The 576716-nt window shown below is 36.8% G+C and overlaps 1 protein-coding gene, 3 long non-coding RNA genes and 1 pseudogene across 8 annotated transcripts, besides 13 other annotated features; 3 read left to right on the top strand and 2 right to left on the bottom strand.

Annotated features, from left to right (window-relative positions):
• Positions 4137 to 4309: a silencer, noted in NCBI's record as "fragment chr16:61626422-61626594 (GRCh37/hg19 assembly coordinates)". NCBI's record gives its function as "represses an EF-1alpha promoter that drives an FKBP-Casp9 reporter gene in an ReSE screen in K562 erythroleukemia cells {active_cell/tissue: K562}" and the evidence as "EXISTENCE:reporter gene assay evidence [ECO:0000049][PMID:32094911]".
• Positions 7284 to 7578: an enhancer, noted in NCBI's record as "tiled region #11181; HepG2 Activating DNase matched - State 9:DNaseU". NCBI's record gives its function as "activates a minimal TATA promoter and a strong SV40 promoter by Sharpr-MPRA in HepG2 cells {active_cell/tissue: HepG2}" and the evidence as "EXISTENCE:reporter gene assay evidence [ECO:0000049][PMID:27701403]".
• Positions 29988 to 30489: an enhancer, noted in NCBI's record as "NANOG hESC enhancer chr16:61652273-61652774 (GRCh37/hg19 assembly coordinates)". NCBI's record gives its function as "activates a minimal SCP1, AML or CMV promoter by ChIP-STARR-seq in naive H9 embryonic stem cells {active_cell/tissue: H9 hESC(naive)}" and the evidence as "EXISTENCE:reporter gene assay evidence [ECO:0000049][PMID:30033119]".
• On the bottom strand, positions 58869 to 448057 carry CDH8 (cadherin 8). Of its 5 annotated transcripts, XM_005255760.5 has the most exons (13): positions 447699 to 448057; positions 432771 to 433221; positions 312798 to 313092; positions 268738 to 268857; positions 236631 to 236798; positions 232545 to 232732; positions 229098 to 229351; positions 200965 to 201101; positions 138713 to 138834; positions 125460 to 125577; positions 67089 to 67340; positions 65538 to 65720; positions 58879 to 59507 (listed from the first exon to the last, which is right to left on the bottom strand). In XM_005255760.5, exons 2-13 carry the CDS (start codon positions 433020 to 433022, stop codon positions 59461 to 59463), a joined length of 2136 nt encoding a protein of 711 aa, XP_005255817.1. In that variant the 5' UTR covers positions 433023 to 433221; positions 447699 to 448057; the 3' UTR covers positions 58879 to 59460. The 5 variants fall into 5 exon arrangements, with proteins under 5 accessions (NP_001787.2, XP_005255817.1, XP_047289438.1 ...); NM_001796.5 differs by having other exon boundaries at positions 58869 to 65720; XM_047433482.1 differs by lacking the exons at positions 58879 to 59507; positions 65538 to 65720 and adding an exon at positions 125797 to 125903 and having other exon boundaries at positions 67175 to 67340.
• Positions 154773 to 155095, bottom strand: RN7SKP76 (RN7SK pseudogene 76; annotated as a pseudogene).
• Positions 283469 to 284147: an enhancer, noted in NCBI's record as "OCT4-NANOG hESC enhancer chr16:61905754-61906432 (GRCh37/hg19 assembly coordinates)". NCBI's record gives its function as "activates a minimal SCP1, AML or CMV promoter by ChIP-STARR-seq in naive and primed H9 embryonic stem cells {active_cell/tissue: H9 hESC(naive and primed)}" and the evidence as "EXISTENCE:reporter gene assay evidence [ECO:0000049][PMID:30033119]".
• Positions 283469 to 284825: a biological region, named in NCBI's record as "OCT4-NANOG hESC enhancers GRCh37_chr16:61905754-61906432 and GRCh37_chr16:61906433-61907110".
• Positions 284064 to 284358: a silencer, noted in NCBI's record as "tiled region #8156; HepG2 Repressive non-DNase unmatched - State 24:Quies, and K562 Repressive non-DNase unmatched - State 24:Quies". NCBI's record gives its function as "represses a minimal TATA promoter and a strong SV40 promoter by Sharpr-MPRA in HepG2 and K562 cells {active_cell/tissue: HepG2 | K562}" and the evidence as "EXISTENCE:reporter gene assay evidence [ECO:0000049][PMID:27701403]".
• Positions 284148 to 284825: an enhancer, noted in NCBI's record as "OCT4-NANOG hESC enhancer chr16:61906433-61907110 (GRCh37/hg19 assembly coordinates)". NCBI's record gives its function as "activates a minimal SCP1, AML or CMV promoter by ChIP-STARR-seq in naive and primed H9 embryonic stem cells {active_cell/tissue: H9 hESC(naive and primed)}" and the evidence as "EXISTENCE:reporter gene assay evidence [ECO:0000049][PMID:30033119]".
• Positions 299151 to 300350: an enhancer, noted in NCBI's record as "MED14-independent group 3 enhancer chr16:61921436-61922635 (GRCh37/hg19 assembly coordinates)". NCBI's record gives its function as "activates an origin of replication core promoter dependent on BRD2, BRD4, P300/CBP and CDK7 cofactors, and independent of MED14, by STARR-seq in HCT116 cells {active_cell/tissue: HCT116}" and the evidence as "EXISTENCE:reporter gene assay evidence [ECO:0000049][PMID:35650434]".
• On the top strand, positions 329940 to 352455 carry CDH8-AS1 (CDH8 antisense RNA 1). Its single transcript, NR_186387.1, has 4 exons — positions 329940 to 330018; positions 345731 to 345842; positions 349533 to 349599; positions 351861 to 352455. It is a non-coding gene; the product is annotated as a CDH8 antisense RNA 1 (long non-coding RNA).
• Positions 344538 to 345737: an enhancer, noted in NCBI's record as "MED14-independent group 3 enhancer chr16:61966823-61968022 (GRCh37/hg19 assembly coordinates)". NCBI's record gives its function as "activates an origin of replication core promoter dependent on BRD2, BRD4, P300/CBP and CDK7 cofactors, and independent of MED14, by STARR-seq in HCT116 cells {active_cell/tissue: HCT116}" and the evidence as "EXISTENCE:reporter gene assay evidence [ECO:0000049][PMID:35650434]".
• Positions 368417 to 369295: an enhancer, noted in NCBI's record as "OCT4-NANOG hESC enhancer chr16:61990702-61991580 (GRCh37/hg19 assembly coordinates)". NCBI's record gives its function as "activates a minimal SCP1, AML or CMV promoter by ChIP-STARR-seq in naive H9 embryonic stem cells {active_cell/tissue: H9 hESC(naive)}" and the evidence as "EXISTENCE:reporter gene assay evidence [ECO:0000049][PMID:30033119]".
• Positions 380125 to 380642: an enhancer, noted in NCBI's record as "OCT4-NANOG hESC enhancer chr16:62002410-62002927 (GRCh37/hg19 assembly coordinates)". NCBI's record gives its function as "activates a minimal SCP1, AML or CMV promoter by ChIP-STARR-seq in naive H9 embryonic stem cells {active_cell/tissue: H9 hESC(naive)}" and the evidence as "EXISTENCE:reporter gene assay evidence [ECO:0000049][PMID:30033119]".
• Positions 445858 to 446359: an enhancer, noted in NCBI's record as "NANOG hESC enhancer chr16:62068143-62068644 (GRCh37/hg19 assembly coordinates)". NCBI's record gives its function as "activates a minimal SCP1, AML or CMV promoter by ChIP-STARR-seq in naive H9 embryonic stem cells {active_cell/tissue: H9 hESC(naive)}" and the evidence as "EXISTENCE:reporter gene assay evidence [ECO:0000049][PMID:30033119]".
• A 151-nt stretch (positions 448058 to 448208) lies between the features above and the next one.
• On the top strand, positions 448209 to 449052 carry LOC124903777 (uncharacterized). The gene is made up of 2 exons (XR_007065217.1): positions 448209 to 448396; positions 448832 to 449052. It is a non-coding gene; the product is annotated as an uncharacterized LOC124903777 (long non-coding RNA).
• Positions 456188 to 456689: an enhancer, noted in NCBI's record as "NANOG hESC enhancer chr16:62078473-62078974 (GRCh37/hg19 assembly coordinates)". NCBI's record gives its function as "activates a minimal SCP1, AML or CMV promoter by ChIP-STARR-seq in primed H9 embryonic stem cells {active_cell/tissue: H9 hESC(primed)}" and the evidence as "EXISTENCE:reporter gene assay evidence [ECO:0000049][PMID:30033119]".
• LOC124903778 (uncharacterized) lies at positions 523604 to 542273 on the top strand. The gene is made up of 2 exons (XR_007065218.1): positions 523604 to 523767; positions 541260 to 542273. It is a non-coding gene; the product is annotated as an uncharacterized LOC124903778 (long non-coding RNA).
• The last annotated feature ends 34443 nt before the right edge of the window (positions 542274 to 576716 follow it).

Here is a 576716-nt window from a genome sequence, read left to right on the forward strand (position 1 = left end):
TGTATCAAAAACATCTAAAATTTCCTCAGATTTTCAGGTCTTGATATTGATCTGGACATTTAGAAAATTGTAGACTCTAGGCAGAATGGTGAGACCTTACCAACAGTTCTGCTTGTCTTTATTATTTTTAATCAGTGATATAGGATAACAAAGATGTTTCATGGATTTTTATTCTACTAACATGATTCTGATTCTTGTTGATGATAAAAGGAATATTTACTTATGTTTCATCTTACTGCATTAGTCTTATCTTTCTCGGTGAACAACAATGTCTTAAAAGTAATTCCTCCAAAAATTTTAACTCTAGTTTTTTTCTAAATGCCTACAGTTTCACTAGAAATATTATTCACCAACCCTACCATCATCCCATTATATAAAAATATACACCTGCTAAATGATAGTGTTAAGACCTTTCTTAATACATTTGTGTCAGGGTCATTGGAGCTATGGTCTTTTGCTAATATTTAGAGGGGATTAATCATAATAATTATAGAGTACAAAGTGAATAGTGTTTTTATCTGATTTAATAATGGCAAAGTGAAAAGTTTTTCTGTCATTCTAAGTATTGTTTATTTTACATTAGGCAAAAATACCAACAAAAAAAGAGAAACAGCACTTATTAAGCATATACAGCATATCAGATGCTGTGAGATATGTTAAATACAGTATTTCTAATTTGCACTGTTGAATCAAAGGAGTTGACACTCAAGAAATTGAATCAATATCTTGAAATCAAAGCAAAATTTTAATTCGCATCTCTTGAATTACAAGTCATGCACCTTCTCTTGAACTCTTACAGATTACTTCCATATTGAAAATCATTTAAAAATCATAAGGTATGATTATTAAAGGTATAAATGAAAAAATAAATTGTGATGTAGAATGGAGGTGGGCCCCTGAAATTCTATATAACTTCTAAGTTTCGTCAGACCAGTTATTTGATGCAAACTTTCTTTATAACTGAAACTATAAAAGATCTATGTCAGAGAAAATAGAACATGTAGCTTAAGTGGGAGTATGAAGAAGCAGAGAGAAAGATAATCCCTGAAAGTAGTGTAATGGTAATATGAAAAACCAGGTTGCACGCATAAGCTCATTTCTGCCTGTAGGAACGGAAGAATACGTTATTAAAGCAAGTTAAAATTGTTTAGATTGGCTCCCAGTAAATAGTTTTTACTACAGTTGCATGATAACAATTTCAAGACATCCTTGACATTATATGCAGAGGAGGTGGCTAAACTTAGAAAAAATGAGTGGGAATCAGGAGTTAGGAAAGTAGGGTCACAATATATAAAAAGTAAATAATTAACAAAGGGATAGTGGATTCAATTCTTATCCAGACATAAAATTATGAACTGATGGTCTGCTGACCCAGAGAAGTGATATGAGTGGCTAAGAAGTAATGGCATGGTGGGGAGACATTCCAGTTGTAGGAGGGAGAGAAACTAGCCCATGACTTCAGTGTAGGAGAACAGTATCAAATGTAGAACCAGATAGAACTAGGATTCCTGTCACTGTTTACTCACATAAATTCAAGGCTCCCCAAAATAAACAACCAAAGTTGTTTCAGTAATAGCAAATGTAAATGCCATTAAATGAGTCTACTATTGCCAAATTTGGCTGTATTTTGCTAAGTCTGGGATTGCATTCAGTCCTTTTCATGTTCCCTTTATGCTCATAAATACCCTTTGAAGTATAAATTATTATTCTCGTCTTATAAATGAACACACTTTCCCCAGAGCTATACAGACAATAATTGTCAGAAGCAAGATTCAAACCCACATCTTTGTGACTTTCCATCTCTTCCCTTGACTATTAATGCCAACTCCCTTTCTTACCAAATCTCTAATAAAGACAACAGAACATTTTGTAGATATAAATTGAATTCAAATCCCAATATCTGCACAGGAATCAAGATCCTTAAAGCATAGGAGACATGGGCACAAGTTGTCAAGATGGAAAATGTGGGAATGTTTAGGAAAATCAGCCATAATACTGTTTGAGGATATTTTTGTTATTATTATTACTAATATTTATCTTCTATCTACACATTGGGCCCAGGAAAAAGAGATTGGGAATATATGGGATTATTTTATATATGGATTGCAGGAAATCAATAAATCCTGAATACCTATGATAGTTCAAGTGCTGGAGTGTTTGCTTTGTAATTACATGTATTTAATCCACTGAGAATTATGAACTCTCATGCCATTTCATAGATGAGGAAACTAGGATTCAAAGACACTTAGTTCAAGGTCCCACTTCTTCTTCAAGGAAAACTAGGACATTCTGTTTTCTAAGCCTAAGCTCTTTCTACAACTGGGGCTCATTAGCTAGGATAAGGACAAGGACAGCAGGGAGTTGTGCCGATGGCTGAATCATTGTACTGCCCCCCTGTTGCTAGTGTGACAGTCACTGGAAATTGTTTGTAGGCTTTGGAGGAGTGGAAAAAGGCCATGACAAGATAATTAGAACCTGTCTGATAAATGTTGATCCCAGAATTCTAAGAACCTAGCAATTCCAACCATCCACCTTGGCTCTTTGAATATATTTATGGCATTTTTGTTTTGGGAAGCACAATATAAACAGGTGAGGGCAATAATAATATAATTAAAAATAAATTGTCATTAAATCATCATCAGATGGGTCAGATACCCAATGAGAAGTTGGAAATAGATTGAGCTATACATAATTATCACCACAAATACATACAAAAACAGAATGCAAGATTTGAGTCTAAAAGGAGGGGATGAATTTTAAAATATTTCAACAATGGAAAAGTTGGTCTGACTCTAAGATTTATAAAAATGTGAAGGAGGGTGATATCAGAGGTGTCTGAACCAGAGCAACTCCATCTTGAATAGGGGAAGGGTAAAATAAGGCTAAGACCAACTGGGCTGTACTCCCAGACAGGCATTCTAAGTCACAGGATGAAACGGGAGGTCAGCACAAGATACTGGTCATAAAGGCCTTGTTGGTAAAACAGGTTTCAGTAAAGAAGCCAGCTAAAACCCAGCAAAACCAAGATGGTGACAAGAGTGACCTCTTGCCATCCTCAATGCTACACTCCCACCAGCGCCATGACAGTTTACAAATGCCATGGCAACATTGGAAGTTACCCTATATGGTCTAAAAAGGGGAGGCATAAATAATCTACCTCTTGTTTAGTATATAATCAAGAAAGAACCATAAAAACGGGCAACCCTATGGAGTAGCCATTCTTTATTCCTTTACTTTCTTAATAAACTTGCTTTCACTTTATGGACTCGCCTCAAATTCTTTCTTGTGTGCGATCCAAGTACCCTCTCTTGGGGTCTGGACCTGGACCCCTTTCCAGTAACAGTTATAGTCACATATGAGGAAGTGGACACCACCTGTTTGGGTCTTTCTGCCCTTTCTACATGGGAATATTGTAAATATCTTGTTTTCATGTCAGGTACACTACAAATGTAGAAGAAATTATAAACTGTTTTTTTCTGTTATCTTTGAATAATAAAATTCTATAATTAACTCCTCTAGTTTTTAGTCCATGCCTACAATGAAACATTGTATTATGTTTTGGGCTACATATTAGTAAACTAACAGTAAAACATAAAGAAAGTACAGGTTATTTTAAGTGAACTTTTCAGAAAGCCAAAGTCACTGTTTGGTATTACATATATAATAATCTCCAAGCTTTACAGTTACCATGAATCATGCAGTCACTGAGACTGCATTTCTGAAGTTCATCACCATGATGATGGTGAACTATAAGTATATGCTATCCAGATGAAATGGCCTTTGCAAAATTGTAAAAGTGAGAGAAAGCTAATACAGTTAAGCGCATCTTGTTTCTAACCTCATAAGCTTACTGCCTGTGTTCAGACCTGCATGTAGGTCAAGCTAACTATGGAAAGAATATATAGCTAAAGCAAGGATGATCGTCTTCTTGAAACTAACTCCCTCCTTGTTTTGGTAGGGACCAAAACTACTTTTTGTAAGGCTAATAAAAGGCCACAAGGTTAGAATTATGATAGTGGCCTGAACTTTGTTAAATAGGCACATTGCTTGTTTAGCTTTCTTTCTATAGTCCTTACCACCGTGGAGTCATGTAACCAGATGTCCTAAGATTTGTAACTATACCAACTGCTCCTATAGATAATACCACTATTGTGAAACCTGAAGAACTGGTATTAAGATATTTTTTCAGATTTAGAATATTGGCAGACTAAGGGATGCCACCTGGATCTGTGACCCACACTAGGCTACTGACTCAACTGATCCTGTGACCCCAGGAACTGATTCAGCTGCAGGAAGACCATTTCAAGAACCCTGTGATTTCATCCCCAGCCAATCAATTGTCTCAGTACCCCCAGGCTCCTATTAAAGCACCCTTAAAAACTCTAGCCTCTGAATTCTCAGGGAGGTAGGTTTGAGAAATACCTCCCATCTCTTCACATGCCTGGCCCTGTGATTATTAAACTCTTTCTCTGCTGCAACTCCTGCTGCTCTTGGCGTATTGGCATTTCCAGGCAGTGGGCAAAAAGAATCTGTTAGAAAATTATACAGAGGACTCTTGCCTGGAAGCTATTAGAAGACTCCTGAGTGGGGCCTGGTCCACCATGTTGCAGCATTTCTTTTTTTTTTTTTTATTCTCACAAAAACATGTAATACTGATAAATGTGCCTAATGTTCTTAACCCCAAGTTTTTGATATGCTTCATGTAACCTAGCCTTCACCTCTGCAATGAGGAAGAATAGTGTTTAGCATCGGTAACAATATCTTTAAAGTCTCTTTTACAAACCCAGGATATAAATGTGTCTAAATAAACTAGTGACAAACTTTTTTTTCTATTCTTTCATTTTTTCTCCATTTCTAGAGCAGTTGGACATTTTTTCCCCACAGGGATGTGACCCTGGTGGTAGGTAGGTAGGTAGGTAGGTAGGTAAAGCTAAAGAACCAGCCCTACAAGTTCTAAAGTTTCAAACTGTTGGCTGGGCACAGTGGCTCATGCCTGTAATCCCAGCACTTTGGGAGTCTGAGCAGGCCGATTACTTGAGGTCAGGAGTTCGAGACCAGCCTGGCCAACATGGTGAAACCTCACCTCTACTAAAAATACAAAAATTAGCCAGGTATGGTGGCATATGCCTTTAATTCCAGCTACTCACGAGGCTGAGGGATGAGAATTGCTTGAACCCTGGAGGCGGTGGTTGCAGTGAGCTGAGATAGTGCTACTGCACTCCAGCCTGGGAAACAGAGGAAGACTGTATAAAAAAAAAATTCAAACTCTTAAGAACACTAACGAATTTCACATTTCCACATTTAGCAGAGAAAGCTTAGGATCCATGCTAGTATCTGGGTAGTTAGTATTCAGAATTATCTTGGATAGAGAACAGAGAGAAAATTAAATTATTAAACTTATCTCACTAATTAGTGTCTCGTAACCTGTGTCTTATTTGATCAAGATTATCAAAGCCCAAAGAGGACTTTGCAAGTAAAAAGGAGGTAACCTCAATTATGCAAGTTTTCCCTCGGTGTAACAGCCAATGTCCAAACAAGAAAAATTATACTACTCTGAATTTCTAAAACAGAGATAAATAATGGAGGAAAATATTTACTCCGTTGAAAGTACCTTCACAAAAATTATGACACTGTAAACAATTTGATATAGGAAAATTACGAACATGAAACAAATCTGACCTAATGGAGTCTATCTTGCTTCTAAACTCCAAGCTGCCCTTATTGATTCCTGAGCATAAGTCAAGCTAACTTTGGGAGGAATTTAGTTTATAGATTAACTTTAAAACAAAAATGATAACAGCCTTTTCCAGAAACAAGCCTCCTCCTTCTTTGAAGACCAACTAAACTGTCTTTGGAAAACAGCTAAGCCACTATATTAGAAACTATGGCACAGGAGTCATATAGCCAGAAACCACAATATTCCTAACCTTCCCAATTGCTCTTATAGATAACATCAGTATTGTCAAAGCTAAGTTTTATGTTTGAGATATTTTTCAGACTCTCCAATCTGATGGACCAGCTGACAGCACCCAGACCAATAAACTGGCTCAACTAGTTTTGTGATTCCGCCCAGAAACTGAAAATACCAGGAAGACAGCTTCAGCTCCCTTCAACTAATCCCCAACCCAATCAATTAGTATTCCCCATTCCCTAGCCATTCACTCACTAAATTATTCTTAAAAATCTCTAGTCTCTAAATTTTACGGAGGCTAATTTGAGTAGTAAACTCCAGTATTCTGCTTAGCTGACTCTGTGTTTATTAATCTCTTTCTCTATTGCAATACTGCTTTCTCAGTAAATTGGCTGTATCTGGGTAGTGGGCAAGAAGAACTCATTGGGTAATTATACAGTTGATGAAACTTACAAAGCCAAATTGGAGACGATCGGTGTGTAAGATTCTAGCAACAGAAGGCAGCTTCTATTATTCCAAGATTAAAAGAAAATAAAAAGAAGTGTATTAGCACACCAGTGGAAAATGACCAGGTGGGTCATTCAGTGGGAATGAGAGCCATGGAGAAAATGTGCTACTGCTACAGAAGCTTGTTGATGAAGACAAGAGAGATAAAGACCCTGGCTTTTTATTTTCTAAATTTCTAAATTTTAAATAGATGTTTTATTTATGAATAAATTTATATTTACAGAAAAGTTTAAAGATAGTATGAATGGATCCCACCTAATCTTCACCCAGTTTCCCCTGATGCTAACAAATATGGTACATTAGTATTAACTCATCTTCAGACTTTATTTTGATTTCACCAGTTTCCCACTAATGTTCTCTTACTGTTTCAGGATCCAGAGGAGGCTATCACAGTGCATATAGTCTTTATTTACTTTTGTTTTCACTTCTCCTGATTGAGATTTCCAGTGATTGAAACCAGGCAGAGACCAGCTGATGGAAGAGTTTGGAAATTGGAAAATGAAGCCTGTAGAGATAAATTCACCTATAATGAAGAGGAGAGGACGGGACATAACTCTAAGGATAAACAGGCATAAGATTACTACATCAAGTTACACTCTTTCATTTTTTGAAGTTTTAGATAGACCATACTTACACCACTAAAGCCACACCTGCATTATTAATCATCAGTACAACAGCCTTGAAAGTTAGGTGTCACTGTACTCAGGTCACAGAACCACTAATAAATACAAAATAAAACAGTCAGAATTTAACCACAAGTTTATTTGGCACTTCCCAGTTGTTATGTTGAAGTTCTGAAATTAGTATAATTGTTCCTTCACACTATAACCAGACATCAAATTTCATAGGCCGTACTAAATATATTATTGTTCTATTACTATAATTACATTTAGATAAATTCCTGCAATTCTCAGATACCTAGTTCATTCACCTACAAAATGAGAGGAACTTCCTGTGACCTTAAAGTTCTTACTTCAAACAGAGATAAAGCCTGTCCAAATTATGTTTATCTTTCAACAGCGTCCAAAGTTCAACTAGGAGTTGACGTTTTCACCATCTGTCCTGCTGGGTGAAGTGATTATATACCATGCTCATACAGATAGTCTTGAATGGCTCACCTTGGTCATTCAAGATGTATATATCAAAAGTGAATTTGACCCTTTTGCAAAAGAAGAAGCAAAAATGTAAACATGTTATGGGATCATGAAGCTTAATTTATTTGTTAACTTACCCAAAATGTGCTAGCATCACATTGATTCTCTGCATTCAAATAATCATCTACTGGATCAAAGCCATCAGGACAGCAGTAATGGAAAAAGGCAGAGATAAGTAGAAGGGACTGCTTTGTCTGTGGTTAACCACATACTGTATTTTTGCTGTTCTGTATCCATTTTTGTTGAATCCAATAAAGTTTTCATTTTTAGTGCCCAAGCCTTGAAATTGTTATGTTTGTTGCAAGCAAACCACAAAGCACTGAAATCAATTCCCATAGCTTGAGAGACATGACATTTTTATGTATAGACTTTTCAAATGTTTAATGGGCCAAGGTGGTGACTTAAAATCTCATCTTCATTACATCTCCCCCAACCCTTTCTTGTAATCATCATGTAAAATAGACAAAAACCAATGAGGAAAATATAGTAATGAATAACAACGCTACATTGAATGGGTTCCAGGTCAACCTCCAGGACTGCTGGTAAAGTTTTCAAATCCCATACAAGTCATTAGAGGTGTCACTGAGTGTCAAGGGTCACAGGTCCTAGAATACATTAGTTGCCTACTTCCTTCCACTTTCTCATAACATTCCAATTTAGTCCAGATATTTTTCCCTCCCAAGCAGTTCAGCCTTTCTTTAAAGCGGTTCAACCTTATTATTTGAAGTCAATTATGATATTCTTACATGCTCTGACAGTGACTGGTTTAGTCACATACATGGACACAATTTTCCCCAATGAGAAAACATGACAGAGACTCTGGAAAAAGGGATTTTACTCAGTACAAAGCTGCTTTTCTTCCACTTGGATTTGTCAGATCTGGATATGACAACTATGATTGCTGCATCCCTCTTGAAATCATGAAGGCAGCCCGCCAAAGATCAACACAGAATGGCAGATGAGAAAAATGTGAAGACTGTATCTGCAATGATGCTTTCAGTATCTTAATTCACAAGATGTAAGAGAGCCCTAGAGTTGGATGAATGTGAACATAAATATTTTTGATCTTTATGTTTCATAGACTTTGAATTTCTGGTTGGTTGTGGTTGGTACTTTATTGCATAATGCAAAGAAAGGCATCTAATACAGTGTCTGACACATAGTAAGCTTTTAATAAGTCTTGGTGCTCTTCCCTGTTTTCCTTACTGGACACCAGGCTACTCCAGGCCAGGTCATATCATTACTGGACCTTACAAGAGTAATCAAAATTGTGTGTTTGAATAAATGTCCGGGAATTTGGATTGCAGAGATATAAGAAATGAAATATATATTCGAAGGGAGCTTTACTTCTTTCTGCCAGGGAAAGAGGAACTCATTTCTAGAAGTTTCTCTTCATTAACTGTGAGGCTTCAACATCAACACAGAATGTAAGAAAAGGAGAGGAAACAAAGCAAATCACACAAAACTTCCAAAGAAGGCAATGAAAAAGAGAAAGGACACACTGCCTCAATAAGAATGACAATTACAGGAAATTTATTATGTGCAATTACCTGTTCCCTGCTTACAGACACTAGTCTGAGAGCATCTCCATTTATTCCCACTTACTAATGTCAGAACTGTAATTTTCACTTGTCCTCTTCCCTTCCTTCATGAATGACCTCTTTTGCCTGACTGTTGACTTCCCTCTCCCTGTTGTTCCACTAATGGCATTCTATAGAATATCTTGACAGAGATGTTTGGCATGACTGGAAGGCTAGTAGAGTAGACTCACTGTGATTTCCAATCTCTCTTAGGAGCAATTTGCTCCTCAACCTTCCATGGACATGACCAGCCCAGGTCAGTACTTATTGCCTTGCTCTAAGTGGAGACACAGTTCTGTTTTCTGGTCTAGTGTCATTATTGGAATTGGATGTCTAATCCAGAGGATGGACCGCTGTTATTTGTCATAAACAAAGACCCTCTTGTTTGAGAGACTCAATTTTGTTGATGATTTACTGCACTGACTTTGAATACCAAATTTCTAGCTATGTTCCAAAGTACTAGTATAGTTTGTGAAAAGACATGTCACAATGGTGGCCAAACAGGGGCACAATGAACAGAATTTGCCTGTTTCCAAAGCAACAAGGAGTGTTGTTACTTCTTTTAGCCCTTTGTGTGTAATTACATGCACAAATAGTTTAACTGACCCATTCTCCATTTTTGAAGGTTGATGAATTTAACTGATTAGATTCTAGAATAGTAAAAATGGCTTTGGAAGAAATGTTAAGTAATGACATGGGACTGGCAAAACATTTTGTTAGGCCACTTTTCCTAATATTTTCTGTTGGAGGTGTTTGGTGATTTTAATATAAGTTCTCAGAAGAAATATCTTGCTGTGTATGCCCTCCCTCCTGTGTTTGACTATCTCTGTCTTCATTTTAAAATTGGATGCAATGTTTATGTCTTACCTGGAGAAAATTTTCTGGGAGATTGTTTCAACCTCTGCACACAACTGAGGAATTTAGAAATATAGGTATCTGTGGCTGTAGCTCAGAACGTTTTCTGGGGAAACCTGAAAGTAAGAGATTTTAATATCTGTAGTCAGACAAATTTAGGTAAAAAATCTGGATCAGATTTTTTAATAATCTACAAAATTCAGATTATTCGCTGAATAAACTTAAGCAAGAGTCACAATTTCAAATACCCCTGTCCCTGTATTCTAGGTTACAAATCTAACTATCCTAAAGTTTATTATTAGAAGTAAATTGCTTAATCAGACTCTGGCACTCATGATAGTGGACATTCAAAATATGTTACATATAAAAGACCCTTAAGTTAAAGTCGAAAAAGTTCTGGGAAAGCTTTCCAAGTAATTTATATTTTTCTTGGAAGGAATCAGTGGGGAAAAGGTATATACAGAGGATACCTTTCTAAACTATAAGCTATAAGAAAAATAATTATTAAAAATTATAAAAGTACACTTATAATTATCTCCTAATCTACTGAGTATTAATATATGGAAGAGCCACCTCTTTGGATAAAATGAGTTTGAAAGCAGGAGGACTAACAATTTTTACGCTGAGGTTCTGGGTATCATCTAGGTGTATTGCATGCACAATTGTGTGAGCCTTTTTAGATAATATAGCATGTACATGTTGTTAAATGTTATATGTACAATGAGTACTATTTTTGCATAATTACCTTTGGAACTTTTAATTAAATATATATACATGTATTTTGAGACAGAGTCTTGCTCTGTTGCCCAGGCTGGAGTGCAGTGGCACTATCCAGGCTCACTTCAACCTCTGCCTCCCAGGTTCAAGCAATTCTCCTGCCTCAGCCCCCAGATTAGCTGGGATTACAGGCACGTACCACCATGCCTGACTAATTTTTGTATTTTTAGTAGAGAGGGGGTTTCACCACTTTGGACAGGCTGGTCTTGAACTCCTGACCTCAGGTTATCCATCCGCCTCAGCCTGCCAAAGTGCTGTGATTACAGATGTGAACAACTGCACTTGCCAACTTTTATTTAAGTATAATTTTAATACAGTAAAATTTATTGTTTTAAGTTTTGACAAATACAATTGTAAAACGTCACGATATAAAACAGTTTCAGTAGCCCCCCAATTTCCTCTTGCTTTCCTTTGAGGTCAACACCCTCCTTCCCCCACCATTAATCACTGTTTTGTGCCGTTATCTTTTGCTGCTTCTCAGAATTTCATAAAAATGGAGTTTACACTGTGTAGCCTTTGTATCTGGCTTTTTTCTTGTAGGACAATGAACATGAGATTCATCCATGCTATTTCCTGTGACTGTTGGTTTTTTATTTTTATTTAATTTTAATAGTAGAGTAGCATTCCATTGTATGGATATTCTGTCTGTTGAAGGATATTAGGGTTGTTTTCAATTTTGGACAATTGTGAATAAAGCCATTATAAATAATTGGATAGAGATTTCTGTGTAAACATTTGCTTTTATTTTACTTTGGTAAGTGCCTAAGAGTGGAAATGCCAGGTGATTAGTAATTGTATGAAAGATGCTGTCATTATTAATTTTATATCAACTTGGCTGGGTCATGGTGCCCAGATATGTGGTCAAAACCTGTCCTGGATGTTTCTGTGAGCCTGAAATCAACATTTAAATCAGTGGACTTTCAGTGGATTGTCTTCCATAATGTAATTTGTCTTCTTCCAATCAGTTGAAGGCCTGAGTAAAACAAAAGACTACTCTCCCCAGAGCAAAGGATAATTAATTATTCAGCAGATGACCTTCAGACTCGAACTTCAATATTGGCTCTTTCCTGAGATTTTAGCCTGATGGCCTTTGGATTTGAGCTGTAGCACATTCTCTTTTCTGGTTCTGCAGCCTACCAGCCCACCCTGCAGATTTTGGACTTGCCAGCCTCCATAATTGCCTGAGCCAATGCTTTAAATCATTTTCTCCATACATACACATTCTTTTGGTTATATTTCTCTGAAGAACTCTGACTTATACAGTTGCTGTACCACTGTGTATTACTATGCACATATAGTGTAGAGAATTCCAGTTGTACCATATCCTTGTCGGCACTTGGTATTATCAGTGTGTTTTGTTTCTAAAGCAAACTATTACAAAATATATGTAATGGTATCTTATTGTGGTTATGGCTAGTTTACAACCCTGCATATTATAGAATTATAATTCATTATAAAGCAATAATACTGAATATAAATACGTTAAACTTTTATAGCATTGAGTAGTTTACCAAGTATGTTCACTGTATTATAGTATTCATTCTTACAGGTCAATGGCACTAGGTAATTGATTTTTATTTTATTTTATTTTATTTATTTTATTTTTTGCAATAGGATCTTGCTGTGTCTCCCAGGTTAGAGTACAGTGGCATCATCATGGCTCACTGCAACCTCAAACTACTTGGGCTCAAGCATTCTCCCACCTCAGTCTCCCAAGTAGCTTGGATTACAGGCACATACCACCACGCCCAGATAGTTTTTTTTTTTAATTTTTTAGATATGAGCTCTTGCTATGTTGCTCAGGCTGGTGACAATTCATCTTTTTATCCCTAGGACAAAAGTGTGCTTTGTTGTTAGAAGTTGCTTAAGACTTTCGTGTGGAGTGAACAACACAGTTAGTAGGTACAATTATTAGTCCTATTCTATAGATGACTACACATGAGTTTATAGATTTCATGTCCCTTACCAAAGTTGAGATAACAAGTTATAGAACTAGGAATCAAACTTTATTTTCTTCTCTCCAAAGACTATAGTTTGCACTCTTGGTACTAAACCACACTCTGTGCTGTAATATTTATAGCGAAGCTCACATCAGTTATCATGTATTATCTATCAGATCATTAAAGTCTAGAATGTCTTGATTTTTCTTTTTAAAATAAAAGGCATATAACAAGTTTCTCTCTTTAACATTTAAGACAGGTGCAGAATGTAAGAATGATTTCCGGGAGAGTAACCATGATAGCTACATCACCAGATGAAATAAATTTTCAGCTCCATTATAATCTTATGAGGCCACCATCCTACATGTGGCCTGTCATTGACCACAACATTGTTATATGGTGCATGACTATACGTATAAAGTTTCATTGTGATACCCTATCTCTATATAAATGTCATTGTAATACTCCAAAAATTGAATGGTGCTAATTTTCCAGTAGTCCCATTCCTATAAACAGTGAGTGACCATAGTGAACTGAATAAGCTCCTCCACATACTACTTAGAAGGAATAACGTATCAAGTTGTTTCTCCTGCCACGCAAGAGCTGCATACGACTGACTGCCACCTGGACCCTGTTGTTATGAGCATTTTGTAAAGTTCTCAAGGTCTGAGCAATGTTTTTTGTTATCTGAAGGATGTATCAAAACTGAAGCAGACATGTTCCCCATGGGGTGCTTATCTAAGGAGGCTTTGGATAAAATTGAGGCTGTGCAGGTGTGTGTGTGTGTGTGTGTGTGTGTGTGTGTGTGAGTGAACTGGGCAGTTGGGGAAACATGGTGCAGTCTTTGTGTATTTGTATGACTGTGTCAAAGTTGTTCTGATAAAGTACATACACTAGAATTATTTGAGCCTAGAAGGCTGGGGTATCAAGAGCAAAACAGATATTGTAGAAATATATATGAAGGAAAAAATACGTGAACCTGATAAATCACTACGAAAGCCAGTTCAGCTGGGATCTAATTATTCACCAAGGCAATTTCCAGAGCAGAGAGGATTATCCCAAGCACGCTTCCCATAGAAATTTCAACTAAAAAGCTTAGAATGGATACAGAAGTAGACAGTAGACTCAGTATGAAACATGATGAAGGTTAATAAAACCACTTTCAGAGCAATATGGAGTTATTATGTATCAAGGATTCTAAAAATGTCATAGTCCTAACCTAGTAAATTCTTTTTAAGACAGCTATATAAATAAATTACCATATACAGTATGAAAAATACATATATAAACACAGAACCAGAAAGGACTAATTTATGATAATATACTCATAACACAGACAATGGAGCAAGCATCTATTATTGGATGTTTTAGTTAACTAAATTTTGGTAAATTTAGTATATAAAATATTATAGTAGTGTATATGTTTTGTTTATGTTAAAATATCATAAAGCCATTCCAAATATTATTTATATATTAGATTAAGAGTTTAGAATAAAGCATTATATAATGCATGTGTTAATAATCAGCTATGTTAGAACTATGCATAATGTTATATGTATTAAAAGAAAACACTGATCTCAACTTTGGTTTACTAAGAGTGATTTATCTTTTTTTATCTTTTTTGGCTTGTAAATAGTAATATGGAATTTACATCTATGTTTGTTATAGTGAAGAAAACTTAAAATGCAATGTATAAAACAAAAATAAAAGAACGGTGATTCTGGTGAAAAAAATGTAAAAATGTTCATTAAATTCTTTTGAACCACATGTAAACAAATCTAATTATTAACTGCCAAGAAAACATCAGAATAGCCCTAGGTGATTGATAGCCCTTACTATCTTCTAGAATGAAGAGAGAGGGAAGAGGAAGCATTTAAGAAAATACACAAGAAAGAAATGTGAGGAGAGGAGAAAGGCTTGAACATTGCTAAATAATCCTACCAGAGAGAATTTAATGACCTAACAGCAGCATTCCTTCCACCATCCATGATCAAGAAATGAGGGATTATAAGAAAAAGTAATCCTCCTAATTTATCTTTGACAAATTTCATGCTTAAGTAAGATTTGGGTTATTATTATTTTTATTTTGTTTGGGGAGTGGGGGTTCCACAGGAAGCAAGGGCAGGATTGAGGTTCGAAACCTGGGCTAAAAGAGGCTTCCTGAGTTCTAGCCTATTCCTCATCTTTTACTCATGTTAAAAATCACAAGGATCAGTCTATCATTGATGGGCATTTGGGTTGGTTTCAAGTCTTTGCTATTGTGAACAGTGCCGCAATAAACGTACCTGTGCAAGTGTCTTTATAGTAGAATGATTTATAGTCCTTTGGGTATATACCCAATAATGGGATTGCTGGGTCAAATGGTATTTCCAGTTCTAGATCCTTGAGGAATTGCCACACTCTCTTCCACAATGGTTGAACTCATTCACACTCCCACTAACAGTGTAAAACCTTCCCTATTTCTCCACAGCCTCACTAGCATGTGTTGTTTCCTGACTTTTTAATAATTGCCATTCTAAATGGCATGAGATGGTATCTCATTGTGGTTTTGATTTGCATTTCTCTAATGACCAGTGATGATGAGCTTTTTTTCATATGTTTCTTGGCCACATAAATGTTTTCTTTTGAGATATGTCCATATCCATTGCCCACTTTTTGATGTTTTTTGTTGTTGTTGTTTGTTTTTTTCTTGTAAATTTGTTTAAGTTCCTTGTAGATTCCAGATATTAGCCCTTTGTCAGATGGACAGATTGCAAAAATTTCCTCCCATTCTGTAGGTTGCCTTTTCACTCTGGCGATAGTTTCTTTTGCTATGCAGAAGCTCTTTGCTTTAATTCAATCCCATTTGTCAATTTGGCTTTTGTTGCAATTGCTTTTGGTGTTTTAGTCATGAAATCTTTGCCCATGCCAATGTCCTGAATGGTACTGCCTAGGTTTTCTTCCAGGGTTTTTATGGTTTTAGGTTTTACATTTAAGTCTTTAATCCATCTTGAGTTAATTTTGTATAAAGCATAAATAAGGGGTCAAGTTTCTTTTTTGTGCATATGGCTAGCCAGTTTTCCCAGCACCATTTAATAAATAAGAAATCCTTCCCCTATTGCTTGTTTTTGTCAGGTTTGTTGAAGTTCAGATGGTTGTAGATGTGTGGTGATATTTCTGAGGTCTCAGTTCTGTTCCATTGGTCTATATATCTGTTTTGGTACTAATACCATGCTGTTTTGGTTACTGTAGGCTTGTAGTATAGTTTGAAGTCAGGTAGCATGGTGGCACATGTATACCATGGAATACTATGCAGCCACGAAAAAGAATGAGTTCATGCCCTTTGCAAGGATATGGATGAAACTGGAAGCCATCATTCTCAGCAAACTAACACAGTAACAGAAAATCAAACACCACATGTTCTCACTCATAAGTGGGAGTTGAACAAGAAGAACACATGGACACAGGGAGGGGAACATCACACACCAGGGCCTGTTGCAGGGTTGGGGGCAAAGGGAGGGAGAACATTAGGACAAATACCTAATGCATGCAGGGCTTAAAACCTAGATGACGGGTTGATAGGTGCAACAAACCACCATGGCACATGTATACCTATGCAATAAACTTGCACGTTCTGCACATATATTCCAGAAATTAAAGTAAAATTTAAAAAATTTGAAAATTTTTAAAAAAGAAATAAGTCAATCTGAAAAGACTACATACTATACTATTTCAACTACATGACATTCTGGAAAAGGAAAAATTATGGAAACATTAAAAAGACCAGTGTTATCAGGGATCTGCTGCAGAGAGAAAGGGAGAGATGAACCGGCATTTTTGGGGCAGTGAGACTATGCTGTAATGGTGGATAAATGTCATTACACATTTGTCAAAAGCTCTAGTATATACAACACAAAGATTCACTTTACCATAAAGGACAGATTTTAGTTAATAATAATGTATCAACATTGGCTCATCAATTGTAACAAACATGCCACACTAAGGTAGAATGCCAACAGGATAAACTGTAGGTGAGGCAGAGGGGAGTGAGGGGTATACGGAACTGTACTTCTGTAAATCTAAAACTGCTTTAAAAAATAAAGTCTAGTAGTTAAAAAAGAATGCACTAATAAAGAACAATATGAATAAAAAACAAAATCACAGGGATCAGATAAATGTCTGCTCTGACTCATTCTTAGTGTTATTTTGCAAATTACATTATGAATGTGAGTTTCAGAAATGTAGTGGGTTCCTACTGCAGGGTTTTTCTAGACATCCAAATGTATACAGCCCATCACTGGGTTGTGATGACTGGACTTACTCTTAGGAAAGAGTTAACAGAAACCTTTGTCGGAAGTGGGCCTTCAAGTACCACAGAAAGATTTTAAATGGGGTTTGAAGTTGCCCAATTACGGCTTTTAAATGAATCAAAGACAAAGTCTCATAATCTTCTTAGGACATGGTCTGAGGCTCTTTGGCGGGAAGAAGATGAGAACAAAGAGCAACGGCTTCTCTATATGGATTATTAAGTAAGAAATAGCACCGGACATCACAGGCATCGGAGTAAACAAGCTCTGTTCATCCCTTGTCTTGATTTCCTTTTTGGTTTTGTTTTTGTTTTTTTCAAATGAATCCAGAAAATGCACAAAAGGCTTTCACTTCAAGGGAGTTGAAAGAATGTCCTTTGCCTCTTTGTTGCATTTGGCCTTTGTTCAGTGGACAATCAAAGAAGCAGAGATTTTTTTTCTTCCTGAGCATTAAATTTCATTTCTCTAAAATAACTATTAAAAATTTAAATCTCTGAAAAATAAGTCTAAAGAAACTTAAGTTTTGTTTTTGTGAATGTAATTATAAATCCTAAGTATCTGTATAGATTCCAAGTATAATGGCTTCAAAACATGAGCAAACTCTCCCCAACCAGAATGGCCAGCTTGTTTTGCATACTTTCTGGGTGAAAACTGCCTTATGTATTAGAAGAAGCCGACAATTACCATACAGAGAGGGAGTGTCTATCTATTCTTTGAAGCCATATCTTACATAAAACTTGCCTTTTAAAAGGAGTAATAATTTCAGTAGTAGTGACCTTTCCCTGTCCCAAACCTCCCCATGGCTTTGTTTACTTCCTAAGACATTTTATTTGACCCTATGATTTAATACCCATTTCTGAGGAAAACAAATGAGTAATGAGCATACATCACCATATATATTATCAAGTATTGTCCTACAAATATATTCTGCCTCTCTCTCTGCCTTTTTTTTGGAGTTGGTGGGGAGATCAAGCTAGGATTTCAACTCAGACAGTCTAACTCTGCAACTTGCTTTGTTTCGTTTTGTTGTAGTTTGAAGTTTTCCCCCCAATTTTTTATTGTGGCCAAATACACAAAACATGAAATTTACAACCATAGCCATGTTAAAGTGTCCCATTCACAGTATTAAATACATTCATGATGTTGTGCGGCCACCACCATCCATCTCCAGAACTCTTTTCATCTTGTAAAAGTGAAACTCTGCACCCATCAAACAAAAAGCCCCCATTCACTTTTTCTTTAGTCCCTGGCAACCACCATTCTACTTTCTAGCTCTATGATTTTGACTGCTCTAAGTACCTCAGACAAGTGGAATTACATAGTTTCTGTCTTTTTGTGACTGGCTTATTTCACGTGGCATAATGTCCTCAAGATTCATCCATGTTGTAGCATGTGGCAGATTTTCTTTCCTTTTTAAGACTGTAAAATGTTATAGCTGCTATAAAAAAGTATGTCTGTTCTTTAAAAAAGTAAAAATAAAATTGCCATATGATCCAGCAATTCCACTCTGAGTGTATACCCAAAATAATTGAAAGGAGGGTCTTAAATAGATATTTGTATACCCATGCCTATTATTCACATTAAAAAAAAAATGGAAGCAACCCAAGTGTCTATGGACAGATGAATGGATAAGTAAAATGTGGTATTTATATACAATGAAACATACATAGTCTCACAATTTTGATAACAACTCCTGAGAAGTCTTAGCATCCCCATTTTACCAATAATGAAATCTCAGGGTTACAAAGTTTAACTCTTATAAAATCACATAACTAGTAGGTGTCAGAGTCGGGACTTGGACTAGTTCTATCTTTATCTGTAACAATAGCAATCATTTTACTCTTTTAATCTAAGGGTGGCAACTATGTCTTATATTCACAGATCCTATCATCTATATGTCAGTTCTGCCAGGATCTTTGCTATGGAAATACAAGTGGTGCAAAACGATGAGATTTCCATACACTAAATGCTACTAAATACTAACAGAACATGGGAAGGCTTATACATATCTATGTTTAAGTAAAGAACATGTAAATGTTGGAAGCCTGCACCACCCAATTTAATTGAGCTAAAATATAAATATTTTCTTACCCAATAGCTTACTAAATCACTTGGAAAAAAAGGCTGTTGTCATTTGCTTGTTTGTTTTTGAGTGATTCTCTTCTTGTGCTCTACTTAAAAAAGAACATGGCATAGCACAATGAGCATGGGATTTGGACAATACTTGATTTAGGCTGCAATAAATTAGTCACTTACTCTATGTGTATTTTTGTGTAAGTTATTGTTTTGCCTTAATATTATTCACCTTACCTTCACATGAGAATGACAATAATTGCTTTACAGGGTTATAATGAGTATTAAATGAGATAATGAATAAAAAGCAATCGATGCTGAATACATGAAAGTTTCACAGTTTATAAATTATAGGAACCCTTTGTACTAATTTTTAAGTACAATATAAAATTCCAGTTTTATGCTATTTTCAAATAATATGTCTCCTCTTGTAGTTTGAATAATCATGTTTTATATGTTCCTGGTGCCTGCTACAGTAAATATCACATGGGGTTATTAAATTACTACTAAATAAATTTAGTGTCACTAGACTTCAATATTGCCTTGAAAGGGGAAACTTTTGAGATAATGCCTCTATTGCCACCAAAATAACTATCTCCGTCCTAGTTATTTTTCCCCCATTGGCTTTGACAAATCCATGCTGGGGCATTAACTCACTACTTAGAGTATATATATCTTACTTTCTCAAAATTAAGGGGCTTTACCTTGGATCAGATTCTCCAGAAGCAGACCCTGAGATGAGTCATTTATTAAGACAGTGCTCCAAAGAGAAATCGATAAAATAGCAGGGAAGACAGGAGAAAAAAAAAGAAGCAGCCAAGTAAGGATGCAATTTTAGGCAGAGTCTCAGCCTCAGCCTAATACCTCAGTTAGCTCTGAAGTATAGATTACATATTAAAATTCACCTAAACTCTCTGAGAGAAAGCCGGGCTTTTATAGTCTTGAACCAACCTCCTACTGGATTTGAGCTGTCTCTGATTCGAGGAAGGGGGATTGTAAACAGCGAAACAATTCTAATTTCTGTGCATGCATTCAGAAACCGCTTCAGTAGCCAATGACAGTCAGATAAGAAGTTTGTAGGTACAAAATAGAAGACACACAGATTGCCAACAGGCACACAGATCAGGTAAGAAGGAACAGAGGAACCATGAACAGAGCACTAATAATGTCTACTACTGACCTCAAAACAGACCTCAGTTTGTTCCAGTGTCTGTTTCATGATTGCTTATGGAAATTTCATGATGAGAGTCCCAGACAAAGTTTAACACTAATGTGTTTTTCTTTTTTCCCCCTGTTAAAACTCATCCTTTCAGGGAAGAGATCAAACCCTAACAAGAGGGAAAAACTTTGGTGTAGAAATACGTGGAGCTTTTGAAAATTTACAGACCAGAACCATTCATCTGTCTAGACATACAGGTTTATACTAAGACCAAACCTGCTCTGTTCCAGACTTCCTGGGCTGGTTCACATGGCAATGATACTCCTAACAAAGTTCACATGGGTTTTCTTGGTTTTCAAAGTCTTTTTCCCTTTATTATCCTAATTGAGCCTCTCATAGTCCTGAGAGTCTGCCAGGTCCGGTATTAGTGGTTACATTTGGCAGCCAGGGAAACTCAAGTTCAGGGAGGTGATGTGATTTATTCAAGGTTGCAAAATAGTGAAGTGGAAGAACTAAGTCACGTATTTATCATATTGTCTTCAAATCTAGTTTTCTTTCCTTTTATATGTTAGCAAGCACGAATGTCAGCTCAAAACATTATGTGTCCACAAATACAACTTCATAGTTTCTATTGCATTTTCATTTTTAGCTCTGATGCCAGTCCCCATAGGCCAGTGAAATGGATCCAATAAGACATAACTAACTTCAGTTTCTGTACAGTCTGCCATGTCCCCATCATTTCCTCTCTCAAAATATTTAGCAGAGATTGGTGCACTGATGAATAATTATTTATATTCTCATTGGTCATTAAGCTCTGTGATGGCAAAATCTTGACTGGATGCATTTTGTTGACTTTTGAAACCCTACTTCCTATCTCCATGCCAGGCACAAGATAGATGCTCACTAGGAAACTGCTGTTGAATGAAGCAGTAGATCAAGGCCATAGCAGAACATCAATAAACATTAGCTCTCATTCATCCCCTTATTTCCAAGCCCCAAGCCTGTTCCAATTTCTGCCTCATATTTATCTATGGATATTTTATCACTTCAGGTAATGAATCCTTCACCTAAATGTTACTTCCCGAGGTCATTTACAACAGTTTCATGAGGGACTAATATTCCTTGTCCTGGCCACTCTCTTCATGACTCAATTTGAGGGTATTTTTTTCTTTTTTAATTTCAACTTTTATATTAGATACAGGGAGTACATGATTTTGTTACATGGAAATATTGTGTGATGCTAATGATTGGATTATGAGTCCCATCACCCTGGTAGTGAGCATAGTACCTGATAGGTTGTTTTTTAACCCACCACTCTCCCAAGCAGTTTTCTTAATAAAGCTCTCTTTCATTCATTTGTCATCCCATTAACAGAGGGTAGGGTCAGGGGTTAGAAAGTAAAACAGCAACCAATGATCGGGTTATATATACATATATGAATGTCTAACTATCAGTGACACACAGAATAGGATTTTTCTTATATCCATTTCATATATAATAATAGTTTACCTATTATATAGCAGAGAGAATGGCACCATGCTGACTTAGACATAAGCTCTCTCCTTGAGGAAAATACATTCTAGAAAAAAATAAACGAAAGTATACAAAAATAATTTTAAGAAAATCTGTCAAGTGATATTGTATGATATGTCCTGTGACTATGAACACTAATAGGATGGGCAAGTAGTTTACTGTCACCATAGCCAAAGATGATTTCATACCCACTTCTAATCTAAGCCCCAGCTCCAAAATTTAGTAACTGTTAAGCAGTAAGTAAGGTATGGATGATATCTCTGCAAGAGGAAACTGCATGAACAATGATACTCGGGAGGCTTTAAAAACTGGTGATGAGTAAGCTGAGTTTAAAAAGATGAGTGGGCCAGGCGTGGCAGCTCACACCTATAATCCCAGCACTTTGGGAGGCCGAGGTGGGTGGATCACCTGAAGTCAGGAGTTCGAGACCAGCCTGGCCAATATGGTGAGACCCATCTCTACTAAAAATACAAAAATTAGTCAGGCTTGGTGGCATGATCCTGTAGTCTCAGCTACTTGGGAGGCTGAGACAGGAGAATTGCTTGAACCCAGGAGGCAGATGCTGCAGTAAGCTGAGATGGCGCCACCCAGCCTGGGTGACAGAGCAAAGTTAGACTCCATCTCAAAGAAAAAAAAAAGAAAAGATGAGTGGACATTAGCTAGTTAGGTAAATGAAGAAAGGGCCGAGGAAATGGGGAAAGGGGAAGCATAGGATGTAACGGTGTGAACGGGAACCATGTGGGGTTCGTTGTTACTGAAGTTTGAATTAGAAGGACAAGCTGTGACTGGAGTTAAGGCTAGAGGGGAACTTAGGTGCTGGGCCTGACAGTTTGCATTCCACGCTAAAGAGTTTGAACTTTATCTTGGGTGGCGGGGAGTGGAGTTGTTGTTCATAGCCTGATTTTCCAAAATCTTGGTGAAGAATCCATAGAGTTATTTTGGCCATGAAAAGACTAATGTTCCAAACCTCTCTCTCTCTCTTTTTCTCTCTCTCACACACACACACCCCCAAAACACACATGCATACACACACACACACACACACAAATACATAATCTCTTCCCAGTACATAAAGGACTTTCTAGTCTTATTGAAGTTCAAATAATTTCAACATACACTTAGTTCTTAAGAGAAAATAAGAAAGAGTAGATATGCAAAAAAGACTTGAGATGATGCAAAATCAAAGGTACAAATATAATTGTTGCGGGTATTCACAGTAATATAAAGAAGGAAAGGGTGTGTTTAAGTGGAGAGGTATGCTAGGAAGGTATGTTTGAGGTTCAGGTAAAGTTTGTCTGTGGCTGGAGCACAGGTAAACTGGCCCAGTAGGTGGGACCATGTTTACTGTCACAGGTAATTTTGTAATTTTCTTGAAGAAGTAGGAGAGGAGAGGTTTTCAGAAATTTAAATAGAATAATGATAAAAGCACGGGTTTGCATTATAGAACGACTACTTATTTCAAGCAATTTGGAGAATGGGTGCCCTGTTAATTGACTGGAGGCAGAGTGCACTAAGTGTGCCCTCAAAACAGTCCATACTAGAGATAATTAGTTTTGAATTAAAATAAGCATGAAAAAAAATAAGCATGAGGGGGGACAATATTTCTCACATACGTTGAAGAAAAATTAGGCCGAGTATGGTGGCTCACACCTGTAATCCCAGTGCTTTAGGCGGCTGAGGTGAAAAATATCTCTTGAGTTCAGGAGTTTGAGATCAGCCTGGGCAACATAGCAAAACTCCATCTCTACTAAAAATAAAAATTAAAAAAATTTAGTCCCAGCTACTCAGGAAGCTGAAGCGAGAGGATCACTTGAGCCAAGAGGTTCAAGGCTGCAGTGAGCTATGATCACAGCACCGCACTCAGGCTGGGCAATAGAGAGAAACCCTGTGGTTCAGGGAGTAAAGAAAAAAAAAAGGAGGGGAGAGGAAAGGAAAGGGAAGGAAAGGGAAGGGAAAGGAAGGGAAAGGAAGGGAGGGGGAGGGGAAGGGGAGGTGAGGGGAGTGGAGGGGAAGGAAGGGAAAAGGGGGAAGGGGGGATGGGGGAAGGGGAAGGCAGGATGGGGGAAGAGGAAAGGGGGGAAGGGGGGAAGGGGGGAAGGGAAGGGGAAAAGAAAAGAAATTAGCAAAATTCAGAAATTAATTTAATATGAGGCTATTTAAAGAATATCACAATAATGTTCAATTTGGTAGCTGGATTGCCTGTGTGGGACTCCTTATCAAGATACATAGCACATGGAAGACCCCTTTAAGTTACGTTTTTAGGCTATTTTAGGGTGTATAGTATAGTTTAGTGCTATTGCGTTTCTGTCAGACTAAGGGCCCAGTGGATAGAATTTGCCTTAATCCAGTCACCCTTTCCCTCTCTTGATCTCCCAGGGAGAGATATCATGAAGACATGCTCAGTGGGAAACCCTGTGTCACTTTCTTCTTATTATATGAGAAAATACTGATTGCAGAACTCTGGAAAATGAGGAAGGGGGATGTGCTTTGTACATGAGGTAGAAGGTGAATTACCATTGCCTTAGTTTGGGTGACTATAACAGAATACTATAGAATGAGTGGCTTAAACAACAAACATTTATTTCTTACAGTCTAGAGGCTGGAGGTCTGAGATCAGGATGCCAACATGGTCAGGTTCTTGAAGAGGGTCCTCTTCCTAGTTTATAGCTAGCTGTCTTTTCTCTGTATTCTCACATAACAGAGAGAGAGAGAGAGTAGGCTTTCTCATGTCTTCTTTCATAAGGCCACTAATCCCATTATCAGGGTTTTACCTCATGTCCTAATTGTCTCTGAAAGGACTCTTCTCCAAATACCATCACATTGGGGATTAGAATTTCAATATATAAATTTGCAGGGAGCACAGACATTCAGTCCATAGCAACCATTTCCCTAAATCTAAAGTTTAACCTAATCATGTCTCTAGAACTTGAGACCACTGCACAGCCAGTGCACAGGCTAGAGGGAGAGAAAAGGGAGTTATACATTAAAGAAGATAAGAAATAAGAAAATAAGAAATAATAAGAAATAAGTTAAATATTTGATGGCTGTGCCTGATCTGAGAGAGAGTCCATGGTAAGAGATAGCACTAGGCAAAGCCACACTGGATGAACTTCAAACAAAACAAATAAGCAAAAGAAAAAAAAAAAAATTAAAACAAAAACGAAAACAAAAGTATTATGACAAATAGTGAACTTACGAAAAGCAGAAAGAATATTATAGTGAATCTTAGGGTACTTATGACCCAGTTTTAATAGTTATCCAAATAAGGCCACTAGTATTTCATGTGCCAAGTCCTATACAATTATGTTGTTGAATATCCAGGACAGCAAATAAGTGTACCTTTAAGCTCTCCAGTATGCATATCTAAGAAATACCTCTTACCTACAGTGACATTTCAGTCTCTTGGAATTCTGATCCAAAAAGATAAGTTAGATCCTTCTCTTTGGACAAGGGTAGGATGTGGCGATAACCTTTTCATTCTTTCCCCTACATCCATACAGGACATCCAATAGTACATTACACCTGGAACTTGTGACTTCAGCTTCACCTCAAATAATTTGAAATCAGCATCCAAGTCTCACAATCACATTGTAATGTTGCAAAGAAAAGGAGCACAGGATTTATATGACCTTTTTTTTTTCAGAATAATTTATAGGCCTTTGCAAAGCAAAGTTTTTCAGAAGTGAAAGATTAACCACAGTACATTATCTTAAAATTCGGAACAAAACAAAACAAATTTTCAGTTCTCAAGCCTGTTAGATTTTCCTCTGCCCGATGTCACAAGTAAGGTCTTGCCTTTCTCACACCTAGAGAATTAAAGTGGAGGAGGAGGAGAGGCCAGTGAGGAAAATGACAGTGAAGAAATGAAATCCAGAGTGGTTGAATATTAGGTTTTTAGCTCCTGGTTCAATGATCCTGGAGCAGATTTGGGCAGAGGCCACCCCCAAGTCATGCTGAACAATGTAATTCTTCTATATACCTATGACAGATCTATCTATGAACAACTGAAGCAGTTCTGAGAAGTAATAGGCATTATATTGGCAATTATTATAATCATTATTATAAGGATAATCTTAATTCTCCATGGATCTGTAGCACATTATGGTGTTTTTTTCACATTTTAAATAAATCATTCATGACAAATTTAATAACGACAAAGTGAATAGCTGCTCCCTTGTCACGAAGTTGGAATTTTCAACATTTTAAACTGGGGCTGTTTGTACTCTAGTGATAGGTACAGTGTGTCTTTTCAGGACTTTTATAGCAATGTGAGACAAACCCATTCTCTTTGATATTAGCGGGAGTAGATTAATCTCCCTGAGAAGAACAACCACTAGTGAGAACTTCTTACATGAGCCATTTCATTCAACCCTCACTCATTCCCATGAAGGGGATATTAATATCAAATTTTACAGGTAAAACCCTGGCCAGGTTAGACAATATCACCTAGAGAGCCTGGCTTAACATCTCAATTGAAGTTACTCTCTTGCTACACATTTGATGTTCTCTTTGAATATCAATGTCTTCCTCATAGTATTCTTTCTGGGGGAATAATCTTCTTCCTTCTTCTCCTAGCTAAATCCTAATCATACTTCAGGTACTGACTTCTATATTACTTTGGGGAATACTTTCTAACCTCCCCTCTCTGAAGCTTTTAGATGCATGCTTTTAATGCTTTCATATCTTTAGTAATTTTGTTTTCATATTAAAAAATAAAACTCCAATAATCCTCTTCTACTTAACCGAAATATTAGTTTAATCAACAATGTACATTTTCTGGGGAAAAAGGCATAGACGAACAGACAATAGACTATGATATCTTGACATTTTCCTGCTGCTACTTACAGTGCTTTTTTATTCAAATAAGTTGCATTTGTTTCCAAAATTCCTTATTACATTTGTATTTTTTACTACAAATATTTATTGTATTTTATTGTGTTTCTGTAATATTTTATCAGAGCACAGAAAGAAAGAATTGATGCATTTTTGAAAACAAAATGGAATATTTTATAAAGAAGCAATGAAGAACATTGCAAAAAACTGTTCCTACTTTGGGTGAGCATGAAGCAATATAAAAAAGTGAGATAAATTCCAGATGGATGATATACTTATTTTACAAGTGTAAGTTTTCATCCCGCTTTGATGAAGCTGAAATCAAAAATTGAATTATGTGTAATGCATTATGTGTGAGAATCGTGTAATAAAGGCAAGTTTGAATTCTAATCAATAGGCACATATTCCAAAAAAATGCATTTTCCTTATATCAAAAGACTGATGAGTGGATATTTATATATTTAAATTAAGATTGTTCTTTAATTTTTGAATACTCATTTTGATCCTCAGCCTACCATGTTTTTAGTTTTGCTAATCATATCAGTCAGGGTTCCTGCAGGAAATGAATAGAACAACAAGGATGTTTTAATTAATGAGAATTTAATGAAAGGCTGTTTGCAAAGGTATGAGCCAATTTAAGGAAACCAACAATGGATACATCTAACTTGTGGCAGCAGCAGGATGCTTTTCTCATCCTTAGACCTAAAGGGAAAAGGAAATAAAATAAAGTTATAGAGCTAGGCAAGATATGGAACCTTGCAAAGAGAAGCTACTTAAAATAGGAACTGTAGCACCAGGTAAAGGGATGCAATCCTTGCCAAAACCGGAGCTATGCAGAGAGAGAGATGAGAAAGGAATACCCTGACTTCTCTTTCCTCTGGCTCTCCAGGCTCTGGCTGTTGGCTCCCATTGATCCAAACTCAACTGGTGTCCAAAGGAGTCTGGATAATGCAACCCACAGATACCAGCCCTCCAGGGTCCTCAGTAAGGCAGAAAGGATGGAAATGTATGTGGGTGATAAAATAACCAACCCACTGAACAAGTACCAGTCTCTAACGCGACAGACAAGTCGTTTTCCACTCAATTCATTTACCATCTACCTTCTTTTTTAGATTGTAAAATGAGCTCTGGAAAATGAACAATATCCTCAGCTTCTTATGAGCTAGAGTGAACATAACTAAACACTTCCCACAGTGTGGACATCACTCAAAGTTTGTTCCCTTACGAATGATTTGGAAGGAATGAAATCTCAAGTTTAAGATGGAATTTACTTTTTCTTTATTTTTATTTTTGTGCAAGATCAGCATATAAATTGGTGACAAGCAGTGGTTTAAGAGATTAAATTTTGTCCATCATTTAGTTTCTGCAAACCCTGAAAGACTGACTTGCTAGAACTGATTTTGTTTATCAGCAGCATGTATCTTATTAGAACTGTTACCCTGATGGGAGAAGCATTATTGCTAAGGCCCTCAGCTGTACGGTCCCTTCAGTAGAAAAGTTAACTTAATTAGTTCTCAAGACAATACTACATCTTCTGTTGTTCATCACTTTTTCCCTTTCATCTTCTACAATCCTATGCTAATTTATTTTACCATGCTCACAAAATAGCTCCAAAAAGTAAATTACATACTCTCACCACGCGGTTGATTTATAGTGTTTTCCTAGAAGAAAACAACTCATGTAAAACTCTGAGAATTAGCCATCCCTATGTTATTTTTCTCAATATATTTTATCTTCTCTCCTTTGTAATAGCACTGTGTCCATTCACTTATATATGTCTCTAAGCATTAAGGCCTCAAAAAGTATTTTTATGCCTTAGATTAGGTAGAAAGTTAACAAATTTGAAAAATTTGTTGAAAATAAAATTGAATGGGTTGGGAGACAGATTTTAGTAGACAGAAACTGTTAGACCTAAAAGATTATCTTACATATATTTTGTCCAAACCCACTATTTTTAAGTCAAGTGTCTGAGGCTCAAAAAGGGGAATTACATTGCCTATAATAATACAGAACCCCATATGGAAAATTCACTTCCTCTGACAAGTTACAGTGGCAGGATTTCAAAATTGTCCCTTTCTAGCTGGGTTCTTTCATTTCCAGATCCAACTCTCCGAACAGCAACCAAGGTACAAGCATGGGCTTCCTTTGACAACATGCTATTTTACTGCAATGTGGAAATTTGAAGCCAGTTTCTCCCAGTCTCAGGTTACTGTAAGCACCTCTATTTCATCTTTTTCTTAGTGATCTAACAGACCAAAATAGATTCCCTTTTATCAATTAAGAGCAACCCTAAGGTTAAGGAAATAAAAGTTACCTACAGGTTGAGGATTCAGGAACCGGCTGGCATGACAAATTTTCAAATTCCTGCCACTGTAAGAAAAACCACACCCTTGCTAAACTCCCTAACAATAGGAGTTAGCAGGCTGATTTGCAACCCAGACCACTACAACTCTTGATTTTATAGGGGCCCAGCCCTTACAAACTTCTCCTCTCCTCTGTCCTCCCTTTTCCTTATCTCCCCTCTCTTCCTCTCCTCTCCTCTGCTCTCCCTTTTCTGGGACAGAGACTCACTTTATTGCTCCGGCTGCAGTGCAGTGTGGCATGATCGTAGCTTACCGCAGCCTTGTCCTCCTGAGCTCAAGTGATCCGTCTGTGAGCCATCCCACCTGTCCCCCTTATAAACAATCTTTTCTGATAAGCTATTACAGACTAGATTTTAAGCCAATTGCAGTCAGCAGCTGCACTGAAAATGTCTTTATGTCCTATATTTCATTATTGACTTAATGAGCCAAATGGCACCCCATTTTAATGTTAAATCTCCATCACAAAGTGAACATGGGATATATGTTATATATGTTTACCCAATGCGCATGCACTTGGCTCCCCTCCTAAATATGCATAGCTTTTTCTGAAAACCTGCTGAATATGTGTAACACCAGCCAGCGCTTTGAGGCATAAAACCCAACCTCTCTCTTCCCCTCTTAGAAGAGAGAGAACCTTCAGTTCACACTGGAGATTTTCTCTTCATGGCTTCCAAACTGATATTCCCAATAATGCTCCCCTCCTACTATTTAACCACCAAGATAGTCTTTTTGATGACACTTTTCTATCTCAGTGTTTTCTTACATTTTAAAAAATCTCCCAAACAGTAAGCAGAGTAGTAATACAAGGTGCTAAACATATAGCATTCTGTGTAAAAAAAATGATAAAAATAAAACATTTATTCCATGTCATATATCCATGCCTGAGGCTTTTTTCACGATACTTCTTCGCTGATTTTTTTTTAGCATCTTCCTACAAGTCAAATGAAGTTTCATGTTATATATTTAAGGAAAATATTGAAAACAAATATAAAATAATTTTATTTCTATCACTTACTTTGTGTGTTATTAAATGAGGAAAATGCTAAAACAAATAACATAGGAAAACCCAAACCTCAGTCATGTGGAGCACAGATGCCATTTCCACAAAATCAAATGCCTCAAAATAGTCCTGACTTCTTTACAATTCTAAGGATTAGATCAGGGACTTCTGACTCCCCTTTGTTCCTCCACATTGTGTTGAGAACTATAGAAACAAGTGTTTACAAATTGTTCTTTTATATTTTCTACTTATCTAAACCCCCCAGTTGGGAGTTTGAACAACAGAATTACAGGAAACCAACTCTGGCAGCTAAGCATGCCGACATAATGTCTACAATATGGGGAATGACAGTAGGGGCGGAAATCAAGAACACTGGAACTGGGTCCAGAGAGGCAGTGCTTGCAATGGGTGAGGCAGGGAAGTGAGGGAGGCCTGGAGGGGAGAGGTGGGGGGCTCAGAAAGTGGTTAGAGACTAAACTGCCCTCTCTGAAGCTTTAAAAGTATTAAGGCTCTTCCTACCTATGGCCTTAGTTTCTGGGTCACGTTTTCTCTGAAATATCCATGATTTTCTTAATTGACAACTATTTAAGAAATCAAATAAACTATCTTTAAAATTAGTATCAAAACAACACACACACATGCACACACGTGTGAACAGGTAGCTCTTCAGAGGAGTAATGGCAAAGAAGTTTCATCTCAGGTGGTGATGCAGAATCGTCGTTAAGTGGTAGTAGGCACAGCTCTTTTGAGAAAGACTCTAAAACTACTCACAGAAATTATGGGTGTGACACACACACACATACATCCACTCGCATACAGGTGTTTTACAACAGTGTTAGTGTTAGCTGTCTAACACTTGCCTGGCATGGACTATGTTATGTTACATATGTTGTCTTATATGCATGTATGTTTAAGTATTTTCCTTCATGATATATGTCTGGCATGATCTTAAACACTTTGCAAATATAAACCTGTTTAATTCTCCAAACAACTTATAAGGTAGGTATTATTATTTCAATTTTAGAGGTGAAGAGACTGAGACATCCATCCAAGGCTACATATTTAGGAAGTAGCAGAACAAGATTTTGAGTGTGGAGACAAAGCTCCAGACCTTACAGTGCTGATCACTCTATGAGACTGCCTCTCATAAACCAGGATTTCAAGAAATATTTATTGAGTACATGCCTTGAGCCATGCTCTACTTTTGGCACCAGGATAACAATGATGAATCAATCATAGATCCAATTCTCCTGATGCTTAATTCTAGCTGCAAAGACAGGGATAGATAAATGAGCCGATACATGACAGGATTTCAGATAAAATATCAGACAGATCAAGAGAAGAAATACAATAGAATAATGACAAAGAGACCTTTGATGAGCTGGTGTATGAACTGAAATGTGAATGGAGATGAGGAGCCTTCCTTGTGAGGTAGAGCGCTCCAGAAAGAGGACGCAGTCAGTTCAAAGCCTTGAGGCATCAATAAGCGTTGCCTGTTCCAGGAACAAAGAGAAGGACTGTGTGGCTGGAGAGCCTCAGTGAAGAGGAGCAGGAGTTAGAGTGAAAAAGCTGTTCTGAGAATAATTTTTGCATGATCTAGTGGGTCACATTAAGGAGTTGAATAATGTTTTCCATGAACAGAGTAAGGGAGACACCATATGAAATTTGATTTATTATCCTCATCTTTTGTCTGAATACTCACTCTTGGTTTCAGTAGGTTCTTTCCAGCAATTGAGCTTCTCTTTAAGACTTCTGGAGTACTTATTAATGTAGTTATTTATTTTCGTGTGGCTTAACCTGTTGTCTGAATTAAGATTCTGATGTCTTATGTGGGAAAACACTCTTCCTGTCTAAACAGTAATGTCCAGAACAACTTCCAAATCCAAAACGGGACTCTGAAATCCTTGTTCCTATCTCCAGGTGATTAATTAAAATGAAAGCATCATCAATAATGGAAGAATTACCTATTTAGAAAGTACATAATGGAGTTTCCCACTCTTGGAGCTTTATTACATGGTCTTATTCTTAAAAAAAAAAAAAAGAAAAGAAAAAAGAAAAGAAATCTCTACCTGTACAGTTTGTAGATACTTCCAATTTATTTAGATTGAATCATTGGATCAGAACAAATTACAGAGTTCAGAACTTTAAAAAATAACTTATAGTTGAATAAATTCACAATTTTAAGTTTGAGTTACATGATTATTCAAAATCTAAGAAGCTCATATTAAACTACCTGCATTCTATGGCTTGGCTAATTGTTGTCAGAATGTAAAGAATTTCCTCTAGTCATTCTTTTTCTCTTAAAATTATATTCCAGGTCTTAAGATAAATAAATATGGTTTATGTTTGATAAAAGTGAAGACTGAGATATTTTATAAAACAGGGAGGAAAAGGAGCAAATATAAAACCTCATTTACACATAAGGATGATCAATTCTTAATAACAAAACTCTCCAGAGTAAGTAACTTCGTTTGTAAACAGTGAGGAAAAGCAGCAAATATGAAACATCATTTACACATAAGGATGATCAATTCTTAATAACAAAACTCTCCGGAGTCAGTAACTTAGTTTGTAAAAAGCAATGGCCTTGACATCAGGAAGTTTGAGTTCTAGACTCTGGTTGATAAACCATACATCCTGTAATCATTTCATAATAAGAAAAATTAAAAATTTGAGCAAAAGTGTATTTACTTACAGTTTAATAACATCGATGTAACATACTTCAAAAAATATCCCAATAAACTATGTTTCATTTTTTTCAGACTTAATTGTTTTCTATTATATTGTAAATAGCAGAGATCATGTCCATTAAAATTGAGCCCTCTGGGTCAGCATATAGTAGCTATTCAATAAATGTGCTGGTGAATTTTTCTTAAATTAATGAAGGAGTAAATAAATGCTGGATATAGAAATGAAGAAAGTTAGCTAGAAGGAATAAGATCTAGTGTTCTGTTGCACAATTTGGCAACTATAGTTAATAATAATGTATCGTTTATTTCAAAATAACCACAAGAGTGGAATTGGAATCCCTAATCAAAAATGTAAATGCTTGAGATGATTCATATCCTAATTACCCTGATTTGATCATTTCACATTGTATGCTTATATCAAAATACCACACACAGCCCATAAATATATACAGCTATAATAGATACATAATAATTTTAAATGAAAAATGTTAAAAACAAATAAATAAATGAAGAAAGGAAGAAATAAAAATACAAACTTAATTTTATATTTGGGAGATATTTAATTGGTCAGTAACTTCATGGGATTGGGATTTGTTTTTCAAAACATAAACTATTGGTTTATGCATCTTCTATAGAATTTCTAAATGCTATATTTAAGATACCTTATCTAAAGTTTAATGACCTAATGTAGTATTTCAGGTGAAAACATTGTATAAGCTAAGCAATATATATAAATGAGTAGCCAGTAGCAAATGACTACTGCGCCAACCAGCTTTGCCTTTTCCCGCCAGGTATGTCTCCTACCCTTCTTATTATTATCTTAATTCCAGGAGTAGCATGTGTGAGTACACCAGTGGCTTTCTCTGTCCTTGTGCTTCTGGGTGTGACAGGACATGGGACCCCCAGTTGGAGAGCAGAATAGGGAGTTGATTAAGGTCAGAATGCATATTTCATATTTTTGCATAGTCCATTAAAAATAAACTTTTTTGAAACTACTATATTTTGAAATTATCTTTTTCTTTGGACAGTGACTTATAAAGTGCCTATACCCTCAAAACCTCTAACCCCACTTCCTGGTCCCAAAATAGACTCTCCAGAAAATTACTATAAGAGAAGCCTAATAAACTAAAAATACTGTGTAGATTGGTATGTTTTAATGTTTAGGATTCAAGTTCTGAGGGTGAAAAACCTTGTCTGAATTTTTTCATCATGAATTGTCAGGAGAAAACTGAGGCTTAGACAAGCTAAAATCCATTATCTAACTTGTGTTAACATTCATTGAATATGATCTAGATGCAAAAGGTTTGGCTAAGGACTTCTGCTTCTTGATGGTGTTGTTGGGCTTGCATATGATAAAATATGTGTTTATTTTAAAATTTAATTATTAAAAAAGCTGCTATAAAGGTAAAGTAATAATAATACTAATAAGCACTTTATTCTATGAAGCTTTGTTTTCATTAGCTTCCTTGTCATCAAGGAAATGTTAGTACATTCCAAAGAGGTGTTCAAAGAAACTTTAATGAAAAGTCAATTTACAAGATGTGATAGTAAAGCATCTTGGGATGCCACCACCAGCAAAAATGTAGATAAGAAGCAAGGGAGACAGAGGGCAAGGAAACCCAGTATGTGTAGTTTGCAGACATCATCCTCCCAAAGCAGGAAGTAGAATAATGACAGTAGATTTAGAGACTCCACAGAGAATTTGTAAAGTAGAATACATCTGTGAATTTGGACTCAAAAATTTCAAAATAATGATTGTTTGAAAACTATGTTGTAGATACAGACTCCTAAGAGATTTCCTAGAAGCTTATTAATTTCTAATTCTACCGCTAAGGACTTAAGACAGTTGGTGAACAACTCTTAGTGATATGTTCTCTAGTCTAGGCCCAATGGACCATCACCATCTGAAGTCTGCTGATGAACAAATTGGTCTTTGAATTCATTTTTGGCAAAACAGTTGGATTGAAATAGAAGGTCATTTACCACTACTATACCCCCATCCCCATAATTCAAGGAAGTTTTTATAGAAATGTCCCAACTGATGAGTAGTGTCTTAGCCTCAACTTGTATAGAGGCAATGAGGTTTACCATCATGGTGCTCTAATTTGGCTTCACTGGGATTCAATAAGAGTCTTTAAAAAATTCCAATATCCTGCTTGCATATTAGATAAATTAAATCAAAACCTCTTCAGAAAATATGTCAGTATTTATGAACTTCCTCAGGTGATTCTCAGATACATTAAAAGTCGGGAGCCATTGATGTAATGCAGGATATCTCAACCTCAGCATTATTGATATTCATGCCATATAATTCTTTGTTGTTGGGGGCTGTCCTGTGCCCTGGATGATGTTTAGCAGCATTCCTAGCCTTACCTACTAAATGACAGTAGTACTCTCCACCCCATAATATCAACCAAAAATGTCTCCAGACATTGTCAAATGTTTCCTGGGGCAAAGTTATTAATTCCCAGTTGAGAACCAATGGTGTAATGAACATAAGTAAGCAAACTCAGCTATGTCTGAATCCAATTCCTTCCACTGTGGGATTAAGCCCTCTCCCACTGATTAATTATCTGAACAATTTGAGGTCTTAGTTTATTCATCTGTATTTTGAGAATGTGGTTTATAAAGTATGCAAAGCACCTGCTATGCCATAGTTAGTGTAAGATGTCAGTTATTATTCTGCTTAAAATTTTCAATGATTAAGGAAAAACAGTTGATATTTTGAGTACTGGATGATATTTTGAAATGTACACATTTTTAACCTTGGCAAAAAAAGAAACAAAACACTGTTCTGAAAGTAGGCTAGGATTTTAAGATACAGAGATTCTGAAGTCACAGTCAGAGTGAATGCAGGATAAACTGCAAGGCTACGCAGCTTAAGACATCACTGCTATTACTGGAGAGTGATTCCCAGGCTAGCTTTATTTATCAATTATCAGGAAGATTGTGAGAGCACAGCATGTCTTTGTCAACCAGTGGTTTTACACTTGTTGGTCAAAAGATACATAAACCATAATATTACAAAATATACTTGCCTCTCTTCCAGAGTAAAACCTTTTACAGGACATACTAGAAGCACTAATTTTCCCAAGGTCCTTAGATAAATGGCTTGTGAGTGATTGTAACTTTGACTTAATTTTTGTCACCTGCATAACTGCAGTGGTTATCTTATTAAGTAAAATGGAATAAGCAAAAACAGAGGACTGATTTGTTTAGAAAAGAAATCTATTTTAGCATTTTGTTCTTATTTAAACCATGCATACTATGGTGTGGCTCATGACTGTTAACTAAGGGAATTCTTTTCACTTCAGATCAGGAAATGGGAGTGAATTTAATAAAAATAAATTATTAAACAGCTATTTTTGTCCCCTGAAGGTGGCCAAGGACATTCCGGTCTTATGAGGATATGATTGGTCTAGCATGCAATCGTGTTGCCATATACAAATTTCATTCCACACTTTTAAAAAACTACTCTTTTAACATTTCTTCAATGCCTACCGAGTGATAGGAATCACTTTAGATACAGTGGATTCAATAATGATGTTGTTGGTTGAAGGGGGACACACAAATGTTTCTGTCCTTGTGAGATTCAATATTTTGAAGAAGTCATAAATTAATTAAATAACTAAACAAATAAATGTGAAATTCAAGCTGTGTTATTTTTTAAATAACATTTTTATTGAGATATGGTTCACATACTATAGAATTATAGTATAAATTATATACTTTTAAAGTATGTAATTTAGTGGTTTTTACTGAACTCAAAGAGGTGTATATAACTACTGTCTAATTTTACAACACTTTCATGACTCCATTAAAAAAAAACCCATACACCTTAGCAGTCATTATTCATCATCCTCCCCTTTCCCGCTACAGCTTCTGGCAAAAATTAATATTCTTTCCATGTTTTACAGATTTTCTTTTTCTGGGCATTTCAGTTAAATGAATTTATACAATATATAGTCTTTTTGTCTTTCTTCTTCCACTTAATATGATATTTTCAAAGTGTATCTGTGTTGTACCATGTATCAATACTTCATTCCATTTCTTGGTTGAAAAATATTCGGTTGCATGAATATGCTATATTGTGTTGATTCATTCATCAGTTTATAGATATTTGGGTTGTTTCCACTTTTGGGCTACAATGAATAGTTCCGCTATTAATATTGATGTAGATGTATGTTTTAAATTATTTTGAGTGTATTCCTATGAGTTCAATTGCTTAGTGATAAGAAACTCATGTTTAACATTTTTAGTTTTCTGAAATGAATGTGTCATTGCTAAGTCCCACCAGTGGCATACACAGACTCCACTTCTCCACATCTTCACCAACCTTTGTCATCTCAGTGTGTGTCTTGTGGTTTTGAGTTGTTTTCTCTAAAGACTAATAATGAGCATTTCTTCATGTGTTTATTGGCTATTTAAATCTTTCTAGGGGAATATCTATTAAAATTGTTTGCCTGTTTTTTATTGGGTTATTTATCATTTTGTAATTGAGTTGAAGGAGTTTTGTTAAATATTGATACAAGTCCTTTGTCAGATATATGACTTGCAAAGTTTTTTTTTTTTCTTATTTGTTTGGTTGTCTTTTCTTTTTTTTGAGGTTTATCCTTTGGGGCATAATATTTTTAATATAGATGGAATCCAATATATCTATGATTTCTTTTATTGCTTGTGTTTTAGTGTCATATGTAAGAAAACATTGTCTAATCCAAATTTAAAATCAGGAATATTGTTTTTCCTCTAAATGCTGCCTTACCTGTATTTCATAAATTTGTGTATGTAGTGTTCTGTGTTCATTTATCTCAAAATGTTTTCTAATTTATCTTACTTCTCCTTTACTCATTGATTACTTAGGAGAGTGTTGTTTAATTTCTATGTATTTGTGAATTTCCCCAATTTTTTTCTCATATTGCTATTTCATTTTTTTCTAGTAAAAGAACATTTTTATATTAATTCAACCACTTGTAATTTCTTTATTTTGCTTCTTATAGTGTATCTTAGATAATATTCTTTCTTCACTTGGGAAGAATGTATATTCTCCTGTTGAGTGTGGTGTTGTGTGAGTTATCTGTTAAGACTAAAGGTTTTATAGTGTTGTTTAAGTCTTTTTTATCTTTGTTAACTTCTTAGTATCTGTGGTATATGTTATTGAAAGTAGAGTAATGGTATCTGTGTGTGAATCTCTGAGTTATCTCACTTGAAGTCTGTGGAGCTCTTGGATATGTACATTAATGTTTTTCATAAAATGCATCAAGTTTTCAGAAATTATTTCTTTAAATATCTTTTCTGTTGTGTTCTCCTTTTCTTCACTTTTTGGGATTTCCACCATTTATATATTGTTGTCTTTGAAGCTATTCTAATGGTTTGATGCTCTACTCATTTATTTTTCATTTTTTTCTATTCTTTGTATTACATAATATCTACCAACCTATCTTCAAGTTCACAATCCTTTTCTCTGCTAGTTCATAACTACTATTGAGCCACTGTAGTGAATTTTTCATTTCAGTCATTGTACCTAATGAATCTAGAATTTCCATTTTTTCTTTTTGGTTTGTAATTTCTCTCTGTTTCTTATCTGTTTGGCAATACATTGTTCTTATATTTTAATTCTTAGACAGTTTTCTTTAGTTATTTTTAAAACATATTTATAATAACTTATTTAAAGTCTGTCTAGTAAGTACAGTGTGGGCTTCCTCAGGAACAGTGTGTATTGGCTGACTTTGTGTGTGTCGGGGGACACTATACTATTTTATTTCATGTTTTATATTTTTTGTTAAATATTGGACATTGTCATTAATATGATGCGGTAAATCTAAGAATTAGATTCCCTTCCCCAGTCTCCAGGGTTTGTTACTGTTGCTGTCAATGAAATTTTCATCTGAGGTGTGATTGGAGAAACGGGGCAACATTCCAAAACATGGGGCCGAAATTCACTGTAGGTGCACCATTTGTGTAGTTCTCTGCTAGGCCTTGGGAACATAAATAGAACTAATTTATCTAGGAATATAATGATCTAATGAGTTGAGAGGTTTAGAATGATTGTTATTCAGTCCATTGTGGTATGTGTCACCTTGAGAGAAAATGTGCCACCATGGCGTTTCAGATGCAGCCATCTCTATTTCTGTCTGTAGAAGTGTAGGTCCTGGGAGTTAAGAAAGCCTCTACAATGGCACTGTTCCCTAAGGAAAAACTGGATTTTCTGCTTGCACAAGAAACAAGGTATTATCAGGATATTCAAGATAGAAGAGAACCATATATGTGGAGCCATAGAGGTAGAAGTGGCCAAGGGGTCACATGGAAAGAACTGAGTTTGGAAAAGGTGGAAATGGCAATTTGGGTTATTGCCTTGATATACTTTATGTAAAACTAAAATTCACTGGAATCCTTGTCTTATCGATGGTGAAGTTGGAGTAGTAAATTGGACCAGTGTCTGTCTATACTTTATGTAAAAAAGACACTTTTTGAAGATTAACTATATTAAAGAAACTTTACATTGCCAATACAAAATAGCCATATAAATTGGAAAAGATGGCAGCTCACTCAACCTGCAGATTTTCATTTCTCTTTTTCATTGTTTTCTAATGATATAAAAGAAATGCAGAGTGGCATAGTAATTGAGAATGTAGCTGGCAAGTATAAGCAAGACAAAAAAGAGGCAAGAGAAATAGGAAGCTTTCAGTCTCAGGATATAACAATTTTAATGAAATGATATTATGGAGATACAGAGATATTTTTAGAAAACTGAGTGGGAGTTTCTGACCTCTAATTTGCAGGTTAAAGCTATATACATAAGTTTAGTAAATATCTAGGGAACAGAAACAACCAAAAACTGAAAAATTATTAAAGGTTGTTGTATTACATATGAAAATTGTTGTATTTATAATTGGCTTATTTTGTGCTGACAGGATTATTTATTATAAGATAGGTTTTCAGTAAAGAAAGTTCAATGGGCTCAGTAATAAAGTTAAACATAAGAAAAGCAATTATTTTTTCTTTGCATTAACTGTTTATACCTCCCAGCTGTGCATGGAGTTGGGGAAGAAGCAGTCCCACAGAAACACTGTTTTAGGTCTGAAGAATGTGTGTGCGTGTGTGTGTGACCTCAGGAAATAGTTGCCTTTCTTACAGATTTATTTTTTTGTAATCCCCTTCTCTTAAGTACTGGAATCTGTTATCTCAGACAAGTATATACAGCATAGCAAAAGACTCTAAGTTCTCTGCAGACTTAGACTGGATAGCAAGTCACTCTGACAACACAGGAAGAGAGAGCGGTACTGCAATCCTGAAAATAAGGTGAGAAGGAAGAATTGCCATTTTATAAAAAGTAAATAAGGTGGAGAAAGGACAATGATAGATGAACTTTCACACCACGTTCAATCTCTAAGATCAATGGAATTACAGTTCTTATTGCAAGGTAGAAAATGTGTTTTTGTTAATGTTAAAATAAGTATAAGTTAGAGCCCAGTTGTTCAAGAATCTTAAGTCCAATAATTCTAGGTAAGAGCTTTATTCTGGAAGTAAATGGAGTCCCTGATAATTTTTTTTTTAAGAGGAAGGATAATAATAGGAAAAAAGCAAAAAACATGGCCAGGCACAGTAGCTCATTCCTGTAATCCCAGCAATTTGGGTGGCTGAAGTGGGAGGATTGCTTGAGCCCAGGAGTTTGAGACCAGCCTGAGCAACACAGTGAGTTCCCATCTCTATAAATGAATGAATGAATAAATAAATAAATAAATAAATAAATAAATTAGCTGCCTGTGATGGTATGCACCTGTGGTCCCAGCTGCTCAGGAGGCTGAGGTGGGAAGATTGCTTGAGTCCAGAGATTGCAGTTAGCTGTCATTGCACCACAGCACTCCAGCCTGAGTGACAGAGTAAGATACTGTCTCAAAAAATAAAATAAAACAAACAAACAAAAAGCAACCTGTTCAGCTTCTTTTCCTATAAAAGAAAAGTGGCTGAAGGGTCAAGAAAACAAAAATCAACAATCAACAGAAAAATCTGTGTCTAATATTTTAAACTAAGCATTCTCAGTGACCTTAAATCTTCCTTTTGTTTATATTTTATTAGTTAAAAAGTGGGAGAAAGAAATGAAAGAAAGGAAGGGAAACGGGAGAAAGACAAGGAGGAAGGAAGAAAAGGAGGAAGGAAGAAAGGAAGAAAAGAAGGAAACAAGGAAGGAAGGAAGGAAGGAAGAACAAGGAAAGGAAAGGAAAAGTCATTGAATTCTATCAGAATACAGAGAATTCACAAAAGAAAAAAATAAGTTATTAGGAAAAAAGTAATTTCATTTTTATTCATTTATTTCAGCAGCATTATGTCTTAGAGGTATTGCAGGATAACAGTAATAGGATGACTTTAGAGTCAGAAATACCTGTTGGAATTTTATTCCTAAGTTTTCTTATTTATATATTATAAATTAGTTAAAATCTGAATGTAGGAAAATTGCTGTGCTTTTGTTATCCACCCCACCACCCATACATGCGTACACATCACACACCAATTTGACTTTTAAAAGCCTTATGTAAATGATTTAGTGAATAAATAGATTCAGAGAGGTTAAAAAAAAAACCTGGCATAGCGTCAAAATAAGATTAACATTTAGTGAATACAGCAGAATTTTGTTGTTCATTGTCTGTCTCTCTCACAATACTGTAAGTCCGTAGATGGCAGACAATACAGCACTTTTGTTTAGGGATCTTACCCAGGTATCTAGAACAATGCGTACCATAGAGTAAGATGGCAATAAATATTTGTTCAACTAGTGAATGACTGGATATGTCAAGAGAATATATATTTACATCTCATATCTTTTTGCTCTATTACTATCTTTAAAAATAAACGTTAACAATTTTATAATGTTAAAATATGTAATATTTTGATTCAATGTTTAGAAAGCCTGTATTTTATGCTTTACTACAAGAAGAGAAGGAGGCATGGTTAAGGAAAATGCTCTCCAACTACACCTTAAGGTTATTTGACTTAAAGTCCATGTGAGTCTTGATTTTCAATTGCCCTCTGACCTTTTAATTGGACTCTCTTTTATTAAAGAGATAGATAGTCATGCATTCTTGTTACTGAGCTAAGCTTGTTGTTTTTCTGCAGCTGGGGAGGAGAGTCAGCAAGACAGTGGATTTTCTAATAAATTCAAAATCATTTTTTCTGGAATGAGCCAATATTTTTATTGGGTCATGTATCTAACAGACATGGTAGCATATGATACCCAAATGAAATCTTCTCACAAATCACCACTTACTGATTCATGCAGGGAAAGCCAATTAGGATACCCTAAGTGAAAGATATAAGGTGGAGGGAGAGGTCGAGGGCCTGTCTATGCTGCAGCACATTTCCAAGAGCCCACCTGGAAGGGAGATTAAATTAGGCTCCCTTTGGAGGAAATTAGGATTCTTTAAGACTCTAAATGTAGCTGGATATTAGAATGGAGGTCTAATCTTAAACCCAATTTAGAGAACATTAGCCTGCCTTTCTTGAGCCCACGTCTCCAAACGTGAAGCAAAAAATTTTCTGCTAATGAAGGCAAAGACTTCAAGCAGAGGTCATTTCAAATCTGCAGGCAGAGGACAGAGGGTTCCTTTTCTGTCTCCATCGGGCAGCTTTTGCTGGTGATGTTGTTCCCAGGCTTGCTTGACAGCCATCTGCATGGGACACTTCCCTGCATAGGAAGTACAAGAAGGAATGGAAGTCTCATTACTGAATGATCCTGTGCTTTCTCAAGATTTGGAAAATGTCAAGGTATTTTCTCTTCTGCATAATGCTGATGGGCTCTTAATTTGAGGCGTGGATAAGAGAAAGAGAAATTCATATAGAGAATTGTTCTTGACCACACTGATTACTTAGATATTTTGCCTTCTGCTTTCTTTGTGATTAATTGGATGAGGGAAGGATCATGTAGCTTAATAGCATCCAGGGCAAATATTTGCCAGACACAAAAATGGGAATGATAACCCCTGCCCTGACTACGACAATGGTTGTCATAGGATTCGGTAATTTAATAAGCAAAGTTCAATAATTAGGATGCAAAGCACAAACATCAAAATATACAAAACATTCCCATCTATTTGCATCATGAATCAAAGCATCCTGAAAACCTTTGGAGCAAAAGTCATCACTTTCAAGAACCAGAGAGGTGTGTATGAGAGAGAGAGAAGGGATGGAGGGAGCGAGAGAGGGAGGTATAAAAAGAGAGGAAATATTTAGGGAGCAAGGCTGAATGTAAACCCATGAAAGCGTTTTGCAAGTCCTAAATTGGTAATAATTTCTATAACACATTAATTTTTCTTTAAACAGCCTTGGGCACCTAGAAGAATTTTAGTATCTTACTCCCCTGCATTTCAGTGAGATGCTTGTAAATTCATTTTGCCTTATTATGGATAATATGCATGCCAGGAGGGAATTTATTTTTTAACTGCGGTTGGTCTTCCATTCAAAGTTGTAATGCCGCTCTGATTTTATGGGCCATGAAATATAGTTTCCACAGCCACCTCCTTCCTGTCTCAGCCTCACTTACACTACTGGTCCATTTCTTTCTTGTTGGACATCAAAGAACACAGTTTTAAACCAAAATTTTGCCTCTCTTACATGTTTAAGGAAAAATAATATTTCCTAAGCCTTTATTCATTGACATTGTTTCCATATTCTCCATATATACAACTACCATTTGTAGAGTATTTGCAATGTGCCAGGCAGCACACTGAAAATTTACAAAATTATTTCTTTAAATTGGTGCCATTTGGGGCAGTAGTCATCATAAGCCTTAACTTACAAAGGAGAAAGAAACAAAGGGTGGAAGAGTTTAAACAAGAGTTTGAAAATGGCGAATAATGGCTTCTAATTCAGGTCTAGCTCCACCTCCTTAACACCTTACCATGCTGCCTCCTCTTACAACAAACCTCTTTCATGTACAGTTACAAACTCTAATTTCTCATCTTATATATTTTTTTAATTTCATAATTCATGGTTACTGAAACTTGAAATCTCATATTCTCCTTAAAGAATTACTGAGGTAAATTTGTCCATAAATTCGTCTTTAGCTATATAAGAATAATTGATACCAAAATTTTTCCTTGTAGCTGAAAATCCACATAACTATCCATTAATTCTCATTATAATTAATGTAAAAATGCAGTGTTACTATTAATGGATGTAATTACATACTGTAGATAACTGTAAACTCTATCATTATACTAATGAAATGTAAAACAGTCTCAAAGCAACTAGGAACTTGATAGCAGCTGAAACATCAGGTAACAGCATTTCACCATTTATTGGAGACTGGCATAATGCTTGTAATATATTTGAGAACCAGTTCTGTGCCAAATGCAGGTGATGTTTTTAAGAGATTAAATACAGTATTGAAACAGAGACATAAAGGAGTACGCCATAAAGAGTTTTACTTCAAAATACTCAGGGAAAAAAAAAAGAAGAAGAAGAATCATTATGGGGCAAGACAAGGTTGAGTGCTCCAGGGTAGATTGCCAATAGATCCTTCCTTTTTTTTTCTTTTTATTTATTTATTTATTTTATATATATATATATATATATATATATATATTATACTTTAAGTTCTAGGGTACATGTGCACAATGTGCAGGTTTGTTACATACGTATACATGTGCCATGTTGGTGTGGGGCACCCATTAACTGGTCATTTACATTAGGTATATCTCCTAATGCTTTCCCTCCCCCCTCCCCCATCCCACAACAGGCCCCTGTGTGTGACGTTCCCCTTCCTGTATCCAAGTGTTCTCATTGTTCAATTCCCACCTATGAGTGAGAACTTGTTGTGTTTGGTTTTTTGTCCTTGCCTCATTCTCAGATCCTTCCTTAAATAAGCTAACATCAGAGTCTTTTTTTAAAATCATTTCAAACCGTAAGTAACTGCAACAGTGTCTGCCTCCTGCTGTGGTATATAAATGCATTTGTTTAGGGACAGCTCTGGTGGCCATACCTCTCCAAACTCCTCTCCTCTTTGATTCTTTGCTTCTTTGGCAGAATCCTCCTTCAGATCTGGAACATCTCATACATTCACTCGGGTCTCTGCACAAACACCCTCTCTTCCAAGAGGATACTGGCCTCCCTTGACTACTCTATCTAAACTCCCCTCCCTCCCCTCATCACTCTCACTACATTTAACCTCATTTTTCGTTTTCTTTGTTGTTGCTGTTGTTGTTGTTGCTTTTAGAGACAGGGTCTTGCTCTTTCTGTCACCCAGGCTGGAGGACAGTGGCACAATCATAGCTCACTGTGACCTTGACCTCCTGGGCTCAAGTGATCCTCCTGCCCTGGGAGATTACAGGTGCCCGCTACCAAGCCCGGCCCTTTTTGTTTTCTTTAAGTCATTTTATTTTACTTTGTTTTTCAATTTGTTTGTTTGTTTGTTCATTTATTGTCTGTAACCTGTGCTTGACTGAAAGCCCCATGAAGAGAGAGACCACGTTGGTCTTGCTCACCTAAGCATTCCCAGCCTTTGGCACAGTGGCTAGACCATAACGAAATTAACAAATATTTTCATTTTTTTCTATTAGAATGAATGAATGATCCATTAGTTATTCCCTCTTATTACTAATGAGAATATGATGCCGAGTCAAAGACCAGTTCCTCTCCATCTTCTCTGGACTACAGCCTCTCTCCACCCCTTCCACCTGTTCAGGGATTTTGATCCTACAGTTTGGTCATTTCTCTCAATCCCCAGTTATCAAACTCTCTTTATTTATTGGTCTATCCTAAATAACATAGGGTATGATCCCATTTCTCTAATATATACAAATATAAACATTAAAATATGATCCTATGGTCCCATATATTTTTATAATCCATTATCTGAAGAAATTTGCTCTGAAGGTAAGCAAAAATATGTGTATAACTACTGTCTATATTTCCTAAGATCCCATTTTTTTCTTTCATCCACTTATTTGGTTTAATCTACGTGGTTCAATCCAGTCTACTGCTCTGACTGTGTGATTGCAAGGGTCACTGGAGGCAAATTCAATAGATGTTTTGCATCTGCACCTCACTAGATTATTAAGGATTTTTAGCTAAGTAGACCACTGTTTTTTTTTGTTTTTTTTTTTTGTTTTGTTTTGAGACAGAGTCTCACTCTGTCACCCAGGCTGGAGTGCAGTGGTGCAATCTCGTTTCACTGCAACCTCCACCTCCAGGTTCACGCCATTCTCCTGCCTCAGCCTCCGGAGTAGCTGGGACTACAGGCGCCCGCCACCACACCCGGCTAATTTTTTGTATTTTTAGTAGAGATGGGGTTTCATCGTGTTAGCCAGGATGGTCTCGATCTCCTCACCTCGTGATTCGCCCGCCTCGGCTTCCCAACGTGCTGGGATTACAGGCGTGAGCCACCGAGCCCGGCCAAGTAGATCACTCTTGAAACATTTCCTCTCTGGGCCTCCAGAACAGCGCCTTCCCTGGGGCTTCCTTCCACATCTCTGAACTCATTTCTAGTGTTTTTGCAATCGTCTCTTCTATTCCAATTCTTCCACAATACAGTACCTGGACCTTCTTTCCTTCTCTCTCTCTCTCTCTTTTTTTTTTTTCATAGTAACCAATTTACTTTTATTAAAGGTCTTCACATAACATACTAAACGTTTTTCAACTGTTACTACAATGACCACTTTTAATGGCTAAATATAAGAAAATTGTTTGGATGAGCTAAGCTAAAGCAAATTTGGGAGATGGTACTTATTCTTGCTTTCATTTGTGATTACTTTATTCCAAGGACAAATTTTTAAGAGGTAATAGTACTTAATGCTGTTATTATTGAATTCCTTCTGTGTTGTAGACCCTACACTAAATGCATTACAAACGGAGACTTAAAACAGTTAGAATCAAAGTGTGTATAATTATCCTGTATTTTGCTCATTTAAATAAGTAACATCTGGAATTTGAACTCAAGACTGCCTGATTCCAAAGGATGATTTTTATACTATGACCTACTGCTAACATTTTGAATGGCAGCAATGAGAAAATTCGAGGAACAATATGGGACATGCATTCCAGATGTAGCATATTATCAGACAGATTCTAGAAAATTATCTCACAAATAATTGTTTCCTGATTTAGGCATAAAAATATTTTTTGAAAATAATAATTTTCAACTAGTAAAATAAGAGAAGAAAAAAGTAAAAGAAATGAAAATGAACTTTTCAATAGTTGTCATTGTCAAACTAAAAATGGCTCTCATTACTTTTATATGACTCTAAAAATAACAAATATATTATCTATGTGACTGGAAATCCAATAGGGCACAGAGAAGTTAATATTGTTTATAACAATAGTAGGTTTAATCTACATATGATATTTTATAATATGCTTTTTAAAATTAATGCATGATATAAAGCTTTTCATATCAATAACTATATGACTACATAATCTACTCATTATACAAACATACCATACTCTATTGCTATTTGCACAATTTTTTTCTTTTTGCTATTGTAAACAATGCTGTGATTAACATCCTTCAAACATGTCCTTGTGAGCCTATCCATTAATTTACTTAGGATAAATTTTTAGCAGTAAAATTACAAGTTCAAACAATATGCTCTTAATTAAAACTGTACATTTCTTATTTAAAGTAAAGACTAAAACACCAAAAGCAATAGCAACAAAAGCCAACATTGACAAATGGGATCTAATTAAACTAAAGAGCTTCTGCACAGCAAAATAAACTACCATCAGAGTGAACAGGAAACCTACAGAATGGGAGGAAAATTTTTGCAAACTATCCATGGGCTAATATCCAGAATCTACAAAGAACTTAAACAATTTTTCAATAAAAATTGAACAACCCCATCAAAAAGTGGAAGAAGGATATAAACAGACACTTCTCAAAAGAAGACATTTATGCGGCCAACAAACATAGGAAAAAAGCTCATCATCAATGGTCATCAGAGAAATGCAAATCAAAGCTACAAAGAGATATCATCTCACACCAGTTAGAATGCTGACCATTAAAAAGTCAAGAAACAACAGATGCTGGAGCGGATGTGGAGAAATAGGAACACTTTTACACTATTGATGGAAGTGTAAATTAGTTCAGCCATTGTGGAAGACTGTGGTGATTCCTTAAGGATCTAGAACCAGAAATACCATTTGACCCAGCAATCCCATTACTGGGTATATACCCCAAGGATTATAAATCCTTCTACTACAAAGACACATCCACACGTATGTTTATTGCAGCACTGTTCACAATAGCAAAGACTTGGAACCAACCCAAATGCCCATCAGTGATAGACTGGATAAAGAAAACGTGGCACATATATACCATGGAATACTATGAAGCCATAAAAAAAGGTTGAGTCCATGTTCTTTGCAGGGACATGGATGAAGCTGGAAACCATCATTCTCAGCAAACTATCACAAGAACAGAAAACCAAACACCAGATATTCTCACTCATAAGTGGGAGTTGAATAATGAAAACACATGGACACAGGGAGGGGAACATCACATACCAGGTCTTTTGGGGGTGGGGGACTAAGGGAGGGATAGCATTAGGAGAAATACCTAATGTAGATGATGGGTTGATGGGTGCAACAAACCACCATGGCACATGTATACCTATGTAACAAACCTGCACATTCTGCACATGTATCCCAGAACTTAAAATATTTTAAAAAATGCAAATGCCCAGGAAATATGAACATATATTGGACTTCTCTCTCTTCTTTTTATCTTTTATTTTAAGTTCAGTGGTACACGTGTGGGTTTGTTACACAGGTAAACACGTGTCATGGGGGTTTGTTGTACAGGTTATTTCATCACACAGGTATGAAGCTTAGTACCCATTAGTTACCTTAATCGCTATGTGAATTCACTCATTAAAAGACAACAGCTAGAATTCTATCTCCAAGAGAAAATGTTCTTGTTTCTGGACTTGTCTCTTCATTTGCTTTTTCCATGTCAGCACTTACAGTCATCCTGCCATCAAGGTATGACCACCCAATTGAATAACAATGAAAATCGATATTCGCCACAATGTTCTACAAGATCCTGTATGATTTTTCCACTACCTGTCTCTCCAACTATATCTCATGTTAAATTTCCTTTCTCCCATTGCAAGCTGGCAACAATTTAATTTTTTCCAAATTAATCAAGCTCTTTTCCAGCATGCGATCATCTGCCCTGTGATCTTGTTAACTCTCTTTATTTCTCTCCTGACCTGGCCAATTTTTTCTTGTCCTTTAAAAGTTAGCTTAAATTCCTTTTGTTTTTAATTTGAGGACCTTCTGACTAACTCAGTGAAATCAGGCTTCTTTAATATTTCCTTTCATAGAATGTCAAAGTGTTTCCTCACAGTAGTTCAGACATCTTTATTTCTTATAGTGTCTCTGTATGATTTAGAAAAATATTTCTCCTCCAAAAGATGCATTGAAAAATGTCACCCTCTCTATTGTGAACAAATAATACTTTTTCCTCCAAACTGCCACAACTCCACATCATGACACATGGCTTGGCCATGTGGTCAGCTTAGATTTCTGCCTCCACTTGTGCCCTCTTGCCCAAGCACCTTGTGCAGGACACACCTGTGATGCTTTATACTGATAATGCTTTTCTCTCTCTCTCTCTCTCTCTTTCCATATATATATGTGTGTGTGTGTATATATATATATACACACAAATATACATATGCACATATATGTGTATATATATACACACATATATATACACATATATGTGTATATGTATACACACATATATATACACATATATGTGTATATGTATACACACATATATATACACATATATGTGTATATGTATACACACATATATATACACATATATGTGTATATGTATACACACATATATATACACATATATGTGTATATGTATACACACATATATACACACACATATGTGTGTGTGTATATATATATGCATTTCAGCTCTCTCTCTCTCTCTCTCTCTCTCTATATATATATATATATATATGCATTTAGGCTGTTTCTCCCTACCCCCAACTCTGTTAGATCCAGGAAGTCAGAGACCATGTCATTTTCATTTGCTATTGTATACTCAGAACTCAGTATATTCTGTAGCAGAAAAGGGCACCCAATAAACATTTGCTGAATAAGTAACTATGACCCGAGTTTGTGAAAAGATTGAGATTATTTATTTTTTCTTCTTTTTTTTTCACAGTAGACAGGTATACAGTCTTTCAGCCCCAAGTGTGTAAGGAGAGGATGAGTTCACATGTTTGCTAAATCCCCTTCTATGAATGATAATTTAATAGTCTATTATCTCCTGGTATCATTGCCTGAGAAACATTTCTTCTTTTCTTTCCAGGTGTATTCAGGAAACATAATTTTGCCCCGATAGTTGAGGACAAGCACAGATTCATAATCTCTGGAAAACATGAGGTTGCCATTGGTTATTATCTATGTCATAAGTATAAGAGGTATTGAGACATTCCAAAATTATATATTGAATTTAATTCTAATGGTTACAAAAAAAAATTTCCAAATGTATGTTTAGGAGAAAGGGCAGTGGGGAACATATTGGAAATCTTATTTCTAAATATATCTGTCTTGTGAACATATTAAAAGCCTCAGCCTAAAGTGATGTTTCCCAAATTGTTCACAGGGAATGGAAAAAGCCTTATTTGCTGGACATGAGCAAAAATAGCAGGCTAAAGATTCCATGAAAATTAAGAGATGTTTTGATTCTCTTTGAAAGTAGAACTTTATAAGACTTACCGCCACAAGTGACATGATTTGAGAATTTTGCAGAAACACTGTTGGTACAAATAAATGGATCATGTTTCTGGTCCTGCCTAGAAATGTCATTAGATAGCAATTCACCACTCAAGGGCTATAAATATCAGCCTTTATAATCAGGAGAAAATATGCGATTTTGATCTAGTTACTTCAGATTTCAGATTCTTGGTTTCTTAATATGTAGAATGATGATAAAAATAACATTTATTTGATTGGCATTTCATAGAAATTTATGAAAACAATATCCCATAATACCTAATCAATTAACAAAGTTCAACAGTATTTTACTTCCTTTATTCCTGCCTAATTCTTTCTGTGTCCTTATTCTGGCCCCTCATAATCAGTGGACAAAATAAAAGGGCACAGTCACCTTTCTTTGCCATAGGTCCTGCCTCCTATTCCACAGATAAAAACTTTAGCTTCCTTTTCAACTTCCAGAAACCACTTATTCTTGTTTTCCAGTCAGGACTAACAATATTAGCTGGTTCCTTACTTTTGTTAGCTTTAATATTCTGCATACCCTTCTTGGTTTTCCGCAACTATACCCATACATATGAAATTATATACTCATTAAATCATCCTTAATTTCTTAATTTCAGTGTGCCATATCTTCCTGTCAGGACACTACCCACATCCCCTTTTCCTGCCTTTCAGATCCAATAAGAATAAACTGAACTTTCCTTACTCAATAGTGCAATACAGAGGAGCTACTTTGCAGAAACTGATAATTGAATATTTCAATTCCCCAGATACAAACCTTTTAAACTCAAAGACCAATTTCTATATCCAATGGGTCACCCAAGAAGAAGCCAATAATTCTTTTAAAGAACTGGACCATCCAACCTTCAAGTGGGAAGCAAAATAGAATGCGTGAGTCAAAGCATGGCATCAGAGAAGGTCAGCCCATGAGGGAGTAGTCAACAGGCTAGGCCATAAAGGAAATACTCGGAAACAGTGAACAAGGAAGAATTTCAGAGTGGGATCCAGGAAAGTTATTACTTATCCTTATTAGGTTCTTTCACGAAGGCCCGGAGAAGACCCTTCATCTTTCAATATGGCCATTTCATGAACGTTTGTGTTATAAGTGAGCTGGGTAGTTAGAAGAGACCTTCCCAAATCACTTAACTTCATGTTGGTTACCACATTCTCCCTTAATTGATCAGAGGGATTTTAGCAGGCTTGATTTTAGTGATGAGTTGGTGGGGTACAGTGTGGCAAATTGATTTAATGATCTTATGTATACGTCTCTTTCTAAATAGGGAGTACGAATCTTAGAAAACAATCTTGAGGACCTCTTCATCATTATCCCACAAGAACATTTGTGAGAGTGTTTATAATGCCTTATTAAGGAATTTGGTGCAGAGTGTATGCCATCCTTTGACATTATCCGCATTGGATAAAAGAGAAGAGAGTGATCTTGTTGCAGTGTGATTACAAAAGCATCATTGGTTGCAATCATCATGGTGATTATAAAACCACCCTATTGCTAGAAAAATTGGTTTCTACATTCTTTAATGTAGAATATGCCCAAATATTATAATGTACAAATTTACAAATAATATGAGCCTAACTTACATATTTGATAGGCTATAATAGTCTAGTACTTCATCAATTCAACATGGGACTTTCAGGAACAACTCAAGTAGTAAGAAACATAAAAACATGAAAATGCCTTTTCCCACTGCAAACATTGACAAGATTGTTAAATATTTCTTGCAGGTTTACAGGTCAGTCATACAGTAGCTGTGACAACTCAGTGCAAAACACCTGCATTCCTGTAAATGTTCTTCCTGATGAGATAGACAAATTGTTATAGAACAAAGATTCTACATTCTTTTTATTGAGAAAAAAATTCCAGTATTGTCTTTACTCCATTTAACAAACTTCAAAATTATTTTCCAATTTTCTTATTTATTTTGGTCACAGAAAATGTGGTCATATTAAAATGTGCATCTTTTTGAGTGAATAGAAGATATTCATACTTACAAGCTAGAAGAGATTTCTGAAAAATGTTGGGCTAATTGTTGTTAAGCCAAACAAAAACGTTTCCTTCAACTGTGGTTTACTTGATACCTTGATACATCAAACAAAAAAATATTGGGAAGTAAGATAAAGTGATGTCAGTGATAGTGATGATGAAAGATCTGTGGCAACGTGTGCTGATTTTTCTCTTCATTCATGATTGTTAGCCTCACCAACTGTTAGCATCTGTGGAGTCCAGTTTGAGAGCAAGTTTCTTTTACAGAGGATGACACTAAACAGGTCACTGTAACTTAAAGGATTACAATCTAAGGACTGTGTCAGATAAATCTTTATTTTCCTCAAAGTACTCAATCATTTCCGTGTTCAATAAACATGACAAATAAATGCTTACTTGGAATTGAGTTACTATTTTATTCGTTTCCCACCCCCTCAATAGCCATTGTTATCTAAAGACAATATAGATGTTGAACTAGCTTGATTCTTTTTCATCTCCAACATATTAACCTTTTAGGACTATTTTCTTTATTTGTAACATAACTCACTCAACACACTTTGCCACTTTTATGAGAAGGCTGCTTAACTCCTGGGGGTTTAACATCTGATCTCTGTGCCCAATACTGTGATGAGAACCTAAGGATAAATATAGTGTCTGTAGTTAGGTACTAATAGGAAGAAGGACATTTCTGAGTGTCTTCAGCAAAGGCCATTGAAGGAGAGAATCTTATTTTGACAAAAGGAAAGGGAGAGGATTTGGATGAGTAAGCTAGGGTGAATTACATTGGCATGGAGGTCATTGATTAATATAACAAGGCCATTCTTCTCCATCATCGACCTTAAAACCAGCCTAGAAGTTTCTTTTGAGTAGGATATATGCTCCAGGAAAACCTGAAACACCCACAAACTCTACAATTATATACTGAACCAAATTAAAAACGACTACAAAGAGCAAAATTCAAATAAGCAAAAATAAATATTCTTGGATATGTATCCTCGTAAAATGTATATTTCTGTGGATTTGTTTTAAATCCACAGAAATTTACATGATTAGGAGGCCATTTTAGGATCTTGGCCATTCTAGGATGTGATGTTTTAGGATGTTTACTTGATAATAGAGATTTCCAAAAATTGACGGAGAAGAAGATTGGAGACAGAGTAGACATAGACTACTGCAATAACCTATGTGAACAATCATTGTTTCACAAATGCCCTCTTCTCAATGGGGAACTAATCCTAAAAAAACAAGCTCAACTTCTTGCACATTGATTTCTCCAGCCATCTGAACTTCCTTGACCTTTTCTCTTTTCTGAATGTCAATTGACAGCTTCCCCACACTTTGCCTCTTCCTTTACATACTGTCATATGTGGTAGGTCACATCACCTAATTATCTCAGTGTGTTAAATTTATCTCTCCAATTAGCTCTGTGTGAACAAGGTCTGTGACTTATCCTACTGCTTTATTCCCAATTATGCTCATCACGGAGCTATGTGCAGTGTAGATGCTCAATAAATAGATGGTGATATCCTGAATATGATCCTATTACAAGGAAGAAAATTATATTAGATTTGATCATATCCCTTCATGTCTTTAAAATCCTCAGTTTCTCTATTGATTCTAATAGTAATGTCTATCGATTCCAATAGTGATGCATAAATTTTATTTACAAAATACATCTATTTAGGAAGATAACATTGGTTATTCAGTGAACAAAATCATAATTAACTAACTATATTTAAGAAATCCAGGAATAAACCAAATAAACCATTTTATTGCAATAGGATTTCTAAGAGCTTTTAGTTTGTAAATATAGATTGTGACCTCTAAGAGAGAGATAAATAGTCTGGGCATTTCAACAAATGTGAAATATACTAGAAATCCAAACTTGTACTGAAAATACGTATCTAAATCATATGGGTTCCTGTTCTGCACAGCACAATTTCATAGGCTGGAGTTCCTATTTTAGTCTAGATTCTTTAGTACATACACACTTTCACAGTCAGAATACCACCCATCCTCACTGTAATACTTCCTTTCCTATACCAAACACCAAGTCCAAGGAACATATTATTTACTGATTTTTCTAAGCATACCTAATATTATCTTATTTTTATTTTAGTATCAATTTGTTTATTAGACCTCAAGTGCAAGTAGATGAGCCACTTTTTCTCAGGTAAGCAAAAGTAAATATTATTGGATATGTATCTTTGTAAAATGTATATTTCTGTGGATTTGTTTTAAATTAATATAGATGTTATTTCATCACAAGTTTTATTCTGCAATTTACATTTTTAATTTGACATAATTTTTCAGAATGAATACATGCTAGCTTGAGTGCATTTATTTTATTATGTCTAAATGCCCGATAGTAACTCTTAGTATTTATTAAGAGGACATAATATCCATCCTCCTAGTGCAGACGCATTCAGTGCCTCTAGCACCTCACTTTTAAAAAAAGGCATAATAAATAACACTGAACATACTCACTTAGGAATCTGTAAGAGTTTCTCTGGAATTTACCCCATAATGTGGCATTGCTGGATTACAGAAGAGATGCAATGTATGAATCTTCTCAGTCTTAATGTTTTCACTAACACTTGATAGTATCCACATTTTTATACCCATCCCATAAATTTAGAGTGATAGCTTACTGTTTTACATTTGCATTTTTGAAAGCAAACTAGTTTGAGTTTTGGTTCATTTACTTGGGCTTGCCTCTGTACCTGCAGCAAGATTTCCATATATGTTTTTATTGCTCATTTTTTTGTGCATTGTCATTTGCTTGTTTTATTTTTCATAGCTTGGTGGTAAGTTTCTTTTACCTGGTAGTGTAATACTATTCCTTCCTTATCTCTTCACTAGTCTTACTTAAATTAAATTATAGAGCTCAACAAATAATAAAATCAAATTTAAAAACAAAATATTGAATTGGTTACAAATTTCTGTTAACATTTTGATTATAATAGAATAAAAATTACTAATATAATTGACATCATTAGCATTTTCCTTTCATCAGATAAATCATTCAGATTTAGCGGCATTGCTGAAATACTTGCTTAGTAGTCATAGTTTGTCTATTTACTCTGTTAACTTTCTATGTGTATGACAATATTATCTGTAAATAATGGCACAGTTCCCCTCTTTTCTATAAAGCTTTAAAGCTTTGTTCCTGCTTCAGCATTTCTTTGGATATTGGTGGTAGTCAGGACTTGGAATATTATATTGAACCAAAGCAATGTGGACAGCCTTTCTTTTCTTATTTTCATCTTAAATAAATTTCCCTTACAATTCTCTATTAACTACTTTATTTAGTATAAAATTTGGGTTGATTACCCTTTATCAATTTAAGGACATTCTCATTTATGCAAAATGCTTAGTTTTCTGAGGGTTTTTATCTTAAGTAGATCATGAACTTTACCACACTTTTTAAAAATACACCTACAGAAATGTTCATATGTATGTATTTTTGTCTTTGATAGTCAATTAACTATTTTATAAAATTATCTTTCTATTCCTAGGACGAACCATATTAAAACAAGAGGTATTACTTATTAATACACTGTTAGTTTCTATTGATGTTTTCATAGCAAAAATTAGTGTATCTGTAATTTTCTGTTTTTACTTTATTCCTGCCAGGTTTTAAGACACACACAACGCATTTTCTAGACTCTGGGTCTTCAGGCCTTCCTGCCTCGCACTTGTGATATCACCTTTGTATGTTCCATCTCTCTCCATAATGACTGATGGAATTCTTAATTTTTTTTTATGGCGTAGCTCAGTAAGTATGTTTCTATCCATAAACTCATTAAACATTCATTATTTTGAATCAGTATTTTTATGGCAATTTGAAAGTACTAAAACATGCATATTTTATATGTATATATATATATATATATAATGCTATTATTTTAAAAACAAGAGCTGTGTCAAACTACTACAGAAGACAGTAATCTCTGAAGAAAAAGGATGTCTTTCTATCTTTGTCCAAGCCCCACACATGTAGCACAGGGCTTATAGCATAAGTGCATGACAGATTAGATGCATTCTCATAAATAAGCTTTTAATATAAGAATTTCTTATACTTACTCTGCATAAGACTTTTCTCTCCCAACGGATATTGCTTCAATTCTACGCACCCGACATTAATTAAGTGCCAAACCCCTAAACTTCCAAACAACCAGATAACTTTATCAGTAAGTAGCAATAAACCAACAAAAATGATTTGTTTGAGTGTGTTTCTTTTGTAATTTTTATCATACCTAAACCACAAAGACCAAATGTTTCTTCTCTTGAGATTTAGTATTCAGTCCAAAGAGAAAGGATATATCTCTGGAAAGCTTTCTGGACAATGTATTATGTTTATAGAGAAAGCTATATGTGTCTTTTTTTTCTACTTTTAGGTAAGCATACATTAAAGTTTTCGAGATATTATCTCCTCATTTCCACTAACTAATATTTCCAGTAAGTGAATCCATCATACTTCAGCCGAGAATGAACAAACTAACTGAAGTGGAGCCTTTATTTTTTTAATTTCTGGAAATCTAAAATATATAAAATTATCAGTCTGACTGACCTTTTCTTTCTGAAATGTATCATGTCTCTTGTGACCTTCATTGACTCAGGTATTGATATATAGAAAAAATCAAAGTGTAGCAATGTTTTCTAGATGATCCCTATGATGGTAAATTTTATATGGCAACTTGACTAGGCCACAGGATGCACAGATTAGACATTATTTCTGGGTGTGTCTGTGTTGGTGTTTCCACATAATGTTAGCATTTGAATCAATGGGCTCAGTAAAGTAGATTGCCTTCCCCAATATATATGGGTCTCATCTAATACACTGAAGGCATAAAGAACAGGAAGGGGAGAATTGTTCCCTTTTTTTCTGCCTGTTTCATCTGGAATATCTTATTTCATCTTCTCCTGACTTCAGACTGGGATTTACATCTTATCTCCCTTGATTCTCAGGCCTTAAGACTCAGACAGAACTGCAATACTGGTTTTCCTCCAGCTTGCAGACAACAGATCATAGGAGTTATCCACTACCATAATCTCATGAGCCAATTCCTCCTAAAAACTCTCTCTCACCAAATGGCTCTGTGTCTCTGAAGAACCCTGACTAATACAGTCCCTAACATATCCCATGTAAGAATTTCTACAAAGACTCTTATTTCTATTATCCTTTTCTGTTGTCCATTATTAGAGAAGTTAGGAAGTCAGCCTTTGATAAACAAATTCACTTCTCATCTTCCTAAACTTTGTAATTGTCCCCACGAATTACATAGTTTTCAAGCCAAAAACTCTAGGAGTTATTTTTAGATTCCATCTTCATTTTGAGCATGTAATTCAACTACTGTTACTACCAATTTTATATCCAAAATATATGTGAATTCTGGGTATTTCTTCTATCTGTATTACCACTCCATAAATTCAAGATAATATGTTCCTTGGCTTATGATAAAAATCTTCTATCTAGGTTTCCCACTTTCATTCATGTCTCCTACAATCTGATTTTCATATAGAGCCAGAGTGATTATTTTTAAAATAGAAATCAGATCATATCATACCCCAGCTTTTAGATCCCTTCAATTGCCTTCTCTTTTACATTAAGTAAACATGAGCTTCTTATCTTGGTTGACAAGAACCTGGATAATATGGTCTCTTCCCAGGTTTCCACATCTGTTGCATCTCTTTCACCTTTAACCACTATAATCTGGACCTCATATTCATTCTTGTATATGCCACTGATTCAGTCCAGCAGAACAACTAACATAAACATTCCCAAACCCTTTACTATGGTTTTCCTTGATTACAAAAACTTCACATGGCAACTCAAATATCATTCTGTCCACTGTAAGTAAAACATTTAGTTTCCCATCCATCTGTTTTGTTCTATCGTATCAAGTTTTTTTTATTTCCATTTATTTACATTTCTTCCATTTTACCAGCTCTTTGAAAAAAAAAAAAAAACCTTCTCTGTCTTTTCAATGCTGTATTCCCAGCACCCAAATGAATGGGAAATCTTTGGTACGTATTTCTTAAATAAATAAGGATACTGATTGTTTTTGTAACTTGGAGAATTTCATACATTGAGAAACACAATAATGAAGCCAATTGAGAGATCCCCTCACATCACCATTTATTTTCAGGTGTCAGGACCTCAAACTAGCATTACTTTTTGATACTCCCTGTCTAAGATTTGCTTCCCTCCAGGACTCATTCTAACACAGCCTCAAGAAAGATATCTTGTCTTGGTAGACTTAGATAAATATTCTTTCTCTGTGCTTTAAAAACACTGTCTGCTCAGTTCTTCCACAGGATAGCCAAATCAAATGTTTTATCATTCATTTGCTTCTATAATTTATCTAATTTAATTCCATGTCTTGAAAGGCAAGAGAAGTGTGTTGGGTATATCCTTTTACTGTTACTAGCATAGTACCTAGTATGTATTTTATAGAAAAGAATTTTTATGTTTAAAGCTCTTTCTTAAAGTTTATTTGCAATATCATTATGTATAAATAATTATTATTTATAAATTTTGGCTCTAACATTGAGCCAAAAACATCCATTCACATACTCAACAATCAGACTTGACAAAGATGACAGCTCTCGAACTTTAGAGGTTAAGTTAAAGAAAAATTAGAAAACCATTCGACATATTTGTAGTTAAAGCAGAGTAACGTTGGAAAGGTGGGGGGGGTGATCCCAGTGACTCCTAAATTGTCATGTTCCATCTTAGAGCATAATTGTTAAAATCTTCCTCTTATTTGTGAGGGATCATAGGATGGCCTGAAGTTCTTTGCATGTACAGAAGAAATCCCAAGAAATTAACATTTGGCTTTGGGGGGTGATCCCAATGACTCCTAAATTGTCATGGTCCATCTTAGAGCATAATTGTTAAAATTTTCCTCTTATTTTTGAGGAATCATAGGATGGCCTGAAGTTCTTTGCATGTACAGAAGAAATCCCAAGAAATTAACATTTGGCTTTGGTGACCTCTCATTTCCTTTTCTGGTCCTGACCTCTGAGTTCATTGAAGCCATGGTTTTCCACAGTCTTTCTCTTCAGACAGCATCTTGTGATATTCCTCCTAGCAACCCTCTTCTGTAATCTGTGGATAATAATAGAAATATCTATTATCTATTAGTAGGGATACTTGCAAGAAATAATACTTGCATTCAAGATGTGAATTAGATGGTGGCAGGTAACTCAAGTTGGGGAAATAGTACCCAAAGGCACTATTTTCACCAGCAAATGCCTACTAACCTTGAGACCTAGATGAAACTTCCACACATAAAGGAAGGAGGAGAATACATACAAAAACACTTACAACATTACAACTCAGGAGATGACCCCAAATACCAGCATGTAATTTCTGTTTCTCTCACATATTTGATGTGTAATTTAACCCTGAAAATTCCTTATAACGTTTCTGAACTTCATTTTTCCTATCCATAAAACACTACAATTTGGCAAACCTAGAGTTTCCTATAAGCACCTAATTTCTGGATCTTTCTGAATGTCCAAAAGTGTGCCATTGGTGCTTTTTATAATTTTCCCTTTTAGTATTTGGAAAAGCTGTGATTTCTGTTGCACCCATTCTTGAGTTCCCATCTTTTTGGAAAATTTCACCGTGACGTCTTCTTGAGTCTTCCCATATGGGGTCCCTTACTTCCTCCTCAGTACTTCCATAGCACTATATATAACTTAGTTTCTATTTCTTATCATCAAAAGTCTCATAATTACAGAGATAACTGTTTAGTTGAAAGTTAAGGGGATTTAGTGTCAGATCAACCAAACTTAAACCCAGACTCAAATAGTATTTATCCATAGATAAAAAAAAAATTCAACAATTAGTTCTTATGAGATTGATTAGGTACATTTTATAAATAAAGAAAATAAGTTTGAGAATGCTACTGTATTTAATCTTTCTGTATCAACCATGTAGCTTAATTTCTGTACTGATAGATACTCAATAAATGTGACAGACAAAATTCTTTTTCCTCAGATAGTCCATCAAGTCAGGAAATTTTTAAATTTTATGTCCTCCATAACGCTAGGTCTGTGCTCAAAATACTAGGACTAGAATATCTTCAATAGCAACAGTATACCATGTAATCCATAAATTTGTGTTGACTAAAACTACAATGACAATAAATGTATTTTTAAATGATAGATCATAAAGACATGCTCTTCTACAATTATCATAAGAAGCAATAATTACAAGGGCAAATAATACATTCAACACTGTTTGGCTGAGTAACAGTGCAAAGACACTTTTTATAGCAAATAAAACAGTATTGAAATTGAAAAAATATAGAAAAGTATTTCCTGCAAAGTATATTCTACAATTATTTTGTCCACAAAAAAATACAATGACATTTAAAAAGTCTAAGTACAGCCTCACAACGTGACATATTTAATTCTAATCCCAGGTATTATGAGCCATTATTCTGTTCACAAATAAAAAGCTGCTTTTAAAACCCTTTACCCTCAATTCAACTTCTTTCAAATTCAAGGTTAGATTCATGAAAACAGAGAGCCACAATTTCAATTTGTTGGCAGTGCGTGAGATTATGAGATGAAAAATTAAAACTATAAATTATCCCCAGTAACTGAATTGTGTATATATGTGCATATTTATATATATGAATATATTTATAAATATATGTATAAGGATATATATATTCTTTTTAATGTTGATATTCATGTTTAAGTTGTGCATTTATAGAGCTTTTATAGTGATGCCCGCTGTTACCTTATCTTTTTGACTGACAATGATAGGATTTCAGTCATGCTCAGCCTTTCCGACAGTGCCAGTGATGGGATTTTTTTGAAATCTTATTACTGGTTACACTGCCCTGATCTCAGATGGAACTTTCAATCAAAAAGGCAATCAGAAGGTTATACATTCGTGAGATTCCCTGCAAAGCCAGTGATCGCATAATACAACTTGTTGGAAGGGCCTACTTGCCTTCAGTCCTTATGTGGCTATAAAGAGTAATTGGCTACTTAGCTCTCAGCACCCGCTTTTCCTTTTCCAAAATACAGCATAGCCCAGAACTCTGTTGAGTCTCAGTGTGGAATCCAGCTGCTCCTAGGAGATTTCTAAGTCTCATGCAGAGACTTGTCTTACTTTAAGCATCTGATTAAGCAGACTCTCCCAAAGACACATTTGTATCTTTCTAAGCATTCTTGCTTCACTGGTGATACCAGTAAATCTAAGTTTCCTTTTCTTCTATATATACACATACACTTAACTGCAGATTTTTTTCAAAACAGTTTCACTTTAAAGTTTACACCCTAGAAGTCATAATTCTGTGTGGCAAGGTTAACACTTGAATTTAAAAATAGCATATTTTAGTCATCGTATTATAAATGTTTAGAAACTTATAACTATACTCATAAAAATATTGTTAAGAAATGCCCCCCTTAATACTCTTTAATATTCATATATGGATGTTTAAGAGACACTTTGCTAATATGATTTGATCAAATCATAGGCAGAGTAGAGGCTGAATTGATCCCATGTTGTGTCCAATCACCCAGGGATGCATCAGTTCCCTAGGTGGGAACCTTGAATTGTGAGGTAGGCAGAGGGAGATAACTTTGTCTCACTTGGCTCCAACTTAATCATTCTTCTCTATTTAGCAGAGAGTACTCTTGTTTCTGCTATGTCAATGTTGATGAAACAGACAACAATGCACATAGCTTTAAAAATATAGTCATTTCAATAAAGTTTTTAAAATGTGTTATTTAACAAATTGAGCATGGGATACTTAAATCTTAGAAAATGTTAGGAACCTTATTGATATCTTTTGGTTGGGAAAGTCCTGGCAAGTCTATTGCTAAAGTAAAACTTCAAGTCAAAATGTGTGTTTTTTATTTGTTTGTTGTGTGTGTGTGTGTGTGTGTGTGTGTGTGTGTGTGAGAGAGAGAGAGAGAGAGAGAGAGAAAGAGAGAAAGAGAGAGATAGTTCCTGAGATTTTTAGTTTAATTCATGACACTCTAAAAGTATAGGTCAATCTTATTAGGATCAAGGTATTAGTCACTTTATTCTATGTTACAAGACCTGAAATAGGCTTTTAAACACAAAATGCTGACACTGTGGTGGCAAAGAAAGTCAGCAAGAGATGCAAGCTTTCATTCTGTGTTCCTAGGCAAAGAGAATACTTAGGCGATATTTGGGCAACTAGTAGAGCAGACATTATCTCCTGCTCACAGAAACCACTGTACGAAGATTATCCTGTTGATTACCAATATTTGAGGATACAGATTTTATACTCCTTAAAAAATACTGTAATTATTCTGTTAGACATATTTGTGTGTCTATAATCTTTGGGCACTTCAAAGTACACTAGAAATGAGTCTGGTGTTCAAGAGATACATAAAACATAATAATCTCTCCTTGGTTTGGAAGGTGTAAGATAGTTGGAATATTACTATTGGTTATTACTGCAACTACTACTAATAATTTACATTCACCAAGCACTTGTTTTAGACACTGTGCCAAGTCCTAGTATATTTTAAAGTCATGTTGGACCATCCCTTTGACCTCAAGAAAAAGTGTTCACTAGCCGTAATAATACGCATAAAAGATGACTTATTCTCAGCAACAGAAACTCAATAAAAAGTTGATTAAGCCACCGGATAGTTATAAATTGTTAGTATAGTATTTAAACATGCAGTTTCTGTCACAGTGAAGGTGGCCTCTAGAAGTTGGTGCGTTCAGCTTTTGAGTCAAAAACCGTTCTCTTCTTAGCAGCCCCGCACCAATGACTGAGATGACAGAGGACCACAGCCTGACTGCTTTAATGGATGTGTTTTCACTCTAGAACCCCCTGTCAGACTGGCAGAGATTTTGCCAGGTCCGCACTGCAGTCTAAGACTCTCTTGCCAAATCCTGCTCCCAATCCCTCTATTGTTACAAGTTTTAGGTCTGCAAACTTGTCTGAAGGTTTTCCCTGCCCAATGCGTCTGCTTCCAGAAGGACCCAAATGACACAGCTGGACTAGCCTTTAGGTGTTCCATGTTCCTCTTATGTCCCTGCTGGTATCTTGCTGTGTGATCACTGGCAAGCCATTTCTCTTCTCTGTTTCTCTATAATAAAGAGTCTTACAAACAAAAGTGACCCTTGGGATGATTTGGTTGAGTATTCTAGAATTTTAGTTTGAGTTGATGATTCTGTTAATAGATCTTCCACTGATTGAAAAAAAAATTAATGACAACAAAGGTATTTATAAAAATATATTTCACAAAGTAGGAAACAATACAGGAGTTTCTCTGAATACAATACATGGAGTGAATAAACAATATTGCATTAAAGCAAAGTAGAAAATTAAAATGATCTGCATGTAATACTTGAGTTTTATCATACATTTTCTACTCCTAAATGGCAGGTTTGCATTACAAATTAAATATGCTCACATCTTCTAGTGCTGTTCCTTTTTGGAGTCTAAGACATTCTGTGCATCACCATGAAGATCAGGGATAGGAGTGCTAAAAACGTAAACAGTGAAATTATGTACAAATCAGTTCCTGCTCTAAAACTGTGGGGGTAAATTGAAGCATGTTTATTGGGCAGGGCATGATGTAGGTATCTAAAAGTCTAGAGTTTAAATATTCACAGGAATCAATATACTTTAGGATGTTTGTGCTTGTAGTAAAAACACCAAATACTAGGATTATGAACAAAATAGAAAACAGTCCAAAAGTTTGTCTGGGAAGATGCTGTTCCTGCCATCTCCAGTTACAATAACACTTTCTACTCTAAAGAGACTATTAGCTCTCCTTTCGATAATATTGCCTGCCATACTCATCTCATCAAAATGTACATGTATTAAACATTCATTGTATATATATTTATATAAAACAATCTAAAGGATTATTAATGGATATAATTTAGTTTTTTCCCATATATCCCCTTAATCTATAGATTACCGACCTTAATAAATAAAAGCATTAATGGACATCAATAAAATATTTATTTCGAGGATTAAACAAATAAATTCACGCGCTAGCAATAAAACCATCTGTCTCTTATGTAGTCCACTGTGTGATACAGTTTATCTTTGTGTCCTTGTGGAAGAAGATGAAGAGGAGGGAACGAGGAATCCTGCTTCTAGAAAACAAGCATGTTTGAATGGGATTTCTCTCCTCCCACCACTGAATTGGCAAGCCCCACCCTGGAATGGATTACGAACATGTGAATATTTTAAGGCTCGACACAATATTTAAAGATGCTATTCAGTCTCTAGTGAGTGGGGCCAACAATTATGTACAATGTGTGGTCACCGTACTGTATAATCTAGGAGGCCTCTCAAAACTCCAAAAAGTTATAATGTACAGCAGACCAAGTATTGCTTTATCATTTGTGGCGGGATCCTTATTGGTGAAGGGGAAAAAACCATTTGCATTCATAAAAATCCTTGCAGAAGACACATATCAGCAGCAGATTCCTTGCAGGTCCGTATTTTTTTTTCTAAGAAAGCACCTTTTAATTATGATTTTTTCCTCTATTTAAACCATTTATCTAAGGATTAGCCAGGATCCCAATCTTTGTCTGTGGTGGTCAGGTAAATATCAAATATCCAAGGACTTCTAGACACTCCACATACTTAATTCACACTCCACAAGATTTATAACCTCCTAACATATACTTTTTTATTTTATTATCTTTTTTTGGTTCAACATTAAAATGTGGTTGAGTTTATAGATGACTGGTGCTAAACTTGCCTCTAAAACAAATAGCCACATTGGTTGTATCTAAGGGGAGTGACCCTAGAATATTACAGAATGCTCAGTTCCAGTGATTTATTTATAATCCACTGTCAAGTTTCTTTGTCACTTTCACCAACAGAGTAGAGTTCGCCCAGTCTCTTAAAGCGGGGACCCCAGTCACTGAGGTAGTCAAAATTCTGGTCTGAGTCTGATGTGGTGGACTCCAAGGAGCTGAGGGAGCCAGCCACTGACCCTCGGCCTTCATAGCCATATATCTGAATGGAGTCATATGGCGGGGCCGTGGGATCATTATCTGCCTCATGCAGCCTTACATTTATAAATTCATCGACATCAACACCATTTGGAACTGGAGCAAGCCCTTGCCTTGGCATAAACTGCAAATCTGGTTTAATATCCTTACGGGGTAAAAATCCATTAATTCCATCTGGATTTTGTAAAGTTGCAATGTCAAAAGCCTCTGTGTCCTCCTCCCCTCCTCCTTCATCATCGTAGCGAATGATGTTTTCTCGAACGTCTTCATCATCTTTGATAATTAATGGTTCATTTTTATGCCGCCGTAGAGTTACAAACAGCACCACGATGACTAGAGGAAAAATATTAAATAACAGTCAGCCAAACAAGCATATAATTTCACAAGCAACACACTATATATGTTAGGAGAGAGGGGTATTTTTACAAAATTGTATGAGCATACACCTTTAATAATATTTACTAGAAAATTAAGCTAAACATCTTTCTGAAGGATGAACATTAAATTTTGAGTAAATACTGTTCCAGATTATTGGCTTATTAAATGGTGATAGAGCTGGGTTAAAAGAATTGGCATGCATGTATTCATGGTGAAAGTTACATTTTATGCTTTTATGATCATTAGAGTGAGTGGCACAAAATAGAAAATAGCACTGAAAGTATGACTAGCTTGATATGTGTTTCAAGCAAGTCCTTTAACATCCTTTGGTTCCAAAGCTCCCTTCTATTAAAAAAAAAGGAGTAAACTAGGTCCTTGGGCTTTCACAGTTTTTCAAGGCACTCTCCAATTAAATTATGTTCTTTTATAAAAAAGTGAATGTCAAATTTGCATGGGCAACTTGTCTTGTGGGAGGGCTGGAATGCCTCTAGCTGGGAAGAGAAACCTGAATGTGAGAAAAGGGCAAGGAAAACATACCCAACTAGTCAGATGGGCCAAATCAAATGTGGGCTAATGGAGCAAAATATGTCATCAAAGTGATGCTTAAATCCAAGACACTGGGTGAGAAAGACAGATGGAACAAGAAAGACAGTAACTGATACCGTCTTTATGGTGTTTTGTTCCTCAAGGGTAGTATAAGATACGACTCTCATGTTTTTCTATTTTCCTACTGTATAATCGCATTGTTATAATTGGACTTTTTTAATTAAAAGGTTATAGAATCTTAATTTGCAATCATCATTTTAAATTGATGTTTATATGAAGGAAAATATCAGAGAAATGCAATGGTATTTTGAAGAAAACTTATTTTTAGTTTGCTCATTTGCTTTCTTTTTATATCACCAAATTTGGGATCCGATGGACTCAGCAACCCAAACTACAATGAAACACTATTGTGGACATAGTAGAGCCTGCTGTTGCAGTGAACTGGTGTGCCTCACACCCAGAGTTCTTCTTATGCACTAGATGGTGTTGTAACGACGTAAAAGCCCTTCTCCACTGCCACCACCATTATGCCTTGTTCATCGCTTTATTGGTGATGGAATTGAAAAAGGCACTGAAAGTCCTCTTCATTTGGACATTTACTATCACAACCCTTTTTCTCTTCACTTATTAGAGATCTCAAAATGTGGAGAAGGAAAGGAAGTTCCTCTTCCCCAACGGAATGCTCTTGCCTGTGTAGATCAGAGTTTTCTGTCCTTATTTACAGTCATTTATGAATCAGAAAAAGGGTGACCGGTAGGCTATGAAGGAAATACGTACCTAACAGCAAAATGATGCATGCTAATATGGCAATTAAGGCGCCCATACTGAGTCCAATTGGAAGGACATAAGCTTCGACATTGCAAGACTGGACGACACCGTCATTGCTGCAGCCACAGACCCTGATTGTCAAGGTGCTAGTGCTGCTCAGTGGAGGATTTCCACTATCACTGATTATGATTGGTAAAAGATAGACTTCTTGCTTCTGGCGGTTGAATCCATTATGCTTTGCCAAAATACTGAGGGAATTATCTGAAAAAAGTAAAAATTACAATAATTTGCATCATTTCAAAATGACTCTCCAAATAACACTTGTTTTTCTAGTTCATGAACCCTTTGCAAACCTCAAGACAATCCCGACTTCAAAGGACTGCTCAGGCTTTTTCCCTGACTCGTCTCCGCACTTTTTTTTTTTTTTTTTGAGACGGAGTCTCGCTGTGTCACCCAGGCTGGAGTGCAGTGGCGCTATCTCGGCTCACTGCAAGCTTCGCCTCCCGGGTTCACGCCATTCTCCTGCCTCAGCCTCCCGAGCAGCTGGGACTACAGGTGCCAGCCACCACACCGGGCTAATTTTTTGTATTTTTAGTAGAGACGGAGTTTCACCGTGTTAGCCAGGATGGTCTCCATCTGCTGACCTCGTGATCCACCCGCCTAGGCCTCCCAAAGTGCTGGGGGTACAGGCGTGAGCCACTGCGCCCGGCCTGCGCTTTTTCAATCAGCATGGACCAGGACAACCATAACAGGTTGAATGAATGGGACCCCCTGACGGACCAACGGAGTTTTACCGTCATCACCTTAAAAATGCAAAATATTTCTTTTACAAAAATAATCTTTAAGTGTCCCTTCCGAAGACATATATTATCTCATCTCCATATACCATATATAAGCTTTATTTTCTTTATTTAGCCTGATAATAGGTTAAGCAAATTTGATTGAATAAAATGTCATCATATTTGAAACACATGTTTGAGAAGCTCTGTATTAAAAGATAGACTGTATGACAACACAGTTGCAAAACAATGCACTTTGTTGATTCCCACAAGTACCTAAAAAGAAGGTCATTCATGGCCTAGAGCATTCACATTAAGATACAGCAAAAGCCCTATTTACTACCCGGAGGAGATATGCCACATACATTAAAATTCTGTAGAGAAGATCTATAGTGGTTACATAATAAGAACAAAATGAGAAGTCATAAAAGCATGTGATCCATTTTGCAGGTGTCGGTTAATTATATGGAGATATATACTGGTTGTCTGGAGCAACAGTTAAGCAATACTTAAGAATATACTTCAGTTCAAAGTAAAACTGGTCAGTGAGAAGTGATTGGTCCCACATTAGATACACAGTTCTCAAACTTTCACCCCCAAGTTGAAATATTTTGTTGTCATTCATCCTCATCTCATGAATTGCAGTCACATTGTATATAATAATTGCTAACCTGCTTTCTCATGTTGATTACTGAAAGATATACATTTACTCAAAATGGAAATGCTGATTAACTCTCACTGATATTACAGCCAAAAGCAAATAAACACAATTTTGGTTACTAAGTGCCTAGTGTTATTTGGGCAAAATAATTATTTGTTTTTTTTTTTTCAAATATTGGCCAATTATAGACCCCCGAACACAGGGCTACCTAATCATTGCATGTAATAGTAATGATTCCAAACCATTGCCATCCAATTTCTGATCATCAGTATCCTATTGGTTTCCAAAATACTTAACTAAGTGAGATATCCCATTCAGATGACTTCAAATAAGTTTTGGAAAACTACTGTACCATATAGCACTATACTAGGATTTCCAAAAATTGATAGCCATTCTCCAAAATGGATATATAGTTATATTTAATTTTGCTTTGTTTAAGATATAAACAGGCCTATAATGCTTTTCTAATAAGCAGTCAAATAGAAAAAGCACTCTGATTTAACAATTGTTTTCTGAACTTCTTCTGGTTGTACATCATTATATAGTAATTTGAATATACTGAGAAAAAGAGATTTCTAATGGAGTTAAGCAGTTATATACCAAATGATCCAGTAATCTTTATTGTCATGACCTAGATGGAAATACCAGTAAGCTAAAAGCAAGGAACATTATCTCAAAACAGATATAGAATATATAGTTGTGTTATATTTTCAGAAAGTATGTGACAAGTTTGAGTACAGCTAATTAGTACAAAGAACATTTCTGGATGGTTTTATACATGATAGTTCAAAACAAAAGATAGAATTTGTTCTTCAAGGAACAATTAATAAAACTGAAATGAGGCTATTGTCTTTTTGTGGTTGACATTTCTATGAGAAACAATCTTTCCATATTCTCCTTTTGTAACAGACTATTATAATAATTTAGAAACTGCAGCAGGAATATTGCTTGCTGCAGAACAAAGCTATCTTCTTTACTACTGAGAAAAGCATTGGTGGGTCTAACACTAAATTCATACTTCTATAAATATTTTTTTACTAATCCTGGAATTTGCCTATCTTGCTCTCCTTTCTACACGCAGAAGACTGTTGACTGAGTAAAGAAAATCTATGAGTTATTCTTGCTAAATTTTACCTGCCAGTTCCAGGCAACATCAATTCCTTTTTTACCTACTCATCTATTTTTGTTTTTGTTTTTGTTTCTATTTTTGGATTGGTAATTGTATTTGTTTTCAATTTACTTGAGTTCTTTCATTAGGCTGAATGAAATTGCCATTATTTTACACATCAAAAACCATAGAATATTAGCAGTTTCACAAAGCTCTAATTACTGTTCTTGGAATAATTTTTTATATCTTAAATGTTGTAAATATCTTCTACAAAGTTGTGGTTTCTGCTGTAACACTCATGATGCCTTTTCATTTCATTTAAATTTTTGAATTTAATATAGTTTATTTTGCCAATCTCTTATAATTAGTGTTTTCAAGACTTATTTTAAAAATTCTTAATTATATAAAATTATTTTTTGGTTGTTGTATTAATTCGATTGTTTTCTATACTAAAAATTGAGTTTCTCAATGTTAATTATGGAGTAACTTATAACTTACCTACTGATCATCAAAGATCATTTCTCACAAATGAAATTTTTATGCATCCTCATTCTTTTAAGAGGTCTTTATTCTGTTTCAATAATCTGATTCTCTAACCCTCCATGAATACCCTGTTTCTTATGTATGAAAACTTTATCATAAATCTTGGTGTTGGTTACAGCATTTTCTCATACCGTGTTCTTTAAGAATATTTTGGCTATTATTGTTCATTTGCTATTCTTGGAAAAATATAGAATCAGATTATAAAGTTTTATAAAAATTCCTATAAGAAACTTGGTAGAAGTTATATTGAAATATTAACCAATTTTGAAATAATTACATCTTTATCATCAGTTTTCTATATTAAGAGAGTTATTTCTTAATGTTCTTCAATATATGTCAGTGAAATGTTTTTAGCTTATAAAAATGTCCACATCTTTTGTTAGATTTATTTTTGCTGCTGTATATAGTTTATTGTGATAGTAAACCTGTTTAAAATTTAGTTACCTTTTTAAAAATATATTTTCAACTCACTGCTGCTGGTATATAAAATTTAATTGTCTTATACATTGATTTTAGCTTCAGCAATCTTCTAAGACTTTCTTTTTATTTATAAAAGCGAATCTTATTAGAGAATTCCATTTCAGCATGATAGAAAAGGAGCTCTACAGATGTGCTTTCCAGTGAAACTGGTGAAAATTATAAATGGAAAAACATTTAAAGATTCTGGAAATGGATCTGGAGGCAAGCAGCAAATAAAGAACCATTTATTCAAGAAAATCGACTAGAGCTTGGTAAGAATGGTAAGACTCTGGTGCATGAACAAGAACCCACTCCCATCCTTCCTTGTCTCAGCTCAGTGAGGTAGAAACTTTACTCCAAACTGGTTTAGCCAAGAACACAGGGGTCCCTCTCCCTGCAGCGAGCAGTTGGAGGACGATTTTCTGGGGGAAAGGTGGGACGTCAGACATTCTCATTCTGTTCCTAGTTACTTACTGTTCAAGCTAAGTTCTAAGTCAGTATGGTCAAGAGGCAGGGACTCTTTTCTTCCTCCTGGTCCCTACTCATGGGAGAGAGGCTCTAGCTGGGCACTGTGCCACTGAGAATATGGAGCCTCAATCGCCCTTTCTCTAGCCCACCGTACACTGGGAGAGGCAAGCCAAAAAGACTTGAGGCTATTTTTTCCCCCAGCATCATATGCTCTGCCCTAAGGTTTAGCTGTCCCTCAGAGAAACATGCCATAATCTTCACACCAGCTCCAGAGCCAATAGCTCAGGATTTTGCCCAGGGGGGTGGAAAGCAGGGAATCTTGGAAAGAGAGAGCCTCTGGAGCCCACTTGGGTCAGAACTAATCTGAAACTCTGACCTAGGAAACTATTCTTTCAAAGGAGATCAAATTTGAATGGACTGGTCTGTAGAGTAATTTAGGTTCCAAGGCAGCCTTACAAACAATACAGAAATCCTGTTGGAAATTAGTGGAATTCAACAGCTAGACATGGTCAGGGGAAAAGGCAATCAAGGAGAGCCCTGCCCAAACAATTGTAATTCTAAAGTGACTGTGGACATACCCATGCTTGAGATTCCCTGAAGTGAAACATCATGGGTTTAATACCACAGAGGGGGAAATAGACTTCACTAAAACAACCCAGCCAGTCATTAAACAAATAAGCAAATAAAATAAGCCTTCAGAGGACAGTTCCCAGTTTTGCTATATTATCTAAAATGCCTAGTTTCCAACAGAAGATTATGAGACATGCAAAGAATGAAGAAAATATGACCCACAGCAGAAAAACAGCTGGCAAAAAGAAAAAGCCCATGAGAGGGACAATAAAAAATTAACTAGAGTGACTAAACAGTAGACTTGAATTGGCAAAAGAAATGATTAGTGAACTCAAAGATAGAACAATAAAGAGTACACAAACTAAAGAATAGAGAGAAAAAAAGAATAAAGAGAAATAAGCAGAGCCTCAAAAAAATGTATAACACCATTAAGTGCACCAACAAATGTGCAGTGAGTGTACTAGGGGAAGAGAAGGAGAAAGAAACAGAAAAAATATCATTGAAAACCTGAATTAAAAAAAATAGTCTATACATCCAGAAAGCTCAGGGAACTCCAAGAACACAAACACAAAGATATTCATAAATAGACACATCATAGTGAAAACACGGAAAGCCAAAACCAAGTAGAACATGTTAAAAACAAGAGAAAATTGACTCATCACTTAACAGCAAAAATTTCATAGAAACAATGAAGGCCAGACGGACGTGGGATAACATATTCAAAATGCTCAAGGAAAAAAATTGTCAACCAACAATCATATTCAGCAGAGCTATCTTTCAAAATAAATATGTATATGAAATAAAGATATTCTCGGATGGACAAAAAAATGAGAGAATTTGTCACCAGCAGGCATGTTTACTAAGAAATACTAAAGGAAGTTGTCTTCAGACTGAAAGCAAATGACCCCAGATGGTGACTCAAATCCACATTAAAAATAAAAAGAGTATCAGAGACAATAAGTATCTACTTAAAAAAGACAATATAAATGCATAGTTTTTCTCCTTTTTTGTCTTAACTGTTTTACAAAGCAATTGTATAAAACAATTATGTTTTTCAGCATAAAATATCTATTTTTTGAGCATAAAATATCTAGAAATTAAAAAGTAATAGTGGCATACTCTAATATCTCACTTTCAATAATAAATAAAACAACGAGGCAGAAATCAAGGTAGAAGGTAGAAGACTTGAAAAACAATACAAACTATACCTAACACTGTGGAACACTCAACAACTGTATAATAAATATTCTTGTTAAGTGAACTTAGAACAGTCTGCACTGTGAACTATATGCTAGGCCATAAAACAAACCTCAATACATGATAGAATGATAGAACTAATCCAAAGTAGGTTGTCTGACCACAGTGGAATGAAACTAATAATAGGAAGAAATTTGGGACACTCATAGACATGTAGAAATTAAATAATGCACTCTTAAATAGCCAATAGATCAAAGAAGAAAGCAAAAGGGAAATTTAAAAAAATTATGAAACAAATATAAATAAAGATACAATGAATCAAAATGTGTGAGTTGCAACTAAGTGAGTCCTTAGAGGGAAATTTATAGCTTTAAATATCTGTATTAAAAAAGCAGAAAGCTCTCAAATCAATAACCTAATTTTTCACCATCAGCCATATAAAAAGAAGAGCAAAATAAGCCTAAGGCAATCAGAAGAAAGGAAATAAGGATTTAAAGAGCAAATTAGTAAAATAGGGAATAGAAAAATATATCTGATCATATTGGGGGTATTTCTATATAGTCACACATTCTCTGCAAATAAAGGATTTTATTCATTCCTTTTCAAGTATTATTGTTTTCATTTTTTAAAAAAAATCTTAGTACACTAATGAGAACTTCTAATACAATTTTGAGTACAAGAAGTTATAGTAGGCACCTTTACTTTGTTTCTGATTTTTTTAAAAAAGAAAAAGCCTTTTGACTTTCAACAATTGGGAAGAGGATCAATGGTGTTTCTTGGAAGATTTTTTAATTGTCTGTTTACATGCACTCTTTTTTTTTTTTACTTTAGTTTTACTTTAGTTTTTTTTTTTTTTTTTGGTTAATTTGTTTGTTTGTTTTATTTGCTGTCAATAGTGTAAAAGGAAAGAACAGTCATATAAGTGATAGTATCTTGGCTGTTCACTACCTCTAAACTTGGCTTCAATTTTACTCATACGTTATTCAACAATCTTCTTTTCAGTCTTTCATGTTTTCATTGTGTATCATCTTCTTGTCTCTGAATCTTAGCCTGCCCTCTCCCCTTATAGCTTCCGCTTATTGTTTTTATTGCATTTGTTTTATCTTTTTGAGCAGAGTAAACAGAGAGTGTGTCCTAATAATGAGATGTTAGATACAAGAGAGAAATTTTTCTAGAAGTAAAAAATATATGAAAAAAGAGAGGAAATGATCACTGAATCCATAGTTACATACTACATTATTTTAAAAAAAGAAATCTCTTGAAGTTGAGGGTAAAACAACAGTTTCCAAAAGATAGAAGGATATGCTGACAAGATCAATTTAAGAAATGGGCCGATCAGTATCAATTGCAATTCTCTAGTGGATAGAAAATACTTAAAAAAATAAAGAATAACAATATAATAATTAAAACAATGCAAATTAAAAATACAATCAACTATATCTATATATAGTAACTATATTGCATTAGGTATTATAAGTAATCTAGAGGTGGTTAGACGTATATGGTAGGATGTACATAGAGTATGTGTAAATACTATGCCATTTTATGTAAGAGACTTTGTGCACCCATGGATTTTGATATCCACAGGAACCAATCCCCAGTCTATACCAATAAGCAAATGTATTCATATTCCCCATCATTTCTCCCAGTTAGGGATTTTCCTGTTTCCTCATTCTTTTGTAATGCTTTACAGATAAATAATATACCAAGAAAAAAGAAAAACTCAATTTTCAGGAGCTTGCTTTATTCTTCATACCCAGTTGTTTATGACTGACTTTTGTACAAAAGATCTTCATGGGGACTTAAAGTGGGCTAAGAGCACCAGTCATGCATCCAATGACAATATTCCTAAAGTGGTAGTAGAATTGAGTTTCCTTCTCCTTGGCTGAGAAATACAAGGTATGTGCCAAGTAAATAGTAAAGAAGAGACCAAATGAACAAGAGCTCTTTTCAAGTACGTAGACTTGCTTAGTTTCAGGCAGCAGAGTACAGTTATGTAAATATGTATGAACTTTTATTCAGATTATGATAACAGATTGATTATGAACAAAAATATTTAGTTTTATTCTTAGTTTTGTGTAATTGTGTTTTTCAAGTAATTTGTTAGGTTTTTACTGAATGTTATGAGACAATGCTAAAGGCAGTCATCTTACAATTAATCCTTTATAATGTTTATGCATTACTCTTGTGAAGTTTTAGAAAAAAATAGATACTGTTAAATAAAATGTATATGTTTTATTTCATTAAAATATAAGCCCCTTGAGGCCGACTTGCCTTAGTCACAGTTCTACTCCCAGTCTGTAGCACAGGACTTGGCATAGAGCAGGAATCCTCATAACATTGGTACCATTGTTTAACCCACTTCTATTTGGAATGGTTTCAGTTTTAAGGAACTGAACACCTAACTGATTCATTAGAACTAAGAAATATTTTTAAAAGTTAGAAAATGAGACAGCAATGAATATCTATCTGTCTGTCTACATACCTAACTACCTATCTATCCATCTCTCTAATCTTATAAGAATTCCTGTTACCGAACAAAACCAAAATTGAGTAAACACATTATTCTGGAAAAATTATATCAAATAGAAATGGATAATAGATAAACATGTATAACTATATATATGTGTGTGTATGTGTGTCTTGAGGGGGAGGGAAACAAGGAAGAGAGAGAGTACATTTAGAATTTCTGCACTTGATTACACATTAGAGATTTGAGTTTCTTCCCCCAAGGTCTGCATGGTTTAGCCTCTGTCTTGTTCTCCAGCTTCATGTGCTGCCACTCTTCTTTCTCTGTATGTTCCAGATATCCTGGCCTTTTCTGAGTCAAACATCTTCCCTCCTCAGGGCTTTCATATTTGCTCTTTATTCTGCTTGATAATCTCTCTACCTCCCCTTAGCCATAATTTGAATTGTGAAGATGTATGTATTCTTTATATCGATGCTCAAATATCACTTCTTTCTGTATAATTTCTTTCATAAATTGTCCCCAATATCTCCAGATAAATGAGTTACATGATGTTACAAAAATCTTTATATTTTTATCAAAACACTATTACAAAGAAATGATAGAGTAACGGAGATAAGACAGACATTAGAGGTACAGAAATAAACTCAGAAACTTCCGAGTAACAAATAACCAATTGCAGATGCATAATGAGTTTTCAGCAAATATTTGCTGAATAAATAAATGAATAAGTAACCATAAGCTATATTTTGTGGGCTTAAATTTATTTCCCTTCATGTTATTTGTTGTAAATAGTTATATGTGGTTTAAAATAAATCAGAGAGAGGGAGAGTTCAATTTCAGGCTATTGGAAAGCATATATATCCTGGGTTTGTGTATGAAAATTTAAGAGAAATATTGATGGTTTCCAAGCCTTTCTCTGGGCATGACTCATATCATGAAACATGAGCAATAAACTGAGGGCGCTTAGGTTCAGATAGAAAGAGGCTTTAGAGAGGAAAAAAAATCCAACTTTTATTAAAATATTGAGAATACCATCATGTTAAAGAGGTGCATACCAGAATTCTATTTTACTGAAGTGAAATTGGATATATTAGTCCTATATTCAGAGAGGGGCACACAGATTGAACAATTATCTCCTATAGTTAGTCAAGGAGAAATTTCTTCTTTGATTATTGATATTTCGTCCTTGAAGCATTTGGAGTTGGAAATCAAGGGATATTCTTTCACACAACATTAATATAACATATCATTTTTCTTGTAGCAAACAAGGAAGTATTCGTTATCAACTAAATACGTAAATAATTCTTCTGTTGAAGCTATAACCCTCAGTTTGCCTGCATTTGGAGATGGGGCCTCTACAGAAGTAATTAAGGTTACATAAGGTCATAATGGTGAGGCTCTAATCCAAGAGAAATAGTGTCCTTATAAGAAGAGACACTAAAGACCTTCTGCTAGCTGTTTCTCTCTGTGGGCACACAAAGAAGAGCTCATGTGGGCTCAGCCACATACAAGCAAAGAGAAGATCCCTCAGAATGAAAACTACCTTGCATACCCCACACTTACAGTCCATGAAAAATTAAAAAGTCTATTTAAAGAAAGTGTGGCACATATACTCCATGGAATACTATGCAGCCATAAAAAAGAATGAGTTCACAAAAAATGAGTTTCTGAGCAAACTAACACAGGAACAGAAAACCAAACACCGCATGTTCTCACTCATAAGTGGGATTTGAACAATGAGAACACATGGACACAGGCAGGGAAACATCACACACCAGGGCCTGTCAGGGGGTGGGGGGCAAGGGGAGAGAGAGTGTTAGGACAAATACCTAATGCACACAGGGCTTAAAACCTAGAAGACAGGTTGATGGGTGCAGCAAACCACCATGGCACATGTATATCTATGCAACAAACCTGAACGTTCTTCACATGTATCCCAGAACTTTAAGTTTAAAGAAAAAAAAACAGATAGACTGTGCCTATCTGGATAACTCTTCACTTTTATCTGTGTAATTTATCCCACAGTCTGAATTTATTTTCCTTCCTTCCTTCCTTCCTTCCTTCCTTCCTTCCTTCCTTCCTTCCTTCCTTTCCCTCCTTCCTTCCTTCTCTCCTTCCCTCCCTCCCTCCCTCCTTCCTTCCTTCCTTGCCTCTTTCCTTTCTTTTATTTCTTTCAGTTATAGTAGTCCTCCCTTATCACAGTTTCATTTTCCATGGTTTCCGTTACTCACAGTCAGCCATAGTCTGAAACTATGAAATGGAAGATGCCAGAAATAAACAATTCATAAATTTTAAATTGTGCACTGTTCTCAGTAGCATGATGAAATCTTTCTCTGTCCCTCTCAGTCCCACCTGGGATGTAAATCGTCCCTTTTTCCGGCATATCCATGCTGTATGTACTCCCTGCCCTTTAGTCACTTAGCAATAATTTTGGTTCAGGTTGAAAAAACACAGCACATACTCTGTGTGTGTGTGTGTGTGTGTGTGTGTGTATATATATATATATGTATATGGTTTGGTATTATCTGTGGTTTCAAGCATCCAGTCTGGGTTTGGAACATATCCCCTGCAGATGAAAAAGGGAAATACTCTATTCTCTTTGTATGTTTAATAAAACAGGATTGGCCATTATTATTACTGTTAGTGTTTAAATATCTCAAGTTCTTTCCACATATTTTTTAGATAGAATAAAACAGGCAAACCCAAATTCTCTATTTGTTTTAGTGTACTTCATCTGTTGCCCTGATACAGAAATGTTACTTTGGACTAGATCCTATTTATTTAAAATTATTGAGCTATGACTTTTGGTTGTCCTTTTAGATGCAAACAAGAAGAAAAAGGAGGCAGAGTTAATGAAGGCACTTGCCAGGCAAATATTTATGGCAAAATAAATAGATGAAGAGAAGATCAGTAGGTATTGTGCCTTGCGAGAAATGTTGCCTGACATTTGACTTGCAAATTTATTTCAAATTTTCTTGGTTAAGTCAAATGAAATAAAAATGATAAGAAGGTCAAAACAAAGAAAAAAATGCCACTGTGTTTAGTAGGTATGGACAAGAGATTTAATTAAGTTCTTATCACCGTGTTGTGTCTGTTGTTTATTTATAAAAACCCAGCAAAGCAATAAAAATACCAAATCCAGAAATTTTCAGCATATTAGAAGGATATATGTACAGTAGTATCCAATATTTAGGAATATGAACAAATATTATAGCATCCACACTTCATTTATACCTTTCTACTCTAAATAATGAGTCTTGTTGGAAACAGTTGCAGTGTAATGAATTAATAAAAACTAAGTCTTTGTGAAGCCAGTCTCCTTCAGTACCATTATAACTTCCTACATAATTAATTGAAAGTGTACCAACATACTAAATCTGCCACGAGCAACTGGATATTCTAAGCCACCTAATTAGATCGTTGGCTTATTTGTGACTGCTTTCCATTTTCTCATTAGATTTTCTGTCATGCCACCTGATGTCAATAATCTCCATTTTTTTGGAGTGTTGACTCATTACCAAATATTATAATATTTAGTAATGTGGTATATCTAGCCATAAAATATTGGAGCAAGGTCCACTTTGGCTTTGGAAAAAAAAAATCAACATCATGGTGGATTCCTGTGGAAGTTCCTAGACTAACACCAAACTGAATGTTTACCCAACAATTTACAATTATACACAAAATGAATTAGAACATTTTAATACAGAAGATCACTTGGCAGGCTCTTTCTGCACTGTAACCATCTAGCAGTAGAGTTCTGTAAATATCTGCATGATTGTCATTTTGGAGTGAAAATGGACAGAGAGTGGGCTGTGCTATTCACTTTAAAAAACCCAGGAGTCATCAAGTGATCTATGAAACTTAAGCAGAGAATGGATTCTCCTCTAGAGTTTTTGAGGAGAGCATGGCCCTGCCCACACCTTGATTTCAGATTTCCAGCCTCCAGAAACTCTAAGAGAATAAGCATCTGTTGTTTTACACTTTCCAGTTTGGGATTATTTGTTACGGCATCCCTAGAAAATAAATGCAATAAGAAAATCTGATTACATATATTTATGATTTACTGAGTCACAGCAAGGCATTCTTATTCCCATTTTACTTATGAGGAACAAAGTTTTTGAAAGATAAAATGAGATGTTCAAGGTTTCTCAGCTGGAGGCTAAAAATTACAACCTAGTTCAGTGTATTTTCTACACTCTGCCTTTGTCACCTTAACAAAAATTACCTCAAAAAACAAGGGAACATAGACTCTAAGACATTTTTATTAAAGCTCAAGGATAAGAGAAAAACATATATGGAGGGAAGTTTTTCCATGTTATGACACCTTTATTAGAGACAACAAAAAGCGAAGTGGACAAGGCAACTGGTGGACAAGAGTATAGTATTTGATTAAAAATATATCCAACACTATACTCTATAGATCTAAATTCCATACTTTGAGCCTCAACGTAACGGAGCATAGCATACCATAACACAGCAGAGCAGAGCATAACCATGAATTAATTATGAAAAAGTTATCATTTTTGGTATGAGAGAGGAATGCAAGTATCACAGAATCCAAGTTGCATGCTAGATTCAATCACAGTGCCCAAGGTCTGGTGTGTTTGATGATTTTTTTCTCTGCTCTTAATTAGTATGCTTGCTCTTACTCAAAATGCTCCACGCACCTTTTGCAGATCCCTTAATGCTCAGAGGAAAGGCAGGTTTATTCCACCTCAGGCATTGGGGAATGAGGGATGAAGACTAATATTACTTTCATTTTATCTGAGGAATGCTTGCATTAACTAACCCACTAAAGTGAAAACTATTCCAATAAACAATTTCTATTGTGTTTGAATGAAAATTTTAAAGCTTTTATAAATATCAACAGATCTAGAAAGAATATTTTATCTATTTGGATTTATGAAGAAGGGTAAAAAATGCATTTTGTCAGCACATAAACCACTTAGGAAAAAAAAAAAACAAACACACACCAAGGCCTTTAGTGGAATTTCTTGTGACAATTTGAGAAAACAACCTAATAGCAGGTAAATATCCAGACATTAGAAAGCTTGCATTATCAGAAGAGCAAATTCCCTACCATGTCTCTATGAATTGAATAGGTGCCTCTAAATATTTAAGAAACTGGAAAAAGACAGATTAATTCATTTTGTACTTGAGCTTATAAATGTGTGCTCATTAACACATTTGATATAAAGAGTAGTTGAGCCAAAGAGTAAAATTGTTTTAAAGCACTAGTTTAAGTGAAGTACACAGTGTTTTCAAAATATTGAAATCTTTAATACTGTGAATAGAGAGCTGAAGATATGAAAGAAACTATAGTACCAAAGGTAGTGTGTTTTCTAAATAACTTGCTTTGATTTGTAGGTCAAATATCCCTGAACATAATCATTTTGTTGAATCTCGTGATCTCCCTGAAGATTTTGCATTCACACATATGAAAATAAGACATAACGTGCTTCATCAGGCAAGCCACCAAATGTAGTACAAATCCAACTTTCCTTGCCATCAGCTATACCTCCATCTTAAATTCTTTCAAGTCTACTTTGACACATTTAATTAATTCCACCTTCAGTTATTTAGCATCTGCTATCTATAAGACGTCACTGGCACAGGAAAGTCTTCCTCAACACACATCCCACCCAGCATGCCGCAATACAGTGGTGTGTGTTGCTTTTCTGTTTCACCAACTGTAAGATCTTTGGATGCAGAAAGTTTGCCTTTTTAGTACGTGCATCCTAGAATCTGTTATATGTGTCACTATAAAGAAATCTCTATGGTAAGATTTCAATTAATCCTTGATGAAGGAACAGATAGATAGTTCGGTAAGTGAGGAAAATGATTACGCATTTCAAGAAACTTCTTACCCAGAAGGAGAAAACAGACTCTAACTAGTCAAAATATCAGTCAGTTGATGGTTTATCCTCTTGTGGTGATCCTTGCCTTTCTAGTCTCTGCTCCCATACACTGTGGTCCGCTATGCCATTTGTATCTCGATTTAAATTTCTACCATCAGATACGAATGAGAGAATGCCTTAAGAAAGGAGTGGCTCAGTCAAGAAGAAAAAGCTAGTTTGTTACCGGGACAAAACACAGAGAACAGCAGTCCTTCATCTCTCTGCACCTCCCATCTTTCTGTTCTATAACATTTTCTCGTTAGCGTTTTTCTCTAACCTCTTTACAAACTGTTAACCTGATTTGCATTCTGATTTCAAATAACAAGCTATGTTTCTTTCTAAAACTTCAGCCTTATGACTCTCCCACTTACCTATTAAGCAAGTGTGCCTGGATGTTCAATATCTCAGATTCAATCGTTCAATAATGGAACTAATGATATTGATTGCCTATTTTTTCCCATCTCCTACAATCTCTTTCTTGGTTATATTTCGTGTACTATCTTTGTGATTCTATGATTTTGTACATATCTCCCCTTCCATCCAATAAACTCACTTCTTCCTTACAAATGTAGAAAAGTCCTATCATTCTTCAATAGTTAGCTGAAAATTTACTGCTTCCTTTTGGGAAGAGGCAGCAGGAACAAACAGCCTGAGGATTTTGTAATATCAAATTCAGAGATGTAATGGAGATTTGATTATAAAGTAAATGTAAAGTAGATATAATGGTGCTGTATTTATTGTTGAATAAATACATAATAGGCATAAATGAATATGAGAGGGTGAATGTGTAACAAGAGATTCAAAATAACAAGCAGTGTCTTGAGAAGTCCTGAGTGTATCTAACCCTACACAAATGGAATGCAATGAGAGAAACATATATCACTGATCTTGAACTTATTATTACACTAATTTTTAAAAATTTTAAAAATTTTAAAAATTAAGTCCCTACAAATATATACACAGTTCAAAACACCACGTTGTACCCCATAAATACATAGAATTATTACTTGTTGATTAAAATGTTAAAAATAAATACCTATACATACTAAGCTCTGATATACAGTAGTCTTCTCTAATCTGTGGGATATCCATCCCAAGACCCCAGGAGATACATGAAACCATGGATAGCATTGAACCCTATATTTACTGTTTTTTTTTCTTTTATCTGATTACCTACATAGGTAGTTGGTGACTAAAGGTGTGGACAAGCTTGACAAAGAGATAATTCACATCCCCAGCGAGATGGAGCAAGGCTGCATGAGATTTTATCACAGTTCTCAGAACAGTGCACAATTTATAACTTATGAATTGTTTATTTCTGATATTTTCCACTTAATATTATCAGACCAAGGTTGAAAGCAGGCAACTGAAACCTCAGAAAGCAAAACTATGGATAAGGGGGAACTATTGCATCTGATCCACCTTGCCAATCCAAATTTCAACCCCATTACCACTTGGGTCTGAGCATATATTCATATAAACTGATGCCAAGTGAAAAAAAAATCCTGCAGTAATTCAGTTAAAAATATCTGAGCATATTAATAATGCATATTCTTGGATTTTACTCTAAATCAACTAAATAAGAATTTCTGGGGATGGGCCCTGGGTATCTGCATTTCAAACAAATGTTGTTGGCGTAAAGATCTTCTGGGATGCCTGATAGCCCTTTCACCGTATTCCATTTCTTCCCTTAGGTGTTAGCAGTGGTTAATGGCTTGGATCAAGCCGTCAGAGGCTCCACTGGGGAAGCTATTATGCTCTGGATTGTGTGGTCCAGCCAGGGTACCAGCTGATAGCAATTTTCCTGCATAATTCCTACTTTCCTGGTTTAGTGGTAAAATAGCTGCTAAAAAAAAAAAAAAGGAAATGATGCAAGGAAATGTGGTATCCTACAGTGAGCTAAAGTCCAGTGTTTGTCCTTGAATCATTTTAAAGTTTAATATGTGATATTAAAACAGCCTGTCTAAACATATATCTTTGGGCAGAAGTCTTAATACACAGTGAAGGCAAGAGAATGGAAGGCAGTTATGTAGATAAAATTATCATTCAAGCAGTGGACACATTATCATTCCTCCCAGGTTGCTGAGAACGGCATGTGCTTTTGAATCTTAAAATCCACATTCTTCCTAATATTGGAAATAGTACTGTTTTGATCACACAAGAATGACTTTACATTAAGGTCAAACTGATTTACTTTCCCTCAAATTCACCCACATATGAACAGGTTAAAATACAGATGGAGAGAGCAGAAACAAATGATTGAAAAAAAAAGATACCTGTGTAGGTCACCCTTATGATTGAAACAGAAATCACATCAAACTCATTCAAACTCTTTTTACTGAAAATGTAATCTGATACAATTCCCTTTTGTTGTACACTATAGAGAAATCTAAATACATTTTGAAGTCATGCATTATTTCATTTTAATACTTTCTTTTAAAATAAAAGGGATTTTTTTTGAATGAGTCTTATAAAATATTCTCAAGATGGTATTTGATTTTCTAAGCTTGCCATCCCTAGTTGATAATGGATGTGTGGTACTTCCTGGTAGTGGGTAGTGATATAAAGATGTCCACCATCAAATTCTTCACACTTTAGAATCAGAAGAGTTATGCTTAACAAATCCAGAGAATTTTAGGGAATTTGTTCCCTTTCAAAATTCTGATTATTGAAAGGCTTATATTAGGTGCAATTTCTTTATGATGCATATTTCAGAATATTTTTGAATATCATAGTAGACAGTGCCCAGGCTCTGGAATCATTTTTATTTGCATACCAATCTTATTACCTATTTGGTTGCATTTTAAAATAATTTTTCCAAGGTAATACCAGATATTTTGACTGTGTTCACATTACTAATTAAGGAACTGAAGATGAAAAAATCTTTGAGGAATACATTTGTTATTCCACCTAAAGTGTTCTTTCAGAGTTTTTCATGTGTAAAATATTCAATAAAACTTAAACTAATAGTAGTTATTATTACCATATGCAAGATTATCAGTTATCTCAGCTTTGAAACAAAGCAGAAAGCTACAATCTTTTAAGAATGTTTGGATTCCACACTTTCATACTTTATAATAAATTTTTATTTGGAAGCCTCATAGTTGATATATAAAGTAAATTGTAAAAAACTAAAAATATATATGTTAAGATAAAAGTAAGGTTCTTCAAGATTCATATTGAGGAAGAGTTCTCAGAATGAAATATGAGGTTATTATAGTATTCAGATGCAATATAAAGTGGTTTTCAAGCAAATGTTCTACCTAACACAGTGTAAATCCATCATTCAATGCTTTAGGTAATACAGATGTTGATTTAAAACTATCTTAATAATAGACAAGCTCATGTGAACTTACATCTTTCTACATCACCAAAGAAAATGCCAAAAGCAACTAGGAAAATGCTATAGTTATGAACCAAATTCTGAAACTCTCCAGAGATAATGATTCCTAGAAGACAAGACTGTTAGTTGAATGTTTACATCTTCCTATCTCAGGTATTCAGCATTAGACTGTGTATACAGTAGGTGCTGTTAAATAGCACAGAATTGCCTCTCTTATCTTAATGTGTAGCCCTTTTAGCCCAAGGTCATTGACATCATTTTATAAATTTCTATCTTTTTATTTTTGTATTGAGGCCTCTCCTTTTCTTCCTCACAGAATTCTTACATTCATGTATCTCTATTGACTGGAATATTTCAACTATTAAGAGAAATATTTAGTGTCCTCTAGGAAATTGTATCCATGTCACTTCAGAATACATTTCATTCATCATTAAAGAGCTTACTTCTTTCTTTAAAATAATCTGATATAAGTCAACTTTCTTTAACTGTGAATTCAGATTTTTCTAAAATGAAAATACAGCATTTCCCCTTCCAAATTCCATGATATTCCATGATGCATGGTTCTAGACTTGCATTATTCTTGTTTAGTTATTGTACTTAATGTTTTATTCAATATGTACAATAAGTATAACTCATGCATAAAACATGCATTTCTTACCAAGAAAGAAACCACATACTATATTTGTTCTTTCTTGTCCATGGAAGAAATTTGAGGCACATTCTCACTTTTTCAGTGAGATTTAGTGACAAGAGACATTTCAATATTTAAAAAGTGTAATTCAATGTATTTTAAAAACTCTCAAGTAAAGCCCAAACAGAGGATGACAGTCTTGCTGAGCTGAAGATACAGAGATAGGGGGTTGATAATGGTGAAATTGCTGGAATTTGCAAAAGTGAATACTAGAGTGGAGGAAACTCTGCAGAAAACAGATCTTGTGAAATATGATAAGGTTCATGAATCTTTGGTTGACTACCAAGCTACACACATATAGAATGAGAATCCAAGAGGCCTGGCCAGAACAACTACTGGGATAAAATATCAACTGTGGAAATATATGTTGAATGACTACTGTGACTATCATAGGGTTGGAAACACTTGAGGTTTGACTATGTAAAGCAGAAAGACCTCACCTAATACATAAGTCATTCAGCAGAGAAACAAGAAAGATACACCATAAAAGTAGAGAGAAACTAATTCTAGGGAATAGCTACTCTAGATCTACCCTAAACCTGTTGTTAAAAATAAGCCTCTTTGGGAGGCCAAGGCGGGCATATTATGAGTTCAGGAGTTCGAGACCAGCCTGGCCAACATGGTGAAACTCCATCTCTACTAAAAATACAAAAAATTATTTGGGCGTGGTGGTGAGTGCCTGTAATCCCAGCTACTCAGGAGGCTGAGGCAGGAGAATTGCTTGAACCTGGGAGGCAGAGGTTACAGTGAGCCGAGATCGTGCCACTGCACTCCAGCCGAGGTGACAGTGCAAGACTCCAACTCACAAAAAAAAAAAAAAAACCCTCACACTGATTAGAACTGATCTAAAATTCTATTCATTTCTACCAAACTCAAGGGGCAATAAGAACTATAGTGAAATCCAGGTATCTTACCGTTAACAGCTGTGGTGTCTAAAACTCAGACAAAATTCAAGATATGTGAAGAAACAAAAATAAGTTATCTAAAATCAAGAGAAAAGTCAGTCAATAGAAACCAATATAGAAATGACAGTGATGATAAGATACTCCAAAGCTTTAAAGGAACTGTTGTATGTACATCCAAGTATTTAAAGAAAAAGAAAACAATAAGAGAAATGGAAGATTATGTACTTTTAAAACACATGGATGTTATATAAATAATAAAATAATATCTGAAATGAAATTTTAGTTGGTTGCTTTATCAACATATAAAGAACTGCAGAAGAAAAGATCTGTGAATTTGAAGACATTGCAATAGCAACTATCTGAACATGAACACAGAGATGAACAGAAAGCAAAAAAAAAAAAACAAAAAAACTATGAGACAATACCAAGTGGTCTGATATACGTGTAATCAGAGTCCCAGAAGGGGAAAGAGGAGGCAGAAGATAAATAAAGAATGAATAAAATGAAAAGTTTTGTCACCAAGAGATCTGCACTGAATAATAGGTTAAAGGAAGTTATTAATCTTGAAGGCAAATTATTCCAGCTAGAAACATGAATTTAAACAACAAAACAAAAAGTGCCAGAATTGGTAAATATGTGGTTCCCAAATGTCCAACAATGATAGACTGGATTAAGAAAATGTGGCACATATACACCATGGAATACTATGCAGCCATAAAAAATGATGAGTTCATATCCTTTGTAGGGACATGGATGAAATTGGAAATCATCATTCTCAGTAAAATATCGCAAGAACAAAAAACCAAACACCGTATATTCTCACTCATAGGTGGGAATTGAACAATGAGATCACATGGACACATGAAGGGGAATACCACACTCTGGGGACTGTGGTGGGGTGGGGGGAGGGGGGAGGGATAGCATTGGGAGATATACCTAAGGCTAGATGACGAGTTAGTGGGTGCAGCACACCAGCATGGCACATGTATACATATGTAACTAACCTGCACAATGTGCACATGTACCCTAAAACTTAAAGTATAATAAAAAAAAATAAAAAAAATAAAAAAAATAAAAAAAAATAAAAATAGTGTTATCATTTATGAAATTTAAGAAATGCATATTGACTGATTAAATTAAAATAACTCAATTATGACTTTATAATGTATAGAAATAAAATATGAGATGAGAGCATAAAGATGTCTATGAAGAAAAATTATTACATTGTAAGAAATATATTATTACATTGCTGTGTGAAGTAGTATAATATTACTTGAAGTTAAAGTTTGATAAGCTAAAGACAAATATTATAAACTTTAGACTAATGACAATATTAATAATAATAAAAGAGCTATTACTAATAAGTTGACAGAAGACATAAAATTGAGCACAAAAATAGCCACTTAATACTGAAGAAGACAGTTTAAGATAAAAAATAAAACAGAGTGAACCAGCAAACACGAATTGTAGACTTAAAGTTAACAGTGTCAAATATTACATAAAAATAAATAGAATAAGTCCTCAAATAAAAAGGCAGTCATTGCATGACTAGATTTAAAAACTTAGTAAGATACAAACTACACACACACTCAAAAAAAAAAAAACCACAACGTTTTGCTTGGAAAGTTATAAAGACAAAGAAAATTTAACAAGTAAAATTGCAAAAAAGAAAAAAATATATATAAATATACAACTAGAAAATTCTAGTAATAAAAATGCTAGGGTGGTTATACTAATATCATAAGGAAGCTGAAGTGGCTATATTAATATCAAATGAAATAAATCTTAGAACAATGAATATTAGTGATAAAGAGGGCCATCATAATAATGAAAAGGTCAATTAAATAAGAGACACTAAAAATGATATTAACATTACTTAGTGGTGCTTCTGATAGGAACACAAGTTTGTTTTTTCTTCAAATTCTGAAAATTAATCAATGGATTAACAGAATAAAGTAGAAAAGCACATGATCATTTCAAGAGATGAATTTGATAAAATTCAAGATTCATTCATGATCAAATTTTTCAGCAAACTATGAATAGAAGGGGATTTCCTCAACCAATTAAAGGTCAACCACAACAATTTCAGTTAATATTACACTTAATTTTGAAAGACTGAATATTTTTCCAAAACATCAGCAACAAGCAAGGTTGTACTCTCAACCTTCATTTAACATACAGCTTAGAAAGAAACACATAAATTGCCTGTATTCATTGACATTGTCATCCTAAAAATAAAAAATACTCATCAAGATGTAGAACATTTCCATCATCCCCCAAATTCCCTCACTGCTTGCTACCATATGTGTGCAAAGGATTGACTGCAAAGAGAGATAAGAAAACTTTGTAGGGTGACGAAAATATTCTACACCTTGATTATTGTTAATAGTGACGTAAGTGTACACATTTGTCAAACTTTTGGAACTGTGCACTTGAAAAGAGGTTTATTGTAAGTCAACTATACCACAAAAAAAGATGGCTTTTTATAAACCTTCCAATGTGTTAAATTTAAAACATCTGCCTTCCACAAGCTTGGTTTTCCTTCAGGTCTGGAAGATAGCCTGGAAAATTGGGGTATGTTTTTGTCTTCTCGCTCCATTCCTCGATTTTTCTCTTTCATTCCAGTATCTGCTGTATCTGATTCTGATCTCTTCATCGTCTTTCCCAGAAAACACAGGGATCAAGGTAAATGACATAATCTCGTATGGCTGATATAGCTGTAACCTGTCACTGAAGGCCTATGTGAGGAAGATAAAATACTGCTGGTACTTTTCCTTACTGGCATCTTTCACATGTTCCTCAAAGACTCTTCCAGTGGCAGCCTCCAACTTTAATTATTTTGATACAAATGGGCTCCATTTACTTTACACCATGCTTTTCCTAAAAAGTCCCCAACTCAGATTTCTGCCATTCCAGGTCCTCTGGCCCTACTAGGACTGGGGTTTCCTTTAAGATGATCCTATGTTTTGCTGCTACTTTATACAGTCAGAAAATTACATAGAGAGGACAAATTGCAACAACCCCCAATCTTGGAAAACCAAAAACGTGATTTGCTTTGGAAATGTAGTTGGGCTGGAATTTCAGCCTCTATGTAAGTACATCTATCTATTTTCCTTCTAATACCAGCCAGTCCCAGCTGCAGTCTACATTTGCATATAATAATAACATATAAAATGTTCTGCTACTGTAAACAAAAAATAAAACTACAAGCCCCCTAACCACCTGAATAGACCCCTCCTGTTGGCCAGGGCACTCCAAAATTAACCTGAACGTCTGGTTCAGGCCATGATGGGAAGGAAGGGTCAGACATGCCTCATCATACCCTCCTCCCTTTTGGAATTAAGGAAAAGTCGACCAGCATTTAACGTCAACACAGACCTTAAGTCTGATAAGAAACCTTTACAATCTATTCTCTCTGAAGCCTGCTACCTTGGGGCTTCATCTGCATGATAAACTTTGGTTTCCACAACCTCTTATGGTAATCCCGACGTTCCTTTCTATTGTTAATAACCCTTTCATCCAATTGCTAATCAGAAAAATTTAAAATCTACCTATAACCTGGAATCTCCCACCTGCCCCTTGCTCCCCAACCAACACCCTTCAAGTTGTCCCACCTTTCTGGCCTGAAACAATGTATATCTTACATGTGTTTGATTGAAGTCTCATGTCTCTCTAAAATGTATAAAACTAGGCTGTGCCCTGATCAACTTGAGCACATGTTCTCAGAATCTCCTGAGGGCTGTGTCACGGGTCATTGGTCATGACCAATGTTTGGCTCAGAATAAGTCTCTTCAAATATTTTACAGAGTTTGACTCTTCATCAACACTACTGATGAAACTGCAACTTCCTCTCAACACTATTAACTGTTTGCTCTACCACAGAATAGAGACCAGGTTAGCCACTTGCTTTTCGTTTTCCTTTTGTGTCAGATATCAATTCCTTTGTCCCTGACGCCCTAAAGCACATGTTAATACCTTCTCTTTTTTTTATACTTTAAGTTCTGGGGTACATGTGCAGAACATGCAGGTTTGTTACATAGGTATACACATGCCATGGTGGTTTGCTGCACCCATCAACCAAAAGAACAAAGCTGGAGGTATCATGCTACCCGACTTCAAACTATACTACAAGGCTACAGTAACAAAAATAGCATGATACTGGCACATGTTAATGCCTTCTAATGACCCTCTTTGAGTTCTCTTACTGGTAAAATAATTGTAGGAAGCCATATTCTCATACCCTCCCCTGCTAATCTTAAGCACCTTTAAAGCAGTCCTTATTACTGGCTTCTTTATCTTCGACCACTTTTCATAAGGAGCTGTGACTTACAAACTGATGTTCATTGACTTAGTTCTGAACTTTTGAAATACTTACATAGACAATGTCATGACCTGGAACTTGGAGTCTGATGGTCATCAACAGTGCTGTTCAGCAAGTGTATCTGACTCACCTTCTAAGGAAACAGTTGGACTGTACCCTTAGCCCCTTCTAAGTTAGAATTGTGTGGTTATCTTATTTGCTTTGGCCAATGAAATGTGAACAGAAGTGACGTACGTCATTTCCAGGCTAAAGATTTAATAAAAGCAATTTCTCGTGTTGCATTTTTCTTGCTAGAGTTATCCTAAGTCCCCATAAATCAGTCTATGATGAATTCTTTAAAAATGGAACAATGAGCAAGGATGTTGGATTTGTTATATTTACACAACCTAAACTAGTTCACAGCCAAAATCAGCTTTTGCATCCACTGTCAAATCTCTGAGATGGGACATTATCAGGAAAATCTTCATTTAAAATTCTGTAATTATAATTAATTATGATTACCATATGTTATTAAGTTGTTATCATTATACCAATGGAACAATTTTTTTGAATGCATTTCTGGGCAGACCATGCAATTAGCATCTGTCAGACATGTACCAGTTACTGTGCTCTGTAAAAAGCAATCTTTTCATGCCCGTAATAATGAACTGAAAATCAAGACTTAGGCAGAGGCTGTTATTTGTTCAAAGTCACAAAATAACTAAGAGAGAGGACAGATTTTATCTCAAATGATCAATGTTTATTTAAAAAATAAGATGTAATTCAATAGTTTATCTTCAAATCATATGTTTGTCATTGGCATCCAAATTCCTTTGAAACTGTACTAATGCGGGGATCAAAATATTAAATCAATCACAAATCATTGGGCATCTGAAGGAATGTTTGGCTAGATGATGGCTCTAGTTTGTTCCATTCCTGAAGTACTCTAATTCTACCCAAATGACTCTTCAGTGTTTTCTTGAATATGTCTCAAGATAAAAGGATCACTGCTTCATTGTAGTCTATGCCATGGTTAAACAACCGAAAAGAATTAGAAAGTTCCTCATTGTATTGTATGGATATCCTTCTCCAAATATCATTCATTCAATTTTTGAATTTTGTGTTCTGTGAATATAAGTCTTCAGATAAGGTAAAAGCTGTCAAGTGAATGAAAACAATTCTGGTGATCTTTTCACAATTTTTTAAACTTAAGCATGTGAGGTTTCTAATAATAGTCCATCAACCATATCCCTGCGTCATTCTTGCCAACCCAAATCTGTTCTCCTCACTACATCCTGAGATCTGTTTTAAACTTGGGCAAACATACATCTTCAAAACACTTCGGTGATTGTCCATTACTCTAATAAACAAAGTGCTTACCATATTTGGCAGGTCACATTTCCTCTCTGGCTTCATGCAAACCGTATCAATCTAGTCCATTAAATAAAGCCACATTTGAAGATGATTACACATATTTGTGATTGATGGTAGTAGGTGGTAACTTAGGAAAATCACCTATGATAACATGGAACATCCTACCAATGCCGATTCTAATACACGCCGTTCTCTTTCCCTCTCTATTTCCTTTGAAAATACAACCATTTCTGTGTAATACAGTTTTCCCTACTTACCTTCTGTAGGTAAATTCCTTCTCATACTTTACATCTTAGCTCAATCATTATTTACTCAGGGGGACTTGAACTTGTGGATGAGAACAAGGATTTTTTTAATACTTATAAATCTGCATAACATCACTTGCTCCCTCCCCTTCGTTTTACACACACATACATACACACACACACAATTGGCACCTATGACATATGTAATTTTAAAACATTAACTTTATTACTTGAGTCATCTGTTTTCTGCCACTATAGATCCCATGGTTATAACCTGTAAGGTTTTAAATTTCATGGATTTAATACCATTTGCTTATTATCCTTTGTAGATTCTGCACCTAATATAGCACCTAAGACAAAGCTGTATATTAATAAATATTTGTGGCTGAAAGAACAAATAAATGTGCCAAGCTGGGCATAATATTTAGTACAGGGCAAAGGGCATTAGAAATTCATTACACCAATGCAAATTAGAAACTACAAGATATCCCTTTACACCTACTGGAATGACTATAATAGTTTTTTATATATATTTAAAAAAAGGACCGTAAAAGTTGTTTGTGGAGACAGGGAGAAATTGGATCACTCTTACATTGCTTTCAAGGATGTACAATGGGGTAGTCACTTTGGAAAACACTTTGGTAGTTTCTTAAAATATTAAACTTATCTTTACTATATGACCCAGCCATTTCACTCTGAGCTATCTATGCAAGATAAATGAAAATATGTCCACATAAACACCTGCCCACAAGTGTTTATAGAAGCATTATTCACAGTCACCAAAATGTAAGAACAATCCAAATGTCCATCAGCTGCTGCATGAATAAACAAAACATAGCCTATCCACACAATGCAATACTATTTGGCAATAATAAGAAACAAGGTCCTGATACAAACCACAGCTTGAATGAGCCTCAAACTCACTACTCTACATGAAATTAGACAAATACAAAATCATATACTGTGTAATTTCATTTATTTAAAATGCCCAGAAAAGGCAAATTTATAGAGACAGAAAGTAGATTCATTATTGTCTGCAGCTCGTGGTGTAAACAGAAAGTGACTGAAAATGAGCAAGAAGGTTTTTTTTTTTTGAGGTGATAGAAATGTTCTAAGATTACATGGTGCTGATGGTTGCACAGCTTTCTAAATTTGTGAAATATTAAATTGTACCACAAAATGGGCAAATTTTATGGAATGTAAATGATTTCTCAAAAATCTTACTTAAAATTTTGAGAGTAAAGAGGATATTGTCACAGTTGAATTAGCATTCACATAGGAAAGCAGCATATTCTAACCCTTTGAAGATTGGAAGAGTAGTTGCAAAGCTAAAATCGTGATCCTAAAGCTTATCCACAGAACGTTCCTTTGAGCAATACTGTGCACGAGTTGAATGCTGACAATAGCTGGCATCTGAGGAGAGTCCTGTATGGTAATCTGGATGATGCTAACGGTATTCATAATGCTTTGCAAAGGCTCTAAAAACCTTCATTGAATCTCTGGGAAAATAATCTCTCTAAGTACAGAAGGATAAGCCCCTGAGATATTTCACATTTTAAGAAATAGACATTCCCACAACTCAATAAGTAGATCCTGCTGTTCAACTTACTCTTCTATAACAAAAAAAGATAATATTCAATCTTTTTTTCTCTCCTTGTGAAAAGTGAAATCTAAGCCAATGTTTCAAGTAGAGTTATAGCATTTTCCTTTTATAATAAGTCATTGAAGATTGAAAACAATTTATCTAGGCATTTAATAGCTCATTAATTTTTAGTAATCAGATGCAATGGGAGTTCATGTATTAGGAAAAAATAGTAATTTTATTGTATTTTAGAATTTGAAATGAAAAATATAGAAATCTAAGAAGATGTGAAACTGGTTTCAAAAGAATCCCAAGAGATGTCACATGTGGATTTTCTGCTAATTACTCTGCATTCTTACTTTTAAATACCCATTTGCCAAAACCTCAATATCCACAGCAGTCTAGGGAATGGGAATGATGCCTAAATACTTGTGTTGCTTTTGTTACCATGGTCTCACAGTTGAATATTGTTCAGGATTTAAAAATTATTAGTATTCCCTCTTATAGTATCTCCAATTAAATTCTCCTGTTCACTACAGCCATGGTGTTTTTCCTCAATTATTACTCTTGTCCTTCATCAGCCCTCATTTTAAAGATAAAGAAGTTTAAGAAAAAAAAAAAACATGTGTTTTGGCTTACAAGTGTTTTGTTGGAAATGCTTGTTCTGTCCAAGAAGCCATGGAGCACTTGCAATTATCTTGCTTGATTTACAGAATAGCAATTGCCCCTCCGTGTGCAGGCTGGAATCAGCAGTTTGCCAGTGACATTTTAAAGTGAAGGTTTAAGTGATTCGTTTTAACATTCCCAACCAATAACTAGTTCTACACAAAACGATTCCATCTATAAGGACAAAAAGTAGTTACAGCAACAGAGAACCTAAATAAAATACACTAAAATATATGGGTAAATGGTATGATAACTGGGACTTGCTTCAAAGAAATACAAGTGGAGGAAATCAGTGAGAAAATAAATGAATTAAGCTTGGACATGAGTTTAGAATTTTTAATATTTGAAATAAGGGTATGTGAAGTTCAATAAAGCACTTTTTCTACTTTTATATTTTCAATATTTTTCACAGTAAAAGTTAAAAGAAAACCTAGATAGATAACCTCCAATAACATATTTGTTTTTTACTGCTTTGCAGAGTTGGGCAAAATTTTCAACCTCCTTGAGTATTACCTTAACTGAAAAATAAAATGATAGGATACCCCCCATAGGACTATTAGAAATATTAAAAATAGTTCTGCATATATAAACAATAAGCAATATAACATGGTACAAAACCTAAAGTCAGTAAATGTTACCCATGATTTAATTAACAGACCTTTAGAAGGAGGCATTTATACTTGTAAATAAGAATACGATGACATAATGTGTGTAGATTCCCTAATACAGTGCCATACTTGTAGAAGTCATTGAAGCATACATTTTAATTTCTGTATCTTTGGCTTGCTCTAACCAGTCACAATTAAGGATTGTCTGACAAGCCTGTTGAAAGAGGTAGGTCCTTTACAACAAATACTATTTGAGTTCTTTAAAAGTATTAAAGGACATTTGGGTATCATTAAGTCTTTTTCTGGAGGGGCTGACCCTAGATGCTATTTATTTCATCATGCATTGTATTCACTAATATCTTTGGATGGTTCATGGTCACAAATTTCTCACTGCCCTCCCATTAAGAGTCTTATAGATGGAAATATTCTGAAATCCATTTGAGCTTCTTGTTGCTCAATGGCAATTTCTCTATGAAAGGCATTATTTCAATCACCTTCATCTCCCTAAGAGGAAGGGCAGGGCCCATGTTTGGTATTTCTAGAAAGGCCAGTTGAAGACAGAACAAAGATTCTATGAAAGGCATTATTTCAGTCACCTTCATCACCCTAGAAGGAAGAGCAGGGCCCATGTTTGGTAATTCTAGAAAAGCCAGTTGAAGACAGAACACAGACATTTTTGAGGATACCTTCCCTCCAATATTTGCTCGCCATTGCACCCTTCGTGCTCCTCAGAGATTGGTTCTGTCATTGTGGTATTGTGTCTTGATAATTCCCTTTTCCCCTTACTCTCTTACAAATATATGGGATTTTGTAGCTATCATATGTGTGATGGTTCTGTGAGACTAGCAATAATACCTTCTTCAAAACTTTGTGATTAATTGTATGTTCTTATCTTTCTGAGGCTAGAAGACTAGGTTAAGAAAGAGAATCAAAACCTCTAGAAAAATAAGTATTGTAATACGATGCTAAAGTGAGTGTAAATTACTATGTTGCTAAATCCTGTGTTATTCACTCTCATTCATTCATTCACCAGGTATTACTTGAGAAGAAGAACCCTGAGAGTTTTTTATTGGCTAGGCAATAAAAAAGATATAGCAAGAAAAAATCCAGATAGAGCTTAATATCTGATGGAAGACACAGTTAAACAACAACATTATAACAACAGCATTAATCAAACACATATTTCATTAATTATAATTGTTGCATATGCTATGTAAAAATTTCACGCTACATTTTGGGTCTATATCAAGGGGCCCTAACACCAACTAGACACATAACACATTACTAGGACTGTGCCCATTGTTGACTGCTTGCATTCAGAATCATTTTTTGGCCGTCCAGTGCTCTGCGCTGTACTGCAGGAGGTGCTGACCTGACAGTTCCTTTGTAGTCCAGAGCTTGGCTGGGTTAAGCTAATGGGAAGCAGTGGAATTCTTAGAGGGCAAGACTCCAAGTTATTCATCTCCCTTATTTTCCACTTTATGTGGCATTTCTGGCAGCAGCTGAACATCATTAATGGATTCAACTCCCCTTCCTTTAATTTGGCCTCTTTTGATTTTAACTTTTCTGGTTAACTCCAGACTCTTGGCTCCAGTAATTCTACTCCTTCTCTCTCTCTGCATAGGAGTGGAGTAGCTTCCTATTACTGTCAATATTTAAGTTACCCGCCTATTTCCTGTTTGGTTTTTAGCATCTTCCATCATCTTTGTCACCATTGTTTTGTATTAAATTTCTTGTTTTGAACATTCAACATGGTTTCTGTTTCCTTGGTACATCTTTGGTCAATACAATTAGAATTGAGAATAGAGAGAAGTTGGGAGAAAAGGCATTGTTTTCTCTAAAGGGTCCTGTCTGAAAAAAAAAAAAAAAACCTACAGATTTCATCTTTGTTGGTTTGGATAACAAAATGACAAGGTGTAAGAGATTGTCCAGTGTGATATCATTGAAGGTAAAAATGGCAAATTAAAGCAAGTTTGGGGATTAAGGGGAAGGGTAGAGAAACACAAGCTCATTGAAGATCTGATTTTAAAGGAGACATTTGAGCAGATTTGAGGCATATGAATGAATCAACCATTCAGATATCTGGAAGAGGGAAGGGAAAAAGAGAGTGCTGAGAGAGGAAACAGCACTTTCAATGGCCCTGAGATGGTGATGACTATGATTAGTTCAACATGGAGAAGAGATAAAGAAGAAGCTTTTTGTTAAGTTTTGTATAGTTTCTATAAGAACTTTTAGAACACTGAAAGTTCAGTTTCCCTGTATATAAAATAGAGATAATAATCAGTTATTTTACATAAGAGTGAGGATGAGAAGACATAGGGTATGCAAAGTGCTTAACATAGACCAGGCACAGCATAGCAAGGTCAATTTATTATTATTATCATTATTTTTATTACTATTGCCTTCTTTGTGTTTTCCATCACTACTACCCTTTCCTGCAGAGACAATGAGCTTGACTTGCTTCACCCATACTTTTCTTAGAAGATGATTGTCAGGTTTTAGGGCAGAATCAGTGGCTCTAAATCAAAGCACAACTTGCCCTCCCACTTGAAAATGAATCTAAATTAATTGCTACTGTGTTCATTGGAATTGGATGGTAAATTTATTTATGGGCGGGAGTCTTTGTCTTAAATAACTTAATTAGAATCTAGCACTGAGGCTGTATTCAGGCTTTGGTGTTTACAGAATGAAAGATGAATATTCTGGTCCACATTGGTTATCTAATTTAAGAAATTTAGATAAATGTGGAGTTGCCAGTTTTTGCTTATACGTAACTGAAGCAGAAAGTCTTATTCATGTTGAGATATTTCTATGTCAGTGAATCTGATTTCTCAAAACCAAAGTAAAGCCACACAAACATAATCTGAATGTTTAGAAAAATTATTCAAATAATGATCAATATTCGTCCAGGAATACCTCCAATCTTCTTACTCTATTTTCATAGCAGCATGATTTTTTTGCCTGAATTATTGATTTTTCAAATTTCGTAGTCACCTACGCTATACAGGGCACTGTTCCCAGAATTGATTGCCACAACTATCCATTTAGTTTTGCCTGTGAAAATAAAACCAAAGAGAAATTGAAAATCCACTTTCTCATTCCAAAGTTCTTATTTTAAAAATCAGCAGTTGGTTTGTGTTCAAGTGGTACTTTTTAAGTGCCCCTCATCTGGTTCTTTTAATTCCTGTGCACTCTCTTTAATATGTTCAGATCACTAGATATTCCTGCTGTGTAACCTTCCACCTACCTACCCCGGGTCTGTCGCTGTCTTCTACAGGCTTTTAAGTTCTCTGCAGAAAGATCAAATCATTAATGGTATTAAAGATGTTGCAGTGAAATTGTTATCTATGTTGGAAATGCTACTTGGGTAAAGAAAAAGAGATATTTTTAATTGGAAGTCTTGCAGCTAGAAACCCTGACAGAGCTGGGTTTTGTGTTTCTTTATATTTATTTGAGTGAATGCATTTTAGGTTAGCAGTATGTGTTTGGAAATTAGAAGGACATTTCTGCATCTTGTATGTGTCCTTTTGAGGTTTGAAAGCAGAAGCTGTGCTTAAAAAGTAGCTTTTGAAACAACAGAAAAATAAATAGTTCATTACAGCAACTAGATATTTTTTAAGAAAGCAGCAACCATAGGGTTTAAAAAGGGTTCTATAGACCAATTCTCCAAATTCTTAATCATACAACTGTATGCAAATTATATAATATCCTTTACTACGGTACTGTAAACTTTAAAATTATGTTGATACTTTCCTTAAAGGTTGTGATGGATTAAATGAACCATTGAACAGTATGCCTGGATTATAATACATTAATTATAGTCTCATTTGTCTTCCTTTTTTCCTGTAATACCACAATAAAAAGGGAAGAAACACAACTGTAAAAGAAAGTGGCAATGTTCAGTCCTGATCCCACTTCTAAGCCAAAAAAAAATCGGTCACAAAGTTCATAAAGTACATAAGAGTCAATTCTTTACTTAATATGTACTGTACACATACAGATTTTATCCAGTAATCTTAACTTTAGATGAGGACATAATAATCACATACCCGTTTTGTAGACCAGGACACTGAGGCTCAGATAGTCTAACTACTTTTCTAAAAGCCATTCTGTTCTTTAGCAGCACTCTGGGCACCTAGGTTTCCTGATGCCACAGCCTAGTGTCTTCAATTTAATGGATATTATAAAGGTCTTGATGCCTGTCATGAAGAGGATGCTATCAATTTAAATATACTACAAGATGATACTAACAACGCCTTCAGCCCTCACACAAACCTTCCTGCCAGAAGTAATTATCCTAATCTGCTATAAGAAACACCTATTAACACAATATTTTTAATTGTGCTTTCTGGAGTCAGACTTTTCGGGTTTAAATCTGGTTTTCCATCTATCCACTAAGTGCCCTGGGCAAGTTGCTTAATCCTTATGTGCTTCAGTTTTATCTTGAAAATGAAGAAAATAACAGATTTAACCTACGTAATTTCTAGCTATTTTGATTGCATAGCATCTGTAAGCTAAGAATTGTAGTGAGTCTTTTCTAAGCTTTATCTCATTTATATATTATTGCATTCATTTTTATCATCACGATTTCAATCAGTTCCCACCTCTTAAAGGTGAGGAAAGTCATCAGCATCCGTTGGCAAATCAGAATACTAAAAGTGAAAGCAGTGAAATAACTCATCTCGTAACCTGACCTAAAAGGACTCTGATTTATTTCTCTCTGCATCCAGAATTTATGTTCTAAACAACTTTGAAGTCTTTCTTCCCAGTAGTAACTTTTCCAATATGCTGTACTTTTAGAGGGAGAAGGAAGGGGAAACCCACACGTTTGTGTTCTCTCTAATTCCTTTCATTGTGTCACCTGCCAGTGTTAGCTCTACCCTTCCATACCCACCTCCCTGCCTGAGCAGCTAATTTACATTCTGTTATTTCAACTCTGACACAAACCAAATATGTAACCATATGGGCACATAGCCCTTGGAAACTTTAATGAAGGACACCGGCTTTCTTTACCTATAGATATAAGGACTTAAGATATGTACGGTGGCAATTGTTTCCATATGCTAACCTCCCCCAGGGCCCAGACTTGCCTGCAAAGCAATTTGTTTTCAATTAAGTTAGAGGAGGAGTTTTGCCCTTTTTATGAGTGCTTCCTTTTTCGTGTAGTGTGGGGTGTTGAGTATTTGGAAGAAATGAAATGTACTTACTGTCTACAATAATCCCAAATGCAGCAGTCTGAGCTCTGAAGGTGTTAGTATCCTCATGTGGTTTGAGTTTCTGCAGAATTACCCCACTGAGATGGATCATATCCCAGTGGGGATATGAAGATTCAAAGAGCTTAAATTCCCTGCCATTCTATCCTCAGGCAAGGGATGTCGTCTACTGAGAGACCTCAGGTAGATGGACAAGGGAAACACACCCTATTTATAAAGTGATTTCCCTCTTTCTGCCTTTAGCATATAGGTCAACTACAACATCAGTTCTAGTGGTCTTTATGATCTTCAAAGCGATGTTTTCAATGGAATAAAAAATCTCGAAGTCATTGTATGCCTAAACATTTTTCAACCAAAGCACTGTGAGAAGGTTTGGGAGGTTTGCTCAGTGAAAGGATTACCTTTACAGAGCTTATGTTTACTTTTAAATCCAGGCATTAACCACCTATTTCACCACCAAGCAACACATTTCAAATATCTGTAATCCTTAACAGCCTAAAGTATAGAACCCAAAAGATTAGAAACATAAGGAAGAGCAGGAAATGAGAACTTCATTAAAACATAGACTTCCAGCTTGTTCCAAAATGAGCAAGTATGGTCCTTTATTTCATTTCACAGTTTAAGAAACTGTCCTTCTCTCTGTTACACAAAACAAGATTCTACAATGACATACTAAGAGCTTTAGAATCAAAATGATTCCAGTTTGAATTTAGCTCTTCTGTCATCTTGGAAAAGATCTCTCGCAATCACTCAGGTATTTACACATGTAAGATGGAACAATAATACCTCTTTTGTAGGGTTGTCATAGGCTAAAATGAGATAAGATGCTTAAAGTACCTGGCCCATAAGAGGCACTCAATTAGTGTCAGCCAAACTCTACCCCAAACCCAACTTTCTCTTCTAAGTTGCTCCAGCCACACCCAGGCACATACAGACTGTGAATACTACTTCTGCCACTTGATTACCCCTCCTTAGCTTTGTGACTTCAGGGCAATCATTTAGCCTCAACCTCACCATGTCTTAAATTCTACAGCTTTAAAATGAGGATAACAATAATATGAGCTCAAAGATATTTGTTGGGAAACAAAAGGGTCAGGAAAAGTGAAACCATCGTTTTGTAAGCCAAGATGCAATACTTACTATGTGTTCATTATGATTGCAGAATCTTTATTTTTCTTCAGTGATGATAAGAATAGCCAGATATTTGGTACAAGAAAACATTTATTCAATCTTTCTGAAGATTTAAACATAAATCATAATAATACTATGAGGATGGTTTTACTAATACATTTTTTTTTCAGATAAAGACTTGAGTTTTAGAGAGTTCAACTACTTTGCTCAAGGTTACATCACTAATATATGTTATAGGTAGGATACAACAGTCTGACCATGTTCTAAAAGCCACTGATTTAGACTGTCTTTCCTTTTCCAATTTCACCTCAGTTAACCAGTTACACTGTGATTGTCTACGTCTACATTCATACCACAATTCCATAAAAGTTGACATACTTCAAAATGTGTAGGAGCAAGGAAGTGTGTTGAACATATGTTGAATAGTGAGTCCTAGGGGATTTATACTGGTATTTTGGCAATGCAATATTTATGTTTTAAAAATGATGAAGCTGCCTGGGTCAAGAGCATCTCTGAAGTAGCCTGCTGACTCTTGAGGGCATTGTTGAGAAGGAGGTCTAAAGATAGATTCTAAAGGTTAATAATTCCTCTATTTCTTGGCTTGAATAGATGCATTATTGATCCTTGTTGCAATTCTGTCACTACTGGCTTTCTGAAACCGTAGAATAACTGGGCAGAGTGGTGGCAAGTTATAAACCCTCTTGCTAAATGTGTTTTCTCACACATTGTTGATTCTATAATGGTCTTTTCCATCTATATAAGCTCTACTATTTCACATGAGAAAAATGAGGTTTTAAGGAATATCATTTGTATCAATATGCATGATAAGATCTTCAGGGTTTGGTCAGAATTTGCAGAAGTGAGAGTTGTGAAATATTTGTACACTTTTGATAAGCACACATACCTTTATATTATAGTAGCTATTGATTAAACTTTTGAAATAAATCTCTCAGCTTTCTGGTCTTTGTTGTTGTTGTTGTTGTTGTTTATTTTCTTTTTCCTGTGCCAGGTAACACGTTTATTAGCAGAACCATATGTTGGCTCCAAGAGCATTATCCAATATAAGAAAATGCAGGGATATGATGAATATATTTATATAACTCATAATTGAAATCTTTGAAACATTTTTCCTAACAAGTATAGTTAATCATACGTGGGTGACTCCTCCCTCAAGGCTGATTGCAGTCTACAAAATCATTTTAAGAATTACCTCCATGTTGTTCTACTCATTTTTCAACCTCAGCTCTGCAATTACTCAAAATCTCCCTGAGTTTCTCTCCAGCCTCACTTTTAGATATTGATGCCAGGCTGCTCCTCACTTTATAGTCTACTAGTACCAACCAATTCTCCTTGTATATCTGGCTGTCTAGCCAAGCTGCTCCCATTATCTTCGAAAAGGCCTGTTTTCCCTTACCTAGATAAATCATGCACCTTTGTTTGCCGCACACACCTTGAGAAGTCAGTCCAGGTTAACTTCCTTCAGAAACTGATTATCAGAGTTCCTTCTCTGTGTTCTATTTACACGCTATTATTGTCCCTCTCATTGTCTTAATTATTGCTTTTCTACTCTCAAGGCTTCTACTAAGGTAAAGGATCATACTCATTTTGGGTATGCCTAGGCCATTGCTGCACTGATTTTACCTATTTGCACTATCAAGCTCTGTGGTTTGCATACATGTGCATTATCTTTTTTTTTTTCCTCAGTTTGTTTTCTTGCATTAGAGTGCCACTAAATTTTTATTGCCTCCATCTCATTATCCCTATAACACCAGCTGAGAGGTCTCAATCTCCTAAAATTCTTCATTGTGCCTCTGTCACCCAATCTGCTTGAGATCCATTTGTCTGGGAACTTATTGTGCCCTTTGAGAACCTCGGACTTTAGACAAGCAAATCAATGATTTGGGGGTGGAGTACGATCTTTAGTAGGATTGTTGATGAAGAGGTGGATCATAACGTTAATCCACATCCCCCCTATTTGTCACAGTACCTCTTTCTCGTAAGCCACAGGAACACAGTTCACTCTTGTTAAATGTACCTGAACAGATGAATAAAAGGTTAAAAAAAAAAAGTATACAAGGCAGCTTTTGTAGTACTTGGCTCAAACACTGAAAATACACTGAACAGCAGTAATAATAATGCACGACTTTTATGTATTTAACCATTCCATCAACATTTCCTGGCCACTGTGATCAACTTATTAGACATTGACAGCTGCTGAATTTTTTCCTATTTAGACATTAATAATGTGATATGCAGGGGAAATACATCATTATCCACCTGAAAATTATTAATATGTGAGAAAGTCAGTGATTTTCTATGTTAAGGAAGCAGATGTAGCCTAAGGGTTGGGTACCCATATAATTTATCATCCAAATACTTTGGGAATAAAAGTGCCATTATTACCAACCATAATGCTAGAACAACTGGCATGAACGGGGACACAACCAGGGAATTTGTGATGAAAGTTTATCTATCTAGAGAAAAAATACAATGTTTTTATGAGAGTCACTCTGCTGACATGAATTTCAATGCCCTAATGCAAACGTGATGACCAATTTTGTAAAGATTCTCCCATCAGAGATTTTTACCTCTGTCTGTGGTTGCCTGTGAACCTGACCACTGGATACTTCTTTTAGTCACTCTTGCTACGCGTCATTATTGCAGTTTGACGCATTTCTTCCTGCAGATCTAGCTGTATAAAAATGTCTATTATATTGCTATTTTTTAAAATTTCCCTCTTCAGGGAGTATGAAAAGAGTATGCATATACTTTGCTGAGACTGCTGGAGCTTTTCTACACACATACACACCAAAAGCATGTGTGTTTATCTGTGTATGTGTGTATGTATGTGTTGAGATTTGTCCTGATGTCACCAGCTAAAAGAGAGTTGTGGGTTTTTTTTTTTTCATTTGTTTGTTTTCATTGAAGGAGAATAGGTCTTATTTTCCTTGAGATTTCCCCTGTCATAACAGGCTAAATAATATTAATGAAAGTCTGTAGAAGGCCCTCTCCCAAAACAAGAACAGTGGATTTCTATTACTTTGCAGAATGCTTTTATCTGTTTTTCTCTGGAGAAAACTAATCTTCGGTGAGTAGATGGGTTAAAGTCTAAAATATGTAAGATTGACTTTGGGAGGTCAGGAAGCTTTGAGCAAATGCTGGAAAAGCAGCAGGGAAACTATTAGCTTCTTAGTTAGTATAATGTAGTATAATGGTGACAAAACTGCCATAGCAAACTGGCAAAGTGGTCAACTGAGTCATAGAGTAGCAAAACAATTGGTAAAGTGCCTACGATAACATGACAAATTAATTTAAAAAACACACAAAATAAATTTGTGGATATTGGCAGGATATTTTCCAGACAAGATGTTGAAAGTGTTAACTGACTTATTTTAATAACTCATAATAATGTGCAGAGACAGAGAGCTAAAACAAAACAATGGCAACAAAAATTACTAATTTTATCATCATAATTTAATGGAATTTAAAAAATAGGGCTTACCGGGTTAAAAAATAAAAGTATTTCCTTCAGTTCTTGTCTTTCAATATGATAAGGGATTCTCAAAGTATAAACTAGTTTGGGGAGAAGAGCAAACTATGACCCATGGAGCAAATCTAGTCTGCCTTTTGCTTTTGTACAGAGAAGGTTTTGTTGAAGCAGAACTATGCTCCTTGGTTTACATATTGTTTATTGGATGCCTTCTCCCTAGAAAGACACATTTGAGTAAATGTGACAGAGAAGATATAGGACCCCAAAGCCTTTCCTGACTCTGTATAAGAAAAGTTTGTGCACTCTTAGCACAGGAAAAGATAAAATCAAAGGTGTAGGTGCCCTTTGCTAAGGGTAAACCATTTAAGATGGTACATCTAAACAATTTAAGATGGCACCTCATAGAGGTATTGCATAGTGTACTCCCATAAAGGGATAGGAGACAGTAAAATCTTGTTGTTGTTATTATTATCATATGAGTTATGCATAAAAAACACCTTTATTTCATGCCAGTGTGGGGCCCTGAGATCCCAGAGACAGACATAAAGAAGAGAAAGAGGTAAATGAGGTATGATGCAAGAAAGTAAAATTAAACCACCTTCATTTTATAAATGTTTCTAGGAGTTTTTCTGCTTGGGAGTTCTGATCTAGCTACATAATAACAGCAGCTACTATATATGGACCAACTTGTACATGTCAGGCCCTTTGCAGGCATTATCTCTAATTCTTCCAGTTGTAATACTAAGCAGTCAATACATGATAGCTATATTATGCAACAGGCTCTGTGGTAAATGCTTTACCTCATTATCATATATAATCCTTAAAATCATTTTTATGATAGGCATTACTAACCCCACCTCACAAATGAAGCAACAGAGGCACTAGGACTTTAAATCATGGGCACGTACACACAGAATTAGAAAGTGGCAGAGTGAGGAATCCTATTTTGATCGATCATAATCTAAAATTGACTTTTGTTTGTTTGTTTTACTGGTGCCACACTGCATCTTGGCAAAGGGAAATCCTAGATATTGAGAGTTCTTTGGCAGATATTTATAAACACTAACAATGGATTTGTTTGTCTTGTCCTCAGAAGTGCTTTTCTAGAAGGAAAGTGGAAGGTTGGGGAAGGTGTCATACTCTGTAGTGAGTTCTATTATGAGCAATATTACCACTCCAGTATCTTTCCCTAGCATGATTTATAATTTTAGATGAATTTATACTTGGAGCATTTTACATCATCAGTTTTCAAACTGTCTTGGATAGTCATAATGGGGATGATGGAGTTTAGTCATATTGGGGTGATGGAGTTTAGTCATATTGGGGGTGATGGGGTTTGGTCATATTAGGAGTAATAGGGTTTGGTTATATGAGGCTGATGGGCTTCGGTCATATTGGGAATGATGAGGTTTGGTCATATGGGGTGATGAGGTTTTGTCGTATGGGGGTAAGATAGGGTGATGGGATATAGACAGAGCTTCTGATCCTGCCTCTGGTTCTGTTTCAATCACAGAAGTTTTGTGTCTCTGTGTTCTATAATAATTAGGAAACATTTAAAAGTATAGCTTAATAAACAAACATCTCTATTACCTTTGTTGTTGCTGTTGGTGGTGGTGGTGGTGGTGGTGGTGGTTTTGAGACAGAGTCTCGCTCTGTCACCCAGGCTGGAGTGCAGAGGTGTGATCTCGGCTCACTGCAACCTCCACCTCCTGGGTTCACGTGATTCTCCTGCCTCAGCCTCCCGAGTAGCTGGGACTACAGGCATGCGCCACCACGCCTGGCTAATTTTTGTATTTTTAGTAGAGACAGGGTTTCACCATATTGGCCAGGCTGGTCTCGAACTCCTGACCGCGTGATCCCCCGCCTCAGCCCCTCAAAGTGCTGGGATTATAGGCATGAGCCACCATGCCCGGCCTTCTTCTTCTTCTTTTTTTTTTAGTGGAATACTTCTGCTGTACACAAATTCCCATAATGTGAATGGAACCATTGGAGTCCGAGAGGGGAAACCATTTCTCAAAGATTGACTTTGACTGAGATAGAATTAGACCCTAGTTTCTCCTACTTTCTTCTCCTTATAGGCTCTGCTATAAGGCTGTCAGTAGGTAAAGTCCCCAGTCAATTTTGATGTGCAAAGAGATTCAGTTAACTGTCCCATAAGCCCCCCAAATGTAGCTGAATATTTACTTAACACATTGCCATAGCCTGTCTTGAAGATTGGGTAAATGGAAGAGAATCAATTCTAGATTTATCAGTTTTACTTGGGCCACCTTTCAACTAGTTCATGACCTTATTTGGGTCAATTCGTTTAGTAATAATCCCTTGATCTGAGGCCTTGTGAAGACATTGGGCAGAACAACCCTGCAGATTCTGTCCTGAGCACCATAGGATGTTTACCTGGTCTCTAATCCCTAGATGCCAGTAACTGCCCACCCCTTTCCTAGATGTGACAATTCCAGACACTGTCAAATATCTCCTGAACTGCAAAATCACTCCCAGTTGAGAACCCACTGATGTGATTTGGGCACTGAAATAACTTATTTGATCATCAATTCTTAGTAATATCTAGAAGAAAACTAAACTCACAGTCTAAAACAATATTACTCTTGTCTTAGAATGCAAAACCAGAATTTGAGTAAAGATGGATACAGTTTTTAGAGTTTTTTTAACTGATTTATGATAACCGAGTTGTGCAGGCATTGAAGTGTTTGCGGATGTTTCAAATGACCTACTTTTCATGAACATCAAATTTTGATCTATCTGTAGGGAAAAATGGATTGATAGCTGCTATCAAATTTGATAGCAGATCTTGATATAAAAAAAAGTTTTCCTGCTGTAAAATTTTAGCTGTCTGTCACTTACATTATACTATGTCACATCTCACAATGACATATTGCAATGTAATGCAATGTAAGTCACATAATAGACAACTACAATTCGTAACTTTCTGAGAGCCATTCTCTACTGAAAAGCTTCCCAAGGGAAGTGAAGGAATCCCTCTGCTGAGGTCATTCACAGCCATAATGCTGCTGGTATGTCTGTGACTTACTCTTTATTTTCACAGCCTAACTTGCTTTAAAACGGACCTTCCTCCATTTCTTCTGATTGCAATGGGGCTATCAATCAAGTGGCTCCAGTGGAAAGTGGGGAATTAAACTGACCCATCAGAGGTCTCAAAGGTGCAGTTAACCTAAAGCAATAGTTTGTGTGAATTAAATCATTAGATAAATGCAAATCAAAACCACAATGAGACACCATCTCATAGCAGTCAGAATGGCTATTACTAAAAAGTCAAAAAACAGATGCTGGCGAGGATGCAGAGAAAAGGAACACTTATATTCTGTTTGTGGGAATGTAACTTAATTCAAGCACTGTGTAAATAAGTCTGGAGATTTCTCAAATAATTTAAAACAGAACTACCATTTGACCCAGCATTTCCATTATTGGGTATATACTCAAAGGAATAGAGATAATTCTACCATAAGGACACATGCATGCACTATCACAGTAGCAAATACATGGAATCAACTTAGATGGCCAGCAATGATAGACTAGGTAAAGAAATATGGTAATATATACCATGAAACACTACACATCCATTAAAAAGAATGAAATCATGTCCTTTGCAGAAACGTGGATGCAGCTGGAGGCCATTATCCTAAACAAATCAACACAGGGACAGGAAACCAAATACTGCATGTTCTCACTTATGAGCAGTAGCTAAACAGTGAAGTACACATGGACACAAAGAAGGAAACAATAGACACTGGGGACCACTCGGGGGAGGAAGAGGAGGCAGCAAGGGTTGAAAAACTACCTCTCAGGTACCATGCTCATTACCTGGGTAACAGGATTATTCATATATAAAAGCTCAGCAACACACAATTTACCCATGTAAAAACACCTGCCCACGAATCCTCTGAACCTAAAATAAAGGTTGTAGAAAAATAAAATAAAAGATTGATTTACCTCTGGGAAGCTACGGCCTCATAGGCTTAGGGGCTTGTCATTGAGATGATGCTTTTCTGAAAATAAGACAAGGGAGCCCTCACTGGGATTATTATCTTGTCAATGGGCATGTGGGTTGGTTTTCAGGGTTCATTCTTTCCAGGGCCAGCATCTTGTACAGGAAACACTCACACAACTGTACACAGCAGCTTTGAGAACATGTCACCCTTATGCAGACAGAGAATGGCTCAGTTGGGTCACATGTTCACCACCGAGGCCAAACATAGACCCTTACCCAGGAATTGATTTGGAACCTGGGATAGAGAACATCTCTTATCCACAAACACCAAGCTATGAGATGCAGTCAGAACTACACTTTTGGAGAGTTATTTTTTTTTTTTTTGAGACAGAGTCCTGCCCTATCACCCAGACTGGAGTACAGTGGTGCCATCTCGGCTCACTGCAAGCTCCACCTCCCCAGCTCAAGCAATTCTCATGTCTCAAGTCTCAGCCTCCTGAGTAGCTGGGATTGCAGGCCTGTGCCACCATATCTGGCTAATTTTTGTATCTTTAATAGAGACGGGTTGGACCAGGCAGGTCTTGAACTCATGGCCTCAAGTGATCTGCCCGCCTTAGCTTCTCAAAGTGCTGAGATAACAGGCGTAAGCCATTGTGGCCAGCCCCTTCTGGGGAGTTTTTTTGTTTCCACTCTGTAGAGAGAATGTGCAGAGCAGATAAGCCAGCATAGAGAAAATTAGAGAAATAGGAAAAACGAAAAACAACCAAACAAAAAACAGGCTCATGCAACGTGCTTGAGGCAGCTGGATCTGGTTATTAGACAAGCCATTTAAACACTAGACTTTTTTATTATTTGGATCAATTTCCCTTTACAGTGCAGATAGCTTGAGTGGGATTTTCTGACACTTCTAACATATAAGTTTTATAAATGTATTTACTCTCTCCATTTAGTTTTCTCCATCTGAGAAAAAAGCTCTTTTGTGTGAAGCTACATGAAATGCATTCACTCATTTAACAGTCTCTCACATTCTTTAATCACAGACTCCATATATTGATTTTCCCTTTGAGCCCACGTATAATTATTTGTGTTTTTTTATCCTCATAATGCTGTAAATTATCCCTGGATGTATCCATTTTAAGAGAAGCGTAAGGTTGAGAGTGGCAATAGCTTATAAAAGATGAGCTAGCTAGTGATGGAGCACACAGACAGAACCCAATCTGTGGGAAATGGTTTCTTCGTCTTGTATGCTTGTCTCTGTCCCTACTCACTTTCATCATGTTGCCTCCGAGAGTCTTTTATGTATTAGAAGCATAATAAAGACAAGAATTGTGTGGGATCACGGATAATATAATCACAGCTGTGACAGACCATGCCTTCCCCAGTTCCTCCAATTTTTCTCTGCATCCTCCTTTTTTCCCCTCAGGCTGCTAAGAAAACAAACAAATGTATTCCATATATCAAGAGGCTCAGACTCATTGCAATATGAGTGTCCTCGCTTCTGTAAGTCCAACATCTAATGGACCTAAAATACTGGAGCTGGCAGGGACCCAGGAATTAACCAGTAAATTGTAAACTCTATCCGCTTAATCTCCACGACCAGGTTTGGCCTTCACTTCTTGAGTTACACTGAATCTCCTCCAAGGACTTATGACTTCTCCGATATCTTTCTTTGGTTTTTTTCATCTTTGCTCTTCTAAGGAGGCATACGTCACCCATATAACAAAAGCACCTTAGCTGGGTGATGCTCTTAAGAAGGAGAGTTGAAGTGGGAATATTTATGTCCCAAAGGGTAAAAAGTTTTCCTGCTGTTTGGAAATTCCTGCTGCCATGTAATCCTCATTTATTTGAACCCTTTTATACCTCTCAAGGTCTCCATTTAGAATATACTTCAAGTTGGTTTTAGATAGCTAGTTTAACCCCTTAAACTCCATTCCCATTTGGTGCCAGCTTCCTTTCATGAAGCCCCACCAACTTTGCTATTCAGTTCACCTGAATTATGGTACTAAAAATCTCTGCTACTTTCCTCCTGTTCTGTACCATTTGCTCATTCTCATCGCCCTTCTGAGAAGAAAGGGTCCTGGTAAGAGAAGTTCTTTGATGCAAAACTCCACGTTTTAGTCTCAAAAACAGGATCTAGAACATAATCTGATAAGGCATTTCCAGGAGAATCTTTCACCACCATGCGTTGGATTTTAAATTCTTACTTTGCAATTTCAACATTTGAAATTGTGCTTTTAAGAAGAAAATGAACAAGCAATTCCTTGTTAATGGTACTTCATTTACTTTTAAAGACACTGCATTAAGAAATTAAATGAGTAATATAATCCAAATGATGGCTGCCTTTGCTTCCTTACAATTTTTTCAGTTTGTCTACACTTTAACTTCAGTGGAGCGTTGATCTCCATAACATAGTCTTTTCACTCATCATTATTCTTTTTCATTTTTATTTTATTTTATTCTATTTTGAGACAGGGTCTTGCCTTGTCACCCAGGCTGGAGTACAATGGCATGATCTTGGCTCACTGCAACCACTGCCTCCTGGGTTCAAGCAATTCTTGTGCCTTGGCCTCTCAAGTAGTTGGGATTACAGGCACCCACCACCACGCCTGGTTAATTTTTATATTTTTAGCAGAGATGGGGGTTTCACCATGTTGGCCAGGCTGGCCTTGAACTCCTGACCATAGGTGATCTGCCTGCCTCGGCCTCCCAAAATGTTGGGATTACAGGCATGAGCCACCGTGCCCGGCCCACCCAGCATTATTCTTGTACTGAAGTTCTTGTTCTTGTTCTCTGCTTCTTTTCATAAGCCAATGTGCTTTATTAATGGAAATATTATATTTCTTTGACTCTAAGATATATATATTTTATGTTGTAATGTTCCCAAAATCAGAGTTTCTTAAAGTTTTATTGTATTTAATTGTCAGTTTTTCTTTCTTAGTTGGACATAAACTGATGTCTCATTAACAGTATCTTACATTTGATGGCATTAAAATATTAAAGTGTGAGATTAATTCTGTATTTCTGCTATTGTGAACAGTGCTGCAATAAACATGAGAGTGCTGATGTCTCTTTGATGTACAGATTATCTTTCCTTTGGATATACACCCAGTAGCAGGATTATTGGATCATATATTAGATCTATTTTTAGTTGTTTTTTTTTTTTTTTCTTTTGAGACGGCGTCTCACTCTGTCGCCCAGGCTGGAGTGCAGTGGCGTGCTCTTGGCTCACTGCAACTTCTGCCTCCTGGGTTCAAGCGATTCTCCTGCCTCAGCCTCCCAAGTAGCTGGGACTACAGACACGTGCCACAACGCCCAGGTAATTTTTGTATTTTTAGTAGAGACAGGGTTTCACCATGTTGGCCAGGATGGTCTCGATCTCTTAACCTTGTGATCCCCCCACCTCGGCCTACCAAAGTGCTGGGATTACGAGCGTGAGCCACCGCACCTGTCTTATTTTTAGTTTTTTAAGGAACCTCAATACTTTCTACCCTAGGGGCTGTATTAATTTCCATTCCCAATAACAATGTATAAGATTTCTCACTTATATGTAGAAGCTAAAAATGTTGATCTCTTGGAAGTAGAACCAGAACAGAAGTTACTGGTAGGAGTGATAGATGGTGGCATGGGTAGCCAAAGGCTCTTTAATCGATAGAAAAGTACACCTAGATAGCAGAAATAAGCTGTAGAGTTCTATTGCACCATAGGGTGGCCATAATAAACAACAATTTGTTGTATATTTTCAAATAGCTAGAAGAGCAGTTTTTGAATGTCCTCAACACAAATAAATAATAAACCTTTGAAGTGATATATGTGCTAATTACCCTGATTTGATCATTACATGGTGTACACACATATCAAAAATATTAGATTGTACCCCACAAATATGTACAGTTAATATGACAGTTTAAAATACTAATAAAAGAATAAATAAAATAAGAAAGAATGAGATTAGAGTTTGGGCTTTGGGTCAGAAAAGGCAAAGACAATGCGTTGACCTGTTGTGATTTCAGGCCACTGGGAGTGATCTATCCCAGTCGCAAATGGGTCACTAGACTACCGTGATGTATAGTTCTAATGTCCCAATTGAAGTCCCTACTTTGTTCTCTATGAACATAAAATCCCCAGAGATATTCAGGGACATATACACTGGTCTAGGTGAGGGCTCTTGTATTTCTGTGTACCTAACTTTAAATCATTTAAGTTTCATATCATATTATTAAAAAGTTTATAAACATTGCTTATGTGGAATCACAGTGCTACACAATTCTCATTTCCAGAAAACAGTAAATATTTCTAAATGTTTCCTTTTCATTTAATGCATTTGAGATACTTTTTATTTTAAAAGTTTAATAATGAATCATCTGTGTTCTTTTTGTCTTAATATATTGTGTACATTTGAGTGATTATGAATGATCATTAAAATAGGATAATGTAGAATAAATGTGAATAATGAGAATTAAATGGTAGTTTTGCAAATTTCCAGTATTATTCACTAGATACCTTTGTCCAATTTATTTCAGTGAGTTTCAATCATTAGCAAGATACGGGAAGAGCAAAAGGACATCCATATAGAATTAGTTACTTAACTTTTATGGTTGATGTGCAATTTTTTTCACCAAAGGGCCACTCCAGGCCTTCTGACTAACTTTCCAGCAAGCAGATTTCCTCCATGTCCACGAAAGGTTACTTTGGGCGCACCATTGTTGTTGTCATTGCTAGTATTTTTTATTCTAGATATTTCAATGTTTTAACTAATTGACAGTCCTTCAAGACTTTGGCCATATGTTGACTGTCAGTCTTAATTTTTATGCTTTTCCTTTTTTATGTCTTCTATAACAATTTCTATGTTTTTCTATACCTTCGTTAAATTTAGAACGGAAAGTTGTGCGAGGTTGAGTCAGGACTATTAGCCCAATACAAGAGACACTGTTGTCTTCCTAAGAATGAAAAATAAGTCATACTTGGCCAGGCGCGGTGGCTCACTCCTGTAATCTCAGCAGTTTGAGAGGCCGAGGCAGGCGGATCACGAGGTCAGGAGATCTAGACCATCCTGGCTAACACGGTGAAACCCCGTCTCTACTAAAAATACAAAAAATTAGCCGGGAGTGGCGGCGGGTGCCTGTAGTCCCAGCTACTTAGGAGGCTGAGGCAGGAGAATGGCGTGAGCCCGGGAGGCGGAGCTTGCAGTGAGCGGAGATTGCGCCACTGCACTCCAGCCTGGGCGACAGAGCGAGACTCCGTCTCAAAAAAAGAAAAAAAAAAAAGAAAAAAGAAAAATAAGTCAGTCATACTTTATTTCTTAATGAGTCAGTGTCATTGTAACGACTTGCAAAGACTTGTGAAGGTCAGATACATAGAGTCAAAAATAATGATTGATATATAGTTGCTGCTCATGAAGTAGTCGGTACAATTATCATGTTGTGATCTAGACCTGTAATACCTGAAATAGATCATTTTGATTGTTTCTATCTTTCTGTTGTAATGTTACTCAGTTTTACAACAACTAATATTATGAGAATCTTCTCTAATGCTTAGCTGATGGTTGCTGACCTATAGTTTGCAGAAAGGAAGCACAGCTTGTGAAAATTATAAAATAAAATAAGAACAGTCTTACTGAGCAAATGTTCTGGGAATAAACTGCAAGGATTTAAGAGACAGTGTGTGCTACTGTGGAAAATGCAGCTTTAGCAGCTTGGTAGCCGTGTTCTTTGCCTGGCAAGTCACTTACTATAGCTGAACTTCAGTTTTCTCATCAGGAAAAATGGCAATAATAATAGTCACCCTGAATATTTATATAGAAAGATAAATGGAGAGATAGAAGTAATATAAGTTGTGTGAAATAAATAGGTGCCTAATAAATTTTAGACATTGATTTTTCTTGCAATTTGATATATAATCAATACTGAGTAATAGAGAATAAATTTGTCTTAAAATAATTACAAAACTCCCAAATAAAATCATAGATATGTAAACATGCTTCCTAATTTATAACATAATTCATATTTCTGAAAAAACTATTTCACAAGAAATTATGTTTCTATGGAATGTAACGTTAGCTAGATTATTCTTTGGGGAAATTATATACTACATTGTAGAATACGTATTTATTTTAGGAAGACAGAAAACTTATAATACTGTTAATATAGGGAGATAGTTTTTTCTTCTCCTTTCTTCCCTACCTACTCAACATGTGAACTTCTTCTCATTACCTGAACATATTTCCATTTTCTTCCTTTGAGAAAAAAGATAGAGAATTTTAGATAATTGTCTCTTACCCATTCTAAAACTTTCTTTGTACAACTTTAGCTTACCAACATTTAAAACAAAGGCAAGTTTCACATTGACTCACAATATATGTTTCAAAACATGGCCAAAGTTACTTTTTATTTCTTTATCTTTTAAACTATGCACTGATAAAATGTTTTCATGCAGGCCAGGTGCGGTGGCTCACGCCTGTAATCTCAGCACTTTGGGAGGCCGAGGCGCATGGATCACGAGGTCAGGAGATCGAGACCATCCTGGCGAACACAGTGAAACGCCGTCTCTACCAAAAATACAAAAAAATTAGCCGGGCGTGGTGGCAGCGCCTGTAGTCCCAGCTACTCGGGAGGCTGAGGCAGGAGAATGGCGTGAACCCGGGAGGCGGAGCTTGCAGTGAGCCGAGATCGTGCCACTGCACTCCAGGCCTGGGCCACAGACTCCATATAAAAAAAAAAAGTTTTCATGCGTATTACTGATATATATTATATGTATTGATATCAATATACTTTCCAGTCCCATTATTAAACAGTGTTTGTGTGTGTCTGTGTGTGTAAAAGCCTCAAATAAACACCAACAAAGGATGTAAGCACATCAAGATACCAAAAACCATCTCATTAATTTCCTTTTGGAGAATCAAGCAAGGTCTTATGATCATACGGCCTATGTATTTACAGAAAATACTTCATGAAACTTTTGTCTTTAAAAAACTTTTTTGGACAATCCCTATTTCTCCTTTAAGTAAACTACATTCTAGGTATATCCCTTAACTTTGACACGCACATAGCGATGTTTCATGTCTGTAAAAGTTTACTAAAGCTTTCTCATTTTGAAAGATCTCTCTGATAAACCAAAATGGCATCAAATAAATAGCTTTACAAAATGCTTCTATTTCCTTGTCTCCAGACTTAAATGAAATATATTCCCAAATTACGAACTATTGGGACCATTTGTCATATGTTTATTGAGTTATTTTATTTTATGAAAATGATTTAATTATTTAGTTTCTCAAGAATTCTGCCCAAAGATACTGAGAAAGAAAAGCTACAATGTTTTAGAAGCGTATCTTTTAATAATACTATCCAATATTTTAATATGGAAGATATTTTATACAGTAATTTCTATGGTAAAGATCACTTCCATGATTTTTGAAAGTTAAAAAAATGAGAAAGTACATAAAGTACCACAGAAATTACAGTAACTTCCATTGGCTTTTATCCTACATTCTTTCATTTATTCATCACAGTGCTTTTGTTCCAACATTTTCAAACACTTAGAGTCTGTTACAGAAAGTTAAAAGCCTTGTCCAAAGTCACTTCTCTGTTAATTGGTGGACTTGGGACTTGTCTGATTTTAACGTTTGTGATATGTCTTCTAACACCACATGTTTGAACACTCAGTATGTTGGGATAGATGAGCCTTTAGCTCCCTAGCATGAACCCACTCATTTTGTAAGAGAAAAAACTGAGTTCCAGGGAGAAGTAAATCACAGTGTGACCTTGATGGAACTAGCAATGACTGTCTGGCCAAGCAAAAGAATGAAATTCAGGGAAGGATGATTGTGCTCAGCATACCAGTACAGTATCACCTTCTTTTCAGACCACCCTAAGATAAACAGCCTCAAAAGGCTGAGGATAATATACTTGAGCAATAGAGGAAGGAAATTCTAGTAGGCAATCTACTAGAATGAAAGCAAAGGCAATGAGTAACCCAAAAAGATCCAAGCACGGCAATTACTATCTTCCTCAACAAAGTGCATCAGCACATTGATTTTGGTGGTACATTAGCGAACAGATAGAATAGGCAACAGATGGAATATGAACCCAGTGTCACGGCCAGAGATCAGAACAATAGTATTCTCTAGTTTCCAGGAGGCTTCAGTAAACACTGTACACTGAAAGTGAGCTAAAACCTCCATTAACTGACAGGTACCTGAAACAACCATGCATAGGAGCTGGTAAAGGCATGAACCTCACATAATGCAACTTGTATGAAAAGTATAATGGTTTCCAATAAGCCTGCAAAATGGAATCATCAGCCCCAGTTCACTGCCAGTACTTTATCACCAAAGACAGTGATGTCTACGGATCACTGTGCATTTGGAAAGGGCTCACTGACATTCTTTCACCCTGCTAGTATAAAGACATTGAATAGTATGGTTCGACATACCTCATCTGAGCTCAGGCATAATAAGGACACCAATATGAAACTCAGAGGGAGAATTAGCTGTCCATGATTAAAGACGCACATCACCATTCTGACCAGACAAATGCTTCCTAAAGATGGAATGGGAATGATGGAATCCATGAAGATCTTACACTTCTTTATGTAAGGCCAGGTTCACAAAATTGGGTTAAGGAGGAAACTTTGTTTGTGAAAGTATAGAAGTTAGACTATGTGATAATTCCCACAAAATCATAATATTGTTCAGACTTGCCTGCAAATTTCCCCACTCTATCACAACATTTCATTGTAAATTATAGTTTCCTCTCTAAGATTTCAAATTGTTATAAGACAGAGTCCTGAGGAAAACAAAAATATACTGTATAGAAGGGCAAAACCTGTGTCTATTTAATTCACTGCTTTATTTCCAATTCCAATTCTTAAGGGTGTGCCTGGCACATGATGGACACCAAATAAATATGTATTGAATGAATGAATAAGGGAAAAAAAGATACCATCCATTATTAATAACCTCAGAAGACAGTGGGGAAAACATTCCTTGAGTCATGTGTTTGCCTTAGCAGTTACCACCCTGTCCTACAGAGAAAAGAAAAGAGGAAAAACTTTACAGCAACTGTTAACCACCCACTTGCTCTGCCCATAGATAAGGGAAGCCAATACCTGAGTTATTGTGAATGATTTAAAATGGGCTAAATAGAAGAGGGATAAAGCAGAGGATGGGAATTTCAAAGGGGAAGCGAGAGGGGATTTAAAAAGTGTAACTGGCGGCCGGACGCGGTGGCTCACGCCTGTAATCCCAGCACTTTGGGAGGCCGAGGCGGGCGGATCACGAGGTCAGGAGATCGAGACCATCCTGGCTAACACGGTGAAACCTCGTCTCTACTAAAAATGCAAAAAAAAAATTAGCCGGGCGTGGTGGCGGGCGCCTGTAGTCCCGGCTACTCAGGAGGCTGAGGCAGGAGAATGGCGTGAACGCCGGAAGCGGAGCCTGCAGTGAGCCGAGATCGCGCCACCGCACTCCAGCCTGGGCACCAGAGCAAGACTCTGTCTCAAAAAAAAAAAAAAAAAAAAAAAAGTGTAACTGGCTTGGCATGTTCAAACCAAAGCATGTATAAGGGCACAGAAGACGGAAGAGAATAACGGAAAATAAAGTTAGGAAGATAGACATTCAATCTCATTGCCTGGTGTTTTTCTGCTTTTTAAGTACATATGAAGTTCTATATTTAGCATACAAGACTTTCATAAGCTATGTATTTGCTAAGATACTCCTGGCTTAAAAATTGGGTCATTCTGTCACTCTTAAATATTCCACTTGCCACTATGTAAATAACTTTATGCTCTCTCCAGCCAAATGAAAAAGAACAATTTTTAGGTACTCTCCATTTTTATTCTTTGATTAGGTTACTGTAATGATGCTTATGTTCAAATAACTACTTAAGTTACCCAAATACTTCTCTTTCTCTTTCCTCCTTTCCCTGTGCTTTACTCATGGACAATGTTTGCAGACATGTTCAATCATTGGCCCATCGAGTAAGGGAAAATGGAAAAGCATATTATTAATCATCTCCCAAATACCTTATTTAGGTTCCTTATTAATATTTTTATTTGTTGCATTGGGTGAACAAGTGAGATTCAAGAGGTTCATTAAATTTTAATAGAGAGGAAGAGGACAAGGAAACTATTTATTATCACCAATTTGTCAGTCAATGAATTTTGTACATCATTTAAATTTTTTACTTAATATTTTATTATTTAAAACAACATTGGATAAATATTATTATACAGACAAATGTTCAAGATTATTCAATTACCTTGCAGGTTCCCATAGATCGTAATCGGAAGAGCTAACCCTAAATATTCCTAACTATAAAGCCTGTGCTATTATATATTCCATAGTGTCTCTCCCTTATGTTTCATTCTAATTCATCCCAAGACAATTTTTTTCATGTTTATCTATGCAGAGTGCCTGCTTTTTTGTTGCCAAATTATTTTCCTGCCTTCTCTATCTACTTCTTCAATAAACTGAGGGATCTGAAGCACTTGGTAGGTGTTACTCAGGTCACATTAGCAGATGGAATGTCACGTATGCCCAATGTTGTATCTATAAAGTGCTGAAATTAATGCAAAATGCAAACTTCTGTGCTGTAATGAGTTGAAATAATTGTCAACTACATTTAATATCTTTTTTCAAAAAAAAAGAATTTGCACAGACTGACAGATCATTTTGTTTCCACATTCAATTTTAATATTTGGTTGTGCTTTCCAAAGGACAGTTATGTTTGTTTAATATCCACAAAATCCCAAGACTGATTTTTATGCTTGTAAGTAAAAGATAAATCAGTAAATAACATTATTATTTAATGAAACAAACAACAAAGTGGTATGGACAAGACTGTCTAAATGAAAAACATTTTTTCTAAATAATTCTTTATATTCTTCCTTTATTATTTTATATAATGATTTGGGGCAACAGTCTCAGAAAGCAAAGTACTCAAAGGAAAGATTCTACGCACGAAGGCATCTTTAAGATAACTAAGCATGTACCAATTTATTTTGTTTTTTGATTATTATTATTATACTTTAAGTTTTAGAGCATGTACCAATTTATTTTCTTCAGAATTAGAAAGCTCTGTAAAGGCTGGAAATGTTTGCTAGCAGATTGACAGAAAAGATCTGATGCAATTCAAAACTTTGAACAGCATTTTGACAACCACACCTATAAACTATAAAATCTATGCTATGTATCTGAATTATATCCTAGTGGTCAGTAATCTCAGAACTAAATTGTTTTCCATAACATACACTAAAAAATAGATACCCACAGCAGTGCTATGTCTGACCAGAGTAATAATTTCAGGATTTTTCAACATGTATAAAGAAAATTGTTCACTTCTGCAGGTACTCTTAAATTACAATTTTAGAAAGAAAATGAAAATATGAAAACTACAAAATAACAAGAGTTTTACAAAAACTACCCAAGCAAAGAAAACCTCCTTGTCTTGTGACACTAAGTGTACAGTCATATGCAACTTAGAAACTGGAAACACAAATCTGTTTTATCTATTTTTCTTAGCTTGCACATCGCCCTTAATTACAGTTTAGGTGACAAAATGAAACATAAATGTCTTTTTATCAACAGCACATTGCTGGAAGCATAAACAATAAACTATAAATTACTGAATCGGAAGCCTTTTTGGATCATATATGCATAGTGCTGTTCTCCGTATCTATGATCTGTCACACCTCCTGTTTCATGCAAATTGAGCACTACCTTTTATGATTCAACATTGAAGAAATGTCCCATGCTTCATATAGGTAATAGTAGACAACTTACATGGAAAACACTTCCAGTCAACGTTTGGTGCTGTGTGTTGCGCTTTGAAAAAGTCCACTATGTGAGCAGAACAGACAATACAATCATATTGGAAATATATTAAGATATTAACTATCATACTCATGCAAGTACACAGTTTCTGCTTGTTGTTTGGGGATGCTTGCCTGGGAAACCCAATAATAATGGATCTGCTGAAGCTAAGGGTATGGATGTTTTTATAAAGGACACTTGAACAAGAGATGTTTCTTTTAGGAAAGCCTTCTGTTGGTTCCAAAGCAGCCTATTGTAATAGCAGAACTTAAGGAAGACTCAGGTGGCCAGAAAAAGGACAATTGGCTTAGCAAGGTGGCCCTCCTTGCTATGTATATCAGCATATAGGTCCTTCAAGTACAATCCAGCCTGGCTAGGTATACCTGGCTTAAGGCAGAGGACAGAATGACTCTGTCTGCCTTGAAACCTACATCCTGAATACAGAAAATGTATTCCTGAAGATTCAGCTGGAGAAAAGAGGAAGGACAGAGCATTAGCTCTGGCTGGCATGGGAATCAGGAAAATCCACTTCCACTTTCAGGCAGCAAATTTTGGTTTTGCAACACGGGAAGTTTGAGATAGGCTGATGGTAGTCAAAAATGCAAAGGAAGGCTGTCTGTAATTTTCCAGCTATGTAAATGGTTCCCACAGAGTATGTGTGTTTGCAGGGAGAGATGGAAGTTTGGAGGCAATTTAGAACAATTTTATATGCTAGAATTGAAAGTGATCCCAACAATTGGAAACTACCATTGTGTGGAGAAACCTGAGTTTCGTTTTGGCAATGGAGCTATAGAAAGGTTAAAAAAAAAAAGTCATCATATTCAAAACCATATGCAGGAATCCTGCAGCTATTTCTGTGGCTGATAAATACTTTCATAGTTGGTCCTCATCTTCTTCCTCCTTCTTTTTATTTTGTCTATTTTAATACCCTTTAGAATGCAATACATTGCAGTTACTGTATAAGCAGATGTTTTTGCAATGCATTCTAGTGAGGATCAGTGTTTTCCCAACTACTGATGAAGCCACGTTCAAAATCACTGCACAAGATTTATAATTCTGAAGATTTAAAGCTTCAAAGAGACCTGGCTGAGAATGATAAGCCAGAGGAGATACAGTATGAGAAGGAATTAATGAATTCACATATAAAGGGACCTCGTCCCACTTATTGTTGCGTGTTTTTCTATATGCCAGGCATTGTGCCAATTGATGTCTAAGTCCTAGTTCACACATATCCATCACAGCACAACTATGAGACAGGTATTTTATCCTGGTGTCACAGATTAGAAAACTGAGGCTTAAAATGATTTGCTTAAAGTAAGAGTATTCGATACTTCCAGAAGATAAAAATAAATAAACTGTATACCATTTGAACTAGGCCACTCGGTTGAGACAGAAATCTATCAGACAATGCATAAATTATACTCTATACAGTTAACTATATTATGGACAATGAGGTAACACGAGGCATGTTTATTCCAAAGTAATGGTTAGCATCTACATTATTCAAATTAATTATCAAAAGTATGCATTTAAAGTAAGCTTCTTATCAACAATATTTCAGTCAATGAGGAGACATTAAGAAGGAAAAACAAATTGGTATCATCAGGTACTATGGTTCTCCTGCTGGGTTAAACATAACCAAACTATAACTAAATCCAGGTCCCCTGTCTATTTCTCGTCTTACCATAGGCTCTCCTTAGAGAGCAGAGATTTGTATTTTCTCTCATTTCTTTACACACATGATTTAAAAATTGCGGTATAAACCATGAGGGCTCCCATTTCACCAGACGGTGCTCTGGCAATTTGAATCACATTTTTTACCTACAGTGTTCAGGCTGAGGAAGAGTAGTTTTCTGGAGACCTCAAATTTCCTGCAAACAAGATATTTTAGAATCTCTAAAAGGTCACTTTTTTTCTTCCCTGTCTTGTTATATTTAATTGTTAGCTATTTTCCATTTCCATGGTTAAAATTGAGGCCAATACTGAAATGTGGTCAACAAAACTCTCTGCTTATAAATTCAGCCAACTGGAAGATGAAGAAATCAATATCTTGACCATATTCAAGGTGCTTTGATTTTTTGGTGTGAACATGTGGTATAAAAGGTTCACTGTATTTTTGACCTTTACTTCTATCTTTATTTATATTGAAGGTTGCTTTCCTATTCTGGCAGAAATATGATTCTCATATATTTAGTAGAATTATTTGTGAAATAATTCAACTGTGTAGGAGACAAGAGAGAGCTCATTTCTATCTCATTTTGTCTTTTATTGTGAATTAATTGATAGAAATTGCATTAGGACCAATCCATATAAGAGACAAGAAAAATTACAATAATTTTGAATTGAAATATATGGTGGCAAGTTCCTTAGAAAATGCCAAATACTGAAATCATCTCCCTTAAAGATCAAATTAAATAGGAGACAAACTTATTCATCAACAATAGATTTGATTATATTAGCTCTCTCAACATTTTAACATTTTTCTTGCAGGCTGGAACTTGTAACTCATACTGCTCTCAGTAGAGAAGCATCAGATACTGACCATTTTAAAATTCATCTTAAGAAGGAAAATATATATATATCCAACATTTTTTACAGCTTCTTTTCATTATTTTGTTTCTACATATTAAGACAAGCCCATTTTTTTTCTGTTTTACAGTACCTATTCAGGTGCCAAGTAAGTAGTGGTCTATGAAGCAAAACTCATGGATTTCTGATCTAGGAAGAGGAACATAGAGTATAAACTTTATATATCTATTTCAAACCTGTGGTTTCATGATTTATTTTGTGAAGGAGATGTTGAAGATTTGGATCCTAAATCCAAAATCACAGTGAACATAAGTCCTACTTTCCATAAGGCAGTCCTGGTTTATGGTGTTTTTCAGACATAAATATAAGCAGCCACCCCTCTCACTTTAAAACATGTCCCAGTAGAAACAATAAATTACATGGTCGCTCTTTGTAAAACAAATAAACACAGTCTAAAACAAGCAATCATGATGTATGGAGTACTCTTTCTGTTTCAAGTTATTTTTCAATAATAACTGACATCTTTAAAAAATTTACAAAGCAAAATAATATGAAAAACCTATAAGATAGATCATAATTTTAACTTCTATTTTCCAGTTTCAAAATAAAACAGATAATCCACATGACATTAAGTATTCTATTACAGGGTTTATCATAATGTGTGATGAAGCAGAATGAGGTATTCTAAATATTTAAACTTTTACCTTCTACTAATTCCAAAATTCAAGAAAACACATAAAATTCATTTATTGTAGAATTAAATCTCCTGTTTAAAAATATTAAGGCATAATAAATACGTGTCAAAATTAGACTTTCCTTGGTACCCAATAATATCTTCCCATTCACCCAATACCTTATGTGATGCCTTCTAGAGCCACACAAGAAGTGTATCTTGAAATTACAAAATTTACAGGAAACACTAAGGATCTCAGAATATTTGGAATGGGAAATAACTTATTCATGGAGAATTTTAAATGCTGTGCGTTTTATATGCAAAAATAGTGCCTGATACTTACTAGTTCAAAATCAGAATAAACACGGACCACACTTATGCACAGACTTCCAGTTCAGTTTGGGGTTTCTAAGGAGGCTTTGTGTTAGAAATATTCATATGATTTCCATTAAAAAATATTGGTGATGCTAATAAATAAACAATGACAATGTACTTGGATTACAGTTTCCAATCAAGGGTGGCTAACAAATGAATACTCCATTATTGAGGAGACAGAAAGGGTTTTGTCTCCTCAGTGTTTATAATAGTGGAAGTCAGCTAAATTAGTAATATCTATATAACAACTGTCATTTCCTTTTTGTGATTCATCCACATTTATCAAAGCGTCCCCACAGAACTATGTAGCATTTTGTTCAAAGGCAAGGCCATAATATATTTAGCCATAAAATGTTATTTTACTTCATAAAGGAAATTTTATCAAGATTCACTATCCCTTTAAATAGAATATTGCAAACAATAGGAACAGATATCATGAATCAAATTTTACTCTTCTGAGTATAGCTTGTATACAGACCATTGAGAGACCTAAACAGATACCTGCAGTAAAGCCAGAAAAAAGCCTGAGACATTGCTTATATTTTGCTAATCATTCTAAAACAGCTACAACTAAGACTTAAATACATTTGAACAAAAATCAAGTTTTAAATTTTTTTTAATATATGGCTGCTTAGAAAATAAAAATTTTCAAATGAGATAGACTTTAAACAATAATCTATGGCTTTCACATATAATAAATAGTATAGTTAAAGAAAACAGTAATCCAAGGTTGGTCCTCAGAAAATCTAATGAAATGGATTAAATGTGCTCAGTGAGTGAAAGACTTAACAATAAATCAGTTCATATTAGCTCCAAAATAATGCTGATAAGCAATGTCCTTCAAAGAGGATTTTCTGAACTAACTGTTATTGTTAAAGTTGGTACAGGCTTAAAACAAATACCTTTAATGTGTACTCACAAACCAGGCAAAATTAGAATAGCTTTCCCTAAAGACGTGGTAAACATTCAATTAAAACTTAACAACTACAAAGTGTAGGCCAATTCTCCCTCTTAGGGATATCTCAGAATCTCAAAATACCTGGAAGCTTTCACAGGGGTTAAATTTTACTCTTCATTTTTTAAAGTAAGGTGATTGAAGTATTTCCTGGGGAAAAAATTAACTTTTTACATTAACAAAGTTCTTATCTATTGCTTAAATATTGAAAATAGGAAGTAAGGTAATTACCATGCCATTATACTGATAAGCTGAATTTCAAGTGCTCATAGTTGAACAAAAATTATCTTAATGATAATTTTCAGTTATGTTATGAAATTGCATCCTATTTTCCAATTTATATTGTACTCTGTTTCACAAAGCTAATATATTTACCTTCATTTTTCTTGATGGTGAAATTCGGATTGTTGACCATTTCTGGAAGGAGACTGTATAAGAAATAATGTCCGTTTTTGGGATCATCTTTGTCCATGGCGCTAACAGTTTGAATGACCTGAAACATAAAACTTGACGTCAGCATTTCTGATGATTTCAGAGGCTCCTGCCATCGGTAAAAGCTTAGTGACATTCTTTTTGTGGTCTGATACTTTGGCTCAGAGACTCTTTTTCAGCTTTCTAAATTGTCATGGATGGTTTGTGCCAAGAATAAGGAGAAAAATCCATTACTTTAAAACCTCAGCTTTGATAAGTTGATGAAAATTAAGAGCATTACCTTTGTGTCCATTTGGTGTCTGTGGCTTGAAATAGCAAAGTTAAGTGTATTTGAAATATCCACTGGGCAATTACAGGTTTCTTTCCAATTTGAGTATTTACGGGCATCTAGAATGAGATTTGGAATTGTTACAGTGATTGTAGTGTGGTTCTTGGGAGGATCTTTGAGGTAAATGGCTTAAATCTTGAATCCTCACAACTCTTTTACTCATCAGGTTATAAATGTTTGCCAAATAGTGTTCCTCAGCACAAACATCACTGCAACAAACCTCTCTGATGAGTTGCTTCTGTTCCCTCCCAATAATTAATACTGTTTTTTAAAGCTAGTGGGTAACACATGCAAACAATGCTTTGGAGTGTATCCTGAGATGAATAAATTATAGGGATTAGAATTACCACGGTGCAGAGAAATGTTTGGATAGATAGAGGTACTTGGAATCGGTGCTTATTAAATGTGCTTGTTTCATTTGTAAAGCTGCATTAACTTAATGCTAAAGTTGTTTCTTGGGATGTCAGATAATTATCTTAATAATTTGTATTTATGATTCTGTGATATTGCTAGTTCAATGTGACAAGCGGGACAAGAGCTAATGTAGGAAAAGTTTGAATGTATACTCCTATAGTGATAATAGATTTACCATAAAAAGTAGTTAACAGTGAAATGTTCTCAGGTTTATGATATTTCGAGGATATAATAATGATGTCAATGCTATTGTGTCTGTGTGAACAATTATGTCCCATTGAACTTTGAAATGTTATTAAAGAGAAAAAAAAATTCCTTTTGAGAAGGGGTCATCTTTGCTTTCTAACTTACCACTCAAGTGTAAGAAGCACAATTTCAGAACTTTTAGCAGCTATGGGGCTTTGCATTGTATCAAGCACATGTTATATGATAGGCAATTCATTCAATTTACTTGAGGCAAAAATAAAATACTTTTTTTTAATTTCTAGGTCTCCCTTTTTAAAATGGAACATAATCTTACTTTGTAAGTGTTTGATTTTTGTTAAGGACCTTTTTGTCTAGTTATAATGTCTTATAAATAATTATAATTATTCTTAGCTTGAGTGACAAAATAACATAAAATAATTTAAAGTATAACTCATGGTTAAGACAGTGAGATAGTCATCAAGAGAAAGGACTCTGGAGTTAAGCTTCCCAGATAAGATAAAAGTCACAGCTCTGTTTGTGGCTCATTGTGTGACATTGAAGGAGTTACTTAAGTCTCTGAAACTTCAATTTCTTGTATGCCAGAAATACAAATGCAAAAACCATCTTTTCTCATAGGTGTGTTTTGATTATGGATTTAAATTCATATAAATCTTTTGACAGTTTCTGGTTTCTAGTCAATGTTCAATAAAATTTTAGTCATCATATCATTATTATTATCATATTTATTAGGGCCATTGCTATTTATTGATGACCTGGCATTTTGATAAATCTTTTATAAATGTAACAACTCTGTTACTCAATGACCCAACATGATCAGACTAAAGGAGAATGCAATTATATTTACTGTACCTAAACACATAGCATATTTGCCTTGACATTTAAGTGTAGAGAGAGGCCCTAGGGTACTTGTTTCATAAAAATCAACATGAGTTAAAGTACAAGGGGTCTAGATTTGAAACATGGATAACTCCTTTGGACAGCCTGCAAGTAAAAATATTTAACAGAAAAGTATGAGTTGACCACTTCACCTCAGAACAGCTGTGCTGGATTTTCATGTTAAAAAGTCAAGGGAATGACTATCTTTGACAAGAGCTTTCTTTCAGGCAATTATAAAGAAGACAGGGAAAAACATTGCTTGTGAGCAAATGTAGCAGCTCCTTCTCCATTTACCCAGACTTCTCTCTATAGGACTTCTAGCCCCAGGTGCAACCATTGAAGATGTAATTCCTGAAGTGTGTGAGTGCATATGGAGAATAAGGGCAAATGAAGAGAAGATGTCTTGGTTTTCTCAAGTAGAGATCAGTCATAATTAAATGCTTTCCTACAGTACACTTAGTGGATAAAGCTCCCATAATTAATACCATTCATACTATTTTCAAGTAATCTGCGTGAAAATGGCTCATACCTGCTGTTGCATCTACAGGAGAGTCATTTGATTAGCTAAGCCACCATGACCAAAACAAAAGATACAATGATATAGCTTACCTGTAGCAAAGAAGCATAACTACCTGCCACATCACATCTCAGAAGTCTGGTCTAAACATCACACCAAAATTTAATACATTTTTCCACCATTTATTTTAGCCAGGAACTCATTAGATAAGCAATTTATTGAGCCACTGGAACTACTGACTAAAAAGTCTCAGATTATAACTCAGCAATCTGTATTTCAAACAGCCTTCTGGGTAATTCTGGTGTACACACAAGTATGAGAACCACTGTTTTGAGCCAATGGAAAAGATTCATATTCATAGTTCTCTCCTCATAATTCATTAAGAGGCTTTATATTGTCAAGCTCATGTCAAGCTCAGTGCATTATATGCTGGGGAGAAGGTGGCTGAACTGGTGAATTATTACATTTTCTTCCAAATATCCCATAAACTGGTTATGATTAAGATTTTTGGTTAAACCACATTTGACACTTCAAAACAGATATCCCCTGCTTTGGCATTTTATCTAAAAGTAGATGCCAAGTAGGTCACTTGAAGGACTTCATACCATTAAAATGCATTAAGATATCCATACTAATGAGGCTAAAGTTTTCATTGATGAAATAACTTTTGAATGCACTTAGCTTTAAACAGTAAAAGAAAAAGAACAGATTTGTTCAAAGAAATGTACCTTCACAGAGGCAGGTTGTATTGACATACCGAGTAGAGGGCAACTGGAGACCACGTAGGGTCCACTGTGAGCTACGATGACCTCAGCTGGTTTTTTCAAGTAATTTCATTTCATGGCAATAATATAAAAATTTCTGGAGCAGTCATAAATTCTGAGAAATATGCATCTAAAGTTAAGCTTAAATATTTTCCCTTCTGCTAATAAAGTTAGTATGCAACTGAAAAATCTAATGTTTCATAATTTATTGTTGAAATATTTTCAATTTTAAGGAAAGCTGAAAGCAAAATATATGTCTTTATTAGAGAAAACAAAGCATATCTGGGATGTTGGGATAAGGAAAAGAAGTCCAGAACCATGCTTGGATTTTCAGAGGAGCAGACTCTGTTCTATTTCTTGAGACTACAGATTTGAAATTAAATAAACGTTCTAAGACATGAAACTAGAAAACAATTGTGTGCTACAGTATAATTCTGACCCTTAAAAATCTTTCATTGTTTATCAAAAATTCTAAATCTAAATTAGATTGTTTTAACAGAGTATATTAAACTTTATTTTGGACTATTTTACATTAACTCAAAAATATATTATAGTAGCAGAATATCACTGCCATTATTAACTTTTGAAAGGTCAAGCAGTCAGCAAAGAAATACATTTTTGATGATCTGATCTGTTAACAAGCATAGCTGTATCACAGGATCTATTAGAACCTCTTCCGTGAGTTCCTGTAGATATTATTTATCAATATGACCTTATGTGTCAGGGGGATATATGAGATATCCCCCCTCACTACTATTAGAATAACATGTGGCACATGGCAACTATTTAATAACTATTGGCTAAATGAAGTAATGGATGAATAATAAATAAGCGATGGCAGGTACATTTTTGCATCATCATTTATCCTCACAATACCTTGAGAGGTAAATATTAAGAAACTTATCAGCACTGTGATATATCTAATGTATTATATACATTCAAATTATATGAAGTATATATTACATATGTATATATACACACATACATGTGTGTATGTACATGTGGGTGTATACGTATGTGTGAGTGTGTATAAAATGTCTGATCCCAGATAAGCCTAGTTACAAGTTCTCTGCACCCATTGCCCTCAATATGCCAGGCGTCCTCAAAACCTTGTAGATATTTATAATTTCTATATATGTATTTCTGTTAAATTGGGGCTTAGACCTTCAATATTTTGGAGTGTGTAAGCATGACCCATCCATCCTTGCTTGCTTTGCTTTAGCAGTCTGAAGGTTCTTGATTGATTCTAACCAGTAAAATGCACACCAAGTGAACATTTAAAAGAAATAGTTCTTTCTATGTATGGACAAGGTGAGAAAACCCTATTCTGTTGTAACTTTTGGAATATTTTCCAAGGCTTCTAGAATATATGTCTATCTCTAGGAAGATCCAGCAATAATGAACAGCATGGTATCTTCAATTGAACCACACTGTCACTTTCTCAGGTAAAACTTAGTTTCTCTTTTCTCTAAATCCTTCTATAATGATATGAATTGTAAGGTGATAGAAAGGGGGTGAAGGAAAGGAAGGGAAGTTACGGTCGATGAAGAAGGAACAGCATAATGTTTGGCTTTCTATTAATTCTATTATTATCTCCACTTTATTTCTGATGATCATATTAACTTTCCTGAAATATTAACATCTATCTCTTGGAGTAGTTTTCAACTTGGGAAAGAAAGGAATGATCCATGAATGAGCTTTATATGGCTGTCATTCCTCACCTTGAAAATGAAATAGTATGAAATTATTTACATATGCGCATTTATGAGGGGAAAGGTCGTAGCTTTTATCAAATTATCAATGATGTCCATAACTGAATAAAACAAAACAAAATACATTAAAAGCCTTAAAGAAGGGTGCTTAAAAATAGATAGGCATACAAGACAAATCAAGTTATAACAATTATGATTAATTGAAAGGGGGGAATATAGGTAAATAAGAAATTTTATCAAAATCTACACAATAACCCAATTATTTCAAAACTGTAAAATGTAGTACAAACATATTCACAGTTCATATCTAATCAAAATATATTGTCTGGATATTTTTGATAATTTGCATGGCATTCCAGTTGCTACCAAGATTTTTATTCCATACCCATTCAACATGTTTAATGAGCTCACCATTTTTTTTTTTTTTGGCCTGAAACATCCTTGCCTTAAAGTTTATTAGGTGGCTATTCAGAGCATGTAGCTTGCAGTTCTGACATACAGGAAATACAGCAGGAGGAAGTAGATGAGGTTCTAATCTTATTGACACACTAAATGAAGTCTTCAGTCCTCTGGGTAGAATTTGGGACTCTGCCTTCATAAATGCATTGTAGAACTTCCAACATTTTTTTCAGCGTTGGGTTTTTCATTCACTTTACCTTTCTTGAAACTAAATTGAAGTAAACCAATACAACGCTAGGATTCCAGAAGAATGCGTCTATACAAAGTTTGGATTTTCCAGTTTCTTCTGCCTCTTGCATTCTTTTGGTGGACTCTGTATATCTGATGTGTACTTTGTATACTACTGAAATTATCAATATTAAATAAAAACCACTCCATCTCTTACCCTGATTTAAAAATCTATAGTTCATTTTCATTAGTAGGATAAAATTCACAGTTTTCCACATAGCTTAGAAGAATCAACACCCTTTTCAATCTTATCTCTTCTTTACCATGACTCTATTGCTTTGTGGGAATATCTCCTGATACCTCCTTAAGATTATAAACAGTAATTCCTATATTGAAAATATGTTCCATTGTTTATCCTCCCAGGGCAAGATTTTTCCAACTGGGTCCCATCTCCCACAAATTTTATAATTTTCTCTGAAGGAAATTTGAAAGATTTTATAGTCAACTATCCTTGGCAAACTCGAGATACCATATAATTTCCTTGGGGATTCATATGTATTTCTAAATGCAAGAGAAACTTGTAGTAAAACAAAACAAACAGAAGATCATGTTTAATTTTGTCTAATTTAATGTCTCCCAATCTTATTAGGTAACACACACACACACACACACACACACACACCAAACCACATCATATATTGGCATGCTACCGCACAAGTTTCTATGAAAAACTCACTTTGAATAATGCTATCCTCTAAAACTCCATTTGAGTCTTTAAAAGATTGGAAGACTTTCTCAGCCTCTGTGTGAAGGTGTGTATCTACATAGCTTAATGGTTACAGCCATGTTACCATTAGCTTCTCTGTCTTCCCAGTATTATCTCAGATCCTCCAGTACCAGATTGTATCCAATTTACATCACAAACACAAAGCCTAGGCTTAAAATCTCTTACTACCTACAGTCAATTTGACTTTCTTTAAAAAACCTGCTCATCATCATGGCTTTTATGAACAAATGGAAACAAGCGTATTCAGGTTTCCTACCTGGCTCCCATCCTAAATTCTTATCCAGTATTCTGTAGGTTGAAAATACAATAAAAATATATCAGTCCGTAATAGCCCAAGACTTTAAACAATCTTTTACACCATTTTCTCTGTAGATAATCAATCTCAATTAAATTAGGGGCCAGAATAAAACGTGAAATTTGTAACCATGCAAGATTCCCAGTCAATACATACAGAACTGCAAGTAAAACTTCGAAAGGTTTAGGTAGAATGTGTTTCTATATGATGATTCCAGCTAATTTTTTTTAAAAAAATTTAACCCACAGATTCCCATGGGGAAGAGTGAAGTATGGATCTTTCTTTCACCCTTGACAAATAAAGTACTTGTAAATTATCACAGGAATAGTTATTCCAATATTAGAGCAATAGATTTGTCTATTATATTGACCCATTTAGGAATCATGTATAGTGTGTTGCTTTAAGCCACCTCATAAACATATAACCATAACAATAAAACCCAACAAATATAATAGAAATAAAGTATTTTTTGCTTTGTAGACCACAAGACTGGTTCAAATAAATACCACTGAAAATTGCAAGTATTTATTTAGTATGTATTTGTATATCTATATATCTATATCTATCTAGTTATTCTGAAGATTTTAGGGTTTAAACTAACAGAGATTATGGCTCAGCATCACAAAACTAGTAAATAGGAAAGATCTGATCTCACATTTAGATTGTTCAAGCTCCAAACCCTCCAATATATATATATTCACTTTGCTTTGCTTTTCTGTCAAACTTGTGCTCCAAAAGTCATACTTTTGTTAATGACTCTCTTGAAATGTGTTTTGCTACATGTGGTTTCTTCAAATGTTGTTTTATGCATTCCATTAATTTACCATCTCCTTACTCCACCCAAAATAAAGTGAAAGTAGTATTTTATGCATTTTGTGGAGGCTATCAATTTCATCTGTTTTAAAATCAATCCTGTCTCCCTCTTGTGTATGCAGATATATTATGAAAGATGCCTGCTGGCAGGAAAGCTAAAATTAAATCTCTTATATTTATTATTTCATGAGTGTTATAAAGTGCCATAACTTCATTTTATTGTTTCACAGTTATTAGAAAAAGACTCACAGAAACTAGACAAAAAAAATAAAGTATCAAACCCATTCATTGCTAGTGTTTATCTAGGGATAATTACCTTTACTTCTCTTATTAAGCTTTATTTCTTTTCATTTAAGGTTTCATGAAATGCTTTTGAGTAAGAATGTCATTGGTCACAGGAATGTATTGTTTTCTTTTGAAAAAAAATGTTCACTCTTGATCAGACTCATATTCTCATGATTATTTTATAAGAGATGTGTCACACAGACATAGGATTTCAAAGTTCTGCTTCCTTGGAGAGCATTGCGACATCCTAGAAATTTCAGGGACTTTAGCACTTTTAAGAGCAGACTTTAAAATTCATTTTTGCCACTTTTCATGGTAAATCTTAAGTAAGACTCATAGTCTTTTTCGGTCTCAGCTTTTATATCTATAACATGTGGTTGCTAATACCAAGCTCCTAGAGCAGGAACGTTAGATGTGTGTGTACATTTTTCACTTATGTAAGCAATCAGATTTCTCAATTACTTCCATCTCCATAGCCACCACCTTAGACCTGGCTACCATTATCTTTTGCAGTTACAGCTTCCTAAATGTGCTTCCTGCTTAATCATGTGTGTGCATGTGTGTATTTTATTCAAGCATAAAACTCTTTATGTTCAATCTCATTTTTGCTTATTACATGCTAGTCACAGGTATCTTCCATTCTTCTAACAAACTGAGGTCATTGTCCATTCAGGATATTTGCACATGCCTATTCTGTTGGCTAGAAGACTGCCTTCATGCCCAGCTCTTTCTCATTTTTTCCAGTTTCACCATAAACAACACTCATTTAAAATCAAAAATTTATTTGACAATACTATATAAAGTAGATCCCTGAGTTTTCTTTGTTCTTTGTTCCTCTGTCTAGTTGCTTGAATATTTATTTCAAACCAGTTTTCAAAATTTTAAATTATTTTATTCATTCTATTCTTCTCATAAAATCTCTTCTTCACTAAATTCATAAGAAAAAATAATTTTTGACCCTTTCACATTGTTTCTTCAGATTGTATTACAACAATTAGCATCTTGTAGATGGGTAATAAATATTGTCCAATAAATAAATGAGGAATTTTTCATCTGAAGAGGTTAGCATGCATACTGTGTGTTTGTGAGTGGAACAAGTGTTTCCATGATAATATCTAGGAAATTACTTTTTGAAGTATCTGTCATTGCTGAATGAAATTATTTAGAGCCATGATTCTAAGATTTTGTGAATATATATTATGTGTCAAGCATTGGCTAGATACATATCATCCAGAAGTATAAGTGACTACCTTTTTATTTGAACTTTGATACCCCCATAATAAACAAACTTTATATTTCTACAATGTTGGTCAGAGGCAGAAAGATGAGATGAAAGAAGAGAAACCAAAATATTTTTGTTTCTCTTTTTTAACTCAGATATAATTACTTGACACCAAACAGCAACTTGTATGATAGTGATGAAGCTCAAATTATACCCCACTAGATTTATTTATAGTTACAGAAATTCTTTCCTGAAGAATAACTGAAACTGCCTGACACCTCTCAAACAATGAATATTTTCTGAGACTGAACAAAACACCTTGCTTCATGCCTCAGAAGAAAATATTCAATTCAGTCCCTGCACTGATAGATCATCCAGAGAAAGTCACCCTAATTCTGTATATGGTAACCAAGAGGTTAATATCTGAAATAAAGTCCAAGAAAGATCCTACTAAGGAGGTAAGAGTTAGAACACAGTTATGGAAGGTCCTCTGGCCAACATTGGTCACTGAAGTTCTATATTTTTCCTTCGTGTTTGGTTCTGAGTGTGGGGTTGTCAAGTATATTGAAGGAAGATACTGGTTTCTCCACATTTGTTACCTGTTCCTCCACTCGTCCAGCCAGATTACCATTCTCTTCAGAAAGAATCTGGTTTATCCCCAGCTGTCTCCTTTTCAGTACTTGATAGATGTTTTCTGTCTCTGGTGAAACTTGTCCTATATTAAGAGGTCTTTTCATTGAGATAGCTCCATTTCCCCTTCTCCCTTCAGCATCCCACCTGTCCAGAAGATTTGAAACATTTTCTGCAATTCTATCATTTACAATTTTAATTAAATGTTTGCCAGAGAGAAAATTCCATGAAGGTAAAAAAGGCTGATTATTGGGGTGTTGTATACTACTACATTTTCAGTATCTAGCCCAGTCCTGGAACATAGTTGGTGCTCAGTAAGTATTTACTGACTGACAGAAACCCACCACCCTATCAGACACACAAACTGTCAGACATATATTTGGCTTTCTGATTTTGGAATCCTCAACACACATTCCCATTTTTGCCATGGACGTTAGAGAGGAGTAAGTGGAGAATATCCTGTTTAACCCTCCTGTTAAACTGGGAGCCAAATAATCTGCAAATGACTATATCATGTCTGAATTAGACTATATCACCACTGAATTAGAGTCTAAAGATGTATACCATCTTAAGTCTTTTGACTTAAAACAAATTACCTGAAACTATCAGATTTTTTTTTAAAATATAGATAATTAGCAATGATAACATATATAATATTTAATTATGTAACAGAGAGATTATTTAAAAGGATTCTAATCAAATGTGATTCAGGTTGATTTTGTGTAATGGACTGTGAACCATTTCTCCCTATTTAGGTTATGGTTACACTTTTGAGAATACAAATTCAAGGGAATGTCACCTTTAACTTCAGAATCATGAGAAGGTGGAAAGAGCAGATATGATTTCCAATTCTACTTTCAAATTGAATCTAGACCTATTTTAGCTCAGGTATATCATGAACTGGAGATAACTGCCTAGACAAGAGAAAGCGACCTCCCTCTTTTTCTTCTTGTTTTTCATTCTGACTGTGTTTAGATGAGTTCAATTCAGTGGAAAAAATATAAAGCACAATAGAATTGTCTATGCTCATGTTGATACTCGTTTTCATTTTGTGAGCCGTTTTGAAAACCTCTTTACATAGGCCCTTTTGGTCCAGAGAGTTTATACAGCCTGGATTTTTTTTAATGGCTTATCCTTCCTTGATTATTGCTAATAATTTCCAGCTACACCATCTCCCAGGAAGCTGATCCCCTGAGTTTAGCCTTAAATCCACACCTTCCAGCCAAACAAGACATTTGAATGTCACCTGCAGTTTTTCTGAGGCTGTTGTAAAGCAGACATAAATTGTTCAAAAATATTGAGAAAGCTATGAATTTAATGGCTCATTCGGTTTTTTGACATTTATTTTTCACGAGCATGTGATCATCTGCTAAGGAATATTCTAGTTCCATAGTGAGTCAGTCATTTGTGTGGTATTATGAGAGACGATTGAAAGTATATCTTTGTTGAACTTCTATAAGTAAACACTTGTGTGAATAACAAATCCAAATTTTGGTAAATGTTAAATATAAAAATTAGATCATTGAGCATTAAAAGTGACCTAGAAGTGATGTAAGGAATAAAACCTGAATTCTGACTAACATAAAGGATTCAAAGAGTTCAAGAAAGTTGTTTCAACAACAGCATGTACATCAGTCAGCCATATGTCCAAAAATGTTGTTAAGTCATCAAAGATATGATCCTTTCATGTAACTAATGAACTCTAATAAATATGTCTAAACAGATCATTAGAGGATAAAATGGTGTAGCACACATACACACAACATAACCATTTCTTCAGAGAAAGAGTCATTCATTGTGATTTGCAAAAATCATAAAACAAAGAATCAATTTTTTATTTTGGTTTTGCATAGGAAAGATGAGAAAACAATGCATTTTTTTTTCTGAAGTTAAGAAGAACGACTGAGAAATCATTAGAACTTTGAAAACAGTCAAAATCCACAGGGCAAACCTACAAATTCCCAGAGATCCAAGAAACATGCTTGTCAATAACGCAAGTGAAGCCAATGTTGAGTTTTTGAAATATCAATGTCATTGACTCCTTGAACTTATCTGATGAGTTTTGCATGAGCAATGGAGTTTTATTTAAATTCTGAAGTATTTTACAGACTCTATGTGATTGAAAAAGTCTAGCTTACCAGTCTGTGATTTGGCTACATTATCTCAGCAATGATCTGGTCCACACAACAACCATATCTTTGAAACAACCTGCCATATTTTGATCAAACTCTCTCTGACAACTCAATCTACCAATTTAGGTAAATGATATGTATTGATATGTGTATATATAAACATATACACACTCCCTTCTCAAAGGATCACAAATGAAGATGCTCAAAACGTGTGATTGATAGGGGGTAATTCCACATGATAAAATTAGGAAACATTTAAGCTAATGTTAGAATATTATAAAAATAAACCTATATCTCTACTAAAGCTGAATGCTTTGATGAGAACATGGCTAGATGTTTAAAAGTTAATCAGTTTTATTATTAGAATTTTAGCTTTAACGTGTGTGTGTGTGTGCGTGTGTGTGTGTGTGGTGTGGTGTGTCTTATTCTGGTAGATGGAAACAATGCTAATTCTCCAGATACATGAGAGTAGTCTACGGAGAAATGCCCACTGTTTTATAGGAGGGTAACAAATTGATCATTTATAATAAAGCATACAGCTACAGTGCCAGTCCTTTCTTTAGGGGGAAAAAATCTGACTCTTGTCAGGTAAGCTGCTTAGCAAATAGTAAGTTTAATTCCTAACACCCACATGAGGCACAAGAATAGTTGGATTAACAACTCCAGTGTCATACTGTCAGCTGCTGTTTATTTAAATTAAAATGTCACCATCCAGAAATAAATTAGGAAGTTGAAAAATGATAAATTTCTTAAACATACAGTACTTTGGTACCTTGTTAAAATAAATCTATTACATTTATGGTTTTGCAGAACTTTACACAGGCTATTTCCATTTTGACATTCAGAGTATAGCAGATATTTGTTTCTGTTCATCTTGCTTGTTTAACTATTTTCCTCCCTTTCTTCCTCCCTCTTTTTCTCTCTCCCTCCCTCCCTTCCTCCCACTCCCATTCCCATTCCCTCTCCCTCTCCCTTTCCTTCTCCCTCTCTCTCACTTTCTTTATGTTTCTTTTTTTTCTGTTTTCATTGACCCATCTATGCAATATGAGGCACAAAAAATGTTCTACTAATACACACATGTAAAACGTGTTGTTCATCTTATGTTTATCTAAATATATTTACATATTTACAGATTTCAATATTCACTTCCTACAACTTTCTATAAACCACTGGCCTTCTTGGGTTTCACTATTATTTGGTATTCATATGTTTGCTGTGAAACAAATGTCTCCTCTCCACGAGGTTTTACCTTGCTTCTTGTCATTTGAAAGTAAAAATTCAGCCCCCGTCACTCTAAGACATCTCCTGCTATCATCCATATCCCAAGATATTTTAAGACAGTGATTTGGCTCTGGGTTTGTGGCACAGCAGGTTGTTCCACTTTAGGAGCCAATTTGGTCATAAGTAGGAAGAGAAATAACATCTGATGGAGAAAAAAAATTCCCTCTCTGTTCCCATTTGGATGTGTTTCTTGCCTGAGACTTTGCAGATCATAAATGATGCAAATGCACAATATAATGCAGGTTAGTCAAATATGAGACAGTTGTATACAAACATATTCAGCATTAACAACATGGAGATATTTACTTGGCCGGGTTTTCCATTTTCACATAAAAATGCCTCATATTCGGATGCGAATTCAGGGGCGTTGTCATTGACATCCAGCACTTTAATAGCAACAGGTACTCGTGATATCTGACTGTGGTTCCCTATGGGAAGGAAAAAATAACATCAGCATTGAGGGTATTTCATTTTAACGTGCAACTCAACTTTCTCTTGAAAGCATGTGTGTCTGTTTCCAACTTCCCTTAATTAGGATGTTTTCAACATGGTGATTATAGAGTCTGACCAAATAAGAAAAATAGCAAGTGCTTGACTGCTTTAAAAAAAAGCATAAATTGTTATTTCAAACACCATTTGCTGAGTTTAGCTTGATAAAGACCATTTCTGAATAAATTAAAAGAGGTTTCTTTGATAAAGCAAGCTTTATTTTATAGATAAGGGATCAATTCTTTAAAAGAAAAATGTTGTATACAACAAAAATGTATCTCTTTTTTTCTTGAGTAGAACACAACCCATTTTAAGCTCTTACTTGCTTGACTGGCTGTATAATAGAGATGAACACTTAAAACCTAGCAAAAGGCCAGAACTAAATCACTTGTTGAGAAGTGGTCCTTAACAATGATAAAAGAGGTAAGATTAAAGATGAAATATCATATATTTTATGAATCACATTTTTCATTAAAATTGACCCTGGAATATTTTTGAATAAGATGATCCCAAGTGATTTTAATATTGTCATTTTCATGAGGACTTTTATCAATGCAAACGAATAATAATCTTCTAATCTTTCCAGGTCAATTCCAATAGCAGAGAACTCAATACATAATCCTCAATCCCTGAATCCTTATTTTTTTAAGTTATGTATGCACACATACACACAGAAGGAGATCTAGTCCATTAATACATTCCTGACTTGGGACATGTTATGGTTTTCACTTGCAATAAATGGAATATAGTTTGACTTTGACTGTACCATGTAATAATCTTTTGATCTGTTATAAATTATACAGAATGCATTGGAGATAGCCAATTATTTATTTGCATTTCTGTGGCACTGAATATTTATAAGCAAGCCAAGAGGGGAAAAAATGTTTGGCTTTGAATATGAACAAACAGATTTTCATTTGATATATCAAACTCCTCTTTTTGACAATTGATTACATTTGGAGCTCTAAAATACTCATTTTTTTTTTTTGGTTAAAGATAAAAGTACTCCTAAAGTATACACCAAATAGCTATATTTATGCTACAGATTTACAGTTGGTTTGCCCTGCTGGCTCTGCTACAAGATTTGAATTTAGTTGAGTGCCATGACTACTCTCCAATATTCTAATTTGGTTAACTACAAGTGGCTGAATACTATCCTGAGGGATTAATGGAACTTGACTTCACTTCCCAAAAATCAAGGTGATGGCCTGAAATGTCTCACCTCATATACCCTTTTTAAATATATATCTAATGAACTTGTTTATTCTTCATTCAGGGAGGAAACATGCTCTTTCCTAGTTTTGATAGAAGGAAGAATCTAAATAGACATTTAACTTATGACTCTAACACAAGGCACTCATATTTTATCCTTTATCTATTCAACAAAACTCTAGGAAGTTTATAATTTGAGTAAGGTGTGGTTATATTTTTAAATATTTACTTCCGTTTTCCAGCCTGACCATTAGCTAAATAGCAGTTCTTGGAAAGTAAAAAGGAGCATAGCATTTTGTGCTAAACATGCACCTTTGGAGACCCAGCTTTTCCTTCTACTACTTGTGTGACTCTGAGCAATTAATTTAAACTCAATTTTTTTCCTAAAAAAACTGAAACTCAGAAATTTAACACTTTTGTTATAGAATTGTTATAAATGTCATGTGAGAAAAATTAAAAGTGTCTTATACAGTATTGGACACACATTCAAAGGTATTATAGCCTTTGCCTTTTGCAATTTTCCACATGAACAGCATCAGGTATATTGAATGTTTACTATTCATGATGCAAAATATTTCACGTAATCATATTTCATTCAATCTGCACAAAAAATCTATGAAGTAGCTAATGGGATCCCCATATGTAAGATGTAAACCTGACACTTAAAATATTATATAATTGTACCAAGATTACTAAGTTAAGCATCAACTTCAAAATGTGATTTTGCTCTTCCAGACATAAGCCATTTTCATAGTATAATACTGATGAAGTCCAAAAAAATACATATACATGTGTATTTGTGCCTCTGTGTGTGTGTATGTGTGTATGAAGGTTACTAATTACTACTATCTCCTCAAGAATGTTTATAAATTTGTTACAAATACTTACCTGAAATTTGATAAATATTTGAAGTTTTGGCCCAAATATCAAATACCGAATGTCTAAGGGGTTGTACCATCATGAAGAGTTTCAGAATTGCACTCGTAATCTGCAACTCTCCCTATGAAACTGTGCAGTTTAACTTCCAGAATTTTGCTTATGGTCCTATTTCACCCAACTGGAGTCCCGTTAATTGATTAACTTCTTTTTGTAATTCTCTGTTTTAATTCCAAGAATTGCCGGTTATTCCTTTTAACTCTGTAACACTCATTCTTTTCATTCGACATCCTAGACCAATTCCTGTGTGTGTAAATAATTAAAGAAACTTCTACTAGATATTTTTACTTTAATCTCGCTAAATATTCAATTAATAAATAGTGATTAGCACAGGCTTAATAAACTGCATGTACAGATTAGACAGTGAATAATAGGGGCACAGTCTTAGAAAACTGAAAGTATAAGAAAAAGCTACCATATTCCTTAAACATTATTTTGCTCCTTCTGAAGTGAAAAAATTGCTAATTTTACAGATTCAGATACACTGACAATGGTTGATTAGGCCAAGTCAACTATGTATGATATTATTCTTTGTTTTCCTTATCTTTAATATTACATGCACGTGTGCATGCACACACACACACACACTCATATCTACACACTGCAGGCAAACATGCATATACACATTTTCTTCCCACTCTTTTGGTTAAAAAATTGTCAAAGTCCATTCTTATTTTTCTCTTTTCTTTTTAATTTGGCCTCATGGTTGCAATAAATTGCAATTATCTCTTCAACCTAGATGACCAACAGGTGGCAAAACTCAGGCATAAAGAATGAACAAACTCCATCAGCTTCTTATTGGAGGCAATTTTCAACATTAAAGTAGGTTTTCTCATATGTCATATATGGGACAAAGTGTTATTTATCTATCCCTGGGGCCCAGTGCAAAATACCAACTAATATCTTTTTAGGAACAATGTGGGATTAGGGAGCTATTACTTAACACTGTTGGAAAATCATGAATGATATATAATGTTTTTTCAATTATCATCTTTCTTGTGTCCCGGCACCTCTGCAAGCGACTAATGTTTTAGTATAATGGTCAAAGAACTCTTTGTAAATAATTATTATTTTCTTCTTTAGTTTGTGGTTTGTTAGTTTATAGTTCGGTGAGAAACTAGGAACTAAATTTGGAACCCACTTTTTATAGCTGTAAAGAATATCATGGTACACAAATTCAACTATTTTTTACATTTATTTAACAATTACGCAAGTGTACTAAATTAATTTGTTCTTATTTAGTTGTAGATATTTCTAGATGTTTCCTCTTAATATTTTATCTATTTCTTTAGAAAAGTTAAGCAAAATAAAACCTAAACTGTTTACTCTGCACTGAAAAGCTATTTCCAGGTGGTTAGAATTTCTCTAGTTATCCCTCAAAATTTAGCATAAGTCACATCTCTTTCAGAAAGCCATCTTAACACACCGTTCAATTTTGTTTGTTTGTTTTCCTTGTTGCTTTTTAAGACTCATTACATGATAGCCTGAGGAACTCTACAAACCCAGTCTCCAGAAAAACTGGTGAAAGTTTTTTTAAAAATAATTAGTCTATGGAAAAAGTCCTAAGGGATACAGCAGGTGAGACAAAAAGATTGAGGTCACTGCCTCCTTCTCTCCACAAAGCACTTCACTCCTAAAGAAAGGAGTTTCAAAGCCATGGCTCAAAGATTTTGCTTGAGAGTGAAAGAGAAAAGCAGGCCTTGAAGCAGAAAGTTCCTTCATATACAAAGGAATGTGACCTTCAAGCCTAAGTGTAAACTCAAAACACTAAAGGTTGCTATGAAAGACAAATGAGAGAGTGTTGGTAGATCTGGTAGATTCACTGGAGAGAGAGGCTAGTTGCCAGAGAGAATGCAGATAGAGTCAGCTGAAATGAGCCTTCTAGGAAAAATAACAAATCTCAAACATTTATCTAGGGAATCATTTCTTTAACAGAGCCCAAATTTGAACAGATCATACCGTGGAACAAATTATGACCTAGGACGCTTTTGAATACAGTTGAGCAGTTGGCTGGCAATTAAACAACCTTAATAGCTGGATGTGGTCAGGGACAGAGACAATCAAAGAGAGCCCTGCCAAAACCACTGTATTTCCAGGTGTTTATGTAAATATCCAACACTGTACCTCTGGAGAAGTAAGATCACAGATTTTACACCAATGGGGAAAAAAGGTTTTACTAAAACAATTCAGCAAGTCACAAACAAGTGAGTAATAATTCCAAACTCCAGAGGAGGATTGGTAACTAGAATTGCTGCATTGTATTATTGAAAATATCTAGTTTCCAAAAAAAGTTACATGACATGAAAATAAGCAAACAATAAACAAACATAGGTCAGAGAAAAATCAGGCAAAAGAAATCATATGTGAGAGTGACCATATGTCAGATTTAACAGAGTTCAAAGTAGCCATTAACATATATTTAAAAAGGCATAATTAAATATGTAAATGAAGATGCCATAACAACATAACATCAAGTAGAGAATATCAATAAAAAGACAGAAATTATTAAAAAGGAAGCAAATGGAAATTGTGCAGTAGGAAATTACCATAACCAAAATTTTAAATTCACTAGAGAGACTCAAAAGTAGATTTAAATTGGCAGAAGAAAGAATTACTGAAAGTGAAGATCAGTAGAGAATCAAAGAACAGCAGTTAAAAAAAAATAAAGAAAAATGAGCAGAGCCTCAGTGAAATATGGGACACCATTAAGTGTCATATATGCATAATAGTAATGAGAGAAGAAAAGGAGACAGAGAATGGAGAAAAAAATGAACAAATAATTCCTGTAAACTTCCCAAATTTATTGAGAAACACTAGCCTGTATATCCTAAAACTTCCCCAACAAACTCTAAGTAGGATAAACACAAAGAGACTCACAGACATATCATATCTAAAATGCTAAAAGCCAAAAACAAGAACATTTTGAGACCAGCGGGAGGTGAACAAACAAACAAACAAAAACTAATCACCAGGGAACCCCAATAAAAATAGCAGCTAACTTCTCATCTGAAATAAAGGAAGTGAGAAAACAGTAGGATAACTTATTCAAAGTGTTCAATGAAACATAACTGTCAGCCAGGAATCCTATATCCATCACAAGTATCTTTCATAAATGAAGGTAAAATAGAGTCATCACCAGATAAGCAAAATCTTAGAAAATTTGTTCCTAGTAGAATCCCTGCTACACTCACAATAAATGATAAATTCTTCCGTTGAAAACAAAGGATCCTAGACAATAATTCTAATCCAAACGAAAAAAATAAAGAGAAAGGAAAACGGTAAAGGTAATTATGCCCTTATAAAAGACTGTATAAATCCACATTACTCCTCGTTTCTTATTTTAACCATAATTGCATAAAACTCTATGTATCTATTTATATTATCGTATATAATAGTATTGCTGAGCTTGTAACATATCAAAATGTAATATGTTTGCCAATCATAGCAAAAAGGAGGTGAGTGGGTATGAAAGTGTACTGGGCTAAGAAAATGAATTTAGGTTGTAATTCAAATCGACAGGAACAAATGAAAAGAACAGAAATGATGAATAAAAAGATTACTATAACAAAAGCTATGAATATATACTTTCACTCCTCTAAGATTCTTTTAAAAACACAATATTATATAAAGTAATAATTATAGCAATACAATTTTAGGGTTTATAATGTATATGTATAAGATGTACATCAGTGATATCACAAAATAGGAGGGGAAGGCAATAGAACTATATAGGAGTAGCATTTTTATATCTCACTTGAATTAAGATGATATACATCTGAAGCTTATTCTGCCAAGTAAAATGTATATGCTAAGCCCTGGAAGAACCACTAAAAACTTACAAATATTTGTTACAAATAATTACATACTTTTGGGTGTATGTTTGTATACAAATACATTTCCCTAGTCTCCAAATTTTCTGTAAGGAATATAACTGATTTGATAAACAGGAAGTAAACAGTGACTTTTTGCAAAAAAAAATCTTTATGCTGTAGGATTTGACATCTTACATGTTATTTGAGATTTGACACTAAAATAAAATAATAAGAAAATAAAAAAATATATTGTGCTTCATCAAAATTAAAAATATTTGTGTTTTAAAGGAAACTATCAAATAAAGTAAAAAGACACTGACAGAATAGAGAAAACATATCACATTCATATATCTAAAGTCATATAATCATAAAATCGTTCCTTGATATATTATTACAGCCTATTAATATGTTCCTTGGTCTTGCTTTTGCCAGTGCCCTTCCCACCCTTCCTGTCACTTTCAGATAAATTTCTCCAGCTGTTAATTTTTTTGTCCAGTATAAAATTTATCATAAAACAACTTTTGAGTTTGTACTGCCCTAAAACATTCTTTTCAAAATTATGTGGTTTAAATTGTAACTCGTTGATTCTTGAGCCCTCTATATCTCCTCCATAGTTATCTACGACCACAGTGATCCAGTAAATGATCAATGAATACCTCAAAACATTCAAACTAATTAATGTAATCTAACCCATAATCTTAAATAATATATTATTTTTATTAATTCATTCATTTTCTTGATAGCTTTATCTACTCTCTGCCCTCATTTTGATTATTGAATATGTGTAGTGATGTATAAGTACTCTTCTATGTGCCTTCAATATAAGAAAAAGCAAACAGAGATAAAGACTCTGTTCTCTCAGAACTTATAGTACAGTAGCAGAGAATAATCAAACAGTGTTGAATTATACACTAGACTGAGAGATATGAAGAAAAGCAGACAGTTTTAGTGCAGCACATCACAGAGAGAGCTTAACTAGGTTGGAGGGTTTAAAGAGGATGGACTTTGAACATTCGCAGTTGGAGTTGAGGTAGGTGAACTAGGAAGCATTCCATTTAGAGAACATATTGGGACCTTGTTGACGTTGACTTATCAACCTTGCTGGGGGGAAAATGATTTCCTTCAGTATTTGCAAGGATGCTACAATGAGCATGGGTCTCTAGCTCCAGTGATAGATCTGCTTTTGCCTTTTATGTTCACCTCCTACTCCCTTTCTAGGGCCATTTTCCAGAGTTTGTATTTTCGTGGCACTTCTGTCCATACTGGCCATGCCTGTGCCTACTTTGTGAGAGGCAAGTCCTTCCAGTTTTCTTAGACCATCCTTCTTTCAAAGTCCCTTACAAGCCCCACCTTTTCCAGAAGGCTTTTGTTAGAATCAGCAGCAATTATCATCTGCCTTCCTTCCTTCTCTCTCTCTCTCTGTCTCTCATTTTTTTTAACTTCACAAGAGTTGTTTAGAGTTATTAAGCTGTGTAGTAAATATTCTATCTATCCAGTAAATGTGAGATTTTCTTGTCTCTTCAATTAAGTTAAAAACATATTTCAAAAAAATTATGACTTTTTCTTTTCTTTTTCGTAAACTTGTTTATACTAGTTTCCTAGGGCTGCCATGACAAATTACCACAAGCTTCATGCCTTAAAGACATAGAAATGTATTCCTTTACACTCTCACACTTGGAAGTCAGAAGTCCAAAATCAAGGTCTCAGTGGTGCCACATGCCCTGAGAAGCCTCCAGTGAAGTATCTTTCTTTGTCCATTTCAGCTTCTAGTATCTCCAATATTTCGTGGTTTGTGATGACATAAATCCAGTTTCTGCCTCCATCTTCACATGGCTTTCTCGTCTTCTTCTTGTATCTTCTCTTCTATTTCTAATAAGGACACTTGTCATTGGATTTAAGGCCTACCTAGGTGATCTAGAATAATCCCATCCCAAGATCCTTACTTAATTACATCTACATAGACCGTTTTCCAAATGTGATCTTGGCAGGTTTCTGGGGTTTCGAACTGGACATATCTTTTTTGAAGGCCACTATTCAGTCCACTAAATTATCTCTTCCCAAAAGCTAGGACATTCATGACTAACTAAAATAATACTATCACAAATACCCTTTTGTCCTAGAAAACAGAGATATGCGACATTAATGTGGTTGTGCATAATTATTTGAATTCATTCTTCAAAATATCATAAATATCAGCTCAAGAAGGTTAAGTACCCCATAACTCTCTCCTGAGAATTTCGATAAATGCCTTTTGTCATTCATTCATTACCTTATTATTCTTCTATTCAGTTATTCAATACATAGTTATATATATATATGTCCAGTTAAGATGAATCTCCTACAACCAAGTAATCCATAGTATTTTAAGAAATATCACATTATAGTGGTTTATCTATATATTCATTTATCCTACAAGTTACTCATTTTCACTGTATTGTGGAAGAATACAGAAAGAAGAAACACTTTTCTACAGTCACAGGAAGATTTAAAATAGGGAATTATCTTTCGCCTTTAAAAATTAGGAAAAGTACTTTACTTTAGGTATAGAAAGGTGGAGGCCAGGAGCAGTGGCTCACACCTGTAATCCCAGCACTTTGAGAGGCCAAGGCGGGGAGATCGCTAGGTCAAGAGATCGAGACCATCCTGGCCAACATAGTAAAACCCCGTCTCTACTAAAAATACAAAAATTAGCTGGGCATGTTGGCACGCACCTGTAGTCCCAGCTATTCTGGAGGCTGAGGCAAGAGAATAGCTTGAACCCGGGAGGTAGAGGTTGTAGTGAGCCGAGATCATGCCACTGCACTCCAGCCTGATGACAGAGCAAGACTCCATCTCAAAGACAAATGAAAAACAAGAAAGAAGGAAAGAAAGAAAGAAAGGAAGGAAGGAAGGAAGGAAGGAAGGAAGGAAGGAAGGAAGGAAAGAAGGAAGGAAAGAAAGAAAGGTGGACAATTGTTTCAGATAGAGTAAATGGCATGTAAAAAGGCCCAGAGACCATGCCATCACCAAATAATCAGGAGTTCTAATGGTGGGACTATCCTGAGATAAGGCCAATGGTGATATTAGGAGAGAAATTGGGGGCCATGTGAGGACAAGTATTGTTTTATATGGCAATGAGCCAGATATATATCATGTGATCACTGGCAAGCCGTTGAACTATTTCTGGATCAGATTTCTTTTTTAAAAATTAGCAAAAAGCAGACTGAAAGAGAAATTATGTTTCATTTTGTTTAGCCCTAAGTAGATGAATGTTTATCCCAGGTATATGAATGCCTCAGAAATCTACTGGGTATTTCTTGAAACTGCTAAAACACAGAAAAAACAATAAAACAAATAAAACCTATAGTTCCATGTCCCCAAACACCACCAAAATATCTTATCTTTATCGATATTATATGAACAGACATGACTGAAATTACAACTTATAATTTCCAACATAAGTGTCATATTTAAATACTGAAGATTCACTTGTATCTAAATTAATGAAATGATAGCAGTTCAAATTTTAAAGATATTATAGAGCAATAAAACTAATCAGATAAGCTTCTAAGGAAATTATTTATGTCCTTTGTGACTGGCCCCAAAATGTTTGCCTTTCATCTGATATACAAACACTAAATATAAAGATATTATAATTAGAAACTTGATTAACATTCATTAAAGATTAATTTGCTAAACACAAGAGATGTGACAAAGTGGTCTGGAAGGAAAAGCCCATATCAATTGGTCACAAAAGTCAGGCGGTTTTCACATATGATAGAAGAAAAGGCTGAAATAGCATCTGGTATAAACAAGTTCTTGACTTCTACCATTTGAGTAGTAGTGACTTCCTATCACCTCTCTGTCACATACCCTCATGAATTGCCCATTAATTTTGCCCTTTTATAATGAAAGGTAATGGAATACTGCCAAGTCTAAGTTACTTGGGAATTTGCTTTTAACTGGTTTCCATGAGCTGCTGTTTTTGCAGGCATCGATTGAAATAAACAGACTTGCCTTTTCAAGCTATAAGAGAGAAAAATGATTTGACAAATTTAGGTTTACTAGTGGGGCACAATAAATAATTCTTGAGCTTTCTACAAGTAGAAGGGTAGAAGCTATGAGCACTAAATTATAGTCAATTGGGGAATGCAGAATAAGAGAATTTATAATTGAATAGGTAATAAGAGGAGCAGTGGAATTTTATAAAAATAAGAAGATGTGAATTGAATATATCATGGAAATACAGCAACTTAGTAAGCTTAAAATAAAATTGATGGGAATTTGAAAGAAGATATTGGAAATAATGTCAATAGTGGGGTTAAGCTCTCAATGACTAAAGACGAAACTTTTTGAGACACATTTTGCCCATAAATGGCATATTAATTTCTAAATCATTAGTGATGATTTATCAAATCCATAGATTATTAGATAGCTGAGGAACAAGTTAGAATGTAATTAACCAACGGACACCAAGAGGGTAGCCATGCTTCTGGGGATATTTTTGATAGTTTTTATCTTTACAGTATTGTTTTTATGCATTCCCCTTTCTCTGTTATGGCAACTGTATTCTTGCTGTGGTTCAAATGCAGACTTTTGACACCATCAAATACTTATCAAAAAATGTCTGCGTTGTGTTGTACACAGAAGGAGGAGTTGACCACCAGAATTTCAATAATTTTTGAGGATAAGATTGTGAAATTTCCAGCAAGCCAGAGTATAAAGAGTAGTCACTTTATTTCACTCCTTGAAATCCCAGTCATATCTAGAGTAGTTTATAATTAAATTAGAACTTTAATCAAATTGGGGCTTTAGTGTCTAATGAACAAAGCTTATAAGTTATAGCCTTTCTATTAACCAAGAAGTGGCTCTCTCAAGAGAGGGGAAGAAATTCTTTCTCTCACTGAGAAAGCTGTGGACTTAGACATTTTTGAAAATGCCTTAAACTCCCTGGAGAAAGTGACTCTTAAACAGTGACTTTGATTCAAGCCCTCACTGACCCCTGTGTGTTTTCCCTGACTGCCAAAAAGCATGCTATCTTGCTACTCCATTTTCAAATGCTCTCTAAATGGGGAGAAAATGTGCAGGTCTCTTGTTTATTACATTCGTCTTCAGTGAACCTGGAAATAGTGGAGTTCTGTATAACCACTTGGCAAGTTCTTCACTCCACCTTTTCCTACGTATCTACAATGAACCCTCAGAATCCTTTCTCCTCCTCACAAGAATTGACATCTTGAAAACCAGGGTAGGCACATTTACGGTTGTAAAATTTTAATCCGATGGGGAAAAGATTTAGAGCTACTGGAGAGAGACCTGACTTTATCCTTCATAGCCTTTTAATCTTAGATCCTTTCTTTATATTTCATAAATGTAAAATTTTAGTAATCACACTCCAAATAAAGATAACATGAGAGACAGTTTATAAAAATCAATAGTGTGAATGAGCATGGAACTATTATGTTTTCTATTTTTCTCTTAATTTGTGTTTTATAATGCGTCCTACTTTTAATTATTTAAGTATGCTTACAAATTTGTTGTCCTCTGTTGTCTATACCGTGCATACAAATGTCATCTTTTTTGTTTCACTTTTGATGCGTGTGTATGTGTGTGTGCACATATATGGCTTTTGTTTCTTTTGTTTTAGTTTTGATCTGTGTCTTCATCCTATTATGTATTACTTTGGTTCAATTTGTAACTCTAAAATATTGACTCCTTCCTTTTATACCCTTAAGTACATATTTCTATCCTGTTTACATATCTCTTATTTTTTCCATGGTGCAACAGGTAAAGAAATAAAATTGGATAGTGAGTTTATTGCTTCTCATGTCCCTTTTAGTAAACTAAGTCTTCTTTGCAAAAATCTCTAATTCTACTCTGCCAACTGAGTTGCATTATATGTCAATTACTAAATCCTTAGTGGTATTTCCCCCTAATTGTTTCAAATAGGATTGACTCGAGATTATTGGAAGTGAATTTCTTGAGTTTACTTTGCTAAGTGTTTCTATTTAATCTCTTATATTTTAGAACCTTAGGGATACTCAGTTTCAGAGGAATTAATGTGTCGACATATCTAATGTTCAGATTAAACATTCATTTAATACTACTTTACAACATAGTGACCCCAGTACATGCCCATGCAAACACAAGCAACACACACAATTTACTAGATACGAAAGCTAATATTGTAAACTACCCAGCATCTATTGAGTGATCTGTTATACCTCACTCTCTCTTTGAAGTTTGTCAGATCAAAATGAAGATTTTTTTTTCAAATGGGGAAGAGATTTCAGGGTATATATGGGTTGAAATCAATCTATATGTAATATATAACATAGCATTAGGTTGGTGCAAAAGGAATTGCAGCTTTTGCCATTACTTTCAATGGAAAAACTGAAATTATTATTGCACCAACCTAATATGTTGAAGAAGTATGTATTGTTGAATATCTACTGAGTCCAAACGAAATCATGCCACTACACTCTAGCCTGGGCAACAGAGCGAGACTCTGCCTCAAAAAAAAAAAGAAAAGAAAAGAAAAGAAAAGAAAAACAAACAAACAAAAAAACAAACCAAGAAACCTAGGGTGGCCTGACCAACAAGTAGCAAAACAAACAAAATTAATTACTTCACACAGGTTCTCTTTAATATAGCATTTGTACAACATATTCCATATATATATATATATATATATATATATGTATTTTTTTTTTTGAGACAAAGTCTTGCTCTGTCACCAGGCTGGAATGCAGTGGCACAATCTCGGCTCACTGCAACCTCCACCTCCCGGGTTCAAGTGATTCTCCCGCCTCAGCCTCCTGAGTAGCTGGGACTACAGGCGCATGCCACCACGCCCGGCTAATTTTTTGAATTTTAGTAGAGATGGGGTTTCATCATGTTGGCCAGGATGGTCTCGATCTCCTGACCTCGTGGTCTGCCCGCCTTGGCCTCCCAAAGTGCTGGGATTAAGGGGTGAGCCACTGCGCCCGGCCAATATAGTATTTTTAATGCTGATCACTCTGCAGCCAATGCACAAGTATAATAAACTAATAATGTCAAAAGAAAGGTTTGGTGATTTCATTAACATGGAATTTTTTTTCAGTGAATTCATGTTCAGAAATTTTAATAGTCATATATTTTTGAATATATGATGGTGACTTCCTTATTTTTTTTATGTGGAGTCAATTTTTGCATTTAAAGTAAGCCATGAGAATGAAAAGCATATAAATGTTAAGAATTTATTATAGTGGATTTTCCCAGAATGAACGCACCCATGTAACTATCACTTACATCAAGATATCCAAAGTAGCCAATACCCCAGAAGCCTTTCATTTACCCCCTTCCAAGTCATTATCTCCCTCAAGATAACCTCTACTTGGTTTAACAGTATGTTAGTTTATCTTCTTCAGGAATTCATAAAGATTGAATTCATACAGTGTATACATATTTGCATGTAGATGCTTTAGTTCAATGTAATATTTTTTCATTCATATAGTTGCAGCAGTACATCAGGCTTTTCCATTGTTTGGAAAGAATTCCATTGTATGAATATACCACAATTATTTATCTGTTCTCTTATTGGTGGGCATTTGGGTTCTTTCAGTATTATGCTATTTTGAATTTCACTATTATAAATATTTTCTATATGTCTTCTGATGCAAAAATATATTAATTTCTGTATATTACATATTTCAATATCCTGTGAAATATTACAGGTCATGCATACATTCAGCTTTCGCATTTTTTTCCAAATATTTTTCTAATGTGGATATACCAACTTACCCTCTGACCAGCACTGTACTAAAGATCAAGCTGCTGCATATTTGCATCAATACTTGGTAAAATCAGTTATCTATTATTCTGTTTTAATTTTAGAAATTGTAGGAGTGTTGAAGTTGTATTTTAGGTATATCTCAATTTGCAATGTCCTGAATATTTGATACTTAGGGCCTTTTCTTATGTTTACTGGCCACTTGGACATCTTCTTTGTGAAATACCTGTTCAAATTTTCCTTTGTTAATTAAGTTGCCTATATTTTCCTAATTGATATGCCTACACTATATTAATAATGTGAGTCCTTTAGTAGATATATGTACCACAATTCCTTCTTCTGCCCAATGGCTTAATTTTTCTTTCTCTTAGTAGTATCATTTGATGAGCATAAATTCTTAATTCAATCAATTGAATTCATCAATATGTGCTTTTGTTAATTTTAGTGCTTTTTTCATTCATTATTTTCCTATTCCAGAATTTGAAAATCCCATGTTAACTTTTGGAAGGTCTATTATTTTAGTTTTTACCTTTATATCTTTGACCTATGTGAACATTATTTATATTGACGGTTGGAAGCACAAGTCACAGTTCAGTTTTTTTCCACTTGCAGGTATCCAGTTTATGGTCCACATTATTGCTATTTCCCCCTGTGGCATCTTTGTTATAATTCAGTTGAGCATTTTCTCTGCAGGCCTATTTCTGAAGTCTTCTATTCCATTGGTCTATTTTTCTATCTTTTTAGTCCTACAATCCTTTAAGAACTCTATCTTATAATAAACCTTCATATAATGATATTATAAGACAAACAATTTTGGTTCTTGGTAAATATTTTATTATTTTTGCCCTTTAAATTTCTATGCACATTATAGCATCATTTGCCAAATTATACACACACGTGCACATGCACACTCACACACACACAGAAATTTTGGAATGTATTGATACTGCTTAGATTCTACAGATAAATTTAGAGAATTGACATTTTACATTTGAATCTTTCAAATTGCAAACTTTGTATCTTTAATTTTTATCTTTTGTGTGTTTAATCTGTATCTTCATTTGTATCTTTAATTTTTCTCAGTAATGTTTTGTAGTATTCTGTTTAGAGGCCTTGCATCAGATTGTTTTGCTATGTAATTGAAGTCTGCTCAATATTATAGGTAGTATTTTGTTTAATTTTCTGAGTATTGGTAGAAAACAAAATGCAGTAATTTTTGTAACTCTGACAACCATGCAAACTTGACTTACTATTTATAATAGTTTATAGATTATTTTTGTATTTTTGTACTCAATCATGTTGATTGTGAGTAATGACAATCATATTTCTCTCTTTCCGATATTTATGCTTTTATTTCTTCCTCGAACCTTATTGTATTGACTAAAACCTTCAGTATAATTGAATAAAACTAGCAATGGTAGACAACTTCATCTCATTTGGAATCTAAGTGAGAAAGGTTTCAGCATTTCACCACTAGATCTGATATTTACTATATGTTTCTTTGTAGCTATGTTTTATCAAATTAAGTCCCCTTCTATTTCTAGTGTGCAAAGAAATTTTATTATGAAAAAGAAATGCATACTTAACTTTTTCTGCATCTATAAAGATAGATCATCTTTTTCTCTATCTTCTCTCAATATTTTAATTTGAATAAAAACATTTTTAAATGTTATAATCTGTCCTTGTATTCCCTGAGTGTAATGTTTTGGTATATTAGTGAGTTTGTTTTGCTAATATGTTACCTAAGATTTGTATATCAGAAGCAGGCTGTTAATTCTCCTATCTTGTAAAATTCTCATCAGGTTTTAGCATTAAGATTACACTGACTTTGGGACATTAAGTGGGAAATGCTCCCTCTTTTACTTTTCTCTGTTGAAATTTATATCGGTGAGTTCATTTGAGCATGAGAACTTATGTGTCAGAGTTGGTAATTATGTATTCAATTATTCAATAGAGAAGTAATAGACATATTTTTCTATTTTTTCTTATTTATGCCATTTTGCAAAGCCTGCGTTTTTAAACTCGCCTCTATCACAATACATTTTAAAAGTTTTTGACATAAATATGTTCAGTTCATGCTGTGTTTATGCTAAATGTATTTATATTTTTGCCAATAACTTTTAAAATTGGAATAAATATTTCCTTTATCTTTTTTCTTTTTTTCCTTTTTAAAAGCAGACTGCCACACGTCACACCTCATTTGGATGTGTCTGAGGTCTTGGAAGCTCGACTACCCTACGTTCTCCTACAAATGAAGCTTGAGACCGTGTCTGAAGAATCTATCACGGGAGCACAGCTACTCCTATATCCTTGACCAAAGACCGGTCCTCCTCGGGGATGGTCATTTTCTTCCACGAGGCGTGCAGCTTCGGGAGGGATGCCCGTGGAGTGGTGAGGGAGGAAGGGGACACCCGCTTAGCCAGCCAGATCAGCCAAATCAACCCTGGCAATCAGTGGGGTGACAGGCGTCACAGCCTGATCGCCCTCATATCCTTCCATTATCTTTTTGAATCTCTATAGAAGTTGTAGCAATGCTTCCTTCTTCATTTCTGATATTGATGACTTGCCTTCTTATTTTCCCTTGCAAGGTTTTATCAATTTTATTCATTTTTTGAACAGCCGTTAGTTTTGTTGAATTTCACTATCATACATTTATTCTCAATTTCATTATTTTCTATCCTATACTTATTTTCACCTTTCTGCTACTTTTTAATTTTAATTTTCTTCTCATTTTCAGCCCCTTTGAAGTGGATGCTTAGATAATTGATTTTCAGCACTTCTTCTTTTCTAATGTAGACACTTAAGGTCAATTTCCCTGTAGGCACTCTGTTAACTCTATTCCACATGATTTGCCATGTCATTGTTTTGCTATCATTCATTTTTTAAATGTGTTAATTTCTTTGTTTTTCATGGGTTTTTTCCTCTGTTTTTCATGGGTTATTTAGAAGTGTGTGGTTTAATTTTCAATACTTAAGAATAATTTAAGTTTTTGTTGTTGTTACTCATTTTTATAACTTAATGCTACTGCTCAGAAGGTATATACTGCATGTGTTGAGAGTTGTTTTATGACACAGTTTTTGGCCATTTGGGGTCAATATTTCAAGTTTGTTTGACAAGAATGATTTTTCTGTAACTCTTTCGTGCAGTATTTTATACCTTTCAATGAAATAAGCTTATTAATCACGATATTCAAATGTTCTCTATCTTCGGTTTTTCGGTCTACTTGTTCTAATTGTTGGTTTATCTGTTGCTCACTTAGATTCTGCCAAAGTTTTACTTTATATACTTGGCAAATACATTATAAGGTATATATGAATTTAGGATTTTTACATCTTGCTGAATTTAGTTATTTATCATTATAACATTTTTCTCCATATTTGGGGAAACATTTCTTTCTCCTTAGTTTACACCTGAACAACTTTCCTTCAGTTTCAATTTGTAGTCAGATCTTGTTTCAATCATCTCAGTCTCTATTTATCCTTATATTACAGCTTTATCTGTGATAAGAGACATGATCTGTGTCTTGCTTCCTTTTTAAATCTAATCTGAAAATGTTTATCTAATATTAAAGTATGTAACTATATGGGTTTGGATTTCTTTTTGTACTTTTTAAATGTTTTTTAAAATCAGTTATTTCTTAGTTTTCCCCTTTTCTATGTTTTTTAACTAATTAGTTTTAATTATTCCATTTCCCCATTATTATATTACTTATATAGTCTTTAATATTATTTTAGTGACAACACTAAATATATAATTCATATACATATCCTTGATTCATTAAAGTATATCTTAAATAATGTATCAAACATTATATCTATAATGAAAGAATATTTGCAATGCATTGTTTATGATAATTTATATTACACCCTTCCCATTTCCATCATTTTTGTTATGTATTTTAATTCTACCTCAACTTTATACATGTAACACATTCTAATTATATTAAGTAGTATATATTATTTTGTATTTTTCCACATATTAATATTTTTGTTTATCTTCTTTCTTTTCTATATTATCATATTGCCATTTAGGCTGGTTTTCATTTTTTTTTTTTAGAAAAATATATTTCTAAAAATGTTTTCAGTGAAAAACTGCTGCTAATGCATTTTATCAAGTTTTTTTTTTTCTGAAAGAAAACAACTTAATTTGAAGGCTCTTTTCTCTTGATATAATATTTTGGCTTGGCAATTATTTTCCTTCTGTCCTTTAAAATGACATTCTTTGTCTCTGCCTTCCATAATTTATATTATCAAATAAGCTGTCTGCTTTTGAGACCTTAATTTTTTGGGTTAATTTTAAATTCTCATTGTCTTTATTTTTAGCAATGTTACTATGATGTGTCCTGGTATGCTTTTATTTGTATTTACCCTGTTTAAGAGTTTACTGATCCACTTGAATCTATATCTTGATGTCTTCTATCAGATTTGAAAATTTGTGACCATTATTTCTTCAAATATTGCATCTTCTCTGGCCTTCCTCCTCTCTGGAGTGTCAGTTTCAAATATAATATACTTTCGCTTTACATATAATCTACATCTTATGCTCATATTTGTATTTTTACTATTGTTTTCTTTCTGTGATTCTTCCTGTTTCTTTTTGTCTCTTTTCTTTCTTTTTTTTTTTTTCTATTCTAAATCTGGTTTGCAAATCTTCTGTTTCAGTTGATTATATTGTTACTTTAACACACCGGATTTTTCAGCTTCAGACCTTTTCTTTGATTATTTTTATAGGCTCCATGTCTTTGGGCAAAGTATCCATCTCACTTGTTATCTATTTTCTTGGACATGTTAACTATATATATTCTTAGTTGGAAAATTTGAATATATGCATCATTTGGATGTTTTTCTATTGTCTTTTTTCTGACTGTTGCAGGCCCACTCCTCTTTGGCAGCATTTCAGAATTTTTTAATTGGATTTTGAAAATTTCATATAAAAGGTGTTATCTCCCTTTAGACAAATTTGGTTTTCTTCTCCCAGGAAGATATGTTTAGATAGATCAATTTGATACCACTAAGACCGGATTTCAGAATTATGGGGATTAATTTAATTTCTGAGTTTCTGTTACTTCTAGGGTCCATTATTTCTTTTACACTGCTAAAATATTTGTTTAGCTTTTCAGCTTCTTAGTACTAGCTCTTTGAAACGTTTAAATCCTCTTATTCTTGCACATGTTAAGATGTGGCCAATTCATCAAGGGTGAAAAAACACCCATTCTTCTCTAATTATCTTTGCTCTGTGACCTTGGCCTCTCAATTTCTAGATACCTCGGTAACCCTGAAATCTAACTTTTGTCTCCAGAGTCCCATAAGTCCATCAAAAATTCCAGGTCACTGATTTCCATGTGGTCTCTATGCCCTGTGAGTTGAATCAGTTAAACTCTGAAAGGAATACGCAGTGCTGAATTGAGGAGTCACCTCAATTTGTTTTCTTTCTCTCTGGTATCTGAGTTCCTTAGTTGCTGGCTGCCTTTAAATCATGTTGTTCTCCCTAACTTTATGGTTGTTCTCCATGGGAGAGTTTGTCTGATGTAAGTTACCATCATAGACGTAAAGAAAACACTTGATTCCCCCCCAACACACACACACACACACACACACACACACACACACACATTATGATGTAATATGTTCATTATTTCCCCCAAGAAAAATAAACTGCAAATCACCCTGCACTTGTTTAGCAACAGACAAAATTTACTCTAGAAGGACTCTAATCCTCCGTGAGTTCAAAGGACACTGTGGTCAGTGCCAGACAGAGTTCATGGATGGTGATTAAGATTGTGCTATCTTTAGTTGATGCTCTGGCTACAAAGCCAGACCAATTTCTTGAGACCGCTTTTCCTCAGTCTATGCTTTTGCCACAGTAAATTCTGCATTTATTGTGACAGTGGACCAAGATGCATGCACCATATTGAGTTAAATAAACAAATACATAATTCAAGATGAACGATTAGCAGAATTCAAGATGAATGATTAGCAGAACTGGCTGAAATGATTATAGTACAACCCACTATCTCAGTGTCAAGTACATAAAAATAAACTAGATGTTGTTGATTTACTCCCAGATGTTAACATTAAATGCCTTGGATATATGCGAATGTAAACATAGATCACAGTTACATTTATACATTACTACTTCCTCTAACTGAATTAGTATCCATAAAATCATCCGTCCATCTATGCATGTTAGAAAGGTAACTAGAGATAGAATATTATGTATTCTTGTAATAAGATTGTAAAAGATATATTGAGTAAAATATGCAAATCTGCAAGGAACAGGAAACATTCTTTTTGGGTGTTGGTTTTCGATGTACTTGCAGAGGTAATGCAGAGGGCCTGTGTATAATGACATTATCCTGCTCAAGATGCTTGTAAGCCTTTTTAAAAGGCATAGCTAAAATGATGTGCTAGCTTCAAAAATTCACTTTTAAAATACTCATCATGTTCACTTTTAAAATACTCATCATGTTAATGGAAAGTTAATAAACTAATCTTGGACCCAGTATATCCATCATGCAAATTTTCAATATAGAGCAACAGAGATGCTGACAGGGACAAAGCAACAAGCTTATTCCAAAACATTATGAGAAAGTGAGAAAATATAGACCAATATTGGAGTCTTCAATGTTATTAACAAAATAATTCCAAATAATGTCAAAAAAGAAAAACCTGCTAGAGGTTTATTTTTACCCTGAATTAATGTAGGATGGGAAAACCTTTCTTTGTTACCAGAAATATTTTAATTTCTAAAATTAAAAAATGGTAAAATTAAAAAAAAATTGTTGGCACACTAAAATAAAAAAAAAAGATGCAGGAAGAAATCCACTGTAACTAAAAATGCTAAGTTCAATTGTCAACCTCTGAATTTCTGCTGTTGCAGACAATCCAGTTGTTTCTGGTGGTCTCCTTGACATCGCCGGGGCAGGGCTTTGAACACAGTTATTTGGCTAAAAAATAATTTATTTTCATATATTGTCACACGCCTCTTAGAACATCAACCAGTTTGATGTAGATTTTTTCCATCAAGGCATTGGAACCAGTCAGTGGAGAATAAACCACTTTGGTTGACTTCTTCCTCAGCACTGTTCTAGGTGTTAGAGAGATTAATATGGTTGGTGTCCAAGCTCTGTGTATTCTTTATATAAGTCTCAGTCAGTACAACCAAACTAACATTGAAATCCTACTTGCAAACCACTACCCTACTCCATTAATAATCTATGTCTGCCATTTGAGAATGTCATCATCATCATCATCATCACTTTTTAAGATTACATGCTGTTTATTGAACACTTATTTTCAGGCACCATGATTTTAATTTTCCTAACAATCCTATGGAGAAAGTGGCATGATTATTCTCTCATAAACACTTAACATATGATAATTCTATTTTCCAAGGTAACTTTCCAACATCCATTCATTAAACAAATACTGACTTTACACCTACTGAGTGCCAGCTACACTTATAGGCGCTACAGATACCAAACAGAAAAACAAATAAACAGAGTAAACACACATTCACTTATATTCATAGATACTTAGAAATAAGGGGGATGTCTGAGATATTATTGAAACTTACGAATAAAAATAAAACTAGGTAAAGAAAAAAAAAGGGAAATGTTGGAAGGGGTTAGTCCTTCTAAATGTCGTTTCTCCACCCAAATTCCTGTCTCTCATGCTTACAAACAATACATACAGAGATGCAATACCAGGTTATAAGAATGTAAACTTCCTTTCTCTATTTTCTTCTCCCAATGACCAATCCTGTCCTATCTCTACTTAGTTCTGACAACTTGACCCGAGCATTCATCCTCAATATGAAAATGAAACAAGACCTCCTTCTTTGTGAATGCAGGGAAACTTTATCTACTCTCAGCAGCAGGCCTGTTGGCAACCAATAATGATCACAGAGTAATGGCTTCCAAAGGTCAAATATGCCCTAAAATATTTCTCCAACTGATGTTTGAGGAGGGTATAGGTTGTTCAGAAGGAAAATCATTATTGTCTTTCTAATACTCTTCTCTGAAGGTAACAAATGAGCTTACTGAATACTGGCTCTTCAAGCCCAGGCTTACAATATTGAGGTAAGGCAGAGTAGCAAATTCATTTCATTTGGAATATCTACAATAAAACGTACACAGATTTTTTTATAGGTTCTTGTGGGTATCAGAACATTTGACATCATTTGATTCAATAGTTCTAGTTTGGAACCCAGGAACTTTTATTAGAGGGGGAAAAAAAGGCCGCCAGAGCTTTGAGCAAGACCAATATGAATGATAAGAACCATAGTGGTAAAACTCTGTATTTAAGAATCTTCCTCTGTCTATACCATGAATCTTGCAAGGGTTTGAAAGATAGGCTTAATACTTCCTATATTTATATACAGCCTTTCAGAAGCTTTGATTCTAGAAAGAAAGAATCTGTCCCAGGATTTCCTCTAGCAGTAGAAAATTGGACTTTTATCTGACTGGTAAGCAAATATTACAGTTTAGAAAACCCCAGTTAACATTAATAGAAGGTAAATTCCATCTGGAGAAAAATTTTGAGTCTTTTTTTGTTCAAGGTTGTATTCCACATATTGTTCACTGATGTATTCAAAACAGCACCTGTTATCCTAAAGTCAAGATAATACCTATCTCAGGGGTGACTGAAAGGCTTGAATGAAATTATATATAAAAGCACCAAGCAAACTGCAGTGCTGAAAGAGTTAGCCCTTGTTTATTTGTCCCCGTTTTATTTTGCTCTGAACTTCCAAGTTACCTCTTTACTGGTTCACCTTCCTCTGAGATCCTGATACCTCTGTGTCTAATTCCATAAACACACCTTTCTCCTTAGCCATGATTCCAGAAAACTTAAATAGTGACATGTAAACTATTTTTAAAGGAACTTTGTACTTTACTGGCACCTTTTAAAATATATATATTTTTAATTTCAAATTTTATTTTAGATTCAAGAGGGACATGTGCAGGCTTGTTACCTGGGTATATTTTGTGATGCTGAGGTTTGGGGTATAAATGATCCTGTCACCCAGGTAGTCAGCATAGTATTCAATAGCTGGTTTTTCAACCCTTTGTCCCCCTGTCTCCCTCCCAGCTCTAGTAGTCGTCAGTGTCTACTTCTGCCATCTTTATGTCCATGTGTAATCAATGTTTACCTGCCACTTATAAGTGAGAAAATGTGGTATTTGGCTTTCTGTTCCTGTGTTCATTTGCTTAGGATAATGGTACTGGCACATTTTGGCTCACTCTAAGGAGTTGCTTTCTAACATACCTGCTCAAGAGAAAAACTACGCAGTCTCTCAAGGTAGTAAGTTTCTGACCACTGCAAGTAAAGAAGCACAGGGTAAGACAGTGGGAGAGTGAAGTGGAATGTGAAATGGTGGATGTGGGGTAGGTTTAAATATCTCCTGTAATCACTAAATTAAAACAAACATTGCATTTCATTCTGACTAATGTTTTAGTGACCAAACTTATATTGGGAAAGTTGTATCTCAGGGTTGACTCAGTGAAACTAAATTAGGAAGTGTTATAATAATTTTCCATCTCACGTGGTTCTTACATTGAAATTACAGACATGCATTCACAGCACCACAAATTTCTGTTTTTCCTATAAGCAGGTTGACTCTAGTTTATTATACATTTTTTCAAGTTTTCCTCCAACTAAATTATTAATCTTTGACTGATGGTGATGTCACTCCCAGGATTCTCTACAAAAAATAAAACCCTCAAATAAAAATGCCACCAATGAGTTCCACCATGTAGTTTCTCATGCTAATATCCATATTTGATTCTAATTAACTGCATGAAAGCTATTCAGAATTTCATAATTTCAAATGTTGCCTATCCAGGTGATTTTTTTCATAGCTATATGAGAATAAAAAGATTCCATAGCTTTTGATTTCTTGCACATAAACCCTCATTATAATTTCTTCTTAGGAAATTGTTGGAATTTGCTCAACACTAAAAAGAATTAATTGCCTAATGTATTAAAGCAATTAAACAAATCATTTCATCACATGAATAACAATGAGTACAGTTTCTGGTTAACATAGAAAATAAAAGCAAAGGAAGGGAAGAGAAAAAAGAAGCTAATAATGATAGATGCTCAGTTGTATATTAGTGTCCAACATACATATGGCAAACAAAGATAAACAGAAACTATCTCACTTCACTGAAGTCAAACAATTAATAAATACCGATGCAATACAGCACAAAATTCATGTGTGCCTAACTCTAAAACACATTCAAATCTCTTGCAGTTATGCAACATATGCCTTCAATTTTAGCTTGATATAGACATAGACACCGTGAAAGTGGAATTACATACTACCAGAGAAGATTTTCCTCTACAAGGAAAACTCTGAGGTTAAGTAGTTGGCACAAATGTCCTTCCATATTCTCCTTAAAAAAAAAAAAAAAAAAAAAAAAAAAAACAAGCAGTTTAACGTATTTAAAAATTTACTTAAACATGACACTCTTAAAAAAATGGCTTAAAGGAAAGAAGACACATCCTAGCTCAAGATAGAAGACCGTCCCGTTACATTTTTTAGCTGTCTTGATGTGCTTAAAGTCTCAAATGTGCAGAATGCATTAACATGGTGAATTAAAACATGAAAAAGTTGGTTCATGGGGTCGCTGCATAAAAACACTGTAGTGACAACTCTGAATTCAAATGCAAGGTTAGCTTAAAATTAACATGTTTTTCAACTGCTTTTGGTGTCGCAGGAAACATATTTCCTTTCCCTGTCCTTCACTCTCCACTTTTTGAAAACTGAATGGTAATTATATTACATTGAGTTGTGGTGGACTTTCTAGTTCAAATATTTGAAGATGTCTAAGAAAACTAAGCACGTTATTATACTACCATTTAATTATCCAATGATATTAGGTATTAGCCAATATTCTTCAAGCCAAATAATATTGTTAATAATTTATTCCTGGATTACCTATTCTCCCTTCATTCATTTATTCAATCAACAGTTCCCTCATTCAATAAATATTTATTGAAGGCTTACTACTCCAGACACTTTCCTAGATGTTAAGGAGATATCAGTTTATGGGATAAGACATTCTACTCAGGGGGAAGAGTTCATGAACATTGAACATGATAGCTAAATAATATGGTATGCTAGAAAGGAGTAAGTGCTAATAAAAACAAATAAATCAGAATAAGGAGGATCTGGTACTTGTGGGGATCAGGGTAGTCTTATTTCAGCAAAGACTTGAAAACAATGAAGTTAGCTATGACAATAGCAAGGGATGCATATTCCAGGCAGACATGTTATGGCAGAGACTCTAAAAGAAGGGCATGGTTAATGTCTTGAAGTAGTCAATCACAGATTTCTGGATGATTAGCAAAAAACTTAATTTCTTACATTCAGTAATAGACTTGCACATGATATGGACAGATTGCAAAGAGAATTAAACAACCTCCTTTTCTTGATTACTGAATTGAGATAATATAAGACAAAACTACTCTAAGTTTTAACAAAGAATTAGGCTTGGGTTATTAACTTTAAAGGAGACAACCAACTGCTGTGTTCTTGTAGGATATTTTATTTTCTTTAGAAACCACTCCTGATACATCTCCACCTCAGAATATCTGCAAGCATTCTGTGTGACACTTTCCCCATATCTTGACAGTCTGATGTATTTTTCTTTCCTGAATAGTATTTTGTCTATTATAAGTAAGTGATTAAAAACCCTGCAATTACATGCAAAAGTAGCCATGAAGATTATTTATTCATCCAATGAATATTTGCCATTCATTTATAAAGTGATACAGTGCATGCTACAAGTTTACGAGTATTACAGAAAAGTGTAACATGTTTTATCTGCCCTTGAAGGCATTAAGCTGGAGGGGGAACAAAAGGCACATACACAAATAACAATAACTATAAATTAGATCAAACTGCCTTCTCTGAAAGCCCACTTACTTACAGCAACATAGACAGCTTTCTAAGGGAGGTAATGATCTGGACCTTGAAGGAAAAGTAGTATGTGGAAGTGCAGAGATACGACAAGATATTTAAGGCAACAACCACAAAAACATATGATGGACAAAATTCCAGAGTAAGGGCACTGCACAAAATGTTTGAGACACGTGTGATGAGCAAGAAGATTTTTTTATAAACTACTGTAGATACTAACATCTTGTGTAGTTTTGGATGAGAAAAACATTCATAGTATTTTATTCCAAAACATTTTCCTCAAGTTTAAAATGAAAGCCATGCATTATTATTGACGCTTGATATTTCTTTCTTTTTTTTTTTTTTAATTGAGATATGGTCTCGCTCTGTCACCCAGACTGGAGTGCAGTGGTGCAATCTCGGCTCACTGCAACCTCCACCTCCTTGGCTCAAGCAATCCTCTCACCTCAGCCTCTGGTGTAGGTGGGACTACAGGCATGTGCCACCACGCCCATCTAATTTTTGTATTTGTAGTAGAGACAGCTTTTCACCATGCTGCCCAGGCGGGTCTCAGACTCTTGGCCTTAAGTGATTTGCCCACCTCAGCTTCCCAAAGTGCTCGGATTATAGGCATGAGCCACCACACACAGCTGATACTTGACATTTCTAATAGATGTTAAGTATTCCAAAGAAATAATGATTCCCACTTAAACAATTTTTATTCATAAAGAGGCCCTTAGAGGATATGTTCATATAGGCTATAAAGATGGTAACAGAGACACTGCAAGTTTAGATTTCATAAGATAGTTTGGATTTTTTAATTATAGTCGGTAAAAAAGTACTACACTTTATAATCCAAATCCAGTTATTGGGGCCAAAATTGAGCCAAAGAATTAATATGTACCATGTCAGAAACAAAAAGTATCTAAGCTCTTACTTATTTGAGTGGAGGTAGAAAAAGTAATAATAATAAGTAATAAGGAAAAAACAATAATAAAAACAGTAGGAGCTTTCATCTGCCAGGTCACATTGGATATTATTATATATTACTTTTTTATTTGTGAAAATTAAATCAGTACAACCACTCAAAATGAAGAAACTACATATGCTACCCGTAAGAAATGAATGCAGGACTCCCAACATTTCTGGATTTAATTGTAAGGTCTCAAACTTAATACTGTCTGAATGTGAAATCCCTTCCCTTTCTTAGGAAAACTTCCAGGTTCTCAAAGATAAAATCCTTTCTAACGTCCTTCAGCTTCCACACAAAAACTTATCGACAAGGATTTTGATAAAATAATGTAGATACAAGACATGTTACACAGTTTTCCATGAGAAAAAAACTCTTAGCATTTTGTTCCAAAATATTTTCCTGAAGGTTAAAATCAAAGCCATACATTATTACTGATCCTTGATATTTCTAATAGGTGTTAAGCATTCCAGAGAAATAATGATTCATGTGTTTCATTTATAATGATTATTAAATCACTAGATGAATGAATGAAAATATAATTAATAGCTAGGTTGATTGTTGGATGGATAAACAAGTGATTGCATGAACTGATGAGTCAAAGGAAGAATACTACCAGAAGCCATTTTTTGTTTTTTTTATTTTGTTTATATTTATATTATATATAATAGTTGTACATATTTTGGGGGGTACATGTGATATTTTGACGCATGTATAGAATGTATGGTGATTAGATTATGCTAATCAGGATATCCATTATCTCAAATATTTATCTTTTCTTTGTGTTGAAAACATTACAATTCTTCCAGCCATTTTGAAATATACAATAAATTATTGTTAACTATATTTTCCCTACTTTAATAATGAATACTAAAACCTATTTCTATCTAACTGCATATTTTTTTAATTTCAACTTATATTTTATTTTATGTTCAGAGGGGGACATATGCAGGTTACCTGGGTATATTGTATGATGTGATGCTGAGATTTGGGGTATGAATGGCCCCATCAACCAGGTAATGAGCATAGTACCCAACAGTTAGTTTTTCAGCACTGGCCCCCTACTTTCCTCCCTCCTCTAGCAGGCATCAGTCTACTGTTGCCAGTTTTATGTCCATGTGTACCCAATGTTTAGCTCCCACTTACAAGTCAGAACATGCAGTATTTAGTTTTCCAAGAGCAGTATATTTTGCTTAATGTAAAATATAATTCAGAACTTCAAGTCAATATAGGAGATACAAGGCAAACAACGACTCTTGTGAAAAGAAGTTTCATGGTTAAGTCAGTTTGCAAGAGTTAGAATATGGGCCTCAGGTAAATTCAGGCCCAGTGAAGAGTGCAAAGTATTGGGTGAAAGCCAACTATTTGTCAGTAAGGGAGTATTAATCTTAAGGAATGTATAATTATCACAAGGAGTTATAATTAACATACGGAATAATCAGAAAATGAGAATTTAGTTGAACTGTGTGACTATGATTATTAATATTTTGTGTATATATAGTATACATTTAATGTATCCACATCTTTATATATTTATTAAATGTGTATTTATGTATAGCCACGTATTGGCGTGTGTAGTGTGTATAAACATGTATTCATATTAGAGAAATAATTTTATACTGTTACTTTCAGTTAAATATTTCAAAATAGTAGAAATAATAGGGTGAATTAAACAATTTAAATTGTCAGTTTCAAGAAAAGTTTACATAAATTTCAAATATATTAAATTTTATACAGTGGCTGTGTGCCAATTGTGAGCCTATGGATGATTTTGTTCTTTAATGATTTTCTCTTTTATTTTATTTTATTTATTTTATCTGTGTTATCCACGCATCACACATTTAATCAAGATAAAATAACTGAATTTTATTTTATTTTCATTAGTAGAGTTTTCTTCTTTTTCTTCTTCTTCTCCTTCTCCTTCTCCTTCTCCGCCTTCTTCTTCTTCTTCTCCTTCTTCTTTTTTTGGTGGTGGGGACAGGGTCTCGCGTCTCGCTCTGTCGCCCAGGCTGGAGTGCAATGGTTCAATCTAAGCTCACTACAACCTCTGCCTCGCTGGTTCAAGCGATTCTTGTGCCTCAGCCTCCAGAGTAGCTGGGATTACAAGCACATACAACCACGCCTGGCTAATGTTTGTAATTTTAATAGAGACAGGGTTTCGCCATGTTGACCAGGCTCGTCTCAAACTCCCGGGCTCAAGTGATCCACCCACCCCAGCCAACCAAAGTGCTCAGATTACAGGCATGAGCCACTGCAACCAACCTTAATAGAGATTTTGTAACCAAGTTGTTACTTCCAGTCTCCCAAAACACTGATATTTTGTACATTTTTGTGTCTTTAAAATATATAATACAAGCAAGATTTTCTTGTACATTTTCTGTCACAGTTGCCTCTTCTCTGTTTTTCCAATAACCAGCAATATTTTCTATTACTAAATATTTAAGGTAAATTTGAATTCATGTGTCATTCTCTCCACTTACAAATTTACTTTATGAAACCATTGAAAACCATTTCAAGAAATTCCCCAGATGAAAATATTATATAGCGGATTACTAGTAAAGTAAGGGAAGTCATGAAGTATTACTAAAAGATTCCTTTTTAGATTTTGGGAGGCAACAGAAATACACACACACACATACACACACACATTTGTAATTTACAATTATTCTGAATAACTGGAAATTGTAATTACATACATAATACCAAGATCAAAATCCTTGTCTAAAGAGAGCAATTATGTGGTACTATCATATTTAACATAGTGTGCTATCCCAGCAAATTAAATAGAGAACATATTTTTTTGTCTAAATCTCTAGTTACTCTTCATTCTTTTCACTTCAGCAGGTTTCTCAAAGTACATTCTAAATCTCAACCATATTGAAATTATTTGAGATGTTTGCAAAAAGTACATGTTATTGACCCTGGCATATGTCCCATTGAATAAGAATCTCTAGGCTTTGGAAATGGGATTCTCACTGTCCTAGAAGTTCGACAAACATAGCTCCATCTTCCTGTGTGCACATAGATACTGCTGAACGAATCCTAATCCAATCATTTCTCCAGTAAGCTGGCCCCTATAGACCCCTGCAGTTTAGTAATTTAGACTCCATTTTTAGATCCATTGAGTTCTCGATTAAAATATCTTTGCAACAAAGAAGGGTAGACATGACATTTGTGTCTACATTATCTTTTTTAAATTTCCAATACATTGTCCCTATTTGACCATCACAATTCCCTCCAAGTGAAGTAGGAGAAATATTATTAATGTTTCTTGGTTTGCAGAGAAAAAGTAAAAAAGTTTTAGTGGATTTAAGAAACATTCCCGGGTCACACAGTGGGTTAGACTGCAAAGCCAAGCCTTAAACCAAGGACTAGTTTTATCCAAAAACAAAGCAATAAGTAAATATTTAAAGGGGTTTATGAAGAAATAGGCAAAATAAACAAATGCTCTCTGCTTTCAGAATGCTCTATGGTTTTAGGACTTACAACTATTAAGGTATTTAAGATGTATTTTATAATATTTAATATCTATTAATACTTAATGATAAAATATTATCATTTGATTTTTAAAGTCTTTGAGAACTCTAATTATATTTTGTAACTTAATGCTTTTGTGTGATTCACAATCACATACTTTTAAAACATGGCTCCAAATTCTATGAAATACCTTTCACTGAAAGATAGGGTAGCTGTTCTCTTGAATATAGGCTCTGTGATAGATCAATAGTATATGAACGAAGTGGCACTGTGCTAATTTCTAAGCTCAAGTCTTAAGAAGTTAGCAGCTTCTATCTCTCTTGGGGTACTTCATCTTGGAATGCAAATACCAGGCCATGGAGAAGCCCAAACTCTCCCTTGGAAAGGCAGTGATGGCCACCACCAATTTGCCAGCCATATGATTGAGCCATGTTGGAACTGGGTAGTCAGTCTCTTCAAAGCTGCCCCAGTTTATATCACATTCTGCAGAGACAAACTGACCCTGGCAAGCCCTGCCCAAATTTCAAATTTGCGAGCAAAATAAATGGTGATGTTTTTTTCTGCCGCTAAGTTCTGGGATTTGTTGTTATGCCGCAGTAGATAATCAAAACAGATTTGAGTTCCTTGAAGTAAGGTACTGCTGTAATGACAACGTTAAGCATGTGGCACTGGTTCTGGGACCAGGTGGCAGGAAGGAGATAGATTAATTGAGAATATTGTTAGTAAAAACTTAATGGTCCTCAGGGATAGTGTTGTTAGTGAAAGAGCAAAGGATTTGCAGAAGCTGTTGGTGAGATCTCACAGTAAAGTAACTACAACAAGGAAAATATTATTGGAAATTAGATGAAAGGAAACCTGTGTATATACTGGTGAGAATTTTGACCATGACACCTTTGAGTCATGTAGAAAAAAAGAAAATGCCCCTAGTGAATTTGATGATTTAATTAAAGAGATTCAAGGAAGAGGCAGAATATTAGATTACTATATAGCTTTTTCTCAATACCTAAACAAAATGTGAATAGAGATAAATCAGTTAAAGAAGAAACTTTTTCTGAAATTAGGACTGTTTGAGGTCTTTTTGTTCTGTTTTGTTGTTGTTTTGTTTTGTTTTGTTTGAGATTGAGTTTTGCTCTTGTTGTCCAGGCTGGAGTGCAATGGCATGACCTTGGCTCACTGCAACTTCTGCCCTCTGGATTCAAGGGATCCTCCTATCTCAGCCTCCAAAGTAGCTGGGATTACAGGTGCATGCCACCACGCCTGGCTTATTTTTGTGTTATTGGTACAGACAGGGTTTCTCCATGTTGGCCAGGCTGTTCTTGAACTCCTGACCTCAAGTGATCCGCCCACCTCGGCTTCCCAATGTTTGAGTTTGAAAATATATATTTTTTGATTCTCAGCTTCTCCAGAGAAAAATAATTCTCAAATTAAGAAAGAGTCTCAGTTCATAGATCAAATACATAATGGGGCTATATGATCTTTTGTTGTTAATATCTCAGAAAGATCTGAGGTTTTTTTACTAGAACTTTCAAAGAAATAGAAGGTCCTCTGAGGAGCTTAATCCATTTATGCTGGGGGTTGCAATTTCCTGGGTGTGAAAAATCTGACTTTGGTGACGCCATTGAGCAGTAGGATATAACGAACTCCCACATGCTTAGCATTCCAAAAATGGAACATGAGGCATAAATGGGCTAAGGATAGGGTATGTCTCATAGACCCTCTACTAAGAATCGTAACAGCATTGACCACAGCAGATTCACGAGGTGTCCAAAGTCAAGAAGAGCTCACCCTGAAGAGATTTGTGAGTGTGATTGCTGTCTAATGAAATGAATTACAAATTGATTTGTAAGAAACTTACAAAATATTTAAAGAAAGCATATTGGCTTTTACAAAAAAGACAGTAAACAATGAAAAAATGCTGCCAGACTCCCAAACATTTACAGGCAGCATGCAGATTGAGAAGACATCTCAGTTACAGACACAGATAATTTATTTTTTAAAAAGAAGAAAGAAGGAGGAAGAAGGAGGAAGAGGAGGAGGAGGAAGAAGAGGAAGAGGAAGAGAAGGAAAAGGAGAAGGAAAGTAATAGTAGTAGTATAGCAGTAGTAGGAGGAGGAAGAGGGGATGGAGAAGGGGAGGATGGGAACAGAACCAAGAGCCATGTGTCTAGAGTCAAAAGTCTAGGAGAATCAGTTCTCTGAAACAGTACTGGATACTCATCAAGGAACTAGTAACATGTGCCAAAATGATTCCAAGAATCACTATTTACCAGTAACTGCCATATGACTTCCACTTTCTCTGTTCTTGAGTAATGCTGTCTACAGAAATTATCCTTATTCTATTCCCCCATTGTATACTGGGTCAGCTCGAGGATGATGCTCTAATGATTTAAAATCTCAGAGTGTTTTTAGTAGGAATGCAAATATTTTGTGGCCAAAGGTCAACTGTGTTTGTTTTAAATCATGACATTAATTATTTAATACTCCTCTCATTGAGTTTCTTCCCCTGGATATGGGCTCTCTTACTGAATAAGTAATTGAAGATGACAGATGCAACGAATGTTGTGTCAATATCAGAGCTGCTTGGACCTTAAGAAAATGGCAGGTTTGACTCTCTATCACTCTTTGGATTGTTAGTCTTGGAACACCAATACCATGAAACATGGACACCATGAAACACAGATACCAACACACCCCCCACCCCAACCCAAGGAAACGTTTATGGAGGAGAACCAAAACAAACCTCAGTTTCCCAGATGTTTGAGTGAGCCACATGGGTCTTCCAGCCTGTGTAAACCCACCCCAGTTGACACTGTCTAGATGAGAAATGGTCTGACCCTGTTTGGCCTTACCCATACTATACATTTTTGAACAAATTAATTGGTTACTATTATTTTAAACCACTAAGTTTGGGGTTAATTTGTTATGAGATAAAATATATTTGGAAGAAAATTTTATTTATTTATTTATTTATTTATTTATTTATTTATTTATCTACTGAGACAGAGTCTCACTCAGTCGCCCAAGCTGGAGTGCAGTGGCGCAATCTCGGGTCACTGCAACCTCTGTCTCCTGGGTTCAAGTGATTCTCCTGCCTCAGCCTCCCAGTAGCTGGGATTACAGGTGCCCACCACCATGCCCAGCTAATTTTTTTGAATTTTTAGTAGAGACAGGGCTTCACCATGTTGACCAGGCTGGTCTCGAGCCCGTGACCTTAAATGATTCTCCCGCCTCAGCCTCTTAAAGTGCTGGGATTACAGGCATGAGCCACCGCATCTGGCAAGGAACAGAATTTTAACAGCCTCTCTTCTAAACTTGAAATGTCTAGAAATATTTAAGTAGAATCTCTAAAATAGAGGCTAAAACTAAAATACTTTTAGCAGATAATATTGACTATTTGTCATATTAGTTATGTATAGTGTAAACATAATTACATGAGGCAGTATAAGAAACATCTAGCAAGTCACCTGATATATTAACATTAAACAAATAAAAATAACTCAAAATGTGGGTTAAAATTAATTATAAATATCAAACAAAGACGAGTCATCATTGTATTTGTAAGGTTTGTTTTCAAGAAGATGCAAAAACAGAGGGAAGACATAAACAATGAATTTGAAGTAATTGTGTTTTCCAAAAGAGTATCAATTTGCAGATCTATAATTTACTGAAAATTATTTTCCTCAAAGTCACATGACACACAAATACACCCATATCATCACATGACATTGATTTTCTTATAACATTTCACATGATACATATATAAATATGTGTGTATAATTTAAAATTAATTATGATACTTTTAAAATTAAGAAGAATACCAATATTTCTGATCTGGCTTAGACAATATTTGATCAGAAAAACAAAAGCATGAGTGTCCACAGAAGAAATAACTGCCAATTTCAGTGTTTCAAACACAATGTTGCATGGGTATTATAAATAACTTTTCTGCAAGTTATAAATAGAGACCATCTTTACAGTATAAACAGTCTTTCTGTTTGATTTAGGAGTAAATTGAAGCTTTAGATACATATTCAAAATGCATTTCCCAGAAGATTTCTGGTTTTATAGTCTTTGATGATAACTAATTCTGGTACATGTGCATTTTGTGTTTTTGGCTATTGGAAAAGGAAGTTCATCCACATGATCCTTTGAGTTGCAAACAATCCCTAGAGCTAAAGACCTCCCTTAATGGTAGGCAGAGTATAAACCCTGTCTGAATATTAGGATCACCTGGGAAGCTTCAAAAAATACAAAAGTATGAGTTCCACACTAAAACAAATAAGAATACAGTGGTGACACCTGGGCACTAGCAAGCTTTAACAGCATCTTCCTGTGGGTTATGTACTGCATATTCCATTTGTATAACATTTTTATAATGGCAAAATTAGGCCAGGTGCAGTGGCTCATGTCTGTAATCCCAGGACTTTGGGAGGCCGAGGTGGGTGGATCACCTAAGTTCAGGAGTTAAAGACCAGCCCGGGCAATATACTGAGACTCTGTCTCTACAAAAAATAAAACTAGCTGGGTGTGGTGGCACATGCTTGTAGTCTCAGCTACTCGGGAGGCTGAGGTGGGAGGATCACTTGAACCTACAGGTGTTGAGGCTACAGTGAGCTGAGATTGAGCCACTGCACTTCAGCCTGGACAACAGAGCAAGACTTTGTCTCAAAAAATAAGTAAAAAGAAAAGGATAAAATTATAAAAATTGAAAATAGATTAGTGGTTGCCATGAACTAAAGACGGGAGGTGAGGCTCCGGAGGTAGGCAGATATGGTGGGATCCTGGTGGTGGTGGACTTCCTCTGGGCATTGCCCGTGGTGGTGTATACATAAACTTACACATGTGGTAAAATTGCACAGAACTAACCACAAACACATATACTCGCAATGCATACAAGGACAATTGGGGCTATCTGAATAAACTGGGTAGACTGAATCCATGTGAATATTCTGGTTATAGTATTGTACTATATAGTTTTGTAAGATTGTCACCATTGGAAAAACAACTATGTAAAGGATAAATAGAGTCTCTCTGTATTATTTCTTAAAACTGCATGCAAACATTGAAAATAGAGAGTCTAAGTAAAAAACAAAACTTCCTGATGACTATTACCTCCCTAAGATTGGAAAACCAAATACCATTTTCAAAACTGTTAACAGAAGTTTCCAGATAGGGAAGGAACTGGTCCAGGTCAATGGTTTGCAACTAGTGGACTACACTGCAGTATGAGTGTTGCTTAGATATTCGTGAAAAATTCAAATTCTCAGGCCCCAAACAAGACCTACTGAATTAGGAACTCTGAAGATGGCACCAAGTAATCTGTAATAGTCCTTCCAGGTGAGCGTGCTACATGCTAAACTTTCAGAGACATTAGCTTAGGGTTTTGTTTTGTGATAACTATTTCATATGAATAAATAGTATTAAATGTGTATTATATATGAATAGAGCATTGTTACTTATAGCCAATGACTACTGGAGTCAGCATCACCTAGAGGCTTTTTAGAAATGTAGAATCTGCACCCCAAACTCAGGGAATCCCAATCTGTGTTTTAACAAGATCACCAGGTAATTCATAGGCATATAAAGGCTTGAGAAGCAGTGCCTTAGAGTATTTGCTGAACAACTATTATATGCAGTCCATCAAAATGCAGCTGTGCTTCTGGTGAAAATAAGAGCATTTGGACACCAACTTCCTGCTGGGGCAGGGATGTTAAACAAATTGCCCTCAATCACACATCTCATAAGGAGGCCACCCAGGATTTCAGCTTGCATAGGATGTAAAAGAACAACAGGAAAGAGTCTTCTAGCCTGGATTCCTCCAGAGCCTATGTTCATAGCACTGTGCAAAACTGCCCAGGCTTTCTTTGTCTATTCGGCCAGCTCCAGTGGGCCAGTTCTGGTTTCCAAGCATTTACAGCAGGGAATGTCATGAATTGCATACACACGTGCCAGGGTCAGAATAGATACCAGTATTCACTCAGACCGTTCTGACCATATTACTGTCTGAACACTAAGCTCATAACAGGAACTTCAAATCTACCACCCTAGGATTTTCTGGCTTCAGGATAGCAGAAAGTCTGCATGTTCTCTTCCTCCTTCGCAAAGCATCCCATTGATCCTCTCATGTAAATCACAGGGCAAGACTCCAAGTCTACAGAATGCACACTAACCGTAAAATAATACTGTTGGGAGCTAGAGTTGAATGGGAAATCTCTGATTGTCCTGGATAGGATTTTCTTCATATTTATCTTCCAAACTTCAATTCTGTAGAAGTGTGCAGGCAGAATCAAGCGTTACCTGGTTGCACAGTTGACAGCATAAAAAATCATTTATCATTTTTATATCTAGGGTTTAACTTCAGGAAAATAGCACAATTCACATAGAGTAGATAGATTTCAAGGGAAGGGTAGTTTTTAATTCTTTTGTTGAATAAGTAGGGAGGCATGACTGGAAAATGTTTCAAAGCTGTTAGGGGATAGGTGAGGATTCTGTATAATTTCATAGATCTTTACGTGAAGTGATAAATAAATAAGGTTATACCTGTAAGAGCAAAATAAATGGCTAATGGAGCAAGGCATACATTCATTAATAATAGTTAACAATCGCAACTAATGTTATTGAACATGATATGCTAGTTTCTCTGATAGCCTTGGATATTCAAAGATAAATAATTTAGGATGAGAAATACATATGAATCGAATGAATTAATATGTCTACTAAAATTACTTGACAATTGCAATGGGCCAGGCATAGTGAAATGTGCAAAATATGGCTTCTCTACTTTAAATCACATGACATTCCTATGATATTGATATTATCATTCATATTCCATGAAGCAGGAAACTGAAACTCAGAAACAGGAAATGACTCTCCCATAGTCACATAGCAAGTTGGTGGCCCAGTCAAAACTCCAACAAAGATCTCTCTGCCCAAAACTGTTTTCTTCAATGAAAGAAGTGAGAAGGGGAATCGAAAATGAATAGAAGGAGGTCAGAAGGAGTTAGCTGAGAAAGGAGTAGATTTTAGACTCAAATCAGAGTTCTTCAGTACTTGTCCTCTCTTCCACAGATGATTTCAAATGTACTCAGTTTCCCGTAGGAAAACTAAGATTAATTACTACCATCTATATGAACTGTTAACTATTCATATTCAATTCCTGATGCAACATGGTAACCATTTTACATGCCAGCAAAACTGTCAGATTAATGTTACTGTACATTTTAGTTCATCTCAATGCTCAAGTACACTAGAGATTCTCTGTCATCCTAGTCTCTCATATCATGAGTTATTGAAGGATTTAGGGTTATGTAAAGGGTGGCATGATGTAGACAAAGAAATGAACTCAAATTAGTTCTCAGTTTTCCAATGTTCATTTTAATGTACAGAAATATTTTACCCCCCTTCCCTTTAGGATATAAATATAGATACAGATATACAAATACCCCATCATGTAAAAGTTTAAAAAATAATTTCCATGTGATGTTGGAGAATTAATGAGCTAACATTTGTAAATCGTTCAGAGCATTATTGCAATTGTAAACCTGGAGTGGTTTGGTCAAGCTTCCTACTGCTGTCTTAGGAAAATGATTTTCTATCTAATTTTATCTTATTTTCTAAACTTGAAAAATGGGTCTAATAATCCCTGCCCTTTACATACCTCAGAGAGATGTTTCAAGAATTAATGAAATATGTGTAAAGAGCTGTAAACTGGATAAATTAAGACATCATTGCCATTAGTCTATTGAATTCTTCAAATAAAATTTTCAGTAGAACTACGACCCTTCTGACCTTTGCCAATAAGGCAGACATGAAAATGTAGTAATAATATAATTTTAAAAGAGGTCTTCACTGTTTAAATTAAGTGCATAAATCAAATTTCTAAATCTCAAACTTATCTGAGAAACTATGCAATTTTTCTAGAAAAAAATAATGAATGCATGGCAGGATCAATAAATCAATAAAGAGATGATCTTCAAATACTTTAGGCTGACATTTCAGTTTGTCCCCTAAACCCCAGATGAGATTATTGTCATTATAGCCATGATTTCAAAGATTTAATAAATAGACAATTATGGTTTGTGTCTCCTGAAATTCATCAAAATTAGTTGAGATACTCATTCAGCTTTACCCCACATCTGTTGCTTGGTTGTGTCTGGGTAAAATGCCAGTTGATTTAATTTATCATTTTTGTTCCAGATGTTTTGGCATCACATAGTTATAGATATACAATTGTATTCAAAAATGCTCTTAGATTAATGTAAGAGAGTTCTAGTATTTTCTCCCCTCTGGGCTTTAACTACAGTAAGAAAAGAAATAACTTTATTGTTTTAAAATATGAAACTAAATGAAAATTTCATCTACCTCAACACAGTACAATAATAGACCCGTAGAAATTTTTCAAATTAGTTGCTGTTCTTTCAGAAATCCAAGGCTGATTCCGTGGTAGAAGAGAAAGGATAAGGCAGACAGAAATGATGAACAAAATAACAAACTAAATCTAGATACCTGCCATGACTCCATGTGATACTGAATTGAAAATAGTCTATTGATATAGAAAGAAAGATCTGTGAACACTTTAATTCCACCAGGTGCTAGCTCAGTGACCTTGAGGTAACCATTTCCTCTCTGCATATTTCAATTTTATTTATTTATTTACTTAATTTTTTATTTTAATAGCTTTAGGTTTACAGGTGGTTTGGGGTTACATATATGAATTGTGGAGTGGTGAAGTCTAAGATTTTAGTGCAACCATCACCCAAGTAGTGTACATTGTACCCAATAGGTAGTGTTTTGTTCTTCACCTCCCTCCCACCCTACCCCCTTCTGAGTTTCCAATGTGTATTATACCAGTCTAAATACCTTTGCATGCCCATAGCTTAGCTGCCACTTATAAGTGAGAACATGTGGGTATTTGGTTTTCAATTCCTGAGTTACTTCACTTAGAATAATGGCCCCCAGTTCCATCCAAATTGCTGCAAAAGATATTTCTTTTTTATGGCTGAGTAGTATTCCATGGTATACATACATATGCTACATTTTCTTTATCCATTCATTGTTTGATGGACACTTATGTTGATTCTATATCCTAGCAACTGTGAATCGCACTGTGATAAACATACACATGCAGGTGCCTTTTTGATATAGTGACTTCTTTTCCCTTGGGTAGATACCCAGCATGGGATTGCTGGATCAAATGGTAGATCTACTTTAATTCTTTGAGAAATCTCCATATTGTTTTCCATAGACGTTATACTAGTTTACATTCCCACCAGCAGTGTATAAGCATTCCTTTTCATCACCTCCACACTGTCTATTTCTGTTTGTTTGTTTGTTTGTTTGTTTTTAACTTTTTAATAATGACCATTCTGGCTGAAGTAAGGTAGTATCTCATTTCTGGTTTTACTTTGATCTCAATTTTATAAAATGGAGATAACATAACCTACCTACTTCAGTATCTATTCATCGTAATATTATGTGTTAGGAAATTATGCTAAAAAAGTTAATACTCGTTTGTTCTGTGCAAGTTACTTATGTTGTGAAGAGGAGCTTCAGGCCAAGTTTATACTGGCTTTTTAAAATGCAGGACTAACCTTTGAGCTGCAAGCATACTTCACTGTTGGGATCCACGTACGTGCTTTGGATAAAACAATCTGCAGCAAAAGGAGAGAATGGGCATTCTATGCAGCAAGCCATCAGACATCTTGCTCTCTTGAAGAGTATGGAAATATTCATATTCTAAATGATATTTCTTCTGCTATGCTGACACTACCCCAGGTGTCTACCAAAATGATTTCCGCATGACTTGTGTGTGTGTGCGACACTATTCATACCATTTCTAAGTAAAATAATCACTCTACAAAAGTGATGGTGATTTTCAGTGTAAGCAACATAAGCTATGATTGTTAGCATTGTCACAGTTTGTATCACTAGAATCAATCTGATGTATATCCGTGCTTGCAAAATGAATATTAGTTAAGCACATTCTAATTATGAATTCATGAAAAGTCTTAGGGTTGAAGAATTACTTGGCACCATCTTAGCTGAATGATCTTCAGGAAACAAGTCAGCTGTCTGAGTTCTGGCTATATCACCTGAAACGCAGGATAATAATACCAGCCATGGACCATTTTATATAGTTGTTTTGAGGCTTCGCTGTAGTAAAGAATAAAGAATCAGTGTGCAATGTATAGGATATCATAATGCAAATGTTAAGAATTCCTGTTACTAACATTAAAAAAGTAGGGAGGTCAAAGTTATTCTTCTCTGGCAAGGACCCTCATTCATGACAAAATTTTTCAAAATGTCAGTCACCTTGCTAGGTTCATTGAGATTTAGGGTTTTGTCCTCAATTTGGTAGGAACAGAAATTTTAGTCTATCAGCACATTCCTAAAGTGAATGTTGCTTCAGCACAGACATGCATTAGCCAAGTTCTAAGAAGACAGTCACTTAACAATAAAGCTAATTTGTTAAGTTACAATAAAAAATAATATGTCTGCCAAAAGCTTTGGAGTGTGGCATATCGGTAAGGCAGAAGGTCTGCCTCAAAGCCTGGCTCCATCAATTATTTGCTGCAAAGTCTTTAGAACTCAGAGAGATACAATAGCTGCCCAATTTTCTCCTTCCTACAGTGTTGATAATAGAATTCCCCACAACATGGGGCAGTTTTGTAAAGTACTTGGGTGATTCTCTTCAAAGTGCTTTGTGTCAAACACTGAGAAAATAAGGCTCAAGAAATGGTGGAATGGTAGCTGTTATTATTATGGTTGTTATTATTGTTATTTAAGTAAGCATATATTGTTGCAACTGTTTCTAAAATTGAATAAAATAATCACCAAGTGATTTGAAAAACATGGAGTTAAAGCCATGAGGTTAAGATGTGTAATTTAAATTTTAGTGGCCTTATAATTGATAATCTCCTCTAGTTCCAGAGGGTTGGTTCCCGGAAGAGCACTTCAGGCTCTCTCTCTGTGTCTCTCCCTTTCTCTCTCTCTCTCTCTCTCTCTCTCTCTCTCTCTCTCTCTCTCTCTCTCTCTCCCTTTCTCTCTCTCTCTCTCTCTCTCCCTTTCTCTCTCTCTCTCTCTCTCTCTCTCTCTCCCTCTCCCTCTCTCTCTCGCAGTGCCTGGATGAATTTCCCCAGTTTCTATCTGTGTGACCCTATTAATTGTTCTGAAAGGGTAATACAAAGGAGTTATCAATGGGCGAGTCTTGATCTGCCCTGGGAACAATTTTGTCTCTTGAGAAGGCAACCTTATTTGGTGAGACCCTGAAAGTGTAAATTATAATGCCAATGTATTTCCTTTGGGGTTACCTTCATTTTCACTCTGCTCTTAACAATGATCTGCATTTTTTGAGTGCTTACTAATTACTCCATACCAAGAATCCTAATAAAGAAATTATAAGCATTACTTCTTTGAATAGCCAACCAACGTTTTACAGGTAATAAGCTGTTTCCATCAATGTTATATTCAAGATATATTAACAGTAACAATCCTTATTGTTACTATATCTCAAACTAATTACCTCAAGCTAATTGAGAAAATAAATAACTTTCTAAGGCATCAGTTCTCAAACAATTTGGTCTCAGGGTCACTTCACACACTTAAAAATTAATGAAGAACCCCAAAACCCTTTATGCATTAAAATTTTGTTATTGGGTTGTACTTCTCAATATTTACCATATTGTAAGTTGAACACACACACACACAAGAATATAGAAGCACAGATTCCATTGGCCATTGAGCTAATGGCTCACTATGATATTAACAAGTGCCATATAGTCTCTGGAAAAGTATACTTTCAACTGTGAGACAGACAAAGGCAAACAGTGTTGTCATATTATTATAAAAAAGTATTTCAACCTTGCAGAACGCTTAAAAATGTCTCAAAGACTCTAAAGATCCCTGGACCACTCTTTGAATATTATGGTCTTAAAGAATAAAAGTCTGTTGCCCCATTCTCCCCCAATATGTTTCAATTACTCACTTTAAGACTAATTACTATGTTACATGCATTATACAACAACATAGAAAGGTATTATTATCTGCACCTTAATGTGATGAAATTGAGGTTTAAAAGGAATGAGTACTTTGACTAACATTGCATAACTTCCCAATATCGTGGTCAGTTTACAATCCCATACCTTTCTGTCTAAATCTGTGCTCTTCACTATCATGTGAAACACAGACACTAAAGATTTATCAAATAGAAATGCAAAAAAAAAAAACTTAGTAGTTGTCTCATTTCATCCACATACTGAAGAGAATTATGATGTTCAGAGGTACAATTACAATAATCCCATGGATTGAATCAACATTTCCAAATGGATTTATTTTACCCACCTCTTTGACTTTTAAAATTAGATGTTTCTGTTGCAGATAAAATAATTATAGTACGTGAACATTAAAAAGAAAGACCAAACTATTCATGTGAAAGTCACAGTAAGCCAAACTTCATGGCCAAACTACACTGGATAAAATGAACATGCCATATTCTATGATTGCTATTTTTATGATTTTGCAACCAAGTTGATGTAAGCAATGTGATTCCTGGATTTTTTATTCCTATATGTGTATTATCTAATATAGGACCTGGCGAATAATGGTGCATTTGAAACTCTGTACAAAGATGAACCTTGTTTAGAGGATGTTTGCCCATCTATCACACTTAGTAGTATCAAGGAGTAGAGAGAGTTCAGGCTTTGACATCAAATCTGGTGGATTCAAACCTCCCTTTATTACATCTATGGGCTTTTCCTTGTGTCCCGGCTTTCCTGAGTCTCGCATGACACATTTCTAAAACAGTGTTCAGGTTACATCCATCTAAACATTGTTATGAGGATTGAATGAAACAAGAAATGTAAGTACACAGAGACCAGCATTCTGCTTGGGATTAAGTAGCATCTTAAATGCTGGTTTATTTTCTGTTCTTTATTGTCACATGCAGATATCATTTAATGTTACAGATCTAGACATTGAACCAATAGAGAGCATGAAAGGGCAAGTGTATGTACCACTCTTTTTGCATCCAGGCCATTTCCCTAAGTCATGATTCTTATTATGCCCAGGAAACAGCTTCTCCAGCCATTCTTCAACCAAAGTTAGGCCTTGGGTATCTATTTATACTGAGGCTTCCTTGTTAGTCTATTACTCATTCCTAAAGCACAGTCTCCAGATGGACATACAATGAAGTCTATCATAACCATAGCTGAATGAAAGAGACCAAGATCAACAAGTTCCTCCTTTGCATCTAAAAATATCCAAAACTTCCTGGATGGCTTCATGCTGTTCCCTTTGCCACTAACATTCTTGCTTTCCTTCTTCACTTGCCACATGGTAGTATCTGGATTGACTGCGAAGGGCACCAGAGAAAGCATCATACAGAACTCATTTCTTCCTCCTATCTGTGGTTTGGATGCTTTCTGTCTCTTTCAATTAAACAATGTAACTGTAGTTCAAAAGTTGCCCTCTCCACTACAGAAACTTCACCGCCAGGCCAGGAACTAGGTCTTCAACAATCTGTGTCTGAAGTGCCTAGGATAGGTGGGCAAAAAATGTGTTCAACTCACTAATGTTTTCTGTATTCACTTTGCAATTATTTGGTACACCAAGTGAATGGTTTATTAGACCTTAAAACTCTTTAATCTGGACTGTACTGAGGACAAAAGCAATCATACAGAAAACAAGGCTCAAATAAAAAGATATCAAATTCAGCACTTACTTTCATGAAGATCTCCTATTTAAATACCAGGGGCCATTTGTAGAATATATAATTGCCTTTTAAAATCCATGTCTAACCAATCATTTTTAATAGGTATCCAGATATTCACAGATTTATTTTAGGTATCAGTTACCCTGAGAAGTCACCTGACACATCAATTCCTGTCTTATCTTCTTTTTATATCTTTACTTAAATAAATGAATGTGGGTTTCTATGGTATTCTGTGGAGTTCAGATTTTTGTTTCTTTGTAACTGCTACATAATTATATTGGAAATGTGAAAAACAGTTCAGCAGGAAATCAAATGCTGGCTCAGTATGGGTATTTTTATATCCAGAGATACTCAAATATGAACCAGCAAAGAGATTTGGATACTATGCCTCACACACAAATCTAATGACAAGCTGTATTTAAAAGCCAGCCAAAAAAAAAAAAAAAAAAAAACTTTTTTTTAACCAATTTTTCTTTACAGTGTATTAGGGCTGCTTATTTGTTTTACTAAACAAAAACAAAGCTTGGACAGAGGCGCTCTAAAAAGTCAGAGTCCTTTAAACATCAAACTCAGTACAATCTAACTGAAAGAACAGATTGATGAAGATTTGGCATTACCATTGTCAAAAACATGTCAAAAACATGTCAAGTGATATATATATGTACACACACCCACACATACATATATTCTGTACATCAACTCAAGTGAGTTACAGCTTTTTATTGAATACTATAGTTTCTTTTTAACCAATAAGAAATAAATTATATAGGTCGAGGAAAGTTTTTCTTTCAAGCAGGTAATTTTTAAGGAAACCTAGACTGAAATTCATATCTATTTGACTGCAGTGTACAAGTTTTTTCCTCCATACTTGTCATCCACACCTCCCTTCTCCAGCCTAATGTTACTCATTCATTGTTAAATTATGGCAACAGGTGTGGAACAGACTTCAGCATCATTCCAGGCTTATTTGAGTGGGCAGCAGGAGCACTCAAACTTCAACACCAGCTCCTCATTTAAACTCTATTTTATTTTAAAATTTCAGAACCCAGAGGTTTCTAAATATCCAAATTCCTCTGGAACAAAGATCACAGATGCAAATGTTAAATTCCTAACTCTCATCTGGACCTCCCCCACCTAACCACTCCATGCAGTTACTTCAGTGGGGATGAAAGCCTACCAGTAATATCTCATTGTGTTCAAAACTCTTTTACAAACTGGATGAAGGAAGGCTGTGGAAAGGTTGGGCCATCTTTTCTGTAATCTGATTTGTTAGTATCACTCACGGTATGTCTTAATAGCAATTGGGTTTTCCCTAGGAGAATTGAGATGCAAAATGTTCATAAATTAGTCTGAAAAGTGAGACAAAGCTAGGATTAAATCCAATGAGGCTGAGCTCTGGTATTTTTATTAGATGAAATAACTGATGGCATTAACACATGCAGTTATTGTGAAAATTAAACATGCCAAAGAATACAGAAAGGGTTAAAAACCGGCCTAGCACACAGTAAGCTGCGACACTTTTAATTGTAATTATATTTGTCCTTGTTGTCAAGGCTTGTGATCTCCAGCAGAATTTGCTTTTCTTGTTTTCTCATTAGTTTTAACCAGATGCCAATTTCTGTTTATTCAAACTCCATCTCTAATACAGGTTTAGTTTTAGTCTGAATTAAGACTGCGGGGATTATAGCTATGGTTCTCAAGGCATGGTCCCTGGACCTGCAGCATCAGCCTCACATGGAAACTTGTTAGAAATACAAATTCCTGGCCAGCAAGCTATGCTTTAACAAGCCCTCCAGGTGATTCTGACGCACCAAAAAATTTAAGAAACACCTTCCTTTCCTATTCTCTATGTCATAGACTCACTACTCCATTCATAACCTATTCTGCTCCTGAATTTGAATGCTAATATTCTGGGCCCTATATTTTCCTATTTCAATGCATTTGATGGGCCCTTTTAATGTGGAGAATGAGATTATTTCCTTGATCTGGCACTCAAAGGCAAACATAATATCCTTAACTGAATAGGCTTTACTTGAACTTTCTAGCCATATCTACTTCACGTTCCTGATTCCCCTCATCTTCAGAAGATATTCTAAGTTTTTCTTCTCTTGATAAAGCCATTTTCTAATTTTTAAATGCATCTCTTACTGCTACTTCACAATCCTGATGAAAACTCCTACAGAGAATCTTCACAGAGAACACTGTCTATCCCATGTAGTGGAAGAATCTCACCCTACTCCACACTACATACATGATTTTTTTGTGTGAATGATTTGCTAGAGTTGTAAATGCATGTCTCTAGTTTGTTGTCCCCACTTTGCAAAGCTTAAAGGAGCCATGTCTTGTTTTTTAAGTGCTCACCTCTTAATGCACAGTTGGTGCAAATGGAAAAGTTACAGAAATAAGCTGAATCCTATCTGTACTGGTATTTGTGTATTGTTTATAAAATTTTAGAGAAATAATACAGATGTGAGAAGATGGGAGTACTATGTTTTTGGCAAGAATTGCTCTGTGAGTTTTGGCTTTGTGGGCCTGTGGCAGTGGTTCCACATCTCTGAGTATGGTTTCTCATCATTCCTCCAAGGATTTCAGTGCGGCTGAAACAGACAGAGCTTCTCAAGAGATCTACACAGTGCCTGGCCCAAAGATGCTGTTCAAAGGATATTAGTTTCTTTTTTCTTAGCTAATTTGAATTCCAGGGTGGATAGAATTGGCAGCCATAAAAGGAGCAGGCATAACTTATTCTTGTGACAAATAGCATAACCTTTGAATCTGGGTGATATGTGAGGTGAGTCCTTGTCCTATAGAGGCTCTAGGGACCAGAAAATATCAGCATTACAAGTAAGTGAGTGGAGTAACTGACACCCTGACAGCCCAAATGAGATGGAAGCCAAGTTATCATTTAAATGTCCATCATCTGGCTAAGGGGATACCTGACCTAGTACTGAAATGCCAGTTGGGTAGGGGTGGATAAGGATGGAATTGGTGCCTATTTTTAGCCCCAGTTTCTAAGCTTTGGATTAGGGAGTCCTGGAATCAGAAAACATGCTGCATTTTCATTCTTTTGGCTTTGCTGCTTTGTAACCTGCTTGCACTTGTTCAATACAGATCAGACCAACTGATAAACGGGCTTGTTGGGTAATGAAGTGTGGGCTGGCATTATTCAAGGCTTACCTCCAGGCTCTCAGAAGGGAAGAAAAATCAAGGTTCCAAGATCAGAAGCCAGAGTCCTTAGGGAAACAGACAGGGGACGCGAGGCTCCTCTCTGCCAGCACCTTTCTCATGGTCTCTAACTCCCAAGATTGGTTAATATTCTGTGGGGATCCTTCCCTGTGAACACAGTCAGTGCCCCACAATTTTTCTACAAGGAGAGCACAGTTCTTTCTGCCCTTTCTGTCTCAGCTTCAATCACTCAGGGAAAAAAAAAAAAAAAAAAGACATAAAGATCCAGAAAGCCATAATGGATGTGTACCTATCTGCATGGGATTTTTAACAAACAGCTGTCTAGGGTATATTTAAAAAAAGATCCTCCCTGCCAATCAATTAATAGTGTCTGTTTGGAGTTAGAAATCATCAGGGTACTCCCTCATTATACTAATTCATTATTTCCTTTCTTCATTCATTCAGTCATTTAACCAATATTTATTAGGAGCCCCAAAGCACTATGGTAGGCCCACAGGATAAAGCAATAATGAAATGTTACATGAGAACAGGGAACTTAACTATTTCTGCCCTTAGGAATTTATTTTCAAAAGCTCAACCAAATACGTATGTGTTATAAGCCTTGAACAGTTATTTAAAAGAAAATAAACACGTACAACAAAGTGAGGACTTATAACAAAGGAACCAGATCCAACCAGGGTATCAGGAGATAATAAATAATAAGTGCTAACACTTACAGTAGCTTGTATGCAGCAGAAGTTGTTCTAAGCATTAAAAATGCATTAATACATAAAATGAGTTAATACAAATCGCTATTTAAGATGAAATTATAAAGAATCTATAGTTAACCAATTGATGGCTGTTAGAAATATTGTGTCCTGATAGTGTGTTGGCCCATGCCTATAACCCCAGCATTTTGGGAGGCCGAAGCAGGTGAATTGCTTGAGGCCAGGAGTTAGAGACCGGCCTGAGCAACATAGGGAGATCCCATCTTTATTTTTAAAGAAATAAATAAACAATAAAATTAAAATGAAGAAAAAATAAGTAATAAAAAGAGAAATATTATGTCCAATCCTTTCGCCAGATAAATAAGGGATTGGAGCAAAGGATTTTGAATATGCATGCATTATCCTGAGAAGAACATTCTGGAAAGAAGGCAGGAGAGTAATTATGTGGAAACTACAAATCAATATCCCTCAGTCCTACATACTGAGATTCAGCATCCCCGTCTGAAGTATATTATTAAAAAGAAAAAATATGGCCATATTATTTCTAACTCCTCTCATCAAGAGATGACACTTCTCTAGCCCTTCTACCCACTCTTGATCATGTGGCTTGTTTTGGTCAATGAACTATTATCAAACTGGATGCAAATAAAGGCTTGTAAAGTGCTTGCTCACCGGGGCTTCCTGTTGCTTTGCTGCATCTTGTAACATTGAGAACATAATTAAAAAGCTAAGCTAGCCTGCTAGAGGATGAGAGACAAGCTGTGTCTGCTAAAGCACCCCGGACTAAACGGCCCACCATATATACATGTGAGGCCAAGATTGACTTGGCCCATATAAGCCATCAGCTTATATATATGGTCCCATATAAGCCATCAGCTGACCAGAAAGAGTACCAAAACCAGTTCAAACCAAAAGAAGTGCCCAGCTGCTCCACAGAACCAGAAGAAAACATTATGTTAAGTCACCAAATTGTGTCATGATGTAATATGTAGCAAAAGTGAATTAATACATATTAACATCTCCATATGACTATTTCAGCCCTCTTTCTCTCTAAGCCCAAGTGGTTTGAATAAAGGAAGAAAATGAATGACAAATACAATCCTTTAGATATAGGACTGAGATGATAGGGAATGTAAGAGTTGGCAAGCACCAGGTTTCATCTGGAAGAGGATAGAGAGGAGGATAGAAAAGGGAAGGCAGGGGGATGAAAGAGAAAATACAAAGAATATTATCAAGTCCTTACCATAAGTTAGGCTCTGTTTACGCAATTTACCTGTGTTATCTCATTTAACTCCCATAACAAACTTCAAATATAGCCGTTGAGACCTAAAGAGATTGCATAACTTATTTAAGTCACACATTTAACATATGTTAGACCCAATGTTTTCACTGGGGCAATTTGACTTCATAGCTTATGTCCTTAACTAATAACCTCTACTATAACTCAACAGCTTATGTCCTTAACTAATAACCTCTATTGTTATAAAAAAAAATTGTTAGAACAACTTGCCTATGACTTTGGTTTTGGATGAAGAAGGAGCTTTTAAAGTTGCCAACCTGGCCGGGATACTTGGGACTGACAGAGGAAAGAAGATGCTCCTATTAATATATATAATCAAGGAAAATTATGTCCCTCAAATAATCCCAAAGTGATATGTTCCTGAACAAACAATTTGAGAGATTCTCTGGATTAGGTTGGGTAGTTTTGCTTGATGACAAACATGGTCACTTTTTGGCAAATTCTTTTTAATTATACAATAATGATAGAATTGAGTTTATATTATGATTAATACTATAAAATTGATATTAGCATTGACATTATTATCAAGTTTACCTTAAGTTAGGCAAGATTATAGCTCTTAAATATATTTATTCTTCATCACACATCTCTAAAGGTGCACCAACACATTCCCCATTGTACTAGGCTTAATACTTCAATGATGAAATAATCTGTACACCAAACCCCCAGGACACAAGCTTACTTAAGTTACAAACCTGCACATGCACCCCTGAACTTAAAATAAAAATTTAAACACATTACCAATTTTATAGATAGCAAAACTAAGCCACCACAGAGAGAAATTGAGTAACTTAACAAAAGAGTGAGCATGGATAAATGAAAAAGCAATGATTCCAACCTAGCAAACAGATTTATGAGCCTGGATACTTAACCACTATCTTATTCCCTTCAACTGCTGGACTGATAACTTTATTTTCTCCTCCCAGTCCTAATGACTTCTCCATCCCTAAAGAAAACCAAAGCCTGAGGGGTAAATCAACCCAATACTATCCTACCTTTAAAATCTGTTCAGATATCTAGGGTCTTCCTTACTTCCTTTAATATGGTACTACAAACCTGGAGATAACCATTTGCTATGAGCTACCAGTTAGCAGCAACTCGCACCTGAAAAGCTAGCATTCATGTTTTCTGCTTACCTTCTTTCTATATTTTATCTATAGTTGTCTACAGTAAGAGTTATTGTTACAGCTTTGGAGAGGGTGGTTTATAAAGAGTGACAAGGGCAAGATGTAGGTATAGGTGCGTCTTATCTACTCTTATTTTTGAGCTTAGGACTGGGAGGCTATTAATCACACTGACATCCTAAAGGAATGCCTGGCTAAAATCTATTCCTCCATTCTCAATCCACGTGTTCTTTCTTAGACTGGAAGGAACAAGGGCAGGAAAGATGAAAGGAAGAGGTGGTGGGAGAAAATTAGTAGAATGGTTGCAGAACAAAGTAAAAATCAGGGAGGAATTCCCAAGTCAAATCTACTGCTACCTACGTTGCAGGGGTAGCCAGAGAGTCACAAGGATTAGAATAAAACTGACATGGGCTATGCGCAGAATTACATCCATTTTGTGCCTGCATCACTTATCTCCTTGGACTTGGAAGGACATGGACCCCAATTCTTCCCTGTAGGAAATCATGCTTTGGATGCTGATTCCCTCCCCAGGAATCTGTAGCTTCCCTTTAACTTTCCATATTTTAGTTTTCACTTTCCTTCACTGTATTTCTCTTTGCTAAGAACATTGATCTCCAGCTTTGAGAACCTGCATGCCTATCTAAAGTGGGGGATCTAGATAGGAACTTGCCACATGACTATATTCCCAGACAGGCTTATCAGTCTTACTGCTGCAACCTGTGTGATTTTGGGGAGCCTCTTAACCACCTCTGTACCTGAATTTCACTGCCCACTTTAGGCTCTTATCATCTCTTCTCTTCCATGGGTGTTATCTAACTCAATAATAGCTTCTCTCCCACTATCTCCCCTTCACCCTGCACAAGGGAATAGCTATCAATCTTTATGGTGCTCTCGCTCTATGTCATAGGCAATAGAGACAGATGGATATATATGAAGCACAATCTTGATATAAAATCTAAAGTCTTTAGTAAGCATGTGCCTGCTTCATTATGAGGGCCGTTGCTTAGCCATTGATCAATCTACCATGCCTCAACCAAGGGCAAGAAGAAGGTCAATGAACAAACATATTGGCTATGCAATGCAGAAACATAACTGCACCTAGAAGTAACACACAGGCCATAATTACCAAATATTTTGTTGTGGGAAGGGGCAGGGTAACAGACAAAAAATTAAATAAATAATTTTAAATGAAGCTGTGATTCAAAGCCCCCATTAAGGGCCCTATTAACTAGAAGAACATACACTATGTCTCCATCATTTTCTTAAGATTGTAGGTAAATTACTTGCTAAAAGACGTAGTACTATCATTTTTATTTCCATTCTCACTATACCCACAAGTTTAAAGAGTAATCATTTCCGTTCACAGACGAGGAAACTGAGAGTAAAAGAGAAATAATGTACCCAAGGTTATATGACCAAAATGTGGCAAGGACTCCAACTCCATCCAACTCCAGAACCCAAGATTCCTCTAAACAATGAACTGCCTATAAAGGTATATTTTTTTCTAAGTAGCCTGGGTTGGACAAAGCAATTATTCTGGCAACTGGGCCCCATGCTAGGAAAAAACAATCCTTAAGTGCAATAAAACTAGTGTTTTCCCTGGGAGATTTAGCCATCATTAGCGAAAAGCTTCATTTGCAATAATGTGTGCAGCCCGCTGTAGTGGGCCAGAGCAATGCATTATCACTAACTCAGAGAGATTAATTTAACGGGCAATTATATGCTTCCTGCTTTGAAATACTTTCAGGTAACCAATAGTCATGTACTTTCTACAAATGCCATGCCAATTGTCTGCTCCCAGGTACAGAGTGTCAGAGAGTTTTGAAACTTTCTATTCCACACCATCACGTTCTCTGTGAAGGACATTTTAAAATGAGCATTCAGTGCATCTAAAATGCCCCTGCAGAGACTCTATTCTAAGCAAATTGATTCCCACATTCTCAGTATTCTTTACTGTCCTATGGCTATAATCAGCATGGGAAAATTTTAAAAAAAAGAACAAACAAACCAACAATGCCTCATCTTTCTTTGCCTCCCTTTGCAGTATTGTCAAATTTTAATGTTCGTTTATGTGTGTGTGTGTGTGTGTGTGTGTGTGTGTGTGTGTGTGCGCGCATGGTGAGGGAAACAAGGAAGAAGTTGTGAGAAGTAAATTCCTGAAACTCTCCCTTGAGATTCTAATTCAATAGGTCTCAAACGAAATCTGGACTATTCCTTGTTTGTTTGTTTTAGACAATTTTCTAGGCAATTCTAATCAATGGTCTGCTTTGAAAAACAGCCTTCTAAAATGTACTATGCTGTGTTCTCTATTCTATGTTCTTCAGTTTCCTAATCTATAAAATGGGATTAGGATTCTGGTTTTAAAAGTTCCAAAGTTCTGCTATGTTTATTAGGCAATATTCTTACTCTCCATAATAAAATGCATGCTTTTTCATTCCTTCACCTCACCCTTGTCCTTGCCCTAGCCTTCTCCTTTGCACAGAAAAACCGTTTCGTTCACTTGATTCAAGAAATGATGTAGCAGTATCAGAAGCTCAAATTGAGCAAGAAGATAAAGAGGAAAGAAGATTGAAGTGAGGTTTCTGTGGAAGGTGTTTAAGGACATATATTCTGCAGTTAAACAAAGATCTGATCCTGTACCTCCACTCTCATCCTTGCCCTCTGTGAAATTTTGACAAGTTACTTAACCTGTATCTGAGTTTCTTTGCCTGGAAAATGCTTATAATAATAGTAGTCACTTTTCAGCAAATGTTATGAGAATTAAAAGCATCGAAGGGCTTTTTTCAGTTTATTTTCTCATTGTTTTCATTATTCAGCTAAATTTACCTTAAATCTTCATCATCATGGTAAATAGCAGCCATGCACTGTAGTTTCAGGGAATGGGGTTGCTACTAGCAGAGATATACTATACAAGCCTAATCTCTTGTTAGCACATGGACATCTGCCTGCCAGCTCATGTGATAAGATGTGCCAGTTGATCAGGATAACATGTTAGATCCACTACCACTGAAATACTTGGGTAATAAACACAGTGAAGCATCTCAGCCTCGGTTAAGTGAATCTGACACAAGAGGATAAAGAATGACATCTCCATTCTCATTAAGAGATAACAGATGGACTTTGCTAAAATCCACTTTTTAGCCTAATTTCATTTGTTTAAATCTTTTATCTGATGAGATAGCATTCTGAGAGTCATTTTAAATTGTTCTCCCTGGAATGACTATTTCTTTATCATTATTAGAACCTCCCCCTATGGGGTTCTGCTATTCTGAATGGTTTTAAATATTCATCTCAGACAAATTCTATAAATCTCCTTTTAATTTTTTTCCCCAAGACATGGTCTGTGGCTTTGGAAAATAAACATCATGTGATGGGCTAAATAATCAAATCAAGTCAAAACAAGTTTCTAAGCTATGTTCATAGTAATTTCAATTTTTTTAATTTCTCTGTGATCTTATGATTTCCACTTCCCTTTATGATTAAGAAAATAGATGGTTTAATTGTACACTTAAAGTTCTCAAATTTATGCCACCCCAGCTAGTATTTTACAACTAAAATTTAAAGCTCTCTTTTGTATTCTCATCCTTGTTTGTTCTAAGAAAGAAATCTGCAAAAATTCAAACAAAGACAGATTTTTAAGTTTGCAGTCTAATATTTCTTAAGATGTTTGACATGAATTCAGCTTGTTTCTTGGCCAAAATGCACCTGTGCATGAACATCTTCCCTGACTGAGCTTGGTAGCCTTGTCACCCTGCAGCTAACAGCTCAATGCCCTGGAGCATCTATTTTTGTATCTGTTTTTCTTACTTGTGTGGGATTTCTCAAAAATGAGTCTTTTGTTTCTGGATTGTCCTGAAATGTTTCTTAAGCCAAGCTCTGTGTATTCATTGCTTTGAGTACATTTTGCTGATAACTCATAAACCTTGATGGATATTTAAGTAAAGGAGTCTATCTTATTTTAAAAAGGTGGCATGGGCCTTGGTTGTGGATCCTGTTTGTAATCCCAGCAGGAGGATCAGTGGAGGTGAGGAGTTAAAGACTAGCCTGGGCAACATGGTGAGACCCTGTTTCTAAAAAAAAAACCAAAACCAAAAACAAAAACAAAAAAAACTACAATTAGCCAGGCATGATGGCTTGTGCCTGTAGGCCCAGATGCTAGGGAGTCTAAAGCAGGAGGATCACTTGAGCCCAGGGTGGAGTGAGCTATGATATAGTGCCTGGGCAAAAGAGAGAGATCTATCTCAAAGGTAACATGAATTAAGTTTAACTCTACTAGATTGTTTTCAGTATATGTGAAAATTCTTTATAATTATTGACTATCCACATTAAAGAAGACTGGATTTTTTTGAGCTTTTTATAAAGCCTTAAGTCATCTAAATAGATACAACTTTTCTGAGAGGCTTAAGGTGATAATCAGGCTTCAACATGGTAAATTACTAAAAAAATTATGTTTACATCTTTCTAAATGAGGTTAACACTTCTAACAAACCAAAATCACCAAATGGCATGCTTTATTTGCTTCTTCTCTTCATGTTACAAGGAGAAACTGCCGTGATGGTAAGACACTAGGGAAGAAAATAGTACTCCTAAGGCAGGGGAAACAGCAAAGTTTCCAAAGCTCTGTTTCTATCCAGAGCCAGAGTTTGGCAGTGTTGAAACTACATATCAACTTGACTGCATGTTCTCTGCCTGCACTCAAGGCTGCTATAAGAAACAAACATTCGGAGGAGCCAAGATGGCCGAATAGGAACAGCTCCGGTCTACAGCTCCCAGCGTGAGCGACGCAGAAGACGGGTGATTTCTGCATTTCCATCTGAGGTACCGGGTTCATCTCACTAGGGAGTGCCAGACAGTGGGCGCAGGCCAGTGGGTGCGCGCACCGTCCGCGAGCCGAAGCAGGGCGAGGCATTGCCTCACCTGGGAAGCACAAGGGGTCAGGGAGTTCCCTTTCCGAGTCAAAGAAAGGGGTGACGGACGCACCTGGAAAATCGGGTCACTCCAACCCGAATATTGCGCTTTTCAGACCGGCTTAAAAAACGGCGCACCACGAGACTATATCCCACACCTGGCTCGGAGGGTCCTACGCCCACGGAGTCTCGCTGATTGCTAGCACAGCAGTCTGAGATCAAACTGCAAGGCAGCAGCGAGGCTGGGGGAGGGGCGCCCGCCATTGCCCAGGCTTGCTTAGGTAAACAAAGCAGCCAGGAAGCTCGAACTGGGTGGAGCCCACCACAGCTCAAGGAGGCCTGCCTGCCTCTGTAGGCTCCACCTCTGGGGGCAGGGCACAGACAAACAAAAAGACAGCAGTAACCTCTGCAGACTTAAATGTCCCTGTCTGACAGCTTTGAAGAGAGCAGTGGGTCTCCCAGCATGCAGCTGGAGATCTGAGAACGGGCAGACTGCCTCCTCAAGTGGGTCCCTGACCCCTGACCCCTGAGCAGCCTAACTGGGAGGCACCCCCCAGCAGGGGCACACTGACACCTCACATGGCAGGGTATTCCAACAGACCTGCAGCTGAGGGTCCTGTGTTAGAAGGAAAACTAACAAACAGAAAGGACATCCACACCGAAAACCTATCTGTACATCACCATCATCAAAGACCAAAAGTAGATAAAACCACAAAGATGGGGAAAAAACAGAACAGAAAAACTGGAAACTCTAAAACGCAGAGCGCCTCTCCTCCTCCAAAGGAACGCAGTTCCTCACCAGCAATGGAACAAAGCTGGATGGAGAATGACTTTGACGAGCTGAGAGAAGAAGGCTTCAGACGATCAAATTACTCTGAGCTACGGGAGGACATTCAAACCAAAGGCAAAGAAGTTGAAAACTTTGAAAAAAATTTAGAAGAATGTATAACTAGAATAACCAATACAGAGAAGTGCTTAAAGGAGCTGATGGAGCTGAAAACCAAGGCTCGAGAACTACGTGAAGAATGCAGAAGCCTCAGGAGCCGATGCGATCAACTGGAAGAAAGGGTATCAGCAATGGAAGATGAAATGAATGAAATGAAGCGAGAAGGGAAGGTTAGAGAAAAAAGAATAAAAAGAAATGAGCAAAGCCTCCAAGAAATATGGGACTATGTGAAAAGACCAAATCTACATCTCATTGGTGTACCTGAAAGTGATGGGGAGAATGGAACCAAGTTGGAAAACACTCTGCAGGATATTATCCAGGAGAACTTCCGCAATCTAGCAAGGCAGGCCAACGTTCAGATTCAGGAAATACAGAGAACGCCACAAAGATACTCCTCAAGAAGAGCAACTCCAAGACACATAATTGTCAGATTCACCAAAGTTGAAATGAAGGAAAAAATGTTAAGGGCAGCCAGAGAGAAAGGTCGGGTTACCCTCAAAGGGAAGCCCATCAGACTAACAGCGGATCTCTCGGCAGAAACCCTACAAGCCAGAAGAGAGTGGGGCCAATATTCAACATTCTTAAAGAAAAGAATTTTCAACCCAGAATTTCATGTCCAGCCAAACTAAGCTTCATAAGTGAAGGAGAAATAAAATACTTTACAGACAAGCAAATGCTGACAGATTTTGTCACCACCAGGACTGCCCTATAAGAGCTCCTGAAGGAAGCGCTAAACATGGAAAGGAACAACCGGTACCAGCTGCTGCAAAATCATGCCAAAATGTAAAGACCATCGAGGCTAGGAAGAAACTGCATCAACTAACGAGCAAAATCACCAGCTAACATCATAATGACAGGATCAAATTCACACATAACAATATTAACTTTAAATGTAAATGGACTAAATTCTCCAATTAAAAGACACAGACTGGCAAATTGGATAAAGAGTCAAGACCCATCAGTGTGCTGTATTCAGGAAACCCATCTCACGTGCAGAGACACACATAGGTTCAAAATAAAAGGATGGAGGAAGATCTACCAAGCAAATGGAAAACAAAAAAAGGCAGGGGTTGCAATCCTAGTATCTGATAAAACAGACTTTAAACCAACAAAGATCAAAAGAGACAAAGAAGGCCATTACATAATGGTAAAGGGATCAATTCAACAAGAAGAGCTAACTATCCTAAATATATATGCACCCAATACAGGAGCACCAAGATTCATGAAGCAAGTCCTGAGTGACCTACAAAGAGACTTAGACTCCCACACATTAATAATGGGAGACTTTAACACCCCACTGTCAACATTAGACAGATCAATGAGACAGAAAGTCAACAAGGATACCCAGGAATTGAACTCAGCTCTGCACCAAGCAGACCTAATAGACATCTACAGAACTCTCCACCCCAAATCAACAGAATATACATTTTTTTCAGCACCACACCACACCTATTCCAAAATTGACCACATAGTTGGAAGTAAAGCTCTCCTCAGCAAATGTAAAAGAACAGAAATTATAACAAACTGTCTCTCAGACCACAGTGCAATCAAACTAGAACTCAGGATTAAGAATCTCACTCAAAGCTGCTCAACTACATGGAAACTGAACAACCTGCTCCTGAATGACTACTGGGTACATAATGAAATAAAGGCAGAAATAAAGATGTTCTTTAAAACCAACTAGAACAAAGACACAACATACCAGAATCTCTGGGACGCATTCAAAGCAGTGTGTAGAGGGAAATTTATAGCACTAAATGCCCACAAGAGAAAGCAGGAAAGATCCAAAATTCACACCCTAACATCACAATTAAAAGAACTAGAAAAGCAAGAGCAAACACATTCAAAAGCTAGCAGAAGGCAAGAAATAACTAAAATCAGAGCAGAACTGAAGGAAATAGAGACACAAAAAACCCTTCAAAAACTCAATGAATCCAGGAGCTGGTTTTTTGAAAGGATCAACAAAATTGATAGACCACTAGCAAGACTAATAAAGAAAAAAAGAGAGAAGAATCAAATAGACACAATAAAAAATGATAAAGGGGATATCACCACCGATCCCACAGAAATACAAACTACCATCAGAGAATACTACAAACACCTCTACGCAAATAAACTAGAAAATCTAGAAGAAATGGATACATTCCTCGACACATACACTCTCCCAAGACTAAACCAGGAAGAAGTTGAATCTCTGAATAGACCAATAAAAGGAGCTGAAATTGTGGCAATAATCGATAGTTTACCAACCAAAAAGAGTCCAGGACCAGATGGATTCACAGCCGAATTCTACCAGAGGTACAAGGAGGAACTGGTACCATTCCTTCTGAAACTATTCCAATCAATAGAAAAAGAGGGAATCCTCCCTAACTCATTTTATGAGGCCAGCATCATTCTGATACCAAAGCCGGGCAGAGACACAACCAAAAAAGAGAATTTTAGACCAATATCCTTGATGAACATTGATGCAAAAATCCTCAATAAAATACTGGCAAAACGAATCCAGCAGCACATCAAAAAGCTTATCCACCATGATCAAGTGGGCTTCATCCCTGGGATGCAAGGCTGGTTCAATATACGCAAATCAATAAATGTAATCCAGCATATAAACAGAGCCAAAGACAAAAACCACATGATTATCTCAATAGACGCAGAAAAAGCCTTTGACAAAATTCAACAACCCTTCATGCTAAAAACTCTCAATAAATTAGGTATTGATGGGACGTATTTCAAAATAATAAGAGCTATCTATGACAAACCCACAGCCAATATCATACTGAATGGGCAAAAACTGGAAGCATTCCCTTTGAAAACTGGCACAAGACAGGGATGCCCTCTCTCACCACTCCTATTCAACATAGTGTTGGAAGTTCTGGCCAGGGCAATTAGGCAGGAGAAGGAAATAAAGGGTATTCAATTAGGAAAAGAGGAAGTCAAATTGTCCCTGTTTGCAGATGACATGATTGTATATCTAGAAAACCCCATTGTCTCAGCCCAAAATCTCCTTAAGCTGATAAGCAACTTCAGCAAAGTCTCAGGATACAAAATCAATGTACAAAAATCACAAGCATTCTTATATACCAACAACAGACAAACAGAGAGCCAAATCATGAGTGAACTCCCATTCACAATTGCTTCAAAGAGAATAAAATACCTAGGAATCCAACTTACAAGGGATGTGAAGGACCTCTTCAAGGAGAACTACAAACCACTGCTCAAGGAAATAAAAGAGGATACAAACAAATGGAAGAACATTCCATGCTCATGGGTAGGAAGAATCAATATCGTGAAAATGGCCATACTGCCCAAGGTAATTTACAGATTCAATGCCATCCCCATCAAGCTACCAATGACTTTCCTCACAGAATTGGAAAAAACTACTTTAAAGTTCATATGGAACCAAAAAAGAGCCCGCATCGCCAAGTCAATCCTAAGCCAAAAGAACAAAGCTGGAGGCATCACACTACCTGACTTCAAACTATACTACAAGGCTACAGTAACCAAAACAGCATGGTACTGGTACCAAAACAGAGATATAGATCAATGCAACAGAACAGAGCCCTCAGAAATAACGCCGCCTACCTACAACTATCTGATCTTTGACAAACCTGAGAAAAACAAGCAATGGGGAAAGGATTCCCTATTTAATAAATGGTGCTGGGAAAACTGGCTAGCCATATGTAGAAAGCTGAAACTGGATCCCTTCCTTACACCTTATACAAAAATCAATTCAAGATGGATTAAAGATTTAAACGTTAGACCTAAAACCATAAAAACCCTAGAAGAAAACCTAGGCACTACCATTCAGGACATAGGCATGGGCAAGGACTTCATGTCCAAAACACCAAAAGCAATGGCAACAAAAGCCAAAATTGACAAATGGGATCTAATTAAACTAAAGAGCTTCTGCACAGCAAAAGAAACTACCATCAGAGTGAACAGGCAGCCTACAAACTGGGAGAAAATTTTCGCAACCTACTCATCTGACAAAGGGCTAATATCCGGAATCTACAATGAACTCAAACAAATTTACAAGAAAAAAACAAACAACCCCATCAAAAAGTGGGCAAAGGACATGAACAGACACTTCTCAAAAGAAGACATTTATGCAGCCAAAAAACACATGAAAAAATGCTCATCATCACTAGCCATCAGAGAAATGCAAATCAAAACCACTATGAGATACCATCTCATACCAGTTAGAATGGCAATCATTAAAAAGTCAGGAAACAACAGGTGCTGGAGAGGATGTGGAGAAATAGGAACACTTTTACACTGTTGGTGGGACTGGAAACTAGTTCAACCATTGTGGAAGTCAGTGTGGCGATTCCTCAGGGATCTAGAACTAGAAATACCATTTGACCCAGCCATCCCATTACTGGGTATATACCCAAAGGACTATAAATCATGCTGCTATAAAGACACATGCACACGTATGTTTATTGCGGCATTATTCACAATAGCAAAGACTTGGAACCAACCCAAATGTCCAACAATGATAGACTGGATTAAGAAAATGTGGCACATATACATCATGGAATACTATGCAGCCATAAAAAATGATGACTTCATGTCCTTTGTAGGGACATGGATGAAATTGGAAATCATCATTCTCAGTAAACTATCGCAAGAACAAAAAACCAAACACGGCATATTCTCACTCATAGGTGGGAATTGAACAATGAGATCACATGGACACAGGAAGGGGAATATCACACTCTGGGGACTGTGGTGGGGGGGGCGGGGGGAGGGATAGCATTGGAAGATATACCTAATGCTAGATGACGAGTTAGTGGGTGTAGCGCACCAGCATGGCACATGTATACATATGTAACTAACCTGCACAATGTGCACATGTACCCTAAAACTTAAAGTATAATAAAAAAAAAAAAAAGAAACAAACATTCTTCACTCTTGAATCTTCACTCTTTCACACAAGCGTTCTTTTTATAAGGCTTGGTAGAGGACATTTTCCTCACATCACAAAACCAGAAAAAACATTGTTTCTCCTGAACACCTGGATTACTCTTTTTTAAATACAAACAAAGTAATCATTTTTCACAGAGATATTTCCCCTGTTTTCACATTAGCTGCCAGACAGTGAGTGAATTTTAGGGCATATTTCCTATAATTATCATCTATATTTCTCTATATGGTATGTGTGCCCATGAATCTTTCTTAACATTGATTTTTATTTCTTATTCAAATTCCCTTTACCTCAACTCTCTTGGAATTTATTGTCTCCTTTGAATTTGTGCACAACTTCAAAGTCCTTTATAGAAAGAAGCTATTCAGATAATAAGCAACATGTTTTTTGCTAGGAAATAAAATGGACATCCTCTCCCTTTTCCATTTTTTGTATAATAAAAGTTGATAAAGTAGATGTAAGCTCTTAAAGACAGTTTGGCACCAAATTTCACCATATAGCTATTGTTTAGAGACTCCATTATAGTTTTATCAAGTGCAAAGAAGAAAAAAAAGTCAATAAAAAGATTAACAAGTTATTTTAACAACCCTAGACTCTCCTCCCCCATAATAAAATAGCTCAAATGTTTTCACAAAATGTATGAAAAAAATTACATTGAATTGATATTGATATAATTTTAAACAGCCTATGATTACTGTGTAAAATACATTAGACTCTAAAAAAAACAAAAAATTATCTATAATCTCTCCTACCCAAAATAATACATATTGATAAAGCTTCCATCTATATTTTCCACATGTATGTATGCATGTGTATGATTTAAATATGTGTTTCTATATTGTATGTACCATACTATATGTATATGTGTGTCCAATTATTTAAATTATAGTGTACAGTTCTTGAATTTTTTTAACCTACTGTTTTATACTAAATCTTTTCCTCTTACTTTAAAATGCAAAGCATTGTTTTTAATGGCTGAATAATGGATATAAGAATGTTTCCTTCTCACATATCCTGAAACATTTCAGTAATTTACCACAGTGTAAGTTATTTTGTGTTGAGATGATACATTCAAAGGCTCCTTGGGAACAATCAAATAAGTTCCAATGTCAAGGTACCTAACAGAAACAGGGGCTGCTTATCACGTTATTAATAAGCATAAATTGAACTCAGTCACACAAGGAAGAAATGAACAAATCCAGGCACTTACTAATTTCAGTAGCAATGATTGTTATGTTGTGCCATACACTTAATTCTCTGTCAAGTGGTGTTGCCAGCGTTATCTTCCCATCGTCTGCATTAATGTTGAACTGCCTCTCCAGGTCAGTGTGCCGGTCGATGGAAAACCTACAAAACAGACACATCTGTAATCTACTTCAATGTTTATATGATCCATACATTCCACAGCAGACCTTTAGTAATCCTTGGAGAGCCATATTTGTGAAATCAAATGAATTGGGAAACTCAGTGGCATCATAATTTATAAAACAAAAATGACTGAATGAGGCACGAGAAACTTAGTAATTATTGTCCAAGGAGCAATTAGCTACATATGCAACATGTAGTTCATAAACTGCCATCAGTTTCAATAGACAGCATCTTCAAAAATGGATGCTGATGAAGAGTTAATTGGACAATCCATCACATTTATTGGACAGCTTATGATAATTAGCAGTTGCCACAAAATATCATATAAAACAATGAATTCAAGCCCAAAGCAAGATGGCACTAGGCAGCATGTTACGTATGTCCATTCAAATAAAACATGTATTTTGTTAAACTTTCATTTGACTGTACTGCATTTATGGGATTTCATTTTGTTGTTGGTGGTGGTCGTTTGTTTTGTTTTATTTCCTTTTTAAGTAAAGTGTGTATTTAGGTTTTCTATTAGTCTCAGTCCATAGAAATTGGATAGTTGTTGATTTTATGGTTGTTTTTAAAAAGTTTTTTATTCTATAGTTAATGTTTTTTAAAAGTTAGAATCGATATTTTAACATATTTAAACACTACAGTCTACTAAATTAAGAATTTCAAAGGGACATATTAGTAGTTCTTTTATCAAGCAAACTCGTTCAGATAAGAAAATACGTGAGATGTGTGGTGTCTAGAGCAAACTGCTTCTCAGGACCACTAAGTATCAGGGTAGTATCAAGACAAAGAAAAGAAATTATTCTCACGACATTTATTAATATCTTTTTTATACACCAAGATTCATTTCCTGGCTATGGAATGCTGGACCCAATAATCTTTAAGTTTTAAAGACTACAAGGTGGACTATTGGCCCGTAAGTAAGCAGTGATGCACTAAAACAGGATAGGATGGATGCCCAAAGAAGGATATATGCAATTGCATTTCAGGAAGAAAGACTGAAGAAGGCCTTCATGATTGAGGTGATGGCTTAGGAAGTGCACATGAAATCTCTCTATTCATTGATACTCATTAAACTCAAAGCTGAAGCATGGTCCATGCCAGTTAGTACTGAGCGCATTTCTTATACATGTTCTTGATAGATACTTATTATATGACAAAGAATAAGACTATGCCATTATAAAAAAATAAATTCTCCATAATCCTCCCACTATAATTTTGCACTGTTAATATTTTAGTAGAGTTCATTGAAAACATTATGTATGTATGTATATGAATATGCATCTACCAATTTGTACCTATACCTACCTATGAAGATAGCTAGATAAATAACTATACAGCAAGTTACTAGTTAGATAGCTAGATAGGTATAGATAGATATATTAATGGATTTTTCCTTCTCATTTTAGCTATTTCTTTTTCATTAGAGAAGGTATGCATATCATTTATACTAGATTCAAAAGTCATTGTAAAAAGAACTTCTTGTTAAATCCTGCCCACCAAAGATAAGCATAATTAAAATATTTGGAATAATAGTTAAAATGACTTAATTTCTCAATTGTTTATTGAGAAATCATTTGAAAAAATATATTATGAAATGAAATAATAACTGCCCATTTAGTAATGACTTCACTACAAATAAAAACTAAGACACTGACTTTTACCTGTACACTAGGCATTTACAAATCACTCCCATCCCCAATCCCCAGGATAATTGAAGAAATTCAGAGAGAATTTAAGAACTGAGAGACAGGTAAGTTAACATTGCTCTCAACAAAATCCTGAACATGAGGATGTGTTTATTGCAAAGTGTTTCAATGTATTGTATTATGGAAAGAAGACCAAAAGCCATTTTCCTGGGGAATAATGATGGCTGATTCAACCAATGATATTCCAAGTTTAACTGTAAAATAACTAAACAGACATGTGTTTTGCTTCAGATATCATGTGTACTCTGACTCTTAAAAAAGCTAAAAAATGTCCAGAGGATTAATTATCACTTTCTGCATTATATTCATAAATAACTTTGCAGGCATTTCTGGTTCTAGTAATTTTATTATCTCACTGCTGATATTTCACACATCCATGCGTCAACCAATTTCCCAGAGGCCACAGTAAACAAGAATCAGTCTGATCACTGATACTCATGAATCCCAAATCAGAAACACATTCCATGGCTATTTGGTTGCTGTCCAGTAATTGCCTAGAATTTCTAGCCCCAAAGAAGCATGGGGAGCAAAAACGGGGTATTTGGAAGTTGGCATTTAAAAAATGTTGTTGTTTGTGAATCCTTTATTCAAATATGCATCATGCAGAACTCAAATTTAGAGCAAATTATATCTCTATTACTTATGTATTGCTGTTTCTAGGATAATTAGTAAATTCACTGAGCTTCAATTTATTTGCTGGTGAAATAGGAATTATTTATATCCCAGGAACAGTTGTGAAGACTAAAAACAAAGCTTAAATCAATCTCTGGCACTAAGTATGTACTAAAAATAGGCTCATCATCATCATCGTCATCTTCATCTCCCATTAAATGATATATTAATAAACTTCCCTATTTAGAAAGTAGTGAAGAATGCTCTTCCTTGGGAATTTATAAATGGCAGAAAACTTTAAAAAAATGTGTGTTATTTAACTCCCATAACTCTAACAAAGGCAGAGATATTTTTCTCATTTTTTAAAGTTCCAGATCATGACAGACTTTATGGGGTGAGTCATAGGAATTTATAAAATAGTCTATAAATACAGCCCTTTAGTGAGATCAGAGGTAGGAATGTCATAATATTACCAGATTACACAATAGAAGGAACTTGATGGGAAAGAAATGACTTAGTTTAAAATTCACTTTAAAGTCTACCTCAACTATTTTGGAAAACTCCTGCTGCTTCTGTAGAAATTTCACACATTTTATTGCCTAGTAGACTTTATGATAACAGCTCCCAAGAATGACTAAACAGCACAAAAATTCTGACTCAACGTTTTGGTCAACAAGCATGCATGAAACACCAAATTTGTACCAAGCACAGTGCTAGATTCCTTTTCCTTCTCCCACCCTTCTTTTCTTGGTTTCTTATATAATGAATAACAGAAAAATAAAACTCTTAGGAACTAGGACATTTTAGGTAACACAACTGTTAAACAGCGGAACCAGAATGAATACTCGCTTCTGAGTCATTGTGAAGTTCATGCATAAACCAAACACATAAAGGGCTTATCTTATTCATGCATAAAATGGGGATAGTAATAGTCCCTGGCTAACAAGATTGCTGTGAAGATCACATGAGATGATAGGTGTGCCACACTTTACCAACATGTGTGTGCTGACCGCTGTGTATAACACAGTGTGAAGGGCCCTCATATCATTTGTATCATGGTGACATCCTTGAATGCCTACACATGTACTCAATTTTCTGAACCCCAAACTGGGACACAACATTCTATGATTTGAATGTTTGTGTGATTCCCAAAATACATATGTTGATATCCTAACTCCCAAGGTGATCGTATTAGAAGGTGGGGCTTTCAGGAGGTGATTAGGATGTGAAGCCCTCACAAATGAAATTAGTTCCCTTATAAAAAAGACCCCAGGGATCTAGCAAGCCCCCTTCCTCCATTGTGAGGACACAGTGAGAAGTTGATTGTCTGCAACCCAGAAGAGGGCCCTTACCAGAATCCGATCACACTGGCATGCTAATCTTGGACTTCCCAACTTTCAGAATTTCGATTAATTCATTTCTTTTTTTTTTAACTTTATTTGAAGTTCAGAGTTACATGTGCAGGATGTGCAGGTTTATTACATAGGTAAATGTGTGTCATGGGGATTCATTGTACAGATTATTTCATCACCCAGGTCTTAAGCCTAGTATCCATTAGTTATTTTTTCTGATCCTCTCCCTCCTCCCTCCCTCTACCCTCTAGCAGGCCCCAGTGTTCCCCTTTATGTGTCCATATGTCTCATCATTTAGTTCCCTCTTATAAGTGAGTATATGTGGTATTTGGATTTATGTTCCTGAATTAGTTTGCTAATGATAATGGCCTCCAGCTCCATCCATGTCCCTGCAAAGGACATGATCTCATTCTTTTTTATGGCTGCATAGTATTCCATGGTATATGTGTGCCACATTTTCCTTATCCAGTCTATTGTTGATGGGCATTTCAGTTGGTTCCATGTCTTTGGTATTGTGAATAGTGCTGCAATTAACCTATGCATGCCTGTGTCTTTATAACGGAATGATTTATATTCCTTTGGGTATATGCCCAGTAATGGAATTGCTGGGTCAAATGATATTTCTGTCTCTAGGTAACTGAGGAATCACCACACTGCCTTCCACGATGGTTGAACTAATTCATATTCCCACTAACAGAAGAAATTAATTTCTATACGGTTTATAAGCCATCCAGTCTATTTTGTAGTTTGCATTTTGTATAGAAGCCCAAATGGACTACAAAACAGAATATAACAAGTGATTATTTTTCTCATTTTGGAATATACTGATTTGAACATATCTTAGACACCTAAATATTAAAATGCAATATCTAAGTAAACATGATTTATTGAATAAGATGGTAAGAATTTAGACCTTCCCTGAAAGCCAGAGAATAAAAGCTTCCATCTCCCAAGTTCTTTACAGGCCTATGAATAAACTTTAAATCCACCTTCCTTTTCTCACAAACTCTGCTCTGCTGCTTGAAGACATGACCTGGATTTCTGTGTGTTTCTTTAGGCTGCCAGGAGAGTCTTAGTCCAAAGGCCACTCATATACCCATAATCTCCTCACAAAAAACACGGGTCCACAGTCTGTTATCCTGAGTTCTCATCTTAGTCTCATTACTGGCGTATATGTGATTTAGTTATGTTATTACTGTTCCCTGATCTGTAAAATGGGGATTGTACCATGATTTATGAACTTTAAATGAGGTAATGCTTATAAAATACTTATTAAGGGTCTGACACCAAAACAAAAGCTCTGTAAACATGTATTTTAACAGCTTTAGTGTCAGCATTATTTATAAGGAAAAGACTGTAAGATTTCTATTGATGATTCCCTGACTTTTTCTAAGGTCCAAGGTAGTTTTCCTTTCACTGTTTACTTCTCTGTCCTTAAAGAAGTTCATCTGGGCCTTAATGTTAGTGTCCTGCGTGTACACAGGAAATTAGAGGAATTTGGTTTAAGTGATGAAAGATGAAGCTGGGAAGGGAGAATAAATAGGAACCGATCTCTGCATTTCTGGTACCAGTATTTTTTTTCCACCAACTTTTCTAACCAAAATCTCTGTCCTTGAACTGATCATTGAAGATTCAAAGGTTTATTAGGTTGATTTTTGTATTCATATTGAGTAGTTTATAAGCCTTTAATCTTAGTTATAAGATTAATCACAAAATCAGAAAGGATGCCATTTTTGGAATGCTCTCAGCAAATGCTGTCCTAATCACCCTCCTCCCCACCCCCATACCACAGCTATGCCAACCCCATCTCTAGCTGCAAAGATTCAGTTTGCTTTTTTCTGGTCCTCACAGCTGCCACTATACATTCCACCATTTTAATTCCTCCCCTCTCTTCCTACTCATTTCACTGTGTGATAAAACTGCAGCATCAATAAAGGACAACATTTCATTACAAAACTCTGATATAGGCCCTTTCTTTAAGCCAAATCACAGAAAATACTTAAAAAAAAAGAGTGGGTTAAAAATAACAACTCTGGGGTAATGACTTAAATTTCAGAATTCAAAGTATCTGTATCATGTAATTTCTCAGGCATCATGATTTGAGGTAGAAATCTCAGAAGTAGATCCTCAAGCCACTTTGTTTTCCTGTGATTCTCAGCATCCTTCTGAGTAGCACCACATAAAATAGAATAAAAACAACCTGAGGAGCCAGAGAGTCTTCAGTGGAATCTCACCTGGGGGAATAACATTGAAACTCTCAGGTTGGTGCAAAAGTAATTATGGTTTTTGCTATCTCTTAATCTCAGATGTTCATCTATAAATAGGAGAAAATCTACTTCACAAGGATTGCTTTGCAGTAAATGAGTTGATAAATGATTCACATTTAGACACAAAAATAAATAAATATAAATGATGAGCCAATTCCTCAATCTGTAAGAGTTCTCTTAAAGCCCAAATTGACTGTGGAGATGAATATCCAAAAACGAAAAGAAATAAATAAGAACTACTAGTCACATGTTTTAGTAGCTTCGGGAAAGACAGAATTCTTTATGTGACACTCAAAAAGTATTTCCAAACTCTTCGTGGTGTTTGTCTATACCAGGGTTTACTGTTTTCAAAATATCTCTTACTATAGGTATCTCCATAGAGCATAGACTTCAAGCAAAGAGATGAGAAGCTATATCATGTTTCCTTGCTCACATCTTACCTACAGGAGCCTTTTATACCTGGCCCTAGAGTTTGCTGATTGACCCTTTTTTAAGAATTTTCTCTCCTATTTCTGTATAAACATTTGCCTGACCTTTGCTCTTTAAGCACAAGGAAAGAATGTTTGATTCATATAGCATCACATAGATTGTGAAGTTACTCAAAAAAGGCTTGCTGGAAGGATGTGTGAACACTTATTAAGCATGGAATATTATTTTGTGTGAAACATAGTACTAAAAATATGAGGAAAGGGAATAGATGGGAGAGAAAAAGAGAAATAAAAAAGGGAATAGATAAGAGAGAAAAAGAGAAAGAAAAAAATTAATTTGGATCCTACTTTTCACATTGAAAAGGCTAATGAGTTTTATTTTAGGTTAAAAAAAATCTAGTATTTTTATCTTTAGAATTGAAGTTTCTGTTCTAATTTCTTGAGAATTGTGCATATATTGGATTTGCTGCTCATTTGCAGAATTATTTGAAATGCTTTAGACAGAAGAGCTAGTTTTGAGAAGAATAGCATGCACATTGGAGAGTCATCTTCCTGCCACAGTAAGAAGAAACTTCTCATTAACACAATGGGAAGTGGCATGTGAGAAAATGGGCTCCTTGGGTCACATTAATATCAATTCTAATGATGGAAGTTTTAGAAATAGACAGTCTCTTTCTACTGCAATAGATATAGTTTAGAAACTGCATTGTCCTTGATAACTAATATTCACAAGAGACTTATTTAAACTTTCTCACTTTTAATCCAACAAGTATCCTGATTGGCTTCTAATACCACCATTCCTCTAATCTACAGTAGTATTTCTTGGAAGTAAATGCTAAGGAACTGATCCTTTTACTTTGCGGAATTAAGGATACAAATTCAAGAAAATTCCTAATGGCTTAGCAACTTGTTCAAAGACGATAATTTAATACACAGCACACTAACCACAGACACAAGCCAATGTCACCAGTTCATTCAATTCAGAGTAGCTTCGAGAGATCAAAAGTAAATTTAAGAAAATACACTGGTGTAGTGGTTGAGAATAGGTCAAAATGGCCAACTGAATATTATTGCATTGGGGAAATAACATACTTCTGCATTGCTGCTACTGTTGATATTAAATAGAAACTTTCACCAGAGTAATATGTTTCCTCAATTAACACAGCCCAGCTGCATACATTTCATACTGATATTTGGCACAAAAATTCCACCTCTTTCTGTGTGTGTGTGTGGACTTACATTAGATTTTTTGTTGCTAACATATATTTATTTAAAGCATCTCCTACCTCCTTTCCCTCAACCCATACCCAATGCTACATATCCACACAAAGCCTCCATCTCCTACTCTATTTTGTTTTTTTGTAATAAAGAACATCAATCTGTGACAATATACATGCAGAACACTTTCAAGATTTTCAGAACAAAGTTTTGAATGTCGTGGATCTTTCATTTTTACTCCCTGTGACTCCAGTACAACACGAACAAACTGCAATTAAGTCTGGAATGTACACAGCAGCCATACAGGTTACCATAACAGATAAATGAATAATAGGTGAAAAAAGTTATTCTGAACTGCATTCTTTCTACTGCAATTTGTGCGAAACAGCTGATGATTTTTCCAGGAACTAACTCTTTTATTCATAACTTCTGTGCTATGCCAATTTATATATCAGCACTTCAATTACCTCATCTAAAAAATGAGAACAACAGGATTGCCTTAAAAGGTTAAGGTATGCCCCAAATGAGAGTATGCAATCAAGATTTCCTTGTACTTTAAAACATGGCATCACAGTGAGTGTTTATCATTACTTGTAGATGACACTGCCAAATATCCAGATTTTTTTAAAATAACAACAAACATATTTGAAAGATTCTGGTGTGAGGGCTCTACATGGAAAAAGCCATAATTTTGTGATATTTCTATTTGCTATTTGCACCAATAGGGTGAAGCAAATTCACTCAACACGATCAATGTATCTTTACATTATTTAGGGTAAATATAGAACTCTCAGATTCCAAATCTATGTCAATTCATTTCAGGTCTCATTTCTTCAGTGTGTTTGTGTTGTTTTAAAGTTTGTTCCACAAACACTTTTAGAAAATAACATAATAAAACCATAATCACATGTATAATTTTATGTAACACTGGAACAAAAAAAAAGAAAATGCTCCAGAGTAAATCCCACATTCAGTTTGACTCATGATCAATTCTTCAATGTTTACATAATACTTTTGAAAAATTTGAACTTTTTTCCCCTGGAGCCAGGAAAATAATAGTGCATTATGAGAATTCTAAATGTGATGATGTAACAAAAAATGCAAAAATGAAATGCAGTTTTACACATTGTGAAAGGATTACATTGCAAATTTGATTTTTTATTTAATGTCAACAAAGTTTTAGTGACTGCCCCTTAGTGCCGAGTATCATAAAACTATCATGCTTGTATGTGTGCATAATATTAAGAGGAGTGACATGATATAAACTCAGGAGTGATATGATCTAAACCACAGCTGAATTGCATAGAACTTTATATGGTAGCAGAAATATGCTCTGTGTTATCCAGTATGGTAACCACTAACTATATGTGGCTATTTCACCCTAGCTATCTAGCTAGTGTAACTGAGAAATTGAAATTTTTACTTTATTTAATTTAAATTAATTTTCTGTAACTTCAATGAGCTGTATTTGGCTAGTGGCCACAATATCAAACAGCACAGGTCGAAACTGAGGTAGAAATCATCTTGGCAGCTGTGTGGAGATCAAAGGATAAGAGATGAGCAAATGAGGCTGTTATCACTACTCAAGTTAGAGATGATGGTGTTTGAGCTTAGGAAGTAAAATAAACCAGGCATAGTGATTATTTGAACATGGAAAGCAAAGGAAGTGAAGAAGTCTTGAAGAAACACTCCTATAGTATGTTTGTAACATGTTCAATTACTCTATATTGGTTTTCAAGTTAAAAATAGTTCTGTCTTGTTTTCTTTTACCCATTTCTATGTAATTATTCAAGTACAACAAATGGATCAGAAATGTTCACATAAATATTAGCAAAAGATGACTAAATATTTCTAGAAATGCATGGAATCCGGAAGTTCTGGTGGCTATTTGAGATTTATCTCTTGTGTGTGCTTCTCTATGATGGGAGGTTAGGAGTTGTGAGGATAAACTCTCTTACACCAAAGCCCTCATGATGACCTTGATCCTCACTGCTTACCCCCAGGACACAAGAAGCCCAATCGATTTCTATGAATGTCCACAGGTCCACATTGACCCAGCAATGCCAGGGGCAATCTACAAGTGAAGAGAATCTTTCCCCTCCCTGAAATGATATCTTTTTGGAGCTGTTGATCGTGCCTGTCATACTTCTCTCCATAGGAAATAGAGTCAAGGTTGACAAACGCTAATAGGTAACAGAAGAGACAACAGAATGATGAAGTATAAAAAAAGCATCTTACAATGTAACAGTTCAGACCATAGGACCAGATCCAGTACTCATATTTAATAATATATTTAATGCATTTATTGAATCTTTCCTAATTTTTGACCTTTCTGCTAAGCCCTATATATTAATTTTTCATTTAATCTTTCCTATAATCTAGTGGAGTAGCCCATTATAGACTTTCTTGTCTCTCAATGTTTATAGTTGTAAAATGGGGATAACATGCATTTCCTCCGTCATAAAGTTAGTAAGAGAAATATGTATAATATCTTGACCATAGTATCTGTCACATAGTAAACTCTTATTAAATGTTGGAAAGTTATGAGGATGGTGATATTTGATTATGTAAGTGGTTTCCATTTTGGTAAAAATTGTTTACCATATAGAAAAAAACATATTTGAGGAAAGCATGCACACCAAAATTAATTTTAAAAGTAGTGTATAACTATGTCAAAATAGGTTATGTAAAATGTCATAAATGAGTATATAATTTGAAATTTTAATTGGATATTAAGGTTCATTTACCAAATAATAAGGAGTTTTGGTAAATACTGGGAATGAACTGTTAAGCAAGATATGGTCTATTAACTCTTTTCCCCCCCCCAAAGACAAGGTCTCACGAGGTCTCCCTCTGTCACCTAGGCTGGAGTTCAGTGGCACGATCCCAGCTCACTGTCACCTTCACTTCCCAGGGTCAAGTGATCCTCTTGCCTCAGCCTCCTGGGTAGCTGAGATTACGGGTATGCACCACCACGCCCGGCTATTTCTTTGTATGTTTTATAGATAGGAGGTTTCACCATGTTGCCTAGGCTGGTGGTCTCTCAACCTTAAAACTAGAGATGCATTTATATTCAAATGATGTGCTTATTTACACACTATAATAATAGGATAAACACACCATTCCAGTGTTCTGCCAGATGTAATTCATTCTGGGGACAAAAATATTTTTTACCAAAAATGCTCATTCCTAAACGCAATGTCTACCCACACGGTCTCACCCGGTCTTGTACAATTAAACAAATGCAAAATGCAAGATCATGTATTTGATGTCCAATAAATGTTAGCCAGAAATGTGTCCTCTTTTGCCATTAAACAGACAATTCTCTTCACTACAGTCTACACCCTGTTCCTCTTCCATACTTGTTCTGTCCAATCTCAGACCCTTGGCTTTGGAAGGGCATTTAGGTCTTTTCCTGTGCTTTGTACCACTAAATATATTTTCCATGACTTCGACCCATTAAGGACTTTCATAAATTGTATTCTCATTTACTATGAAGGTGTGAACCTCGGTAGATCATCCCAAACTTGATTTGTCCCCTATTGCCTGTTTCAAAGGCACTTCAGCTAGACCCGTCCCATTCCCCAGCAAGCAGACTTCATACTCATGGGGTAGAGCTAATAAACATTTGACAAATGAATGAAAATAGAAGCTCTCCATTTCCACCGTGCTCTCTTCTTAAAATATGCAATATTATGTTTTCCTCTGCAACATTAAGTCAAATCTGATTGTCCTTATCAAAAGCAAAGCTGTATAATACATCATGTCAAACCAGAATGTAGAAATATAAGGAAAAATAAAGGTTTAGTTAAAATGACTCCCATAAATATTTGAACATCAGATAAGGATGTCAATCTCCCTTTGTCATGATGCAAAATAGAGGATTTATTTTGCCTTATGAGTATAATAATGTTAGATATCATGGCTCAGCCTACACAAGCATCTTTGTTTCTCTCAGAATATAAGCATTATTATTAAGTTTTGTTCCCTAGAGAATACAGAAGCTTCACCAATCAGAAAAAAAAAAGCTGATTTTAAACCCTAGATCAGCACTTTCTTTTTTTGTTTCTCTCTCAAGATTCTTGTGCAATCTCTACCACCTTAGATCACTAGTTTTAAAATATTTTACAAATACATGTAATTTGATTATTATTTATAACTAATAGCCAGGTCTAGTATACCACACTGATAATATTTCAGGCAACTTAACTTGCCACTATGAGGTTTGCATCTCAAAATGTGTAACAAATATATATTTATCTAAGGGAAGACACTGTAGGTTGAGAAGTGTGCCCTGTTCTATCCAATATGGTAACCACTGTGGATTTGGGAGCTGGACAGCTAGCGGTGTGAATTCAGTAAAATTGGAGGAGCCAAGATGGCCGAATAGGAACAGCTCCGGTCTACAGCTCCCAGCGTGAGCGACGCAGAAGACGGGTGATTTCTGCATTTCCATCTGAGGTACCGGGTTTCTCTCACTAGGGAGTGCCAGACAGTGGGCGCAGGCCAGTGGGTGCGTGCACCATGCGCGAGCCAAAGCAGGGCGAGGCATTGCCTCACCTGGGAAGCGCAAGGGGTCAGGGAGTTCCCTTTCCGAGTCAAAGAAAGGGGTGACGGACGCACCTGGAAAATCGGGTCACTCCCACCCGAATATTGCCCTTTTCAGACCGGCTTAAAAAGCGGCGAACCATGAGATTATATCCCACACCTGGCTCGGAGGGCCCTACGCCCACGGAGTCTCGCTGATTTCTAGCACAGCAGTCTGAGATCAAACTGCAAGGCGGCAGCGAGGCTGGGGGAGGGGCGCCCGCCATTGCCCAGGCTTGCTTAGGTAAACAAAGCAGCCGGGAAGCTCCAACTGGGTGGAGCCCACCACAGCTCAAGGAGGCCTGCCTGCCTCTGTAGGCTCCACCTCTGGGGGCAGGGCACAGACAAACAAAGAGACAGCAGAAACCTCTGCAGACTTAAGTGTCCCTGTCTGACAGCTTTGAAGAGAGCAGTGGTTCTCCCAGCACACAGCTGGAGATCTGAGAACGGGCAGACTGCCTCCTCAAGTGGGTCCCTGACCCCTGACCCCCGAGCAGCCTAACTGGGAGGCACCCCCCAGCAGGGGCACACTGACACCTCACACGGCAGGGTATTCCAACAGACCTGCAGCTGAGGGTCCTGTCTGTTAGAAGGAAAACTAACAAACAGAAAGGACATCCACACCGAAAACCCATCTGTACATCACCATCATCAAAGACCAAAAGTAGATAAAACCACAAAGATGGGGAAAAAACAGAACAGAAAAACTGGAAACTCTAAAACGCAGAGCGCCTCTCCTCCTCCAAAGGAACGCAGTTCCTCACCAGCAACGGAACAAAGCTGGATGGAGAATGACTTTGATGAGCTGAGAGAAGAAGGCTTCAGACGATCAAATTACTCTGAGCTACGGGAGGACATTCAAACCAAAGGCAAAGAAGTTGAAAACTTTGAAAAAAATTTAGAAGAATGTATAACTAGAATAACCAATACAGAGAAGTGCTTAAAGGAGCTGATGGAGCTGAAAACCAAGGCTCGAGAACTACGTGAAGAATGCAGAAGCCTCAGGAGCCGATGCGATCAACTGGAAGAAAGGGTATCAGCGATGGAAGATGAAATGAATGAAATGAAGCGAGAAGGGAAGGTTAGAGAAAAAAGAATAAAAAGAAATGAGCAAAGCCTCCAAGAAATATGGGACTATGTGAAAAGACCAAATCTACGTCTGATTGGTGTACCTGAAAGTGATAGGGAGAATGGAACCAAGTTGGAAAACACTCTGCAGGATATTATCCAGGAGAACTTCCCCAATCTAGCAAGGCAGGCCAACGTTCAGATTCAGGAAATACAGAGAACGCCACAAAGATACTCCTCAAGAAGAGCAACTCCAAGACACATAATTGTCAGATTCACCAAAGTTGAAATGAAGGAAAAAATGTTAAGGGCAGCCAGAGAGAAAGGTCGGGTTACCCTCAAAGGGAAGCCCATCAGACTAACAGCGGATCTCTCGGCAGAAACCCTACAAGCCAGAAGAGAGTGGGGGCCAATATTCAACATTCTTAAAGAAAAGAATTTTCAACCCAGAATTTCATATCCAGCCAAACTAAGCTTCATAAGTGAAGGAGAAATAAAATACTTCACAGACAAGCAAATGCTGAGAGACTTGGTCACCACTAGGCCTGCCCTAAAAGAGCTCCTGAAGGAAGCGCTAAACATGGAAAGGAACAACCGGTACCAGCCGCTGCAAAATCATGCCAAAATGTAAAGACCATCGAGACTAGGAAGAAACTGCATCAACTAACCAGCAAAATCACCAGCTAACATCATAATGACAGGATCAAATTCACACATAACAATATTAACTTTAAATGTAAATGGACTAAATTCTCCATTTAAAAGACACAGACTGGCAAATTGGATAAAGAGTCAAGACCCATCAGTGTGCTGTATTCAGGAAGCCCATCTCACGTGCAGAGACACACATAGGTTCAAAATAAAAGGATGGAGGAAGATCTACCAAGGAAATGGAAAACAAAAAAAAGGCAGGGGTTGCAATCCTAGTATCTGATAAAACAGACTTTAAACCAACAAAGATCAAAAGAGACAAAGAAGGCCATTACATAATGGTAAAGGGATCAATTCAACAAGAAGAGCTAACTATCCTAAATATATATGCACCCAATACAGGAGCACCAAGATTTATAAAGCAAGTCCTGAGTGACCTACAAAGAGACTTAGACTCCCACACATTAATAATGGGAGACTTTAACACCCCACTGTCAACATTAGACAGATCAATGAGACAGAAAGTCAACAAGGATACCCAGGAATTGAACTCAGCTCTGCACCAAGCGGACCTAATAGACATCTACAGAACTCTCCACCCCAAATCAACAGAATATACATTTTTTTCAGCACCACACCACACCTATTCCAAAATTGACCACATAGTTGGAAGTAAAGCTCTCCTCAGCAAATGTAAAAGAACAGAAATTATAACAAACTATCTCTCAGATCACAGTGCAATCAAACTAGAACTCAGGATTAAGAATCTCACTCAAAGCTGCTCAACTACATGGAAACTGAACAACCTGCTCCTGAATGACTACTGGGTACGTAACGAAATGAAGGCAGAAATAAAGATGTTCTTTAAAACCAACGAGAACAAAGACACAACATACCAGAATCTCTGGGACACATTCAAAACAGTGTGTAGAGGGAAATTTATAGCACTAAATGCCCACAAGAGAAAGCAGGAAAGATCCAAAATTCACACCCTAACATCACAATTAAACGAACTAGAAAAGCAAGAGCAAACACATTCAAAAGCTAGCAGAAGGCAAGAAATAACTAAAATCAGAGCAGAACTGAAGGAAATAGAGACACAAAAAACCCTTCAAAAACTCAATGAATCCAGGAGCTGGTTTTTTGAAAGGATCAACAAAATTGATAGACCACTAGCAAGACTAATAAAGAAAAAAAGAGAGAAGAATCAAATAGACACAATAAAAAATGATAAAGGGGATATCACCACCGATCCCACAGAAATACAAACTACCATCAGAGAATACCACAAACACCTCTGCGCAAATAAACTAGAAAATCTAGAAGAAATGGATACATTCCTCGACACATACACTCTCCCAAGACTAAACCAGGAAGAAGTTGAATCTCTGAATAGACCAATAAAAGGAGCTGAAATTGTGGCAATAATCGATAGTTTACCAACCAAAAAGAGTCCAGGACCAGATGGATTCACAGCCGAATTCTACCAGAGGTACAAGGAGGAACTGGTACCATTCCTTCTGAAACTATTCCAATCAATAGAAAAAGAGGGAATCCTCCCTAACTCATTTTATGAGGCCAGCATCATTCTGATACCAAAGCCGGGCAGAGACACAACCAAAAAAGAGAATTTTAGACCAATATCCTTGATGAACATTGATGCAAAAATCCTCAATAAAATACTGGCAAAACGAATCCAGCAGCACATCAAAAAGCTTATCCACCATGATCAAGTGGGCTTCATCCCTGGGATGCAAGGCTGGTTCAATATACGCAAATCAATAAATGTAATCCAGCATATAAACAGAGCCAAAGACAAAAACCACATGATTATCTCAATAGACGCAGAAAAAGCCTTTGACAAAATTCAACAACCCTTCATGCTAAAAACTCTCAATAAATTAGGTATTGATGGGACGTATTTCAAAATAATAAGAGCTATCTATGACAAACCCACAGCCAATATCATACTGAATGGGCAAAAACTGGAAGCATTCCCTTTGAAAACTGGCACAAGACAGGGATGCCCTCTCTCACCACTCCTATTCAACATAGTGTTGGAAGTTCTGGCCAGGGCAATTAGGCAGGAGAAGGAAATAAAGGGTATTCAATTAGGAAAAGAGGAAGTCAAATTGTCCCTGTTTGCAGATGACATGATTGTATATCTAGAAAACCCCATTGTCTCAGCCCAAAATCTCCTTAAGCTGATAAGCAACTTCAGCAAAGTCTCAGGATACAAAATCAATGTACAAAAATCACAAGCATTCTTATACACCAACAACAGACAAACAGAGAGCCAAATCATGAGTGAACTCCCATTCACAATTGCTTCAAAGAGAATAAAATACCTAGGAATCCAACTTACAAGGGATGTGAAGGACCTCTTCAAGGAGAACTACAAACCACTGCTCAAGGAAATAAAAGAGGATACAAACAAATGGAAGAACATTCCATGCTCATGGGTAGGAAGAATCAATATCGTGAAAATGGCCATACTGCCCAAGGTAATTTACAGATTCAATGCCATCCCCATCAAGCTACCAATGACTTTCCTCACAGAATTGGAAAAAACTACTTTAAAGTTCATATGGAACCAAAAAAGAGCCCGCATCGCCAAGTCAATCCTAAGCCAAAAGAACAAAGCTGGAGGCATCACACTACCTGACTTCAAACTATACTACAAGGCTACAGTAACCAAAACAGCATGGTACTGGTACCAAAACAGAGATATAGATCAATGCAACAGAACAGAGCCCTCAGAAATAACGCCGCCTACCTACAACTATCTGATCTTTGACAAACCTGAGAAAAACAAGCAATGGGGAAAGGATTCCCTATTTAATAAATGGTGCTGGGAAAACTGGCTAGCCATATGTAGAAAGCTGAAACTGGATCCCTTCCTTACACCTTATACAAAAATCAATTCAAGATGGATTAAAGATTTAAACGTTAGACCTAAAACCATAAAAACCCTAGAAGAAAACCTAGGCACTACCATTCAGGACATAGGCATGGGCAAGGACTTCATGTCCAAAACACCAAAAGCAATGGCAACAAAAGACAAAATTGACAAATGGGATCTAATTAAACTAAAGAGCTTCTGCACAGCAAAAGAAACTACCATCAGAGTGAACAGGCAACCTACAAAATGGGAGAAAATTTTCGCAACCTACTCATCTGACAAAGGGCTAATATCCGGAATCTACAATGAACTCAAACAAATTTACAAGAAAAAAACAAACAACCCCATCAAAAAGTGGGCAAAGGACATGAACAGACACTTCTCAAAAGAAGACATTTATGCAGCCAAAAAACACATGAAAAAATGCTCATCATCACTGGCCATCAGAGAAATGCAAATCAAAACCACAATGAGATACCATCTCACACCAGTTAGAATGGCAATCATTAAAAAGTCAGGAAACAACAGGTGCTGGAGAGGATGTGGAGAAATAGGAACACTTTTACACTGTTGGTGGGACTGGAAACTAGTTCAACCATTGTGGAAGTCAGTGTGGCGATTCCTCAGGGATCTAGAACTAGAAATACCATTTGACCCAGCCATCCCATTACTGGGTATATACCCAAAGGACTATAAATCATGCTGCTATAAAGACACATGCACACGTATGTTTATTGCGGCATTATTCACAATAGCAAAGACTTGGAACCAACCCAAATGTCCAACAATGATAGACTGGATTAAGAAAATGTGGCACATATACACCATGGAATACTATGCAGCCATAAAAAATGATGAGTTCGTGTTCTTTGTAGGGACATGGATGAAATTGGAAATCATCATTCTCAGTAAACTATCACAAGAACAAAAAACCAAACATGGCATATTCTCACTCATAGGTGGGAATTGAACAATGAGATCACATGGACACAGGAAGGGGAATATCACACTCTGGGGACTGTGGTGGGGTGGGGGGAGGGGGGAGGGATAGCATTGGGAGATATACCTAATGCTAGATGACAAGTTAGTGGGTGCAGCGCACCAGCATGGCACATGTATACATACATATGTAACTAACCTGCACAATGTGCACATGTACCCTAAAACTTAAAGTATAATAAAAAAAACAAAAAACAAAAAACAAAAACAAACAAACAAACAAAAAATTCAGTAAAATTACTTCATTACTACAGAGTTTCAGTGTGCGTATCCATTATAGACATGAAGAACTGCTGTGCAGATTGCCCTTCAAAGGAGGATGCCAGAGATGTGAGGGGCGTGGTCAGGAGACAGCCTCCAGCTATCCACTACTTAGGGTCCATCTCAGTTTCAGAAAATCCCCACTCCAGAGGTTTTCTGAAGACTAAGCAAACAGAGATATAAAGGCCCTACCACTTTGGCATGACGTAGTACTCCTCTGATAAGCAACACTGATTCCAAAGGAAACTACTAGTTTGGGCCAAGTTTTGGCTTGGATTGAGGTGCAGTTTGATTTCACTGTCTGTCCATCATGCTCTTGCTCCTTTCCTTTCATAGGTGGCAATCCCTAACAAATGGCTTTCATTTCAGACTCCATCTACTTTCAAACCTGTAACATATTTGTTTAATGGGAATAAGAATATGTGTAATTCAGGGAGTTAATGCTACAAAGTGTAAATGTAAATGAAATATATGCAAAAAGCACTGTACTAAAATGCTAAATATGCATGAATAAAGACACATAAAATATTTTTCATATCCTTTGCTGAAAACCTAGTGTCATACAGAAGAATGCATATTCAAGTTTGATGTACAAACTACAAATCTATTCTAAGTCAGTTTCTTGTTCTTGCTTCTTCATCCATTTTGGTAGAGAAATGCTACTGTAATCAAAGAATGTGTGAAGAGATTACAGTGAAGGGACTAGGGTTTGGCTAAGGCAGTCAACAGCCTCAATTCCAAACCCCTGTATTATAGCCATCACTGAGATCAGAAGAAGAAAATGAGCAGGTAAAAAAAAAATAGAAATTTATAATAAAACCATGAAGGAAACAAATTCCTCACTCTAAGCAGGGAAACATCACAGTATTCTTCAGGGTACCCACTGCATCCTGCATTATTGGTTATGAAAATTTCCTCAAAAGCTAGGCTGAGGAAGCCAGCTTTTTCTGGCAGATTCAACATGGGTGCATGCTGTCATGGGCCCCATGAGTACTAAGATTCCAAGGGCTCTAAGGCAATGATGGCAATAACAATTCTCATTGCAGGTAGCTGGATCCTAATACAAAAAAGTTATTTGACTACTAACATTCTTTAAATTATTTTGAGAAATTTATTTTAGGGAGCTTTGAGACAGAGTAAAATCCTGGAATGATATGGGAGCTGACTGTTCAACTTACTGATGGAAATTCAAACTTCCAACAGTCTTGTGTAGGGGGTGACAAAGTTTTTTGTAAAGAACGTATTTTAGGTTTTGCAGTCCACAGTGTTCCCAGCACAACAATTTCAACTCTGCAGTTGTAAGCATAAAAGGATGACGGTGGCTGTGTTCCAATAAGACTTTACTAGACCAGGCGCAGTGGCTAACGCCTGTAATCCTAACACTTTGGGAGGCCAAGGCAGTCAGATCACCTGAGGTCAGGAGTTCAAGACCAGCTTGATCAACATGGAGAAACCCCCGTCTCTACTAAAAATACAAAATTAGACGGGCATGGTGGCCCATGCCTGTAATCCCAGTTACTCGGGAAGCTGAGGCAGGAGAATCGCTTGAACCCGGAAGGTGGGGGTTGCTGTGAGCCGAGATCGAGCCATTGCACTCCAGCCTGGGCAACAAGAGCAAAACTCCATCTCAAAAAAAAAAAAGACTTTACTAAAAAAAAACAAAAAAAGTAACAGGCCGTATTTGGCCCACAGGCTTACCCCTGGCCTAGTGTAATGGAGTCAAAGTATTTACTAACGTCATGGGGTTTTGTCCCTCTAGTAAGCTCTTTAGAAAGAAAAAAAGGTGACTTTCCTGCATGTTCTCACTCATAAGTGGGAGTTGAACAATGAGAACACATGGACACAGGGAGGACATCACATACCTGTGCCCATCAAAGGGTCAGGGGCAAGGGGAGGGAGAGCATTAGGACAAATACCTAATGCATATGGGGCTTAAAACCTAGATGACAGGTTGATGGGTGCAGCAAACCACCATGGCACAAGTATACCTATGTAACAAACCTGCACGTTCTGCACATGTATCCCAGAACTTAAAGCAAAATTTAAAAAGAAAAGAAAAAAGGTGAAATTTATATAGTCATAGACAACACAGTCTATTGGCAGAAAGCATCATGATATTTTCATTGCTCAGTGCACTGGAATTTAGAGGACAGATCAGGACAGGAACCTGACTGCCCTCTTTTAAATCAGCATGGTTCTCAGCATACTTTAGATGCTGTGCAGAGCAAAACACAAGGTTCCAAAATCAAAGATGCTACTTACATTCTCCCCTTAGAGGGTGCAATGCACCTTAGCAACTCACCTGTGAAGTCCTATAGCAAAGACCGTGGAATTCAAAGTGACCCGGTCACCCTATCTTTAGTCCCAGTAGTGATTATTAGAGCTCCATTAGGGATTTGCTGCCCTTGGAGAAAGACTGTGTATCTATTTTTCAAATTTAAACGGCATAAATGCACTTTTATATCATAAAAAATGTTTTGGTAAACACTGGTTTGAGGCCTCTGTATGGAAAATTTATAGGAAGATACAATTGTGAGCCAACTGCAAGTGAAGATGCTATTTAGAGCCACACATAATGAAATAAACCCCTTAGTTATGAATCAGTTATTATATTTCACTGAACTCCAACTGTTTCTTTCTCACTGCTTAATTTCACTCTAGCTTTTGTTATTATGCCTAAAGAAACCATTTTAACATTTTCTCGCATGCACTTTGAGTATCAAAAATTCCATCTACAAGTTTTCAGCTTTTTGCCTCTAATTGCTCCACTGGTTGCTCTAACTGCTTTAATAAATAATATTATCTGAGTTCTGCTAGTTCCAGAATTCTAAGGTCCCTGCATCACATATTATTTATTATTCCTCTAAGGAAAAGAAGGAGCCTTTTTCTATCCAAATAATTTCTTTATAGTCAGAGAGGAGAGAGAGAGAGAGAGAGAGAAAGACAGGAAATGAAGGGAGAATAAAAATGTGAGAAAACAATAAATAAAATCTACCTTCAAATTACTACAAGGTTCTCTACAGGGTGAGATATTTTCACTATAACATTATTGGCATCCTTGGATATCTATGAACTTCTATTCAAAATTCATTAGGAAAGGTTTTCCTCCATGTGACCTTAAAGCTCTACAGTTTGATTTTGTTTACCATTTTCAGAGAGCATGTATAAAAGACTAGTTAGATAAGGCTGAGAGCAGTAGCTCACGCCTGTAATCCAAGAACTTTGGGAGGCCGAGGGGGGCGGATCAGAAGGTTAGGAGTTTTGAGACCAGCCTGGCCAACATAGTGAAACCTCATCTCTGTTAAAAATACAAAAAATTAGCCGGGTATGGTGGTGCATGCCTGTGTTCCCAGCTACTCAGGAGGCTGAGGCAGAAGAATTGCTTGAACCCAAGAGGCTGAGGTTGCAGTGAGCCGAGATTGTGCCACTGTACTCCAGCCTGGGTGACAGAGTGAGACTCTGTCTCAAAAAAAAAAAAAAAAAAAAGAAGACTAGTTAGATAACTGTGAAGGGCTTTGGTTTTTCTGGGGATATTCAGCCAACCTCTGTATTATAGGCTCACAAAGACAGATATTGTGCCTTTCTAGAAATTTCTTGACAAAATGTAGGTTCAGCTGACAATAATTGGACAAAATGTCAGTCAAAATATATATGAATGAATAAATGAATTAATGTGAATGAATGAATGAATGAGTTTCTGAATATGTGACTTAATGAATTAATTACCATTAGTTGAATTCGCAGGTATAGTGAGTTTTTCGAAACAGTGTTGGACGATGTGCTGTTTTCAAATTGGGGACAATCAAATTTTTATTTGGCCATGAAAGTACAAGAATTAAATGAAACAAGTTTTAATTATTTAAAAATACTAGGTTCTTATACGCTGTTGGTGGGAATGCAAAATGGTGGAGCTGTTATGGAAAATAGTATGGAGGTTCCTCAAAAACTTAAAAACAGAATCACTATATGATTCTGAAATCTCACTTCTGAGTATTTATCCCAAAGAATTGAAATCAAGATATTAAAAAGATATTAGCACTCCTATGTTCATAGTATTTACAATAGCCAAAATGGGAAAACAACCTAAACGTTCATTGATGAATGGATAAAGAAAATGTGGTATAGAGAGACATTGAAACACTATTCAATGTGTTTCTCCTTTAAAAACAAGGAGATCCTGCAATACGCAACAACATGAATGAATGTTAAGGACATTCTACTAAGAGATATAATCCAGTCACGAAAGGACAAATACTGCATGATTCTGCTTTTATGAGGTATCCAAAATAGTCAAATCCAAAGAATCAGAGAGGATTGTGGTTGCCAGGGACTGGGGAAAAAGAAAATGGGGCATTGCTAATCAACAGGCATAAAGTTTTAGTTATGCAAAATAAATAAGTTCTAAAGATGTGCTGTAGAAGTTGCACCTATTGTTAATAATACTATATTGTGCACTTATAAATCTTATAAGATAGTGGATCCCTTATTAAGTGCTCTTTACACACACAAACACACCACAAACACACACACAAACAAACATGCTCCTTACAGAAATTGAGAGTTATTGCAAGACTGAGGGAATCAATCAATACACCATCTACTATCTAAATTAATTCCAAGTTTTCTACAGTATGAAATATTTTCACTTTAGCATCCTTAGATATCATGAATCTAAAGACTGCTTTCAGGAGAATTGCTGATGAACAGCCACCCTGGTAACTCAGGTGAATTATAAAAATGCCAGAATACCAGTAGGAAAAAAAAATGCAATGCTTCTGTGTTGAGTGGGTATTTATATTCAAGAGAGGAATTAGGACAACACAGCACTGTGGCCACAATGATCTTATGTTGACCTCCTACTCTGCCTGCTGAATGGCCATCATTTCCACTTTTAACTTAAGCAGCTCATGCAGTCTTATTCAAGGTGAATGCTTGGGAAACAATAGAAAGTGATTTCCTTAGAAAGAATCACATACCATCTCAAAGCCATGGTGACACCCAATACACAATTGAAATAAGTTTATGAAAGGAAAAAAAAAATGGCCCACAGCAGATTTACATGAAAGAACTGACTTATTTCTAGTATCTGTTCTGGGCTAGGAATGTTTACCTTAAATATAAATAATTTGCTGCATATAACAACTTTTCAGAGTGTCTGTCACGAAGTATGGGCTCAATAAACACGACTGTCATCATCGTATTCCACTTTCAAGAATCCATAATCTAGAAGAGCGTGCATAGGTATAGTGGCCAATGATAAGCAGAAACTTGGATTTAACCTCTCGTCCTGCGTTTACGTGCTATATCACTAAGTACAGGAAGCTTATCCTTTTTAAGTTTCCTTCTTTATAAAACTGAAATCATACTAAGTATTTCTTGGTGTCATTTGTAAGAATTACGTGAGATAATACATAATAGGAGCTTAGTATGGTGTCGGATTCATCAAATAAAAATAACATTGTTTTCTCCTTTACCTTGCCCATCACAATCTGGTTCACAGCCAATAATAACAAACCCATACCAGGTGGCTAGGCAGATGAGCAAAGATCACAGCATTTATACTCTGGTTAATTCCACAGATTTGGTTTATTTTTCTTCTTTCCTGATATTCAGTGAGGTCATTTAGAGAATGAATAGTCAATTATTTCCATTATAATTGGTCCTACTCAGTCATCCTAAAGCTTATAGGCCCAGTTGACGAGTTACAGAGATCACAAGGAAAAGAAAGGACTGGGGATAGGCATGGCACCATCATAAGACCCAAGTGCACACCCCAGTTCCACTTCTAACTATTTGTGTGATACTGGGCAAGTTAGTTCTTTAATCCTCAGGTTTCACATCTCTTAAATGGGTATAACCGAGACAGCCAAATGCCTAAGCTGATAAAAGGCCCTTGGAGAATCTCCGGCCTGCCCCGCAAGTGTTTACATCAGATGCTCTTGTGCAGATGAGGGAACTGGCCCAGGGCTGTGTCTGAGCATGTCTACATGCGCACTGGGGGAACAGGGTGGAGCCACGGGCAGGGGGAGAAGCCTGGTCTCCAGTTCCGTGTCCTAGCCGGGAGGATTCAATCTGTGAGGTGGGGAGCCTGTTAGCATGACTCTTATCTTGCTTTGCTGTTTTTTTTTCCCTTTTTGCCCAATAAAATCCTGTCCTACTCACCTTTTAATGTGTCTGCGTACCTAAATTTTCCTTGTTATGTGATAAGAACCCAGCTTTAGCTGCAACATAATGACTCCACATATATATACTAGAAGTGTTAGAGAATGAAACAAGTATATGTTGCACAGGTCCTGATATATACCAAGCACTCACTAGTAACAACATCCGTAGCAGTAGCAGGAGAAAATAAGACTAAATGAGATCAATTAGACTATTTAGCCTATAGCTGTCAAAGAAAAAACACAATTCTGCACACAGCCACCTAGATGAATCTCTACTAAAATAAGTTTTAGGTTCTTAATTTGCATTTAAGATGTGAAATTGATGGTGGCTTACCTTTTATTAACTGGTAACCCTACTAGCTACCACATATTTTATTCAATATTGTCACTTAATCATCTCATTAACACTGCAAGAAAGATGATATTATCCCATACGGAGGAGAAAACTGAATCTCAGAGAATTCCAGAGACTAGTTCTCCGACTGGGAAGTAGTAGTGATATGATTTCAACCTTAGTCTCCCTAAATTCAAAATATGTCATATTTTAAATAATTTACACAACTTTATTTTACATTAGTGAAAGACATAGTATTGCAGAAAGTAGCAAGGAACTAATTAATGTTCCTGCAAGTGAGAGGGTAAGATGACGGATTTTTCTCTATGTCACTTTTCATTTTCCCCCGTAAAGGAATATACAGACAAATACATACAGATAGAGATATAGTAGTAGGTATAAGAAGTCAAAAATACATGATATTTCTAGCTTGACAATGTGCTCTAAAAAGAAATTGAACCGCGTGAGAAGCCAACCAACCAACAAATAACTGTATGTTTTAGCATGGCAGATGCTGGGATAACTGCCTATTTCTTGCTGGATAGCAAATTAAACGTTATCCTAAAAGATGGATACATTCTTGTCAGTGTATAAAATACAACAGTCCTAAAGAGAAAATAATGCATAGCTATGTGTTACCCAATAATTCCCTGAATATCCATATCCTCTGGTTCTGTCTAAAAAGGTTAAATGGCTCTAAATCTGTCTGCTAGACTCATAAGGAACTATGCATTGCTCTGGCTAGTCAGGAAATTTAATTTTCTTCTGAAATTAACCAATTGTGCATAGAGAGAGGGAAGCTGCTCTCCATGATCCAACTGGGGTGGAGGTGGGGGCAGAGGACTGTAGAACTGCAGAACAGATGTTGAAAAATATGGTTTGTGATTCTTAAGTTCTCATCCCATGGAGCCAAGCCAGGTTTAATAAAAAATGTGTGGGCTCCCCCTTCTGAATGACATGCCAAAGGCTGCTGTAAATGCTTTGAAACAGCATTTGTCCCTTCTTTGGGTAGAACCATAGATGCTGAAGAACTAGCACTTGCCTGACATCTATCAGAAGCACAGATATGCCTGTGTCATCAAATAGTGCTTTATCTGTCCATCTCTTCCTGGTAAAAACAGTCTCAAATCCCCTTTAGCTTTCCTGAAAATGAAATGCTTCTAAGCTGGACAGTTATTTCTAAACAGCCTCAAGCTTCCTCTACACAAACTTTCCTGCCAGTAACAGTAATAAAAGTAGCAATAGCAATAATAATAACTAGCAACTACAATGAGAATCTTCTCTTGATTCCCTGTGAACTGGAATTAGTATCAGTAAATCTCCATTTTTACATCAGTAAAATGAATAGATTATAAAATGTGCAACCATATGTGGACAACTATGAACCTGGATTTATAGCTAGCTCTGCCAATAAGATGCTACTTTTACTATGGCATGAAAGTTCCTTAAGCCTCATCTCTAGATGATTAAGATCGTGTCTCTGCACAGCCAGTCCATTCCCACTGGTACCATGTAGTCCATGTTGGGAGCTTATATTATTGTGCTGATATCTGAACCCTTATTTTCCCTAAGGACCCTTGGCTTGGCAGACTCTGAAGCCCTTACATGCTCCTGGCTGACAAGAGTAGAAACCTTGTCAAATCAAGCACTAAAACCGGTCCTCTGATTGGTGTCTCAGTTGAACCAATCTCATTTCCTCCCTTCACATTCTTTCTCCTGCTTGGAGATGTAAAGGATGTGGCAACTACTCCTTTTTGAGTTCCTTTCAGAGGAAATTGAGAAACATAGGAACAGGGCAGATTCATCCACTCAACAAATATCATTGTCCCCATTAATGTCAGCATTCCAGCATAAAGCCATTGCATAATTTCACTATATTTTCCGGAAATTAATGCCAATGTAAATTTTTTTTTGGATATTCCTCCCATTGCATTCAACATTGGCCCATTAATAGATATAATTTTCTTAGCCAAATACCCTTATTTTTTGCATATGTCTATAGTTTGTGAAATTTCTTTAGAACTGAGAATGGCCAATGGACCATTTCTCAAATCCCCAGGTAGTTTCATCTTCTTAGAGGTTAGACTCTTCTGCAGGAAGAGTCTTCTTTGCATACTTATTGGCTGTAGTCTTATTTGTTATTCTGAATTTAGAAATGATTTGTACTTAAAAACAAAAAGTGCTCTTCTGGGTCTGTAAATAATTTTTGTACAAATTCAACTTATTTGGGGTGCTGATTGTCCTGCAAGGTTTTAATCTCAGCCTCATAGTCTCAGCACCCTTGTGAGTAACAGGAATTTAATACATTTTTTAAAAAATCGAATAAATAAACCGACAGATAACTCACTTTACCAGGGTTTCCCCAAATGAAGTAATTGGAAGCAGGTCTGCCCTAGTTATTTGTGACTTGTAAATTGAAAGGGTTTGGTATGAGCTGACATCAAACTCAGAAATCAGCTGGACAATTCTTTAAAATTGTATTCCTCCATCTACTTCTTACTCTCTATCTCCTTGATTTTGCAACAAATATTTGTAAGACAATATTTGAAATCCACACTCAAAACACATCATTAGCCAACACTTCACCCTTGGAGACCAGCATAGAAGTTATAGATTTTCAGTGTGCTTTCAGGAGAAAGCTATTTAGCTGGAGAACCTGTACTGTCATTTGGGTGACTGGAAAAAGAAAAAAGATGTGTACAGTACAACAGAAAAAAAAAATCGAATGGAGCTTCATTTCTAAAAAAGACAGAAAAGCTTTAATAAAGAATTATTTCGCATCCTGGGGAAAAATTTTGAGCAGAAAAACTATAAACAGAGGGTATTTTTGAAATGGCAGAGAAAGATTTTTATCTAGGAGACACCAAACCAGATATGCTGACCTATCAGAAATGTCCAAGAAGTAATAAAAAGATCATTTCAAAGCCAAACACCAAATGCAGAAATAAAATAGGAGCCTCTTAATGCATTGACACTATGGTCTCGTGCCTCTAAATTCTAATATATAATTCACCATAACTGTCAAAAGAGACAGAGGACAAACTAGCAATGCTTCCCCAAAGCTAAACAAACAAACAAAAAAAGCACTAACAAACAAAAACATAAAAATAACAAGATCCACCCAAATGTATTGCAAACATTTGCAACTTTGCATTTTCATAGAGCTCTCTAAGAGCTGGAATAGCTGTATTCATCTTATTGTTCCTGGCTCTGGGCTCTATGTAGCACTTAGTAGGCATACGTGTGCGTGTACACACCACACACACACACACACACACACACACACAGTATGTGCCAACCAACATTATTTGGTCATGTGAGCATAGTCCCAAGGAGAGCCCCACAGAAGGTACAAGCAAAGGCATTTTTCACTGATCTGCTTGTCATTTGCAGTAGCCAGTATTCCTTTTAAAATAAAAATACCTTATAGGACTGGAAGTGATATCAGGGTCACGAGCAGTCACTTGCCCAATCACGGAGTTTAGAGCAGCATTTTCATGAACTTCAAGTAGGTAAGTCGGTGAAGAGAAGACCGGAGGCTCATCAGCATCTTCAACCACGATTTTGACTGTCGCCGTGTCTTTAAAGGGCCCCCTGCCACTGAAGCGTGGGTCAATATGGACATTGGCTGCCTCTACCTTTAGCGTATAGGATTTTTTGGTCTCAAAGTCCAGAGGCTGTTAAGAAATGACAAAGATAAATGCTTCTCACTAATGACCACAGCAGCAAGAACAAATGAGTATAATGCTGATGGATGAAAGTTATGTGCATTTAAACCCATTTGTGAGCCTTAATGGGATCACTCTCCAGTCCCCCAGATTCAACCTGTAAATTTTATGGGCATTTATTTATGTCTGTTTATTATATAAGCTCAGTGAATCTAATCTCCTATTGTTTTGTTTTGCTCATTTCACTTGGAATTCACAAAATATTCACAGTCATGAATTGTGCCATCAAAATTTCACTTCAGAGTCATAATAAAATTTTACTAGTGACAGCATGACCTGCATACTAATCAGCCACTTAATCAGGCCTCTGCTGGTGGGAGATAAGGCGACATCGAACACAATCTCTGTCTGGGAAGAATATTTTATCATTTCTGCAACAGAGTGTGAAATGTAAAGAACTAGAAATAATCATTGTTTAGTCCAAGGAGACATTATAAAGCATAATTTAGCACTAATCCCCACAAAGAGTATTTTCTGATTTCACTTTAAAGCATTGCTACTCTACTGATCATGTGGTTAAAATGAGGTTTATTATTTTTTAGGACATTCTTAGAGACTCTCTATTATGAATTTATGCTATGAGGCAGGTGGGCATGTAAAGAAATATGTGCACCGATACATATGTATGTACTTGTGTTTATATTTAGAAGAAGAAATTATGTGAGCAGTATAAATAGATAACTGAATCTAATTGTGCCCCCACAAACCACTTAAAAGCAATTTGAAATTACCTCATTGCACCATTACTGACAATATTTCTGACATACTAATACTTCATTCCCTAAAACTCTGAGAGACTTTGGTCAATGACCTAGGTAAGTAAAGCTAGGTAAAAAGAATTCGCCTTCAATAAGCCAGAAGCCCACGTGCATTAGCACCTTTATAGCCCAATTTTTGGCAACTCATAATACTTCAGATTTCAAGAATGCAAGTCTGTCGAGGTTCAAAGAGACAGTATACATCTGCATTACAAATTTCTCATAAGAAATAGAACTTTAAATAGGCAATGAAGATTTTTAAAAATAAACTAGAAGACAAACTGGCACCAGTGAACTCTTTCAGAATTCCAGTACAAGCTTAATTATATATTCTTATTTCAAACTATTGTGTTGGTTTTCACATTTAAATTCTGATCTAATGGGACTTGGCTCCTTTTTTTTTTTTTTTTTCAATATTTTCTAGTAAACCAGGCAGGCACTCACTTTACTATCTATTCTAAAATTACTAAGCACATGCATCCATGAATAGATCATGCAACATCAGCATATTCACAATTTGCCAATCACCTTTACTGTAACAATTTTGCAATTTCAAATTCTTCACAAACATCGTTAAGTATAACAGATTATGTTCTGCTTAATTCCAGCTCAAGATAACAACAATGAACCCAGACACATTCTGGTGTCCCAAGAATTTTATTGGACAAAAAAGAGGGCCTATAAATTGTAGAAATACAACTCCTTTGCACTGTTCTCTAGGGTAAAATACACATTTTACTTGGTGTCAAGGTGTATAGTATATGCTTCCAAGTTTATGAATAACAGCAAATAAAAATAAAGTAAATGGCTAATTGTTTCAGTTTATAACAGCACTTTATGGCAAAAAAAATGGGAATAATAACAATAAAAATGACATTAGGAATCATTAGTCAAGGAAAATGTGGCTCTGGGTTATTCAATAATTGACTCAAATATTGTACTCTACTTTATTTCAAACATGGCTTTTTAAATGTTTTGTAGTTCTTAATGCTAAACTCAACCAGGATTTTGGTAGAAAGATAGCATTGCTCAACAGAGAGTTAAAATAAATGTAGACATCTTTTTCAAAATTGATTTTTAAAAATATGTTTTATAAAAAAGAATATCCAGAAAACTTTAGGTCTCCAGTGTTAAGATCTCTTCAGTGGGGGCGATTTTTAGAGCAAGACCATTGGAAATATGTCTCGTGTAACATGATGGAGATTCAGATATGACCTTACAGTCATATCTACATAATGCTGATGAAGAAAGTGAAAAAAATTATTGACTCCCAATAGTGTGGTCCACCAACTACCTTATTTGAGAACAAGCTAATCCATTTAAAAGCTAGTTTGATCTACTTGATGACAAAGGTTTGAAGAACAATATTGAAGAAAATAATCAGGATGAGGATCAAAGAGTATTTTCCTTGCAAGTGTTTTGTGACTATAAAGAATGAACTATGTTCTACACATTTCTTATGAGTGTAGGTATTATGATGAGAACTATAAATGGAAAATGCTGTACAGAATTGTTTACATCTACCATAAAAACAAGAGATTGCTAACAAAAGCAGCCTCAAATTTTCCTACATTATTTGTACTTGTTATGGAGATCTTTCTTTTTTCAATGGTACCTCCCTATCCAGAAGCAAGGGAACGATGAGATTCATTTCCCATAATGCTCAAACCTCTGAGCCATAGTTTGGAGTATACAATGGTAGCAGGGTTGGCCCTGTCCTTCAGGGACTAGAGAAAGCCAGGATAACTGAACCTGAATGTTCTGCCTGTTTGGTTTTTTTTTTTTTTTTTTTTTTTTTTAGTTTCCATGAATGTACAGCCTTCAATAAGGACTTGGGAAGCTTCAGTGTATTTGGGGAAGATATTTCAGGAAGCAAGAGTTCAAACATGTGGAGAGTTATATACAGAAAGACCAAAAGCCACTGAACTTGTCACCTCTGTGGGCAACTGAGGCCTGTTCTTACTGAGAATCCTTTTACAATCTTAAACAATATGACTCAGAATAGTTTCTTCAAACAATAGTAACTGTCCACCAATTTTTCTCCCCCTTTGGTTGAGGGCTGCCTTCACAGGATGTTGACTTCCCCACATAATTGAAGTGCCCTGTACAAGAAGTCAGTAAATTCCTGTGGTTATGGGTAATAGGTAAGTTGGAGGACAAGCACTATTATGGTAGCTGTTTACTAGACCTTTAGCAGAAATGTGAAGGGGGCCCAAGAGATAAGAGTTGCCAAAAGGACTGTACTAGTTATCTTGTCTTACTGCTCAAAGCTAAACACCTACCAGCTGTGCAATTCTGCCAGGAACTCCACACAAGTCCCTCAACTTTAAAACTCAAGTTTCAACAAGATATTTTGAAGATGAACAAAAGCTTCCTTAGCTTACTTTTCTTAGCCTTATAATGCCATCCTGGGCCTGGGCATCAGAAGTGATTTCAAAAAGTGCTGTTCCATCTCCATCGATGATATCATATGATGACTGTGCATTTTCACCAATATCCTGATCATTGGCCTTCACCCTTCCTATTGCAGTGCCAAGAACCACATCTTCCGGTACTGAGAAGTGATACAGGCCTTTAAAAAGAGGAGAAACAATGAGAGTCACACAAATTCCAACCATTCATTCATTCATATGGCAAATATCTTTTGGGCACCTCCTTTGTTCTGGGCATTCCTATAGATGCTACCAATAAAGTGATAGAAAAGACAGAAATATCCGTTTCCCTTCTGGAATGTTCAGTCTTTTAACTGAATCAGAGAAAAACAGTTCCCAGAAGAAGGCATGATCCCTTTTCAAGGCTCTTCTGAGATATGAAACTTACTCAACCATATGTTTACCAAGTGTATATTTGGAGCAGTTATATCAAGACTATTAGGGAATCTATGTGTATATTTTTTCCTTTTTGCTGTATAATCACATTTACTGCCCATGGGGATATTCGTCGTTGCCAACATAAAATATTAAGCTAATTTCAGCACAGAAAGATGCAATGTGTAACACACTGGAAGTCACTTTTGAACTTACCTTTATATTTACAGACTTTTAGACCATTTTTGATAAAATTCAATTACTGAACTTCTGCTGTGCCCTGCAGCAAGCTGTTCAGACACATGAAACACTCCTCTTGTTGCTAAAGTCCTCATTGCTCTAAAGACAAAAATCCTGCCTTCAACACTTCCTAGGCAAAATACAATCAAGTGTATCTTCACTCTCCTATGGGGGCAATAAAGTGTGTCTAATTAGTGTCATTAGTCCATTTTAACTCAAGTCACTTTAGTTGTTATACTGCTGTCACTCACTTTCACTGGTGTAGAGGAAGCTGTTGGTGTCCCAATCATAACCCCCGGCCATTGTTACTGTAGTGTACACCTGTCTTACATCTAACTGCCACTCCTGCATTTCTTTGCCTGAGGGTTATTGCGGGCCTTTAGAACCTATTTTGCCCACTGAGTGTCAGGCCAAAAATGCCAGAAAATTAATGCCTCCTGCAGAAGCAGCCCTCAAAGACTCACAGGAGTTAGTATATAAAATTCTAGGTCTCTCCATTCTGTGGCAGGATAACTTTGAGTTTTTTCTTTTCTTTTCCTTCTTTACAATGGTCCAGAGTTTCTCCAATAAGATAAAGTTCCAGTAACCCACTGTAGTAACTGGCTCAAAAACGCACCTTTTTTTTTTTTTTTTTTTTTTTTTTTTTTTTTTTTTTTTGGCTATTTCTCTCTCTGTCTCTCTCTCTCCTTTCTCCACTGGCATTTATTGGTCCCATCTCCGAGTTAAACTTACAATCAAATTCTTGTCTCAGGGTCTGTTTCTGGGGAACCCAAACTCAAAAAACCAAAAAGTTTTACTCTCCTTGCAACCACAACAAGGGAAAATTAAACATTCAATGACCTAAAAACCCAAAAGGAAAAATCAAATCTGGAGAACATTACCTAATTCTCATTCGAGCTCAAATCCACTGAGTCCCTTGGATAAACTAAGGCTCATTATACTCAACATAACAGTAAGGTTTCTTCTAGCACTAACACCCCTTTATTTAACAATGGGATAAAAACATCTCTCTTAGAATCACGAAGTTATAGGACTGGGGATTGAAATATTTTCCAAATAGTTCTGCCACAAGGTAGGCACTGAAAATCCTCACTGCAAGCGAAGTCTCCCAGTTTTCTCATAATTGGTGTAATGATTCCATTTTCCACAAACTGTATATTCCAAGTAAGGTTTGAGATGATCCCTTTTGGTATGCTTATTAAATAAATAAGACAGCAAGGGGCCGCGCCGTGCTGCTAGTCCTACATGGGGAGTCTTGGGAAGCCAAGCAAATGGAACATTCTTTTAACCATTCCTATTCTGTGCCTGCTCCTCATCTCTATCAGTGTGATCACAGTTAATAGTTATTATCTCTAAGAAAAGGCACACGTTTGAAATTGATCTGCCATTATTTAATTGAATAATCATTTTCTTATAATGAAATATGGCATCTTGCAGTATTCACTGTAATGGCAACTGCAAAGGCAAAAAAAGTGAGGGAAAGAGTAGAAGAAATGGTGTTCTCCATTTCAATAATTTTGTTTAAAAAGGTTGCATTGTTGTCTGATTTATGAATTGCCAGATGTAAAAATTCTAAAATTCTTAATGAAAATGCATCTCCTCTATCCTTTCTAGCTTGGAATTTCTTCAGATAAATCATCAAAGATACCTCAAATGTGTCATTTTCAAGCTCCATACACATTTCTCTCTTTGTCACTCTCTCCCTGTCTCTCCCCACCCCACCTTCCCTCCTTTAACTCTTTAAAAAACAGATTTCCTATGGTGTTTTCTATACCAACAAATAGCACCAGCATGCATCTAATCTTTCATGTTAGAAATATTATCATTTATCTTCCTCAACTGAAAATGCAATCTTTCCTTAGACTTTTATCTTCTGTGACTCAACTATGCATCACACTCATACACTTTTCTCTGCATCCAACACAACTACCCTTGCTTGCCAGGGCTACCATCACCTTTTATGTGAATGATTGCAAATAACTCTTTAACTGGCTGCAAAGCAGAAAAAAACATTGGAGGAAGGCCAGATTTAATTTCTTTTCAGTTTCGCTGGAACCACAGCCTATCACTCAAGCTGCAATTTAAAATCTTTAAATGGCCTCCTAATGATCTTAGGATAAAGGTCCTCATAGGTCCTCATACTTAAAATGGCTTTTGAATCCAAGTATGGCTAATTTCAGTCTAATCTAACTCTCCAGACTCTTGCTGCAGCACTTTCCCCTGGCACTCTCTGCTCCAGCTGCAGTGAAATTATTTCCATTCCCATACATGGCTGTACACCATCCTTCCACAGAGCTTCTTTTGTTTTATTATTGACTATATTTAAGGTGTACACTGTGATGTTTTGATAAAAGAAACCACTGCCTTGGAAAGATGTCTGCACTTTCATGTTCATTCCAGGATTCTTCAGAATAGCAAAGAAATGGACATCACCCAAGTATCCACTGACAGATGAATGGCTAAAGAAGTTGTGGTGTATATTTATACAATGAAATATTATTCAGCCTTTAAAAAGGAGATCCTGTCATTTGCAACAACATGAATGAACCTAGAGGATATTATGTTAAGTGAAATAAGCCAGATCAAAGGAAAAAAAGCCCTGCCTGATCTTACTTATATGTGGCATCTTAAAAATAATAATAATAATAATAAGTATGTAGACACAGGGCTTTTAAACATCCTTTTAAGCTGCACTATTCATCCTCCCTCCCATGGCTTCACCTTGTTCCAACTAATTGTTTTCACTTTTTCATGTTTCAATTCAAGAGTCCCCATGTCAGAAAGGCCTTATCAAATCATGTCTCTGTCATATTACTTGAATAAATGCTCAGAAGAAAGTGTTCGATGAGAGTAAAGAAAGTTGTCAAATAATTATTGTCTCCCTGATTCTTTCATGTTGGCTGCCTAGAATGCACGCTGTTGAAATTTCCAAGGCAGAGTATGGCTTTAGCAGGGAAGAGTGGAGTCTTACTGATGTCCTCCCAGTTGCAGGAAGAAGGAGTGTAAATTTTGCAGCAAGCCTACTGCATATTTGTCTTCCCTACCTCGGGCACTAGAGATTTGATTTCCTTTCTAAAACAAATGGGGCTAATAATAGAGCAATATCTGAGCTTCATTTGCATCACCCTCTCAAGCTTTCATAAAGAGAAATAGCAGGCAAAAGAGAAAGGAGTGCACAACTTGCAGTCAGACATACTGGTTCTAATTCTTACTTACTATACGCTTGATATTTGGAAATGGTATCAACTGTTTTGTAATCTGTAAAATGGGAATAAGTTTAGTACCAAAATCATGCCATACCTGGCACATAATAAGCCACTCAATAGTTGCTGTCAGGTTTTTAATTATCACTAAAAATTATAATATAAATTCAAATGGAAACATCATACCAAGATTCTCATCCAGTGCAGGAAATTAACTTACTCTGTGCAAATTTTGGAGGATTGTCATTAACATCAGTAAGAGTCACTGTAAGTGTCGTGGTCCCAGACAGGCCACCAGAGTGTCCACCCATATCTTTGGCTTGGATAACAACCAGGTACTCCTCCTTGGCTTCTCTGTCCATGTTGGGAAGGGCAGTTTTTATAATAGCTGAGGGGGAAAATGGAAGAATGACTTTCAGTCACAGAGCTAATTCAAAAATGAAAGTGTTAATCTCACACATGCACACATACACACAAGCATACACCAAGTCCCTAGTCAGATAATTTTCTGTGTTCTTCTGACATTTGATTGGTGTGTGCCTGTTACATCAATGAGAAAGACTGTGGTCATAGACATTTACAGATAATTTGCAAAAATATATTTTATAATGTATAAAAAGAACTTGCAAAAATATACATTAGAAAGTAAACTGAATGGCATCCCTTGCCTACCAAATTATAATGTATATCATAACACAGTCTCGTCCACCCCAGAAAACCCTGGGAGTGAAAGAATTCTCCAATTTATCACAGATCTCAATTCCCCCACAGGAGGAGTAAATACACACATAGCTTGAAGGCTCTGAGGTCAAAGATAAATTATTCTGAAGTTCACAGATACATTTGAGAGATGAAATAAATAAATGTGTCATTAGAATCAACTCAGATGAATAAAATACCAATCAGAATTAATATAGTCAAGTGTCTTAAGTTCTAATCTACTGTTCAGCTATATTTATATTTTAATTCTTTAGATACATCTTCTCTTTGTAAAAGTAGCAAATAGTTTAGAAAAATAGGAAGATATAGGAAAAGGTGTATAAAATATAAAATTACATAAAATACGATAAAATTATCACTGCTCAAATCTTAATGTTTTTTCTTCTGATATATATTCAGCGTTTCATGTGGGTTTGTCTGTTTGTTTCACTGGTAATTTAATATTCTTGTTAAAGATCCAAAATTTTCTTAGATCCTCCTGAAGTTTATTTTGAAAATCAAAAATCCTTATTTAGCTCTCTACCTCCACATATTTTTTTCATAGATAACGCTGACATTTTGAGGCGCAAAATTATAAGGCCATGATATGTACATACCCAGAAATGTGAGTATAAACATTTAACCACAGACATGATCATGATGTAGGCAGCATTCTGAGACTTTCTTTTTCTCACAGGAGATGTTTTTGAAAAACTTCCTTGTCACTGCATAGAAGTTCACCTCATTACTTCCTACAGTTGCATAATTTTTCATTGTACAATATACTATACATGGCTAAGGCATTCTCATATTGATAAATATTGCAGTTATTTCATATTTTCCCATGTCAAACAACTGACAGATATATTAGTATGATAATATTGTATTTTTTTATTTCCTGCATTTTTACTTAACTCTGTCATAAGATGCCCCTTCCCCATATTGCTAAATGTCCATAATAAAACTTATTTTGACTAGTCCAGAATACTTCTATTGAATTGATGTGTGTTACATTTCTGGTCAAGCTAAAAGGAAAATGTCCAGATTAAAGACAATTTAACCCCTTCACTTCTAACCCAGGGGCACCATACATGTTCAATTCAAATTGAAGCTGAGCCATTGCCTTGGCCACTTCTGAAGTTGTAATTCTTTTTTTTTTTTAATTCATATGGTTTATTTAAATCATCTGTCTGTAAAAGCACTGCAAGGAGTTCAAGTCCCTAAATCTTTTGAGTAGCAAGTGAGTCCCAAGAGTTACCAGGGAAATACAATGCACCTACACAGGGAGCAGGCTCTGGGGAGAACTGTGAGTTCTTATACACTTTATTAGACTCTGACACAACTTTAATAATAGGGCTTCCCATTCAGGGAGCACTGAATTAGATAACCTTGCTTATTTGGAAACATTTGTAATACTACGATGATATTTTTCAATGCAATGCTTTGTTTCAGGATTTGATCACATCATAATATAGCTTATAGGTCATACCTATATAGTTAGAAATAAAAACAGAAATAAAAGTAGAAATATATCAACCATTCAGATTTAGATCACTCTGAGGCATGTTTGAGAAGAAAACAAACAGATAAGCAAAAAACAGCAACAAAGACAACAACCTCATTATATTAGCATGTTGAGATACCAAGATAGCTACTCTGCTATGAATATACATTTTCATGACCTAGAATGTTTTCATTATGGCTCAAATTTTCAGTAAAAAAGATTGAAAACATTGTTTTCCTCCTGTGACATTTACATGAATGCTTGTACCACCACATTCTAAGGTCATCACCAATTATGCCATCCACTGGACTTTGGAATTTGACATGGAGCTTCTAACAATCAGAGCAAAATAATGTTGTTCTCCAAGGAAGGCAGCAATTTTTTTCAAGAAAGTTGATGAGGTGAGGTCTATGCATGAGACTTCTCAGGTTACTTGCGTGAAAGAACTCCTGCAACTTCTCTGAGTCAAAAAAGATTGGTATGTATTATTCTCATCATTTCTTTTATATGTTGTGAAAGTGAAAATGTAAAACAAAACAAAACTGTGATGTCTCTTAGGCATTTGGAATTAAAATAGTTTTTTTACTCACTTGGAAATAACACCTTTGGGTTAGTGTCTACAAGTTATATCAGAATATGAGTGAAGCGTCACAGTGGAGAATGTTGTTTAGCAAATAGGACAAGAAATGCTCCATGGGACTTCATCAATTGCAAAAGTCTTTTTACCCTCCCCCATTGAGGTAAGCAGCTTCATACTACCTAAGATGCATATACAGTTGACTCTTGAACAACACGGGAGGTAAGGGGCACTGACCCCACGTACAGTTGAAAATCTGTATGTCATTTTTGACTCCCCCAAAACGTAACTGCTAATAACCTACTATTGACCACAAACCTTACTGATAACACAAACAGTCGATTAACATATAAATAGAATAGTGTAAGAGGCTTGTGAAACTGGAACAACTCCATCTTGAATAGGGGTTAGGTAAAATAAGGCTGAGACCTTCTGAGCTGCATTCCCAGACAGTTAAGGCATTCTAACTTACAGGATGAGATAGGAAGCCAGAACAAGATACAGATCATAAAGACCTTGCTGATAAAACAGGTTGCAGTAAAGAAACTGGCCAAAACCCACCAAAACCAAGATAGCGACAAGAGTGACCTCTGGTCGTCCTTACTACTGCACTCCCACCGGCACCATGACAGTTTACGAATGCCACGGCAACTTCAGAAAGTTACTGTATATGGTCTACGAAAGGGGAGGAATGAATAATCCACCCATTGTTTAGCATATCATCAAGAAATAAGCATAAACATGGGCAACCAGCAGCCCCAGGGCTGCCCCTGTCTATGGAATATCCATTCTTTTATTCCTTTACTTTCTTAATAAACTTGCTTTCACTATTCTACAGACTTGCCCTGACTTCTTTCTTGCACAGCATCCAAGAACCCTCTTTTGAGGTCTGGACTGGGACCTCTTTCTGGTAACAATAGTATCTACACACGTTTTATGCATTCATGACATTCATTTTTCTTAATTTTTTTAACATTCTAGGCTACCTGGTTCATCTGTCAATTTTTCCAAATTGTTGAAAATCTCAGAAAAATTTACAAAATATTTATTGAAAAAAATGTACTTGTAAGTGGACCCTCATAGGTTAAACCTGTGTTGTTCAAGGGTCAACCATATATTTTCAAGTTTGATTCCTCTTACCAATGCTGCCCTCATAATTGAAATCAAGCAAGTTTGTATTTTTTGTCTTAGTCTTAACCTTACCAACTCTGTGACCATGAATAAATTATTAAACTCATCCAAACTCCATATCCTCTCAATCAGAGATAATAACCAGCTTCTCACTGTGGACATTCCAAGATGATGTGAGATAATTCAGGCAAAGTTCTTGGTACACAGTAGTTACCCAAACACACTGTTCCCCTTCCCCAACGTGACTTTTTAATGCTTATGTTGATGGTGGCTAGAGTACAGAATATTCTACAATTGCTCCCACAAGTCCACTGCCCAGCCCTACCCACCCAGTGTTGGCATGTAAGGGTGGCCTTAATAGATTGCCCCAATTAACTCCTTTACTTTCTGGCTTTTTGTTAGGCTCCACCAATATACATTAACCTAGGAGGCTGTGCAACTGGCTCCCCCAAAGACTCCTGCAAAGACTTTATTCCTGTATTTGGCCACTCAGGTTATTATTTAGAGATATCGTTAAAGTAAAATTCTATCTAGTGTCCAATAACTGCCACCTTCCTTTGTTCCTTAAGGTCTAGGAGTCTTGATGGTACTTCTATCGCTAGCATCTGGTGCTGCATTCTTCCATGACGGTCTCTCTTAACCAGGCCATACTTTTGTCAATTGTCCCTTTGTTAAATTCTCCTCAATTGCCTCTTTCCTGACAAGATCCCAAAATACACGTTACAAAACTGGGACTCTGTCCAAGTGCCAAACATTTTGCCTGCATGTCACTCCTACACAGACATCTATAGTTCAAAAGTACTTCAGTGTAATAATGTACTGCGGTCCAGGCCTGCTCCTTAAGAAGGCAGGGCAGACTGTTTTCTTACCTGTAAAATGAGAGTAATACCTATTCATTTAAGTGGGTTGCTCAAGATGACCCCACTGGGAAGCTGCACCTCTGAGAATCTTTGCATCTCCTCTTTCCTTCCACAACATTGGGAGTAGGTTTTCTGATCTCTAAGGCGAGTAGGAAGTCTCTCCAAGGTTTCTTTAGAACACACAGTGCAGTTAATTGGCTTCAATTCAAACTGAATAATGAACAGCTCTTGCTTTCCCGAGTCCACTGCCTCTAGTCTCAACCCCATGACTAGCAGAAACTCATTAAAACATCCAAGACAGAATTTTTGGAATGCTTTTTATGCTATTTTGTAGCTGGAAAGGCAGGATAGGGGAAACCACAATTGTCCTGGATCCTCTTATTTTTCTTTTTGTGTTGGGCTTATCTACACATATTACTTAACTTTACTATTCCTATTCACAATGTATTTCACTTCCATAGATACTTCAAGATATTGACAAGCTCCAAAAATAGAAAATGAAAATAGCCTTACTATTCTCTTCTACTTCTTTTCTCCTGTTTTGGCTAACATATCTCCCAAGCACTAGTAGTTTCAGGCTGTTTCTTTTATGAAAAGAAATGTGTTTGATGAGAAACTCTGCATCCAATAAAACAAATTAATGAATAAACAAAATTATGGACAAGAGATAACTCCCCTATTTTAAAAATCATTGTTTGGTATGAAATGCCACCTAATACAGAGCACAAAATATAGTAATTAGGGAAGACTGTTTTCAAATTTAAGAAGGATTTAAATTCTCAGATTTGAGAAGTCAAAAGTCAAAAATTTTGAACTGTGAATGCTAAAAAGTGACTTAAAACTTCAATAAAATGGCATTTCTTATCCATTTTCAACTTTTATTCTAAAAAGCCAGAGAGAGGATTCTGACTCGCTATTTGCCAGAATAGTTTATTTTGGCAAATTAGTTTAATTTAAAGCAAATTTTGATGGTGCTACGTTAAATAACATCCCGTTGCCCAAGACATAAATTGTGTCTATCTTTTTTCATAAATGGCCAAGCAGCAGTAGTGTCCATGTCCCTAGCATGCTTACAGTCACACATTCTCAACACTCAGCAACATGTTCAGAAGCTCACATAAGTTTAACCTTCCATTACACCGGTGCGGCGACAAGTTAGTGGTCTCAAGTTTAGGAGAAGCCATGTGACAAAATGCTTTCCTCTGAAGCAATTAGTAAAATTCTTGATGTGAATATTTGATAAATAACCTCACAATAAAGAAAACAGCTTAGATCATTTTTTCCAGCATAGAAATTCCAGGATAAGAGTATTGAGTTGATAAAATTATCTGATCACAACTTTTATTTTTTACTTTTGTAAATTTCCAACAGTAATGTTTCTAGGGTTTAGATTTAGACCATTTCATAATCAGCTAGCCTTGGACTAACACAGAACATCCCTGGGACAAACTTTTTTCCTTGAAAGTGGGGGGCTGTAACATTTTGTAATTTTGAGAAGGAAAAATCACACTTGGTATTCAGGGGTACCTATGCCTCCTGGAGTCTCAGTAGCTTAAGTTGCATAGTAGTTCCAGATGAGAGAATACAAATGATTATATTTTAGAAGTTTCCCTGGAACTTCATTTTGAAAATTCAAGCAAACAAGAGAATTCAACTAATGAGAACCCTCCATTCTCCATGAAGTTCATTCAATGGAAATTTGAACCTGGCACTGGGGAGTAGAAGATTAAGGGGTGAATTCTAGTAGAAGAATTACAAGGAAAAGGAGGATCATCTTGTTTAAAACCAACATTCATTACCTAGCTGTGAATAGACTCGTGTTTGATTCTCCTGTATTTAAGATATGATTTTATCTTTATGTTATTCAATCAAATGGAGATTTTCCTGGTTCAGGAGTTTAAGAATTTAAATCCTAGACTGGCCTAAGTTCCTCTTAGTGCTCAACAGCTGTTTCTTATGTCTCATCATCCAGGGAGTATTTCTGATTAGAATCCAGCTTCAGTCATCTCAAAAACATTAAACTTGTGTGTGTGTTATTTTTTCTTCCCATTGTCTTTGGCGTTATCATTTGAGAAGCATTTTGTATCCGTCACGAAGATTTCTTTTTATAATTTCTGTGATATCACCAGATTGAGAGGCTTCACAAGAAAGGCAAGGGGATGCTGATTGACTCTTTTGTCATTTTGAAGGCTGATTACTGTAATTCACTCTTCACGGGTCTCCCAGATTGTGCTGTTCAAAGATTGCAGTTGATATAAAATGCTGTGCTAGACTCCTCTTTTGAATAAGACTTGTTGAACACATTATCCTGGTTATGAAACCACTAGCTTTGTTATCCCCAAAAACCCTTTCCAATTCAGTGTACAATTATCATTTTATTATCTGTGAAAAGGGGTCTTTTACTTATGAGGTTAAGTGGTAAAAGGCTATAAGAGACAATACTTCTATAAGTGGGGGGGTCATGTACTGCACCCATACTTTCTGCTAGCTATGTGATTTATACTACATGCTACCAGTTATGAAGAATAAAGTATATATAACCAGACATACTTCCACACACACCCACCTTACCACTGAATAACAGAATCACAACAATATCAAACTTGCACAGATATACCACAAAGGAAAAAATGAAACACTTAGATAAACACATTAGAAAATAATTCGGCCTCCATAAGGCTCAAAGAAAACAGCACTTCCCTTTCTTTGTGACTAATAATTTATGATTTAGATAGATGGGGAGAGATTTTAGAGGAAGACAGATAGATAATAGATAGATAGATAGATAGATAGATAGATAGATAGATAGATAGATAGATACATAGAGAAATAGAGAGGGAAATAGAGAGACAGATAAATAGACTTATAGATAGATGGGTCTGAATTTGGAGAAACTGTATCTCCTCTTATACATTTCTGGTGCCTTCTAAAAATATAACAACCCATTTGGAAATACAACTGATCAAGTGAATCAGCAATCAAAAGCTTGTTTATACATTTTGACCAGTACTTTTTAAACTAAGAACTTATTCTAAGAAAATCATAAATTTTATTTTCTCCTGGTTACTCATATTTTTAGTTTTAGATGTTCACTTTTCTGTACAATATTTTTTAAAAGAAAATCAATTTAAATAATAACAAGAAAAATATTAAGTTAGTGGTTAAGGTTATAGATATCAAAGGCATACAATATTAAGCAGACATTAAAAACTGTTATAAAGAGCCTATTGCAAATGATTACATTATAATAATTTTAATATTATTTTGAATTATATATGCCATGATTAGCCTGTGTTATATGGTGCATATAAAAATTTGGAAATAAATACACACAAAGATAGCTTGATATGTTTTAGTGCAGGCACTGGAATTGTCCCCCCCTTTTTTCATCTGTCTATAAGAAGAAGCACAGATCTGTGCTTAGAGAATGGGTTCTGGAGTTAGCTAGATGAGAAATTATTTTTGTAGAACTATTACCAGCCATGTGATCGTGGGCAGGTCACTGAAATTCCCTGAGGCTCACTGATCTCATATACAAAACGTTATTAATTGCAATCAAGAGTTTAGACTCAGTATTATTGTTCGGTATTATTACATGATAAGTAAAAAGGCAAATGTTTTATTTTCTACATTATATATGTATAATATTATATACACAGTATATATATTTTATAAAGATGCACATATATATGCACACTCATAGCTGTAAATATGCACATATAAATGTAGATAAATTTTGTATTTTTTTATAAATATATACGTTCATATATGGATATATAGATTCACACATATGTAAATATATGCATGTTTTCTACTTAGGCTTTATAAATGTATACACACATACATATATACACATGTCAAATGAAATTTAGGTATTAATTCAGTGGTTATGATAATCAGCAAATACTTATGCTATTTTTAAAATTAGAAACAAAGATTATATTCAGAAAATCTACTACAAGATGTGAACATCTCTCACCAATTTCAAAAAAGTAATGCTTCCACAGTGATTTCCAGGTAACAAAGTGATTTTTCTCTTATTCAAATCTTTACATGACTTGTCTCCAAACATTTTTTACTATGGTATTCTACACAGCATATGCCTTTGATTTTCCAAGCACTTTCCTTTCTTTGGATTTGCCATATACTTTGGTTCCTCCACAATTTTGCGTGGATAATACAGTCTAGAACACACTTACTCTTTACTGGATCTCTTAAAATTCCATGCATCCTTTCAGTCCCAGCTCTGATGTCTCAGCTGCCAAGAAGTCTTTCCAAATAGGACTACTTGCTTTCTTCCTTTTGATTGTATGCACCTTTGCTAGAAACTTCCCCACAGCATTTGTTTTTATGTTTCTTTCCATTTCACCACCTCCTCTATTTCAACCTGTCCTGCTAGCAAAGTAATGGGTATGAAAGCCATGTCATAATTATCGCCCAGAACCTAACGCAATCCCTGGCACATAATAGGTTATTCAACAAATGTAAGAGAGAAGAAAATACTACAAAGAGAAAAAGAGAAGATAGGAGAGAATGAAGATGGAAGAAGAAAGAGAGAGAAAAACGTGGTAATTGAAGCTTGCTGCTTCAGGGACTCAGCCCTGGAGCATGCAACCACTTGAAAACTATTAATAATTGCCATGTCTCCAGGGACCAGAGACATACAGATGTTGTTACACAGTCACAGAGCCACTAAGTGTGTGTGTCTGGTGGGAGGGTGGGGGTGAGTGTGGCAGTATTTGACTTCAAGTCTTACTGCTTCAAGGCTCAAGGGCTACTTCATTCCATCACAGCCTGAGTCACATCTTGAGATTATGCTGGTTTGCCAGAAGAAGGACATAGCACTACAATTAATGCTAGTGAGGTGAGTGTGTTTTATAGACTGAAGAACACGGGGTTCTCATTGTTTCTGTAGATATTTTATTCATTTCATAATTGACATTTGAAGTTTTAATTAAATGTCTCAATATAAATTTGTAGGGCAGTGTTCTAATATTTCATATATTCTCAAGAATACTCAAAAAAGGTGGTGCTGATGGGCTATGGATTCTAGAAATATTTCATGAATATAATTACTTGGGGATGAATTCATGAAAAAACAATTTCTTTGATATACATGCTTTACCAATGAATGATGTTCTGGTGTTACTTGCTATTTTTGAAGATTCATAGTTATTTATTTCTCTTGGCAAATATATGGTTATGACATGCAAATTCTCCTATAAGAGTTGATAGGAAAACAATTCATTTTCCACAGGTGAAAATATATTATCACATGAATATTGGGAATTCAGAATGTGACCCAGCAATGAGAAAGGTCTTGGACAAAGTCCCGCAGCCTGCAGCTGTGGCGTCCAAATCTTGGTCTTTAGAAACTTAATTATAAAATTTTTTTTTAATTTGCCTAGAAACTCCATGTCTGATAAAAAGAATGTAGAAAATAATATACTCTCCTTTGCCAAAAAATATCTCCGCAGAATGCTTAGTAAGATATTTGTCCAACAATCACCTTCTATGCTATCCCAGCATCTTAATATGATTCTGTTTGACAGGCATGGCTCTGTCATATAGGTTTTATATATTAACCTCTATATGCCCTGCCCCATTTATGCTTGGAAATTGTTGCTATAGAATAGCGGGCTTGAAAGCTTTAAATCAGACCGCTGAGGATCATTCCACTATCTCAATGTGTAAAAATTACTTCCTTACATGTGAGTTTCCTGTTTTATAATGTAGCATATTCTTAGACTAAAAAAACTACAGCTTCTTAATTATCCCACTGTGTAGATCACAGCCATCTCTATATCCATATCCATATGGAATAACATATGAAATCCCTGCAAGTGAATTAACTATTATATCACGTCTCTATATTTTTACTCCCAACATGCATAGTGACTTCGTGTAGACTGTTACTTCTGTAGCTCTTGGATTCCCTGTTAAATAATTCTACACAGGCCACCATTTCCAGTACCAACATATGGCTAGCCAATGACTGATGCTACCTAAATTGCCAATTTTGAGTTACATTGAAATACTTCCAATTATTCCTATTCAGAATTAAGGTGAAATTTCTTTTTTCCTAAATGAAAACATTTCCAGGGACACTTCAATCAAGTGGAATTATTTCTGTGAAGAACATGATGGCACTATTCTTTCCTTAAGCCACAATTCCAATAACTAATTACACGTATAATAAGTATATTATGGTTTAAAAAAGCAAAGTGAAAGTCACTACAAAATTGGATGCTTTCTCCTAGCAATTCAGAACTTAAGCAGAAGAGAACAGCAGAGTTGTAGAGAGAATGGGGCACTGGCCTTGGAGTTACCTACTAAGAAATGGAGCCAGAATTCAGACCTGAATCTGAATACAATTTAGTGACAATTTTCAATTCTTAGAACCTCAGTCTCCTCACTTATAAAACAGACATAGAAATACCCACCTGAGACTTATAAAATAGCACCCGACATAATTCACAGAGTATAATAGGTACTCAAAACAAATTTTAATTGAATTGATCTTATCCCCAATGTTAATGTGGTCCTAATGCCTGTCGTGCTTCAAAGGCCTAGATATCAATCAGACATAGTATATCTGATCGATCAATCAGACATGATCAATCAGGGCCTGTCATATTGATCACAGCCTACCACTACACACAAGCAATACAAGTAGTGTTTTAGGAGCCCAGGTTTGATATGACACAGTGGGTTGGATTTCTGGCTTCTTCACTTCCAGTTGTTGTAAATAACCTGGGAAATTTTCTTAACCTCTCTGAGTCCATGATTTTTCTTCTGCCACATGAAGACAGCACTTACCCCAAAATATTTTTAAAAGATGACTATTAAAGATAAACGCATGATAAAATATTTAGCCAATAATAATTAGCTGATCAACACTGTGATGACAACATCAATAACTACTACCACTACAACCCCTAAGACTACATTATTGTTGTAATTGCACAACTCTGACTGCACAAAGCTGTAAAGACAGAGACAATAATTGCTTCCATTGCTTTAAAACAGGGCAGAAAAGCACAGCTATTTCAATGAGAGATCTTTGGCCAGGGAGGGAGTGTCTTCATTTAATTACGGTAGCTGTCACAATGACCATCGAACATAGACTGACGACTTGTCTAAATTCCCCTCAGAGTAGGACTCAGGAGCTAGACTGAGATATATATATATACTTTCCAGGGCTTTCTACCACTGTCATGCTTCTCCTGGTTTTTCTTTGTCAGCCAAAGAGACTTATAAAACATTGAGATATACAAAAGTGAAAGGTGTTCAAGTACTGAGCGGAGTTACATGCTAGAGGCACTTAAAATTCTGACAACTTGATTCTTTCACAGTAATTCAAAGGGCACAGATCTCACAACTAACCCTGGATAATCTTCTCACCACTCCTTTTGTTCCTTTCAAGCCAATACCCTCCTTGACCCTTTTGTTGCATTCCACAAGTCCTGTTTTTGAAATCCTCCTACATTCTTCTTTGGGGGTGCAGGCTCTCTTTCTTCCCAGTGCAGTGACTTGCCTCTTTCCTCACATTTATCTCTGAAAATAGAATTTCCCTCCTCCTCCTCCTCCCCTTATGCCTCTTCTCAGACAATGCTGCTGCAGGATTCCTGCTTCATCAGATCACTGTCTGTGCAAGACATAGCATCAGCTGTTGGCTCAACATTGCACCTCGTTTTCCCTTTTGCTTATAATCACCGGTTCTCATTTTGCATTTTTTCTTTATGTTTTCATATTTTCCAAAAGAATGTATTTGTACTCATGTAGTCAACACTTTTCAGCTCCCATTCATACACCTAAGAAAGTGGGTGGCACATAAAATCTTGGGTTCTATTTTATACAGATTAAGGAAAAGAAGCGGGATGAGCATACTTAGCCACTGACAAGGAATGAGTTCATCATTCCATAAGTGTTTATCAAACAACTACTGCATATCAAACACTGTTTCAGATAAAGACAGAGAAGGAAGCTGACTTCATAATCTCTACATTCTAAGTGTGGAGGGCAGGGCACTATATTGCAAGTTGCACAGGTGTATGAAACACAGCAAACAGTCACCACAATGTATTGGCTTTCTGGTTCCAGCCTTTCCCTTTATAAAACAGAGAGAGTGTTACTTGCAGACAAAATAAGACAAATATGTGTGATCTGCAGGAGCCATTCATTACTAGTGGTCCTTACGCACATAGACCACATTTTAACTACACTTAGCCCAGGCTGTTTGGGAAACTTGCAATCTAGGTGTGATTATGCCCCAAGATAAAGAGGCAAGCAGAGGGGAATAGATCTCTATGTCCCTCCAGGACAGAGATAGTTAGATCTGTATAAACAAGAGTCTGAGTCTGACCTTCCTTGGAGGGAAGCCGGAGGCAAAAAACACTTAGAACAGAAAGTGAGGTGGATGCTCTAGTTAATAGAGAGTTACTAAACAGAGGGTTAGTAACAGCAGGTTGTTACAGGTCTATTGTACCCTTAGTGACAGTTGTCAAAATACATCACAGCAGTGTTTTTCCAAAGATTAAGTGGCTTGTGCTTTTTATTCTTTATATTAAAATTAACTCTATATCAAATAGGTAATCTTTTTTATCCTTCTCTAGATTTTTAAAGATTACATGACTCTCCTTTGGCTTACACTTCCTGATTCTTATCAGTCTCTTCTCATTCTCCACTGCCTCCTTGCAATATGTGCTCTTTCTTTGAATGTTTTTGTTTCAATGAATCTAAGGGAGATACATATTCTAGGAAAACATATTTGGCATGTGAATGCATGAATGAACGGATATTGAAGTTCCACCTTTCCTAACTGTCTGCTTCCTTCAATTCAACTCAATAAACACTCACTGATTACCTCCTATTTGTCAAGCTTTAGGCTTGGTGGATAGAGGGGTGTCTCCGCAAGATTCTCTGCAGCAAAGATACCCACTGTTGATAAAAGACTGGTTCCCTCAAACTCTTCGTTGCTCATGGTAATTACAGAACCTGAGGTTAATTTGTTTACATTTTCTGTTTTTGTGCTTCTTACAATACAAAGAATGCAAGTCCCTGATTGATTTCTGAGAAACTTGCAGCCATTACTAGCATGTGACATTTTATGCTGTGTAATGCTGAACAAAATACCATCTGTAGAAGTAACCTATATATGTGCATATAAGTTCAACATACAAAAGAAAAAATCATTTTATGCAGAGAAAACATTGTGGGCTAGAACAAAAGCATAAATGTGTCTTCAAATCTGACATTTATGTTTTGAGTAACTTTGAATAAGTCACTAATCCTTTCTAATCATGAAGTCCCTGAATTGTTAAATGAAAAACACTAATCTTTTGTCACTAAAATGATCAAGGGATTAAATCAGGAAATGCATGTAAGGTTGTCTGAAATATATACTTTTCCTGCTTCTTGAAAGTACAGCATAATAAGTGACTTACTCCAAGTCACAGTGCTAGTAAATGACGTTGGAATCTAGAATTTTCTAACTCTAATTCAAATAGCTCTCTCCTTAAGCAATAGTGTAATTCTTTGTCCATCCTCACTGAAAAAAATACATTTCCTGAGATCCCATAAAACACATCAAAATGCATTGTATCATAGATAGGCAGATTGTACTGATGATTATCAAGATCTTTAACTTTTTTTTCCTTTCTGTTTTGCTAGGAATCATTGCCATGTGATGGCCCCGAAGGGTTCCAAAGATAAGACGATGTTGTTGATTCTTTCTGAACCTATCAATCAGCCACTCTTCCCACAGCTGTTTGTCTGATTATTTCATTTTCCCAAAGTGTGAACTTAGTTTTATTGTATTTGTTTTATATATTTAGAGGAAAGTATAAAATAAGCCTGAAGATCTTCATGTATTCAAATGATCTGGTATTATGAAGAAATTCTAGGTTTCCATTTCAATTGTGAGTGGACTTAGAATCCAAAGAAATCTCAGGTGAGCAAATCAGACAGATGATAAATGAATTAAACTTTCTTTCATAATGGTTTTTCATACTTGTGCTACCTCTGTCAAATACTCCAAACTTAACCCTGATCTCTTAGCACCCCACAGCAGGGAAAGAGAAGTGAAGCCATGTTCTCATCTTCCACCTTCCTTAATTCCCCAACTTTGCATAAGGCTAGATAATGTGATTCCAATTAAAGCCATGGAGAGAGCACTTTTAATGAGATAGGGACTAAGGGTTGGAGATATAAAGACAGATGAGATGTAGTTCTCTAGATCTGAAATAGCTCACAGTTCAAATGATGAGGCAAGTGTGAGCAACAGCCGCTAAAAGGCAAATTTATCTCATACCATTTTGGACCTTGCTATTGTGTCTCACTTCACTCCGTTATAACAATTATCACACCAAATTTGTTTTCTATATGTGCTTTTGTTCCTAATTTTTGCATCTACCTTGCCTGCCCCTCTTTGTCAAAATTTGCCAAGACTTTCAGCACCCTCTTTTCTATAAAGGTATTCCTGCTCCAATCTTCCCACACTAAAATACATGACTAATGCCTTGTTTACTCCCCTGATAACTTTTATAAATACCATAAGAATATATAAAAGTGATTTTCATCTTTCCATGTTGCAACAGATCAGTCCTAAGCTTAGAATCCCAACAGCTATTATATCCCAGGCACACTTCATAGACAGTGTGACTATCAGCAAGCCACTTTGTCTCCCTGATCCTGTCCTCCTTGGTAAAAAAAAGCATTGTAATACCTCTCTTCAAATGTCAAATTATTAATGAGCCTTCCTTGACCAACATTTACAAAATAATAACCAATGTCTGTTGGCACTCCTACTCTTTCTCACCCAACCATTGAAGTCTTGGTCCATGTGCATTCTAGTGGGATCAGACAGACAATAAACAAATTGAATTTTTGTTGTTGTTTATTGATGCTTACCCAGCCCCTAGAAAAATACCTGGCACATAATAGTCTCTCAGTATTTCTAAATATTTTTCAATGGCTCAATGCATGAATACTTTTTTTCCTTTATGAGCTTGTAATAAATTGCTATGGCTAAAAGGAACAAGATGATGTCTTTTACAGGGACATGGATGGAGCCAGAAGACATTATCCTCAGCAAACTAACTCAGGAACAGAAAACCAAACACTGCATGTTCTCACTTATAAGTCGTAGATGAACAATGAGAACACATAGACACAGGGAGGGAAACAACACATATTGGGGTCTTTCAGGGGTCAGAGGGAGGGAGAGCATCAGGATAAATAGCTAATGCATGTGGGGCTTAATACCTAGGTGATGGGTTGATAGGTGCAGCAAACCACCATGGCACACATTTACCTATGCAACAAACCTGCATGTCCTGCACATGTATCCCAGAACTTAACATAAAATAAAATAAAATAACTTTTTTTAAAAAATAAAGAAAATAGAAAAGAAAAAATATAAGACATAAATTTAAGTTAAATAAAATAAAATAATGTAGTCCATCAGTTACAGGGGAAAAAACTTGCTATGGCTGAAGAGTACTCCATTGTGTATATCTACTACACTTTCTTTGTCCATTCACCTATTAATGGACACTTAGATTGCTTCCAAATTTTAGCTATTGTAAACAGTGCTGCAACAAGCATAGAAGTGCTAATATTCCTTCGATATTCTTATTTCCTTTTTTTGGGTATATACCCAGCAGTAGGATAGCTGGATCAGATGGTAGCTCAATTTTTAGTTTTTTGAGAAACCTCCAAACTGTTCTCCATAGTGGTTGTCCTAACTTACATTTCCACCAATAATGTACTATTCAGCCATAAAAAGAGAATGAGATCCTGTCATTGGCAACAACATAGATGGAACTGGAGATCATTATGTCAAGTGAAATGAGCCAGGCACAGAAAGACAAACATCACATGTTCTCACTTATTTGTGGAATCTACAAATCAAAACAATTGAACTCATGAACATAATGGTTATCAGAGGCTGGGAAAGGTAGTAAGGGGCTGGGGAGGGAGTGGGGATTGTTAACATCTAGAAAATAAATTGAAAAAATAAGTAAGACCTACTATTTGATAGCACAATAGAGTGACTATAGTCAATAATAATAACTTAATTGTACATTTTAAAATAAAGAGTGTAAGTAGATTGTTTGTAACTCAAAGGATAAATGCTTGAGGGGATGGATACCCCATTCTCCATGATGTGCTTATTTTACTTACATGCTTGTATCAAAACACCTCATATACCCAATAAATATACACACCTACTATGTACCCATGAAATTTTAAATAATAATAAGACAATAAAAATTTAAAAAATGAAGTTTCCCCATCAAAAAATAAAGAAACTTTTGTGATTTGTTTGTTTGTTTGCTTGGAGACGGAGTCTTGCTCTGTCGCCCAGGCTGGAGTGCAGTGGCACGATCTCGGTTCACTGCAAGCTCTGCCTCCCAGGTTCACGCCATTCTCCTGCCTCAGCCTCCTGAGTAGCTGGGACTACAGTTGCCTGCCACCACGCCCGGCTAATTTTTTTTTTTTTTTTTGTATTTTTTGTATTTTTAGTAGAGACGGGATTTCACCATGCTAGCCAGGATGGTCTCGATTTCCTGACCTCGTGATCCGCCCGCCTGGGCCTCCCAAAGTGCTGGCATTACGGGCATGAGCCACCGCACCCAGCCAGAAATTTGTATGGTTTTAATGTTTGCTCCCTCTTCAACTCATGTTGAAATTTAGATGCCATTGTAACAGTATTAAGAATTAGGACATTTAGGAAGTGATTAGGCCATGAGGTCTCTGCTCCCAGGAAAGAATAAATGCCATTATCACAGGAATTGGTTGTTTATAAAAATATGAGTTTGGCCCTGTTTTGTCTCTCCCTCTTGCCCTCTCTTTGCCCCTTTGCCAACTGATGTCTTATGCAGCAACAAGGCCCTCACCAGATGCTGCCACCTAGATCTTGGACTTCCCAGCCTCCAGAACTGTGAACAAATAAACTTTTGTTTATTATAAATTATCCAGTCTGTGGTATTCTGTTATAGAAGCACACAACAGACTAAGGCAGAAATTCTATATGAAAACAAACATATACAAATAGTGACTCCCTTCAGACCTCTTCTGAAGATGTATAGAGGATTAGAGCTGACTTTTCCTGCCTCTTCACCTCTAAGATGGAAAACTCTGGCTACAGAATACTCAAGAGCCAGAGCAGTACTGCCCTACTTAACAGGGAGCTAGGTGGTGTCATTAATTTATGCCTGTGAAACATTCTGAATACCTTAGGATCAAATTACTGTTGTGCTTATTTTCGCTCTTACATAAATATTTGCACATGTGAAAATTCAGCACCTTGACATTTACTGAAATGGTTGCATGGAAAAATGAGGTAAATTGACTCAGAGACAGGTGTTGGCAGTCAGCACAGTGGAAAACAGCCCTTTGTCAAAGTAACAACCATACGTGGTGTAGCAAATGTTCAGAAACCAGGACCTGCTGGAGGTGGATGGGCTAAAGGGTGGCTCTAAAATGATACTTTCTGTCAGCTGCTGTGGGTCTGAACACACAGCCTGGACCCTCTGGTCCTATACTTTATACTTCAGGGCTGCTCCACCAAGATAATAAGGCTGGTATTTGTTTTGTGTATTAAATGTAAACAAGACTCAATTTTACACGCTAAATCATTTTCAAGCCAATGTCTTACGTTACCAACAATTTTCAGTTACAATGGGACTCAGAATTGAGAGATGCGGGATTCAAGACAGTAATATTTGGCTTAATGCCCTTCAGTGACATTTCTCACTTTGGCAGGAAAGGAACTCAAGTAGCTGAGTGAAAATCATGTATGGGTCGCTTTAAATATCTCAGCTTGAACCCTATAATATGCTCTGGAAAGGAGCTATGATCATTCATCCTTAGATATAAAGAAATGGGATCTCAGGGATATGGAATATCTTAGTCAAGGTCATGCAACTAGGAAATGTTGGGGAGAGAAGTGAAACCTAACTCTGACTCCTAAGTTCACATTCAGAACTTTACATACCAAGTTGTCTCCCCTGAAATTCCAAAACACATTGCTTCAAACTTGAATCCTCTCTCTCTCAGAAACAGTGACCACTCAGAGGCTTAGCTTTTGTTTGTTTGTTTGTTTGTTTTTTAAAAAAAGTTTATATGTGTGCAAGTGTCTTTATAGCAGCATGATTTATAATCCTTTGGGTATATACCCAGTAATGGGATGGTTGGGTCAAATGGTATTTCTAGTTCTAGATCCCTGAGGAATCGCCACACTGACTTCCACAATGGTTGAAGTAGTTTACAGTCCCACCAACAGTGTAAAAGTGTTCCTATTTCTCCACATCCTCTCCAGCACCTGTTGTTTCCTGACTTTTTAATGATTGCCATTCTAACTGGTGTGAGATGGTATCTCATTGTGGTTTTGATTTGCATTTCTCTGAGTATGTTTATTGCGGCACTATTCACAATAGCAAAGACTTGGAACCAACCGAAATGTCCAACAACGATAGACTGGATTAAGAAAATGTGGCACATATACACCATGGAATACTATGCAGCCATAAAAAATGATGACTTCATGTCCTTTGTAGGGACATGGATGAAACTGGAAACCATCATTCTCAGCAAACTATCGCAAGGACAAAAAAACAAACACTGCATGTTCTCACTCATAGGTGGGAATTGAACAGTGAGAACACATGGACACAGGAAGGGGAACATCACACACCGGGGACTGTTGTGGGGTGGGGGGAGGGGGGAGGGAGGGATAGCATTAGGAGATATACCTAATGCTAAATGACGAGTTAATGGGTGCAGCACACCAACATGGCACATGTATACATATGTAACAAACCTGCACGTTGTGCACATGTACCCTAAAACTTAAAATATAATAAAGTTTAAAAAAAAGTTTATATGTAAACCAGAGCATTTGTTTGGCTTATTTCCTTCAGCGAATTTTTCAGTTACTTTAGATGACAGTCCTCAATAACCATTTTCCAGGGTATAGGAGGCACATTACTTTAGAGTTCACGTGAAATGTAAATAAGGCAATTCCCATTTTTAAATGCACTTTCTCCAAGTCTATTTTCCAATGTTATAGAAAATGATGTGATCTCAGAATAGATTTCATTATGATGACTCTAGTATTTGATTATTGCAATTTAGTATAACTTGTGGATAGAAAATGAAACTTGATGGGTCAGGGTGGGTTCCTTTCTTCTAACTATTACAGGATAACTAAGGAAAGTTACGTATAGTGAGAAAAAACACGACCTGTGGCACATCAATAATCAGTTTATCAATATCTGATCAATAACAATCTTGTACAGTTATGCCATAAGGGAAAGACTTTAAAAGTATGACTTTGTAAAGTTGGTAAAACCTGGTTATTAAGAATGCCACTTTGATAGCAAGTCAGATTTAAACTCAAATGAATTGACTAAAGTCATACAGAGAGCAAAGTTAATTGTATAAGAACTGTATGGGGCCACTTCTTTCCTTGACCCCATTTGGTAAAGGAAAAACTAAGGACTAGCAAGGTTCATTCCCAGCTATCTCAATTACCAAATATTTTTACCAGCTCTACTGTCCCCTGACACATAGTAAGTCTTTTCTATCATTATAATTTGTGTCTAGGGTTGCTAATTTATACTCTGCTGAGAGTGAAAGCAAGAAAATAAAATCTGCTATTTGTTTCACTTTGTAAACACAGTCATTTATTATTATCTTCATTTACAGCTCATGAATTCATTTGTCCATAAACGGCACAATTAGGCAATCTCAATTTCTGTCTTTAGAAGATCCTCAGGAGTTAGAGTGCAAAGGTGGCTTCTAAGATAAATAATACCACAGCAACAATATTAAAGTTAATGGAATGGAAGGAAAGTTCCAATAGTGCTGTGTCACATACAATAAAACTTTACCGCACGTGAAAACTACCTTTAAAGAAACTCTCCAGATATGTAAAAAAAAAAAAAAAAAAAACTATCTAATTATAGCTATGCTTGCATTCACCAGCCAGTTCAACTCTGTTAACCCTATGAACACTATAATCTCTGATTTACTAAATTCCAAATTTCTGATCCTCATGGTGATATAAAACTGCCTAGCTCATAATAAAACTATCACACTTAAGATTCTGAATGGCAAATTACACATAATCACAAATTGTAAAGTGAGTCTAGTATAGTCCTTAAATCACTTTTCTAGCTTCTCCTTTGTTTTATTTATATAGCCATATGTGTCTTAGATTCTGCCCATGAGAACTCAAAAACTGTCTTTTTCACTTATTTGAAACATAATACCAGACCCATAGGAGTTTGAAAAACCGACTTATCCTGCAGATATCTATTTTAAAAGAATGGGTGTAAAACCTATTTATTTTCATTTTATAACCATGCAATTTTCTAATTGCAAGGGGAAAAAAAGGTAAGCCTACAGATCGGTACTTAAACTCAAAATTACTTTTAAATTAGAGTTTTGCTCCAAGTGGAAAGTCTCATAGCTTTTTAAGGAACGAAGGACTGATTCTCTTGAGACTGAATATGCTTTGCAAATGACTCCATTTTGAATTCCTGTACCCAACATTCCTGAATCATCCATATCCAGATGAATCAAAACTAATGATACTGGTAATTCAAGAATGTTCCATTAAGTTTCCACTTCCCTTTCATAAAATCAAAGTAAAATCATTGAAATAATAATAAATTAATGATCTCATTGCCTTATATGTTTCCTTTATGACACTTTGGATAATAAGCAAGAAAACATCCAATTGGTATAATTTTGGCATAAATTTTTATGATGGCATCTCTCCAGTTCTTTAACCTCCATCAAGTCAAATCTATTTCTACCCCACACATTTTGTCCCTGATAGTGGAGATGATTAATAAGTATCTATTCACTTAATTGAAAATAATTCACTTAATTGAAATTAAAAATTAATCTAAATGAGAGCATCAAGGTGTTTAGAGTACCTGTCTTCTTTTCCTTTGTCCAGACTCCTCTACATTTTGCAGATGGGAAGCCTGATTCAGCGGAGGTGGAAATGTGACAGAAGTGGTCAGAAAACCGAGCTCTGGAGTTTACTACCTGGGTACTTCTCAGAAATTAATTTGCCCAGAGATTTTATTTCCTTACATGAAAAGTAAGGACCATAATACCCACTTCACATAGTTACTAAGAAAATTATTGAAATGGCACAAAATTTGTGATCAATAAATGGTAACTACCTTCTGCTTAATTTTTGGAACAAAATAAAACAGACTGGGATACTCAAGAGTTACATTCCACTGTAATAAATGAGAAGTCACTGCTTCTAGAAGGGAAGAGGAGACACAAAGCATCTAAAGAGAAAACACTAGTGAAATGTTATGAGCTAGTCTTATGTAGAACTTACAGGCGCATCTTTATGTTCCTGGTCCACTATCAACAATCCCATAGCTACTGTTCCCTAATAATCAGATGCTGGGATATATTGAATATGACAAAAGATATATTCTAAGTTTTTAGAAAGCATCCATTTTTGAAATCCAGCATCTCCTGGGATCTGAAATTAAATGTATCAAAATCCTTCTGAAAAAGCCCATTTTTCTAACCATGTTCATTCTGGATTTAACTGTCTGTGTTTGTTTTCTCATTCATGACATATTATTTGAACAACTATCATGAGATGGGCCTGGTTCTAAGCCCTGCAATGCATAGTGAGGAAACCATCCAAGATCCCTGTCCATATGGCACAAACTCTTTTTAAAAAACACAAAAACAATATTTTTGGCACAAAAAGAGAAATTATGGCCTCATGTTTTAGTCCAGAGAAAATTATTTCATAGGGATGTTTCTGAAATTTGACTTTATGAGGAAACAAATTGAGTATTTTCCTCTTCCTTCTACCTCTGCTCTCTTAGTGGATTCTTACTCATGCATCAGAGACTAACTTTGGCTTAAAGAAAAGTGGTCTCCAATGTTAATTAACCCCCTTCTGTAAGCTTCCAATCATTTTATATATATATATATATATATATATATATATGTAATTAATATATAAAATTAATTATGGGAGGTGGGTGGAAACTTATGATGTTTAACTCTCTGTTAAGCAAGAACATTAGATAATCCTTCTCTTTGGAAGTTACATCTAAAGTTACTTTTGCCATAACATTTAAAGCAATTATTGAGCACTGGAGATTTCTGAAAGAATATATTCCATATAGTCTTAAATGCTGAGGATGCAGAGTTAGGTTATAGGAATGGGAAGGAGGGAACTACAACAATAAACATAAAAGATTACTGTCTATATCTATCAATCAATCTGTCTGTCTGTCTATATCTACCAACTATCCTACACACACACACACACACACACAGACAAACACACACACACACACTTTTTTATTGTAAAAGGAGTTATTACAAGTTAACATCCCTTGGATATTGGTTAATCTTTGATGCTGTTAGATAAACATGTTTTCCTATAAAATTAATGAAAACAAACCTTTGTTGTTCTTCACCAAATCATTTTGAACTAGTCATATGAAACAGAGCTAGATTTCCAAGGTCAAAAATGACATCACTATAGGAACCAAATATACAATTTAATTCTGAAGGGACATGATACATAGAAAGCTGAGAAAAAATCCTGATCCTACCTGGTGTGTTCACATTGGATGAATGCCACTGGGGAATACATTTTTTCTTTTGCTTCCAACTAAACCCATCCCAACGCATCCCAGTGTAATATCAGGTGTTACATACTGAGGTGGCTGTGTAGTTCATAGTCTTTCTATCCAGCATGCACATATGCAGACCTTGGTTTCTCCAAATAGACATTTCTTTGACTCTAGCTATGGTCAACACTGGAAAGCTCCTTGTGAACTTCAAAAATGGTTTGTCCAAAGGTGCAAATAACATGACCATCACACCACTTCAAGCTTACCCAAGTATATTTAACTGTTCTATGTGCTTGGAGTGGGGGGATTATTTTAATAATCACAAAACAATTAATATGACCTCAGCCCCTAGTTCATATATTGTATCTTCCACAGAAGACAACAAATGGGAAAATAAGTGATTGTTAAGTCATTGTGTGCACGCAGCTAGCTGTCCTCTTAACTATGAAATGAGCCATAAAAACTGGAGAAGGATGACATTTGTTGGGGGTATACATCTGTATATATTGAGCGGACACCTATTAGAAACTTAAAATTACATTTCGTCACAATCATTATCATCATTTATTTTGGGCATTTCAGACAAATCAATGAGATGTAAAGTTAGGTACAAGTAAAATTAGTCACTTTAGTTTCTCATTATTCTTCTTCAACGTATTAATTCATTAATTTGCCCAACAAATATTTATTGTAAACTATATGTAGAGTTTGACACCTGTTTGGCACTGGCCATATCATTTAACCTCAAAGATCCTCAAAATCTTCATCTTTAATAAGATATGTTAAAATAGCTACTTTACTTGATATAGGGATTAAATAAGAGTGCAAGCAGACACTGGAGACACTGGCCACCAGCACAGTTTGTTGCTACCTACAATTTTTGTTGTAATATTGATTCTTCTATCTGAAATGCAAAGAACATAAGAAAGGCAAGTGTCTTTCTCCATACTCTCTTTTGTCCTAAAACAATAATAGTATCATATGATATTATTCTCCTTCTCTTTAGTTGCTGAGAATGTGTGTATGTGTGTGTGGTGTGTGTTTGAAAGACCTGTCTCCCGCCTGTCTTCTTACTCCAAAAATGTGGAAATCTATGCCCATTACTGCATTAAAAGAAAAAAAAAAAGGAAATTGGATGAAGAGTGCATTAGGAGGAAACCCCACAGGTGACAAAAACCACTCTTTGGCTTCCTCCCAAGTCCTCCTGTCTATTGGCCTTGTGCCTAATATTTACAGGGAGAACTCCTGTGCTATGCCAAGAGGCTTACAAGGGACTCCACATGTAACAGAATTAGCCACCCTTGCACCTCTCCACTCCTGGCTTCCCACTTCATGAGAGGACATAATTTGGAGGGGGTGTGTGATTTTGTAAAGTGAATCAGCTGTGGGATTGGTAGAGCTACCTCATCCTTTAATCAGCACTTGGCATGGAAAGAGGTTCTAGGTCTCCTATGATGTAACTTTCCCAGCAATAGTCAAAATCTTACCTCCACTGCATGTCACTCCTGCCTTTCAAACTTTCAACTCCAAATCCAGCAGTTTTAATGAAAACAGGTGGTTTGTGTGGAACACAGCTGAAGGACTTTTCTACCTACCAACAATGCAAGAGCTTTTGGTTCTTCTAAGTGAAAATGTCCTATCACAAATATCACATTTTGTTTCATTAAATACAAACAAAAATAACAAAAGTAATGATATTAGTGATATCCTTAATTTGTGAAGATCAAAAGCAAATAATGGGACATATATTTTTTCAATATCATGAATGACTAGAAGACAGTGTTAGTGCTCTTAAAAATTGCGTACTTAATGAAGAATTATGTACAAGTGGACTTATATACTATCCATTTTGTGTTGCTATAAAGGAATACCTGAGACTGGGTAATTTACAAAGAAAAGAGGTTTATTTGGCTCATGGTTCTGCAAGCTCTACAAGCATGACACCAGCATCTGCCCGGCTTTTGGTGAGGAAGTTTTACTCATGGCAGAAGGTGAAGAGGGAGCAAGGCATGTCACATGGCAAGACAGGGAGCAAGAAAGAGAGAGGGAGGTGCCAGGCTCCCTTAAACAACCAGCTCTTGCATGAACTAATAGAATGAGAATTAACTCATTACTGAGGGGAGGGCACCAAATCATTCATAAGGGATCTGCCGCCATGACCCAAACACCTCTCACTAGGCCTCACTTCCAACATTGGAGGTCACATTTCAACATAAGATTAGGAGAGGACAAAAAATAATAATAAAATAAAAATAAAAACTGGGTACTTAAGTCACAAGAAGTGAAAGCACACATTCAAAGTCAGACTGAAATTAGTTACGTTTGGATTTCTAAATTGCAGATTACGTTTATTATATATCGAAAAAGTTCTTCAAGTAAAATCTTCTAATACCATTGAGAAAATGAAAACTATTTAATTTCTCAATATCACCCTGATCACCAATTTATCTTTTCCCCTGAGCACACAGCCCTTTGATTTCCTCATGCCAAAAGACCTTATTTAATAGCTCCCCTTACCCCACATTTTCATTTCTTAAACTACCATTAGTTTTTCAGGACATATTCTCTGTTATCACTACTCTAAAAAATACTTTCTTGCTCTTCATACATGTTTGCTAAGTTGGCACTTAGCAAACATCCCTATGTCATGAACCCTATATTATGTGTAGTATTTATCACACACAGCATTTCAATCTTAGTGCCCACAACATGGCAGCATGTAGATATTGACTAAGCATTGAATAATGTGAAGTATGAAGACATTCCCACCTATAAATGTATATCCCAGCATTGTTCATCTGCCTGAGTTTATCTCAGTACCCACCCCTTCTGAAATGTCTTCACTAAGCAAGTTCTTTAGCCAGTCCTCTTGGCACTGGAAATTATAATCTATGCAATCCTGATTAAAAAGAGGCCCTGTGTGTAAGCAATTTATCATTTTGACTCCGAAGGCATAAAAAGGACTCAATTCCATGAAGGCATTCCATGAAGACTCCATGTATTATCTTGATTTTTCTAAGAAAGAACCATTCATTACATGGATTTTTTTTCCCAAGGAATATTTTTTACTTAGCTCATTTTTACAGGTTCCACAGAGACAAATGTTGTTTGTACCCAATGAAGAAAAATGGTCTGAGTTTCAAAAAAAGGTCAATGAATTAACTTAGTTTATTTTTAAGCAGGTTATTTTTCATACTCTCACTTGCCTGGAGCAAAGTTTAGGCTGTTCTGAAACTTTACCCTGGTCTCTTTAGATAATTAAGCATTTATTATTCACTTGCCTTGCATTTTATTTAGATTTTCCATCTTCAATCACCTAGGATGGACTGCATCTGTTTTCTCACTGCTGTCCTCAAATTAGTGCCTTTTAAATAAATGCCACATTTCTCCTTGTCTGTGCCCAAAATATTACAGGCAAACATATGGTATTGGGGGTGGCAGGGAGGGGAAAACAAAAAAAAAACATTTTAAGAATACAAGTAAACTATTTTCAGCCTTTTGAAGTACCATAATAAAAACTATTCACAAGAATGACAATTCATTTTACAATTACTACTGCCTTCCATTTTCTCTGATGCTACACTGTCTCTCCAACACCTATGGATAGAGGAGGCCTGAACCTGCTTCCAAGTTCTTTAGGTCTCTTTTCAAACCAATGTCATTCCCAGGTATGAACTATACTGCTTGAAAGTTAAGTGGGAAGCAAGGGAGAAGGTCAAAAATTGAGGTATGGGATCAGGCAGATTCACCTTGAATCCTGCTTCAAACACCTTGGGCAAGAAACATGCAAGTCAAACTCAGTTGTCTCATCAGTAAAAGTGAGATGACACTAATACCTACCTCAAAATATTGTGTGGAAAAAATTAAATTAAATTCAATAATGTATGCAAACCCAGTTAGCACAATGGCAAGAACATAGTAAGAGTTCAATAAATAAAGTTCTTGTTCTGTTCTTTTTATTCTTCCTGTTATGATTTGACAGAGGAATTTATCTAAAGGTGAGAAAGACATTTTACTTCATTCTCTCCGAAACACAGTTTTGTCATTTGCAAAATGGAGACAGAAATTCTTCACTCCACAGTTTGGTTTAGTGTTTTGTCAAACCTAAAAGACTGTATATACACAATGATTTGGCTTTCTATTGTTGCTGTTATTATTAGCAGCACTAGTAGTACCATCACAGTGACCTCTGGAATAGGAAGATATATTAATAATCATTTCTTCTTTGTTTAGTGGTCCCAGAACCTTTCTATCTCCTTGTATGATCTAGAAGCAAATCTGAGCAAGAGTTTATTATGGTCTCAAGGCTATTTTTGCAAATACTAGAATAGCATTGTGTTGCCTAGACACTTAAAACATAGTATGAGATTTGGAAAAAGCATGAATGCTGCTCCTAAATGAATTTCAAACAAAACAATCATATCTGAGATTAATATGGTGTTCTTTCCATCAGAGAAACAGATAGAAGTATAGACTGGATACCAAGCTTTATTCCCTAGATGTTTCCTCTTACATCTTCTCTATGAATTGTGGCAAGCTTTTCTCTTTCTATTAATTTGCACTTTCTTCCTCCTTCCCTTTATCCTCCCTGCTTCTTTTGCACATCCCTCCCGGCCTTCCCTTCCTCCAGCTCTCCCTGACTCTGCCCTTCCTTCCTTCCTTCCTTCCTTCCTTCCTTCCTTCCTTCCATTCTTCCTTCCTTCCTTCCTTCCTTCCCTCTTTCCCTCATTCCATCCTTCACTACTTACTGAAGGACTTCTAGGTGCCAGACATCTAGGCATAGGAATGCATAGATTTGCAAAATCAACAAATCATACAAGCCCCCTTCTTTCCTGGACCTTGCACTCTAGCATGGTAATTAACTTAAAAAATATAAACAAGTCAATAAACAAGATAACCCTGATTTTGTTAAAGCTCAAAGAAGAAAATAAAGAACAAATGGTATATCTCTCTGTGCTCTTAAGGTGATAACTGAAACAATAGAAGAAGCTCTCTCTGATATGTTATGGCAACAGAAAATAATTCCATGAAGTGAAATGTAACAAGCAAGGGGAGAGCAGAACTTATCTGTTCCAAATTCCAGAGTTCTGTTTTTAGCATTCTTGCGAGGAAAAAACAAGATACATACAAGATTTATTGTCTCATGCCCTGGTTTATTTTTTGTTATTGAAAATATGATAACAGCAAAGAAGAGCTGACAGTGGTCAATGGACAATCTTCTTTATAAAGAGTATGAATGTGACTGCCTTATGTAACCCGGTGAGGGACTGTTCACTGTCACAATATCGATCATTTTAGCTACAGATTTGACCCTTGATAGTATGCCAGAATCCTGGTGTAAAAAGGAACTGAAGGTTGGTCCCACATATGTGGTGATGTGTAATGGTATTCAGCCAACATTTTCGAACCCATCTATGCTGGGTCACTTCCTGAAGTAATGTGCAGACCTATCATGTAAAGAACCATCTTATTAGGTGCTCTCAGAGGTATGTGGGTCTTAGGTAACGAGTCTCTGCTCATCCATGACATTTTCTTTCTTTTACTAGAATTTGGATTCTTGGGTCAAAATTAGTAGCCATTCATAATGTTTTTGACCCATAGCATGCATTTTTAAAATCAACGTATATATTAATATTCCCATTATCGGTTTATCCACCAAGTACTTGCTATTCCTGCATATTATAGTTTTTAATATCACATTTGCTAAATCTATAGAATTAAAAGTTGTTTTCTTCATATACATATATGTGTATATATACATGTACATATATGTATGTATAAATATATATGTATATACATATGTATGTGTGTATATACAAGCACATATTTACATACACATGTGTATATATGTATACATATATGTGTGAATATACATGTATATATGTTTATAAGTACGCACACACACATGCACACATATACACATACACACACACACACACACACACACACACACTGCAGAAGACACAGAAGCCCACTGCTTGCATTTTCCTGCCAAAGGATTACTTTAAGGATTTCCATGCAGTTAGCTGAGACCCTGTAGCTGAAGTACCTTTAGGCTTGACCTCAGGATCCAAGTCAAGACCCTGCTTTCCACAGGCACATCCCAGCCAATGACTGAGCATGGTGAGTTTATTAAAGCCTGGCCGTTTATGTGCAACATGAGACTCCTTTTAAGAGTAATGTTTGCTCCAGGGGTCCCATTGTTTTGGTCAAGATGTTGTCAGATCTACATTGCCTTATACTGCTTTTTCTCCTCTTTGATCGCATGGGTAGAAGATCTGCATTTGATAAGAGGAACTTCCATGTCCAAGTCGGCTACATACCCCTTTTATTTTTCACAGTCATAAGCCCCTAATAAGCCATTGGCACTACTATCTCTGTCTCAGCATTCTATTTTCCAAAGGACCCAACTAATACACATCTTTTGTTCCCCACAAAGGGGGTATTTGCTTTCCATATGCTTACAGACTTTAAAATCTAAATGTTCAAGGCCATTGCCTCTTTTTTTCTTGTTTTTCTAATAAAAAATGTTAAACAATGTTCTTAATCTATTTCTGCTTAGCTTGTATAACCTCCTTTAAAACACACACACATTTTATCAGTCTCAATTCTTTTTTTTAAGAGAGAGGTCCTCAAAGATAGAGTCTAATTTAGATTCTTAGGGACAACTAACACTTACTGCTTTCATTTGAACACACTCAAGCATAATTTTGCAGACATTTACCCAAAAATGTTTACATTCCACTCATACATATTTATGTTTCATCTAAAGAACTTAGTCTGACTTTTATCGATTATTGAATTTAGCTTCTATTTTTATTTAAATTGTGTCCACCTTACTTAAAAACCTCAACTTCATTCACCCAACATTACTAAGAAAATATTCTGTGAATTCTTCAAGTATCATCTATCTCCATTACACTATCCACGATAATGCCAAATAAACTTTCTAAACTATAAATCAGACAATTTGATATCTGTCAGATTGGAAGTGATAAAACTAAAATGAGTTTGTGTTGATATATATACACATTATGCTGAATAAAAATGTAAATATTAAATGTTGCTGACAACAGTTAATTAAACAAATGGCAATCTATATCACTGAAACTTATAATTGTCCAAATCCTCTCACTTAGCAGGGGGCTTTTATTATTTATACCTCATAGTAATTTATTCCTAAGAAACAAATTATCTAAATGACATTACCATGCTACCTTTATTTATGGTGGAAAAAGTCTGTCTTTTGAAATGGATTATGAGATACTTGTAGACTGAGATTAGCCTTTGTGATTTTTTTCTCCCTATATTTAATCCAGTGCCTGGCACACAGTGAATGTGTATAGGTATGTCAATAGGTATTTTCTGGATTAATGTCTATTTTGCAGTGGCAATGGTGAACAAAAAGACCCAATTGAACAAATGGCCAAGAAGAGAACATTACTCAGGTCCATTTTGGCATCTAACACATTTCTGTCTTACAGAAGACCCTGTGCCATAGTTATTACCTATTAAACTGAAGTTCAAAACAAATTTGACATTAGTATCGAAATAAAAAACCAGGGTGTGAGTCCCACCTCTGCTATGAACTCTGCCACTGTAACTTTGGCCAAGTTATAGGACATCTCAAACTTGAAGGCAGCCACCTGCTCTGCCATTTCAGGATCATCAAGGGACCCAAATGAGAAAAAGTTTAGAACAGACTTCCTTCTTGGCTGCGGAAGGATATATAATTATACCCCTAATTAATGTGTTTTACAAGAGTTCTTTCCTGTTTCCAAATCTAAATTCAATTTTACGCCCTGACCTATTTATATATAAATGTACTTTTCCTCAGTATTAAACGTATTAAGATTTTACCCTTTGAATTTAAAAGAAAAAAGCAGGGGTAGTCTTTAAATTTTTAATTTAGTTAATAACTGAATTAATGGTAAGTCATAGAAATTTATCTCAACAGCGCTGAAAAGTCATGAATCAAAGAAATAATAATATATGTATATGTGCCTGTACATTGAATTTTTCTATTTGGAAACTTACATACAATACCACTGGATATAGAAGAAAATATACAAAAAAAATTGCTTTTTAAACAATAATTGTTCTTAATAATAGTTTTTAAATGTGCTACAACAAAACTTCACAGGATTTACAAGTCAGACAAAATATGTTTGATCTCTTAATATACTGTTAAATTAAAACATTAAAAACATATATCTTCATTTATTAAAAACTTATTTTTATAAAGCTATTTTTTAACCTGGTTTAAAAAGGCTGTTTGTTAGATAACTTACTTCATGGCTTATAAAATCTGTACCACCAGATCACAGGGTATTAGCTGGATTTAATATTGACCATAATAATATCTTCATAAGAGCTCTAATGGATATATATGTATTGTGTTTTACAAGGAGGAATCTAGTAGCAAATGTAATAATATCTAAAGTGCACTGAATGATTACCACATGACGTGCACTGTGTGTTTGGTATTTATTGTTTTATCTGATCTTCTTCACAGTATTATGTGGTACGTTCCATACCCATTTTACAGATGTGCAAATTGGAACTTAGATACTTTTCAAGCATCACACAGCCAATAAGCAACTGAATTTTCACTTAAATCTACTATTTAAGTTTCTCTGATATATAAGCACATTCTTCCCTTTATTCCAGGATGAAAAATGGTGTCAGATCATGTGTTAAATAGGTGATATCCTACAAATGCTCTGTGATTTGTCGTAATCAGCATCAAAAATGGTTGTAGGGCTCACTGTGTACCTCATGTCGCATATTCAAATATTATTGATGCAGGCAGTGAAGTACTTACACATAATATTTCATAACCCAAATCCCAAGAAAAGCATTTCCCTGAAGCAAAAACATGGCAAATATAATTCGAAATTTAGGCCACAAACCTGTTTCAGGCTCAATGGAAAAATAAGGCTGCCCTTCCAATATACTATAAACCAACTTTGCACTGTTTCCATAAACTGGGTCATCAGCGTCGGTCGCAGTGACGTTAGTGACAGATGTACCTAATAAAATAGAGAAAGAAAAAAGATAATAATTAACACATTGTCCTTTGCCAAGAGCTACATTTTGTCAAGTATTTTATACAGAAATCCATGTGTAGGGAATAAAAGGAAAAGAAATCTTTTTAAAAAGTTGAAGATAAACTGCTCTCTCATAACTTCAACAATATCTAAGTCTTTTAAAAGAAAGAGTCCTGGAGTACTATATAAAGATACTTTTAGTATCTGTATTATTTAAGATTACTTTGTAGCTTTCATTTTAAAGATAAGTATTAGAAGCATGCAGGCTTGGGGAATATGCAAAGGAATCCTAACAAAGGAATATGAAATATAAGGTTAATAATATAATATACCATGTCACATTTACGTCTTACAAAAGTACAACTAAATGTACCTGGAAAAATTGGCTGCTGAAAAGCTGTACAGAAATATCAAAAGAATATTTTATACCATCTTGTTTAATTATTCAGAATATAAAATTAGATCTGAGTCACCAATTAATCATCTTGCTTACATAATTAGGCATAATGGATAACAGAATCATAACCTTTTTTTCAAATTTATTTTTTATTCACTCATTCATTCAACAATTGAGCATATACAGTTTGCCTGTTATGGAGTATATATATAAAAATATAGGGGAAATTTAATGCCAAGATGGGGAGCGTTGGCTTTACCCTGTAGGAAATAGGGAAGAAATTTCAGTTAAAGAGCAAACCTATACATTTTGGATTTAAAGAGCAACCAAATCTCTATACATTTTGATGCCATTAAAAAAAATAACTTCCACCTGCCTCCCCAAGTATATTGTTGGCAGACATGTAAATAATCAAACACACACACACACACACACATACACACACACACAACAAATCTTTACACTCAAAAAGCTCGCAGTTCGAGGGGGAATAAGAGGAGGAAGGGTCAAACAAATAGAGAAGGAAATTCAGCTGAATGCAGTAGCACCAATTATGGATCTCTCACTTAGTCCAGCACAGACAGGGTGATCAGGAACATTTTCTAACAGAGGTTGCCTTTGAGTTAAATCATCAAAGAAAGGTAGAGTTTAACCAGGAGAAGGAATTCTAAGCAAGAACATAAACATAAGAAAAGGCAAAGTAGTGGGAGAGACTATGGGAAGTTCTGGGAACTCCTGAAAATGGAAAGAAATTGAAAAAGTCTGGTGTGGTAACAAGAATCACATGCTGTGAGGTCAGGGCCAATGTCTTCTTCATGCAGCAAGTGCTGGAAACATAATGGTTATTGAATATACCTTTACTCATTGAATAAATGGGTGAGTGAATAAATTATCTGACGATTTAATGAGAAACAGCAGGCAGGTGTTACAGATTAGTTTCCTTGGAAGTAGACTCTGAGATAAAGACTTCTTGCTAAACTTTCACTGGAGAGCATTTTAAATCAATATCTATGGGGGGAGTGAAAAGGACAAAACTGGACAGAAGCATCTGGGATGTGATGCAGTCACAACGAAAGCCTCATTGGACTCCATAGGGCTCTAGAGATGGCATGCCCGTTGAGGAAATGGGCCAAGCTTTTATATTCCAGCAGGAAACAGTTACAGCATGCAAGATGCCCCCTGAGAACGGAGCCTTAGTCTTGGCCCAAGCAGCTCCCTTCAGGGGAGGACAACTACAAAATGGTGGCAGGGAGTATCGGTGTTGGGCTGTCAGAAATCAACATGTTCAGCAGCAACTAGGGGAAAAGCAGCATACCTCAGTGTTTACTGAAATAGGGTAGAACTTTAGCAAGATCTAGTCCGTCAATATCTTTTGGAAGTGTTTTGAATTACAGTCACTCCAAGTGAAAAGATAATAATAATATTTGTTGAGCAGTTGATAGTCCTGTAAAATTGGAATTTCTACTCAGAATGATGACTCAGAGGTTCTACAAAATCTGCAGTTATAAAAAAATGCAACTCAATGCCTCTTGTGTAACACATTCCACCAGATGCAAGTAACTCATCAACTAGCTAGCAAAAATGAACACATGAGAGTACAATAGTTGTAGCTATTTGAGTATTACATAAGATGCAGAAGAATTGGGAGTAAAACCTTCTAGGTAAAAGGAAGATAGTGAGATAAAATTGCCAAAAAATACTCAGAAAGAGGGATGACAGGACAGAAAAAGTCTGCCACCAAAGCTAAGCCTGGACATGAAATTAAGAAGAAAATATAGGGGAATTTTCATGCCAAGATGGGGAGCACTGGCTTTACCCTCTAGGAAATATGGAAGAAATTTCAGTTAAAGAGCAAACCCATATTGTGGGCCACTCTCTCTGTTAGGGCCTCCGGATTTAATTGGAAGTAGAGACACAGATTAGGAGACCAGACTTGTTATGAGGTTACAACAGTAGTTCAATTAAGAGAGGATAAAACATTAACACTGGGTAATGACAATAGAAGTGGATATCAACGTTAATTTCCCTGTTTTGATCTTTGTGGTAAGGTGTTAAACTGAAGGTAAACTGAGTCAGGGGTTGCTATGGTTTGGATGTGTCTCCTCCAAAATTCAGGTGTTGCTAACATAACAATATTAAGAGGTGGGGCCTTTAAGAGGTGATTGGGCCATGAGGGCACCTCCCTCACAAGAGATTAGGTGCTTTTGTTTTTGAGAGGGAGCCTTGCTCTGTCGCCCAGGCTGGAGTGCAGTGGTGTGATCTTGGCTCACTGCAACCGCCTCCAGGGTTCAGGCGATTCTCCTGCCTCAGCCTCCTGAGTAGCTGGGATTACAGTGTGCTCCACCATGCCCAGCTAATTTTTGTATTTTTAGTAGACACGTTTTTCACCATGTTGGCCAGGGTGGTCTCTATCTCGTGACATCGTGATCTGCCCACCTCTGCCTCCCAAAGTGCTGGGATTACAGGTGTGAGCCACCTTTCAGTGCCTGATTAGGCACCTTTATAAAAGAGCTTAACAGAGGGAGAGACAAACTCCCTTTCATCATAAGAGAACACAGTGTTCCTCTTCTTCAGATGACAGTACGAAGGGCTTCACCACATGCTGCACCTTGATTTTGGACTTCCCAGCCTCCAGAACTGTGCGAAAATAATTTTTTCTTTATTAATTAACCCGTTTTAGGTATTTTGTTATAAGCAGCACAAGACAGACTAAGACAGGGGTATGTAGTAACTATTTTTGCAACTTTTCTGTAAGTCTAAAATTAGTCCAAAAATTAAAGAAAAAGAATGAATAATAAGAAAAAGACACCAGAGTTACCGAAAGAACTAACAGAGTTCAGAGACTTATGAGAAAGATGTCTCTTCATGTAGAAGACCATATAACAATTTATTTTTTTGCTTTGTTTTGTAGTCTAGTGTATTCACTTTCATTTTTTAAGGAGAAATTATGTTCCCATATTGTGAAGTAACACATTATCAGAAAAAAAAAATAAGTCAAGATGTAATATTCAGTATGATATTAAGTTAATGAATCTGAGAATTTAGTTCCAGTCACTGCATATGTAATCGAAAAAGAAAAGTGAACAAATTGTCAAAACTTCCTGTCATTACCAAATTTCCTTCTAGTGGGTGACTCTTAAATTAGGAAATGCCTTCACAGAGAAAAAAACATATCCAAATATTTTCTGAAAAACCGTGTTGTTTTATTTATGCACAGGCTTCGTGCGTTTGGTCAGAGTAGTATGGGGTTAACAGTTTTGAACATAAAATAGTTCTGACGTCTTCTGAAACGCTTATCTGTTTCTTTGAGCAAATACTTTAACCTGTCTTAGCCTCAGATTTAAATCTACAAAATATAATAGGGTTATTGTGAGAATTAAACAAAATAATATATGTAGGTACCTATCACAGAAATAACAACATGCTAAGCCAGTGAGTACTAAATGTCTCTGTATTAGGTTTTACCCTCTGAAAAACAGACCCCTAATGTCCCTTCCAGATCTATGGAATAATAAAATGGAGACACATTTCTAAAAAATATTTTCAGGCAGTTTGATACAAAATAATAGTTAAAAATGCCTGTAGTGTGCACCAAACTTTTTAAAATTTAGCTTCATCCATTCTCCCTAGAGACACTAATTTCTATTGTGATTACTTTGAAGAACTACTATTCAGATTCGTTTGTAAAGTGAAGTATTCTTTTTTCATACTCCATAGTCATGCAAACTGTTTCCTGTTAAATGGAAGATAGGATATTTTCTCTGGAGCTTACAAGACTGATGATGAACATATCTATTTCTGTTGATCTTATCTTATTATGAGAGGCAGCCCATCATGTTATTACTGGTGCTGGAGTAAGGGGTTGGGTTTCTATCTTCTACATGCTCTGTGATTCAGCTTTTCATATGCAAAGACAAACAATTTTTATTCTACAAGCCTCAAAGTTTTGCGTGAGGATCACATGTAATCACATGAAGTATAGAAAAGTGGTTGAGAGGATACATGTGGAGTCAAAATGTCTTCAACCAGAACATTTCTTTTACATTTCATCTCCAACATTTACTAGCTCTGTGTTCTTGGCCAAGTAACAAAAGTTTTCCAAGCTTTGGTTCCCTAATCTTTAAAAAGGAAGGTGAACATTATTGTTACATCATCATAGCCTTGGTGAGATAATTATATGGATTACTGTATGCAAAGAGCACAGAAGAGTTATTGACACTACGAGCTTACTGTCACTATTGTTATATTATGTGTGTATACAGGTAAAACTAACAAACTAATCTTTTACAATTTTAGATGGTAGTGAATGCTTTAATTTATAATTAAGTGTAGTTTTGCATAATGGCTTTGACAATAGATTTCATTAAATTTGGGGGGAAACACAAAAAGACAATCTCAAATGTAGCAATATATCCACACGCTTAGAAAGAAAGTGATTTTGTTAGTAAAACTGCTCAAAAGAAAACACACACAAACACCACTCACACACACACACACACACACACACACACACACAGTATCTCATTATCTCATTCTTCCATCCAGTCTACTAATCTATCTCACATCACCTTTCTCTTTGGTATAAAATTGCTCTGAGAGCAAAAATAAAAAGTATTTTATAAACAAAAGTGTACTATGTAAAAGCTTATACATTAAGCAGGAGGCTAGACACCGGGCACATCATCAGTACAAGTTTCTCATTGTTATTTGAATGGATGGCATTTTGAATGAATGCCATATCTCCCAGTCCATGCCAAGATGAACTACTGGGCTGGGGACTGCAACAGAGCTAAGACAAGCTTTTACCCATGTACTCATCCAGAATATTTCTGCCTGATGTCTGGCTTCCTGGAAATCCACATCCTTCAGCTTTAGACATCTGAAAATGAAAAGGCAGCACTACTTTCCGTCAAGGACGATATTTCTCCTAATAGTGACTCAAGACTGTTGATGCACCTGTACACTGGAATAGATGTGTGTAGAGGTTTTGTGGGTGCATTTGTCAAGTGATTGCCCATGGGGGAAAAAATGGATGTTTCGAGGTTAATCTTTTAGCAGAAAAGATTGCTAGTCAAGCAGCAATGCACACTTCTCCATGGATATGCATACAGAATGCAGACCACGAAGGCAAATTGAAATGTGTAAACCTTGCAGGATAATGTTTCTTCAAAGCTGCAAGTGTTGGTGTGTGATAAATAGGACCCTGAGTAATACCCAGGAAATATAACAACCAGGATTCTCTGTTTGTGTTTTCATTTGGAACTGTTTTTGTCCCTTTGTCAAGGATACAAGAGACTCATTTAGCTAGTGACTATAAATTTGACACTGTGCCATTTCTCCAAGAAAGCCCCTATTATAATCCAACTTGATACTGATCCTAATTATAATAATATAGCTGTTGTATTTCCAGCTGTTGTCAACAAAAATGATCCCTGTCACCACAATTCAGCCTGCTAGTATCAAGCCGAGTATGAACACATCAATTCCAAGGTGAATTCTGCATTAAACAAACTTTTTTTTTCTTTTTTGCATTTAGTTTGTTTCACTCGTTTAAGTGAAATTTGCCAATGTGCTGCTCGGATTTTAATTAACAAAAGGCTTACAGTATCATGTGCCTCTTGCCACACCTGAAAGTTTCCTCCCATTAGCAGCAGGACCCATTTTTCTCCCCTTCCACATAATAACAGCAAAAACTACAGGCAAAATTAACCATCAAAGATGCTACACTGTCGGGGTGGAGGTTCCAGTTTGCTGATAAACTAAGATGAAAGACCTTCAGGAAAATGAGATGTTGGGGTTTGGGTAGTGCAGCTGTGTTAGCGAGGCTATACTTTTTTTTATGAGTAAGTCAGCACACCAATTCTGCACATTATTCAGAAAGAAAAATGCTGGTGCTGACACCCTGATCAGGAAAACGACAGTTTGGTGCAGCGTAAAAATGTGCCCACTGGAAAAGCTAAAACTCTTATGATCAGAAGAAGACAAATTCCATTTGCAAAGAGTCATTTGCAATACATTTTTAGAGAATCAGCATTCCAATACCAGGTGGGAAAATAAAGGGGCAGAACCTTTGCAATAACTAAAATTCAGAACAATGCACATTCTTGGTCTTCTACTATGCTCTTCAAACTTTTTATTTGACCTGCTAGTTATCCTGTTCCAAGTGCAGTATGTACAATCCACAGACAAAGTGTTTGGCATTATCATCTGAAAATGTCTTACTTAAACATTCATGCATCCCAAAGATCACTGGCCTAAAAGGTCATAGCAATGATGCAACTGCGTTCATTTATTTTAATAAAACTGAGCCCTCAACCCAACTCCTCTCATCCTTATTAATTCCCCTAAGTACTGTGCAATACAAATAGGTGTTGGGAGCACAGGGGTTGCCATGACAACCTTTTTTGGGTTGTTGTATAGCAGAGCAATAATTTCATAAGGCCTGCATTACTTGTTGATGTTTAAATTATTCCTCACTAGAAGTAGAAGCTTCTGGTCCTGGATGTTTTAAATGTGTCAGACAGAATTCATTATTTATTAGTTTTATGGAAAAATGCTCTGGGATACTTCTGTACTGACTGTCACATATTTCTAGAGGTTTTATGTGTGTTGGTTGGTTGGTTGGTTGGCTGGATGTCCGGTTGGTTGGTTGGTTGGTTGGTTGGTTGGTTGGTTGGTTGGTTGGTTGGTTGATTGAAAGTCTCCACCCCCTCCCCATCACACTGCTTCCCCAACCAAGTTACCACAGAGCACCGACCTGATGTGCTGAAGGAAAAAGCTGAGAAATAAGTGTATGCAGCCCATGCATTCATTTTTCTTTGCATCTCTCTGACTGATACCATAGTCTTCAACATTCATTTCTCTTGAAGGGCCTCAAGCAAATTCCCCCAGCAGGAAGCATGCCCTAAATTCTACCAGTATTTTTCAGTTTTGCTATTAGCTACCAAATATCCAAACCTCCAAGGGGCAACTTAGGCGTGTCTTTGCAGGGGGAGGAGGATTAAACATGGATCAGCCAAAGTTAGGGCTTCTTTTTTAACCCTGGATATGGAGATTTCATCCCCAGCCAAGCTCTAGGGGAAATAAATACTGAATTATTACCATCTGACCATTCAACTACAAGCAAGAAGACAGGGATTCCAATTCTTTCCAGGAACTTCTGCTCTGAATTACAGTTGGTTAACTGCAAGAGTAATGTCAAGCTGATAACAGAAGATCAAACCCTTCTCTTTTGTGGGTAATCAGTCTTGCCATTTAGAAAAGCCAGTTGAATAAGAGGCAGAGGCAGCATGTGCTTGCCATTTTGCTTCAGAAACCTCTCTTTTATGACACATACCACACAATGGAATCCTCAATGATTAGTTCCCTATCTTTCTTTTTTTGCAAAGGCCTACTCGCTGCTCACTGGGTGTTCTCCTTATGTGCCAACTCTCAGCCTGTAGTGAAATGTTGCTGCCAAATTCCACATGCTCCAAATTAAGTTTATTATGGGAATGGAGACAGATTCTTAACTGCAGTCAGGCGGATGGACAGCACCGAAATGTATCCTGTCATTTCTCTGGCTCCATGATTTGGGACATAAACCGGGGAAATAAAATTCAGTTTACATATTTTATTCTGGAGAATTTAGGGAACCAAACAATTTTGTAACTTAATGAAACATCCATGCACACTTAACATTGTGTTTTTAGAATGAGCCTGAAACTTTCTGAAACAATTAAACACTTTAGAAAATGTGTTTGAGCACACGGATGTCTTCTATTCACCCATGCATCATTCCAGCAAACATCTGTAATGTGCATTGGGTGAGAGAAATGGAAAATATCATATGAAAATGTGTAACTGTAGAATCTTAGACACGTTTATATGCACAGAGGGGAACTACCTTCTGTATCCTTCACAAACAATGCTAGCATGGTAGCCTACCCACTGCTTTTGCAAACAGATAATGAGGGCAATTGGAGGCCTGGTTGTGAAAACTAATAAGCTGCCTGTTTTATAGTTCCATGTGCATAAATACACCTTTTTGGAATTGGGGCGGTTCTATTTCTAATACAACAGAAAAAGAAAAGTATTTTCTTTTCATGGGCTGCTTATTCCCAGGAATCAAACCTTTGCTAATTTGTTACCTATGGAATGAAATCCTGTAAATGCTTGAGAACTAAATAGCACCATAAATGCTTTAGACTGGCAGCTATCGATATCCATACTGACTTTGAGAAATTATGCTACTGGTGGCACCACAGATGCCCAGATGCCTTCTACGGTATGTGACAACTACAGCAGGTAGAAATGTCATTCATCCTCTAATCCCAGCACTTTTGGAGGGTGAGGCAGGTGGATTATTTAAGCCTAGGAATTCAAGACTAGCCTGGGCAACATGGCCAAACTCTGTCTCTACAAAAATATAAAAATTAGCTGGGCATGGTGGTGTGCACCTGTAGTCCCAGCTACCAGCTACTTGGGAGGCTGAGGTTGGAGGATCACTTGAGCCCGGGAAGTTGAGGCCAGAGTGAGCTGTGATCATGCTACTGCACTCCAGCCTTGGTGACAGAGTGAGACCCTGTCTCAATAAAAAAAAAAAAGAAATGTAATTCATTCTATTTGAGTAAATGAACTAATCTATTCAATCACACAATGGCTATTTGCACAGTATATACTATATGCCAAGCACCAACTTAGATGCAAAGGGTATAAGAATATGCAAGAGAGCTAGACTTTCTCTCCTAATAGCATTTGAAGTTTACTTTAGCAGTGTTTTCACCTGGTTTCTCTTTATTGTAAGAAACTGCAAATCTTCATTAAATGTATTTTCTCGAAGGCAGCATGATGTAATTGAAAGTACAGATATATAGTGTATACACTATATACATACTACATATACATATAAAATTGTAGCATACATAGAATTATATAGTGTGTGTGTGTATATATATATACACATTATATAATTATAATATCAGATGTTTCTGTTGACTTTATTTGATTATACTGAGATCATATTCTACATCATGACTTAACACCCTTACACAGGAAGAGAATGTTTTTACATCAATAAGACTCCATTGCTTTATTTAAAAAATAGAATAGTACCACCTACTTCCTATTCTTATTCTGAGGCTCCATAAAAATAACATACAATCAGTATTCTCCAGGTGAGAGAATTTTGGTTGAGACACACTCTGTGCTCTCCAGAGCAAGCTACTTTATTTTTATTTAACAAAGTATAAATTTAAGGCCAAGATGCATGAGAACAGAGATATAAGCATTACAGTGGCTGTTCGTTTTTTTTGTCCCTCTAGAATGAGCTTACTTTTCTAGTTAAAAGCCAGGACTTTAAAACATAATAATAGTGTAGCTGGGGTTACCCTCCCTTTTCCAATGTGAGAGACAAAATCCTATCAAATTTCAAATGTGACAAAGTGAAAAGCCACTGAGCCACTGAGCTACTGAGGAATGAGAGTCTTAGATGAAAAAGGTTTAATTTCACAATCATTACAAGAACTATGAGTTCACAGAGTTTTTAAAAAATATTTACTAACTGACACGAAATATAATATCCTATACATGCCGCCATCAATGACATAGCTAAAATGGAAGTAAATTAGGCTAATCTCCTATTTGAGCCCTTCATTGTTTTAATTTTTTTTAATTGAAATCCTGCTGTGTCAAGCTTCAGAAACTGCGGTTAGAAGATTCTTGCTTTCTACAAGGGTAGACCAGTAGGAGAGCCAAAATGGAACAATTAGCTACTAAATGATGTGATCAAATGCAGTGGGTGACACAGAAATACTGAAGAATGCAGGAGGGGCAGATAAACAGTTAAAGCAAAGTTTTTGGTATGAGGGGACTTTGATATTGAAATCAGGCAGAAAAAGATAATCTCAGGTCAATGTTCACAGGTGGGGCTGCAAATCTAGAAGGGTACCCATGAATTTGACTAATCAGTTTGGAGCTTATTTTAGGAGAATGGAAAGTTAGTAAAGGGTTTTAAACAACCCTTTCCACCAATTACCCAGAGCTTTGTAATATTCCCAACTACTTTATTTACCCACTACTCACTCCATTTCTGTGATTCCACAACTATCCACATAGCTCAATCTGACCCAGATTCCAGATTTAGTTGATTCCTAAGTTGAATCATTCCCTCTTCTGAACTCTCAAAATACTTTACTTGATTGTCTCTAGGGGCACCTTTTACTTTTATATATAAATTGCAGTGCATACAGATTTTCCCCTTTTAGACTAAAAGCTTCTTAGGAACAATATTCTTTCTTATTCTCTCAACTTTCCCCTCTCATCCTCCCCTCCAGAATTAACCCATTCCTTGATAACATGGCTCCGTCACTTTGTTCAAATTATAAGCATGAATCTACATTGTCCTTGTTATACAAGTGCTGAGAACTATACCTGATATGAAATATTTATTCATTTAATCTTTGCAACAAGCCTCTGAGTCTGCTATGAATATCTGAATTCAAACAGAAGGAATAAAGCCTGAATTTATAAGGACACGAGAATGCTCCCAAATCTGCCCTTTTAACTGCTACACAAACACTATAATGTTTCTGAATTTTACATCTTCAAATGCAGAGAATATGAACTAGTATTTTTATTTTTCTCCCTAGCACTTCAGAAAATGCTTTGCATAGAAATATTCATTGGGTAAATATATAAATAAGAGAGAATTAATAGCTTATTTTCTTTTGGAAGATATTCAGAGATTAATGTAGCACATTGATCATGTTCTGAATTATGTGTTATGTCTACTGTTTTGTCTTCTTTTCATTTTGAATTTATTAAAGAATAACGGTAAGGGTTTTCTCTACTCTTAAAAGGGTAGTCATGACCTTGTCTTCTTAGAGTTGAACCCAGTCCCAACATAAGCCAGAATTAGCTTCAAACGGAGGCTAGTATGATATTAAACTCTCACTTAAGCTCCTGAAAACTTCCTATAGAGGAAATAATGAACTGAGGACATTATCACATTATCACACGAGATCAAGTATGGAACTTGCCACTTTTTGGGGTCATGTCAGCACTCAAAAACTGTCAGATTTTGAAGCACTTCAAATTCTGAATTTTCAGATTAGGGGACTCAATCTGTAGTGAGACCTTGGTACATGCATGCTTAGAGAGAGTTGTTTAAAAAATGTATTGAAAACTCTACGTGACATAATTAAAATCTTGGCAAACACAAAATAATATGTGAAAGGCTAAGCAATGGGTTTACAAAGAATGATTAAGGTTGTGCCAATATCTGGAGGCTTTCAAATTGGGAGGATGAAAAGAGGAGGGAGAGAGAGTGAGATAAGAGAAAGAAAAGAACTGATTATGTTTTCAGCCCTGAAGATGTGCTGATGAATCTGACGCAGACCATATTCTTAAGTAATCTAATGAAATGATAGCAAGAAAATTGAATAGATGCTGTATTTATTCAACATATTCCTTCATTTCTCTTTATTGGTATCCTTCTTTCTCTGTATTCTCACTTCCTTAGTCCCTTCTTCTCACACTATATATGTTTCTCAATTGCTGAATGCCACCAAACTGTTCCTGGTCTTGGAGTACCAATGATGAATACCGGTCCTTCTTGGCCCTTAGGGAGCTAGCTCACAGCCTACCAGGGAGAGGCACAGAAAGAAACATTATTGCCTAGACTGTAACCTAGGCGTGTTGCAGGAGTGGTGGGTGTGCAGAGAAGATTGACCCTGAGACCTGCTACTAGGGAAAGGTGGAGGGCAGGTTGGAGGTATGTAAAGGAAATCTTCCTGATAAAGTGACATGATGAATAGCCCAACTTCAAAGGTAGTCTGTGATTTTACAATATTGACTGTTATAGTACATGAACAATGTATGTGTCCATGTGTACATGTATGAGTTCTGTTTTGTTCCCCAATCCTCAAATTTCATTACATTGAAGACTTCTTACAAAATTGGGTTTCATTTGAAATGCAACTCAAAGTGCACAAATCTATGTATGCAACATATTTAGCAATATCAATAATTTTTAAAATTTCTTTAAATTTTAATCATTATGCCATACTAGGAAATAGCAACTTCACTAGGTGCTTATGAAAGGTAAAAGCAAAAATTAGCAGATTTGAAAGACGCACAAGAATAATTTGAGGAAACATCAAAGAAAATTCTGACATTATTTAAAAAATAACTCAAGTAATGAAGTCCTGCACTCAATTCAGTTCTGTTTCTTCTCTTTTCAATTCTTCCTAGTTGCCATATTCAAGACTCTTAGATGGAAAAGGAGAAAAAGACCATATACATTTTCTAACAGCTGTGCCTTTCCAACTATATTTTACAACAGCTGCGACATTTTTCTTTTTAACATTTGTACTACCTTTATGTTTACCCTTTGGGCTAATTTGTAGTTGACTCCAGTAATATAGCCCTTTTAGCCAACATTTTGTGACAATCATTGATTTAGCAGTCTCACAGAGTGCCTTAAAAATCGATGTATCTAGAAGAAAGAACTGGTGGGACTTCATAATATCACATCTTGTTTTTATCACAAATTTCCAATTTACCAAGTTCTTGTCTCATTGTTTATACCAGACAGGGCATGCTGATGAGATACACAACCCGTTCTGTCCCTTTTGGCAATCCATTTATAACCGAAGCACAATTAATATCTTTACAGCTGTTCGCCAGGCGGAAAGAAAAATGCGGCAGTAAGTATTTTGTACATGTTTCAGTGTAAATGTGTGAAGTGAGGAGCATTGGGAAATGTCTAAAAACAGTGGAATCTGAGCTGTTCTTGTATTTAGATTCTCCAGGGAAATGTTTTCAAAACAGTATTTCATATAGGAAGAGAAGTTACCTTGAGGAGCTTTCCAGAACTCCCAAGAAAATAATTAGAAATCAGGATAATCAGTAAACAAAGAACCTCACAAATGACTCTCCTTCAGAGGTATAGATTTCCCCAAAAGTAGTATGTTATTTCAAGATTTTAATTACTGTAAACCAAAAATATCTGAAACAGATCTCAATCACTTTAGAAAGTTCATTTTGCCAAGGTTAAGAGCATACCCATGACACAGCCTCCAGAGGTCCTGACAACATGTGCCCAACATGGTTGGGGTTTTCTACATTGAAACTCACTAAATTTCAAGAGTGTGCCACATAATTTGAATCTCCCTTTCTAATCCATTGTCAATTGCCTGTTTTACTGTCAAATATTAGTCTGTAACTAGAATACTAATAATTACCATCAAATATAAAGGAGCTTCTATGTTTCTGGTACAAGTACTTATTTACTTGATATAATTATCTTATTTAGACTTAAATGAGACTAAATTATATTCAAATCACTTTCAGATTTCCAAAAGAGGATAGGCATAAATAGGTACTCGATAAATGTTTTTAATTCATTCATCTATTCAATTACTGATGTGTTTTTGTATAGACATTTATGGCATAATTATAAAAGCAAGCACCCCAATAATTAGTCCAGCCAGGAAAACACACACACACACACACATACACACACATACACACACACTTATACAATAAGTATATTTTTCCTTTTTTTGAGACAGGATCTCACTCTGTTATCCAAACTGAGTGCCGTGGTACCATAACAACTCACTGCAGCCTCGACCTCCCAGGCTCAAGCAATCCTCCCACCTCAGCCTCCCAAGTAGCTAGGATTACAGGTGTGTAATCCCACCATGGCAGATTTTTTTTTTTTTTTAATAGAGACAGGATCTGGTCTTGAACTCCTAGACTCAAGCAATCCTCTCACCTTGGCCTTCCAAAGTGCTAGGATTACAGATGTGAGCCACTGTGCCCAGCCTACCTAAGGATCTTAAAGAGAAAATTCAAAATATGGGCAAATGTTTTCATGGTAGATTCTGATGTAACAAATAAATATTTATTTAAGAAGCATTTAGAACATCATTGATGATCTTTATAATAATAATATTTTTTAAAGATGAACATAAAATAGGACACACAAAATGAAAACAACCAATGGGAAATGTGAGAAAACCTTAATTGTTAAAAACAACAACAACAAAAAGCTAAAATGTTGAGGCCACTGGCCTGGGTCCCAATAATCAACAGATGTGGGGTCTGTGGCCAGAAGCTAGTTCTGACTAACAGTAAATTACATGTACTTAATTGCTATGCTCTATTGTTCTATATGCAAAAAAAAAAAAAAAAAAAAAAAAAAAAAAAACCCAGAAATCAGTAGCTACCTGAAAATCAGAATGTGGAGACACTCACCGTACATATTTTGAAACCATCAAACAAAGCACAGTATGTCAGAAAACAGAGCAGTATATCCATCCGGTGTGAGAAGAACTCTGCTCTGCATGAATGGTTTCTCTACCAGGACTAGAATCCTCCAAGGAGCTGTGCTTATAATGCAAATCTCTGGGCCTGACTCAATGGAAACCAACTTGGAATCTCAGAGGTTCAGGACAGGAATTTACTTCACATATTAACCCAAGGAAAAGAGCTAATTGTGAGTTAGGACAGAGGCAAAGATGTTTACATCCTTCTAAAAGCATTATGTTATCTCAAGTTTTTAATTACTGTAAATCAAAAGTATCCGAGACAGGTCACAATCAATTTAGAAAGTTTATTTTGCCAAGGTTAAGGTCCCAACCATGACACAGCCTCAGGAGGTCCTGATAACATGTGCCCAAGGTGGTTGGGATACAGATTGTTTCTATGCATTTTACGGAGACATGAGACATAAATCAATACATGTAAAATTTACACTGGTTCAATCCAGAAAGGTGGGACAACTCAAAATGACGGCTTCTAGGTCATAGGTAGATTTAAAATTTTTCTGATTGACAATTGGTTGAAGGAGTTATTATCAATACAAAGGAATGCCTGGATTACTTTAAGTGGTTGTAGGGACCAAAGTTTTATCATGCAGATGAAGCTTCCAGGTAGCAGGCTTCAGAGAGAATACATTGTGAATGCTTCTCATAAGACTCAAAGAGTCTGTTCTAACAGTAATTCCAAAAGGGAGGAGGGCATAAAGAGTCCTGTCCAGCTCCCCATTCCCATCACAGCCTAAACTAGTGTTTTCAGGTTAACTTTGGAATGCCCTTGGCCAAGAGGAGGGCAGGTACTCAGATGGTTCGGGGGACTTAGAATTTTATTTTTGGTTTTTATTTTTGGTACAAAAGTAATATGAACTTGCTATGGGATATACACCTCTTTAACAACACAACTCAAAGAGACACTTCAGAAGGCACAGAAGCAAGAAGGCTGGGCTTTTAGGATGATACAAAGAAGTGTTAAGAAGTTAATTAGCACCTGCATTCTAAAGAGCAGTCAGTTACAATTTAGGACAGATGGGGGTCAAGCACTGAAAAACATTCAGAAGAGCCTGGGAAATTGTGAAAGATAACAGCTTAAACTTTATTTTTGTAAGTATTTAAACCTATGTTTTGTAATGTTTCTATGATTCTTTTCTAATTCCCTCTAGTTAGGGTATGTCTTGTGTGAATGTGTGTTCGTATTCGTAGAAATGAATGAAGAATATAGTTGCTAATATTATACGAATAATAAAAAGATTAATTATTTTGATAAACGCCTGTGTCCTGTAGACATAAATAAGCCTAAATTAGGTTGAAGTTTTTTCAACCACTTTTATTTGGTGGCATATCCCCCACACTGGCTTTGTCTCTGAAAGGAATAAAAACTTCCATAGCAGTGTTTTCTAAATTGTGGACGACACAGGCTACTTATGAAGCAGCACACCATAAGCTGGTTCAACATAAGGATTCCCAGGCCCCCCACATGAAGAACTGAACATGGAATAATACACATCAACTTGTAATAATTAACATTACTAATTAACTAGTAATTAAATAGTTATGTGGAACAGAGTAAGCTCTCAAATACGTTTACTATACAGACAGTCCCTGACTTATGACGGGTCAACTTATGAATTTTTGACCTTTATGATGGTGGGAAAGCGATCTGCAGTCAGTAGAAACTATTTTGTTTTTGAATTTTGATTTTTTCCTGAGCTAGTGATATGTGATATAACTCTGTTTTTCAATGCTGGGCTGAGGGAATGAACAGCAGCTCCCAGCCAGTCATGCCATTGTGAAGCTAAACAACCAGGTGCGGTGGCTTACTCCAGGTGAGGTGGCTCACGCCTGTAATCCCAGCACTTTGCGAAGCCAAGGCAGGTGGATCACCTGTGGTCAGGAGTTCGAGACCAGCCTGATCAACATGGTGAAACCCTGTCTCTACTTAAAATACAAAAATTAGCCAGGGGTGGTGGTGCACACCTGTAATCCCAGCTACTCAGGAGGCTGAGGCAGAAGTATTGCTTGAACCTGGGAGGCGGAGGTCGTAGTGAGCCAAGATCACACCATTGCTCTCCAGCCTGGGGCAACAGAGTGGGACTCCATCTCAAAACAAACAGACAGACAAAACTCTATGATGTCCTGTGGTGCCAGATGATTTTTGCCCAACTGCTGGCTAATATGAGAGTTCTCATCTCATGTACCCCCAAAATATATATACCTACTATGTACCCACAAAAAATTTTTTTAAATAAAAATAGAATTTCAAACATTTTTAAAAAAGAGTCTTGAGCATATTGAAGGTAGGCTAGGCTGAGCTATGATGTTAGGTACAGTAGGTTAGGTATATTAAATGCATTTTCTACTTATGATATTTTCTTTTTTTCGTTTTTTTGTTTTTTGAGATGGAGTCTCGCTCTATCACCCAGGTTGGAGTGCAGTGGTGTGATCTCAGCTCACTGCAAGCTCCGCCTCCCAGGTTCAGGCCATTCTCCTGCCTCAGCCTCCCGAGTAGCTGGGACTACAGGTGCCCACCACCACGCCCAGCTAATTTTTTGTATTTTCAGTAGAGACAGGGTTTCACCATGTTAGTCAGGATGGTCTCAATCTCCTGACCTCGTGATCTGCCTGCCTCAGCCTCCCAAAGTGATATTTTCAACTTACTATAAGTTTATTGAGATGTAATCCTAAGGTACAAGCATCTGTATTCAGTAAATACTTTCAAATATTATCTCTGAATGTATCAATACAACAGCCCCAATTGAGAATATTATCTCACTCAATCCAAAAAAGTGGTTCCATTATTGTTGCTTTTTTACCTGTGAGGCAACTATTAGTTTGGTGCAAAAGTAATTGCGGTCATTGCCATTACTTTCAATGGCAAAAACTACAATCACTTTTGCACCAACCTAATAGATACAGAGAGGTTCAACAAAAGGAATCTTTCCTAAGACCCCATAGACTGTTGAGGCTCTGTTTTTGCAAGACAGAGTGCTAGAATCTGGGGATTCAAGATTAGGCAAATAGGCATGAAACTTACCATGACAGAGCTTCTAATTTTAAAAATCTTTGGTGGAAACATTTGAAAAGCTCTAGCAAGTTAGGAAGTCCTTTAGATGACACATTTCACAGGGAGAAGCAGACAATTATAGATTTGGAACAACTGTGAGGTCTTGCATTTTTCCCAGAATATATCATGCAGCTTCTGCATTTAATTCCTTAATATGTCAACATTACTTTTTTTTTTCACATAAAATAGCTTGGCAAATGTTCTGGTAACACCTCAGAAGGTTGTATCATGGCTCTTACTGTTTTTAGAATCCTCTGGAATACTACCGTGGACTCCATGTAGAGAAATAGAGCATTACAATGACCCACTAAGCAAGTGGTTTTCCAAGTATGGTCTCCAGACCAGCAATATGAACATCACCTGAATTACAAACTCTGAGGGCAAGACCCAGAAGCTACACTTTAACTGATCCTCCGTGTAATTCAGACATACACTCAAGTTGAAGAACCAGTGCATTACATGAGCAGGAACGGGACTATTATATTGAATCAACAGAGGTATCATCTATAACCTAAAAAGAAGCCACGAATATAATGTGTTATATAACGCTTTCACTTCTTTTTATAACTTTACAACCTTCTGAGTGAGGTAAGATAATTACAAAGTTTCTAATTTTATAGAAAAGTTGACTGAAAAGTTTTCCTCTCCTATATATGCTTCAAGGTTCACAGAAAGTACTATGTCAGGTGTACATCCACGTATGCATTTTAAACTTTTAATATGTGTTACATTGTGAAATTATCAGTAAGCGTATAACTCATAAATCTCCCGTTTTCATCCAAGGCTTTCCATCATTATGGTATCTTGCCACCAAATAGGAAGCTATTGTGACCAAAATAGTTAGGTTTTCTTTTCTTCTCCCTGCCCCTCCACCCCCAAGATGGAGTCTCGCTCTGTCACCCAGGCTGGAGTGCAGTGGTGCCATCTCGGCTCACTGCAACCTCTGCCTCCCATGTTCAAGCAATTCTCCTGCCTCAGCCTCCTGAGCAGTGGAGACTACAGGCACCCGCCACCACACCTGGCTAATTTTTGTATTTTTAGTAGAGACAGGGTTTCACCATGTTGGCCAGGATGGTCTCAATCTCCTGACCTCGTGATCCACCCGCCTCAGCCTCCCAAAGTACTGGAATTACAGGTGTGAGCCACTGTGCCCGGCCAGGTTTTCTTTCTTTAGGATGGTAAATTAAGAAATGTAGAATGCAATATAGTCTTCATGCTAATTGTACTTTTTTATCCAAAATTAATGTATCATAAGCATAGTCATTATAAATATGTACTCTGTTAAATACTGAACAAGAATCAAATAAGCGTAAATTTCCAGACGGACAATTTTACAAATCCCTTAACAGCTGAGAGTTGCTGTTTCCTAGTCCTCCATATTAGATTAAAAGATTTCTGGTTCTTGAAGTCAACTTCCTCCTTCCCATTCATTATAAAAGGCACTCATACTTCAGAGCTTTGAATGACTAATGCCAAGACCCCTGGACATTTGCTTGCATGACAGTTTTCAAATATCCTTGGAAACTAGGTCTAAGCATGCTTTAATCCATTATCAGGAAGAAGGCCTCTGCTTGCACGGGTTTGGCTCATTTCTCTTCCCAGTCTTGTTCAGGAGGCAAAAGAAGAAACAAGCACTATGAGATACTGACTATACAAAAGAATCCTCTTATACATGCATTCTTACAGTAATGATGCTCTCCTCATTAAATGAATATTTATTGAACAACCACCAAGAACAAATTACTGTCAACTTTCCATTTGTGTCTGTCCTTTCTCCCTTATTTCGAATCTAAGCATTATCCTAGATTTAATGGAAAGCACATTTGGTATACGGATCAGCATATGTGGGTCTTATAGTCAATAAGAGGTAGAAATGGCAGACTTAAAGCAAGTCACTAAATCTGAGTCTAATTTACTTACTTGCTTTACCCACTTCACTGTACCATCATGGAGAACCAATTGGGAACAAAGATATACAATACTACTATATAACATATGAAAATCTCATGCAAACTTTAAGAAACCTGAAAGATAATTGTGAACTAAATGTACCAACACATTAGGTGTCATTTCCTTTAACCTCAATCTGTGTTACCAGCATGATGTTTGTTTTTCTTTTTACAGAGACCACTACATTCATAAAACCCATTGAAATCAAACACAATTACTTTAAACATCACCATAAAGAAATTGTTTCATCATCTTAGAACGAGACTATTAAATGCTGTATATTATACTTGGAACTGACAAATTCATAAGAAAATAAATGGGGTAATATGGAATTATTTAAAAAAAAAAAGAAGGTTTCTAGGCATTTGCTGGAATTCAATCCTTTGGAAGTTGAATTACCTTGAACCACAGCCCACAATGTAAATAATTTCTCATCTCCATTTTTGCCAAGATAATACAAGATTAATGATCTCTCATGTTCCTATGAAGACTTTAGAATTTCCACATATTTCATTATGTGTGTATATATGGAGAGAAGCCTACTTGAGACAGAAAAGAGAATTCCCTTCAGAACAAAATTTATATTTCAGAGTAGAGACATTGTGAGTCAAGGCAGCTATTTTTGTGGTACTTCCAGACTCTACACATTTATCTCTTTAATTTGGAAAGAAAGCAACATTTTCTTTCCAACTTAGACAGTATATGTCACACAAATTCACACACAAACACTCATATATTGCAACATATAGAAATAAGAGAGAATGAAGAGAGAGAATATGTGTGTGTCTATGTGAAAGAGAAAAAGAGAAAATGAATGCACGGGGGAAAAATATTAGAGAATTTTGCTTCCTTCAAGGATTCAAGAGAAATATTTTTGGAACCTTCAGTAGCCCACAATCATAAACAGTAAATTAAAAACTAAAAAGAAAAAGAAATTGAATGAAGCTCTCACAAGTTTACCTTTGTGATAGCTGAAAAATTGCACATAAGGGAAAACATGTATTAGCGGTTGCTGTGTGCAAATCACTCCTGCAAATACCATACCAAAGATGTATGAGTAATGGTCCTGTCTTCACAGAACTGACCATCTAGACAAATATTAGAAGAGTTTGAACATCTCTTTGAATACTTATTTTGTGTCTGGCTGTTAAGTGTTAGAGAAGGATAGAAAATTGAGTAATAAATTCCATTTTCTATCCCTGCTAAAGGCATCCTTAATAAGATGGCCAAGAGGTACCTTGTGTAAGTTATGACCAAATAGAAGAAGTACTTTGGATTTCTTTGCCTGCCTTAAGGTATTTTAACATAGCTTCACAGGCTTTAGTCTGATGTGAGTGAATGAGAAATGAATGAAGTCATACCTACCTTAAAAGTGGTTGTTATCTTGAAAAAATAATTCATGTATTTAGTATGCAATGGTGTGCTCCACCTGGAGCTATAGCACCATGATTTTGTTCTATGAGAAGGGTTATGGTAAGAATGGATAGAGTCAAAGCTCAGCCTGACTGCATATTTGCTATAAGACTCTCAAGACAGTTAGTAAAAGCAAAACAAAACAAAAACTTCCTCATAGACTTTTTGTAGAAATCAAATCAGATGAAACTGCCCAGTGTAGTGTTGGTCCGTAGTAGGAGTAATGATGATGATAATGATGTTGATAATAATAATATAGATTTACTGAACACCTACTTTATGCAAGACACTAGCCTGGGTATTTTACATATGATATTATTATTTATGGACTAACATTTATTGAATATCTGCTAGGTGTCATTTGCTGCAGGCACATTAGTTCTCTAAATAACAGTTAAAAATCATTTTACAAATAATCAGTAGGATGTGCAGAGAAGGAAATTTACACAGTCGAATTTGCATGTTTAATGAGTGGCCTCCATGATCCACAATTCACTCTCCAGACCACATGCTGTCTGCTGCCCCACGTGAGTTTCCATTTAACGCACCATGTTAAGCAATAAATTCTATTTTACAACAGGCTATTTTAAGCTATTACTTGAAGATTTGATCCCTTCTATCTGAGTAAGATTCACTTATTTGCCCCCATGTCCTGCCTAAATTTATAATGCCAGGAAAAAATAAAAGATGTGAATCTTATATTTCATTGTCTAAATCCCACACAAATTAGTTTCCTCGAAGGTAGGCTGACTGCTAAGTTATTATTCTCATGCTTTCCATTATGCTCTTACCTCTGATGACAACAATTTAAAAAAAATTTACTTATATTGAATCATCAAGTAAAAGAATGTTCTTGTTTAAAGTGACTTCCTCTTAAATAGCAAGGAGAAATTTGGATAGCTAAAGAAAAACAAATGAGAAAGGCCATGAACACTTTCTCAATTAAACAGCTAGCACTTTCTTCATTTCTGAATCAATTTGGTTCATGTAGAAAGACTGAAGACACATATCATGTAAAATAAATTCCCTATTTGTCACATTTCAGGAATCAGCAGCCTTGCCACTCTGGAAGGCAATGCAGATCCGGTTGACATTCCAACACCAAAATAGTCATGTAAGACCCTGAAATTGGCTTCAACACTGGGTTCCATGAATGCTATGATTTGCACCTGTTCCCTGTCATCATCCTCACAAACTGCTCTGTGCCCTGGTCTTGGCTGAACCTCTTTCAGCCCACCTGACCTTTCGGCAGGAAGTTCTTTTGCCTTTTTCCTAACTGCAATTGAAATCTTCAGAGAGAACGTTTCTCATTTTCTTAGTTCTACCCTCCTTTCATCTACTACATATTTGCTGAGATGTCTGCCATGCATCCAGCCAGTCCTGTGATAGGCCCCGAAAAACAACAAGGAACAATATAAGCACAAGTTTCACCTACAGAGACCTTATGGGAGAGTAGAAATAGCAATACAGTAATTAATCAATCAATTAATTGTATGAAGGAAAATCCAGAAGAATATGAGGTTTTTTGGGTTTTTTTTGTTCTGGTTTGGTTTGTTTTTTTTTGAGACAGAGTCTTGCTCTGTCACCCAGGCTGGAGTGCAGTGGTGCCATCTCGGCTCACTGCAACCTCTGCCTTCTGGGTTCAAGCGATTATCCTGCCTCAGCCTCCTGAGTAGCTGGGACTACAGGCGCCCACCACCACGCCCTGCTAATTTTTGTATTTTTAGTAGAGACAGGGTTTCACCATATTGGCCAGGCTGGTCTTGAACTCCTGACCTTGTGATCTGCCTGCCTTGGCATCCCAAAGTGCTGGTATTATAGGTGTAAGCCACCGTGCCCGGCCATATAATATGAAGTTTTAACCGACCTGGAGTAAGCAATGATAATCTGAAGCTGGAAGGGTAAATAAAAGTTAGAGTTGTCTAGGCAACGTCAGTTGCATATGTGGAGGTTCTGAAGCCTTCACACTCGAAAGACAGAAAGCAAATCTATGAGGCAGTGATAAGATGTGAAGATGTTGGCATGATTTATTCATGCTGAGCATTATTGGCCATGTTGTGAATTTTGAACTATATCCAGAAAGCAATGGAGAAACACTGAAGCTCATTAAGCTGGAACTTGTCATGATCAAAAAGACCAGTATGGAGAGTGGACAGAGGTCCAAGTGAAATAAAATAGTTTTTAGCCCTAGGATGGTGAGAAATGACTTCACAGTTGAGAAGTAGAAGATGGCTTGTATTTATTATAAAATGACTCAGATCCACACACATTTATTTCTAAGAGCAACAGGAAGGTGTTGATGGAGATGCCATGTTCAAAACCATGTTTTGAAAATGCCATTCTTGCTACTGTGGAACCAGAGGTGAGTGGATCAAGAAAGACCAGACCTGTGACATGCTTTGAATCAATAACATTCAGCAAGAGGCCAGGTTTAATGTAATTGTGTGGACATGATCACGTTACATGAGATTGTGTCCATCACACCAGAGACTCTCTCTCTTGCTGACTGTGAAGAAGGAAGTTTTCTTATTCTGAGCTGCCAGATGGAAAGGCCATGAAGCAACGTGTGTAGATCGGCCACTCAACACAGTAAACAAAGGAACCGAGACCCTCAGTCCAACCATCTACCAAGATCTGAATGCTGCCAACAGCCAGGAGACCTTAAAACTGGATTCTTGCCCAGTCGAGTCCCAGATGAGACCTCGTCCCTGGATGAAACCTTGATTGCAGCCCATGAGAGGCTGAAGCAGAAGATCTACAGACCTTCTGAATGGATTCCTAACCTACATAACTATGAGATAATAAGTGTGTGTTGTTAACATCCATAAAGTTTGTGGTGACATTGCTACACAGCAATAAACAACTGATATATTCAGTTTTAAATGTGCTGATTGCTGTACAGTTACCTCAATCTCATATGTCCATGTCACATAAGCTGTTTGAGGTGTCGGCCTGGAACTCAGAGGAAAAGTCAGAAATGAGATGTTAATTTTGGAGAGTGAATTAAAAAATAATAATGAAAGAGAGGGTAGGGGTTGTGGAAATAAAGGATAAAGATATTGCCTACAGTAAAGGTAATAGAATAATCAATCCTTTGTTTTAAACAGACTAACTAGCTTAATTCTGAAAATTCATCCTAAGCAAACATATCAGAAAAGAAGATGCGCACTGATGTTTATTAATGCTCAGGGAATTCAGAAGCAGCATACTGACTAAGGTAAATCAGGATAAACTATGACACATAGTGAATGCCTCAGAGCCAGGCAAAACTGACATTTATTGAAATATCACATGCCAAGCACAGCATTTTATCCTTTCACATAATTTTTCTTTTAAAATCTCATTTTAAAGAAAAAGAAACTCAGTTTCAGAGAGGTAAATTCCTTCTCGTGGTTACCTAGTAGTTAGGCAAAGATCCACAATTGTAACCCCTTCTGGCTTCAAAGCCGGAGCTTTTAACTTTGAACGCTTCAAGGAAGCATCAAATCAGACACTGGGGAGCACATTTCTATATTCTCTAAGCTGTCCTAAGCCTAATCTTGGATCCCAGGTATCTAAGCATTTCCCCCTTTAAATTGGCTTCTTTAGTAATAGAAGCTCTGTAGAACTTAAAGCACTATCGAGTTATCTAATAATTCAGGCAAAATCTTAGAATTAATCAAGAATATATTTTCTATTCAAAGCAAATGCCGTGTCTAATATGGCAGAATGTCTCTTCAAACCCCAATATAGCTCTTGTCTCTGAGGCTGTAGAAGAAAACTGCCTTTCTAACCATTGCCAAAAGCACAGCAATAACTACTTTAATCATGATATCTTGAAATAGCTTCTGATCAAATGTGTTTTACTCGATGGATATAATGTAAAAGCTCCCATCCAATATTTAAAATAATCATACACGTTTCCATGCATTTGCCTGCTTGCTCGTTTGAATATCTTGCCAATTGTTTATGAGTACTGAATTGCTTAGATCTAGGAATAAAGAGATGATGTTGAAATGTTTTCCATTTTGCAGATATCCCTCTTTTAGCTATGAAGAAGAGCCCCCGCAGTTGTGTTGACACATCTCTGTTCTACTCACATGGCTTGACTTTCGAGCAGGAGACACTTTGTGCCTACTTCTCAACAGTTCCAAAAATTTTGAGAAATGTCTGCAGGTGCCACAAAAAAGAATGAGATCTTGTCCTTTGTAGAAACATGGATGGAACTGGAGGCCATTATCCTTGGCAAACAAATGTAAGAACAGTAAACCAAATACCGCATATTCTCACTTATAAGTGGGAGCTAGATAATGAGAGCACATGAACACATAGATGGGACCAACACACACTGGGGCCTATTGGAGGGTGAAGGGTGGGAAGAAGGAGAGGCTTGGGAATAAGAAGTCATGGATACTAGGCTTAATACCTGGGTGATGAAATAATCTGTACAACCAACCCCCATGCCACACATTTACCTATGTAACAAACCTGCACATCTTGCACATGTACCCCTGAACTTAAAATAAAATAAGCTGGAAAAAAGAAGTAGTTGCAGGTGCTCTGAGTCATAAGAAAACAAGAAACTTTAATTGATATTCTGCCATGTAAATCTTAAGCAAGCACTGTCCTAGGTGATACCTCCAGACATCCCTGGGGAATTCAGATCATCATCATTTCTGTTATGATGGTCCTTCACATTCTGGGTAAGCCTCAAGGTTGCAAGTTATCCTCCCTGCCAGGCTTTGTGCTCCTTGGAGGCAGGTATGGTTAAGAAAGAATATTTAGAGTATGTATCCTTGACTGGTATATACCAAAACGTAAACATGCATTTTGTATAGCATGTTGCCCACCAAAACAAGAGAAACATACCAGCAGGGCACTCTAGGTATGCAAGCAATCAATATTAATCAGCTTTAAATTTGTAGTGAGATTTTTATCCATTTCACTCCCCTTTTAACTTTTCTGATTAGACTGAAGATAATATATCAATTTTATTATAGTACTGTATGTGTTTAACACCTTTCTGATACATGCTAATACCCCTTTATATAGCAAACAACAAGCAGGCTTGGGGATACGACTTAAGCAGGCAACATTGTCTATAAAAAAGTTAATGATACTTATATATTAACATATATTTTACATTTTATTTCATTTTTTAATCTGGCCTTTGTTTCTACTTATGGCAAGTGATACTAATAGTGAGATAAAGTTTCTTTTTTAAATCAAAATTCATATGAATAAAAACAAGTATAGCAGTTTTTCTTTTATATGACATATCCCATGTAGGTTAATGGCATACTTGATAGCAGACCAAAATACTAGAGGTGAATCTCAAAGAACTAAGAGGTGGATTCAATGCTCTGACCAAGGAAAGTAGCAGGGATTTACAACAAGACCTCGAGAGAGTGAACTCTTAAGCACAAAGTCTTTCTATCTGCAAAGACAGCTTTTATCTATGAGACTTCACTATCTGTTATTGCAGGTATTCAATAAATTTTATTAAATGTATTTGATGAGAACAATTAGAGAAAATATAGAAATGAGAGTTGAAAAAACATGAAACAAGATAAGAAGCAGAACAGTAAACAGTAGAAGGTTTTTTTTTAAATAAATGTAGTTTTAAAAAGTGAATTTCTGTTAGAAAAAAAAGGAAAGTGTGATTAAAATGGGTTAGACACCTCTGAAATATCCCACTGGTGTGGGTTTTCTGTTGGTTTAACTAAGAGATAATGTTGGTCATACGCTTGAAAAACAGCCTTAACTTGAAAGTTCCCACTTAGCTGCCTTGAGCTAGGTACAACTGACCTTTGAGCAACACAGATTTGATTTATATGCAGGGTCCACTTACGTGTGGATTCTGTTCAGCCTCTGCCATCCCTGAGACAGCAAGACCAACTCCTTCTCTTCCTCCTCCTTCTCAGCCTACTCAACATGAAGATAATGAGGATGAAGCACTTTATAATGGTCAACTTCCACGTGATGAATAGTAAGTATATTTTACCTTTCTTATGATTTTTTTTTTTTTTTTGGAGAGGGAGTCTCGCTCTATTGCCCAGGCTGAAGAGCAGTGGCGTGATCTCGGCTCATTGCAACCTCTGCCTCCTGGGTTCAAGTGATTCTCCTGCCTCAGCCTCCCAAGTAGCTGGGACGACAGCTCTGTGCCACCACACCCGGCTAATTTTTGTATTTTTAGTAGAGACAGGGTTTCACCATGTTGGCCAGGCTGGTCTTGAACTCCTGACCTCAGGTGATCCGCCCGCCTCAGCATCCCAAAGTGCTGGGATTACAGGCGTGAGCCACTGCACTTGGACCCTTATGATTTTCTTGACAACATTGCCTTCTATTTAGCTTACTTTATTGTAAGAATGTAGTACAGAATACACACAACATAAAAAACCATGTGTCAATTAACTGCTTATGTTATTGATAAGACTTCTGGTCAACAGTAGGCTATTGGTAGTTAAGTTTTTAGGAAGTCAAAAACTATACATGGAATTCAACTCTGCAAGGGGTTATAACCCTAACCCCTGCATTGTTCAAGGGCCAACTGTATGTAAGGAAAGGCCACCCAAAATAACACATATATTTTTAAAGTCACCTTCCAGAACCAGAAGGAAAAAAAAGGAGGGATGGTAGAGAGGATCAACAAGATAAACGAATATAAGAATGAATATATTCATTGATTCATTTAAATGTCCTGTAATTTTGGTAGACTTAATTTCAAGCCTGTCTGGGGTGTTGAAATAAATAAATCATGCATTGTGTATGAGCCAATTAATGACTACAAAGCAGACAAAACATATCTATGCTGTTAGAAGTCAGGATATCAGTTAATCATGTGACTGGAAGGGGACACAGAATGAGTTTTGTGGGGATGGTGCTATTGTGAATTTTTATTTGGGTGCTGGGTATACAAACCTGTTCAGCTTATGCTGTTATAGATATATGCATTTTACTGTATGGCTATTAAACTTGAATGCAGAATTTAAAAATATGTACGCGGAACAAAAAGAAAATGTAGAAAAGCCTGAACACAAGAATTACTATCTATGTTCATGAGAAATCTAGGTTACTAATGTTCTTAGTGCTAGATTCACATCACATGGTCTCACTTGCTTCGCTGACAGCCTCCCCAAAAAAGGCTTTCACAAGGCACTTAAATAGTGTTTATCAGAACTGTGAGTTGCTGTCAGAGCAGCTCTTAAGACGGATACTGGTATTTCTCCTTTCATTTAAGTTTGACATTGTAACGTGTTACATATACATAAACGTGTGGGAATTGTTTGATATTATTTCATTATCACCTAATGGTAACAGCAGCTCTAATAATTACACAGGAATAGCAATCCAAAAAAAAAAAAAAAAGGAATCTTAGGGTGATTGTCATTATTCCGATTATTCTGTCAAGGTGAGAAAAAGGACAATAAAGACATGCTCGGGAAAGGATTTTGCCCTTTGTTTTCAGTCTCGATCATCTAGTTTTCTTTAACAGTAATTTCAAAAAGAACAAAGCATGGAAGACTGTAGGTTATCTTACATCCATTAATAGGATCTGTGAATATAAATGGATGGAAGAGTGACATTGCAGTCAGCACAGAGTCTTTTTTCTTACTGAACTGAGAATATTCCTTCTCTGGTTCTATCTCCCAGTTCAAGGAGACGCATGATCCTTTCATAAGCCCAGTAGAAGGGGATATCCCACCCTCTACCCTGGTTCTAACTTTCCCAAGGATTTAACGTTTCAGCTCATTGCTTTTATCTGTGCAGCAGTCGATGGCAGACGAAGAAAAAACTTTCGAGTTTGTTCATATTATAGTTTGAAGATATCTACTACCTAGTTCTGATATTCACACCATGCCTTACCCTAAGGAGCCAAGATCTTTCACAAGGCAGACACAAGAGTGATAGTCTATTTTTAAGGCCCATATAATAATAAAAAAAAACTGCATATAATCTGTGTGGATATAAATATTTGTTATCTTTACACACTGTTTACATAGCCAGGAAGAAAGATGCTTTTATATCCTCTTACAGACCAAAGTTCTTTTGAATCCCCCTGGTCACTGTCATCACTGCCACCCAAGGCATCCAGCAGACTACTTTATATTTCTCAGGAAATGTTTGTTTTTAAGAAACATAATACATCTCTCCATTTTATTGAGTTGTCTTCTATAGATAGATGGAAGTATCATCGAAGCCAGAGATGGGAAGTGCCTAAAGATCAGTATGTTTGTAGAACCAGAGACTAAGCAAACCAACAAGAAGTTTCACAGTCTCTCACTTTTTCTTGTCTTGGTTGCCTGCTCCATTTCCACCCACCTCTGCGGGTCCTGGCTTTACCCTTTTACTTTAATAAAGGATCATGCTTGCCTAATGGTTCCCAAGTTCACATATGTTTATGTTGAGCTACTTGGAAAGGTACTGTTTCCACATCCTCCTAGTTTTCCTGGCAAATACCTGCGGTTGAGACTAATTCAACTAGATTTGGTGGAATGTCTGCCTGTGTCCCAGAACAGAAGCAACCTATATAAGCTAACTGCTGGTATTTCACACTGACAATAGAGTGATGCATAGTAACTAGAGAATACACACAGCATGAGTTAGGTAGCCACTCAGCGGATGTTGGACATTCACTGCAGACTTGAAACAGGTTAGAGGGTTGATGACTACACAATATTCATTCCTGTGTTCATTCCCTTTTTCACACAAACTTTCAAACAATAGGAATAAGTAGGTAACATTGGTAATGATAATTTAGTAAACAGATTGTCCATGAACAAATTTTAAAGGATAGGAGTAGGAGGACCAATTTTGAGCAGAAGAAAGGAATTAGGAATAAGTAGGTAACATTGGTAATGATAATTTAGTAAACAGATTGTCCATGAACACATTTTAAAGGATAGGAGTAGGAGGACCAATTTTGAGCAGAAGAAAGGAAAGATAACACCCAGTCTCAGGTGTTATTCTTTATAGCAGTGTGAAAACACACTAATACAGCTGCCATAACAAAATTCCCACAGACCGGGTGGCTTAAACAGCAGAAATTTATTTTCTCACAGTTCTGAAAGCTGGAAGTCCAAGGTCAAGATGCTGGCAGACTTAACTTCTTCTGAGCCTTCTCTCTCTGGCTTGCAGATGGCTTCCCTCTTGCTGCCTTCTCATGTGCTTGTTCATCTGCGCACTTGTGCCCCTGATGTCTCTTTGTGTGTCCGGATTTCCTCTTCATGTAAGGACACCATTCAGACAGCATTAGGACCCACCATGTGACCCCATTTAACCTTCATTACCTCCTTAAAAGTCCCATCTCCAAATGCAATCACAGTCTGAGATACTAAGAGTTATGGATTCAACATATGAATTTGTGGGGAACACAATTCTGATCCCATCACAAACCCACTGTATTTACATTTTTTACTGTAAAAAATGTGTTAATACTTGACTGATATTATAATCTTTATATAATATATAATGTACAACAATCATGCTTGACATATATAATGCCCCCTTCTAAAAATCTACACAGTGTTTTACATGTACCTAGCCTAGAGCAGAAACTAAGTAAACTGTATCTGCTGTGGCTTCATTCTCTATCAATTAAGCTAAACTGAAATTCTGTTTCTAGAACTCCCTTCTCTATATTGCCCTAGTTACTTCTGGCATGAGACGTTGGAAGCAGAAGTGAAGAAGGCAGACAGGAAGTGAGAGCAAGACATCAGGCACTGGGCTCTTGCATGATTCAGCAGATCTGCAAGCTCACCATGTTGGCATGCAGCAACATCCAGGCTCACAGCTCCTCCGGCTTCTTAGGATTTGCACCTTCAGGTTCGCGGAGTCCTAGGCCAGATAAATGTGACTCTCTGTGACAAAGGGCACCAGTTCTCCTGCAGACTACTCAAGGCATGGGAATTTGAAGTATGAGAGACAGATATAGATAGGCTCCACTTTGTCCCCATGGGTTCTAGTTGGTCCTCTGGGATTCCAGTGTATTCCTGGTCTTTCCCACCTCATGTCCAGCTTTTTTCCCATCCCCAGAAGCAGAAGCAACAGCTTTGCACAGATTTCTCTCTCTGCTTCATGACGTATAAGGTCTAATCCCTATAATAACTCTTTTGTTATGTATGTAAGACTGTTACTGGTTCTGACTTTCTGATGGGGAGCCCCTATTCTCATCTGTGATAAGATCATGAGTAAACTACTTTATGATCATATGACTTACTTTTCTCATTTGTAAAATAAGAATAATAAAATTCACCTCCTAAGGTTGTTGGTAGATTGAATGTGTCTGTAGAATGCTTAGGATAGCATTTTGCACATTTATTAAATATTAATCCCTATGTAATATTAAATTAATTAGTCATTATGTTAACCTTAAGCTGATAACATCACTTTGGATTTCAGAAGGAATAATGTACAGACATTTCAAGACTTGCTTCAAAAAGTGTTAACTTTACTTTGTGAACGTCCTCCCACTACTGCTCCATCCCCAATGTATTTCCTGAACTCAAACCACTCTTGTTACTTGCCAAGATTCATAATTGATAGACAATGATGAGATCTGTAAAGTCTGACATGGTTATAAAGAGAAGACTCCTTGAGTCATGCTCCCTGACAAAAGGAAAATGAATGAAATCAGCTGCAACAGTAGCACAAATATGATTAGAATTACTATAAACTCTTTGAGCACAGACACAAGGGATGAAAACTGATTCCCTTAGGATGGGGATGTATATGAGATTATGTGTTCCATGTGATCCCAGGTGATACATAGCTATATATTTTCACCTGCAGCCTCATGTTGTAAATATCTGTTGTCTTTTGTCATGAGGTCTAATAACATATCAAATGCATATATACAAATATATATATACATGTGAAATTACTGGTGGGGAGAATAGAAAAAATTCCATTAAATTCATAAATCTATGATTGCTAATTAGCCAAAGAATAAGTGCATTTGGGTCTAAAAATCAAATGGCAAACTTCAAAGTCCAGTGAATCCAGAAAGTATAATTATTAAGCCCATGACACATGAATGTCAAAGTTAAAGAAATAATAACACATGGATACAAGGAGACTCGAGGAAATCCCCACTACCCATGAGAGGCAAAGTTCTGAGGAAGCGAGGCATACACCAGAAATATATTGACAAAGGTGTCCCACATTCATTTTCAGGCAAGTCTTCAGAATTTCACAAATATGTGTTTCGGAGCTGCCCTGACATGCAGTTAATTCATTTCTCTGACCAGCAAATGCGGACAAAGGCTGAACTCTGTGAGGTTTACTCCCCAGCCCCTTTTAATATATGCTTTCCTGGAATGGTTATGTAATAACAATTTATACTATGGGTGTTCATTCTAATTTACAGAACTCTAGACACACATGTGGCTTGAATAAACAGGAAGATTTGCCTTTTTATCTTCTGGAATCAACAAATATGTTGAATCCTGAAATATTAATTCCCATCTGAGGGCAAAAAGAGGCAAGAAAGAAAACAGGATCATGGGGTTGTCTGTGTAGACTCCTACCTGCTTTCCTCAATCCTCTACCTGTAATACAAAGTTTTTCCTAAGTGTTTTGATTTTTCTTATGATAAGTGCAGATTGACTGATTTGAAAACACTTTTCAATATTTCAAGTACCAGAACATTACTTGAATAGAAAGTGGTTGATGTCTTATTTTCTTCAGAAGGGCTCAGAGAAGGCTCGGTTGAAATGCTGACCATAAAATATATCTCTGAGAACAGAAGAGTAGGGTGCAGTTTTTAGAGAGGAAAACCAATGTATTTAGAAATAGCAAGAGCCAAGATGTGAGTGAGTAGAAAATGTATTTCTAAAGAACATAAAGAGACAATGTTAGGATAATCAAATCGAGTTTAAGATAATTCCAATTAGCAAGCACAGAGATATAACAGGAAAAAATTAAAAGGGAAATAAAACTTAAGCATTAGCTACTACTGTGAATAGGCCTGGGAGCTATTGGTTAATGGGTATATAGCTAAATTGGCTTAAAGACACTAGTTTACAAGACACAGATCAAGATACATCATCAGTGTTGCCTCTTCACTTAGACATTGTTAGTGCTGAGCCAATTCTTTAATCTTAATAAATCTGAAACACCAATTCAAATTATCAGATGCCTATGACTAAGAGATATAGGTTTCTAAATCAAATTGAGGCAACAAATCACAGTCCGCCAGGAATGACACATTGTTTACCTATGGCGGTGGGGTAAGAGGAAGAGATTGTTAAATTTTGTTCCAGTAGGTTCAAATTTCAGGCCTTTTTGTAATTCCTTCAAATATACTTTATGTAATATTCTATTATAGATAACAAAAAATGATACCAATATTATCCCTTGTGAAATCAAGTGATGTTTTTCATCACATTTTCTTGTGATTTATGTCATTCTGAGGAATTTTTATTGGATAGTGACTGAGAATTCATCTTCTAGAAATAATTCAAAGATTTTCTGCTTCCTACTTGAAATTCCTAAGTCCATAGACCAATTGTAAAAGAAGAGTGCACTGGAAACACCCAGCTTATGTTGATAATGGGACCCCAGACAGGGTGAATCTGAGACAGCTCAGACAGCCCTATAGTGAATAGTTCTATAATTTTAACTGTTTTCAAAATGACTGAAAGCGATGTTTCTATAAGACTATAATAAACTTTCCTATGCTATTCTACATTTGTTAGCATAGCTTTATATATATATTTTATACATATAATATATAAGGTTGAGGGTTGGACCACATATTTTTAAATTAAAGAGATCAGGGATGTGGAATTATCAACCTAAGATCCCAAAAACAGTTGGCAGCCCATACAGGGCAATAAAATTGGTTAATTGTATTTTTCTGTTATAAGTTAATTCCTTAATAAAATGTAATATTATAATTTAGGGAGTACAAATGAGCAAATGTTAAAACAAAATCCGATGAAGGAGCTCTCCCATCACAAAAGTTACTCAAATAAACCTTGTTCATATTGTCATCATTGTTTGCAAAGCTTGTTCTCAGACATAATGTAGAAATAACTCAATGCCTCTTGGAAGACTAATGCATTTTAGGCACCCCTAACAATTAACTGTAACCAATTTCCCCGTTTGGATAATCTGGTAATTTCTAAACCATAGACCATTTAGGGAGACCTTTGAATAGCACAAAAATTCACATATTAGAAGCCATTGCTTCACTTTCATTATAAAGTTAAAAAGAAAAAGATTCACTGATTGCATCAACTGCCTACATATCTCTAATAGAAGTTTAGCTTCTTTAAGCAGAAGAGAAACTACAGACTCCTCACCCCATTGTAGAGTTTTGGAACCACAGCTGCCTTAGTCATTCGTATCAGGTAGAACAGCTAGATTTCTTTTGAAAGTGTTTATTTCAATCCTCATGATTTCCCACCCATGTTTTCCTAAAGAATTTCAATTTTGTTCATCACGCTGAATGAAACAAGAAAAAATATAATCAAATCCATCAAGATATGCTTTTCCCGTTTCCCACTTTGCATCTCTCCTTTAAAAATAGAGAAGTGCTGCCAAATTCTTTTAAAATCTAGCCGAGAGGGAGAAAGAAAGACACAACCTATAAATTATAAAAAAGAAATGTGTTAGGTTGAAGACAGTTTGTCAGTATGTACATCCTTTGATCTTTTAAACCTATGTGACACAAATTGTTCCTTTAATAATAAAAAATATGAAAATGAGCCTCTTTAATTATTAGTTCAGAAATATTCTTTATTTTGGAGGATAAAATATGTACTGGGCAATGACAAGAATCACAAGCTAATCCATGTAACCTGTAGTCATCATAATTTACAATTCACTTTTTAGAAAGTGCAAATTTTACTATTTAGCTGCTTGCTAAATTAACATGTGGCCTTTCATAAAACCAAAAATGTATTCTCATTAGATATGTGTCTCTAGAGCTTTTGTGGAGTAAATTTCTGTAATGCCTGCAGGATCCTTTTGAAAAAATAGTTACTGGGGTCATATAAATGAATATGAATTTCCAAAAGAGCATACAATATGTCTAAATCTCCCAAAGAGTATATTAGATGAATTTATCAAATTATGATATACAGTTATACTTTAGAGACTGAAATAGGAAAAGCAGTTTCACTTTCTTTAATTTGGTGTTTATCAAATACATTTATACTTTTTTTTGCACTAAACCAGTTTTGAATACAGATCAGAAAATGTTGCCACCGATCTATTCTGATATAAGAAACAGTAGAAATATACAGACAAATAAAAATACAGAGTATTATGGAGATTCCTGTCTCCATTCTTAACTTCTGCCTTCTGCCTGAACACCTTCTGCTATAAGGTGTGGCTGGGCAAGTTGGGACACCACATAACAACAGGAGGTAGAGGAAGAGTGAGACAGTAGATAAATACTTGTGGGGGGAGTAAGGCGATGGATGAGGTAGCAAATGGAGATAAGCTACTGCAAGGATAAGTGGTGAGCTAATTTATAACTATATTAAAAATAAAGAGATACATTCCTCACTGTTAAAGAAAGGGGAAAAAACCAAAATGAAGCCTGAGTTGTCATTTTAGAATGCAGTTATAGAGCTGAACTTGTAGTTTTCAATAGAGAGATACATAGTGTGTTAGTTTCCCTGGGCTGCCATGACAAATTACCAAAAATGCTGCTTACAACAACAGGAGTTTATTCTCTCAGAAGTCTGGAGTCCAAAATCAAGATGTCAGATCCAACACCAGTTCCCTCCGAAGGATCCTTCTAGGCCCCTTCCAGCTATGTGTGGCTCCTGGTTCTTCTTGGCTGTGGCAGCAAAACTCCAATCTCTGCCTCTGTCCTCAAACAACCTTCTTCCCTGTGTGAGTCTGTATCTTTCCACAGCCTTTTTAGATCGACACCGATCATTGGACTTAGGGCCCAGTCAACTCCAGTGTGACCTCAATTTAACTAATGACATCTGCTAAAACGCTGTTTCTAAATAAGGTCATACGCTAAGGTTCTGAATGGATATCAAGTTTTGGGGAACGCTATCCAACCCAGTACAGGTAGATGTGTGTGTGTGTGAGTGTGTGTGTGTGTGTGTGTGTGTGTGTACATTCTCCCAAATGTTCCTTAGTTCTGCCCTGTCCACTGAAAAGGCTTGGGAACACTGACATCCTAATAACAATGAACACAACTAATGCCCAGACTTTCATATGTAAATACAATTCTCCTTTAAACGGAACCAGATTTTTGTGTGTGTGTAAATGGCTAATTCTAGGGCTGGGCTAGAAAAAGTACAAAATGAGCCTCAAACAGCGCGTTGGGCCAAAAGGTGAGAATGCACTCAAAGAATGATGGAGGCATGTCAGTAGGACACAAAACTCAGCCCCAAGGACACATCGTGACCAAGTGTCAGATAATCTGAGCATCAGGATAAATAACTCAACCTGTTATAATTCATTAAATAAAACAGAAATCGAAAAGTCAAAGCTAATGTAAATAAATACACAAGCAAATTAATGTGAAGAGAAAATTTTCCTTGCAGAAGAATGCTAACCAATGACTGTAGATAGAATGATGGAATTAAGAAAATCACCACTTGGCAGCTCTCATAGTAATCATTAATTCAGCCAAGAAACTTCAATGGATGTTAAAATTTTGGGTTAATAGTTTCATGAGGAATAAGATACTTACATAGTCTCTAAGTATCTGTTCATAAAGTGTTAAGTGCAAAAAGAAAAAAAACTATGATGGAGATGCAGGGCAAACACTTCCTTCATGAAGTGATCAAAATTATTGTCACCAATTATGGAATAAATCAAAATCATGTACCACCTGATACAAATTAGTAAGGCATTATCTGTGATAGTCTTGTCAAAAATGCATATTCTGTATCTAATCCTAAGGAAACATCAGACAAATCTTAAGAAATTCTATAAAACAATTGTTCCACGGTCAGGTGTGAAAGTCATAAGTGAAGAAGACTGCAGAGCCCTTCCAGATTGAATAAGTCTTACGTTAGTGTGGTTCTAGATATGATACTTTTACTAAAACCCACGATATTGGGACAGCTGCAGATTATTTGATGAGGTCTGTGTATTTGATATCAATGGTGTGTCAAGATTAATTTCCTAATTTTGATGATTGTATTTTGTTGGCTTAGAATAACATTCATACAGGAAGACTTACTTAGGAGATGGGTCAAAATGTCAACAATTTACTCTCAAACAGTTCAGAAACAATACATTTGTACAACATTTGCAATTTTTCTCTAAGATTAAATTTATTCTAAATCAAAGATAACAAAATAGCACAAGAGAAATAGTATGTGTTTTCTATGAGCATTCCTCCAAAAGAGGAAAACATAGCCATATTTTACACAAGGAGAAAGACTGAAATTATTTAATAATTTTCACATTAAATTAAGAAGTCGTTGTTCAAGGAGACTTGCCCATCATATACTGACTTCTATAACCTCCTCAGTGAAACCACTTTGGAAAAGACTGAGATTTGCCTTTTTCAACTATATATTTACCTAGTAATTTTTGACCTTCTTCTGATATTTCAATTAATATTTTTTGGTGGAGCATGCATTCCTCTTTTGCATTTGCTACCAAGAAACCCAGAGTCCATTCAAGTTACTCTTGTTAGGCTTTAATATATTTAGCAGTAATTATCACATAGCTCTTCATTAATTTTATTGTTATTTGAATTTCTACGTGATGTATAGTTCTGACATTTTTAAAGTGCTCATATTCCTATATTGAAAATTATATAATACCTCCCTTAAACTTCCTATCCAATTCTCCTCTCAGTACTTCAATTTAATTTGCAAAGTAGGCTGACCTCAAGAGTTCTTCCACCTCGGAAAAACATTAACTATTATAAACATGCTGCAGAATCATAATGCTCTTATAAACAGAATTATCTAGAGATATAATCAAAGATCAGTAGAGCATACTGGTTAAGCCCATGGGAGGTAGAACCAGGTGTCTGGTTTTATATTTCAGCTCAGCCACTTAATATCTGACTTTATATTATGTAGCATTTTCCCTAATTTTCTGATTAAAAATAAAGAATAGAAAAACTAATATCGGTACTAACATAATAGTATTGTTGTGTATATTAGAAGCATTTAACACAGCCTCTGGCATATAGTAAATTCTCAATACGTATTGGTCATCATTACAGTAGCCCTGAACCTCAGAGAAAACTAAGAATACCCCAAGTGTCATGTTTTATGTATCTGTGCACACAACAATGCAATAATTTCTACCAACTTAAACACTACTCTCTTTCTCATCCCTTTATTTCAGCCTTCACTAATATGCTTTTGAGTAAAATAGGATTCATTCCAACATATGCATTTTGAAATATAAAGTTAGGTCTTGTCAAGCAATTTTTCATTAACCCATGTATTCGTATTACACAGGCAATTTATTGAATCATACTGGTAGAAGTAAGTCACAAAGGAATGGTTGTAAAGAAACTAAAGGCCAAGTAGGTAGCACGTTAAATATAATTATTGAATTCCTCCAAACACACTTTTGGGCAGGGATTATTGTATACACTATAGAGATAGAGAAAGTCAAGCTTAGATGGTTTATGCCACTTACGCAAGAAGTCAGATTTGGAGCCAAATAACCTGCAAATCTAAGTCAAAGTAAAAAAAAAAAAGTTCATTTTACTCAAACCCAGGTTTAGCGAACAATCAGGATTAAAATACACTTGACCCCAATACACAAAAACAATCCAAATATATATTTAAAATGTCTAGAACTTACTAAAGGTAGGGACATTTGCATTGAAAAACCAACTTCAGCAACGCTAGTTTGGGATCCACAGTTAAAATCAGACAAGCTCACAAGCTCATCAAGTCATGAAATTCACAGTAGAATAAAAAAGAACTGTGTCTCCAGCTTCCAAATAAGATATTTCTAAAATAATTTGGCTGCCATTTGGGCAAATATATATGTGCGTTTTGTCTTGACAGCCTGTCAACTGGAAGACAGTTCTCAAACATCACATTCATTTCAATTTAATATTGGTAAATTTCTCAATTAGAATTGTATTCTTCACTTTCTGCACAATGAAATCCCTCAGCCTTTGCTGGCATTCCTCAGGGCATACAGGTGCACGTGCTGGCATTTCTGCCACAGCGAAGGAAGAAAAATGAAAGAAGGAAGGAGGGGAGGGAAGAGACAGGCTAAGGAAGAACAGTGGTAAGAGGAAGAAAAAAGCGATGGTAGCTGACCTTCTTCCAGATATTCACCTTCATGAGAAATGAAGGGAATAATTCACACTTCGCAATGAAATAATGCAGCCGCCTCTGCTTCCTTTAACCAGAGAGGCTGTAGTCACACAGACACCAGACATCCAATGCATAAAATCGATATATAAGGAAAGGTCCAAAGGTAAGGTGGGAAACAGATTAATAAAAATAATTTTAAAGCCATAAACAACAACCAATTGTGGAACACTTATTTACTTTTTGGCATACCTTTACATTGTACTTTGTCATGCAAGTCCCACACAATGAAAGCAACATAAAAGTTATTATCCTTGCTTTATAGCTAAGGAAAATGGCAAAAATTTAACCTCCCCAAACTTCATAGTCAACCTGATAATAAGGGATAGAACCAGGGTTCAAACTCCCACCAGAAACTTCAACACATCCTCTGTGGTTTTTGGAAGATATGTCGCAGGCTAAAGATATATAATACATATATATCTTTATTATATATATAATATAATATATAAATATATATAACATACATAACTATGAATTCTATATACAACATATATATGTTAGTGTGGATTATTGAAATGTCTACTCTATTAGCAAAAACATTTTAGATGGAGAAATATATACATGTGTATGTATGTATTTACAAGTGCATAAAGGCACTTCATTACGTAGCTGATAATTTTTTTTTTTGAGACGGAGTCTCGCACTGTCTCCCAGGCTGGAGTGCAGTGGCACAATCTCCGCTCACTGCAACCTCCACCTCCCAGGTTCAAGTGAACCCCCTGCCTCAGCCTCCCGAGTAGCTGGGATTACAGGCATATGCCACCACACCCAGCTAATTTTTGTATTTTTAGTAGGGACAGGATTTCACCATGTTGGCTGCTAGTAATATATTTTAAGTCCTTTTCTTATCTGAAAATGGACTTGATGTTTGCAGATATTTCTGCAGTTTTCTTTCTTAACATATTTATAAGACACATGACTTACATACACAGAAATGAGAGCCTCTGACACACAATCAATAGATATAGGCTTGGCATGAAGATGTAGAAATCATAATGAGGCAAAAATAACAGCTTCTCTGTTCAATGTTTATTAACAATTAAGATAAAGTGTGCTGTATGTTTTGTGGGCAGCAATCATTCATCAAAACCATCTTACTCTAATCTAGATGAAAGGATGAATTAGAGAGTTCTCTGGCCTAAATGAAATGACCAAACAATATGAAAAAAAGTGAAATATATATATAGTGTTTCTCAGTTCCTGTTTGTAAGTCAGAAGCCAAACGAAGTGAAAAGATGGAGGTGTTTTTGCTTGCTTGTGTGTTTTTTATGTGTGTGTGGGGGTGGTGATGGCAGAAAGATAACTTTCTGAGAGAAAAACACAGACATTTTCCTAGGAAAAGTGTCATTCCAGCCAGCCATAAAGAAACAATTTTGGGCCAGGCGCGGTGGTTCACAACTGTAATCCCAGCACTTTGGAAGGCTGAAGGGGGCAGATCACGAGGTCAGGAGTTCAAAAGCAGCCTGACCAACGTGGTAAAACCACGTCTCTACTTAAAATACAAAAATTAGCCGGGCATGGTGACATGTGCCTGTAATCCCAGCTACTTAGGAGGCTGAGGCAGGAGAATGGCATGAAACAGGGAGGCGGAGTTTGCAGTGAGCAGAGATGGTGCCATTGCACTCCAGCCTGGGAAACAAAATAAGACTCTGTCTCAAAAAAAAAAGAAGTAGTAATTTTGATAAGAAGGAAAAAAAAATAGAGCTCCTTTCACAAGAGGTAGATAAAGTGGAGTCTTGGCAGAAGAAATATATGGATAACAAATCAAGACCTGAAATCACTTGTGATTTGCTGCCGAATGGGTGTATCTACCAAAGTCATATTGTAGGTAGGTAAGAAAAGAATCAAATGAAGCAGACCATGAAAAGTCCCCCTGGGTAAGTAGCTGAACACCTATAAAATGTAAGGGATATTTTTTCCTCTGGGATAAACACATATATCAGCTAAGAAATAACATGGTTAGAATCAAGCACACTATTTGGAAAATTACTGAGATCATCAATAATCCAGTGAGGGTCATTAAGATATGATTTTGGAGAGTGGTCGAAAGAAAGAAATGAGATGATGCATTAAGATTACACAGCAGTCAGTAGTGACTGGAATTAGGGATTAAATGAGCAGACTACTGGTGAGGCTTAATGAGTAAAAACAGATTCAACAATATCGCTTCCATGTTGTACGTGGGATTTGAGAGTGCATCAGAGTCATTGATAAAGTCATGGAAGTCAGAAAGCAGGAAAAAAAAATTCATGAAAGTAATTAGTTTGATTTTTTTTTTCTACCCAAAAGTGACTGCTATGCCATTTTGGGATATTCTGTCTAGTCATTTTTTCTATGCATTTTTTAAAATTATACTTTAAGTTCTGGGATACATGTGCAGAATGTGCAGGTTTGTTACATAGGTATGCACGTGCCATGGTGATTTGCTGCACCCATCAACCAATCATCTACATTAGGTATTTATCCTAACGCTATCCCTCCTCTGGCTCCCCACACCCTGACAGGCCCCGGTGTGTGATGTTTCCTTCCCTGTGTCCATGTGTTCTTATTGTTCAACTCCCACTTATGAGTGAGAACATACAGTGTTTTGTTTTCTGTTCCTGTGTTAGTTCACTGAGAATGATGGTTTCCAGCTTCAGCCATGTACATAGTTTGATTTTTAATGTGAAATTTGAGCTGTCTTTGAAATATCCAGATGATAATGTTCATAAAGCAACTGACAATGTGGATTAACAGCTTAAGCAGACCAATGGGGCAAGGCATATGATTTTACGGCCAGCCACATTAAACAAGTGGCTGAAGATACAGGGGTGACCATGAAAGACAATGGAGGGAAGGAGAGAGAAAAGGAAACGGCAAGGGGATAAAGAGAAGAAGAAACAGGAGGAGAAAATGAAGGAGGAGAACTAATGGAGAAGGGTGAGAAAGAGGAAGAGGGATAGGAAAAGGTATTATGGGGAAGAAAAAAGAACTCTGAGGAACAAAATCACCTTAAGGAGTACGCGACAAAATAAGAGAAAGTCATTCAAACATAAAACAGATCAAGTCAAGGAGAACAACTAGGATATTCTCTTTCTCAGAAATGCCTGAGAATAACTTACTTGCAAATTAAGTCATTTATTCTACAAAAGATTTTTCTTTATTTGAAATTTAAATTCCAACTAATTTCCATCAGGAATGTTATAAAGACACACACACACACACACACACACACACACACACACGAGTATCTCACTGGATTGCTAAATTAAAATATCAGGACCACATTTGGGAGGTAAGGCATTCTGTACTATACCTGACAATGGTCACCCAATTTAGCCTTGAAAACCATAATCAATACTTGGCCTTTATTTGTGTCTAAAGTGAAGATGTTATTGAAGACACTATATGTCTGTATACTTCCTCTGGTGTTCATATCTTTATTTATTTGCAATTTTCTTGAGCAACTTAATTTTATAAAACTTGAGAACAGGGTTCTTGATCATATTTCTTTTTTTTATTTTTTCTCGCAGTTCCTTTAATGTTAAGTTTGGGGGCTTTAAATAATGAATATACATGTCTGTATTTACCAAATTCTGGCTTCCAATTTATCTCTACCTGTGTTTATTTGTCTCACCTTGTTCACCTGCTTCAAAGCTATGTGACTTTACTACATAGCATGCACCCTTATAGGCTGTCTTAAATGCAACTTGAAACAAACTTGGATATGTACTACACATTTTAAAAAATGGCTTTTGTAATCTTATACTTTGAACTTTAGATTCTGCCTACTACTTTTATCATACAAGGAAGAGCTCTAAAATCCTTCCTTTTATTATAGAATGTCTGGGTTGAGGGGTTTCTTATCATCATGGCAGGGGTTTAGGGATAGATAAGCAGATTCCAAAGAGGGAGAAACAAGAATAAAATCATGTTTGAAATACAGACTGCTCTGTAATATGTGATGGAGTCTTCAATGACTCAGAAAAATTGAGAGTGGGTCAATGGTACTAGCAGTCACTCCTAAAAAATGTTGTTAAGATGGACACAAATACAGAGGCCCTTGGTAATGTCGATTGCCTAATCCACCCTAGACATGAACCACTAGAGCAACCTAATATCTGGCTGACTACAGACCTAGATGACTTTCTGTTTCTCTGTGTGCTGCATCTGCATGTGAATATACACAAACAAATAATTAAACATCAAGCAAATATCAACAGGATTAGCTTGGCATGTTAGAACAAATCTTGATAAATCTGCCTCAGTAACAATACTCAAACTACAAGTCTATGAGAGGAATACAAATTCAGCTTATTGAAGTATTGTCATGTAAGGAAAGATATTTTAATAAAATTGCTCTTCCATCAGTTCCTGTTACTAAGGGACTAAAGCTACTGAGCTGTGGAACTTAGGCCAAAAAGGGGGATTTGGAAATGCAAATTAGAGATAAGGTGGTAATAAATGTCTTTCATTCAGCAATACACCATCCTTGATGCCAGGAGCTATTCTAAAGATGACTTTTAATAGATCTGTGAAATTGGAAGCATACATACCCAAAATGGACATTTCTGGCACAGTAGCATGATAGGGTCCATTAAGAAACTCTGGTGCATTGTCATTGATGTCTTGAACTTTAATAATAAATTCAGAAGGAGGCTCCAGAGGTTTGCTTGTCTCCCAGTCCACTGCTTGAGCTGTTAGGGTATACTCAGCCTTTTCCTCCCGGTCAAGTCTTTTTATAGCATGGATATCTCCAGTTACATCATTTATTTGAAATATGGTCCCAGCTCCATCACCTGATAGGATATACTTGATTTTTTTGCTCCCAGGATCCAGGTCTGTGTGTAGCTGAAATGAAAAATGGCATTAGTTAGTGATGGAGCAATCTGAAAAGTTATTTTTTTAACTACCTCCTTTTTGAATATTAAGTTGGTTCTTTTTACATAACATCATCAATTTCTGCTAATAGTAGCTGTACAAAGTGTATGCAGCTGTGCGGATATCAATTAAGAATAAAATATAATGAAATTCATCTAAATAAGTTAGAACAGTCCTTAAAAAGTACTCTGGCCTGTTTAGTATAAAACAACATGCTTTTAGAATGATAAAAAGGTCAAGGAGAAAAATACAAAAATATATGTGTTATTTTCCATTTATTACATTTGCTTAAATTATTATGATTAGTCACCTTTTATGGGTCACTATCTGTATGCCCAGGACTAGGTGAATCACTTCTCATATAATCATATCCTTTTTATTTAAAAAACTGGGTTAAGAATATTTCATATGACACATAAGAAAACTGATGCTGAACGAGGCACATATTTACCTCTCCAAGGTTTATATTTGACAGACTCAAGTATGGTAGATCCAGAATTCAACTCAGATCTGCCTGTGATGTTTATACAAACAAAAGTAATTCTAATATATTGACTGATATTAAGATATTATGTTTTTGAAAGTCTTTTTTCCTTTAGTTCTGACAATTCGTCTAGTCCAGGAAAATCATTCCCATTTTATAGAGAAGAACACTGAGGCCAGAATTTAGGAGTACATTTTCCAGAAATGGAACCCCTTCAGAAAATGACAACTTTTCACCATGAACCCAAATCCATTTTTGGTCATAGCAATGAATATTTACTGAATTTGTGTGTCAGGCAAATAGTCTGCCTAAAACATTTTGGTAGGTACCAGGGAAAACAGAATCCCTGGTTTTAAGGTTCTGACAATTTTCTCTCAGGCTGGAGACAGGAGTATTCTAATATTATACACGGTGTCTCTCCTGTTTTAAAAAACTAAAATAAAATAAAACAATAATATATGTATTTGGGGGTTTGAATTTTTAAAAGAAAAGCCCATTGCGATGTACTACTTCAATGTACATATTTTCAGTTTAACTCAGTTACTTAACTGCCAATATAGTTCCAGTTGAGATTTCAAATATTTGTTCCAAAAAAAAAAAAAAAAAACCGCCTTGTGGAAAGAAACTCCTAGAAATTCAAAAGATGCTGTGTTCTCTTGGGATCCCTTTTATTCAGAACAGCCTCTTTCACGTTCTTCAACAATTTAAATTGTATTAAGCCCTTCAATAAGTGAAAAGAAAGGCTTATAAAAAAGACATAAAATAGCAACAAAGATTCCAAATGCATCTAGATCTCCTACTTTACTTTTGAATATTTTTTAAAGTTAAAGCATAAGATTACATCAAATATTTATTGATTCTCAAAATGTATCCCTTTCATTTATTGTATAAAATGTATTAACATGAACAAATATTGAAATGCCACTTTATCTTAATGAATGTGGGATTATAATTCATTAATGTGATATTAATCCTAATTTAGGATCATTTTAATTTATGCACATGTTAACATTTTCATTAGCATTTTTATTAAAAAAATTTGAATAATATATAATTCATGGAAGTTTCCATTCACATACAAGGAGTTCTTGAGACACAGAAGGGATCAGTATGTATCATTTTTGTCCACAAAACTTTGTTAATTAACAAATAAACTATTACATTTGGTGTCATTATTATTTATGTTAAAACTTATTTGTGCCATATTTTCTTCTAATTATCAATAGCCTCTGATTATTAAATGATATTACAATTTTATGTTTCAATGCTCCCTTCTGTTAAAATTAACTAAGAGAAGTAACTAATGATAAAAAAGAAGCATAGGTTTTTGTTTGTTTGTTTTGTTTTGTTTTTTGAGACGGAGTCTCGCTCTGTCGCCCAGGCTGGAGTGCAGTGACGCGATCTCAGCTCATTGCAAGCTCCGCCTGCCGGGTTGACGCCATTCTCCTGCCTCAGCCGCCCGAGTAGCTGGGATTACAGGCGCCCGCCACGGCGCCCGGCTAATTTTTTGTATTTTTAGTAGAGACAGGGTTTCACTGTGGTCTTGATCTCCTGACCTTGTGATCCACCCACCTCGGCCTCCCAAAGTGCTGGGATTACAGGCGTGAGCCACCTCGCCCGGCGAAGCATAGGTTTTTGAAAGAACAAAACACAAAGCTAAGATTCTGGTTTCTCTAACTACATGAACTGAAGAAATTCACTCATTTATTTGTGTTTCAGTTACTTTGCCTAGAAGACGGGGATAAAGCATCTATCTGCAGAACTGATTTTAGAAACTGAAACCATCCAGCTATCCGAAAATTATTAAAACAGAGAAGAGGCACTATTAAGTGACCATTTTTACTTCATATCACATTCAGTCATATGCAACTATCTGAAAACATTGTGATAATCCCAGTTCCAATGTAAGTGAAAGTAAATTCTCAAGACTCCATTCAAAAACAGCTTTTAAATATACAGCACTTTTTAAAAAAAAAAAAATGAGGTATATACGTCCTCTTTCTTTCAGAAATTTCACTTTTAGCTTATCCAAGTAAAATCCAGATCCTGGGGCCAATGATAATCTCAGAACACAATATATGTATGTTCATTTATTTCATCCTATTATTTGTATCACACACACTGACACACACAGACATGTACATACTCTTGCACATGACTTGTTCAGGTAACCAACTTGATAATATAAGAAAAGACTGTAGGTGTGCAAAACCAGCAATTTACAGAGAGCAACGTCACCTGAGGCTGCAGGTCTGGCCCTCCAAGTACAGAATACATGGTTACAAGCTGTGGCTTTTTCTGTCAGTCTTCACATAAGTGTGTCATATCATATTCACTTAAATGCAACAACACTGCCTGGTCAACGTACGCCCCCTAAGAACCTCCTCTCTGAGATTATGGCGCCAAAGATATCCCAAATGCACTGAATGTTCACATATGTGCATCATGTAGAGCAGGGATCCCCAATTTCTAGGCCATGAACTAATTCTGGTCCAGGCCTCAGGGCAGGAGGTGAGCAGCAGATGAGCGAACATTACTGCTTAAAAAATACTCTGGACTGTTTGGTATAAACCAAAATGCTTTTAAAATGATTTTAAAAGAAAGGTCAAGGAGAAAAATACAAAAATATAAGTGTTATTTTCAACTTATTGATACATTTCTTGAAAGTGATTATGATTAGCTACCTTTTATGGGTCACTATCTGTGTGATAAGGGCTATGTGAATCACTTCTCATGTAATCATTTCCTTTTTAGAAACAAAATGAGCTAAGAATATTTCATGTGAAACATATAAAACACAGAGCGGATACATGGTTACAAGCTGCTGTTTTTTCTGCTGCTCTTCACGTAAGGGTGTTATACCTTGTTCACATAAAGGCAACAACACTGCCCTGTCAACATATCCACCCAGAACCCTTTGTCAGATCAGCAGTGGCATTAGATTCTCATAGGAGCAGGAACCCTATTGTGAACTGCACATGCATGGGATCTAGGTTGCATGCTCCTTATGAGAATCTAATGCCTGATGATCGGAGGTGGATTCGTTTCATCTGGAAACCAAATTCCCACCTTTTCCAGTCTGTAGAAAAATTGTCTTCCACAAAACTGGTCCTTGGTGCCAAAAAGGCTGGGGAAGGGTGATCTAGAGAAACGAGTGCCATCTCTTCCAAGGGCTGCTTCTGCTCATCAGAGTGGGATCAGAATCACATGCAATCCCGCCTGGGCAGGTAGGACTCATTCAGCTGGCTGTAGTACAATAAGATCTCATCCATTCATTCGATAAACCCCATGCTCTTCTCTGTCTTAGGGAGACACAGACAAAGTCTCTGCTCTCAGAATACCATAATTTTGTGGGAGACAGAAACAAATAAACAGAAAATTTAGGGGAAATAGAGCCATTAATATATTAATATTTTAGTAAACTACATAGTAATATATTGTTAATATATGTAATTAATATATTTAATTATGGTTATTATTAATGTATTGACTATTTATTACCTGGTAAACATTTCATATTTATAATGTTATATTCACAGCAAACTAAAGATGATTTCTTCATTTTACCAATGAGATTACTGAGATTGAGAGATTTTCACGGAACTTTCCCAGAGAGTTTATAATCTGCAAGTAGCAAACTTAATGGCACAAATTTTGGAGTTCATTTCTGGATTCAAATGTATGCTGTAAGAGCCATGCTAAGAGAGGAACTGGGGACTGTGAGAGCATACAGAAATTTTACTTAACTCAGAAAATGGGGTATAGAGGGACAGAAAGTCCACCCCAAAGAAGTAATGATTAAAACTTCAGGGGCAGGAGAATCGTTGAACCCCGGAGGTGGAGGTTGCAGTGAGCCAAGATCGTACCATTCCACTCCAGCCTGGGCGACAGAGCAAGACTCCGTCTTGAAAAAAAAGAAAAAAGAAAAAAAAAAGCTTCAGATCTCAACATTGGAGAAAATGTGTGCCAAGCACAGGGAATATTGTGGGTAAAAATGCAGAGATGAGAGAGAGCATAGTATGGGAGAGAAACTAATAGATAGAGCAAGGAATTGAGGAAAAGAAAGGTAATAAGAAATAAGAATAAGAGAGCAAGACAGGGGCCACATTACACAGAGTTGTGAAACCAAGATACAGGGTATGGATTTAACTATAAATGTGACAAGAAACCATAAATAAATGGTTTCAAAAAGGAGTTTGACTTCATAATAGTTTTGTTGTAGTATATTGCAGTGATTGGTGTGTGCTTACAAGCAAACAATATGGAAGCAAAGAGAAAGGGGAGGTCAGGAAAAAAACATAGACACCATTCTCAAAGCTTCCTTAATTCTGATTCTCGAGGCCAGCCTAGCATCCAGGATCTGGCACGTTTACAACCAGATGAATCCTCAAACCCTCTGGCCACCCACTGCAGCCTGGTTGGAGAAGCAGAGAGTATCAAGTGTGCAATGAATAATCCCAGTCATATACAGTAAGCCTTCAATTTCAGGAATTCTAACAGGACTGCTACATAATGGAGCTGAATTGTGTGTATCAGCACCATTATACCCTCATCATCTTCCATATATTTGCCTAACACCATCCAATTAAAAGACAAGATTTTACTATAAAAGTTTCATGGGAAGAATCACCTGCATTTCATTCTCCTTTGTATTTCCTCTGCCTAGTAAGGTATCTGGCATATTGTTGGAAGCCCAGTAAATATTTGTGGAGTAAAGTGAAAATAAAGGAATGGAAAGAAAGGAGATTTTTCCATTTATTTTCAAAACAATGATTGTAAAAAGAAGACAAAGGAATTTAGAAAAATTATTCCCAGGGCCCTAAAATCTTATCTGCTATAAATGCAAAGCCCTCGCATTTCCTCACATATGTATTCAAATTTAGCATCCAACATAGGAATTAAGACGTTTTAAAGGAGCTGATGGAAGAAAAGATGGGTAGGTGATAGATGGGTAATGGATGAATAATGGATGATAGATGCCAATTATCTTGTACACAGTCATCACTGCTTTCAAAATCAGAGTAAGAACCCTGGTCTTCAGTATCATTCATATCCTTCTCAAGGTTGCACACACTGATTGTGAAAAAATAATGCAAATTACTTTTTCATCCTCTTACACAGGATTCTTCAGGAGCCTAAAGTAATCCTAGGACAACAGCACCAAGAGTAGAAAAATACTCCTTTGTGAGTAGCTATCTTAATACCAAATCTACTCAGTTACCAGAGAAGATCAGACTGGGCCACTCTGCCTACCTCTTCCTCTAGAATAAGATGAGGATTGGGATTGAGTAAATTACACAGGAAATTGCTTCCACATTTGAAAATCAGGTAGCTCTGACATCAAAACTTCTTTTGAAGTTTCACTCTATCAAGAAGGACATCATGGGAAAGTTTCTCCAAGTACCTAAGGGCCAGACATGGTGGTTCATGCTTGTAATCCCAACACTTAGAGAGGCTGAGGTGGGCAGATTGCTTGAGCCCAGGAATTCGAGGCCAGCCTGAGCAACAAAGTGAGACCCTGTATCTAAAAAAAATAGAAAAAATTAGCTGGGCATGGTGGTGCACGCCTGCAGTCCCAGCTACCCAGGAGGCCAAGGTGGGAAGATCACGTGAGCCTGGGTGTCAAGGCTGCAGTAAGCCATGATTGCACCACTGCACTCCAACCTAGCTGACAGAGTGAGACCCTGTTGCAAAAAAAAAAAAAAGTTAAGTAAAGAAATATATAACTTACTGGGGAGAAAACCTACACCTTTTAGAACCCAAAGAGTTAACAGGGGCCAGACACGGTGGCTCACGCCTGTAATCCCAGCACTTTGGGAGGCCCAGGTGGGCGGATCACGAGGTCAGGAGATCGAGACCATCCTGGCTAACACGGTGAAACCCTGTCTCTACTAAAATACAAAAAATTAGCTGGTCATGGTGGCTGGTGCCTGTAGTCCCAGCTATTCAGGAGGCTGAGGCAGGAGAATGGTGTGAACCCTGGAGGTGGAGCTTGCAGTGAGCCAATATTGCGCCACTGCACTCCAGCCTGCGCGACAGAGTGAGACTCAGTCTCAAAAAAAAAAAAAAAAAAAAAGAGTTAACTGATCACTGCAACATGAATCTCTGTCATATATTGATCCCAATTTTTCATTAATCTGTTCACCCTTAGAGAGGAGAGCAAGCTTAGCACTCCTGAATCAAATTACATCTTAGCATTATTTTCTCCAAATCATGCCTGTCAGGCAGAAAGAGAGAAACTGGGCAGCTGGCTATCAAGCTGTCAGTGAATTAATTACTATCCTTAACTCAGAGCCATTCAATATCAAAGATGGGACCAGGGACTTTGACATGATATTAGTTTTGGGCCCAAGTCTCCCAAATGATAAGCATATAGGACTTCAATCTAGAGCAGACAAGTGTTTAGGCTACTAGGACAGCGAAAGGGCAGGAAGGAGAAAGAAAAGGAGGAGCTGAAGACTTCTCTGCATGTTTCTGAACTGCTACCAAAAAGATCAGGAGTAAGCCTTGAAATTGACTCATGTTAACTTCCATTCAGCCTTCTTTCATACTACAGAATATCTCACAATGAATGTTACCAAATGTGAAATGGACCATTCAAGAAACATTGTTTTCAGGGAGAACTGAACACCCACTTGTGATTGATGCTTTGGAGCTGAATAAAGCATCATGTGATGGTGGTAGATGGAGTGGGAGGAGGGAGGCTTCAGGCTGCACCACATAATTGGGAAAATGCCTTTATATGCTGAAATGTCTTACTGCTACAGTCAATCTAAATAAGGCAAATATAGTTATCTTTCATTCGGTCCTTCCATTCTTAATAAGTTGCAGAAACAAATTACATCATAAAATTAAAGCTAGGCAATAAGCATACGAATACCCCAAAATTTTAGTTAAAATTAAGTTTGGAATATGCAATGACCCTCATGATCACATAGTCTAAGGAAAAAATATTTCTGTGAAATAAAAACACTTCTCAAGGTAATTCTCATATTATACCAAAGTACCCTTAAATTTGTCTTACAAAGTGAAAGGCTAAAGGAGAAATAATCCTTGATCAAATGAAAAGAACATAGTATCCAACACTGGAAATAACCTCTGCTCTACGAAAAAAAAAAGAAAGAAAAATATTTAACATTTTATGGCAGGCAAATGTGTAGCATTTGGTATCTCAGACATGCTTTCCTTCCATTCTGTGTCAGCTGCTGGTGTGAGCGTTGAACAGCTTGACCTGGCCATGGGGACCGGTGCCCAGAGAAATAGAAAATTGAAAACATGCCCAAATGAACTGCTGTTTTTGGCTGTGGACACCTGGAAAAAAGTCAAAGAATGGAATGCACTGCTTGTGCTACTCTTTTAAATGGTAAGTTCCACAAGTGCAAGCCCTCTATGTGCATTATTCATCACTATACCAAACAACCAGCATGGTACTTGGCACATATTAGGTGTTCATTAAAGACTAACTTTTTGTCTCCATAAGACATATCTCAATACCCTACACCTTGTCGGTGATTCTACACAGATGAATGGCTTAGGTGACATAACTGGATGTAATCCATTGAGTCAGATTCCAGAACTTATGTACTTTGGCATAATTTTATAAAGACCCTCAGGAAAGCATGAATAGTAAGTCTGAAGACCTCCTGATTCTCTAGAGGAGGAGTAGACAGAATAGAGAAGCCTCTCTACTTTGCTCCTAAATGGCAATAGAAATGTAACATATACATTTAGAAGCCATGTGTATGAAACCACATGGTCTAGGCACCTTCTGTAAACCAATCTGTCCTGTAAAATTTTGAAATAGAATAAACCTAGAAATAGAAAGGCAGTATACCCAAAAACTCAGCTAATAGAAGTGCAAAGAGAGAATATTTGACAAGGAGAGGCTGGCAAGCTTTTTCCCAGGAGAATTCCCAAGCCAGTGTTCATGGCCTTGGCAAATTTTCTACTATCTTCGGTCTGGACCGCAGTTTTACGGGTTTGGAAACAACATGTGTCAGCCCTATAGCAAATCCGTTGCTTGTAGCTAGACTCCAATAAAGTTCACAAATCTCATTTTTTTATAAAAAATATAATTTCTAAGATTCTTAAATACTTATTATGATGAGCAAATTATTTTTATATAAGAACCCACACACAAATGAAACCTTTTTGATAGAATTCAGAGAAAGGAGAATTAGATGGATTAATTCTGTAATTATGCCAGAAAATAAAATCACTTAAATATGCCCATTTAATTTTTTTAAAAGGTCTTAAAAATACATCAAGAATGCTCAAATTCTATATTCTTAGAATTTCTCTTTTTCTTTGCATTCTGTGTTGGAAACTCCAATATTTAACCAAGCAGCCACAAAAAAAAAAAAAAGGCAACAGAAATCACTTCTTTGGATACATATTTTCTTATGTATGCTGATAATAGTCTGATTAAAATATTAAATCTTATGGGCTTGGAAATCAATATGTTTCTCTAAGACAAGCAAAGATTTAAAAGTGTTCAGACTGTGGGATCTAGAATAAGAGTCTGATAAGAAATAGAGGTAGATTGGAACAAATATACTGAGAAATTTACTTAACCTCTCCAAGACTAGTTTCCTTATTTGCAAGATAGTTTAATAACAGTACTTGTCCTTTAGAGTTCTTGTCATTATTAACATTAGATAATAGATAATGCTGTTAAAGGCACGATATGTCCCAGAAACTATGATATTCAAATAAAAAGGCATATAGGGTGGACTCTTATGGGGATTAAATTTAGGAAATATAATGATGAGTCTGCCCAATCTGGAATTACTTTCCAAGAAAAGTATGCCTATCAACGTATTCGGGGTTAGAATTCAATATACAACATTGATTTGTAGTAAAAATAAGAATGTAACTTCTTGAATTAAATTATCTGGATACAATCTGAGCTTAACGTCTTACATTGGGCAAGTTACTTAATAAATACATGTTTGGTACTTATTCACCCATTCAATAAGCAATGATATAAAATATATCTGGAAGGTTTTATTTCTTGTTTACTTAATAATTATAAGCCTAGACATGGGAAGAGGGTGGTCGATGTGCACTGGGTCAGTGAATAAATACTTGAGTGGGCAAGAGTGTGAGTGAATAGTAATAGTGGGTCAATTACTGAAAAGAGATTTAGGTGAATAACTCCAAGAGTGGAAGGATGGACGGATGGATGGATGGATGGATGAATGGATGGATAGATAGATGGATCAATAACTGATTGATAAGAGAACTAAGGGGAAGAATATGGGTGGATGAGTGATTTTATTGGAGAATGCATGGATGAAGGGCATAGTAATAAAGCGATTACTAACTAAATGAGATTCTCAGCCATCCTTCCATTTATGTTTCAATGCACATTAAATGTTTTAAACAAATGGATGAATAAACTAATAGATGCACTGGTGAGTGGGTAGGCTTCAAGAACCACAGTGTCTATCGCGAAAGATAGATCTGGGAAAAAAACTAACAAGTTATTCTTTCCCAGGGTGTTACTCCTTATTTTGCACTAAAGCAGGCATAGGCGTTGGAAGTTAAACTTTAATTCCAAGAGATTCTTCTATAAAGAGTTTTGGTACATATTTGATTTTCATCAACACAATATCTCTTTATGAATTCCCTAAACCCCCCCCCACCACCTCTCTCTCTTTTTCACTCTTGATAGGTAGATGAATAGAGATATAGATATGTGTATAGATATGGATACCGATATCCATCCATTCTATAAAGAAAGCAGAAGTTTTCAACAAATAAACACCCAGTGAAGTAATAAATGATGAAATAAGAATAAGACTGAAAAATACACCCAGGTTTATCAGCCAAACAAAAGAAGTGGATCTTACAGAGATATGGATATTTAACACAGATAAAACAGATATTCAGAAAATTTTCCAAAGGGCGAGCCACAGAGGAACATTAGATTGTACTGTCAAAAAGTGTGAAATCCTGACAGAATGTTATATCAGTGCTCTTTATGTTTCAAAGAGCTTGATTAACAAGAGTACTAATAGGAGCTGAAAATATGAGATAGATTTCTCATACAGTAATCACAATCACTTGCAAAACAGGATGCATCTTGTTACTCAAATAAGTGACAATAGCACAGCGGGAAGGAACACAGTAGATAACCAAATAACAGTCATCTACTATGAAATTCCGTATTTATAAAAGGAGTATGGGGCAATCAAAATGCTATGAACTTGGAAGAACATTACAATTGAGGTTTTTAAAAAAAAAGACTACATAAAACTGGAGTTTCATTTGGGCCATAAAATAGGAGGGTGACAATGGCACATCATGTTTTTTTCTGTGTCAAAATGCTTGATTTTAACTTAGCTGTGTTGCTTACTCCTACTTCTTGAGCAATAAACTGTCTCATTTAAAGCTTTGGAAGAATGCAGAAGCTTGTGACAAAAATCCCTGCTTCAAAGAAATCATCACATTTTCGAGTTTCTGTCATGATTACTCAATGAATGGATGAATGGGTTGATGGATGGCTAGGTGAAGGGCTAATCAGATAGATAAGATAATTGGGATGAAGAGAATGGATAGACAAATGATTTTACTGAGGAATGTATGGGTGGATGAAAGAGAGAATGGCAGCATGACTAACTAAAGAAATTCTCAAACATCCTTCCTTTTGGATAAGTGAAAATCAAAAGACCTGGGTTGAATTACAGTGACCAGATATGATCTTGGGCAGGTCACCTACATTTTTTAATATTAATTTCCTTTTATTCAAATGTTATTAATAAGGCCATCAGCACCACAGTCAAAAATCTTCTCAGATTATCCTACAGATAATATATACATGAAAGCTTTTTTATACAACTACTCTCTCAAATATCATTACCCCATATAGCTTGACTTCCATATCCGTGGGTCCTGCATTCATGTATTCAAACAATCACAAACAGAAAATATTTTTAAAAAGAAAACAATTTTTAAAACACAGCAATAAAAACTAATATTCAATTTTTTAAAAATACAGTGTAATAACTACTTACATAGCATTTATATACTATTGGGTATGATAAGTACAAGTTGAATATCCCTTATGCTAAATGTTTGGGAATAGAAGTGTTTCAGATTTTGGATTTTTAGAAAACTTCAACAATTTGCATAGACATAATGAGATATCTTGGGGATGAGACTTAAGTCTAAACACAAAATTCATTTATGTTTCATATACACATTATACATACAGCCGGAAGGTATTTTATAAAATAGTTTTAATAATTTTGTGCACCAGTCACATGAGGTCAGGTGTCAGATTTTCTACTGGTGGAATCATCTTGGTAATCAAAAAGTTTTAAATTTTGAGAGATTACAGATTTCAGATTTTCAATTAGGGATGCTCAATTTGTCATCTAGATTATTTAAAATATACAGGAGGATGTACATAGGTTATATGCAAATCCTATGCCAGTGTTTATAAGTAACTTGAGCATTTGTGGATTTTGGAATCCTTGGAGACTCCTGGAACCAACCTCTCATGGATACTGAAAAACACCTATTATGCAGATTTGGAAATGGTGCCTAGTATGCCATCGGGTCATTCTAATTAAATGCTAATAATATAGCCTGCACCACTGAAAAGTGTGTGGTGTGTTTGTGTGTGTGTGCATGTGTACGTTTCTCCCTTCTCCATTCCACAAACAAAACTTGAAATTTGGCTGAAAACTAAAAACCAAACAAAACTTCAAAGGAAACCTGACAACCAAAGACGCCCTCTCACTATTTCACACTAAATAGATCTTTCACACATAAATAAAACTGTTGGAAATATGTATAACTCCTACATTAATAATAATATTAATATTTTATGAAAATAGAGTATTTTGTTCCATTTCTAATCAAAAACAAAAATAATCATTTCAAGCCCACTGTTATAGGCTAAATTATTTTCCATCAAAATCCATATGTTGAAGCCCTAACCCCCAATAACTCATAACATAACAGGATTTGGAGACAAGACCTTTAAACAAAAATGATTATGTTGAAATAAGGCTGTTAGGTTCCTCATCCAATCTGACTGGTGTCTTTATAAGAAGAGGTAATTTGGACCCATATAGAGAGAGCAGGGATGTGAGTGCACAGAGGAAAGACCGTGTCAGGACACAGAGAGAAGGCACCCATCACAAACCAAGGAGAGAAGTCTCGGAAAATAACAAATCTGCTGAAACTTTGATCTTGGACTTCTAGCCTCCAGCACCACGAGAAAATAAATTTCTGTTGCTTAAGTCACCCAGTCTGTGGCATTTTGGTAATGCAGCCCAAGCAAGCTCATACATCTTCCTAAAGCATACTAATTATCAATGAATACCTTATAGATGCAAAATGATGGCTGCAGTTTGCAGTGATACTATGCATAGATATGATTCTAGGTGTGGTAGGTGGGATAGTATCCATTCCCTAATTCCCAGACTTGTAAATATGTGCTTTACCTGTCAAGAGAGATTTTGCAGATGTGACTAAATTAAGCACCTTGAGGTAGGGAGATTTTTTTTTTCTGGATTATCCAAGTAAAACCAATCTAATCACATGAATCCTTAAAAGAAGTTTTTCTCTTGTATTCAGAAGAAGATCTGACTGCACAATAGTCAGTGAGATGTGACCTTCCTGACTTTGACAATGCAAGAATGATGCCACCAACATGGCACATGTATACATATGTAACAAACCTGCACGTTGTGCACATGTACCCTAGAACTGAAAGTATAATAATAATAATAAAAAGAGTTAAAAAAAAAAAAAAAAGAATGATGCCACTAGCCAAGAAATGTATGGGGTCTTTTAGAAGGCTGACAAAGCAAGGATCCAGATTTTCCCCAGAGGCGCTAGAAAGAAACGCAACCCAGTCAGACACTTTTATCTTGGTCCCGTGAGACCTGTGTTAGACTTCTAACTGACAGAATTATAAGATAATGCATTTGTTTCATTTTAAGCCACTAAATTTGTAATAATTAGTCACAGCAACAACAGAGAGCCAATACAGTATTTTCAATTAATGTAAGTAATAGAATTGTTGATGTGTTGACATGTTTACATATGAAGTAGCTAGTGACTTTGGGTAAACCTTGTATCCTTTCTAATTGTACCTTCCTTCCTTTGTAAAATAAGAGAAGGGGTACTAAATTACTTTTTCGATGTTTTCTAGCTCAAATAGCCTGTGAATATTTGGACACATCCTTCCTGTTTGCATGGCTACAGTCGGAAAATATACTGCTACCACAGCTACCCAGACATAGAAGAAAATCCATTCATGTGACTTTTCAGCCATTTCTTCAAGAATACTAATTGAGAGTATCCCTATCCTAGATATATTATATTCATTGTCTATTATTTCATTTAATTATCACAACTCTATGAGGCACATACAAAATTCTCATTTTACATATTCCAGAAACTGAAGATTTGAGATTTAATTGTTTGCTCAATATCACATGTAGCAAGTGATAAAAAAATGATTCAAACCCAAGACTATTAGCTTCTCAAGCCCATGCCTGTTTCATTGTTTCAACATTACGCACCAGAACCAAGTACGGGACAGAAAAAGATAAAAGTCAGCACCTGAAACCAAGGACTCCACTGTTCACAAAACTAGGTGTTTAGTGTTTTGTTTTTAAAGATACATTTTATATATTCCCTGTTTGCTCAATAGTCTTGCGAAGTTAAATCTAAGGTAAGAGTTTTCATCACTGCGGCAGGGAGTGACCTCTGAAAACCAGTAATACCCAATTAACAGCACAGGGTCTGACGTCACCATACTCCCCTGTGGAGAAGAGGCTAAGGATTGAGGTGAGTGGAACAGAACTTCCCCTTTCAAGAAGAATAAGCTTTTGGGAAATCTAGCAAACCTAGAAGATGGAGGTAGAAAGGTAGGGGGTGGGGCATTTGCAGAAAACAATGACAAGATGAAGAATTACTAGCTGTACTTGGCAAATCAGACCCTATCAATGGGAAATACTGATTTCAGTGATCATATATTAATACCACCCGTTAACAAATACACAGATAAAACCTTTCTTTGCACATTCAACCGTATCAGTAATATAATGGCACTGATTCAGTACATAACAGATGCTCACTATATAATTCTGAATATAGGAAAAAGCTCGATTCTCTCATTCCTTCCTCCAAGTATTTCTATATATTTGAGATAGACAAAAATAGATGCATATGTGCATTCACGACTTCTTTATCCACTCTGATTATTAAAAACATTGTGTCGGCCAGGCATTGTGGCTCATGCCTGTAATCCCAGCACTTCGGGAGGCTGAGGTGGGCAGATCACCTGAGGTTAGGAGTTTGAGACCATTCTGGCCAACATGGTGAAACCCCTGTCTCTACCAAAAATACAAAAATTAGCTGGGTGTGGTGGCGCATGCCTGACGTCCCAGCTACTTGGGAGGCTGAGGCAGGGGAACTGCTTGAACCCAGGAGGCGGAGGTTGCAGTGAACCGAGATCATGCACCTGCACTCCAGCCTGGTCAACAGAGCGAGATTCCATCTCAAAAAATAAGTAAATAAATAAATAATAATAATAATAGTAAAAACGTTGTGTCTGGCCTGGTGAACTCAGGTCACTATCAAATTGTATGGTCTCTTTAAACTTTTTTGTATTGATTAGATATGCTAGTTTTATTTGCAATGAAAAGTTGTCAGCACTACTAACACAGATACTAATAGATATGGAAAGGAGAGGGAATAAAAGTGGCAAAAAGCTCACCTGGGCAGGAGTTAGGGGAGAATATCTGCTTTCTGCCATATTAGTTATTTACTTTCAATATTGGTGCATTTGAGGAGAGAAAAAATATTGGGGGACACGTTATTAATGTAAAAGACTGTCAGAAACACCAGAGGGAGACTCGGATTCCAAAAGTTTCTTTAAATGATAAATATGTAGACTTCACTTTGTCATATTATGAAGTGCTGACATTAAAGAAATAAATTGATTTTTAATTATTTTTGCATGTGAGAACTGAGGGTACTTTGAAAGTGACCTTGTGCTAGGATAAAGTCTTGTTGCAGTTCAGCATTGCACAAATTATTTACCTATTAGTGTGTGTGTGTGTGTGTGTGTGTGTGTGTGTGTGTGTGTGTGTATGATGTCTGTCCTTGCAAGTTGGGAGTAGGAGGAGAGAACTGGGGAGAGAGGATGGAAGGATGGAATGCCGCTGTGTTCCTGCTGGCTGAGTTTTAGTCATCTATAGGTAAGGTTTTTTTAAAATACCTGGTCATTTTCTTCAGGGTGCAGGACAATTTTCTGGATGGCCTTGAACCAATTCAGTTCTCCCTGCTTTCTCTCCTGTACTGTTCAAGAATAACTGTAGAATGTGATGGGAATGCAACATCCTGAGATATGGAAAGACTGGTCAGACAGCCTGGGCTCTGTTCCTGTCCCTCCTACAAACAAGATGCCCTTCAACATTTGAGCCTAGTGTGTCCTGTTCCCCAGGTTATAAATCCTAAGGCAGACTGTTTTCTGGGGTCCCTTGGTAGCAGTACAAGTGGGGCATGCACAGACGAGACTTCATCCACCCTGTGCAGCATTACTGAGCCTTGGAGATAGGCTCATCATGAATCCTAGGCTTCTGTTGTCCCTTGCTGCCTATCTGTAAGTAACAAATCCACATGTTGTAGCTTGTTATGTATGTGAACATTCTATCTCACCAGACTCAGGCAAGGAGTAAAAGTACAGCCCAAGATGCAGTGAACTGAAGTGGTACCTAGTACATAGTGAACCTTCTTTGCACAGGGTACTGAACAATTCTGGCAAGAAGTAAAGCTGTAAAGTTGGTGACAAGATCTTCCCTACATCTACAGGAACTGCCTCTGTGAGGACTTTAGACCTAAGCCCTGGAAGAAACAGGGGTGTCAAGAGTAGCAGAACTCGTAGAATAGTCCATAGACCCCTGGCGATCTCTAAGACTCTTCCCAGGCAACCAGGAGGTCAAAGTTATTTGCTTTTTTTTTTTTTTTTTTTACCGTACTGACATTTGTACTGATGTACATGTAATGATGGGTACAACTGCTGCCACCTTAGTACCAATCAACACAGTGCCAACAACTGTACTGAGTCATAGAACTCTTCATTACTCACTCTCAGGATTAAAAAAAAAAAATCCAGTTTCACGTAAGAGTGTCTTTCATTATGCAGTAAAAAATATTTTTATTAACTCTCAGCCCTATGTACTTATATTAGTAATAATCTGTAATGAAAGGGGAGTACACACAAACCACTTCTGGTACATACCGAACTATGAGTGTCGACTCAAGAGTGTAGCCTGGAGAGGTGATCAGGGAGGAGCCAAGATGGCCGAATAGGAACAGCTCCGGTCTACAGCTCCCAGCGTGAGCGACGCAGAAGACGGGTGATTTCTGCATTTCCATCTGAGGTACCCGGTTCATCTCACTAGGGAGTGCCAGACAGTGGGCGCAGGTCAGTGGGTGCGCGCACCATGCGCGAGCCGAAGCAGGGCGAGGCATTGCCTCACTTGGGAAGCGCAAGGGGTCAGGGAGTTCCCTTTCCGAGTCAAAGAAAGGGGTGACAGACGGCACCTGGAAAATCGGGTTACTCCCACCCGAATACTGCGCTTTTCCAACGGGCTTAAAAAACGGTGCACCACGAGATTATATCTGGCACCTGGCTCGGAGGGTCCTACGCCCACGGAGTCTCCCTGGTTGCTAGCACAGCAGTCTGAGATCAAACTGCAAGGCGGCAGCGAGGCTGGGGGAGGGGCGCCCGCCATTGCCCAGGCTTGCTTAGGTAAACAAAGCAGCCGGGAAGCTCCAACTGGGTGGAGCCCACCACAGCTCAAGGAGGCCTGCCTGCCTCTGTAGGCTCCACCTCTGGGGGCAGGGCACAGACAAACAAAAAGACAGCAGTAACCTCTGTAGACTTAAATGTCCCTGTCTGACAGCTTTGAAGAGAGCAGTGGTTCTCCCAGCACGCAGCTGGAGATCTGAGAACCGGCAGACTGCCTCTTCAAGTGGGTCCCTGACCCTGACCCCCGAGCAGCCTAACTGGGAGGCACCCCCCAGCAGGGGCATACTGACACCTCACACGGCAGGGTATTCCAACAGACCTGCAGCTGAGGGTCCTGTCTGTTAGAAGGAAAACTAACAAACAGAAAGGACATCCACACCGAAAACCCATCTGTACATCACCATCATCAAAGACCAAAAGTAGATAAAACCACAAAGATGGGGAAAAAACAGAACAGAAAAACTGGAAACTCTAAAAAGCAGAGCGCCTCTCCTCCTCCAAAGGAACGCAGTTCCTCACCAGCAACGGAACAAAGCTGGACGGAGAATGACTTTGACAAGCTGAGAGAAGAAGGCTTCAGACGATCAAATTACTCCAAGCTACGGGAGGACATTCAAACCAAAGGCAAAGAAGTTGGAAACTTTGAAAAAAATTTAGGAGAATGTATAACTAGAATAACCAATACAGAGAAGTGCTTAAAGGAGCTGATGGAGCTGAAAACCAAGGCTCGAGAACTACATGAAGAATGCAGAAGCCTCAGGAGCCGATGAGATCAACTGGAAGAAAGGGTATCAGCAATGGAAGATGAAATGAATGAAATGAAGTGAGAAGGGAAGTTTAGAGAAAAAAGAATAAAAAGAAATGAGCAAAGCCTCCAAGAAATATGGGACTATGTGAAAAGACCAAATCTACATCTGATTGGTGTACCTGAAAGTGATGGGGAGAATGGAACCAAGTTGGAAAACACTCTGCAGGATATTATCCAGGAGAACTTCCCCAATCTAGCAAGGCAGGCCAACGAACAAAGAACAAAGAAACAAAAGAACAAAGCTGGAGGCCTCACGCTACCTGACTTCAAACTATACTACAAGGCTACAGTAACCAAAACAGCATGGTACTGGTACCAAAACAGAGATATAGATCAATGAAACAGAACAGAGCCCTCAGAAATAATGCCGCATATCTACAACTATCTGATCTTTGACAAACCTGAGACAAACAAGCAATGGGGAAAGGATTCCCTATTTAATAAATGGTGCTGGGAAAACTGGCTAGCCATATGTAGAAAGCTGAAACTGGATCCCTTCCTTACACCTTATACAAAAATCAATTCAAGATGGATTAAAGACTTAAATGTTAGACCTAAAACCATAAAAACCCTAGAAGAAAACCTAGGCATTACCATTCAGGACATAGGCATGGGCAAGGACTTCATGTCTAAAACACCAAAAGCAATGGCAACAAAAGCCAAAATTGACAAATGGGATCTAATTAAACTAAAGAGCTTCTGCACAGCAAAAGAAACTACCATCAGAGTGAACAGGCAACCTACAAAATGGGAGAAAATTTTCGCAACCTACTCATCTGACAAAGGGCTAATATCCGGAATCTACAATGAACTCAAACAAATTTACAAGAAAAAAACAAACAACCCCATCAAAAAGTGGGCGAAGGGCATGAACAGACACTTCTCAAAAGAAGACATTTATGCAGCCAAAAAACACATGAAAAAATGCTCATCATCACTGGCCATCAGAGAAATGCAAATCAAAACCACAATGAGATACCATCTCACACCAGTTAGAATGGCAATCATTAAAAAGTCAGGAAACAACAGGTGCTGGAGAGGATGTGGAGAAATAGGAACACTTTTACACTGTTGGTGGGACTGTAAACTAGTTCAACCATTGTGGAAGTCAGTGTGGCGATTCCTCAGGGATCTAGAACTAGAAATACCATTTGACCCAGCCATCCCATTACTGGGTATATACCCAAAGGACTATAAATCATGCTGCTATAAAGACACATGCACACGTATGTTTATTGCGGCATTATTCACAATAGCAAAGACTTGGAACCAACCCAAATGTCCAACAATGATAGACTGGATTAAGAAAATGTGGCACATATACACCATGGAATACTATGCAGCCATAAAAAATGATGACTTCATGTCCTTTGTAGGGACATGGATGAAATTGGAAATCATCATTCTCAGTAAACTATCACAAGAACAAAAAACCAAACACCGCATATTCTCACTCGTAGGTGGGAATTGAACAATGAGAACACATGGACACAGGAAGGGGAACATCACACTCTGGGGACTGTTGTGGGGTGGGGGGAGGGGGGAGGGATAGCATTGGGAGATATACCTAATGCTAGATGACGAGTTGGTGGGTGCACCGCACCAGCATGGCACATGTATACATATGTAACTAACCTGCACAATGTGCACATGTACCTTAAAACTTAAAGTATAATAATAATAATAATAATAATAAAAGAAAAAAAAAAGAGTGTAGCCTGATTGTTTCATTTGTAAGCTGAACTAACCACTTTATTTGTAAAACCTCATGTTCTTGAAAAAAACAACTGAAAGCAAACTATGGCTATTCTGACTTCTGTATTTAGCAGATATTTTATCCAAAATAAATACAACTAGCTTATTCTTTTAAAGATAACCAACCATAGTTACCCACATCAAAATCTGAGCTTTCTAGCAAATACTCGAATTTCAGAAAATCTGTCCCCGAACAGAAACTTCTAAATACTTAAATATTTTTCTGTGAAATTGCTGATGTTACAGAATATGATTTTTTGATACTGTATAATAAAATCTGGAAGTTCTACATAGCTCAGTAAACCAGTATTTCCCAAATACATGATGTTAGAAAATTATTAATCAGCAAAAGAGCCATTACAAGTGCAAAAGAGCAGGGCATGGTAATCTAAGCACTTTGGATTTTGAGGTCATGGGGGCCAGCTGCATGGCTCACGCCTTTAATTCCAGCACTTTGGGAGGCTGAGGCAGGCAGATCACGAGGTCAGGAGTTCAAGACCAGCCTTGCCAACATGGTGAAACCCCATCTCTACTAAAAAATACAAAACTTAGTCGGGCACGGTGGCATGTGCCTGTAATCCCAGCTACTCAGGAGGCTGAGGCAGGAGAATTGCTTGAACCCAGGAGGCGAAGATTGCAGTGAGCAGAGATTGCACCACTGCACTCCAGCCTGGGCGACAGAGCAAGCCTGGGGAAAAAAAAAAATAGAGGTCACATCGATTCTAAGCCACCTCTTCAGAGACAAATGAAATATGCAGCCGAAGTTGTCCACAAAATAAAACGAAGTCTCAATTTCTATTGTTGTGTGTGCACACAGCCCCAATAATTTAGGACAGATTTTCCTAATCATAGGACAGAAAGAATCCAGGCCTTTGATAACAAATATTAGCTGTCTGCCGGATCAATACTGTAGTGCACTTTAAGGAAATAAACAGCATGCACTCCTAAATATTTTCCATGCAAATTTTGTGTAAAAAACAATCACCTTCTAAAGATATTTTTATTATATGAGGAATTCGCGTTTACTGTAGAATATGTGGCAAATTAAATAAGCATACAGAGCAAAATAAAACACTCCACCCAGAGGCAACCATCTCTTTATTATTTATATAAAAAGACATATAAAGAGAGAACTATGCTACACCTGAGACAGTATTTTATATACCATTTTGCATCCTGCTTTTTTCACTTTATTGTTTTTAGATAATGACATGCCAATTTTATGTATAATTTGTATATAAATAATGTACATGTGAAAAACTTTTTTATGAAAGTTCTTTTTAGAGATCTGTTGATGAGAGGGACTTGAATTTTCATAACCATTCCCACTACTGTCCTATGTTGAGGCAATTTTCACTTTGTCATGCTTATAACTAATGCTATGTCCAGGTTTTTGATCCAGAAGCTGTCAAATGTAGATTCATTCACATGGAAAAAATCTAAAATCCAGGCAATGATATAAATGTCTTTTTAAAACTCTAAAATTTATAAATCACATACAAATTTATGCAATTTTGGAGTGGGGTATTTTTAAACTTTATTCTTATTGAGAATAGATGAATATAGTTCAAAGTACATGTGATAATTTAATACATTCATATAATTTGTAAAGAATAATTCACTGTACTTGGGATATCCATCACCTTAAATATTTGTATTTTCCTTATGCTAAAACCATTCAAATAATTTATGCAGTCTGGCAAAATATAATTGCCCACCTTCTAACAGTTGAGAAATGAATAATAAAGCTTATTGACCGGTAACAAAATACATTGTGTCATGTTTCTACCAATAATTCATATATGATATTAAGCTGTATCAATGCTGTCTTATACGTTGCTTCATTTGATTTTTCCCACAACCCTGGGGAATTCTTCTGGCCATGAACAAAATTAGATAGCTTGAGGATTAGAACACAGGCGTCTTCATTCCAAATTCAACTCCTTTCATTCCACCGTCGGTCAGACACTCAATAAGTATTTTATTGTATAAAAAGCATTATCTGAACTAAAATTAATTGATAATGGACATCCGCACTCAATCTTTTTAGTCCTCAGTGTCATCACTGATAACTTTTGCCATTAATAACCAATACAAGTAGCAGCATAACGTTTGGGAAAAAATTATAGGGTTGGCATCACAAAACATGGGTCTGAAAGCTTCAGTGTATGACCACAGGAAAGTCAAATTTATTTTGCTTTAATTTAATGAATATTTTAGATATGAGGAAATAAACTCTTCCCTCTTTGAACTGTTGTGAATAATAAGTGAAATACTATATGTCACATATACAACATAAAGCTGGCATATTCAAGTTCCCTGACCAGAATATTGTCAGGTGAATATTGTCTCAGGTTATTATGAAGCCCTGGCAATCTAGATGGCTAGAGGATATATATATATATACATCACATGTATATATATTTAAATATATATAAATATATGTGATGTATATATGTGATAAATATATAATATTTAAATATATATTATATATGTGATGTATATATTTGTGTATATATTTAAATATATTATATATTTACTATATATATTTAAATATATACACATATATATCTCTTTAGAACAGGGTAAACTTCTGCAAGCATCAGAATCATGGGTATCAGAATCATAAGTAAAAACACAGATTACTGGGCCCTCTCTAGCAATTTTGGGATGGGACCAAAAAAAAACTTGGATTTCTAAGAAGTTCCTGGGTGATGCTAATATTGTTGATCCAGGCACCACACTATGAGGACCGCTGACTTCGAGATCAAAAAGTTATTCCTTTCTGTGGTTGTTGTTGTGTTGTTGTCGTTTTAATCCTGATACTCTAAGTGGGATGGTATTATTTGGCAATGCCACTTTTAATAAGTGGTTCGAAATGTTTCCATTAGGGAATAATCAATTTTAGGTTCCAAACATTTTTTGGGACTTTTGAACATTCACTTCTGAATACTAAAACACTTGATTATGTTGAAATATACACAACCCTTTAACAATTATTTATAATACTTCTACTGTGTGCACAGCCTATAGGTTCTCACGCATCATCTTGTTAGAGGCCATAGCAGATTCCCATTCTTCTTACAGAGTTAAATATCAGGCCAAAGTTACCTGCTCACCCAGATACACAGGTACATGGGATATTTAATAACAAAATTCCTTCCCCACCTCTGACCTCTACATTCACTACTGAAAGTTGTTGAAAATAATAAGCTTGCTAGACTTCATCAGTGTGTTCTCGTGTGAAGGTTAAAGAGCATCATACTCAAAAATTGCAGTCATGAATATACAGGATCTTGGTGATTGATGGAACAATATAATCAGAAGAAATGAATATTAGTTTCTGTTTTTTTTTTTAAAAGAAACACTTAAACTAAAAACCTTCTTATCCACGTAGTCATCTTTAGTTACTGCAATTCTAAAATTCAACCTTCTATTTTTGGCCTCTCCTCCTGTTTGGGCAGAATAAATCAATAAATAAAAACGGTTTAAATAAAGAGCTGTTAATTGTCCTGAGGAGGATTATTTGTAAGACACTCTTAATGTAGGATTTCCATAGAGTTGCTAATTGTTCCGTACTTTGAAATTCGTCGTTCTGAGAATGAGATGCAGTTGGTAATGTAAATATCAACCAGGTAGAGGGTGTTACTCTGTATTAGCATCCAGATTATTATTCAGTCATAATTAATACGCTCCTAAAATAAAGTGTTGACAGCACTCCTATTCAATCATATAGCATATGTTTATAGTCTCACACATTGAGGTACACACATAATTACAATATATGTGTGAGAAAAATTGCTGAGGCAGTCCAAGAAGCTGTGCTTACACTAATTGAAAACTGCCATTGTCCAATTAAAGCAGGTGAGACCACAGGGTGGCAACACTGTCAAAAGCCAATCAGACATGGCCACGCTGGTTAAATTACAAGACAAAATAAAATAAGAAGAGCAAACAAGATTTTGTTTTTCTTGTTGTGGTTGTTTTAATAGAACACTGAGAAGCTAATGGCAATCAAGATACTCATTGTTTCTCCTTACCCCAGTTAAGAATTAATCTCAATAAAATACTATATTATTACAGAAAATATTGAGTAGCTCAAAAGCACAAGGCTCACCTTTCACCAAAATTGATGCTATCAGAAGGAGGAGAAACATTATTTTTACTGTTAGAGATGTGACTTTGATGACTTTAGAGAAGCTAAAGGAGTGTGCTATTACAATTTGTTTTATTTCTATTTTTCTCCATTAGGCCTCATTAGGAAATAATTAATGCATCATGTGTAATTACAGAAGAATCACTCCACACTCATTTCAAAGCATCAAGCAACATGAATTTCAAGGGGAGTTTAAAGTAGGGTCACTCATCTGCAAGAGCACAATATACTACTCCTTTGAGGAAATGTATGTCATAAAATGTTAAATTCAAGACTCATAGTAAATATCCACTTACTCCATAAATGTTTTGACTTCTGAAGTATTTTTTTAGCAGGACACAACAAAGCAAAACAGAGTCTCTAACATTATTATTTCAAAGGTGACTCCAACCAGGATCAGGTCAGAAAGTAGCAGAGAAAAGAGGAAAAGATGGAGAAAGAAGAAAGCAATAAACGTATATTGAGAATCTACTATATACCATATACTGTTCAAATTGCTTTACATACATTACTTCATCCTTACTATACCTTCACAAGGTTGTTTCTTTTTTCTCATTTGATCAATGAGAAATCTGAGATTCAGAGTAGATAAGTAACCTGCTCCAAGCCACACAAACTAATAAGAAGCAGAATCATAAAATGTTGATTTGGGACTCAGAAGGGGTGTGTGTGTGTGTGTGTGTGTGTGTGTGTGTGTGTGTGTATACATTTACCTTACAAGTGGGAAAATAAAATCTATGTTCCAAATATGGGAAGAATGAAATAGAATAAACATTCATTGAGGTTTGATCCTTTGGCAGATAATTTAAATCACAAGACAAAAAAATAAGAAAACAGATATTTGAACCCAAGTATGCCTGACAGCAGCCCATTAATCTCCAATACTTCACATTCCTTTCCAAAGTCTTCTGATTTATTTGTAGACAGTTTTTCTTCCTGTCTTTGTAACACCTTCAAATTAACACCCTGATCTGTGTCCTTGTTAGCTATTTTTCTAAAGGGTCAGCTCCTGCATTCACCAACAGATGAAAACCATTAGGTGGTAGAAGGACTTTTTTATATCCTTAGGGTTCTGTGACACCTGACAGATGGAGCATATGCCCACAAACAACCCAGCATTTAAGCAATTGTTGTCTGTGCAACAGAGACAGGCAGAATGCAGTGTGCTCAGTCACAGGAGGCACTGTTAAAGGATTCATAATTTTGATTCAATAGATTCCATTATTTCTTTTGTGAGTCTACATGAGTCTCTTTAATAGTAACGGCAATTTTATGTAGACTCACGCTGGAGACTGGCATCTAGGGTGTGCTGAGCTAATGGCAAGGTTTGGGAGGAAAAATGGATACAAAGGGTCTCATTTAAGATATTATGTACTTTTTATTTGAAGTGGCTAATTACTGCCATTGAACTCTGCCATTCATACCTTTCATGACAATTTCAAGGATAAAGAGTAAAAAACAACAGACACATTAGAAGGCATTGCATGAGTCATCGCCTGTTATCTGAGTGCTCCACCAGTTAGCCTTGGAGATCATTCATATTCATTTCTCTCCTTTTTTCATTTTGCCTTGATTCACTTGTCATGTAATTCAATATCCTTGTACAGTAGAAAGAATATGGGTTTTGAAGTTATTCAGTCCTCAACCCCAATCCCAGCTTTGCGATTTAAATATCAGGTAACTTCAGACAAATCATTTTACTTCTCTTAGCTTCAGTTTCTATATTGCTACAGGGATAATACTATTTTATGGAGTCAGTATGGGGTTTACATTAACTAGAAGTATGCCTGTTAACTGGAAATAGTAGGTACATGGGTGTAGATATAAGTATAGTAGATACAGATCTTGATTTGCTAAACATTATTTTATTTCTCCTTCCTTAGGTCTTACACTAAACACACACACACTGTACATATTTTTAATGTTAAATCATAGATATTATATATGTATATTTATAAGTATAAATATTTGTAAACTAATTCTAGAATTCTATTTGAAATAATGCTAAAACTGCAATTATAATTTTAGTTAGATATATGCCTCCTAGACAAATATCAAAAGGTTAATAATTACTTAATATTTCCACATAAAAGTCACATTATTCACTAGTTCCATGACTCAAAACTAGGCTTTCTGTGTTATTCAAATCATGAGTAATGTTGGGGTCAGGTGGCACCCCGTCAGGCACCCCATCAGGTGGCACCTAATGGCCCAGGCATCGTCAAACTCTGTGCCAGGGGCAGGATCTGTTGTGATGCCTCAGTAGACATGGCATGAGGGGCCCAGTGGCCAACATGGCTACCGCATGATACTGAAGCCTCAATGTATCCATTTCAAATATATTTGTTGAAGATATTGTTTAACAAGAAGAGTAGGCTAGTTAAAATATTTGAAAATCATTGCTGTGGATACACTAATACCTATCCCTACACTACATACGAACACATGAGAGCTCCATTGCAATATTATTTGTATAACCAGTCCTTCCCTTCGGTAAAGTTAGTTCCACTGAATTGCATTTTGCATGCAATAGTTGCACTTTTGTGACCTACATTAAGGAATGCTAGAAATTAAAAGTCCTATGAAATACCTCACTGTGGTATTACATGGCTGGTTTTAAGGACATTGCTCATTACAGCACCTACTGTACCACTAACAGAAAATACTTAGGGCAAAACAAGTAGTCCCAACAATAAGACAGTAACCAAATTTCTTGATGTGAATCAGTTTATTTTATCTTTTAGGTACTTTGATTTGTACTACTCATCAACTTTCACACTTCACGATGAATACTGTGAATCTGAGAGTCAAATTTTTGGCCCTGTCAAAACCAAAGTTAAAGGAATTCTATTACATAATGTTGCATATTAGCTACATTTACTATGCCAGTTTTGCTCTTTCATGAAGAAACCTTGTCAGCTCTAAGACATGAGATAAGAAAGCTTGTGCCATCTATGGCTCTTGACTGTCCTGGGTAACTGCATCTATCATGTCCCTGCACTATACCTCCTCAGTTGCTGCCTATCTCACCTCCAACTCTAAACCTGGAGACAAGGACTGCACCCCTAGCCACTGAGTGTTGTAACCTCTTGATTCTAACAGTGGCCACTGTACTAATGCTCCCACTAACCATAAATAGTAGAGGTTTAGCATTATTTTAAATGAGCAAATGGAAATCACACTTTATTTTAGACACACTATGAAAATGGGTGATATAAGGACTCTTTATAGGTGCTGTTGTATAAGCCGTCTCATCAAAATATCCTTTGTCTGTCTACATTGTATTCTAAGAGGCCTACACATTTGGGCCTAAAATGGCATCTGAACATTGTAGAAAAGGGACATCTACATAAAAGCAGAAGTGTCTGTCAAGTGACATACATTAGACTGTTCTTTAATAGGGCTTATAGAGTTGTTTTTAGGTTTTGTTTTGATTTGAGATGGAGTCTCGTTCAGTTGCCCAGGCTGGAGTGCAGTGGCATGATCTCGGCTCACGGCAAACTCTGCCTCCCGGGTTCACGCCATTCTCCTGACTCAGCCTCCCGAGTAGCTGGGACTACAGGTGCCCGCCACCATGCCCAGCTAATTTTTTTGTATTTTTAGTAGAGACGAGGTTTCACCTTGTTAGCCAGGATGGTCTGGATCTCCTGACCTCATGATCTGCCCGCTTCAGCCTCCCAAAGTGCTGGGATTACAGGCGTGAGCCACAGCGCCTGGCCTGTTTTTAGGTTTTTACCTGTTGTAAACTCCTGTGTTATGTATTTTCTATGTATAAGCATCTTGAACCTTGGTTTCCTATTCTGTACGGAATGGATGAAATTACATATCTAGTAGCTTTGGTATCAACACAGTCATCCTGAATCCAGAGCTCTTTCTCTTAACCATGTGACCAAAACAAAAATCTGACTACAAAAGGTTTGGGCTAGGTGTTTTCATTCTCAACTATCTCAGAAAGGGTTGGCTGTTCGCCTACATGGATTCGAGATTCTTATGAAGAGACCTATTATACTGACTGAGCTTACCAGCAGTGATTTCCAACAAATCCACAAATGGACTTATTGTACCTTATTTTTTAACAGGTTGGGAATCAATAAATCAATCAACAAATTGATACAAGACTGGGTGCACTGGGTCCCATCTGCAATCCGCCACTTTGGGAAGCCAAGATGGCAGTATATCTTGAGGTCAGGAGTTGGAGACCAGCCTGGGCAACATAAGCTGACCCCATCTCCACAAAAAAAATTAAAAATTTTAGCCACACGTGGTGGCAAATGCCTGTAGTTCCAGCCACTTGGGTAGCTGAGGCAGGAGGATTGCTTGAGCCCAGGAGTTAGAGGCTGCAGTGAGCTATGATCAAGCCACTGCACTCCAGCCTGGGTGACACAGCAAGAACCTAGTCTCTTAAACAAAACAAAACAAAAAAATTGATATATTCAAAACACATGTCAATTACATGACTCAGCCAAAAGCCAATATTAAATAAAGTATAGTCATAAGTCAGTTTAACATACGCAGAGTTTGTTCTTCTATGACTCTGTTCCATAACAAATATATGTAAGAGATGGCATTTAAACAGAAGGTTGATTGTTAATCAGTTTGTAATCACAGTAGTGATTATAACTGAGAGCTGAAAAACAACTACTTACTTATATTTGTATTATCCAGTGCCAAGAGTAAGAGAAACATTTAAAGTAAAAAGAGCTGTCAACAGTAAAGGTAAAAATTTTATTAATAGAGTGATTGCCCAGGATTTTCTTGTTTAAATTAACTAAAGTTAGAAAACACACACACACACACACACACACACACACACACACCCCTATGTATACGCAGGCATTTTTTAATGAGAAATTCAAATTTATTATGTTTAAGTGCATATAATCTTTAGATGCAAATTAATGAACTGTTGCTAGGATGCACCCCAACTTAAGAACAGGATAAGAATGATTTGAATTTAGCACATTAAGTCACTGACCTTTGCTTACACTACAACTAGATGGCCTATTTGTCAGTGCACCCTTGAAAAGTATTTGAAAGTAGCTTATTTCTTCTATGCCAAAAGGACTGTAGGTTTACAACCCTGCATTGACCTTTTGAATTCTGAATTCATCATTCACAAACCTTAGGAGACACTTGCTTTGGGCTTAGAATATGTGTTAAGAACTATGTGGACCCTTTATTTCATAAAAATAAGCCATAAACTCTTTTTCAGTCCTGGTAAAATAATTTCCAGATTTAAAATGCCTAAAGTAAGAGTTTGTACTATATCATTTATTTCTCCTTGGACCATTAAGGATTTTCTAACCACAATTTTGTCTAGTTAAGAAAAGTAGTCTCTAGATATTTGTCTGCAACAAAACAAAAAGCCATAAATGTCACCCCCAGCGAAATTCCTCGTGTTATTCTTCAATGTGTAGCTTGAATAGCCCAAGAGATAAAATGCAAGCTTTCAAAAAAGTCAAACTTGCTTCCAAATTGGGTTTGACTAGCTAAATGCTCATTTAGCCACATTATCAAATTAAACAAGTTACTGAATAGTCATGTCAAAGACAGTACTTACTGCAGCATTTTCTGTGTATTTGATTACACCATTTCGAAATTGTGAGATATAAACGTACAGTAACAATATATCACTTAAAACGAAAAAGTTGAAATCATGAGGACCTTTTGTTTTGTTTTGTTTTGTTTTGTTTCAGAACAGGGTTTCACTTTGTCGCCCAGGCCAGAGTGCAGTGGCGTGATCACTCCACTGTCATCTCGAACTCCTGGGTTCAATCTATCCTCCCACCTCAGCCTTCCGAGTAGCTGAGGCCACGAGTGCACACAACCATGCACAGCTAATTTTTAAAAAATAATTATTATTTTCGTAGAGACAGGAATCTCACTATGTTGCTCAGGCTGGTCTCAAACTCCTGGCTTCAAGTGATCCTTCCACCTCGGTTTCCCAAAGCACTGTGATTACAGGCATGAGCCATTGCACTCAGCCTAATAAGGACTTTTCTAAAAAAAACATTCATTAGGAATCACCTGTTTCAGGGCATTCTGACTGAATGAAATATAAGCAGTATGTTGCTCTTGTCACACTGCTGAGCCACTTTTCCTGGATATTAGAAACCCCCACTTTCCATGATCAGTAACTATGCCACCAATGTCATTTGGGCCCCTCAGAAAGATTGTGAGGGATTTCTCCCATTTTAATGTAAATGTTACATAAAAGTAACATTAATTGTAAATGTTAAGCAAAATGTTAGACAAAAATGCTACCCACAGTTATAAGACGTACCCTTAAAACATCTATAATACTAAAGGTGTGGTCCTAGGATTTCTGCTGAAAACATAACACAAACATGTTCGAGGGAGCTCATGCACATATACACAGATCTAACGTACAACTGGCTTAGAAGAGAAATGTGATAGAATATAATGAAAAAGCACAGGCTGGGCGCTATGGCTCACCCCTGTAATCCCAGCACTTTGGGAGGCCGAGGCGGGCGGATCACGAGGTCAGGAGATCGAGACCATCCTGGCTAACACGGTGAAACCCTGTCTGTACTAAAAATACAAAAAATTAGCCGGGCGTGGTGGTGGGCGCCTGTAGTCCCAGCTACTCGGGAAGCTGAGGCAGGAGAATGGCGTGAACCCGGGAGGCGGAGCTTGCAGTGAGCCGAGAAGGCGCCACTGCACTCCAGGCCTGGGCCACAGAGCAAAACTCCGTCTCAAAAAAAAAAAAAAAGAAAAGAAAAGAAAAAGCACAGAATATTTCCATGACCATAACATATTATTAATTTAAAAGAGAGCACTCTGGGATCTATTAGAGATATTGCTAAAACAAAAGATGAAGCATTACTAAAACAAAAATGTAATTCAAAGATTTTGAATAGATGTACTCTAAAGGTGTGTTAAGAGTGTATATATTTGTTTCACCAAATATATGCTCCAAACAAGAGCATATTTATGCTCCGTGTAAAAGTTAATCTGGAGTAATGTGATTTTTAATATATATAGTGTCCTTAAATATTGTACCACTCCCGTATAGTGACCCAGAACTCTCTCAGGCATACAGTAAAACAATAGTTTAAGAGTGGTGAAAGTTGTATCATTACTTATTTTCTGGGCCCCGCTTCTCATTTATTATTTTAAAAAGCAGTTGTTTCATGACCCATTCTAAACCCTGTGGATATAAGAGTGAATACGTCAGAGTTGTTTCCTGTCTTCTATCAGCTCCTAGAACTTGATTTGAATTTCACAGGAAAAAACACAGTAACTTTAAAATAAAAAATAACCAGTTGCAGGGAAAAAAGATCTCAACCTTTAGCCTAGTACTCTAAACTTTAATGTGGACCTGCATGCACCTCCTGGGAATCTTGTGAAAATACATATTTTGATTCAGCAGACCCAGGATGGGACCTGAGGTTTTTAATGTCTATGAAGCTTCCAGGTGATATTGAGGTTGTGATCCAGGAAGCCGTTGGACACACTTTGAGAAGCAATGCAGAAATCCATTCTTTGGTCAGTATAAATGAGGGATAACCGCCCTTATTAAAAGGAAGTAATATTGATCAAGGAGGCTGTTGTCTTCTTTCTTACTCCTAATAACACTGAGAGTGAGACCTTCTCATCTCTATTTTAAATATATGAAAAAGTAAAGAGAGACTGTACAGCCAAATTTAAATCTAGGTTCAGTCCAAAGCTCTTTGTCTTTCCAGTTAACCTCATTGTTCATCAAACGAAGAGAATCAATATTATTCGAAGTGTTTCAGAAATTAGAGTAAGTCCAGTATGGTCAGGCAACAGAGGAGAGTGACAAGAGGAGAGGCTGTATTTGCAGGCAGTAGGCTGTTTGTGGGCATCGTATATTATGCTGCGGGCATAGATATATTAGGGATATTGAACTTTTACCCACAAGGTCTTGGAGAAACTAACAAATGATTTAGAGCAGGAGAGTAACATGTCCAGACATGTATTTTTGAAAATCATTCACATTCCAGTGTGGAAAAATGACTGAAATAATGTGATTTTGAACTTAGAAAAGATTTTTTAAATTACATATATCTTTTTAAATATGTAGTGAAATAAATCAGACGAGGAAGGATAGAAATGTGGCTTAGGGTAGCAGCAGCCCAAATGGAGAGACAGTGAGATTGAAGACATATTTATTGGGATAAATTATTAATGAGGATACTAATTAATCTATGTGCCTGTTTTTTTCTTTTAGTGCTGGTGGTGATTTTTTTTGTTTGTTTTTTGCAACCTTCACATGTGGCAAAAGAGACAGAGCTCCAGAAGATTTTTCTCCTACTAATTTAAGGTCTCATATGGTCTAGTACATTTTACATTAGCTTTTACAATGTTTCCCAAAGAGAGATACATATGTTAATTTTAAGTAGTATAGCGAGAACAATTTTAAAAATACATGGATTTATTTTTCTCTGACTAAGGAGAGGAACTAACACATCAAAACCTGCGATTGTAGTAATAATATTGGTTATGTCAGGTCAGAAATCATCTGCTATATTCAGACGGGATCAATAGCAGGAATGTGTTTGGATGGTGCCGGCATATGGTGCAAACTAAGAAGATAATACCTGAATAAATGAATTTGCCTCATCCCACACCTTACAGAAGCACTGAGTGGTTCCCTGATTCAGTGGAAGCCAGACATCCTATCTAAACCTCTAGAACACCAGGGTCCCGGCTGCTGAGAACTCCAGGCACACGAGGCTGCTTGGGAAAGGTAAGTAGCAATATGTTTCAGAAGCTTTAGAGGAAAAATATAAAACGTGCTTGGAAATCTGAACAAACGCCCACCTTCAAGCCTTCCCTCCTAATAAGCATAGCTTATAACAACAAAAGGCCTCTGAGAGGCCTTGGGTAAGTTGTAATTCTATGCTAGTTAGTGTAAATTGAGGAACAGAAACAAATGGAAAGCTTATGTAAAGATTGTGGAGGGACAGTATACGATATTGTATCCTATGCATTTAAGAACATGGGTTGTATGTCACCCACATTTCCTATGGTATATATGCCACTTAACCTTAAATAATTTACTTATTTTATTACAGTATTTTAGATGGGAAAATATAAAGTCAAAACAGAACTCTGCGAGGTAGGTGTCTGGTATGAAGCAATTAATTAATGGAAGCTTAACTTATTATATCATTATGAGTACAATGACTCTTTCCCTGCCCCTAAATGGATTTAAACTCCTAACCATTTCCCATTCACCTTTGTATCTCTGGCACTGGGCACAATGCTTAGTGTGTTGTTAGTATTCAAGACACGCTTGTAGAATTATTCCATGACCACAAGCACTAAAATCGCCAGAGAATTTAGGTCTGATTGTCACCCGAAGCTTTTCAGGGATAAAAATGTGAGCTTCAGCTTCCAGTGCAATAATTACAACTGCAGGACATGACTCCAAAGTTACATCTCATGCCAAGTCCAAAAGAAGCAGACCAGATAGAAAACTGTGTTGAGAGGGTTGCCTGCTGGAAATATTTTGAAATTTTAACACTAATATTAACTATCCCATCATTTTTTGCATCTTTTGCAAAGCCGTGGTGAATGAGGCCTTTATATAAGAGAGGAGGAAATGATTACACATGGATTGGACATTAGATGACATTATTGATGATAATACTCCAGCGTCCTGCAAGTTATCTTTAGAAGAGGCAAAAGTAGAACAGTTACAGTCTATCTGCTTTAAACGAGCCTGATAAATGTCAAGCTGGGATGGAGTTATCCTATTTTGAATGCATCAGTAAGCTTTAGGATGTTTATGTATGATGTATAACTAGAAAAATGAAGTCATCATATTATTTTATATGAAATGAATTAACCAATATATTTTCATTAAATTTCCATTAAGCTCAAATACAACTTTATGTAGGCAAATCCTGAGTGGAGGAATTTAGAAATGATGAGTAGCAATAGCATATAGCTGAAAATAAATATCTACAACTGTTTCTGGACTTTAATAATATAGTATTGAGAATGGAACTATACATTTGAATGTCCTCATCTTCATCCCTATCCTGATCAGGAGCTGACACTTACATACCTTTTATGGGAAAGGAAGGAAGAAACCTCCCATTTATTAAATAGCTATAAAATTTTGTTTCTAAGTCTATTTCCTGTGAGTTCACTATTCATTTTTCTCTTTGGCTTTATGCTTATTATTTTTGGAGCATCTAGTGTATGCCAGACATTTTACTGTGAATTAAAAGCACCTAAGTATGTAAGACACTTGTGTGCTCATCTATTAGACTCTGTGCACCTTGAAAAAAGAGAAAATAAACAATGCATGCAGTATAACATCATGGGTACATTTTTAGCCTGTTTAGGAGTCAGTGTGGAAAGCTGTTCATTATTTTTTGGTGACGGGGGCTGTCCATGATAAATTCACATAGTCATAATGCTGGGAGCTAGATCTTAAGAAAGTAAGAGAGTAGGCATTGTGAAGGTTTACAGCACAAGCTCTGGAACTGAATTTACTGAGTTCAAATCCCAGAGACCCACCACATACTAGCTGTGTCCTTTAAAAAGTTAAGTAACTTGTCAGTAAATCAGTGTTTTTATCTCTAAAATGGGGGCAATAGTAATACTTACCTTATAAATGTAAGAATTCAATAAGCTAAATACATTAAAAGAATTTAAAGCATATCTGTCATTGTATATACTCAAGGGATATACTTACATTGTATTAATAAATATTTGCATTGAATATTTACAGCTCTTACTTTCCATTTCTCCCTGGTAAGAGAAAAAAATAGCATCTGAGAAATAATGAATAATGAGAGGAGAAGCATGAGTTATGGGGCATTCAGGTAAACAATTATATAGTGCTGAAAATAAAAATAAAAACACCACCAACATTTATTGAATATTTAATACTGCCAAACAACCATGCTATGTTCCTGTGTTTCATTCTCACAACTCGGGGCAGTAGATAAGGATTGCCAAAAATCATTAGTTTTCTAACAAGATTAAAAAGACAAGATTGCTCATAACTCTATCAAGGAAAGGATATATGTAGCTACGAAGAGCAATGTGAGAAGTCACTTGGAGATGGCAACATGCCACCCGCCTCCCAAAGAGGCATGTTCAAGTATTCAAGGATCATCATCCTTCTGATATCTAAGAAAGTTAGATCCAAAAAAACCTGAAGTCTTCTGTCTTGCTGAATGGGATATGCAAGTATGGGGGTCCAGAACTTAACTGATCAGTACAGAGGAGACAAAACTGAGGACTGCCACCAGGGGTCCCACTGATCATTGCCAATGCCCTGTTATGTTTCTCTAATTAAACACTGAATTTAAAAAATAATTTTGGAACACATTAAGAACCTCAGAACTGTCTAATTCTATAGTTTATTATTAACTTCTAAGCAATATTATCTTTTATCATATTCTTATTTTAAAGTAGTTTTAACATTTAGATGCAAATAAAATCACGTATCTCTGGGAGATTTTGTAAAATAGCAATGGCTAGGCATTGCTTCCCTGTATCCTAAAATAGTAGATTGCAGTGGAATTCAGAAATTAGTATTTTTTTAAAGCCTCCTGGGTGATTTTAACCTCCCAGGGTTTTTTCAGGATTGAAATAAACAAACAAACAAATAAATGAATAAAACCGCTGTTATTCTACTTTTCTGTGGAGCAGCACTCAAGTGTAGTTAGTGAGTCTTCTCTGTGAAATATAAATCTTTAATTAGTATACTTATACATTTGAAACTTTAAAACATGGTTCTAGAGCTATAGTTCTCAAAGACTTGGGGATAAAGAACAAGAGAGAGTTGCTTACTATAGCATGATTTCTACCATAGGAAAGATCTTAGATTTGTTCCCTAGAACAGAAGGAAACCACCAAAGGACAATCACTAGGAAAGACGCAGGTTTCTGTCATAGCAAAAATCAAACTGACAAACTGACAATTTGAGATACAATTCAATTGAGAGATTACAAGTCTTAATGCCGGACATCAGCAATCAAAGAAATAAACTTTCTGTTTACTATCTGTTCCTTCCTCCTCACTTTTCTCAGTCTCTGGAACTATGTGGAAGCCAAAGAGGGCAGTAAACAGCAGACACTTTATAGGCAAAATTTTCACAGAATAAAACAATCATAGCAACTCATGTGGAGATTTAACTAAAATGTCATCTACTTCCCAACTTTTAGTTACAATAGAGCTAGTATCACATATCTATAAAGGATCTTGGATATATTCTCCCAAGTCATCAAACCTGAGGTATAAACTTCAATGTCTATGAAGTGAACTGCTTGCCTCCTTAAGGAAAAAACTTTCTCTGGGCAGTAACTGAACCCAGGAGTCCTGAGTCAGGGGCTAAACATCTCATTGTGTTTCCTTCTTTTATCAAGGCACACCTGTTCCTAATTGCATTCTTTATTTCTATTTATATTTTTAGACTGGAGAAGTGCCAGGAGGATTAATTACAGCAGTTAATGTTTCCATTTGAAAGGAGATGATACTCTGTAAGTACTAAATATTATTAAATGTAATGGAATTAAATTGCTTTAAAAGAGACAAATGGTATAATTCAGTATTTCACTGATGCCCAGAAAACTAAAACACTTCATGTTGAGTCATCAGGATAAAAGTAATAGAGATTTTTTTAAATTCTCCAAATCATATATAAAATGATTTCATTGAGTGTGTATCTCACTGATTCCTAATGAAACACAGATCTGTGTAAGACATGAGTGGCTGTAGACAAGTTGATGAGGAATGAATTAATTACCCAGTCATCCCAAATGGCATTTCTTTTAAAATATACATGATTTCCATGTTCTTACTCTCATTTCAGAACTGAAATAGTTCATTCTAGGAGAAGAATAGCATAAAATTAGGAGTATTCACTCCTTGCATTTAGATATTAATGAGAAGCCCCACCATCCTCACTCCTGTGGGAATCTCGCTTTGCCTGAAGGGGAAATATATACAGCTATTTTTTGTTTTCCCCTGCAATAACACAGAAGAGGCCCTACGCCTTGTCCACATGTCTAAGAATTGCAAATATACTTGCTAAATGTTAGTGTTAATAAATAACACATATGGCAAGTAACATTAAAATGTAAGGTACTGCTAATAATTAAGCTAGAAATAAAAAAATAAATAAAGTGCATCTGCCTGGTAACCTCTGGTTGTTAGTCATAGCTGAGAAAAATCCCTCAAATTTGTCCAAAGATCAACATGTTCAAGGGATTTTTATTCCCAAGGCATTTTCATGGAAAAGAGGGTGTACTGAATTGAGGTTAAACATGCAGTAGGCTGCCTGGGTCCTTGACCTGACTTCAGTGTGTACACACTGTGTGAACTTAAGCAATTTGCTCAATGTTCCTGTGAATTAACACAGTTCTCCATAAATGGGATGATACTAAATGAGATGATATATGTAAAATGTTCAGCACTGTGCCAGCTATTTAGTAAGCATTTATTAAATGCTCATCATTATCCTATTACGTGTAGCTGTACAGTATAAACACGTCCGTCACTCAGAAAAAGGAAAGGCTAGGAAGATGAGGAAATCAACAAGGGCTCATTCATAGAGAATAAGGCACTCATCTCTTCATAAGATTCTGAGTTTCTTAATTCCTAGAGGTGATGTTATTTGAGAAATACTTAATGCTCTTTAAAATTGGGTATCAATATAGATATTGGTGTTAGATACAGAAAGATGAAGACGGATAACAAATACTTCTATTTATCACAACAATTCAACTTGTTTCTAATTAGAATTAAGTTTCACATTTCAATTCAGAAAATATTTACAAACAAAACATGAATTGGAAAAAACTTCATTGTTACCTAATCCGGAAAAATAATGATTTCTAAGTCTTCCAGATTATCAAGATTAATACCCGCAGACATCGTTCTAAATTTAAATAAACAAAGCTTGAAGATGGGGAAGCATTATTTTTCCTCCTTTGCAGATTTTTCTTTGACAGCTAAGTTTAATTTATGCCATCATTGGGTAAATATTCACCAGGTGACTTTTACTGCGATGTTTGAAGAACCTAGCTACCTATTTCATAACATGACATTATAATTTATTAGCATTCCAATTAAAAACATAATTTGTCTATAACCTTCAAGTTTATTATTTATACTGCACCTTCCTAGTAGCTAATAAATCATTTGTAATTGACTATAATACCAAAAAGCTAAATACCAAGCCCTATAATAATCTGAAAATGATGGGCTATGCAAATAGATCTGCCTCTCCTGCTACACATAAAGTTAGAGAAAAGGGTAAAGGTTTAGCAATTTGTAGAAAGATGTGAAACAATATTGTAAATAGCTGTCACTAACGGACTATCTGCCATTTCCAGGGACATAAGCATTATTTGTCACATGGCACAGATAAGAAGCTGAGACTCAAAGAATGTAAGAAACCCATACTAGAGCACATAGACTCCAAGTGAAGGGGACAGGATTTTAGCTAGAAATACCTGGCTCACAAAACATCAAACCACTTCCAACACATCTCTTCCAAACCCAAACAAAAGAGGTGCATTCCCTTCTTAGCATATCTCCTTATTAATTCACCCATTTTACCACATCAAAAATAATCAATATCAAAGAGAAAATACAATTCAGTTTTGAATTATATTTCTAGGTTAGTCATAGATTTTTTTTTACATAAAAAGAATTTATTAAAAATAAACTTCTACCTCTTATCTCCTTTGACATCTTTCTTACGTCGAATGCTGCACATCAACGTGAGTCACCACAGGATCGAATTATACTCTGCTCCTTGCCCCATCTAATATTTATTTGCACATTAAAGATAACACGACTGGCTAGAATTGGCTTCTGAATATGTGTGCTCCTTATCAAGGCCACAGTTTACAGCTTTGCTAGGGAGAGCTATGGTAATGAACTACTTGATCTTTTTTTTTTTTTTTTTTTGAGACGGAGCCTCGCTCTGTCGTCCAGGCTGGAGTGCAGTGGCGCGATCTCGGCTCACTGCAACCTCCACCTCCCAGGTTCAAGCAGTTCTCCTACCTCAGCCTCCTGCGTAGCTGGGACTACTACAGGCGTGCGCCACCATGCCCAGCTAATTTTTGTATTTTTAGTACAGACAGGATTTCACCATGTTGGCCAGGACGGTCCCAATCTCTTGACCTCGTGATCGGCCCTCCTCGGCCTCCCAAAGTTCTGGGATTACAGGCGTGAGCCACTGCGCCCAGCCGGACTATTTTATCTTAAAGAGAGACTTGGAAGAGAGGCTGCTGGAATCCCTAAAGTCTACCTGGATCTGATGTAATCATGTCTGGCTGACTCAACAGCAGCGGCTTGGAAATAAAATGCAATACGGAACACCTGGAGAGATGCCTCCTTCTCTTTGTCTATCTTTCAAGCATCCCAGACTCAACTTTTAAGATGTCTCAGATCTCAGGACAAGAGAAACACTTGCGTAATGATAATCATAAAAACAGTAATAGCAGCAATGCTAATAATAAGAAAATGTAGGAAGATGTGGGAATTAGAAATGAGCATATTAATCTTGTAGCATTTTGAATGCACATAGAACTCAATCAAGTTGAACTTGACACAGAAAAATATACAGTAATTTCGTGAGAATGCAAGATTGCTTTCCAACAATTGTCACAATCCACAAGAAAAATAAACAGGTAAGGCAAATTGCATTCATCTTTTGTTCTCATTTTATTCATGTGCAGACTTAAAAGACAGTTTCAGTTGTATGGTGAAATTTCCGGAGATATGACCTAGAAATGTGGCTAATACCTTTTTTCCTCTTCTTTTATTGGAAAGTTAAGATTTCTTCAAAGAGTATCTTCGTATAGATCTTCTTTGACCCAAAATGATTTGAATTATAATAATGAAAAACAATAAGTAAAACAAAGCGTCATATTCTCCCTTGAAATACTCTCTTTTTCTTGATTTGCAGAATATATCACTCTCCTGTTCTTTTTGTTTTGTTTTGTTTGAAACAGAGTTTCACTCTTCACTCTTGTTGCCCAGGCTGGAGTGCAATGGCACAGTCTCCGCTCACTGCAACCTCCGTCTCCCAAGTTCAAGCAATTCTCCTGCCTCAGCCTCCCAAGTGGCTGGGATTATGGGCATGTGCCACCAAACCCGGATAACTTTTAGTAGAGACAGGGTTTCACTGTGTTGATCAGGCTGGTCTTGAATTCCTAACCTCAGGTGATCCACCCCCCTTGCCCTCACAAATTGCTGGGATTACAGACATGAGCCACCACATCTGGCCTCCTATTTTGTTTTGTTTTGTTTTGCTTTTTCCTGATTGCATTATCTTTCATAATCTTAATCTCCTCTGTTGACACCCTTTTCTTTTGCAGAACTCAAAAGACTGGCTCCCTCCAGTAGCATCCTCAATTTTCTCTATTTACACACTCTCCTTAGGAGATCTTATCTCATCCTTTGATCTCTCCCTTATACATTAACCTGCTCCTCGTTTTAGTAAATGGCCATACCATCTACCCAATAAGTTCTCCTGACCCCTCTCTTCTCACAAACACTACATCTAAATAGTGGGTAAGAAGTGGTGGCTCATTCTCTAAAAATATTCCTGAAGTCCCAGTTTTATTATTTCCAATGCTACCCATTCTCTATATTATAGCCTAATTGATCATTTTGATTTTTTTTAAAGAATCATGCTGTTGCCCTCAGTTTAAAACTCTTCAGTACCCACCCATCACATTTAGAAAACAGACTAAGGAATGGGCACAGTGGCTCACACCTGTAATCCCAGTACTTGGGAGATCAAGGTGAAAGGATCACTTCTGCCCAGGAGTTTGATACCAGCCTGGGCAATGTCATGAGACCTCACCTTTACAAAAATAAAAATAAAAAATTAGCTGGGTGTGGTGAGGTACACCTGTAGTCCTAGCTGCTCAGAAGGCTGAGATGGGAGAATTGCTTGAGCCTAAGAGTTGCAGGTTACAGTGAGCTGTAATCCTACATCTGCACTCCAGCCTGGGCTACAGGTTACAGAGTGAGACTGCCTCTAAAACAAAACAAAACAAAACAAAAAGAGGAGAGGAGAGGAAACGGGCTAAGCTCATTATCTTGATTCACATAGTGACCTATGTTACCTGACCTTGATCTTACACTCCAACTTCATCTCATACCACTCTACTGCTAGCTCACAACTCACCAACCACCTGGATTTCTTTCTGTTCCTCTAACAAGTTCACCTTGTTCCTTGTTAAAGACATTTTCATTACTCCCCCTTTTCTTTCCATAGTTGGTTACTTCTAGTCATGCACAGGGTAGCTTTGAAAAACACCAGTTCCAGCTGGGCATGGTGACACACACCTGTAATCCCAGCACTTTGGGAGGCTGAGGTGTGAGGCTCACTTGAGCCCAGGAATTCAACACCAGCCTGGACAACACGGCAAAACCGCACCTCTACAAAATATACAAAAAAGTGGTCCATGCCTGTAGTCCCAGCTATTTGAGAAGCTTAGGTGGGAAGATCGCTTGAGTCCGGGAGGCAGAGGTTGCAGTGAGCTGAGATGCTGCCACTGCACCATCTTGCCTGGACAAAAGAGTGAGACCTTGTTTCAAAAAGACAAAATCAAACCAAAACAAAAAAAGAAAAACACCAATACAGAAAATATTTTCCAGAAATCCCAAACTAATCATCCAGTCATTCTGCATTATATCACTCTGTTTCATCTTCTGTATTTCCTTATTCTCCAACCTGAGACACTAGAATATAAACTTCATGAAAGTAGAGGCCTTATCTGGATTCGTCTGTATTTCAGCACCTAGAAGAGTGGCTATTTCAGCACCTAGAAGAGTGGCTCACTAACATTACGTGTTGCGTGGTAGATTGCTGAATGAGAGAACAAACGAATGTAAACAAACAAGGTGGTAGTAAAATGAATTTTCATCAGCTAGATTCTAAACACATGAGAAAGATAAAATTCAGGGGATATATTCTGTCCTTCTTTAGATTAGTTTGGGATTCTGGATAGGTGTTTGCAGATCAATTTCATGTCAAAATAGTATGGAGCTTTTGATAGAGTGGTCATTCTACTCTGACACAAAACCTAACTGCTCACATGAATACCAAATAATCCCTTACCATGTCTACATAAGAACTGGGTTTATTCAGACACACAAGGCATTTTATATGTTTTTTGAATAAATATGTATTCTATTTTCCATGTACTGTGTTAACTTTGGAAAATATAAGTGAGACAGAGTCCCTTTCTCAGATCCCTTGATCTAATGCAGATAGTAGAACAATAAATACAAAATTAATACTACAACATGAAAAGTGAAATAATATTATAGGAAGGTATTATAGAGCTCAGAGGCTGAATAACACAGAGAAGGCATCTTTGGAAGATTCTCAAAGCAACAGAAGAGTTAGGTGAGAACTGAGAAAAACAGAATGAGGCATAGTGTCAACAAAAGAAGGGAATCAATTTACCAAAGCCAGTGGAAGAAAACTCTCAAGTAGACAGAAGTAGATAAAGCACATCAACAGCATAGCTTAATGGTAATAACTGGATCCTTTTAGACTGGGTTTGCATTCCAGCTTCCCTGAATAGGAGTTGTGTGTCTTTTGGGCAAGCTACTTATTATTTCCTTCTACAGAGGAGAACCATGGAGGCTTGGAGAGCATTGTTCATTACCTCAGAGGGGCATTGTGAGGCTGGAATGAGACAATAATAGGTATAAAATATGTAACGTCACAGTTCTTGGCACATGAGTGCCCCGTGAATTTTGCAACACTCAGTTGAGAAGCACAAAGTGACAGGAAATGAGTTAAAGGGATAGACAGGAGCCAAATTAAAGAGTCTGGATGTTGATTGTCTGAGAATTTGTAATTGTTGCTGCTTTGAATTCAGATACGTTTAACAGAAAAAATATACCTCTAAGGGTTCTCAGTTGTTCCCTTCTAAATACTGCTGGGGGAGGTGGCATTGCCTGTTAGATACACAGTTTAGTTGTTTCAATATTGCCTGTATTGATTATTAGCTGAATCACCTGTTTCAAATTATTTAAGCTTTCACCTCTTCTTTTAAAATCAGGAATAATTTTGGCAGCTAACTTATTAGGTTTTTATGAGAATTAAACATATTAAATCAGTGTAAATCACTTACATTTTGAGAGATATTAATATCAACAAATGCACAATAAATAGGAGCAGGCGGGGTGTGGTGGCTCATGCCTGTAATGCCAGCACTTTAAGAGCTGGAGGCAGAAGAATTACTTGAGGCCAGGATTTTCACACCAGTCTGTGCTGCATAGTTAGACCCTATCTCCAAAATAAATAAATAAATAAGACCAATGCAACAGGCATGGTTCTGGTTTTCTCATTTTTTTAAACAAGGCTTCTCAAGTTCAAGGATGTCTGTCAATAATGCAAAAACAGAAATTAAAGTAAAAAGTGCATAGATATAGGTATAGATATAAAATTAAATTCCTATCAATGATAAAGGAAAGAAAAAAAAATGGCCCAAATCTAAGACAGCAGGTTCAAAGAAAACTCAAGTTCATCACATTTACTGCAATGGAAGATCCAGTATTGTTGCCCATTATAGTCAGGGCCTTACCATCAGCACTTTAGTGAGGAGAACATTTGGCTTTTGAGTCTGACACTCCTGAGTTTGAATTGAGGTTTCATTCTTAAGAACTCTGTGATGTTAGCAAATTCTTAAACTTTTGGAGACTTTTAAAAATTGTTTCTAAAGAAGACGTGAGATTATCCATACAACAGGGTCATTGTGAAGATTAAATGCAATGGTAAATGAGAAATGCACTCTATCTTTGTTAATAGAATTTGCATCGGAATGATCACAAAGTCAGCTGCTTCTTAAAAAACGGTTATTACTGCTCAGAGAGACACATGGTAGCTGGCAGGATACTCAAGCCTCAATCAGTCCTGCCAAAAGGCCAATTTCGTTTTGTGCCTAGATGCATGATTAAAAAAAAAAAAAAAAAAAAGATTCAAGTTTATCCACTCCGATATGTCATCTTTCTTACCCTCAAAGGTTACCTGAACTCATAGGCAATGTGGATCTCTGGGAGCATCCCTACTCAAAGGTTAGCTGCAAAGTCTAAGTTTGCTTAAGAGTTAAGAACTTGACAAGGAAGAACAGAGAAGAGCAGACGGTTGAGGAGTGCTAACACCTTCTTTAGGAAATCCAAACCCAGGGAGTCATCAGCAAAGGCTGAGGGATTAGCTTCAAGGAAAATAGCTATTTCAAGACACTGAGGAGAAATTAGAAACGACCAGCTGGTGTGAATCAAGAGAAATATGTTGCTAAAAGGTAGTGGGGCAAGCTGTTTACAGGGAACTAGGCTTTCTAACAGCTTTCTCAGGCACCGTGATTTTTTTGTTTTGTTTTGTTTCTTTCACTATTTCCTCCGATTTTTCTTCTAAATCCTTTGGAAGGCTGTAGAATGAATGGCTGTAAAATGTGAAAAGAAACGTGGCTGAATCAAAGGATGCTTTGTGATTTCTCTTTATTTTAATGAGTCACAGGCAGAATGGATTTTGGCATCTTCAAAACTGCTATCTGTCAAAGGATTCTCAAAAATTTGAGTTCACCTTCCTGTTCTGAAGTTTCTACTGCCTCCTGCCCACTCCTAATATCCCACTTGCACACAGGAAAACATACACACATGTGCATGCACACACACACAGAGGACCTCTGAAACACACTCATGGCCAAAGATCTACCCTGCTGTTTTGGAGAAGACCACCAGGTGTCCTCTAGTGGTTCTTTTGCTTTTTCTGGCCTAAGATCCTTCAGAAAATTGTATAGTCAAAGACCCCACAGGAAGTTTGAGCAAGACTGGGAACTCTTTTCTATTTCTGTAAAGCAAAAACTATGTCTTCAAGAAACAGTGGAACTCACAAGAATTGAAGATTGTGTGTCTTTCATGGTGCCTAACAGAATTCTAAAGAAAGCATTAGTTTTTACACCTAGATGTAAAGTATTCTTGGAGAAGCAATTTAGGGAAAATTAAAGGAGATAAATTTCAGAGCCAGGCACAATAGGACTTGAGTTCCAGCTTCAACAGTTGATGCTTGCTCAAGCTTTTACTTTCTCCTTTGAGGTAGGCAATAGAATCATGCTTATTTAATAGGTTAGGAAACTGGCGTTTGATAGGTCACAGCTTTGGTACATAGTAAATGTTCAATACACAAGTTTTCTTCCATCTTTTCCCCTCACATACATTAACCCTCTTGATCCTGAAAACAGATGCAATTTAGGTGAAACAGGGTTACTCTGAAGGTCAATGCCACAAAGCAACTTGCCCAAGTAGACACTGCCTATCAAGCTATCTGTTGATTCTATTCTGCACAATTTGGACTCCTAATAAATAATTCCTAAACTGAATAGCAATACTTCTCTTCTTCTCTTGGGTGATGCAGAACAATCTTAGGTGCAGAATTTATAGAGCAGAAGAGAAATGATTGATGTTCCATGTAGAACACAGAATCAAACTGTGTGGTAACTAAGATTGGCAAAACTGTTATCTGTTTCCTGTGTAAATGTTCAACTCTCCTATTTACCAGGTAGATGTCAGTATAAGGAGTTTGAAACATCTCTGCTTCCTAAGCCCAAGAATTTCAAGACTGATCAAAAAACAGTGTCACAAACAGTACCAAAACAACTTCACCCCATTATTTAATTCTATACATGAATATTATTTCTAAATTGAAGTATATTTGACTTAAGATTGAGTATGACTATTATTGCAATGACTACAAAGACATGAGGCAAATATGATTTTTCTGCAAGGCAATAAAATATTTTTATATGAAAACAGTTTGAATTAAAAATTATATTAAATGTGTCAAAGAAAATGTTGAACATTCCCCAAGCACATATTTTTGTACCTATACCATTCAGGGATAGATTAAACTTCTTTTCAGTCACATGGATTCATCAAACCTGTATTGCATTCCTATCATTTGCCAGAGAAGTTACACACAGGAATGATGAATAATACATGGTCCCTGCCTTCAAGGAGTTCTCATTCTAGGTTGAATTTTCTCCCCCTATATATGTGAGTCTGTGGAAAGTAAAATAGAGCAGAATTTGTTTCAGACAGTGTAAATCTGAGGGAAAGTAAAAAACATTTTTTCCTCTAAATGAAATAACACATTCCTTTTCAGACTTAATATATGAATGTGATTTTTTTCTTGTTCTACATGTTTGTTTTAACTCATTCTTTAAAAAGCTTCATTCATTATTCTAGAGTATTACAAGTTATGTCTAAGATTAAAATAAATGTTAAATGGTTTTAATATATATTTAAATGTCAACACTGAATTGTTATTGGTCAACTTACAGAGCTATTAGGGCTCTGTTCTCAAATAAGGGATGGCTCGAGAAAATGAAAATAACCCAAGGGCATGCTCAGCTGATGGAATTTTTATCCATACAGTGAGATAGTCAGGCAAACTCTGTGGTCAAGAGCACAGGTCTTCCAGTAACGTGCCATTCACAGTCTCCATTAAATCTTCCCTGACCCTATTTCTGTCCTGGACTAGTTATCCAATACCCAAGAGCCTCACATTTGATACTGGCACAATAATGAGAAAACCACACAAAAATCAATCAATCATACAAACGTATGACCCTAAATTTGGGGAAAAACTAAGAAGGTGTTTGGAGGGAGCTGATTCTGTAAAAAATAACATAATGGAAGAGACAGATATTAAAATATGTATGAAAGCATTAACTTAAAACTGCCTATAAGAATTAGCTTCTGAGGATTTCTGATCTCCTGCTTCTCTGCTCGTTCTGATCTAATCATTGTCGGGTATATTTTAAAAAATATATCATGAAGTTGGAAGAAGTTGAGAACACAGCCAAAATCTAACATCATCTAGAACAGTGCCTCCCCAATAGTAGACACACTACTCATTCATTATTCACCAAATATCTTTCAATATGTAACCAGAATACAATGAGGGCTCCAAGTGGAAAATATGCTGTCCCCCAAAGGTTATCTAAATTCATAGGCAATGTGCATCTCTGGGAGCTTCCCTACTCAAAGGTTAACTGTGAAGCCTATATTTGCTTAAGAGATAAGAACTTAACAAGGAAAAACAGAGAAGAGCAGACAGTTGAAGAGTCCCAACACCTTCTTTACAAATACAAACCCAGGGAGTCATTGTTGAAAGAAACAATAGCCCAACAATAGATGTTAAATCCGTAGCTTTAAGCCCGCTCAAGAAAATGCTAAAGACGAGAGTATATTCTAATTGTTGGAACAGTGTCTTTTTAAGAAATCTTCCTTTTTAAAATTTTTATTCTTAATATTTTTGACAAAAATAGAAAGTAATCTGTAAAACTCTTCTTTCGAATCGCATAACCCATCCCGACATCAGTGGGTCACACAAGTATACTAATCCCATGGAGGTGAAAGTGGAGAAGAGAATGAACATGTTCAAAAGTAATCTTACATATCAAAAGTGTTTAAATGCATTTTTGTAAACAGTACCTACCGTGTGTATCTTATCTCACATCTCTAAATTGGAGATACACAGTAGAGGTCAGAATTTAAAAAGTTCTGATTACTCTTGCAATGAAGAAACATATTACAATTTAAATAACTCATGAGTCTTGTAGTTGATATTGAGAATCTCTGTTTCACATTGTCGCAGCCGCCAGACTAAAGACATGGGTATCAGGCTTTCTGGGAAAGGACTCTCTAACAACCCCTGACTCTTTGGAGTTGGGAGCGTAGAAGGCAGCTGGACTTCCTGGGTGGAGTGGGGACTTGGAGAACTTTTCTGTCTAGCTAGAGGATTGTAAATGCACCAATCAGCACTCTGTGCTAGCTAAAGGATTGTAAATGCACCAATCAGCACTCTGTAAAATGGACCAATCAGCACTCTGTAAAGTGGACCAATCAGCAGGAAGTGGGTGGGGACAAATAAGAGAATAAAAGCTGGCCACCCCAGCCAGCAGCAGCAACCTGCTTGGGTCCCCTTCCACACTGTGGAAGCTTTGTTCTTTCACTCTTCACAATAAATCTTGCTGCTGCTCACTCTTTGGGTCCACACCACCTTTAAAAGCTGTAACACTCCGCCAAGGTCTGCAGCTTCATTCTTGAAGTCAACAAGACCGAGAACCCACTGGAAGGAACCAACTCTGGACACAACATGACATCTATTAATACCTTATAGGATATGCTTGGGAAAATGTTACAGTTAAGACATTTTGGCTGGACATGGGGACTCACATCTGCAATCCCAGCACTTTGGGAAGCCAAGGCGGCAGATCACTTGATCCCAGGAGTTCGAGACCAACCTGGGCAACATGGCAAAACCCCATCTCTACTAAATAATAATAATACAAAAATTAGCCAGGCATTGTGGTGCATGCCTGTAGTCCCAACTCTCAGGGGGCTGAGGTAGGAAGATTGCTTAAACATGGGTGGTTGAGGCTGCAATGAGCCATGATCCTGCCACTGCAATTCAGCCTGGGTGGCAGAGCAAGACCCTGTCTTAAAAAAAAAAAAAAATCCTAAGCTTCATGAACCACTGCATCACACTGGCAGTTGCTATTCCCTGGCTTCTTGCAGCATATATAGCCTGAATAATCCTGAAATCAAGACAGTCAGGGACCTACAAATGAGGTTGTACAGCAAAATTATCGATAAAGCACTTTCTGTCTATAAAGGATGAACACAATATACTCCCTGGTAAGTGATACAGGTTGTAATACAGAAGGCAAGCCTTTTTGATCTCAAATGAATTTTTTTTTCTTCCTCTCTGACTTCTCTGTTGAGAGAAGGTGCAAGAGATAAGACAGAGAGTAGGATATTTTTAGCTGAGAAGCAGCTCTTCATAAGAAAGACAACTTCAGGGAAATATTGCTGGTAGGTACTAGATTTTACTCTATTTACCGGATGTGCATAAGAGTTCAATACTTATTGTTGAGTGAATCAATGTTTAAAAAAATTAAATGATTTGAGTGCAGAGTAGCAGAAGGGATGCGACTGGGTGTCTATCCCACTTATGACTTCTGCTTAATGGCTTTGTGACAAAAGTTACAATATAAAGAACTACGGTGTCAAGATATGAGACTGCATTGTCTTAACTTTCCTTTGAAAATAATTGAATAACAAAATATCTACTTCATTTCTTATTTTCCCCCCAAAACCAGTTTAAATATAATTCCTTGTTATTTATATTTTTATGTCATTAAAACCGCATATTCACTATACAGCCATAAAAAAAGAACAAAATCATGTCTTTTGTGGGAACATGGATGGGACGGGGGCCATTACCCTTTGCAAACTAATGCAGGAACAGAAACTCAAACATTGCATGTTCTCACTTATAAGTGGAAGCTAAATGATGAGAATTCATGAACATAAAGAAGGGAACAAAAGGCACTGGGGTCTATTTGAGGGGGAAGGGTAGGAGAAAGAAGAGGAACAGAAAAGATAACTCTTGGGTACCAGGCTTAATACCTGAGTGATGAAATAATCCATACAACAACCCCCCATGACACAAGTTTACTTATGTAACAAACCTGTACACTTACCCCCGAACCTAAAATAAAAGTTAAAAAAAACCTCCACATTCCAGTCTTTGGATAACTAGTAATCATCATCATCATCATCATCATCATCATCATGGCAGGTATATTTGAATGGGCACTTTCTTTTTACCAGACATGATGCTGAACAATACACATATATTTCATTTTATCTTCCCAATACATGTATAAAAGATGCCATATGGGCCGGGCATGGTGGCTCATGCCTGTAATCCCAGCACTTTGGGAGGCTGAGGCAGGCGGATCACGAGGTCAGGAGATCGAGACCATCCTGGCTAACAAGGCAAAACCCAGTCTTTACTAAAAATACAAAAAAAATTAGCTGGGCGTGCTGGCGGGCGCCTATAGTCCCAGCTACTTGGGAGGCTGAGGCAGGAGAATGGCATGAACCTGGGAGGCAGAGCTTGCAGTGAGCCGAGATCATGCCACTGCACTCCAGCCTGGGCAACAGAGTGAGACTCCGTCTCAAAAAAAAAAAAAAAAAAGATGCCATATGATCTTCTTTTTGTATATGACAAAACAGAACTCAAATAATTTTTTTAAAAAACTGTCCTAGGTTATTCAACTAGCGTGAAAATACTGGGATTCCTTTTTTTACATATTGCAATGGATTTCACATTTTACTATACTGAAGTCAAAAGCCTGAAGCAGCTTCTAAACTACCATTATCCTTTCCTCACCTACAGCACTTTTATAGGATGTTAATTCCTTCATGCCTCTCTCTCCTCCTTTTCTCTTTACTTATTGAAAGGGTTATGATTTCCCCATGAGCCACTACATTAAACAATAAAATACTGCAGGTATCCCTCACCAAGAGGAAATACATTTAAAATTTAATAATGAAATCAATGGGAAACGGGATTTGCTTCACAAGAATTTGTCAACTTTGCTGGAATTCATTCATTGTATAAGCTAATAGAAAACTTTGATGTGGAGAGAAATGGAACAAACTCCCAAGAAGTTACTGAATATTATCGAAGACAGTGGCCATGTCTTCTACTTTATCTGTGTGGCTCCCAAAGTTGAACTCTTTAGAGCTGATGTTGACTAATTGTCTGTTAAAACGTCTTTTTTGAGATTTGTGAAAATTATAATTCTCATTATTAATAGGAGTCAAAATAATGAGCAAAATAAACTATCATTTCTTCCATGGGTTTGTGAAATAGGAATAAAATACCACTACCACAGCTAAAGAATACCACAGAAGAACTCCATTCATTAATTAATTCAAAAATAAATATATTTTGAGCTCCCTTACTGTGCTAGGTGCTGAGAATATAATAATGTACAGTTGGATTTGGGAGACAGACTTATGGTTTTACTTATGGCATTTGTGTTGCTAAGTGTTATAAAAGATAGGTATTGGGCATCATGTAAGAATGAATAAAGAGGTTTGGCTTCATGGAGAAGTGCCAGGGAGAGCTTCTCAAATGAAGTAAACATGTAAAAGATTTTCAGAAGGCTGGGAGTTAGCAGGCTGGTTGCTGAAATGGCAGAGGAGGTGAATTCAAAATAGAGGAAATACATCATGAAAACCATGGAGGAAACAATCTATGCAAAAGTCAAAAATTAAAAGAGGCTAGAGCTGGAGGAATGCAAATACTGTTGAAGAGGTTGCATGATCTGCAGAAGGTTGAATAAGCAAGCAGGGGCAAAATTATGCAATGTTTATTAGGGATCCTCGGAATGTTATCTCCTATGGGCAATAAAAAATAATTTATGTGTTGTGCTGTCTCGAATAATTTTCACAAAATGCAAATCAAATTATATCCCCTCTATGATTAAGTGTAGAGCACATATTGGGAATCAGAGCAAATGGATACAAAGAGATGACTTAGAATACCTAGGTAACAATTCAAGGAGGATCTTCATTTGCATCCTGCTATTGTCTGTGTTTTTATGTCTCCCTAATATTCCTATGTTGAAATTTAAATCCCCATGTGAGGATGGTAGGAGGTAGGGCCTTTGGGAGGTGATTAGGTAACGTGGGCTGACTCACTCTCCTGAATGGGATTAGTGCACTAATATAAAAGGATCCACTCTCAATCCTTCCACCATGTGGGGACACAGAGAGAACTTGTCAGAAGGTGCCATCTATGAACCAGAAAGTAACCCATAACCAGACACCAAATGTGTTGGTGCCCAGATCTTGGACTTCCCAGGCAGCCTGAACTGAATGGACTAAGACAGAGCTCAAGGGTAGAGGAATAAAGAGAACTATATAAATTAATACAAGACATATTAAGAATGTATAATTTTCATGGAGCAGAGCTTTCCATATTTCTCATACTTCTGCTATTCTTCTTCATCTACTTGATATTTTTTCTGTACAGGAACACTATTAATTTATTTCTTGCTCACCATGAAATACATTTTAAAATAACTTGTCATATTGTTATTAATGGGAAAACTGATGTCATATTATGAAGAGAACATTACAAATACAGTGAAAAAGAAAACTATATATAATGCTAGTTCTTGTCTCCCAAAATTTCTGAGTATGAGACCAATTTTTCTTACAAAAAAAAAAAAGACACTGGAGCCAGTCCTGGTGGCTCATGCCTGCAATCCCAGCACTTTGGAAGGCAGAGGTGGGACGATTGCTTGAGCCCAGGAATTCGAGACCAGCCTGGGCAACTTGGCAACACCCTGTCTCTACAAAAAAATACAAAAACTAGCCAGGCATGGTGGCACATATCTGTAGTTGCAGCTACTTGGGGGGCTGAGGCGGGAGAATCGCTTGAGCCCAAGTGGTCGAGGCTGCAGTGAACTGGGATTGTGGGATTGTGCCACTGTACTCCAGCCTGGGCAACAGAGTGAGACTCTGTCTCAAAAAGAAAAAAAAAACTTTATATATATATATATATATATATATATATATAAAATACCTTAATAACATGCTATCTACTATATAGAGACTTTCTCCTTCAAATATCAAAGGACTCAGAACTAAACATTGAATAACTGCTTCCAAGAGATTACATTTTGTTTAATGTTGTATTGACCAACTCCATAAAATCGTCTCATTTAATACACCATGTTTGCAATGTATAATTGCCAGATTTAGAGGTTAACAAGGGGAGTAATGCACTAGGCTGAACTCTTTTCATGTCAGGGCTTCCCATATCTTGCTAAAACACATTTTGAAGTTGGTTGTTCAGCTCTCATCTATCCACCATGGAGAAAGGAGGAGGAAAAACCCATTATATATGATGTCCATCTTTCCCAGTTACTTGGTTCTCACCCTCTCACCTATTGAGGGTTTCACATCAAAACAATTATTCCAGTCCCAGAGCCAATGATAATGTTAATAGTGTGGTCTCTATTAAAAACTGGGACTGGGTTTTAAATATCTTTGTATCCGTAGAACCTACAATTAAATTTGACTCATGATAAATACTCGAAATGCACTTTGGGAGGCCGAGGCGGGTGGATCACAAGGTCAGGAGATTGAGGCCATCCTTACTAACACGGTGAAACCCTGTCTCTACTAAAAATACAAAAAAATTAGCTGGGCATGGTGGTGGGTGCCTGTAGTCCCGGCTACTCAGGAGGCTGAGGCAGGGGAATGGCGTGAACCCGGAGGCAGAGCTTGCAGTGAGCCGAGATTGGGCCACTGTACTCCAGCCTGGGCAACAGAGCGAGACTCCATCTCAAAAAAAAAAAAAAAAAGAAAGAAAGAAAGAAAGATAAATACAGGAAATGAATTTGCAAAACAAAAATACTTTTAAAAACCAGCCCAAGCTCATATAATTATTCAATTGTTGAATTCAAATTAGAGTAGCCTAAGTCCCAATCTTTAACTGTGGGAGAAGTGAAATATCTAAGCAATAATGAACACATCTGTAAATATAAACTCTGCTTTGTAGCAATAATATGAAAAACTAAGACATAATGAACCACCATTATTTCATTGTATTTCAGCAGTAACCTTCTAAAGTGGGTATTGGATCCACTTCACAGATGTAGAAATGAAACAGAGTCAGGGAAATGGCATTACCAAGTCCATAGACCTACTAAATGTGTAAGAAAAGGATTTGCACCTAATAAACGACATGCTATCCTCCACTGTAGACTATTGATATTCATATAACAAAATGGGTTACTGTTTTCTCTTCAGATGTCCTAGTACCTCTGTTAAATCAAGGTTAGCCTAAAGCTGCCTACTTACATACTTAAGTCAACCTAAAGATTTCTCTATATATAATGAACCATAACCTAATGGAGGTATAAACAGACCATAACCTACTCTTGTGCCAATCATTGAGTTTTGGCCAAAGGGGCCAGCTGTTCAAACCATGTTCAAATAAAGCAAACATCAAGCTGTAGCCAATCCCGCTGTTTGTGTACATCAATTCTGTTTTCTGTATGCCACCGTCCTTTTCTGTTCATAAACCTTGTACTACATGGCTGCAGAGGAGTCTCTTTGAGCCTCTGGTTCAGAGAGCTGCCTGATTTCTGAATCGTGCTTTGGTCAATTAAATTCTGTTAAATTTAGTTTGACTGAAATTTTTCTCTTAAAACCTCATAGACATAAACTTCATCTACTTTCTTAATTTTTTCTTTCTTTTTTTTAATTACCATTTACAAGAAAGAGTTTATCATAAGGTCATTTAAAAGTGGTCACACAAAACTCTGGATAACTTTAAACAGGGAAATCCTAGCAGGAAGGATGTTTCTGATAGTCTGTAAAAATACAAACCAGCTCAATTACAGTGCCTAGTATCTTGTAAAGATGCATCTTCTAGGGCTTCTGGAAAATTCAAAACTATTGGGTTCTCTCCATGGCAAATGTTTAACTGCTGGGATATTCTTAATCAGTAAGTGCCCCCAAATACACAGTTCCATTATCACCGTTGCCATCTGAGAGTACAATAGCATGTAAATAAAAGCTATCCCACAATTAAACAAACAGGTAGAACTGAGTTCTTTATTACAATAATTCAAATACCTTTATTTACATTAAAATTATTAAGCTTACAAATAATTGTATCCAATCACTTAACTACATTAGTGTTCAAATAAAAGGAAGAAAATATTAAAATATGTTTAACTTTTTCTAAATTTCCATGTATAACTTAGTAATAAGACAAAGAGTATCAACCCTGTAAACTAGTTGTCAAAAATTTGTATACACACACTATAGAAACACTCATATACATTCACTTTTTAAGAATATCTACACGCTGAAGTTAAAAATCTCTTCTGATCTCCTTTTTTAAAAATGTTCATTGCATAACAGAAGTGATATTTATGTGTTTGTTTTGTTCTAAAAGAGGCAAGACAACCTTTGAAAAAGCACAAGCCTTACCTTATCTTAAGGTAAACTCAAAGAAAATGTCTACAATTTACTCAAATAACCACTAACTCCAAATAATCCATCTTGAAAAAGAGGAAAGAAAGGGAGTAAATTTACATTGTGTTCTATTATATTCTTTAATGTTATCTAATTTCCAAACAGCATACCCAAGGTAATGCAAATTCTGTTTTATGAGGGCAAATTAAGCCTAATATGCATAAACACAAAGCAGTATCTATTTTTACCATAAAAATACCAAGTCCCTGAACAGTATTTTTATGATGCTGCTTAACAAGTTTGTATTTCCTTGGCAGGAATTTATTTTACTTCTCAAGTATAAAACAGAAATAAAATAAAAGAATAAAAATGAGGTAAAATGCTCAATTCTGTGCAACTCATTCCAACTTCAATAGTATTTTTATTGGTATTGATTTTCTTTACCCGGCACCCTCAGGGATGGACTTGAAGTTCTTCATGTAGGTGGTCTAGTTTGTAGGGTCCTTAAAACTAACATTGCATGATTACCTGCATTCTCTCCAACCCACTTTCATCCTCCTTGTGGTCAAAATAGTCCATATTCCTAGGTCAGTCCTTGTGTTCAATAAAATGCAGACGCTTCATTAAGAACATTAGATGTACCTGGGTAATTTAGTATTTCCAACTGATTTTCAGAGTAGATTAGGTGTTAATGTAATATTGCTTGGCAAATCATTTCAGCAGAAGCAAGTTAGTAGAAATGGTTATATATTCAAAATTAGGTTTTGGCCAATTGATTCTTAATTACACAATCAGAGACTCAAGAGATCAAAGTTAATAGTCCTTCCTCCTCCCCTAAGACATGCAGATACACACACATACACACACATATGCACGCACACCTTGAAAGGTTCTAGCTGCTCTCAGGAATCAAAGGATATCCTGGCAGTATTTGTCTAAGAATAAAGCTTCAAATGTCTAAGCAAGACCACCTACAGTCTATCTGATTGTTCCCTTCAAGGAAGCCAGAAAGAATGTCGATTTAAGAGCCACAAGCAGCAGCTAAGTGTAGTTTAAAAGGAACACATTGGAAACGCTCTCTTTCTGTCAGAGTCACAGTTTGTATGAAAAAGAACACTAGTTAATGTGACTTCAAGAGGTTCCAAACTATTTAAATAGCCATTCGGCTCAGGTACAAAAGAGAAGAGGGCAGGATATAGGATGGAAATGAAAAGACCAACTAAAATATATATAGATATATGAACATATATAGATATATGAACACAAACATACATATGCTCACACATGCACACGCATTCATTGACTCTGTTCCAGCCACACAGGTTTTCTGAGTATGCCAAATTTTCCCATAACACAGATCCTTAGGACTTGTTATATTATTCATGCATGAAATATTTTCAACGTGATTTTTTTCATGTCTGGTTTCTCACTCTTCAATTTACAGCTTGAATGTAATCCCGCCTCTGCTGACCACCGTACAGAAAGCCATTTCCTCTCCCTCCTCTGGTTCATCTCTATCACATCTTTCCCTTCATCTTTATATTCCAAGAACCTAGTGCAGGGTCTGCTTTAGAACAGCCACTCAATACAATGTTCTGTTAATACTGGGGACTCTATTAGATGGGTAATTCTACTTGGGTAATTGATAGTTAACATACGCTGCAATATAAATGTGCATTGGCTATATTACAGGCCATTCTAGGGACTGAATAGAGTATGTGGAAATAAAAGAGTTTTTGCCCTCAAAAAGCTATATCTTGTGGGAGAGGGGGATAAATTGATCAAACCCTGTGGATGATTAGCAATCAAGAAGCACAGAGCTTGGAAAGCCAAGCCAACCTGCATGAGACAGGGAAAATTCCTGAGGCTGATGATAGCCTAGGTGGACCATCTGGGGTTGAGCTAAATAAAAGAATGCTTGGAAGTGCTCTCCAGTCAAAAGAAAAGCAAGCATGCAGCCTTGAAGTCATGATTGTTCTTTGATCTATTTGAAAGTTGAATGTACCTGTACGAGTATGATGATATGTGGGAAAGCAGCTAAACAAAGCAGAACTACATCAATATAAGAAAGCAATATTGTCACATTCATCCATAACAGCAACATAATAAAATTCTATCATCCTTATAATTTAGGTCAACCCTTGTCAATTTGTCAAAGCCTTTTGTATACCATTGCTCTTTATCTATGATTCCACAGGGAAGCAAAAATATAAAGGTTAGAAGGGTGGGCTCTGGAGTCAAATTTCTCTAAAGCCTCCTGGCTGGAGAATCACAGATTTGATCCTCAGTTTCTTCATCCATGATAGAGATTGATCATAATCTTCAGAATTATTTTATGAAGTAAAATAATGCATATGAAACTATTTGTATCAGGAGTGTCATATAATACTCAATAATTACAATTGTCACACTCTTGAAAACATTCTCCACATCTGAGATTATCTACTAAGATTATCTACTAAGAGTAGTATTTCAGAGACAATTTCCTTCTCTACTCAAGAGTATGACACAGGAGGCTCTCCCTGATCTGACCCTGACCATTTCTTTCTAGCTCCATCTCCATCAGTATAACCCCCAGGCCATTCCCTGGACAACTGCCTTAGAGACCGTACAAAATTCCCAGCTACACACAGCCCGATCATAACTTTTCACATTCACACATGTTGCTTGTCCTCTCTGCCTGAAATCCTTTCTCTCATTTGGCCAACTTCTGATTTTCCTTCAAAAATCAACTTGATTCTCACTTTTTCTTGAAATTCTTCTTTAACACACCTTCTCCCCCATCTCCATCTCTCACCTTCATCTAACTTAAATACTTCCATTCTATTCCTATCTGTGGGCACCTCTCACATAGGAAAGGCCAGGCTCTACTATACTTATTCACCTGCCTGGCTGCAGAATTAACTATAGACCTTGTGGTGCCCAGTACAAAACACAAATGTGAAAAAAAGAAAAAAAGACATCATTTAACATACTAAATATAAAGGGTGTTTTCCTTTCTTCCACATCTCTCTTTTGCTTACGTGAATGCTTCTTTGTCCCATAGAACTTCACTTTTGAAAAATTAAGAATCTCGAGACAATGACAGCAGAGGATTCATCAAAGCATAGGGCCCCTTGGGGTAACAGACACCTGTGGGACTCTACTGGTTACTCGCAAAAGCCAGCCCTGCCTTATCCTCCCTCTCTCTCTCTCTCTCTCTGTGTGTGTGTGTGTGTATATATATATGTATGTATATAGAGAGATGTGTGTGTGTGTATATATATATATACGCATACATATATACACACACATACACAGAAAGAGACAGAGGGAGGAAATGTTTATTACACCTCAACAAATCTTTCTCTCTGTATGTGTGTCTGTGTATATACACATATATATACACACACATATGTATGATATCTATATATCTATATATACACACACACAGAGACAGGGAGGATATGGTCATTATACCTTAACAAATCTCTCTCTCTCTGTATGTGTGTGTGTATATATATATACATATATGTATATATGTGTGCATATATATGTGTATATGTGTTTATATGTAAATATATATACACACACACAGAGGGAGGATATGGTCATTATACCTTAACAAATCTTTCTCTGTATGTGGTGTATGTGTGTGTGTGTGTATATATATATATATATATATATATATATATACACACATACACACACACACACAACATATATGTATGTATGTGTGTGTGTATACACATACATATATACATATATGTGTGTGTGTATACACATACATATATACATATGTGTGTGTGTATACACATACATATATACATATGTGTGTGTGTATACACATACATATATACATATGTGTGTGTATACACATACATATATACATGTGTGTGTGTATACACACATATATACATGTGTGTGTGTATACACATACATATATACGTGTGTGTGTATACACACATATATACGTGTGTGTGTATACACACATATATACGTGTGTGTGTATACACACATATATACATGTGTGTGTGTATACACATACATATATACATGTGTGTGTGTATACACATACATATATACATATATGTGTGTGTGTATACACATACATATGTAAAATACACACACAAACACAGAGAGAGTATACATATATTCTGTCCTCAGCACAAAGTCTGTCACATTGCCATCACTCGGTAAAAGTGTTTAACTATTTTTTCTTAGTAATAAAGCGGGGAATATTGAGCCCATAAGCTGGTGCCCAAAAAGACTCTTGATGTTGAAAGAACTGCAGTATAAATAACTGAGCAAATGGATGAATTATTGCTAATTCAGAGCTGTTCCCCCTTTTTCATTCAGTTTGCTTACCTGTTGCCCTCCTTCCTCCCTCTCGCCCTTTCTTTCTTCCTTTGCCTTCCACTACCAATCAGTCTTGACTGGCTGGATCTTCGTGGGCAAACTGAAGAGTATACTTCATCCTTTTAAAAAAATATATTGCCAGACCTCTCGCTGCTAGCTTCAAGATTGTTCACCTCATGTTGCCCACTTTCCCTTGTCTGCATTCTCTGAGGATTTGCATTCAATAAAGTTATGAAAGTTCTATGAAAATCAGAGTAGCATCTCAGATGGGCTCCCTGCTTCTCCTCCTGTCTCCCTACAGGTCACCCCGCCCCTTAAAGAAGACAGAAGGATCTCTATAAGAACAGGAATTGGGGCTGGGCACGGTGGCTCATGCCTGTAATTCCAGCACTTTAGGAAGCCAAGGCGGGTGGATTACTCGAGGTCAGGAGTTTGAGACCAGCCTGGCCAATATGGTGAAACCCTGTCTCTACTAAAAATACAAAATTAGCCAGGTGTGGAGGCACGCACATGTAGTCCCAGCTGCTTGGGAGGTTGAGGCGGAAGAATCGCTTGAACCCGGGAGGCAGAGGTTGCAGTGAGCTGATATCGCACCACTGCTCTCCAGCCTGGGCAACAGAGTGAGACATAGTCTCAAAAAAAAAAAGAACATGAATTGGATCACATCATTCGCCCACTGAACATCTCCAGCAGCAGCGAATCCCTGTCAAACACTTCTCCGGCAAATCCCTGTCCATGGCTGATGAGTTCTACCTGCTTCTCTCTTTCCTTGTCCTCTCTCTTTTCTGTCTCCCACACTGTGGTCATGCTTCCTTGTTCTCTTCTTTTTCCTTAGATCTGCCCAGCTGCTTCTTGTCTCAGGGAAAGAGCTTCATAGGCTTTCATTCCAGTCTCTGCTCTCCTGTTTCCTCTTCACGGAAGAATCTTCTGTTTACTACTCTTTATCTCCTAACCCAGCCTAATAAATAGCACACCCACAACTGTAGCTCTCTTCCATTAGAAGGTGAGTTGTTCATTTGTTTCACATTAAAAGAAAAATGTTAGGTAAGATCAGTCTTGTGCACCTCTGTGCCTCTATACCTAGAACAATGCCTAGCAAAAAGTAGAAACTCTATAAATATATTTTTAAATTTATTAAAAAGGAGAGCAATACAAGTACAGTTGACCCTTGAACAATACAAGGATTAGGGGTCCGAAGCCCCATTCTCCACACAGTGGAAAATTTACTTACAACTTTGACTCCCCCAAAAAACTTAACTAATAGCCTTCTGTGTACTGATAATGTAAATAGTTGATTATCACATATTTTGTATATTATAGACATTATATGCTCTATTCTTAGAATTAAAATAAGCTAGAGAAAAGAAATTGCTATTAAGAAAACTATAAGGAAGAGAAAATATATTTACTGTGCATGAAGTGGAAGTGGATTATCAGAAATAACTTTATCCTCATTGTCTTCACCTTGAGTAGCTGAAGAGGAGGAGGAGGAGGAGGGGCTTGTCTTGCTGTCGCAGAAGTGGCAGAGGCAGAAGAAAATCTATGTACCAGTGGACTCATAAAGTTCAAACTCACATTGTCAAGGGCCAGCTGTACTAAGTAAGCATGTCTCCATGCAAGTGAGCATAGCATTGAACCCTCAGATGAGGTACAGCAGGCATGGGGTCAGGATGGAGGGTGTGGGGGAAGTGGGGCAGGAAGATATAATTACCTGAGGGTGTGACCTTTGTATTACCGGAGTATATGACGGTACCTGAGTGTATTACCTGAGTGTATGACCATCACACTCAGCATTTTCTGTACCATCACATGATCTGCATGAACCTGCCCTTCGAAGAGAGTTCTGAGCACATTTTTGCAAGCCCAGTTAGTCTGGGGCTGTTGGCCTGAAGCATCACTTATAATACAGCAGGAGTTAATGAGCTTTGACTTAAAATTGGTGCTTTACTCCTTTCTGTTCAAAACTGAACGTATGCTGTTCCTTCTGTTTTTGTAACAAAAGTATGGCATAACATGGCAAAACGGAACAAAAGTATAAAATTGTGTAAAATATAAAATAAGCCTTTCTTCACATCCAACCTCCCAACTCTGCCTGAAGCAAAAATTTATAACTTCCTCAGGTGAATGTTTTTAGACATTCAGTGTACACATTTATGTTACTATGCATATAACACTTCTGTTTTTTTTCTTTATGGAAATGAGAGAAATAAAGCAAAGTTATGTAACATCTTTTGATCTTTTTTTCATTGAATTTATTTTAGAATTCTGTTGTAACATTGTATTCACATCAATGTTGTATTTTTAATGACTATGCACCATTCCATGGAACAAATAAAGCACAGTTTACCTTAAAATTTTTCCTGTCGATAAACACGTAAATTAATTCTTCTCTGCCTAAGTTCATTCCAATTATGAGGTTGGATTCTGAATATCAGGGCCATATTGTATCTTCCATTCACTACATCACTTTGGGAAATTGAGTCTTCCCCAGAGTAGAAAGCAAAGCAAGGAATGATAAGGCATGGTGGGGAGGGGGGAGACAAAAAACTGGACCCTAGGCACACCCTTCCTCCATGTCCCTTCCATGTCACCATGACCATCAGTGCAGTAATTGACACAAGGTGTCTAAAATACTCCATCATGTTTGTTATATACCCATTCCATCTACAACATTTTTACTTTTGTCTTTAAGTTGACTTTTTACTCAAATTTATTTCAAAAACAACTTTATATCACCATTGTAACAGCAAACCTGTATCACATGCCATAAATAAACATAATCATAAAAATAAATTCAATGAAAACAAAGCAATGTTATTAAATTCTGTCTAGATGCTGTTGCCAGCCAAAGGCTCTAAGAAAGACAGAAGGGGCCTCAGGCCAAGGGAGGTGTTAATCTCCCTTTTTAATACTCACTAAAAATTAACGATAAAGTGAGACTTTGTTCTCCATTGTGATAAGGACTGAAAGAGAAAGGAAGAGGTCATGCCTTGGGAAATAACAAACTACCCACTTTCTAAAGTCTTTCTCAAGCTCCCACTGTTCCTGAATATTTGAGGAATCAAATATTCCTCAATGTTAATTGATTGATGGTAGTTGAGTTTTTGTTAATATTTTCATTACTTGAGAATCTTCTAACATGTCAGACATAAGTGAATGCTTAGAAACACACTTTTAAGTTTGTTCAAACCCTTTCTATCTTGCTTATCTCTACAGAAAAAGAAGCAGCCAATGGCAACACAATTAGGCTCTCGGGCATTTCTCTCTAGAAAGTCCTTCAAGCCTCACCTGTTTACAATGAACACAGACTTAGGGGCTAAAATACAGTAAGTCTTCACTTAATATCCTCAAACGGTTCTTGGAAACTGAAACTTTAAGCCAAACAACTTACAATAAAACCAATTTTATTATATCATAGGCCAATAGATATCAACAAGACTTAAAAGGTTCCTATGGAATGTTTCCAGTCACAAAACCATCACTAAATGTCTAAAGACCAAAACATCTCTTGTATTAAACACTGAAATAATTGTGAGTTCTACATACATTTTAAAAAGATTAATAGAAACAAGTAAGATAATAACCTACCCAATTATTCCAGTTCAGGGTTGAGGATGGCAGGATTCTAACCTGGCAGTTCAGGGCACCAGGTGGGAACCGCCCAGGACAGGGGGTCATTCCACTGCAGGACACACTCTCACACACATCCACACTAGCTTTGCAATGGACCATTTAGACACTCCAATTCACATAACAATCATATCGTTGGGATGGGAAAAGTAACCGGAAGGAGAGAAAACCCAGGCATACATGATGAGAACGTGCAGGCTCCACACAATGGCCCAAGCTGAGAGATTTTTTTTTTTTCCTCAACCAAAACAATCTTGAATGAAACCAGGTTATTCCGGGACCTGCTGTACTTGGCTGAGGTCCTAGCTCAACTCTTGAGTGGGTCTGTGGCCTTGAGTATAGCACTGCTTTCTCTGGGCCTCGGTCTGCCCTGAAATCGTCAATGGATCCATCATCTGGTGCTGTCCCTCTCTACAGAGCACAATCGATTCTCTCTCCTAACTTAAGTGTTGGCCCTCTAGATTGCTTACTGACCACCTTTCTCCTTCCATCCTACCCTACTGCTTTGTAGAGAATAGATTGATTTTTTTAAATGTGAATTTGATTATGTCTTTTTGTGTTTAAAATCTTTTGATTGCTTTCCTGTGCAAAAACAATAAAATCCGAATTCCTGACAGCATCCTACTCAGCTCTACATAATCTGGCCTCTACCACAGAAGCCTTTGAGTTCCTCTTATACATCTAGTTCTTTCCTACCTCCATCTACCCCAAGGCCTTTGCTACATGCTGGTTTTTATATCTGAATTTCTTTTTCTCCCACATCTGTTCATCCTCTGGCTTTGGGGGTTGAGGTTGGGGGCATCTGTGTTCAAAATATAAGAAACAGCATGTGAAAATCCCCTCAAGTAGGCATCACTTCTGTCTAACTAACCGTACAAAGTGGTCCATTTATGACCATTTCATCTAACATAGACTTCCCCTACTCATTTGTTATTTTCTATCAGCACCTGGTTTGTTTTATTCGCAGCCAATTTCCCATTCTGATGCTTAATTTATCAACCTGCTTACATTCTTGCAGAGAAGGAAGAACCAAAAGCAAGTCACCTTTTCATAAGGGCTGGGATCACGTCCACTGCTGAACTGCCAGTATCCAACACAGGGCCAGGCGTGGGGCAGTTATTTCACACATGTTTACTAAATATTCCAAGGACCCCTTTATGAAACCCAAGGTTCACAATAGCAAAGTCCCCTAACTCCAGTATTTAACAACCCAACTTTCTGTAAGGTTTCTATGGCTCTCAGAAAACTATCAGTAAAATTTAAAATAAGCTCACATAAGGTGGATGTCTCATAAAGTAACTCCTGTCTCCTGCTACCAAACTTGATTCTAAATAAATGAAAGAACAAAAGCAAGGACTAGAAGAAACATATACACAAAAGCATTTTACAACTGCCTGCCTTCCTGGTAAAACATGCTGATAAGGACAGGCCTGGTGCTAGTGTACTTTGGGGGACATTATGACTACACATTTCTAACTAGGTCTACTCATTTGAAAGTGGGCACTTTCATGAAAATGAGCCATAACATATGTTAATTCCTTTCATTTGCAGCAGCTCTTTAGCATAACATGTATGGAGAATGCATATTCCTGTATTATCCTTCTGTTTACACCAGAATCCTGACAACTAATTGTTCTGGTAACACCTTATGCCTTGATCAAAAATGTGACACTATTAAAGGGTTAGCAAAATTGGCTTGCTAGGATGAAAATAAAAAAATGCTTGCAAGATTTAGGAAGAAATAGCAATTAATTCATTGATTTTATCGCAAAAAACTTTATTAGGCCAAATCCCTTCTTTGAAAATGTTACTTTGAAGAGAAGAGTATAAAACAATGTCTTAGTCTACATATTTATTATGCTTTTTTCAAGAAGACATAAAATGGTGCTAATTTGAGAGGAACCCAACTTGTATGTTGATATAATTTATCAATAAAAAATAGAATGTGGGCCGGGCGCCGTGGCTCACGTCTGTAATCCCAGCACTTTGGGAGGCAGAGGTGGGCAGATCACGATGTCAAGAGATCTAGACAACCTTGGCCAACATGGTGAAACCCCATCTTTACTAAAAATACAAAAATTAGCTAGGTGTGGTGGTGTTCGCCTGTAGTCCCAGCTACTTGGGAGGCTGAGGCAGGAGAATTGCTTGAACCTGGGAGGCGGAGGTTGCAGTGAGCTGAGATCGTGCCACTGCCCTCCAGCCTGCGGACGGAGCAAGACTCCATCTCAAAATAAAAAAAAAAGAAGAAGAAAAGAATGAAAAGAATGTGGTTATTCAGAAACACACACAGAGTAGTTCCCTAAATATTCAACTATATAATTAGCTTAATATCACAGAATGTGTCCAATAAGAACACTTAAGAATACATTGCTTCAAATCAAAATTAAATCAAATCAAAATTAAATCAACTAAATCAATGCATTCTAAAATATAGAAATAAACAATGAGCAATTTTTAATTTTAGCACTTAAGTAGAGAGAAGGCTAGAATTCTAAAACAACCACTTCATGCAAAGCCCTGCACTAGAACCTTTACATGCATTAACTCATTTATTAGCTAAAGCAACCATGAAAAATATGAGAGGATAATTTCACTTTAAAGAAGAGGAACATGGGCCAGGCATGGTGGCTCACACCTGTAATCCCAACACTTTGGGAGGCCAACACGGGAGGACACCTGAGGCCAGGAGTTCAAGACCAGCCTGAGCAACACAGCAAAACCCCCTCTCTAGAAGAAAAAAAAATAGCCAAGTGTGGTGGCACACACTTGTGGTCTCAGCTACTCAGGAGGCTGGGACGGGAAGATCCCTTGAGCCCAGGAGTCCGAGGCTGCAGTAAGATATGGCTGTGCCACTGCACTCCAGATAGGGGAATAGAGTAAGATCCTGTCCCTAAAAAATAAAGAGAAGAGGAATGGCCATCTTAGAAGAGATAAAATACTAGTTAAGTCATACAGTTTGTAAAAGGTAGACATGCCAACATATCCCATGTATGGATGATTGCAAATAGTGTGTAGGTTTTATTTCTCTCTTTCCAGTACCACCACATTTCCTCCCAATGTGTTAATGCCGATAATTAGTAACCAAGTGAAAAATCTCATGCTGGGATTAAAATATTCTTATTGCAGGTTGAGTGTCCCTTATCTGAAATGCTTAGCACCAGGAGGATTTGGGATTTCTTTATAAATAATTTGGAATATTTGCATATACATACAGAGCTATCTTGGGGATGGAAACAAAGTCTAAACAGGAAATTCATTTATGTTTCATGTACATCATATACATGTAGCCAGAAGACAATTTTATACAAGATTTTAAATAATTTTTGATGAAACAGAGTTGTGACTGTGACTGAGGTCAGGGGTGGAATTTTCCACTTATGGCATTATGTCCTCTCTCAAAGTTTCAGATTTTGAAGGCTTTTGGATTTGGGATTTTCAGATTAGGGATGCTCAATCTGTACTTATACGACAGTTGAATTTAAATTGAGATTATTTATTTATTTATTTATTTCGTTTGAGACGGAGTTTCGCTCTTGTTACCCAGGCTGGAGTGCAATGGCATGATCTTGGCTCATAGCAACCTCCGCCTCCTGGGTTCAAGCAATTCTCCTGCCTCGGCCTCCCTAGTAGCTGGGATTACAGGCGCCCGCCACCACGCCCAGCTAATTTTTTGTATTTTTAGTGGAGACAGGGTTTCACCCTGTTGGCCAGGCTGGTCTCGAACTCCTGACCTTGGGCGATCCACCCGCTTTGGCCTCCCAAAGAGCTGGGATTACATAAGCAACCGGGCTGGGCCTAGAGATCATTATTTTAAGAACAATGGTTCTTTAACTGGAATCAGGGTTACCTGGAGGGTAGTTTTATGCAAATTCCTGTGATCCACTTCCAAAAAATTACAAATGAATAGAAATTTATGCACATGACTCAAAAACTACTCTGTGAGAAAGAATGAAACAGGTTAAGTATCTGAAGGTTTTTCCTCCTCCTTTCATTCACCCTCGTCTATTGAGTGATGTGTCAAGTTTTTCCCACTCTTTCACTGCAATCTTACAGCTTAGGTAATTATGCCCATTCTAAAGGTGATAAAGGTTCTCTCAAAAGCTGTGAGACCTAGGACAGGTAAAGGGCACAATGGTGAGTCAAATCCAGTGTTACCTGGCTGCAATCACAATCCTCTCCATCTCCAAGTCTTTATCCTCCCTTCCCTTGTAAGCAGAGTATAAAATAACACTATCAAATAAGCAGAATCGATGAAAGAAAAGCCTAGCTTTTAGTATAAAAACTACCATTTAACATTATCTGAATAGACTTTCTGCAGCTTAATTTAATAAATGAGGCATCGTTTTTTAGACTCCAAGCATAATAAACTCTCATTTGCATTGACTGGATTCATAAATTCATGCTGTTAAAAACCTGTTTCTGTCAGGGTTGGCCCAGGCCCCCACAGCTTTCACTCACATTCCAATTCTAAGCGGCAGGAGGGAGTTTGCCGATCACAAGCATCAGCTATCATTAGTTCATTTCCTTTAGTGCTGCTTGAGAAAGCGGCGTGAAGCCTGACAAGGTGCAGGCAGCTCATCTAAAACAAGTTCTCCACTGCTCCCAGAAAGGGTGAGGACATCTCCCAATTTCCCTTTACTGCATATGGATTATTTTTTCTTGGCAAAAGACCATAGCAGAATGCTCAGAGTCCAAGATTCTTGAGATGCACAGATCTAGGGTTTGGATTTACACAAAAAGGAACTGAAATAAAACCTTCTCAGTCAGAGCTTCATGTTTAAGGAGAAACAGAAATAAAAGCGATGGTGTTGGTATGTGTTAAAAAGCCCTATCTCTTTCCCCTTATATGGGCAATAATGATCTGAATGACTCAAAACAAATAGAACTCCCGGTTCTCAGAGTAAGTGCTGTGGAGTGAGGATGGGCATCTGACAGTGAGAATTCTCAGAACTTCGGGAACATAACCAGAAACAAGCACAGAAAACCACTTCAGAAAGCTAACTCCAATGGCAGACCCATCATTGAACGGATTCAGTGTAGATTGAATCTTCCCTTTCTGAATCTTTCTTGGCACGTAGCTGGTTTCTTGAATAGTGCTTACATTTTATTTTGAAATCCATGACAGAATATCCAGAGTGCAGAGAAGCCCTACATGGGCTTATCTATGGAATGTATTAAATAACTTCCGATGCCTCTCCCAGCTCTAACAGACTATTTCGGTCAGTATCAGACAATCATCCAAATATGATCATTTATCTATATAAAGAGATATTAGATATTATATTATTTGCCAATGCATTTCATTCATCAATTTAACAAAGATTTACTGACCATCTGATAGATTCACTGTGTACTGGACAACCGGTGGAATAAGATGTGTATAGTCTCATTCCTGATCCCCTTACTAAATATTGCATTCCCCTTAAGTGTAGTGGCATGAAAATAAATCCAGTGTATGGAAGTAGTTCCCAGGACTGTGATATGAGAGCATCAATCAAGCATGAGCCCATCTTCTAAACAACAATGCTTAGACCCAGAGATAGGTGTGTGACTCAAAGCCACCAATGAAGATGCTTCTTCCCTTGGGGTTGCTATGTGAATGCTGAAAAAGAAATCTGTTCTCTTAGTTTGAAATACTATAATAATGGTAACCTCCTTCGCTGCTATGTGCTAGGCCAGCTGCTCAGGACTTCACACATAGTATCTCTGATCTTCAATATATGTCTTAAAGGCATCTATTATTAGCTCTATATTAAACATGCTCCACAATATACATTACTTTCTACAAGGTCACCCCATTATTAAAATTGGGATGCTGAACTTTTACCTAAGTTAGTAAGATGCCATAATCCATGTACTCTGCATTACACCAAGATAACTTGAGCTTAATGTGCTGATGTAGAAGTCTAGGTAGAAACATTAGCCATGTGATTTAGAAACTTAAAAAAAGAGACTTAGTTTAGAGACACATATTTGTATGTCAGCATGATCCAAGTGATATCCAAACTCAAGGGAAAAATAAGAGAAGAAAATGAAGCAGAAAAATTTAGAGAAAGTTTCTGTTCATAAGTAGAAGTTAAATAAAAGTCATTAAAGGCATAGAAAAATGGGAAACTTGATAATGGTAATTTTTTGACAATGTATATGTGTATCAAAATGTTACATTGTACGCCTTAAAAATATATAATTTTTATTTGTCAATTATACATAAATAAAGCTGAAAAAAATAAAAGAAAAATGAGGAACTCTGTGAGAAAATAAATAACTATTTTCCCTATTCTGCTCTCATGACACAGAACGCTTCTGTGACCAAATGCATGGGGGATTTTCCCCACCCCAAACAAGCAATCAATTCTACAGATTCTGCATCAGGCACCAGCTGGGTGCCTTCTAATTCAACTTAGTTCTGACACCGTCTCCCTGGAGATAGCATCAGACCCCACAGGTTGAGGGCTGAGTCCCACAAGACTGGCCCCTGTCAGGCCTCTGAGCCCAAGCCAAGCCATCGCATCCCCTATGACTTGCACGTATACATCCAGATGGCCTAAAGTAACTGAAGATCCACAAAAGAAGTAAAAACAGCCTTAACTGATGACATTCCACCATTGTGATTTGTTCCTTCCCCACCCTAACTGATCAATGTACTTTGTAATCTCCCCCACCCTTAAGAAGGTACTTTGTAATCTCCCCCATCCTTAAGAAGGTACTTTGTAATCTCCCCCACCCTTAAGAAGGTTCTTTGTAATTCTCCCCACCCTTGAGAATGTACTTTGTGAGATCCACCCTGCCCGCAAAACATTGCTCTTAACTTCACCGCCTATCCCAAAACTTATAAGAACTGATAATAATCCACCACCCTTTGCTGACTCTCTTTTTGGACTCAGCCCACCTGCACCCAGGTGAAATAAACAGCTTTATTGCTCACACAAAGCCTGTTTGGTGGTGTCTTCACACGGACGTGCATGAACGCCCCCACTTCAGATGTCAGTCACAATCCCCAGGCTGTTTTATCTGTGCTTCTGATTGACAGGCTGTATATAAAGATTCCCATGAGCCCCTCCTTGGGTTGATAAATTTGATAGAGCAGCTCACAGAACTCCAGGAAACTACATTTTCTGGTTTAATAGAATATTTTTAAAAGATACCAATGTACATCAGATGGAAGAGAAGCACAGAGCAAGGGAGGTGGGAATGGTTGCATACAGAGCTTCCCTGCCCTCTCTGGGCACGCCACCCTGCAGGAACCTCCATGTGTTCAGCTCTCTGGAAGCTCTCCAAATTCAGTTCTTTTGAATTTTTATGGAAGCTTCATGACATAGGTATGATTGATGAAATCACTGGCCGTTGGTGATCAACTTAGCCTTCAGCCCCTCTTCCCTCCCTGGAGTTTGGAGGGTGGGGTTGAAATGCCTCTGTCTTTCCTGTGACCAGCTCCCACGCTAGAGCTGCATAAGAGCTGCCAGCCACCAGTCAACTCATTAGCATACAAAAAGACGTCACTTTGGAGATTTCAAGGAGTTTAACTGTATGCCAGGAAATGAGGATGAAGATCAAGTATATATTTTACAATATCATCAAAACAAAGCAGTAAGAATTGAAAAAAATTTGAATCTCTAAGCCAAGAAAGAAACTCGAAGATTGGAGTGTATCAACGTAAGAAAAAAATAAACAAAACTTGTAGATATGGCTTGGTTGTGTACTGACCCAAATCTTACCTTGAATTGTAATAATCCCCACGTGTCAGGGTGGGGCCAGGTGGAGACAATTGAATCATGGGGGCAGTTTCCCCTATACTGTTCCCATGGTAGTGAATAAGTCTCATGAGATCTAATGATTTTATAAATAAGAGTTCCCCTGCACAAGCTCTCTTGCCTGCCACCATGTAAGATGTGACTTTGCTCCTCCCTTGCCCTTTGCCATGATTGTGAGGCCTCCCGAGAAATGTGGAACTGTGAGTTAATTAAACCTCTCTCCTTTATAAATTATCCAGTCTTGCATATGTCTTTATTAGCAGCATGAGAACAGACTAATACACTTCTCAACTCCCTGAGGAGTGTTGTGCAAGAAACTCCTATTTTTGTAGTTAGGTGGGTTTTGAATGGGGTAGTGTAATCATCTTGTATTACTCCTAAGGGAAATGGCAGGGCCAGTGAAAAGTTGGATAGAGTCGTGTTGAGATCTACTGTGTAGCTAGAATGCATGTACCTCTCTTCTTCTCTTAGCAAGAAAAATTGTCTTTTTTTTTCTGGGAACACATTGTGGGTGTGTGTGTGTGTGTGTGTGTGTGTGTGTGTGTGTGTGTGTTTAATTGGGCCTGGTTCCCAGAGTTTTCAGAATAACCTTCTCCATGAAAATGTAATTGGACCATGAGCAGGAATATGACCCAATCAAGGCTAATCAAAATCTTTCCATGGAATGACCTAAGAATGCTAGGTAATAATGGACCTAATTTTTCCTATTGTCTTTTGAGTTTGAAAGAGCAGTTGATCCTGTAGGTGCCAGCAACTATTTTACCCAGGTTCTTAAAAGAAGCAGTCTGCATAATGATCTCCACTCAGAGAGAAAAGCATAACCATTACATAGAGAAAAATGCAAAGCTCAGTTAAGGTTTTTATAAGCTTTTACAAACAGAGTTGATTCTGACTTCAAAAGCTACTTTCTCCAAGTAACAGAAAATTCAAGTCTAAATAGCTGAAAATACAAAAGTAATTCTGAGGCTTAGATAACTACAGCTGACCCTTGAACAACATGGATTGGAGTTGCAGGGGTCCACTTATACTCTGATTTTTTTCAATAAATGTTTCACCCACCGAGTGTAACTCTCTGCCTCCCCTTCTACCTCTTCTGACTCTGCCACCCACAAGACAGCAAGAATAACTTGTCTTCCTCCTCATTCTCAGCCTTCTCAACTGAGGATGATGAGGATAAAATCTTTATGATCATCCACTTCCACTTAATGAATAGTAAATAGATTTTCTCTTCCTTCTGATTTTCTTAATAACATTTTCTTTTCTGTAGCTTGCCTTATTGTAAGAATGCAGTATGTAATACCTATGACATATGAAATACGTGTTAATCAACTATTTATGTTATTGGTAAGACTTCCAGTCAAGAATAGGCACTTGTTTGCAGGAAGTCAAAAGCTGCATGTAAATTTTGCATTGTGTGAGGGTCTATGCCCCTAACTCCTGCAGTGTTAAAAGGTCAACTGTGTACGGCTCTTCAGAGTCCTGAATCAGGTGCATGTGGTTATCTGGACATCTTCCCAACTCTTGTTCACAACACAGAGCCCATGGCTTAATAAAACCACATGCACAGTAATGCAAAGGAATCATCCACAAGATGCAAAGAAACCTGGACCGAAAAGGAAAACAAAGTCATGAAAATAGATAAACCAGAGATGTCATATCCTGAAGGATGATCTAAAGAAAAGACCCACAACTTCTGGGTCAGTCTCCAGTTACCGATTAAATTGCCTCAATATTTATAATTTGCAAATCGATATCCAGTCATTCTACACTGACTTAACACTTTTCCAAGAACTACATGTAACCTCATGTTCCCATCTCAAATAATTGAAATGCACCTTAGTTCACATGCTTCCCTTAGACTTGTCCATCAGGTTTGCGTTGTCAGACTCATCATCTAGTGATCACTAACCCTGTGCCTACAATAAACCTTTTGAATGTATGAACAACCTCAAGAGTTTTATAGTGTAGGTCTGATTAGTCCCATTCTGAAATAAATAATCTGAGGCTAGAAAGAGTAATAACTTGACCAATGCATCTAGAAATGGGTCTGACATTTGTCTGTAATAACCCAAAAGGCTATGAACAGCAGAAACATATAAAGAAATACATTAATAAAGTGAAAAAATATATTTAGTGTTCTATGGAAAAAAAAGCTTTTGGAAAAGGATAAAGGCATATGATGAGTTTCAGTAGACATCTGTTAGATTGTGGAATATTTTATTAAGTGAACACAGGCATCCTGAACTATGCTGGTCTTACCATGCAAATGGGAATGGGTACCAACCTGTGTCAGGGAAGAGGGGTTTGAATATATAACAGCATCTGGTTTATTCTGCTAAGCCTAGCAATGCAGGGTGCAGCTGGCTCACATAAATGAGGCACTAATGTAAGCAGGGATGCAATGAGTGCCATGAAATCCAAGACATCCAGTTCTGAATGTTTTGAAACACTTGGAACATTATTTGGCACTGTTATTGTTGGTATCACAGCCTTTGGGAAGCCTAGAAACAGACTCAAAAGAAAGGAAATTGTAGATATCCTTAGATTTTTTAGAAACTTCCAAAACAAACAATAAACTAGATAGCATAGAAAATATAGAAACCGCATCACAGCGAAGTATTCTCTGCATATTTTGTTTCAGCGTCTTAAGTGGTACCGTTTTCATGGGCAGTAATTCTAGGAGCTATGACATCCAAGATCGTAATACCCAGCAGATCTGAGATTGGAGTGAGAGCTCTCAATCCCAATTCCATCTACTTGGGCAGATGGCAAAGTGCACAGAATTTCTCCAAGTCCCCTAGTCCTCAGTGCCCCATCAGCACATTGATTTCCTGATAAGAACATATGGAAGGTTTGGGGAGAAAAGCAAGGTTTTGTATTTTTACACTGAATGTGTTGACAATAAGTTTATGATTCTTTCTGACATGACCTTTAGAGTAATGAATGAATGCTTGTAGGATGACTCTCTTTATAGGAAAAAAGATGTGTATGACCTGAAAATAATAAAAGATGTCAAGTGTATTGAAGTGTGGTACAAAGAATTTCATTTTATCCTCACAAAAGCAGAAGACAGTCTCAAGAAGCCATAAATCTCCTTGTCTTCCTTTACATCATCAAGGTTCAGTAATGGTCCATGGGGTTAGGAAGAAAGTGCCACTGACATTGAAAGAAAGAAAGGAAGAAAGAAAAAAACCGAAAGAGAGAGAGAGAAATGTGAGCATCCTCCTGCCAAGAGAAAGGCTGCTCAGGATTTTGACATTGGAAATCCAAAGGAGGAAATCAATATTGTCAGATATAGAATGGTGGGGTTTAATTCAAGCTCCACCTACTACCCAGATTTAGAACTCTGCTCTTCATGTCTCTGTCAGTCAAATGATGGCAAAGATTATTTCATTTAGGAGGTCTAGTGTATGCCATAGGCTAAGCACAGGGACTGCCATGTAGTATGTAACTTATAAGGAGCACCAATGGTGAAACTAAGTGGGATGTAAATTTTAAAAATGATTAAATAGCAGGAATACAATAGTTTGATAAAAAAATCTATCATTTGTTTGATATTTGCAAATTTTAAAAACATTTTCATTGTAGTAAATAGTGGTTATAAATAACTGAATTCACACATAATTGTTTATTGGTTCAGTGTTCAACAATAGTAGAAAAGATAGATCTGATCCTACACTTACAAAACTGTCCTTTTAAGGATATTCTGTTTTTAAGGGGAAAATGATAGGGCTCTAGAAAACTGAACTCCTCAAGGTCACAAGGCTTGTAAGTGGAAGGACAAAAACATCTAGCCAATGTCCTATGATTTCCATAAGGTTTATGTGCCTACCCAGCTCCACTGAGTGCATGACAGTAAGATAAAGGAGCTCCAGCAGATGCCTGGACTTTAAAGACAATGAGAAATTTGAAATGTGAGTTTTAAAAGCTATAGTTTTCCTTTAACAAATGCAGACAAGAACTAACATAAACATAATTGACTGAAGAGTCAATCTACTGCAGTGCCTGAAAAAAATAACACTCCTTTTCTACTAAAGGCTGCACTGGTAATCCTATGCTTAAGACTTGACTGAAAGTTCCTCAGAGAAAATGCTCTAGCAAAATGTACTGCATACAAAACTTAACACAGGCTTTTATTAGCTGTGCAAATTTGGAGAGGTTGCTTAAACTCTCTGACTCTTAGCTTGCAAAGCAGAAATGAAAAACATTCTGTAAATGTTTCTGTAGTAACACATACAAAATAGCCCTTCAGTACATATAGCTATATTTCAATTGCACATAATTTATTTTAGGAATAGCCCAGGTTGATTTTATAGTAGATCTTCCTCCCTCTCTCTTTCTCGACTGTTCAGTTTCTGAGCCTTCTGATATCTTGGCAAGCCACCACCACTGATGAGTTCAGGTGGGAATTCTAGACCACCAGGAGGAATGAGTACTGGAGGGACCAGAGGCAGAGTTGTTACCAAGCTGTCCCCATTTCAGGATGTAAATATGCTCTCTATGCTAGTTTTTAACAGACTTCTCATTGATTCTATGAGCTTTCTGATATTCTACCACTATTTCTGCTTAAGCCAACTGGAAGTATTTTATTTTGCTACCACCAAAAATTCCAGAAAGAAACAGTATTAAGAAGGACAGTTTATAATTTGGTGATAATTATACTAAGAACACATCAGTGTAAAACCAAGGCATAATGGACTTTGGTGGAGACACTAATTGCAAATCAAAGTTAGAAGAATATGAGCAGTTAAATGGTTCTTAAGCATAATCCCTTGTTATCCATGCTAGTGGTAACTTGTTACTTTCATTGGGGAATTCATCAGCAAACAATACAAACACAACTAAAAAATGCACATTAATCCATTTGAGAAAACAGTGCGGAATGCAGACATCCAGTATAAATATCAGTTTCCAGAATACCTAATAACACATGCAATCAATGGGCTCCTGAACTGCATAATATAAGAAGTCAGAATTGTAATGAAGAGCATACAATCACGGAATATAGGCACCATCTGTCAAAAAATAAATAAACTCTTACTGCTGTGGGATTAAGAAAAGTCCCTTTACTTCTATAGAATTCAACTATCTTTTCCCAGCCATGTGGCAGTTAACCTTCTGAGAAATGCTGGAATGCCAACTTCCTTAAGGCAGAGAGAATACTTTGAGTCTTCAGCTCTAAGCAGTGTCTGGAGCATAATAAATGCTCAAAAGTGTCTGAGTAAGTAATGCAAGAAAACAGGAGGCAGGAAGTCTTGTATTACAAATCTTAAAAATTGTAGGGGAAACAGTACTATAATAAGGAGATATTATTCAACATTTCTCCAAGACCATTTACCTCAAAGACTTCTTCCCAACAAAATTGAAAGAGAAACGATTTCTCCCCATGATTTGTGTGGGCTAAAATATGATGGCTGAACTGTCAATATGATAAATTCTTATCTATAAAAGTGTGAGTCTGAGGTTAAGGGCAATTGAAATCAGTTCAAATGTGATACCTATAGTGAAGCACTTTTCAAGTCTAAAATTGAACAATACACCTCGGGAGAAAGATCTTCTAGAATCCCCATGAGAGATTTGGGGAGGTAAAGTGAATGAATCAAGATAAGTTTCCTTATATGTAAGTCAAGGGAAGAATATTATTTAAGATCACGCCTGCCCATAGCATTCCCATAAGACATCTGAACTCTTAGCTTCTAATATTGGATAAACGATGTCCAAACTGTGCAACCATGGAGAAATTGTATTTATTAATTTCATTTTTAAAAATTTCTTCACAACCACGAAACACAGCTTCTTTAGGCTTATTAAAGAGCTTATCACATGCCTAGCACTACTAAGCATTCAGTACATATCCGCTTTAATGATAGTTTGTTATTTTTACCATTTTTAGGTTTGTGTTGCTTTCTTTCATTGTTGTGAAAGCACAGAATTATGTGAAATGTGCCCAGTACATGAAATAGCTTTTTTTCATCTACATTCATGCTCAGTTTAAGTCCAGAATCTACAGATTTGTAATATCTTTCTCTTTTGGCAAGGAAGCCATACTATCTTTGCCTACTCCAACATTTTCTTCTGCTCTGCTATTAAAATCTTTACAGAACTTCAAAAGATATACCAGCATTTTAGGGAGCATAGTAGCCTCACAGTGCTGAAACACAATGTTCTCATTATGGGTATGCATTTGTGTGTGTATGTGAACCTCTTCCTGCACAAATCACATTTTCCTTAGTCCATTTATTCAAAGCTACGACCTTTCTCCCTGACTATGCTTGCTGAGGGAAGTTACCCATTGATGGTGGCAGTGTTGCTGTTGCCACCATTGCTGTTGCTGATATTGGTAATAGTAGTGGTAGGGTTTTGTTTTTGTATAGCAAACACATTTATCCAAATAAAATGCTTGATGTTTGCTTCAAACTAGTCTCCTGAAATTGAATAATTCTGATTGACTTGTAATGAGTCACATCCTATCAAATTCTTTTTTTTCCTTCATGGTAAATTTAAGAGATTCAAGTTTGACTATTGGCCATCTATTGCATGTCAGGTTCTAAATGTGGCAGTTTCCATGCATTGGTCCCCACTTGACATATGAGAAAATTGACGTTCTGAGACCTTAATCCACTTGGGCAAGCTCGTGTATGTTGTAAGTGATCCAAATTCAGATATTTTTGGCACAAAGCCTATGCTTTTTCCACTAGACCACCCCTCTTTAGCAGCACCTACAAACGGCTACTTACAGTTGATTTTCCTTTTGACAAGGGGAAATTGCATTCCCTGTGTATGGAGCTGTAACACACATGCTGTTTTTGCCTAAAAGCCTCCTCACCTCCCTCCTGCCAATCTTTGCCTTTTAATCCCTGTTTGAGTCTGCAAAGTGGAGAACCGCAGGCAAATATTTATTCACAAAATGAGCCATTTTTTTTCCCATTTCTAACCCATCCAAAGCTGCTCTTGTTTCTCTTTAAACTTTTGAAAAGCAATTTGCTTCTAGAAAGAAAAAAAAAAAAAGCAGAGAGAAATAAAGAATCTCAGCCCAAAGCCAGAGCCAGAAACAACGGGCCAGAAGTAAAAGTCTCTTCTGTAAGGTAGGCACTCCAATAAATTTTGGCTACTGACAATGCACATTTCAGATATTAAAGATGAGACATCATACAGGACTTTTGGGATTGGAGGAAAAGTCCTCACCCCTGGCGGATAACATGACACAGGTGGATTGAAGAAATGTGTACTGGAAGAATATTACTAAGGCCCAGTTCCAGATAGAGTTTGTCATTAAACTGAACTTCTCTCATTGATTAATAAAATAAAAAACTTTTATTTACAGAGCAACATAAATTCTCCATAAACATCAACAGATACTTTGCATGGGTGCCTCAATTCTACCATCTTGCAAACAGGGCAGACATCACTGGTTGATCAAGGCTCTTGATCTTACTGGGCCAGGATTAACCTAGGCATCCTTATAAACATATCTTCTAGTCAGCCTCTATCAACCAAATGTAATAGGCACAGGGGGTAAAAAACCTTTGTGCCAACTCAAACACAGAAGACAGGCAATAAAGATGAGTATGATTTTGTTTTAGGTTTTTTTTTTTTCTAAGATACCATCAGGTTTTTCTATAATGTCAGCCACTGTTCTAATCAGTGAATACTCTCCTGACTTCAGAAATGCTTTAAGACTATCAAATAAGACATGACATTCAACCATTAATGTATTCCCCAAACATTTATTAAGCATGCATTTTATGCCAGATACTGCGATACTTATTGGACAAATGGAGATGACTCTTGTCTGATTCCGCTTTCAAGACAGAGCAATTTACCCCATTTGGAATCCACCTTGTTGAAACTCTAGCATGGAGAAGCGTGCTTTCATCTTTTCTTAAGTACTACTGTATAAGAATTTCACTCAGGCTATGTGCTAAATTTGATCCACTCCAGTCAGAGACAATCAGAAAGTAGGAACTAAAGAATAGGAGTGGAAGGAAGAGCCCAAGAAGGTACCACGGCAACCTTCTAGAAACATGAGGGAAAGCCCACACAGGGTTCTACAGGGAAGACAGGGGCAGAAATATATATTTGGAAGCGCTCAGCACATGTTCTTTGGCTTAGCATTTCATGTAGGAAACCAAGGAGGTAAACCTGGGACTGGAGAGGCAGTGAGTAACTCTATTATCTCACAAATTCAGGGATTCCAAATATGGGACTACAAATTAAATTCAAAATCTCTGTGCCAGAATGGAGGCAGCACAATGTGAATGGTGAAGAACACAGCCCTATTGACGTCATATCTTCCTTCTATTGCTTACCAAGCGTGTAACTTTGGGCAAGTTACTTTAATTCTAATCACCTCATTTTTTTCATATATAAAATTCATCCATCATCATCATATCATCATAGTATCATCATATCATAGTAACATCTCTCTTTAGTTGTTTGCTTTTAAGGGCCCTGGGAGTATTTATAAAGCCCTTAAAATTGGGGTCCCCCATCTACAACCCTCAGGTCAGTTATGATGAATCCCGTTTTTTGTAAATACTATAAAGATTTGTTGGAATGCAACCACACCCACTTATTTACATTCCTTTATTTACATATAATGTAAATGTAAAAAGTTGAGTAGATGCAACAGATCTATGTGACCCACAGAGCCTATGATATTTCTAGAAAACTTTCCAGAAAAGTTTGCCAACTTCTGAACTCCTGGCTTAGAATATGACCTGGTGCATAGCAAGAATTTGTAAATGTTTGTTAAAATATAATGTCAGAAAATAAATATAAAATGCAGATATACTCTCCATTCAAATATAAAATGTCTAAGAAGAAAAAACGCCAGATTTGGAAAGATCTGGATTCGAAGTCAAGTTCTGCAACTTACCAGTTGCATGACCTTAAACAAGTTGCTTCAGTCTCCGGTGGCTCAACTCATCTATACAGAAAATAGGGATAAAATGTTACCTATGCCAAAAATTACATCAAACAATTTTCCCAATATATCTAGAAGATTGCCTGGCACTCAGAAAGAACTTAGAAAGTGTTAGCTATTTGGCACATAGAAACAACTTATGAAGTATTAGCTATTACTATTTCATTCCTCTTGGCAACAGAACCAGTCAGATTTTCAATCACTTAAATAGTGAAGTAAGGACATTCAGAAATTGTTCTAATAATGAATGTATACAGAAACCAATTGTACTGTGTCCACTATTACTATTTTAACATATGATAATTATCCACAATATTGCCTTTATTAAGTAGGCTTGTCTAATCATTTTTTTATCACCATAAAATGTACACAGTCTTGGTTTTCTCAATCTGTATCTCTCAAGAAGGCTTATATTTCTTAGTTCCACGGGCTTCTATTTTGCTTTCTGTAGGAATCTAAAGCTGAACATGGATTTCTATACTCACCATCAATTAAATGATACAGGGAAAGAGTCTCTAGAGTATTGCACAGAGTCAGTTTCCCTGGATATCTCTAAACGTAATAAGGACACAGAGTAATCCCTTCACTTTTTGTAGAGGTTACCAGGGAGGCAGAAAAGTCTTCAAAAAATACATATCTTTTGAGCTGAACCTTGAAAAGAATGTGTGTGTGTGTGTGTGTGTGTGTGTGTGTGTGCGCGCGCGCGCGTGCGCTTGGGGCAGAAAGAGGAATGAGAAAGGGATTCCTGGCAGATGTGGGAGCATGGAGAATTTTCTCTGCATCCAGGAAATGGACAGTAATATAATAAAGAATCTCAGATTATACAATAATTTGCAACCAGAAAATAAATGGTCTTGTCTGTGTTATTAAGGTTTTTAAGGTAAAAAGAACAACAAAATACTTTACAATTCCTTTTTTTCTTCTCCTCCTCTTCTTTCTCCCCTTCCTCACTTCATTCTCTCCTTCCTTTTATCTGAGCATGATGCTGGATTTCAGGAAAGAAAGTCATTATTCTATTTTTATTTGTATTGTCGTTGTCACTGTGCCCCCACCTTCATGAACAATGATTAGCACATAGTCAGTGCGTCATATGTGTTGAATAAATAAATTACCAAATTCAGAAATGTATATATAGCAGATCATTATAACGTAATTGCTGAAGCACATCCTTCGAACTCATATTCCCTGAGCAAGAAACAGAATTCTCTACTCTTTAGCTGTGAGACATTAGGCAATTTTCTTTTTTTTTTTAAGACAGAGTCTCGCTCTATCGCCCAGGCTGGAGTGCAGTGGCGCGATCTCGGCTCAATGCAAGCTCCGCCTCCCGGGTTCACGCCATTCTCCTGCCTCAGTCTCGCGAGTAGCTGGGACTACAGGCGCCCGCCACCTCGCCCGGCTAATTTTTTGTATTTTTAGTAGAGATGGGGTTTCACCGTGTTAGCCGGGATGGTCTCCATCTCCTGACCTCGTGATCCGCCCGCCTCGGCCTCCCATAGTGCTGGGATTACAGGCGTGAACCACCGCGCCCGGCTAGGCAAGTTATTTTAACTCTCTTGAGTTTCAGTTTCCTTACCAGCAGTAAAGGGATGAATAATAATACCCTCTTTGAGTTGTTATAAAGATAACAATGTGTTAACTCGATAAGTTAATGTGTATTAAGCTCTTTAAAAAATGCCAGGTCCATAGACAGTACTCAGTAAACACAAGCCATTCTTAATTCTAGAAGTAATTCTAGCAGTTTTAACTATCTGAAAGTAATTCTCAAGTTTCACAACGTCTGAATCAATGAATTTACTGAAACAAGAATTTCAGACACAGGAACAGAGTCTTAAAAAGAAAAATAAAATAAAACAGCATATCCTTTAGCTTATGAGTGAGCCCAGAGATTCTCTGCAGTTGGTAAGGCATATTTTTATAAAGGAATTTATATACTGCCATAATAGTGTTTCTTCTGCTTTTTGCATATTCACTTTTATCGTGAAAAAGTTTCTACATGTAACATATAAAAGTAAGCTAAAGATTAATACTAAATAATACAAATAATACTAAAAAGAGCATTCATAAATTAATCCAATAAAAATAGAACAAATCTAAAATTTGAAGCCCTGAATAAGATACTGTATATATACATACTACAGCATCCCTGTCTTTCACCAATAAAGGTGTCCAGAATCCCAAATTCTATATTTAAAATGGTTTTTCTTTCTTTAGAGTTTAACCTCATGTGTACTTTTGTGACTTGCTTTTGGCTCAACTCTCTTTTTGAGATTCACCATTGTTGATGCTTATAATTATAGTTTATTTATTTTCGCCAAAGAATGGCAAGGCAATACCAAATCTATCCAATGGAAATTTGAGTTATTTCTATGTTTTTTGTTTTTGTAACATTATAAACAATTGCGACTTGTACCTTTTACTTGAATTCTAGTTCCCATGACTAAGAACGACATTCTAGGACATTTATCTCAGAAGAAAATTACTAGGTGATAGATATAGTTACAGCCTAAATTTTTCTGTCTTCCAAGATAATACCAAATTGTTTTATAAAATGATTTAATTAGTTCACACACTACCTATCAGTTATAAGAATTCACTTTATACGGCATCATCACTTAACATTGTTCAATTTTTAATTTTTACAATTTGTTCTGTGTAAAATGCTGCTTAACTATAAATTTTAATTTGCATGTCATCTTAGTCTGCTCAGGTTTCTATAACAAAATACCATAGAAAGGATGGCTTAAACAATAGATATTTATTTCTCACAGTTCTGGGGACTGGAAAGTCCAAGATCAGGATAACAGCATATTGAGGGCTCTCTTTCTGGCTTACAGATGGCTGCCTTCTTGCTATGTCTTCACATGGCAAGGAGAGAAAGCTCTGGTGTTTCCTCTTTATTTTATTTTATTTTATTTTATTTTATTTTATTTTATTTTATTTTATTTTTTCGAGACGGAATCTCACTCTGTCACCTGGGCTGGAGTGCAGTGGCACCATCTCAGCTCACTGCAACCTCTGCCTTCTGGGTTCAAGCTATTCCTCTGCCTTAGCCTCCTGAGTAGCTGGGACTGCAGGCGTGAGCCCACCACACCTGGCTAATTTTTGTATTTTTAGTACAGATGGGGTGTCATCATATTGGCCGGGCTTGTCTCGAACTCCTAGACCTGGTGATCCGCCCACCTCGGCCTCCCAAAGTGCTGGGATTACAGGCGTTAGCCACCATGCCCAACTCTTTATTTTAATAAGGGCACTAACCCTATCATGGGGGCTCCACCCTCATTAAACCTAATTAATTCCCCAACGCCCCACTTCTAAAACCATCGTAGTGAAGGTAAGGCATCAATATATGAAATCTGGGGAACACAGACATTTAATCCATACACATAATATTAGTGAGTTGAGTATTTTTTTGTATGTTACAGAGAAACACGTTTCTTTTTCCTCATCTTTTGCTCATTTTGTCTTTTACGTTTTTTTTTTTTTAATAGAGACAAGGTCTCACTATGTGTGCCCAGGTTCATCTCCAACTCTTGGGCTCAAGCAATTCTCCCTCCTCAGCCTCCAGGTAGCTAGGATCATAGGCATGCACCATCACACCTATATTCTAATAAACATCGTTTTTCAACTATACATAGCAAATGCTTTCTCTTTGTTGTACTTTTTATTTTATTTTATAATGCCTTTTGATAAACCAAAGTTCTGAAATTTAATGCAGTAAAAATTTTCATTTTAAAGTTTATATTATTTGTTTGTTGCTTAATAAATGCTTCCCTACAGAAAGAACCTAAAGATATTCTCTCATATGCCTTCTAAAACTTATACTTTTTATACTTAAGGCATGAACTTGATTTTTTGCGTATAGTATAAAATAGAAATATTTTTTCCATATAGATAATTTTCCCTGAGCTATTTATCAAATAGTCCATCCTTTCGTCATTGACCTATAGTGCTATTTCTGTTTATATGAAGTTTCTATATATGCATGGTCTTTTTGGGGCCTTTTAAATCCAGGTATAATATCTGCCTGGTTATTACTGAGTGAGTACAACTGTATATATTCCCTTTACAATGACTCTTGATATGTGTTAATGTAGGCACCCATAACTTTTTTTTCCTCAAGAATGTCGGTTTTTTTTTTTCAAATGTAAAGACTCTTGATGATCTTTGCTATATCCTCTGTAGATGGTAAGACTAACATCCCTTTGCAAGGATGATCAGAAATATTATTTGGGAGTTAAATAGCCCTCTAAGAAAGCCATGAGATATTCTAGACCTGTATTGTCTAATATCATGGCCTCTAGCCACATATGTCAAAGAAAATTTATATTAATTAAATTAAATATTCAGTTACTCAGGCTCACTATCTACATGTCAAGTATTTAGCCACAAGTAGCTAATTGCTGGCATAGTAGACAGCACATATATAGAGCATTTCCATCTTCACAGAATGCACTATTGGACAGAACATCCTGATTGAGGTCTTTAATGCAGAACCATCAAAAGAAGTTGGCTGAGTTTCTTTTGAGACGGAGTTTCACTCTTGTTGCCCAGGCTGGAGTGCAATGGCATGATCTTGGCTCACCACAACCTCCGCCTCCTGGATTCAAGCGATTCTCCTGCCTCAGCCTCCCAAGTAGCTGGGATTACAGGCACCTGCCACCATGCCCAGCTAATTTTGTATTTTTAGTAGAGACGGGGGTTTCTCCATGTTGGTCAGGCTGGTCTCGAACTCCTGACCTAAGGTGATCTGCCCGCCTCGGCCTCCCAAAATGCTGGGATTACAGGCATGAGCCACCACGCCTGGCCTGAAGAAAACATTGAAGCAATAATGTTTTTAGTGGATTTTTCTCAACCTTTGCATTACCCAACATTTGGATATTTTTAAATCTCCATATACATACATAATATCTGTATTTCTTTTCCTTTCTTTACTTTTTTTTTTTTTTTTTTTTTTTGAGACAGAGTCTCACTCTTTCACCCAGACTGGAGTGCAGTGGCACAAGCTCAACTCACTGCAACCTCCGCCTCCCTGGTTCAAGTGATTCTCTCACCCCAGCCTCCTGAATAGTTGGGATTACAGGTGCCTGCCCCCACACCTGGCTAATTTTTGTATTTTTAGTAGAGATAGGGTTTCACCATGTTGGCCAGGCTGGTCTTGAACTCCTGACCTCAGGTGATCTGCCTGCCTCAGCCTCCCAAAGTGCTGGGATTACAGGCGTGAGCTACCACACCTGGCCAAATATCTGTATTCCTTAATATGACTATCCTCATTCTAATAAATGAAGATCTAAATGATAATGGAATACTACGTAGAAAATGCATAGTAGACTCAAGGGTAGGTTGGATCTTAAAGTTACCCTGTGCAATTCCTTCACTCCTTTTTTTTCTCTTTTGATCTTTGAATTCCCTGGGGAACTTCTAGGATAATTAATCTCTGATTGTATATACCTGGTGATAAGAAACTCCCTATCTTCTCAGGTTCTCCTTTCACAAGGAAATGGCTGTAAAAGAAACATGGTCTACAATATGCCAAGAAAGGAAGAATGCGCACTTTGAGGGGCTTGATGACAGTGTTGTCTAAGCCATCCCTGAAATTATGAGAACTAAGTCTGAGCAAGAACTGGAGATATGTGTCCAAGCAGTCCTTACAGCAACAGCATCTGGAGGTGATTATGTAGAGCAGAGGAGGGCAGGGAGTCCAAGACTGTATGAAGGTAGATTAGAGAATCAGAATAGGTAATCCTCTAGCTTAATCATGGAGTCTGTGAGACACTGGCTGTGAAACAGCTTTCAAACACATCTGAGTCCTTTTGCCTGGGGAGACCATTTACATTTGAAAGAATCAAGAAGAGGCATCAGGATATGGCATACTATGAATTTCTCTAAGCATCTTAGTGTAGTTTTTCTAGCTTCTCTTTCTGTGACTGACTCTTCAGATACAAACCCCAAGTAGGCTGACCTACTGATTATTCGCAACAATAATGGAAAAACAATGAGAATCACGACTTAAGATTAAGCATTCAAACAAACATCTCCCTCTCCCAACTTCCAAATAGTTAACACAAATATGCTACACAGGAGGAAGATGGTGTCTCCATTGAATTAATCTACTCTCCGATGCTAATTCATAATAAAAAGTTTACAGGAGAATGTATAAAGTGCTAAAAATGTATTGGGTTTTCACTGTGGATCATACAATTTGGAGTCTTCACTCAGTCTTTAAAATAATCCTTAGAGGCCAGGCCCGTGGCTCACACCTGCAATCCTAGCACTTTGGGAAGCCAAGGTGGATGGATCACTTGAGGTCAGGAGTTCGAGACCAGCCTGGCCGACATGGTAAACTCCCATCTGTACCAAAAATACAAAAAAAATTAGCTGGGCATGGTGGCGGGTGTCTGTAATCCCAGCTACATGGGAGGCTGAGGCAGGAGAATCACTTGAACCTGCGAGGCAGAGGTTGCAGTGAGCCAAGAACACACCACAGCACTCCAGCCTGGGTGACAGAGTTTGACTCTGTCTCAAAAAACAATAATAACAAAATGAAATAAATCAAATCAAATCAAAGAATAGTTAGAGATAATAATTTTACCTCCGTTTGGTAGGGAAGAAAGCAGAAGCTTAGCCAGTAGGTAGTGGAGCTGAAATTCAAATACAGGTCTGACTGATTTCATAGTCTCATACTTCTCTCATGACAATATGATGTCAAAAACATGGATCTCCCCATTACTCATATTATAATCGTATGATGTTTTAGATTGGTAAAAAAAAAAACCCAGTCTCTGAAAATCGTTCATCCGTATATAGTTTCTGTTTGGATATTAATACTAGTACTAACAGCTAGCATTTACCAAGTGCTAACTGCATTTCAGGCACTTTGTATGAATTGCCTCATTTAGTTCTCTCAATAGCCTTATGAGGTACGTAATATCATTTTCATAACTTCCCAAATAGGGAAAGTCTAGCTTAGTAAATTATGTTTCTGGTAAATCGCCCAAGCTTCTCTGACTTTATAGCATTAGGAACCCAGGCTGTGACCAATTTATATTTACTCTTAGAGAATAAAATTTTTTGTTTAACAAAAATGTATCATTGTTACAATACTCAGAATACTCAGGACATTACTGTTATTTTCCCTTTGTTCTTCTAGAGAAGAGCTGCACTTTCCTATCTATAGAAAATTATTTTAAAGGCAAAGGGAAACTCAAACATAAGAAGTTATATTTTAAAAAATAACAAAACACAAAGCCTAATGCAGTGCCCAAGCAACACTCCGTACAGAAAGATCTTTCCTAAAATTTTAACTGAATATTCTACAAAGGATTATCATCTATAGAGAAAAAACTCCACATGAACAGAACTATAGTCAGGGACAGAATTAATATGCAAGTCAGCTATTCACCTAGTGGCATATACAAAATATGACTTTCTATCCTTGATTAAGCAGGTGCTCTTTAAACCAAGCCCTGCATTTTCATTGTAAATATTCTAGTAATAACAGTATAAAACCACCCCTGATAACACAGCAGTTAGTGATGATGCCAGCCACTTCTCAGGGCCAGTCTCCATGAGCTGCAAATACCAAAGCAACAGCAACAAACAAAAACAAACAAACAAACAAACAAAAAAAGGTACAAGTTCAGATGATAGAGGATCCTTTACTAAATAAACACAAAACCTACCAAATTACAGGAAAAAACAAGTTTACTATGTTTGTTATAACACAGTTGGATGGGAAGTTTTTAAACTGATGTTTTGTTATTAATTTAAATAATAAGTGAATCCTTTGAGACCATCATTCATTGACAACTTTTAACTCTGTGGCTCAAACTCCTTTAAAATTTTGAAATGTTATCCAGGAAATCCCAATCTTAGGCTAAGCAGGAACATAAAGAAAGCTGTTGAGGCCAGTGATATTCACACACGAGATCACTGCATCAATATAATTTCACTCCAAAAGGAACTGGCTTTTTTGGCAAGAAAAAAATGAGAGGGTCAGGGTACAGGCAAGACTTGAATAGAGTTCCTAAAAACACAGTAGTAATTTTTCTTTGGTGTGTATTTGAGCTCACATACAGAAAGTTCCTTTGATTATGTGAGACTTGCAAGAAACTGGAGACTTCTGCAACCCTTGGAAGTTAATTGGCTTAGACACTAGTTCTAACATCTTAGTCAGATGGAGAAAGATAAAATAGATAGATGAAAAATAAAAGGGATGCTGAAATTTAAATTTCACAAATTTGTATTCTTTGGCAAGGGTAACGACATGCTTTTGGTACATTGTTATTTTTTGACAAAAAGAGTGATTCAAAATATTCCAGATAAATCAATACCATGACTGATTGAAATGAGTTTTCCCACACATGGAGACTGGCTAGTGGCAAAGTGCTGATGTTGAAGTTTGGGCAGCCAGTTTTGAGAAAATGGTAAACTCTCAAGACATGGGGAGACATTGAGATTCACCGTAACTTCAACTTGGTGCCCTAGAAAAGGCAGAGCATCTGGGCCCTGGAAGAACAATATACACATTCAGAGATAAAACCAGTGCCAAGGGCTCCATCTCAAGTCTCCTGGAACATGTTTTTCAGATACTTGCTTGTGTAGCCAGAGCCTCAATTTCTGCAGCTGCAAATTGGTAATGTGTTCAGACTGCCATCCTTAGCTCCTATGATTGATCAGGGAGGTGATGAAATAAATTAACTGTACTGAATTGCATTAGAGTCTAAGGAATGAAAAACATGTGCTTGTTAGTATTCTTTCCTTTGTATTCCTGCTCAAACAAATAAGCACTCTACAAACATTAATACTTTCCCATAATTCATTGAGATTACGCTAAGGGTACAATTTTATTGTTAAACTTAGGATCTTAAGATATTATATAACTTGTCCAAGCCCGTGAATTTTGTCTTTGGGAGAACCCAGAATGCAAACTTCTGTATTCTTCTTCTAATACTCTAAAAAGTAAATATCACATGCTGATTGGGATCCAGCTAGATCTCCACAAATGGACAAGAATAAGTCCAATTCCTGTACTTCCACTTACTGAGTCTTTGACTAGAAGCAATGTACACAATCTCTTTAAATTAGAAGATTAACTGATGTGTACTATTTTTTTCTCACCTTGCAGATAAAGAAACAAAAATATGATGGTTAATATGGTGTCTGGCACAGTGCGGTAGTAATCATTAAGTTCTTACAGAATGGATGTTGTTATTACCTATTATAACAGATTAGAGAAAGGGCCTCTAAGCTAGGTTATATTAGTTACTAACAGGTATTCCACTTATCAATGTACATAGTAATAAGATTCTTGAAGAAGTCCTTTTTTTTTTTTTTTTTTTTTTTTTTTGAGACTAAGTCTCACTCTGTCACCCAGGCTGGAGTGCAGTGGCACAATCTTGGCTCACTGCAACCTCTGCCTCCCAGGTTCAAGTGAATCTTGTGCCTCAGCCTCTGCCTTGGCCTCCCAAAGTGCGTGTATTTTAGCTCAAGTCCTCTTAATGTTCATATAAAGCAGAGGCATTCCTATTTTACAGGTAAAATCTGAGACCAGGCACAGTGGCTCGTACCTGTAATCCAGTATTTTGGGAGACTGAGTTGGGAGGATCCCTTGAGGCCAGGAGTTTGAGACCAGCCTGATAAGTATAGCAAGACCCTGTGTCTACAAAAATTATTTTTAAAAATTAAATAATTTAGCCAGTGTGGCGGTGCACACCTGTAGTCTCAGCTATTTGGGAAGCTGAAGTGGGAGGATTGCTCAAGCCCAGGAGGATCAGGCTATAGTGAGTTATGATCATGCCCCTGTACTCCAGCCTGGGTAACTGATTGAGACCCCGTCTTTAATAAAAGAAAGAAAGAGAGATGGAACGAAGGGAGGGAGGGAGGGAAGGAAGGAAGGAAAGAAGGAAGGAGAAGGAAGGAAGGAAAAGGAAGGAGGGAAGGAAGGAAAAGAAAGAAACAGAGAGAGAGAAAAAAGAAAGAAAGAAAGAGAAAGAAAGGAAGGAAGAAAGGGAGGAAGGAAAGGAAGGGAGGAGAAGGGAGCTGAGAGTGTCAAGTGCAAAGTTGCACATTAGTTGAATATTAAAGAGTCAGAATTTGACTCTCACCTCTGTGACTCCAATATCTTCACTAACAATACTCAGCTATAAATCATATATGCATACCCTAAACCAACTTGGCACGTTTGGGAATCCAATTTTCTCCAAACTGCCAGAGTTAGCGTCTCTAAGTCATTTTGGGTAAGCAGGGGCGGAAGGGAAGGAAACTCACATCTATTAAGGTACTACCATCTGCCACACAGAATGTGAGGCACTTTTGTGTGCTCTGTCTGTACTACAGATTTTCCTTTTTGTGAACTTCTGCTCTCATTTCCCCATAGAAACCAAAGGCATCAGGAATGTAAGTGATCGTAACCTTCAAGTTGCTCTTAACACCTAATGCAAATGCGTAAAGGACTCAACTTAGGCAAGCAATAACATGACTAAATTTCTGTAGCACAGGGGAAGTTTACAAAATGCTTGCACATATTTCACTTCACATACTACTTAAAACAAAATTTGGAGGCAGATGGAGAATACATCGTCATCTACTTTACAGGTGTGAAACCGAGTTTCTTGCAGAATAAGAGTTTTGTGCAAAGCAACACAATTTAGGGACAAAGATCATGCTCAAGCCGGTGTGCCCACTTCGTTAAGTCAGAAAACTTGGAAGTTATCCAAGATCTCACTCTCTCTGTCTCCCTGACTTTCCCCTTTATCGCTTGCCTTCGATTCTTCCACATCTATAATTCTGGAAGAGTTAGCAGTTCTCTTTTCTAAATGGAACTGAGAAGATAAAATGCCACCACTCCCCAACCCACCCAGAGACTGGAAGAGGTGGCAACTGGTCTAATCTGATTGCTAAAACTGGTCATTTTGAAACTTTGTACTACTTTGGAGAAGCAAGTTGCTCTGATCAGACAGCGGGGGATTTAACACGTTGTTGTTGTTGTTTAACTTGTTGGCCAGATAATGTAGTGAATCTATCCCCTGTAACTTCCTGCTTTCTGCACAATACATGCTAAATCTTTGTGTGTGTGTGTGTGTGTGTGTGTGTGAGAGAGAGAGAGAGATTTTTACAGGAAATAAGTAAAAGGAAATGTACTCTTTTTTGGGCTCTGCACTAAGGTGAAGAAGAAAGTACCTTTAATATGTGGTTCAGAGATAACCCAAATGTCCAACAATGATAGATTGGATTAAGAAAATGTGGCACATGTACACCGTGGAATACTATGCAGCCATAAAAAATGATGAGTTCATGTCCTTTGTAGGGACATGGATGAAATTGGAAATCATCATTCTCAGTAAACTGTTGCAAGGACAAAAAACCAAACACCGCATGTTCTCACTCATAGATGGGAATTGAACAATGAGAACACATGGACACAGGAAGGGGACCATCACCCTCTGGGGACTGTTGTGGGGTGGGGGGAGGGGGGAGGGATAGCATTAGGAGATATACCTAATGCTAAATGACGAGTTAATGGGTGCAGCACACCAGCATGGCACATGTATACATATGTAACTAACCTGCACATTGTGCACATGTACCCTAAAACTTGAAGTATAATAATAATAAAAGAAAATGTGGTTCAGAGAATAAAAAATTCAACGAAGTCAAGAAATTAAATTCCCTTGGATTCAGTCATTTAACAACATTTACTAAATATCTTCTCAGGAAGTACTGGATATAGCAGTAACCAGAAAATAAATTCCTTGCCTTCAGATAGCTTACCTCCTGGTGTCGAACACGGACATTTTTTCTTCTTTTTTGCTTTTTACCTTTGAGACAGGGTCCTGCTCAGTTGTCCGGGCTGGAGTGCAGTGGCACAATCATGGCCCACTGCATCCTTGACCTCCTGGGCTCATAGGATCCTCCCACTTCAACCCAAGTAGCTGGAACTACAGGTGCAGGCTGCCACACCTGACTAATTTGTGTGTGTGTATGGAGGTGGGGTCTCACTACGTTTCTCAGGCTGGTCTTGAACTACTGGGCTCAAGCAATCCTCCTGTCTTGGCCTTCCAAAGTACTGGGATTACAAGTGTGGGCCACTGTGCCTGACTGACCCAAAGACAGACTTTTTTTAAATATGCATGTATTGGGCTCAAAGAAAATTTTTCTATGTATAAAGTGACTGCAGAAAGCATCTGGATTTCATAACTCACTCAGGTTAATTCCCTCCTTTTCATATAATCTGTCACCATTATCTCTAACTTTAATCACTAAAGACATTAACTGAAATTGGAGACAGCACTCCCTCCCCTCCCTTCAGTTTCAGCCTTTCCTCCAGCACTCTTTATTTATTTATTTATTTTTGAGACGGAGTTTCACTCTTGTTGCCAGGCTGGAGTGTAATGGTGTGATCTCGGCTCACAGCAACTTCTGCCTCCCGGGTTCAAGTGATTCTCCTGCTTCAGCCTCTTGAGTAGCTGGGATTACAGGCATGTACCACCATAATTTTTTAAATGTTTGCAACAGTAATCTTTTTTAACTCTAAAATGATTTGTTAATTGCAATAGTAGTAGTAATGGCAGTAAATACATATGATAAAATAAAAAATAAAATATGTTCATGTCAAAAGAATGTCAAATAGTAATAAGAAAGCAGGCAAAGCAAAAAGTCCCCTAACACAGCCCCCTGTCCTCCAGTTCCTCCTTCCAGAAGCAACTACTGTTATCAAGTTATATTTTATGTGTGTTCATGCTTGTTCATTTGTCTATACCCAAGGAAATATTTTATGCACACGTAAGTATACACAAATGCATGGACTCTTCATTCTTCTGTGTACACAAATAAAAAAAATTCTGTGAACACTATTCCATATCTTGTTTTAGAGCTAGTTCATAATATATATATAGCACTGACATTATTTTCATAGCTGCATAGTATTTTAAATAATAGATATATCAAAATTTATTTAAGCAATCTTAATAGAAATGTAATCCCATTACTTCTTTATTTAAAATCTTCAGTGTCTGGCCCTCTGCTCCCATCACATACATGGTAAAGTGCAAACCCCTAAGAATACCACGCAAAATTTCTCATGGCTGGGAAGTAAATAGCGATTAAGCTGTGGGGCTAAGTATATGTCTCCATAGTATTACATGTTCTACTGCTGCTGAACTGTTTGCCATTTTTAAATTGCATTCTTGTTCCCCTCATTTGTGCCATTCACTCTTACCCTTTCCTCTTGAGATATGTCCTCCAGTGTAATAAATCCCATATTGTATTCAGAATTCATTTTAAATTTTGCTTCTAAAAAGCTTACTTTGATGGCAGGTTCCAGGTGTAAATTGAGTCAGGCACTACTACCATTAAGTCTGCACAACAACCATTATATTGCTAATTGAACTGTATTGAGATTGTGGATTCCCTTGATTGTCTCCTCTAATTGAGTGTAAATTTCCTTAGACATGAGGAATGGGCCCTATTAATCTCTGTATTGAAGAACGTAGCACATAATTTACCTATTACAGGCCAAGGAAAATTTGTCGAATGACTAATTGAATGTAAAAAGCTTTATGACTCTCATCTGATGTTCTCTCTGCTACACACAACAGCTACCAAAATAAAACTATTTGGAGGATATGTTAGATCACTGGTACTAAAAGTGTGGTCTTCAGACCAGCATTGTCAGCATTGCGTGGGGACCTGTCAGAAACACAAATTCTGTCCCACCACAGAGGTACTGAATCAGAAACTCTGAAGTCAGGCCCACTGTACCTGCTTTAACAAATCCTCCTACATGATTCTGATGCTTACTGCGCTTTCAGAACCACTGCAAGAGAACATATTTCTCAATTCTTGTTTCTCAATCCCCCTGCAAATATTTTTGCTCTTCACGTTAGAATCACTTATCAGGAAAAACAGCAAAATATCACCACTGCTGTTCATGTTTCCTTGTACAATTTTATTGAAGTTATAACTGTGTCCCACAATACTTAGTTTCTGCTAACAAACCTGCCTGAAAGTTAACTCTAAGTCCCGGGGAGATTAAGAAAAATGAACCAAATTGCAAACAGGTGATTACTTGTGTGAAATCATGCTAGCTGTCTTGTTCCTAGCCAAGGTACTCGCAGGTAAAATTTTATTAAAGAGAGAACAGTCCTAGTATACATACAATGAAAACATTCTCTTTTATAAGACATAGAAATTATTTCTTGTGATAGAAGATTATAAATTAGACAACATCTCAGGACTGGACTGACCCAAAGCTATAATAAAGAAGGAAGGAAACACAAAACAAATTGTTTAGAGGCTACTAAAAACAATTACTGTTTTGCACAAAAGATCATCTAATTCTCAGATTCTAAAGCAATAGATCGGCCTGTCTGGGGAGCAGGCATGTTTGCTGTTACTTTCACTTTTTTTTTTGAGATGGAGTCTCATTCTGTCACCCAGGCTGGAGTGCAGTGGCACGATCTCGGCTCACTGCAACCTCAGCCTCCCAGGTTCAAGCGATTCTCCTGCCTCAGCCTCCCGAGTAGCTGGGACTACAGGCATGTGTCACAATGCCCGGCTAATTTTTTGTATTTTTAGTAGAGACAGAGTTTCACCGTGTTAGCCAGGATGGTCTCAGTCTCCTAATCTTGTGATCTGCCTGCCTTGGCCTCCCAAAGTGCTGGGATTACAGGCGTGAGCCATGGCTCCCGGCCTACTTTTACTTTTTATGTGTCTTATTCTTTACTCGGATGAATTAGAACAGAACAGATTCCATTAGGCAGACCAAGTGCCTATAATCATATGTAATAATGTTTTCTCATTACTGTATAATTAAAAGTAACATACATTTTTATTAAAAGGATGAAGGAAAAATTGCTTTCAACTTCACAAGCTTACATCTCACCTGCCCAACTCAGTAGATATAATCCATCCACTCTTGGTCTTCTGAACCACTTTCCTCCTACAAGAATGTATGAAATCTTCAGATGGCTCATACTGATCCTAATCCTATGTGAAAGTTTCCTGTGTTTTTAAATCATGCTGAAAAGATAGTCCGGTTAGGCAGCTTTAAAGACATATGTCTCCTTCGCCTCCAGACAAAGAAGAATAAACCTAATTCATCCTTGCAGATAAATTCATCAAAACTCAAGGCCAGTGGAAATGTTTACTAGTGCCTCTTCTATTTCGTAGCTTAGAATATCTGAACTAGAAGAGACCTGACAGGTCATCCAACCCAATCCCCTGAAGCACAGATTAAAAATAACAGCATCAAGGCTGAGGTTAAGTCCAGGATGAAAGAATCATGCCTTGTAATTGAGCAACACAGTCTTGACACCGTCATTGCAGGGAATGGCAAACTCTGCACATGGGGACAAATTCTGCCCTCCTCGGAGAATGAATGCAACTAAAAATTATTCCCAACCTCTAACCAGGTGAAGCAAATTCATGCTCTGGCATTTTCCCTTCTTAAAAGAGCATTAATGTACTAACTCATCACATTTAAAGGTGCTCATCAACAATAGGTTTTATTTGAGAATATATGTAATCGTATAATATTGACATTCCATAAAGCTACGGCAGCTTTCATTCTAAATTCTGAAGTTTTTGCAAAAACAGGGACCTAGATAAGATGGTCACCAAGAAAAAGACATTTTTACCTAAACCCATGGTTCAGTGGTAATTCAATTAATAAAATGATTTTCAAAACACAAATTAAATTATATTATATCAATCAGGATAGTTTATTACATCTCTGATTAGGTCTACAATTTATTTATTCATTTATATTTATTTTTTGTAGAGGTGAGGGACTTGCTACATTGCCAAAGCTGGTCTCGAACTCCCGGGCTCAAGCAATACTCCGACCTCACTCAGCCTCTCAAAGCGCTGGGATTACAGGCATGAAACACCATGCCTGGCCCAGGTCTACAATTTAAACAGTCCTGAAATATTGAGTAGTTTAGCATTTTGTTTTCTTTCATATATGAGGTTAATACACTTCAAACAAGTATTTCATGACCACAGAATATTGTGTGTATGTGTGTGTGTGTGTGTGTGTATGTGTGTGTTTAAGTATAATCCTTTTCTGAGGAGTGTTTTTTTAAAAAAGAATAATTCTTCTCCTTTATCCTAAGATTCAGATTTTCTCTAAAAAAGTCATAAAGTCATAATTTTAATGTTATTTCCAAGCCACCTTAACTTAAAGTCTCTCAGAGTCCACTTTGCTGATGTGCCAGGAATTCTCACAATATTCCGCAATCCTGCCTTATGGTACACTGTTTGAAATAAAATAAAGATGTTCTATTGAGAAAAGAACGTAATGCATATTTCTTTGAAGCCCTGCCTGTATCATTTTGCACATGCCATCGAAGAGATCCCATATACTAGTTGTTTATCTAGGCCCTTAAAGTCTATACACTGACTCTTATACTCCTATATTTTCTCTTGCTCCTACCATATTTTTATCCTTCCAGAAAAACAACTGTGAAATGATCATGGACTTCCTTACAGTAGAATGCCAGTTAATAAATATAGAAGGAATATGGAGATTTTTTAAAATCACGAATTAATGCTAAAACTATTGGATGAAAGTCTAATGAGAAATAGAATTGTCAGAAAGTATCTCCCCACAAATTACTTATTAATAACAAAAGGGAAAATAGTAGCTTTGCAGAAGAAAGCCCTGACAGACACCATCTCAACCAGGTAAGCAAAGTTAGCATCATCAATATTGAGATAAACCAACCTCACGTAACTTGTGATATGGTGCCCTTAGAAAACCGCATCACTTCTACAGGGTTTTTGTTAAAAACGCCTAACTTGTAGTACTCACAAGGGAATATCAGATGCAAAAATCTAAAAATGTTCCACAAAATAACTGGCATATAAACTCCAAAAATACAAATTTCAAGAAAGTCTGTGAAATTGTTCCAATAAAAGGAAACTAAAAAGATATGACAATTAAATGCAGTAAGTCATCTTGACCTGTACCAAGAAATACAAATATCTATAAACAGCAATTTTAGAATAACTGACAAAATTTTTATGAATTATGGATAGAATAATAGTATTGTGCCAATGCTACATTTCCAGATCATAATAATTACTCTGTGGTTAGAAAATACATTGAAGTATTTTATGGTAATGGAAAAAAATATCCCCAACTTGCTGGAAAAAGGTTTAGAAGAAAAATGCAATATGCATGAAAAGATAATTAGGAAATGATAAAATGAATGAAGCAAAATTAAACACTTGATGAATATGGTGAGATTCTTGTATTATTATTAATATATTGTTATTGTTGGAAATTTTCTGTAAATTTGAAATTATATCCCAATAAAATGTGGTCTTCTATGGTAAATAATAATTAAAGCACTTCATCAAATATCTGCAGGTGTCTTTTTCCTTATTTGACAGGTGAGTAAATGGAGATTCAAAGAGATCAGGTTATTTGCATAAAAGCACATGGCTAGTTGGTGGAAGAATTGGGTATTTTAACATAGGACTGTTTGCATCCAAGACTCTTCGATCTAGCATACTGTCTTCCACCAGGTGCCCTTGATTCAAGACACAGAGAAAGCTGATATGGACTTCAATGTATCTTTTTATTGCTTCTTCCTCTGAGATGTACCTAAGCTCTCACCTTGTAATTAAACAAGTCATGCCCACTATATGTTTGGCATTACTGAGAATGCTGAGTCACCCAACTTTAGCCCATGGATCAAAGGACCTCTGGGATGGGTAGTAGCATTGTCATCCAGAAAAAAGCTACTTGTCAACTAGAAAAGATATTCAAGTCTCTGCTTCCTCCATTCACTTTCTTGATCTTCGAAATAAAACTGAGTTGCTGATTCCAAAGATCATTTTCTCTGTAAGACTAGATATTTTATTCTAATGACTTACTGAGCCAAAAGATTTAATAAAATCAATACAGAGGGGAAAAAAAGGACTCAGATCTAAGAAATTGGAAGGATAGATATTATATGGAAGCTCAAACTAAGATACTGGGCATGACAAAGCAGATAAGATCAGTTAAGTACAAGAGTCTCATTAGCAAACATAACTAATACACAGCTTTAGAAGGATGAGAATTTAAATGATTAGTGATGCCTCTTCATTATCTGATTATAAACAATCATCAGAAGAGTAAGGATAATAAAGAGAGTAGCTTTCATCCACTAAGTGCCTACTATATGAAAGACACTGCTAGGTACTTCTCATGTATTTACTGCCTCATTTAAGCCAAAATATAAAGATTACCAAATATTTTACAGATGAAAAATCTGAGCTCAGTGATGTTGAGCTTACTTGTTTATGTTCACATGGATTTGGATCTAAAGCACAACTCCACCACTAATTTTGCTAGGGTTTCACAGCTTTTGGAGACTGGAGCTATTAAAAAGGAAGATTGAGATTTAGAGGCAGAAACTCAGAGTAAAAGGATCATGAAAATCATGGAAGTCACAGGCTACTTCCACACAGAGAGCACGAAGAATGAAACAAGGCTTTGGAGCTAGATAGATGAATGTTAGAGTTCAGCAGATACAGAACAGTCTTCGCAATGCTGGAAAATTTACCTAACCTCTTGCAGTGTATCAGTTTCTTACAATGCAGTTATAATAACATCTAACTTTTAGGTTTATTATGAAAATTAAATGAGATAATGGGTGTAAAGTGCCAGGTAGTGATTATGACTTTAAAGGACCCTGAAAAATGTCATACACATGCATATCGCTTTCCGTGTGTCTCTGATGTTTATATTGTGCTCACTGGGGCATGAAAAGACGTGAGTTAAATGTTCTTTGAAAAAAAAAATTATAATGAATTCCCCCCTTTTTTATTTTACTTTAAGTCCTGGGATACATGTGCAGAATGTGCAGGTTTGTTACATAGGTATACATACATGTACCACGGTGGTTTGCTGCACCTATCAACCCGTCATCTAGGTTTTAAGCCCCGCATGCATTAGGTATTTGTCCTAATGCTCTCCCTCCCCTTGCCCCCCGACCCCTGGCAGACCCCAGTGTGTGATGTTCCTCTCCCTGTGTCCATGTGTTCTCATTGTTCAACTCCCACTTATAAGTGAAAACATGTGGTGTTTGGTTTTCTGTTACTGTGTTAGTTTGCTGAGAATGATGGTTTCTATCTTCATCCATGTCCCTGCAAAGGACATGAATTCATTCTTTTTTAGTATTCCATGGTATATATGTGCCACATTTTCTTTATCCAGTCTATCATTGATAAGCATTTGGGTTGGTTCCAAGTCTTTGCTATTGTAAATAATGCTGCAATAAACATATGTATGCATGTTTCTTTATAGTAGAATGATTTATAATCCTTTGGGTATATACCCAGTAATGAGATTGCTGGGTCAAATGGTATTTCTGGTTCTAGATCCTTGAGGATTCTCCACACTGTCTTCCATAATGGTTGAACTAATTTACACTCCCACCAACAGTGTAAAAGCGTTCCTATTTCTCCACATGGCTTAAGACAGCTCATGCTGCATCTTTTCTGAGTAGACTGGCTTTCAAAATGTTGTGAGAAAAAGCTAGAATAAAAAAAAGCATGCATCTATTTAGCATCTACTAGTGTTAGATGGTTTTATAAGTTCTAACAGAAATGTTACACAGATATCTCAACTAATAAACATTTACTTTGAACCCACAGTCTGCCAAAAACTGACTAGAAAGGAGATGCTGAAGGCATAATGATATACAGGAAAGATAAAGCCTTTGGCCAAAATGTTGAATTGAAGTTTTTCTCATTTCACTGAGCTGTTTCTTAATATGGTTGCTGATAAAATTTAACATGTTATTTTCTCATGTAATATCAAATTCAAATTTAGTGGTGTTTGTAGTAGTATTACTACTAGTATTAGACACTGTAGTAGTAACACTAGCAGTAACTATAGTTAACAATACTTTATTAATGAATAATAAAAATTTGCATTATCATTATAGTTAACAATTACATAGCACCATTATGTCCTATTCTAAGTGCTATCTTTCTATCAACTCATTTAAGGTATTCAACAATGCTAAAAATTTGAGTGACTTTCCAAGGTCAAATAATGGTAACTGCTGTTCATTGAGGCTAGAAAATATTTGGGACTCATTCACGTAGATAATGAAGACACAAATTAGGGGAATGACTGGTCTAGTTTTGAAATTCAGAAACGTGATTCTGATGCAACAGACAAAGCCGACTGGAAGAACAGATTTGACCACCTACATGGAGAAGATTGGACTCATAATTTTCCACTCCCAATCCTATGTTTAATAGGTACAGTTAGAGTTAATCAAATAGCAACTCATTCAAGATGGAATTTTCACTTCATCTCCTTTACTTAGGATTTCTGGGTTGGGGTGAAGAGATGGATATTAGGAGTCCTAAGAATAATTTAAGCCCTAAAATTCAGCTAATCCAAGGCAACAGGAGACCGGCCCTTCAGTACAATAAGGGTGTGTATGTGTGGATATCAACCTGCTCTAAGTATTTCTTTTCAGGCTACCTCATGGAGACAAGTAGCCCAAGGTAAATACACAAGCTATACATTCCACTTTTGACTGGAGGCTTAACTTGTCAGTGATAATGATTTACATAGCGATCTTCTCCCTTCCTGCCTAGAAAGTTGCACTAGCTTCAAGCTATGTGCTCTGTTAAAGAGTCATGGGGAGAGAAATCCTTCTTACTTCAAACCGGTTTTTTATTATTATTATTATGCTTTAAGTTTTAGGGTACAGGCGCACAACATGCAGGTTAGGTACGTATGTATACATGTGCCATGTTGGTGTGCTGCACCCATTAACTCGTCATTTAACATTAGGTATAACTCCTAATGCTATCCCTTCCCCCTCGCCCTCCAAACTGGTTTTGACTGTGAATTCTTTTCCAGGAGTAATGTGAGATCTGGATAATGTAGGTGAACTGGTAGTGATGCTGTGGTTGCCAAGAAGACAAGTAGATAAGACAAGTAGATATTATTTTTAAAAATGAGGAAGGTTGTTTAAAGAGTGAGTAGCCCACTATTGTATATTTTTACCTTGTTTCTTCAAAGTAAATGTTCATATCATTCAGAATCTTTTTGTGTGTCTTCATGACCTCAGCAAAGACCCTGGAACATAGCATGTCCCTAGTAGATACTGTAGAATAAATCTATTAATTCACTTTTACCCAATAATTTGTCAACACTTCAGAAAAACAAGTTAATCAATTGTATTGATTTTGAAAAAAAGAAAGTAAATTAATCTGTAGAATGCAATATTAGTTTCTAAACTGTGTGTGTGTATGTTTGATGAAATGACATAATGTGACTACTTTACCCGAGAAACTTCAACTTTTTTATAAGAGACTATATATCAGAAAAGTTTAGGATTGAAATTGAAGGCAAATATATTTACCTTCGGGGTTTGACTCAGCAACTTTCAGATGACTGACCTTAGAGGAACTATACGACTTCATTAAATCGGTTTATAGCTACAACTGGAAATACATGAGTGTATACCTCATATGGAGTTTGTGAGCATTAAATGAGATATGCCCTAAGTGTTCCACCTATTGCAAGCATAAAAGTACTCAAAATGTTAGCCATTAGCATTATTGATGGTAATCAGGTTTCCTATTATCATTGCAAGAGGATTATAAAATGGATGTTGTGATACAGCACAGTCTAGAAATAAACTTCTTTTTGTAAAATACCCCATTTTTTATAAGAACAAGTCAATAAAAGTCTTAGGTGAATTTACAAGTTTTACAATTTATCTTAGGTAAAGGATCTCACTGTCACTGTGCTTAAAAACAAATTTGGCCGGGTGCGGTGGCTCACGCCTGTAATCCCAGCACTTTGGGAGGCCGAGGTGGGCGGATCACGAGGTCAGGAAATCAAGACCATCCTGGCTAACACGGTGAAACCCCGTCTCTACTAAAAATACAAAAAATTAGCTGGGCGTGGCGGCAGGCACCTGTAGTCCCAACTACTCGGGAAGCTGAGGCGGGAGAATGGCGTGAACCGGAAGGCGGAACTTGCAGTGAGCAGATATCGCACCACTGCACTCCAGCCTGGGCGACAGAGCCAGACTCCGTTTCAAAAAAAAAAATCAGAAATGTTTGGCACATAATCATCCCTTCGTACAAAGGTTACAAATTGTCTTAATAAGTATGGGGTTTTGGTAGTAAGCATGTGTGTGTATCTTGGGGGAGGTGGGCATGTAACATGCTTAAGTAATTGTGAATCAAAGATTCCTTCTCTTCAGTATTTATAAAATGTGCCATTAAATGTTAGCTTTTATTTCAACAAATTCCATGTACTTCTAATCATAGGATTTATTTTAACCTTTGCAACAGTTTGAAGATCAAGCGTTTTTAAAATTTTGCACAAAAGATAATAGCAGTTGAATAGCTCTCAGTTATTGCAACATAGTACTTTTATAAAGTATATTTTAATAACGTGCTTTATATGCAATCTCCTTACAAGATGTTATAGATTTAATATTTCATTATAATTCATAGTATTATGATGGTGGTGATTTTATACTTGTATGCGTGAACAGTTTGTAATGCCTGACTGTGTTTTTTTCAGGGATATGTTTACTCTTAGATGGCTCAAAAGAAAGACGATCCTTCCGACTTGTGTCCTTCCAAGGGTGGTCCGCAGCATTACAGAAGTCAACCTACTGTGTCTCACGTCACTGTTGAATTAGATGGGTTACTGAGGGTGGAGGTTCAAAGTTGGAGTTATCCTCAATATCCCTCTCACCTTGATCTTCAAAATAATTATGGTATTTGCATGCGACATTTTGAAATATTAGACATGTCCATCTGTCAATATGGAATGTGGTTATCCATCATTTTATTCTACTTTTTCTTCTTCTCCTTAAATATTGAAAAGTAAGTACCAATTAAAGATATACTTTCCTCTATGCCTTCAGAAGGCAAAGCATTTCTCCTTCCACTTAGTAAAATGTATTCCTTCCTCAGACTCAGTATTAGGATCAGTTTGTATGAATCAAAAATCATAGAGAAACAGAATGTTGGATTCCAAAGGGCACTAGAAAGTGCTGAAGACACCCAGGTTATTGTACAGATGTGTAACATATGGCCATAGAGTGACAGGATTTAAAAACTGTCTCGCTAATTGCAATTTTTAAAAAGCTTTAATGACAAAAATGTCCAAGGCGTGAACTGTCTAGAATAGTAACAACTACCATAATATTTAGTCCCCACTCAGTGAACTAGGATATCACATCTGTTGCTTAGGGGAATACCTAAAGGACAAATCTTACATAGTACCTTTCTCAATGAGGAAACTGAGGCTTAACAACACTAACTCTCATGCAATGATACAAGCTGAGTATGGGGGCTATTGTGGCAGGAATTGAAGCCTCGCTTTGTCTAACTTCAGAGCAGAATCACAATCCTCCAGGCTACCATATTTCTCAGTGAAAAAGATACAAGCCTGGACTCTTGACCAGCAGAGGTCAATAAAGGTATTGCAAGGTAGGATATTGCATAGAAGCTCTTCATTTCAGGCAATAAAGATGACAGAAAAATAGACAAGCCACCGGGGTTATAACAACAAAAAAAGGTAGAAGCTGTGTTGAAAACTTGCTAATGGTTTCAGAAATGTATCCTAATCATCGTTTTCTAATTCTGTATAAATGTGTGTGTCTGTGGATATGTGAATTTGTATACCTCCTGGTGTTTCAAACACAAGGCTATGGCTCATAAAAAGCATGGCTTGGGTAAAACAATATACTTTAAATAGTAAATTGTAAAATAGAAAATACTATTCTTTAAAAAGTTTCAAATTAAGTATCTGCATTCAGTCAATCAGTCTTAATGCTTACAGTTTTCAGGGGAGAAAGAGGACAATCTCTCTTAGCCCAAGCCCTTGCTAGGTGGAAGAGAAAAGTTTCCCTTGTGCTGACCCTTTTATAAAATTTAAAAGAGAAAGCCAGAACCTTGTGGAGTTTACAGAGTAGCAGAAGGAGAGGATTTTGTATTTACAAAGATTCTTCCAAGGCTCTAATTCCAAAGTAAGAACGCTTTCTTCTGCTACCTCAAAAGTTCTCTTGAGATAGAGGAGTCTTCAGATGCAGACTTTTACTTCCCTATCACATCTCAAGGAGCAGTTCCCAGCATGCTGATTTTCTTTGTAAATGTGACAACACTTCCCTACCAGGTCACAGTACATAACTGTGTCCCAGTACTTGCAAAGCCGAGTGACACTCAACTGTGCTAACTTTTCTCACCCAAATCCAAGCCTAGCGAAGTATTCCTATAGGAAGACAGCTGCAAAAGCCTTCCTCGAACATTAGCAAAAGAATTATCCAATATTCTTGCATGTGTGGTTTCCTGGCCTGCGTTATGTAGCACTCACAATGTGGGGTGCTAGGCTATGTTAAAGAGTACCATCTTAGATGATGTGAAGCTCAGAGGTCACAAGGCAGTACAGGCTTTTGAAAATCTCATTCAATAATATGCCCAGGGAGGCCGGGTGCTGTGGCTCACGCCTGTAATCCCAGCACTTTGGGAGGCTGAGGTGGGTGGATCACGAGGACAGGAGATCGAGACCATCCTGGCCAACATGGTGAAACTCCATCTCTACTAAAAATACAAAAATTAGCTGGGCGTGGAGGTGTGTGCCTGTAATCCCAGCTACTCGGGAGGCTGAGGCAGGAGAATCACTTGAACCCGGGAGGCGGAGTTTGCAGTGAGCCCAGATCACGCCACTGCATTCCAGCCTGGTGACAGGACTAGACTTCGTCTTAAAAAAAAAAAAAAAAAAAAAAACATTGCCCAGGGAGGAAGTCTATTATTAATGCAGGTTCTCAGTTCATATTTGCCAGTGTAAGTAGGGAAGTAGCATAGTCCTTGGATTTAAAAGGGACCACATAAACCATGTGATTGGGTGGTGCACGTAAAAGGATATCTCACTCAGGGCTTTCCTACCTTGCTGCACTGGCATGCTGCAAGATTTAGGAGTGGATGTCTTAAGAGGCCTGCTCTGTAGGGCAACCTGGAACTGCAGTGTTAATCTCAACACACTTTGAATGGTGAAGAGTTACCATATGGGTGGGAACACCATCTGTAATGCTGATGGATTCACAAAAGCCTCTGGTGAGGCAATATGATCACTAGAGAAAACACAAGACAAGGTGTCCAAAGGTCTGGTTTCTAGTGTGGGGCTAATGCCATCTTAGTCATCCCACTTGGCCTTCTGGGTTATTGGGATGATCAAAAGAAATACTTGGAAGAGCAAATCGTGTTCGATAAAAGTAAGCACTTTTCCATGAGAGCTTTGCTCCCATTTCCACAAGAGCCCTTCCGTGTGTAAAGAAACATAAGGAAGAACCAAGTAAACTGAGGGAGGGGGTGGCACAGTTTAGGCAGAGGAAGTATAGGTTTTGGAAATAAGCTAGTTTTGCATTCCAATCCCAATTCCCCACCTTATTAGCCAACCTGGGACAGTGACTAAATTTCTCTGAACCTATTTCTTTATCTGTTAAAAGGGGGTTGATATTAATAGCCCTATCTCACAGGATTCAGGTAAGATCTAAATGAGAGTTCATATATCCTGGAAGGTACTAGGTAGTCAAAAAAGTATTATTTTCCTTGGTTCTATCTATGTATATTCTCCAACTTCCACCTCCCTTGTTCTTTACTGAGCTATTAAAAATGTATTTGCTCACCACATAAATATATACACATACTAAGTACCCATAAAAGTTAAAAATAAAAGGTTTTATAAAATGCATTTGCTCAAATATATTTGTAAAGTAGCAGAAACAGAAAACTAGCATTAGCCTTTTCTGTGGCCATTTTAGATCATTTTAAAATTAACTGCATAAATTAAGTTGTTTTTATACCCAAATATACTAGAAAGATAAATCTTGTTTTAAAATATCTTTTGCCAATATTTCAAAAGCCCATTTCATAATCTTTTTGTTTTTTTTTTTTTGAGACCGAGTCTCACTCTGTCGCCCAGGCTGGAGTACAGTGGCACAATCTTGGCTCACCGCAACCTCCACCTCCCAGGTTCAAGTGATTCTCCTGTTTCAGCCTCCCAAGTAGCTGGGACTGCAGGTGAGTGCCACCATGCCCGGGTAACTTTTGTATTTTTAGTAGAGATGGGGTTTCACCATATTGATCAGGCTGGTCTTGAACTCCTGACCTCATGATCCACCCACCTCGGCCTCCCAAAGTGCTGGGATTACAGGCGCAAGCCACCACACCCGGCCCCCATTTCATAATTTTAGAGAGTTTTAGACAGATGTAAACTGTCCAAGGGCTTACCCATATACCTTTTCTACCTCCCACGTCTCTTCTAAGCTGATGTCATAGTCTGTAAGTAGAAAGCATGTGACAATTTTGTTTAAAGACTAATTATTAAATTATTATGTTTCACATCTGATTTGAGGTAAAATGGCCATGATTTACCTTCTAGTGCCAATTCCTAGAAAATGTGTAGGGTTAAAAAACAAAATTGGTCTCTGAAAATTCAAGAACAAAAAAAGATCATCATGTTTGTTGGTTCACTCAGATTGTTCCGACTTCATGCCAAGTCCTGTCAGCCTCAGCTATTCGGCAAACGTCATGTGTTAGAATCAAAATGCACAACTTTCCAAAGCAAAAACAAAAAAAATCAGAACCTGTGTGAACAGAAAAGTATATACAAAAGTATACATTAACCCATCCATCCAGGGGCTAAAAGAAATTAGCCTGGGCCTAGTGAGAATCACTCAGTGGACCCTGAATCCATTCCATATGGCTTTTGTCTGCTTGCTTATCCTCCGCCTTCCCTCTTTCTCTCTGGGGACTATCCTACTCTCTTTCCTTCCCTCAGTCTTCATTTTCACTTTACCTCATTTTCTCTCTCATTGGTTTTGATCCTCTGTGTTTCTTGAATGCTGTGATCCTGTGAAAATCTCTTACTTTCTGTATGTTTTCTGGCTCTAGGCTCCTTTTTTAAAATTTATTTTTATCTTTATTATTATTATTTTTTTGAGTCAGGATCTTGCTCTGCCACCAAGGCTGGAGTGCAGTGCTGCCAACACAGCTCATTGCAGCCTTGATTCTCCTGCCTCAGCCTCTGGAGTAGCTGGAACCACAGGTGCATGCCACCACACTCAGCTAATTTTTAAAAATATTTTGTAGAGCTGGGGTCTTGCTGTGTTGCCCAGTCTGGTCTCAAACTCCTGGGCTCAAGTGATTCTCCTGCCTCAGCCTCCCAAAGCACTGGGATTACGGGTGTGAGCCACTGCGCCCAGCTTAGGTCCTTTCTTATGTTGTATCACTTGTAGTGTGACTTTTGCTTTGTATTTTTGGATTTATGTCTCACCCTCTATTTGCCACTTGGCTCTGTGGTTTGTGTCCTTTGACACTGTCGTACCATCTCATTTTGTTTACGTGAATGTGATGATGGGGAGCTGGGAGAGTCTCCATGTTTATTGTTTGGTCTTTCAGCTTTTTTTTGCTTGTGTCTTTCCTCCAACTGGTGGGATGGAAGAAACTATAGGAACATTTAAATGCATTCTTTCTTGGGGGTTTGATGGGGAGGGTCTCGCTGTGTTGCCCATGCTTGAATGCAGTGCCATGATCATACAGCTCACTGCAGCCTCCAACTCCCGGGCTCAGGCGATCCTCACAACCTTAGCTTCCCAATGTGCTGAGATTATAGGCATGAGTCACAGTCTTAAATGCATTTCTGATAGGCTAGTTGGAATGTGAAATTTGGGTTCAGCTATTAAAAACTAAGACCTTTCTTTACAGTAAGAGTTTAATGACAGGAAAAACAGAAGAGAGTACTTGAAAAACAGTGGCCTTGATCAATAGGTTCAGCCACTGCAAACATCTAATGATTTCTGAAAACATCTCGAAAAGCTGATTATAAATGTTCCTACAAAGTCAAGGATGCAATCAGAGGATGAGCTTTGCCAAAGGAAAGCTCCTTTAAGAGAAAAAATAATAGGATGTGCACACACACACACACACACACACATGAGTATGACAAAAGGCAAACTGCAATGAGAAATTCATTTATACTTTTAGGTTCCTATACACACACAAAAAAAAAAAAAAGCAAAGAAAAACTCCACTATAAATAACCCTGCCACATTCTAAATAAAGCTTTTGAGTGGCTAGGGAGTCTGACTTGCTTCTAAGAGTTACAGGATTTGGTCATTTTTAATAGCATGTTTGCTCTTTCATCAAATTACTGTTCCTCAGAGTATTTGCTAAAGGCATAAAGGGGTTATTCTTAGTGGCCAAGGTGCACCAGTAGCAGAGGACATGACCAGAACTGCTCAGGAGAAAGTCACCAAGTTGGGGGCTGGAATGGAAGAAATGCAACAGAGAAGTACATATCTATTTGGAAAAAGACTTATAAAGTTACAAGGGGCGTCAGGGAAGTCACTGCACAGAGCTAAGTAAATTACAGATCCCACCTCTGGAGCCTCTGTAATATTGTCCACCAGCTCAGTTTCCAAGAGTACAGGGAATTGTTACTAAATTATTCAGCATTAACACAATTAGTTCAAGCAACTGAAGGGTACAAGCGTTTTGTCTTCTTTTAATTCCTGTCTATGTGTACAGGTTTTTATTTTTCATTCCACTCTTCTTTTTGGTGTTCTGGGATTCTCACTTTAAGAAGAACCTAGAAAATTGCTCAGTTTTGGCTAAAGATTCCAGTGAGCTCTCTAACTTTATGCTACAGCTCTGGCGTGGTTAAAAGCTCTGCCCAGCTCAGGCAAAACCAGAATCATTACACTCTGGTCACCAAGCCAGTGAGAATTTACTTCCATCCAAAAGTCTTAATTCTCTTATCTGCAAAATGGAAAATAATAACATGTAAATATATTTAAAGCATGTAGCAAGATGTCTGCAATTTTCAATAAAACCATTTTTCTCTTCTTGTTACTCCTTCTCCATCATTTTTTCTTATTCATCAGCATGATCACTTTTAATATATTTTTAAAATGAGAAAGCAAAACATCAAGATACTAGGCTAACCCCCGTATTAGGAGAATAACCCCCAAATTGTGGTGTACTTGGTAGCAGCCCTGCCCGGGCCCAGGCTATACCAATGTCCTCTCCTCTGATTCCCATAAAATAAATAAAACAGAGCCAGCACAGGCATAATCTTCAAGGACATTTTTCTTTTCAAAAGGGATTTATGTACACCTCTGTTCCTGACTAGCAAAGCATATAGAGGTGCAAAAAATATGTGTGGTGGCTTTGTAATTAGAGAAACATCTCTCATTGTCTGCTCAAATCTTACTAAACCTTTTACATTCTCATTATGAGACCATACCTTTGTTTCCTTCCATAATCTCACTGTTCTCATCTGCAAATTGGGGTCACAGCCTAGCACACTGTGCACCTACCACATAAGGTTCAAATGAGATCGTGTGTTGCCATGGTGACAGGAACAAAATCTGTGATCACCACGCACAGGTTTGACTCTGGGCTTCATCACGTAATCACTATTTGTCTCCCCTGCACCTTCTAGTGGAAATGACTATTCCCTTCAGTGACTTTCTCCCGATCTGGTAATGTGTATAATGGTACCTTTATCAGGGGATTGATGTGAAGATTGAATAGGCAAACTTTAATAAATTGTCAGCCATATAGTAAACACTCAATAGATACTATCATTTTATTCAGGTTACTTAAAATCTCTTTTTCTCTTGGGGGTAGGCACGGTGGCTCACGCCTGAAATCCCAGCACTTTGGGAGGCCAAGATGGGCGAATCACCTGAGGTTGGCAGTTCGAGACCAGCCTGACCAACATGGAGAAACACGATCTCTACTAAAAATACAAAAAAAAATTAGCCGGCCATGGTGGCATATGCCTGTAATCCCAGCTACTCAAGAGGCTGAGGCAGGAGATGCGCTTGAACCCGGGAGGTGGAGGTTTTGGTGAGCCAAGATCACACCATTGCATTCCAGTCTGGGCAACAAGAGCGAAACTCCATTTCAAAAAAAAAAAACAAACCCTCTTTTTCTCCCCCATTTTCATGTCCCTGGATAATGTCATCAGTTTCCTAGTCTCAACCACATATTCACAGAAAAAAAAATAAATAAATGTATGCAACCCAGCTGGGTTATTCTTAGGATTAGGGAGAAATAAAAATATGCATGTAGTATTTTATTCCCTGCTGTTTCTCAATATTCCTCAGCCCTTCTGATCAGGCTCATTTGTATTTTGCTACTGCCTTCCATGGAAGCCCAGTGACATTTGATACTCTGTAGATTTCAGAACACACCTGCTGCATTGTGGTAAATGCATATAGAGAAAAGGAAGTAGTCCATGGAACTGAGCAGACAACAGTTAATAGTTCTCACTGAGGAACTGAGCTGGTGGTAGGAGCACGGGTGCACACGCAGGCAGTTGCTTTTCACCATCACCTGCAATGTGGAAGGAGTCCCATCAGCCCACCATGTTCATCACCTACCACATGGGGTTCAAATAAAATCAACAGCTGTTTCCTTCCAAAACCTCACTAGGGCTTTTCCAAACACTAGCCTCCTTGACCCTTTTTTAAAATTGGGTGGTATTCAAAAGTGACTCTGGCTGGGTACAGAGAGCAAAAAAGCATGATTTGACCCACACAGGGGTTGATTGATGATTGGCTGATTTCCCAAAAACTAAATGTGTATTTCATTTTAAAGCCTTTAATGTGCATAAGAATGACCTGGGGGTAGTGTTAAAACAGATTCTGATTCAATAAGTCCAGGTGTACAGATGTTGAATGAAATTCTGTATTTCTAACTAGCTCCCATGTGTTGCTGCTGGTGGTCTGCAGACCTCACTTTGAGTAATAAAAATGTAGTGTATTATATTTCTCCTCTAGGATATAACATCTAAAGGGATTCCTAAACATATTAAAATCTGAGGTTAGAGAGCCAGTGCTGATGAGAAAACACGCTCATATCTTAACTGAGTATTCCGATTTTTGTGCACAAGGCTGCCTATTGAAATATTGTGTAATGAAATATTCAAAGACTTAGGGACAGAAATGTGGATGACCAAATTAGGCCAAGGTGTGTATGTGCATGCAGGTGGGTGAACTTAAGTTAATTATAATGGAAATGATATGTACAGATGGAAAATGCTGAACTATTTTTAAAATACCACTGTCTAGCAAACATTCTTAGCCAGGCCAAAAGAAATTCTGTAAACACTGTAACACTTTTATGTTTCTTAAATAACATCGTTCCATAAATAACTTTTCTAGGTCATTCCTATCTGTTGAAAAAATTACAGGCAACCTGTAGGCTGATTATATTACTTGAAGACTCATAAGATAGTTTCCCATTTAAAAAATCAAATATAAAACCTTCACATCTGGTTAATATCTGGTCTATTCCATAGTTATGGAACTTGTTTAAAGTGCATTTAGCAATGCAGAAAGATTGTAGCTGTTCTTTCTCTCTTCACGGTTTCATAAAAATGATTAAATAAGCCTAGTGCTTTATTAATTGATGAGATTGGCCATACAAGTGTTTAGCAGAGGTGTAGTTTTTAAAACGAGATTCTATTTACCAAATTTGTTTTACATTAAGTAATGGTCCCCAAGAATTTGCTATGAATGGATGGCATTGATGTTAAGATAATTGAAAAATATATTATTTTTTCTCATTTTATTAAGTTTTACATTTTAATAAAAGCATATTAAGAAAATAAAATGCAGAAAATTATTTTTTAAAACTCATAATCCAACCACATATATTGGCGGAAAAAAGATTGAATATATTGATATATTTCCTTACAGGTTCTCCTGTATTGCTTTGCGGTATAGTTACTAATCTGAATCAATGTCAGAAATTAACTCCTCAATTTTTTTTAAGGTGGGTTACCTGGATATCACATACTCATTAGATATAATCATGCATTTGGGATTTTTTTATGATTCTGTGTTGTTTTCAACTGGGGAAATCTCCACATCAAAACAGTGAATAGTGGTTATAGACGTGATTTGCATTCTCTTTAAATTAACTACTTAAGGCCGGGCGCGGTGGCTCACGCCTGTAATCCCAGCACTTTGGGAGGCCGAGGCGGGTGGATCATGAGGTCAGGAGATCGAGACCATCCTGGCTAACAAGGTGAAACCCCGTCTCTACTAAAAAATACAAAAAATTAGCCGGGCGCGGTGGCGGGCGCCTGTAGTCCCAGCTACTGGGGAGGCTGAGGCAGGAGAATGGCGTGAACCCGGGAAGCGGAGCTTGCAGTGAGCCGAGATTGTGCCACTGCAGTCCGCAGTCCGGCCTGGGCGACAGAGCGAGACTCCGTCTCAAAAAAAAAAAAAAAAAAAAAAAAAAAAAAAATTAACTACTTAAATCAAGAGCATTGGCAATGTGTATGCATTTGTGGGGGTGAAGGTAATTGAAAAAATAGCGGTAGAATGACTGAAAGTATTGAATATGGGTGTATGGGTGAGCAGGATAATGGGCACTAATGGCTCATTATTTTTGTAAATTTGAATACATACATCTATATTCATGGTTTGAAGATAGATACAAAAATGTTTAAATGTATTTTTTCATGTTCACACACATATTTTAACAGATATATGCCAGGCACTCTGACTGTATCACACATATATTTTAATAATTATTTTCTATACACATTTTATATCTTGCCTTTGATATTTATTAAGTTGCAACCACACTCTTATGTTATAAATCTTAATTTTTTAATGACTTTATGCTATTCTGTCACGTGAATATGCAATGAGTCACTTTCCAGTCATGTAGCATTTATATTTGCCCAATGCTTCCCTGTGAATTTCAGCTTCATACTTGTAATAGGAATCAATACTCTGAACTTGTTTTTTTATACTGACTATCTTGTTGCAATCTATTTAAAAAACAGAATTATATAATCTGGTTGTGTCATCCGTAAACATATGACTGCTATTATTTTGCTTCAAGTGGGAAAAATATCTGCCTTCATGAGATGACTCTCAAATAGCTGACAAAATATGCAAGATTCTTCTTATAAGAAAGCTGAGAATTTACTTCTCAGAGCATCTACAAACATAAGCATTGATTATCCACTCTCTCTCACCTCATCCCTTGGTAAGGAATGAGATGAGCAGGGTGAGAGTCTGGAGCTACAGGAAAAAACAAAAAGGATTAAGAGACGATTTGGGAGTTTGCTCATGAACAAACTAAGCTAAGAAATCCTCCATGTGCATGTGTGTGCATGTGTAGGTGAGCATGTCATGTGTAGGTGAGCATGTGTGTGTTTAGGGTTTCTGCTAATTTCTGCTAATTTAAATGACTAATATTATTCTCTTTATTTATATTATTTATATTAGCAGCCAAAGATTTCCAACAGCTCTGGGATACCCCTATTTCTAAGTCGGAACATTGGACAAGAGGGAGCCAACTCTTGTTGTCTGGCCAGGTTGAGACATGCGTGCTGACTTGCATTCCTGCCAAATTATTGGTGCACAAGGCTCTGTCTGAGTAGGTAGAAGCTTCATGGAACTGACAGTGAATTGTTCCCACAAGGCCAAAGATACAATTAAGCTGTGACTGCGTAGTCCAACGCTCTTAACATGCAAACAGCCAGCAAAAAATAATGGCATGTCAAGTGCAATTTTCTCACCCGTCGCAGACACCGTAAACTGTAATATAGTGTAATTATTTGGCATCCCGTGTCCTTCATACTAAGCACCACCCAAATGATTTCCAAGTTACAGTAAAGAGGGAAGGTTAGAAGGTCAAATTTAAAGAGAGAAAATGAGTCAGTGCCTTGGAGGAAGAGAATTATAAATAGATGTGGCATTACCAGCAAGAGAGTTACATCCAAATAAGGAACAGCTCAGAAGCCCAGGTAGGAGGAATAAAGGGAGGAAAGAGAGCAGAGAAGTTTATGTAAGAGAGAGGATTTAGTATAGAAGAACTATGACCACCTGCAGAGCAGACTGGTTTTTTTTTTCCCAAAATAAGCAATATAAGGAATTGAGGATCACAGGACTTACAGAACAAGGACTAAAGCAACCTGAGCCAAAAATCGATGTTACATATACCCCCCCACCACAAACACACACACACACACAGAGGCTGAGCATCTCTAATCCGAAAATCTGAAATCTAAAAAGCTCCAACATCTGAAAGTTTTTGAGCACTGACATGACACTAGAAGTAGAAAATTCCACACCTGACTTCATGTGATGGGTCACAGTCAAAGCTTTGTTACATAAAAATGTTATTTTAAAAATTATAGAAAATTTCCCTCAGGCTATGTGTGTAAGGTAAATATGAAACATAAATGAATTTCATGTTTAGACTTGGCTCCATTCTCCAAGATATCTCAATATGTGTGCAAATATTCCAAAATCTGAAAATATCTCAAATCTGAAATACTTCTAGTCCCAAGCATTTTAGAAAAAGGATATTCAATGAACATGTGGGGCATGTGTGTGTGTGTTTGTGTGTGTGTGTATTCCAGTTCCATAGGGGTTTGTATCTTAAATATATAATATCTTAATCCCATACACTCAGAAGTGAGGAAATTGCACCTAACAGAAATGACTTTATTTCCCAGTTACTTTGTAGTAGAATTAAAAGAGAAAGAAGCCAGATCTCCAAGAGATCCTTGCTTATCTTTCTAACTTGACACAAGAGACTTTAAGCCTAGTTCTCTGTGTTTCAGCGCAATGGACTGAATGTTTACGACCTTCGTATGTTGAAGTTCTAATCTTCAATTTGATGGTATTAAGAGATGGGTCTATTGAAAGGTAATTTGGTCATGAGGGTGGAACCCTCATGAAGGTAACTAGAGCCCTTCTGAAAGAAGCCCCAGAAAGCTTCCTTGCCCTCTTTCTACCAATGTGAGAATACAAGAAGATTGCAGTCTACAAACTGGAAAAGGGCTCTCACCAGAACCAACCATGCTGGCACCCTGATCTTAAAGATTACCAACCTCCAGAATTGAGGGAAATAAATTTCTATTGTTTATTAGCAACCCAGTCTATCTTAACTTATTATACAGCAGAACTGACTAAGACACACTCAGTTACCCTGACCCTCTCTCAGCTCTGCATATAGCCTTGAACATGCTATTTCCTCTATCAAAAATGCTCTTTTTCTCTTTATCCCTGAACCCTGGTTCAACAACAGGTTAATGCATATCAGCTTCCAGGTTACTTCCTTTGGGAAGATTCCATCCTTCCATAGAATAGGGCAGCTTCCTCTGTATATGCTTCAAGAGAACCACATTCCTTCATGTCAGAGTACTTATTTCAGTTTTCTTGTGATGTTTCTTCATGTGATTATCCGTTTTAATGTCTGTCTCCCTCTAGGAGCTCATTAGTTCCATGCAGAAGGCATAGATAGATCTGTGTTTGCTCAGAGCTGAGAATCCATTGGCAATGAAATGCTCTGCAGATAGTAGATGCTCAATAAATATTCGTGGCATGGTTGTATCAATCACCGTCCTGACTTGCAGCCAAGGGTTCTCATAATGACATCAAGCTGTCTACCATAAAGAGTATCTGCACATTTTACCACAGAATAGTATTTTTGTGTTGTGGCCAGATTCATCAAAAACCACCACAGGTTTTCTCTTTCCTAAGACCAGAACAAATAAGCATAATTGGGCTAAGTGTCCCATGAGCCACTTTTTTCTCTATCACAATTTCCAAAGAAAGTCAACACTGAGGTACATGGAGATGTGAATGCTCAATGTTTATGTGTTTATGAACAGGCTCTGCCTTGCCTTGGTCCACAGAGGACTGGAGGCAGGAATAGAGTCTATTTGACTGGTATTTGCTTTTCAGAAATCCAGACAAAAGCTTTCTGCTCCAGTTTGTACCATAAGCCCAAACACAAAAGTCTGAAGATAGTTGGAAGACAACGTCTTGCTTTATGACAGTGGTAAGAAAGACAGTCTCCACAGAGGTAATTCTGCAGCTTTTTGAAAGAGAGTTGCTTAAACAAGTTAACATTTTCTTCATGCCCACTACCTCAAAGAAAGACTTTCAAAATCAATACATAAAAAAAATTGTTAACTACCCAGGTGGTCTATAAAATACTCATATGAAAGAGAGAACATGAAAGTTCCTTTATTGAAAAATGCCACTGAGCTTATATGACTATTATACATTCTTCCATTATGTAGGTAAATTATTCATTTATTTTTTCATGTAAAGTATTTACTGAGCAGTTCCTATATGCAGGCAGGGTTCTAGGTTCTGGGAATACAGAGCAAAGACCAAAGGACTCAAAAATCCTTTTCTTTGCGGAACTTGCATCCTAGAAGAGACAAATAATAAACATAATAAGGTATAGAGTATGTTAGATAATGATTATCAGGAAGAAAAACAGTCAAGCATAGACAAAGGGTATGAAATATTAAAGGAGGAACAATTACATTTTAGAAGAACTGATAGGGAAAAACTCTCTAAGAATATGACTTTCAGGCCGGGCACAGTGGTTCACACCTGTAATCCCAGCATTTTGAGAAGCCAAGGCCAGAGGACTGCTTAAGCTCAGGAGTTTAAGATCAGTCTGGGAAACACAGGATACCCCATCTCTACAAAAGATTTAAACAAAAATAGCCAAGCATGGTGGTGCATGATTGTAGTCCCAGCTATTAAGAAGGGACTATTCACTTGTGCCTGGGAGATCGAGGCTTCAGTGAGCTGTGAGTGCATCACTGGACTCCAGCTTGAGTGACAGAGCAAGACCTTATCTTAAAAAGAAACCAATATATTTGACCACTAACTTCATTCCATTTCAACAGAAAATATAAAGGCTTTTGTTGCTTCTGACCGAGGGAAGCATCTTACTCTCAGTCATCTTACTCTCTCCCCAGTGACTTTGCATAAACTCCTCTATCTTGCTGGGGCACTTCACTTCCCACCCCACACCCCCGGGCCAGTGACTCTTCAAGACACACAGAAACATCACCTCCACACTATACAACATGTACCTGTGAAGGGGCTCCCAGAGTCTTGTTATTCACCTAGTGAGGTAATTGTTAATTTGTCTGCCACTCCAACTACAAACACATACACACACACATACAATTAAGAATACAATTACAACTACAATTACTATATAGCAGGCACTATGCTTCTATTATTTTCTTTACTCTTACAAATTCTTATTTATCTTATTTGCATAATCCTTGAAAAACTTCAGTAACCTTCTCAGGGTTAACACCCAGAAAGTGGCCAAGCTCATATTCAGACCTCGAGAGAGTACATCTCTGATGCTAAGGAGCTTTCTCAGCATCCAGCTGCCTACCAATATACTAAAAACAGATGATGGATGCTGTAAGGTTATATGTGAAGCTCTGAAGAACCTATCGCTCAAAAACTAGCTCTGCCCTTGAGCTTGAACTCAGCCTGCTAGGTCAGAGGCGCCGCCATGGTGACTCGCAGGAGGGCCTTTCAAAGAGCAGGTGTGCTCATAAGTAAGTAATGCTTCTCAGCCGGTTCCTGGGGAGAAGCTGGGAGGTGAAGTGGTTTAAAGAGTCGGATGTGGAAGAGTGTGCACAGAGGTAAAACACTAAAGCACCGGTGGGCACCCCGATTCAGATCATCTTCGCACTCAGCCTGACTCATAATCTGAAGCAGTCACCTGAAATGTATTTTTGGCTACGCTACAACCCAAGATCCTCCAAGGCTACACTGTCATAATTCAGGAGCATTTTTCTTTAAAGGGAAATAGGTATGATGGGAAATGTTCGCAGAAAAGTTTTCCAGAAAATAAACTCTGACTTAACAATTGTTTGGGAATTGGTCATGGTAGGAAACCGTGAAAAGGCTAGATAAAAACCATCACTAAGACTCAAAAGCATTTGGGCTATTTCAAAATCCTAAGGTTCACTGGCAACATTTCTGTCATTCAGAGAAGCATGAACGTCTCACGTGTCAATAAGTCACAAGAAGATGCTGAATGCCTGGCTGTTTACCTCTATCTCTATTACTTCATGTAAGGAATGGAGATGAAATCAGTTATCGGATTCTGAGTCCAAAGCAACCCCACGTTAATTACTTTTTCTACCCAGATAAAAATGAATTGTTCTCCCAGGCATAGCATGTTTTGTTATTTACATTATGCAAGACACAGTCAGAGTGATATACCTTCATAAAAAGATAACTAAGAAAAGCAAGGAACAAAGCATCCACTATGTAAATATGCATGTATTCCCAGAATTTCATATGGTATAAGAACGCCTTGCCTTAGGGCTGATTAAAGAAGTTCTGAATATCCAGAAGTAGGCATGTAAAGACCTTACATTCTATACTCAATAACTCATAAGTGTAAATTACAGTTTAAACTCCAGTTAGCTGGTTCCTAATATGTAATAAGGTATAGTGGGTGAAATAATGGCCACTGGCATTTCCAACAGGATTCAAACTCAGGCAGATAATTTACCAGCTCTGTGATCTTGGTTTGGTTTATTAATCCATCTAAACCTCACTTTTGTACCTACAAAAAAGATAAGATAATGCTGGTAAAGAAGCTCATATCCAAAACCCATGGGGCCAGATGTATCTTGGAATTCAAAACTTTTCATACTTCAGAAACATTAAGGTATATAAACTATATGGTAAGTAACACCCTCAGCAGGGTCTGGGGCAGCACCCTGTAATCAACCACATTAACATTTTTTGCAGCAAAATATATGAACAGTCACAATTACGCACTATGACTATAATAGCCTCAAGTCGGTTCTGCTCCCTGAGTTTGTATCAAGGATACAAAAAAATCTTTCAGATTTTACACTTTGAACTTAGGACAGAGGGAGTGCAGACTTGTTTCATACATATATATTTGTATCCATACATGCAAATGAACATATATATGCATATACTGAAGGGGGGCTATTGTTTGAATCAGAAAGGTTGGTGCCCACAAAATGCTTTTATAATAGTGTTCAACAGACAATAAACACTCAGTATTGGCCAAAACATAAGTTCCTTAAAGGCAGAGATCACTGTTTTGTTCATTGATACGCCTCCTGTGTCTAATAGAGCATCTGGCACATAGGAAAGGCTCAATAAATATCCATGTAATGATTCATGATATCTCCTTATGCAGGCTTTCTTCATCCAAGTAGAACCATATGAAATGAGAAACATAGTCCTTGGGGAGGCTCAATTTGTTTTGCAAGACAATAGGGTAAAAGCAGTAATGCAATCAGAAGTTCCCAGTGAAACACAAAGAGTTAACTCAAGTCTTGAAGATCAGCATTTAATTCCCCTCCTATTTTTCTTTTAAATCATTGCATTTGGGAAGTGAATAACATTGGCCTGATTCACTTCTAAAGCTTATCAAGAAAATCAGTCATTGGCAGGCTCATAATTGGAATTATACCTACATGAAGATGTGCATCAAAATTAAAAGGAGCTTATGAACAGTTCTGAGGAATAAACACGTGTAGTCTCCAATAACCCAGTGTGATTTTGGAAAGCAGGCAGCCCATGTCTACACAAAGAACATTTGTCTAACCTGCCAACAACAGCAAAACAAATGTAAGTCCAGTCTAACACACACACGCGCGCGCGCACACACACACACACACACACACACACTCCACTAAACTAAAATTTTGATTCTGTACATTTGATTTCACCTGACAATGAATGAACTAGTTTCCTATTGCAAAGTTTTTCAAATAGTACAATGCACAGTTAAGCATCTACTTTAAGAACTTCCTTTTCTCCATCCTAGGTCAATTATTGAAAAAGCAGATGATAAAACAAAAAAGATAAATATCCACCTGCAATTAGATATATCTGCATAGCCTTAAAATAAAATAAAACAAAATAAACTCTCAGTAATTGAAGTGGTAGGAATTCAAACTGAGAAAATGTGCGTATCTCTTCCAAGTACTATAAACTAGAGAAAAGGTTTGGCATGAGATCTCTCTCGTGTGAGTGAGAAAGAAAACGTTATTTGTTTTTGCATTATATAAGCAGTGTTGTATTTTACTGATAGCCGGGTGGAAGAGGTGGTAGGAGAAGCTTTCCCTACAAGACCATTTAAAACTGTTACCTTGGGATTAATCGTATTCCTAACAGAACGACAGGTAAACTCACTAAACATCTGGCTTGAACAATTTACAGCTAAGTGTGGTCACAATTAAAAAGAGTCTGGTATTAAACATCTTAAGACCACTAACAGACCCTGAAATTGAGATCTTAAAAACAAAGCTTACCCGGCCAACAAGAATCGGTTCAGGTCCAGAAAACTCTTCCAGGACAAACATTTGATTCCAAACCCAGCCTCTTTTGGAGCGGTTCAAAATTCGCTGTTCTTCACCCAGACTGTTTAGTTCCAAAGGGGATCCACTCATTAAAACTTGAGACTGATTCATCGGAGCCATGTAAATGCAAGGGGGAAGAGTAATCCATAATATTATTAATGGAGTCCAGAGATCCAAGAGCATTTCCGCTAGCCGTTCTGGCATGGTCCCACCAGTTAAGCAAATCACCACGAAAATGAGACAATTATTTTTTTTGTCTCCGGTCTGCAGCCATCCAATTCATCATGCAGTGCCGAGCATTTACTTACAGCTCTGCCACGTGTCTATAGCACGGGAAACAGACATCATCTAAGCAGCTTTTCTAAGACCACAATCCATTGGCTTTTCTTTTCATTGAAATTTCCTGCAAAAACAAGGAGGAAGAAAGATAAGGGTCTACTCAAACTGGTTTTAAAATAAAATCACTGCTTTTCAAAAGCACCTGAAGTGAACAATAGTAGGCACTTCTCAAACTCTTGAGTTAAGAAAGTGGATCTGAAGAATTAGAATAAGTAGCCTAGTAAGTCCTTTAATTTTTAAGCTTTATTTAGATTTTAGCTTTCATTGGTAGCTATGTGACCTATCAGAAACTGGTTTGCGTAATAGAAGTTCTCTTTTTCCTCCTTGCTTCTTTCTTTCCCATCTCCCTCTCTTCCTTCTTTTCTTCCTCTTGACTTTCCTCCTCCTCTGTCCATCCCTTCCTCTCTCTTTCTTCCATTCTTTTTTGTTTTAACACTTCAGGGTGTATGCTAACACAGCCCACTTGTCGAACACACTGTAGGCCTTTTATTCTTTCTTTCTTTGTTTTTCTTTCTTTCACTTTTTTTTTACCTGTTTAAAAGACACATTTTAGTTCCTTTTATGCTAAACTCCATGAAATAACTAGCTTTGAATTAACAACATTAAAAAAATATAAATGAGAATGGGAAGGGGAATTTACCCCAATTTTTACAATCTTAGCTTCCAGGATTCATCAGAAGGGATTGCCCAGTTCAGGGTGCAGAATGCAATCCTCTGCCAGGATGCTAATAATGAGTGAATAAAATTAGAATGCTCCCAGAGAAAAATTCTGTAATGTCCAGCTTGTATGCTATAATCAGGACAGTGTCAGGGTCCCCATTCTAAATGTACAGTTAAACAGGAGATTTAAATTGTGGAAATCCCCCTTGGAAATAAAATATGGTAACAAATGTAATGTTCAACTGAAGAGATTCAGAAAGGCAAGGGCACAAAAAAATCCCCATTACCTGAGGTGTCAGATACATTTTTTGCTTACCCTCAGCGTGGCAAAATGTGTTTCTTTACTCTCAAAAAAAAATATTTTTAAAGAAATAATGTTCACTGCAGATCCAAGAGAGAAGCTTTGCTGAATTAGACTAAATGGGAAAATAAGTTCTCAGGACACCCTCGGGGACAGTGTGGCTCAGGGAATTCATAAAAGGGGAGGAAACCTTTCACCTCTAGGTCTCTGGTTCCATTCTGGCTCAGAATAAGAAAGCTAGAAAGTCATTAACATTAGCTGGGCTGGTGAGTGGCCTTACTGAAGCCAGCTGAAAGGGGCAGACCCAGATTGTACTGCAAGTACAGGCAGTATCTGATCTAACAAGATGGCCAGTAGAATCACCCTGCTTGTCATTCTTTGCCTGGGCTCAGCTCAATCACCGGGACTCTATAATTTAAAAGGGCTTAACCTGATGAGTATAGAGGAGCCACAGCAAGCAGCAGTTGCTTTGGAAATGGAAGACAAAGAAAACAGCTTTCAATGGGGAGCCAATACAGAGAAAACGGAGTCCAGAACAAAGTCTCCTCCTTTCCCTGGAATTGCAGAAAATCTTCGCCTTAAAACAGATTCCCCTTAAGTCTTTCTCTCATCCCAGTGTGTGAGCAGACCTTGGCAGGCTTCAAAACTTAAACTAAACAAAATTCAAAAAGCCCCCATAAAGAAACCCCCAAATATTTGTATCTTTCTGAATGGTCAAGCCACTTATTACTTTAACAGCATTTACAGCATACCCATGCTGTGCTCTCTCTAGACCCGAGCGAGAAGTTGGTGATAAGGCATCTTGTGTGTGCTGAGGACTGTCTGTTCTGGAAACAGATACACCTGGGTTTGGATCCCAGCTCACCCTGCTTGCTGTCTCTGTAATGATGGACAAGATAGTCAAGTTTTCTGACCTTCAGTCTTTTCTTCTGCAAAGTGGCATTAATAATAATTCCTACCTAACGGGACAATAGTGTGGTTCAGAAATAAGACACATGTAAACCAGCCAGATCATGGGAAATACTTGGTAAACTGGAATCCACGTGGTTATCCTGGGCTAGATGTGTGGTGATGACAGGATTCCTGCCCTAGAGAGGCTTTGAGAAAACAAAAAAAATGAATGAGCAGAGTGAAGCTATGTAACTTCTGCAGTAAAAGTTGGTAAGGTATGAGGGTGTCACAAAGTTACGCAAAGATCTTCCCTATGGTGGAGGATGAGGATGGTGCTAGAGGGGAAAGACCTGTGCCATTTAACACACATGGGGAGATCCATTCTAGTCATGGAGGCTCAGCCTAAACTTCTCAGAGAAAAGGGACTTAACTCTTTCCAGTTCTCCCCTACTCCATGATAGACCATACTTGAATGTGCAAAAGCCATGTATGTTATTCTCCAAAGGCATAAGTTTTGTTTGTTTATTTGTTTACTCAGGCTCATATTTATGGGCTCAAGTGATCCTCCTGCCTCAGCCTCCAGAGTAGCTGGGCGTGCACCACCATGCCTGGCTAATTTTATTATTACTATTATTTTTAGAATTGGGGGAGGGGTTGATCTCCATCTCGAACTCCTCACCTCAAGTGATCTTCTCACTCCAGCCTCCCAAACAGCTGGGGTTACAGGCATGAGCCACTGTACCTGGTTGGCCTGGGTTCTACAATAGCAGAACAATGAGATGGTTGTGAGAATGACCTCTAGTGTCAGCCTGCTTGGGGTTTGAGTTCTAATTCCTACACTGACCAGTTGTATAACGGCGGAGGGAGGGATAATTAACAACAATAGCAATGAAACAATGATAATAACACTGATCTGACAGGTTGGTTTTGAGGACTAAAGGAGATACTCATGGTACGTCAGATAGGATAGACTAGCATGCACAGTTCTTTAAAATTTTGCCAAACACTCTGCAAGTATACTCTGGCATCTGCTTTGTTGCTAATGACTCTAGGATAAGAAAATTTCATCTAAATTTAAATTCATAATAGACATTTTCATGGAAACCACCAAGCAGCAATGAGGATGGACTGTGGTATGTTGGATGGACTGCAGCATTGATTGCAGTGAGTTCCCTCTACCTGAACTCACCAGAATAAGTTAAAAAATGATAATAGACTCTGGACCAATGTTATGCAATGGCATAGCTGGACTAGTCAGGATAAGTAGGTTAATTAAAAAGGGGATACGTGTGTAGTCACGAATAGTATCCACTAACACAATATCTTACTGTTAGATAAAGCATATAATGCCTTGCTTTGTTGTGTTCAAAACTGAGGCAGAGAATAATGAAATGATTTACTCAAGGAGCACTTCTAAGTAAAGAGATAACCATTATTTGAACCTAAGTAATGTAATTTCAAAATTCTTTTTGAACAAGACCGTTCCTCTCACTGTAGAAATATTTCATGAGCATATACTGTATGTCAGGTACTGGGGAGAGAAAGGCAAATGGGTCAGAACTGCTCTCTTCAGGAAGCAAAGAATCTGTTTGGCAAAGATAAAGAAATACATAAACAATTCACTGAAACGTAGTCTTAGAAGGTTTAAAAGAAATACAGAGTGATGGGTAAGCCACTCATATTGGCAGCATTAAAGAAGGTTTCCTAGAGGGGATGTCATTTAAATGTCGAAATAGAATTAACCAACTGAGAAGGGGGTATAAGTGAAAGAACATTTCAGTCAACCAATGGATACAAACAAGACCACCAATTAATCTAGGATCTCTGAATGAATCAGCATCTAAGGTAATTTTCAAATTATTATTTGCAGAATCACCCAGTCCATCGTCACTCCATCTTTTTTCCTACCCATCAAATTCATAATAATGATGGTCTCTACAGAGTACATATTAAGTATATAGCCCTTTCCTCTGCCAGTTCTTTGTGAAGAGAAGAGCATGTTTGATTTCTCCAAAGGTCTAGCCATATACCACAGAGAGGGTGTGAGGGGCAACTGAGTGCTATTCCCGTGCAACTTCCCAATTTTCAGGGGTTTCTAGGGGTGAGATGGCCAATACCCTGAAGTCAATGGTATAGCCCCGGGGAGAAATTAGCCCAACTCAGGGGAAACCTTTCATCCACATAGGTCATTCCTGTCACATCGTCTGTAGGGAGCTTCTAGAGACTGAAACACTTATATGCCATCTCTTAGATTTTGCCAAATTCTTAAATCATCTGTATTATTACTTTAAATTTTATTGAAATAGACTGTTTTTGAAATATTTATTTTTAAATGGAAAGCTAATATTATTTTCCATAATGGAATATAACTTTAAAATTACGAGGTTAATAGCAAACACTTAGGAAGTACTCAGATAATATTAAATCATAAAGAACTATACATACACAGATATATACATATAGATTCATATCTATTCTTCAAAATAATATAATATTATTATTACTTTATTATAATCATTCTCATTGTAGAGATAACCAAATTAAAGTACAGGGAGATTAGTATTTTAAGTAATGTTTCATTTTTACTAAACCAGACACTGTTAAAAGCCTGAGGTCATCTCACTATTTGCTAAAAAGAAAGACCAGCAATAGTTAGAGGCAGACTGGTTAATATTTAATAAGTGGCTCTTTGAAAGAAAAAATTCTGATTTGTAATGTTTTCTGATTTTCCTGGTATAAATACTTCCACCATGACCAATTTTAAGCTTCCGAATGACCATTAACCAGCTCTGAAAATTACTGAAAATTTAACCATCAGCTCTGTTAAAACCCAATAAAGAGCCAATGCTAGCACACCTGTAGTGGGGTGCTTCTCAAATATTAACGTGCATCCAAATTACCTGGAAATCTTGTTTAAACACAGATTATGAATCACTTAGGTTAGTGTGGGATTTGAGATTCTGCATTTCTTATAACCTTCCTGCAGTGCTGATGCTACTTACTGATTTGAAAACCACACTTTGCGAAGCAAGTAGTTCTACAGAAGACCAGCTCGCAGCTCAGACCTCCTAGAGATAACCTAAAGGACTCAGTGGTGTGGTGGAAGAGTCACTTCCTCATGTCATTGAATGTCATGCCATGAACTACTTAACCACCGCTGTGAATAAAGGACTGAACACATGGATTTGGGGAAACCTTGAACTAGGGTATATGAATATATGCAATTTTATATGATGTGACAATACTTTCCTCTCCTCACAGATCTATTTTATGTGAGGCACTGGGAAAATTGCTGAGCTAACTGGTGTGTTCACAGGCACATGCATGCTATCAGGGAGAGTTGAGACTTGGTCTTCAAGGCAATCCTGCTAATTCGAGAGGGATGGGACTCTGCTGTGACACTTGGAACCACACTATTTGTATGCTTGTACCTCTGCCATGGGCAGACTAACACTGTCCTCTTAGAACATCAGAGAATGGCTTTGTAGAAACTTGTGAGATGCAACTGAGTCTTATGTCAGTGTTATCAGTATTAATTAATAACTGCGAATAGTAGCTGCATACACAAACTGCTTAACTTGATGCAAGGAAGAAGAAATTGAGCAAGGTTGTAAAGCTGGGGTAAAAGAAATCAATTTATTTTTACATTTTCCAACCACAGTATGTGTGTCTGACAAAGCAATCTACTTTATTATAATGCTGCTGCATTGATTTACACTCAGATAGTGAGATGAAGAGATTTTACAGTTTCTCTGGAATTCTTACATATACGAAAGTCTTTAGAATTCCCCCATATGATGATATATTTTCCTGGGTAAAATACTTAAAATCTGACTTTTCATTCATACTTACATTTCAGAGATAGTTCTAATTACAGCCTGAATTTCACTCTGCTGATTCCAACATTATTTTAAGATGAACTCAGTCAAGTCACGGATATATAAGTCATTATGCAAAAACATATTACACCATCCGTTTTGTAAATAATGTGGATTAAAGTTCAAAATGATGAACAACACACTGATAGGTGACGTCTAAAACAAAAACAGGCTTTTACAGACACTTCAGGATTCAATCCAGCAGATTATTGTGGTTGACAGGAAACTATGCTTTTATTATCCACTAGGCTTAGCAGCCACAATATTTCATGAAAGCAAAAATGACACAGAGGACCAGTGAGTTTCTATTAAAAATGTTTCTGACCTTGAATTTAGAGCCATTAGCAGCCTGTTTCAAAACAGGTAAATGCACATTGAATTCAAAGTGGTATTTCACGAAAGCAGGGGGTGGCGATTCAGTGTGTGACCCAGAGCAATTCACCCAAGCCCTGGCTGAATGGGGCTGAGCAGGTAGAAAAAGCCTTTGGATTTTAGAGAGGAAATACACTTGCATTTATTCAAATATAAATAATACAGGAAGATCACCTTTCCTAAAGCCTTCAGAATTCTCTAACCAGATTCCCTTGGCAGAAACATATTCTGAAATTGTTTATGTAAACACACACACCCACACACATACACGTGCACATATTATTTTGTGTATCCTTCACTCAGCCACAACCCTTCCGGTCATCCTTTCTGGCATCAGACCACATATTTATCCAGATGTCAATCTGTCCAAAAGCATATTGTTTGCTTGTTTTGACATCCAGAATAATATCTGTCAAATCCATTTTTTTTTTTTTTTTTTTTGAGTTGGAGTTTCACTCTTGTTGCCCAGGCTGGAGGGCAATGGCACGATCTCGGCTCACTGCAACCTCTGCCTCCTGGGTTCAAGCAATTCTCCTGCCTCAGCCTCCTGAGTAGCTGGGATTAGAGGCACCCGCCACAATGCCCGGCTAATTTTTTTTGTATTTTTAGTAAAGATGGGGTTTCACCATGCTGGCCAGGCTGGTCTCAAACCCCTGAACTCAAGTGACCCACCTGCCTCAGCCTCTCAAAGTGCTGGGATTACAGACGTGAGCCACCGCGACCGGCCTCAAATCCACTTTTTGCTCTGTTACTGCCATGTTACTCCTCTCTACCTGAAGTTTTTGTTTTCTTTAAGTTCTATAATTGCTGGTTTCCTTTGCAAAAATCAATAAATAAATGCCTCTCCTCCTCCTTCTTTCCCAAGGTAGAGTCACAAGTTTATTCTTCACGTAGAAATTTTTCTGTTACAGAAATTTCAGAATGGGGTGACTAAGCCAGTGACAAAGACAATAAAGTCAAAATAAGATCTCTTCTCTAGTGTTCTAGAACCAGACCTTTACTTAGAAAACTTTCTTGGAATCATCAGTTTAGTTAAGATATTGAGAGTAATTTTCTTCTGTTGGGCTTTTTAAAGGCAAACCAGTATCAAGATCATCCTAAAAAAAAAAAAACGAGTATCAGTCCCACAACTCCCTTGCCAGTTACAGACACAGTGGTGGCCAGAAAGTCATTTCTCGAGTCTAATCTAAATCCCTCCTTCTTTGAAGTCACGCCCTTTGCAGTCTTTAGATCACATGTTCAGAATTTAACAGCCAGAGACCTACTGAGTGACAACATTTCGTGCAGGTCCTTTAAATCATAGCAATCAATCAGAATCAACCTTCTTCTTATCAACCTTGTAATTCAGCCGAACTGTGGAAAGCCCCATGAGATAGCTGTTTAGAGCATTGACTCTAGAGTCAGATAGAAGTAGTCTGAATCACAGCTCTATCGTTCATGAAATAAGTCACCTGGGCACGTTTATCTTATTTGTGGCAGGTGAAGAAACTGATGCTCTGTGTTTAATACTACCTACTTTGAAAGATTAAGGAAGAAATAAATAAGGTAATTTAAAGTCTTTGTCAATGTAGCTATTGTAGTAACTATTTATTGGATGTTTCGAGTGCTTAACCGAAAATATTTACTGATTTTTAAAAATTATTTTATTGCAATCTCTTGCTGTGTATGTACTTCAGTGGGGAAAATTCCAATGTTCTGTGTAGACAGGTAATAAGTAAAGTAACTTTTTTAAACTCTTGATTTGTAAAACAAAAATGGCATGAACCAGGGTGGGTATAAATAAAATAGCATTTTAGAAATAGCTTTCCCTCTCCACAACTAACATACAATTAAAGCAATGACTTCGAGTAGTTTTATTAAGCCTCAGAAGGGCTGCATTTTTACTGTCCAGAACGAACCACATCTTTCCTTCCCATAGAAGACATGACATTGTCCATGACTATTTTCTGCCGAGAGGACAGAGTACAAGCACTACCTGTTCATGAGTGAGCTATTCTCTTTCAATCAAACTGTAGCCGCTCATTAAAAAACATTGCCTGGTACATATCTTTTACAAGATAAATTCCATTGCACTTCATAATCATCTACATTCCTGTGAGGACAGCACAAGTGGAAAGTCTCTACTAATTCCAAGATGAATCCAAGGTGATAGCTATATACTACTTAGAAGGGAGCTCAGAGAAGATAATGCTCGTCAGAGATTGCAACTAACTTTTTCTATTTATTTCAAGAAACTTTAGCATTGATGACAGAAATTAGATTTCTCTTCTCACTTAAGAAATGTGGAAATGGTTAAAATCACTTACATCCCATAATGGGGGCTTCAGAGTCTCTTATACTGAAATTGAAATGCAGCCAACGATCCTAGTATAAGTCATCCAGATTCTGCCAATTAGATTACACTGTGTAGTAACCATGCTTACAAGTGCACCTTACTGTCACTCTTTCATGCTTCTAAAACTTTATAGCTTAATAACCACTCACTGACACTTAACGTGAACTACAGACACAGGTGATGGATGAGTAGACAGTCAGATAGACAGCAAGCAATTATTTGACAAAAATACTATTGAGTTATGACCCAGAATGTATAATTTATGAAAATTAAGGGAGTTGCTTATGCAGATTCCAAAATACGTATACAATCTTCAGCTACTATAGTTTAGTGACACTCAAAGGCAAGAGAAGATATGTGTTTTAACCCTCTGATAAAAATAAGTATGAATTGTTTTTTGTTTTTTTTTCATTTTTCTGAGCATCCCCATGTTGAAGATGGGAATAGTTAGACACAAATGTGAATTCTGTTTATAAAGCTCAACCAGCAACAGACTAATAAAGAAGAAAATGTGCCTTCGTACTTTATAAATCAAATTTTGGAGATGAATCTTCTTACATAAAAAGGAAATAATTTCCTTGTGATATTTATACCATTCCTCCATCTACTTATTTTGTATCATTTATGTCACATCTAGAATCAAATAATCATATTTTATTCATTAATCTATCTAGAGAGAAAAAGACATGGAAAATATTGTTCTGACTGCAAATGAACTATAAATATACTGTAATATTTTCACTTGATGTACATAAAAAAGAGTAAGGGGATTCCATTTAATATTCCTTTGTAATATCTTCAACATGCCTAAAATATCAATAAACACATCCACAAAAGTACCTTATCATGGCACACTATTTTTCCCTGTGTCTATATGTGAGGGCCAGGTATCCTGCTGATTAATACAGAAGAGTATGGAATTGTCTTTGAAAACACCCATAGTTGCAATTCACATGAGGGTAAGGTGAACTGTTCAATTCAAATACAAAAATATATGAAAGAAAAAGAAGGAGGGCAGGAAGGAGAGAGGAAGTAAATTAATCCTTAATTATTTTTTATACATTCTCAACAATGTACAGACATTGAGTCACCCATGCAGCAACTCCACAATTAGTGCATTTTTTTGCCAATAAAATATAACTTTGCATCAAATATAGTTTAATAGCATTCTTTGATGCAAGTCTAGTCTTGGAGGCATTCTCATTTTTACAAAGCTGAATTATGTCATTTTTTATATTCCCATATCATTTAAAAGATGATTGTGAGAGAACAAAAATATGCTTTGTGGAACATGAGTAAGATTGATTTGAAAAAATGAGAAAAGCTGTGACTAAAAATAGACTTAGGAGGACTTATGAAATTTCTGCAGAGAAAATTGTGGTAGATAAGTCAAAATATTGAACTTTGGATATGATTGTATCTCTTTCTTTTAATGAAAATATGCTAGTGTAGGGTGCAGGGTCTTTGCTAATTTCTTATCGCATAAAATAAATATTTACTGAGCACTAACTCTGTGCTTAGCCCTGAACCATCCATCGTTCTAGCATTTGCAATTGTCTTTGGCAGTGGAGGCAGAGAAAGAAAACTGTTTGAAGGTTCCAAATATAAATGGTATTCATTTATGATACTTTCCAAAGAGATACAGAAAATCACATCTATATACTTCTACCTACTAAGAGAACTTAAACACACACACCCACAAACACACACACACACACACACAAGACATCCAAGCAAGAGGATGGATATTGTTTATGATAGGAAATAGCACATGACATTTAAAACCCAGGAAATAAAGCTTAAAACTTGATAAGAAAAAGAAACAGTATTGGCCCCGGTGCTTTGCCATGAAGCAACAGAGATTTAGTTAGCGGCAACATATGGTAGAAGCAGCTAAATGGCATCCCTTGAACTTATTTCTTTTCTGACCTTTTGAAGTTGCCAGGTTCAACTAATTTTCTCTTCATGGTTACATCTAAAGCAGCTTCCAGAGACAGGAACAAACAGTTCAGCAGAAATAGATTCGCATCACAATTTTCTGTAAGAATGAATTGAGAAAGCACTAATAGCCCTTTGGTTAATTAAGCCCTGCTAAATCGGATGATGGCCTTTGTCCATCAAAAAATTGTTCTATTTCATAAACATACGTGTATTAGATACTGGAGGGGAATTCCCAGCGCCACAGATAACATTTTTTGAAAGACTGATCAATATACAAATCAGAGTAGCCAGAAAGGCAAATCAAATAATCTAAGGCAGATGAAATGGCAAAGGGAACATGATAAAAATCTCAGACTTGAGCCAATAAATGAGTTCGTTATCTGGGCACATTTTCAAGAAGCATGCTGTGTATATGTGTGTGTGTTATTTGCGTGCGTGTGTGTGTGTACATAATACAGAGCAACAAGAATTATCATTGGTTTATCTACACCCTCCCACCCTGAGAAGTGTATAACACACCAAAGTTAGGACGTTTTTCTTAATTAAAAAGCAAAGTTAGACCATTTCCTCTGTGAATGCCAATAGCGCTGAAAACAAAAAGAAAATTGTTTTTCTCCACCAGCTACACTGAATAACTTTGTAACAAATATAAAATGACTGAAACCAGTTTCAGCAGCACCACTGAGCAGAATATTTTCAAAAAGAAGTCTTCGGACCTTAAATTGCACCTCTAATAGAAAGGCTTCTCCGATTATGCTTGTCCCTTGATTTGCCAGACACAAAAGTTTGCGGATGGACCAGAAAAGTGTGGTTGGAAATACGAATTGAATGTCACTTTACCCCTTGAAAGCCTTTGGTTTTGCATGGAAAATCTGCTCAAATTGGAATGTTGATAAAGCCGTGAGGTGTGCCACCTTGAGTAGAAAAATAACAAAGATTGTCATTTTTTTCTTTAAAGCATTAATTTACCTACATTGATGACGTTTTCTGAACAGCTGTTGAAGTGTGGGTTTGAACTTTTTAATATGTGCATGTTCTTTTTCCCCACCAATAAACAATGAAAGGAACCTGGAAAGCAAAGCCCAGAGGTACAATTTCTTGAATAGAATCATTATATTCTCATTCTTTGGAGTTTCTGTGCTTTGTTCCAACAATCTGTTCCTCCTGACTAACAAGCAGTATCAGACCTTTGAGTACATTCACATCAGTCTTTACAAATGCCTTCTCAAGTGGTCTTCTCCATCCAGCTGAGCATTCCTGGGCTGTTTGTTTGTTTTGTTTTACATCGATCATGCTGCCATTGGCTACTTAAATTGTGTTCAGTGCTAATTGAGGGATTGCTATAAATGAATACTGTGTTGACCACAGTTCTACATAATACCCAAATAAAGTTGTTTTCCAGTGTAAGGAATTCCTTCCCTTCAGAGTTGACATGTCTACAGCAGGCAAATGGAACTGCTATTCTAGTGAAGACTGCTATCAAATTTTCTGTTCTTTTAGCTAAATTCATGCAGCTTCAAGAACTCAAGAAATGCATCCTACACACCAGAAATGCAGCCAAGAAATGTTACAGAGTCTTGAATGTAGAGATTTACCCATCTTGAAGGCTTTAAGAGACTGTAAATGATAAAGCAGAAGCACTGATTTCTAACAGTAATAATAATTAGTAATGTAAGAACCAATTTGCAGGGAGAATAGATTAAAAAGTTTGAATGACAGCATTACAGCACAAGTTTCAGAGCACATTAGCCAGTGTCTCTAAAACATTTGGCCTATTTGCGATGGTCAGGGGATAACTTGACATTCACTTGGGGAGTGTGGGGATCAGAATGAGGAAGGTGAACTGCCACGGAAGGGCTCTGAATGAAGCAGTCCCCGGAGTTGCTGGAAAGACTCCCCTCTCTGTTTTCAGAGGGATTTTCCTCAACTCCTCGCCTTCTTCAGAGTCCAGAAAAAAAAAAATCAAAGGCGATTTAAAATACTGTGACTGCTCCAGCATGAAATGACTATGTGACAGCGAGCTTCAAATCTGCTAAAGCAGAATTACAGAATATTATTATCAGAATTATTATTTAATAAGGGGGATAGCTCTAGAATTTATTCCAGCCACAGAGCTCGGGGAAGTGGAAAAACATGTCTGGACATGATGATTATGGAGAACTCCCTTTAAGGGAAAAAGAATGTAACCCTAAGAGAACATCCTTCAAAGGTACCACTTCTCTCTGTAGAAGAATCCCACTCCCAGCCCCCACCTCATATATATATCTCTCTCTCAAACACACACACACACACACACACACACGCACACGAAGAAATCCCTGCAACACTGGACACAGCTGATGCAAAGCAATATCTAGGCAGGGATTTTACTGGTATTTAGCATGAACGACAGGGCTCACTTTGCATGCAGTGAGGTGCAGCAGCGAGGCTGAATGGATGGAAAATCCCACTTTCGAATCTTACATAAACATCTTTCCCACATATAGTTTTCCAGTTGAAAAGCTCCTATAATAAAGCCTGAGGTGACAGCCCAAGGAGGGTTTTTAACCATTGAGATGGCTGTCAGGAGTGTTGTAAAGAGAACAGGCGCTTCAAAAGCCAGCCCCCATCCCTCGGATCTGCTTTGCGATGGTACCGGATGCGAGAGGACAGTACTCTCGCTTACCTTCCCTAGCGTCCCCTCGTTCCCATTGTCAGCCCCCAGATATCATGACGCCAGGTGAAAGAAAGCAGCTGATCTGATTAGCAGCTCGGGCGCGCTAAGGGATTGTCGAATCATGCCTCCTAAGGAGGAAACTCTTGTGGAATCTTCAGGAAAGGGTGGTAAAGTTGAAAGGACCTTTCCTCCCTCCCGCTGTCTTGGTGATAAGCTCTATCGTTTAATTGGTGCTGAAGTGAGCAGCTGCCAGCCCGATTTTCCATTACGGACTAATATTGTGCGTTTGCAACAATAAACAATTAATGTGGTTTGATTTCTTACATTTAGCAACCCAAGCAAACAGCTGCCATCTCCGCTGGTGGAGGCAAACGGCTAGTCCTTGACATGCCGCCGGCTCCGTGCCTGCGGGGGAAGGGTCAACCGCAAGGAAACTTTGAGGATTCTGCCAGACTGGGTGGGGGAAGGCTCTGGTGTTTGGGAGGAATAAGCGGAGGAAATTGTGGATACCTGTTGGCATCAGCGTTGGCGGCAGCACGTTTTTTTACCGTTTCCCAGCCTTGGCTGGATCCTGGGAGAACCGGAGTAGGTCCCTTATGAACCTCTTACGTACTGGCAGAACCTAGGCAAGAGCCTTTTTCCCTCCGATCCTGCGAGGGGCGCGACCAGCCCCTCAAAGGTTCCCGGATGAGAAGCGGCCAGACCACAGAAAGCGCAGGTCTGGGCTCAGCTGTCCCTAGGAGAGCGGCTACGGAGTCCCCGGCTTAAGGGGGCCTCCGTGCACGCAATCTCGAGTTGCGGGGAGACACTGCCTGGGGGTCCTGCAGGGGTGCTGGGCAGCGTCTTGGCGAGGGCAGAGCCGCAGGGCGACTCCGGAGCCCGGCAAGTTTGTAGCGGGCACCGCACCTCCCAGAGCTGGAGCTGCCACTTGTGGGAAAGCCTCGCGCTGGGGCTTTCGCAGCTGAGCCTTGGCCCGCAGCCCTGCCGCGGGGGTCGCCCTCCCTCGCCTCGGAGATGAGGCGGTGCAGAAAACCAGCCATAGACCACTCGGGCCCCCTCGCCTCCTTTTTTCCCTGGCTTGCACCCTCCGCACAGCGGGCTGCAGGTGCTTCCCATTCACCGCACGGACCCCGCAGTGAAGGCGCGCGGCTGCAGCCGCGCCTGCCTGCGTTGGGAAGCGGCGAAATAGCCAAGTCGCCGCAGGGAAGGAAACCGGCAGGAAAACTGGAGGGGCACAGCCTGGAGCTTGCTACTCTCTAGGATCTGTTGTCAAAGCAGTTTGCAAAAACAGTCAGGCAAAACCTTGAGGCGTACGTACGTTATCACCCACGGATATCGCGAAAGACACAGCTTAGCCCAGAGCCTATGCTAAGAACCCTCATCCACCATCTGAGGGGCAGGAGGCGCGCAAGGTGTCCGAAGGGGCATGGGAATTCCTATAAGAAACGGTCCCTTCTGGATAGTCGGAACATAGAGGAAAACGGGGGTGGGTTAGGGGAACACTTACTCTTGTGGGGCCCTGCGCTGGCGAATGTCAAGCCTCCAGGTTCACAAATGGCTGGAGGTGCTCGGGGTTAGCTCCCGAGGGCGGCAAGCGCCGACCGGTCCTCGCTCGCTAGGCAGGCGCCTCCGGATTCCGTTCATGCCTCTCGGAGCTACAGGGCTTGGTGCGGAGACGCAGGGCGGGCGCGCTGGGCTCTGGGTGTCCGCAACCCAAAGTGCAGCTGGTGTCTTGACGCTACCGTCTATGCACAAGCCGGCGGCGGCGGCGGAGCTTGGAGGAGGCAGGGAGATTCCAAATAAATCCACTAATTCTGGGCTGAGCGCTCCGGCGTGCGAGCCCGCCTGCCTGCCAAATGTAACTGTGAAGTGATGTGGAAAAGTGAGCCGGGTGCCTCCCCTGACGGATCTCATTGGGCAGAGCGCAGAGGCAGGTCTACCACTTGGAAATTCATGTAAGCAGTCCCCCCTCCCCGCCCCCTCCCCGCCTTCCCCCTTCGCTCTCCCGCGCTGGCTCGATCGCTCTCTTTCCCCCTACCCAAGTGGGCGCACAACTTTTCGCTCCTCGCTCCCGAGCAAGCCCCGCGCGTCTCTGCCGCCAGAGCCACGAGGTGAAGATGCGCCCTTCCGCGCGGTGCGCGCAGCCCGCTGAGGACCGAGCTCCTGGATAAGTGGGCTGGCAGATAATAACAGCATGCGGATGAGGTACCTGCGAGCTTTCTCTCTAGAGGTCTCACCTGAGCTCTGGGGCTGGCGTTATGTTGAAAAGCGTCTCAGTGACCCGCAGCTATTTTCCGTAGGAGGAAGAGGACGCGACAGGGCAAAGGGTTGAGCGTGGGCAGCTTACCTCCTCTTTATTCCAAGGGCCTCTTGCGTACAGAATAGGGTGATTGTGAGACCCCTGCCTGCAACTCAGACGCTATGTAGAGGCTGTGTGTCGCGGTTCTGTGATGGAGCGCATTCCTGATGTCCCCGTGCTCCTTTGGGAAAATGGGATGAGGGACAGCAGAGTGGCAGCCAGGAGGGGCGCGCAGTAGTTGGTTGTGGGGAGGAGGGCAGGCAAAGCAGAACTTGCTTGGGAAATAGGGGAGGAATTTCTAGGTCTTCTCAATGTGCCCTGATCTTGTCATATCCTCTCAGATACCATCCTTGCGGTTCTCCTGCCTCCACCAAGACCTGCCCTGTCTGTGGTCACTTCAAGTCTTCTGATGGGCTGCGCTCAGATCTTGAGAAATGGCCACCCTGGGGTAAAAGGGACCATGAATCAGGAGGTCCAGATTTCTTTTCTTTTTCAACACTGGGGCTAACATGTAGACGATGCCACAGTCATCATCTTCTAATAAAATTAGATAAATATAAGACAAATAAATTCTTACCTTAAAAAAAAAAACCCTCCCCTCCACAGGAGATCCCGATTTAGTCCCTTCCCTGTGTGCACTAGACGTGAGCCTGAGGGTGGATTTTACCATCTGGGGACAGAGCAAGAACAGAAGGGGGAAAAAGGTGCAGGGGACAAGACGCACAGTCTGTAGAGCTTGTACTGTCTCACTCAAATTAATGAGAAAGAGTGAACAGAATGAGAAAATAGGCACAACATGCTTATGATATTTATGCAAATTTGACATTTTTTTGTGTGCTGCATCTGACAACCCATTGTGAAATGTGAAAAAGAGTATTGGCTGTAGCTCTAATATCTGATTGTTTCATGTTCTAGCTGTCATAGGCAAGAAACTTAGTGGATTATTTCAGAGAGGGAGAGGTGAAGAGAACCAAGTGGTATTTTTTTTCCCCCAGGCAGTCACTAAGTAACTGTTTGTTCTCTTCTCAGACTGTGTCTGCTTACAGGGTATTGGAATTGGCTAATTCTGTCTTGGAAAAAGGAGCAGCAGTCAAGGCTCAATCAAATTATAACTGCTGCTAGACCAGACAGTCCCAAGTGGACAAAGAAATAGATCACATTTTGGGTTGTGCTTAATTTCAGATATTCATTTTCACTTGAACAAATAATTTGAACCGTTCCTTGGGGTAACTTCTTACATCTATGAAAACTCAAAAAAACTCATGTGCTACTGAAAGCTGGGGATTGTCACAAGTAACAAACTTGTCTCAAAAAAAAAAAAAAAAGCCAGATTGTTAGACAATATCCTCAAATCTCATTTTCTTAACAAACTATGCTGACATAGTAAAGATAGTCAGAATCCAATGGCTTTTAAAGAGAGCCAGAATCCAATGGCTTTGGGTATCTAGGGTTAAGAAGAGTTTGCTTTGACTCATCTTGTCCATATTTACTCTTACAGCAGTTATATACATTGTCTTCCCTGAATTTTGGTCCTCTGGAATTCAGGGTAACCTGTCTATACCTGCTAATATCTGCTCAAAGCGTTACAATAGGAATTTCCTGACTAATTCTTAAGAGAGGTTTGGATGATTAAGCAGTGTGATAGAGGATTAGGATAATGTTAGAAAGCCCTATAAGGATATTTCTAAAATAATCAGGGATGCTGAAAGACAAGGCATTTATCTCTTTAACAATTCCACCCACTCTTAATAAGATGCAGTGTAATGTCACAATGGTGAAAGCCTACCCCCTTAAGAAAGTGTTTTCTTTTCAACATCCTCTCCAGGGTTACAGCCTTCCAGCGGGAAGAGGACTGTGGTACATAGGCTTTTTAGAATGGCAAGTGAAATTGCATGTGTTGTGGAGCATTGCGGGGGAGGAAGGGTGAGGAATTATCTGATAGGGCAGGAGTATAATTGGAGAAGGAGTTGGGGGGAGGGAGAGAAGATTGCATTCAGAATAACCTTGGCTGACTAATGCAAAAAGTAGAATGAGGCAGGATGTCTCTAGCCTGGGTCTCGGTGACAGGCAGGCAGTTTTGCAGGGGAGTCTACTGTAGAGAGTGAATGAGATGGAGAGGGACTCCATGTAGTAAAATACACTTTTATTTTTTCACTATGGCTGGAATGTTTGTCGTAATTTTGACCAAGGGACACAGTAAACCAAGTGCCCAGCTAGTTGCAGAGTGGGGAATCAGATGGTTCATAGGAAACAGAGCTCAAGAAGAGGGAGACAGTGTTAGGAAGTCTCCAGCTTCTCTGGTTGGAGCAGGAGATGACAGAATGGAACATAACTATTATTTGCTGCGTTAAAATGCAATCTTTCGTCGTTTTCATTCATCAAGATAGAATTAAAAATTAAAACAAACTAAAAACAAAATGTATTTACCATATTATGATTACTGGTAACCTTTAGATTTATTGGATTGCTTGTAATGTGATATCTATGGTGCCAGGTATTATCATTTAAAATAAAATCTCAAGAATATGACATATGAAAAATGACAACTCAAATTACCATGTAATATTTTTCCAGAAATGAAGGGTCCCTTTCCTGTGTTTCATTAGGATGAAGATATCTGAAACCATGCCCTTTATTTGGGGTATGGGGCAAGGGTAAGTAATATGTAACAACTCTGGCATTAAGCTTAAGAAACTTAAATTTTATTTTGGATTCCAATATTGAAGCGTAAGTCATAAGAATTAAAACATTAAGAGAGAAGTTTTGGGGCTGGGCATGGTGGCTCACACCTGTAATCCTAGCACTTTGGGAGGCAGAGGTGGGCGGATCACAGGTCAGGAGACCGAGACCATCCTGGCTAACAAGGTGAAACCCCGTCTCTACTAAAAATACAAAAATTAGCCGGGCGTAGTGGCGGGCGCCTGTAGTCCCAGCTACTCGGGAGGATGAGGCAGGAGAATGGCGTGAACCTGGAAGGCGGAACTTGCAGTGAGCCACTCCAGCCTGGGCAACAAAGTGAGACTCCGTCTCAAAAAAAAAAAAAATAAAATAAAAAAGAAGAAGTTTTGAGAAGTTTGTAAATGTTTAAGTAAATTTAGGACAGCTTTTTTGTTTATGAATTTGCTTTAAACCATTCTCTTACTAAGATTATGAGAAGTTATTATGGTGCTCTCATTAAACCAATGTGAGCAATTCTGGAGATTCCTTTAGACGAGTGGTTTTCAACCTGCAATCCGTGGACGAGCTCCTGCCTCAATATTTTCTGGAAATTTGTTAGAAATGCAAATTCTTTGACCCTGAATCTGAGTGGGGCTCAGAAATCTGGGTTTTAACAAATGTGCTAGGAGATTCTGTTACCTGCTAACATCTGAGAACACTGCTTTAGGCAATTTCTTTCTCTTGTGACATGTATAAAGATGAGAAGGAAAAAAATAAAATAGTGTATTGTGTTAATATTTACTGTTTTTGTCCCAGAATATTCTGTTTTAAGACAAAATACTATCTTAAAAAACAAGATTTGAAAAGAAGAATAAAAATGTAAGCACACTAAATTTATCGTCTGAGTACCTCACTAATGTTTAGTATGGGATTTGAAAAACTAAATTGATTTCTTTAGAAGTAGTTATGAATTCTTGACATAAAATCATCATTGAGCTTGCTATTCAGAGTTGTGATGCTCTACATTTCTTGGCTTGCTGGTTTTAGCTGTCCCTGAAATTAGGCCTGCATCTCTGAATATTGACTATAATTACTAATCTTGAGTTTGTCATTATACTTTCAGTAAATGGAGGTGTAAACACTTTCTGAAAACCACATCTGTGCTGAGAGCATTTTGGAGAAGGTTTTCAAAATGGCATTATCTTCCATCTTCCCAGGTACTAGAAAAGAGATAAGCTTCAATTCAGCTTCTGAACAGAAACTTGGTCGGACGGGCGGCGGGTGGGGTAGTAAATAGATTTAAGAGGACTGATACAAAGCTATCAAATAAGCCAGTCCAGGTTTTGTGGACTACACACTTAGCATATTAGTGTTTGGGTTTTTCTCTATCTTTTTTTTTCTTCTGTAGGAGAATAGCAACTAGATTAAGATTCTAGACCACTCTTGTTTAACTTAGGAGAAAAAAGGAGGAAAAAATTAAAAATAGTTCCCAATGTGTTCCAAGTAAAAAGAAGAAAGAAGAAAAAAGAGTAAGAATAAAAAAAGAAGAAAGAGGAGTAAAAAAGGTACCCCACTCCCTAAAATACTACTACTTTGGTATAACAGAGTGTATTTCATACTAAAATATAATAATTACATTTAATTAATTTTAAGTTTGGCTTAGAAGATTACCATTATTTGATATTTGCACACTTATACTAATGTGCCATTGCAGATATATAGGGGAATACAGATGTATGGAGGAGGGGAGGTGAAGGGAAAACAATTATCTTAATATGTGCAAAATGGAATTTATAGTTGTGATTAGTTATCAAGATGCTTATTAGAGAGAAGACCACATGTATATGCAGCGGACAAATGTTACAAGATATTGAAGGGAAATTAATTATTGAGAATGTGAACAGGCTTCTTTTATTAGTCAAAGCTGGATAATACTAAGGATTTTTGTTTGTTCTTTTGCTAAAGATGCTGCCATGTGGAAATCAGGGCACTGCTTTTAGGTTGCCGTCTCCCGCCTGCATAGGCAACTAGTCCTGTTAGAATGGATGCCGAAGCTTTTTTTCTTCTACCTCAAGTGCCCTCTAGCGTGCAATATCTGTGCATGTTGCTATGTACAAGGAGGAGGAAAGAAGAAAGAAAGAGAAATATTCTACCAATTGCTATCCTAATTCCTGAATTGCTCTGCTCTTCTTTTCTCCTTCCTCAAAGGGGTCATTTCCACCTAAGTGTTTAGCAAAACAAAAAAGGTGCTGTTGCTTTTGCATGAAAAACTAATCACTCATTCTCTAAACTGAGAAACAAATGCTAATCCTTTCTCAGGGGTTTCTTTTGAACATTCATCATAATTTTCCAGAAGTTTCATACACTCTAGTAATCAGGCAAATAAAAGAAGGTAAGTTGCTCCCTAGGAAGAAATTCTGTTTTGTTCCTCACTCCACCACGGACCAGCTATAAGGCTTTTGATGCAAAGTGATTAAACTTTCAATGGATTTTAAGTTTGTGTCTCCATAAGAGTGCATAATACTTCTTTCCATCCTCAGGGGGGTGGTGTGAGGTCTAACTGAGGTTTATAAAACAATTTCAGTTCCTTAGATACAATTCGATACACATTTGAACTTGACTTTCATCTTGCAACTACTAACGGGGTTTCAAATTCTCTTTGGTAGTCCATAGGGAAACTGTGATCAGGATCTGTATTTTCATAAACATGTCGTTAAAACAGCTGTATTGTAAATAGTGGATTTACTTAAGAGATTTGGAATGGTAGAAAATGGAAAAGGATATTTGCAGAAGAAAAATACACTTGTTTTTGCAAACATGTCTGTGTATGGATAAATATAGTTAAATAGTAAGGCAAAATTTCTGCAAGACATACATTTGGGCATATCTTCCTAAATTTTAAAACAAACTAACAATAACAGAAGGTATTTTTACTCACCCAGATGCCACCCGCTAAACTCTTAGTCTCTGAGAAAGGAGATACCTGTAAACAAATTTATGTATTGGCATCTGTTCAGATGGTAAGATATCTAGACACCTGTTATATAACTTGGAGATTACTATTATAGTGATGTGATTATTATGCAGCATTGTGTTTTATTAATATCCTCATAGCTACAATACTTTGAAGGGCAAGAAAGGAGAAAGGCAAGCTAACATGACATATTTCATTACTTTCTTCTCATGCAGTATCTCTTTAATTATTAAAGCACTATAGATGGTGGCTATCGTTTGTATCCTTTAAAATAGGAGAAAACTGAGGCTCAGAGAAGTTAAGTGATTTGTTCAAGGTTACACAGTTAATAAGTCAAAGAGTATAATTTAAACCCATGTTTTCCAACTTCAATTGTTGTCCAGCACTGCCTCTCAATATTAAACTACTAATAAGTGACTATTATAACCTACTTTTAAATAATGCAATACCTCACTATAGAATGGATTCATAAGTTGCAATGAAAAAGAAGCTAAACATTCTGTGTTTACAAAGAGAATCTGAATCTTTAATTGCAAGTGATTTTGTAAATATAGATCCCAGATTCCATGGCTAACCAATTAAATTAAACTCTCCAAAATAATGTGTATTTTTTTTAGAAAGCAAAAAAGGTAATTTGATTCAACATTACAAGCATCATTCTGGAGACCATTTGGAAATAATGAAACCAAATGACATCTAAAGTCTTGTTAACCTCCTTACTGCTAGAGTCCAAGGTTAAGTCACAGTTCTGCTATTGCTATTTAGGTTTGTATATCCCTTTATGTATGTTCAAGCACATCAGCTCTCCTATGTGATCCTTGCCATAATCTTGTGAGGTGAGAAGACGATATATTATTACTTCAATTTTATACAGTTACATGCTTTTAGAGCCCAAAGGGCCCTTAGAAATCGTCTAGTTCAATCTCTTCATTTTACAGAAAAAAAGCTGGGTAAGGCTTTTGACTTCTGAGCCTAAGGTTACAGAGCGAGCTCTTGAACAAAAGAAAACCAGAGCACAGGTCATTGGTCTTTAAAGGATGTAGGCATGGCACATGTCCCTGCACATGGGAAAAATTATTAAGCTAATAACCTGAGTAGTCTTCAACATGTAAAGTTAAAAGACTAGAGAAAACAAAACAAAATGTAGTTCAGGTACTCTGATCCAAATTAATGTTGTCTAGAGAAGATCTACTTTCTGATCTAGTTTCTGGTGAGATTACCTTGGCTCTCATCACCTAGTCTCTGTTCAGTCTAATAATATGTCTTGTCTTGGTTGAATTATTTTAGTACCCTAGAGTCTAGCTCACTAAGGTAGCCCCAAAGCTTTTTTCCAAGCAGATCACATGTGCTGTAGATTTTTGAAGCGAAGATTATTAGGAAATCAGAGGAAGACCACAACATAAGAAAAACAAAAAGTGCTCTCATATGCTCTAATGTACTGAAACTTTCACTGGTCTTTTCTGATAAGAAACCCAAACAGAAACCATAACTCATTTAAAATGGAGGTATGTAAGACTGACTCCTACATTATCCCAAAGCAGAGAAAAGCCGAAGTACATGACTTGTCCAAATTAGGAAACCTAATGAATTTTTTCTCATTTCTCCATTTTGCATAATAGTATTCTGGCTTTCTTCCCCAAAACAATCTCATTGTGTCCAAGCAGGGAACACCTTATTTTTCACTGGATTGTTTTCTGCCCCCAAATTACATAAGGCACATAATCACTTTTCTGGAATAGAAAATGATAATAAATGGCACTAGCAGTTGTAATTGGTATTCTTAACATCGAGGGCTTAATATCTTGCCAGGCACTATAGAGACTGATTTACATATGTTGTCCCATTCATTGTCTCTAATAACTCCCTGATTTGTCAGATGAAGAAACTGTGAAGGGAAATGTATTTTGCTTCTCTAAATCCCAATTAGACTTCTGCTTATCTCTCCCATATCACTTTATAATACAACCTATTTGTCATGTATGCACCAGCCAAACTACTTTATTTTTCTCAAGACTTTGAAAATGGTTAACTCCTTTATTTGTTGGTGGGAGAGTAAAACCTGCAAGGAAGAGCAAGGCATTTGGAGTCATATAGATCTGATTTCAAGTTCTGGCTGAACACATTACTAGCTCTGTGATATGGTTTGGCTGTGTCCCCACCCAAATCTTATCTTAAGTTTTAGTTCCCATAATCCCCACATGTCCTGAGAGGGACCCAGTGGGAGATAATTGAATCATGGGGGTGTTTACCCTCATGCTCTTCTCATGATAATGAGAGTTCCCATGAGATCTGATGGTTTTATGAGGAGCTTTTTCCCCATTTGCTTGGCACTTCTCCTTGCTGCTGCCTTGTGAAGGACATGTTGATTTCCCCTTTCACGATGATTATAAGCTTCCTGAAGCCTCCCCAGCCATGCCAAGCTGTGAGTCAATTAAAGCTCTTTCCTCTATAAATTACCCAGTCTCAGGTATGTTTTTATTAGCAGCATGAGAATGGACTAATACACTCTGTAAGTTGAACCAGCTGGTTAACCATGTTGATAATCTCTTTGAGTCTCATTCGCCTTTGTGTATAAGATATTTAACTCACAGGTTGTTGTATTAAAGGATGCAATGAAAGACAAATGTCTAGTTTTTGATATACATGTTGGTTTCCTCTCAAGTGAGCCCATTGATACTTACCTAAGAAGAGCAGATGGTTAGAGAATAGGTCCTTCTGTGATACCTACAGCTTGGCCACTCCTCTTAGAGTACCATTCTGTCTTGTGGCTACTGGGCATTCAGGCATTCATTCCACTCTCAATTAGCCCTTTAAATGTTCCACCGTTCTCCAGTATTTTCAGGGCTCCAGGCAAACCCTCCTTTCATCCTCCAAATCATCGTGTTCTAAACAGTTAATTCCTTGCACATGTAACAGCATATTTTCCTGGGGAATAAAATTGTGTTTTGTATTTTTTTTCTTTTTTTTTTTTTTTTTGAGATGGAGTCTCGCTCTGTTGCCAGGCTTGAGTGCAGTGGCACAATCTTGGCTCAATGCAACCTCCACCTCCTGGGTTCAAGCCATTCTCCTATCTCCACCTCCCGAGTAGCTGGGACTACAGGCACGCGCCACCACGTCCAGCTAATTTTTGTATTTTTAGTACAGACGTGGTTTCACCATGTTGGCCTGGATGGTCTTGATCTCTTGACCTCGTGATCCGCCTGTCTTGGCCACTCCCAAAGTGCTGGGATTACAGGTGTGAGCCACGGTGCCCAGCCAAAATTGTTTTTTTGTTTGTTTGTTTGTTTGTTTGTTTGTTTTGATTGTTTCTCTCTCTATTCCTTTTCATTAATATGAGACTAAAGGCAGCTAATGTTAGAAGAGGGATTGCTTCAGTTTCATAGTCTAGTAAATAAATATGGGTTAATATTTTGTATTTAATGACCTAAAGAAGAAATAAGGGAATCCTGAGGCATAAATGAGAGAAAGGAAAGTGTTAGGGCCAAGATCCTTGTGGGAGGAGAGGTCTTCTGTTTTTACAGGGAAACAGGCTCTGATACCAGTTTGCAGTCTGGAAACCACTCAAACTTACAGATGGAGGAAAAATCTGGCCACTGATCTTCATGCTAGCATTCAGAACATCTGGTGGGTGTGTTCTTGACCAGTCCAGGGCTACAGATGAGAAGTACCCTCTGAACAATGGATCTTCCTCATATCCATTTCCCCATTGATGAACTCTGTTGAGATTTTTTTTACCTATTCAGTTACCTGGAAGCTGTGGATCTTGGAGACTGGGTCTTAACCAGCCTTATACATGGGAAGGTCTCAAAGGAAAAATCTGGATGGAAATGCCTTGGTTGGAGCTGAAGAAGAGGGTCTGGCTTGTCCAAGAACTAGCAAGAACACTGTTTTTTGGCATAGATTTTAGGGCTCTTTGGATATGCATGGTTATGGTGCTGCTGGTGATTATAAAGGGGCTCAACCCCTTTACTCCAACTCCTTGGACTTGCCAGGAAGCTTGGCTCCATAATCTGGGGATTCAGTTGGGATCAGCTTATTGAACAGACCCCGAGCATAGAGAAATGACTTTTCCTCTCTTAGGCTACCTCCTTATGAATAGTGGCCATCTTATCTTCTAGATGGATCATAAATATGACATGTACTATTAAGTTTTCACTTACATCCATGCTTCCTCACTTGTAAGTCCTACTATGCCTTGCGCATATCTACAGCATCAGTCTCGATACACTGTCCTATAACTTTATGTTTATTTATCTTCCGCCCTCACTAGATTGATTTCGAACTCCATGAAAGCAGAGTCGATTATCCATATCTGTGTATATCCATATCTGTGTATCCCAGATCTAGCCCAAAGCCTCATATGTAGTCAATGTTCAGAAATTATATTATTTAAGATAACAAACCAATGAATATGACTGCAAGGATAACTATGGCACTATTGTCAGCAGTTAGCTAGAAATAGATCCAGATTTGGAGTTAAGAAAAATCAGATGGCCCAGCAGATTGGTGTGGGGAGCTCAATGAGAAAAACAGATTTCTCTGGAAAAGAAAGAAGGAGTAAAGAGGATGGCAAAATAAAGTGAAAAAAAACAAAACCAGAAAACTCAATCTTCTGGAGCAAAAATAAAACAGTGAAGATTAAGAGTGAACACAGGGGAACAATTCAAATTCCAAATGATGATTTGCATAATGGTAATACTAGTAGCAATAATAATTATAATGACACCAAGAATCAGTGAGAATCCATCTGTTTCTTAGTGCCTCATAATTTAGTACCTCAGTGTTTACAGAGCAATTTCTCATTCAGGATGTAAATGATCCCTCAGGCAGAGTATACTGCCTCCATTGCCTTAGACTCACAATGGTCATCTCATTCCAAAGATAGAGCGCTAAAATAGATTCCCAGAGTGCCTTCTTCCTCCAGAGCTAGGAGTTTCCTTTAAGACCAGAGAGAAGTATTTTATTCATTTATCTTTGAATCCTCAGTAGCACAGAAGAGATGCTCATACATTTTCGTTGATTTATCATCTTATATCTATCCCACAGCAAGCTCCAAGATAAATAGGTCCTGTCCTGTACCCCCATTTTTTAGATGAGAAAACCAGAGACATTTGGTCAGAGTTGAAGTTGGAAAACAAATCTGAGATTTTTGAAGACATTGTTTTTTTTTTCTGCAGTGCCATAGTATAGCCTAGAAAGATTACCAAGGTCACATTGCTTAATAATTACTTGTTTTCTGTTAGCAATTCTAAGAAAGCACATTCCTTTAGTATTCATATAGAGGACTAAAGAAATCTCATGTCAAAGTTACCACTTCTTATGCTTTGCAAGGATCAAGGACAAGGCTTAACACTTTTGAGTCAGTCTTGAGCACCTAAAGCACTCTTTTAAATTTTGAAGTGATGGAAAACAGGAAAAGCTTTTTGCATCTGGATGTAAAAATCCATGTGTATTTTAAGGGAAATAGGATCCATGCATTTCTGATTAATTTACACTTAAATCAATGAAGTGTTTTGCAAAAGATATTTGATGTTCAAGAAGCCTTTTTTAAAAAGTCTAATGGGACTTTAAAGCTGTTTTTGTCTTAAGAAGAGGAACTTATTTTTTCCCCCATGATCTTATACACAAATGGTATGGTTTCAAAGTCTCATTTACAGAATCTTTTTGCTTTCAAAATCTTTCCATTTACCCCTACCCAGAGGTAGCTAACCTGGATTTGATTATGATTAGCTTTATCTATCTATTATTTATTCATTATTTTGTCAGTAGCATTCTCAAGGAAACAGGCAGATATATTTGGGGAGACTGTCAGAATATTGGATGTGATCTTCTTCCTCATAAACAAAAAAGCCTCAGAAGTTTCTAGCAAAATGGAGGACTGAATGAATTACACAAGATACGATTATCATGTGGAGGAAGAAGATGTAAAACAATGGCTGAGGATAGAGGCTTGGAACCGATGCTGTCTTCATGTTTGTAGAGTAGATAAAACCAAAAGAAAATGTGTTTGGGGGTGATGGTAACTAGAATTAGTTGAGCAACCACTATATGTTTGAGTTTTTCAGAATGCTGTTCTATTTAATCTACTCAATTGTTAGGAGATACAGATGTTATTAATTCCATTTTTTAGATGAAGGATGTAAGACTCAGAAAGAGATATTGACTTCCCTAAATCACACACGTGGTAGGCGGCGAGTGTAGGATTTCTACCTGTGTTTTCCCTTCAGACCAAACTTTTTAGAAGACCTCAGCATTTGTCATGCTGCAGGTAGTGAGTCCCCATGGCGATTTCTGATGGGACAGAGATGTGGAAAATAAATAGGTGGGAAAGTTACTTTCTTTCCAATTTTCCTTCAACCCTCTGATTTTTGTCAAGAGAGAACATTTCAGTTCCCTGCCAGTGCTGATCTCTCTAACAAGGCCAATGCTGGCCTCAGGTTCAGAGCCTTAAGCGGACTCCAAGTACCTTGTTAGAATTGAAGAACATTGTTTTGCATTCATTCAATTCATTTCTAAGTTTACCTTGTATTTATGGCAAGTAAAAATAATTTTCTTGTTTTTAGGCATGAATATAAAGTTTTCTTTCAAAACAAATGTTTATTTTATGTTTTTAGAGAAATAAGTTGATTAAAATATTTTATCACACAGATGGTGCACAGACAAAAAAAGACAGCACTGTATATATGACTGTAGCTTGGGGAGAAATAGTTATATTTAAAAAAGTCCTTTCAAAATAACATTATCAAGTAAATTGTCCACTTAAACTGGGAAGTATACACATTTAAAGTAGTATTCCTGAGCTTAAAGTTTCATTCAATATTGAATGTTTCATATTACTTTCATTTCCTGTAAAATCATCTCCAAAAATATAAATGTTAGGTCTAGAAGTTACAAAGAATTGGAACAGTATAACCTATTCCAGTGGACATTGCAGAAATGGTTTTAGTCTTCAGCTACCATTCAGATACAAACAGAATTATAATATTGTATCTCTGCCTGCCTTCCTCCCCACCAACAATATTTCAAAACAATAATCATCATCTTCACTTAACATCCTGGACATAGGTTAATGGGAATTCTGCTGTAGTTTCTTTTTTTCACAGAAGGCTGAGTTAAAATAAATCAAATAAATCTTCCCAGTGTACACATTTGAAGCAGAGTATGTGAAAACAAACTAAAACCTACTTCCAAGTTTTGTGACTATTTTATTTGGTTTATCACCCAATTTCATTTGGGGAGACATTGTGGTCCTCTTCAATAAAAGTTTATTTTTATTTTTTCTCCTTGCCATTGCAAAGGGAAGTCAAAATATTGCTCATAAAGTGTGAATGTCTTTATGAACAGCTGATAGATATCAAGGAAATGCTCTGAGGATTAGAAGGTGATTTTGTGACAAAATATCTACTTTCTCTAAATAGTACCTTCAGTAGCTTTATAGCAAATATTGCCGAAGAAAGAGAATATAAATCGCTTAAATCCCCCAAGACTTAATACTGAAGAATCATTTATGTTTTTCTTTTGTTTGAATTACTAACACTGTACTGAGTAAGGAAAAAAAAAAACACTTTACAAAGAAAAGTGAACAGAGAGAGGGTGTGGAGGGTGCTACGCACACAGTACTAAACACTGGGTCCCTTTTTGATCATTGGTTTTGCATGATGTATTCAGGGCCTTGGAATTTGGGGTGCTTCTGTGGGGATATTCACAATTGTAAACGATGCACATCTTTTATCATTGCCAGATGTGAAATATACAATTTTGGAAATGTACCAGTTTGGAGTCAGAAAATCTAGGATGTATTCTGGGTCCTGTCGCTAGAGATAGGACTTTTAAAAAGTAAAATAGCAATTGTTCTTTTTTCGCTTTGATTTGTTTCTCTTTTAGAGATGAGTTTCTGGTAGTCACTATTTGACAAATTGTAACAGAACCCTCCCCATTTTCCTTTCTACTTGCCCTGTGAATTTGTTCCTGCTGGTTGGATCAGTCAAGATGGGAATGCTAATTTATTACAGCAGTCTTTTGTCAATGTCACTTTTATATGTATACAGTGCTTTCACCTCTCCTTTTTCCTTTTTCTGTGGTCACACCTCCGCTAACTCTCAGTAAAAGATTGCATTTAACTCTCTGAACCTGGGGTTCTTCATCAGTAATCGGGAAGAAATTACCCTTGTCTCACCTCTCTCACTGGATTTTAGGAAAATTCCAATAATATGAAATCTATGTGGCAAAACTGCTAACCCTAAATACACGCACACACATACACACACACACAATGTTACAGTCATTTATGTTAACAGGTGAAGTCAAAAGCAAGAAAGAAAAATTTTTCCTGTTTGTCAGAAATTTTGGGTCTAATGTTGTGCTGTGGTTTGGATGTTTGGTTGAAATCTGATCCCCGGTGTTGGAGGTGTAGCCCAGTGGGGGGTGTTTAGGTCCTGGAGATGCATCCCTCATGAATAGATTAACACTTCTTCCAGGGTGAGTTCTCTCTCTGTTTGTTCCCCTACTACTGCGGGTTGATAAAAAGAGCCTGGCAGCTCCCCACTGTCTCTTGTTTCCTCTCTTGCCATGTGATCCCTGCACACATCAGCTCCTCACCTCCCCTTCACCTTTTGAAGCAGTCTCATTGCCTGGAGTAACACCCAAGGTTTGTTGTCTCAAGGCCATGGAGAACAAGGACGTGGACACACAAAGAGTGAGGTTAAGAGTGCAAGTTTAGGCCGGGCACGGTGGCTCACGCCTGTAATCCCAGCACTTTGGGAGGCTGAGGCGGGTGGATCATGAGGTCAGGAGATTGAGACCATCCTGGCTAACATGGTGAAACCCCGTCTTTACTAAAAAAAAATACAAAAAGTTAGCCAGGTGTGGTGGCAGGGACGTGTAATCCCAGCTATGCAGGAGGCTGAGGCAGGAGAATGGCATGTACCCAGGAAGTGGAGCTTGCAGTGACTGGAGATGCACCACTGCACTCCAGCCTGGGCGACAGAGTGAGACTCCACCTCAAACAAACAAACAAACAAAAAAAGAGCAGAAGTTTAGCAGGGGAAAGAAAGAGAATAGCTCCCTGCAGAGAAGGGTCCCAGAAAAATGGGTTGCCAGGTCCATGGTGAAATGCAGGGGGTTTTATAAATGAGCTGGTGAGGAGGTGGTGTCTGATCTACATAAGGTGTAAAAAACTGGTTGGACCAGGTGTGTCATATGCCTACGGTGTGAATCTCTGGTAATCCCACCCTAATCGTTTATACAGGCAGGTTCTCTGCCTGAGCTGTGCCATGTTGCCCATTTCTTTATTACTGTACATGTGGTAACAAAAAAAAAGGAAGATGGAGCCTCCATGTTGGACATACCAGGCCCCCAGGTAACCCTTTTCTATTGGCGCCGCTGCCGGCATTCCCCCATGCAAGCTTCTGGCTTCCTTATTTGTTTGCAGCTCAGTTTTTCAGGCTGCTCTTTGTTAGAAAAGAAATTATTTTGGTGGCTGTTTTTGTTAGAAGGGAAGCTCTGCTGAGGACTTCTTTACCTTCACTATCTGCCTAAATAATTTCTTTCTATCTCCTCTATCACTTTTACTATAAGTGGATGCAGCCTGAGGCTCTCACCAGATGCAGATGCCCAATCTCGAACTTTCCAGCTGTCAGAATTTGAGCCAGATAAACCTTTTTCCTCTATAAATTGCCCAGCCTCAGATATATTCCTTTGTAGCAACACTAAACTAAGACATATTGTATCTGTCATCTTCCATAACGATATTACACATAGACAGAGAGAGTGGGTACCACGTTATATGTGCGGGAGCCAAAATCTCCCTCATCAGCAGACATACTTGTCTGGCTTGCCATTCTCTTTGAAAATTTCACCATGAACATTTCTCCTTATAAGCAAAAGCATTATATGAATACTTGGTAGTAATAGTGTTTATTTGTTTGATTAACCCACTAGAAGTTCAGTGTCTTATTAATGTATAGATAGTGTATCTATGACTACATCTACCTGACTACTCACTTTTATCAAGTATGTATTAAATCTCATTTTGGTTTCTACTTAGTATCAGGTGCAGCTAATTGGGAAATGAATGAGACAAGATGCCCTCAAAATCTCAGTCAAGTGGCAGAGACAGACATTGTGAACACATGATCTTGGTTCAACAGCAGCTCTCAAGTCCTGTACAGAATGGATTGATGGTAACAGCGAAGGCATAGGAGTCCGAGAAGATCCTTGGAAATACCTCTCTGAATAACCTTGTAACCTTCTAACCTTGTGTCATTTAACTTCTCTGACACATAGTCGGGTGTGGCTGGAGTGTAGAATACATGGGAGAGTATAAGAAGTTGGAAGATCACGTGCCAAGAAAGTTAAATTAGCCAACTCATGAGGTTCTCATCTTCCAGGCTGAGAAACTTGGACATTAGTCTACCAGGCCTCTTTCGTGTTGAAAAATATCCAGGAGGTGTATATATATATCACCTCCGTGATAGCTGTTAAAAATATATAGCCCTAGAGGTTGGGTGAAGTGTAGATGTTATAAGGGACAATGGAAGGCAGGAATACGATTTAAGAGGTAATTGCAATACTAACAAAAAACAGCAAACATAAAATAGAACTTTTATAAGTGCTTTAAGCCATTGACTACACATACATAGGTACCTCATACCTATACCTATAATAAGAATACCTTAGGATACAGGTACTTATGATACAGGTATTCTTATTGTCTTTTGTAGATCAGAAGTGTGAGCTAAAGGGAAGTTAGGTAACCTGCTCATGATCACACAGTTAGAGTGCCTTCAGAAATCTTACTTTTAACAATTACGTTATACTGCAGTAGTCCAGGTGGGAAAATAGGAGGGCCTGAACTAAGCTGAAGCATTATAAGAACATGCTTTTTATGTGAATGCACATTTTGGACTTGCTATCTCTGTGCCTATGATATCGTTTGTACCTCCAGAACAGGCACTCTGAATTGTATAAATTATTGTTATCTTTATAGTGTTTTAACACAGCCTTCTTTAGTGCTTGGCAAACAGCTCATGCACATTTAGCAAGTGCACCAGGGTGATGGGAGTCAGAGGCATCAGTAGATTCTGTCTACAATTTGAAGTATACGACTCCACTGCAACATGAGACTCCAGGTATTGCCAGGCAGACATGCAACAGTGCCCATTGCTCTTGCCTTCCTCCATCATCGTTGCTCATTGCTTTAACCTAGAATTTCTTGTTTACTTTCCCTTGCAGTTTATGCATATGGACATCTTGCTTGACCTCCAAGGTCCAGTCAGCTGATGAGACAACTGCTATAAGAATTATTTGCAATCTCTGCCCATCCACAAACTCTCCACCATGACTACTGCACTTAGAGCACTCTGCAGTATTTTCCAGATGTCTGTTATCTGTCCTGTCACACCTAGCAAGCGATCTGGGAAAACAGGGAGCATCTATGATTTTAACGAAGTATTAACTACACACAAGGCAATATGCAATAAAGAAAATAAAATGTCTTGAAGGATTGTGAACATATGGGAAATGATAAGTGACTGACAGAGTTTAAATTGTGTGGATGGTATACCTATAGCTTAAGTCAAACAAAGTTTGTCCCACTAGATTTTCACACATAGTATAGTGAATAGAGAAGATATGAGTGGATAATTTCCTCACAGTGTATAATTTCCTCAGCCTGATGTCCACAGCCTTTATAATCTGCCTCCAACTTCCTTTTACTAACCAATCTCTCATAACCTCTGTGTGAAACTTTCTCTCCACTCACTCTGAACTTAGTGCTTTGGTTTACTAGATTTTTCTTTAAATTTTTTTGTCTATGGCAGTTATTGCAGATACCTCTTGCCATGCTGTAACCAGAGCAGACCCTTCTAATTGATTGTGACTTAGTATGGAAGCATTTTTAAGATTTATCTCAGGGCAGCACTTAAGACAGCCACCAAAAATCATTCAGAATTTGACAATTAGATTAACTTCCTTTGCCAAATAAGCTTGCATGCTTCCTTCAGCTTGAAATGGCCAACTTCATTGGTCTCATCATTAGGAATCCTGCTAATTCACGTCCTCCATGAAAACGTCCTGATTTCCTCAATTCATGGGGAATTACCCCCTCAGACCTAATGTATCACAGGTCTACAACATTCAGAAAATCCTTCTCATTTGTTCCCTAGTCTGCCTCCTTAGCTGTTGCAGTCACAGCCACCTGTTTGCATGACCTTACCTGTCTACTTCTTTTTGGGGTAAAAATGCTCCTTATATTCCTTGTGGCACTCATATAAGCCTAGCACTTAGTAGGAGTTCAGCGAAACTGGAATAACAGAGATAACCAACTGATGGGTGGGGAAAAAAGCAAACCCGAAGAGACGCTGATCAAATTTAGTATAAACCAAGACAATGGAAAGTGAAGAGAGAGTGGATTGACAGGGCCATTATGTAAGTTAATTTGCTCTAAGATGTCAGCCCCATTCTTGGCTTTTCCTGGCTTTCAATCTGCGTGAACTCCTTGTCCTGCAGACAGACAGACAGCTTCAGGGTGGATTAAATAATCAGTCAAGTGAGAAGAGCATCTCCCAATATGTCTGCAAAGACACTTCTATTTCAAGAATGATTATTAAAAGCCACAAGGAAGACAGTGATAACACAGTTGAAACATTGACTTACTGATCAAAAGAGACACTAATACGCACTCCTTAAGGGAAAGAGTTAGATTTTAACATGCATACAAGCAAATCCCTTTGCTCCTTCTTTTCCATTCTGCATTGTCACACAAAAATCCCATTTCTGATACTCTCATTTTGGCTCACGGCTTTTCTGCAAATAGTTTAATTTGTGCTTTGTTTCGTCTTCTTTCCTTCCTTGCTTTCCTGCTTCTTTCCCTTTCTTTTTTTTCTCTTTCTTTCTTTCTTTTGTTCAACTATTTTAGCAGAACTATTTTTCTTTAGGTTCTATCTCTTTTTTGTATCACTCTGTTTTTCCCTTTCTCCCTTAGTTTATTTCTTTTTTTAATTGCATTCAGAGAGATTTTCCTCCTCAAATAGATGGTGTGGCCCCCCGAATAGAACTCAATGTACAATTTGTTGAAGAGTAAACTTCATCAAGTAAAGTTATAGTGGGACTTGGATTATTTTATTTTTTTGTTTGTTTGTTTGTTTTTTAGGTGAGATATCATTACCTCTTGAAATCTAAATGTCCACATTTGTAACATAACATGAGTGCATTATAGCAGGCACACAGGAAGACTCTTAAACGGTAACAATGGTGACTTTAATCAATATTGCATATGGAAATTGAGCCACTGACCTTGGGATATCTATTATATTGGCTCAATGCAAATTGGTTCTTTCATTTTAATCCCCTGGGTTTTTTAACTCATTTTATGTATATCAGTCAATTTTCTGAGATGTTTGGCTCTTTTCACCTAGGATAACTGTTTTCTGCAACATGCTAAAATTCATTTCCATGTGGCAGGTAGAGAGGTCACTAGGTTTGTAAGCACTCCTAATTAAAATGCATGATGCTACAAAGGTAAAAGGGACAATGAGCCATAAACAAATCGCCTGACAGTAGCTGACAGCCATCGACTGGACGTACATGTTTTTTTCATTGAGAATAGGAAAGATCTGGTTTTTTTAAAGATGCACACATACCACACGCTCTTCCAAGTTAACTCTTTCTCATGAAAAATCTGTCTCTGACTTAGGATTCAAATGACAATTGAAACTGGAGGAGCTGACTTTTCTCATACTTCCTCTCAACTACTTTCATTATTTACCATCTTAAAATCAATTTTCAGGAAAAAAATAAGGCAAGATCCATTATTAAATATTTTTAAACATTAGGTGTTAGTAATCATACCATTTCAGACCTAGAAGGACATTTCAAGATAATTGTGGTCATTAATCTTTTATTATTATTATTATTATTATTATTATTATTATTATTATTATTTTGAGACAGGGTCTCACTCTGTCGCCCAGGCTGGAGCGCAGTGGCGCAATCTCGGCTCACTGAAACCTCTGCCTCTCAGGTTCAAGCAATTCTCCTGCCTCAGCCTCTTGAGTAGCTGAGACTACAGGCATGCGCCACCACACCGGCTAATTTTTTTTTTTTTTTTTTGGCAGAGACAGGGTTTTGCCATGTTGGCCAGGCTGGTCTCAAACTCCTGACTTCAAGTGATCTGCCTGCCTCGGGCTCCCAAAGTGCTGGAATTGCAGGCATAAGACCACTGCAGTCCTGGCCTACTGATTTGTTTTACAACCTGAGATCTGTGCTGTTCAAGCAACTTGCTCAGGATCACACACGGTATTTGGAAATGCTGGCTCTTAACTGGCCCAGGCACAAAAGTCTTGTGCCTGTGATTTTTGCTCAGTGAGGATGCATAACAGCTAACAGCCAAAATTCAAATTCAGGATTCCTGACTCCCAGATCAGAGATCTTTCATTTTATGTGTGTCCTAAAATGACCCTTTTCATTAGTTCATTGAAAAGTCAAGTGGTTTTGTATCACTTATGTTTATATTTGCTACAGTGAGTTGGATATCAGCACTTTTTGAGTGTCTCCTGATACCTGGCATTTAAATGTGTATTACCTATTTTATCATCTGTTCAAAACTGTAAGATAGGTTATATGACCTCAATTTTTGAAATGAGGAATAGATCATCAGAAAGACTTAATAACTTTCTCAAGAAAACATAGACTAAATCCTGGAATTTGGCTTGACCTATTATTATTTAGAAAGTCCACATAATTTTGACTAAACCATTCTGCCACCTAAATCTTCTAAGTACTGTCATTACAGTGCCCAATGTAAAATTAGTCATCTAATGCCAATTTTCCCAGTGTTAATGAACATCTCCTAGTGTTTATGATCTTAATGAAAAAAGTTTAAACATATATATTATGCAATAGATATTATATGCAATATATAATATAACATCTATAATATCTATTTGATATAAATAATATAATTTCTATTTATTTGATTAATTGCTCATATTTGCTGATATATTTTTTCTGAGGCTAATTGATTGAATAGTAAACTAGAACCAAAGAGAGGGACATAGGGAAGACATTGTCTAAATAGAAATTATGCATCCTTACTATTCACAATAGCAAAGACATGGAATCAACCTAAATGTCTATCGATAGTAGACTGGATAAAGAAAATGTGGTACATATACACAATGGAATATGATGCAGCCATGAAAATGAATAAGATCATGTTCTTTGCAGGAAGATGGAGGAAGCTGGAGGCCTTAGCAAACTAATGCAGGAACGGAAAACCAAATACCGTATGTTCTTACTCACAAGTGGGAGCTAAATGATGAGAACACATGGATATATAACACTGAGGCCTATCAAAAGGTGGAAGGTGGGAGGAGAGAGAGGATCAGAAAAACAATTAATGTGTACTAGGCTTAGTACCTGGGTGATAAAATAACCTGTACAACAAACCCCCATGACATGAGTTTACCTATCTAACAAACCTGCACATGTACCCCTGAACATAAAAAAAAAAGTTTAAAAAAGAAATTGTGCATTCTTTGCAAAAATAGTTCAAGTATTATTCAGAATACCATTACAAAACAGGCATATGCCCCAGGAATATGAAGAACTCTTATGTTTCAATAGTAGAGTCACAAATGTTTGGATGTGAGTAAATGTGCATTGCTTGAATCCCTTTGGAATCCCCCCATCCACACTTCCTGCCAGGTGAGCAGTTCTAATCCATTCTTCTTCTCTTAATGAGGGATGCTGAGGTCCCCCCAATCAGAATTCAAGGCTGCATCCATCATTCTCTCTAACTACTCATGCAGTCTTTCAGTAAAAGTTCACCTGATTTTTAGCACGTTAATAGTTCTCAAATGTATCCATTTGCATCACCCCTGACATTGCCCTATTCTAAGTCTTCACCATCTCTTGGCGACATTATTACAAGCTCCCGAACTGGTCTACATAAATCTGTAAAAATCAGCTTTCGGAAACGGAAATTGGCTCATGTAATTGCATAGCTGTTCCTCTCAGCCCTCGCCCTCGCTGCTCATGACATTCTTTAGAACCACGCTGAGGTTGCCCTTTCCTCTTAGTATGCAGATTGACACCTTTGTCATCTCCTACAAGATCCTGAATGGGGAATACCTCTCCTCATCTTGCAGGAAACTGCTACTTCTTCTCTGTGCTGGGGAATACTGGCCTTGGCACTAGTCCTCATGCAATCCAGACTCTGCTCATGTTCTTCTCTCCGCCTGAAACTCCCCATTCTGGATTAATTTTACTCATTCTTTAGATCTCAGTGCAAGCACTCTTTCTTCAGGAAAACCATCCCTGAATCTACATCTATTTCCAGCAAATCTGTTGGGGTTTTTTGTTCAATGCTTTCATACTACTGTTTCTTCTTCTCTGTAGACAAACCTATACTTAATCCTGGCTCTATCACATACTAATTCTTTCACTTGGTAAAAATCAACCTGTCCACACTGAGTTCAATTTCTTCTCCTCCATGCTGGGAATAATGATGTCTACATCGTAGATGTGTGGTGGGAATCAAATGAGATAACAAAGGTAATGCCAGATAGGTGTTTGCTTTGTTTTTACCTTTAGTGGATCTGCACGGTCAAACACCTTCACCCACACATCAACATACTCACACTCCTCTTTTACTTTTACAGAAGGTATGCATAGGCAGTGCTAGACAGCTTTTTAAGAACCTTACCTTAATCGTGTGAATTCATAGAGTAGAGACATTGTAAAGATTCATTCTGTTGATTCTCCTACCATGTGTTTCTTTCTTTAGAATAGTGGCTAGAGGCACAGATGCTCACGCATTACTGCCTGGGTTCAAGTCCAGGCTACACTTCTTACTTGATGCATGATCTTACTAACTTATTTGTTATGACTCCTCTTTAAAATGGGAACAATAATAAAACTGAACTCATGGACTTATACTAATGATTAAAATAATGCATTAGAATAGTGACCAGATATATTAAGCACTATATGGGTTCCAGCTTTTAAAACAGATAAGCTTCTACCAACCTTGAAAATTCAATTATACAGATAAGCTTTTATCTGTGTTGAAAACTCAATTAAACATGGTTTTATTTTCATAAAGCAAAGATAATGCTTTTAGAATTCTGAGAAGGCACTGGGAAATGAGTGAAAGAGAAATCAAACCAGCCTAGAAGTCACCCTTTTGCATTATTTATGTATTATGTACATGAAAGTTAGGCAGGAGTCAAGAAATCCATTTGTTTGCTTGACTGTTATGAGTCAGGTTTTAGGGCCATAAAGAGAATGAAACTAACATATGACACCAGGCATCTTTCTTTTCTATTCCATATATTTCTTTTACAAAAACTGTACTTATTTTCAGGATGTTTACAGACACATTAACTGTCTTCAGATCATATTAGCTGAAAGAGCATGTTTGGGAGAGAGGGAAATATTTCTATTAGGTTCTAACTAGTTCCTAGGCAGGGGGATGAAAAGTTTACATCATTAATTCCTTCTGAAGACCCTGTGAGCTATAGAAAACTCCTGCTGTCATTGTAGTAAGGATGGAAATCATGTCCTAATTCCTCTTTTCCCAAAGGAAGTTATCATCCCATTGAATCTTTCCTGTTTTGTACCTTCATTTTTCTTTAAAAAAATTGGTGTTTTCCTTGAGACATGTTCCAGTCTTGACCCTTATTAGCAAACCCTAACAAATCAGAATTAACATTCCCCTAAGAGAAACAGAACTTTGGACACACTTTCTGGAAGGAAAGACACAAAAACATGCCCAGTTCTCTCAAGCCTCTTAGTGGAAAGAATTTCTTTTTCTCCATCTCTGGCCAACTCCTGTTTTTTCAGCATTTAACTCAGATGTAATCTCTTCCAGGATTCTTTTCTTAACCTTCCCTATTCCGCCAAAGGATGAGTTCCGTATCACTTATTATGCGCTAGTCATTAGACAAGCTGCCATCAACTTGGCATTTACTGGGTTTATTGTGCAATGGCCATTATAATTATTTATAGGATGATGGTAGAGTGTCAGAGTGAAAATACATTTTTTCCAGAGTGGAGACTACTGTTGGCTCTTTCAGGGGAATCTCCAGAGAAAGCCTGGCATTTTACAATTCACTTCCACGGATAAGTCTTCCAAAACTCTATTCTCTCCCTAGCTGGGTTATCTATCCCCCTTCTTGAGTTTACCCTGCAATTTTCACGCCTCTATCAGCGCTATTACCATCCTGCTCTCTGATCATCTGTTTTCAAGTCCTCCAACACAAGACTGTAAATTCCTTGTAGGCAGAAATTTTCTCTTAAACATCTACAAATCCATGGTTCTTAGCAAAGTGCCTGACATACAGTGGGCATTCGATATATGCACCATTTACAAAAAGTAAATATTGATGTTTGAAAAATGTTGGAAAAAAAAGCTGAAGCTGCAGAATTAAAAAAAAAAAAAAAAGACAAACAGAAAGGGAAGACACGGTAACCAGAGCTCCCATCTGTTAGTCCCACATCTAACATATTCTGAGACGTCATATTTTCAAGCCCCTATACAGGGATGGAAGCGGAGCACATGCCTTTGATTTTTTGTATTTCTTTTAACACACACTGTCTGTAACCACACCTGCTGAAAGCATATGCATGCCATAGGAAAGAATACTCAGCTCCCATCCACAAATGGTTCTGCACTCTCAAACAGACTGGTCTCGTGACTAACTTAAAATATCAATGCAGAGGAAAATCTACCTTACACAGCAAGGGTGATGAAAGATTCAGGGGAAAACTATTTCTTATTAAAAAACTGGGTGCTCTAAAGCATACTGGCTTTTTCCATTTAGTGATCCTTTGCAGCATGACACCTTTATTGTAAAAAAGCACATATTTAGAAATGACTGTGCTCAAAAGACTCCTATTTTTCAAAGTGCCTGTGGGCTCCAAATGCAATTCTATATGCAGCTAAGTCTCTAGATGCTACCAACACTAGAGATTCAACAGGCTCATGCACACTTTGTCTTCTGTCAATCTGTCACCCAATTTGACCAAAGAAGTGGATCTTTGACGGTAAAATTATTTCAGTGTTTATTTTCCTTCTGAGTAAAGACAAGGGGTGTTTAATTGTATATCATTGACTCACACTGCATATTTCCCTCTGTATTTAATCTACATGATTCCAATTTAACTAATCAAAAAGTAACTCATGCCTTGCTTTCCCAATGACTTTCTTGTAGTTGTTTTTGCTCTACCATTTAACTAGAGGCATATGTAAAAATGTACCCCTAAGTTTATGAGATTATTGGCAGTATCAAGGCTCTGTTAGAAACAGATACTCTGAAAAAATAAGTTTAATACTTTAAGATACATATTTATTTGGAAACATTTTATTGAAAAGGATTGTTTAAAAAAATCCTATATAAATTGCTAAGTTACTGCTTGTAGCAAAATTGCAGTAATTATAGCTGTTAATATTATAATTATTTATTATAATACATGTGAAACTAGGTTTTATATAAAGATGACTTTGTTTTGTTCCCCAATATTTTGTCTCCATAACTCAAAAGAAAACAATGACTGAAGGAGTTTTCATATTGCTAAGTGAACTAGATAAGGAAGTTCTGCAATAAAATATATTTTTAATATCTAGAAGTTTCAGAGGAAAATGTACTTAAAAGAATCAACAGAACACCTTATATTACCTGAGGAGTTCAAATATTGGAAGTTCTCAAGTGGCTGATTTTGTGGTCCCAAATTTCTCTACCACTTGCAGATGCTCTGTGCATTCAGCAGCAGGGGTATTGTTAAATTTGAGAATATAAGGCAATAAGCAGTACCTTTCATAACATTAATATTAAGTGCAGAAGAATCAAATGTTTTGTTGCAAATATGCACATCTGGTTTTTCTGTTATCATCTTATATTATTCTAGTAGTTGACTTTAGGAAAAAAGTGTTAATTGCTATACAACTCAACTCTAAGAAATACGTTTTATTGAGTGTTTTAATAAAAGATATTCTGTATATTTTTGCTTGATGTGCCTGAAGAATTTTCAGAACACTATGTCTAAACACTGTACTTGCCCTTGGCCTTCCTTTTGTATATCAGCTCTGTCTAAGCCAGGGATCTATTGCCAACGTATGGGCCATTAGTGGATTAGAAGTCATCTATGAACATTCAGAAATGAATGGTAAATTGTATTTGTCTACAATTTTATAATAAAGTTTTTTTATTAGATTTTCAGTGACCCTTCAAATAGTAAATTCTTCGAAAATAAACAATTTCAGAAGTTTAAATAGATAGATTAGAATTCATTTATTACCTATTACATACTAAGAACTTCATATTCATTAATACATAAAATTGTCCACTGTGGCATAATAAGACAATTGTAATTATTTCTAGTTTTCCATTAGAAAATTATTTATTTTATCTTATTTTTGGGGTACAGGTTCTCACTCTACCACCCAAGCTAGAGTGCAGTGGAGCAATCTCAGCTCATTGCAGCCTCAGCCACCCCTTGGCTTAAGCAATCCTCCCACTTCAGCCTCCCAAGTAGCTGGGAATGCAGGTGTGCACCACCAAGCCCAGCTAATTTTTTTTTTTTTTTTTTTTTTTGTGGGAATGGGGTTTCATCATGTTGCCCAGTCTGGTCTCAAATTCCTGAGCTCAAGGGATCCTCCCTCCTTGGCCTCGCAAAGCTCTGGGATTACAGATGTGTGCCTCTGTGCCCAGCCTCTATTAGGAATTTAGATTTTGAGAAGTTAAGGGGCTTAATTATGTCATACAATTAGTAAGTAACAGATTGGACATACAAATTCATAGCTATCTTTCTCTAGAATGTATACATTTTCTGCTAAAATCTACTGCCCCCCACAGACAAAACATTTAAACAGTTGTGTGTCTGAATTTTTGTTTTTCTTCCATTGTTGACTAAAAGAAAGCTATGCATTTTATTTGTACTTTAATAGTGACACTATTTTTTGACCACTTATATTTGTCTGGTGCTTGGTTCACTGACCATTAACAGCCTGTATGTCTTCTGATCATACCATCATTTTGTGTATTATTCAGGGCGGAGATTAACAAGCCCATTCCACAGATGCTTTTTTGACCCTCGTTTTCCTGAAATTATTTATCCAACTGCACTTGGTTAATGTGAATATTCTCCTGCTGGTTGGAAGATTTAGTGAAAGTCAGGACTACCGGTGCTGTGATCTGCCACATTCAGACTAAAAACAAAGATCAATATCATACCACCTCATTTTGACATACAACATGTACTTAGCGACAGAGGTTAATTTGTAGTAGGACTAGCTTTGTGACTTTAATCTCTATTTTACCTACTTACTTGACCTATATGAGACAAATAAAACCATTGCAATGACCCGTTGTGAGAATTCAGGGGCTTTTATGAAAGCTCCTTTTGTCTTGTGTCAGCAGGTCTCAGGGATTTTCCATCTGCTCTGAAAGTAAAGTGAGAACATTCCTTTGCTTTAGGTAATGAGAAAGGATGTCATAAGTGATATAGCATCTCAAAAGTTGATTTCATCTTCATCTGTCCTTTCTATTCTAGAACAGAATAGCTCATTTTCCTAGTTTATGCTAATATCATTAAACACTGTAATTGCAAACCAAGTGACTTCTGGCAATCACTAATTTCTTACATCAGTTACACATAAAGAGAACAGATGAAACAGTTGCAACACTCAGAGGCCCCCGTATTTTTCTGTTAGCAGGCATAAGCAACCACGGGATTTACGATTCCTTATTTCACTACCTCCTGGATCTTACCCAAAGACATATCTCTGTTGCCATACTAGGATTAGAGACATCTTTTGTTTACACAAGGACTTTCTCCAGGTGAATTCAGGTCAGAACCTAAAGAGGGGTTAGCCCCGGGGGGCATACTGAAGGTGATAACAGTGGGGAATACCTTACTTTTACTCTTTCTGACCACCTATATTTCCTGCTGTCTTTTTACAGCTAGTCCCAGGTAGACCATTCTGTTGTCCTACACCTTTGGAGCGGTTTTGCTTAGACAAAATGAAACAATTGAGCTGACATTTTAATCTAAAAGATTTTTAGGACACAGAGTGTTTTGAGGAGCTGCCTTAACTTGCATTGTAAAAATATTGACTATTATCAAAATGTCAACTTGTATCTCCTTTGTTCCAGATTTCATACCAAAGTGTGGGATATTTACTTACCAAGAATGAAATGGGCTATAAATTCTCAGTGCCCCCAAAAAGAATACATGAATAAAAAATCAAAAAGTGCAAGAGTGAAATCACAGGATTTGTCTCTGATCAGTGGTTTTAAATGGGGACAGAGGCGTGGTCCTTATCTGTTCTCTCATACTAAGGGGAAAAAAGAATCTTGGCTTATAACTTGAATTTTAATGGCTTTATATTAGTCCTTGTACTATTTTAGAGTTGCACTTTCTTTATCTATTAGAACTGAAGTGGATTTTAGGGATCTATTAAAGTTGGTTTTGTTTGGTTTGGTTTAGTTATTTTGTTTTTTGGAAAATCAGAATAATTCTCTAATGACATATAGCAAATTGTGGCATGGCTTGAACTGTCCAAATTTTCCTGGCACCCATCCTAGAATGTTTTTATTTTTTATTTTTTATTTTTTTTACATCTCCTCTTAATGACACTTTTCTTGGAGAAAGCTTTCCCATAGCCCATTATGCTCAGTAAAGTTTCCTTGTTATATGCTGTCACAGAATGGCATTCTTTACCTGCATAACATGTTTATCAACTTTTCATTATGCATTTATTTTAGGGTTACTTAATCAATAGCAGCTTCGCTCATTTGACTCTAAATGTCACAAAATCTGGAAACTTGTCTTTCTGCTCATTTTTGTAACACAATGCCCTTTACCACTAGACTAAATTTAGTTTCTCAGTAATGTTTATTAAACGACAGTGTGAATAAATAATGTTTTCTTAACTTCTCTGAGCCTTGATTTACTCATTTGTAAAATAGTATATCACTGTACACCAGCTAGCGTTTTTAATAAATCAAATGGAGCATTTCTAAGGAAAGAGTTGTTACTCAATGAAGGTCCATTACAATACCTCGATGAATGTACATTATGATACCTCTATAAAAATTGTCTCTTTCAGTAATAATTATCTCTTGCAGAGTTAATGTGCAAATGAAATGGGAATAAATATCACTGGAGACTACCCTACAGAATACCATATACATAATTTATATTCAACATTACAACCTTATGTTTGTGTTTCAAGAAATATGGCTTCCTTCATTATTTTCTTCAACTAGATGATGAAGACAATAGTACCAATGTACCAACGGCCCAAAAAGCTATTTGTTTATTCATTTTTTACTGAGAAAATAAATTGTCATAAGGTGACAAACTAGAATCACTGCTCTCCTTCACAGCCCCTAATGCCAGGTGTCTTACATAAGAGTTGCCATCTTTGCCCACCCCAAAGTTGACATAAAGTACAAGTTTACAAGGAAGGATTTCATTATCAGCCTCAACTGTACATTGCCAGGTACATTTCAACCCATGCACATTTTCTTGACTCTGAAAATGCAACCACTGACCAGTATTTTTAATAATATAAATATACGATCTGATCCATTAGGCATTTTTGTTTTGAAAAACCAGCCTCTCTACTCTTTGATACTACTTTGAAAAATAATATAAAATGTATTATACACATAAACCTTAATATCTAGTTATTTGCACAATATACAAGAATCATTTTAGAAAAAAACGCATGCAGATGATCCCTATTTAGCGGCCTAGTGAGGCACTCAAATATTTTATATTTTCTTCAGGAAAAGTTTCAGCTACTTTAGCACTAACAAAAAATATCAAATAGGTGGAAATTGAGAGTGAAGAAATAAACGCTTACAACATAATGGGAGCTTTGGACATAATGAAGGATTTAATAATACAGTTTGTCTACATGAGAATTAAAAATAGTCTAAAGAGTGTAAGGTTAAAAATTATTTGCAAAATGTAAAAAGCTGAGCATAGCGTCACTTATAATCCCAGGACTTTGGGAGGCCGAGGCAGGAGGATCTCTTGAGGCCAGGCATTTGAGACCAGCCTGGGCAACACCACGAGACCTCATCTGTACAAAAAAAAAAAAAATTAGCCAGATATGGAGGCATGCACTTGCAGTCCCAGCTACTCCCTGGAGAGGGTGAGAATGGAGGAATATTTGAGCCCAGGAGTTCGAGGTTGCAGTTGTAGGAAAAACTGGGTTATCACACGAGCATGAAAGATTAGCCTCGCAGACACTTTGAATGGTGAGAAAGGCAGGGTTTATTGGGTGAAAAAGAAAAAAAGGGAAACAGGGACTCTCAGCAAAGTGAGAGTCCTGCTTGCAGGCTTCCCACTTCACAGACTGAATACCAGGTTACCACCCAGGAATAGGAGAGGCCAGGCTCCTCCTCGCTGCAAACAGGGCAAGCTTCCATGGCTCCACCCTAGTGCACACTCCTTCCAGTGCGGTTGGTGGTTCTCCGGGGACCCTTTTATACTTGGCTGTCTCACAGTAAGTTATGATCATGCCACTGCACTCCAGTCTTGGTGGCTTGGTGAAACTCTGTCTCTCAAAAAAAAAAAAAAGTAGAAGAAAATATTGAAATATCTAAGCAACGTACAGTTTAGTACTACCCATCCAAATCTTATGTGGCAATAATTACTACCCAAAGGAAAGCTTTGCTGGCCTTATTATCTGTATCTGTACGGCAAGAGGAAGTAGAGGTATACAAAGGATATTTACTGTAAATACAATTAGTAACTACAACCCATTCCTTCTTGTATATAAAGCCTATTTCCCTAGGTCTCTGTAGTCAGTCTAGACAGGCAAAATCCTCTTTTATTAGTATAACACTTGTGAAAATTAGAGTAAACAAATTTACTTGAATTCTGAGAGGCTGTGAGACATGATTCACTCAACAAATACTTCAGACTCAAAGACTGGGTTAAATTAGGGCATGAGAGATTAGAAAATTTGATTTGTAAAAGTGCAAAGAAAGTCATGAACACAGGTTTATTTTGTGAACTTCAGTTCAGTGTAGACAGGTTCTCAGTGGCATCCAGGTGAAAGAAAACTAGAGCTTCTCTGATTAAAGCTGATCTCTTCCTATTGGCCTATTCCCTACACCTGTAGAGTTTCAAAATAAATCCTAGGGCTCCTGGGAGACTATTTAGGGGTGAAAAGGCAAGGCCCAAATATTACCTATAATACGGCAGTTAATGGAAAATAATTTGCAAAGATAAAATCAGACTAGGTTGTGAAAAGATTAAATATTAATTGTGGAGTTTGAATTGCATTCTATAAGTGATAATATTTATTAAGATGAATATTAGGCCAGGTGTTTGGGGTATAAGATATACGTTAGTATGTAGCAGTGTGCCCAGGTAAAGACTTAATTTGATTTATGTGTGTGTGTGTTTGTGTGTGTGTGTAGAGAGAGAGTGAGAGAGACAAAGAGAGAGAGAGAGAGAGATTGAGATTTTGATTACTTGTCTTATAGGATGGTGGAGGTTGGCCAAGTCCAAAATCTGATGGGTATAGGCTGGAAAGCAGGAGACATAGGGAAGATTTATGGTTGGAGTCTAAAAGTAGTCTGCTGGCAAAATTCTTTCTTGCTCAGGAGAGATAAGTCTGGGTCCTATTAGGGCCTTCAACTGATTGGGTGAGGCCCACCCACATTATGGAGGCAATCAGCTTTACTCAAATTTCACTGGTTTAAATGTTAATTCCATCCAAAATGTATCTTCAGAGAAACCTCTAGAAGAATATTTGGTCAAATATCTGAGCACTACTTCCTAGCCAAGTTGACATATAAAATTAAATATTACATCTAAATCTTTCCCCACGAAATTATGATCAATAACCATAAGAAAGGAAGGCAAGGGTAGTGGTGCTTGGAATTTTAAACACGTCTCTCCTTTTAAATTAAAATTGGGTTATATTAGAGACCATTCAGCTATTTTCCAGGAAGATATTTGAGTTTGACCTCTTAAATTAAGTCACAGTTGTGATAGTTGTAATTAATGCAACCCAAATAGGCCTTTTTGTTTCTGAGTTCAGGTTCTAAAGGAAGCTGGAAAACTCTATTGCTAGGGAGAGAACACTTTATGTTTCTAGAGGAAAAAAAAAACAATAAAGAAAATAAAAAGTCACTTGAAATGGTCTCTCTAGTTTCAGAAATATAGATATTATGGAGTCACCCAGGGAAAATAAAACCATTGTACTAGAGGAGGGGGACCTCAAGGAGGCTACAACTCTGTGACTGACAAAGTATCATGAGGGGCCTCCAAATCAAAGGAAGCATTGATGAAAGGATATTACCTGCAGAACAAATTCTCATGTTCCAAGACATTTTCTCAGGGTCTGGGTTATAGAGACATCATTGTAGCCTAGACAAGTCACCGTGGTTGACTAGTGGAAGACCATACACAAGAGCACCCCTTGTGGCAGGGACAAGTAAGGACATCAGTAGAGATGGCTGATAGCACCAGAATCCTCCCTCTCTACACCCACATAGCTTTACATAGGAGTCTGATGTTTGAATTCTATTTTTTTATCACCTGACCATCATTTAATAGTTTACATTAGGGTTCATTCTTGGTGTTGTACATTCTATGGGTTTTGACAAATGTGTAAGGACATGCAGCCATCATTATAGCTTCATACTGAATACCTTCACTGCCCCAAAAATCCTCTGTGTTCCACCTAATCATGTCTTTTACCTCCAGCCCTGGCAACCACTGATCTTTTTCCTGTCTCCAGTTTTGCCTCTTCTAGAATGTCATATAGTTGGTTTTATACAGTATGTGAAACCATTAAAAGACATGGAGGAAGCTTAAATGCATATTACTAAGTGATGTTTGAATTCTTTAGGTGCTTAAGTTCTAAGGACAAAGAAGGGCATGGTGGAGACAAGACACTGAAACTGTATTCTTAACAATTTGGGAGGTAGCCAGTTATAATACAATTTTGGGGAAAAAAGGATTGTAGCTTCACTTTTGTTATACGTGAGAGGGGACAGTTTTGACGCATGGCATCATTTTATCAACACAATAACTGACAAGCTTTTTAAATATCCCTCATTTTATAGATGAAATTGTGAAATTAGGTGCTAAATTACTTATTTGAGATCACTCAGGAAATAAGTGGGAAAGTGTGTATTTAGATTTTGCCCAAGATTTCAACATTTTAGTGACTTGATCGGCTTCATTCAAAATAAGTCAAAGTTATGAATAATTTTGAAAATGTGATTTTGTTGTCAAAGGCATATTAGAAAAGGAATGTTTTTTCTTTGTTAATGTATAAGATTTCTGTAGCAGCCACTGATGCTCGAGTATTTTATTTTCAGAAGTCTCAGCTTTTCTATTAGTCCTCTGATAAGAACATAAATGTTCATCAGGTTGTATATTATGTGTCATCAGCATTCTTTTGTTCATGTGGGAGTCATCCTTTTGTTCATCAACATCATTTGCAGTTATAACTGTGGAAAATGGTTGTCAAAGTGTATAGAACTCTTATAGAAATCAAAACCAAAAATATGCATTGAGAATTGATCTCCATATATCTGACAAGAACATAGGCATCTTGGAACCACATCAATTTCAACTTTCAACCACTAGTCAATGGTTTATTGTGAACACTTCATTGAGAATTTGATCAGACAAAAGCTATGACATGAAAATTCAACACAAAGGCATAAAATTACATTATGGCTATGAAGAGAAGGGATTCATTCTTCCCAGAAAGATGATGCTTATAAAAATAAAAATTAAATACATTATACATATTTGTATCAGTGAATAAACTTGTTTTTTAATTAATTAATTTATTTATTTTGTAGTGACGGGGTCTTACTATGTTGACCAGGCTGGTCTCGAACTCCTGGCCTCAAGCACTTTTCTCACCTTGGCCTCCCAAAATGCTGAGATCACAGGCATGAGTTACCATGCCTGGCCTAAAGTTTTTAAAAATGTAATTCATAGGGTAGAAGTTAGACCAGCAGTCCTCAGCCTTTTTGGCACCAGAGACTGATTTCCTGGAAGAAAATTTTTTCACAGGCTTGTGGGTGGTGATGGTTTTGAGATGAAATTGTTCCACCTCAGATCATCAGGCATTAGTTAGATTCTCATAAGGAGCATGGAACCTACATTTGTCACATGCACAGTTCACAATAGGGTTGACGCTTCTATGAGAATCTAATGGTAACACTGATAGGACAGAAGGTGGAGCTCAGGCAGTAATGCCTGCTCCCCCACCGCTCACCTCCTGCTGTGTGGCCCAGTTCCTAACATGCCATGGTGGGGTGGGGACCCCTCTGTTAGACCATGTGTTTCAGAAAGAACTTTGCAGATAATTCTGTCTATAATGATGCTCATTAGGAATACACTGATATACTCAATACTAGATAAGAGACAAATGAAAAAAATGGGAAGCTTTAATGTCCTTTTCCAAAAGGTGTTTTGCTATGCTATGTTCTAATATCACAGGGAAAAAAACTGCTCCTTATCTCTCTAGGATGATGAAGCAACAGTACTTGCATTCATTGAAAAAGATGATATCCAATGGATTGTTTAATTAGAATGGATTATCTGCTTTAATTGTGAAAGGGCATATGAAGGAATATTATTTACAATATCAAAGAGCCTTGGACTGATCATCTATTTAGCCAACACGCCTGGGTCTTGATCCTGTGATAAGTGAGACTGAGTACCCCAGTAGGGAAGTTTTGAGATGGCTAGGAGGAAGCCAAGAAAGATTAAATTTCTCTTCCTGGTGTCAGTAAAGTACCTGCAATCATTTCAAAATGATAGGATAGGGACACAAATGGGCAGGGGATTTAGAGGGCTGTAAAGGACCTTAAAACACACCTTTTGCTTAAGGCCCAGTGTGTGTGGTGGAGATAAACAAACACAAGAAATTCAACACAGATTTTTGTCAATGTTGGTTTTAACTTGTGCCACAAATAGCTCATCACATTTTTTTTTTTTCAAGACAGAGTCTTGCTCTGTCACCCAGGCTGGAGTGCTGTGGTATGCTCTTGGCTCACTGCAATCTCCGCCTCCCAGTTTCAAGCAATTCTGCTGCCTCAGGCTCGCGAGTAGCTGGGATTACAGGCACCTGCCACCACACCCGGCTAATTTTTGTATTTTTAGTAGAGACACGGTTTCACCATGTTGGCCAGGCTGGTCTCAAACTCCTGATCTCGTGATCTGCCTGCTTCGAGCTCCCAAAGGGCTGGGATTATAGGTGTGAGCCACCACGCCCAGCCTGCTCATCACATTTTTAGCAGTGCTTCCAGGTGAGATTCATTGGATACATTTTTTTATCTAATTTTGCCACTCATCTATGACTACCATTTTAGAGATGAATAATATGAGGCTTCGAGAGATCAAAGAATTCTCTCAAAGTCACACAGGTCTTAAGTGGTGGAGCCAGTAACCCAAATGTTATTGTTACAAAGTGTACATTTGTTAATACTATAATACTGTTTGCTTTACTGTTAATTGTTTTAACTTTTCGTTTCAAAATATTATATATTCACAGAACCTTGCAAAAACAGTACATAAGAGTCCCATGTACCCTTCCCCCAGCTTCTTCCACTGGTAACAGCTTATGTAATTTTAATGCAATATCAAAACCAAGAAGCCATATTGGTATGATATTGTTAACTGGACCATGGTGATCATTCAGTTATTGTTATTTATTAATTTATATTACTATAATTGAAAATAAACTATGTTATTTGAGGAGTTAGCCTAGTACAAAAGGAAAATTGCAGGTAATTTACAGATGAAGTCCTGCTCTAAGAATACACGAAACACTGAAAATGAATTTCCATTATAAGTGCAATTGCAGTCTTAAGAGAAGTAGGTCTTAACAAGTTGTGACTACCTGGCATTAAATAAAAGTAGTCACATCACGGATTCAATTTTCTCTTAAGAGCAAGTGTTCAGTACATTCTTTAATATCAAGTGGTCAGTGCCAAACTCGTTTTTTCTCCAAGTCATAAAGTTCAGAGAAGAAATATAAAAATCAATCAAAATGAAAATATAGTGAAATAGAAGGTGTAGACCTGGCACAGTGGCTCATGCCTGTAATCCCAACACTTTGGGAGGCCAAGGCCGGTGGATGACCTGAGGTCAGGGGTTCAAGACCAGCCTGACCAACATGGCGAAGCCCCGTCTGCACTAAAAATATAAAATTAGTCAGGCATGGTGGCTGACACCTGTAATCCCAGCTACTCAGAAGGCTGAGGCAGAACAATCCCTCCAACCCGGGAGGCGGAGGTTGCAGTGAGCCAAGATCACGCCATTGCACTCCACCCTGGGTGACAGAGCTAGAGTCCGTCTCAAATAAAGAAAAAGAAAGGAAGGAAGGAAGGAAGGAGAGAGAGAGAGAGAGAGAGAGGGAGAGAAAGAAAGAAAGAAAGAAAGAAAGAAAGAAAGAAAGAAAGAAAGAAAGAAAGAAAGAAAGAGAAGAAAAGAAAAGAAAGAGAGACAGAGAGAAAGAAGGAAAGACAAAGAAAGAGAAAGAGAGAAAGAAAGAAAGAGAAAGAAAGAGAGAAAGAAAGAAAGAGAGAGAGAGAAAGAAAGAAAGAAAGAAAAAGAAAGAAAGAAAAAGAAAGAAAGGAAGAAAAAAGAAAGAAAGAAAGAAAAGCAAGCAAGCAAGCAAGCAAGCAGGCAAGGCAGGGCAGGGCAGGGCAGGGCAGGGCAGGGCAGGGCAGGGCAGGGCAGGGCAAGGCAGGGCAAAAAGAGAAGGTGTATGAACAGATGTATGTATGTTTCTGAGCAGATTCCTTGAACCATGCATGGCTGAATAGCAAACACTTCAGGTCTTCATGCCCCATGGCAGAAGCCTTAGGATGAATTAAATTAGAATAGAATTTCTACCTTTCCTGTCTCTTTCAACAGCCCCACCCAACAGGATAATCAGTAAAAAAAATTTCCTGGAATGGAAGAATAAAGCTACTTAATTTATCTGACAAATAAAAGAGAAGCAGTCAATATAAATATATTTTGCTATTTTTAAGAAAATAACATTCAGACTAGAAGAGAAAATACAAGTGCATATACATTTTGTATTTGCAGCACTGCTAAATAGTTGCCATAGGATTTCCGCTATTGACAGGCAGATCCCTATTAGTCAATAGGTAATGTTTTTCAGGAAACGTTTTCAAATAAATTGGCTCATAATGATAGCACTCAGAGGAAATAGGAGGTTTATAAAGTACTTCTTACACATTGGGAATATTTTGAAGGATTGAATGGATGTGTGGAGAGGTGAAGTTTCACTATATCATCATCAATAAGACTTAATAAACTATTGGCTCTTTATTTTACAAGACAAAAAGTCAAGAGGAATTAGGAAAGGTGGGTTTTCTGCAGAAGTACAATATATCAGGCACCTATTTTTAGTTTTTAGGGTTTTCCTTCTACATTATTCTTTCATGTTTCTGAAATCAATTTTCTTCTTTCTTTCCATCATTTGTTTTTCCTTCCTTTTTTCCTTCCATTCTCCACTTTGTCATCCCTCCCCCATCAAAATGATTTTACTCATTGCTTTTAGCATGCAACCCCCATTGCTTTAATGTATTCGTCAATTCATCTTAGTTATTTATATGGTTCTATGAGGGCAGAGATTGTACTACATATTCTCAACATGGATTATACTGCTTGGCACACTGGTTACATGTGGCAAAGCAACTGTTAAGCAGACAATTCTAGAAAAACAATTCTGTAAAGCAAAAGTCTGGAAACCCACATGTATTTTACATACCCTACCAAAATCTGGATTCTAAGGAGAGTGATGTTAACTCAAGAGGAGGGGCAGGAGAAGAGAGGGATGTGGGCTCCCATCTGGGCTCCCTTCAGCTTACTTTGGGGCATTTACATCTCCATGATCAATTCTTGTCTGTCATTTTTATCCTCATGAATTTCTTTTGTTATAAGTGGAATCTCAGAATTCAACTCTCCTTCTTCCATGGAAAAGTCCACACATTTATTTGTAAATTGTGTCTAATAATACTATCTTATAATAATAGGAAGAACATTGGCCTGATGTCATGAGTTTTGAGTTCTAGTCCCAGTAGGTCACTTTATGTTGTCTGTGACTTTGGTCCAGTTTTCTTAGCCGTAAAGTGTATCCATCGATGTCCATATTATAGCATTATTGCAACGATTAAATAATATGATGCATCTTAACAGTTTAGCACAGAACCTGGCACAATGTAGAAACTCTTCATTTTAACAGTAATTGTTTCTTTCAACTTTGTCTTATTTTCTTTGCTTTTCTAATCTTTAGACACTTACACTTTCTTTGATGTTCTTTTTGTCAGGTTTATATTGAGTAAAAACTGCCTATATTTCTGTCACTTTTTGCAAAGTAGGAATTTTAAATTGACATTATTAAATATAACGGTATCACAATTTGGAGAAGAAAATAATACTTACCTTGGAGAAAATAGTCTCCATGCAGCATTTTAACTGGGATGCCTTCTTTGGGAGGATAAGTGTGGTCTTTGACATCTGCCTGACTCCATTATATCTAAGGGACCATTGCCAGATCTTGCCCCATACGTGCCTCTTAGAAACATTTGGGGAACTTTAAAAATGGTCTGATTCTTGAGCATTCCCACAGACCAATTAACCAAGAATTTCTGGGCATGGCCATCAGCAATGATAGTTTATTTTTATTAATTTTTCAAATGGCTTAGGTAACTCTAATAGGGCACCATGGCAAAGAACCATTAATATATAAATAAATGTTTCTCAATGTGTAGTAAATTGGCAACATTAATTAGAATTACCTGGGGAGAATTAATAAAGAGTATGAATTCTTGGCACTAGCAAAACTTACTGGATCATAATTTCTGAGAGGGGATACAGGGACAGCTATTTTTACGAGCACTTTAGTTGATGCATAGGTACCATGAAGTTTGGTAGCTAGTATTCTAAAGTTTTTGAAATTGCAGCCTCTATCTGACTTGTAACACCTGCCTTATTAGCACCTGTCTTATTCTGTGCTGCCATAACAGAATAGCACAGACTGGGTAATTTATCAAGATCAAAAATTGATTTCTCATAGTTCTGGAGCCTGGGAAGTGCAAGATCAAGGTGCTGGCATTTGGTGAAGGCATCCTTGCTGCATTTTCACATGGGGAGAAATGCTCTGACCTCACAAGATGGAAGGTAGAAGGGCAAGCTAGCAAAATGCTATGTGAAGCCTCTTCATTAGGGGTCCTGAATACATTCACAGGGGAAGAGCCCTCGTGACCTAATCACTTCTTAAAGGCCCCAGCTCTTAATATAATCATATTGGCAACATGTATGTATTTTTTAAATTAATTATTTCTTTATTTTTTATTGTTACTGAGATGAGGTCTCATTGTGTTGCCCAGGCTGATCTTGAACTCCTGGGCTCAAGTAATTCTCCTGCCTCAGCTTCCCAACCTATGGGATTACAACTGTAAGACATCATGCCTGGCCTTTAAAAAAATTATCTTCTCTTTTTTTTAGTTTTTATTTTTTAATTTGTTGTACGAACAGGGTCTTGCTATTTTTCCCAGGCTGGGAGCATGTAGATTTCAGAGGAGACATCCTCAATCTATAGCAACACCTCTGATAGGTTGTTTATTAGGCATAGAGCTTCCTTTTATTTCTGGACTCAAATTTTCTGCTCTTTTCATGAGAGAGATCACAAGACAGTTTTTTTTAGGGGCATTGGAAGTTTTTGTCCACTATGTTAGGAGCCGACTTCCTTAATCTGCCTACTTTGAATCCTAAGGGAGATTCTGCAAGTATCAGTCAAGTTTCCTAATGCAGATACTTGTGACTTAAGTTCTCCAAAGCTCAGTTTTCTTATCTGTTAAGTACTATCTTTCAAGACTTGCAGGGAAGATGGAACAGAATAAATTTTCAAAGGCCTCAGCACATAGAAAATTCTCAAAAAATGTTAATAAGTCTTTTATAATAATTTCAGTTGTTCTTTAATTCTCTTAATTAAAAAGCAAAAATAAGATTCACCAAAAAGAACAAGTCACACACTGTGAACAGAATGTAGTCACTTTACAAAACAGCTAACTCTTATGTATAACTATATACATACATGTATGTTATATTGCCATATGTTTAAAGATAAATGTATTCATAATTTTATGTACATATGACTATATGTAGTTTATTTTTAAGTAGTATTACACATATTTATATCAATGATATCAAGAAGAGTGGAGTTACAAACACACCAATTAAAAATCTCTCCATTACTGGGGTATTTGTAAAACCCAGGTATAGAGATAGATTATCACATAGTTATATACATTCAATGATGAGTGAGATAATAAATGAAGAAGAGCTGGCTTGAGTTTTACTGTCTGTGTTAGAATTTCAGCTGAATTACTCTTAACTCTGAGATCTTAGAAAATTTACTTAATTACTCTGTGGCTCTGTTTTCTACTCTAGAGGCAGATTGTAACGATTGATTTACCAAATCATGTTGTGAGATGTAAGTAACATAATGTGTAATGAATTTTGGAGGGGACACATTCAACTATAGCAACATAAGGCATAATGCAGTACTTGGCTAAGTGTTACGGAAAACGTCATAAGTGCCAGGCACTCAGTTACTATTAGGAAAGCACTTAGCAGTCTCTATGGTGTAGAGAAAATACTTACTAACAAAGTGTTATCAGCTGAATTGTATCCTCTTCAAATTCATATATGGAAGCCCTAACCCCCTGCACCTCAGAATGTAACTGCATTTAGAGATTAGGCCTTTAAAGAGGAGATTAATTTAAATTAAGGACAGTAGGGTGAGCCCTACTCCAATATGACTGGCTTCCTATAAGGAGGTTTGCACATACAAGAGACACCAGGAATGGGAGAACACAGAGGAAAGACCACGTGAAGACACAGTTAGAAAGCATCCATCTGCAAGCCAGGAAGAGAGGCCTCCAAAGAAATCAGACCTGCCAAAATCTTGATCTTGGACTTCTGGCCCCCAGAAGTGTGAGCAACAAATACATTTACGTGGTTTAAGTCACCTAGTCTGTGGTATTTTGTCACGGTGGCCCTAACAAACTAATACCTAGAGTAACTAAATTAAAAGAATGAATGATGTAGGGATGGGTACCAGAAAGAAACACATTTATTCTCTCTCTCTCTCTTTTTTTTTTTTAACTACTATTCTTCCAAAAAACTTTCCTATCTCCCTTCCTCAGTCATGGACAGAATCAAGCAGATCCCATTGCTTTTTGTTTTTGACACTTTTTGGCATTAAAACCTTCTCATGCATATTTAAATGTCCAATTCCGTGGCATATAAAAACTTAATTCTTTCATCAGTTTAAAAAAAAACTTCATTCTTTCACCAGTTTAAAAAATATTTGCTCCCCCAACCCAGCTCAGTCTCCATAATCCTTAGGCCAGCTTTGTGTGGGTGGAGTCTGAGAAGCTCTTTCACTCTTCCTTCTCTTTCCTTTCTGCTCCTTCCCTCTTACTTAATTTATGGCTCTGACTCCTACAGAAGTTAGAGCAAAGGGGATGAGCGGAAGGGAAAAGGGTAGGGGGATGATTTTACTTAGAAGTGCTCTACCTTTCTCTTGTGTGTTAAATACGCTGGTGTGAACCCCACAGCTATTCCCCTCCTGCCATGGAGCCTCTATCACCACCTGAGGCCGGTGCTGCCCTCTCCTGTTGGCCTCTTGCAATTCCCTTTCAGCTCCTGCTCCAGTGATCCTCTTGGGTGGAATCATTCAAGGAACTTCAGCTGGGGGGTCCCTTCTGTGCTGTCTACTTGCCTCATTCTTGGCATGCTGGTCCCTGAAAATGCATCAGCTCCCTCCACTCCACTAGCTGTCCTGTGACAATCCTGCGGGTTCCTGAAACTCAGCTCTCCTTCTTCTATGGCTGAGTTTCTAGTTTCCTGTGCTGCCAGGCAGCTCCACTCTCCAACAGAAGTTGTTCTCTTTGAGCCCAACTCTCTTGCCTTGATTGGATATATCCGAGAACACAGAGCACTCTCTTTGGCCTAAAGCTTTACAAAGACATCTCTGATGTCTGCCAATATTTCTGTAAGCTATTATCACCTACAGTCTGGAGTTTGGCATTGGTCTGAGATTCTATACTGATGGTACATTGGTTCTGCATTGGCTAATAGGGGTTCTGTACTGATGGTGTAATACCCTTTTGTAATTTGGAGTACTAATTATTCAATGCTTGCAGATGAAGCCAACAAGGAAATGCCCGTTATTATCCTTTTATACTCTCTATGAACATGATGAAGAACTGACAGAGTTCTCAGCCTCTAGGCTTGTGTATTTCTCTCTCCTGTCACAGGACTTTGCAATCTGTGGATTTTAAAAACCCAAGAAGGCCAGGTAATTACAAAAAGCATTTGTAACGTATTTCTTTTATTTATGCCCATAAAGAGGACAGAAGATCTTTTGATTTTAAATATGCACAGAAAGATTGTCTGAGAAAAAATAAGTAAGATATTTCCCCCTTATTAATTCTATTTTGAAAGTGTCTGCAGATGCAATATAGATGTGTGCAATGAAGAACACACATATTTTACTTGTACATCTCCAAAATAATTATATGAATTTAGAATTCCTTTCAAACAATGTTAGAAGTGCTCTATGATTATTTTAGACCAGGATGTATTTGTTTATTTTCTAAAGGTGTCTCACATTTCCCAGGAATATGGGTCTAATTTACATAGCATAAAGAATGCTATTTGAAAAGTTTTTGCTGATTTTGATCACAATGACTTCAAGGCAATGATTCCTCCTGCAGACCCCAGACATTTACTTAAACGGTAATCTATGAAGAAAACTCAGCTAGTCATACTTTTTATTAGATAGTTCTGGGAAAGTAATTGCTTAGGCACTAGTGTTCTGGGTTACCATAGTACTGTGAGTGGTGACTCACCAGAACTCTCCCTTCACAAAGACTCTAAGTCCTTATTGTCTTTATCATCACCGACAGCGTTTTAAGAGAGAGGGATATGGGGTGTCAATCTCATGTTTCATATTTAGTTCCTGGATATAGTTTGACCCCCTATCTGCAGCACTCAAATTCTGAAATTCTGAGCTCCCGGTTGTCAAAAGAGGAAAATCTATCTATCATCTATCTATCTATCTATCTATCTATCTATCTATCTATCTATCTATCTATATAATTCCTTAGAGAACCTTGCAAACTTTCATGTCTCTCACTTTCTCTTTTTTTTTTTTTTTTCAGCGAGAGTCTCTCTCTGTCACTTAAGCTGGGGTGCAGTGGTACAGTCAGAGGAGCTGGAGTTACAACTCCTGGGCTCAAGGTATCCTCCTGCTTCAGCCACCCAAGTAACTAGGATCACACACATGCACTATCACACCCAGAAATTTTTCAGTTTTTTTGTAGAGACGATGCCCTGCTATGTTTTCCATGCTGGTCTTTAACTACTGGCCTCAAGTGATCCTCCTGCCACACTGCACTCAGCTTCTCTCTCACACTCTTGGTCTCTCCGCTCATGCTCTCTCTCACACTCTTGCTCTAGCTCCCACTTTTTAATGCATGCAATTACATCAGTGTCATATGTACAGCCATTAGAAATCACAGTTAAACAGAGATGCATAACGTGGTAGAAAGACTATATGACTTGAATCAGAAGAGTTGTCTCAAAGCTGCATCATTTATTTGCTGAGTGAATTAGATGAGGTCTTTCACTTCCTGGAGTCTGTTTTCTCTCCTGTAAAGTGGACTTGCTAGTACCTCCCGGGAAGGTTGTAAGGATCAAATAAGTCTGGAGATGAAAAAGGTCCCATGGTTTCTGGCTGGCCTGCCATTCTTCTACTGATGATTCTGAAATTTCAAAGCTTGAGGTAGATGAAAGGAGCCATACCAGAGGAGGCCGAGGGATGTTGCATGTCTGCGGGGTGCCTTGGTGGCCACGGATTGTGTGACAAGACTGCAGTGGCTACAGATCCTGACGTACATATGGGGACATAAGACGTCAGCTAAACGAGTTAGCACATATTCAATGCTTGCTCTGTGCCAGACACTGTGACTCTTTTGGCAGGCTATAGCTAATTTAAATCTCACAACAAAGATACACGTTATTATTATTTTTCTCTTTGCAGAGGGGGTTACTGCACACAAGGAGGTAAATAACTTGCCAAGAGTCACAGAGAAAATAAACTATGCAGTGAATCTCAGATTAAAACCCATATCAGCCTGAATTTAGATCATCATTAGAAATATACCTAGTTTCCCCTTTACAGTTAGTAAGTATTTGATGGGGAGTTACTTCAAATCTATGCACATAGTTCAATTCTCATATAACTTTCAATCTATTTATTAATTCAAATGAAAGTGTGGATTTGTTGTTTCTTTTTCTGCTCAATGGATAAATTTGTTACTGTCTTACCTACTTTGATTCTCAGACTTTCCCAGATTTGGCCAGTGATATCCCCTTCAAATGAGCCTTCTGTGTGCTTTTGAAATGCTCTTACAGGCCAGGTGCAGTGGCTCACGTTTATAATCCCAGCACTTTGGGAGGCCGAGGCCGGTGGATCATCTGAGGTCAGGAGTTCAAGACCAGCCTGACCAACATGGTGAAACTCCGTTTCTACTAAAAATAAAAAAAAATAGATGGGTGTGGTGGTGGGTGCCTGTAATCCCAGCTACTCAGGATGCTGAGGCAGGATAATTGCTTGAACATGGGAGGCAGAGGTTGCAGTGAGCCGAGATCGTGCCACTGCCCTCCAGCCTGGGTAACAGGGTGAGACTCAGTCTCAAAAAAAAAAAAAAAAAGAAAGAAAGAAAGAAAGAAAGAAAGAAAAAGAAATGCTCTGTCGTCTGTTTTGTCTGTTAGTCCCTCCTTACTCTCTGGCAAAACAAGATGCTGCAGGCTCATTTTTTATGCTCTCCTCCACTTGCTTGGACTCTGACATCCTGCCCCATACTACACAGCTGCCTTTGACATGGCACAGATGCCTACCTGACTCAGTCTCATCTGAATTATCTGAGAGGAAAAGAGAAGGAAGGAAAAGAGGAAGAAGAGGAGAATGCACAGAGTTTCAGTAGCTCTTACGACTGGAAAAAAAATTCTGGACAAACATTATCGCACGAAGGTCAGACAGGTCATGGTGTGTTAAAAATCACTATCCTATCACATTAAATACCTGTAAAGTGTAAGCTGGCTCAGTAGCAAGAATTGAGGCTAAAGAGGTAGGCTGGCCCCAATCTGTGAAGGACAGTGAGTTTCTATCATGCAGAGAAGCTGTGTCTGCCGCATTAGATGCTCAGTAAATATTTAATGAATGAATTTTGAATGGATGTTATACATCAACAATTATCAATAAGGACTGGCCTGGAGAGAGATATAGCCAGTGAGTCCTAGAAACACCATTTGGTTCCAGAGCAAATTTCCTCACCTTGGAAACAGGAAAACAAATCATTAAGTTTTGCCCCCTACCTCCCGGGAATCATTCCTAATTCCTGCCATCTTTTAAGTTAGATGCTCACCAACATTTCTTCCTGCAATACCTTATGCATATTTGTGTCTCAACACTGAATCATTGAGGTTGGGATTAATTTCTTATAACAGGAAAATCCAAATAACTATAGCTTGAAAAAGACAGAAATTTATTCATTTCTCTTATAAAGAATACTACGAAACATTGTGACCTTCAGGATCCATGTCCTTCTAGGTTGCTACCCTCTAATTCTCGATATGTCACCTCGTAGTCCAATATGGGCACTTGAGCTCCAGATATTTCTGGACAGTAACAAATTTATCCAGATATTTCTGGATTCCAGAAATCATTAAAAAGAAAAGGATAAAGAAAAGTGGGCTAATTCTCTATAAAACAATTATTTGAAATTAAAGATGAAACTAAGTTTTTTAAAAAATTAATTTAACTGCAAGTAGTTACACGACCCTACCTCATGACTTAGTCTGCTCCTGCTGCTGTAACAAAATAACATAGACTGGGTGATTTATAAATAACAAAAATGTGTGTCTCACAGTTTTAGGGGCTGGGAGATACAAGATCAAGGTGTCAGCAGATTTGATGTCTGGAAAAGGCTTGCTGTCTGCTTCCAAGATGGTGCCTTGGTGGTGCATCATCTTGTGACCGAAGACATGGAAGGACAAAGAGGGCAGAAGGCATTAGAGCACTCCCTTCAACCTCTTTTGTAAGAGCAGCAATCTCATTCATAAGGGTGGATCCCCCAAGGCCGAATCACCTCCCCAGGGGCGCACATCTCAATAACATCACCTTGGAGGTTAAGTTCCAACATTTGAATTTTGGAGGGACACATGCATTGAAGCCATAGCACCTCACTACATAGAAGAGTAGAGAATGTCATTTGAACTTCTGGTTTCCACTAGCCTATATAAATATCAGGGATTCCTTTACTAAGGAAAAGAAGTGGAATGGATTTTGGGGTGCAAATAATAGTCTGTGCTGAAAACATTTATTTACATAGGTGTCAGCAGCATATGTTTATATATCTATCACTCCCAGGTTGGCTTGTTTATTAGCTCATGTATTCATTTATAAATTTATTCATTTATACATTTATTCATTGAACAATCATGTATTCAGTATCAACTGTAACTTACAATTTTTTTGAAGTGTGGTGAGGAAGACACATTTCAGTATATTAAAGACAATATTAAGAGTTATTTCAATATATGGATAACTATAAATTTCCCCTGTATTCCCAGCACTTCCTTCAGTCTCTAACAGAGGGTAGGCATTACAAAGACTGTTGTTATTTAAATGATTAAATTCAAGAAAAGATTAGGAGCAACATAGAGTTCTCTACAAAACAATGTTCAAGAAGACTATATATAGGTAAAAATAAGAAGCCATTGTCTGAAGGCAAGAGTGCCTGAGTTTAACTTCCACCTCTGTCACTTACTGGATGACCTTGAGAAATTATTTAACTTTCCTTAGAATGGGAATAATAACAGTTATTCCTTATAGTGTTTCAAGGTGATGCGGCAGGTGCATAAAGAGTGAATGGTATTTTGCCTTTTTTTTTTTTTGGAAGGCAATCTGTTTATTGTCAGGATTTTGATAACTCATCACCAATCATTTGTGGTGCTATTTGTAAATGAAATGAAAAATCTCATTTTCTCTGTTCTCATTCTGGTTTTAGGTAACTTAGGTAAAAACGTATATATGAGCCAGTGATTTCACCAATAGTTAGTAGAGATGTTTGCAACAGCAAAACCTGCCCAGAGATGGAGGATGGGCACACAGTGGGTTATTATGGGGATGTTACATTTATTTTTATTTTTTTTAAGATTAAAAAAACTCCCATAGCTTTTGGTGTACTAGTGATTTTTGGTTACATGGATGAATTCTACGGCAGTGAACTGAGATTTTAATGCTCCCATCACCTGAGCAGTGTACACTGTACCCAATATGCAGTCTTTTATTCCCCTCTTCACCCCACAAGTTTCCAAAGTCTATTATCCCACCAGAGGAGTGAAGGGCACATTATAAACATTCAATATGTTTCATGATTTTCTAGGATAAAGTATTTTTCTTCCCCTTTCTTATACTACTCTTTCAAATCAAACTCAGGCTGATTCTATTGAGCCCAGCCTTAACCCTTTAGTGAGAAAATATCAAAACCATCTGTAGCCTAGTGGTAAAATATGTTTGCAGGCCTGGTGTGGTGGCTCATGCCTGTAATTCCAGCAGTTTGGGAGGCTGAGGCGAGCAGATCACAAGGTCAGGAGTTCAAGACCAGCCTGACCAACATGGTGAAACCCCATCTCTACTAAAAATACAAAGATTAGCCCAGAGTAGTGGTGCACACCTGTAATCCCAGCTACTCAGGAGGTTGAGGCAGGAGAATCGCTTGAACCCAGAAGGCGGAGGTTGCAGGGAGCCGAGATCACACCATTGCACCCCAGCCTGGGTGACAGAGCTAGACTCCATCTTAAAAAAAAAAAGTTTGAGGCATGACGAGGAGAGGAATATTACCTTGCTCCTTGCGCTGCTGTCACTCTGCCAATTGCTTAGTTTAAAATGCTATGAAAAAGAGGCATCCTTTTCAAAGTCATGTTTTCTTGCTCACATTAAAGCTGCTCCCCAGCTTTAATTTAGCTCCCTAAATTAGGTTGTTTGTATCCTATAATGAAAACAAAAACACTAAAAGAGTTTAGAGGGAAAGGGGAAATCTTGAAAACGATGATAGGGCAGTATATAATGGGATACGATGGGAGTTTTTATTTCACTTACGTTTGAAATCCAGAAACCCTAAGATCTTTCACGAAATCACATCCCCTCTTTTCTTCTCTTCTTTCTCTCTTAAATTAAAAGAATCTCTCTGTCACTATATCTCTTTCTTTTTCCTTGCTGTATTGTTTTGGAAAAAAAAAAGAAGAGGCAGTTGGCTCCTACAAAGCAGGGTTCCAAAAATAATTCATCACCTCAATAATGTTATTCTGCTAAAGAGCATCCAAGAAAGTAGGAAGAGAAATATACCTTGAAGTCTTAGGAAAAAAGAAAAGAACCAATGCGTGTTGGTCACCTGCTGTTTGTCCTGACTGTTGCCAAATAGTGGATTGGAATGCTGGCTCTGTGTTTGAGATGCCAGCATTTAGACCTAAGTTCCGTTACTGAGTGACTTTGAGGAAGTTGCTTAATTTATCTGTCTCTTAGCTTCTTCAGCTGCAAAATGGGTTTAATATTTACCTAATTCTGAAATGTGACAGGCATGCAAAATAATCATTCCCTGTCAGATACATAACTTGGGCTTAAAAAAAAATAGGTACTGTATTTAAATCCCATTTAGCAGGAGAGGGTAGTGGCTAGAAGAAATTCAAAGCCTCGGATATAAGTTGGGATTTGGATTTGAATAAAAGACTACAGAATTCCAGAGCCATCACCCTTAACCCTGAAGGCTTGGTTCTGCTCATTAAATTCATCTAAAAGACAAACAAACAAACAAAACCCACAAATACTTGGGCTCTATCTCCAGATATTTTCATTCAGTTGTCACTAGTTTCAAACTTTCGCAAATGATTTTAAAATGAGAAATGCAAATCAGAACCACAATGAGATACCATCTCACAACAGTTAGAATGGCGATTATTAAAAAGTCAGGAAACAACAGATTCTGGAGAGGATGTGGAGAAATAAGAATGCTTTTACACTGTTGGTGGGAGTGTAAATTAGTTCAACCATTGTGGAAGACAGTGTAGTGATTCCTCAAGGATCTAGAACCAGAAATACTATTTGACCCAGCAATCCCATTACTGGGTATATACCCAAAGGATTATAAAGTGTCTACTATAAAGACACATGCACAGGTATGTTTATTGCAGCACTCAATAGCAAAGACTTGGAACCAACTCAAATGCCCATTAATGATAGACTGGATAGAGAAAATGTGGCACATATACACCATGGAATACTGTGCAGTCATAACAAAGAATGAGTTCATGTCCTTTGCAGGGACATGGATGAAGCTGGAAACCATCATGCTCAGCAAACACACACAGGAACAGAAAACAAAACACCAGATGTTCTCACTCATAAGTGGGAGTTGAACAATGAGAACACATGGACACAAGGAGGTGAACATCACACACAGGGGCCTATAGGGGGGTGGGGGACTAGGGGAGGGATAGCATTAGGAGAAATACCTAATGTAGGTGACAGGTTGATGTGTGCAGCAAACCACCATGGCATGTGTGTACCTGTGTATTAAACCTGCACTTTCTGCACATGTATCCCAGAACTTAAAGTATATGTTTTTAAAAAGTACATATAATAGAGGAAAAAAATGCAGCCATATTTGAGAAGCATTGCACTTAAATCTAATTTTTAAAAGGTAGTGTGTATCCGAAATCACCCAGAGAGCTCGTTAAAGCACAAATTCGAGACCCAGCCCTCAGGGTATCTGATTCGGTAGGTCTTGAATGGAGTCTGAGCTTTTTGTTTGAACAATCGCACAAGTAATGCTGGTTTTTGGTCTGGGCACTCCTCTTTGAGAGCCACTGCTCTTGACACTTCTGCTTTCACTAAAATGAATGCTTTTCCAGAAATGCTCTTTGATCCACCATACAATTAGGTCCCAGGTATGACTACTCCAGTGGTTCCCAGATAAGTCCAAGTAGACAGAAATAAAACCAGTGTCAAGTAGCTGGACTTTTTCTTCATTATGTCTCATCTACCCGCCTGCAAAACTCAGTGCTTTGTAAAAATAATTCGGTTAAGCAATTACATTTTGGGCATACTTATTTCTGAGCACTAGTGAACTATTTTGTATTGGTTGGTGAGGTCCTTGGGATATTGTCAGAGTCAAATTATTCACAACAGCGCTTCTATTTGTGTCATGAACAACACTCACAGGGATTTGTCTAGTGGTGGTCATTTGACTGACACTAAGACATCCAGTGGAGAGCTTGGGCAGAGAAGTTTCCTCAGGATAGATCGTTCCCTACTTGGAGGACTATAATTCTGATGCAAATACGAAGCTATCACTGCAAGTGCTCTCTGGAACAAATAAACAAGTCCATCAAAAACACCTTTGCAAAAATTATAACTGAGGAAATGATGACATTGAAAGAGATCAGACCTAACCGGCTCCATCTTGCTTCTAACCTTTAAGCTGTCTTTGTTCATTCTGGGACATAGGCGGAACTAACCTTGGGAAGCAATTTAGTTTATGATTTGACTGAAACAAAATTGATAATAGCCCTCTCTCAAAAAGACCCATTTCTTGCCTGGGGACTAGTCTGCCTTTGTAGGTCTAACAAATTAGCGACAACATCAGATATTACAGTTTAGGGGTCATGCAGCCTCTGGCTGCAAGAGTCTGAAGCTCCCTAAATTGCTCCTGGGGATAATATCACTATTGTAAAACCTAAGATCAGTGCTTGAAATATTTTGTAGAACCTGCACTCAATGGATCAGCTGACACCACCCAGACTGGTAATCTGGCCAACCAGTTCTGCAATTCCACCCAGGAACAAAGACAGCAAGAAAACTTCACTTCAACTTCCCTATGCTTCCATTGTCAACATGAACTATCAGCACTTCCCACTTCCCAGGCTTCTATCCACTAAATTATCTTTAAAAACTCCTATCCCCAAATGCTCAGAGAGACTGATTTGAGTAATAATAAAACTCTGGTCTCCCATGCAGCCGGCTCTGTGTGGATTACTCTTTCTCCACTGCAATTCCTCTTTCTTCATAAATCGTCTCTGTCTAGGCAGCAGCCAAGGTGAACCCGCTGAGTGGTTACACATCATAAAGTTCTCAAGAAGTGGTCAAGAATTTTGCATTTGACTGAAATGACTTAGAAATCAATATAATTAAGTCATACTGAGATAGGTACTTGTACTTACCCAATTTCAAAAATTCAGAATTATCTCCAGGCTTTAGATAGATGAATTTTAACTTTCTGCCATTGGTAGTGGCCATGATATAAATATATGTAGATATTCCATATGAAAAAATGTAAGGAGGTGATGTACACTTAAGATTAATGCCAAGTATCCTTGCAAAATTGAATTTTAACTCTGTCTCTTCCACCTAACAGCACTGTGAAACTGGACAAGTCATGACACCTCTCCAAAGTCCTATTTCTGATCACAAAGTGATGATAATGATAATTAACTTACAGAACTGTTGCAAGGATTCAGAGAGATAACATAAAATGAGCACTTAATATGTAGTATGTTGTACATAATATTTAATACTATTTATTGACCATTTATTGTTATAGATATTATATACATAAGCAAGTAATCTTTGTTTTATACACAAAATGTAATACAGAAAATATTTGCTAATACATTAAGCCAATATGTAAGGGGGTGCTTTTAAATATTGTGGTTTTATCTCTAGTTATTGAGTTTTTATTGAGCAAAATAGCTTTCATCTTAAGCACAGGGGTGGGGAGTGTTGTGCATTGATTTAGTCAATAAGAGGCACAAAGTGAGCAAGTCAGAGGACAGTGGTACAGAGATGGAGTTGTCAGAAACCACTCTTGTTCTGAGAGACTCATTTTTCTAATGTGATAATTGCTATTTATTTTATAGGCTTGCACATGACATATCTCCACTGAAACTGCTTCTAATTCTGCTTTTATTATTAACCTCACTTTTCAATTCTTTGTCGACCTTGGGCAAGACTATTTTCCTCTTCATAGCATCAATAGAAAAGCTAGTTCAAGTTTGCTTTAAAAGAAATTAATCTCAAAGCTATTTCAACATTTTAAAAGGACCTTGTATGAGAATGTTAATAGCTGCTATTAGGCTTGGAATCAGTCCTTCCCTAAGAGGGAAACAAAAGTGCAGGTTTAGTGTCATTTGATCGGAGAAACTAATAGGATGGCTATAAAATGTTGCTATAGAGTGGCTTTGTGCAGTAGAAAGATCTGACAGAGAGCAGCATGCCCAGCTATCACATTTTTTTAGCTGTGTGAACTTAGACAAATTTCTAAACCTCTCTGTATCTCTTTTCTTCATCTGCAAAATGTAACTACATTTCACTCTTTTATGTCAGTTTCCTGAACCTATTCTCTGAAGCATATGCGAGAAAGGAAGGAAGGAAGGAAGGAAGGAAGGAAGGAAGGAAGGAAGGAAGGAAGGAAGGAAGGAAGGAAGCCAGGGAGGGAGGAAGGGAGGAAGGGAGGGAAGGAGGGAAAAAGAGAGGAAGGGAAAGATTGACAAAAGATAGAGAGACCGAGACAGAGAGAATGAATAATGGCATACGTAATGTGATAAGGATGCATATTATGCAGAGACAAAAACAAACTATGTTAAATTAGAACTTATTAGCAATATCCAGGACTCTTCATCACAACACCCTTGACTTGTATTCAAGTTTCACGTTTTGGGCTCCCAAATACACATGTCTTTTCAAGTTTTTTCTGGAGATAGGCATAGAAGAAGGAAAGAGAACATTGATTGAGCGCCTGCAATGTTCAAAGCATGAAGTACAGTTAAATTTAACCATCACAACAATCTTAGGAAGGGCCTTTTCAGTCGCCAGTGTTGCAAAGTGGAAGTCAAGGTTAGCAGAGTTGACGTGAAGTACCTGGGGTTACAGAATGGGTAAAAGAGAAATCCATGATTGTAAACCAATTTGGCTTCTAAGACTGCATAGGAACTACTATAGGATTTTGTGCTGTATTTCCCAAGAGTCCAGAATATTAAAAAATAATTCAACACACCATGACAATAGGTCATCTCAAAATCCCGTAATAATGTGTACTAGACAAGAGTGTAGAAATTGTTTTAAAGTGTCTTTTGAAGGAAATCCTCCTCATGCTCACTCAGGCTTCTTTCAGATGGAACCACTTGCAGAAAGTTTACAGATCAAGTGACATTCTAGGCAATTAAGGCCTCATACAGCCTAGGAATGATGCAGTAGTTTTCAAAAATAATTTCCACTGTGGCAGAAATGCAAATTGATTGAAGTTACAATGTCACTCAAAAACCTTGCTAGTCTTTCTAAGAATGACATTAAGCAGTGTGACAGACAATTGACGAGGACAGACATTTCAATGGAGGTTGACGGAGGGACGGTGATGCTTCAAGAAGAGAAAAAGTGATCTGGTGAGAAATATGCATAATGAATGATTGTTTTCTTTCCATTCTTTTCCTTTCTGTATTTTTAAATATAGGTGTCAATATATTCTTTTCTAATTTTTTTAAAATACAAAAACCTGCTTTTATATTTATCTTTTAGGAACTCAAATAGTAATTACTGGGCTTTGCATTTAAGCAAAAACACCTTAATTAAATAAAACAGAGCTTATAAAATAGAACATATGGTGCCATCTGCAGAATAGTGCTTAGAATTTGGGGAAAATGTGGAGATGACTGCATTTTTTGCATCTACAACATGCTCAAAATAAGGAGCTTAGAGTTGTTTTTTTCTTGAACGCTCTGAAGTTGGAAAATTTCTGACTGGCTTCTCATTATAAAACCAAATGAGCATGGATAAGGTTGTGACCACATACTACTAGAACCTGAGGCCTAGAAAGAAAATTCTAATGGTAAATTTTATAAACAAGAAACCTGGGGCACAGGTGGGCAAAGAGGGTTACCATCTTTCTTTAATGAGCACATGTCAGAACTTGGACTGAAATTCAAACCTTGCTCATTCTGCTCCACATCACTGCTACTCATTCAAGAGACTGCTTTCCAGTAGAGATGCAAAGTTCTTCTGATCAGTTTCTGAACTCCACTCTGGAGAAAGAGCAGTCGTTTAAATTACTATAATACATGTAGACATTTATGCAGCCAAAAAACACATGAAAAAATGCTCATCATCACTGGCCATCAGAGAAATGCAAATCAAAACCACAATGAGATGCCATCTCACACCAGTTAGAATGGCAATCATTAAAAAGTCAGGAAACAACAGGTGCTGGAGAGGATGTGGAGAAATAGGAACACTTTTACACTGTTGGTGGGACTGTAAACTAGTTCAACCATTGTGGAAGTCAGTGTGGCGATTCCTCAGGGATCTAGAACTAGAAATACCATTTGACCCAGCCATCCCATTGCTGGGTACATACCCAAAGGACTATAAATCATGCTGCTATAAAGACACATGCACACGTATGTTTGTTGCAGCATTATTCACAATAGCAAAGACTTGGAACCAACCCAAATGTCCAACAATGATAGACTGGATTAAGAAAATGTGGCACATATACACCATGGAATACTATGCAGCCATAAAAAATGATGAGTTCATGTCCTTTGTAGGGACATGGATGAAATTGGAAATCATCATTCTCAGTAAACTATTGCAAGAACAAAAAACCAAACACCGCATATTCTCACTTGTAGGTGGGAATTGAACAATGAGATCACTTGGACACAGGAAGGGGCATATCACACTCTGGGGACTGTGGTGGGGTGGGGGGAGGGGGAGGGATAGCACTGGGAGATATACCTAATGCTAGATGACGAGTTAGTGGGTGCAGCGCATCAGCATGGCACATGTATACATATGTAACTAACCTGCACAATGTGCACATGTACCCTAAAACTTAAAGTATAATAAAAAAAAATACATGTAATTCAATTGATTCCATTGTGATACATTGAATCCACTTCACTTCAATACAGCTGATGTTTGTTGCCCACTCACGATGCGCCAATAAATTTCCTGGGATACATAGAGGAAAATAAGTTAAACTCCTGCCTGTATCAGAGTTTCTTATCTAAACAATGCACGCTGTTGTTTTATAATTATGTCTTCTAGAAACTTGGCTGTTATAATTAGTTTTAAAAAATGTACTATGACAAAAATAAAGTGCTTAAAAGCCAGCAAATGTTCAGCAACAGGATTTCTGTTCTATATACTACAGCAAATTGTACATCAAGAAGTGGTCAAACAAGAGAGTGTCTCCTTCACCTCTACATCTGATAATCTATTCTGAAGAGAGAATCTATAAGCTACGAACTTATGAATCTTACAAGATGATTCATTTTCCTTCCTCTCTTATGAAGACCTGGTTGGGAAATCAGGAGAAGCACAGAGAATCCTGCTCCCCCTTCAGAGGTACTCAAGAAAATGTCAGTATTGCAGTGTAAAATAAGATCCAGGCAACAAATAGGTTTTCAAAATATAGGGTCTTGATATTCAATAGTGAGAATAAGAAGGAAGTAAGGAAGTTGCATGGAAAAGCTTTCAAACTTTTACCTTGGACATGTATTCCCCTGATTAATAAGAAACAAGAGGGAGGAATGTTAGTGTTCATGGAAGATTTTCTTTCCTTGCTGTCCAACACCATTTTGATTGAGAGTATGAAGAAGATCTTTAGTCTTCAATAAAATCACACAAGAAAAATTACATGCTAATATGAGCTCGGGTTTTGGCTACTTTTTGCCGCCTACCTCACAACCTTGTGAGGTGGAGTACTTAATAAAAGTGGGCTTTGAAGTTAGATGTCAGGGTCCCAATCCCAGGTTTCCTTGTTAACAGCTGTGTGTCCCTGGAAAAGTCATTTCTATGGATCTCTTTCATTAGTAGGCAAATAGTAGATAATGCTTCTTAGAGTGCCCATATTTTTTGACTCATAAGAAAAGAAATGCAGTCTGGGAACAATGCAAATGACTGAAATTAAGGCTATTTTAGAAAATCTAAAAAGATAATTATATACATATTATATATTGCTCTAATATTTGTGAACATGGTAATCATATAGTTATTTATAAAAATATGAACAGTCTGTGATTGGTAAAGAAACAGAAATCATAAAGTACTTTGCCCAAGATCAGAGTTAAAAGCATAATTTCCAGAGCAGGAGTCTAAATCTTGGCCCCATTATTTGCAAACCATGTGGCCTTGGAGGACTTATCACATCTTAGGCTCAGTATATACATATATAAAAAATATATATACATATATATAAAATTTATTTATAGAAAATATGTATAGTGTTTACATCTACTTTATAAGGTTATTGTGAATGTTGAGAAAAAATACAAATGCATTAAGCATAATGCCTGGCACATAGTGATTAATAAGACTTATTATTATTATTATTACCAATCTTTGCTCATATCCCAAAGTATAGTAATCAGTGATTTACTGGTGCTCATCAAGTTTGCTGTCTTTTAGGGAAAGTATTATTATCATTATTTTCAATTTTTTAAATTTTGGATTCAAGGGATACATATTCAGGTTTGTTACATAGATACATTGCTTATGTAATAGTGGGATTTGAGGTTCTAGTGTACACATTGCCCAAATAGTGACCATTGTACCAAATAAGTAATTTGTCAGCCTTCACCCCATTCCCAACCTCCCCCTTTTGGAGTCTCCAGCATCTATTTTCCCCATCTTTATGTCCATGTGTACCCATTGGCTCCCACATATAAGTGAGAACGTGAGTATTTGATTTTATTTCTGCGTTGCTTCACTTGAACTTTGCCCCTCAAGACCCTTAACGGCATCCCTAGCAAACAGTAAGATCTGATGAGTATTTGTTTGATGATAAAACAATGAGTTGTCAGCAAAAGGAACAATATTTAACCTAGTTTTTCTCTCACTAGTAAATTTTCAATTAGTTTCCATTACTATATTTAGAATGCCTGCATAATGAGAGCAGAATGCTAGCTTTATGCCCTTGAGTGAATCATTTTCTCTTCAACCTTCTTAATTTACTGAAGCAAAAGAATGGATTGGATAAACACGTAAGTTTTTTGAGAAACCTCTGCTGAAAACTCAATTATAAATCATTGGGCTTTTAATTTTATTTACGTGTTTAGATTTTGAATGTTAAACTTATTTGTGAAAATCATTCTCTGTTAAGACCTTTTAAATATAATACCATTTTGCTTAGATGGATTTCACAATTTCATTTCAAGTGAAAAATAATATAATCCATTTATATATATGATCAAGTTTTAGTGCAATAGCTCTTACCGGAATTATGAAAATTCATTGAATTAACTTTTCTTTAAATTGCAGCATGTCTCCTCAACACTGTCCTGAGGAAAACAGAAGCTCACTTTGGTGTAAGAGAAAATTATTACTAGGCAATTCTGTTGCATGTTATTTAAGTTGGTATACAACTATGTATTTTTTTTCAAGTCCCAACAAACGACAGCACCCAATTACTGTGACCCACGTGAGTTGTTTGTCTGGCACTTCCCTGGTTTTAGTATTGAAATTCTTAAATTCAGAGAAACACCTCAGCCCTGGGCAAATCATAGTAGCCAGTAACCCTAAATGAAATAAAAGAAAATGGAAGTATCTAGAACAGTGATTTTTAATTAAGGAGGTTTTGCCCCCAAGGGGACACTTACCAATACTTAGAGGCATTGTTGGTTGTCAGGACTTTGGAGGAGTAGCTGCTACTGGCATCTGTGAGGTAGAGGCCAGGGATGGTACTAAATATCTTACAAGACACGGGACAGGCTCCACAACAAAGAACCATCTGATCCAAAATGCCAATAGTGCCACTCTCTTTTTTTTTCTTTTTTCTTTTTTTTTTTTTTGAGACAGAGTCTCGCTCCTCTCTTGCCCAGGCTGGAGTGAAGTGGGGTGATCTCGGCTCACTGCAATCTCTGCCTCCCGGGTTCAAGCAATTCTCCTGCCTCAGGCTCCCAAGTAGATGAGACTACAGGCATGCACCACCAAGCGCTGCTAATTTTGGTATTTTTAGTAGAGACGGGGCATCACCATGTTGGCCAGGCTGGTCTTGAACTCCTGACTTATGACCCACCCACCTCGGCCTCCCAAAGTGCTGGGATTACAGGCATGAGCCACTGTGCCCGGCCAGTAGTGCCACTCTTATGAAACCTTCATGGAAACACTTAAAATGCTTCTTTGATGCTCTAGAAGGTTTTTGCTTCCTTGATCAAAGTGTAGTTCTATCCATATTTTTTTCTTTTTAAAATATTTATAGGTTTAACATGGGAATTCTTTTTTTTTTTCCTTAAAGTATATTTCTTATTTCTGAAAAAAAAAATCTTACTTTTTGGCCTCATTATAAATGAAATCAATTTTGTTGTTTTAAGTAGGATATATCTGTTGTTTTTTTTCCTCCAGTTTTGTGCCATTAAACCAGCAAACCCTATTTTCCCACTATAGTAACTTCAGGAAACTGACATTTTAACATCTTGCATTAAGGATATCACCCTCTGTAATCAATTGCCTTCATCCTGATAAAGACTTCACTGGTACTGTCTCCCTTATTCTAAAACCTTGGCTCTTCACTGTCCCTACTGGAGGTCTCTCTGGGATCCGTCACTCATTCAGAAGTATACAGTACCACATTTTAAATTCATTGTTCTACATGCATTCTGATTCCACTCAGTTCTTGGCTCAAATTTTCCAGATATAGGCAGAGTACGGTAGATACTGTGGTGCTCTGCCCAAATTCCTCTTCAGGGTCCAAGCCTCCATGCCCCAACTCCTGGCAATACTGGCTGTCAGTAGCTCACAGCCTTGTACTTCACTGGGCATTTTCTCAGCCACAAGTGGTGCTTGGCTGATGCAGAGGTGCACAGGTCCAGCACCTTGACTCAATGTTGGATGACTCTAACGGGCCAGTCCAGCCTCAGAGTCCTGTAGGATTTTCTGAGGCCTCTATTGTAATTTTGTTTTAGGCTAGCATTTTTCTCTGCCCAATTCTGCCTTCCTCATTTTCTTACAGGTGCAATATCTGAGAGCACTCCCAAGTTAACCCTCTGTATGCAACTCCCCATCACACGGTATCTTTCCAGGGAACTTACTCTGCATTGCTCAGTGACCCAGCCCCAGGTTCACAGAATCCCTCCTTATGAAGTCCTTTGTGGCTGAGTCCTAACGTTGCTTATTCTTGCCCCATTGTTAAGAAGAGTACATTTCAACTAGCATCTCTGCATGGTATATTCAGGATGAAAAATAAGACAAAACACCTGAAATTCTTACATAAAATTGAGTCTGCCTTACCACAAACTCCATTAAATCACTGAATAGTAAAAGTTTAGGATATCAGTCACATAGAACTCCATTTATATTCATCCAAAACAGCAACTACAACAAAACCCAGAATGTAATGTCACATCTATCTCTGTTAGCGCATCTGTCAAACTGGATTTCCATGCAGCTTTTTAAAAAGCTAATAGGAAACATCAGCAAATCAGCATCAGAAAATGCCTAGTGCTATTCAGACTTGGCTCCTCCTATATATTAAATTATATCTCCTTCCTAAATGAAAAATTAACAATGAATATTTTTATTGACCAAAAAAAAACCCCATAATGTTAACTTTAAGTTTTGGTCACAATGACTTTAAAATATTTTTAATATTCTTGTAGGTGATTGGTCCTTTAAGTTCTTACAGTCTCTCTCTGTTTCACCCGCCTCCACATATTCCCACTTTTTTACACTCATCCAAGCGCCTACCACCCTCTGCCATGAATCACAGGCCCCTTCCTGACTTTCAATCTTCTGATTCTTGGAGCACAAACCTGATTTCTGCCAGGCACATGTGAACAGCTCTGTCCTTCCATCAATCATCTGTAAGACTCGATGACTAGGCAAGAGCAACTAACTTCTTGATTTTTTTTATCTTATTTTAAGGTGTCAAAAGTGGAATTAATGGGCCACAGAAAGGTGCTATTAAAAAAAAAAAGCAGATACAGGAAGTGGAGTTTATGATCCAGAGACTAGGAGTTTGCTCTCGATGCACCACGTAAAAATATATTGGTTAAAATGACCTAAATGCATGTGGAGAAAGAGACTTCTGGAAACCGATATTGAGTATTACACATAAATAGCATGTGCCTCTTTCCCCTTTTGAAAAGTGGTTTCCTCAAAGGTCAAATCAAGAAGATAATACATTCCACTTCAAATAGAGAAATTCTATTTTAATATTCTGGTCAAGTCGTGGACAAGTATTCTGTGTATATGATCTAATTCATTCAAAAGACTCCTTCAAATGTACCCCCCTGAACTGGGCATGATTATCCAGAATGATCCCTAAAAATAATTTCTTTTCAAAGATTTAAGCACTGTACTTCCCTTAAAACATGACAAGGTTGGACAGTAGACTATTGCTTTTCTACTTGGCAATAAGATAAATATCTTCTTTCTCTAAGTAATTTGAGAAAGAAGATGGCTTTGGTTAAAAATGTCAGAGTCCTTACTAGCCAAAGTTTCAGAGCTTTATCCGGGCTTTTTACATCAAAGAAGAAGAGCAATTAAATAGTGCTGTATATGCTTCAGCTTTGCATGTGTTTTCAATTCTCTGCAGACCCAAGGTAAGCTAATAAGGGTGACATAAAGTAGAAACTATGGTGTAGAGGGTTATGCAATTGTGGAGCAGTTAGGACTTTTTGCTTCTTTTTTCAGAGGTTTAGCATGTTGTTTAAAATGTATCCTTTTCAGGTATGTGTTTGCATATTTGAGATTGAGTGCGTGTATGAGTGGGTTTGTGTGTGATTCACACAAACACACTGCACATTGGAAAGTTGGAGACTTTAGAGTATTCGCACCCATGGTGCTGTCTTCCAAGGAGCATACATTGCTAAAACTCATAATGAATTGTCCTGCTGAGGAATCCCTTTGTGTTTTTAGTTTGTTTCTGGTTTTGCTTTCTTTTGATTTACAACTAAATTTATCCCACATTAGGGAGAAGCATTACAAGGAAGATGGACTTGAGACAAGACCAAATCCTGAAGATAATATGTAGAACTTTCTATGAAGAACTCATAATGAATTGTCCTGCAGAAGAATCCCTTTGTGTTTTTAGTTTGTTTCTGGTTTTGCTTTCTTTTGATTTACAACTAAATTTATCCCACATTAGGGAGAAGCATTACAAGGAAGATGGACTTGAGACAAGACCAGATCCTGAAGATAGTATGTAGAACTTTCTATGAAGTAGAATACAGTTAAGAATGTTAAATATCCCATAATTAATTAACTAATTCAATTAATGTATATTGAATTCTGCAACATTTAGGAACTGATCTAGCCATATTGAAGGTTATAAAAATGAATAAATCAAACCAAATCCCTTGTCCCTGTCTCTTTCTTTAGGTGTACATTGCATTGAGAAAGAGAAATGCATTATTTCTATACATTATATATCATCAGTTTGTTCTGTTTTAAATGTGCATTTATTTCATTTATTTTATTAACATTTGATAGTGGTTTGAATATATTTGATTTTTTTTTTTTTTTTTTTTTTGAGATGGACTCTCGCTCTGTCACCCAGGCTGGAGTGCAGTGGCGCGATCTCAGCTCACTGCAAGCTCCGCCTCCCGGGTTCACGCCATTCTCCTGCCTCAGCCTCCCGAGTAGCTGGGACTACAGGTGCCCACCACCACGCCCGGCTAATTTTTTGTATTTTTAGTAGAGACGGGGTTTCACCGTGTTAGCCACGCTGGTCTCCATCTCCTGACCTCGTGATCAGCCCGCCTCAGCCTCCCAAAGTAATGGGATTACAGGCAGTGAGCCACCGCGCCCGGCCCATATTTGATTTTTTAAAGATCACCTTGGCTGTCAGGTAGAGAATGGACAGCAGGAAAGCAACAGGAAAAGTAGAAAGAACAAGTGAAAGGCTGTTACCACGATACAGGTGAAAGATCATGGTAGTATGAATTAGGTTTTTGGGAATGAGTGTGTTGATCAGTAGATGTCTAGAAAACATTTTTGGAAGTTAGTTCTTGCAAGTCTTACACACTAAGGGTTCACTGAATTCTAAGACACCAGACAGATTCTTGAAGAAAAAAAAAGGTAGGCAGTAAAACTAATTGTGGCTCTTCCCAACACTCAATTCTCCGCTCAACACCGGGCAGAAGATGGAGGATTCTGTCATTGTCACAGTTCTATCAATGCTGAAAAATTACTGACAGTGACAAGCATCACAAGATCACAGTTAGTGGGGATGGGGCATGAGGTTGAAGAGCATCCACAGAGCCGGTGAATCTGGCGGCTTCCAAGATAAACCCTCCCCTTCCTGAACAGATTCTAAAGGGCAGTGACTCTGGAAATGTGGGGATGACAAAGAGACCAATTCCTAAAAATTTATCTGTATAAATGGTCTAGGAAAAGAAAATAGGCTCCCATCATCAGGAGCAGCTCATGTTCTGCCTTGTTCATTCTGTATTTTTCATGCCTTTGTATCATATCTGATGCACTGATGAGAATATTTCAGCACCTTCTATAGGCAACCAGGCAGAAGTGAAGAGCTGTCTCGTGACATGGAGCATGAAACAGAGCTCATTAAAACACAAAGTTACTAACTCAATTGCCCACTTTTTGGAAACTAGGGAAGGATACAGCCATAAAGATCAAGGCACATCTTGGTATTTAGAGCTAAGATAACATCATCATGAAACATAGACTTCATGTCATCAGAACTGAGGGACATTTTCCCACAACCAGCTTTTCTTCATACTACTTGTTCTTCAACTTTGTATTATATGACAAGGTAACATTTTTATGAACAAGTTGAGTGTCTGTGACCAGCTTTCCTATGAAATTAGTTTTGTCCCAAATGCCTGTTATTCCAGTTGTTAAATTACTTCGTGTCATGCTCCAAGGCTTATATAGTATACAACAATCAAATAGGAACAACACTTTGCATAGCATTAAATGCCAAATATTCTCTGACACTCCAGCAAATGAATGACAGCCAAAAAAAAAAAAATATGTGTTTGCTAAGGATCCTTGCTGTCCTGATTGCCAAGTGAGCCCAGCTAGGGAGATATTGACTTGCCAAGTGTCAGAACTGTGTTAATATTGTTATTATTCTCTGTGAATGAAGTATATAATGCCATTTCCTCTAAAGGTATTATTGATAGTGAGGATTACCATTACAATTTGTATAATTATTGCAGCACCAATAACTGTGTCCCCTTCATCAAATATTTATGTAACTATTCTAGCTCTTTCAGCAATGCTGATTATGAAGATGTTTGATGAACAGTTACATAGGATCCTTGCTATTCAGCTGAATTTTTAATTCAGCTGTAGTTTTGCTAGGCATGCAAGAGTGAGGAAAACTAGGGCTTTGATAAGATTTTACTTACAGGTCGATGAAGATGAACCAGAGGGTATTTACCTGAATAAGAAAGCGTCTTGCTCCTTTGGTCAGCTAAATTTCCTGCTTCCTCACAAGTGGAATTGCTTCTGTCCTGCTGGAATCAAGTACATACCAGATTAGAAAGACAGGACTTTCTAGCAAAGTGAAAAGGGAAATAAAAGTGAAGACATTACAAAACTACACAGTTGTATGGATGGCCCACTTGGAATACCTTTCTCCCTCTGATATCACAAAAGACATATAAAAATCTGCCTGGAACTTCAGAGCTCAATCTCCTAGCCATCTTAGACCATGGGAATTGAACCCTGACTCATTGCTGTTCATAGATTTGGTACTCTGGGATTTTGTACAGGTTGGGAGGGGAGGTGAATACTTGCCAGAAGAAGGTATATATGGGGCAGGGTGAGATGTGGTAACATGGGAGTTTGAGATGGGATACAATAGAAATGAGAGAAGTCAAACTGGAAAAAAATTCCAATTGCCCCTAGGTTCAATAGAATAACCATATTATTGCCACATAGCATCAAGTGAATGTCTGATGCAAAGCTCTCATTAGGAAAGTAATGTTTAAAAACCTACAAGTATTTGCTTAAGAAGGGGCAACAGGGTTACATGCATTCTTAGCATTAAATTAAAACAGTGTCTGGTATGGTATTAAAAAGTCCCCACCACTATTGTACCATGAAGGCGATGGGCCATTAGCCTTCATTAACAAATCAGGGCCTGGGCTAACCCTGCTTTCTGTCTGATTATAAAGACTGTGATACAGTCCATGCCACTTAATCTGGACCCAGGTAATAAGCACATCTTAATTAAGGTGCCCTGCTGGGAACCAATTTAATGCAATATATATAATAGGATTTCAATTGTGCTTTGGTGTCTTTGTGCAATATAATAGGGGTGGCTGGAGAAGCTTTATGTCACTAATTTCACAAACTGAATACAATCTCGGTATCTCAGCATGAGTATTTTGAAAGCTCAGAGGAGAAAAAAATGAAACCACATCAACTTTAGAATGGTGTAAAGGGAACAGCTTTTAAATGCCTTTTCATCAGTGTCTCATTTTTAGAAGCTACGTTGAAGTGCACTGATGATAGTATCAATTGATCTCTTCTCTTCTTGTAGAGACTTTGTAGGCTGTTCAATATTTCTTGCATTTTTTTATAAAAGTGTTTTCCCCCAAATTCCTTCTTTGATACATTTTAAGGAGAAACAAGATCCACCTGCTATAGCAATTTGAAGAACAATAAAGTAGATAATGAGGAAGCAATTAATAAAGTTAGCATGCTGTGTATTTATTTCTAATACATTGTTTTTACTTTTATGAAAGTTAAGTAGTTTAATTTGACCAAAACACCTGCAATCATCTGCTTGTTCATCTATACATCCATTCATTTATTTGTCCATTCGTTTATCTATCATCCATTAATTCCAGTACTCAGTCATTCATTTATTCCACAAATTTTATTAAGCATCTATACACTTCTTAACATCTCATGTGAATTAGTTAATATCTCAAGATACCAGACTCTCCACAGACTATGAGCACTGCAAAAGCCAACTAGATTAGCAATGGCAACAGATGCGAAGAGCATCAGAATATGGGGCAGGGTGGTGAGGGGTTGCCAGAGGAGCTGACCCATGATCCAAGATGTGGACTTGGATGATTGATGATCATAAATGATTAGGAAGTGACTTCAGTCAGTCGAAAGAGGCTAAAAAGTTATTGCAATTTAGAATTTTATGTAAAATATTTTTGAAGTTTTCTTTTCTCAAGTCAATTTTATTCCAGAATATTTTCCAGTGATGGAATTTTGTCTGCACAATAAAATATTCCTAAAAGATTTTATTGTTGTTAATTTTCCTAACACCCTGAGATATCAATCTTATCCATCTATCTATCTATCATCTATCTATCTATCCATCCATCCTTCTATCCAGAGAGCTTTCTGCTCTGCTTTTTGTTTTTGCTTTATTTTCCCTTTTCATTTGTATCCTAAGCATTTTTCAGATTATCTTCTTTTTAGGCAGACAGGGTGGAGAAGGATGGCAGTTTTCTTTAACATAACTCACTGAACTGTGATCTTCACATGAGTGAAGGCCTGGTGTGCAAACTGAGAAAGTTAACTCCCCAGGGGTTTACACATTGATGAGCTTTAAGGAATAAAAGATAAGGTCCTTAAATGTGTAACCTCCATTTTCTTTGGCAGAGAGTTCAAGAAAGCTCACAGCAGTGAACTGTAGCAAATGGAAACCTTGATTTCAATTGCAACACATTCTTGGGATTCATGGAAGGTGAGTTAAATGGTTATACTCAATTTAATTAACTCACAATCAGTGGCATTTATCTGGCTAACACTTAATAGAATATCTACCAATTTTATCATATCTCTAAAACAATTATATACTTTAAAGTGAGCAAGTTCATTTTGATTTTCTTTACCTTAAACTCTGAAATTCAATGTTTTCTTAGATCAATTAGCAAATAGTTATTTAATAAATATAACTAAATTATGTTCTAACTCTATTAATACAGATTATCCATCATAAACCAAACAATTGCTGAGAACTTATATTTTGCAAACAAATGTGAAAGAAAGAGATAAAAGTTTGTCAAATGGAACTTCTTTCAAACTCATCACCATGACCATAGGGAGTACAAAATTATAAATAATAATCATACATGTTTATATAGTATTCCAAACTTTATGAATCATTTAATGTACATTTTATGTGTTCATCCCGGTGACTCATCTCTGAGGGCAATGATGACTTTTCTTTTACAAATGAATAACTTGCAATTCAGAAAAGTTAGCATTGAAGAAATAACAACAGTTCAAACATGAATAAGTGAAATTTTGAGCTTGGGCTTTTCTTTCTAAGTGTTTGTGACTTCATGTGTCTTAAGTTGTAAGAATTAAAGAAAGAGGAAAGAAACATGAAGGGTGGCTCACCAGTCAAGACGGATTTATTTTAGAGAGAACAAACCTGAGAGGAGCTTCTGGCCAAGTTAGGTTAGAGGTACACTCTCTTACAGACTAAGAGTTTTTAAGGATTCAGGGTGGGAGAGTTTATCGGAGGCTTGGCTTGCTTCTGTGCCTCTTTGTTGTGCTTATCTGGGAGGGAGAGTTGTGTGTCTATTGCCATACATCTTTCTGCAACTGCAGGCATACCCCTTGAGTCTGCTTTTAGCTTCCCTATCTCAGTGCACCTGAAGGGAAAGGAATGTGCTTATTAAGGCCCACTGTTTTACTGGGGCCCATTGTATGAGGGTGAAGTTTGGCTGTTACCCAAGAGACTTTCCCTCCACCTCCCTCTGTGCCTGAGCTGTCTTATTTGTATTTTACTGTCTGCTCTCTTTGGCTGCTTAAAGTTAAAAGAGAAGTAATTTCCTTATAATATCTAAGGCTAAAAAGGGAGCTGAAAAAGTGGCGGTGTTTGTCCAAGATGATGGTGCTCCTGCTCTGTCACAAGTGACACAGCAAAATCTCATACATTTGTACATACATTTGTGAAATTTTAACAAATGCCGCTTTAATGTCTCCATATATAGACCTTTTCTAAAACACACGACAGATAACAAAAATTAAAACACTCAAGTTCTTTCACTTAGAGTGCTATGCTTTACTGGTAATCATTAGAGCAATCCTGTAGCTACTGTTATTATCTGCATTGAACTGATGAAAGGTTAGAGAGGTTAAGTGACTTGCCCAAGGTGATTTAGTCTTGGAGCTTGTGCACGGTCCTAATCAGTGAGAGTCTTATGCACATACATGTCCTAGTGTTGCTCATGTCCATAAAGCACTGGTTTTTATTGCCTCATCTATGCCATCTCAGGGTTCTAAATTTTATCCTAAATCAGGAAGTCATGTACGTTTGCCTCTTGATCTTGCCTGAGAGATTGCTGTTCTGTCATTCTCTGCACAAAAACATAAAGGCTGTTTGTAGAAACCTCAAGTTCTCAATAAAGTTCTGTTTGTGATTATATCTGAACTATTGGGTTTGCTAAATAGTTCCTAAGTTGCATATCAGTCTTTGTAAATGACTGCTGGTTGCCTGGATGACAGCAACAGCAATAACACTTTTTCCAATTAGCTCAAGGATAAAATGGGTTAATTGGAAAGAATAGGGGGTTCCTTCCCAGCTGGAACTCATAGATGTGAAAAATCAGTCATGTTCTCTCTCTCTCCCTAGCCTCTTATAGTCTCTGATCTGTCCTTTTAGCTTTCAGGGACTCTGGCTTTTTTTCCTGAATGTGAATGACACAGTTGCTCCATTCTGACTTTTCTTTCTCTGGTAACACTATCATCTAATTGATTCAGGAGCGTTTTTCTTTTAATTCAAATTATTGAGAGAGTGTACATTGACTTCTGGATCTTCTGTTCTACTCCATTGATCTATGTGGTTATCCCTCTACCAATTCCCCAGTCTTGACTAATGCATGTATATAATAATTTTTTAAACTGAGTAGACTTATTTCCTCTACTGTATTTTTATTTTTCACAATTGTTTGATATGTTCTAGATTCTCTGCCTTTCCATATAAATTTTACAATAATCTTGTTCATACCCACAACAAAAGTTGCTAGGATTTTGATATAAATTTTGTTAAATCTGTATATCAATATTGAAGGAATTGACAGCTTTACTATGTTATTTCTTCCAATTGATGAACATAGCATGTCTCTTTACTTGTTCAGTTCTTCTTTGATTTCTTCCATCAATATTGTGCAGTTTTAACTAAAAATAGTGAAATATTAAATATATTGACATGTTTCCCAAGGACCATCTTTCTATTCCTGGAATAACTCTCACTTTGTCAGAAAAAATCTTATTAAGTGAATACATGTTTTTTCCTAGCCTTGTCTATGCGTTAGTCTTCTTGGTCCCATGAGCTATGACTAATGCTCATAGAGGTAGTGTGAAGAGTATTAGGTGGTCAATAGGGCATCTTAGGACCACCCCTATAGTAGATGATGTATTTTGCTGACCATTTCAAAGCAGAATGAGTGAGACCAGTGTCCCTCCAAAAAAACTGTTTACAAGCTGTCTCAGTTTATGAGGTATAGATTATATGAAAAGAAGTAGCTAGAGTCTCATACATGTGTTAATTTTCAGAATAGCAAACGAGATCATTGTTTCTTATGATACTTCATATGTTTTAGAAACCTTGGCCTTCACTTCCAAAGTTTACAGCCTATTACAATATTTTAGGGAGCTATAGAGTTGTATCAGTTTTCTGGGAACTGATGTTCATTGAGTCGATCTTGACATTTCAAAATATTCTACAAAAGTTTCTTTAGTAATCATTCCAAATGGGAAAGATTGAGCTATTCAGATCAAATATTAGTCAGCTTATTAGTGAAAGCAAGTTCTTAGCAAGGCATGAACAATGGATGATGTCATTGCTGCCACACTATTTCAGATCTTAAGTAGCTAGATAATTTGCTTGTGTGCTTACTACTCAGCAATTCTTAGTTAAACAGACAAAATAACTTCTAAAGTCTCTGGACTTCTGGGGATGGTCATATGCCTTCCACTCTCCAGTCTCCTCACTTGCTAATAACTATTCTTAATAAATGCCTATTTCCCTCCACCAAGTGTTTACCTGATAAAGTTTGATTCAATTTTGTATATTCACCTTTTTCAAACTATAAGAGGGCTTACTGAAGAGGCCCTTTCCTGGGAGAAGGGAGGGTAGCTGCTCATGAATTAAAAGGAATCAAAGAGAAACAGTGCAGATGGAAATGAGTTCAGTTAATGGATGCACATAAGCAATGTTGACTCAAGATGATTGGACAGAGGCCCTAAGCTTTTGGGTTGAGGTAGGAAAAACAGAAGAGAGCACCATTATGTCTAAGATTTTTGTCTTGAGGAGACTGAAATTCCACAGTTCATTGGGTAGCTCTATCTGTGAGAATTTCATGACATGTGGATATAACTAGTAGAGGAACAAATACATTTTTATTTCAATATTTAACTAAATAAATGCAGATAAGGTTACATCCTACCCTAAAATTACAACTATTGTGTTCCAGTTTTTGTTGCTGTTGTTGTTGTTGTTACAGATTAGGAAACTGATGCCCAAAGAGATTGAATGTTTTGCCTAAAATCCCAGAATTAAATACTTCAAAACTACAACTGAGTTTTATTAATTTTCTTCCCAGTGCTTTTTCTTTCAGGTATACCACTCAAAAATTAAAAAGAAAATTCAAACAAAGAGAAAACAAACTTCTAATCTGGAAAAAATACAATAAGGAGTTCATAGACAATAATCTAAATGTGGCCAGTTGACAGTCTCTTGAAAATTTAATCACATAAGGCTCAAAACAGTTTATATAATATTTTATTACATTTCCCACTGTGTCAATATGCAGTTGTTTCAAAATTGAGTGTGGAAAGAAGAATTTTCATTTTTGCACCTCTTTTTTTTTTTTAAATTCCCTCTGTAACAATAAGACACTGATACTTTCATGATTTTTTTAAAAAACATTGGTTGGAACAGGCTGTATCACTCATTTTCTTACAGGCAACATGAGACTTGAAATTTCACTATCCCAGCATTACTTCTGGAAAGAGAAAAGTAGTGCTTCTGTGATGGTAATTGAACCAATTATCAAAACTTTAGCCAGAATTGATAGGGGTTGGTTGGGGGGAGAGTGAGAGTTTGACATTTGAAGGTGAGAGCCTGTAGGTATTCTGTAACTATATGAGTGTACTACCCAAAATCTGCTTGAATAAAGGGTATTTTTTATTGGTTTTACCATAGAATCAACTCATATTGCTTTTTGATTCCGGAGATACCAGAGTATTCATGTATTGAAAAGTAATTCCAAGTTTCCATTTATAAGAAACTTATGGATTATAAAGAATTGAATGAAAAAGGAAGCAAGACTGTCCCAAGGGGCACAGAAATTCTTCTTGTCTGGCCCCAAGCTATCTTTCTGTCTTGATCTTCTATAAGCCACACCTCAATTTCTCCTGTTCCCATATATACCCTTATTTCTTTCAAATGAAATTTTAGCCAGCTGCATATCAACACTTCTTGAAATGTACATCAAAACCTTTGCAGCATCTCCCTCTGAATAATTTCCCTCACACTGAAATCACTCCTAACTCTATGCTCCTAAACCCCTGCAATTCTTTGGTGTTGCCTCTTTGTTCTGGAAAGTTTGCTTAAGCCGACTTGCCTCTGCTCCTAGTAAGCTTGCCATGACTAGTTCTCATCTCTTCTGATGCTTTGTTTTCTCTGTGTACACACGTAGAGTCTCATCTTTAATTTTTATCAATTTCACTTTTGAAACATTTGCGTTTTTATGTATTATGTGTTGGCACCCTGAACTCCCCTTCTTATGCCAGACTGTGGCTTTTGCTCATCAGCCGATTAGCTCACATTTCATTTTCTCACATACTGTCTCTACCTGCTGGCAGTGTCTACAAAAGCATTGCCAATTTGTGCAATGACTTGAATTTTTTATTGCTCTTTCCTGCATGGCTTTATAAAAACAGTGTACAACAGGGAGAAGTACCTATAACAGTGATAAGGAGATTGTTATAAAAGTGCAATGGCATTAAAAACATGATAGAAATCCTTAAAATGCATATCAAAAGCAGCGCATGTTGAGGGTTAGTTGGACACTTGCTGAACCTGTGCCAGCCATCAACATGTTTGATTGTGAAGCAAAGGAACAAAATTAAAGGAATGAAAAATTTAAAAGTTAGTATCCTGTTACTGGAAATTGTGTTTAAAATAAAAAGTAAAATCAGCTATAGTATATTATGTTTTAGCTCTCTGGAAATAGAATTACCATAATAATTTGTAAGTCTAATATGTACAATTTGCATTTTTGAATTTTGGGTGAATTTTTAGACAAGTATTGTTTACAAAGAGGGCAACTTTCTGCATTCCTTTGCTGAATTAATCATCATCATCATGGCTTCTCCTTGCCAGATTTTTTTACGTTGCTAGTCTTTGGGATATAGAAAAAAGATAGTATTCTTCATCTTCTACCTTTTCTTTTTTATGTTAAAATTAAGGCCCTGAGGTTCACATATCTTTTCTATCATCACATAAAGAAAACACGGTAGAATTTAAATTAAAATTCAAGCTTTTGCTGATAGATCTAAGGTGGATTTTTTTTACTTCTTTATTCTATCATGTGAATCTAGTTAATACAATCCACCAACTATGTGGACACCTTTCTACAAGGTGCCAATAAAAGAAATATTTGTCTATCATTAAAATGTTTAAAGGAAAATTAAACAATATAGGGTAATCTCTGATTCTAAAACGTTATTCAGATTTTTCCCCTCTTCCCACAATACTTCCCACACTGAAATGTTTCTTTTTCCTTACTCTAGACATCTAAAATGTTACTAAACCCAACTCACAGAGTTCTTGACTCTCTTCCTTCCCTGTTTGGCTCAAGACGTTTTATGTGGATTACTTTAGAGGCTATGTTTATTTCAACTTGCCCACGTGTATACATCAATATCTGAATTCTATACCATCACAAAATAAAAGGTAGTTAATATATGATGGGAGGATCATTCTTCCTTGACATGGCAAAGGGAGATATTGGAAGCACTTATAAGTCATCTTTAAATATCATCTGCAAATATTGAGGCTTTCACCAAGGAGCCAGGACAATGGACAATGTGAATACATCCATCATATTTCCCCCACCAAGAGAAAATGATCCCTTTAGAGTATATTAGTAAAAACAACTTGGAACAACAAATATTTGTCCTAAAGTGACTACTTCATTTTAGCAATTCCTTTTTCTGGTGAGATCTAACACTTCTCGGAGGTTGTGGAATAACTGAAAGCTGACAGCAAAAACTTTTAGTGATTCTTCAGCATCTTCCCAATGGGAAGCAACTGGATGCAGCGATATTTTTTCTCCTTGCAAAACTGAATTAAATAGCAGTTAGTTGTGGCATGTTGAGCAGATATTTAACCTTCTTATACATGATAACCTGCTTCAAAAACTGTGGATGGTAATATCAACCTCATATTGTTAGCTGGAAGAATAATTGATGTCTTGGAAGCACAGTACCTGGCTTAGAATGGATTCTCAATAGCTCATATATTTGATTTTTTCTTCAATCTCAAATAAAGTCTGTATTTTCTACTTACAATCTTCTCCACGAGGTTTCTCTGAGTAAAGAACAAGTAAAATGTATTTTAAATAGCTAATATGACACTCAATAAATATAGTATCTGCCACTATGAAGACTATGCTTAATAAACTCAGAAAGTTGTTGTACAAGATTTTGGTGGCAGGGAGATGACCATCAGGCAAATTAACACAAATAGAGCCAGGAACAAAACGGCAGTAGCTAACAGGATATCAGGGATGAAAACAGAGATTCCTCAATAAAGCAGGCTTATATGGTTTGTCTCTTGCGTCCTCACCCAAATCTCATCTTGAATTGTAATCCCCACGTGTCAAGGGAGGGACCTGGTGGGAGATGACCAGATCACGGGGGCAGTTTCCCCCATGCTATTCTTGTGATGGCGAGTGAGTTCTCACAAGATTTTATGGTTTAGAAGTGTTTGGCAGTTCACCCTTCACTCTCTTTCTCCTGCCACCTTGCGAAGAAGGTACTTGCTTCTCTTTTGCCTTAGGCCATAATCGTAAGTTTCCTGAGGCCTTCCCAATCATGTGGAACTGTGAGTCAATTAAACCTCTTTCCAGTGTAAATTACCCAATCTCAGGCAGTTCTTTATAGGAGTGTGAAAGCGCACTCATACAGAAGCCGTGGTGAGGAAGGCAAGTCATTCACCAATAAGGTCAAGGTGCTAAGAGAAGGAACAATGTGCTCCCGGGATATTTATTGTTTTGGCAATTTTATAGATTTATTTGGGTCCCCTCAAACTACTGAATAGAAGGCAGGATGTGGATAAACTGTACCTTATGGGTTATAGTTCAAAAATGTGTGGGTTTGCTAAACTATAATGCTTTCAAAAGAACAGTGAGGCATCAACTCACTGTTCATTTGAAAATAAAATGGATTAAAAGACTTCATTTTTTATTCTAGTGAGATAACTCCATATTTTGATATAACTAAGGGTCAGACATAAGTAAAGTGTACTCATCATTCTAATTCCACCCTCCCACTACCTTGCACCAACACTCAAGCCCCTCTCTCACCTAATCACCTAAATTAGAAGTGTAAAGTTTCATCAACCCTTCTCTTTTTCATTGGCCCACATTTGACCAGTTATTCCTTAATCTTGCCTGATCTTTCCATTCTATTGCCTCTACCTTAGTTCATCATTTTCTCCTGGACATTTTCATTTTTCTTTTTGGGAAGATGGTCATTTTCCCTCTGATCCCTCCATCATTCTGAAGATCAATCTTTCTGGATTCCAAATCAGCCATGCAACTCTTTGGCTTGAATCTCTTCCATGGTACTCCAAGATGATTTATAATCTAAAATCCTTAGCTGTGATGCCTGACTACCTTTCCAGAATCATATAAGGTCATTTGCTCCTTTTTCAGTCTCTTCCCAGCCATACTGGATTGTATATCTTCTTTCTGCCATGATTTCCCAGGCTTTTCCATCTTTGCATGTGCTTTATCCTCCTCCTGAAATTCCCCATGTTCATCAGTTGAACTGAAAAACATACAATCATTTTTTAATTTTTATTTTATTTATTTATTTATTTATTTTTGAGATGGAGTCTGCTCTTATTGCCCAGGCTGGAGTGCCATGGGTGTGATCTTGGCTCACTGCAACCTCCACTTCCTGGGTTCAAGCAATTCTCCTGCCTCAGCCTCCCGAGTAGCTGGGATTACAGGCATGCACCACTACGCCTGACTAATTTTCTATTTTTAGCAGAGATGGGATTTCTGCATATTGGTCAGGCTGGTCTTGAACTCCCGACCTCAGGTGATCTGCCCACCTCGGTCTCCCAAAGTGCTGGGATTACAGGAGTGAGCCACCATGCCAGGCCGTATTTTTATTTTATTCTTCAACTTTCATTTTAAGTTCTGGGGTACATGTGCAGGATGTGCAGTTTTGTTACAAAGGTAAACGTGTGTCATGGTGGTTTGTTGCACAGATCAACACATCACCTATGTATCAAGCCTAACATCCATTAGCTACTCTCCCAGATGCTCTCCCTCCCCCTACACTTCCCAACAGGCCCAGTATGTGTTATTCCCCCTGATATGTCCACGTGTTTTCATTGTTCAGCTCCCACTTATAAGTGAGAACATGCAGTGTTTGCTTTTCTGTTCCTGCATTAGTTTGCTGAGGATAACAACCTCCAGCTCTATCCATATCCCTGCAAAAGATATGACAGAGATAGGGTGTCACTATGTCACTATGTTACCCAGGCTTGTCTTGATCTCCTGGCCTCAAGCAATCCTCCTGCCTTGGCCTCTCAAAGCATTGGGATTACAGGCATAAGCCACTGTGCCTTGTCTCTTTTGTGAATTCTTGAATGTCATCCTCTGACACCACTCCTTCCTTACCCCCTCCCCCAAAAAGAAAGAAACTCACCCTCTTTTGAGCTACACAGCACAGTGACGACACATTCTGACTCCGTAGACAGATAGGCTCAGCTCCTGACTGGGCCACCTTCTATCCACATCATGTCAGTCTAACCTTAGTTAGCACTCAGGAAAATGGGATGATCATAGTACATCTACCACATTAAGTTGTTGTGAGCATCAGATGAGATTATGTTTGTAAATATTAAGTTCAGCATGTGGCACAGATGATGTGCTTAATAGAGATGGCTCTCTTTTTTTTCGGCTAGAGATGAGGTCTCACCGTGTTGACCAGGCTGGACTGAAGCAGCAGGATCATGGCTCACTGCATCTTCAACCTCCTGGGCTCAAGTGATCCTGCCACCTCAGCCCTCAAGTAGCTGGGACTATAGGTGTATACCACTATGCTCAGCTAATTTTTATTTATTTATTTATTTTTTTGTAGAGATGGAGTCTTGCTATGTTGCCCAGGCTAGTCAACTCCTGACCTTAAGTGATACTACTGCCTTGGTCTCCCAAAGTTTTGGGATTACAGATGCGAGCCGTAGCATCTGGTTGCTGTTTTTAGTAATGATCACTAAACTGGATAGATTACTGGGATCGATGTTGGTAAGTAGTATATTGTAACATAATGACTTGTTTACTGCTATTTTTTTCATAAGACTACAAGTTCCTTTAGTGAAGGAACCACATTTTATTTATTTCCTCATTTCTGTACCTCTTGTCTCAGCACCTAGGGCACAATGCTTTTCAAATGTCTGAATAAATTTCTTTAGAATAGTTTTCTTTTGCTTATGACATTCTCATTTATTGACAACATTAACATCCCTTGTGAAAAGAAATTTTAGAAAGTGGCATTTTAGGGAATAACAACAGTGTTGTACTTCAAAAAGACATTTCTTGGATGCCCATTTAAGTGGAATTACCTCTAGAAACAGTTTCTACACAGCAGGTTGTTAGATTAAACAGGGGACACCGTTGGTTGGAAGGCCCAGGCCGAAGATAGTTTATTGCCTGCTAATTCAGGTAAAGTATACTATCCTAACCATTACACACAGGTACCTCCAAGTACAATAAAAGATGTTGTTACCTTGACAACATCTCCTGATAAAAGGAGAATGACTAGAGTAACTAACTTTTTTTCTTCAAATCAAATGCTTTGTAAAAGACCTCATGCTATCTAGAAGTAAATCAATATTACCTAACAGGGATTTCGCAGGAAATAAAACTTTGAAATGAAGAACACTTGGTAACGTAATTCACATTAGAAGCACTTCTTTGGTGTTTTATATATGGAAGTTACTAAAAATGTTCATTTTCTTTGATCCAATAAGCTTAGTATGAAAATTATTAATATAACAATATAAATGATTTTATTAATAATTGGTAATTACAATTATTGGTATAAATAAATGGTATTTACAGCAGAGTTTGGGCAGGAATATTAAATGAGGAGATTCATGTAATTTCATCTGAAAGCACCTACTATACTCTGTAGCATATATTAGGAACCTATATGTGTTTTCATGTTTTCTTTTGTCTTCTCTCTCCACAGGATGGTTTATTGTCTATCTGAACACAGTTTATTTTGTTGAACATCTATACATATTAAACATTTATAGATGTTTGATATCATTCGCCTAAAATAAAATAAGAAAAAATATATAGATATACACATAGAGAATTTCCCTATAGTTTCTTTCCTCAAGGAACTTGCGGTTTTATAAAAGAAATAACTCGTGAACAAGTCATTATCTTATATCAATTACCAATATTTATCATATTGATCTATGATATTTGATAATCATAATAAAAATCCTTTATTAGGCATACTCACATATAATAAATGTTATTTATACCATAACTAATTGTATATATTTTCATATTTTATATATTTCCTACATACATACAACTTAGGTTTACTATATCATTTTATATATATAATTACTAATTTAATGCTTTTATGTATATATGGTTCTCTCTATATGGATAACTTATATACCTTTACTAATTTTATATATATATATGTGTGTGTGTGTGAATTACACATAGTTATACACACACACAAACCACAGACACTGACACTGATGGTTAGGTTCATTGAAGTACCGTAGTCAACATGTCTCCCAAATTGTAAAATATTTCCACAGACCTAACAAGTTTACCAGTTTTTTTTTACTTTCATTGTGCTAGTTTTAGGGTTCAGCATTGTAATTATTTCATGAATTACATTTCTAGATGAAAAACTATGCCTGTTTAACAAGCAAATTCTAATACAGTGCACTCATTATCATTGTCAAATATCAAATTACATTAAATCTCAGCTAATCTTCCATGACCTTGGCTACCACACTATTAGTGATCATAGAGAACACAGATATAGAATATTCATTTTAAAATATAGACAACACATATTAATAAATAGTAGGGTAAACCACAGCCTTTCAGATGTCACACTGAAATACTTAAGGGTGATCACATTCTCACAAAACCACAGGAGGTGAATTCCTTGCAGTAATGCCTCAGATATTGGGACTGTATTTAGCTAGCTGCACTTTTTCCAAACATGATTGTATTTTAATCATTCTTGTTACAGTAATTAGAACACAAATATTACTTAACAGATGGCCTGAAAGATGAAAATGTGTCAATCAAAAGATTTGGATATGCTTTAACATTTTGCGTGCTTTCGAAAGGTCAAGTCAGTAAGCATCTAGTCACGGACTTTCTGATTTTTTGTTTGTTTGTTTATTTTGAAACAGAGTTTAGCTCTTGTCACCCAGGCTGGAGTGCAGTGGCGAGATCTCGGCTCACTGCAACATCTGCCTCCCGGGTTCAAGCAATTCTCCTGCCTCAGCCTCCAGAGTATCTGGAGTTACAGGCGTCCACCACCATACCTGCTGATTTTTGTATTTTTAGTAGAGACGGTGTTTCACCATAATCCAGGCCGGTCTCGAACTCCTGCCGTCAGGTGATCCACTGGCCTCGGCCTCCCAAAGTGCTGGCATTACAGGCATGAGCCCCGTACCCGGCCTCTAATTTACCAATATTCCTTTGAGGTAAGACTAACTATCACCATTTTACAGACTAGGAAAATGAAGGCCCGTTATAAAAACTGAGCAAAAAGTAACACTTTCTTTGGCTTGATTCCAAAATCTGTGTTTGAAATGAGAAGGAGGCAGAAACCTATATTTACTGGGCACTTATTATTTAGAAGACATCATAGTACTTTCCTTATCCTTTTAAAATAACATATTGAGTTTAAAATATATATTATATTTATGTATAACTATATATAATTATGTACATATAAAATTATGTATATATAAATTTATAATCTTTTCCATTTTTAAGTGTACAGTTTAAATATTTTTACATATATATTTTCACCCTTCATCACACCTCCTACCCTCTCTCTTTCCCAGCCTGTAGTAACCACAAATCTACTTTCTATCTTCATGAGATCCACCTTTTAACTTCTTCATATGGGTGAAAATATGAAATATTTTTCTTTCTGTGCTTGGCTTATTTCATTTAACATAATGACTTCTAGTTCCATCCATGTTGCTACAAATGACAGGATTTCATTCTTTTTATTACTGACTAATATTCCATGAAGTATATGTACCACATTTTCTTTATGCATTAATCTATTGATGGGCACTGATGTTGATTCCATATTTTGACTACTGTGAATAGTGTTGCAATAAACATGGGAGTGCAAATATCTCTTTTTTATATTGATTTCCTTTTTTTTTTTTTGGATGTATGCCCAGTAATGGAATTACTGGATCACACAGAAGTTCCATTTTTAGATTTTTGAGGAACCTCCAAACTGTTCTCTATAGTGGCTGTACTGATTTACATTTCCACCAACAGCGTACGAGGGTTCCCCATTCTCTAATTCTTGCCAGCACCTGTTATTGCTTGTCTTTTTATGCAAGCTGTTTCAACCGGGGTGAGATAATATTGCATTGTGGTATTGATTTGCATTCTCTGATGATTAGAGATATTGAATGTATTTTCATATAAATGTAGGCCATTTGTATGTCTTATTTTGGGAAATGTCTGCTCAGATCTTTTGCCCATTTCTAAATAGAATTATTTGCTTTTTGTTATTGAGTTGTTTGAGCTTCTTATATATTCTGGTCATTAATTCATTGTCAGAGGGATAGTTTGCAAATATTTTCTCTCATTCTGTGTGTTGTCTCTACATTTTGTTGATTGTTTTTTTGCTATTCAGAATCCTTTTAGCTTGACATAATCCCTATTGCCTATTTTTGCTTTGGTTGCCCATGCTTTTGAGGTCTTACACAAAATATCTTGGCTTAGATTAATGTCACAGAGCATTTCTCAAATTTTTCTTCTAGTAACTTCACAGCTTTCGGTCTTGGATTCAAGTCTTTACTTTCATTTGATGTTTGTGTATGGTGAGAGGTAGAGGTCTATTTTTATTCTTTTGCATATAGTTATCCAGTTTTCCTAGCACCATTTATTGAAAAACTACTTTTTTTTCATTGTAAGTTATTGGTGCAAGTTCTTGTTGGAGATGAGTCACTGGTAAATGCACAGGTTTATATCTGGGTTCTCTATTCTGTTTCATTGGTCCATGTGTCTGTTTGTTTTTTTTTTTTTTTATGCCAGTACCATGCCGTTTTGATTACTACAGCTCTGTAATAACTTTTGAAATTAGGTAGCAGTGTGATGCTTCCAGCTTGGTTCTTTTTGCTCAGTATGGCTTTTTCTCTTCAGGGTCTTTTGTAGTTCCATTTCGATTTTAAGATTTCAAAAAAAATTTGTGAAGAATATCATTGGTATTTTACTAGGGATTGCATTAAATCTATAAATTGCTTTGGGTAGTATTGTCATATTAACAGTACTGATTCTTTCAATCCATGAACATGAAATATCATTCTGTTTTTTTGTGTGTGTCCTACTTGTTTCATCAGAGTTTTATAGTCTTCCATGTATAGAGCTTTCACCTCTTTGGTTAGATTGATTCCCAGGCATTTTATATTTTTTGTAGCTATTGTAAATGGGATTGCTTTCTTGACTTCTTTTTCAGATTGTTTGTTGTTAGGGCTTATGCATACTACTGATTTTTGTATGTTGATTATGTGTCTTGCAACTTTACTGAACTTGTTTATCAATTCTAACAGTTTTTTGGTAGAGCTGTTAGGTTTCTCTAAGAATAAGATTATATCTATGAACAAAGCTAATTTGATGTTTTTGTTTCAAATTTGGATGTCCCTTATTAATTTCTCTTGCCTAATTTTTTTGTTTGTTTAAGTGATGGTAAGTATTGCTATCCTTGTTTCATAGTTGAAAACTCCTAGGGCTAAGATGAGTTCAGTGAATCACCTGGGGTCATATGGCAAATAAGTGAAAAAGCCTAAGTCTGCAGCCTTCCTTATGTATTGAAGAACTTTTTTTTTTTTTAAGAACTTCAAAATGACATATCTGAGTTTAGATGTCTAAAATAAGAGCTTTACTCAATATTTGACATGGATTGACAACTCTAATCATCCCAATGATTTTGGTCTGTACATATGCCCTCAAAAATTGAGTCACTGTGGCCTGGCGTGGTGGCTCATGCCTGTAATTCCAGAACTTTGGGAGGCCAAGGCAGGTGGATCAGGAGGTCAGGAGTTCGAGTCCAGCCTGACCAACATGGCGAAACCCTGTCTGCACTAAAAATACAAAATTAGCCAGGTGTGGTGGAGCATGCCTGTAATCCCAGCTACTCGGGAGGCTGAGGGAGGAGAATCACTTGAACTCATGAGGTGGAGGTTGCAGTGAGCCAAGATGGCACCATTGCACTCCAGCCTGGGCGACAGAGCAAGACTCTGTCTCAAAAAAAAAAAAAATTGAATCATTGTTTTCCAGTCCTTGGAGGGCAAGGCAAATATTCCCAAACATCAGACTTTCTATTGATTAATCAGTTATTATTAGCTCATTTACTAGAGATTTTATGATGTGTCAGCCACTATACAAAGTGTTTTGTCAGTATAGTCATGTGCCACATAATGACGTTTTTATTAATGACAGACAGCATATAAGACAGTGATCCCATAAGATTATAATACAAAATTTTTACTGTACCTTTTCTATGTTCATATATGTTTAGATACACAAATACCATTGTGATACAATTTGCTACTGTATTCAGTACAGTAACATCTTGTACAGGTTTGTAGCCTAGGATCAATCAGCTATACCCTAAGCCTGGGTACTTAGCAGGCTATGCTATCATCTAGATTTGTTTGTGTAAACACATTCTATAATATTTGCACAACAATGAAATCACCTAACGACACATTTCTCAGAATGTATTCCCATCGTTAAGCAACACGTGACTGTATTATCTCATTTAATAACCCCAAAGCCCTATGAGGCAATGTGATAGGCAGAATCTAAATACCCTTTTCTTCTCTCTAAAAAATACATTTTCTTTCTTTCTTTCTTTCTTTCTTTCTTTCTTTCTTTCTTTCTTTCTTTCTTTCTTTCTTTCTTTCTTTCGAGACAGGATCTCACTGTCACTCAGACTGGAGTGCAGTGGCACAATCATAGCTCACTGCAGCCTTGAACTCCTGGGCTCAAGTGATCCTCTCCCCTCAGTCTCCCAAAGTTCTAGGAGCCACAGCACCTGGCCCTGAAAAAGTACCTTCTTATACATTAATCTAGCTATTGCTATGAAGGAATTTAGTACATGGAATTAAGATTATTCTTGTAGATGAAAATAAGATTACTAATTAGCTGGCTTCAAAATAGAGAAATTCTTTTGGATAATCTAGGTTGGTCCAATGTAATTATATAAACCCTTAAAAACAGAAGAGGAAGGCAGAAGAGATGAAGAAAAAGGAGGAAAGAGAAATTCAAGGCATGAGAAAAAGTTGACCTGCTGCTGCTGGCTTTGATAATGAAAGACACCAGAAGCCTAGCTCTTCATCACTACAATGGACTCTCCCCTAGCTAATTTTTCTCAAGACTTTATTATTAATTAATTAATGTATTTATTTTTATCATACTTTAAGTTCTGGAGTACATGTGCAGAACGTGCAGGTTTGTTACATAGGTATACATGTGCCATGGTGGTTTGCTGCACCCCTCAACCCGTCATCTACATTAGGTATATAGCCTAATGCTATCCCTCCCCCCGCCCCCCATCCTCAGACAGGCACCGATGTGTGATGTTCCTCTCCCTGTGTCCATGTGTTCTCATTGTTCAACTCCCACTTATGAGTGAGAACATGCGGTGTTTGGCTTTCTGTCCTTGTGTTAGTTTGCTGAGATTGATGGCTTCCAGCTTCATTCATGTCCCTGCAAAGACATGAACTCATCATTTTTTATGGCTGATTAGTATTCCATAATGTATATATGCCACATTTTCTTTATCCAGTCTATCATTGCTGGGCATTTGGGTTGATTCCAAGTCTTTGCTATTGTGAACAGCGCCGCAATAAGCATATGTGTGCACGTGTCTTTATAGTAGCATGATTTATAATCCTTTGGGTATATACCCAGTAATGGGATTGCTAGGTCAAATGGTATTTCTAGTTCTATATCCTTGAGGAATCACTTCAATAAAATACTGGCAAACCGAATACAGCAGTGCATCAAAAAGCTTGTCCACCACGATCAAGCCGGCTTCATCCCTGGGATGCAAGCCTGGTTCAACATATGCAAATCAATAAACGTAATCCATCACATAAAAAGAACCAATGACAAAAACCACATGATTATCTCAATAGATGCAGAAAAGGCCTTCGACAAAATTCAACAGCCCTTCATGATACAAACTCAATAAACTAGGTATTGATGGAATGTATCTCAAAATAATAAGAGCTATTTATGACAAACCCAAGCCAATATCATACTAAATGGGCAAAAACTGGAAGCATTCCTTTTGAAAACTGGCACAGGACAGGGATGCCCTCTCTCACCACTCCTATTCAACATAGTATTGGAAGTTCTGGTCAAGGCAATCAGGCAAGAGAAAGAAATAAAGGGTAATCAATTAGGAAAAGAGGAAGTCAAATTGTCTCTGTTTGCAGATGACATGATTGTGTATTTAGAAAACCCCATCATCTCAGCCCAAAATCTCCTTAAGCTGATAAGCAACTTCAGCAAAGTCTCCGGATACAAAATCAATGTGCAAAAATCACAAGCATTCCTATACTCCAGTAACAGACAAACAGAGAGCCAAATCACGAGTGAACTCCTATTCACAAGTGCTATAAAGAGAATAAAATACCTAGGAATCCAACTTACAAGGGATATGAAGGACCTCTTCAAGGAGAACTACAAACCACTGCTCAATGAAATGAAGACTTTATATATAAGTCATATAATCATACGACTAAGGAACGTGATAGCAGCCTCCAAATATAACATATTTCAAGGCCTCCAAATATAAGGATTTTAAATTATTTTTCTGAACCAAGAGCCTCTGGAACTATAGCAGTGCATGATTCTATTGTTAGTATTACTTTGCTTTGAAAACAAATATTTTGATGTAGATACAATTAAAAAGAAACTCTTGCAAGATCATGTTTATTCTTCAAACCACAGATTCAAATAGTTACTATTTTTTTCCTTCATGTTCACAGTACTGTTAATAAAATTTTCTCCATGGGTTGGTACACTTGAATTGGCATTTTGAGAGACACAGAGGGAGAGATATTGGTGCAAATAGGAAAAGGAATGAAACAGGATATTTATATTGGTTTTAAACATTTTAACATTCATCGTGTGTCATTTTTAACTGACTGATGAAAGGTAAAGATGTCAGAATTTTTCATTTCATGAAACAGCGTGCAGTGTTTGCTATCCTGGAAATTGTTAGTTTTCTAAAGTATAAATATTCTGTTTCATTTTGTTTCCAATTTAGGTTCATGTCTTCCCCATGGCATCTCACGTGGTACAAATCGATATGCGCATTTTTTCAATAATAATAATTTCAATGCTAACTAGGATGTGGTAAGGACTTACCATCACCTGCAAACTTACAATATACTCTCTGCTTCTTGCACACTAAATTGATGAATAAGACCTATTTGTAATTGTGGGTAAGAGATGACAGACAATAAACTTTTTAAAAAGTTTGACTATTAAACAGACATTAAATCAAAAGGAAATTAAATGTTTATTTTTGGGAAAAAAGAGCTCAGATTCTATCTGTATCTTTTGCCAGTGTCCCCTGGTCCTGGTCCAACCTAAGGGAACTATTCTCAGTTCCCTAAAACTTCATATATATGAAATTTTACTTTCATATGCAATTTTTGTATAAAAATTAATATATTTTTATATATTATGTAAAACATTGAAAAGGATATATATTATATATTTTTAATAACTATGGCTCACTCATGCTATTACTTTGGCTGCAAATATAATTGTAGGTTGAATCATTTATTCCCAATTCTTCATTTCTTCCCTTCTCTCTTTTTGCCATGGACTTTTAATAACATCCAACAGAATAGGATGAATTTAACATATGATCCTATGGGTATTGGATTGTCCAAGTGACTCTGGACAATAAAATATGGGTGCAGTTGGCACTATGACATTTCTGGGCTCGGACCTTAAGAGATACCATGGTACCCTGCTCATTCTTTTGCCTTTTTATTGCTGTTAAGAGAAGCACTTCCTTTGTGCAGCTGCTGCCCTTCTGCATGGGTTCCAGAGTAAACGTATGGATTAGGTTTAAACATAGCGCAACAGTAATGAGGAAAGCCCAGCTTTCCCTGTAGCTTGAAGCAGAGCCAACCATCTAGGCTCAGCCAGGATCAGACTACCCCAAAACAACCTGAAAATGGTTAGATGGGTCCAGCAGAGATCATGAGAGTTGGCTCAGCTTAACTACATACAAGGGAAATAATCAATGCTTATTCTTGTATGCCATTGGGATGTTATGACTGTATACCATGCAGCATTGTTGCAGAAATAGCTAACAGATACGAATACCTTTTACCATGTGTATATTTGAGTAAACTATGTTTTAATCTGCCCAAGTCACACCCAAAGTTTTCTCCAACTTTGATCCTTCTCAATCTCAAATGTAGTTTTTTTTGTGTGTGCCCACATGTCCGTAATAATATTCATTATACTTTACTGAAATTTGTTGCTCATGCATTTATCTCTCTCAGTAGAGGATAAGTTACTGGAAGGCAAGGAATGTGTCTTATGTATCTTTGGAGATACAACCTAGCAGAGCACCTCACATGTAGCTGGTGTTTAAATAGACTTTTCTAAATGATGGAATGGATAGATCAATGCCTTTTCCAGTTATTTGATGTCACATGATATTTGGGTATTTAATGTGCTACATATTTATCTGGAAAAGTTTCTAGTTGGAAGGAAGGTGAGACTATCTAAACTATTCAAACATGGGTAGTAATGTCTATTTCTTGTCATCAGTGGAAGCACACTTTGGAGTGAACTCCTAGATTCCAGAAAAATCTGCCTTCTCTTTTTTTTTGCTCCAACGCCATAGAGTGAGCTGAGCTGTAGAGTTTTCCTTCCTAATGGTGTGTAATTTCGTGGTGTTTCACAAATTACAAATTCTGTGATTTCACTCATTATGCATTTTAGCATTAGGAGTTTGGATCTCAGGGTAGGATTGGAAAAACAATGATTGGGCTGCTATTTGCTATGCATGTTAGGAATATAAGGGAATCAACTGAAAGAGGTGGAATCATGACCAGCAAACTTGTGAAGAAAAACAAGTAGAATTGGGGCTTTCTCTTAACTGAGTACCTGACCAAAAATTTGGGGCTGAATTTAAGCCAGAGTAGATCAAATTCTAGGTAGAGACTGTAAAGAGTAGTCGGTACAATGTCAAACAGTTCATAGGACCTCTAGGAAAGCCAGTAATTGATTTCTAGGGTTTTTACTTTCAAACATTTCTAGTTTTGGTAAATTATGATCAGAGTGACATTTGTAATTGTATTAGTCCACTTTCATACTGTTGTGAAGAAATACCTGAGACAGGGTAATTTATAAAGAAAAAGAGATTTAATAGACTAACAGTTGCACATGGCTTAGGAGGCCACACAATCATGGCAGAAGGTGAAGGAGGAGAAAAGGCATGTCTTACATGGTGGCAGGCAAGAGAGTGTGCAGGGGAACTGCCCTTTATAAAACCATCATATCCCATGAGACTTATTCACTATCAGGAGAACAGCACAGGAATAACCTGCCCCCATGATTCAATTACCTCCCACAAGGTCCCTCCCAGGACATGTGGAAATTATAAGAACTACAATTCGAGATGAGATTTGGGTGGGGAGATTTAATACTTTTTTTTTGTTATATTTAAATTATCTTAAATGTTTGTGTGCTTGAGAAAAAGGTGTATTCTTTATTAGCAGGGCATATAGAACAATATATATATAGATTGTGTTGAATAGGTCATCCAAATTCTTGTTTTATTTATATATTTTTGTTTACTCAATGTCTTATACTGATAGCAATTTAAGTCTCCTATTACTAAAGTTTTAACATCTATGATTCTGTGAGTCTCTTGTTTTTTATTTATATAGGTGGTTGCTATGTTATGTGGTGCATAGATGTTTATTCTTATTCATTATGAATTGTCATATTTTCATTAAATATGCTTTTCTTTGAATGTATAATGTGATTAGGTATGTATTCTACTTTTATTATCACTGTCATTACCCCTGCTTTCTTATTGCTTTTTAAATTTTTTTTCTAATATATCTTAACACTTACTCTTTAGTCTTTTTCAATGCAAGTATTCAGTTTCTTTTGTGTGCCTTTTATAAACAGCATATAGCTGAGTCTTTGTAAATCAGATTATAGTTTCTCTCTTTCTCTCTTCTTTCTTTCTCTCTCTCTCTTTTCTTTCTTTCTTTCTTTCTTCTTTTTTTTCTTTTTTGAGACAGAGAGTCTCACTCTGTCACCAAGGCTGAAGGATAGTGTTGTGATCACTACTCACTGCAGCCTCAAACTCCTGGACTCAAGTAATCCTTCCCCATCTATCTCCCAAGTAGCTGGGACTACAGGTGTGCACCACCATGCCTGGATACTTTTTTGATCTTTCATTTTGTTTTGTTTTGAGACGGGGTCTCCCTTTGTTGCCCAGGCTGGTCTCAAAGTCTTGAGCTCAAGCAATGCTCCTGCCTTGGCCTTCCAAAGTGCTGGAATTATAGGCATGAGCTACCATGTCAGGCAAAATCTTTTCTTTTGTAAATAGGTGAGTTAATATTCACAACAGCAAAGACATGGAATCAACCCAAATGCCCATCAATGATAGACTGGATAAAGAAAATGTAGGCTGGGCGCGGTGGCTCACGCCTGTAATCCCAGCACTTTGGGAGGCCAAGGCGGGTGGATCATGAGGTCAGGAGATCGAGACCATCCTGGCTAACAAGGTGAAACCCCGTCTCTACTAAAAATACAGAAAATTAGCCGGGCGCGGTGGCGGGCGCCTGAAGTCCCAGCTACTTGGGAGGCTGAGGCAGGAGAATGGCGTGAACCCGGGAAGCGGAGCTTGCAGTGAGCCGAGATTGCGCCACTGCAGTCCGCAGTCCGGCCTGGGCGACAGAGCGAGACTTAATGTAGTATGTATATACCATGGAATACTATGCAGACATAAAAAGGAATGAGATCATGTCCTTTGCAGGGACATGGATGGAGCTGGAAGCCATTATCCTCAGCAAACTAATGCAGAAACAGAAAACCAAACACCGCATGTTCTCACTTATAAGCAGGAACTGAACAATGAGAACATACGGACACAGGGAGGGGAACAACACACACTGTAACCTGACAGGGGTTGGGGTGTGGGGAGGGAGAACATTAGGAAAAAATAGGTAGTGCATTCTGGGCTTAATACCTAGGTGATGTGTTGATCTGTGCAAAAAACCACCACAGCACACATTTACCTATGTAATAAACATGCACATCTTGCACATGTATACCGGAATTAAACTAAAAATAAAAATTAAAAAATAAATAAATAAAATAAATTGGTGAGTTAAACCCATTAGCATTTATTGAAAAGATTAATGTGTTTGGCCTCAACTCTGCCATATTATCTTAGTTTATAATTAATACTTAGACAAATAGTTTATGTTTTTTCTCTATACAATATATTTTCTTTAATTTTAAAATTTTTAATTTATTATAGTATTTAGGAAGCTTTGTGGTTTTGCTTTATTGAATATCTTATACTTTTTAAAATGCCCTTTATCCCCTATTTTCATGTTCAAAATATTTCCATTTGGTTTGTCATTTATCTGTGACATCCTTTAACTCACATTTATTTCTTATAAAATAGCCAAATCATTTAGTCTACTTTCCATTCTTCTTTACTTTTCTCTTTCCATTTTTCAGTGGCATGATTTCTACTTGGTCAGAATATAAAATGGATAAACTATATATCATATAGCATATTATTCTTTTACTCCCTGCCCACCTTAATCTCTTACAAATGCAATAACTAAGATCAAATGTGAATATCAATTTGTATATTAATAAACTTTGCTCTTTATTAATCCTTTGCTCAGTTTCCCCAGGCATCTTTTGGTTGGATACAGTTTGTGTTCTAGTAGACTTTTCAAGGAGGGCTCACGGTTTCAGAATTCTTCGAGTTCTTTTGTCTAACATTTTTGTAAATAGCCTTGATACTTGATGGACAGTTCTGTTGATAACAAACTGAAGGAAAAAAAAATGTAATGCCAGCTTTATTTCAGGCTTTCTTTCCCAGCATTGATTGAAAATGCTTCTCCTCTTTGCCTCGTTTTGTATTTTGGTCTAAGGCCAATCACTCTTTTTCCCTTGTGAAATATTTTATCTTTCTGCTGAAGGTCCTAAGGATGGTCTAAAAATCTCTACAGACTATGATCTTTACTTGTATATATCATAGAGTTTATCATTGCAGGTCAATTTTTACAGGCACCCCACAGACCCTATAAATATGTTGATACAAATTTTCTTTTATTTCTGGAAAGTGGTCTTGTATAATCATTTTAATCGTTTTGTTTTTTATCTTAGCTTCCTCAGGGACTCTAAATATACAGATGTTATTTTTTCTTTGTCTTCAATTTCAAACATTTTTTCTTACATCATTTTAATTTACTTACCACATTTTCAATGCATTGTTTTCCTGTCTACTTCAGTGCCTTTTTAATGTTTTCATTCAAATTTCTTTTTACCTTAAGTACTGCATAAGTTAGTTGTAATTTCTAATATGACTTTGTCTTTTTTTTTCTGTTTTCTTCCAGGAATCAATCAATTTATATTTTATTTCTTCCTTTTTTTGTCCATTTCTATTTTTGCTTTTTGAAGTTCTGATGCAAATTGTCTTCTCAGTCCATGCTTGGTGGCTCACACCTGTAACCCCAGCACTATGGGAGGCCAAGGCAGGAGGATTGCTTGGGACTAAGAGTTTGAGAGCAACCTGAGCAACATAGTGGGACCCTGTTTCTACAAATAATAATAAGAAGAAAAATAGCCAAGCATGATGACGGGCGCCTATGGTCCCAGCTACTCGAGAGGCTGAGGTGGGAGGATCGCCTGAGCCCGGGGAGTTCGAGGCTGCAGTGAGCTGTGATCCTGCCACTGCATTCTAGCATGGGTGGCAGAGTGAGACCCTGTCTCAAACACACACACACACACACACCTCAAATTATCTTCTCACATCTCCCAATACTTACTTGAATATATTTATTTCAGGTTTGAATGTTATATTTCAGGTATTTAAATATATAGACTGTCTCTCTGTATAAATTCAGTATATATATATGTATTCAGTATATATATATATGTATACACACATTCAGTGTATATATATATATTCAGTATATATATATTCAGTATATATATATTCAGTATATATATATATTCAGTATATATATATATATTCAGTATATATATATATATGAGAGAGAGAGAGAGAGAGAGAGAGAGAGAGAGAGAGAGAGAGAGAGAGAGAGACCCTGACGAACCCCCTCCAGTAGACACTGTTCACTCTGCGTTTCTATGGTCAGACAGTTTTGGAATGGTTTGTAAGATTCCTAGTTCAAGAGTGCCCTCTATCGTCAGAGTAGCAAAGTACGTTTCCTTCCAGTTTGGGAGGAGAGGGAGGGGCTGGGGGAGAGGTTGTGTTTTCTTTGATACCTTTTACTCTATTTTATCTTGCAACATCCTGAACTTTCTCTTCTTGCTTTTCTTTCTTTCCTATGCAGTTTTCAAAGGGTGACTCTCCTTTTCTTTTCACCCATTTCTGCCCACAAAGCCCTTTTTAGCCTTTTTCCTATATTCAGTGCTTTGATCTACTTATATGCTTTTTCATCATTTTCACACAGAAGGTAGACTTTCTCTATATAATATGGCTTTAGGAAAAAATTAAAGACCCAAAGATACCTCTTCGCTTTTCTCTTCAACAGTTTTTTTTTTTTTCAAACTTTACTTGCGTTTTCAAATTCTTCTGGCCAGAAACAGAGAAAGCTGGCAAGAATTGGGCATTATTGTTCTACCTACAGGCAATTACATTTTAGCTGTTCACTCTCTTAATGTTATGTGGGCAGCTTGGATTTCTGTAGTTTTATTTATTCTTGTAGTTCTTTACTGCTTCTGTTACTGCCCTGGTTGGGTACATTAAATTTACAAGCCTGATATTGCCTTGGCAATATCTTAGTCAGTTTCAGCTGCCATAACAAATTACCATAGGCTGGCTAGCTTAGGCAAAAACCACTTATTTCTCACAGTTTTGGAGGCTGGAAGCCTCAGCTCAGGATGTCCGCATCATTCATGCTGGTGAAGGTTCTCTTCCAGTTGCAGACAGCCGACTTCTTGTATCTTTACACGGCACAAAGAGGGCAAGCAAGTAGTTCTCTGATATCTTCTTATAGGGGCATTAATCCCATCCATGAGGGCTCCACCCTCATGACCTAATTACATTCCAAAGGCTCCAACTCTGGATGCCATCCCATTGGGGATTAGAGTCCAACATATAAATTTGGGGGAAACACAAACAGTCATAACAGCTACCTGGAATTACCTGCCTAATAATTTTTTAGTGGGCATTGGGCATAGTGACTCACATTGATGAGGGTCTGGATTGTGTTGTCTTCCTTTAAACACGTTGAATATTGTTTTTTGGAGCAGTTTGAGACTTCCTAGGTTTGCTTGTGTTTAAATATTGTTAGTGTTTGTCTACCATATTTCTTATTCTGGAGACAGTTTTGCCCTGCTACTAAGGTGTGACTCATCTGGTGCCTACTGGATACCCTAGATGTACAAGGAGCCAACTCTACTCTGACTAGTCAGAAGTAAAAAGACTCACAGCCTTATGTGAGCTCTGGGAATTGTTTATATTTTAGCTTTCTGATAGCGTACCTTTGCCTGGGTTTACAAAATTATCCCCTACACATATGCACCTTTGTATTGAATAACATATTCATAAAACATTTTGCAAATTTCTGTAGCTCTCTTTCTGCATAACTCTATCCTTTCCAGTATTCTGCATTAAAAATCTGCCTTAGCCTACCTTAAATCTGATATTTGCCTCCAAATCCCAAGAATATTGCCTAGCGATGCTGGGGTTCCTCCTCCCTGTACTGGATCTAAAAAGTTTTCCAGGCTGAAAGCTGGGGAAACTGTAAGGTTCACTTCATTTATTTCCTGTCTCTCAGGTATAATAATCCTATGCTGTCTGTTCTACAATGTCTGACAAAATTTGTTTCATGAATTTTGTCTAGTTTCCTTGTTTCAATTAAAGACCTGAATCAGTTACCCCATTATATTAAAAGTGGAAAATTTGGACTGCATTAATTTTTAAAAGCTTTATAGCTGACATTAATGTGAAACTAGTTTTAGGAACCACTACTTCAGCTTCATAAGGAGTGATAAGATAAAAGAACATAATGATTATCTTGATAATTGGGAATGCTATAAATAGCTAATAGCCATTGAGTGTTTATTGCACTGTAACTGTTCCAAGAACTTTGAAGATGAATTAATCAATATTTATCTTTCAGGTTCCCTTTAACAATTCAATCAAGTCCAAGTAGAAGTGAAAGCTGGGTGATATATTGGGAAAATATGTGCAGGGACCAGACCTAGGGAATCAAGTTGGACACCAGGACACATATTCTCACTCCTTTCATTTCTCCCATTCCCTCCTCCTCCTGCTGCTCCTCCTCATCCTCCTCCTCCTCCTCCTGCTGAACCTCCTCTCCTCCTTCTTCTTTTTTTTCCTTCTTCTCTCCTCTCCACCTCCCTACACATACACACACACAGTATATATGTTAGTTTGCTTTTGACTGCAAGAAAAACCTTGAATCAACTCAATAAATAATGATGACATGTGTAACTAACGTAATAGCAAGTCCAGAGGTAGAGAAGACACCAGAATGTGTAATTTGGGCAATCATATGTATCATCAAGAATCTTAGTTTAGTTTTGTTTTGTTTTGCTTTGTGTGAGCTCTGACAACTTTGTGTTGTTCAATATGATTTATGGATAACTGCAGTTGTTTCATGAAATACATGGAAACACAGCAACATAGAGAGGGTGGAAAATATTGTCTCTTCTTAATGAGAAAAAAATTCCCTTTTCTTAGTAGAACACTTTTCATTTTCCAAATTCTTTGGTCAGAATTAGGACACGTGCTCATCTCGGAGTCAATTGCTGGCCTGAGTTGAGGGTACATAACCTCCCAGGCACTTCAGGGGGACCTCATCAGCCAAGGTAAATTCTTTGGTGAACCATGCATGTGTGTACAAGGACAAGTCAGAACCCGCAGTAGGGGGAGGGGTTTGCTGTTACAGAAGAGAGGATTGGGCAGAACGCTAACAACAGTGCTGCTTATTATAACCCCCCTTTGACAAATGGTGTATCAGAGGCTCACTGTGTTTAACCAACCTGCTCAGAATAACACAGGCAAGGGTTGGAGGAGGTAAAATTGGAAGCCGCACTGTTTGACTCCAATGTTGAAGCTTTTAATAAATATTCAATAAAATGGCTTTAAAAACAAAAGGGTTATGAACCTATAGTAATATCAGTGATAATGTATCTTAACTCATTTCTCAGATATCTTTAATTAGCAATAATTGTTTGCATTTTCCTTCTAGTAATATGCACATAGGAGTGCCAGGAACCTGCTAGACATCGCCTGTGCTTTGCCCTGTATTTGGAAGCCCATTGGGAAATTTGAAAAGGTCTGAGAAGAATCATCCCGTCTGTTAAGTGATAATTTGAGAAGAAAGAAACATCGTCCTTGAAGTGCAGAGAGTTGCTTCTCTCTTGACACCTTAGAGGCAAGTCCAGGGAGCAGAATTAAGTGACAGTAAAAGGAAAAGATCACATGTATCACAGGAATGAGAAATCCTTATGGCTAAGTCAGCTTTCCACAGTTAGGCTACACTTTGATGTTGGCAAAAGTTTCCCTAGTGGGAGAGACATAGGGAAAAGGGCAGAGGAATAAAGAGACAGCTTCACTTACCCAGTCTAAGTAAAGAGGTGAACAGTTCATCCATCTAATATTTAATATGGGCTTCTCTTGTGAAGAGCTGGAAATGCATTTATTAAAGTCTGCATAAGCAGTTGAGTTATAACCTCCAAAATAAACTGGAAGAAATAAAGGAAAAGAAACTGACTTACTGAAAAGTTTATAAGCCCTCACAGAGAGCCAAGCTGCAAACAAGAATCCATGCAGAGCTGAAGGGATGTCTCCGGGGGATTAGTTGCAGAATTGTTTTCTCTAGTGGATGCTGTAGTGTATGGACCGATTCCTCCATTGATGGCCAAACTACTCATTCCCCCACCTGCTGAGAATCAGAGTGTGGACGGCTGATGACTCATGACTGAGTTCCTTACCAGGAATTAACCTTGACTGGGCCCAAGTGTATGCTCCCTGTCTGGGTTCAAATTAAAATCCAAAACGTAGTCTATGTGGGAGTACAGATACCCAGTCATCATGTCTCAGTTTGGGGCAGCTCTGATGGGTCCTCCCAGTTCTAGAACCAGCTGTAGTCTTTATTGTAATGGCATCATAGTTCAGCTTGCCCTTGCCTAATTCTGCTGCCTTCCTTTCTTCACTGGTGTTCTTTCCCAAACAACTCGGGAATAAATTCCCTGCATGCAAATCTTTGCCTCCAAGTCGGTTTTCTCTGAAACTAGACCTCAGAAACTTCAACATAGTGAAACTCATAGTGAAACCTTATCCTTTGTCTGGGACTGATGGTTTCTCTGGCATGTGGGACATTCAGTCCCTAAAGTGGAAGAGACCCAAGCAAACCGGAATGGTTATTCATTGAACCTCAATGATACAGTTAAAATAGACTGAAAATTCTACTCAAAGATGAGCCAAAAATGTCATGAAAATTCTGTCATCAACATGTGCATGGAAGTCTTTTTCTTTTTCTTTTCTTTTCTTTTTTTTTTTTTTTTGAGATGGAGTCTTGCTTCATCACCTAGGCTGGAATGCAGTGGCTCAATCTCAGCTCACTGCAACCTTCGCCTCCTGGGTTCAAGTGATTCTCCTGCCTCAGCCTCCCGAGTAGCTGGGATTACAGTCCCCTTCCATCACGCCCAGGTAATTTTTGTATTTTTTTTTTTTAGTAGAGACAGGGTTTCACCATGTTGGCCAGGCTGGTCTTGAACTCCTGACCTCAGGTGATCCATCCACCTTGGCCTCCCAAAGTGCTGAAATTAGAGGCGTGAGCCACTGCACCTGGCTGGAAGTCTGTATCTTTTGCTGGTATATAAAAAATCTTTGTGTTTTCTTTCTATGCCTCTGGTAACCAGCCTTCATAGCTTTTTCTGCTATAAATCCCCCCTATATACTGCTGATAGGGTGAACTTCCTGACTTGAAACTCCAATAGAGAGTTATCCTCTCACCTCATCAGAGAACCTTGCCATGGTTCTCTAATTCTTCCATTTTGTTCTCTAAGCTGCTTCCAGTGAGATATTTCTGAAGTGGAGTTGTGATCATGTCCCTGCTTCTTAACACCACGCCACAGCTCTGTTTTACCTTTGGCAGAGTCTGAATTCCTACCCTCAATGTTTATTGAAGACATGACCTCTTAGCTCTCCAGCTCTTGTGCTTCCACTCCCCTTTTCTCTCCAGCCATCCATGACTACCAAGTTATAGTGCTAGTGATAAGGCTTCCCCTCTTTCAGTCAGAGCCTTTGTTAGAAAACCCCTTCCTCTCTCCTTTGCCTGACAATTTTCAATGTGATTCATTTTTCCCACTCTGTTTAGATGTGTCATGTCTTCTACTAGGAAGCCTTACATGGTGCCCCTGGCCACCCTGGTTTGGATTAGATAGCCCTTCTTGTGTGCTCATAGACTCCCACCTGGACTTCCATAGCTGTCTATCACGTCTCCCTACTTTTAGTGCACACCTTCTCTGGCTTCTATACTGAAGGCAGAAAGTTCTATTCACAATGAGAATCGGATTATATCTCACTTCTTGCCCAATTTCACACAACTGTGTTAACAAAAAATCAGTAGCTGCCTCACTGATCTTAGAATAAAGATTGTTATTTTTATTTATTTATTCATTTATTATTATTATTATTTCATACAGAATCTCACTCTGTCGCCCAGGCTGGAGTGCAATGGTGCGATCTCGGCTCACTGCTACCTCCACCTCCTGGGTTCAAGTGAGTCTCATGCGTCAGCCTCCCGAGTAGCTGGGATTACAGGCGCCTGCCACCCTGCCCAGCTAATTTTCATATTTTTAGTAGAGATGGGGTTTCACCAGCTTGGCCAGGCTGGTCTCAAACTCCTGACCTTGTGATCCACCTGCCTTGGCCTCCCAAAGTGCTGGGATTACAGGTGTGAGCCACCGCACCCGGCCTGGAATTGTTATTTTTAAAGTGATTTCTATGAGATGCTATGTCTACAGTCTCAGTTTACTTTGCTTCAGCTTTTCTGGCCTTCCTTTACTCCCCAAGACATTTCATGCTTCTCTTGTCACTGTGCTTCAGATGTGCAGGTGCTCCTAGACAGGTTCTCTCCTCCTGCTCCCTATGCTTCTCCAAAGTCTATTCAAGCACTACCTTTATTTACATCCTTCGGATATTCACTTTACATATGTGGCTTTCAGCCTTCTAGTGAAACCTACTCTTATATCCCATACTTCATAGAAACCTGTACTTCCTATGCATAGCTTATATGGTAGATGTAATTGTCTTAGTTCCGTTTTCTTTTCCTAAATAGACTCTGAGATGGAGATTTATGTGTAAGACTTTTATGGGTGAATATGCTTTCAAGCAAAACCTGTGGGTGACTAAAAGAGGTAAGAGTAGACAGTGGAAGTTATCAAACTGTACATAGGCACTACAATCCAACAGTAATATTGGAGTTGGGATGGCTTTTTCTAATTGTTGTCTTTTGAGACTATGTTAGTACATTTTTATGTTACTATAAAGGAATGTCAGAGACTAAGTTATTTATAAATAAAAGATGTTTATGTTGGCTTACAGTTCTGCACGTTGTACAGGAAGCATAACTCTAGCATCTGCTTCTGGTGAGGGCCTCATGAAGCTTACAGTCATGGCAGAAGGTGAAGAGGAGCCAGTGTGTCACATGGTGACAGAGGGAGCAAGAAAGAGGGGGGGAAGTGCCACGCTTTTTAAAACAACCAGATCTTATGTGAATGAAGAAAGAGATCTCACTCATTACCACAGGGAGGGCACCAATCATGAGGGATCTGCCACCATGACCCAAATATCTCCCACGAGGCCCCACCTCCAACCCCAGGAATCAGATTTCAATATGACAATTTGGAGGGGAAAAAACACCCAAACTATATCATTATGCCCCTGGCCTCCCAAATCTCATGTCCTTCTCACACTGCGAAATACAATCATCCCATCCCAACAGTCCTCAAAACTCTTAATGCATTCCAGCATCACTCAAAAGTCCAAAATCCAAAGTCTCATCTGAGACAAGGAAAGTCTCTTCCACTTATGAGCCTTAAAATGAAAACCAAGTTATTTACTTTCAAGACACAATGGTGGCACAGGCATTAGGTAAATATTCCCATTCTAAAAGGGAGAAATCAGCCTAAAGGAAGGGGCAACAGGCCTCACACAAGTATGAAACCCAATAGGGCAGTCATTAAATATTAAAGCTCCAAAATAATCTCTTTTGACTTCGTGTCACATATCCAGGGCATACTGATGTAAAGAGTGGGCTCTCAAGGCCTTGGGTACACTTGCCCCTGGGACTTTTCAGGATGTAGCCCTTGTGGTTGTTTTCTCAAGTTGGATTTGAGTGCCTGTAGGTTTTCTAGGCTAGGATTGCAAGCTGCCAGTGGTTTTACCATTCTCAGGTCTGGAGGGCAGCAGGCCCCTTCCCATAGCTCCACTAGGCAGTGCTCTGGTGGGGACTCTGTGTAGAGGCTCTGCTCCTGCAGCAGGTTTCTGCCTGAGCACCCAGACTTTCCTGTACATTCTCTGAAATCCGGGTAGAAGCTGCCAAGCCTTCTTAAATCTCACATTCTGTGCACTTGCAGGCTTAACACCACATGGAAACTGCCAAGGCTTATGGCTAGTACCTTCTGGAGCTGTGGTCTGAGCTATGCCTGGGGCCCTTTGAACTCTGACTAGAGCCAGAGGGGCCAGGATGTGAGGAGCAGTACCCTGAGGTGGTGCAGGGCAGTGGCACCATGGGCTTGGCCCCTAAAACCATTCTTTTCTCCTAGTCCTCTAGGCCTGTGATGGGAAGGGCTGCTTCAAAGACTTCTGAAATGCCTTTAAGGCTATTTTTTTCATTGTCTTGGATATCAGCACTTGGCTCCCTTTCAGTCATGCTAATTGCTCTAGCAAGTGGTTTTTCCAAAGCCTCCTTTCATTCCTCTCCTGAAAATGCTTTTTCTTTCTCTACCACATGGCCAGGCTACAAATTTTCCAAACTTTTGCACTGTTTCCCTTTCAATTATAAGTTTCAACTTTAAGTCATTTTTTTGCTCGTATATCAGATTATAGATAGTTAGAAGCAGCCAGGCCACATCTTGAATCCTTGCTTCTTAGAAATTTCTTCTGCCAGATACCCTAGGTCATCACTTCTAAGTTCAATCTTCCATAAATCCCTAGCACACGTTCATAATGTGGTTAAGTTCTTTGCTAGGGCATAAGAAGTATGACCTTTGTTCTAATTCCTAATAAATTACACATTTCTCTCTGAGACTTCATCGGCCTGGCTTTCACTGTCCAATTTCTATCAGTATTTTCGTCACAACCATTTAACCAGTCTCTAAGAAGTTCCAAAAGGTTTGTTTTGGCTCACAGTTCTGCAGGCTGTATAGGAAGCATGGCACCAGCATCTGCACCTTCTGAGGGCTTCAGGAAGCTTCCAATCATGGCAGAAGGTGAAGGGGGAGCAGGTGCATCAAATGGTGATAAGGAGCAAAAGAGACAGGGGGTAAGTACCACACACTTTTAAACAACCAGTTCTCATGTAAACTCATTACCATGAGGAGAGCACCAAGATATTCATGAGGGGATCCGCCCCTATGACCCAAACACTTCCCACCAGGCCCCACTTCCAACATTGGGGATTAGATTTCAACATGAGATTTGGATGGAACAAACATCCAAATTATTTCAGAGACACCTGTTAGAATTAGAATGGAAATGTCTTTGTGGGGAGAGGGAGATCATTATTCTGACTGTCAAAAAGGTGGATGCATTTTCTTGGGTATTAACATGTGATACAAGAATATTTATATTTCTGCTTATGAGCATAAGTTTATTTATATGTATACATCTTTAGTCTCCTTATCCCTATTATTCTAGTTGTTTTCTTTACAGGCCCTTGACCATTGAGCCAAGCTATTAGCCAATGGTTATTAGTTCATATTTATATTCTTTACTTTGAGCCACTTATATTTCCAGAAAACATGTGTGACCGGGTGTTTTACCTGAAGGTTAATTCATTGTCAGGATTCATTTCTACAGCTCTTTTTTTAAGGAATATGTCCATTGGAGTTTTAGGGTAGCACACACATACTGAGCCAAGTCATCTGTGGCCTAACCCGAATTAGTGGTCTGGTAGTCAGAGGAGAAGTATAAGAGGATCCTTATGGGCATGAATATTTTCTTGCAAGGCAAAGTTTCTGAATCATCTTCAAGTAAAAAGAAAGTCATATCCTCTAACAAGGAATGGGCCACTTCTCTGAGCCCAGATATTTCAGAGAGATCTGGGGATTTAAGATTTTATATGTATGGACTCATATATCCCCATCTCCTGTCTCTGGTTTTGCTCCTTCTTAATTAGGGCCAGACCACAGTATGGCTAAAATGAAGAATTCAACTTCCACTGGAGTTAAAATACTCTTATATAAGCTCTGGGTCTGAAAACCTTTTTATATCCTTAGACTTTGAAAAATGAGTCACTTCATGTGCTATCATGATGGTCCATTGGCTTTTACACTTAGATTTTAATTGCTGATTACTCACCCTCAGCTTTAAGCCAAAAAAGATGGGAACTTATACCCCTCCCCCATCCCATCCCCCCTCCATTAATCAGTATTGAATGTGGGTTACTCCCGTGAAAGGGGCATGACCTTGACTAAGAGGGCCCTTTCAAGCTGAGAGCAATTGGTGGAGAACGTCAAAGCTGAAAGCTATAGTAACTACCCATACTCCCAACAGCAGGAGAAATGAGTGCCTCAAATTTTTGCAAGAGGTATGTGGCACACCACAGAATTTATTATATGTGTGTATTTACTGAGCCATGAAACTCAAATACCTAGTATAGTTTTGGCATGCTGTGAGTGTTTATGGGGGGGGGTGAGGGATGGGGAGTATACACATGCATCTGCATTTAACTTTTATCTTATTAATTATCACACTAAACTTCAGTGTTCTTTTGTTGACCTCCCTTCTCCTGGGCAGCTAAAACTCCTTTTGGGTAGAAATATGCCATGCTTGTCTCAGATTGTTAGGTACAATAGGTACAAAGCATGGTTCTCACCATAGCATAGATAATAAATGTCAGTTTCTCAACTGATACATTAAACGGGCTGATGAATGAAGGAGCTTAATGATTCATTAATTCATTCACTTAGGGTCGTATCTGATGGCCTTTCTAACAATAATACAAGTCTGCTTTTGGTAGCACTACTGATGCTGTGTCCATGAGTTTAAATTCTATATTTTGCTTCTTATAAGGAGGCCCTAGAATTCATCACAAGGTACATGGGAACATAAAGTTTGGGATGTTGCCAGGACCACATATGACAAGTGAAATCTTAATGTTTCAGTCTCCTGATCAGAACTTAAAGGACTCTAGGCTAGCCAGAATTGTAAAATCGGCAAAACGGCAGGCAAGATCAATATCACTTTCTTTCCTATACTTTCTAACCTCCTTGCAATAAGTCAAGACCTGGTAACTCATCTAAATGATGCAATGTGAGTGTAATTTATTTATATCGCTTTTTGAGAGATGTCTGGGTCAACTTTTCACAAGTCATCACTCTTTCTCTTCCCCTGTGTTACATACTGAGAAGAGGCAGGTGTCACAGATTGTGCCACTATAACATGGGCTAGCCTGTGTCAGCCAGGCTCCCTGGGTGACCGTGTTGAGCAAAACCCCACACTGGCATGCATGGAACATTTAGAGTAAGTGATAAGTAGATTTTATCGTTCTTTGCAAATGAGATTTGGGGTTGTCAGGAATATAACCTAGATTATCCAGCTTATTATAGAATAGGTAGAAATAAGCATGGACAGCTGAATCAACATGTGAAAAAGAGCTTATAAAGTAATATTTTGGTAAGACCAGCTTAGTAGAAATGAGTTTTTCTAAAACTGTGAGCAAGAGCCATATTAGCTGAAAAACTACAAAGATGGATGATATCAGAGGGAAGTCTAAAGGAAAAGGGCCTGCTAAATAAAAATCATAACAGTGTGTAAATAATTGAGTTGATCTATCTATCTATCTATCTATCTATCTATCTATCTATCTATCATCTATGTATCCTATCTATCTATCTATCTATCTATCTATCTATCTATCTATCTATCTATCTATCTATCTATGTATTCTATCTATCTATCTATCTATCTATCTATCTATCTATCTATCTATCTACCTACGTATCTATCTATCTATCTGTGTGTCATCTATCTTTCTATCTTTTGTCATCTATCTCTTGAACCCAAGCGTTATAGGGCCAATGGTGCACTTGTTCTTAATCTGTGCTCATTATCTTTCTAATTCTCCTTTCCTGCTTCTTAAAATAGTTTTAATATGCTCTTATGAAATTTCATAGCTGCAGAGGGTCAAATCCACCCCCCAAATGTAGAGCAAGTCATGATTGTCACAGCTTCAAGAAAATCACATTACAAAAAATATGCTACACTTATTCCCATATCAGTCATACCTTTCCATATGCAGAGTTTGTACGAGGGAGTGAAAATGAGGAGTACCACAGTGACTATGCAACCCAGACACCATTATTGATGTTGCAGAATTAAAGTCGTCAAGCTATCGTTGCCACCAGCAGTATAATTTTTTAAGGACTTCTAAAAACCTTTTAACTCCTGTCATGGTTCAAGTAGTTGGCAGGGCCTAAATTTGACTTTGAGCTTCAGATTTGGAAAATCAAGGAATTCAAAGTGAATCTCAGCCAGCTTCCCTTAGCCTCCTCTGACTTTCCCCTCAGACTATAAATGGATCCTGTTTTTGAAAGCAAGCCCAGATTTCCTTAAAACATGTTCCAGTCTCTTGAAATTCACTAAGAGTATATTTCAAATGAAGGCTGCGCTTTTCTCTGCCCCCTGTTTTTGGAGCATCTTCTTTGTAAGCATTCCAATTCCCTTGTATGGGTTAGTGCCACTCTTGCTGAGGACATGTCATGCCCATCATTGCACATTTCAACCAGACTCCCCAGATGAATTACAGTCGGACTTTCCATTGGCTACATGTCAAAAGCAAGCTACTCAGGGTCAACTTCCTTGAAACGATCTGCCAACTGGTCTACTGGCCTCCTTAACACAAGTGGAATTACAGGAATCAAAAGAGAGGATGAAGGTCAACATCATGGGCTCCATTTCCTTTCAGGGCATTGCTTTTCACATCCTTCAGAAATCTTTCACACCTTCCATTCTAAATGGAAACTAAGTAGAGATAGATTTACACTGTTAATATACTGACCACTTCATTCATTAGTTCCAAAGATGCAATCATTCGAACGATTTATAAATACCAACCATTTTCTGTTACTATGATAAGTTTCTTTTGTCTTATTGAAGTGAGATAATTACTTCCTTATATGGGATATGTACCTCTCTGAATGCTACTGAAAACCATTGCATCTGCTTTTTAAGCAAATACATCCCATTCTTATCTCATATTGAGCTTACATTCACCCAAAAAAATGCTCTTTGATATTTCATATGAATGGCTGTTCACTCACATCTGGTTCATCTCAAATAGATACTTTTTCCCCCCTAAATGTGTGTTTTGGACTATACATTTATCGGTGTTAAATTGGATCACTTCAGCTTGTCAAGATTTGATATTTGTCATGTAGTGTGTTCACTATCCATTCCAACTTCAGTAATCTAAAATATCTAATATGTGTACCATTCAAGTCGTTCATCAAAAATGGAAAAGGTTTGAAAACAGAGTCTTTTAGTTTACCAATGGAAATTAGCTTAGAGGGGCATTGGTGCACTAATATGTATCCTTTAGATGGCTGGCTATATACCTAATGTTTTTAAAACTTACTTTGTACCAGGCTCTATGATAAAGTATTATTTCATGTTACCCTCACAATATTGCAATGAAGGAGGTGTTGTTGCTTTTTTTTTTTTAGTAGATTAGGAAACTGAGGCTAATGGACATAAAGTTACTTTTAGCAAGATCACATAAGCTAATTAAGGTAAGAATATATTTATCCAGGTTTTTCTCCTACTGCTCCTTGCACTTTACACTCCAGCTGCATCTAATTGCTTATAGTCACTCTCCACTCCGGGATTTTTTATAACAGTGCTTTGCACATGCTATTCCCATTTTCTGAAGTGCCTTGCACTTTTCATTGTGATTTTTTCAACAACAATCTCCTATTCTGCCTTCGACACTAAGTTCAAGTGTTTTTTCTTTATCCTTGTAGCAGGAATAAAGCCTATCACTCTGAAGATTGAAAGATATTAATATAATGCCGCAATGCACTAACTACAATTTTATTAAATAATGCTTATTATTAGCATCACCGCATTTTATGTATACCTCACAGCATTACTTGAGACATTTGCTGTTACCCGTTTTACAGATTTTTTTTACAAGACATTGAAGGAACTGTGAAAGGCCATACGGATAATAAGGGAAAGAGACCAATAGTTTTGACAATTAGAGATAGTGCATTAAGTACTATAAAGACCACTGAAAAAAAATCCAACTCCTTACCACGGTTTACTGGGCTTTGTATCAACTGGGCCATTCCCATCTCTTCTAGTTCAATTCAGACTTGCCTTCGACCCCTGACTTACAGCACTTAGCCACTGGCCTTCCTAGAATTCTGCAAATAAGCCTAATTGGTTTTCACATTGGGGTTCTCATCCTTGATGCCTCTTCATTCTGGTTGTTATAGTTTCTTCCTTTCCTTTCACCTGTGTCTGCTCAGTTGCTAGCTTTCATGAACATTTTAGTTATTTTGTTAATTGCCAAGTAGTATCACATCACTCCGTTTAATTTGCTTCACGGCAACCACACGTATCTCATTTACTTATGGTTATGCACTTTATGGTCTGTTTCCTCTCCAAACATGAACGCTCTGTAAGGACAGGAACCTTGTCAATTTTATTTGCTACCATATGTTGAGGACAATATATAGTATGTAGCAGGTGTCTACTACATTTACATTGAATAAACAAAGAATAAGGTGTTAAAGAATCACGGTGGGGCAGGCATCTAAATCTTACAAAGAGCAAGGGAAAGTTTTCTGGGAAGAGGCCATGTCTTAGCTCCATCTGCCATAACAAAATACAATACACTGGGTGGTTTAACGGCAATTTTCTTACTGTTCTGGAGGTTAGATATTTGAGATCAGGATGCTAGCATGGTTGGGTTCTGGGAAGGTCTCTCTTCCTAGCTTGCTGATGGCTGCCCTCTCACTATGTCCACACGATGGAAAGAGAAAAACTGCAAGACCTCTAGTGTCTCTTCTTATAAGGACATAAATCTCATCAAGGGAACCAGGCCAGATGCGGTGGCTGATGCCTGTAATCCCATCACTTTGGGAGGCTGAGGTGGGTAGATTGCTTGAGCCCAGGAGTTTGGGGATCAGCCTAGGCAACATGGCAAAACTCCATCTCTACAAAATATACAAACATGAGCCAGGTGTGGTGGCATGCACCTGTAGTCCCACCTACCTAAGAGGCTGAGGCAGGATGATCATTTGTGCCTGTGAGGTTGAGGCTGCAGTGAGCTGTGATCATGCCACTACACTCCAGCCTGGGAGACACAGCGAGACCTTGTCTCAAAAAAAAAAAAAAAAAAAAAATTAGACAAATAAAATATAACCCTACTCTCATGACCTCATCTAAATCTAATTATCTCCCAAAGGCCTTCTGTCCAAATATCATTATATTAGAGGTTGGGGTTTCAATATATGAATCTTGAGGGGGCAAAGTTAAGTTCGTAGCAGGGCATGATTATGCAAAGGTAAAATAAGAAGGAGTTAACCCAAATCTTGGAGGTGGGAATGCATAAATCACTGGTTTGAAACCATGGGAGATTTTGCTGCCTTTTCTTCTATCCCACATTGTGGAATGTGTGACAATGTCTGGAGACATTTTTGATTTTTGAAACTTGGAAGGAGTGCTACTGGCATCTACTAGGTATAGTCCAATGATACTGCTGAGTACAGAGGACAGTCACCCACAGGAAAAATTTATCTGGCCCAATAGTGTCAAGTTTGAGAACCCTGAGCAAAGACTGGTGACCTTTCCTCAGCAGTTCTCTACCTCCCCAGCCTTTAATGTGCATCTCTTCTCGGTGTTTTCTCTCTACTGCTCTCAGTTCTCTCTTGCTGGCCCAGGTGGCTACTTCCACCCCACGACAAATTGAAGTCTTCCGTAGAGTTTCTGAACTCCAAAGCTTCCTATCTTTCTTGGAAAAGCTGCAATCAATGGTCAGCCTTGCTCTGGCCCAGACTAGTAGATCTTAGAGCTGGAGAGGGCTGAGGTCACACATTATTGTATTAGTCAGGGTTCTCTAGAGGGACACAACTAACAGGATAAATGTATATAGGAAGGGGAGTTTATTAAGCAAATTGACTCACACAATCACAAAGTTAAGTCCCACAATGGGCCTTCTGCAAGTCTAGGAGTCAGGAAGCCAGTCCAAGTCCTAAAACCTCAAAAGTAGGGAAGCTGATAGTGCAGCCTTCAGTTTGCAGCCAAAGGCCTGAGAGCCCCTTGCAAACCACTGGTGTAAGTCCAAGAGTCCAATAGCTGAAGAACTTGGAGTCTGATGTTCAAGGACAGGAATCATCCAGCACGGGAGAAAGATGAAAGCCAGAAGACTCAGGTAGTCTAATATTTCCAAATTCTTTTGCTTGCTTTTTATGCTGGCCCTGCTGGCAGCTGATTAGATTGTGCCCACCCAGATTGAGGGTGAGTCTGCCTTCCCAGTCTAGTGACTCAAATGGTAACCTCCTTAGGCAACCCCCTCACAGACACACTCAGGAACAATACTTTACATCCTTCAATCCAATCAAGTTGACACTCAATATTAACCATCACGATGATCAAGGAAGTAGGGCTTCCTGAGCAAGGCATCACATACTAACTAAAGAGTGTTAAAGAGCACTCAGATCCCAGATGCATGGACTTGGAAGTGCAGGCTGAGAAATCACTTGGATTCTGCTGAAGCTGGTACATAGAGTATCCTCTGTACTTCATCTGTCTGCTCATGTCCTCCCTGGTGAGTTCAACAACCCTGAAAAACTAGAATTGGCTCAATTTGACCAACTCAGCAATGCACAAGTACCAAGAGGGTTTTTTTTTCTCCTTTTTATTTAACTTTCAGGAAACCAACTTCAATGAGATTTTATAGTGTCTTGAAGCCTGGGGACTCTCCTCCCCCAAATACTGTTGTCTTATAAACCCTCCTAAAAGTATAAAACAAAAATTGATGAATTCCAACAAATTGAGCTTCCTCATTAATAGCAGCCTGGTAGAAGATGCTGAGCACAATTCATTTCTAATGATTTAATTCTAATTAGTATTTATAGCTATAGTTTAATTCCAATAATGCACTATTAAATGAGTACAGAAATGTATTTATTGATTCATTCATGAATAGCACAACATCATATATTCAGATGCTGTTGAAATAGCTAGATATATACCCACACATTTTCTACATTTTTCTCACATTTTTTGATTATGATCCTTCTTTTTTACGTTTCATACTGTGATAATGAGTCTTTTAAATTGCTATTTGTAATAAATTTTGGGTAAGATTATTCACTTTTCTTTGTATTTTTTATTTTATGCTCTGAGTGCGGGAACCTACAGAGAGCTACAAATTGAAAGAAACAAACATTTCAGAGAAAACAGACCTCCAGAGCTTTAGAAAGAGCAAGGAATTGACAATTTGAAGGGCTTCAAGTATGCCAAGTAGCCATCATAACTCACTCCACATTTCGAAAGGGAAAAAGCAAATCAAGATTTGAAAACTTTATAGTCTTTTGTTTAGTGAGAATGTGTTCATTGTGTGTTGGCTATAATTATTGTTAACATTCATTTTAAGAGCAACTTACTGATCTCTCACTGAAATTCCTCATTTATAATGAGAAAAAATATTTCAACTCAGCTTAATAAATGAGGATTGGCAGAATTAAGTGAGCTATCCAATATCTTAAGCTTGTCAGTGGCAGAGCTGGGATGGGAGCACTATTGTGCCTCAACACTTCTACCAAGACTTTTTGCACTATGCTCTACACTCTTGAAGGACATACGTTAAGAATAAATAACTATTGATGTTCGAAAGCAAAATTATGCCGTCATTCTTAGGGACAGTTTATTTGAGAGTCTGGTTTTATATAGAATCTGGGAATGTCAAAATTGAAAGGATGCTTAGAGGTCACATATTCATAGCTCTCAATTTCCTGAATTAGAAAACAATGTCTGGAGTGGAGAAAGCATTCAAATGCCACAGGGATTCTCTTTTTTCATCTCAAAATTACATGATTATTATTGTACTTTTTAAATTGAGAAGAAAGTTACTACACATCATGAGCAGAAATGAAATTTATAAGATGAACAACCAGAGATTCTACCAGTTCATGAATAAGGTGTGAGCCATCTGATCCAAGAGTTCTTTCTCTCTTCTTAGTTTAGTGTACTTTTAGCACAAAAGCATTGGTTCTGCTTGTTGCTTTTTTAATACTAGATTTTACCTACAATCTCATTATTGTATTTTTTAAGTGTAGTGCAGCTCTAACTTATTTAATTTTCTTTAAGCAAATAAACATAGTTTAAGATGGCTTACAGACATTCATATATCTTACAAAGATATCCTAAATGATCTAGAGTGGTAAGAAATACAAGGCAAAAGGAAAATCAAAGTTTATTTTTTGTAAAATCATTCTTCTGAGTGTTGTACTTTGTTACTTTTCTTTGCCTTTTATAATGCATTTACACTTCTTATATAAGCTATTGGATGTATATTTTAAGCTACTGTATAATCATTCAACTTTTCAATCATAATTTTCTGAAATTTCACCGTTTTAAACAAAAAGATGATTCATGCTATTATTTATAAATTTTACTGTATTTCATCTTTAAAAAAAATAACACACAATGGTAATAATACCATTCTTGAAGCAAATGATTGAATGTGCTAATAATAGTAATAGTAAAAAGAATAGATTTCATAGACTCAATTTTCTAGAACTAGTGATGAAGATTATTAATCATGATTAAGCAATGAATACTCACAATAATGCATAATTTAGAGTCCTGGTCTTTGCGATTTTAAGTTGCTCAAAAGTGCTCAAGAACATAGGTAAAATTCCTGGAAACAGAATTCCTGGAAATAAAAATAATATCCATCCAGCCATCCTTTTTTCCTGAAAATGAAATTTTTCATAAAACATATAAACTAGATGTTGTCTTTTTGTAAATATTTTAGCAACATGTATGTATGTTAGATTGGAAAATAGAGTTCCATTTGCTGAGTGAAGACCTCGGAAAGAAAAGGAAAGTATGATCAGTGGATATTTAGTGACCTAAAGAAAAGAGTGATCAATTGCTTCAGGAAAATAAAGAATACTCTCATATTTTCTCCATGTTCTTTTCATGGTAGCTTGGTGTAGTATCAATAGTATAGATTTGGCATCAGGCAGAACTGAGTATGCTAAGTGACACACTAGCATTCTTCCTGTTCCAGGAACATGCCAAGCTTGTCCCTGCCTCTGGGTCTTGCGCTTGGCAGTGGCTCTATTTTGAATGTGATTCCCTGTGACCTTTTCAAGCTTGACTCATTACTATGAAAAGTTCTGCTTAAATATTCTCCCTTTGTAGAGCTCTTACTGAACGAACCTCTCTGAGGTAGACTTCTATGATGGTTGATATTAAGTGTCAACTTGATTGGATTGAAGGAGGCAAAGTATTGTTTCTGGGTGTGTCTGTGAGGGTGTTGCCAGAGGAGATTAACATTTGAGTCAGTGGACTGGGAGAGGAAGACCCACCCTCAATGAGGGTGGACTCAGTCCAATTGGCTGCCAGCATGGCTTCAAAACCTGGCAGAAGAAGGTGGAATAAGCTGGCTTGCTGTGTCTTCCGGTTTTCATCTTTCTCCGTGCTGGATACTTCCTGCCCTTGAATATCGGACTCCAGGTTCTTTGGCCTTTGGACTCTTGGACTCAAACCAGTGGTTTGCCAGGGGCGCTAGGGCCTTTGGCCACAGGCTGAAGGCTGCACTGTTGGCTTCCCTACTTTTGAGGCATTGGGAGTTGGACTGAGCCACTGTTGGCTGTCTTGCCTTCAGCTTGCAGGGATCACCATGTGATTGTGTGAGACAATTCAACTTAACAAACTCCTTTTCAGGTATACATATATCTCATTAGGTCTGTCCCTCTGGAGAGCCCTGACTAATACAACTTCCTACATACTTTGTATCAGTCAACCCTGTAAATTTCCATTGCCTCCATAACATAAAATTAGAGAAATACCGGCAAATAGTTTGTGAAACACACTTTGAATAACTATATAAACATCAGCAATTTTCTCTGTGACATAAATGTATTAATACTGCTTCCAGTCATGTCTAACTTACCTTCATAAAGTAGCCTAGGTACTTAAATAATCTGCCTCATTATGTCTTAAAACACCTGAAAACTCTTTTAATTGTATTTTAAAAAGAAAGGTTTAATGCAACTACCAGCAAGTCATTTTATGCAGCACCTGAACACCTAAGGTGGATCTAACAGACTAATGTGTACATTAATCCATGATATCACATAAGTAAAATGAAGTGGTGCATTTGCTATTTATGCTGGAAATCTGTGTGTAAACAATTCAATGTAAGTGCAGGTGATTGATCAATAAAACATCACTGATCAAGCTGGCTGCATCTAAATTTTTGCTTAATCCTGCTGGTTTAATTTGGTTTGGTGGTTTTTTCCCCCCTTTCTGATGTTGTTTTCACCTGAGGTGGATAAATATATTATGCACGGGAAAAACGAGCAACGTAAATTTAAATACCTGAAACAGGTGAGAAAGTTGTTCAGTTGCTTTCAAATATTGTGCTTCTGGTACCGAGAAACATAAAAATAACTTCCCAACCACAGCCCCAGAGAAAAATTGTCTTTGCCACTTTAAAACAGTCCATCTCAAAAGAAGTTTGAGCCGATAGATTAATGTATTCCTTATTTTTCTTTATTTTTATTTTTTGACATGGAGTTTTGCTCTGTCACCAGGCTGGACTGCAGTGGCGTGATCTCAGCTCACTGCAACCTCTGCCTCCCAGGTTCAAGCGATTCTCCCGCCTCAGCCTCCCGAGTAGCTGGGATTACAGGCTCCCACCACCATGCCTGGCTAATTTTTGTATTTTTAGTAGAGTGTTTCATCATGTTGGACAGGCTGGTCTTGAACTCCTGACCTCAGGTGATCAGCCCACCTCGGCCTCCCAAAGTGCTGGGATTACAGTCGTGAGCCACCGCATATTCTTATTCATTGTCACTATGCTTGGAAAAATTACACATAAAGTATTATTCAAATATATACAAGTACCAGAGTTTGTACAACATTCTTGTAGGTAGAATAATACTGAACAATAATCTTTTGTGCAGGGGAGAAAAGTGTAACATTTTAGTAAGTCAGGTGGCATTGACAGCTGAACAAACCATCAAATTAGTCATATATCTCATGGCACGTGTCTACCACAACAGACTAGTTTGGATTTTTCCCTTCCATAATTAATAATTTGCATCTAAATATGATATCTCTTTTTTTATGTTGATGCCTTTTAAGGTTCAAAGTTGCTTCATGGTGCAGCGGGAAAATATTACTCAAAGAGAGAAAGTTAAGAGAGGAAGTCTGTCTTCTACACATTAGGATCCCTGTGTGTTTCATCGTTTTTAATTTACTAATAACAAATATCAATACCTTTCTCTTTTATTTTTGAAAAGAAGTCTCCATAATTTAAAATTGAGAGGAAACAGGTAATTTGCAGACTTTTCTGTCTCTTGTCTGTTCTAGTGCTGCCCAACAGACTATTATGCTTCTATAAACCCAGGACCTAGTAAAATAATCTGAAAGCACAAATGCAAATTGATTAAATGCAACAACAAATAAAATAAACACTGTTCTTTTACTTAATACATCATAGCAAGTGACACATAAAAATGTATGAATTCAGAATTTTTAAAACCTATATAAGGAAATTCTTATAAGAATTTAACTTTAGCCTAAGTGCTTATTATATGTGAAATGTGATCTTTATCTGCTGTGCAAAGCTTCTAGAATTAGCCATTACTTCCGTTACTTGTTCTGCACTTAAGCAGTACTTTTTCCCTAAGTATTCACTTAGTTTTTCATCAGATTTTTTAGTTAATTTTAAAACACAACAGTTTTCTTTCTGTTAATGTGTCAGGTATTTTAACATTAACAAAACAATCACATTGAAACCATATACAGTGTTTAAAATATTATAAAAGCTAAATAAGTTTTAATAAGAACATTTAATAGAATATTACAGAATCCTAACAATTATGTTTCCACAGGATTATAGAAATCTGAAAAATGCTTACATATAATATTACATGTACTAGAGATTTCAATATAATAAAAATAATATAATTGTACAAGTATATAAATATACAGAATATATAAATAGATACTGAGAGAAAGAGAGGAAGAAAGCAAGACAGACAGAAGCGAGAGATGTGGTGGGGGATAGAGACAGATAAGACTGTAAATAAAATTAAAAAATCATTAAAAATTTTATGCTTGACATTATGGTGCAATTATTACTTTAATAATAAAAATTAATATATTTAATTTTTGTACATTTAAACTTGTAAGTAATATGGACTAAATATATTTTTACAAGTAAAGTCAAGGGTGTTTCCATTAATCTGATATTTTGTACAATGCCAATTATGTGTAACAATTCAAATAATGTTTACAATAATAAAACAATTAAAAATATTTTTAGGATAATTAATAATTTTAATAGACAATATTTATCAATCATTTCTCATGCCAGGCATTGTGCTTTTGCTTACATCATATCATTTAATTTCCGTTACCCTCTGAGGTAGGTCTTGTTATGATTCCTATCTTGCACATGACACCTGAAAAACAGTAATGTTAAACAACTTGTACAAAGTTACCCAGCTATGAAGTCCAGCCAGCCTTCCAGCCACAGCATTCTTATTCCAGAATCCAAGCTTTAAACACTCCTCAGTATTGTCTTCTCAAATGCATTTTGTTCTACATCCCATTCCTTGTTGATTGCAATTTGGAATTTGAATTTTTTGTTGAGTATTCTGAAGCTCTGTATAGGAATATTGTGGGATGAAATGTACCTCCTTGTCCCTCACCCCCCTCAAAGAAAGCCATTGAAATCCTAATCCTTGGTACCTAGGAATGTAATAGTATTTGGAAATAGGGTCTTTGCAGATGCGATTAAGTTCAGATGAAGTCTGACTGTATTAGGGTGGGCCATAAATCCAATGACTGGTGTCCTTATAAGAAGACAGAGATTTAAAGACATAGAGGAATCACGGGGAAGAAGGCCAAGTGATAACAAAGACTGGGGTGATGCATTGAGAAACCAAGAAATGCCAATTGTTGGCAAACACCAGAAGCTAATCCACCAAAGCTATCAAAGACAGCATGCCTTGCTGACACTCGAATTTCAGGCTCTAACTATGGTAGAATACATGTCTGTTATTGTTAGCTGCCCAATATATGGAAATTTGTTATGGCATCATGGAGAAGCTGAAACAATGAATTGTTGACCTGATAACAATATCTGACTCTCGCATATGGGATAGGGATATGGGGTTAAAACTGTGCCATGCATTTGTTATTCAACAAAGATTCAGAAAGCATTTGGACAGCTTTGAGAGTCTCATATGACACATGAATTATAAAGAATAAGTTAGTTGTACTACTTAAATGATATGTCCCATCTTTTATCCAAAAAATATATATTACTAAGTGTTTAAATTTATCCTTGGTGATGTCACTCAAAACGATACACATATATATATAACTACAGATTAAAGAAACTATAGTAGGGTCAAGACGGAGCAAGAGGAAAATAAGAAGGAGTTACCAGATGAAATGTTTGCATTTTAAGAAGAGAATGAAAGGGGGTTTGAGAAATCAGTAAAGGGACTTAGGAAGATAATGGAAAGATTTGGCAGTATCTTATAACTTGGCAAAGAAACCTTATCTTAAAATGGACAGTAAGAAACTCTGGAGTGATGGGGTGTACATCCTATGGCTGACCTCAAAAGACAATTCCAAAGTCAAGTTGCAGATAACCAATCCACTCTGGAACCCAAGCTAATGATGGAGAAGAAAAAAATGAGTCATTGATGAAAAACAAAGTACTGGGAAGGAAAGTCTTTGAAATCAGTGATTTAAAATGTTGCTGAAAGTAGAAGAGACTGGATATATACATAGAAGTGTATGTACTCATAATTTTATTACTGGATCCTTTTGGCAGGGGCTGGCAGACTAAGATCTTACTTTATATGACTGAGTCATGCACAGATTGTGCTGATGGTGTTTAATATTTTGAGTAACCACAGGCTTTCCTTTTATAGCACTTTTAGTAATAAGCCTGGAAGCACTTTGATTTTATACATTTTTAGAATAGTTACTGTATTAGTGTTCTATTACCCCTGAAACAAATTACCACAAACTTAATGGCTTAAAATATCACACATTATTGTCTTATTGTTTAGGAGGTGAGAATTTGACACAGGTCTCACTGGGCTAAAACCAAGGAGTCTGCAGGAATGTGTTCCTTTGTAAAGGCTATAGGAGACAATGTGTCTCCCTATCTTTTTAGCTTCTAGAAACTTTATTCATCCCTTAGCTCTTGAACATCTTTCAAAACCAGAACAATTGCATCTCTCTGATTACTCTTCTGTAGTCATCTTCCTCTGGCGAAAGCTGGGAAAGATTTTCTGATTTTAAAGATTAATTTGATTATATTATTACCATTTGGATAATCCATGATACTCTTCCCATCTCAAGATCTTTTAACTTCCATCACATCTACAAAGTCCCTTTAGCCACATCAGGTAACAATTTGCAGGTTCAGGGATTAGATCATGGACATCTTCTGTGGGCCCGTGTTCTGCCTCCCACAGCTGCTAAAACAAGACAATGTTTTGGGTAACCATTTATTTTTTTTCTCGCACATGTCAGTTTTGATCCCATTTCTCTGTCTTTTTGTTGTTGTTGTTGTTGTTGTTTTGAGGCAGGGTTTTGCTCTGCCTGTCACCCAGCTGGAGTGCAATGGTGCAATTATGGCTCACTGCAGCCTCGACCTCTCCGGCTCAAGCGATCCTCCCACTTCAGCCTCCCAAGTACTTGGGATTACAGGCATGCACCACCATGCCAGGCTAATTTTTAAATTTAAAATTTTTAAAATTTAAATTTAAAATTCTAAAAATTTAAAATTTTTAAAGTTTAAATTTTAAATTTTAAAAATTTAAATTTTTAAATTAAATTTTGTAGAGACAGAGTTTCACCATGTTGCCCAGGTTGATCTTGAACTCCTGAGTTCAAGCCATCTTTCCTTCTTGCTTCCCAAAGTGCTGGGATTACAGGCATGAGCCACCACACCTGGCCTTTAAAAAAAAAAAAAAAAAAAAAAAAAAAAAAAAAAAAAAAGCTTTTTTGAGGTATATTGATATACAAGAAACTGTATATATTTGAAGTATATAATTTAATGACTTTTGACATGTGTATACATCTGTGAAACTATCAACCTCAATCAAGGTAATGACTCTACTCATTACCTCCACTATTTTCTTCATTTTCCTCCTACTTCCCCTCCATTTTCTTTGTAGTAAGAACACTTAACATGAGATCTACCCTATTAGCACATTTTTAAGTACATATCATAGGATTGTTAATTATAGGCACAACGCTGTACAGCAGATCTCTAGAACTGGTTCACTTTGCCTAACTGAAACCTGATACCCATCTTATAGAAACCCCTCATTTCTTTCTCCCAGCCCCCACTCCCCGCCCCCGGTTCCTGGCAACCACCATTCTACTCTGTATGAGTTTCTATGAGATTGGCTATTTTAATACCTTACATAAGTGGAGTTGTGCAGTATTTGTCGTTCTGTGACTGATTATTTCACTTGGCATGATGTCCTCCGCATTCATCTACGTTGCAACATAGGGCAAGATTTCTTCCTTTTTCATCTTTTTTTCCTTTTCCCTCCCTCCTTCCTTCCTTTCTTCCTTCCTTCCTTCCTTCCTTCCTCTATTAGACCAGTTCTTGTTATGTTGCCCAGGCTTGTCTTGAGCTCCTGGTCTCAAGCTATCCTCCCGCCTCAGCCTTCTGAGTAGCTGGAATTACACGCATATACCACTGTGCACAGCTTCTTCCATTTTAAAGGCTGAGCAATATTCTATTGCACATATACACAGAATTTTCCTTATCCATTCATCCACTGATGGATATATAGGTTGTTTCCATATCTTGAATACTGTGAATAATGCTGCAGTGAACATGGGAGAGCTGATATCTCTTCAAGATTCTGATTTTAATTCTTTTGGATATATACCCAGAAGTGCGATTGCTGGATCATATGGTAGGTCACTTTTAATATTTTGAGGAGGTTCTGTTAGTGGCTAGACCACTTTACATTCCTCCTAACAGTGCACAGGGTACGCCAATTTCACCACATGCTTGCCAACAGTGTTATCTTTTGTTTTTGTTTTGTTTTGGTAATAGCTATCTTAACAGGTGTGAGGTGTTATTTCATTGTGGTTTTGATTTGTTTCCCCGGTGATTAGGGATATTGAGAAACTTTTCCTATTCCTGTTGGCTATTTGTATGTCTTCTTTAGAGAAGTGCTTATTCAAGCATTAACTCATTTTAATTAGATTATTATCAATATTATTAATTGATTATTAATTTTTATTGAGTTGTATGAATTTTTCATATAGTTTGGACATTTTTCAGATATATGGTTTGCAATATTTTCTACCATTTTGTAGGCTGCCATTTCACTCTGCTAATTTTTTTTCTGTACCAATGCTTCTTAGTTTGATACAGGCACCCCTGCCTATTTTTGCATTTGTTGCCTGTGCTTTTGGTGTCATATCCAAGATATAATTGCCAAGATCAATGCCAAGATTTTCCTCTATGTTTTCTTCTGTTTTATAGTTTCAGCTCTTATATTTAAAACTTTAGTTGTTTTGAGTTTACTTTTTTTGTGCATGGTGTAAGATAAATTCTAATTGTATTCTCTTTCATGTAGATATCCAGTTTTTCCAACAGCATTTGTTGAAGAGACTATCCTTGCCCAATTGTATATCCTTGGCATCCTGTTCTAAGACCAGACAACCATGTATATGTGGGTTTATTTCTGGTCTTTCCATTCTGTTCCACTTGTCTATTTGTCCGTCTTTATACTGGTACTATACTGTTGTATTTATGCAGCTTTGGAATATATTTTGAAATCAGGAAGAGTGATGCCTCCAGGTTTGTCCTTCATTCTCCAGATTGCTTTGGCTGTTCTAGGTCTTTTGTGGTTCCATATACATTTTAGAATTTATTTTTCGTTTATGTAAAAAATGCCATTGGGATTTTGATGAGGATTGCATTGAATCTATATATTGCTTTTAGTAGTGTGGACCTTTTAACAATATTAAGTTTGCCAATCCGTGAAGGCATAATATTGTTTCATTTATTTGTGTCTTTAATTTATCATTTGTACTTTTCAGTGTACAAATTTTTCTCCTTTTGGTTAAGTTTATTCTTAAGTTTCTCTGTGATATTATCGTGGTTGGGATTCTCTAAAATTTCCTTTTTGAATAGTTTGCTCTTAGTATGTGGAAACACAACTGATTTTTGTATATTAATTTTATATCCTGCAACTGTACTAAATGAATTTTTTAATTCTAACTTTTTTTGTGTGTGTGGAGTCCTTTGAGTTTTCTACATATAAGATTATGTCATCTGCAAATGGATAATTTTCCTTCTTGTTTTCTGATTTGTATACCATTTATTTATTCTTCTTGCCCAATTTGTCTGGCTAGGACTTCCAGTACTATATTGCATAGAAACAGCAAGAGTGAGCATCCTTGTCTTATTCCTGATCTTAGAGGAAAACTTTCGGTTTTTTTACTACTATGTATTAGCTATGGGTTTTTCATATGTGGCCTTTATTATGTTGAGGTATATTCCTTCCAAACCTAGTTTCTTGAGGGTTTTTGTTATCATGAGTGTTGAATCTTGTGAAACACTTTTTCTTCATCTATTAAGGGATTATGTTCTGCTTATGCTTTATTCTGTGAATGTGGTGTAACATTGAATATATATATAACCAAAAGAGAATAGTGGTGGATATATATATATATATATATAACATATATATGTTCAATGTATATATATTCAATGTGTGTGCATATATATTCTATATATAAATATATGTATATATATTTGTCCACCACTACTCTCTTTGGTTATAATATATATATTTGGTTACATATATATATGTGTATATATACACACACACACACACACACACACACAGACGCACACGCACACACACACACACATACATACTTATATGTTGACCACTACTCTCTTTTGGTTACCATTTGCATGGAATATCTTTTTACGTCCCTCCAATTTGACCTTATGTGTATCTTTAATTCTAAAGTGACTCTATTGTAGACAGAATATAGTTGGATCTTATCTTTTCCACCATCCAGCCACAATATGTATTTGACTGGGGAGTTTAATCCATTTGTGTTTAAATTATTTATTGATAGAGAAGAACTTACTATTTCCATTTTGTTAAATTTTTTTCCTGTCTTTTAGCTCTTTTTCCCCTTTTATTTTTCTTTCTTGCTATCTTTCTTTGATAATCTCTGATTTCTTTCTCTTTTTCTTTCATGTATCTCTTATAGGTATTTCCTTTGTGGTTACCATGCAGCTTCCGTAAACCATCTTAAAACACTCTATTTCTAGCTCTGTACAACTTACCTTTAATCCCATATGAAAACCAGACGCTTTTATTTTCCCTCATCCCATGTCTTATGTTTTTGATGTCACAATTTGTATCTTTTTATATTCTGTGTCCATTAGCAAATTACTGTAACTATAATCATTTTTAATACTTTTTTTAATCTTTATGAGTGATGTACACAGCACCATTACACTGTTAGAATATGCCCCTAGGCATCTAAACTATGCCAATTTCATCAGCACTGCAAATGAGGCAAGATAGAAACTGGTCCCTTGGGCAGCACTCCAAAAGGCCAAGGGATGTTGGACACAAACTCCTTTCATTCTCTCCAAGGGAGAAGTTTTGGGCTAAGATAATCTCTCAGAACTGAGCTGTGCCAGCTTATGGGAGAGGTTGACTTGAGTAAAGAGAAGTTCCTCTTCTTATCTATTTCAGTACCACTGTTATTAGCTCTGTGTGCACTGGGGGCATTGCAACCTCTTAACAGGGTGCTTGACTCCTTGTAAAGGTATTCTGGTGGTCTGTGTATCACTATTAAATTGTTATTTCTGCGGAGGGGACGAGGACTTTGACTTTCTATTCCACCATCTTGCTCTACCATTTCACCATTCATGTTTTCATATTTAAATATTCTCATTACAAAACAATCATCAGAAAACATGGTTAGTCATTAATTTATAATGTTATTTTTTTGTTTGGATCTTTCAGGTATTATCATCTGCTTATACATTTCTTATAAGTAAGCAACAGATTTGATCTTCTGAAGATAATTAAATAAATTTTGTTGATGCATTTAATTTAGTTTAGATGAAAAAATGGGTTTGCTTTACTCTGACTATGCTATATTTATAGTTCTTGACTTTCCCCCCTCTTGGGGCTAACCATCCACTTACAGTGTTAAAGCTGGGTCAAGCTCCTTTGTGGCTCTACACATGTACACATTTTATACCCACTACTTTGGAAGTCACTCTTTTCTTTCTCATTGCCTCCTCTCTCAAAATCTTCTACTCATCAACTTCTGAATAGTCCTATCACAAGTAAAGAAACTGAATTAATAATTAAATATCTTCCTACAGACGAAAGCTCCAAGTCAGATGACTTCACTGGTGAGCTCTTTCAAATAAATAATAAATAATAATCCTTTACAAAATCTTTCAGGAAAAACACTTCCCTATTAGTACTATGAGGTCAGTATTACCCTGATACCAAATCCAGACAAAACCATCACCCTAAATTAAAAACCAATATTTCTAATGATATAAATGCAAAAATCTTTAACAAATGTGTACAAACAATAACAACTATGGTAGAGGATGTGAAGAAACAGAAACTTACATGCATTGCCGTTGGGGTTGTAAAATAATGCAGACATTATAAAAAATAGTTTGGGCAGTTTTTCCAAAAATAAGTTGAGTTCACCATGTGACTCAACAATCCTGCTCTTAGGATGTAACAAAGAGAATTAAAAATATATGTCCACACAATGACTTGTATGCAAGTATTCATAGCAGCAATATTCATAAGAGCCAAAAAGTGAAAACGACTCAAACATCAACTGATGATTGGATCAACAAAATGTTGTATGTTTATTCAATGAAATACGATATGACAATATAAATGAATAAACCACCTATACATGCTACATGTATTAGTCAGGGTTCTCTAGAGGGACAGAACTAATAGGATATGTATATTTATATATAAAGGGGAGTTTATTAAGGAGTATTAACTCACACGATCACAAGGTCCTACAGTAGGCTGTCTGCAAGCTGAGAAGCAAGGAAGCCAGTTTGAGTCCCAAAGCTGAAGAACTTGGAGTCCCATGTTCAAAGGCAGGAAGCATGCAGCACGGAAAAATGATGTAGGCCAGAAGACAAAACCAATCTAGCCTTTCCACATTCTTCTGCCTGCTTTAATTCTGGCCATGCTGGCAGCTGATTAGATGGTGCCCACTCAGATTGTGGGTGGGTCTGCCTTTCCCAGTCCACTAAAAATGGTAATCCTGTTGGCAACACCGTCATAGCCACACCCAGGAACAATACTTTGCATCCTTCAACCCAATCAAGTTGACACTCAATATTAACCATCACACTACAATATGCATGATTTCAAAACCATGCTAAGTGAAAAATCCAGACATTAAAGACTACATATGTTATAAGTTAATTTACAAGAAATATCTGGAGAGCAAATAAGTGTTTGTCTGAGCCTGAGGGAGAGAAAAGAGATTGCAAAGGTCATCGGAAGATTTAAAGTATTATAAAACTTGATAGTTATAATTGCTTAACTCTATAAATATACTAAATTTCAATGAATTATATACTTACATAACTCTATAAGTATACTAAATTTCAATGAATTATATACTTATATAACTCTATAAATGTACTAAATTTCAATGATTATATACTTACATAAGTTAATTTTATGATAACTTAAATTATACCCCAATAAAATGTATAAAACAATCTGCAAGAGATGAGGTCAGAAGGTGTAGATGAAACAATTTTAAAAATGGGCTGACAATTATTAAATCTAAGTGATGCCTATTATAGATTCGTTATACTATTCTCTCTACTGTTGTGTATGTTTGAAAATTTAACAAAATGTTAAAATAGGAAAATGATGACAGTAACCTTATGGCTTAGAAATATTCAGGACAAGATTAGTAGTTCTTGTGAAAGTTTCTTTAAAAGCTATAAGAAGAACATAATTTTTCCAAATCTTTATTTTATTCTTCCAAAGCTGTGTTTTATATAACATAATTAAGTTTAAGTATTCAGACTCACGCAGAAAGCAAAATTTCATTGATATATTACATCATAGGCAAGTTACTTGTGGTTTTCCTGAAGCAAATATTTATATAGAACTTAGATAATTTTTTTAAGAAAAGTCAAAAAAGAGAATAAAAGCATTTGTGTCTTCTGGAAGTACAGGAATTAGAAAGTTTCAATTTTTTTAAGAATCTTTCTATCAATTATATTTTGTTCTCATTCTCTTTCTTTTCTCTCCTCTCTTTTCTTCTCTTTTCCTTCTTTTTTCCTTCCCTCCCATCCCATCCCTCCCTCCCTTCCCTCCTTCCCTGCCTTCCTCCCTCCTTCCCTCCTTTCCTTCCTTCCTTCCTTCCTTTCCTCCTTCCTTCCTTCGCACCTCAAAAGAGAAGCTAGGAATGTTTTTCCTCTTATCAAAAGCATGTTATGAATAACAGCACAATACACAAATACATTTTCAGCATGGGGAAAATCCCTGCCTTTTAATGAAATTTTGTATTGGAACATATTTTTTAAACCAAATAGAATCTATTAAAAACAGCATGGATACATGCTCTCCAACTTTCTATCGGCTGATTTTTTTCATAATCTGTTCCTGGATTATCTCAAGTTGCTATTTCTTTGTGTACCTTCAGTAATGGGAGTAGACATAGTTAGAATTGTGACTTACTTTAATAAAACAGTTTTACTAGGAGAAGCAGGTGACAGTCAGATTGTAATGGATGTGTGCACTTTCTGATCATGGCACATCACACTCTTTTCTGTTAGAAAGTGGTTCCGCGCTAATGTACTAAACTTGATGATTTGAAAAGACATGTCTCTCAAGTTGCCATTATGTATAAATCTCATATTTAGAGGTATAGTGGAAAAGCTACATGTATTCTGACACATTAGGTCTAATCCTAGGTGGCATCACAGCTATTAGATGCATTTTTGGCCAAAATGTTTATCCTCCCTGATACTCAATTGATATGTTTGTCAATGGTAACATTAATGCTCATTTCCAAGCTGATTGTAGGAGATTAAATAAATTAATACATGTCCAATGCCTACCATACAGTAGAAATTCAGTAAGTGGTTATGTTTTTCATTGTGTGGGTACTGTTCTATATTATATATTATCCTATTATATATATTTGTTTAATATGATGATGTTCAGAAAGTACTAAATATAAATATTGTTGTGGAAGAACGTAGTCATTGCTTTTGGGAAATGTATTCTTTTTAACATGGTTAGGTTAAGCAATTGGTAGAAATAACATTTACTGAATGCTTACTCTATGGCACTCTTCTAAACTCTTTATAATCAGTATTTTATTTCGGAAATAGATGCTATTCTGATCTACATTTTATAAATTAGGGAAGGCCGAGAGTGGTTAAGTAACATGACCAGTGTTGTTTCAATAATAAAGTGGCATAGCTCAGAAATGAACATCAGCAGTCTTGTAATGGTTAAAAACGAGGTTCCTCTGTCAATTTCCTTGTTCAAGGAACTTCAGAGTATTAAATGAGTGAGTCCATAGAAAGCATATATCTGCCAGGTTCTATGCTGAAAATTGGATTTGAATAGTCTCATTTAATCTTCATAACTACTTTTTGAGGCAGGTTCTATTATTATCTTCATTTTAAAGATTCAGAAACCGAAACTCAGCAATGTAAAGGTTGTTTGCTTGAGCATAAAATCACACACACAAAAAGATTATTTGACAAATTACCTAGATAATAGATAAGTCCCTATTTGTATTAATTGAAAAGTAGAGGGCTGCAAAATGCTGTGTGCAAAAAGGGATCTTGTGGTCATTTAAAATTTTTTTTCCTTGTGGAATATCTTTTCTTACCAATTCATGAAATGTTGATTTCTCAACGGGTCCTTAAAGTTTTAGAGTGAAGAATTGTATCAAACATTGTTTTTACCAAGATTTTTAAAAACATTTTGGCTATGAAATTTCTTGATTTTTTTGGTGGTTGTTATTTCTGGCATGCTGTAGAACAAGCATTTCATGGAACATGCTTCCAAATATATTGTTTTCATAGCAGTAGGTGTCCTTAAAGCCATGCTTACAGGTAGCGTTGTGACATTTAGGTGATGGATACCCTGAATGATAATGCTATGCTCCATATTCACAGGGATGAAATAAGAATAAGGAGGCCCAATGAATTCCTGAATATTCCATGATGAATTGTTAGCTTTTAAAAATTATCAAACCGGGCCGGGCGCGGTGGCTCACGTCTGTAATCCCAGCACTTTGGGAGGCCGAGGCGGGTGGATCACGAGGTCACGAGGCACCATCCTGGCTAACATGGTGAAACCTCGTCTCTACTAAAAATGCAAAAATTAGCCGGGCATGGTGGCAGGCGCCTATAGTCCCAGCTGCTCAAGAGGCTGAGGCAGGAGAATGGCGTGAACCCGGAAGGCGGAGCTTGCAGTGAGCCGAGATCACGCCACTGCACTCCAGCCTGGGCGATAGAGCGAGACTCCGTCTCAAAAAAAAAAAAAAAAAATTATCAAACCAGTTTTTTTTTTTTTCTGCACTCATCTTAATCGATCCCATGAATATGTGGCTAGTTTATGGATTAAGTAAACCAGTCCTAGATGCGTAGAGTTTATCCTCTGGATGGCGTTGCTAAAGGAAATATACTCAAATCTATTGTATAATCGTTGAACACTTCTTGAGTGGGCACTGATAATTTCAACCGCTGTGTCATTTTTTATCTACTTCATTTAGTTATCTTCTACGTTTTATTTTATTATAGTAAAATTATGTTTATCCTCACTCCCTGAGAAACGTTATTTGGGTTTACAAGATTCTGTTTAAATACATTACATGTACATTTTACAGTTTCATTGTTAGAAAACTTTAATTCAATAATTGTTATTGTTTTTATTGTCACGTATAGGCTGCCAGGGGCTATTTCAACTTACTTAAAAGCCGTAAGGTTTTCAAAGGCTATTTAATGCTTCACATATAGCTAAATGAACTCATAAGCTAAGTGGAAGGAAAGCATGCTAAAGATTATACATATGTAAAATTTAAGATTATTAAAGAAGTTAAATATGTAAATAATCAAAGGTGATTTATTTTGAAATTTACCTACATGCTAATAGAATTTGTTTATTTATTTATTCATTTAGTTATCTGTGTATTGTATTTGTCAACTTTGTTAGAGTAATGGAGGACTTCACAAATCTAAATGGCTTACCACAACAAATATTTATTTTCTGCTCATGCTATTTGTCTGCGACGGATATGGGCCAAATAGCAGTCCCTATTTCAGATATGACATTGTAGTGGTAGAAGAAAAAGTACAAGAGTTGGAATAAACATATACGGCATTTTAGACCCTGGTTAAGTATGGTGTATATTGTTTCTGCTTACATTTCATTATGAAAAGCAAGTTCAGATGGACAGGGCAGTATTGTCCTCCCACAGAGGATACTGAAAGCCCATTGTGATGAGAGGAAGAAGCACATGCTCTCATGGAAACCAGAAATGAATGATTAGAATTCTTGGCAACAATATTTGTAATTTACCATATTTACTGTCATCTTTTATTATTGTTATTATATTTACCACTTTCATTACTTTTTTTTTTTTTTTTTTTTTTTGAGACTGAGTCTCACTCTGTCGCCCAGGCTGGAGTGCAGTGGCGGGATCTCAGCTCACTGCAACCTCTGCCATCTGGGTTCAAGCAGTTCTCATGCCTCAGCCTCCTGAGGAGCTGGGACTACAGGCGACTCTAGGCGCACGCCATCACACCCAGCTAATTTTTGTATTTTTAGTAGAGATGGAATTTCACCATGTTGGCCAGGCTGGTCTCAAACTCCTGAGCTCAAGTGATCCACCTGCCTCGGCCTCCCAAAGTGCTGGGATTACAGGCATGAGCCACCACGCCTGGCCTTTCATTGCTCTTATGATATGTTTGGTACTGCTGTAAGCACTTTCAAATATTAACTTATTTAGACTTAATAACAGTCCTAAAAGGTAGGTGCTATTATTAACCCCAGTTTACAGGTGCGAAAATGTTGACACAGTGAAATTAAGTAAAGTTACCAGAGGTTAGTAAGTTTGCAAGTGGCCAAGATTTGCTCCAGCCTAAGGAATCTGGCTCCAAGTTCTATGCTGTTCAGGTTCTCACCCAGAGACAGCCAGAGAGGCAGCATATTATAATAGTAATAGATGATTTCTGTTTTCTTCTTTATAATTTTTAATAGTTTTAGAATTCTTTAAAAAAAAAGACAATAGCAAAGACTTGGAACCAACCCAAATGTCCAACAATGATAGACTGGATTAAGAAAATGTGGCACATATACACCATGAGATACTATGCAGCCATAAAAAATGATGACTTCATGTCCTTTGTAGGGACATGGATGAAATTGGAAATCATCATTCTCAGTAAACTATCGCAAGAACAAAAAACCAAACACCGCATATTCTCACTCATAGGTGGGAATTGAACAATGAGAACACATGGACACAGGAAGGGGAACATCACACTCTGGGGACTGTTGTGGGGTTGGGGGAGGGGGGAGGGATAGCACTGGGAGATATACCTAATGCTAGATGACGAGTTAGGGGGTGCAGCGCACCAGCATGTCACATGTATACATATGTAACTAACCTGCACATTGTGCACATGTACCTTAAAACTTAAAGTATAATTAAAAAAAAAAAAAAAAGGACAGAGTCTCGCTCTGTCATCCAGCCTGGAATGCAGTGGTGCAATCTCGGCTCACCTCAAACTTCGCCTTCCAGGTTCAAGAGATTCTTGTACCTCAGCCTCCTGAGTAGCTGGGATTACAGGCATGTACCACCATGCCCAGCAAATTTTTGTATTTTTAGTAGAGACAGTGTTTCACCACGTTGGCCAGGCTGGTCTCAAACTCCTAATCTCAGGTGATCCACCTGCCTCGGCCTCCCAAACTGTTGAGGTTACAGGCGTGAGCCACTGTGCCCAGCCTAGAAATCTTTACAAGGTTTTTTTATTTCTTTGCTATTCTAAATTAAATGAAATCATCAAAATGGTGAGAAGACACAACCTGTTAAAATGTTTTATTTTTGTGTCTCAGGGGAAAACATTTTCAAACGCATTTGATTTAATCTTCTGATAGTATCTCATTATCTCTCTTTTTCCCCACAACCCCGAAATATAAAAGATGGCTTTGCCATTTTCCCCTATTTCAGCATCGTGGAAAGAAAGTTCTGATTTTCAGTGTCCTAAACTGAATCATTTAACCTAAGTCCTTAATGCCAAGATATTAATAGACCTCTTATTATATTGTCACCAGCCAAGGACTTATAAAAAGTTGACAAGTATTCACTAACTATGAATATGTCCTTTGTGTCAGGCACGGTGCATGTTAAATCAATAACGTGGGATTTTCATGCTGTGTAACATGTCATATTGTGGGGTTTTTTTTTCTTAAACAATAGAAATATATTGCCACATGGTCTAGGAGGCTAGAAGTCCCAAATCAAGGTGTCACAGAGATTGATTTCTTCTGAGGGATATGAAGGAAGGCTCTGTTCTAGACTCTTCTCTTTGGCTTGTAGATAGCCATTTTGTGCTTCTCTTTTCATGTCATATTCCTGTACACTCTGCCTATCTAAATCTAAATTTTTCCTTTCATAAGGACACTAGTCATATTGGATTAGAAAACCATGCTGCTCTAGGATGACCTTTTCTTAACTAATTACATCTTCAATTACTCTATTTCAAATACAATTACATTCTGAGGCACTGGGAGTTAGGACTTCAATATATGAATTTTTGAGAAACACCATTCGATCTATAACATCTGGTCTTTTTCTCTTTTGAGAAGTTTCGGTATGTTCTATGTATAGTGTTATTTTTTGTCTCCACTTGCTTTTAAGTTTTTCTTTTAATATTTGGTAATTTTGCAGTTTATTACAATATTTACAGGTATGAATTTATTCTTATTTATCCTGCTTGAGACCCAATGAATTGTTGTTTTTAATATAAAAGTGTTCATGTCTTTTATCACTTCTGAGAAATTCCCTTCATGTATTGGCTCTACCACACTGAAAAACAAATATTGAGTAATTTCATCACTTAGTTAACAATGTTGTTACTTAATTAACAAATTACTAGTTCATGTTTGTATTTGGTGATCTCACTCTTTTCAAGTGTCCAGTCTCTCTTCCGTGTTTTTAATCTTTTTCTGTCTATGTGCTGGCATTCTGGGTAATTCCTAAAATCCATATTCTAGTTCAGAGATTCTTCCTTTAGCTGCACCTACTCTGCCTTTAACTGGTCTTTTAAAAAAATCACATTGTTTTCCCTGTGGTTTTATTTGGTTATTTTTCAAACATGCCTATTCTTGGCCAGGCACAGTGGCTCATCCATGCAGACCCAGCACTTTGGGAGGCAGAGGCGGGAAGATCACCTGAGGTCAGAAGTTCAAGACCAGCCTGGTCAACATGGTGAAACCACGTCTTTATTTAAAATAAAGAAAAAATTAGCTGGGCATAGTGGTGCACGCCTGTAATCCCAGGTACTCGGGTGGCTGAGGCAAGAGAATCGCTTGACCCCAGGAGGCAGAGGTTGCAGTGAGCAGAGACCTGCCACTGCATTCCAGCCCGGGCGACAGAGCAAGACTCTGTCAAAAAAAAAAAAAAAAAAAGGCTGTTCTTTAAAAATAACTTATTGTATGTTTTAGCTCCTTTTGTGTTGATATGATTAATTTAAACATATTTTCTCTACAATCCTTAACCATAATTCTTTAATTCTAATTTTATTTTAGATTTAGAGGGTACATATGTAAGTGTGTTACATGGGCACATTATGTAATGGTAATGTTTGGGCTTCTAGTGAACTCATCACCTAGATAGTGAATTTGTACCTAGTAGGTAACTTTTAACCCTCATCTCCCTCCCACCATTCCCTTTTGGGGTCCCCAGCATTTATTATTTTGGGACTTTTTCTTCCATGCTTACCCACTGTTTAGATCCCATTTATAAGTAAGAACATGCAGTATTTGATTTTCTGTTCTTGAGTTACTTCACTTAGAATAATGAACTCCAGCTCCATCCATGTTGCTGCGAATGACATAATATCATGCTTCATTATGGCTGCATAGTATTCTGTGGTGTATATATACCACATTTTCTTTATCCAGTCAAATGTTGGTAACACCTAGTTTGATTTCATGACTTTGCTATTGTGAATAATGCTGCAATAAACATAAAGGTGCAGATGTCTTCGTGAAGAAGAAATTTCTTCTCTTCAGGTAGATACTCATGAGTGGGGCTTCTGCATGAAATTGTAGTTCTATTTATAGTGCTTTGAGAAATATCCATACTGATTTCCATGGGGGTTGAACTAATTTACATTCCCATCAGCCTTGTATAGGTGTACTCTTTTCTCCATAGCCTCACCAGAATCTGTTATTTTTTTGGTCTTTTAATAATAGCCTTTCTGACTGCTGTGAGATGATATCTCATTGTGGTTTTAATTTGTATTTCTCTCATGATTAGTGATAGTTAGCGTTTTTTTCATTCTTTTCTTGGCCACATGTGTGTCTTCTTTTAAGAAGTGTCTGTTCGTGTCCTTTGCCCACTTTTTAATGTGGTTATTTTTGTTGTTGTTGTTAAGTTCTTTATGAATTCTGGATATTAGTCCTTTGTTTTCAAACAGTTTCTCCCATTCTGTAAGTTGTCTGTTTACTCTGTTGATTGTTTATTTTGCTGTGCAGAAGCTCTTTAAGTCTCATTTATCTATTTTTGTTTTTGTTGCATTTGCTTGTGAGGTCTTAGTCATAAATTCTTTACCTAGGCCAATGTTCAGAAGAGGTTTTCTTAGATTTTCTACTAGGATTTTTATAGTTTCAAGTCTCACATGTAAGTCTTTAATCTATATTGAGTTAATTTTTGTATATGGTCAGAGACAGGGGTCTAACTTCATTCTTCTGCATATGGCTGGCCAGTTTCCCCAGCATCATTTATTGAATAAGATATCTTTTTTTCCCATGGTTTATTTTTGTTGACTTTGTTGAATACCATTTGATTGTAGGCATGTGGCTTTATTTCTGAGGTCTATATTCTGTTTAAACAATTGATCTGTGTGTCTACTTTTGTGCCA

The sequence above is a fragment of the Homo sapiens genome, chromosome 16 (genome assembly GCF_000001405.40).
Source record: "Homo sapiens chromosome 16, GRCh38.p14 Primary Assembly".
Taxonomy (NCBI): Eukaryota; Metazoa; Chordata; class Mammalia; order Primates; family Hominidae; genus Homo; species Homo sapiens.

Bases quoted from the DNA above. Each gene is read 5' to 3' on its own strand.
- CDH8 (NM_001796.5), bottom strand. From the start codon at position 433,022: ATGCCAGAACGGCTAGCGGAAATGCTCTTGGATCTCTGGACTCCATTA. The intron at 313,093-432,770 runs GTAAGCTTTGTT...TTTTCATTTCAG, and splicing joins AACCGATTCTTGTTGGCCGG to CTACACACAGACCTGGATCC. The intron at 232,733-236,630 runs GTAAGTTAATTT...CTCTTTTTAAAG, and splicing joins TCCTCCAAAATTTGCACAGA to GCCTGTATCACTTCTCAGTA.